Here is a 487,587-nt window from a genome sequence, read left to right as displayed (position 1 = left end):
TGGCATGGAGGGGACGTGTGGAGACGATGGTATCACTGAACGCAAATGCTTTTTAGCAATCTGGTTTGTGCGATACATCTTCACTCTCTCATCTACTCAATGGTAAATATACCTATATGTATATGGAGAGATATCTTTTGCACAATTTGAAATGTTGTAATAATGTTTCATATATTGCCAATGTCTTAATTAGAATTTTTTGATATATTTCCCTAGAATAAAAATCCCCCTGAAGACCAGGAACTAAAGGGTCGAAATGCATTATGGTATTCATGTGGATAGCAATGTTGTAAATGTAATTGGGGTGTTTTTTGCCATGAGTGATGTTTTATGTTGTTGTTTGTGTTGAAAACCAGAGCTTGAATTTTAAAATCAAATTTATTGTATATCTGTATCTGTCATTTACTTTCTGACATAATAAAAGACTTTTACACGATTAATCTTTTGCTGCCTAAAAAAACCCCTGGGGGAAATTTTTCAATTTTAATTGTATACTCTTGGGTTGTGCAGCCCCGGGGACTCTCATATACAGTATCTCACAAAAGTGAGTACACCCCTTACATTTTTGTAAATATTTTATTATATCTTTTCATGTGACTACACTGAAGAAATGACACTTTGCTACAATGTAAAGGAGTGAGTGTACAGCTTTTATAACAGTGTACATTTGTTGTCCCCTCAAAATAACTCACACACAGCCATTAATGTTTAAACTACTGGCAACAAAAGTGAGTACACCCCTAAGTAAAAATGTCCAAACTGGACCCAATTAGCCATTTTCCCTCCCCGGTGTCATGTCACTCATTAGTGTTACAAGGTCTCAGGTGTGAATAGGGAGCAGGTGTGTTAAATATGGTGGTATCGCTCTCTCATACTGGTCACTGGAAGTTCAACATGGCACCTCATGACAAAGAACTCTGAGGATCTGAAAAAAAGAATTGTTGCTCTACATAAAGATGGCCTAGGCTATAAGAAGATTGCCAAGACCCTGAAACTGAGCTGCAGCATGGCGGCCAAGACCATACAGTGGTTTAACAGGACACTCAGAACACACCTCGCCATGGTCGACCAAAGAAGTTGAGTGCACGTGCTCAGCGCCATATCTAGAGGTTGTCTATGGGAAAGAGACGTATGAGTGCTGCCAGCATTGCTGCAGAGGTTGAAGGAGTGGAGGATCAACCTGTCAGTGCTCAGACCATACGCCGCACACTGCATCAAATTGGTCTCCATAGCTGTCATCTTATAAGCAAGCCTCTTCTAAAGATGATGCACAAGAAAGCCTGCAAACAGTTTGCTGAAGACAAGCAGACTAAGGACACGGATCACTGGAACCATGTCCTGTGGTCTGATGAGACCAAGATAAACTTATTTGGTTCAGATGGTGTCAAGCGTGTGTGGCGGCAACCAGGTGAAGAGTACATACATAAGCGTGTCTTGCCTACAGTCAAGCATGGTGGTGGGAGTGTCATGGTCTGGGGCTGCATGAGTGCTGTCGGCACAGGGGAGCTACAGTTCATTGAGGGAACCATGAATGCCAACATGTACTGTGACATACTGAAGCAGAGCATGATCCCCTCCCTTCAGAGACTGGGCCGCGGGGCAGTATTCCAACATGATAATGACCCCAAACATAGGCAGGATGACCACTGCCTCGCTAAAGAAGCTGAGGGTAAAGGTGATGGACTGGCAAAGTAGGTCTCCAGACCTATACCCTATTGAGCATTTGTGGGGCATCCTCAACTGGAAGGTGGAGGAGCGCAAGGTCTCTAACATCCACCAGCACCGTAATGTCGTCTTGGAGGAGTGGAAGAGGACTCCAGTGGCAACCTGTAAAGCTCTGGTGAATTCCATGCCCAAGAGGGTTAAGGTAGTGCTGGAAAATAATGGTGGCCACAAAAAATATTGACACTTTGGGCCCAATTTGGACATTTTCACTTAGGGGTGTACTCACTTTTGTTGCCCACGGTTTAGACATTAATGGCTGTGTGTTGCGTTATTTTGAGGGGACAACAAATTTACACTGTTATACAAGCTGTACACTCACTACTTTACATTGTAACAAAGTGTAATTTCTTCAGTGTTGTCACATGAAAAGATATAATAAAAAATTTTAAAAAATGTGAGGGGTATACTCACTTTTGTGAGATACTGTATGTGTTTTTTACTTTTCCGGAAGCTGATTGGTTTCAATGCAGAGCGGCATCATATTTTGCATTCTCTAGTTTTAGTAAACCTCACCTTGTGTTTCACAGTGGTCACATGATGGCAAGCCAGTCCTGATGATTACTAGAGGCTGGGAACGGTTACTGTGATGGGAGCAAGCTCTCAGCACAGAAACCTCAGCTGCCCTTAGATGCTTATGTGTCACTTATGGACATTAAAGTCCACCCGCTTTGCCACAGCACATATGCGTTACACGAGTGGTCAGTGGTTAAGTAAGTATCTGTTGTCCACCCATGACTGCTTTTGAATGTCCCAGGTGTCTGAAAAATATTATTGTCCTCTGTCCCTCAATGGTTGAGAAAACACTTTTTTTTTTCTTTTTCTACTCACTATAAAATCTTCAAAGCCACTGAGGCCCCTGAAGACCAGGAACTAAAGGGTCGAAATGCATTATGGTATTCATGTGGATAGTAATGTTGTAAATGTAATTGGGGTGTTTTTTTGCCATGAGTGATGTTGTCGTTTGTGTTGAAAACCAGAGCTTGAATTTTAAAATCAAATTTATTGTATATCTGTATCTGTCATTTACTTTCTGACATAATAAAAGACTTTGACACGATTAATCTTTTGCTGCCTAAAAAAACCCCTGGGGGGAATTTTTCAATTTTAATTGTATACTCTTGGGTTGTGCAGCCCCGGGGACTCTCATATACAGTATCTCACAAAAGTGAGTACACCCCTTACATTTTTGTAAATATTTTATTATATCTTTTCATGTGACTACACTGAAGAAATGACACTTTGCTACAATGTAAAGGAGTGAGTGTATAGCTTGTATAACAGTGTACGTTTGTTGTCCCCTCAAAATAACTCACACACAGCCATTAATGTTTAAACATGGTCCCACTCCTCTGTGTTATAGCCTTATGTACAGTACTAATTGCACACAGGGTTATACGGGAACAGGATTACCTTTTTTGGTTTGGCAGTGGCCAAAACCCCTGTAGGCAGTCCAATCCCATTCACCTCAATTTCTATGTCCCTCAATGGACTGCAAGAACAAGATTATCTCATCTTTAATAGCAAAGCCTTGACAATAAACCACTTGAGTCAATATTTAAGTTCTTGTAATTTGCAAATCTTATATGTCCCTGTCTAAATTTACAAAAGATGTGTCACCCTAGAACTGACATTTCAGGCTTCAATAAATGTTGAGTTGGTAATAGCAGCTTCTTACGTCAATCAAGGACTATGGTTCAAACTCTGCTCTTGAGATTATAGGTAGCAAATATGAGTGCATGTAATTAAAAAGATGGTGGGTTCCTGCTTTTACCATTTTTATCTATAGCATAGAGAATGCAGCTAGAGAACTGAAAACGCCTAGATACACTCACGTCATAGGAGAAATAATGCAACTTAAGGGTGAAGGAGGAACAGAGATTTTACATTCTGTCACTGAAGTTCTCAGAAGATGCAAAAAGCCAGATGGTGATTCAGCTTTCCACCTTTACCAATACCCAACACATACTTTTGGGTAGACTGTAAGATCTAAAATTACCAAATTTGCAGTGTGTGTTTACACACACACAAACACACACACACACACTTTTAGCCCAGAATTTGTTTTAGTCCTTCCAGTGCCATGACAGGGAGGATAGGTATTTAACAGTAAAAGGGATACAGCACTATAAACGATTTTTTGAGAATTTGTGCACAGCTCATATATCACATCATACATTGCAGTGAATCGCCTTTAAAATAATTGTTTTTATTATTGGCGTTTAATGGCACTTTAACCAATCATTGATACTTCCACATTCAAGCAAATTAATACATCTTTTTTATTTGCTATGGGATATATGGTTAACATGCATTAAACACTATAGGGGGAAATCAATAAAAGATGCGGGGCCTCTATTCTGGCATTAATCCCTCGTCAATCTATTGTGCCAAATTCATGAAGCATTTGTGACACTTTGGTTTTGATAGCGACTCGTGCACAAAATTCAGGTAGCTCTAAAACACTTTTACATTGGTGGGAGACTTGGAAAACTGTAGAACACAGAATCTGGTGAAGCTGAATATAGTAAGAAATCAGCTTTGAACGTCTGCATGTTCAATTAAGTTCACATCGGGCCGTTTTGACATGCAATTTGACACATCAAATCGCCACTTGTGGCACTGTCGGAATCTGTGCGACGCTGACTTTTGCGGCACTGCACCGATTCCCAAAAGTAGTTCCTGCACTACTTTTGGCGACCTCAATAGACATATGTGAAAATCACTCCCAAAGTTCGACTGACATGCGGGTTTGAAATCGCGCAAGTTCAGCTGGACTGGCACGATTTCAAACCTGCATCAGTGTGAACCGTGGCTAAAACCTAGAAGCTGAATAGTTGCTATGCACAGTTGCATCAGATTCTGTGTGCACCAGTTTTAGTAAATTTCCCCCATTGTGTTTCATTGAATGCACCAAATGCAAAAGTAGAGCTAAATAAGACCAACTCTCTTTTGGCATACAGAGATAAAAACTGGCTAAGGCCCCTTTCTTTTTCATACATCATGGGATACAGAGTCAGGCTAATATTCATTATCTGCTGGGTTATAGTTCATCTCCAGGTGAATGGACACTGGTAGACCAAAGGTCTTTAGACAGGAAGTGATCCCCTATATAACCCCTCCCCATACAGGAAGCACCTCAGTTTTTTACCAGTGTCTGAAAGGTGGATGGCATGGTTTGTTTGAGCTCTCTGAGCTCCAAGTCTCTAGTCCCACAAACGGTTCTTAAATGAATCAAGGTATTGATTGATTGGATCCATTTGACACAGGCTTTATATGCTTAGATAAAGGATACCCGAGCCTCGCAAAGAAGATTGAAGATCCTGCGAGGTTTAGCCTGTAATGCGGCCCCCTGGAAGCAGGACCCTGCAAAGTGGAATCCTGGACACTACAGCGCTAAGGCATTCCTGCAGGGTGCTGTACAGGTCCAAGGGAGTGGTCCCTAAACATGAAAAGGGTACCCAGTCCTTGAAGGTCCTCGAGTGACAGGAACCCGTCATGAAGGGTGAAGATTGGGCTCTTAGTTTCTAAGCTGCCCTGCTCCTAGACGGGTAAGTGAAACCCCTTTTATTTTAATATTGTGGGGTGTCCCAGTGATTGTAACAATCAGTCAAGCTAGCTAGAGGCTGGACACCTGTGTGCGGTGACCATACGGAGGAGTTTTGGGCTAGCTGTGAGTGTTTGCAAAGTGTACCTCTTTTGCTTGTGTCTAGCTGTTTATCTGTATGATGGTGCATGACTGTGTGCCATTTCGCCTTGGTTTACCATGGCGCACGTACATTCGCAAGAGTGCTGCTGTACTCAGCAGTTGCTGTTTGACGGCCATGGGGCACATGCATTCGCAAAAAAGCCGCTGGACTTAGCAGTTTGTTTGGCGGCCATGGCGCACACGGCTTCGCCACACATGCGCAGTAGCCTTTATCTGGGCGCACGAAGATTTGCATCACACGTGAATATAGCCACGCCCGTTTGCCAGGACCACTCACGGACATGTGCATGCCATGCACAGAACGTTCCGGTACACAGTCAGCTGATTTAAGCTGTACATGCCAAGCATGCGGTGCTTCCAGGAGGCAGCTGTGGGACACAGAACAGACTGTGGCACTTGCAGTAGTTAATTTCTCCTTACATGGGTCACGTGAGTCACCAAGTGTCGCTTAGCGGGCTAAGGTAGTTAGCAGGAGGCTTGGTGAGTCATATTAAAGGGTTTCCCTTCTGAGGTGTTTTAAGACTACACCCAGGTGCTCTCTTTTTGTAGCTAGTAAATGTCTTAAAAAAAGAGGAGCGGGACCAACACTACAGGGAAGGGCACACCTATGTCATCAGTAGCTCCTGATGAACCTAGTCATATCCCTAGTGTTATATCCCCTGAAGGACCAGAGGCTTCCGGGCAATCTGAGCAACTGCGCCTAACTGGGATTGTGCCTACAGTCAACGCTGCTGCTTCACCCTTTATCACTAAGGATGAACTGTCCTCAGCTCTTGCCGTGTTAGAGCACAGAATTGCTGGCATGATTGCCTCCATCCCGCAGGGTTCCCAGGATGCCACTGAGCATGTGCGGTAACGAGCGGTGAATGCTGGGAGCACAGCATTCACCACATTCAGGAAATGAATGCTTGTGGGCTTCAAATGCCCACAATGAAGATGGAAACCGCCTGCAGTGAATAATATAAGTTATTCTTTCCGACTAAATCTGACACAGGCGGACATATTACACACAATATGTGAGTATGTAATGCTGAGAAGAAAAGTTTGTGAATGAACTCAAAAAAAAAAAAAAACGATAGATAGGTGGACCCCCGCTTTAAGAGATTTTCCCTTTTTATATCCCATGGATGAAAAGTTTGTTAAAAAAGGGAGCATGCCAGCCATAAATGCAGCAGTCTCTTCCTTAAACAAGAACTTAACTTGTTCAGGTAGATAACGCACAGGGCTTGAAAGACCCTGTTGACACGAAATTGGAGTCATTATTAAAAGACTTCCTTTTCTTTGGCCAGTTCAACTATTCAGCCAGCTGTTGCAGCAATTGGTATCTGCCAGTCTGTAAAGGATCAAGTCAAACGGCCTGATAGGCCTAACGAGGAGGATGATCTGCCTGAAAATAAGACAGAAATTTCTCAAGCGCTGTGTTTTTCTGTTGATGCCTCAAAAGGATTCAATACAGCACGTTTCTCGTTTGGCTCTCTTTGTCTGTACATATGTACAGTCTTTTGTGGCTCAAGAACTGGTCAGCCGAGCTTCCTTGTGAAAAGTTATTGTCAGGTTTCCCTTTTTCATGTATCCAAAAGATTTCTGGAGAGAAGAGTTCTCTACTTCCTGTGAAGGAAAGCACCAGGCGTCCCTCATTTAAAACTTCAGGGACTGCTTCCTCAAATGTCTCAGCTGCCACCAACAGGGCGCTAGGGCCAGGGGCAAGTCGCAAGGCCAGGGCCAAGGCCAGAAAAAGCCCTGGGTCCAAAATTCTTTTAATCCCAGCACCAAGCCCTCCTATTGAGGAGACGCCCCCACTCTATCGGGTGGATTGGAAGACTGCTGCACTTTGCGGACATTTGGAGAACAATAATTCAGGACGAGTGGGTCACCTCAATTATATCCCGCGGTTACAAGCTGGAGTTGCAAGGGTTCCCTTTCAGAGGTTTTAAAGATTCAACATGCCCTAAGATCCTCCAAAAAAGAGACTCATTGCTTCAGGCACTACATCATTTAGTGCATCAAGTGATTGTACAGGTTCCTGTATCCGAATAAGCGAACATGTTTTACGGTTTAAAAACCAAACAGGGTCACAGGACCCAGTTTTGGACCTAAGATCCCTGAAGCAGTATCTACAAATCCAGTCCTTTCGGATGGAGTCTGTCCGCTCAGTTGTAGCCTTGCTCTAGATGGAAGACTTTTTAGCCTCCATCGATATAAAGGACGCGTATTTACACGTACCTATCTTTCAGGCTTATCAGAGGTTCCTGCGATTTGCAGTAGAACAATGTCATTTCTGTTTGTGGCTCTACCCTTCGGGCTTGCTACAGCTCCCCGGGTGTTCAGAAAGGTCCTAGCACCAGTACTGGGTCTTTTAAGGGCCCAAGGGATCCTGGTGCTTGGGTATCTGTATGACCTGCTCAGAGATTACTCATTACAGGCTCTAGAACAGAGCATAACAAGCACAGTGCGGTATTTGAAAAGCTTAGGCTGGATCAGAAGTAACGAAAAGTCAGCCTTGAAACCAGCTCAAGGTCTAAAATATTTAGGTCTGATCCTAGATACTGTCCAAGCAAGAGTATTCTTGCCACCCGCAAGGATCTGTGCCCTGAAGAATCAGGTGCGTCAGATAAGGGGCTCCAGACAACCCTCCATTCGGCTCTGTATGAGTCTCCTTCGAGGCGGTGCCCTATGCCCAGTTCCATTCCAGGCCTCTACAACAAGACATCTTGTTGGCTTGGAAAAGGAGAGGACAAGCCCTGGATTATCCAATGTTCTTATCTCCTCGGGCACGCTTAAGCCTAAACTCGTGGTTCCAGAACCTGCGAAAGGGAAGATCCTTCCTTCCGGTAACTTGGAGAGTACTGACTACAGATGCCAGTCTCTCAGGCTGGGGAACGACCCTAGAGGGGCTCACAGCTCAAGGAAATGGTCAAGGACAGAACAGATCCTGCCCATCAAGTCCTGGAATTACAGGCAGTACGACTGGCCTTACAGTTCTGGACAGGGAAGTTTCAGGACTGCCCTATCAGGGTTCAGTCCGACAATGTCACTGCAGTGGCCTATATATAGGCCACTAAGGCGGTACCAGGAGTCTTTAAACTCTGAAGGAGACTAACCACATACTAGCCTGGGCAGAGGGACATGTGCCGATTCTATCGGCAGTGCATATCCCGGGAGTAGAGAACTGGAAGGCAGATTATCTCAGCCGCCAGCAGATCTGCCTGGGGGAATGGTCCGTACACCCAGGGGTGGTCCAGGAAATTTGCCAACGTTGGGGATGAGGTCGACCCTACTGGCATCCAGGTTCAACAACAAGCTACAGCAGTTCGTGTCCTGAACAAGAGATCCTCTGGCAATCGGAGCAGATGCTCTGGTAGTTCGATGGAGCCAGTACTCCCTGGTTTATGCTTTCCCTCCGATCCCTCTCCTTCCACATTTGTTGCACAGGATTCGGAGAGAGGGAGTTCCAGTTTTTCTGGTGTAATGTAGATACTTGCCAGCACACCAAGGATCAGCACACGGTGGTGTCCAAACGGTTTAGTTTTTGCATGATCACAACACAAAAAGGTGCACCTTTTTGTGTTGTGATCATGCAATAAACTAAACAGTTTGGACGCCACCGTGTGCTGATCCTTGGTGTGCTGGCAAGTATCTACATTGTGACTTGAACCAGTATCCAGCTGGTTGTTGCTGCAGCACCCGACCTTTAGAGCTTATACCAGGAACGTGTGCGATGGGAATATGAAACATTGCCAGTTATTCTGGTGCCACCAGCTTGGCCCAGAAGGCCCTGGTTCCCGGAGATTGTGAGACTGACAATCGACGGGCCATGGATGCTTCCACCCCAATTTACAGTTTCTAAATTTGACAGCATGGCTATTGAAGCCAGGGTGTTAAAGGACCGTGGCATCTCGGGACCAGTGGGGTCTACCCTAATGGATGCTAGAAAAGCTGTCACTAGGAAGATCTATCATAAGGTCTGGAAGACTTATATTGCTTGGTGCAAAGACAAAAAATGGCATCCTTGGAAATACGTGATTGGGAGAATTCTCTCTTTTCTACAGTCAGCTGTGAAAATCAAATTGGATTGAGTACAGAGGTCAAGTTTTGGCCCTATCAGTATTCTTCCAAAGGCCTTTAGCCTTTAGATCCGAACCTTTATGCAGGGGGCAACTCGCTTGCTTTATCCCATTAGGTCACCTATGTGTCCTTGGGACTTGAACTTGGTGCTGTGTTACAGAAACAACCATTTGAACCTATCAAGGAAATTCCATTAGACTTGCTGTCACACAAGCTAGCCCTTTCTGATGGCTATCACGTCGGCTAGAAGAGTGTCGGAGTGGGCGGCCCTTTCATGCAGGGAACCATACTTGATCCTTCACCACGACAGGGTCGTGTTACCACCTGTTCCATCCTTTTTTGACAAAAGTGGTGTCGGCTTTTCATTTAAATCAGGACATTATTTTGCCTTCTTTTTTTTCTCAGCCTCATTCGGCGGAAGCGAGACGGCTGCACTCCTTGGACGTTGTCCGGGCAGTCAAGGTTTATTTGTCTAGATTTGCGGAGATCCGAGGCTCAGACTCATTGTTTGTTTTACCAAAAGGACCCAAGAAAGGGCAGGCAGCATCCAAGCTTCCATTGCCAATTGGCTCCGTCAATTGGTCATTCAGGCCTACGATCTGAAACGTAAAGCTCCTCACCTTAGGGTGAGAGCTCAGTCTACCAGGGGTGTAGTAACCTCCTGGGCTTTTTTGCCATCAGGTATCTGTGGCTCAGATTTGTAAGGCTGCTACCTGGTCTTCAGTGTATATGTTCACATAATTTTATCAAGTGGATATTCGAGCAGCCGAGGGTTCGACTTTCGGCTGCAGTGTACTGCGAGCTGCCGTATAAGGTCTGATGGCTATTGTCTGGCAGGGTGTCTCCCTCCCCTTAAGACTATTGCTTTGGGACGTCCCAGTAGGTAATGAATATTAGCCTAACTCTGTGGCCCATGATGTATGAAAAAGAAAATAGGATTTTTTTTATGTCATACTTACCTGTAAAATCCTTTTGAGTACATCATGGGACACAGCGATCCCTCCCCTTTTTTTTGGAGATTCAGTGCTTGCTACACAACCTGAAGTGCTTCCTGTATGGGAGGGGTTATATAAGGGATTACTTCCTGTCTAAAGACCTTTGGTCTACCAGTGTCCATTCACCTGGAGATGAAGTATAACCCAGCAGGTAATACATTTTAGCCTGACTGTGGCCCACGATGTACTCAAAGAAAAGGATTTTACAAGTAAAACGAAAAAATCCTAATTTCACACTGGTACGACGCGATAGTCGTAGGACTGTGGATTCGACTTTGCCCTGCTACTTGAAGTCCAAAATGCGTCAGACTTCAAGTAGCAGGGATCAGACTTTGATTCCCGACAATACCAGGCACTGTCTGGTATGAAGCTGTAGGGCGAACTCCACGTACAATGTAAAAAAAAACCAAACAACCTGGCATGGGTTCCCCCTCCATGAGCATATCACACCCTTCGGTCTAGTTTTGATTTTAAGGGGGAACCCACATGCCGGAAAAAGGGTGTGGGGGTCCTCCCCAAAAATCCATACCAGACCCTTATCCGAGCAGTAAGCCTGGCAGGTCAGGAAAGGGGATGGGGACGAGCGAGCACCCCCCCCAACCGTACCAGACCGCATGCCCTCATCCTGGGGGGGGGGGTGCTCTGGGGCAGGGGGGCCCTGCGCCCCCCCACCACAAAGCACGTTGCCCCCACGTTGATGAGGACAAGGGCCACTAACCGACAACCCTGGCCGTTGGTTGTTGGGGTCTGCGGCAAGGAGCTTATCGGAATCTGGAAGCCCCCTTAAAACACTACTTATATTGGCATGGTGCAGGGTCACCGCCCATCATGCCCCGGGTGGTGACTTGATAAGGAGCGGGCCTCCGGATGACGTCACCCGGTGACCCCGCCCCATGCCAATATAAGTAGTGGCACGCCACGCACCCAGGATTAGAACGGGAGAGAGCATCGTGTCAACATCGGAAAAACAGCAGAGGGAAAAGACCCGGCAAAAGAGCGAGAAGACAGCAGACAGAGGGAGAAGAACTGGCGAGGGTTAGAAGACATCTGTGGAGAAGACCCAGAGAGGGGAGAGGAAATCAGAAGTCACGCTGGAGCTGACTTAATAAATAACTTTAAAAACCTGTGTACTGTGTTTTATTTTTGACTTTTTTTTTTTTTTTTAGGTGAATGAGTAGGGGTACAATGTACCCGATGTTGATTCACATAGGGTGGGGGGGCCTGGATCTGGGGGCCCCCTTTTTAAAGGGGGCTTGCAAATTCGGATAAGCTCCCCCCCGCAGGCCCGGACAACCAAACAGCCAGGGTTGTCGGGGAGAGGCCCTTGTCCTCATCAACATGGGGACAAGGTGCTTTGGGGAGGGGAGCGCAGGGCTCACCCTACCCCAAAGCACCCACCCCCCGCATGTTGAGGGCATGCTGCCTGGTACGGTTCAGGAGGGGGGCGCTCGCTCGTCCCCACCTTCTTTCCTGACCTGCTGGGGCTGTGTGCTCGGATAAGGGTCTGGTATGGATTTTGGGGGGGCCCCCCCACACAGTTTTTTCAGCATGGGGATTCCAGACTGAAGGGCCTGGTGAAAGTGTATCAAGTTCAAGTAAAAGTTCTAGACAGGTATATGAATTTGGTGAATTCACAACTTTTAGAAATGCATGAGACACTTTTGAAAAATCTGCCTATGCCAGTCTTTGTGAATTCCAGGGTATATATTCTGAGCTTAAGCTGGCCATTAACTACGCTATTTTCTTATTCAATTTCCATTAGATCTACCTTCAACTATGTAGTGCAAGGGGCTGCCTGATTGCATAAAAATTGTGTTTTTTTTTCTTTTCTAATTATACTTCCCTCAGTGGATGGAGCATCAGACCGATGCTGCAGCTGACCCCAGCGTCTCTGCACTGAGAACCGAGCCACCGAACACCGCCGATGGCACGTTTTTCACTCCTCCCCGAGCAGAGCGATGCTGACTATCAGTCAGCATCGCTCCTGGTCTGCTTCTCCACAGGGTATGTTTCCATCTTTTTAATACAAAAGTATTAAAAGACATTACAACATTTCTGGCGCAATATATGACTAAAATATTCAATGTTCAGTCTGCTTGTTGGAAGAGGAATTAAAAGTAACACTTTGCTGTGGACAATAATCAGCACTGGTTCATGTATGTGGTCACTATATTACTATTAAAAATGGGGTTGGAAAAAAAAAAAAAAAAAAAAGACATTTATGCTCACCTAGGTGGATGTTGCATCTAGCCCCAGCCGGCTCTGCACTGAGAGATCATAAACCGCTGTCAGTCACTGTCTATGTATCCAGCGCTCACTAAAGCGCTAGGCTGTGGAGTGGGCGGAGTTTGCATACTGACGTCATACTGTGGCCATTTCGAGATGTGGATGTTTCAATGCCTTGCAGTTTGTACAAGCGGATTGTGCCTTATTTGTGAGTGTATCTACTACTTTTTATATTATTTGAAATAGAGAGCACTAAATGTTGCTTTTTGATCTTGCATATAAAATCTAACGGGCAAGATGAACGGGGTTCTTGGAACCCAATTAACCGATTGAGCCCCGGAAGATTTTACTGCCTTCTTGATCAGAGCACTTTTTGCGTTTCGGTACTGTGTCGTTTTAACTCACAATTGTGTGGTCGTGCGATGTTGCACCCAAACAAAATTGACGTCCTTTTTTTCCCACAAATAGAGCTTTCTTTTGGTGGTATTTGATCACCTCTGCGGTTTTTATTTTCTGGGGTATAAACAAAAAAGAGTGACAGTTTTGAAAAAAACCTCTATTTTTAAATTTTTGCTATAAATAAATATCCCCAAAAATATAAATTTATAAAAAATGTTTTCCTCGGTTTATGCCGATATGTATTCTTCTACATATTTTTTGAAAAAAAAATAAAAAATAATCGCAATAAGCGTATATTGATTGGTTTGCGCTTAAGTTATAGCATCTACAAAATAGGGGATAGTTTTATGGCATTTTTATTATTATATTTGTAATGGCGGCTAGTAATGGCGGCGATCTGCGATTTTTTTATCGTGACATTGCGACATTATATCGCACACTATTTTGGGACCAGTCATTTATACAGCGATCAGTGCTATAAAAATGCACCGATTACTGTGTAAATGACACTGGTAGGGAAGGGGTTAACCACTAGGGGGCAATGAAGGGGTTAAGTGTGTCCTAGGGTGTGATTTTAACTGTGGGAGGGGATGGGCTTCAACTCACATGACAGCGATCACTGCTCCCGATGACAGGGAATAGTGATCTCTGTCATGTCACAAGGCAGAACGGGGAAATGCCTTGTTTACATAGCCACTTCACCATTCTGCGGCTCCCTGATACGATCACCGCGGGACCGGCGAACTCGCAGCGGGCACGTTTACACTGTACGCGGCGGCGCGCGTGCACCCGCTAGCCCCGGCAATTAAACGGAACGTACAGGTATGCCCATCGCTGCCATTGTGCCAACGTATATTGGCATGCAGCGGTCGGCAAGTGGTTAAGGAGCTTTTCACTAAAGGAGGTCTTTTGCATCCAGAGTATGGCAGGTGTCTTCATTATCCCCAAAGGGGACAGCTGCTGATTTTACTTTTTTATGAGGTGAGCAGCTTGTGAAACCATTGGTGGAGAGCACTTATAATTGTCTGCACTCGGGGTGAATTGATTTACCGCTGGAGTCCCTTCAATCAGTCACCATTTGCACGAACTTTTAAGACAAAAAATGTATTTTTCTTCACAGTCATTATAATAATATTATTGTATTCATATTATATATGTTTTGAGTCACTTAGTAGCACAGCACTGTTTTTTTTGGTATACATATTTTTGCAGGTGGAGTGAAATCACTTTAAGTGACAGCAGCTATTTTATTAATTATTCACATTGGGCCGATTGTCTTTTGCTTATTTTACTCAGACTAAGGTGTCTAGTCAAAATTGTTTTAAACTCTAAATTTACAAAGGGTCATACATTCTAATTAAATTAAATTTTAACCACTTCAATACAGGGCACTTAGACACCTTCCTGCCCAGACCAATTTTCAGCTTTCAGTGCTGTCGCAGTTTGAATGACAATTGCGTGGTCATCCAACACTGTACCCAAACTAAATTTGTATCCTTCTGTTCCCACAAATAGAGCTTTCTTTTGGTGGTATTTGATCACCTCTGCGGTTTTTATTTTTTGCGACACAGATAAAAAAAGACCGAAAATTCTGAAAAAAATAAAAGTTTTGCTTTTGTTTAAAAATTTTGTAAATAAGTAAGTTTTCTCCTTCACTGATGGGCACTGATAAGGCGGCACTGACGGGCACTGATAAGGCAGCAGCGATGAGGTGGCACCAATGAGCGGGCACCGACGATGGGCACTGGTAGGCGGCACTGATATGGAGCACTGATGGGCATTGACAGGCGGCACTTATGGGTGGCACTGGTGGGCACTGAAAGGCTGCACAGATGGGTTCTTATGGGTGGCACTGATGGGCACCGATACGCGGCACTGATGGGCATCCCTGGTGGCACTGGCAGTGGTAGGCATGGGAGTGGGCACTGATTGGCAGCTGCCTTTGCACAGATCAGTATTTCCCTGGGGGTCTAGGGGGCATACCTGGTGGTCCAGTGTGGCTGGTTTCCCTGGTGGTCCTGGGCGGCTTCCCTGGTGGTCCTGGGTAGGATCCGAGGGGGGGCTGTGCTGATAAACAATCAGCACAGACCCCCCCCTGTCAGGAGAGCAGCCGATCGGCTCTCCTCTACTCGCGTCTGTCAGATGCGAGTGAGGAAAAGCCGATCACCGGCTCTTCCTATTTACATCGTGATCAGCCGTGATTGGACACGGCTGATCACGTGGTAAAGAGTCTCCGTCAGAGACTCTTTACCTAGATCGGTGTTACGGGGTGTCAGATTGACACCCCGCAACAACGATCCCCAGGGACGCGCAGCGGCTCAATATCCTGAGGACGTCATATGACGTCCAGTCAGGATATTGAAACCACTTTGCCGACGTCATTCTGCTATATGGCGGGCGGCAAGTGGTTAAAAATATGTAAATCGTGTATGACAACATTTATAATTATACTCCTAATTTGAATTAGTGTTTGTTTTCAACCGAGTAGGGAAGGATTAGAAGATCTGTCAGATTTTTATAGCAGTTTATCTTTATTGGAGGATTCCCCTCACTTCCTATTGTCAATGAGACAGGAAAAAAGACTTAGACTTATCGGTGACGATATTTCTAAAAGTCTTTCAGAACAACCTTGAAGAGCGCAGCTCCACCCATTTTTCAGGAAACACATGCAGCCTTTAAATCCCTCCTCTTCCACCATGGCTTCAGTTATTGTGTGGTCTCCGACATACTAGTAAACAAAGCACAGAAAACCACCAAACAACCGTGATAGACACTTAAAGCCACTTCTAAGATAAACAAGGTAGGGAAGTAGCGGTTGTCCTAAAAGGCTCTTAGTTAGACTTAGAAATACCATCACCGTTAAGTCTAAGTCTTTCTCAAATCGCCTTTCAGGACAACCTTGGAGAGGATAACCGAGAAACTTACCCTAGGGTGGCACTAGTGCCTGCAGTACCTTCCTGCCGAAGGCTTGATCTGCGGCAGACAGCAAGTCCAACCTATAATATCGGATAAATGTCGAGTAGTTGGACCAAGTGGCAGCCTTGCAAATTTGTTCAGGTGTAGCACTGGCCCAGGAAACTGCCGTTTATCTCATAGAATGAGCAGCAATACCTGAGGGGGGTATTTCTCCCTTGGCCTTGTAGGCCTCCGTGATTGCCAATCTAAGTCATCTGCCCAAACGTGCTTTTGGAAGCTGTCTCCCCTTTATGTGAGCCTGAGAATATCACAAAGAGAGTTTTACCTTCTGAATTCTTTAGTGACTGTTAGAAAGTGTAACAAACATCTCACGTCCAGTGTATGAAAAGCTTCTCCTGGATTGGCAGTAGCTGAAGAGAAAGTGGGCAGGACTATATCCTGTGAGCTGTGAAAGGTCGAAGAAACCTTGGGTAGGAACGCTGGGTCTATTTGAAGGATCACTCTCTCTGACTGCCAGGGTCTGAAGCTCACTGACTCTTCTTGCCGACATGATGGCTACCAGAAAAATTGCTTCAAGAACCAAAGTTCTGTAAGTATGCTTCCTATAAGGGCTCAAACGGAACTCCCATGAGACCCTGTAAAACGACAGACAAATCCCAACTGGAAAAAACTTTCAGGGCTACTGGCCCATTTCCTGCAAGTGCCCTAAAAAAAAAAAAAAAAAAAAAAAAAAAAAAAATATAATCTTGAAATTAAGTCTTCTCCTCTATGAAAAAAAAAAAAAAAAAAAAATCGATAGAGCCACCACCTGGGTTTTCAGGGTGCTGGCTGCCAGTCCCTTCTCCATTCCATCATGGAGAAATTCTAAGACTGACACTAAACTTTTGACCTGGAGGCCCTTAGAAGTGCACCAGGAATTTAATTTTTTACAAACTTTCAGGTATATGGCCCGAGTTACCTCTTTTCTACTGGAAAGTAGGGTCTTTTAATCGGACAGTCTCTTGGCTTTCAGGGGGTCTTCCTCAGAAACCAAGTGGTTAGATGTAGTCGGTCTGCTTCCGGATGGTTCATCAACCCCTGCGTTAGCAGGTCTTTTCTGGGCATCAGCTTCTATGGAGGTTCTGTGGCTAGGTTTAGTAGTGTCGCGAACCAGGGCCTTTTTGGCCAGAAGGGAGTGAACAGGATGGGATTGGTATTTTCCTCCCTGAATTTCCTTAGAACCAGTGATATCAGGGAAAAGGCGTAGCACAGCTGGTAATGTCACGGATAGGCGAGAGCATCTATGCCTACTGCCTGGTCTTCTCGGTGGAGAGAGAAGAACTTCTGTACTTTAGAGTTCTGTTGGCTGGCGAACAGATCTATTTGAGGTTGCCCCCAAGCTTCGAAGATCATCAAGAAAACTTCTTGGTTCAGACTCCACTCTGCTTCCGCCAGCCTCCTTCTGCTGAGTAGGTTTGCTAGCAGATTCTGGGATCCCTTCAGATGGACTGCTGACAATGAGGCCACAGTCTGTTCTGCCCAGGTAAGTAGCTGACTGACCAGCTGTAGGAGCCCTCTGCTTCTGGTTCTTCCTCGTCTCAGCCACTGCAGTTGTATTGTCTGAGATAACCCGAACATGTTGTCCCCTTACCAATTGTTGAAAAGCTAGGAGACCGAGAAAAATTGCCTTCAGTTCCCACAAATTTGAGGACTTTTGGGCTTCCGCTTTGGACCAGGCCCCCTGAGAGGTTTGACCGTCCAGGTGGGCTCTCCAGCCCCAAGAACTCGCATCTGTTGTTAGACGTTTGTCTAGGGGAAAGATCTTTTGCCAAGTTAGTTGAATTCCTCCACAACCAGAGCGCCCGCTTTACATTTGAGGCAAGTTAGATCTGTTTTTCTAGCGGCTCCTGGTGTGAACATCTTTGTAAGATATTCATCTGGAGGGGTCTGAAATGTAATCTGGCCCACTGAATAACTGGAATTGATGCCGTGAGAAGGCCTAAGACTGCCATGGCTTATCTGACTGACACAGAGATTAGTTTGAACCTGTCTCACCACAGACTGGATCTTCTCCCTCTTCTCCTGTGGCAGAAAAACTTTGAATCACCGAGTTTATGGTATAGCCCAAGACCTTCATCTCCTGCGTGGGCTCTAGATTTGATTTCTCTCGTTTCAAGAGCCACCCTAAGTCCTTGAGCTGAGCCTAAGACACCTGGAGATTTGTCAAGACTTGTTCTTTGGAGTCTGCGAAAAACAGGTCATCCAGATATGGGATGACTAAAATCCCTCTCCGCTTCAGAGGTTCCAGAGCTTCCACCATTATCTTTGTAAAGATTCTGGGGAGGACGAAAGTCAAAACGGCAGAGCTCTGAATTGGAGATGCCAGACTGAGGTCCCCAAGTTGAGGGCCAGATGTAGAAAGCATTGGGAAGCCTGAGTTTTCGGAACATGTAAATAGGCGTCCCTTAGATCTAGGGATGCCATGAAACAGTCTGGAGTCAGTAATTTCGTGATTGAATAGATCGTGTCCATCCTTAAAATGTTTGTAGCGGATCGATCTGTTCAGAATCTTTAAAAGTTCAGAATCAACAGATACTTAACCGAGTTATCTATGACGGTCCTAATATCACTCGGTCCTTACAAGATCCTATACCCCGTGCTGTATTGTTATTCAGTACTAAAAGTGCCTCCCTAGCTCTACTCCCTTTGGAGCTACCCAACTAACTACTTTGTTCCACTGACATAAAATATGGCAAACCATCATACAGGTAAACTACCCCTATAATGACAACTCCGGCAAAGGCTCACAGCTCCCCCATCCAAGCACAGTTAGAGCCCGATAGGGGTGTTTGGATATCAGGGGAGCATGCACAAGTTAACCTGGCTTTAACCCTTACTAGATACACATACTGGACCTCATTCCTTACCCCAATAGCCAACAGTGGAGAAATCTTCTTACCACACGTGACGACTTCTTTCTACGTTGCTTTATTTGGTTTGGTTCTTTATAGTATATGTGTAGTCTATCGATTACTGTACTTCTTATATTGTACTGAAATAGTTCTGTCAACATTCAAACCGTGCTGTCCATATAACATCTCAATGCTGTATTGTATTTTCCTTGTTATATTGAAATCTTCAATAAAAAGCAAATGTAAAAAACAAAAAAAAAAAAAAAAACAACACAGATACTTCCCCGAAAGCTTCTTCACCAGGAAGATATGGGAATAGAAGCCTCGGCCTTCCTGACTTTTTGGGCAATGGATAATCACTTCTTGTTGAATCAGATCCTGCAGCAGGCTCATCATTGCAGAAGATTTTTCCTGATCCATTGGCAGGGCTGTAACATAGACTCTGCTCTGAGGTGGCTCTGAAAACTCCAGACTATATCCCCAGGAGATGACGTTTTTCACAAACAGGCTTGTAGTTTTGTTGCACTGTAGGTGAAAGGCAGACAATCTTCCCCAAACTGGGGTAAGACTGTCATTTGTTTTTAGGGGGCTGGTCTGGGGGAGATCTGAAGAGAACTCCTCCTCTTACCTTAGCCCTTTGGGAGACACAGCGGCTCTTGTGGTCTTTATTTTTGTGGGATCGTTGAACAGCACAAAAATTCTTTTTGATGGGTTCTTTCTTCTTGGAAGGGAAAGCCTTTTTTCTTGTCGGGTGTCCTGTCCAAGACTGCTTCAAGGTCTGGACCAAAAAGATCACCAGAAAAAGGTAAGCCGCACAGCTCAATCTTGGAAGCTGTGTCACCAGACATGTCTGGCTGAATTCACCAGTGTTGACGACATCCTAATTCAGCAAATGCATCAGCCATGTACTTTATGCCTTCAGTATCATTGGAAAGGACTCCAAAAGATCTTTCCGTGATGTGCCTGCCTCTACGTGGCTTTTGAGCTTCTCTACCCAGCATTCAAGGTTCCTTGCAACAACTGTGGAAGCCATAGCGGGTTTGAAGCTGGCTGATGTGGAATCCCACGCTTTTTTCAGGAGGGAGTCTGCTCTTTTATCCATCGCATCCTTCAGCACCCCCACGTCCTCGAATGCTAGATCTGTGCGTCGGGAAACCTGCGAGAATGCAGCATCTACCCGTGGTTTCTTATTCCATACCTCTGACTCCTTATCTTCGAAGGGAAACCTTCTCCTAAGGGTCTTGGAAAAGAAAAAGGCCTCTCTCAGAGTCCTTCCATTCCTTCTTTACCTTCTCCCAGAGGATTCTATGGACTGGGAATACTCTGTTTAGTGTCATCCAGTCCTTGGTACATTTTGTCATGAACCGACAGTTGCATCGTCTCCTCCTGGATTTTGAGGGTAGTGTAGATCGCTCTCAGAAGGTCGTCCACTTTCTCCAAAGATAGCTTGTACCTAGAGGCTCGGCTATCGTCTTCCTCCTCATCTGAATCCCTGAGGGAGGGAAGAGTACTTGCCCCCTCATCACCTGAGTCCACAACCTCCAGTGCTCTGGAGGAGGATGCCCTCGGGCTGGATGGTGGATGCTGGGGCTCAACCTGGACTGTTGGGCTCTGTAACAAACAAATGGCCCCTGCCCCCACCTATAACTGGCCTTCACAGCAAGGAGCACATGGAAGGGCAATCACATGAAAGACAAAAACAGAACATTCCATAGCTCAACTCACCAGTCTGCCAACTGACCAAATAAACCTGTCCAACAGTCTGCGTTAAAAACAGGGGTTTAGTTAGCATGCATTTGCAAACGCATGCATAAGCTGCAAGGCCTCTTCACGGCACCCTATGTGTGCTTGCAGTCCTAACGCTACTGAATTTATAAGCGTCTCCACAATGGAAGCACAGGTATTAAATGGATAATGAGGGGCAGGTGGGCCTGGAGGCAGCCCACCTGCCCCAACCTTTTGTTTCCACTTGACCCTCCCTTCTAGATCGTAAGCTCTAACGAGCAAGGCCCTCTGATCCCTCCTTATTGATTTGTATTGTAAGTGTACGGCCTGCCCTCATGTTGTAAAGCTCTGTGCAAACTGTTGGCGCTATATAAATCCTGAATAATAATAATAATAATAATAATAATTTGCCAATGCCTAGTGCACAGCTAGACCACCACCAGACAGAAAGGAAACAGTGCCCTGAGCAGTGCAATCAACAGCAACTATCCAGTCCACACTGCAGGGTGCGAATGAAGTAACCTCTGACCATGCAGCACAGGCTCCCTGCAGGGAGGATCCAACAAAACAGCAAAACATAAACCCATATGGATCAGAATAAAGGCACCACTGTACCCCTCTTACCTGGGCCTGACCGGTGCTTGGGGCACCTGCTTCCGCCGTGGCTGTCAGTCTCTCCTCCATCATTGGCAGAGAACACAGCGGGGTACTGAGAAACCATCTGGTTTTTTAATTCTCCTGGTCCCGGTGTCATCAACGAGGGCCAGAAGTGCCTGTCGGACCCGCCCCCCTGGTCTCTGCGTTCCAGGTGATTGGAACCACTAGCGCCACGCCCCCACAGGAAGCCATGTCAGCAGACATGACGTCACCCACCGGCTGGGACCCGGAACCGACATGCGGGACATGCCGCTGACCAGCAGTGGCACCCGCCCAGCCACCAGAACCATGCCAGCGGACCCCGGGCACACTGAAGCTGTGCCTCCTGCGGGCACTTGCATCCCCTTTGTTGGGGGGGGGGGGGATTTGCTGGCATGGTCACTGCAAGAAGACACAGCGGTAAGCCTACACCCTCCACCTTGGAGAGAGCGCAGCTCCCTGGTTCCAGCATGCGCTTCCACCATGGCGGAGAAGACACAATAACTGAAGCCATGGTGGAAGAGGAGGGATTTAAAGGCTGCATGCATTTCCTGAAAAATGGGCGGAGCTGCGCCCTCTCCAAGGTTGTCCTGGAAGGCGATTTGAGAAAAATCCCGTGGGGAAAAATGTTGCACTAAAAACACCTTCTTTTAGTAAGGAACGTTAGAACCTTTGTCTGTTCTTTATTGCTCTTAACATTTCTGTTCCAGTGACAATGGCTTGAGGTGAGCAGAAATGTTCATAACACAATAAGCAAAATACATCTGGAGTTACATTTTAAGAAAGCAGGAGACTGATGTCTCAGATTTGTAGAAATATCTGTAGTCCTAGAGTAGCTGGATGATAACCACTGGCTATTGTCCAAATTTCAGTACGGTCAAGGAGACAGGAAAAATCTCCAATGAGGACAAGGGTAGAAATAAAAAAAATAAATACATTCTTTTAGTAAGGAAGGGTAGAACTTTGCTGGGTCTTTATTACTCTCACCACTTTGATTCCAGTGACACTGGCTGGAGGAAAGCAGAAATTTTCATACTAGGGAACCAGACAGCAAAATACACCTGGAGATACACTTAAAATAAGCAGACCTATTTGCAGTGATTGTTGCAGTCCTACGGTAGCTAGATAACCACTGGCTGCTGCGGTCTAAATGAAAGGGTGATTTCTATTCTGCTTCCAGCTTTGTTTCCAATAACTGATCAGACTTCCCCAATTGTTCTTGATTATAGATTATTGCAGGAGCTGGTATGTAGGATTTTAAATTGGTTTACATTTGTTGCAAAGGTCAACATGTCACATATGACCTATTGCAAATTTACAGATTGCCAGTGCATAAGAGTTACCAGCCTTACTGATAAAGTAACTTAATAGGTAGAACAGCTTATTACAATACACAGTAAATATCTGTTTTAACAATATCTGAATTCATGGATATCACGTGTTCCACAAAAGGTTCACTGTGCAGGTATGGAAGAACATCAAAGAGGCTCCTGTATTTGCTCCACTAACAAGAAAATGTTGTTCTATAAAATTTAAAGTACATTGCGTGTACACACAGAAAACTTTTATGCATTCCAAATCCTTAAAGCTGGATTAACACCACTTTCGTTTGTTTCAGCGCCTGTTGCGTGGACATGCTGTGATGATGGTCAACTGAGGCTATTGGAAACCATGAATTTTAGTTTTTCATTGCTTTAGGGTGTTGATCAATGCAGCCCAAGGCATGTGGTGCGATTGGGCCCTCAAATAAATAAATCCTATACATGGAAAAGCCTCTCATGGATACTACATCATAAGTATTTATAGTATATCGCATGCAGTCTCATTGGGGATACAGCTAGGTGTTCTGTCCCCAGCTGAAAGCTATAAAAACCAAGAGACATGAAAATCTGCTGTATAAAAACCTGCAAAGAGCTACATTTTAAATGATTTGGAGTGCATATGTTAAGATACTCTCAAAGTTCATCCCGAATCCGTTTATCTGTAGTCTTGATGTTCAAGTCCAGTTTATCAATTTTGCCTCCCAAACGACCAATTGTATCATCTTGTTCATCAATCTCAGACTGTAACCCCATGGCAAGGTTTTTCAACCGACCTAAGCCAAGAGACAGGTCATCTGGAATAGAGATGCGATTAGGTTACATAATATGTGGGTGTTTAAACAACTTTCTTTACTTAGGCAAGTCTTACTTAGGTCATTACTTGGGTAAGTGAAAAGACTGAACTGACACACATTTTCTCAAACATTTTGTTATAGTGTTTGGCTCAGTCACAAATATTCCAAAAAGGTAAACGTTTTTTATATTACTAATTTATTCTTGAATTGCTAATAAACTGTAAGGACAATACAGAATCATATTAGTGCAAAAGAAACAACTTACCTAAATTATCATCAACTTTCTTATGGTAGTCTTGAAGAAACTGGTTTTTGTGTGTATATCCAGAACTTGCTGCACCCACATTACTGCTAGAATCTACAAGAAAAGGAAAATGTACTTTTATTATAAAAAAAAAAAAAAAAAAAAAAAAATTTTCTTTGAAAAATAAGTTTAGTTAATCAAATCTAGGAAAGAAAGTTTTAAACTATCTTGTTTTCTGTGTAGATGTGCTGTACTAGGTCAGCAATGTGGTTGCTGTAAACACAAAGCACTCTGACAGCGGTGATGGGACTAAAAACCGGCACATCCCTTAGTAAAAGCACCACACAGTAAACACTTTACACAGCCACACATTTAACCCTTTGATTGCACCAGATGTTAACCCCTTCCCAGCCATTAGTACAGTGTCAGTGTATATTATTTGCACTGATCACTGTATTGTCACTGCTGAGGTCAGTTGCAGTTAGCCAGTTCCCATAAAAGTGTCAGTTAGTGTCAGACTGTCCGTTGCAGTCCCGCTATAAGTCACTGATCACCGCCATTACTAGTAAAAAATAAAATAATCATTAGATAGATAGCTATAGTATCTCACAAAAGTAAGTACACCTCTCACATTTTTGTAAATTGTTTTAGTATATCTTTTCATGTGACAACACTGACGAAATTACACTTTGCTACAATGTAAGGTAGCGAATATCGATATCTATCTATCTATCTATCTATCCACACACACACACACATATCTATATACATATACACATACATCTGTAGTGACTACTGTTCAGTGATGGGGAGTAGTGGAGGGGGACTGGAGCCATTAGAGCAGGGAGGCCCTCGTTGACTGGCCCAGATGAATCTGGGTGTCCAGGAAAGCAGGAGACTTGTCTGAAAAACTCTCATACAGAACTACAGATATGGGACCGCCTTGAAGGCAGACACCATAAGACCCAGAGCCTGGATTTGAGGCTAACCCGAAGAGGAGCGGCACAAAATGATAATTTGTGTACCCCACCAAAAAGCAAAGTAACCGCTGATGTCCCTCGTAGATAGGAATGTGCAGGTATGAGGTATGCATCCTTGGATGTTTACGGAAATCAAAAGAACACACTACTGAACGCATGGATTCCATGTTTTACTTCTGCACCTGCACAAAGCAATTCAAAGCCAAGTCCAAAATCGGGTGAACCCCATCCTTTTTTGGAACCGTGAACACGCTGGTGCAAAAACCTCCGGAACCATTTAAGCTTGGGCACAGGACCCATTGCTCCTTGGCACAGCAGATCCTGCACTGCTCTGCACAGGGCCTAAAAGGCATGATGGCAGAAGGCAAAAGATTGGGAGGGAAAAAGTTTCCCTGTCAGATAAGAAAGAAATTCTATCCTGTTACAACCAGACCCACTTGCCTGTAAAAGGGTGGGGACAAAACTTCATACAAAAGAGGACTTGCCCTTGCTTGGTAGACTTGTGCATCCAGGAGCGCTTGGCGCCATTTGCTGGGTCCTTGAAGGCCATTGAAACCTCGTCCGAGGAGCCAGGGGAACGAAAAAGTTCAATAGCCTTCTTGGTCTGTGGGAGGAAGGTACTGTTGCCTCCAGTGAGGCTCTTGATACTGTCATGCAAAGGTAGAAATGAAGAGACGGTCTCCCTGGAATGGCAGATCTGCCAAGGCCTTTTTAGAAGTGTGACCAGCAGACCAACATTTGATCCAAAGCACCCACCGAAGCACCACCCCAGAGAAGTAAAGCTTGGAAAGGAGCGGAGCAGCATTCAAGGAGGCATCACATTAGTATTTCAGGCACTAGACCAATTGGCTTACCAGATCCACGTACACCAAACTTTGCTGCACAACCTTGTTCTATTAAAGTCTAAACCTTTTTCTGACACTTGTTTCTTACAAACTTAAAATCAGTACTTTTTGCTAGAAAATTACTTGGAAACCCCAAACACTAATTCACTAATATATATATATATATATATATATATATATATATATATATATATATATATATATATATATATATATATATATATATATACACACTGTATATCAGAGACCCTAGGGAATAAAATGGCAATTTTTGCAATATTTTATGTCACACTGTATTTGCACAGTGGTCTTTCAAACGCAATTTTTCAGGAAAAAATACACTTCAATGAATTAAAAACAAAAACAAAACAGTAAAGTTAGCCCAATTTTTTTGTTTAATGCGAAAGATGATGTTGACGCAGCGAGAATTGTGTTCTATCTCCTAAGCAAAAAACAAAACAAAACAAAAAAAAAAAAAACACTTAGTTACTTTTGAATGTGCATATATTTGTTTAAAACTGTTTTTTTTTTGGTTTACATTTCTTCAGTTGGCTTCCTGGTTTCTGGCCTAGGCTAAAATAATGTCATACATCCCTGGAGTCCTCATGGGCATTTTTTAAAATTTTTTATTTCATTTGGAGGATGGTTTTCTCAGCTAACCACACCCTCCTGCTTGCATGCCTGACCTAAGGGCACATAGATTCCTGAAAGTGAATACTACATAAAACATCTGCCCTTGCTTACTAAAGCATGGAGACAGATGATTGGGTGAGTTGCATTTTTAATTTTCAAAAGTTATTTATTTAAGGTACTTCTATAGCGCAGTCAATTTACGCAGCGATTCACATATATATATTGCTTATTCACATCAGTCCCTGCCCTCAAGGAACTTACAATCTAAGGTCGCCAACTCATTAACCACTTGCCGACCGCCGCATGTACATATACGTCAACACAATGGCACGGACAGGCAAATGGGCGTACAGGTACGTCGGATGAAATTTGCCGGCAGCGCGCGACCCTGCCGCAAGCTCCATGAGCGTGATCGCGGGTATACCCGCGATTGTCTCACGGAGAGGAAGAACGGGGAAATGCTGATATAAACAAGCATTTCACCGTTCTGCCTAGTGACACTGACAATGATCACTGTAATTGGGAGCGGTGATCAGTGTTGTGTCACAAATAGCCCATCCCCCCCACAGTTAGAACACATCCCTAGGACACACTTAACCCCTGCAGCGCCCCCTCCTGGTTAACCCCTTCACTGCCAGTCACATTTACCCAGTAATCAATGCATTTTTAATCACACTGATCGCTGTATAAATGTGAATGGTCACAAAAAAGCACCAAAAGTGTCCGATCTGTCTGCCATTGTTGCAGTCTCGATAAAAAAAAAAAAAAAAAAAAAAAAAAAAAAAAAAATTATTAATAAAAATGCCATAAAACTATCCCCTATTTTGTAGACGCTATAACTTTTGCGCAAACCAAATGCTTATTGCGTTTTTTTTACCAAAAATATGTAGAAGAATACGTATCGGCCTAAACTGAGGGAAAAAAAAAAAAATGTTTTTTTATATATTTTTTGGGGATATTTATTATAGCAAAAAGTAAAAAATATTGCTTTTTTTTTCAAAATTGTCGCTCTTTTTGTGTTTGTAGTGCAAAAAATAAAAAACAGCAGAGGTAAAAAAATACCACCAAAAGAAAGCTCTATTTGTGGGGAAAAAAAAAAAAGAAGACATCAATTTTGTTTGGGAGCCACCTCACACGACCACGCAATTGTCAGTTAAAGCGAAGTAGTGCAGAATCGCAAAAAGTGCTCTGGTCTTTGGCCAGCCAAATGGTCCGGGGCTTAAGTGGTTAAATAGTGTTTTTAGTTTGTGGTGTTCAGATACATGTCACAATCTAGCCTGCAGATTTCTGTTTGTGAAATTCATACATCCTTACTGCAGTGTTATTCTAGATCTGTGACTCAATTTCACATGTGTTGCTTGGCTTCTCTGTTCACCTATTGGCGTCACCTGCTCCACTGTGGATTTATATCCTTTTCCCTTCTATTTCTTCCTGAGTCACCTCCTTTTTTTTTCCCCTATATACTGTATACATGTGCTCAGTGTTGTGCTCCTTGCCCGAGCAAGTTCACAGTTCTCGGAGCTCCTGTTTGCCTTATTACTTGTCTATCCTGTGCCTGACTACCCGTGTACCGACCCGGCTTTATTTAACCCACTACTTGTTTGCTGCCTGTCCTGACCTCAGACTCCAGTATTTCACGTTTCTCCTTCTGTTTTCAATTCTGCACGCGCAAGTGTTCTCCGCATCCTCAGCTGGGCTTACCTGGGGGCCATGATCTGGTTTCAGCTTACTGCAAGCTCATCCCCACCATCAGAGGCTCTGCTGAGGAATCAGGCTGGGGCTTAGACTTTGCGCTCTGGGGAACTATGAGTTGGCGATCCACAAGGGCTCGCTACCTCAGACGCTTGACAATACAGTTAAGTTCTGCTTTAAGACACATCCAACACAAAGCAGGACATTGTAAACCTAATAAAAACAGTTCAAGCTATAGCAGGGGATCAGTAACAAACCGTGAGATTAGGCTGAAAGGAACGATCAGGTGAACGTTGCGAGTACTTTTCACTTTTTAATCTTATATATTTTAGTAATGCTATTGTGTTTTATAATTTTTCTGTAAAGACCTGCAGATTTCTTTTCAATTAAAGGAAATTTTAAAATTGTTAAAAGTACAGCGAAAGCTTGTTTGGCTGTACTTCTCCTATGGATTACAGGAGTGCAGTTCGTTTTGCACTCCTGTTACCCATTTTCAGCAGAGAGCGGGCTGAAGTCCGCCCTCTGCTGACGTCAAAGAAGTCGGTCCAGGCTCCGCATCATTACGACCACGGAGTCGGGATCTTCTAGATCCCTGGACCGACACCCAGCTCAGGCTCTCAGCGAGCTGCTGAGAGCCTGAGCCGGATGTCCCCGTCCCCTCCACAGCCCAGCGCTCCAGTGAGCGAGGAGGAGGCAGAGCATTGAGCTGTGACTGACAGTCAGCAGCTCTCTGCTCACAGAGCTGTGAGAACCGAGTGATCGGCAGTGTTCGATCGCTCAGTTCTCAGTATAGAGGCGCCGGGGGACTGATGCTGCATCCACCTAGGTAAGCAAGTATGATTCTTAAAAAAAAAAAAAAAATAAAAAAAACCCATACTTCTCTTTTAAGTTGAATCTCAAAAAAAAAAAAAAAAAAAAAAAAAAATAATATAAATATATATATATATATATATATATATATATATATATATATATATATATATATATATATATATATATATATATATATATATATATATATATATATATATATATATATATATATATCCTCTTCTGAAGAAAGCTACAATAATTTAAACTATGTTTCATTCCTGTGTGCCATGGCAGCAAGGGTCAGACATTTCTTAAAGTTTAGAATTGCTACAAGAGTCTGTAAAGGGTGTGCATTTCCTTTTAAACAAGTGGTGGTGGCTACAGTTTGGTGTGTAAAGGGATAACTGCGGAGTTAACTGATCCCAGTGATGATCACTTATAGTCGTCTGCTGGTGATAAAATTGTTGTCCAGGGAGTTGGAAAATCTCTGCGCAGACTGAAGCTGGGAGCGCAATTATCACATTATGACAGCAACAGTGGATTTTGAGACTGCCCCATCACATTCTAAGGTTTCTTACTGGACCAACAAATCACATCAGTCTTGTTGTTTTGTAACATACCCAATGTGTCACGTTTCAGGAGGTTTGGATGAGTAGCTTGATATCTGTCCTCTTGCTCTTTGCTGCTTGCAATTGCTTCTTGTAATCTAGAAAAAAAAAAAAAAAAAAGTCAGCTTTAAATACTGAAATGTTCAGTATTCATTATCTAGACCTGATCTGGAAAGGGGGGGGGGTTGATACACACTGTAGATATCACCCTGCCAAGGAATAGAGTAGGTGGTCATACCATATTGTCTTTGAATAAAACAAATCACAGAGCGTCCTTTTTACAATCACTACTGTATGATGGCTGACAGTATCGGGTTGACTTACTAAAACTGGAGAGTGCAAAATCTGGTGCAGCTCTGCATAGAAACCAATCAGCTTCCAGGTTTTTTTTTTTTTTAAAACTTAACTAACCAAGCCGAATTCAGAAGTCGATTGGCTTCCATGCACAGCTGCACCAAATTTTTTGCACTCTCCGGTTTTAGTAAATCAGCACCAATCTGTCACTCCTCGTGATACAATGTATAAAAACCACCTAGCCGGTTTTGCATATTGGTTTGGTAGCTGAATGGAGTGCAGCACATCTAGCAATACTCATGAAAGTTGGGGGACTGCTTTGCTTTGTCCCTCATTAACCACCTTTTCATTCTCTGCATTGTCTATGACCTTGGTGCCCAACAAGCTGACTGCATGCGGCCTGCTATCACTTAGATTGTGGTCCATTGTGCTCCAGGTATCTTCTGGGCCTCTGCTCCCGCTTTAAAGTGCAAGCTGAATGCTCATTTCAAAGTATTTAAACATGCTTGCAATAATCCATAAGCGAGCAACTAGACCCAACAAGTAGCCCACCAACACTTATTGTGCAGCCCACTGTGCTACAGACTCTTAAAAGGTTTGGAGCACAGTGGGCTGCATGCCCACTGACAGGGGCTTTGCCAAGATCCTACTATTGACTTTGACACAGGAGAATTGTGCGAGTACGTTGGCTGCTTCTCTAATGCCGCAAACATGCGGTCGGATTTTCCGACGGGAAATGTTCAATGGGAGCTTGTTGTCGGAAATTCCGACCGTGTGTAGGCTCCAGCAGACATTTTTCGTCTGAATTTCCGACAAACAAAATTTGACATCTGGATCTCAAATTTTCCAACAACAAAATCCGTTGTCGGAAATTCCTTTCATATCCGACGCATAAAATTCTATGCATGCTCGGAATCAAGCAGAAGAGCCGCACTGGCTATTGAACTTCATTTTTCTCAGCTCGTCGTACCTGTTGTACGCCACCGCGTTCATGATGATCGGAATTTCCGACAAGATTTGTGTGACCGTGTGTATGCAGGACAAGTTTGAACCAACATCCGAAGGAAAAAAAAAACATGGATTTTGTTGTCGAAATGTGCGATCGTGTGTACGCGGCATTACAGTGAGCTGGGGTGTAAATCAAAATAAAAAAGCACCGCAAGACACACACTGCACAAGTAATCATGCAATGTAGTGCATGGTTAAGATAACAAAAACAGTAGCACAACCCCATAGTGTAGCATTAAAACAAAATATATGACCCTGGGTTGATTACAGATTGCAGTTCCAGTGATTGGAAAGCGAGCGCCCTTCTCTGGTCTACTAGCTGCAGCTTCTAGATTTAGCTATGTTTAGCACTGTGGGCTATCCTATGCAAACTTTTTTAACAGCGTTGGTACACATCATCAGTATAGTCATTTACCAATCTTTTTCCACAATTTTTCATTTGGTACTTTTTACCCATTTTGAGCCTGACCAGTTCTGAGCACTGTAGTTTCTCTGGGCTTGCAAGCTCATTCACGCACAGTACGAAGTTTTACCATGCATTGATACAACGCATATTTATGAAAACTAAACTATTGTACACCCCTCTTAACATGTCCGGAGGTGCAGTTGAAGCCCCCTATATTCAACAAAGTTAAAAAAACGCTAATCTTAGAAATAAGAAAAAAGGCAGTAAACACCTGATCATGCCAGTCCCTTTTATGGAAGAATGTTTTCCTGTTTCTAACGACCATGCTAGATACAGAAGCAAATCCATCCTTCAGCATGGTCAGTTTGCATCTTTTCTTCCTCCTTTTGAGCTAAAGCATGTCAGGCTAACTGAAGACACATTACTGCAGCCACTGACACTGGCTAGAATCACAGCCCAAGGATGCCCAAAAGGTCTCCAACGGAGTGAAAAAATTCCTGGGGAGCTAAGATGTCAACAGAACCAAAATTACCTAGGCCCGGTTCACATCTATGGTTTCCGGTGGCTGCATTTGCTCGGGAACAGCAGCTCGTTCATTTGAATGGGCTGCTATATCTCCCAAAAAAACAGGTAAAGAGTCTGTGCACTTTTCCCAAAAGTGCGGCTGCAGGGAAACCGCATAGTGCGTGGGGCTGCCAGTAGGATTAATAATACCCCCACTCATCTTCTAAGCAACAGCACATTTTTCTCTGCCGGTGTGGGAAGGCGTGTGATTACAAGCCCTCCCACACCCGCTCAGATGTGAAGCTAGCCTTATTAAGTTTTTGTCCCGGTTCCTGGAGCTTAAAGAAAAAAAAGGAACCAATCCTTAATAAAAGTGAGAAAATAAAAAAGGTATTTACAGTTTTAAACTTTTTGCCTACTATGCATAAATTAAAAACAGTGTAAGGTCTGATATGATGATTTGGAAATATGACTTTACAAAATACTTTATTCAAGTGTGAATTCCTAAATGCATAGCCAATTGAAATTTACTTTGCTAAAGCTAGACCAATACCAGATTAACTTTGGTTGGCAGCTATAGGTAACTGCACTTAGAATATTGGTATTTACAGTGTAAAGACACTTTCAGTTATGGCAGGATCATATTTTAAAAAGATTTGATTATTAGATAAGGAGTTCATTAAACTACAGGCAAACAGAAGAAAGAGTGATTTACTTGTTGCTAGCCTTGTAATCATATGCTCCATTTTGTGGGTGTGTCTCAGCAGGTTTGGCTCTGAAATAGTTGGTGAAACCACTGAAAATGCTTTTTATGCTACTAATATGCCTCTGACTGATCTTCATATCTTGTTCCATTTTATCCACCATTTTTTCTGTGCGTTTTAAGGCCTCTCCCTGACGCATTAGTTCCTGAACATAGAAATAAAAAAAATAAAGAATATGTAAACCAAATCACCAAGATTTCATATATCCTTTAACATGGTAACGTCAAAAGTCAAGTTTAAATATTTGTAAATCTGTAGCTTTCAACCTGCCACAAAGGATGCAACACTCAGACCCTGTCTTCCAACTGCGCTCCTACTTTGCCCATCGTAAAACCAAGACTACTGATAGATACTACAAGTGGCCATTTCAACATACATTAGAAAGGCACAGTGCACTGTTGTCACCGTTCAGAAACTTGCCCAAAATTAAATGGCAGAAAAAACCCCCCAATAAAGATGCAAACCAATGGCAGGCTGACAGATGCTGTGGCTGTACGCATTTAAGTGCACATCCTGGATGCAAACTGGGCCACTCATACATTTCTATATGCATATTATCGCTCAGATCCGCTGTTACATGTGTACAATTATGGTGTCGGTCATTGATTTGTAAAGGCTATTGGCCGTGGCTGTAAGCAAAGATCTGTGGCTCCAGGCTTCTGGGCACAGAAATGTGCTACTTCTTGATGTCGCATGGCGCTTTGCAGCCATGTAAATAAGGCTTAAACACACACCCATCCCCCCCCCCACCCCCACACACACACAAACTGCAGTGCACCAACACACTAAGGGCTCGTTCACATGAGTGGGCACATGTTGTGGTGCACATAACCCGTGTGTGCTGTTCACAAGCACTGCAGAGTTTTGTTAGAATGCCCAGCAGTGCTTGATTTTTTTTATTACATCTATTCAACTATATTTAAGGCAGCGCATTGCAGCAAACTGCCTTTGCATTGTAATGTGCTGCATTGCAATACAATGTATACCTGAATTATTTTACCACAATGCACACCAATGCAGCGCATACACGTGACATTGTGGATTGGGCTTTACCAGAACAGATGGGTAGGAAGCCCGCCTCCAGATTTTTATCATATGTTCCTGATTTACAGTTTTGCATACCTGTGATTTTCACTGGTTTTGCAAAAAGAAATAATTAAAAATTTACAAATATTTATTAACTCAATACAGTTTTAGCTTTTAGATTTATGAGGAATTTTGTAAGTTGTGTTTGTGAATGGAAATAATGTTTTATTTAGTGTATTTTTAATCGCAAATATAATTGCTTTTGATAAACATTTTCACAACTATTCAGGGATCTACATAACCAGTAACACCATCTGTTAAAGTGGATCTTTAAGCTCCAAAATGTAAATGTGTGGACAGGCAGGATTTTTAATGCAGAACAGACATGCTTTGTCTTTTCTGCAATAAAGCTAATTACCTACCTGTCAGCCCCTGTACAGCAAGATGCACACTGCTGAAGCTGACGGAACTTCCGTGCCTGTGCGGGAGTGACGTCATCTCAGCCTGGCCAAGGACAGCAGCTGCCAATCAAGACCCGGAAGCCAGCTGCCCCGAAGATGTTAGAGGCCGGCAATTAATTCTGGGGGCGGTGCATCGCTGGATTCCAGGCGAGTGTACAGTTATGTTTTAATTCTACCATTCCTTTGCTTTCAGGAAATGTATGATTTGCAGGGTATTTTACAAAGTCTGAAAGCTGTAAAGTAAAAACTGGGGGGTGGGGTGGGAGGAGAGTGAAAAATGGGATAACTGGTCTGGCCACCTGTGGATAAAAATGGACCGCAGAACTTGGCAATGAACGGGTTAATGGCTGGCTGCTCCACTTTGAAAAGTTTTTCCTCTGCCCTATAGGATAACACATAGTAATTATGTAGATTTTCCCTCGCTTCCTGTTCTGCCTGATGACACCAATATTTTTAGATATATGATGCAAGTCACGACATGTAAATATTTCTGTACTTAAGAGTACTTTAGCAATCTGATTTTCTTTCTTAATTTGGTCCCCCACACAATATCTAGTGTAAAAATCAAAACATAATATAACTAAATAAATAGGAGTTCTCACAACTAGAGGATTTTGAACTGTAATTCCCTTTAAACTACTCCCCCCCCCCCCCCCCATATTTTATTAGAAAACAACAATATTGTGTCGGCGAACCCCACTGATCTCACCTCAGCAGTTTCCGTCCCAACCTTCTCTGATTCATACATGAGGGATAGTGACCTATTACTACTGTCCACTGTGTTCTGTGCTCTATACATCACTTCTTGCTGCAGAGATCTCGGTCTGTCCGATTCTTCCCTTCTCTGCTCTGCGGGGTCTTCATTCCAGCTTACAGGCTTTAAGTCTTCGTCTTCATCAAATGGGTTATAGCTCTTAGACATGATGGTGAATCTGAGTTATCGGTCTTTTAAGCTGCAGGATGACATAAGAGGTTATTGTTTTTTTTACTGCAACTCTCAAAGGGCACCCAAACAACCATACAAAAAGACAATGACGATTGTCTTTAATAACTGCTCTCCCATCCACTTGTTTGTAAAGGTGAAATCAGAATAAAATAATTGGATAAACAATTGCCATGAGAAATTATCTTTATTATTATAGTAGTATGCCATAGATGGGCAGATCTCTTATTGATGCGGATAAGCAGTGCGATACGTAGTAGCAAGAGACCCTGGCCAGAATGTTTTCCTGTGTGGTGCTGGGAAGAACTGTGCAGTTAAAGGATAAGTTCACCTTTGGGAACATGTTACATGTTCCACCCGATATTAGGTTCTAACATGTTCCCAGTGCTGCAGCTGCCACCCCTCCCTGTGGCAGCAGTACGGGGAGAAGTTTACCGTACTATCTGCCACTGTTTGAAAAACAGCACGACCGTACGGTGCTCCACCCACACGGCCACGTCATTCAGACACACAACTGCATGTATCTAAATAAACTACAAGGCCCGACATACTTAGCGGCTGTCAGCTTGTAGTTCTCAGTGAACTATTACGTGCTATGGAGCACCGTGGTAGTTGATCAAGTGCTCTTGTCAGGGAGTATTGGCTAACCCGTACGCTATGTACAGGTAAGCCGATGCATGCAGGTCTCCTGCACACTGTCAGTGTATCAGCGAACTGCTGATCACTGGTGCAATGCTTTCCAGGCTCCTGCAACAAAAAATAATAAATGCACATTGTTTTACCTGCAAAAAAAAAAAAGGCATTTATTATTTGTTTTAAAGTGAACTTATCCTTTAAGGCTGGGTTCACATTGGTCCGACAAACGCTCCGACATTGGGAGCTCATGTCGCATGACGTGTGAAATTTAATGTTTCCCTATGGGAGCCGTCCTAACTGGTCCGACACAAGTCGTTCCGACTTTAGAAATGCTCCCTGTACTACTTTGGTCCGACTTTGATCCTACTTCAGCCTATTGACTATCATTGAAGTCGGATCAAAGTCGGATTGCCGTCTCGCATGATCCGACTTCGGCACGCGACTTGTGCTCAGATCATCTTGAGGGGGAACTCCGCGCCAAATTTTAGATAAAAATCCGGCATGGGTTCCCCCTCCAAGAGCATACCAGGCCCTTGGGTCTGGTATGGAACTTGAGGGGAACCCCCTACGCCGAAAAAGCGGCGTGGGGGTCCCCCCAATCCATACCAGACCCTTATCCGAGCACGCAGCCCGGCCGGACAGGAATGGGGGTGGGGACGAGCGAGCGCCCCCCCCCCTCCTGAACCGTACCAGGCCGCATGCCCTCAACATGGGGGGTTGTTGCCTTGGGGGAGGGGGGCGCGCTGCGGCCCCCCCACCCCAAAGCACCTTGTCCCCATGTCGATGAGGACAAGGGCCTCTTCCCGACAACCCTGGCCGTTGGTTGTCGGGGTCTGCGGGCGGGGGGCTTATCGGAATCCGGGAGCCCCCTTTAATAAGGGAGCCCCCAGATCCCGGCCCCCCACCCTATGTGAATGAGTATGGGGTACAGCGTACCCCTACCCATTCACCTAGGAAAAAAGTGTCAATTTAAAAAAAAACACTACACAGATTTTTAAAGCATTTTATTAGACAGCTCCGGGGGTCTTCTTCCGACTTCGGGGGTCTCTCCGGTTCTTCTCCACGCTCTCCGGATCTTCTGCCGGGCTCCTCCGCTCTCTTCTGCTCTTTTGCCGCTCTTTTGCTAAAGCGGAGGAGCCCGGTCTTCAATCTTCTGCCTTCTGCCCTCTTCTCCTGATGTTGACACGACGCTCTCTGGGGCTAGAATGCTCTCTGTGCGCTCTGCTCTGACTTATATAGGCGGTGACCCCGCCCCCTTATGCCGTCACAGTCCCTGGGCATGCTGGGACTGTGACGTTTTAGGGGGCGTGGTCATCGGGTGATGACCACGCCCCCTAAAACGTCACAGTCCCAGCATGCCCAGGGACTGTGACGGCATAAGGGGGCGGGGTCACCGCCTATATAAGTCAGAGCAGAGCGCACAGAGAGCATTCTAGCCCCAGAGAGCGTCGTGTCAACATCAGGAGAAGAGGGCAGAAGGCAGAAGGCAGAAGGCAGAAGATTGAAGACCGGGCTCCTCCGCTTTAGCAAAAGAGCGGCAAAAGAGCAGAAGAGAGCGGAGGAGCCCGGCAGAAGATCCGGAGAGCGTGGAGAAGAACCGGAGAGACCCCCGAAGTCGGAAGAAGACCCCCGGAGCTGTCTAATAAAATGCTTTAAAAATCTGTGTAGTGTTTTTTTTAAATTGACACTTTTTTCCTAGGTGAATGGGTAGGGGTACGCTGTACCCCATACTCATTCACATAGGGTGGGGGGCCGGGATCTGGGGGCTCCCTTATTAAAGGGGGCTCCCGGATTCCGATAAGCCCCCCGCCCGCAGACCCCGACAACCAACGGCCAGGGTTGTCGGGAAGAGGCCCTTGTCCTCATCGACATGGGGACAAGGTGCTTTGGGGTGGGGGGGCCGCAGCGCGCCCCCCTCCCCCAAGGCACCACCCCCCATGTTGAGGGCATGCGGCCTGGTACGGTTCAGGAGGGGGGGGGGCGCTCGCTTGTCCCCACCCCCATTCCTGTCCGGCCGGGCTGCGTGCTCGGATAAGGGTCTGGTATGGATTGGGGGCGACCCCCCACGCCGTTTTTTCGGCGTAGGGGGTTCCCCTCAAGGTCCATACCAGACCCAAGGGCCTGGTATGCCTCTGGAGGGGGAACCCATGCCGGTTTTTTATTTAAAATTTGGCGCGGAGTTCCCCCCTAAAGATTCATACCAAACACAGTGCCGGCATTGGCGGGGATCCAAGTCGGATCCCCGTTCATTGAAAGTCGGACACATGCCGGCTTCATGTCGCAGGGCAAAGTCGGATCCAAAGTAGGACGGCTGTCGTGTCGCACCAGTGTGAACCCAGCCTAAGGCAGTGGTTCTCAACTCCTGTCCTCAGGACCCACTAACAGGCCAGGTTTTATGTATTACCTTGGGGAGATGCAGACTAGAATACTGCAATCACTGAGCAGCAAATGATATCACCTGTGATGTATTTCAGTTATCTTGCAAACCTGGCCTGTTAGTGGGTCCTGAGGACAGGAGTTGAGAACCACTGATTTAAGGTTTCTAAATGAGGAGGAATGAGAGTATTTTAACATGCAGGCTACACTCAAGGTGGTTTAACCTCTTCATTACCAGACCATTTTCAGTTTTTAGTGCTGTGATAGTTTGACAATTATTCCATCATGCAACACTGTACCAAAATAAAATCCTATATCTTTTTTTTCTGAGACAGATAGAGCTTTCCTTTGGCATTATTTAATTATCATTAAGTTTTTTTTCCATTTTAACTATAAAAAGGGGGGGGGGGGTAGACACCCCAGGTGATTTTATTTTTTGCCACCATTTTTGGAAATGAACATACTGGTATTGAGGGGGTTAACATAGCTTGGTATTGGTGCACTAGATATATTAATTAATGTACAGGTCATACACAGAGGAAAGGGGAGGTTAAAGTGGTAATAAACCCAAAACCAAAAAAAGTAATAGAATGTAGCTTACCATTAGCTTTTTTAAATACATTTTTTAGGTATTTTCCCTTTCTGGTGTTCTAGCCAGTAACACAACTTCTGTATTAAAGTGTCCCACTATGGATGAAGGAGCACAGAGACACCTTTGGAGAGCAGCATTGTCAACTGTTTTTTTTAAGTTTGGGATAAAGGTTTTACATGAATAAAAGCGGATAATTAATAGCACCCCTGTCAGTATTAAAAGTTTTGTCTAAAACCTCTAACTGCTACATCTGGAGGACAGCTTGCCCTATTAAAAAAAGCAACAGATTACTGGGTGAAAGGTGAAAATGAATGCAGCCACCACCTGTGAGAATTGGTAAACTGCAATATAATCTGTGTTTGGGCTTAATACGACTTCAAGGGCTCTTTCACACTGAGGAGTCGGCGGTAAAGCACTGCTATTTTTAGCGGTGCTTTTAGGAACTGAAATTGAAATCAATGGGCACTAATTGCTTACAAATCAATGGGCAACGCCACTACAGTGGCGCTTTGTGGGCGCTTTTAACCCTTTTTCGGCTGCTAGCGGGGGTTTAAAAGTGCCTGCAAAACGCCGCTGTAGTGGCGCTGCCCATTGATTTCAATTTGTTTTTCAGATTGTTCTGAAACAACACACACTGCAGAGCTAGAGCACAGAGCTCTGGGAAATCTGATAGCCAACTGAAGGGAAGGGACATGCCCCCTTGAACAGGATCACAGAGAAAAATCACTCTATGTATGCTGGATGGGGGTGGCCTGTCTCCTGAGAGGCTAAGGTTTCAGCTTAGAGGTCTCTCAGTGATTCATGCAAACAGCAGAGGGATCAGAAAGGAACCACTAGGCTGGCACACACTATAGTGGGATGTGTTTGTTCACTTTTCATGTCTAAGGTTTACAATCACTTTAAAAGCGGAGTTCCACCCAAAAGTGGAACTTCCACTCATTTGTCTCCTCCCCCCTCCGGTGCCACATTTCGTTAGGGAGGGGATACCCGTCTTTGACAGGTACCCTGTCCACACTTCCGGGAGACCCGGCCAAGGCAAATTATGTTAGCAGCTCGGCTCCCTCCTCCTTCCCCCGCCGCCGGGCCAGTAGGAGAGCGCAGCAGTGCCTCACTCGTGTGCAGTAGGGACCCGGCGTGAAGCCGTAATGCTTCACTCCTGGGTTCCCTTACCGGCAAGGGCGGCAGCAGCACCCAACAGCTGATGGAAATATCATCTGCGGTGCCGACATCGCTGGACCCCTGGACAGGTAAGTGTACTATTGTTAAAAGTCAGCAGCTGCAGTATGTGTAGCTGCTGGCTTATAATTTTTGCAGTGGTGGGCGGACCTCCGCTTTAAATAGGTGTTAAATGTTAAACTTGTCACTCTGTAAAGCACAGGGAGCTCAGCAAACACCTATTCACCGATCCTCCCTCCAGTGAATAAATCTGGAATCAATACGTATTTGGCAACTTCTGTATTTAGCGCCATCATTTCCTGGCTGCTGTGGTCAGGGATGATCAAGCACGATTTGTGCTTAATCAGCTTTATCAGGGTCAATATCTGATATTAGTGGATTAATGTCTTTGAAAGATACCCTGTCCCCACTTCCAGGAGACCATGCCGTGGTGAATTACGTCAGCAGCTCGGCTCCCTCCTCCTTCCCCCGCAGCCGAGCCAGTAGGAGAACTTTATCAGGGTCAATGTGTGACATTAATGGATTAATAGACCCTTGATGTCTCCTTTAAGAGTACCTGCCACCAGCAATAGGAGGCTATTGGTCCCCTGTGAGATCGCAATAAAGAGAGAAAAAAAAATTAAATAGCAAATAAAAACAAAAAAACTTTAAATCCAAACTAAAGACATGCATACATACTCTAGTCCTAATGGTCTGGCGCAATTGAGGTCTCCTCGGCTTCTTGCTTGACACACACATTAAATGTTAATAGCATCCCACACGCATCTAGGAAACGTGCACACGTTGCAGCAACCAACATGGTGCCATGTACAGTTGTGTGAAAAAGTATTTGCCCCTTTCTGATTTTTTTTGCATATTTGTCACACTTAAATGACTCAAACAAATTTTATTAGTACACAAAGATAACCCGAGTAAATACAAAATGCAGTTTTTAAAATGATGGTTCATTTATTAAGGCTGTCCAAACCTACCTGGCTTTATACGAAAAAGTAATTGCCCCCTAAACCTAACAACTGGTTGTGCCACCCTTGGTGGCAACAACTGCAATCAAGCATTTGCGATAACTGACAATGAGTCTTTCACATTGCTGTGGAGCAATTTTGGCCCATTCTTCTTCCCATGTTTTAGTTCAGCCACATTGGGGGGTTTTCCAGCATGAACAGCCTGTGTAAGGTCATGATACAGCATCTTAATTGGATTTAAGCCCGGGCTTTGACTAGGCCCCTCCAAAACCTACATTTTGCTTTGTTTGAACCATTTGGCGGTGGACTTGCTGTTTCGGATCATTGCCCTGCTGCATAACCTAAGTGCACTTGAGCTTGAGGTCACAAACTGATGGCCGGACATTCTCCTTTAGGATTTTCTGGTAGAGCTCAGAATTCATGGTTCCATCAATTATGGTAAGTCGCCCAGGTCCTGAAGCTCCAAAGCAGCCCCAGACCATCACGCTACCACCATGTCTGACTGTTGGTGTGATGTTCTTGTTATGAAATACTGTATTAGTTTTATACCAGATGTAACAGGATGCACACCTTCCAAAAAGTTAAATTTTGTCTCATCAGTCCACAGAGTATTTGCCTAAAAGTCTTGGGGACAATCAAGATGTTTTTTGGTAAATGTGAGATGAGCCTTTGCGCTCTTTTTAGTCAGCAGTGGCTTTGGCCTTGGTACTCTTCCATGGATGTCATTTTTGCCCAGTAAGGAAGAGTCCTTATTGTTGAATCATGAACACTGATCTTGCCTGAGGCCTGCAGTTCTTTAGATGTTGGTCTGGGTTCTTTTATGACCTCCTGAATGAGTCGCCGCTGTGCTCTTGGAGTCATTTTGGTTGGCCGGCCACTCCTGGGAAGGTTCACCACCATTCCAAGTTTTCTCCATTTGTGGATAATTGCTCTCACCGTGGTTCTCTGGCGTCCCAAAGCCTTAGAAATGTCTTTGTAATCCTTTCCAGACTGATACATGTCAATGACTTTGTTTCTCATCTTTTCTTGAATTTCTTTAGATCACGGCACGATGTGTTGCTTTTTGTGATCTGTTAGCGTGCTTCACTTTGTCAGACAGCTTCTATTTAAGTGATTTTTTGATTCAACAGGTCTGGCAGTAATCCGGCCTGGGTGTGGCAAGTGAAATTTAACTCCGCTTTCCAAAAAATTGTGGTTAATCACAGTTCATTTATGATTCAGCATGGGAGAGGGCAATTACTTTTTCACATATGGCCATGCAGGTTTGAACAGCTTTTTTCCCCTTAATAAATGAAATAATAATTAAAAAAAACTGCATCTTGGATTTACTCGGTTATCTTTGTGTACTATTAAAATTTGTTTGATGATCTGAATCATTTAAGTGTAAGAAATAGGCAAAAAAAAAAAATCAGGAAGGGGGCAAATACTTTTTCACAGCACTGTAGTTTGTTGCGGCGCAATTTGAAGATTCACACCTGCCTTCATTTTTGCACATTCCTGTGTGTTTGGAAGACTATTAAAATAAATTGGGTGGCAGGAACACGCAAAAATGCATGCGTGTTGTGAACTGGCCCTTAAAGTGGAATTAAACCCATTGATTTACCTATTTTCCAAAACTAGGCATGCTGTGAATAATAGCTGTCACAGTTGCTAATGCTTTCAACTAAATGGGTTGAGAGCATTAGGGCAACTGCAGATTATACAGAGGCCAAGATGACAGCTTCCTTGGCTGTAAGGGAGAGGAAGGTTTAGTTCTGTTTTAAAGCTTTCTGACCAAAGCTTTTTCAGTCTTTTTTCCATTTGTATAGCGCAATATATATATATATATATATATATATATATATATATATATATATATATATATATATAAAAAACAGTGGTGATTAAATACCACTAGAAGAAAGCACTATCTGTCTCAAGAAAAAGATAGAAATGTCATTTGGGTACAGCACTGCATGAGCACGCAATTGTCAAAGTGCGATAGCGCTAAAATTGGCCTGGGCAGGAAGGGGGGGGGGGTGAATGTGCCTGGTAGACATGTGGTTAAAAACAAGCTGGGCAAAATACTGTGCTGTATTCACTAAAACTAACTTTCAGGAATGTTTACTGAAAATATGGGTTTGATAAACGTGAGCAAAATTATTGCATGGAATCAAAAACAACTGCCGACATTCTATTCTCCAGGGTCTCTACTTTCAAAAATAATATAGTGTGTGTGTGTGTGGTCACTATACTTCAGGCCTAAAATGTGTATTTTAATGAGTGCACAAAACAATAGAGAAAATGAAAGCATTCCAGAGACCCAGTCAGGATTGGATTCATGGATATAATAAAAGTAGAATGTCATGTGATCAGCCTTTAGGGTGAGTCAGGGGTATTGCTGTGTGAAGTGCCTCTCATACATGATGGGACAGCGTTCCATAGCAGAGTCCAGTAATTTCTTCCCTCCTATTAGTTATGGGCTCTGTAATGGAAGCCAGTAACAGGCAGCCCTCTGCCATATTGTCATCGTATATCTATGAGCACAAATGAATAAGAGCTAACCCCTTACTTACACCAAATTCTTACCGGTAAATTTCGCCGGATAACGCTACCGTTCCTTCCCTTCCAGTCACACGGCTTCTGGAAAGCCTCTCCCTCCGCTCAGCTGACCGGAGTATCCAGATATCACCACTTCCGCCCAAACGCTGACGTTTGCTTCTTTCTATACACACTTCCGCCCTCCCTCTAGCCTAAACCATTCAATACCAACAAGGGTATTGCTAAGAAACAGTATTCCCCCCCCCCGTCCACTAATCCCGTGCACTGTACCCGCATACTATACTGTGCTTGTTACTACGCGACGCTAGTTTACTGGCGGCCATTCCACAGTCTGGCTGTTCATTGTCCCCATAGTAACACGGCAATTTCGTCAGGTTATGCTGCCGTCACTTCTGTAAGGGTCACGTGATGAAGTGGAATGGGGACGTCACCTGACGGCTCCGGGAGGAAGATGGCGGCCAAGGGGGGCGGCGGAGGCTCCCGGGGGTTTTATTTTAACACCGTACTGTCCCTGGCCCGCTCCCTGGCCGTGCAGAGGCCGGCGGCCCTGGAAAAGGTGAGCCCGTACCCGGGGGGGACACTGGCTGAGCTGTGGGTTCAGAGCCCTGCTGGGGGCGCATTACCTGTCAGAGGAAGTGGGGGGCTGGGACAGGGAATGACACTTGTGAGCGGGGTCTGCTATACACAGCACTGTGCAGTCACTCCATCATAGAGAGAAGTGATCAGCCCACACATTTCTATTGGACACACAGGGCTACATACCGGGCACTTTCATCCCCTTCCTGACCAGGCCAATTTTCAGCTTTCAGTGTTGTCACACTTTGAATGAAAAATGTGCAGTCATACAACACTCTACCCACATTACTTTGTTTTTATCATGTTTTTTTTTTTTTTTTTTTAGACAGAGCTTTCTTTTGGTGGTATTTAATCGCCGTTGGATTTCGTTTTTTTTTTTGCTAAATAAAAGAAACAAGACTGAAAATTTAGATTTTTTTTTTTGTTAGTTTCTGTTATACAATTTTGTAAATAAGTAATTTTTCTCCTTCACTGATGAGGCACCACTGATGGTTACTGATAGGCTGCACTGATGAAGAGGCACTAATATGCAGCACTGACAGGCATCACTGATGGGCAGTGATTTGTAGCACTGACAGGCATCACTGACGGGCACCGACAGGCATCTCTGATGTGCAGTGATTTGTAGCACTGACAGGCATCACTGATGGGCAGTGATTTGTAGCATTGACAGGCATCACTGATGGGCACTGACAGACATTACTGATGTGCAGTGATTTGTAGCATTGACAGGCATCACTGATGGGCACTGACCGGCATCTCAGATGTGCAGTGATTTGTAGCACTGACAGGCATCACTGATGTGCAGTGATTTGTAGCATTGACAGGCATCACTGATGGGCACTGACAGGCATCTCTGATGTGCATTGATTTGTAGCACTGACGGGCATCTCTGATGTGCAGTGATTTGTTGCACTGACGGGCACTAATAAGCTGCATTGATGGGCACTGATGAGGAGGCAGTAATATGCAGCACTGATAGGTGGCATTGATGAGGAGGCACTGAGAGGCGTTACTGATTGGCAGCACTGGTGGGCATCACTGATGGGGCTGCACTGATTTTCAGGGCACTGATTATCAGTGCAGATGTCCCCACTGAGGAATGCCACTTATATGCCCTCCTTTCCTCATGCACTTTCAATGTAACAAGAGGAATGCTGATAACTGGCTTTTCCTATTTACACTGTGATCAGCTGTGATTGGACACAGCTGATCACATGGTAAAGAGCCCAAGTCATAGGCTCTTTTCCGTGATCGGTGGTGCGCCGTGTCCACCGCACCACCGGCGGACACTTCGCACCACCAATTGCCACACTGCGCCGCCTAAGGGGAGCACACAAGCAGCTCATTCTGAAGGATGTCAAATGACATCCAGTCAGAATGGGAAATCCACTGCCCGACCTTCATTCTGCTATAGGCTGGGCGGGAAGGTGTTAGAAAAGGAGTAGGAGCAAAGTTTGTTTTGGCCATGCTTCTCTTCTGATTCACAGGACTGCACTTACTTTTGCTTATCTGTGACCAAGGACCAACTGATCAACTAAAGTCATATGATGTCACAGAGCTGCTCCAGGCTTTGGAAGGGTCCTGACCATATTGTTCCCTGATTGACAGCTGGCTCAGCCTCTCAGCACATGCCTGTGAGCCAAAGCCATCTGCTCCTTCCCCCTCTTAAGCCTGGTGCTAAAGGAGCAGAGAGTGGTGACTGACAGTCCCCGCTCTTCACTCTGAGAAGGCCAAGAGTGATCAGCCTTTATGTGATCGCTCAGTTCCTGGGCTTAGAGCCAGCGAGGGACAGTTGCAGCATCAGACCAATGCTGCAGCATAGGGGTGAGTATGTATGTTTGTTGTTTTAAAGAAGAAGTTTGGGATGTATATACATTGAGCAAAATTATAAATGCAACAGTTTTGTGTTTGCCCCTATTTATCATGAGCTGAATTTAAAGATCTACGACTTTTTCTATGTACACAAAAGGCCTATTTCTCTCAAATATTGTTCAGAAATCTGTCTAAATTTGTGTTAGTGAGTAATTCTCCTTTGCCGAGATAATCCATCCACCTCACAGGTGTGGCATATCAAGATGCTGATTAGCCAGTATGATTATTGCATAGGTGTGCCTTAGGCTGGCCGCAATAAAAAGCCACCCTTAAACGTGCAGCTTTACTGTATTGGGGGGTCCAAAAACCAGACAGTATCTGGTGTGACCACCATTTGCCTCACACAGTGCAGCACATCTCCTTCACATAGAGTTGATCAGGTTGTTAATTGTGGCCTGTGGAATGTTGGTCGATTTCTCTTCAATGGCTGTGTGAAGTTGCTGGATATTAGCAGGAACTGGAAAACTCTGTCCTATACGCCGATCCAGAGCATTCCCAACATGTCAATGGGTGACATGTCTGGTGAGTATGCTGGCCATGCACGAACTGGGATGTTTTCAGCTTCCAGGAATTGTGTACAGATAATTGCAACATGGGGCCTGTGTATTATCATGCTGCAATATCAGGTGATGGTTGTGGATGAATGGCACAACAATGGGCCTCAGGATCTCGTCACAGTATCTCTGTGTATTCAACATGCCATCAATAAAATGCACCTGTGTTCGTTGTCCATAGCATACGCCATCCCATACCATAACCCCACCGCCACTATGGACCACTCAGTCCACAACGTTGACAGATTTAGAGATTTGTGAACAATATTTGAGAGAGATAGGCTTTTTGTTTACATAGAAAAAGTCATAGATCTTTAACCACTTCCCTACCGGGCCAATTCTGACATTTCTCTCCTACATGTAAAAATCATAATTTTTTTGCTAGAAAATTACATAGAACCCCAAACATTATATATGTTTTTTTAGCAAAGACCCTAGAGAATACAATGGCGGTTGTTGCAACTTTTTATCTCACACAGTATTTGCGCAGGAATTTTTCGAACGTGTTTTTTTGGGCAAAAAAACAGTTTTGTGTTTAAAAAAACAAAAACAAAACAGTAAAGTTAGCCCAATGTTTTTGCATTTTGTGAAAGATGAAGTTACGCCGAGTAAATAGATACCTAACATGTCACGCTTCAAAATTGCACACGCTCGTGGAATGGCGCCAATGTTAGGTACTTTAAATCCCCATAGGTGACGCTTGAAATTTTTTTACTGGTTACATGTTTTGAGTTACAGAGGAGGTCTAGGGACAAAATGATTGCTCTTGCTCCAACGTTCGCGGTGATACCTCACAAGTATGGTTTGAACACCGTTTTAATATGTGGGCAGGACTTACATATGCGTTCGCTTCTGCGTGTGAGCACACGGAAACAGGGGCGCTTTAAAAAATTTTTTCTTTTATTGTTAATTATATTTTTTTTTTTTTATTTTGACACTTTTTTGAAAAAAAAAAAAAATTTGATCACTTTTATTCCTATTACAAGGAATGTAAACATCCCTTGTAATAGCAATATGACATGTCAGGTGCTCTTAACAGTGAGATATGGGGTCAATAAGACCCCATATCTCACCACTAGGCTGGGAAGCCTGAAATAAAAAAAAAAAATAAAACGATCACCGCTTCCCAGCTGAAGCGGCGCCTTTTTTTTGAATGGAGAGGCCGGGTGTGACGTCATAACATCGCGCCTGGCCTCCGATGATCATAGAGACTCCGGCGACCATCTAGTCCGCCGGAAATCTCTATGATCTACATCTGGCGCCGGCGGATCCGCTCTCCGCCTCACAGATCGTAACGGTGAGTCGGAACAAGCTCTGGAGGGCGGCGGGGGGGGGGGGGGGGGAGTCCCCTCTCGCCTCCCATAGGAACGATCAAGCGGCAGAACGGCCACTATGATCATTCCTATGGTGTAGAGTTTCGCCGGCTGAAACTGGCAATATCTGAATGATGTCTGTAACTACAGATATACCCGCCCAAAGCCCAGGACGTCATATGACGTGTGCGGGCGGGAAGTGGTTAAGTTCAGCTCATGATAAATAGGGGCAAACACAAAAGTGTTGCATTTATAATTTTGCTCAGTGTATATACATCCCAAACTTCTTCTTTAAAGAGGGAGTCCACCTAAAAAAAAATGATTAAAAGCCAGCAGCTACAAATACTGCAGCTGCTGACTTTTAAAATAAATGCACACTTACCTGTCCTGGAGTCCAGCGATGTCGGCAGCTGAAGCCGATCAATCTCTCGGCTGCTGCCGCCGCCATTCTCTGTGAGGGAATCAGGAAGTGAAGCTTTGCGGCTTCACTTCCCGGTTCCCTACTGTGCATGCGCGAGTCCTAAGTGGTCCCTGCTATCTCATGGGACCTGTGTGTTTCCCAGGAGACAGCGGGGGGGTGCGGGAAGGGGCGTGACTCCCGCGAGAGTCTATTCCAGGAAGTGGGTGCAAATACCTGTAGTAGACAGGTATCTGAACCCCCCCTCCCCCCTGAAAGGTGCCAATTGTGGCACCGGAGGGGGGGAGGAATCAGATGAGCGGAAGTTCCACTTTTGGGTGGAACTCCGCTTTAAAGTCCTTAACCCATGTCACCCACAGCAATAGAAATTGACCATTTCAATGAAGATTGTACCTGTGGGTTCTGAATACCCATACCCATAGAGGTCTCATCCCACCAAAAGCTTCCAAAACACAATACAGTCACAGCATGCCACAAACTATATCTGTTTCATGGAACTTATTAATTCTCCCTTTCACAAAGCATGTGATGGATGCAAGCTTATCACAAGTTTGTAACCATTCCAGTATAAGTTTATTATTCTAGGTAAAAGATTAGGAGGTAAAACCAACACGTTTCTAGAGCCCACAACTCTCCCCTTGATCAGGGCTTAAATACTGGCGGTGATAGGAGAAAATACTGGGCAAGGATTAGAATAGTGACAGCCCCTATGAAGGGGGAGTTGTGGGACCCTGAAACGCATTGGATATACCGTCTGATCTTTCCCCAAGATTTATACATTTATACAGAACTGGTTTCAAGGCTGTGGGGCTCTCATCCTTTGTACAATGTTTGGCACCTCTGGGGACCCATAGGGACACCTCCTACCCCCCCACAAACACTGCAAGAGTTAAATGCTCATCTTTGCCTAGTGGTAGCAGAATAAAATGGAATACTGCATTCATCGCTCCAGCTGTCCCCTCCAAGTTGTAGGACCAGTCCCATCAAGCCTCCTCTCCAACATGATTATGACCATGGTCACACTTCTGCTTCCTCCACATATAGTGCAGGGTTAATAGCCCAGCATTGAATGTGGTGACTTTGAAGGACCTCCTACAGCAGGGATATGCAACAGCTCCAGCTGTTGAAAATACAAGTTTCAAGAACTACAAGTCCCATGAGGCATAGCAAGACTCTGACAGCCGCAAGCATGACACCTAGAAGCAGAGCCATGATGGGACTTGTAGTTTTGCAACAGCTGGAGGTCCGCTAATTGCATATCCCTGTCCTACAGCCTGCCCTGAGTGCTGCAAGGGGAAAAGGATAGTAGTGAAGTAGGGGTAATGTAAATAATATAGCCTTTTCATCTTCCTTTAGATGTAACAAGCATTTACCCTAGAAATGCTAAGTGAGGGGTTGTTTTTTTTACTGTGTCCACACACTGATACAGTAATAATTGACAAAGGGTACTGTTGTATGTACAGAGTTTGACACATACAGTAAGGATCTGCCTCCATTAAAAGCCTTAGAGAACATTGTATAGAACTGGTCAATTACAAGACATTAGGGAGAATAACAAAGAGTGGCACAGACTTTATGCAACTCCTATTCCTAACTAACAAGAGGGTGCCAGCCAATGCAATAGATACGACATGGAGTGCAGTTCATTCAGAGTTACATACTTTGGAGTCCTCTGCCTGTCCTCACTGAAAGATGGTCTTCTGCTTTGTTAATGTGGTTGTTAATGTAAACTCTCTATAACTTTTACATTGTTTCCACTGTGACCACACAGTGATGTGAATACAGACTCGTCGGGATAGCAATATGAAAACTGCCATTGCTTGTGACAGAGGTCACCAGAAGACTGATGTCCTCTGACCTCAGATATGAGTGTTCAGGAAGGGAGGCCAGCCATATAGCATATATTGAGAAGCTCTAAAACAAGAGTGTCCAGGAAGGGAGGCATATAGCATACATGGGGAGAAGCCGTGTGTCTCAGCAAGTCTGTTAGATTACAAAGGGCACTGGTCAAACTCTGGTGCCTGTTAAACGGCCCAGTCATATTTAGATGCAGGAAAGTGGGGAAAAAAATGTTAAAAAAACGGAGGTGGCATGTAAATAGGAAAAACGATTTTTTATAGCTACCTTTTTATTAACATTTGCTTATTTATTTTGAAAGTTTGCCTTATTTTGGTTCCACCTCAGGCAGACATGGAAAGGTGGGAACCACTGAACTCTGTAAAGTTTCTGTGTCTGAAGACTTCTCTCACGTGTGTAATTCCCCGTACACGATAGGATTTTCCGATGGAAAATGTTTTATAGGAGCTTGTTGTCGGAAATTCCAACCATGTGTAGGCTCCTTCGGACATTTTCCATCGGAATTTCTGTCACACAAAATTTGAGAGCTGGTTCTCAAATTTTCCGACAACAAAATCCGTTGTCAGAAATTCCGATCGAGTGTACACAATTCCAACGCACAAAGTTCCACACATGCTCGGAATCAAGCAGAAGAGCAGCACTGGCTATTGAACTTCATTTTTCTCAGCTCGTCGTACGTGTTGTACGTCACTGAGTTCTTGACGTTTGGAATTTCCGACCAACTTTGTGTGACCGTGTGTATGCAAGACAAGTTTGAGCCAACATCCGTCGGGGAAAAAAAAAAAACATGTATTTTGTTGTCAGAAAATCCTATTGTGTGTACAGTTATGCCGCGTACGCACGAGCCCACTTTCCGGCAGAAAAGGTCCGACGGAACGAATCCGTCGGACATTCTGATCGTGCGTGGGCTTCATCGGATCTTTTCTGTCGAAAAATCTGACTGACCATAGAAAGAATATGTTTCAAATCTTTCCGACGGACTCGATTCCTATAGAAAAAAACGTTCATCTGTATGCTAGTCCGACGGACCAAAAACGATGCAAGGGCAGCTACTGAACTTCCTTTTCTAGTCCGGTCGTACGTCATCACGTTCGAAACTATCAGACTTTGGTGGGATTGTGTGTAGGCAAGTCAGTTTTGTCGGAACTCCGTTGAAAAGTCCTTCGGCGTTCAGTCCGACGAGAAGTCCGCTCATGTGTACGCGGCATTAGAGTGCATTTACACCATAGTGAGAATATGCTCAAAATAATGTGCTGTGTTTATGCACTTTTTCACACTACACACATTAAGCAACCTATGCATTTCAGTGAACTGCCCTATGTGCGACAAACATGTCAAAGTACCTCACTCAGCTTTCTGTGTTGAGCTTTGTGCGTTTTTTTTAACCGGACCTTTTTGACGCGCTTATTGCTTGTAGAAAAAGTCTGCATGCAGCATTTGAGCTTCAATTAACAATTAATGCACCACAACCGTGACACACTTTTGCAAACATTTATGAAATACTCAGGTGTGTATGAGGCCTGCTATTTGAGCTTATTTTTTGGGAGTAACCAAACTTTACTAAAGATGAGAGCAATCTTTAAAAAGTATAAGGCCTTGTTCATACCATATGTGCTTAAAAACTAATGGGAAAAAGTTAAGCTTTTATTTGCACAGAATATTTTGGGCTTGTTCAACACCTTGTGCAGAGATGTGAGTGAGTTTTTCCAGCGTATGTTTCTGCAAGGACGCAAAGAAAACCACTGTTTTCTATGTGCCCTCTTCACACCACAGTGTTGGTGTCATGTGAGTCTTTTCGTAACTCGGAATTTGAAATTCAAAACTTCAAATTCCGAAACTTGGAATCTAGAGCTCAGGATTTGGAATTTGGAACTGGGAATTTAGAACTCGGAACACGCAATCTGGAAGTTGGAACTTGGAAGTTGGAACTCGGTACATGGACTTAGGAATTTGGATCCTGGAACATGGAACTCTGATTTTGGAATTTGGAACTTGGAAATTGAAGATATCAAATGGCATAAAATCCTAGGAACAAAGAAAATGGAGGAAAAATGGGTATGCTTTAAGAGCATATTAAATAAGGGTATTAGCCAGTGCATCCCAATGGGTAATACATTTTTTTTTTTTTTTATAACTTTATTTAGGGAGTGCAGATTATACATAGAATTCAACAATAGAGTATGACAGTTATCTGTTTCTGTTAGTATTTATCACGCACAAAAAATAAAAGAAATTCAAGTATATATTGGTTTAACAGCAGGCATGGTTCCTTTGAAATGTGCTATTGAGGCAGGGAGTCGTGGGTTAACGGTTCCAGCTTGATTTATCCATCGGTGCTGGGGAGAGTGCCCTCTATCCGAAATTAAGTAATAAGCTTAAACTAAGCATAATTCAAACGAGGGTGCTCCAACAATGCCTTGTAACTAACTATGTGACTTCCCAAGGGGTCGCACCAGTCTATCCCTGTTGTCTGAGTAGCGCTCTGCCATCTTTTGGTGAATTAAGTCTATGTATTGCATTATATAAAAATTATGGTGTTCATTCCTACGAACATAGGAGTGGCACCAAAATGGTGATACATTTAAAAGAGCTAATAGAAAGCCCTGGGTGGCTTAACTCCAATGTACAAATGCATATAAAAAGCAAAGGAGAAGACCTTCAAAAAATACAAGGCTGAGGGTTCATCATCAGCATTCCAACTGTACAAAGAATGCAATAAGAAATGTAAGGATGCAATCAGGGCAGCTAAGATAGAACACAAAAGCCACATAGCGGAGGAGAGTAAAAAAAAATCCCAAGAAATTCTTTAAGTACATTAATAGTAAAAGAGGGAGGGTCATATGGGCCCCATAAAGAATGATGAAGGGAATCTGTTCACAAAGGATGGAGATATGGCGAAGGTTTTGAATGTATTCTTCTCCTCAGTCTTCACGAGGGAAAGGGGGGCTTCAGTAACCAAAACTGCAAGGTTTATCCTCTTGACATGTCACAGGAATCACCCTCATAACAGAGGATAGAAATAGGAATACACTTGAAAAACATAACATAAATAAGTTACCGGGACCAGATGGCTTGCACCCGAGGGTCCTTAAGGAACTCAGTCAAGTAATTGCCAGACCATTGTTCCTAATTTTTATGAACAATCTACTGACTGGAATGGTACCAGCTGATTGAAGAAAAGCCAATGTAGCACCAATATTTAAAAAAAGGACCAAGATATATCCCTGGGAACAACAGACCAGTTAGCCTAACGTCAATAGTTTACAAGCTCTTGAAGGGGATTATAAGGGACTATATACAAGATTTTAGTAATGAAAACAGTATCAGCAAAAATCAGCATGGATTTATGAAAACTTGTTCTTGCCAAACCAATCTATTAACCTTCTATGAAGACATGAGCTGCCATCTAGATAAAGGAACGCCCTGTCAAAAACCATGAACCCAGACCGAGACAGTAAAGTACAGTAAAATCACACTTGTTTATTAATAAAAATAAAAAAGTAAATAGAGTGAGCGTAGTCAAAGCATAGCCAGAGTCCAGTAACCGGATCGGGTAATCAGCCAAGCCAGAAGTCAGGGATCCAAGTAGAGGAAGAGCAAGCAGGATAAGGAGCCAGAAGGGATGTCAGCAAAGCCAGTCTTTAAACAAGAACGCAGGAGATGGTTTCTTGTGATGTGACCAAGGCGAAGACAGGAATGACGTGAGCTTGAGATCTTTAAGTAGGCGGGATTGACGAGCAGATCCACAACAGCTGGTTAACTGTGGAGAGAGATGAGAGCTGGCAATTAGCCGACAGCTGAGCGGCCAGCTCAGAGAAGGAAGGGCTGAGCCAGCCCTAACAGGTCCGTACACATGGTGTATCTGGATTTTGCAAAGGCATTTGATACAGTTCCCCATAAACGTTTACTATACAAACGAAGGTCTGGTCTGTCGGCATAGACCAAAGGTTGAGTACATGGATTGAAAACTGGCTACAAGGGGCGAGTTCAGCGGGTAGTGATAAATGGTGAGTACTCAGAATGGTCTGTTGTGGAGAGTGGGGTTGTAATGGATCCCAGTCGCACTGTTCTTGAGTGCTTCCGTCAGTACACTGCTTCCTCCAATCTGGGTCCTCAGATATCGAATATTACAGCCATATTTTGTAACCAAGAACCAGACAAGACTAGCTTAGTTACAAACTGAACATGGAACAGTTTATTTGAACAAGAATACAGTCTTATATGCAGTTCATGTGTACAAAGTGGAAAAATGCTGCGCTTAACCCAAAACAAAAAAATAAAAACAAAAGCAGATGACACACAAACAAACCAAGTCAACTAAAAATTTAAAACACATAAAGTGCAGCTCTAGGAATGTCTAACATATGCTAGATAAAGGAATGTGAGTAAACATCACCGTGTCTAACATGTACTCAATAAACATGTGAAACAATTGAAAAATAAATACATCGGCATTGAAATGTGAAAAGACAACAATATGTGATCAAAGTGTCTATAGTGAAATATGGAACAGCAAATAATGAGAGTCCATAAGATAAATAGTGAAGGGGTATCTTCTCCAATGGGAGGATAGCAATAGACACCAAACGGCGTGCTCTGATACTGGCCCCCTGTGCTGTATCTGCATCTCTCGCAACCTCCTTCCAAATTCCTCTTCCGTGGTGGCTGGTATCTGTACCTCTCCACTCCTGCCATCCAGACCTTGTATCTAGGTGTAGGTTCGGATGTCCCAGACTGCAGGAAGCATCCCACTGCTTGCCACCAATTTAACAGATCCCTGTTGCACTCCACTTGAGTGCTTTCATCAGTACACTGCTTCCTCCAATCTGGATCCTCAGATATCAAATATTACAGCCATATATTGTAACCAAGAGCCAGATGAGACTAGCTTGGTTACAAACTGAACATGGAACTGTTTACTAGAGCAAGAATACAGTCTTGTATACAATTCAGAAGGAGGTTCATCCCTCCTGATCATATTATCCTAACAATACAACTGTAACCAGAAGCATAAATTAACATGAGCTAATTTTTTTTTTTCAAATATAAACTTTATTCAACTCTAAACAGGGGTGAGGGCCCCGCAATACAAATATATATGAGTACTGGTATTTTGTTACACTTGCTATACAGAGGTCACATAAACTCAATATAATATACAATGTACATGTGAGCATGAACCTTTGAAGCATGTGAATATCTTTGATGTGACACATTATTAATGCAAAATATCTTGTGTTAAGTTCTACAGCATCAGGGTGTCCCCCACCTACTTTTTCAACTTTTCTTTAGAAAATGGGAATTAAATTCCCTGGACAAGTAGAGGGGTAAGGATAGAGAGAAGGGACATAAAAAAAAAAAAAAAGGGGGGGGGGGGGGGAGAAGAGGGAATTGAGAGAGGAGTGAAAGAGAAAAATAAAAGACAAAGATAGAGACATGGCGGCATCTAGATCCATATTCCTCTTATACAGTGTGATCCTTATAATTGTGAAGATGTAATCATGACCCAAGTAAGCGCTGGCCTTCTTCGGAGCAGATAAAGGCGTTCCAGATGTCCCAGGTCTTTTTATGTATTTCTTGTTTATGTTGTGCTGTGAGAATTAGGTCTTCCATTTTCTTTATTTCCTCTACCCTCCGTAGCCATAACGAAATGGCAGGGGGGAGAGGTTGTTTCCAGCAGAGTGGGATACACGCCTTTGCTGTGTTGAGCAAATGACGTGTGAAGGACTTCTTATATCTTTTGATGGGAATGGAGGAAAGATGTAGGAGGAAGAACGCGGCCTCATCAGGGATATTATATTCTGTGCACTTTTGCGTTATGCGCCTGACCTCTCCCCAAAAGTCCCGCAACTTAGAGCAGGCCCAGAAAATATGAATCAGGGTTCCCTCCTCCTCGTCACAGCGCCAGCACCGATTCGAGGAAGATGGAAAGCATCTTCACAACCTGGAAGGGGTCAGGTACCAACTGCTAAATAGCTTGAAGTTAGTTTCCTGTATCCTAGTGCAAGACGAAGATTTGAGAGCTAGTGTGATTATGCGTTGCCGTTGTGCAGCAGAAAACGTACAGTTTAGGTCCCTCTCCCATCTGGTCAAACTGAGTAGAGGTGTTTGTTCTTTTGGCGAGTTTACTAGTGAATATGTTTGGGACAGAATGTGGGCTAATGGGCCCTCTCCTGTACAGAGATCCTCAAACGGCGTTTGCTGTTGGGAAAATGCTTGTGGTCTTGGAAGGGAGTGAAGGAAGTGATGCAACTGAGCTGCCGTCCAAAAGGTAAGTTGGTAGTCTCCCGTTGGATTAGTTGGTTCAGATATGGATGGCCAGGTTTCTCCAGTGGAGAATTTGGCTACATGGTCTCTGCCCGTGTCTCTTAGGGTGGAGTAGTCCGTTGTCTGTAAACCAGGGGTAAAGTTTGGGCGGCCCAGAATAGGGAACAAAGAGGAGTTTTTAGATGTAAGGGAAGCCTGTATGGCGATTTGGTGGCTATGTCTCAAGGTGGTGCCAATTAAGGGGTGCAACCTCATTCTAGGGGGAAGGTCATCATAGCACCACAATGCACTTTTCAGAGGTATGAGGGTTTGGGATTGTTCAAGTTGAACCCAGAGTTTGGACTCGCCATTCCTCCGCCAGTCGAGAATACGCCCCAGATGTGAGGCCAGGTAGTACTGTCGAATGTCAGGTAAAGCTAGTCCCCCCTCACTTTTGGGAAGCATCAATTGTGAACGTCGTAGTCAGGGTTTTTTGTGTGCCCACACAAATCTTGTGAAAAGGGATTGGGCCTGTTTGAAAAAAGAAGGTGGTATATGAACAGGTAGTGCCTGAATGAGGTAGATAAATTTAGGGAGTATACACATTTTCAGGATATTACATCTCCCGAACCAGGAGTGAAAACCTGTGTTCCATTTTTCTAATAGGATCCGGGTGTTTGTCAGCAGGGGCGGAAAATTTAGATCAAATGTGTGTGTTAAGTCAGAGGGGATTTTCGTACCTAGGTATGTTAGGGCTGTGTTAGTCCACTTGAAGTTAAAATTAGATTGCAGTTCTAGTAATGCTCTAGGTGGTACAGCGATGCCCATCGCTTCCGATTTGGAGAAGTTAATTTTTACATGAGAGATGGCTCCATATATTTTAAATTCTCGCATAAGATTTGGTAGAGATATTCTGGGATTAGTGAGGGAGAATAGAAGGTCATCGGCATACGCCGAAATTTTACATTGGGAATCTCCTATCTGAAGCCCAGATATGTCTGGGTTGTTTCTGCAAAGGAACGGTTCTAGGGAGAGGGCAAAAAGTAGAGGGGATAGGGGGCAACCTTGCCCAGTACCATTAGTAGTGGCGAAGGGATTTGATAGTACACCGTTTACTTTTACTTGGGCTGAAGGATTGGAATAGATGCTGTATATCCATTTCAGCATCTTATCCCCTAGGCCAATATGACGGAGAACTGAGAACATATAGTTCCAATTAACCCTGTCAAAGGCCTTTTCGGCGTCGGTATTCACGAATACGCAGGGGGTCTTATTGGCGTTTGCTACATGTAGAAGGTTGAGGGTCTTAATGGTGTTGTCCCTCGCCTCTCTGGTGGGGATAAAACCGACCTGGTCAAGGTGGATAAGGTGTTGGAGATGTTGTGCTAATCTAGTGGCAATAATCTTCGAGAATAACTTTAGATCCAAGTTTAAAAGAGAAATAGGTCTGTAGCTACCACAAACCCCTGGGTCTTTCCCCTCTTTGTAGATCAAGGATATATGGGCTTTTAAGCTCTCTCGGGAAGCTAGCTTCTGCCCCCAATGCATTGAAAAAAGCAACCAACCGTGGGTCTAAAATGGGAAGAAAGGCTTTGTAATATTGGACCGTGTAACCATCTGGTCCTGGGGCTTTGCCTATTTTCATGGAGCTTACTGCTACCTGTAACTCTTCCAAAGTTATTGGTTCATCTAAAATTGCCTTGGTTTCAGCTGGTAGGGATGGGAGTTTCGAATCTGAAACATATTTAGTTATATCTGTCTGGGCAGGAGATGAGTCAGGAAGATTATATAAGTCAGAGAAGAAGTCCCCAAAACCCTTAGAGATTTGTGTCGGGGTGGTGGCTCTTTGGCCGTTAGGGCAAATGATCTGTGGGATATAAGCAGCTGATCTGACTTCTTTTACGGATCTGGCTAATAGTTTTCCGCACTTATTTCCTGACTCATATGACATTTTACGGCAATACTGTAAGGCTGCCTTTGCCTTGTACTGTAATAAGTCCGTGATTTGTGTGCGCAGTGTCATCAGCTGTGTCTCAAGGTCTTGAGTGGGTGTCTGCTTATGTTGTATTTCTACTGAGGCTAATGTGGAGAGTAGTTTAGTGAGTTGTTCGTTTCTTTTTCTTTTTATAGTCGCCCCATGTTTGATGAGGACCCCCCGAAGGACACACTTGTGAGCCTCCCATAGAATTCCAGGGTCGCATCCCTGTATGTCGTTTTCTCTGAAATAGAGATCTAGTTCTTTAGTTACGTCCTCCAGCACCTCAGGGATTTGCAGAAGACTCTCGTTCAGACGCCAGAATAGGGATCTGGGCGAGGGTTTCTCCGTGAGTTTGTATGTGATAGAGACAGGAGCATGGTCTGACCATGTAATCAGACCTATTGATGAGGAGCTCACAAGGTGCAATTGGTCATGGGGTACCAAAAACATGTCGATCCTAGAGTAGACCTTGTGCGGGGGAGAGAAGAACGAATAATCCCTTTCCCCTGAGTGCTGGAGACGCCATACGACTGTCAACTGCGCACCGTGGAGAGCCTGCGTTATACGTTTTCTGGAAGATGGGGATGAGGAGGAGTTACCTGAAGACGTGTCCACTGAGGGAATCAGAGGGACATTAAGATCACCCCCTAGAATCAGTTGACCCTGCTTATATGTCATGAGCTTGTCTATTAAGTGTCTCAGAAATTTATCCTGGTGTTCGTTAGGAGCATAAAGTGTGGCCAACGTGAATTGTATCCCCCCTATTAGGCCCTTAAGGAATACGTATCGCCCCTCAGGGTCTACCAACATCTCCTGAAATTGCCACGGCAGTCTGCTGGAGATCAAAATAGAGGCCCCTTGGACTTGGAGTGGAAGTTAGTTGAATGATAGGCTCAGGAAAAAGCTCTATTCTGCAATATCGGTGATTTATCCGTTTTAAAGTGTGTCTCCTGAATGAAGGCAACATCAGTATGTGATTTTTTGAGGTCATGAAGTAACATACGTCTCTTCTCAGGCGTGTTTAGGCCTCTAGCATTAAGAGATGTTACTTTAAGAGAATCTACCGCCATGTCTCAGGAATAAGAAAAGAGTACAGTCAAAGATGAGAAAAAAGGGGGGGGGTTGTGGGTCACAAAAAGTGGGAGTAAGGGAACGGAAAAATCAGGAAGAGGAGAGAGATGGGGGGGAGGGGGGAGAAGTAAAGTGAGGACTTCAAGTCGGAGAAGTTCGACCTGGTATCAACTAAATGGGTAAGTTTTATCAACTTATTATGTATACAAAACCGGAGCCCTGGATGTATACAATGGCCTATGTGGGGTGTGGGTGGTCAGTAACCTGTAACCTGTAAGTGAGAATCCAGGTCTCCCACCCATCCCGGCAACACACCAACAGTAAAAGAAAGAAAATTAACAATAAAACACAGAATGCAAAGTGATAACTAAAATGGTAACAGAGGTCAGCAACGAATACATTTTGCAAAACGATCTCCGCTGGTTACTCATCTCTGCGCTTCGCGCTCACCAGTAGTCATCCGGAGATATGTAGCCAAATGATGAATCCATACACTTCAGATAACATATCATTAACTCAAACTCCACTCCCAACATAGGCTAATAGCAATACCTACTTCCCAGAGCGTATCAGCTCATGCTACCGAAGCTTGTCATAAAAGATTGGCTTGTCATCTAGAGGTCTCTAATCAAGCATGCCATGACAGGGAGTAAATTTAAATAACAGGAAAAACCTAGTCCCTTGCACATAGCACAATACCAGCCGGTCTTCTCATCCTGTTCCTCCGCAGCAATCCTGAGGGTCTGTCACAACAGGAGCCCCGGGATAACCACTGTTACTCTGAGGGGTAATATTAATGATGATCCCCAGCATGAATCGTTCCCTGCGGTGGCTCCCATACGGTTTCTGTTCCTGAGGGGAGGGGGAATATCCTCCAAGAATAAGAAGTAAACACTGTTCCATGTCTTATCCCAAAGCCCCTGGTGGTTATTCAGCTGTAGCATAAGGAGGTTGTCTGCCAATAAGATGGAGGTATTTTTGTCGGATCCAGATAAGTCACTGTAACGTATAATTCCTGCTCATAATAAGCCCCAGAGTAATGTGATCGGAAGAATGGGGTGGGATAATTGTATGTGGGCAGCAAAACTGGGACATGTAGTAGCTGTGGTGGAGAACTCCGATGGTAGCCTGTGAAACGTGAATGGGTGTCAAAGTCTAATGTAGCCGTCTGGGTTTCATTAAAGTGGGAGCTGGTAGGGGTGAGTTTTGGTCAAAACAGGTATGGAAGTCTCATCAGAAATGTAAGGGACAGTGGCACTATTACTCACGATTCCCGATGTTCATCTTGGGATAGAGAGCGGGAGCGTCGTCCATTTCTCTGCGGCCTCTGTGGTTGTGGAGCCTGTCCCCTCAATGCGCTTAGACGTCCCGGAGCACAGGGAAGATAATGTAGCCAATTGGGGATGGTGGTCAGGTCCGATCCAAGGAAATCGAAGAGAGCTGGTAGGGAATCCGGGGACCGTAGGAGGAAGGATTTCTGGTCCTTGAGGAAGGTGACCGACAGAGGGAAGCCCCATCGGTAAGTGGCGTTGCAGCGTCTGGCTAGGTCCAACAGGGGTTTCAAAAGAGAACGACGGTGAAGTGTCAGCCTGGAGATATCGGGCAGGATCTTAACAGTTGCCCCATCGAATTCCACATCTCCTGACTCCCAGGCCCCGCGGGCTATGGCTTCCTTGTGGATATAATGATGTAGCCGACAAATTACATCTCGCGGTCTGGTAGGGTCAGATGGACGGGGGCCCAAAGCTCTGTGGACCCGATCAACCTCCACACGCTCAGGGAGATGATCGCCCGCCACCCGTTTGAAAATGTCCGTGTCCGTGGCTAGTAGATCCAATGGGCCTGTTGCTTTTGGGAGGCCCCGGAGCCGCAGGTTGTTCCTACGGCTCCGGTCCTCCATTTCCTCCAGGCGTAGTTGAATATCCACAGCTGCACTGGATTGGTCTCGTTGTCGGGATTCTATCGATGTAACTCTCTGTTCAAGGGACGCCAAGGAAGATTCACCCATTGTGAGGCATGAAGATAAAGCTTGAACATCCTGCTTGACCGCCCGGATCTCTCTTCTGTGTGCGGCCTCCACTCTCCCTACTAAAGCCTCTATATCCGCCCGCGTCGATAGGGCCTGTAAGATGGCTCTTAGCTCCGCATCTCCCCTGTAAGTAACCGGCAGGGGTGCAGTGTTTCCTGGGGTCCCGGCGAGAATTCATGGGGAGCTAGAGTAAATTATTAGGCTTCTGGAGCCCTCCGACGATTCCGGATCCACCATGAGGTCTGGGGTCTGTGACAGAGAGTCACGAGGGCCTGCCATCTTGAGATCCGGGGAGCCAGACCGCGATCTCCCAAATAGTCTCTGAAAAACACCGGCAACAGGGGTATTGGTGACCGGGCTGGCTTTCTTCTTGTTCCTCTTGTTAGCCCGCTTCTTAGCAGATAGCATTCTGTGTTTAGGTGATCAAAAGATGCCAGGAAGGGCGAGAGACGGCCGGGAGCTCAGCGATAGCACGTCTCTACACGGCCATGTCCATGACCACGCCACCCAACATGAGCTAATTAACTAGTCATTTACCCAGTCTAGGTGACTCAGAGGTATGACCTTCCAGGTCAGCCTTGCTGTCTTTTAGCTCAGAAGACACAACACACATTATCATAAATATAAACACAGGACACCTTCTCACAATAGCAGAAGGTCCCAGAATTAGCATACGGTCTGTCTCCTACATTGTAGACCATGGAATCCCCATCCAAGTTATGCTTTGATTAATCAGGGATTGCAGACTGCATGGCAACAGTCTACAAAACTCTTACAATGTTCCATCATTCTGATACAGTAGAATTATTGTATCGTCGATTTCTTGAGGGATGTTTTTGATAAATATTACAGTTCCATTTTAAGTAATCCAAACCACATTCTCGGTGTCCATTAAATAGCTGTCCATTTTCTCAGTCACCCTGTGCCCCTAATACACAGGTTGACTTAGACATAGGAGGTGCATGGGGAGCTGAAACATGGGTTTCCCACCCTCTCCAAGGGATTCTGGGTTCCATGCCCCCCCCCCCCCCCCCCCAAAGTGAATCCCGTCACAGGGGTCCCCCAGGGTTCTGTCCTGGGACCAATCCTATTTACCTTATTCATAAATGATCTGGAGGATGGGATAAAATGCTCAATCTCCGTATTTGCGGATGATACTGCGTTAAGCAGGGCAATAGCTTTGGATACTTATGTGGAAACCTTGCAAGAAGATCTGAACAAATGAATGGGGTGAGCAACTACATAGCAAATGAGGTTTAATATAGAAAAATGTAAAATAATGCATTTGGGTGGCAAAAACGCAAATGCAATCTACTCACTAGGGGGAGAACCTCCTGGGGGAATCTAGGATGGAAAATGACCTGGGGGTCCTAGTAGATGATAGGCTCAGCAATGGCATGCAATGCCAAGCTGTTGCAAGCAAAGGCGATAGAATATTGGCATGCAAAAGGGAATTAACTCCAGAGATAAAACAATAATTCTCCCACTCTACAAGACTCTGGAGTATGCCGTCCAATTCTGGGCTCCAGTCCTCGGGAAGGATGTGCTAGAACTGGAGAGAGTCCAGAGAAGGGCAACAAAGCTAATAAAGGGACTGAAGGATCTTGGTTATGAGGAAAGATTACTAGCACTGAACTTATTCTCTCTAGAGAAGAGACGCTTGAGAGGGGATATGTTTTCAATGTACACATACTGTACTGGTGACCCCACAATAGGGATAAAACTTTTCCGTGATAGGGCATTTAAAAAGACTTGCAGCCATTCACTAAAATTAGAAGAAAAGCGGTTTAACCTTAAACTGCGTAGAGGGTTCTTCACTGTAAGCCGTAAGGATGTGGGATTCTCTTCCACAAGCAGCGGTTTCGGCAGGGAGCATCGATAATTTCAAAAAATGATTCGATACTCACCTAAACGTCCACAACATACAGGAATATACAATGTAATACTGACATAAAAGCGCACACACACAGGTTGGACTTGATAGACTTTTTTCAACCTTACCAACTATGGAATTTGGAACTCGGAATTTTAGAACTTGCAATTCAGAACTCGGATCTTGAAATTTGGAATTTATAACTTGGAATTCCAAACTCTGAATTTGGAACTCGGAACTCATAATTTAAGGTGTGTCTGAACTGAAGCTCAGTGTTAGGTCTTTGGGCAGGCAGATGTTAACAGACGTGTGTGTTTACCTCCAAGTCCATCTAGTCCATCCATTGTTGGACCCAAATGTAACAGACCAGAGCCTATAACATAAGTCTGTTATAGCAGAATTCCTCTTGTTCTTTACAGCCAAGGAAGCTGCCATCATAGCATTGTTTAATCTGCAGTTGCCATGGTGCACACATGTGATCAGTTACTATACCAGCCATTTGATGGCTTAACAGTTGGGTTGAGAGTTGTTATTCATGGCATGCCTTGAATATAACTTTTGGGAAACCATTAAATCAATGGGTTTAATTTGGAACTCAGAATTTGGAACTCGGAAAACGGAATTTGGGAGTTTGGAACTCTGAATTTCTGAATTTGGAATTTGGGAACTCAGAATTTGGGAGCTCGGAACTTGGGAATTTGAGACTTCTAAATTTGGAACGTGGAATTCCGAACACGGAATTTGGAATTTATAACTTGGAATTCCAAACTCAGAATTTGGAACTCGGAACAATTTTCAAAAATGTTCTGCCTAATTTTAAGGTGTGTCTGAACCGAAGCTCAGTGTTAGGTCTTTGGGCAGGCAGATGTTAATGGACAGGTGTGTGTTTACCTCCAAGTTCATCTAGTCCATCCATTTTTGGACCCAAATGTGACAGACCAGATCCCAATACAAAAGTCTGTTAAAGCAGAATTAATCCATCCTGTTCTTTACAGCCAAGGAAGCTGCCATAGTTTAATCTGCAGTTACCATGGTGCAGCACATGTGATCAGTTACTATACCAGCCATTTGATGGCTTGACAGTTGGGTTGAGAGTTATTATTCATAGCATGCCTCGAATATAACTTTTGGGAAACCATTAAATCAATGGGTTTAATTCGTCCAAGATGGAGAACAAAATGGACAAGTATGACTCAAAAATTACATCCATTTTGTTCTGCTCTGATTCAGCAGGGAACCTGTTCATGGATTCCCTACTTATTTGAATGGCCGGTATGAAATAATAAACATGGTATATTTATCTGCTCTGTGCAGTGGTATTGCAGATAGTGGCCCCAAACCTCCTCTTCTGGGGTCCTCTTTGCTCCTCCTTCTCCGCTCTTTGGCACAGGATGTCGGTTCTTATGGGGGTGCAAGTGCAGGCTTGCTCCTGAGCCTGGCTATGTTCATTGACACACTCAATGTGGTGGCCCCCACCTCCTCACAAGATTTTAATGGCTCCTGCTGCTCTCTCTGAGCCTGTGGGTAAGACAACTAGAAGGACATTTTTTACCCTAATGTAGGGCCTTCCAGAGCTTGTAAAAGTAATTGAGTGCCTTTTTATAGGATCACTTATACAAAAAAGTCCATCGCTGGAGTAAAAGAATAGTATCTGGATGATCAGCTGCAGCCATCGTTCAAATATCAGCACCAGTTTCTGAGGATACATGCAGTGAGGGAAAAAAGTATTTGACCCCCTGCTGATTTTGTACATTTGCCCACTGACATAGAAATGATAATATAATTTTAATTGATAGGTTTGTTTTAACAGTGAAAGATAGAATGACAACAAAAATATCCAGAAAAACCCATTTCAAAAATTGATTTGACAATTAAAATTTATTTAATTGACAGTTATAAATTGATTTTCACTTTAATGAGTGAAATACCGTATTTTATCGGCATATAACATGCACTTTTTCCTCCTGAAAATAGGGGAATAATCACGGGTGCGTGTTATATGCCGATAGTGTACCTCTTAGGGGAAGGAAGGGGACGAGTGCCATCGGAATTCACCGAGCTGTAATCTCCTGTTACTCAGCTCTCACTCAGCTCTCATGTCAGACACCCAGTCCCGCCTCCGCCACCGGCATTGGACCAGTGTTCTGTCTATCACAGGAGCTGGTCCAGTGCCGATGGCAGAGAAGAGACTGTGTGTGTGACCACCGACTGTGAACCAAGTGATAGACGAATAAACAGTTGACAGCTCTGTGAATTCCGGCGGTGCTCGTCCCCCTCCTTCCTCTCCTCTGATTTCCTGTAATGTTCAGGCTGCATTGATGAGAGATGGTGAGGCTGAAGATTAGCAGTGAGGCTAAAAATGGCAATTAATCGGGCTGGATTGATGGGCATTGATCAGGCTGCATTGAAGCTGCAGATGGGCATTGATCAGGCTGCATTGATGGGAGATGAGGAGGCTGCAGATGGGCACTGACCCTTATTTTAATTCAAAGTTGTTTATTTGAAAAAAATTTTTTTCTGAAACGTACCTCTTAAAATGAAGGTGCGTGCTATACGCCTGTGCGTGTTATACGCCAATAAATACAGTAAGTATTTGATCCCCTATCAGTCAGCAAGATTTCTGGCTTCCAGGTGCCTTCTATACAGGCAACAAGCTGAGATTAGGAGCACTCTCTTAAAGGGAGTGCTTCTAATCTCAGCTTGTTACCTGTATAAAAGACGTGTCCACAGAAGCGATCAATCAATCCGATTCCAATCACTTCACCATAACCAAGACCAAATAGCTGTCCAAGGATGTCAAGGACAAGATTGTAGACCTACACGAATCTGGTATGGGCTACAAGACCACCGTCAAGCAGCTTCGTGAGAGGGTGACAACAGTTGGTGTGATTATTCGCAAATGGAAGAAACACAAAATAACTGTCAATCTCTCTCTGTCTGGGGCAATGCAGGATCTCTAGGCGTAGAGTTTCATTGATCATGAGAACGGTGAGGAATCGGCCCAGAACTACACAGGAGAATCTGGTAAATGATCTCAAGGCAGCTGGGACCATAGTAAACAAGAAAACAATTGGTGACACACTACCCTTTGAAGGGCTGAAATCCTGCAGTGCTCACAAGGTCCCCCTGTTCAAGAAAGCACATGTACAGGCCTGTCTGGAGTTTGCTAATGAACATCTGAATGATTCAGAGGAGAACTGGGTGAAAGTGTTGTGGTCAGATGAGACCAAAATCAAGCTCAGCTCAACTCGATGTGTTTGGAGGAGGAGGAATGCTGTCTATGACCCCAAGAACACCATCCCCACTGTCAAACATGGAGGTGGAAACCTTATGCTTTTGGGGGTGTTTTTCTGCTTCGAGAACATGGACAACTTCACCACATTAAAGGGACGATGGACAGGGCCATGTACCGTCAAATCGTGGGCGAGAATCTCTTTCCCTCAGCCAGGGTTCTTAAAATAAGTTGTGGACGTGTATTCCAGCATGACAATGACCCAAACACATGGCCAAGGCAACAAGGGAGTGGCTCAATAAGAAGCACATTAGGATCCTGGAGTCGCCTAGCCAGTCTCTAGACTTTAATCCCATAGAAAATATGTGGAGGGAGCTGAAGGGATTCGAGTTACCAAATGTCAGCCTCGAAACATTAATGACTTGGAGAGGATCTGCAATGAGGAGTGGGACAAAATCCCTCCTGAGATGTGTGCAAACCTGGTGGCCAACTGCAAGAAATGTCTAACCTCTGTGATTGCCAGCAAGGGTTTTGCCACCAAGTTCTAAGTCATGTTTTGTAAAGAGGTCAAATACTTATTTCACTCATTAAAATGCAAATCAATTTATAACTTTTTTTAAATGCATTTTTTTGGATTTTTTTTTGCTGTTATTCTGTCTCTCGCTGTTAAAAAATACCTGCTATTAAAATTATAGACTAATCATTTCTTTGTCAGTGGGCAAACATACAAAATCAGCAGGGGATTAAATACTTTTTTCTCTCACTTTATATGCTTACGTCAGTTGGGAAGTGATTAATGTAGAAGAGTATGTGTCTCTTCTGCATCAAAGATCCTGCCTGTTATCATTTTTTATTTTTAGGTAAAGTTCCACTTTAATTCACAAAGCTTTACCCAAATGTCATCTACAGATGTCTTTCAAGCTGGGGCGAAGTTGGACTGAAATGCGACTTGAGTTGAGATGAAGTCGCACGATTTCAAAGCTGTATTTGTAACTGTCATTTTCAAATCTAATAGGAATTACTTAACTGTCACTTTTTTTTTAAAACAAGAATTCTTATTTTGTGTTAAAATTTTGATCTGTGCCTACTGTTTATGTAATGGATTAATGTGTATAGCCTGAAGTCTTGGAATTCTCTTTTGATATTTGTAGCTGTGGATTATGTTTTCTGAAACATGTTGTGTGTTTTTTTTTTTTTTTTTTTTTAAACCATCACTACTGAAATCCTTGGTTTTCAAGGAATGTAGGCATTCCAAAGGAGATCAGAATTTAATGTCAAAGGTCAGTGTGTACAGCTTGTAAAATGCTGAGCTTGTTCTTGGGCAGGCAGTGGCATTTGGTGAATTAAAGTGGATGTAAACCCAATGTCATCCTTTCTAAACTACTGCTATAGGGGTTATCTATAAGGATATACATGCCTCCTGCATGTATCTTTACCTGTCAAATGTCTCCCCTCTGTCTGTTATGAAAGCCGAAAAACTGCAGATTCTGTGGGTGGGTCTGTTGTCTGGAGCTCGGTGGGTGGAGTTGTGATGTCAGTAGACTCCCCGCCCACCTCTACACTCCCCTTGTCAATATGCATTTTCTCCTGTGTATTTCTAACACTGAACTTCTGCTATGATCTCTAACATCCAGTGAAAAGACAGGAAAGTAACCACATGACTTCAGCATGCCAAATCATGCTGAGGTGTGGAACAGCCAATCCTCGCAGAGCTGCTGAAGAAAGGAGTGGGGGTGGGAATTAAAAAACAATGCATGTCTTAGGCTAGTGCACGATATGTAAATCACCTGTCACTCACAGCAAGGGGGAGGATTTGACAAAGTTTTTCTCTGTTTGTCAAGATTTATCTCACTGAACAATAAGAGGATTGCTCAGAGCTGGATTAACTCTGTGTGGCAAGACTGGGCTCAAATGATAGGAAATCTTATACTCTACATTATGACATCAAATTTTTTTTTTTTTATCGGGTTTACATCCACTTTAAGGTACATATATGGTCGATTTCACAAAGAAGGATATTCTCTATTCATGCGCTTTTTTTTGTTATAGCTTAATCACTTGTTCACCAAGATACATTTATAAACTACATGTTGACAAGTGGTTAAAGATCACTTTTGTAGGGCTTACAAAGTGTGCCCTTCCTCCTGCTGGTGACACCCACTGTAGTTCCCGAGCTCTCCCTTTCTTCTGAGGAGCCAAAGACTGTGGGAAACAGCATCCCTAGTGAGAGCAAGAGGACCATGGGGAACATCTGTTCCCTGATCCCTCCTGTGACTAATGATGCAACGTGTATTATCTGTGCTGGAATAGCTGCATTGGTGGGCAGGGGAGACATTGAAGGTCTAAAAAAGCCCCTCCATAAAGAGTACCTGTCTCCTGCCCATGCTGTCACATGGGGGCTTGCGATAGCAAAGTAAGAAAAAAAAATAAATGTGTAAAAAAAAAAAAAAAAAAAAAAAAATCAGTATAAGTAATTTTTAAACAGCTAGAACACCCCTTTCACTACCACACACCCCAGATAAAAAGTGCAAGACAGAGCGAGCACATGTACAGTATGTAACATCAATTGTGTCACATATGTGAGGTATCATTTTTAATGGAATGAAAGCAATAATTCACTCATCATTTATAATCAACTGTAAACTGAAAAGGCTTTGAAAGTGTTGCTAAGGAGAATTTTGGGTACCATATTTTTTTGCGATTTCACGGACATACACAATTTTATGGCTTGACATGCTTGCTATTTTTTTTTTTCACTTTCAAGGTTTTATTGAAGGTTTGCAAATCTTTACGTACAAGTGTATCGTAAGGCAGTGGTGACCTAATACAAAGAGGATAAGCAAAGAAACAGTAAATATAAACGCATCAAAACAAGATCATGAAACTATACATTGTAGTCCAGGATTCTGTTCCAGGTGGGGGGGGGGGGGTTCAACAAGGTATTGGGTAATTTTGAAAGTAAGTCAAGGAGGCAAAGAGAGGGATATCTTTTCAACGAGGCAAGTATGGTTGGGTTTAGTAATCTAGTAGCATAGCTAATGGTGTAAGGAGGTAGAGTCCAGGTTGGACTAGGTGAACCAGGGGGTCCAGTCTTTCTGGAATTTAGGGTCAAGTATGCTTTGGCGAGCATACGTTCCATCTGGAGATGTTGGTTGAGGATTTGATGGACTAGTTGTTAAGGGGGGGGGAGATATTGTTCCAGTTCCTTGTTATTGAGAGTCTGGCCGTAATTAAAATGTGGGTGACGATGATGTGATATGGGGTCTCCCACGTTTCTATCCCCAGACGTGCAAATTTTGGGGGGGGGGGGGGTTTGCAGGATTGCCTGTGAGGCTAATGATGAGGGCTTGAACAGACTGCCAAAAGGCAAGGAGCCAGGGGCAGGACCACCAGATGTGTATTATAAATCCTGCTTCTCCGCAGTTCCACTTAGCGGATGCGTGGGAGGACAAGAACAGGATAGTTTTGTTGGTGTATAATATCATTGATGAAGATGTTTCTGTGCCATTTCCCAATGTGAAATGCATCTGGAGGCTTTTAGGGTGAGGCGTGTTGCTAGGTGCCAAGATGTTAGGTCTGTCACGAAGCTTAGAGTTTTTCTACAATTTTTCCATTGATGACAGTTTTTTTGGGGTGCTGTGTGGAGTCAAGCTTTTTGTAAAAGATTGAGGATCCCTTTAGAGAGATCGTAGGGAGTTCATAGATTGGTATGATGTCGGAAGTAATGGTCTGATATGACCATGTAATAGCGGACAGGGCATGCCGCATTCCTAGATATTTGAAGAAGTCTTTGTTGGGGATATTGTATTTTTCGTGTAGTTCTTGGAAGGTGCATATGTTTCCTTCATGGAGAATGCTCCCAATTGTGGTAGCACCAGCTGATATCAAAGAGGATAATGACATATCAGAGCATAATAATTCTAGCGCTGACAAAGGAAAAGATTCCATAACTTTTTTTGAGAGCCCAGCAGATGGATTGAGCTCCGGACTTTGATAGCTATATTAATTGGGAAAAGGATAATGCTGGCCAGTGTTGCATCCATATAGCAACTAGGAAGGCTTTGGTGGAATGGCTGAGAGCGTTTTTTTTCGATCTGCGCCCATAGAGTGCGGGAGGTGGGTGACCACCTATGTTGAGTTTGGTTTAGGATGGCTTTGTAATAGTTCTTGAGGTTGGGAGCGCCCATTCCTGCTTTGGACGTCGTAGTATACGTGACAGAGTGCTTGATTCTAGGATGCTTACCTTCCCATAGGAATTTGTTAAGGATACGTTGGAGCCTGTTCAGTTGAGAGGCTAATAATGTGACTGGAGAGTGCAGAACAAGTATAACAGGTGTGTTTGAGGAGAAACCGTTTAAATAGTGCTATTCTACCATACCAGGAGGCCCTGGTGGACCTGAGAGAGGAGCAAATATCTAGCAGTTTCTTGTGAGGTGCTTCATAGTTAGTATGAAGGATGTTGCTTGAGGGGACCGTTGACTGTATCCCTAGGTAAGTAAACATTGAGGATGGGGCTCACGAGAATGGGGATATGCGATTTGAGAGTTAATTTTGTACTTTGATCTAGGCCATGGGTCTTCAAACTATGGCCCTCCAGCTGTTCAGGAACTACAATTCCCATCATACCTAATCATGTCTGTGAATGTCAGAGTTTTACAATGCATCATGGAATATGTAGTTCCGCAACAGCTGGAGGGCCGTAGTTTGAGGATCCCTGATCTAGGCAAATATCTATCAAGTTGGCTTTAGAGCAGTTAACTTTGTATAAAGATAATTGACCAAACTGGATCAGGAGATCTTGGAGTGCTGGAAGAGATTAGTCATAAATACAATGACATCATTGGCATATAGCCCTAATTTGTGGGTAATATTTCTGATTTGTAATCCCAAGACGGTGAGATCTTATGGCCGCCGCAAGGGGTTTCATCACTAGGGCGAATATTAATGGGGAAAGGGGGCAGCCCTGTCTTGTGCCATTTGAGATCACGAAAAGGATCAGAAGTCATACCATACGTCCATACTTTCGCTAAAGGAATGTGAATACAGAGCTAGTACTGCTGTGTTGATGTTGCCTGCAAATCCAAATTTTTCAAGGACTGATTTCAGGTAGGAACAGTGGATTCTGTCATACGCCTTCTCTGTGTCCAGACAGAAGAGCAAAGAATGCATTTTGTGGTTTTCAGCCTTCGTATACGAGGTCTATGATTCTCCTAGTGCTGTCAGATGTTTGCCATTGTGGGATAAAGTAGCCTTGGTCAGCGTGCATTAGGGTGGGAATGTGCAATGAGATTTGGGAGGTGAGTATTTTAGCATATATTTTAAGATCAAAATTTAGAAGTGAAATAGGTCAATAATTGGAATAGTGATAATGAGGGCTTCTTAGGATTTCTTTGGAATGGCTCCTGTCTAAATAATATGGTTAAATGATTTGCATAGGTGTGGCGTTAGGGAGTCTGCGAGTGTTCTAAAGTACTCATTACAGTAGCCATCGGACCCCAAGGCTTTGTGTAAGGGTAGTGAGCAGATTGAATTGAAAATTTCCCACTCAGAGAAGGGGGCATTGAGGTCTGCTAGTTCAGCCATATGGGTGGGGAGTTGTAGCAGGTCGAGGAAGTGGGAGATGCGAGAGGGCTCTGGGTTAGGAGTGGCTGCAGTGGTATTCAAATTGTATAGTGATGCATAGAAGTCCCGAAAGCAATTGGCGATATCTGTGGGATTGCTGATGCTGAGCACGTGAGCTGTGTGCATGTATGGGAATTTGGAAGCGGAAACTCTGTTTTATTTGCCTAGCTAGGGGAGCACCTGGTCTGTTACCAGAGGCATACCAGTTAACCTTTAAACGTTTAATGTGGTGCTTCAAAGGAAGCATGCAATAACGTGCAAATTTCTTCTCTATGTGTGCGTAAGAGCGTAGTGTCTGCATTGTTGGGGAAGTATTTGTTTGTTTTTTTCAAGTTTAGGTATCTGGTCAAGAAAGTGGTTATATTTCTCAGTTTACGTTCATTTCTTGTGGGCCCCAAGTTTATTGAACACACCTCTCATAAAAGCTTTATGAGAGTTCCATAGTAACACGTTATTCGATACACAGTTCGCATTAAGATCAAAGTAAGTCTTCATCTGATGCCACTAGAGAAGCCTGGATAGCTGCACAAGCGGCAGAAAAGAAGCGCTTCTTCAGTAGGCTGTTTTTTTATGAGGAGAGGGAGAAGACGGGTAGGCTGTTAGCCAAAATTGTGCAATCAAATCGGACCTCCCCAGCTATGGGGGTTTTACGTAACTATCAGGGAAGGTTGGTGAATGATCCGACTATCATTATGCAGGACCTGGTGGAGTTTTACTCAGATTTGTACTTCTCTAGGCAGGATTACACCCCAGAGGAGCTGCAAGATCACCTACACGGGATCAAGCTACCCTGTCTGTCAGTCTCCCAGAGGCAGCTATTGGATTCCTCCATAACTGAAGAAGAGTTGCAATGTGTGGTCAACTCCTTTCCTAACTCCAAGGCTCCCGGGGACGATGGGCTCCCAGTAGAGGAATTTAAGCAGTACGGGGACGTAATGCTACCCCACCTTCTCAAGGTATTTAATGCAGCCAGGGAGAGTCAGACTCTCCCTACCTTCAAACCCGGAAAGGATCCGTTAGACCTGAGCTCCTACAGGCCCATATCCCTTTTACAGGTGGATATTAGGATTCTGGCCAAAGTTTTGGCCACGAGACTTAATAAAGCCATATCTTCAATTATCCATCCAAATCAATCGTGATCTATCCCTGAGAGGTCTACCGCAATCAATCTGCGTAGGCTTTTCCTCAACATGCAGACACAGGCAGATAATATGAGAGACAGCGCCCTCCTGTCATTGGTCACCCACAAGGCCTTCAATTGCATAGAATGGCAATACTTGTGGACCACCATGCACAGATTTGAGGTTGGTCCCACCTTCCTATGCTGGGTAAAATTATTATACAGCTCCCCACAGGCAGCCATTAGAGAGGCAGGACGTGCATCCATGCCTTTTCCTTTACACAGAGGCACGCAACAGGGCTGCCCTTTATCCCCTCTCTTGTTTGCCATCACCATTGAGCCACTGGCTGCCTTGATCTGTTCCAACCCCTTAATTTGTGGCTTCAAATATGGCAAGATACATGATAAACTCATGCTTTATGCTGATGACACCATGCTACTTTTGGGGGACACGTCTGGATCCCTGTGGGAAGCTATGGCGGAGTATTTTCATGCTTGGTAATCAACTGGACCAAATCCTCAATCTTATTGCTAGACTTTTCGACTGGCGGACAGGGTGGCACACTCCAAAACATTCCCGTGACCTCACAACCCCGAGATTACGTCACCCTCAACTTATCACCCCTATTGGGTCGTATAAGAGAAAAAAACAAAATCTGGTCTAAGCTTAAAATGTCACTGGTGGGAAGAGTGAACCTCATAAAAATGTTTTTTTATGCCACAGCTCCTCTACATCCTGCATAATACCCCCATGGTTGTCCCTCTTTAAACTTTTTGCATCAAACTCGCTGTTCCGCTCCTTTATTTGGCTCAATACACCTCCGAGCGTCAGGCTCGAGCAACTGCACGGGGTTGGAGGCACTGGCCTACGCTAGGTCCAACAAGCTTTTTTCCCACCTATGTGTTGGTGCAGAAAGTGTGGAACAAAGCCAGACCGCTGCAAAATGTCAAGGGTTTCACAGGACATAGTCCTATTTGGGACAGCGGACATTACAAGGAACTGCAATCTTTGCAGCGCGGTGCAAGATGGAAGCGGTATGGGGTTACACACCTGGTACATATCTTCTCCAGCGGCAAAACTGTACTCCTTTCCATCTTTGCAGACTAAATTCAACTTCCCCCAATCAATGTATTTCCCATACCTACAATTACATCATGCTGTATGGGCACAATCGGAAGGGTCCCAGTGGATCCTGTCCCCGGCCCACATATTTCATTATATGACAGAGGTTTCTCACTTTAAAGGGATTTATCTCCCGGTGTTACACCATACTTATGTCCACACACTTAAAGGGCTTTCCGACCAACGTCGCACCCCTATGGGAGCGTGAAGTGGGTACGTTTGAGGGAGATCAGTGGGAGGAGGCCCTACAGGCGGTTCAGCTGTGTTCTCTCAATGTGGCACAGCGTCTGTCCCAGCTGTACATTGTTTTGCGGGTCCATTTTACCTCCGCAAGGCTGAGTAGGATGGGTCTGAGTGTACTAGGTGTTCCAGAGACCATGGGGACCTTATACATCTATTATGGCGCTGCCCCATGCTCCATCTATATTGGTCGGGAGTTATAGCTACCATTAACAAGGTGTTTCAGGTCCGCATCCTGATGGATCCTAAGCCCTGTATATTGGGTTTTCTAGATAACCTCTCCAGTGAGGAAATCCCTAAACAAGCCAGAGCACTCTTTCAGGCACGCAAGCTTATCCTTAGACATTGCAAGGGAACGGAGCCTCCCACTCTGGGAGAGTGGACAACACAAATGGGGGACACCCTGCGCCTGGAGAAGTACATCTTCCAGCACAGGGGTTGCCCAGAAAAGTTCAACACTTTATGGTCTTCATGGTTAGATACTCCTGGTCTTAGCCTGGTGGATTTAGTCTTGGACAGACTGTTTCTCTAGCATGGAGGTTAGCTCGGATACAATGTTAGAAGGACAGCCTTTTGAGCTAGCACACTACAGGTAACTAAGTTGGAGGATGGTTAAAGGGGGAGGAGATAGCAGCAGCAAAAATGCTGTACTGTATACGCATTTTCATTCATGCCCATGGAATGTGATAACATGTCGGTTTCTGCTTGTCAATACTTTTTATGGAACCTGTAATGTTGGATTGTATATTATTGTTTACTTCAATAGAACTTTTGAGACAAAAAAAAAAGTTTCTAAAATGAAATGGCTTTCTCAGAAAACATGTCAGCCTATTATTTTGTGATATAAGGCCCCTTTCACACGAGGCGGACTCCGTTTCTTTGGAGCCCGCCTTGGTCCGCCGGCTCAGCGGGAGATCTGTCCGTTGATCTCCGCTGAGCCGGCGGATGACAGGTCCTTCTCTGCTCACTGAGCGAGGAGGGGCTTGTCAGGCGCCGCTGCTGCCTATGGAGGGATCGGATGAAAACGAACAGCATGTCTGTTTTCATCAGATCTCACCCGATCCGATCCGCCAGCGACGGACCTGGACGTAGGGCCATCCGTCTGCTTTTAGCGGATCGGACGGAGTCGGATGTCAGCAGACATGCTGCCGATGACATCCGACGCTCCATAGACTAACATGGAGTGCCCGTTCAGGTCCGCCGTCAAAACTGACAGGCGGACCTGAACTGTCAGATTGTGTGAAAGGGGCCTAAAGGTTATTCGTTGTATCAGATGTGCTCAGAAAGACCTGGAATGATGTCGTTACTGTATACTCCTCCTGAAGTTTCTGGTAGCCTGGCTGTCATTTTGATTCAATGTCTTCAGTTCTTTCTGAGTCACTGACCTGGAACAAGCATGCAGATCAGGAGTTTGGACTTCATTTGCTACATACTTGATCCAGATCAGTGGCTCAAAATGTGTTTAAGTCAGAGATTTTGCATTCCAGACAGGCAACTAGCATTTTATAAGGCAGTCAGAAGTGGCAGCTTTTAGATTTGTTTTATCAAATGTTTGCTTTAAATAGCACACTCCAAATACAAGCATCATGTGCAGCATTAAACATACAACTCTGGAATGTTGCCCTTGGCGGCAAGGTTTTTAAAGAAAAAAGCAAAAACTATTTTATCGTGCAGCAGGACAACAATCCAAAGTATACTTCTTGGCTATAAAACACCTGTTAGGTAAAGAAACAAGAATCCTGAGTTCTGTTTTTGATGGGTTGGCTTGCCTAGTCACCAGATGGGAAGAACCCTACAGGCCAGCTCCACCTTTGGGAAGAGCCACAGGATGCTTTGGGTAAAATGAATCTTAATAGCTAGAAGGCCAAAGATCTAAAACTGTAATTGCTGAAAATAGCGAAACGTTTGGTGAATAGAAGAGAATGTTATGACCACATTTCTGATCAATATATTGCTGTCTTGGTGACTAGCAGTAGTTGGTCACATTCAACTGGATTAGATATATGAGACCAATTTCTATATTTAAAGTGGAGCTCCAACCTTACCTTCAGTCTTGCACAGTTGTACAGATTCCTTTCTTGTGTAGTGAAATTGCTCACTCTGTATTTCACTTTAGAAGATGCAGCAAGTCAGAGCCTGACTGACATGGACTTTCACAGTATTGTTCATTTAAGCACAAGAGGCTCCATCCTGCTTGCAATGTTGCAATGTTTCCTTGTCCTTCAAAAACCGCAGACTACTAAGCTTTCCTAGAAGTTCTCTCTGTTCCTTCTTGCCCTTCCTTCTCAAGGTTTTTGTTTTGCAACTGTTACTTTTAGCTGACAACATATGAAATGCAACATTATCCTATTTGCTAGTTTTTAATAACATCTCACACCTTTCTTATCTTCTGCATAAAACAGAATGTAATAATAAATGTTGGTGCAATTGATATTTAAACAGTGACAGCGTCCTGTGAATCTGTTCTTGCATATACAGAGTTTAAAAGGATTGTAAAATAACAAACATGTCTATACTTACCTACTCTGTGCAATGGAATCGCACAGAGCGACCAGGAACCTCCTCTTTTCGGGTCCCCCACCCGCGCTCCTGCCCCCTCCTCTCTGGCCAGTACCCCCATGGGAACCGGCTTCCCATGGGGGCACTCGTGCATGCTCGTACTCGAGTCCCTCTGCTGCGTCTATTGACACAGACAGCGGGACTCGGCCCCGCCCCCTCGTCACTGGATTTGATTGACGGCACTAAGAGCCAATGGCTCCCAGTGCCCCAGCAAAGCCAGTGAGATCCAGAAGTGAGGGGGAAAAAGATCTGCAGACATGCACTGTGCTGGATCGAATGAGGGCTCAGGTAACGAAAAGGGGGGTGAGGGGGGGATGCTGACGCCTAAACATTTTTTACCTTAATGCAAGGAATGCATTAAGGTGTAAAATGTCTAGGCTTTACAACTACTTTAATGTTAAATTCACCTTTTGCAATATGTTACATATTACACCCATATTCAGGGTGTAACATGTAACTGTAGCATCGGCCCCCTCACCTCCCGATCTCCCGTTGTGACAGCGAGTGGGGGATCTTCCCCTGGCTGCATCATTCATTCACAGAGTTCTGTGAATGTAAAAAAATACATGTACATGTACCTGAACTACCAGGGCAGTTAGGCACTCTAGGTAGTTTATTGAGTCTTCCTGGCAGTGTGTAACTGCCTGCTCGTACGAGCAGATAACTTACACAGGAATGTCTGCAAGAGCTCTGCATTGCACCCATAATCTGCTGATCGTGGGTGCTATGCTCTGCAGGCTCCTAGTAAAAAAAAATACTCAATGCACATTTTTTACCTGCAAAAAGATGTACATTTATTTTTTTACAAAGGTGAACTTATGCTTTTTTTATTTTTATTTTCAGTGTTTCAACCAGAAATATCTATAACACTACATTTCCTGGCTAAAGGAGGCTCAGCTTCATCTAGCTGTTTGCTCTCCAGCCTGACTGTCCCTGTCTCGTTCCTTGCATTCATTGAATTTCAGTTCTTTTAATCATGGAGGCTCAGCATCTCAGGTGGGTGTTACCTATGGCAATATACATTTAAATGTAGCCTGCCTAAGAATACCCACTCCACAGACTGACATCTACCTATCAAGGCATTTTGATGAATGTGTAACCCCTCCTTAGAACTGCATTACTGCTTGTTTTAGGACTGAGGGCTCTTGAGAGGCATACTGAGGCAGGGTACTGTGCCTAGGTGAATGCAGCATCAGTCCTCTGCCGCCACTATACCGAGAACTGAGTGATTAAAGACCACCCGGTCTTCAGTAAGCAGAGAGCAGTGACTGTCAGTCACCTGCTCTCTGCTCTGCCTCTTCAGCACTCACTGGAGCCCTGGGCTGTGGAGGGGATGGAGCAGCTGGCTTAGGCTCTCAGTGGTGCACCGAGAAACTGAGCCAGCTGCCGGTCAGGCATCTAGGTGTATTATGACATTATAGTCGAGATCCTTCCAGAGCCTAGACCGGCTGTGTGACGTTCGCCAACAGCGGACTTTAGTCCACTATCGGCAGAAGACGAGTCACAGAACGAATTGCATCCCTGTGACCCACAGGAGAAGTATGGTCAAAAAGACTTTGGCCCTACTTCTCCTTTAAACTTCATTGAAAAAATTAGATATGCACATCTTCACTTTGTTACTTTGTTTTATTTAAGTTGTTTTGTTATGTGCTATGGGCTTCCATATTTGTGGTATTTAGTAGTAAAACTTTTCTGGACCTTCTTTCTTGCTCTATTGCAGGTACAGAAGCTGCTGTGTATGTGCCCTGTTGACTTCCATGGGGTGTTTCAACTGGATGAGAGAAGAAGACATGCCCTTATTGCTTTGGGCATTTTCTTAGTTGAATCTGAACTTCAGGTATGTGTTATACTATTCATTTAATTTATGACCTTTAATTTATGATAAACATTTTCTTTTCAGGTTATTTGTTGTTCTTTATGTACTGTTAGGGAGATTTCCCTTCATATCCTGTCCCAGAGACACAAAGAGAAAATCTTCTAAAGTGAAGTGAATGCCCCTCTTAAAGAGTTCTCCCTTGAACAAGCTCTCATAGTGAAGCATTGAATCCGACCCTCATCATCCTGTGGGATCTCACAAGTTGGATCCTATGTCGCATCAGTATGAACCGAGCCTTAATCTCTCCTACAGAGGCAAAATGCAATAAAAACTTGCCTCCAGTCTAGTCAAAGCTAAAACAAAAACAAAAAAACAAAAACAAAAAGGCTTGTCTTTGCATATACGTTAACATACACAAAGGATGGGTTGGTTGTCTTGTACTGTAAAGTCTGTAGTCATATTAATGTTTTTTTTTAGCTCTCCCACTGTGTTCTCTCCTCTCCTTTCATGTTATTTTTATGCCATTACAGGATGAGCAGTTTCTAAACGGTAGTAACTGCTGCTTGCAGTCATTTAGACAAGTGTTCTATTTGACAATAAAGATAAATACTGCATAAATTATTATATTTATCTGTTTTTTTTTTTTTTTTGTTTTTTTTTTTTAGCACAAAGACCACGTGGTTCCCTATCTTCTGAGGCTTTTGAAAGGTCTTCCAAAGGTTCTGTGGATAGAGGAGAGCACCTTTCGGAAAGCTAAAGGTGAGGATATACTACACCGGTACATTTAGCACTTTACTGAAATAAAACACACCACCGTTTTCTTTAACCACTTGCTTACTGGGCACCTAAACCCCCCTCCTGCCCAGACCGATTTTCAGCTTTTAGCGCTGTCACTCTTTGAATGACAATTGCGCGGTCATACAACACTGTACCCAAATGAAATTTTTATCATTTTTTTTCCCACAAATAGAGCTTTCTTTTGGTGGTATTTGATCACCTCTGGGTTTTTCATTTTCTGTTAAACAAATCAAAAAAGACCACATTTTTTTTCTTAAAATACAAAACCGTTTTATATTTTGTTAATACATTTTGCAAACAGATAATTTTTCTCCTTCATTGATGTACGCTGATGAGGCTACACTGATGGGCACCAATAGGCTGCATTGATGGGCACCAATAGGCTGCTTTGATGGGCACTGATAAGGCGACACTGGTGGGCACTGATAAGGCGACACTGGTGGGCACTGATAAGGCGACACTGGTGGGCACTGAGAGGTGGCATTGGTGGGCACTGATAGCTGGCACTGGTGGGTGGCCGTGATGGGCACTAATCGGCACTGGTAGGTGACCCTGATTGGCACCACTGGTGGGCGTTGATAGGTGGCACTCATGGGCATTGATAGGTGACACTGATTGCTTTCACTTATGTACTGGCGGGCACTGATTGGTGGGCACTGTGAGCACTGATTGGTGGGCACTATAGGCACTGATTGGTGGCACTGGCAGGCGGTACTGGTGGGCACATATGAGGTGGCTTTGCCTCTTCCTCTTCGGGACCGATGTCCCTTCAACAGAAGCCGGTGATCAGCTTTTTTTTTTTTCCTTCTCGCGCTGTCAGCGTGAGAAGGAAAAAAAAACGATTACCGATCTTCTGTTTACATCATGCGGTCAGCTGTCATTGGCTGACAGCTGATCACGTGGTAGGGGTCGGGATCGTCCCCTTACTCCAATCTGTGATTACTCGAGTCTCATTGACTCGGGTGATCACAGTGCGCGCTGCGCGCGCCCTTCAGGGGGCGTGGCCAGCGTGCAAAAGGGAGGCCGTCTATTGACGGCCTCCTGGCAAAGCAGATCCGCGCTGTAGCCGCCATTCGGCTATAGCGCGCATATGAAGGGGTTAAATGACTCAAAGGGGTTTATTTATAAATGTATTCATCCAACATTCATACGGTTTTCAACTTTGATTCAATTGGAAAAAGATGTGAAACCTGTATGGAAGCTGGGGGGGAAAATGTAGAAACACATCTCACAGGGTTTAAGTACATTAAAGTGATATTAAAGGCAATTTTGTTATTTTAAATAACAAACATGTCATACTTACCTGCTCTATGCAGTGGTTTTGCACAGAACATCCCCAATCCTCCTCTTCTTGGGTCCCTCACCGGAGCTCCTGGCCCCTCCCCATTTCCATGTGCCCCCAGAGCAAGCAGCTTGCTATGAGGGCACCCAAGTATGCTCCGTACCGAGCCGCTGCTCTGCGTGTCCTTTCACACACAGAGCTGTGAATCGGCCCACCTCCTCTCTCTCCTCATTGGGTCACTGACCTTGATTGAAAGCAGCGGGAGAAAATGGCACCCACTCCTGTCTCAGCCAATTGAGTAGGAAGAATCCCCGAAGAGTCGAGGCCTTTGTGCCCATCGTTGGATCGTGATGGGGCTCAGGTAAGTATTGGGGCCCGGCTGGGAGAGGCTGCTGCACACAGAAGTTTTTTTTTACCTTCATGCATTCTAAACAACCTTGAGCCTATACAACCACAGTGTATCTTCTGTTGTATATTCTATAGTTTTTTTCTAAATTAAAATGTTATTATACTCTCATCAATTAGCTGTCATTAGGCATTGTGAATTTTCATATATATACTGGTTATGTGTCTTATTTTTAAAAATAAATCTTATAATTACCTTTTTAGATTATTTGTGCAGCAGTCATGTTTCCTTTCCCTGCTTGTTTCCTGCAGCAGGGAAAGATCAGGTGTAGTAGCATGGAGCAAGCTGATGATGGATGAAATCATAGGAGGAAGTTTGTACGAGCTTCTTATACCAGAACAGTGCTGATTGGCACTGTAGCAGTCACGTGACAAGTTCAAAAAAAAAGTTCTTAATGGCAAACAGAAATGCATAATACAGCTCAATAAAGGATTTGAAACAATATTAAAATGTGTTCTGATAATGACATCACCATAGAGCAGAAGAGAGGGAGGGGCTTACCATTTATCAATGTCTTTACACCCAAAAAGATTACTCATAGGGGTTCATTTACTAAAGATAAAAAGACTGTGCACTTTACTATGTGCAGTTGCTCCAGAGCTTAGTAAATGAGGTAACGCTTCACTTTTCAAAGAGTACCCAATCACGTGCAAGGAAAGTAAAAAAGAAACTGCATTTTTGCTTGCACCTGATTTGGATGATGGAAGTCAGCAGAGCTTCTGACCATTTACTAAGCTCTGGAGCAACTGCTCTTGCAATGTGCACAGTTTATTTGCCATCAGTAAATCAACCCCATAGTCCTAGGACTAGACTCAGACAAGGGAGAAAGTGAAACAGCCTGGCTGTTTACCTTAAAAAGGAACATGCACAGAACTGGTGGCAACGGTGATTGAATTGGCTCCAATGCTACAGTGGGGGCACAGACAACAATTAAGTGCAAGTGAGTGGCAGGATCAGCCAGGTTTTTGTTACTCTGTATGAAACTAATGTGATAATGATTAAAGTATAACTGAAGACAAAACTTTTTTTTTTTCGTTTTGAACAGAGCCGAGAGGGATTAGAACACTTGTCAGTTTTTATTGCTGTCATTAGGAAAATTCACTCTCTCTATTTGTCCTGTTTACCATTATCAGTGAAAGTAAAAGCAAATCCCAAATTTTGGGTTGTGCCCAGAAAAGTAATAGAGAGCAAATCTTCTAATGAGGAGACTAATTCTGGTGACCTGGGGGTCCCCAAGGAATTCCCTTAATTTGCCGGGTTTCCTCTCACTTGGTTTGGCTATGGGACAGGAAGTTACACACACAGTTACATAGTTAATAAGGTTGAATAAAGACAAGTGAAGGGAAATCTTTGCAATGGGATGCAGATGGCAAAAAAAAAAAAATGTGCCAGGGATTATTACTATGCCTTACTCTATCCAAAATGAAAAAAAAAGTTTTGCCTATAGTTCTATTTTAAGCCAATGTGTATATGCAATATTACAAGCAAACACATTTAAATATCTTTTGGGTTTAATGACACTTTAAATTGACTGTATATAGGAGAATCTGATATGAAATTCTGCAGAACTGTGTCTATCAAAAGTAGAACACTAATCTAGAGCAGGATCAGATCTACTTTTGTGCTGTGGTTTAGTGTGTCTGCACGTGCTTTAGGGGAAAATGGAACAACTCTTTGAAATTTTTAAACACATTCCATGATTTACCTCATCTCATCATAGGCATCAAAGCATGAATATGAATAACTTCTGGTTAATAATCTTGGCACGGCTAGTGCAATATGTTTTTTCACAGTAGGCTTCAATGCATATTATGAGTGTCTGTTCCAGTATTGGTAAGAACCAGGCTCAGATTTATGCTCTCGGTCTTGAAAGCAAAGACTGACTATATAGACAAATATTATATGCAATATGCAATTCACAAAACAATGTAACAAGATCATAGATTAAGGCTTCTTTCACATGGAGTGGACTCCAACTGTTTGTTTACACCCGACGACCTTTTGATCCGCTAGGTGGATGAGGAACAGATCTCTATCTGTCTGTTTTTATCAGATCAGATGTCGGCGGGTGCCAATGCTTCTCCATAGAGGGCAATAGATGGTTTGATCGGGTCCGCTTAAACAACTTACAGGTGGACCTGATTGGTCTGCCCTTATGAAAGGGGCCTAAGTAATGCTTGCCATGGAGAACAGGTACATTATATTGTCAAAAGTATTGGGATGCCTGCCATTACATGAACTTTAACCACTTAAGGACCGCCCCACGTGCATTTGCTGTGGCAGGGCGGCCCTTAAGCGCAAAATGGATCGGCTCTCGGGCACACACACTGCCAGGGCCACACTTTCGCTGTGATTGGACACAGCGGGAGCCAATCAGCGAGTCTGATGGCCGACAGCCACCTGCGATCATTGACAGGAGAGGTAGAACGGCGGACTACCCTATGTAAACAAGGCAGGCTGTCGACCTGAAGCGAGAGATCTTGTGTTCATGCTAATCAGGAATACAGATCTCTCTTCCTCCAGTCAGTCCATCCCCCACACAGTTAGATATCACTCCCTAGGAGCACACTTAACCCTTGGATTGCCCCTGATGTTAACCCCTTTCCTGCAGTCCCGATAAAAATCACTGCTATTACTAGTAAAAACAAATTAAAAAGTCCATAAACCTATCCCATATTTTGTAAATGCTATAAGGTTTCTTTTTTACCAAAAATATGTAGCAGAATAAAAATGAGCTTAAATTGATGAAGAAATTAGATTTTTAAAAAAAATTTTTTTTATTGGATATAGCAGAAAGTAAAAAATATTGTTTTTTTTTTTCAAAATTGTCAGTTTTTTTTTTTTTTTTTTTTGTGTGTATAGCGCAAAAAATACAAACTGCAGAGGTGATCAAATACCACCAAAAGAAAGCTTTATTTGTGGGGAAAAAAAGGACTTCAATATTATTTGGGCACAGCGTTGCATGTCCGCGCAATTGTCAGTTTAATCGACGCCGTGCCGTATCTAAAAAAAATGGCCTGGTCAGGAAGGGGGTAAAACCTTTCAGAGCTGATGTGGTTAATGGCATCCCAGTCTTAGTCCGTGGGGTTAAATATTGAGTTTGCCCACCCTTTGCAGCTATAAGAGCTGCAACTCTTCTGGGAAGCCTGTCCACAAGGTTTAGGAGTGTGTCTATGGGAATGTTTGACCATTCTTCCAGAAGAGCATTTGTGAGGTCAGGCACTGATGTGAACAAGAAGACCTGGCTCGCAGTCTCCGCTCCAATTCATCCTAAAGGTGTTCTGTTGAGGTCAGGACTCTGCAGGCCAGACAATTTCCTCCACCCCAAACTCACACATCCACACAATATTGCCAAAAGTATTGGGCCACCCCTTCAAATCATTTGGTGGAGGGGGGATTATGGTGTGGGGTTGTTTTTCAGGGGTTGGACTTGGCCCCTTAGTTTTAGTGAAGGGAACTCTTAAGGCGTCAGCATACCAAGACATTTTGGACAATTTCATGCTCCCAACTTTGTGGGAACAGTTTGGGGATGGCACCTTTCTGCTCCAACATGACTGCGCACCAATGCACAAAGCAAGGTCCATAAAGACATGGATGAGCAAGTGTATATATAGCAATAAAGTGTATATATAAAGTGGATGTAGCCCATTTCATTGAGATTTTTGTTTTGCTTGCTGGATTTGGTTTTAAAACACACTGTGGATCTTCAACTGTCATGCTTGCTGGTCTTCTGGTGTTTCTCTGCATGTTTAAGGAGTAATGGTCTACCTCCAGGCAAACTTGTCATCAATTTTTTTTTATTGCTATATATTTTCCAAGATGGAAGCTTTTCTAGATTAAAGTGGTTGTAAAGTCAGAAGGTTTTTTATCTTAATGCATTCTATGCATCAAGATAAAAAAAAACACGTCTGTGTGCAGCAGCCCCCCTAATACTTACCTGAGCCCCATCTCAATCCAGCGATTTTACAGGAGAGTCTTGGCTGCCCAGGACTCTTCCTCCTGATTGGCTAAGACACCAGCGTGGCGCCATTGGCTCCCTCTCCTGTCAGTCAAAGTCTGTGAGCCAATGAGGGGGGACGGGGCCGGACCGTGGCTCTGTGTCTGAATGGACACACAGAGCGGGGGCTCGGGTCAGGTGCCCCCATAGCAAGCTGCTTGGCAGGAGGGAGGGGCAGGGAGAGCCGGCAGGGGACCCGAGAAGAGGAGGATCTTGGCTGCTCTGTGCAAAACGTGTATAAGGTGTTTGTTATTTTTAAATAAAAAAAACTAAGGGTTTAGTATCACTTTAAGCTTAGGCTAGATTCACACTTGTGTGAGTGGTTGCGGGTGCAGGACAGTATGTGAATTGCACCTGTTCCTGCAACCAACCATAGCCAAAACACACTGCTCCATTGCAGACGTACAGGACTGCCATTCATTCTTAATAGGGCCCCCCCCAAGCATCTAAAAACGCAGTGCGTTTTCAGTTGGGGGAAATAGCATGGTGCAAAAGCACCATGCATTTTCCCTCTGGCTGTGTTTTTAAAACGGGTGTAAAAACCTTTTTCCTGTATGAAATATGGGCACAGCAGCCCATTCAAATGAATGTATTATATATTTGTGACAGTCGTTAATAGTCACAGGCTGATATTGTTATTCGGTGAAGATGACCTCTATTATTGAGGTCTGCTTGAAGGGATAAACTACATAAGGGCAGTGTTATGTGAGAAACTGAATCCATGGCAAAATTACTTGCTAAATAATTGATTATAAAACAAGGAAGGGTTACTCAGTAGTATGACAAATATTATTACACAGCCCTGCAGCTTGGTATGAAAGCTTTGGAGACTGGTGTTTTTTACATTTTGCTGTTAGTACATTGATGGAGATTTGCAAGAAGAATGAAAGTTTCTTTTTACATTGGAGTCCCTGCCATGCAGTAGTGTGTATTGGCTTCAACTGAACTTGTAAACAGTGCTTTCCTTTGTTGCTTTGTCACTCAAGAATCCAGCTAGCAAAATCAGTGTTTCACATCTATAACCTGATACTTTTATGGTCCTGCATTAACATCATATTCTACTAGAAGGTCGCTCTGCACATAAATCCTGTAATTGGCGCTCCCTGTATTAGGAGAACAGGGCTGTGTGAGGAGATTTCTACTCTGTGTAAAGAAATGTCCACAATTTTCCTATTTGAATTTTGAATAATAACAGCTTTTCTATGCGAGTCCTCTCTTGATTTAGGTTAGTTTAATGGTCCTTTATCACATATTAAGTCAGTTTTACTTTTTTATCACAGGTACACTTCCAGTTGCAGAGACCTTCAGCTTCTGTCTGGTTACATTACTTTCAGATGTAGCTCATAGAGATGTGTCATTCAGAGGACAGGTAAGATGTGCTCATAGATATGCAGGTGGCATGTTGCCTAGATTTAGTTTTCTGACAGATCTTCTTTGTAATTCTATTGCACTGGTAAGGCAAAACAACAAGCCCACATTCAACTTTGTAGCTGGTTTAAGGGGCCGTTCACACCATAGAAATGCAGTCCGGATGTGTTCCAGATGCTTTTCTGCATGCGTGTTTTTGATTTTTGGTGCAGTCCAGTGCATTTCCCCCCCACCCTCTTTTTTTTCTAAACCTTAAATAAGGACATGTATGTTCCAATGCATTTTTGGTGCTTTTACAGCGTTCCAGTACAGTCCAGTGCAGGAAAAAGGCAGCATGTTCTGCTTTCTTTTCTGGAACTGGAACGCACTGGAACTGCAAGCACTGGTGTGAACTATGCCATTGAAAACCATATAACCTACTTTCAATGCGTTTTTGATGCAGAAGAAAAACGTACTGGACTGCCTGTGGTGTGAACTGGCCCTTAATGTGAAGTAAATCATTCCAAAAAATTCTTAAAGGGTTTGTTAAGCCAATAGGTTAAAATTACATAATCCTCTCTATGTATTATTATAATGTGCTCTGTGTCTATGTCTTAGTATAATAATGCTGCGATATACCTGTTTCAGAGCTCTGATCGGCTCTGATCGGCAGTCACGTGATCCGCCGTCTAGCTCCTCTCTCGGTCTGACCCCTGCAGTTGGGGCCAAGGATCCCCCGCTGACGTCAGCCAGGAGGGGAGAAGGAGAGAGGCAGCCCCGCCCGCTGCAGCTGTCGTGCGAGAGAGGAAAGAGACGGCGGATCATGTGATTGCCGATCAGCGCTCTGAAACAGGTATATTGCAGCATTATTTTTATAAGGCATAGACACAGGGCACATTACATTAATGCATAGAGAGGATTATGTAATTTTAACCATAATTTGAGCAGCGGGAGGGGGGTGGGGAGCAGAGTGGCATGGACAAGGAGCTGACGGAGGCAGGGGGAGGAGACAGAGCAGAACTGCGGATGACAGAGGCACGTAAACTGACCACGGTGACAGGGCTCAATAGCCATTATACACAGTGTTCAGTTTAGAGGGGGGAGGGTATAGCCAGGCAGGATCAGCCAGGTATTGCAGGTGATAGAGGGGTCCAAATGACACAGCACAAACACTGTGCTGTATAACATGCTTTAAGGGAACAGGATTTATTTTTTATTTTTTTGGGTTAACAAACACTTTAACTATCACAACAAAGACTGTCCTCGGTTTCCAACTCTAGCTTAAAAGCGCCTGTTTCCCCCACCGTCTTTCAGGACAGCCACTGTGAGGGAGCTTGGCTCCTCCCCTCCTTGGGAAACACTGCACCAGCCCATAAATTTCAGCTTCCCCCTGCCAGACCTCAGTAATTTGTGTTTCCTCCGGCGGGGAGACACTGCTAGGAACCTAGTCTGACAGTCAGGGAGGCTGTGGCTATTGAGTCTTTTACGGGAGGCCGGGGCACTCCCAATGACGGCGGTAGATACATACCTGACCGCAAAAGCACACAACCCCATCTTCTCCGAGTGTGGGCGGAAGATCCAGGGGCCTGTTATCACGTTCACAGGGATGTAGCAGGGAGGCAGATCCGCTCTCCCTGTACATGAATGCGGCCACAGTGGAACTCGGGCTGGTCGAGTGGCGGGTGACTTTACTTCTGGTTGGGGACAGACACTTTCCCTTTGACCTACGACGTCCGGTTCTGGGTTGCGGTGCTGATAATGGGCAGGGTGCAGGCTTGAGAGGAGTCAGAACAGTGCACAGGCAACGTAAGACTCCACAGGCAACCACCAGCGCGGCCATGTTGGAAGTGGACGCCCAGACAGCGCACAGTGATGCTAGCTCCAGTCATCCTAAGGTAAGGGTACCCTGGGGAGGGGTCCTCCTTACCTGGGATTATCCCCCCTCCACTGATGGTTCCTGGAAGTAGGAGGAGGGGCCCTCTGGGTGGTCAAAGTTGAGGGTCCTTATCTCTTAACAGGCCTGTAGCATTTCCCAGGGTTGTTACCCATGTGCTTAAGGGAGGCGGGCCTAGCGGCTTCAGTGAGGGAGCTTTCCTCCATTTTTCAGTCATTTAAATCCCTGTTTGAAGGCTTCCAAATTCCCACCGCAAGCCCTTCACCTGCACCCAAATCACAACCCCTCCACAAGCACAGCCGGCCATCCCTACCGCAGCGGAGGGAACTCCTGGGATCTCCAGGAAGGAGACTAGGGAGTAACCGGACAGTGCCACCTCAGGTTCCCAAGAGGAATTGGAGGGGGAAGACCAGGACGGGGAGGCCACGGTACAAACTCTCCCTGGCAAAGGTAGAGGACCTCTTGGGGGCTATTTATACCACGCTTGGAAATCAGAGGGACAAAAAACCCCTGACACTCCACGACCAGATGAACAGAAAAATAAGGTTTTCCCAGTCCAAGATGTCCTGGTTGAAACAATCATAAAAGAGTGACAGGATCCTGAGCGGAAACCTTTTTTCTCTAGAGCTTTGAAAAGAAGGTTCCCGTTTCCAGAAGATCCCTCGTCCCTGTGGAATTAAACCCCCAAACTGGACGCTGCCTTCTCCCAGGTCTCCAGGCACACTGATCTGGCCTTTGAAGATATGGGAGTTTTGGCAGATACTATGGACAAAAGAATGGACTCCCTCTTAAACAAAACTTGGGAATCAACCATAGGAAATTTGAAACCAGAAATGGCCGTCACGGTAGTGGAACTACCTGGAACATTGGCTTTCCCAAATTCAGGCTCATATTGAATCGGGAATCGCCAAGGAGACTAAATTTATCATCTTTTCCTACTATTCTGCGAGGTGTGGCGTATATAGTGGATGCGCCGGCAGAGTCCGTTCACATGTCCGCCAGGTCCGCAGCCCTAGCCAACTCGTACAGAAGAGCCTTGTGGCTCAAAAATTGGCAGGGCGATAGTGCCTCTAAGGTCAAGTTGTGCGGTATCCCTTTAACAGAAAATTTGCTTTTTGGACCTGGGCTGGAAATGGTGTTAGACCGCACAGCCGACAAAAACGAAATCCTTCCCTGTCAAAAGCAAACCCCCTATCCAAGCAAGGAAAGGGTTTTATCCAAGCAAGGAAAGGGTTTCTTGCACAGAAGCGCAAAGGGGCCCCTAAACCAGAGGGGGAAAAGAAAGCCTGGGGCCAAAGGGGCAAGGGCAGAGGGGGCACAATTTTTGGCCCCCCTGAACAGCCCCGAAAAAGCCAATGACACTCCAACCACGGTGGGAGGAAGACTGGGGGCCTTCCTCCCACAATGGGAGGCCATCTCCTCCAGTCAATTTATCCTGGGGATTGTAAGGAGGGGGTACCGCCTGGAATTTACAAAACCACCCCCATGAAGGTCCTGGTCACACAACTTCCCAGATGTGTGGAGAAGGCTGAGGCCCTATTGGGGGCATTAAAAGAATTGGAGGAGCAAAACGTAGTGCACAGGGTTCCAGAGGGGGAGAAAGGTGGGGGTTTCTACTCTCACGTGTTTGTAGTACAGAAACCGTCAGGGTACAAACTGGTCCTGAAACCCCTGAACCAATCTGTATCCTACAAGATGTTTCGTATGGAATCAATTTTCTTTCTCGAACATCACGGGACACAGAGCCACAGTAATTACTGATGGGTTATATAGGTATCACTGGTGATTGGACACTGGCACACCCTATCAGGAAGTTCAACCCCCTATATAATCCCTCCCCCTTGCAGGGATACCTCAGTTTTTACGCCAGTGTCTTAGGTGATGGACGTGTAAAGATGTCCTGTGCTGAGCTCCAAAGGGAATATCCTAAGATCCTATACTGGGGCAAGCCAGGCGAACCGGATCCATTCAAAGTGTCTTTTCATGGCCGAATTGAATGGTACCCGGGCCTCGTGTCCGAAGAAACTAGGTTTTACCCGTAATGCTTCTCTTTTTAGAGAGCTGGACCCCGCAGATCAGAAAATGGCTTTAAACTTCCTAATTTCTGGCGAGGTGCTTTATGGTCCCAGAACTGTTGGATCCCCCTACTGATGGGGGCCCCAGTCTCTGACCGTTTTTTCAAACGGAGCCCACCGTGAGAGGTGAAGATTGGGTCTGTGTAAACAGCACCCTGCGGCTGGATAAGGTAAGAGGAGATTCCACAGAATTTTTGAGTTCTAGTGGCTTTTCTCCTTTAAGGTAAATGCATGCTATGCCTATTGTGACCACCGGGGGCTGCCAAGAGCACAAACCTACACATGCTGACTCTGTCTCAGGTGTTGTAATCGCTGTTTATGTCCCAGCGTCTCAAGCAGGCTGCAAACAGGTAAGGTGGAAAGGGGGATTTCTCATGTTTGAATGTTCCCCCCCAGGCTAGAGAGGGGCCACAGGGGTCTAGAAAGTGGTTATACCACCCGGGCTCTGCGGCCTAATGGCCACCATCTCTCAAGATAGCCGTTCAGGCAGATCTTGTTACCAGCTTCCCTCCCCCCCCCCCCCCATCCCCAGCCTTTCTCCGGAAGCATGACAGGAGAGTCGGCAGCGCGGGAAGCGCTTGTTTTTTTCAAAACTCGAGGGGGGGGGGGCGGTAGAGGAGGGGGCGGGACGTCAGCACAGAGTGCTTAGACTCCCACTCAGGCCAGCTGCAGGCTATTAAAGGCACTCTGTACAGGTGCACTCAGCCTTCTGAGAGACACAGAGCTGACGGTCGCATGTAAGGTGGGACACAGGCATTCTCCTAGGCAGCATTTACTGAAGTAACACCAGACTGAGCATTGGATAGCAAGGCTTTTAGCCAGACTACATCGCTCAGCGGGCAGTGTTCATTTGTATACCTCACACCTTGTTGCTTTGCACTATGGGTAGAAGAGGTTCAAGCACCCCAGGAACCAGAGACACTAGGGGATCTCGTTCAGGTTCTGAGGGCCCCCTGTCGGCAGCATCCTCCCCCCCTAAAGATGGGCCAGGGACGGCTAGCCAGGGAGAGCCATCGGGGTCAGGGGCTACACCTGCTTCTGGCACTTCAGCCCCTGTATATATTACACAAGAGGTTTTTTCCTCAACCATTAATGGTCTAGAGGAAAGATTAATGGCCGTAATTACGTCTTCACTCAGTGGAAGAAAACGCACTAGGCTTTCCTCTGTTCCCCAAGACCCTCAGACAGAGGAGCTCTGGGATAAAGGAGATGAATCCCTTTCAGAGGATCGGGATGGGATGGATGATTCCTCTTCGGAGGATTCAGGTGGAGAGGGACCCTCTGCGACTTCCCAAGAGGAGAAAGTCTTAGTGCAGACCCTCACTGGATTGGTCCGCTCCACATTTAAGTTGCCCATACCTGAAACTGCTAAAGAATCCTCTTCTGCTTTGGGGTCACTGAAACCTTTCCAAGCAGCACATGCTTTTCCTGTTCATACTTTACTTGAAAAGCTTATTTATTCTGAGTGGGATCACCCAGACAAACGTTTTTTTCCGCCGAGAAAGTTTTCAACACTTTATCCGATGGAAGAAAAGTTTATTAAAATGTGGGGAATACCGGCTATTGATGCCGCCATTTCCTCCGTAAATAATAGCCTGACTTGTCCTGTAGACAATGCTCAGATGCTCAGGGATCCTGTAGATAAAAGGATGGAATCCCTATTGAAGGATGTTTTCTCCTTAGCAGGATCAGTGGCCCAACCTGCAGTAGCAGCGATTGGAGTCTGTCAATACTTAAGAGACCATGTTAAGCAGGTCATCAAAGTATTACCTGAACAGCAGGCCCAGGGGTTTGCTAACCTTCCAGCGGCCTTATGCTTTGTGGTTGACGCCATTAGAGATTCTATTGTGCAAACCTCCCGTCTTTCACTGGGGTTGGTGCATATACGTAGAATCCTATGGTTGAAAAATTGGTCAGCCGAAGCACCATGTAAGAAGCTACTGGCTGGGTTTCCATTTCGTGGTGCAAGGTTGTTTGGAGAGGACTTGGATAACTATATCAAGAGAATCTCTTGTGGGAAAAGCACTCTCTTACCTGTCAAGAAGAAGAGTAAGCGTCCCTCTTTCAAACGGACTCTTTCCCCAGCGCCGGGGGCTTCAGCCTCTAGGCAGTCTCGACGGCCGCCTCCATCGGGGTCCAGAGACAAGAGTCAACCCCAGGAACAAAAGAAGTCCTGGGGAAAGAAGCCTACTAGGCAAAACACTAAGACCTCTGCATGAGGGGGCGCCCCCGCTCACTCGAGTGGGGGGAAGACTGCGACAGTTCTCAGAGCTCTGGCAGGAGGACTTCCAGGACAGATGAGTAATCTCCACGGTAACCTTAGGGTACAAGCTGGAGTTTCAGGAATTCCCCTCTCCTCGGTTCCTCAGATCAAATGTTCCCAGAGACCCAGAGAAGAAGCAGTCGCTCCTTCTAGCGTTAGAGCGACTTTTGTCGCAGGAGGTCATTATGATAGTTCCCGCAAAGGACCAGGGATTGGGCTTCTATTCCAACCTTTTTACGGTCCAAAAGCCAAATGGGGATGTCAGGCCCATTCTGGACTTAAGGGATCTGAACCGATTCCTAAGGATTCAATCCTTCCGCATGGAATCAATTCGAACAGTAGTTCCCTCCCTGCAGGGAGGAGAATTTCTGGCATCAATAGACATCAGAGATGCATATCTGCATGTGCCCATTTTTCCTGCTCATCAGAGGTTTCTGCGCTTCGAGGTAGGAGGGCGCCATTTCCAGTTTGTGGCTCTGCCTTTCGGGATAGCCACTGCACCTCGAGTGTTCACAAAGATCTTGGCTCCTCCTCTGGCCAGATTAAGGGCTCAGGGTATAGCTGTCATAGCATACCTAGAGGACCTGCTCTTGATAGACCGGTCGGTAGCCTCTTTGAAGGGAAACTTGAGGACCTCGGTCAGGTATCTAGAACACCTGGGTTGGATCCTCAACTTAGAAAAGTCTTTCCTAAAACCAGTAAGAAGACTGGAGTATTTAGGTCTGATTATAGATACAAGCCAGGAGAAGATATTTCTACCCCAGGCAAAGATCACTGCTTTGAGAGAGCTGATTCTGACAGTAAGGACCAAGAAGGGTCCCTCAGTCCGCCTTTGTATGAGGCTACTAGGGAAGATGGTGTCTTCATTCGAAGCAGTTCCCTATGCTCAGTTTCACTCAAGAATGCTGCAACACAGTATTCTGTCGACCTGGAACAAGAAGGTTCAGGCATTAGACTTTCCGATGCACCTGTCGCATGCGGTGCGTCAGAGCCTCAATTGGTGGCTCATACCCGAAAACCTGCAGAAGGGGAAATCCTTTCTACCGGTTACCTGGACGGTGGTAACAACAGATGCCAGTCTGTCAGGTTGGGGAGCAGTTCTGGAACAGGCTGCGGTCCAAGGGGTATGGTCCAAGACAGAGAGGACCTTACCCATCAACATTCTGGAGATCCGGGCGATACATCTAGCTCTAAAAGCCTGGACTATCAGGCTACAGGGTTGTCCGGTCAGGATCCAGTCCGACAATGCCACAGCAGTGGCTTATGTCAATCATCAGGGAGGCACCCAGAGCCGAGCTGCTCAAAAAGAGGTGAACCAGATCTTAGTCTGGGCAGAGATGCATGTGCCATGCATATCGGCAGTTTTCATCCTGGGAATAGAAAATTGGCAGGCGGACTATCTAAGTCGCCAGCAGTTACTTCCAGGGGAATGGTCTCTGCATCCCGACGTCTTTTGGGCCATATGCCAAAGATGGGGGGTTCCAGATGTAGATCTCTTTGCATCCCGATTCAACAAAAAGATAGACAGATTTGTGGCAAGGACAAAAGATCCTCTTGCATGCGGGACGGATGCGTTGGTGATTCCGTGGCATCGGTTCTCATTGATTTACGCATTCCCGCCTATTCTGCTACTACCACGACTCCTTCGCAGGATCAGGCAGGAAAGGAAGTCGGTACTTCTGGTGGCCCCCGCTTGGCCCAGAAGGACTTGGTATGCAGAAATAGTAAGGATGACGGTGGGTTCCCCGTGGACCCTACCGGTACGCCCAGACCTGTTATCTCAAGGTCCAGTGTTCCATCCTGCCTTACAAACGCTAAATTTGACTGTTTGGCTATTGAGACCCACGTTCTGAAGAGTCGTGGGCTCTCAGGTCCTGTCATATCTACCTTGATTAATGCAAGGAAGCCAGCTTCCAGGATGATTTATCATAGAGTCTGGAAGGCTTATATAACCTGGTGTGAATCCAGAGGTTGGCATCCCAGGAAATATGTCATAGGTAGAATCCTTGATTTTCTACAGATGGGATTAGAGATGAAGCTGGCCTTGAGTACCATCAAGGGCCAGGTTTCTGCTTTATCAGTATTATTTCAGCGGCCACTTGCTTCGCATTCTTTGGTCCGAAACTTTATGCAGGGGGTGATGCGTCTTAATCCTCCGGTTAAAGCGCCCCTAAACCCCTGGGACTTGAATTTGGTCCTGGCTGTGTTACAGAAACAGCCTTTTGAACCAATAAGTCAGATTCCTTTGGTCTTGTTGACAAGGAAATTAATTTTTCTGGTGGCCATCTCTTCTGCTAGAAGAGTATCAGAATTAGCAGCTCTTTCCTGTAAGGAGCCTTATTTGATTATACACAAGGATAGAGTGGTACTACGCCCTCATCCTAGTTTTTTACCGAAGGTGGTTTCTGATTTTCATTTAAACCAAGACATTGTTCTACCTTCCTTTTTTCCAGATCCCTGTTCTCCGGAAGAGAGATCTCTACATTTGTTGGATGTAGTAAGAGCAGTTAAGGCCTATCTAGGGGCAACTACTCAGATCCGCAAGACGGATGTTTTGTTTGTGCTGCCAGAGGGTCCCAATAGAGGACAGGCAGCGTCAAAAGCTACCATTTCTAAATGGATTCGACAGTTGATCATTCAAGCTTACGGTTTGAAACAGAAGATTCCTCCGTTTCAGATCAGGGCACATTCCACAAGGGCTATTGGTGCTTCTTGGGCAGTGCATCACCGGGCCTCTATGGCTCAAATCTGCAAGGCCGCAACCTGGTCTTCAGTTCATACATTCACCAGATTCTATCAGGTGGATGTGAGAAGGCATGAGGATATCGCCTTTGGGCGTAGTGTGCTGCAGGCAACGGTACAGGGTCCTCAGGTCTGATTGCACCCTACTTGGTCGTGGTTCCCCCCCCCTCAGGTAGCATTGCTCTGGGACATCCCATCAGTAATTATTGTGGCTCTGTGTCCCGTGATGTTCGAGAAAGAAAATAGGATTTTTTAAAACAGCTTACCTGTAAAATCCTTTTTCTTTCGAAGGACATCACGGGACACAGAGGTCCCGCCCCTCTTCTAATACACTATATTGCTTGGCTACAAAACTGAGGTATCCCTGCAAGGGGGAGGGATTATATAGGGGGTTGAACTTCCTGATAGGGTGTGCCAGTGTCCAATCACCAGTGATACCTATATAACCCATCAGTAATTACTGTGGCTCTGTGTCCCGTGATGTCCTTCGAAAGAAAAGGATTTTACAGGTAAGCTGTTTTAAAAAATCCTATTTTTACGGTCAGAGTGTTGCTACCCCAAAATTGCTACATGGCATTAATAGATCTCAAGGATGCCTACCTCAATATCCCTATCGCAGAGGTTTTCCAGAAATCTCTCCATCTAGTGGTAAAGTAGAAGGAGAGACAATTCATCTACAGTTTCAGGCGCTTCCATTTGCCCTATTTTCATCACCCTGGCTTTTCCCAAAGTTCATGGCAGAGGCCATGGCTTTTCTGCGGCTCAAAGGGGTCGCAATAATTGCCTATGTGGACGACCTGCTTCTTTTTACAGCGTCCCCGGAACAGTTAACCAAAAACCTAGAACTGACAAAGGGGGTCTTGAGAGGTCTGGGGTGGTTGTTAAACCTCAAAGTCCAGTTTGATACCATCTCAGCAGATTACCTACCTGAGGTATCTGTTGGATTCCACTCAGCTGAGAGTTTTTTTGCCGGGAGAAAAACTAAGGAAACTAAGACAAGGCAGTAGCTTCTCTTCAGGACAACCAGCAGGTCTCTATAAAGTCGGCAATGTCGACATTGGGTCTGCTAACCTCAACCATTCCAGCGGTTCAGTGGGCAGGGCTACGTTTTCGTCCCCTTCAAACCTTTATCCTAAAAATATGGGACCACAGTAAGTAGTTGTTAGACACCCTAGTAAGTATTCCACCTCAAGTAAAAAGGTCCCTCTGGTGGTGGAGGAAAGTGGTGAACATGTCGCAAGGGCGTCTGTGGGTCATCCCGGTCTCCAGGGTGGTGACCACGGACGCAAAGGCTGGGGCATGCATCTAGGATCCCTACTGGCACAGGGCACTTGGAGAGGTGAGGAGCTCAAGAGATCGTCCAATTGGAAGGAACTGAAAGCCATCGGGTTGGCACTCAGTAACTTCAGGAAGGAACTACAAGGCCACCACATTTAAGTACGCTCAGACAACTCCTCTGTGGTCGCTTATATAAGCAAGAAAGGCGGCACAAGGAGCAGAATTCTGTTAGCCCTAGCAACAGAGGTTCTGAGCTGGGCCGAAACCAGTGCTTTGTCCCTATCGGTGGTTTATCTAAAAGGGGAAAAGAATGTAGTGGTGGACTTTCTCAGCAGAAAGCGGCTGAGAGAGGGCAATTGGGTCCTCAACCAGGAGGTCTTCAATCTCATATCCAGAAGATGGGGACTCCCGGAGGTGGATTTTTTTGCGACAAAGGACAACACAAAAAAAACCCATTTCTTCTCCTTGAACAAGTGGGAAGATGTACTCGGGGTGGATGCTTTAACTCAGAACTGGAATTTCACAAAATGCTATGCCTTCCCTCCACCGGTCTTGCTGCCGGCAGTGCTAAGAAAATTTCAAACAGAGAAAACCTCTCTAATCCTGGTGGCACCACACTGGCCCAAAAGGTCCTGGTTCTCGGTCCTAAAACAATTAACAGAAGAGCCCCCATGGTTCCTGCCAGTCCAGGAGGACTTTTTTTCCCAGGGTCCGGTCCTTTGTCCCCAGGTGCATCGATGGAACCTCGCTGCCTGGCTACTGAGGAGGGGTTGCTAAAATCCAAGGAGTTTTCAGAGAGGCTAGTGTCCACTCTGCTCAATAGAAGAAAGAAAGAGACACGCTTAATATACAGAAGGTCTGGAAACGCTTTAATGACTAGTGTACAGTGCTCAGAGGTACAAAGCCCCATAGCAGTCTTGGAATTTTTACAGTGCAGGGCGGACAAGGGGTTAGCCATGAGCACCTTAAAAAGGCAGGTATCGGCACTTTTTGGAGGAACCTCTGGCCTCCAATCCTTGGGTGGTCAGATTTTTCATAGCACTAGGGAGACAGAGACCGGTTCAGGGCCCACCCTTCCCCAAGTGCGACCTATCCTTGGTCTTACAGGCCCTAACGGAGCCTCCCTTTGAACCTTTTGAGGAATGTTCACTAAAAAGTCTTACCTTTTTAAGACAATATTTTTGGTTGCAGTGACAACTGCCAGGAGGGTCAGTGAAATTGAAGCTTTATCAGTCAGACCCCCGTTTTGTGTTGTTTTCCCGGACCGAGTTGTTTTCAAAACTGATTTGGCTTTCTTACCTAAAGTGGCTTCAAAGTTGTATAGAAGTCTGGCGATAATTTTGCCCACTTTCTGCCCTAATCCCTCAGGGGAAAGGGAATTTAAATTTCATACATTAGATGTAAAGAGGGATATCCTGCAGTATTTGGAGCTGATTGTTTTGTTTTCGGCTGCAAGAAAGTGGTACAAAGCCTCCAAATGCACTATTGCTAGGTGGCTTAAGTTAACCATTGGACAGGCCTATACATTAGCACACTCTACTAGAGCTATGACAACGTCTCAAGCATAAAGGGCTGGAGCGACGCCGGAGCAAATTTGCAAAGCAGCAATATGGTCCAGTTTTGCCACCTTTTGTAAAGCATTACAGGGTGGATCTGGTGTTGGCAAATGAGCAAGCCTTTGGGCGAAAGGTCTTGCAAGTCTTAGTCCCACCCTAAGTGGTAAGTGCTCGTCTATCCTCTCATAGTGGCTGTCCTGAAAGACGGTGGGGGAAAATTTAAAGTTGCCTTTACCGATAATGTCTTTTCCAGTAGTCTTTCAGGACAGCACGAGTTACCCACCCGAATTTATGGGGGGTCTTGAGGAAGACCTCAACACAGGCACAATAGTAATATATGGGCTGGTATGTTATAAATGTGTTTTTGTGTCTCCCCTGCTGACCGGCGATGCTCTTAGAAAAAAACTGAGGTCTGGCAGGGGGAAGCTGAAATTTATGGGCTGGCGCTGGCAGTGGGGACACTAGTTCTGGTGACCTTGGGGTCCCCAATAAATTCCCTTAATTTGCAGTGATTTCCTCTCACTTCCTCTTTGGCTTTGGGACAGGAAGTGAAGGGAAACCTCAGCAATGGGACACAGATGGTGAAATAAAATCTGACAGGGGTTATAACCCTCCCTTACCCTATCCAAAATGAAGAAAAAAAATGTTGTCTATAGTTCTACTTTAAGGCAAAAGGCAGCAGGTGCAAGTCAATGGGGTGAATGAAAGGGCAAATCTGGCCAGCGAATGTGTTTTATGCCTACTGTGAGACATCATTTGATGATGATTGGCAAGAAAATAATTTACTGACTAATGTCCCAATGCATTATTAAAGGTGTTGAAGTCCCTATGTATGAGTGTCTTGTTTTAGGAATCCTACTAGCAGCAGGAATGTAATAAGCTTATGGTACTTCTTTTGTACACAGGAAGGCTTTGATAAAATGTGTCACATTTGGCATCTGTTTGTCTACCATGTGTACAGGGGTCACGTGTCATATACTGTTTAAAAGTACACTGTTCCTTTATACAGAAAATGTCAATGCGCCGTTGACTGTAAAGGGCTCTGTGAATGCAAGCTCTAAGGAAACCTATGGCTTCATTCCTGGCATCCACATCTCTCTGGCAATAGATAACATGTTTGTATGTCATGTGTCCACAGATATTGGAGACAATCTTGGATGTGATGCAATGTCTTCTTGGAATGTGCCAGTCTGTACAGATTCAGGACAAAGGTGAACTGATTATATAAGACTTCAGATTTTGCATGTGATTCATTTTGACCCCTTTTCGGTCTGTATGTGTTTGGAATGATATGTTAGGTTTATGTTTAATGGGGCATGTCAGAGGTATTATTTTCTAGTTAAAAAAGAATTAGATCCTCTGTTGATTTATTTATTTGTATTTGATCTATATGCACACAGTTTTCCAACCTTCCCTTTTGCGTCATCATGCAGTTACATTGGACTAGTGTGCATGCTGCTCTGTTTTATTCCCGTTTTTCACTGCAGCTTTTATAATAACATCAGTTTATTATGTACTTTGTACTTGTTTTTAAGGAAATGTAATACACCCTTGCATTCTGATGATGTCATAATGGATTTTCTAAGGCCTCTATCAGACGGGGTGGAATTCATCGAAGTGGACCCGCCTGTTCAGCAGGGGATCTCTCCGCTGATCCCCGCTGAGCAGGTGGATAACAGGTCCAGACACAGCCTGCTGTTCTCTATGAGGTGGTCGGATGGAAACTGACTGCATTTCCGTCTCTATCCGATTGTCATCTGATTCGATTCGCTAGATGGATGGCAAACGTATCCCCATCCATCTGTTTTTCGCGGATCTGATGCCGGCGGGAGACAGCGGACACATGCTGACATCCACCGCTCCATAGAGAACAATGGGTGGTCCGATCGGGTCTGCCTGAAAAACGAACAGGTAGACCCGATCGATCCACTGCTGTGAAAGTGGTCTAGGTCAAAAAACTTGAGCATGTGGCATTTAATTTTCTGTAGTTTGTGCACATCCGTCCTTGTGCTTACATTCATCAGTCTATCTATTGATTGCATTTACATTGCATACAATTTACAAGCATATTAGAAAACCTAGCTGATATGTTCAGATATAAATGCTATAGAAATGTTATGTTTGTATTCTTGCCTTTATGGTGTCTGCATTTGCTGCACAATATAATAAACCTCAGTCATCATTTTCTGCAGAGTACCTGTGTAAATATGCAGTGCCCTGTTTGATTGGCATCTCTCGGGCATTTGGACGATACAGCAACTCTGAAGAATCTCTTCTGTCCAAGCTGTTTCCCAAGATCTCTCCCGAATCATTAAAGGCTCCAGAGGAGCTGGAAGGGATCCGCAGACGCTCTTTCAATGATTTCCGATCTATTCTACCAAACTCACTGTTAACAGTATGTCAGGGGGACTCGCTGAAGAGGAAGACCAGCAGCGTATCTAGTGGGTCACAGGTATAAAATTGTAATATTCACTTTCTGCTATGTTTAGAAACTTTAGATGTGTGCGAGTGCTAATATCCTTTTTATTGCATACCAGAGTGACAGACTTAATGTATTACAGTTGCCCAAGCATCATAGTCTTTTACGGTTTTACATTTATCCCTAATAATGTAAAGTACAGTTTAAAATTGTCATGCAGATGTGGTAACATAACCAATATTACTTTTTTAAAAATTTTTTTAAATAATACATTTTATTTATAGGCACCTTCCAAAACACCCAAGATCACCTTACAGGATAGAAACAAAGCAACAAAAAATAAATAAAATAAATTTACATTGCATAAACATAACAAAAACAAATCAATGAAGTCAGACAGAATATGCTAGTTTAAAGCGATTAATTTTAGGATGTTATTTGAAGATGGGTAGGAAGTAAATGTTATAGATATCAGGAGGCAGGGCGTTCCAAAGTCGAGGGTCAGAGCGGTTAAAGGCTCTCAGTCTCATAGTGGTCAGGTGGGCGGATGGAACATTGAGATGGATGGAAGAAGAAAAACCTGAGAGTGCCGGAGGGTCTATTGATATGCAGGATTTCAGATAGGTACGGAGGAGCAATGTTGTGAATGACCTTAAAGATAAGTAACCGAATCTTGACATTAATAAGATATTTGACCGGAAGCCAGTGGAGGTGCTGAAGGACAGGAGTAATGTGATTAAAGGAGGGGGTTCTGGTGATAATGCGGGCAGAAGAGTTCTGAACAAATTGTAGTTTATGGAGGGACTTGAGAGGGAGACCAAAAAGAAGGGAGCTGCAATAATGTATGCGGGAAGTGACCAGATTTTTGAACAAGAACGGCAGTGCTGTTGGGTGTGAGGAATGGACGGAGGCGATTAATCCTGAGTAGATGAAAATATGCTGACCGAGTAACATTACTGATGTGGGCTAGGAAAAATTGTATATTATCAAGGATGATACCCAGACTCTGTACCTGAGGGGAGAGAAAGGCTATGGAGTTATCAATATTAACTGAAAAACTGTTAAGCTTTGTTAGGGTGGATTGCGTACCAAGGAGGAGAACCTCGGTTTTATCACGGTTGAATTTGAGAAAGTTGTAACATACTTGATTTGATTGTAGCCGTATTAGTGCAATTGTGGCAGAGAAAATTGAGTACTGTCCGTGATACTTTTTTTATTTGCACTAACATACAATTTTTCAGGACAAGCTTTCGGGGTATGTCCCCTTCTTCAAGGTCCAAGCAGTACTGATTCACAAATTTTTAAGCAGAATGTTAAAGAAGAAAAAAAAAAAAAGAGAAAACCAAACACATACAAATCAATGGTAATAAAGATAGCAGCAGAGTTAGTGAGATAAGACAGAGGGAGAGCTAGGGGGGAATGCAGGGGGGGATGCTAGTCACAGAGCGGTCGTAAATCTTTAGCATAATGTGTAAGGAAACCAATATCTAAATTCAGGCCATTATTATTATCATTCTTAGTTCAAACGTTTTCCTTTCCTGGATAGTTCTGAAATTCCCTTTTAAGAACTAAGACATTAGTTCTATACACTATAGAAGACCTCAATGTCTTAGTTCTTAAAGGGAATTTCAGAACTATCCAGAACTATCCAGGAAAGGAAAACGTTTGAACTAAGAATGATAATTCTTTTTGACACAAAGAATAATGGCCTGAATTTAGATATTGGTTTCCTTACACATTATGCTAAAGTTTTACGACCGCTCTGGGACTAGCATCCCCCCCTGCATTCCACCCTAGCTCTCCCTCTGTCTTATCTCACTAACTCTGCTGCTATCTTTATTACCATTGATTTGTATGTGTTTGGTTTTCTCTTTTTTTTTTTTTTTCTTCTTCTTTAACATTCTGCTTAAAAATTTGTGAATCAGTACTGCTTGGACCTTGAAGAAGGGGACATACCCCGAAAGCTTGTCCTGAAAAATTGTATGTTAGTGCAAATAAAAAAAGTATCACGGACAGTACAGAAAGTTGTAAGAAAGCCAGGATTTAATTTCCGGTAAATAGTATGTAAGGGATTTGGAAGGGAGGAATGGTGGTAGTAGGTTTAGTGGAGGGGTAGAGCTGGGTGTCATCCGCATAGCAACGGTAGTGGATGTTAAATTTATGAAATATGAGACAAAGAGGAAGAAGATAGGTTATGAACAGAAGGGTCCCCAGGACAGAACTTTGTGGCACACCAGTAGAGAGTGGAGATTTGAAAGATTTGAGTTTGATGAATTGAGTACGGCCAGAAAGATAAGATTTAAACCAGTTCAGGGGTGTGTTGGTGAATCCAATGGGGGCTAATCTGTCAAGAAGGATGTTATGAGAAATGGTATCAAAGGCTGCACTCAGATCGAGGAGGATGAGATTAGTTTTGAGTCAGCTGCCATGAAGAGATCACTTGTGATTCTTACCAAGGCAGTTTCGGTGGTATGTAGAGGACGGAAACCAGACTGAAATTGATCGAATAAGTCAGAGTCCGAGAGGTAAGTATAGACCTGAGAAGCAACTGTTTTTTTCAAGGATTTTGGATAGAAAAGGAAGGTTGGAGATGGGCCTAAGCTTACTGAAGTCAATGGGGTGTGCACCAGATTTCTTAAGTATGGGAGTTATTACAGCTGTTTTAAAAGTTCTGTTTTAGTTCTTGATAATATTGTTAAAGCTCATCTCCACAGAATTATTTTCTCTTAAGCTCTCTGTGGAGAAGTTTTTGACTTTTTTTTTCTCTGTGCTACCACTGGGGAGATTTTCTTTCATGATCTTTCTCTGTGACACCCATTCAAGAAATGGGAAAAGCAGGAAGGCACAGACCGCAATAAAAAATATTGGGGTTGATTTGCTCTTGAACTATAGACAGTTCATTTTACAAAATGAATGATAGAAAATAAGGTAAACCAGTGTTTATTTGAAAATCCAATCCTGTGCTTGGGGGAAAAAAAACAAAAGTGCATAATTTGTCTGAGGTGAACACAGCTTCATTTTATTTATGATGTTTAGTGAACATTCACTTTGAACAGTCACTATCTCAGTAAATCCGCATTCACATGCAACAGTCTCTATCTCTATCCCTTTAGTAGATCCACAAAAAGGAAAACCTTTTTTTCACTCTGCTAAAACTACAGTATATTTTTGATTCTGTAACCCCATTGGAAACAGAACAGGAAGTGATGACATATGACAGAGGCTTTAACCCTGTCCAAAACAAAATAAAACATTTTGATCAGTGTTCACTTTTAATGTGTTTTGTAACTTAAGTCTCATTTTTGGTGTTTAGGTTAGCCCTGATCGCGTTGTCCCCCCTCCTGGATCTCCAGCAGGATCTTCCATCCCGTACTTTGAAGGTAACATGGCATGACTTGTGGAAAGAGGCTGGTTCCCACCCAGCAGCAGAGTGACGTTACTGTATCCGGATAAAATACATTTCTTTACAACTTTTCCGATCTGTGCATGTTTGCAGTGTTTTTTAGTAGATGCTAAAACTGCACGCAGTTCATTACTACTTGTGCATTTAGATGTGTTGACATGCATTTTGAATTGAGCTGCGCTTTTCTGCAATGTTGCACCACATTTTTAACATGGATTGTGAGCATGCCTAAAAACTTTCCTGTGGCACACATCAAATAATGCACCACTGTTCCATTAGGACACATTGAAATGCATTGTAGTGTTTTGTTTCCATGACGCTTCCATTGACTTGAATGAGAATACAGAAAAATGCAAACTGTGGATTTTTTTATGCAGTGCTGTCATTGCAATGGGCACTTACATTTACATTTGCTTTTTTTTTTTGAAATTTTGGAAAACTGAACTTATTAACACTGTTGTATTCTGTTGGAGAATTGTCTATTCCCATTAATTTTTGATTACTTGGTCCCAATATACTGCAGCCTACAGGAAAAATGGACTCTAGGCACATAAAAACTGAAGCCCCCTATCCCAACCCCCTAGAGGCTATAAACCCTCCCTCCTCACACCTTGCTACTTAGTGCTCTCACGAAAACGGATGTCTCCTTCCTCTCTCACTTGCGATTTTTCGCTTGAATTGGAAGACCCTCTATACTGTCAACAGCTACTGGTAGAGTTCTCTACTGACAATCCTGGAAGTCTCCCCAGTTAGTAAAGTTCGAAATTTTCATATGGGGTTCTCTTTGCGTTTTTTCTGCACATCACTGCACATGTATGTGTGAACAAGAAACAGAGAAAGCAATTGTTCACCTGTCTCTGAAGACTCCCTGTTGTGAGAACTGGCAGACTAATGGCTCTGCAGTGGCTGAGACTGTATATGTGATATTTTTACAGAGACAACTGTATTTAGCGGTGTCACAGGAACTTTCCTGTGTTTTTGCATAGACTTCTATACTAGTATTATACTTTACTTCACTATTTTGCATTAACATTGTACATTGCATCCCTTCTTTTATTAAGACTTGGGTGCAATTCACTACACTTAATTATAGTCTGCAAACCCGTCACTAGTAGTAATGTTCTTTGCATTATCTGGCCAATAGAGGTTGCATTGTACAGCAGTGGGTCTGTTTGTTCTCTCTGATTTTTTTCAGAGACTCTCCAGGGGATTCATGGTCAGACATGGAGTCCCTCCATTCTTTAGAAGAAGGCATTCCACTAGCTATTTTTTAGAAGGAACTTGTATCCTTTCTAATCAAGAATGCACGTTTTTCAGTTTTTCTTTTTAGTACTGGTCTGGGCTTGGTTCTCGTAGACATAACGGCTTCTCATTGAACTTTTTGAGGAGTTTTTCTTGTTGGGAAATTGTCTATACCTTCTCTAGCTTTACCACCTATGTCCCATCTTAGAGATTTTTTGACTGTCCCTACATATTACCCATATTACCAAACTGAAATTGCTGAATGTTAATACTCACAAGAATAAGTGATTAACTTGCAAAATTTGGCAAGATACAAAGTGCACAATCAATTATTCATATAGAGAGGATCCTCCCCCCAACAGTGTTCCCTAGCTTGGTATATTATACAATAAAAAAACATTCAAATAATAACACAAATAAAGTGACAAAAAGATCAATGTGAAAAAAGGTCTACAACAGTCAAATCTTCCAAATGAAAATACAGCAAAAAGTGCAAATGATTCTAAAGTTTGTGCAGCCAAACACATTGATCTTTTTGTCACTTTATTTGTATTATTATTTGAATGTTTTTTATTGTATAATATCCAAATCCAGGGAACGCGGATGGAATAGGAGTTTCATGCCTGGCTGACCCCCTGTTTTTTTTTTTTTTTTCAAATATAGGTTTTATTAAGCACCAACGAAGGGAGAGATCCCAACATAACAGACAATCTGAAAATGCAGTATATGTTACAGACACTTTGTTCAGTGTGTCAGAGTAAAGTAAACATTATACATCTGAACATTGCAATACAGAGGTGTAGTTAGTTTTTCACTTTTTCCTCAAAATGCACAGTTAATGGAAGGCAGGGAGGAAAAGAATAGTGATAGAAAGAGGTAGAAGTGGAAAAGGGAGGGGGGGGGGAGGAGAAACGGGGGGGGGGGAGGAGAAACGGGGGGGGGGGGGGGGGAGCAGCCAGAGCGAGGGTTGGCGTAGGGGAACTATCTGTGTTCATGAGTTATGTAGATGTCTGTTGGCAAGCTATGACCCCAGGAGATATGTTCCTTCTTCTGAGTAAATAAAAATGTTCCAGATAGTCCAGGTTTCTGAGTGTTTCTCACGGTTGTGCTGCACGGTGAGAACCAAGTCCTCCATCTTATTTGACCCCCTTTTTTCCCTGAGAGGGAATCTGCTATTTCTGACCTACTGGTAAAACAGGGTTCAGAATTTGAGGTGAGCGGCTAGGACACTAAGGTGGAGGAGAGCACCAGCACTTTAGAATCATTTGCACTTTTTGGTGTATTTTCGTTTGGAAGATTTTTGAGGATTGTTATGGACCTTTTTTCACATTGATCTTTTTTTCACTTTATTTGTGTTATTATTTGAATGTTTTTTATTGTATAATATCCCAATCCAGGGAACACTGTTGGGAGGAGGATCCTTTCTATATGAATAATTGATTGTGCACTATGTATCTTGCTAAATTTTGCAAGTGAATCACTTATTCTTGTGAGTATTAACATTCAGCAATTTCAGTTTGGTATTTAGGCAGCGCAGCACTGTTTTGTTATTTTCATCATTTATGTAAAGTGAACACGGTATCTGTGCCGGCAGCAGCCAGGTGGGGGGACATCTTTGTGATATCACTCACCGTTATTTATATTTTTATATCTTTGTATATTTTTCACCGTATATATTATTTGCGCTGATAGAATTTTGTTGTTTTATATTGTCACTACATATTCTCCTTTTTTTTTTTTTTTTTTTTTTTTTTTTTTAAGGCTGCTAGCATTAACACTCGGGCTGCTTTCACACTGAAGGAGTTTTTCAGGCGTTTTAGCTCTAAAAATAGTACCTGTAAAGCGCCTAAAAACCGCCTTCCATGCCACCCCACTATGAAAGCCCGAGTGCTTTCACATTGGGCGGTGCGCTTGCGGGACGTTACAAAATGTCCTGTAAGCAGCATCTTTAGGGTGGTTTGGGAGCACTGTATACAGCGCTCATAAACCGCCCCTACCCATTTGAATGCATGGGCAGCTCTTCGGAAGCACTGCAACATGGGCGGTTTTAACCCTTTCTTCTGCCTCTAGTTAGGGTTAAAAGCGCACGGCTAGCAGCCCGAAGAGCGCCGCTAAAACCACGGTAAAGCGCCACTATAACGAGTGGCGTGGCCCCAATGTGAAAGAAGCCTTATTGTGTTGTCCAGATATTTGTTGTGTAAACTTTGTGTGACACTTCGCTTGATTAATTTCTCTAGTAATTTGTACTTTTGTCCAGATCTGCAAGGCTGGTTTGCGGAGCAAACAACAAGGCATTGTTGGACTTATCCTTTCTGGAGGACTTTTTTTTGGCACTTTCCTGGGTGGCATAATTTTAATTGTGATGGGGTAAAATGATCATTTTCATTCCTTCAGCTGACAGATGTCAAGGTTTTTCTTCAGACTTTTGTCACCTTCCAGTGTCTGGTTGTAGTGTGGTGCCATTAGAATGATTTCTTAGGCCACTTGTTTTACTTCCGAAGGTCGTAAAGTTTCTCTGGTTTACAGTTCCACTGTTTCTAGATGGATGCAACAGGTTGTTGTGTAGGCCTATAAGTTGTGGGATTGATGTCTCCTTTTCCCAATTAAAAGCCCACTTCTCCAGAGCAGTGAGTTCTTTATGGGGTTTTGTTATCAGGCTTCTTCATCTTAGATTTGCATGGTTACAACTTGGTCTTCTGTTCACACATTCTCTGTGTTCCACAATGTTGCATCTCCCTTTGTGGATCCTAGATTCAGTTAAAAAGTTTTGCAAGTGGCCGTCTAATGGCCATTTTTTCCCTTGTTATGGGCTTTTTCTTGTTGAGCCGGTTTACCTTAGTTTGATATGCCTGCCCAAGTTTGTTTGGACTGCTTACTTCAACTGGCAGGGTGGGAGAGGTTATAGCCTGTAGGAAGCTACCCTTCAATTTCTGTGTGTTTAGTTTCCATTTGCTGTAGGTGGCAGTATAACCCTTGGTAGCTTATTACAATAAAGCTGTGTCCATGGGCACAGGACAGTATATGTGAGAACTCATGGAAACGCATGCTACTGTGTTTGTTATAGTTTGAATAAGCAGTGCTTTGTTTTCAGATCTCTTAGACATCCTGCCCCCATGATTCTTTTATAATTCTGGTTCAAAAACCTCTGTACTATAGCTATTCGAAAGTGCTTGCAACTTAAATGCTCTAATGGAAAAGATTTCTATTTTCACACCTAGCAATTTTACTGTTTCAATCCCCTCAGGTTCCTATCTGCCAGATGGCAGTGCAGTAGACCCAGATTATTACCTCACCACCATCAGCTCCAGTTTCTCTGTGTCCCCTCTTTTCACTGGTGTAAACCACAAGGATTTTGACATTCCACAAGAAACCCTACGTCAACTACAGAGCATGGTATGGTCACACAATCTTTCGTTCAGACAAACCATTTCAAAGAAGATAGATTTAGCTTGGCTGTAGTTACACAATATATTACTTTCTCAACTGGTTAGAGTGGAGTAGAAGTCCTACTACTTTAATGCCATTTAATGGAGCTTGTGTTGCAAAGTAACAGGTTCACTTTAATACACAGCCTTCCTTTGCACATACTCATTCTCCCTGCCATTGTGGGAGCAATGAGATACACATGGTACTTTAAGGTATTGTAATTGTGGGGTAGATTTACTAAAGACGAGTAGACAGTGCACATTGCGAGTGCAGTTGCTCCAGAGATTAGTAAATGAGGTAAAGTTTCACTTTACAAAGAATACCCAATCACATGCAAGGAAAATAAAGAAACTGCATTTTTACTTGCACATGATTGGATGATAGAAGTCAGCAGAGCTCCCCCTCATTTAATAAGTTTTAGAGCAACTGCACTTCCAAAGTGCACTGTCTGTAAATTGCCGTTAGTAAATCGACCTCAATGTGACTCACATTCTTCCTTCCATTTAGGAGCATTGCTTGACAGGTGGCCAAGCTCTTTCACACGTGGTTTGGAACAGAGTTGTACGCTCTGACTGAAATATAACCTGAGCTTATGTCTGATACATGCGCTGGGTTAAATGAAAAGAAAACTGGCAGGTCGCTGTACTATCACAAGCAATCTTAGTACATCAATCTCGTGTTCTGACGGTGGGGGGGGGGGGGCTACTCCCCCCACGAGAACACAGTGATCAGCGCTTGCAGCCATTGACTGCAGGCGCTGATTGGATGCTGGTTTTCCAGCATGCCTGTTCAATAAAAGCCAGTTGGTAGACCAAATAGGAGAGCGTATGTGTGGAAAGGAATTTTGTATCAACCTATTCATAGTGGCAAAGAAGTGCCACTATGGTTAGGCCGATTTAACCAGTCGGTTTAACCAGCCGGGTGTCAGCCGGTTTCTGTTGAATCAGCCGATATTGTGTGTAACAGCCTTTACTCAAGATTTCCTCCTTTTACTCCCACTGTCAATTGAAGTGGATGGGAGAAAAGAAAAGGTAAAGCTGGCCATAGAATGTTGTTTTTTGTTTTTTTCGTTTACCAGCAGACTGAACGAACAAATACTAACAGATTCCTTCATCCACCTAATTGAGGTGGATGGAGGAATCCTCCATGACAGTAAATTGTAATCTGACAGTGGGACCTGCCCTTTACAGAATACACTGAACAGCCTATTTGCTGCAGGCACCGACTGAAAAAAGGTTTCCAGCAAGTCCCTAAAACGGCCGACTTTTGTTAAGCAGGAACAACCCACACAGATCACATTTTGGCTGGTTCAGCAGGGACCGACCAAATTTCGATCAGCATATGGCCAGCCTAAGAATTGGATGCTATGGGGGCCAGGTTTTACGTTGGCCTGTTGCTTCGCCCTGCAAGTTGCTATCTGTGGGAAGGTTTTCTTAAAAATCAACTTCTACTATAATTATTTTACAGCAGAACTAATTTACCATAGATATGTGTTTATCTTCCAAACTAACTGATGTATTTTTCCATGACATTTCAAACATATTTTTTAAAGGCTTGCTATTAAATGCAAGTATGAGACTGTAACATTATTGTATTTCTTTGATGTGTTTTATATACCCTGTTTCCCCTAAAAATAAGACCTAGCGTGATTGTCGGTGATGGCTGCAATATAAGCCCTACCCCCCAAATAAGCCCTACCCTGTTTCCCCGAAAATAAGCCCTACCCTGAAAATAAGACCTTCAAGGACTTTAACTAGGGCTTATTTGGGGGGTAGGGCTTATATTGCAGCCATCACCAACAATCACGCTAGGTCTTCTTTTCAGGGAAACAGGGTATCAAGAGAGGTGATGGTAATGCAAACTTTTTGATTTTTTTTTCCGGAATACTACAGTTTGTTTTTTCTTGCAGGTGAAGCAGATTGTGGCAGATCCAATGCTGAGCTCATTAGATTCCCTGATAAATGAAGTTACAGAGGTACTCTTTACACTTATTTATTCATTTTTCCCCAAATTATGCAGGAATAATCCTAGCGGATTACTACACACAGGAAATAGATGTAGTCTGTCCTACTCAATCATCATCTGTAATGATTATTTCTTGCTAGCTCTGTGAGGCTTGTGATTTCGAGTTCCCTACACATAGTAGGTGAGGTTGAAAAAAGACACAAGTCCATCAAGTCCAACCTATGTGTGTGATTATGTGTCAGTATTACATTACATATCCCTGTATATTGCGGTCATTCAGGTGATTATCTAATAGTTTCTTGAAGCTATCAATGCTCCCCGCTGAGACCACCGCCTGTGGAAGGGAATTCCACATCCTTGCCGCTCTTACAGTAAAGAACCCTCTACGTAGTTTAAGGTTAAACCTCTTTTCCTCTAATTGCAATGAGTGGCCACGAGTCTTATTAAACTCTCTTCTGCGAAAAAGTTTTATCCCTATTGTGGGGTCAGCAGTACAGTATTTGTAAATTGAAATCATATCCCCTCTCAAGCGTCTCTTCTCCAGAGAGAATAAGTTCAGTGCTCGCAACCTTTCCTCATAACTAAGATCCTCCAGACCCTTTATTAGCTTTGTTGCCCTTCTTTGTACTCGCTGACTTTATTATTAAAATGAGATGTATTTTAGTTGCGCTTTATATGGCAACTCTCGATCACATGTTATCGCTGGTTATACAATGCAGTTAACACTGAACCTGTCAATTTTGCCAGAGGCTGTAATAATTGAAAGGTTACAAACACAATTTATAACCATCAAAGTAATTAACTCAATTTACTTTTTCGAGAACCCTATATGCATACTTGTCTTCCTATTACTGGTACTGGATTATTGCACATATTACACCCTCAAGGCACACATGCTACCAGTGGCAGAATTACCGGGGTCGCAACAGTCGCAGTTGTGACGGGGCCCGGCATTCCGCCACTGTGGGGGGGCCCAGCGGGGTTGCTCTTCATAGCGCTCTAAGGCTGAGCGTGTCTCTCATCTAACAGCAGAGAGACACTGGCATTGTTTGTTTTATTTCCCTCTCCGTGTGTCCTCTCTCTTGCATGGCATGACAGGACACACAGCTGATCTCCCCCCTCCCTTCTCTGTGTGCTCCGCGGGCAGTCAAGTGTGAAGCTAAGGAGCTCACATTTCCCGCGGAGCACAGAGAGGGGAGGGGGGAGATCAGCTGTGTGTCCTGTCATGCCGTGCGAGAGAGGACACACGGAGAGGGAAATAAAACAAACAATGCCGGTGTCTCTCTGCTGTTAGATGAGAGACACACAGGCGTACAGCGGACCGGACCGAAGCCGCCTCCCCCTCCTCTCTGGTTACGGAGGGGGAGGAGTCCGAGGGAGAACGCTGTTCTGAGGTCTGTAAAGTTTGTATTCAAGTAGACATGTGCTGGGGGGAACACTATGGGGTGGGGGTCTGCACTGAGGAGGGGTCTGCATTACTGAGGGGGGGTCTGCATTGATGAGGTGGGGGTATGCACTGAGGAGGGGTCTGCATTGATGAGGTGGGGGTCTGCACTGAGGGGGGGTCTGCATTGATGAGGTGGGGGTCTGCGCTGAGGGGGGGGTCTGCATTGATGGAGAGAGGGGGGTCTGCACTGAAGGGGGGGTGTGCTGATGGAGTGGGGTGGTCTGCATTGTGGGGGGCCTGCACTGATGGAGGGTGGGTCTGTAATGAGGGGGGTTGTGTGCTGATGGAGGGGGGTGGTCTGCATTGTGGGGGGCCTGCACTGATGGAGGGGGGGGCTGTACTGAGGGGTGGTGTGAACTGATGGAGGGGGGGTCTGCAATGATGGAGGGGAGGTCTGTACTGAGGGGGGGATGTGAACTGATGGAGGGGGGTCTGCACTGATGGAGGGGGGTCTGCACTGATGGAGGGGGGTCTGCACTGATGGAGGGGAGGTCTGCACTGATGGAGGGGGGTCTACACTAGGGTCTATGGTGATAGAGGGGGGTCTATACTGATAGATGGGGGTCTGCACTAAGGGGGTCTACACTGATAGATGGGAGTCTATGCTGATAGAGGGGGGCTATACTGATAGATGGGAGGTTTGCAATGAGGGGGGCTATACTGTTGGATGGGGTCTGTACTTAGTGAGGAGGATCTATACTGCGAGACGGTGGTCTGTACTTAGTGGGGGGTCTATACTGAGAGGGGGGGGTCTGCAGTTAGTGGAGGGGGGTCTGTACTGAGGGGGGGCTATAGTTGGTGGAGGGGGGTGACACCAATTTTTTTCCTCACCAGGTGACACCAACCCTAGTGATGCCACTGGAGAGACACGCTCTCCGCTCAGAGCCGTGCTGTCCTGAGAAGACAGAGGACTCTGATGGGCACTGATAGGGGGCACTGATAAGATTTACTGATGAGCACTGAAGGGGAGGCACTGATAGGGGACACCGATGGGAGTCACTGATAGGGGACACCGATGGGAGTCACTGATAGGGGACACCGATGGGAGGCACTGATAGGGGACACCGATGGGAGGCACTGATAGGGGACACTGATGGGCACTGGTGGGCAATGATGGGGGGCACTGAGAAGGCACTAGGGGGCACTGATAGGGGGCACCGATGGGAGGCACTGATAGGATTTACTGATGAGCATTGATAGGGGGCACCGATGGGAGGCACCAATGGGATTTACTGATGAGCACTAAAGGGAGGCACTGTTGGGGGCACTGATAGGGGCACTGATAGGGGCACTAATAGGGGGCACTGATAGGCTGCACTGATGGGAGGCATTGATGGGCATTGATGAGCACTGATAGGCAGAACTCATAGGCTGCACGGATGGGCACTGAGGAACACTGATAGGCAGAACTAAGGCAGTATTGATGGGCACTGATGGGCAGTATTGAAGAGTACCGATAGGTGGCATGGATGGACGCTGCAATAATGAGCACTGATAGGTGGTGCTGATTTGATGGGCACTAATAGGCAGCATTAGTGAGCACTGATGGGTAACACTTGTAGGCGGCATTGATGGGCACTGATAGGTGGCATTGATGGGCACTGATTATCAGTGTAAACAATTTACTGACATTCTTGACAGTTAATGGCAGTCCTTTCCTCACACAGACATAGCACGGGAGGAAAGGGCTGCGGATAACCGGCAAGTCTGTTTACATGTGATCAGCTGACATCACATGGTAAAGGGCCACTGTGATTGCGCTGGATGCACGTCCCAGGGGGCATGTGGGAAGCAGGGTTTTGGGAGGATGTCCATGGATGCCCTCCCAAAATTGGAAACCTGGAGCTCGGATGGAAGGGGTGGGGGGGCATCATTGTTTCTTGCACCAGGGCCCTGAAGGTTCTAGTTACGCCTCTTCATGCTACCTCCTTCTCTCCTTTTCCCTTTAGTGTTTCACTCAGTTCTGCTCTGCTTTCCTTTCAGTGTTACACTGCACTCCTGAGTGTCTCTGCTTTGTTTTATCTACACTCCACCGCTATTCTTCCCATTATTTCCTAGTGCACTATGGGATTGATTTAGTAAAACTGGGGAGTGCAAAATCTGGTGCAGCTGTGCATGGTAGCCAATCCGCTTTTAACTTCATCTTGTTCAATTAAGGATTGAATCTCCAGTTTTTGTAAATCAACCCTTATGTGTACTGTCCCCTCTCTCTTTCATGATGATCAAAGGGGCATTGATAGATTTATGAAAGACCCATAGTACCTATGGACATAAAGTGTAGTTCCACTTTTGCAGTCAAATTTGAAAAAACCCACTATATATTTGTTATATATTCCTATTCACACAGCACGCATAACTTTTTTCTTTTTTTTATATATTTTTGACCTTTTTGGTTGTTTTTTTTGTAGTAGGATTTTGGGCAGACTGCAAACTACGTTGAATGTACTGAAAGTGGAGGACAAATTGGGGGCTGAGTTTCTCATTAACCACTTGCCGCCCGCCATATAGCAAAATGACGGCGGAAAAGTGGTTTCAATATCCTGACCGGACATCATATGACGTCCAGCAGGATAACAGCTGCCACGCGCCGCGCACCGCGCACACCGATCTCGGTAAAGAGTCTCTGACGGAGACACTTTACCACGTGATCAACCATGTCCAATCACGGCTGATCACAGTGTAAACAGGAAGAGCCGTTGATTGGCTTTTCCTTACTCGCATCTGTCAGACACGAGTAGAGGAGAGCCGATTGGCTGCTCCTCTCGCAGGCGGGTCTGTGCTGATTGATTATCAGGGCTTCTCCTCCCGAGGATGCCCACACTGGCCAACCAGGGACGCCACTAGGACCACCAGGGATGTCACCACCAGGTATGCCACTCGACCCCCAGGGATGCCAATCAGTGCCCACAATGGGCATCACTGATTGGCAGGCATTATTGTTTGGCACTGATTGGCATTCATCCGTACCATCAATTACTGTACATCAGTGCCCATCCCTGCCGCCTATCAGTGCCACCTATGTGTACCCATCAGTGCTGCATATCAGTGCCGCATATTAGTGCCCATCATCAGTGCCACCGATGCAGTGAAGGAGAAAACTTACTTATTTACAAAATTTTGTAACAGAAACAAAAAAAACATTTTTTTTTTCAAAATTTTCGGTCTTTTTTTTAATTTGTTTAGCAGAAAATAAAAATCCCAGAGGTGATCAAATACCACCAAAAGAAAGCTCTATTTGTGGGAACAAAATGATAAAAGTGTAGTTTGGGTACAGTGTAGCATGACCGCACAATTGTCATTCAAAGTGCGACAGCGCTGAAAGCTGAAAATCTGGGCAGGAAGGTGTATAAGTGCCATGTATTGAAGTGGTTAACATACATTTCAGAATTCAAGCCCTGAGATCTTTTAACTTTTCTTAGGACAGACGGTGTTTAAAACTAATTTGAAACTTATAATGAGTTCTGCCATCACAGTACAGATAGGGTTAATTGTAGTAAACATTACCTTTCCACCCCCTTTTTTAGCATAATTAAACTTTTTTTATATGATGCTATGTGAATGGGAATTTGTAACAAATATAATATAAGTGTTATCTCAATTTGGCTGCAAAAGTGGAAATACTCTTTAAAAGGGGTGGTTAAATATAAACTGAGCCTATTTGCTTTATATACTGCACAAGTATACCATGTACACCGTACACCACATCGCTCTATAAAATATATACAGTAACCGTATAAACTGTTCCACAAAACTGTCGGAATGTGATATTATTTTAGTGTTTTATTATACTGTACATTGTGAAATACATATTCAATTTTTTTTCCCTTTAGGGAAATCCAACTGCAGACCTGTATTATAAAACATTCAGTGATCCACTGTATGTAGCAATGTTTAAGATGCTCAGAGATACACTGTATAACATGAAAGGTAAGTATTTATGCCCGATGCATTTATTGTTTGATTTTTTTTTTTTTTTTTTTTTTTTTTTTTTTTGCAGAAAGGAATATATTTGGTGTTTCTTTAGACTGTTAAGGGGTTATGACGAAGAAGCAAACTACATTTGGATGATTTACCTACAGCAATAAATTAAAGCTCCAAGAACATAAAGAACAAAACTTCATAACAGTTCATAAGTGGACTATATACCACTAAAATATTGCTATTACTTTTCGCATAGTTTACATTCATTGCATTGTTTACCGCCACGTTTTGTACATGTTTGTGCTATGGGTTCAGCACTCTTTCACAGGCTGTCCACATTTCTCTTTCACAGGCTGTCCACATTTCACTTCCAACTCTCCTTGGCTCTGACCTCTGTATCACTCTCAGGACTGAAAAAAAGTCCTGGGTGCGAGGGCCACATGAAATGGCCTGGCAGAATGTGTTCGACCCAAGGGCCTTGTGTTTGACACATGTGCTGTATTGGCTGATCACATAGATGAATGAACTATGTTTGCCTCACTGTATTGAAACACTTGAAAAAACGTTTTAATAAAAATATATTCAAGCGTGAAAAATTAAAGGATCATGGTACATGGCCAGCTAGAGATGGTATTGAATTCTTCTCGGTTGGCTTCACTGATACCTTGGCTGAAGCGTACAACATGTCCTTAAAGTGGTTGTAAACCTCTGAAATGAAAAATAAACAAAGCATATCTTTCTATAGTGTGTACTTGCCCTGAACTATTACACCTAGTATGTTTTCTGTCCGCTTTCCTCTGCTATCTGCATGATTCACTTCTGACAGACACCAGACAATCCTGCTTGATGTCATGCCCCCCCCTTTACCGCTCAGCACACAGCAAGTGATTGACAGCCTCAGCTGTGTATGTTCCCCTGTGAAACCTTGGGGGAGTGTGAATTCCCTCCACTCAGGTCTGAGATTACTCTCTGCTCCCTGCTGTATGCTGTGCCGTGTGTGACATCAGATCCCTGTTTCATGAAGCTGAGAAATGCTGTGTAAAATGTGTGCTTTAGGAGGCTGTAGAGAAAAGAGGTCTGCTGATAAATGGGTACAATGTTAGTAGGATGATTGTTTAAATCTGTGTGTGATGTGAGGCTATTCACCACCTAACAGTGGTTAGGGGGTAAGGATTTACAACCACTTTGATATTGTTAAATATGTGTGTTTAAATTCTTCTTTGATTTATAGAATCTGTGTTTATCAAGATAATATTACTAATAAACCTCTTCAACTTTACCTCTTTAGACCTCCCAACCTCATTTGTGAAAGAGATCCATGACTTTGTGCTTGAACAGTTCAACAGTAGCCAGTCAGAGCTGCAGAAGATACTTCATGATGTAGAAAAGTTACACAATGAACTTAGCCCTTTGAAGCTCAGGTGTCAAGCAAATGCTGCCTGTGTGGACCTCATGGTGTGGGCAGTAAAGGATGAGCAAGGTAAAGCTGTGATGAACAGTGGAGGAAAATCTGCTCTTCAGTGGTTTGATTCTAATATACATTTTGTTTTTTGCCTTTCACACTAAAGGTGCAGAAAACCTGTGCATCAAACTTTCTGAGAAACTGCAGTCCAAGACATCCAGCAAAGTTATCATAGCTCACATGCCTCTCCTGATCTGCTGCTTACAGGTTGGTTGTTGACCGTTGAGTTTGCAGAGAGAGCACCTTAATTGATATGGTAACCATGAAAAAAAATACATATATTACAAATTGCTTTCTTTTACTCAGGGTATGGGGCGCCTTTGTGAGCGTTTCCCTGTAGTTGTTCATTCTGTGACTCCATCTCTTCGTGATTTTTTGGTGATACCATCTCCAGTGCTTGTGAAGCTGTACAAATATCACAGCCAACATCAGACAGGTACTCTTTTAAACTAGTTTTTACTAAAAGGGATCCTGCATGAGAGGATTTACCCCCCTTCTATACATACTAGTTGTCATGTGGATCATCTGGATTTTATTACTTTTATGCAGGAAAAACAATATGCATGTATTACTTTTTTCCACAGGAGCCTACAAAGTCTTGCCCCCATGATCAGTGGATTGCAAGTACAATTCCAGGCTCCTTGCAGACACTTTTTCAGCTCTCTGCCTGCACCTCTTTAGGGGCTTTCAGTTGGAGAGCTGGAGAAAGTTTCAGTACGAGTGCACTGATTGCTGCACTCATGGGTGGCAGACGGGACTTGTAGTTTATTTATTCACAGATCTTTTGCTGAGATTTAAATGCGTCTGTGGAGAACTTTAATGGTAACTTTTAATAGTAGCTTCATTGTTTATATATATATATATATATATATATATATATATATATATAAAGAGCGAATAATTGGTCATGGAGGACACAGCCAAATAGTAGCACCAATCCCCAAATAGGCATATAAATCAGAGGAAGGATGGGTGGGGATTTTAGAGGTGCAAAATATCATCAAATGTATTCACTAAAAAATATTTTATTTCTTGTCTTGAAAATCAAAACAGAAAGTATGCATAAAACCAAAGGACACAGGCATCTACAGTACTATTGTCGAGATATTAAACGAGACAGCATAAAAAAACAGACATGTTTCGCCCATAAATCGGGCTTCTTCAGGGGAGCTGTCTTTGCGTAGGTACAGGCCTTCTGCAATGGACAACACACAAACAACATATACAAAAAATATAATGATTGTCAAACTACCAATGAAGGGATAATGTGTACATGTTAAGAACTTTGATAAATAAACACACAGCAACCATCTTCCAAAAAACATGAAATATATAGTTTAGAGATATGCACCTGTATCTCCACTCCCAGGGCAGTGCTTTTGTTCCAATTCAACCAAAACAACGGGGGCAGCAGTCCTGTCGCAGTCCCACCCACAGCCGACTGTAAAAGTCAAGGCCACAGGCGGCTGGGGTTCACAGAGGGGACAAAAAGGCCAGCTAAAAACAATATACAGGGAATAAGATGTACAAAAATCAAGAGTATGTATATATGTATGTATATATGTATATGTATGTGTGTGTGTATGTATATATATATATATATATATATATATATAAATATATATATATATATATATAAATATGATAATAATAAGTGGGAAATTTGCAGGACAATCTAATATCCAATTAAATTAATAAAGAATGAACTTACAATGTAGACCCTGGAAAAGCTTGAAACCGAGGGACTTAGTAGGGCCACCTCACAACATTGAAGGTATTCAGTAGACTGATACTGAAAAAAGAAATTAGCAGTAAAAGTGATGATCCAAAAGGGGGGAAGACCAGTAGTCCAAACAATAATGTTGTATTAAAAAAAATAAAAAGGGAAGGTCAGAGGGAGCCTGGACAGTCACAAATAAGACAGCCCGGCAGCAGGTCATGAATATGTGTACACATAATACAACTAAAGATCCTCAATAAGGCTGAGAGTATTACCTTTAGGCGAGCAGTGGCACTTCATGTCCCAGGAGGCTCCAGCAGCACGTAGACGCCGGAGCAGCGGCGTTTTATCCCCCCCATCCGGTCCTGAAGGGCTGGAAGTGGACATGAGGCTGTGATGCGCCTGCGCAGTGCACCACCGCACAGCTCCGCCCGTCGTCACTGGGTCCTAAGGCTCGGATGTTGGACAGAGCGGAGCAGCTCCCTCCTGTGGTGATCAAAGGAGGAGAGAGAAATCATCCCTGTGGGGACAGGAAGAAGTGGTGCAAAGCACGCAGGGCGGCACAGAAAGGCGGTGTCCTGCCAATAGGCAAGAGCGCCCCCGGGCATCCATGTTCTTAACATGTACACATTATCCCTTCATTGGTAGTTTGACACTCATTATATTTTTTGTATATGTTGTTTGTGTGTTGTCCATTTCAGAAGGCCTGTACCTCCGCAAAGACAGCTCCCCTGAAGAAGCCCGATCTATGGGCGAAACATGTCGGGATTTTTATGCTGTCTTGTTTAATATCTCAACAATAGTACTGTACATGCCTGTGTCCTTTGGTTTTATGCATACTTCCTGTTTTGCTTTTCAAGACAAGAAATAAAATATTTTTTATTGAATACATTTGATGATATTTTGCACCTCTAAAATCCCCACCTATCCTTCCTCTGATTTATTTATTTATATATATATTTTATTTTATATTTTAAAGTATATTTTCATACTTTATAATAAAATAGTATTTGAATATGACTGTACACACATAGATGTTTTTTTGGCTGTTTTATTTTTATTAATTTATTTTTATTAATGTTCTCCTTTCCTATATTCTTAGGAGGCAATGATATCAAGATTAGCATCACCAATGAGCACTCCGAATCCACAATGAACGTTATTCATGGCAAGAAGAGCCAACCATCTATGTATGAACAGCTGCGGGACATTGCTATTGAGAACATATGCAGGTACTAGAGTTTGTGGCCGTGTTACTAAAACAACAGGTTAGGTTAATGAGTGTATTGTTTGACATTAGATGAAGAAAGGTGGAGGTGATGCCCAACGTAACTGACTTTCCAACCTGAACTAGAAAAATGATTAATAGATTTGGCAGCTAATGTTTCCTTGAGGGTGACTTCCAAATATGATATATATATTTTTTTTATTCAGGTATTTTTTATTAAAAAATTTCAAGTTTGAAACTATGACATTTACCAAGACATATATTACTTCGGATTAGTACCAGTTATATGGCTAGAATGCTTCTCTCTCTGGTTTCTTAACAGTAATACTTGTGCTGACAAGAAACATCGATCTGCATGCTCTCTGCATCGTCATCAGAATGTGAACTACTATAGCGATGACCTTACTAAACCAACAAAAAGAGACTGGAAAATGTCCAAGATACACTCTGTACGGCAGTATGCAAATCCAAAGCTGCCTTGGCTTAATGCAATAGGGCAGTGAACACAATGTGATATTAAAATGAAAACTAGCCATGGGAAACCTAAATTAAAAATACAGCTTATAATCTAAATATTTTTGTAGGCTAATATCTGTCATATTAATTTTCTCCATCTTTGATTTCAGGTGTCTAAAGGCAGGATTAACCATTGACCCGGTTATTGTGGAAGCTTTCCTGGCTAGTTTATCCAATCGCCTTTATATATCCCAGGAGAATGACAAGTATGTTACACTGCTGACGTATAATTTCCAATGTGTAGAGCCACAAATCCTTTGTATGTGTCATAGTAGTGTGTACTAAATAGAAATATTGGGTCTTCAAAATGCTTATAATAATTATTATCTATGTAGATTTAACAACTAGTTTGATTTAAACCAATACTAGAAAGTTAAACAGTTACCACATAAAGGTAGTTGAGGGCTATGAAGAGGAATACATTTAAATCTGAACTCAAAGCACTAAATATATTCAGTAGATACAAAGGATATAAATCTATTTTGTGTGCACCAAATGCATTTACAAACACAGATATTACGTAGTGGTAACATCATCACTGTGATGCATATAGCCTATGTAAAGACTAGTTTGTGGGCGGGACTCAGTAGGTCCACCCAATACAGGCTGCTAGTAGAAAACTACAGGGGGCAGCGGATACAAACAGAGGTAGTAAACAGCGCCATTTTTTTTTAACTTTTTAAACACTGCATGTGAAAGGCATAATGTGCTAGTATGCATCGCATACTTCTGGGCTCGCATCCTCCAACCGTCTGAATGGCTGCCCCGCAATGACGTCACTCATGCACAGCTGCCAACTGCTGCACGAAACTCTCAAGGGACGGCACTGGTATACCGTCCCTTCAGAGCACATGCGTGTGAATATCTTCTAAACCATGCAGGTTTAGGATATACTGTATTTATCGGCGTATAACACGCACCCTGATTTTAAGAGGGAAGTTTCAGCAAAAAAACTTTCCACAGCCCCCTGCTCAGCACACGGACTCCCTGCTCAGCACACGGACTCCCTGCTCAGCACACGGACTCCCTGCTCAGCACACGGACTCCCTGCTCAGCACACGGACTCACTGCACAGCACACGGACTCCCTGCACAGCACACGGACTCCCTGCACAGCACACGGACTCCCTGCAAAGCACACGGACTCCCTGCACAGCACACGGACTCCCTGCACAGTACACGGACTCCCTGCTCGGCACACGGACTCCTCCTTTCCCTGCTCAGCACACGGACTCCTCCTTTCCCTGCTCAGCACACGGACTCCTCCTTTCCCTGCTCAGCACACGGACTCCTCCTTTCCCTGCTCAGCACACGGACTCCTCCTTTCCCTGCTCAGCACACGGACTCCTCCTTTCCCTGCTCAGCACACGGACTCCTCCTTTCCCTGCTCAGCACACGGACTCCTCCTTTCCCTGCTCAGCACACGGACTCCTCCTTTCCCTGCTCAGCACACGGACTCCTCCTTTCCCTGCTCAGCACACGGACTCCTCCTTTCCCTGCTCAGCACACGGACTCCTCCTTTCCCTGCTCAGCACACGGACTCCTCCTTTCCCTGCTCAGCACACGGACTCCTCCTTTCCCTGCTCAGCACACGGACTCCTTTCATTATAAAGCCTCGTGGGACCACGCTGCCAGCATACCTTTAGTGGTTGAGAAGGTGTTTCTGACAGCCCTTTCTCGTGCGTCACTCCTCCTGTGCCACGCTCATTGTGGATGGGGGCTTCTGTGTGCCTCGATTAATGCCGCTCTCTAGTGGACACGGTCATGTGACTCTCCTCTGCTGTTTCGTTGATGGTCACATGACCGCTCTCCTCCAATCAAAAGCTTCAGTTGAGGAAGAGGCGGAGTGGGAGGAGAGCGGTTATGTGATCACCAATGAAACAACAGAGGAGAGTCAAATGACCGGGTCCACGAGAGCAGCATCAATTGAGCCACACAGAAGCCTCCTCCTCCTCCAATCAAAAGCTACAATTGAGGAGGAGGTGAAGCAGGAGGAGGAGAGCGGCATTGCTTGAGGTATAGGCTTAGCATTTGGGGTGACGAGGGGAGGGGGGGGAGTGGGGGAATGGAGTGCGGGAGGGGACTGGCAGTGTTATTTTCTTAACTTCTTGAAGTATGGCAGCGCTGTCCCAGGGCCAGGAAGGGTGGGGCGGGCGGCCCAACACCCTCCCAATGAGGCGAACCGCCCGATTCCCCCCCCCCCCCCCCCCTATATTGGTAAAAAAAAGTATTGCCGTATAACACGCAGGCACGGTTTACCCTCTGTTTTCAGGGGAAAAAAGTGTGTGTTGATCCCCAAGGCTGAGGGATCATCATCAGCATTCAAACTTTTTAAAGAATGCAAAAAGGAATGTAAGGGTGCAATCAGGGTGGCTAAGATAGAACACGAAAGGCACATAGCGGAGGAAAGTATAAAAACATCCCAAGAAATTCTTTAAGTACATAAATAGTAAGCAAGAGAGGTCAGATCACATTGGTCCCTTAAAGAATGAATCTGGTTATTAAGGATGGAGATATGGTGACGGTATTGAATTTATTCTTCTCAGTCTTCACGAGGGAATCGGGGGGGGGGGGGGGGACTTCAGTAACCAAAACTGCAATGTTTATCCTCATGACATGTCACAGGGAGCACCCTCATGGCTAACAGAAGACAGAATTAGAATTAGACTTGAAAAACTTAACATTAATAAGTCACTGGGACCAGATAGCTTGTCAAGTAATTGCCAGACCATTGTTCCTAATTTTTATGAACAGTCTACTGACTGGAATGGTACCAGCTGATTGGAGAAAAGCCAATGTAGCACCAATATTTAAAAAAGGGCCAGGTAACATCCGTGGGAATTACAGACCAGTTAGCCTAACATCAATTGTTTGCAAGCTCTTGGAGGTGATGATAAGGGACTATATACAAGATTTTAGTAATGAGAACGGTATCATTAGCAGTAATCAGATTGGTTTGGCAAGAACGATTCTTCATGAATCCATGCTATTAACCTTCTATGAGGAGGTGAGCTGCCATCTAGACAAAGGAAGGCCCGTAGATGTGGTGTATCTGGATTTTGCAAAAGCATTTGATACAGTTCCCCATAAACATTTACTGTACAAAGTAAGGTCCGTTGTCATGGACCATAGGATGAGTACATGGATTGAAAACTGGCTAGAGGGGCGAGTTCAGAGGGTAATGATAAATGGGGAGTACTCAGCATGGTCCGGGGAGGAAAGTGGAGTCCCCCAGTGTTCTGTCCTGGGACCAATCCTATTTAATTTATTCATAATGACCTGGAGAATGGGATAAACAGCTCAATCTCTGTATTTGCGGACGATACTAAGCTAAGCAGGGCAATAACTTCTCCACAGGATGTGTAAACCTTGCAAGAAGATCTGAACAAATTAATGGGGTGGGCAACTACATAGCAAATGACGTGTAATGTAGAAAAATGTAAAATAATGTATTTGGGTGGCAAAAATATGAATGCAATCTACTCACTAGGGGAGAACCTCTGAGGAAATCTACGATGGAAAAGGACCTGGGGGTCCTAGCAGATGCCAAGCTGCTGCAAGCAAAGCAAACAGAATATTGGCATGTATTAAAAAGGGATTAACTCCAGAGATAAAACAATAATTCTCCCACTCAACAAGACTCTGGTTTGGCCGCACCTAAAGTATGCTGTCCAGTTATGGGCACCAGTCCTCACGAAGGATGTGCTGGAACTGGAGAGAGTCCAGAGAAGGGCAACAAAACTAATAAAGGGACTGGAGGACCTTAGTTATGAGGATGGGTTAGGAGCACTGAACTTGTTCTCTCTGGAGAGGAGACGCTTGAGAGGGGATATGATTTCAATGTACAAATATCGTACTGGTGACCCCAGAATAGGGATAAAACTTTTTTGCGAAAGGGAATTTAATAAGACACGCGGCCATTCACTAAAACTAGAAGAAAAGCGGTTTAAACTTAAACTGGGTAGAGGGTTCTTTACTGAGGGAGCAGTTAGGATATGTAATTTTCTTCCATGGGCAGTGGTTTCAGTGGGGAGCATTGATAATTTCAAAAAACAATTAGATATGCACCTGAATGACCACAACATGCAGGGATATATAGTGTAATACTGACATAAAATTACACACATAGGTTGGGCTTGATGGACTTTTTTAACCTCGTCTACTATGTAACTATATGCAACTATGATCCACCCTCTAACAACCAAAGTCAGGGCCTTGGAGCCAAGGACTAAGGAAAATAGAAAACATTGAAACAAGATGCATTTTCTTGAACTTGCAGACGGCAAAAAATCCAACCACATTTATGGTGGAATTGCTCCATTCTATCCTACCAAGCGGCCAGTTCTCCTCTTTCTTGTGGAGAGAGCTCACCACATGCCTCCCAGATTGGGATCTCCTGGTTCCCTTCCATAGAGCTTGATCCTGTGCCTATTAAACTTTCACAACTGCAAAGAGGATCAGCGGGCAAACTGCTCTACAAGAATGTGAAATGTATTTTCTTATCATACATCACGGGACACAGAGCCATAGTAGTTACTATGTGGGTTATAGGCCACCTTCAGGTGATGGACACTGGCACACCCTAAGACAGGAAGTCCACTCCCTATATAACCCCTCCCTCTACTGGGAGTACCTCAGTTTTTTCTCTAGTGTCTTTGGTGTTGGTCACGATGTAAAGATGTGCTGTGCTGATCTCCACTGGAAGTATCCTTTGCTGGGGCAAGCTATGCAACCGGATCTATTCAAAGTGTCTTTTCTAGGCCTAGTTGAATGGTACCCGGGCCTCGTGTCCGAAGAAACAAGGTTTTGCCTGTAACGCTTATCTTTTTTAGAGAGCTAGGCCCCGGGATCCAGAGCTTTGGTTTTTTTCAGCCATAAAGTTTTAATGGTGGGGTGCTTTATAGGTCCAGGAGTGTGGGTTCCCCGAGGGGCCCCGGCTCCTGAAGGTTTGGTAATGGAGCCCACCGTGAGGGGTGAAGATTGGGTCTGTCGGTTTTACCACAGAGAACCCTGCGGCGGGAAAGGTAAGTGAAGACTTCTAAGAAATTAAAAAAAAAAGAGAAAAAATGTTTCCTTTTTAAAAGTAAATGTTGTCATGCCTAAGAGTCACCACTGGGGGCTGTATAGAGCAATAGAGCACGTACCTTGCCATGCTTTCCTCAGAGATCAAGCTGTGCAGCAGAAATAGCAGGCCTCACTCTGGCAAGCAGCTCAGACCTCCGGTAAGATTGGGGGGGGTTTCCTTCACTGAATCACCCCCCACCTGGTCCAAGCTTCCCCTCTTCTTAGAAAGGGGAAGCCAAGAAACGATCGGCAATGCCGCTCCATTTGTTTCACCGCCCCTGCAAGGCGGCCGGTCCCGGGTCTCCTCCTCGCCATTTCCCTCCCCACACAACAGCCGATCCTGTCGGACCGGAGGCCCGCGTTCGCGCGGGAAAACCCTCTTTCAAAAAAAGAGGGGGCGTGAAGTGACGGCAGGGGGCGGGGCCTAGCGCTGCATTGGAGTCCTGCAACATCCAGCGCAGGAGTTTGTTTAAAAGCTCCATTTTTGCTGGCTGCAGATGTCGGAGGGACAAAGAGCAAAAAGGGGCATGTAAGAGGGTGGTGACACAGGCATTTCCTTGGCATGTTTACTAAAAGCATCAAGCTGAGCTTTAATAGCAGTGACTGGACTATTGCTCAAGCAGTGGATGCGATTTCTTCTGGTAGTACCTCTGCATTTGTGCATTGGGCTATAGTCAGAAGAGGACATTGAAACACCCCCAAAAAGGGGCTAAAAGGGTCTCCCTCAAGCTCTGGAAAGCCTACTCATCTTTACAATGGCATCCTCCTCTGAGAGGGGGTGGCTTGTCAGAGTGAGCATCGGGGCCATGAAATGTTTGCAATTGTTTTCAACACTGCAGCCCCTGTCTATTTTACTAAAGAGGTTATTTTCCCCAGCCATGAAATGTGTGGAAAAAAAAAAGTTAGCGGCTTTATTCGCATCCCAGTGTGGGACAAAATGCGACAGGTTCCCTTCCATTACCCAGGTCCCTCAAACTGTGGAACTGGGGGCAGGAGAAGAAGTTTTTCACGTTATCCTGTGGAGGAAAAAATTCAGGTGGGGATACCAGCAATTGATGCTGCTATATCCTCTGTGAATAAAAGTTTGACTTGTCCGGCAGATAATGCTCAAATGCTTAGGGATCCAACAAATAAAAAGTTGGAATTCCTATTAAAAAACACTTTTTTCTCTGGTAGGTTGAGTGTTTCAGCTTGCGCTGACAGTAATTGGTCAATCCTTGAGAGACCAGTTTAAACAGATGCTCACGGTTATCCTGTGCAGCAGGCCCAGGATCTGGCAAGCTACTAGCAGCTTTATGCTTGCAATAGTCGCTATGAGAGATTCTATCCTTCAGGCCTCACGCCTTTCGCTAAGCGCCATGCAAGAAGCTTCTGGCTAGTCTTCCTTTTTTTGGTGAAACTGCTGTTTGGGGATGATTTGGGTAATACATCCAAAGAATTTCTAGTGGAAAAAGTACCCCTTTGCCATTTAAGAAAAGGAGTAAACGTATTTCATTTTAACAAGCTCCTTCTCCAGTGCCAGGGGCATCAGCCTCCAGGCAGTCACGACGGCCTCCGCCATCATGTTCAATAGGTGATCCTCAGGGTCAACCCCAGGGATAAAACAAGTCTTGGGGGAGGAAACCTACAAAATACTAGGAGAACTTCTGGCGTCAATCAACATCAAGGATGCATACCTCCATGTGCCTATTTCCCCACTCACCAGTAATATCTACTTTCAAGGTAGAAAATCATTATTTTCAGTTTGTAGCGCTGCTTTTCGGTCTAGCTCCTGCACCTTGAGTGTTTACAAAGGTTCTGGTCCCTCCTCTAGCCAGATTAAGGGCCCAAAGTATAACTATTAAAGTTTACCTAGATGATCTGCTCTTGATAGACCAATCGTTAGCCCGCTTAAACCAAAGTATGGTCACCACATTCAACTACCTGGAATACCTAGGTTGGATTTTCAGCCTAGAGAAATCTTCCTTAAAACCATGAAGGGGGCTAGAATACTTGGGTCTGATCATAGATACACCCAGAAAGGGGTATTCTTGCCCTAGGCAAAGATCAGCGCCATAAAGGAACTGATTCAGGTGGTCGAAGCAAGATGAATCTTTTTTTTTTTTTTTCTTGTTCATACATCACGGGACACAGAAGCTTGGTAATTACTTCGTGGGTTAGATAGTACCTTCAGGTGATTGGACACTGGTAACCCTAATTACAAGGTGAGTTCCTCCCCTATATAACCCCTCCCATATTGAGAGTTCCCTAGGTTTTTTCGCCAGTGTCTAAGGTGGTTGGTCACATTTGAAGATGTGCTAAGAAGAAAGCTCTGTTTGATGATACAACCGGATCCATACCTTGGTGAATTACTAAAACGTCTAAGATGGATGCTACCCGGGCCTCATGATAAGAAGAAACAAGGTTTTGGCTGTAATGTCTCTCCTTGGAGGTCTGGGCTCTGGGATTCAGGCTTTGGTGTACTAATATAACAATGGCAGGAAAAGTTTCTGGCAGAGTCTTCTACAGGTCCAGGGAAGAGGATCCTGTGAGTAGGAACCCAGAACCCTGAAGGTTGGCACAACGCTACCCGCCGTGATGGGTGAAGGCTGGAATCTGTCTGTTCTCAGCAGTTCCTGCGGCGGGGATAAGGTATGTGAAGACAATCCTAAAGTTTACACATTATGGATTATCTTCTGTGAGTAGTTGTATGTCTTACCTGGTTTCTGCCACTAGAGGGAGTAAGAGATATACCTGGTGTATACTTACATGCCTTCCAGGTTACACGCTCAGTGAAGCTGTTCTGTGAAGCCGCTCACCTCCTCCACTGCAGGCTCTGCCACATAAACTAAAAGGGGGGGATCCCATGCAGTCCGGGGGTCCCACGCAGTCCTCAAGGGGTCTCCTTTCTCCCCCCTCGCCTCAGCCACCATCATAATGGTCCTACGTGCACGTGCAGGGGGCACGCTTTTACGGCAGGGAAGGGGGGGCGTGGTTGTGGCGCCGTGCACGGTGCTCCAGTGTGCAGGCGCAAAGCAGCTGTTTTTTAAAGCCCAAGGCACCAGAGTTTCTGTAAGAGGTGGGAAACAGAGCTGTGGGCAGTAAGCATCTCAGTGTATCGGATCCTGGCAAACTTAAGACACCTACTCGGCATTAGGTTGTGCGGTTTGTAGCTAATGTTTATATTGTAAGACTATAGCACAACAGTGATTGCACTTTACACTAGTACCTCTGCTTTGCAGCTTAGGACTATGTCTCCTCGTAAGAGGGCTTCAGGGGGAGGTAAAAGAGGCACCAGAAAATCACCGCCTACATCTAGGGGTTCTGGACATGCCTGCAGGATACCATGCCGCCCGCAAGACTGGAGGCAGCCTCACAGGATGAGTCTGTACCCCTGTCAGGATTTGCAGCCTCTCCCAATGTTTCAGTCCCTGTTTATGTCACAGAAGTCACTTTGAAGGCTGCATTGGATGGTTTAGAAGGAAGGATTAGTACCTTTGTCACAGCTTCCTTAAAAAATAGCAGAAAAAGGGGTAGAACCCCTCCCTCTGCTTTGGGTTCCCTATCGGATGAGCATTCTGATAGCATTCTGATAATGAGGAAATATCCCTATCTGAGTATTAAAAAGTGTATACTGCGCTGTGATTCCGCAAGCAGCAGCCAGTGCGGCTGTAGACTAAAAAGCTAAGTATGTAAAATATAATAAGTGCAGCGCTAAGGTTGCAAAAAAAAAAAAAAAAAGGAAGGTGATAAAGTTATATGTAATATAAGCATATAAGTGACATAATAGCATAGAATTATATGTGATACAAACATGTAAGTGACATAATAGCACAAACTCCAATCATAATAAATGTGAATAAATTATATAGTGTGCTAATGTAGTGACTGCACTACACCCAAAAGCAGAATGATGAAATACAGTCTAATTAGGTTTGTGATCCAATGCACATGGGAAGAATTCCTGACATTACTGGGAACCTTGAAGTGAGGAAATAGAAGATGACGACTCTGCAGTAGAAACGCGTCGGGTAGACCTTCCGTCAACATCACCTTCATGCTTTTACATGCTTTATACATTTCTACCAAATGTGAGTGTTGAATTCGTATTTTTAATAAAATCACCACTTTTTTAACCGGTATCACGCTATGTCAGCTCCTTTTCTCTATTACATGATACCCTTCCTGTGACAATAAGTTTCCACGTTTCTTGAAACTCCTGAAGCCTTCAGTTAACATCCAACAACCGTTTAAGGTTGACCGACTGACCGAGTTCCAGGACCTGCTGTCTCCCATTGGGTGGTTTGAACCCAACAAGCCTTGTTGACTAGGGTGGTATACGCCCCGCCAAGTCAATACCATCCGGTAAGCCTCCTCCCTCTTTCACGGTGGTGGTGTTTGCTTCTATTTCCTCACTTCAAGGTTTCCAGTAATGTCAGGAATTCTTCCCATGGGCATTGGATCACAAACCTAATTGGACTGTATTTCATCATTCTGCTCAATGTGGACTTTTGGGTGTAGTGCAGTCACTAAATTAGCACACCATATAATTTATTCACATTTATTATGATTGGATTTTGTGCTATTATGTCACTTACATGTTTGTATCACATATAGTTCTATGTTGTTATGTCACTTACCGTATATACTCGAGTATAAGTCGAGGCCCCTAATTTACCACAAAAAACTGGGAAAAATTTCTTGACCCGAGTATAAGACGAGGGTGAGAAATGCAGAGGGTCAACAATGCCCATCTGCAGCTGCCTGCCTCCCTGTGTCCTGTGCAGCCTACCTGTACCCTGTGCATGTGTCCTGTGTCCTGTACATGTGTGTCCTGTACATGTGTGTCCTGTGTGCATGTGTCCTGTACATGTCCTGTGTGAATGTGCAGCCTCCCTGTGGCGATCTCCATCCTCAAACGGCAGCCGGCGTGTGATGATAGTGTTCGGCGGCCATTCCACATTTCAAAAGCCGCGCCGCTTCCTCGTCTGTGATAGGCTGACCGCTGACTGCCTATCACGGACATTCTCTCATTCTCATACCACGGACGAGGATGAGAGAATGTCCGTGATAGGCTGTACACTGACAGCTGTTCAGCCTATCACAGACGAGCAGGAGGCGCGGCTTTTTGAATGCTGGAATAGCTGCCGAACACTATCCTCACACGCCGGCCTCCCCAATCAAATACTAGGGGAAAGGTCCAAAGTCAAGCCCAAGGGCAAAAGAAACCTTGGGGTCTAAGATCTGGTAAACAGAACCCTAAAGCCTCCCTATGAAGGGATGCCCCCGCTTGGCCGAGTGGGGGGAAGGCTGCTGCAGTTTGCAGGCGCCTGGCGGGAAGAGATTCAGGACAGATGGGTAGCCTCCACGGTGTCTCTGGACTAAAGTTCCGGGAGCTTCCGCCATCTCGTTTTCTAAGGTCAAGAGTCTCCAGGGATCCAGAGAAAAGAAGGCCCTTACTTCTGGCCTTAGAACTTCTGTTATCCCAAGGGGTAATTATAGAGGTGGCCCCGGAAGAGCAAGGCTCAGAGTTCTACTCAAACCTCTTTACGGTTCCACAACCAAACGGAGATGTCAGACCTATTCTGGATCTAAAAGACCTGAATCAATTTCTAGACATTCGTCCTTTCTGCATGGAGTCTATCCGCTCAGTAGTCTCCACCCTTCAAGGGGGAGAATTCCTGGCATCCGTAGACATCAAAGATGCATATTTGCATGTGCCAATATTTCCCGCTCACCAAAGATTTCTAAGGTTTGCGGTGGATTGGGCCACTTTCAATTTGTGGCCCTTCCTTTTGGTCTTGCTACCGCTCCTCCAGTGTTCACAAAAGTTCTAGCCCTGCCCCTGGCAAATCTAAGGGCTCAGGGCATAACTATGACAGCCTATCTGGACGATTTGCTACTCACAGAACAGTCCGTAACACGCCTAAGCCACAATGTGCTCTGCACATTAAAGTACTTAGAGTACCTAAGCTGGGTCCTCAATCTAGAGAAATTCTCCTTGCAGCCCCTAAAAAGGCTTGAGTATTTGGACATGGTCATAGACACAGTCCAAAGCAGAGTGTTCTTACCCAGATCAAAAGCCAGGGCTATAAAAGATTTGGTTTGGGTAGTCTCGGCAAGGAGAAATCCCTCCATCCGATAATTTAACCTTCCAGTTTCACTTGAGGCCTTTACAAAGCAGTGTCCTCTCTGCCTGGAACAAGAGGGTTCAAGCCTTGGATCTTCTAATGTGCCTATCCACAGGGGTGCGCCAGAGCCTCAATTGGTGGTTACTGACCAAGAATCTTCTTAAAGGAAAGTCCTTTGTCCCAGTTACTAACCACAGATGCCAGCCTAATAGGCTGGGGAGCAGTTTTGGAAGAAGCCTGAAGCCTCCACCCAGGGAAGATGGTCCAGAGCCGAAAGGCTCTTGCTCATCAACATTCTGGAAATTCGGGCAATTCATCTAGCCCTCAAGGTCTGGACTTTCAGACTACAGGGTCATCCTGTCCAGGTACAGTCCGACAATGCCACGGCTGCGGCTTATATCAATCACCAAGGAGGCACCAGGAGCCTGGATGCCCAAAAGAAGGTGAATCGCATTTTTTTTCTGGGCAGAAAGGCATATTCCTTGCCTGTCTGCGGTCTTTATTCCAGGGGTAGAAAATTGGCAGGCAGATTTTCTAAGCCGCCAGCAGTTGTGTCCAGGAGAATGGTCTCTACACCCTGACATATTTCAGACCATATGTAAAAATTGGGGTACCCCAGATGTAGACCTGTTTGCGTCCAGGTTCAACAAAAAACTAAACAGCTTTGTGTCAAGAACAAAGGATCTGCTAGCACAAGGGTCAGATGCCTTAACGATTCCATGGGATCGGTACTCTCTGATCTATGCCTTTCCTCCAATTCCGCTTCTTCCGCGGTTCCTTCGGAGGGTCAAAAGGGAAGCAAAGTCAGTCATTCTGGTGGCCCCGACTTGGCCCAGACGACCTTGGTATGCAGAGATTGTAAAGATGGGAGTGGGAAGACCTTGGGTTCTTCCGCTGCGTCCAGATCTACTCTCACAAGGTCCAATATTCCATCCTGCCTTACGAAGTCTGAATTTTGACGGTTTGGCTGCTGAGACCCACATTCTGAAAAGCCGTGGGCTCTCAGAATCAGTCCTTTTCACTCCAGGCTCATCTACAGAATCTGGAAGGCATATGTTTCCTGGTGTGAACCCAGGGGGTGGCATCCTAGAAAGTATACCATTAGCAGGATTCTTGCTTTTCTTCAATTGGGCATTGAAATGAGGCTGGCTTTGAGCACTATCAACCCTTTGAACCAGTGCACCATGCTTTAGTTCTTCTGACAAACTGTTCTTTTTGGTAGCCATTTCCTCGGCTAGAAGGGTATCAGAATTAGCAGCTCTTTCTTGTAAAGAGCCATATTTGATTATTCACAAAGACAGGGTGGTGTTGCGTCCTCACCCGACTTTTTTACCGAAGGTGGTCTCAGGGTTCCATCTGTATCAAGATGTGGTCCTACCGTCCTCTTTTCCAGATCCGCGGAAGAGGAGTTGTTACACTCTCTAGATGTTGTAAGAGCAGTCAGTATTTATCTGCAGGCAACCGCTCAGATACGAAAGACTGATTGTCTGTTTATTCTGCCAGAAGGCCCCAGAAAGGGCCAGGCAGCGTCGAAATCCACTATTTCTAGATGGATTCGGCAAATTATTATTCAAGCCTATGGTATAAAGAAGAAGATTCCTCCTTTTCAGGTTAAGGCACACGCAACCAGAGCGGTTAGTGCTTCATGGGCAGTGCATCACCAGGCCTCCATGGCTCAGATCTGCAAGGCTGCAACTTGGTCTTCAGTCCATACATTCACTAGATTCTATCAGGTGGATCTAAGAAGGCATGAGGATGCCGCCTTCGGGCGCAGTGTGCTGCAGGCAGCAGTATAGATCCTCTTGTCTGTTGGTGGTCTATGTATTTTCTGATCTGTGTCTCTCTCCCCTCAATTTGGGCATTGCTTTAGGACATCCCACTAATTACCAAGCCTCTGTGTCCCATGATGTATGAACAAGAAAATAGTATTTTTAAATACAGCCTTCCTGTAAAATCCTTTTCTTGGGAATACATCACGGAACACAGAGCTCCTGCCCATCTTTAGGATTATACGTTTGGGTACTTATTGCTTTGCTACAAAACTGAGGTACTCTCCATATGGGAGGGGTTATATAGGGGAGGAACGCACCTTGTAATTAGGGTTACCAGTGTGTGTCCAATCACCTGAAGGTACTATCCCACCCACTAAGTAATTACCAAGCCTCTTTGTCTCGTGATGTATTCCCAAGAAAAGGATTTTACAGGTAAGCTGTATTTAGAAATCCTATTATTCAGCTTTGCATGAGGTTGTTGGGAAAGATGGTGGCTAAGGTGCAGTGGACGGCTGTCTCCCAGGGGCACGCTCTCTATGTAAACCCCAGTTTATCAGCTATATGCTGCCGGGCTCTATATGGTCATCTGTATCGTTCAAGCCTCTTAGTGAGCTGTATACAGCGGACGCCCTCCGGCGTCCTCGACATCCCTTATACTAGGACTACTAAATGTCCATGTGCCCCTGCCTCTAGTTCCAGTTATCGTGGATTGATCTTCTAATCTTCAGATATATTGTTTATCCTACCATGGATATTATCTATTCCAAACTAAGATAGAGAAGCATTTTTCTCTTATCTGTTGCATCTTTGAACCTTGATCGTGTCCTGAAGAAGCCTTACGGCAAAACGCATAGACGCACAAGGTCTCACTGCACATTAATATACAGATGCACAGTATATGATGTTTTTACTCTGTTGTGATTATCCTATGTAAAATTTAATAAAATAAATTGTTTTCTTTAGATTTTCTCTGTATTCTCTTGAGTAGGGATGGGCCGAACACCGCCCCGTTCAGTTTGCAACAGAACACGCGAACAGGCAAAAAATTTGTTCGAACACCATTAAAGTCTATGGGACACGAACATGAAAAATCAAAAGTACTAATTTTAAAGGCTTCTATGCATGGTATTGTCTTAAAAAGTATTTGGGGACCTGGGTCCTGCCCCAGGGGACGTATCAATGCAAAAAAAAGTTTTAAAAACGGACGTTTTTTCGGGAGCGGTGATTTTAATAATGCCTAAAGTGAAACAATAAAAGTGTAATATTCCTCTAAATTTAGTACCTGGGGGGTGTCTATAGTATGCCTGTAAAGTGGCGCATGTTTCCCGTGTTTAGAACAGTCTGACATTTCTAAAGGAAAAAAGTCATTTAAAACTACTCGCGGCTATAATGAATTGTCGGTCCGGCAATACACATAACAGTTCATTGATAAAAACGGCATGGGATTCCCCCACAGGGGAACCCTGAACCAAAATTAAAAAAAAAAAAAATGCGTGAGGGGTCCCCCCAAATTCCATACCAGATGTATGTATATTAAGGGGAACCCCACGCCAAAATTTTTAAAAAATGGCGTGGGGGTCCCCCTCAAAATCCATACCAGACCTGGAGATTTTAAGGGGAACCCCGCGCCAAATTTTTAAAAAAAATGGTGTGGGGTCCCCCCAAAAATCCATACCAGACCCTTATCCGAGCACGCGACAAGAGAGCATCCCCCCTCCTGAACTGTACCAGGCCACATGCCCTCAACATTGGGAGGGTGCTTTGGGGTAGCCCCCCAAAGCACCTTGTCCCCATCTTGATGGGGAGAAGGGCCTCATCCCCACAACCCTTGCCCGTTGGTTGTGGGGGACTGCGGGTGGGGGCTTATCGGAATCTGGAAGCCCCCTTTAACAAGGGGATCCCCAGATCCTGGCCCCCCCCCCGTTTGAAATAGTAACGGGTACATTGTACCCGTACCATTTCACAAAAAAGGTGTGAAAATGGTAAAAAAAAACACACACACAGTGAGAGAAGTCCTTTATTTAAAAATTAAAACTGTCCCACCTAGTCCATTCACCTCCGATGAACCAAAAAAATAATAAAGAAGATCTGCCTCCATGGGAGGCACACGCCATATGATGCGTCCTCGCAGGTGACAGCTCTTTTAAAACTGTGGGCGGGGCCACACTGTGTCATCGCCGGGTGACCCCGCCCCCCTCTGACGCACGGGGACATCCCTATGGCTTCCCCCGTAGCGTCAGAGGGGGGCGGGCCCGGACGGGCCCACCCGCTCTCTCGTCCCCCCCCCTCTTTTCCTGCGGCCTGCCAGGTTGCGTGCTCGGATAAGGGTCTGGTATGGATTTTTGGGGTGACCCCACGCCATTTTTTTAAAAAATTTTGGCGCCGGGTTCCCCTTAAAAATTCTGGTCTGGTATGGATTTTGAGGGGGACCCCCACGCCATTTTTACTTTTAAATTTTGGCGCGGGGTTCCCCTTAATATCCATACCAGACCTGAAGGGCCTGGTATGGAATTTGGGGGTACCCCCTGCATTTTTTTTTTTTTTTTTTTTTTTTTTTTTTTACTTTGGTTCGGGGTTCCCCTGTGGGGGAATCCCATGCTGTTTTTATCAATTAATTTTTATGTGCATTGCCGGACCGACAATTCATTGTAGCCGCGAGTAGTTTTAAATGACTTTTTTTCCTTTAGAAATGTCATTTTGCTGTCAGACTGTTCTGAACACGGGAAACATGCACCACTTTACAGGCATACTATAGACACCCCCCAGGTACGAAATTTAAAGGAAGATTGCACTTTTATTGTTTCACTTTAAGCATTATTAAAATCATTGCTCCCGAAAAACGACCATTTTTAAAACTTTTTTTTGCATTGATACATGTTCCCTGGGGCAGGACCTAGGTCCCCAACACTTTTTATGACAATAACTTGCATATTAACCTTTAAAATTAGCGCTTTTGATTTCTCCCTTTTAAAGGGTGTTCCGCGGCTTTCGAATTTGCCACAAACACCCCAAATTGTTCGCTATTCGGCGATCGGGCAAACAGCCAATGTTCGGGTCGAACTCATGTTCGACCCGAACATAAAGCCCGTCCCTACTCTTGAGACACAAAATTGCAATAAATCACTCAATGCCATTAAAGGTTCCCTCCCAAGCGTGTCAAGTATAATATGGTTTTCTCTGCCAAACTTATGTGTGCAAGATTGTAAAAATCTACCAAATTTTTCAATTTATGTAAAGATGTTTTTATTTGACTTAAAGTGGTTGTTAAGCCACTCTAACCTGTATGCACCATCAGCACTGCCTCCTATTGCAGTGTTTCCCTCTTCCCCGTGTATGATTTATAAAAATAAATGCTACAAATACCTCATTTCACAGCCAAAGTTACGAATGCATGATCGGCAGGCTTTCTCCTTTCCTCCTCTGACAGATGCAGCGGGAGGGGCCAAGTTTCCCCCCGCTGACATCAGTCTGGAGGGGAGGAGGAGAAGATAGCCGGTCGGTCATGTGATTGTGATCTCGGCACTGAAATGAGTTATTTGCAGCATTTATATTTAAAAAAAAATCATACACAGAGGGGGACACTACTATAGGAGGCAGTGCTGATGGTGTATACAGGTTAGTGTTATGCAAACAGCAGGAGGAGGGGAGGGTGGCACTGTCACGAGCTGACAGGCAGTGAGGGGAGGGGGGAGGAGGACACAGGAGCACAGAGGAGATAGCAGGCTGCGGATGACAGAGGCGCGTAAACTGACCACGGTGTCAGGGCTCAGCAGGCATGATACACCGTGGTCAGTTTATATAGGGAAGGGTAGAAACTGGCAGGATCAGCCAGGTTTTTTAGGTGTTACAGGGGGGCAAATGACACAGCAAAAGCACTGTGTCGTATAACATGCTTTAAAGGAGCAGAATCCTTTTTTTTTTTTTTTTTTTTTTTTTTTTTTAGGGTTAACAAACGCTTTAAGTCAATCCTAGGTTTATAGGTAAATCCTTTTTTCTGTGATGCTAGTCCTTATAGATACTCCTAGTGCCCACTTATGTGTTTAGCCTTGTCTTTTTCCCCCTAAACTGCTGCTGAACGACACACTCACCTACTTGCCTGTACTCCTGAGGATTGTACACCCCTGGTTCCTGTTTTCCCAGCTTCACATGCTTTTTTGTAGGGCTGTTTTATCCCCCTTTATTTAAAAGAATGTTCACAGAAACACAAAAGCACATACATGGGTTGTTCAGGATCTCTCTGCCATAAGCAAATACTGCTTTTTCGGCTTTCACTTTGCAGCAGCTCTGCTCTGGTCCTCAGGTTTGGCCCTTGTCACTATTCTCCAACCAGAATTCAAACTCCTGTGCACCCATGCACCATCTTTAAATGCTCCCTTGCAGCTACATGGGCTCCTGGGTAGGGTGGAATCTGAACTGTTGCATACACCTATACCAAAAGGGCTCTGCACAAACATTGTGCTGTGGACCTAGGACTTGAGACGTCATCCTTCCCAATTCTCTTCAAAGCCTCTGGGCTCCAGGATCCATACCAAGACTTATTTTAGAGGACCAGACTTGAATTCCAGAGGACATGGAAGAACCAGTTTCCTGTGTACCAAACACACTTCCTGGAAAACACGAAAACAAGGGCACACACTGGTGACGTCACATCATATTCTTCAATCAGTCAAGCTGACTTTCTGAACAGTTCACGCCTGATGCTCTTCTCTTGGTAAAACTTAATTGTAGACCTCTACATCATCTGCCCACCTCTCCACCAATTATAATTTATTCATAAAAATACAACTCTTCCCCTGAATGTGATTGCTGTGTTAAGACCAAATGAAAGTGGTTGTGAGGTTGGGATTTTTAAAAAATAAAAATAACAAACATATCTATACTTGCCTGCTCTGTGCAAAGGTTTTGCACACAGCAGCCCAGATCCTCCTCTTCTGGGGTACCCCGTTGGCGATCCTGGCTCCTCCCCTTCATCAGGTTCCCCCACGAAAAGCCGCCTTCCAATGGGGCACCCATGCCTGCGCGTTTCCGAGTCCTGCTGCTGCGTCCATTGACACAGCCAGCAGGACTCGGCTCCGCCCCCCGGCTCCCGTGTCACTGGATTTGATTGACAGCAGCGGAAGGCAATGGCTCCTGCTGCTATCAATCTGTCAAATGAGGTAAGTGCCACCGGCTGGAGCCACTAGGCTCATGCATGGTGCTGGAACGAATGCAGTCTATTACAGTAGCCCTAACAGCCAGCCCATGCTGGCATAAAAATAATTAGTTTGGGCCAGTTTTGCCCAGGCAAACTATTTAAAGTGATTGTTTGGAAACCTGGAATTCTACTTTAATAGCAGTTGTTCAACCAGTGCTGACAAACTAATTTCAAGGAGTTTGGATTAAAGCGGAGCTCCAGCCCCTTCCTCCCCCTTTCCTTCCAAAAATTAAAAGTCAGCAGCTGCAAATACTCTCTCGGCGGCTGCCGCTGCCATTCCTTGCAAGGGAAATCGGCAGTGAAGCCTTTGCGACTTGTCAGACGGTTCCCTACTGCACATGCGCCAAGCGAGCTGCACTTTTTTTTTTATGTCCTGACGACGGGGGGGAAGGAGGAGGAGGGTCGAGCTTCCTGTGGTGAGTTCTCCCGGAAGTTGGGACAAGTACCTGTTGACAACAGGTACCTGCTCCCCCCTCTCCCCAAAAGGTGCCAAATGTGGCACTGAAGGGGGGGGGGGGGGGTAAACTAGCGGAGCTTCCCCTTTTTGGGGGGTGCTCTGCTTTAAGCTGGATGCAACGTCTGAAGGTTCCTGAATAACATCTCTTTGGAAAGTCGCTATTAGTTCTTTAGGTCTTGTGAAGAGACTGGGTAGCAGAGACAAAGTGTCTCATACTGCTGCCCTAACACAACGCCGATTACTGTAGCTATTGCTACTACAGTCTATTACAGCAGCCCCAGCAGTCAGAACTTTCTCTTGCATGTAAACAAAAAAAAAAAAAATTGGTTTGGGCTAGCTTGGCCCAAACTATTTAAAGTACTTATGATAAACCTCTAATTCTACTTTAAGCAAGGATCTGAGAGAGTCATTTTGCTCTTATACATTTGGCTATTTTGTACTGATTTGCTCAAACTTTCACATCTTTCCCCCTCCATTAACCAGGGGGGACTGAGAAGAGAGCCTTAAAAAGTGCACCATGCTTATGATCTACTAAAGAAATGAAGTGAAGCAGATTGCATACTGTAACCTCCGCTCTATCTGCCCCAAGAACAGTGTAGATACTGGTACATCCTGCATATGTTTTGGTCTTGGTTAAAGATCCAAGAATACTGGTCACAAATTAAACTGTTGTTAATTGTATATTGCATACAATCATGTAGCCAAGCCCCACCCTGGTACTTTTCGGCATAAATTGTAATGTACATTTGTATCATCCTCTTAAACCTATAGAAGTCCCTGGCGCAACTCCAGCCTTCGATATTGGAATCAACGATAATGTGGTTATTGCCTTTGTATGAGCTAAATTTCATGAGCAAACATTGTCCACAAAAATTTAATAGAGTTCAGGTGCAATGGTTTGCATAGGGAGGCCACCCTCCACACACTAATGCGCCTTCCCACATCCCTTTGCCCATTTAAAATCGGTATCCATTCCTTATGTACCTCTTCCTATTTTAGTGAAAACTGTAAAAGTATGAGCTTTGTTATGTGTTACTTTCACGCTACCACTCTGTGCGAGGGGTAAAAAATGTATAGCAAGCCTGCCGACTTCATTTAATTATCTTATCCTTGACTATTCATAAATAAATTGTTAGAGAGTAGTGAGGCTCTGACCGTTAACTCAGTCTAACCAATATGTGACATGAACTCTTGTGGTAGGTAAACCTAGTTAATCACTCCTAATAGATAACCATCAAAATAAATATAAATATAAAGTGACTTCAGTGCATAAACCAATTCAACATTACTGGGTGTAACCTCAAGGCTAAAAGCAATCACTCTGTGATGCCCCTAGTCATCCAGCGATCGCCACACTCTTCACACTGTGGTAAATCAGCAGCAATAGAAAATAGGTGTATAAACATGCAATATAAATAATGATCCAAAACATGTAATAAAAGTGATCCTAGTGCATAAATAATAACATGTGTCTCAAGGCTGGACACCTAACACACAAATCTAAACAATGATATAATGGTGCATTGTTCATCGATACAAGTCCTTATATAAAAAGTCCTTTTTGTGAGGTAGTGCGCAATATCACCCGCAGTGGTGAGTATTCATAATATAGGTGACAATCTTGCTCCCACATCACCTTGGTGCTCTCTAGCCTCAGGTAAGTATTAAAGCGGAGGTCCACCCTAAAAATAATTTTCACATTAGTAGGTTCCTTTTTAATGTAAAATAAATCATTTTGTTTAAAAAAAAAAAAAATGTATTTGCCTGAAAGTGCCTGTTACTAGGCAGACTTACTAATCTGCCTACTTCCTATTCCGCGGTGGACCTACTTTTCTTCCTGACTCGCCGGGCCTCCTGGGAAATGAATGTCATCATTTCCCAGGAGTCTGTGGGAATTACTGTGTATCAGCGCTACGAGCGCCGTTTAACAGCGCATGCGCGAGATCGAGAGGTTACCCAGCATGCACCTCTCTCAGGAAAACAAGGAAGAGAAATCAACTGGGCTTCACATGCCCATAACTAAAATGGAAACGGCCACAAGATCAGTGACAACATATACTGTAAGTTTTTTAATTGATAACTAAAGTGTTCGGGAACAATTGATATCTGTTACTGCTTATATGTTCTAATAATGTTGAGATTGTAAAAAAAAAATTATGGCCGGAACACTGCTTTAAATTAGCATAGCCTATGGTTCCTTTGACGGTGTACTGGTGTGTAGTCACCTCTTGGGGTCCTGTATAGTTGTTTCCGACGATCTGCTCTCACATATGTTGTGTCTCTGTTTTCTCCCAGGGGGTTCCCTCTAATGTCCTCTCAAAGGGGTATATATAAAGGAAGAAGAGAGCTCTCGTAGTGTAGTAACTTAGAATGAATTTATTAAAATCATAACATCATACAGTGCACTCACATTAAAAAGCAGAGTAACGGCGTATATCCACGAGCTCCGAGCTCGTTCCACAATTGCGTCACTTGTGAGTGGAAGACAGAGAAGTTGAAGCTCCCCTGTGCAGACACAGACAGCAAAAAAAGAAACTGACAGTGGTTCTTACCCTTCCCATCTCTACAACTAGACATTGTTTACTGGAGTTCATAACAAATTGTTTCAGTTTGTTGATAAAAATGCTGATGTTGATAGAAATGCATACAGTATTTGTGTGACAAACTACCAGTTTGAAGATGAAGTACAAAATGCTTAGAAAATTGATTTTAAACATCATGTAACAAGATATTAAAGATGTGATTTCAAAGTCATTAGTCTATAGTCTTAAAGTTTAAACTTGATAAATTAGATGTATGAATACAATAATCCTATTGTGTGTTTACTTGTCCTAGTTAATTCCAGAGAACCATGTAATCTGTATTTTTTGTTTACGTTTATTAGGATCTAAAATCAGCTTCTGCACTAACAAATGAATCTTTTATTACATTTGTTGCACAATAAAGAGATGTTTGTACTGTGTTTTAGGGAGGCTCATCTGATTCCAGATCACACAATTCGTGCATTGGGGCATATTGCAGTGGCCCTCAGGGATACCCCAAAGGTGATGGAGCCGATCCTTCAGATATTGCAGCAGAAGTTCTGCCAGCCGCCATCACCACTTGATGTGCTCATCATAGACCAACTGGGGTGTATGGTGATAACTGGCAATGTAAGTAGACAGATTTGCAAAAGAAACAATTAGCTTTTAGACATTCGGACCAACCAACAGTCTGCTCGCTATAGTAGTAAAGCTAAAATATGCTTGTTTGTTTCCTTATTTTACACCAATCCTACCTGTAATAACCTACACCGTTTTCAAGCACAGAAGCAGGTCAGTTTTGACTGCCCTAAGGCTTCATGTATACTGCAGCTGCTAAACTCACGTTTAGGAGCAGTTGAGTGTTTTTTTCAGCAGCCCCTGAACTTTCCTCAATGTTATCTTATGTGTACATGTAGACTCAGTCATTTATAGTAGGTTAGAGGCAGTTGAGGTTACATGTGTTTTTTGAAAGCAGATAAATCGCGTTCAGGACTGTAGTTTACCGGCATTTCAAACTCCAAATGCTTGTAAACGTGTTTAAACGTTAAGATACAGTGTTAAGCTGGGCTTTCAGCCCATTGATTTGAATGGAAGTCGCATCCAAGTTGGATTATCATGATCCGACTTGTGGTGCAACTTGTGCTCTGAAGATCTTGAAAGGGAGTCCCATGCTAAAATAAAAAATAAAAAAACGGCTTAGGGTCTCCCTCAAGATGCATACCAGGCCCTTTGAGTCTGGTATGGATCTTGAAAGGGTACCCCATGCCAAAAAAAAAAAATGGCATGGAGTCCCCCCCAAATTCCATACCAGACCCTCATCCGAGCATGCAACCCAGCAGGTCAGGAAATGGGATGGGGGGGCGCGGACAAGCGAGCGCCCCCCCCCCCCCCCCCCGAACATACCAGCCCGCACCCCCTTAACATGGGGTGTGGGTGCTTTGGGACCCCAAAGCACCTTATCCCCATGTTGACCCTAGCCAGTGGTTGTGGGAGTCTGTGGGCAGGGGCTTATCGGAATCTTGAGGCCCCCTTTAAAAAAGGGGTCCCCTCGATCCCGGCCCCCCTATGTTAATGAGTATGGGGTACATTGTACCCCTAACCATTCACCCCAAAAAGTGTAGTGTAAAAAAAAACAAGAGACAGTTTTGACAAGTCCTTTATCTTCCTCTAGTCTTCTTCCTTCAGTCTTCTCCGCTGCCAAACCGGTCCTCCTCTGACACTGTTAAGCAGCGGAGAAGACCGGAGGAAGATTTTTAATAAAGGACTTGTCAAAACCGTCTCTTGTTTTTATTTACACTACACTGCCTTTTTTTGGAGTGAATGGGTAGGGGTAAAATGTACTCTATACTCATTCACATGGGGGATGGGATCTGGGGGCCCCCTTTCTTAAAGGGGGCTTCCAGATTCTGATAAGCCACCTGCCTGCAGACCCCCAACAACCACCGGCCAGGGTTGCGGGGAGGAGGCCCCGCATGTTGAGGACATGTGGCCTGGTATGGTCCAGGAGGGGGGGGGCATTCGCTCGTCCCGTCCCCTTTCCTGTACTGCTGGGCTGCATGCTCGGATAAGGGTCTGGTATGGATTTTGAGGGGACCCTGCAACGTTTTTTTTTTTTTTTTTTTTTTTGGCTGGGGTTTTCCTCAAAATCCTTACCCTTTGGTCTGGTATGGTCTTAAGGGGGGTGCCAACCCATGCACGCCGTTTTTTTTTTTTTTTTTCTGCGTTTGGCTTCTCTTTCAAGACCCATACTGGACTCAAAGGGCATGGTATGGATCTTTGGGGGGGGGGGGACCCAATGCCGTTTTTTTTTTTTTTTTTTGTACACTTTGGCATGGGGTTCTTCTTCAAGATCCTCAGAGCACAAATTGCACCACAGGTCGGATCATGATCCGACTTTGGATGTGACTTCTATTCAAATCAATTGGCTGAAAGTCAGATCAGTAGACTTTCATAGGGAACTATTGATTTTGAATAGAGAAAGAGTCCATTGACACATGCGTCCATTGACACAGACAGCAGGACTCGACACCCCCCCCCCCCCGCTCTCGTATCACTGGATGTGATAGACAGCAATGAATGTCTCCTGCTGCCATCAATCTATTCACTGAAAAAGGAGACAGCGGCTAGAGCCGCAGGGCTCGCGCTCGTCGCTGGAACGGACGGGTTCTGGTAAGAAAAAGGGGGGCTCTGGTGGGCAGCTGCAGCAAAGATTGCACCTTATTGCATTAAGGTGAAAAACCATGAGACTTTACAACCCCTTTAAGTTAGGCATATGCTAATTTATTTTCAAACAAATGTTTGTATGATAATTTGTACATAAATTCTCAATACATTTAATGGTTTGATGAATGTAATTCAAAAGCACTTCAAATGTTTATTTGCTTGCAAATTTGACTTTGAAATGGATAAACTTTCCCATATCTACTCAGTAGCCACTATAGAGCCGTGGAGTGTGATTCCAGAGTGTTTGTCACATGTACAGTTGAATTAGAATTTGATGATCTACTTAAAGTCAAACATGGGAATTCTTCAAGCTTGTTAGACACAGCTTACCTGCTGAGCAGCTGTGCTTTTAATTCCAACATCAACATCTGTCTTCTGCTGCCAAAAACCCTTATATATAGGTCCATGTAGTTTCTGGTATATACTGTACCTTTCCTAATAGACTTGGAAAATTGAGTACTGTCCGTGATACTGCCCCCCTTTTTCTTACCAGAATCCGTCCGTATACGAATAGACTTGAGCAGACAACTTTTTTCACTGGTTCCAGTGATGCTTTCCCTGAGCCATTTGCAGCGTTGTCTCCATACTGTGGTGCCTGTGACAAAGCTAATCATGGAATTATTTAATGGGTTCCAGTCCAAATAAAAACTTTTTTTTAAATTCAATAAAAATTAAGATGACATTTTATTAGTAGTTTGCTTATCAAACCTGAGATTGCAATCACCCAAATTGGGTTTTTTGACCAGATCAGGCAACAGTCCCTTATGGCTGGAAGAGCTCTAACTGCCATTGTTGAGGGGAATAACTGTACGAACAACTACCCTCTCAAGGCTATGGGTAGCTTCATTTGGTTCTTGGAGTTGCATTGTGAAGTGTGTCTATCAGCCATTTTGCATTTTAAAATGGAATGTTCCTAACCTGACTTTTGTCTGTGTGGTTTAGTTGCACTTTGATATCTGGACCAGGGTTGCCAACTGTCAGTAAATTCACAGGCAGTTTATAAAATCAGTGATTTTTACATTTGTCTGTGAACGTCCATTATGGACATGCAAATTGTACAATTTTATAAATTATCTCTGAATTTACTGACGATTGGCAACCCTGATGTGGACCTCACTTTTACAAGTCCTGCCTGGCTGCATTTCATTTGTCCAGTGAAAGCAAAAGGGGTACAGGTAGCTAGGTAAGGCTTATCTGTGAAAATGAGTTCTTCTTGTATACTAAATTGGATAGCAACTTTATAAAGTAAGACACTTTTTTAGAAAAAAGTTAAACTGGCTGACAGGTACACTTTAAGGTTGGAACAGCCACACACAGGAGGATCTTCATTTAATGAAGGCAAAAGGTCTGGTATCTAATTTTTCTCACAGTAATGTCTGGGGGATCCAAGTTAAAATACTGACACATTTAAATTCTTTCTTTCTGAACAGATTTTACATTGATTTCAGAATGTGTGTTTACACTGTAATGAATGATTCCCAGTTAAGAATGAAGAGAACGCACCCAATTAAAGCCTTAGAAAAAAGCATTTTGGCTAATAACCTGACCTCTATTTATCTGTAAAATCTCTTCATTGTAATTTCACCCTTGAATAAAGAGTTATTAATATTGGCATGAAATGACCTGTTTGTAACCATCAAGTCTGTAATATTTGTATTTCCAATGTTCTCTGCAGCAATACATTTACCAGGAAGTGTGGAATCTCTTCCAGCAGATTAGTGTAAAAGCCAGCTCAGTAGTCTATTCTGCCACCAAGGATTACAAAGATCATGGCTATAGGTATGTTTACAAAAATTACTTAAATTGCCAAACTGATCCTCATTTGGCATGCATTGTGTCTTCTGTATACCTGACGTAAAAAAGAAAATGTATTTCTTTGTCAATCATTGAGGGACACACGTTGGTAATAAGCAGGCGAGGGGTATACTGCCTTCTGCAGGACAAATAGACTGTACATAGGGAACTGAAAGCCAACCTCCTTGATGCTACGACCCCTCCTGCTTAACAGCTGCTCAGTTTCTCTTTAACTCACCATACACGTTAAATTTTGGTTATACAAATCTACCTCCAACTATGTATTGCAGGGACATGCCTAATTGGATATAGATTGCCTAATTGGATATTGATTGGATAGGTTTGTTACATCCTCATACATTAATCTAAAGTTGATTGTATGGCCAGAATGTAATATGTATGGTAACCCTAAGTCAGTGATGGCGAACCTTGGCACCCCAGGTGTTTTGGAACTACATTTCCCATGGTGCTCAACTACACTGCAGAGTGCATGAGCATCATGGGAAATGTAGTTCCAAATAATCTTGGGTGCCAAGGTTCGCCATCACTGCCCTAAGTGTACCCAGGAGGAATGCATATTTCTTTCCCTTTTGCTAATTGTTTTTCTTGAATTGGAAGTTTTTTTTTTTTGTTTTTTTTTTACAATCAACAGCTGTTGGTAGAGTAATGCCAGATATTGGAAATCCTGAAAGTCTCTTCAGATAGGCAACAAGTTCAGGTTGGCTTAGACAACCCATCAAACCCATCTATATTCTAGTTAGTAAGGACACGCTATTCAGGTTAGGCTGGCTTACCTGGGGATTCTGAATTTTCAGGGCCGGTGTTGCAACAGTTCTTCCGTCCCTGTCTCCAAAGACTCACTGTTTTGAGTGGATAGAAGGCTTTGCAGGTTGAGGATTTCTATTTTTTTTTTTTTTGGCCTCTTGTACCAGAGGTGAATATGTGCTATTTGCCACAAATGTAACTGTCACTAGATGTGCACTGTATGTGGTGAACTTTAATGCAAGTTTGGAAATGCCTTGGCAGCTGGGTACTGTTTATTCCACAACTACCATTTGAATCTCCCACTGCTTTTCTCCTTCAGTTGTAACTATGCCAACATTGTGCAGTAAATCCTCTGGTGTTTGAGCAGTGTTTAGTACCTAACCACCTTTTTGAATTCCCCACCATTTTTCCTCTTAGGATGTTGCAGCACTGATTGAACTAGCGCCCATGTGCCTCAAGCTCTCTCCTTTTCACTCCAGGGGATTGCAGCAAAAGCATTGTGAAGCAGTTCTTCATTCACAATGTTCAGCCTCTCCTCCCCTGCAGCCTGCAACCAGAGATACAGCGGATGTCAGGCTAGTGGTTTATACTCTGTCACTACAGTGACAGAGGTTGCACACATGAATTCACTGCAGTTCAGCTGGTTTCCAACTATACCTGGAGAAGTGGGTAACTTAAAGTGGAACTTTAGTCAGAAAATTTAGTCCTGCTAGATCACTTCAGGCTGACCCCTTTTGCAGGTATAGCTAAAACATTACAAATAAGTGCCTATACTGTTTAAAATCCAGTAATACACGCTCCCCATGTTCTGCACATACTCAGTTGCTCTACATTTTTTGGCATTTTTATGCACTGCTGAATCTGTAATGGCCAATCTGACCGACTTAAAGCAGAATTAAATCCTGCTATTTTTTACAGCCAAGGAAGCTGCTTCTGTTTGATCTGCAACCGCCATGGTGCTGAACATGTGATCAGTTATGACACCAGCCATTTGATGGTTTGACAGTTTGGTTGAGGACACAAGCAAATGTGACAGTTAGCAATCCAGGCATTTTTTAAAACTGTTTTTTTAAACTGTTAAATTGATGGGTTTCTGTTCAGGGGCTTGGGCTTCACCAAAATGGCAGCCTCCAGCAAGAAGAAACAGGAGCAATGCTGGAGGAAATTTACAGCACACACTAGTTTTGGTAGCATAATTATTAATGTGGAATGTATGTTCCTTCCTGAAAAAACATTATTTCTTTATCGTACATCACGGGACACAGAGCAGCATAATAATGACTAATTGGGTTATATGCTACCTTTAGGTGATTGGACACTGGCAACCAATAGTAAGACGGTTCCTCCCATAAAACCCCTCCTATACAGGAAGTACCTCAGTTTTTTCGCCAGTGTCTTGAAGGTGATGGTCATGGCTGTTGAAGCTCTTCAAACTCTTCAAATAATGTCCCAGTGAGGATGTTATAATCGGATCCATTCGGATGGCATAAGAAAACTAAAGTGGATGGTACCCGAGCCTAGGTTTCAAGAGTGAGGTTTTGCTTGTAATGTGTCCTATATGGCACTGGACCCTTGTTAAATTGGTATTCCTGGTCATAACTTGCCCAAGGTAAACCAGAAGGGTGCTTTACAGGTCCAAGGGTGAGGCCCCAAAAAAATGGGGGACCCGGTCCTTGAAGGTCCTCAGAGGCGCTACCCGCCGTAATGGGGGAAGATTGGGCCTGGTAAAACAGGCCCTGCTGCTTGGGATGGTAAGTACTCCCTTTGGGAATTTCTATATATTACTATTGGTTATATATTCCCTCTGTTTCTGGTGTGACCTTTGCCTGTGTCTGGGATTACAGAGCGCCAAATATGGCGTGCTTTTATGGTGCGTGCGCGGGTATGCGCATGCGCCGCATGCACGGGTGTGCCCGTGCGTGCCGTCGTTGTGCGCGTGCGGCATTGCGGTGCACATTGCGGATGCGCCACGTGCGCGTCGTGCATCTGGGCACGGCAGATGCGCCGTGCATACCGCTAGTCGCCCTGGCATGCGCTCAGTCCAATGCAGGCTTTATAAGGAGCAGGTGCTCCTGGCATGTGCTGGGACAACGCAGAGCGATACTTGGGCACTTGAGTCTGGAGGTTTTTGGACACAGTTGCAATAGGTTTTACACTGGTCTCAGCTTGAGGGGAGTACTTTTTTCATCGTGTAAGCAATGTCTTCCAGAAAACGAGGTACAGGGAGCAGGGCAAGCACAGGGGTAAGAGGACCTTCCTTAAAAACAGGAAACCAGCCCCATGCTGATGCAGCCTCAGTCTCCCCTGAAAGACCTGCGGCATCTGGCCTGGCAGAGCCATTGCATTTGTCAGGCATAGTGGCCACCACCTATATTCCTGCCTCGGCTTATGTTACTAAGGATGATTTGGCATCGGCATTAGCAGGCCTTGAAGGCAAGATAGCTGGCATGATTGCTTCTGTAACACAGGGAGCTAAAAAGCATAATAGAGCTCCCTCCCCTGAGCCTGGGCCAAGTGGAGAATCACTAGAGCACCAGGACTCTTATAGCCAAATGGGTCCAGGTGATCTGGAACCAGAGTGGGCAGAGGATTTGGAGGAGGTGGCCATGAAAGACTGGGAAGAAGGAGAGGCTGAAGAATCCTCAGCTGAGGACTCAGGTTCGGAAAAACCAATTTCAGCCTCCCATTCCCAGAAATTGTTTATCCAATCTCTGACTGAAATGGTACGAGTTGGGTTTAAGTTACCTCCGGTTCAGGAGTCTGGACTCTCCTGCTCTACTTTGGGATCCTTGCGACCTCAGCAAGGTTCCCAGGCGTTTCCCTTGCATCCATTATTGGAGTAGGTGATCTACGCAGACTGGGATCATCCTGACAGGATATTCTTGCCTCCAAAAAGGTTTTCTATCTTATATCCTATGGAGGAAAAGCTCAGGAAGAGATGGGGTACACCTTTGGTGGACGCCGCCATTTCTTCAGTGAATAAGAATTTAACCTGTCCAGTGGATAATGCCCAGGTATTTAAGGATCCGGCCGATAAAAAGCTAGAGTCCTTATTTAAAGCCTCCTTTGCGGTGGCTGGTGCAGCAGTTTAACCAGCAGTTGCAGCCATTGGGATTTGTCAATCCCTAAAGGACCGTGTTAAAGGGTAAATAAAAAACCTGCCTTGTCAGGAGGAACCTTTCGAGGAATTGTCGGAGCTTCCTCATGCCTTATGTTTTGCAGTGGACGCATTGAAAGACTCAATTCAGCAGATGTCTCGTTTTGCGTTACTGTCCGTACATATGCGCAGGGTTCTGTGGCTAAAGAACTGGTCTGCTGAGACGCCATGCAAGAGCCTTTCCATTCCATGGAGAACGCTTGTTTGGCGAAGATCTGGATAAATATATCCAAAAGATCTCTGGAGGAAAAAGTGCTCTCCTTCCTACTAATAGGAGAGGTAAGCAACCTTCTTATAAAATTCCCAATGCTCCAGGACCTAGTGCCTCTTCCCCCAAGCGGTATCGACGGCCTCAGCCATCAAGGTTTAAAAAACCTCAGGGTCAGAGGAAGCCCTGGAACCAAAAGCCAGCCAAGTCCAACTCCAAGTCAACCTTATGAAGGGACGCCCCCGCTCTCATGGGTGGGGGGCAGGCTTCGGCTGTTTTTGGATGCATGGGAAGATCTGGTCCAAGACAGATGGGTTATTTCCACTATAACACAGGGTTACAGAATAGAGTTCTGGGAGATCCCTCCAAACCGTTTTCTGTACTCAAGGGTCCCGTCAGAGTCATCCGGAGAGAAAGAAATGCCTATTCATAGCCTTGCAGCATCTGCTGAAGCAGGGGGTAATTGTCAAGGTTCCGCACGAAGAAAGATTCAGGGGGTTTTACTCAAAACTTTTTACTGTGCCGAAACCAAATGGGGAACTAAGGCCCATTTTGGATCTCAAGGCTCTCAACCTTTTTGTAAACGTCCGATCCTTCCGTATGGAGTCGGTTTGTTCAGTAATAAAATCTCTGAGAAAGGAAGATTATATAGCATCCATAGATATCAAGGATGCATACCTTCATGTACCGATATTCGGTCCACATCGAAGGTTTCTGCGCTTCGCAGTAGAGGGCCGTCATTTTCAATTTGTGGCACTGCCATTCGGTCTAGCCACGGCCCCCAGGGTTTTCACTAAGATTCTGGCCCCGGTATTGGCGTTCCTAAGGTCCCAGAAGATCTCCGTGGTAGGTTATCTGGACAATCTTCTCTTGAGGGATTGCTCTTGCACCATCCTGATCCAAAACGTGTCAAAAACAGTGCGGATTTTGCAACGCCTGGGTTGGATTCTAAATGTGGACAAGTCAACCCTTTGCCCAACCCAGACCTTGGTGTATCTGGGTCTGGTCTTGGACACCGCCCAAGAAAGGGTGTTTTTACCCCCCTTAAAGGTCGTTTCCATAGTGGAACTCATCCAGAAGGTGAAAAAAGAACCAAGGCCTTCTATTCGGCTGTGCATGAGGTTGCTGGGCAAAATGGTGTCATCCTTCAACGCAATTCCATATGCACAGTTCTACTCCAGGGTGTTCCAGAACAGCATTCTGGGAGCCTGGGACCGGTCTGCTCGAACCTTAGATCATCCTATGGTTCTATCCCCACAGGTACAATGGAGTCTCTCTTGGTGGTTAAAAACCAGCAATTTGAGAAAAGTGAAATCTTTTCCACCGGCAGTCTGGAGGGTAGTAACTACAGACGCCAGTCGCCTAGGTTGGGGAGCAGTCCTGGCGGAGGCGTCTGTCCAGGGAATATGGTCCCAGGCAGAAAGGACTTTGCCCATCAATCTATTGGAGATTCGGGCAGCTCGTCTGGCTCTGCGTTTCTGGACGTCCAGGTTACGGGGTCTCCCTGTCCGAGTCCAGTCCGACAACTCCACGGTAGTGGCATATATCAACCACGAGGGAGGTACCAGGAGTCAGGCAGCCCAAAGAGAGGTAAATTACATATTGACCTGGGCAGAAAAGCATGTGCCATTTCTTTCGGCAGTGTTTATACTGGGGGTGGACAATTGGCAGGCAGACTCCTTAAGTCGCCAGAAATTGTTGCCAGGGGAATGGTCCCTGCATCCCAAAGTTTTTCTACAGATCTGTCAACACTGGGGGACCCCAGATGTGGATCTGCTGGCATCCAGATTCAATGCCAAACTGGACAGTTTTGTATCCAGGACCAAGGATCCGCTTGCTGTCAGGATAGACGCGTTAGTAGTTCCTTGGGATCAGTATTCTCTGATATATGCTTTCCCTCCGATCAAAATTCTGCCGCACTTACTACACAGAATACAGGAGGAACGAAAGTCAGTGATCCTAGTGGCCTCGGAGATCCTGGTACTCGGAGATTGTGAAATTGGCAGTGGGGACCCATTGGTCCTTCCGTGCCGTCCAGACCTGTTGTCTCAAGGACCCATATTCCATCCTTCTTTACGGTTGCTAAATTTGATGGCATGGCTATTGAGACCAGAATATTGAAGGACCGTGGTATCATGGATTCAGTCTTGTCTACTCTGATAAATGCTAGAAAGTCAGTTTCTAGAGCTATCTATTATAGAGTCTGAAAGTCATGCATTTCTTGGTGTGAGGAAAGGAAATGGAACCCTCGTAGGTATACGATTGGAAGAGTTCTGGCCTTTCTTCAAGCAGGAGTAGACTTGAAGCTGGCTTTAGGGACAATTAAAGGACAGATTTCGACCTTATCGTTTTTTTTCCAAAGACCAATTGCATCCCATTCTTTGGTACGTACTTTTGTTAAGGGAGTAACGCACCTAAGGCCGCCGGTTAAGCCGCCTATATGTCCCTGGGACCTAAATTTGGTCCTGTCAGCTTTACAGTGTCAACCGTTTGAACCTATTGGGCATATCCTGTTTATCCTATTAACCAGGAAATTGGTCTTTTTGGTGGCTATAACTTCGGCTAGGAGGGTGTCAGAATTAGCCGCCCTCTTGCAAAGAACCTTTTTTGATTCTTCATCAGGACAGAGTGGTCATGCGCCCTCATCCGGATTTTTTACCTAAGGTAGTTTCCAAATTTCATTTGAATCAGGACATCATTCTACCTTCCTTTTTTCCAAACCCTAAAACTAGGGAGGAAAAGTCACTTCACTCGCTTGATGTGGTGAGGGCGATCAAAGTTTATTTAAAGATGTCAGCTTCTTTTCGGAAAACTGACTGCCTTTTTGTCCTGCCGGAAGGTCCTAAAGAAGGACAGCCGGCAAGTTCAACTATATCCGGGTGGATTTGCCAGACTATTATCCAGGCATATGGATTAAGGCGCAAGGTTCCACCTTGGGATTTAAAAGCAAACTCCACTAGAGGGGTTAGTGCATCATGGGCAGTACGCCAACAGGTGTCTATGGCTCAGGTTTGCAAGGCAGCCGCTTGGTCTTCAGTTCACACGTTCACCAGGTTTTACCAGGTGGATGTTAGATCTCAGAAGGAGTCGGTTTGTTCAGTAATAAAATCTCTGAGAAAGGAAGATTATTCAGCGTCCATAGATATCAAGGACGCGTACCTTCATGTACCGATATTCGGTCCACATCGAAGGTTTCTGCGTTTCGCAGTAGAGGGCCGTCATTTTAAATTTGTGGCACTGCCATTCGGTCTAGCCACGGCCCCCAGGGTTTTCACAAAGATTCTGGCCCCGGTATTGGCGTTCCTAAGGTCCCAGAAGATCTCCGTGGTAGGTTATCTGGACGATCTTCTCTTGAGGGATTGCTCTTGCACCATCCTGATCCAAAACGTGTCAAAAACAGTGCGGATTTTGCAACGCCTGTGTTGGATTCTAAATGTGGACAAGTCAACCCTTTGCCCAACCCAGACCTTGGTGTATCTGGGTCTGGTCTTGGTCACCGCCCAAGAAAGGGTGTTTTTACCCCCCTTAAAGGTCGTTTCCATAGTGGAACTCGTCCAGAAGGTGAAAAAAGAACCAAGGCCTTCTATTCAGCTATGCATGAGGTTGCTGGGCAAAATGGTGTCATCCTTCAACGCAATTCCATATGCACAGTTCCACTCCAGGGTGTTCCAGAACAGCATTCTGGGAGCCTGGGACCGGTCTGCTCGAACCTTAGATCATCCTATGGTTCTATCCCCACAGGTACAATGGAGTCTCCCTTGGTGGTTACAAACCAGCAATTTGAGAAAAGGGAAATCTTTTCCACCGGCAGTCTGGAGGGTAGTAACTACAGAAGGTCCTAAAAAAGGACAGCCGGCAAGTTCAACTATACCCGGGTGGATTTGCCAGACTATTATCCAGGCATATGGATTAAGGCGCAAGGTTCCACCTTGGGATTTGAAAGCAAACTCCACTAGAGGGGTTAGTGCATCATGGGCAGTACGCCAACAGGTGTCTATGGCTCAGGTTTGCAAAGCAGCAGCTTGGTCTTCAGTTCATACGTTCACCAGGTTTTACCAGGTGGATGTTAGATCTCAGAAGGAGACTGTTTTGGCCACAGCGTGTTGCAGACAGCTTTATAAGTCTCTGGCCCGTTGGGCTTAGGGATATGGTGTCCGTCCCCCCCCCCAGGTGTATTGCTTTAGGACATCCCAATTAGTCATTATTATGCTGCTCTGTGTCCCGTGATGTACGATAAAGAAAAATGGATTTTTAATACAGCTTACCTGTAAAATCCTTTAGTTGAAGTACATCACGGGACACAGAGGTCCCTCCCCTCTTTGCTGGTTGTTATTGGTAAAGTTCCACTTGCAATTTTCCTTAAATGCATTGATTTCTGAGGCTAATGAAAGGGCAGTCTCCCTATGACTGCGATTGACTAACCAAGATCTTATTAGCACTGTGTGCAAGTTCAAGCATAGCACAGGAAAAGATTGTGCTTTTTGCACTTATTATTGTCCTAGGAAACACCTGTGTTGTTGGTGCAATGCATTTCTCCCTCTGATTGCAGAAGTTTAAAATGTCAGTTTTCACATTCTCCAGCAGAATCTGATGCAGAGATGCCTAATCTTTTTGATTCTATTGGGGATCTTCTACGGGATTTGTTGTCAGGCGCTCACTTGCTTAAAGGACAAGACCCCACCATCCAAATTTCAGTTAGCAGTTTTTTCTAAAGTGTTTTTTCATTATTCCCTTTTCGATGATTTGTTGTACAAAGATTGGAAACACCCTGACAAACAAGTTTTGACCTGAAGTGGTCTCTGCTTTTCACTGTAATGAGGATATTGTATTACCTTCTGTTTGTCCAGTTTACACCATGGAGATTGCCTGGATATGGTGAGGGCCAGTAAGGGTATGTCTGTCGGCCATTGCTTCCTTTCGGTAGACGAGTTCCCGTTTGTTTTTCCGAAATCTCTTAAAAGCTGTTCTCCAGCTCCAGATCCACTGTATTTAGGTAGCATTGGCAACTTAATTTGCCAACCTATGAGTTCCAAAATAAAGTGCCTCCTGTAGGACAGTGAGTGTTTCTTTGGCTTTTTGTCTTCAGGCCTCTTTGTCTCAGGTTTGTAAAGCTGCAACCCGGTCTTCTGTACATACTTTCTCCAAGTTCTACAAAGTGAATATGTCTGCTTCTGCATATGCTAGTTTCGGTCAAAAGGTTCTGCAAACCAGCTTTTGCTTTGTGTTTTTCTTGTTGGGCTGGTTCACCTGTGTTGTTTAACTATCCTGGCCCCTCAGTTTGGACTGATTCTGGATGTCCCTAGGTTGCTTATAACTAATCTCTGTCCCTCAGTGGGCAAAAGACAAAATTTGATTTTTGTACTTGCCGTAAAAATATTTTCCCTGAGTCCATTGAGCGACACAGCTCCTTTCCCTTCTATGGTGTCATTCGCTCCTTGGTCTGTTTGGTACAACTGAGCGGGTATGAGGGTTTATAGTCTCAAGGCAGGTGGCCTTCAGTTTTCTTGTACAAAGGTTTTTATTGAACAAAAGAATCAACAAAAAAAATACAAAAACAGTGGTGGACACAGCATGTAAAGACATCTACTTATAACTGCAGATATACAGAGAATATGATAGTACTAGACATAACAGACCACATACTTTCCTGATATTCAGGAGAGGTTACACATGATCCACGGGATTTGTTGATATGCTGATATACTAGACTGCATTTACGTGTGTTTAAGCTTATAGAGCCTGTTACAGCTTAATGGGCTAGCTTTGAATATATAACAGAACAATACAAAAAGAGACCATATAGAGCTGGGTAATATATTCTCATATATCATAAAGGTGTTCGCTCAACATGTGCCCAGCCCAATGGGGGTTGGACTGTTGATCAAGAATCAAAGAGAAGAAAATAAAAGGAAGATGTAAGAGAGAAGAAGAGGGAATGGTGGAGAAGAGGAGGAAAAAAAGGGTAGGGGGAAGGGGTCCCCGGGGTGGGGGGAGCGGAGGCATCTCACAGTAAAAGTAGCGCTGGATCGAATCGGGAAGGGTGGACATGTGATACCCAGGGTTGCCATGTCCGGAGGAATTTATCATGTGTATCTGATAGCACAGCTGTCAGCTTTTCATTAATCATAATATCATTTACACGGTTTTTGACTGCTTCGAAGCTGAGAGCCGGAGTTTTCCAGGCTTTTGCTATGGTCAATTTAGTTGCAGTAAAAATATGTGACGCCAGCTGGCGTTCCGGTCTTAGTAATTCCATGATTGGTTTCCATAGGAGGGCCTCGTATGGATCCCTCCTTATATTAGTATTGAAAAGGTTACGAAGAAGTGCATAGATTCTGATCCACAATCTGCATACCCTGGGACATTTCCACCAAATATGTGCCATTGTGCCTTCCTGGGCATACCCACGGAAGCATAAGGGGGAGTAAGATGGCATAAAGCTCGCCAATCTAGCCGGAGTGTAGTACCACCTATATAGTATTTTGTAAGCATTTTCTAGGAAAAGCACATTTCTGGAGCATTTGGGCAGTGTAACAGTCATGACCTGCCAGTCCTCTGGGTCTAGTCGCTTCCCCAACTCTGCCTCCCACTGGAGATGATACGGTCTCAGGGGTGGTTTTTTGGAGCCTATTATTGCTGTGTATATTAAAGAGATTAAACCCGAGGACTGAGGTCGTGTTCTGCATAGACTCTCAAAGGGGGTTAATGTATAGGGGGTTGGTTGAGATTTAATGAGTTGCTGGAAGTGTCAGATCTGCATATAGCTATAGTGTACCCTAAGGGGGATGTCATGGGAGGATCGTAAGGCTGCGAATGAGATAATAAGTAGGAGTAAACATGTAATGGATATCTACAAATCCGTTCTGGGTCCACCACGCAAATTGTATTCGGTTGTCTCGACCTGGTGGAAATAGCGGACAATGAAGAAGGTGGAGTAAAGGGAGGTGCGGGGAGATCAGGCTTGCGGAATATTTAATCTAGTCCCACAATCGGAGTGAGTGGGCCGAGCATGGGGCTATGTTTTCTTGATAGAGGCCTGAGTATCTCGTGGTGAGCTTACTCCCCAGATAGGGTAATGAAGTCAACCATTGAAAGTAAAATGCAGATTTTAAGTGTTCTAACTCGGAGGATGCGAGGTTGATCAACATAGCTTTAGGCTTAGAAGGATTGACAGCTAGATCTGAAAATGAGGCTTAAGAGGGACAGTAGGGTGAGTCTAGGTTTAGTAACTGTGAGCAGAATGTCATCCGCAAACAGGGACAGTTTGTGAGAGGTGCCCGCAATTTCTACCCCGCTATATCCGGATGAACAAAAGCAGGGAGAGTGGGCAACCTTGCCGGTTTCCTCTTTTAATAGGGAGGTAGGTGATTCAAATCCATAATATTTCACCTTAGCTTGGGGGGGCATCATAAATAGCTGCAACCCAGCTCATAAAGGATGCACCAAACCCAAAGTGATTTAATACCTGTATAAGATAGGGCCAGGACAGGGTATCAAAGGCCTTAGTAATGTCTAGAGACAAGAACATTGTCTCCAGAGACCTATTATGGGCGATGTGTTTGTTATTTGTAGGAGACGTTGGATAGCGTCACTGGCCTGTCTCCTTGGGACATAGCCCACCTGGTCTTTTTTTATTAGTCGTGGGAGATAGGAGTTGAGGTGGTTGGCCAAGATTTTTGTCAAAATTTTCATGTCCATATTGATTAGGGAGATCGGTCTGAAGTTAGCCCAGGAGGAATGGTCCTTGTCGGGTTTGGGAATCATTACTACATTGGCAGTTAGTAGATTTGATGAGAAGGAACGACCTTCTTTAAACGGAGTTCTACATAGTCGTGAGGTGGGGGGCTATAACATCTGCTAGTTTCCGATAATAAAGGGCTGAAAATCCATCAAGGCCCGGCCATTTACCTACTTTTAATTCTTTAATACAATGCAGGACTTCTGAAACTTGAATGTCTCGGTCCATGAGTGACTTGTGAGCCTCAGACAGGGAAGGTAAAGAGAGATTTGACAGAAAGTCTTTGAGGGCTTGGGAGGGGAAGTGGTCAGGGGCTGAATAAAGTTTAGTGAGGCGGTATCCGAATTCATCCAGAACTCGTTGTGGGTTGCTCGTGAGGATATTGTGGCGGGTACGCAAAGTAATAGGAGCAAATTTCGGGGTAAAGGTACGTAGTCTATTGGACAACATTGTATTAGGTTTATTGGCCTTGGCATACCACTTTTGCCGGGCCCAACGCAGGGTGCGCTCTGCTTCCTCTGACAAGCACTGATCAAGGTCCGTACGGACCTTGTCTAGAAGCTAACGGTTGTCCGGGGTAGGGGATTGTTTGAAGGTCTCTGATAGGGTTTCCAATTGATGTTCTAAAGCTCGGCGGATTTGTGCCCGTTGCCTTTTACGTTTGGATGCGATCCGAATAACGTGGCCCTGGAGGACCGCTTTGTAAGCTTCCCAAAGTGTGACCGGGGATGGAACTGAGCCTACATTAAGTTTAAAATATTCCACAGAAGTCTAATGGATATCTTTAAGGATCTCTTTGAAAGAGAGGAGGGAATCATTCATGATCCAAGGGGAGTGTTGGGGTTTACTAAGAATAGAGTGGAGTACTGTCACAATGGGGTCATGGTCTGTCCATTGGACGGCGAGGATCGAGGTTGAGTCTATTAGAGAGAGGTGTTTCCTTAATACAAACATGTGATCTATTCTAGAGTGGGAATGATGAGGATGTGAATAGTGAGTATAATCCCTATCCAGAGGGTGTAATTCCCTCCACACATCCACCAAGTCATGAGATTGTAGTGAGTGTTTAAATATTTTGGCGGCGGGGGAGGGGAGCTTATGATCCGATGGGTAGTTGTCAAGAGAAGGATTCAATGAAACATTAGAGTCTCCTGCTAGAAGGAGGGTGCCTTTCTGGTGTGAGTTCAACAGGGAGCAGATGTGGGTCAGGAATGGTCCTGGATTTTTATTCTGGGCGTAATAAGACATAATGGTTACGTCATTGTCTTGAATAGTGCCCCGCAAAATTAAATATCTACCGTTTGGGTCAGCAATTTGTTTACTGCAAGTAAATGGAACAGATTTGCGTATGGCGATCAGGACTCCCCTTTGCTTGGTGGGACTATTGGCCAGATAAACTTGGGGATAATCTGTCGCAAAAAATTTAGGGCAGGACGAGGAGGAGAAATGCGTTTCCTGTAGACACGCAATGTCTGTTTTTTGTTGTTTGAGATATTTAATTACTTTGACCCATTTTTGAGGGGAATTCATGCCCTGAACATTCAGGGACAACCAGTGGAGGGTTATGGGATCAAAGGTGTGCTACTGTGAAATGTTCCAGTCACGCACCCCGGGGACCTAGAGGGAAGTGAGGGAAAGCGGAGAAGAAAGAAGATAGGGAAAGAAAAGAGAAAGGAGAGCGGAGCATATGGTTTAAATTTATCGAAGTGAATTTGGTGAAAAATATGCAATGAAAACCTAATTACATCTTTGTGTGGACTCTGGGGTCCACAAAGGTGTGGGTCGTTGGCCAAGACAGCCATCTTAGCCAAGTACTCACTCATGAGGGGAGCAGTGGTCCGCCGGAACCACCGACCGATTAATATAAAAGAAAATTCAATTAAACAGATTATTAGCACAGAAACTGGGAAACTTGTAATAAAACATTCTTCAAGAACCAATTCAAGCTATGCTGCTTACAGTGTTTAAGAAAACAGAAATCAAACGACACAACACAAGGCTCAATCGCCTGGGACCCCCAGCCCCCCGAAGACAATGGTCGAAGACACACCGCCACCGGGTGGCCGAGCATACCAGCCCGGCCGTATCCCACCCCCAGGCCCACCAAGCCACCAGGCACGGGTGGGGAACCCCCAGGGAGGAACACAGGCCACAACCGCCTCTCCCAGCCCGTAAAGGATATAAATTTCAAGGAGTACTTGACCCCCTGTTGGCATAATAGTCTCGGAGACACTAGTAAAAAGTATGACTGTTATCCTGAAAATAGCTGTGTGAAAAGGGAAGGCCTTCCAAAAACTGTGCCTCAGATCATAACCTAGATGAGGAAGTCAACATCCCTGACCGCCATCTCTTAGTTGGGGCAGTCAATAACAGGATGAACATCTTAGACCTTAGGGCCAGGCACAGCTCTGGGTACAGAGATAACAGGGGGTATGTTGCAGGATATTACATTGCTCCGGGAACAAATAGTTGCGTGCAGACCAGGTTCGTTGGTCGTGGCAAGGGTCCAGGACGCAAAGGGATAGATTGGAGGCCACAAGGAGATGTTGTAGAAGTGGCTTCAGCCATTGTTGGACTTATGGAACCGTTGGGCCTGGAAGTCCCGCAGCACCTGCGATCCAGGCAGGGATCCCTGGGAAGCCTGTGAGGGCTGGCGAGAGGGCCTGGTAATTCCAGATTTAGAGGAGGACGACGGTGCCTCTGTAGAGAGTGGGGGTAAGTCCAGTTGTAGATCCTGGAAGTGGCGCCTCAGGTCTGACGGGGAGGTGGCATGGAACTGGCGGCCCAGGTGAGAGAACGATAGCCTGAATGGAAACCCCCATCTGTACCTGATCCCCTGGGTTTGCAGGATTGGAAGGTAAGGTTTAAGGCCCCGTCGTCAGGCAATTGTGACGGGCGAGAGATCAGCGAACATTTGCAGGGGGCTTCCCTGAAAGGAGATATCTTGTTGTTCCCTGGCAGCCTGCGGGAGTTTCTCTTTTGTACGGTAGTAGTGGAATTTAATGATGACGTCCCTCGGGGGGGCCAGAGAGCGATGGATGCGATCAAACTCCAAACTTTCAACCGGGATCCTGGGGGCCAGTTCTTGGAAAAAGGCAGTTGCTGTGCCCTGTAAGTCAGTGATATTCTCTGGAATGCCGCGAATACGGAGGTTATCCCTGCGGGCCCTATTTTCTGCCTCCTCCAGCTTATCCTTTAGGGTATCAATCTCAGCAGACAGTTTGTCTACCCCCCTCCTCATGTCCCCCTAGTACTGTGGTAGCCAGGTCCATGCGTTGCTCCAATTGATTGGTGCGGTGGCCTATCTCTTTAAGGCCTTGCACCATGTCTGAAGAGAGCTTGCGAGAGGCTGCAGTGATCTCATCTCTAGCTATGCTGCGGAAATTAGCCAGCATGTTGTCAGTGTCTAGAGGGAGAGGACTCACCAGGTCCGTGGGGAACTGCTGCAGGCTATCAGCAGGCGGTGCTGGATCCTCTGCAGTGTGTTGTGTGGCATCATCTGGCTCCGGAGGGTTAGGCGCCATCTTGATTCTCCCCCTTCCCAAGGCCGGAGAGGATCTGTGTGCTTGCCGGTTCTTTGGCTTGCCTTTAGCCACTTTATACATCACCAGGGGCGCCCCGAGACGATCCGGAACACGCCGAGGTGTATGTGTGGCGCCTCGGTACGCGCTGTGCTTTATCCGGACGGTTTATTAGTTCCGGCGGCACGGAGCAGAGGTCTCAGGCGGCCATCTCCTTCGCTCGCGCGCATGCGCCCGGCCTTCAGTTTTCTATATGACTAGTGTCTATTTCTCCTGTAGACAGCAGCAAAATCCCAAGTTGCTTATTACCAAGCTGTGTCCCTCAATAGACTTCAAGAAAATACATTTACATTGAGTAAAAACATTACATCTTTTTAATCTGATATTGTTAAAGTGGTTGTAAAGCCTGAAGGTTTTTTACCTTCATACATTCTATACATGAAGGTAAAATACCTTCAGTATGTAACTCCCTCCCCCTCCCCCCCGCAGTTACCCCTAATACATACCTGACCCCAATCCAGCGATGTACATGAGAGTGGCTTGCTCTCCCGGGTCTCTGCTTCTTCATTGGCTGAGAGACAGCAGGGGGATCCATTGGCTCCTGATTCTGTCAATCACAGTCAGTGAGGAGGGAGCAGAGGTGGGCCTGAGCCCTGTTCTGTGTATTTTATGGACGCACAGAACGGAACTCGGGAACCAACATGCATGAGTGCCCCCATAGGCAAATGGCTTGCTATGGGGGTACTCTGCAAGGGGGCGAAGCCCAGAGCGCTGGCGGGGGACCCAAGAAGAGGATCAGGGCTGCTCTGTGCAAAACCCTTGCACAGAGCAGGTAAGTATAACATGTTTGTTATTTTTTCGAAGAAAAAAAAACTGCCTTTAACATTGCTTCAATAATCACAAAGCATATCTTTTGTTAACCTTGATTTGCCTGTTTTTCCCAAAGCCCTAACCTTGCCTGATTTTAACAAAGGTCATAAACTTCCTGTATTATTTGTATTATCTTAGAACCATGAATTTACATGTTATGGATAAAATTAACACAGTGTTGCTGCACTTCTTGGGTGTCCATAATTTGTAACTTTGTTTTTTTTTTTACCTGTTTCTATTTTCATTCATTCTATTTATTCAAAGCTTTTTATAACGTAAACTGGGTTTAAAGTGAGTTTGCCACTGACATCACATACCTACAAAAGCTTTTATTGCCCCCTCTTTTATCAAATACCTCCTTCCTCCCTGAATCATTCCCATTGTTCCATCACTATGACAGGCTAGAAATGTGTAGGACATGAGGGAGGCTAGCTAGCTCTACAAAGACCAGCAAGTGTTGGAGCATGCCTGTCAAAAAAGCCTGGTGTTTAGGTATAGAATGGGCAATGAAAACTGCTTTGATTATGTGCAGGCACTTTACACCTACTAGCAGCTAAGTTTGACACTTCTTCATCCATTCTCTTTACAGACACTGTTCCTTGGCTGTCATAAACGCACTGGCAAACATTGCGGCTAACATCCAGGGAGAACAGCTGGTGGATGAGCTTTTGATGAACCTATTGGAGCTGTTTGTGCAGTTGGGGCTAGAGGGAAAACGGGCCAGTGAAAGAGCCAGTGAAAAAGGCCCAGCACTAAAGGTGAGTTTGAGGATTTGATGAGAGCAGTAATGGTATCCATTATGGCACTATTATTAGTACTTTTTATTCTTATTAAGTAATGTACATAAAGAACTTGTTTATAAAGTGTAGTAATTTAGGTGGCAGCTTATACTGTCTGCTAAAAGTCTGAGTACAATTTCAGCAATTCTGTATGTTTAGTTTTCAGTTAATACAAAAATTGGTGTAGATCTGTGCTAAGGCAAACATTTTTGCAGCTGCTGTGCACTGTTTTCTGATACAAAACACTTGAAATATGGTAAAGCAGTAGTGCTCAAATAACACATGCAATTGAACTTTAGTAATCCATAAAGTAAAAAAAGTGAAATATGAAAAGTCCAGAAAAAATAGAAAACATCAATTTCAGTGATCCCATATCTGTGATGGAAACGGGAGACTCCCAAGAAGGCCAGTTGACACCCTTCACTCCCATGCTCTACTTATCAGACGGAGTGTGACCCCCTAATAAGGGTTGTCAGCATGCGCTCTTATTGCAAAGCCAATCCAGCATCCCCGGCGGGCAGGGAGGTCCCTCTCAGAATGGGCCAAAACAGCTTCAGCAACCAGGCAGCGGCAATGCATTTTTACACAGCCGTTCCTGTGTCCTCTTTGACCAACATTAACTGAAATGAAATGTTTCTGGTAACTGTTGATTAATCCTGCTTGGAGGCATTCCAGGGAAAAGTAGCTCTGCAAAGTATTGGTATTGACTCAAAACATCTTTGTGAGATTTTCATGGATGGCCTGAAGCTCCGAGGGGGCTGCCTGCAATCCAAGGTTGCTGTTACCATTGGTAACTGGGAATCCTCTTTAGTTGTCATAAAAAAAAAAATGGAGCTGCCTGGAATTTTTAAAGGAATGATTAAATAAAGACATCAATTGATTTAGCCTAATGTAATGATCTTCCGGTTACAATATCCCACTTTAGAAATGCCATCTATTTAAAAACCACAAACCTGGGAAATTAACTATGAGCATTTCTGGTAAAAAATGTGCAAACAATAATTACCTTCTAAGAAAACTGTATGCAAAAATTTACAGTAGATCCAGGAATATAGGAGACTATTTTTTTTTACTCAACAAGCTGTATGCACAGGTACTAGTAGACAACATAGCCACAAGGATGATATGGTTCAACTGACTCAGGAGACACAGCCTACAACATGGGTGTTCAACCTGTGGCCCTCCAGCTGTTGCAGAACTACAAGCATTTTTGGTCAGTTAAAAATAAACACCAAAACCGCACCTCCACATTGCAATACATTGAAAATGCAGCAAAAACTACTTCAAAACCTGCATCAAAAACAAACCTGCGTTGCATTTTTGATACGTTTTTTGAGTCGCTTGTCCTGTAAAAAAAAGGCACCGCAAACACGGTAAAATCACTGCAATAACGCATATGCTTTTTTACCACGTTTTTGCTACTGATCAGTGTGAAAGTAGCTTTAGGCAGCCTGGTAAATATTGTTGCATTGAATATAAGGAAACTTATTAAAAGCGTATTTTTTTATATTTAATAAATAGGTACCTGAATGTGTCCTGAGAGTCAGCACTGTGAACCGATGAGGAATCTGTTTCTTTGCACATTGCTGTTAGTATCCTGAACATGCCTACACTAGACATGTGCAGCGATAACCTCATTATTATACTGCTGATCTTTCCTTGTCTAGTATCAGGCTGGGACAGGCCATTGACTTAGTATGCAAAGAGATACAGGACCTGGATGAACTTCAAGGCTGACTAAACCATTTATGTTGGCAGGTAAGATAGTTGATATACAGGGGTCGGACAAAAATATGGAAACACCAGGTAAAATTACAAAATTGTTGTCTAATATGGTGTTAGACCACCTTTGGCATCCAAGACGGCCTGAATTCTCCTGGGAATTGACAAATATAAGTCTTGGATGGTGGATAATGATATCTGATACCACTCTTCTTACAAAAATCGTTGCAGACGTGCCGGAGGTGGAATACGAGCCTGAACCTTGTTCTTCAAAATTGACCATAGTGGCTCTATGATATTGGGGTCCAGCAATTACGGCGCCCAGGGAAGGTGGGAGACTTTGTCTGCATGTTCGTCAAACCACAATTTGACAACCCCAGCTGTGTGAATCTGAGTATTTTCACCTTGGTAAAAGGTGCTGTCTTCGGAAAACAAAGTCTGCACCATGGGGTGCTTGTGGTTGGCCAAAATTTCTACATAGTCACTAGCAGTGACTCTACCTTTCAAGGTAATGATGGGGTCTGCTGAATACCAAGATATGAGAGAAAACAAAAAATGGAAAAGACAAAACACATCCAAACAGAGGTACCTCCAGAAAATGTATTATGCCTTTAGCAGGACAACGGCACATGACAACATCAAGAAACCTAACAAAACCCCCACCTCCTGACCCTGCAGAAAAACCACCCAACCTATACAAAGCCTCCCCTATACAAAACCTTCCCAAACCCGCCCTCAATAAATCCTTCACCTGAATCAGGAAAAAGGATGTGGATGAAGTCCCACAGAGGGAGCTGGGTTTTACCTCCCCAACAGCCCCCCAGAAAAAGGCCCTAATGACCACCCACCCGGGACCCTATGACGTCACCACAGCCCTACTCTTGGCAATGCCACACCTTAAAGCCACAATGGGTGAATGAGGCACTGCACCAAAGTACTGTGGAGGTAGGTATGCCTGAATGGTATGCCAGCTCGTCTCAGCCTGCCTATCCCAGTTACCTGGGTATATAAGCTACAAGTATGGTCAGTAATACAGTCATGGTCAGGGCTATATCAAAAGCAGTATCAAAAGTAAGATTTGACCAAAGCCACTAAGATAGAAATGTAACAATGCAGTATAAGCAATATCAGCTAATCCGTGCCGAGATTGAAAGATAAACATAAACCATGTAGTTTAAAGGCAGTCTCAATCTAAACACGTTTGATATTGGGCAGTCAATCCATAGTGAAACTATGCCAGTAACATATGGAAAATAAACAATATGATGCTTGAATGCCTAACTCCTAGTATGGCTGGGGTGATTTATGATAAAGGCTCTCACATAGATATGTAAGGACACTGATATCACAGGGAAAGTCCTATACTGATTAGGTAACTTTCCACCTGTAAATCGTACAGCCGATATCAGTTGTGATGGTATCGTATGTACTCACAGCCCTCCATCCATGTTAGTATATGATGGTTACGTTGTAATCTCCACGCCATAAAAGAGAGCTTGTCTGGGTAACGGTGGCTCCAGCCGCATCACTTCCGGATAGGCAAAGCCAGTCCAGTATAATTCCTATTGGTCCTCATGACGCATTGGGTGGCTGGACAGTAGGAGGGCACGTCCCTGCGTCTACATGTTTTGTCCCGCCCACCAAGATATGGATGCCCAAACAATGATTGCGCCACCATCATGCTTTACCATTGGCACAAAACAGTCCTGGTCATAAGCTCGGGACAGTGTTTTCCACACTTAAATACATCCGGGGATTGGGAACAGTGTGAAGCTCGATTCATTGAATTATATTAGTCTTCTCTTGATTGGTAGTCCATGATTTATGGGTGTTGCACCACTCTCTCCTCTTCTGAGTGTTAATATTGGTCACTAGTGGTTTGGCAATGGCAGCTCATTCATGAATGTTTTGCTTATGGAGTTTCCTGTGCACAGTTTTTGTGGACACGGGCATTAGAAGACTGAGATTGAGCTCTGCAGTCTCTTTTGCAGCAGTTCTTTATTCTGGATCACAATCCTGCGCAATGTCCTTTTGTCTCTTTTGGTTAGTTGACCATGTCGACCGCGCTTATGCTTATCAGATGTTTTCCCGGAAACTGTATATGCCATCATAACCTTTGATACTGTACCTTGCAACACCGCAAATAAAATGGCAGCTTCAGTCACAGAGGCACCAGCTAAGCAGGCACAAACAATTTACCCTCTTTGAAACACAGTAAGCTTTGACATGACTCTGTAATACTAGCAGCACAGCAAAGTGAGGAATCCCACCTGGTTAGCTAGGTGTCCCATCACACAGTGGAAGCAAAAGAATATTACATCACTTACGCTTTCAACGCAAAACATGTCGTCACTTCCACACCTGGAAATCATGTAGCGTGTCCATATTTTTATCCAACCCCTGTATATGTTTTGTCTATGCATTCAGCTATATGCATTGGGTTAAACTTTAAGGTAAATGTGTAGGTTTACTGACTTGAGTACACGTTCTATGTTTGGTGGATGGCATTAGCAGTTCTGATTGACTTATGGAAACTTTGGAAAGTTTTATTTGGGGCATAATCAATTTAGAACGTTTTTGGCTAGGACTAGTACTTTGTATGTTGAGATTTTACTGCCCACTATGTTTTAGCATCTTTAGAATTTACTTTTTGATTGTATGTGTATGCCAGTTTTAAGTTCAAGGCAAATACAACTGTGTAAGCTTTACTCATGTGGAAGGCAATGAGTGACTGATAGGTTTGTGACATTCCTTGGCAAGCTGTGTCAAGGTTCCCACCCACAGTATACAGGCAAAGTCCTGCAGTAACAGATAGGGAAACTCTAAAATGAATCACAATGTACATAGATCAATGTCCTGTTTAATCCTGACCTGCAGCTAAGAATGATCACCCAACTGCAACCTTTTTTTATACACAAGATCTATTTACCTTTTTTCCATAGGTACTTCATCCCCGTGATTATTAGCTTGTTACATATCTTTTTTGGGGTGTGAGAACATGTAGAAGGATGTTCCTAAACACTGACAGCTCACACATGGTGGCACTGAGGGGGAATATATGGGAGCTTGAGCTTGACATGCGATGCAATTATCACACACTATAACTGTTTTCTATTTTATTTTCCAATGATAATACAGTGGTACCTTGGATTACGAGTATAATTAGTTCCAGAAGAATGCTTGTAATCCAAAGCACTCTTATATCAAAGCAAGTTTCCCCATAGGAGTCAATAGAAACTCAGATAATTTGTTCCACAGTATGCAGTACCGCATGTGGCCAGAGTTGGGGGAGCGCCAGAGACTGCTCGGAGTAGCTCGGATGCACCCGGAGAGGCTCGGAGACACCCAGGAACAGAGTGTTTCCGAGTGCCACCGGTGCCCCCGCATCTCTGGCCAAATGTGGTACTGCACACTCCAGAGGCTTGAATCCTGCTCGTCTTGCCAGACAACGCTGGCAAACGGAGCCAGGATTTAAAAAAAAAACCCTGATGGGTTTTACTTGCTCTAGGTTTCCCTGCAAAGGTAAAGCATAATGGGCTCCTATGCATCGCATAGGAGCCCATTATGTGCCACTTACCTGAAACTGAACTCCATCTTCCTTCCGGATATCGCTGCTCCGGCATGTGATTGGCCAGAGCTACGATGAAGTCACTCCTGCGCGTGGGAGCCGCCAGTCACGGCACAATCTCCTTTAGAAACGGCACGCTCGCCATTTCTAAAGGAGTCTAAAGTGCGCCTGCGCCATAGATATCGGCGGTCGCCTTTTTTGTAAATATCTCCTGGACCGTGGAGGTTTGGGAGATATTTAGAGCACCTACAGGTAAGCCTTAAGTTTTGCACAGTGTGGCCCCGATCATTGTCTTCTGGTGTCCCCTGGCGGCTCTCGCAGCTCCTCCTCGCATCGGTAAACTCCCTGGGAGGAGAAGTCCTTTGCAGGGGGTTACCTTGCGGATGCGCTCCAGAGTCCGGCTATAGACGCAGAAGGCTGGACTCAGTCCCGCCCCCACCCCCCGGCGCCCACGTCATTGGATTTGATTGACAGCATAGGATGCATTAAGGTAAAAAAACACGAGGGTGTACAACCCCTTTAAGAAACGATGAAGAAAAAGCAAGCTTTCAATGCTCAGTCTTCTTTCTTTAAACAATAGGTCTTGCCTAGAAACAGCATTTGCAAAACATTTTAGGATAACTTGGAGGATAGCGGTGTGCAAGTGCTCTTAACTAAATTTAGTATAACTGTCTCTTCAAACCATGAAAGCCATGCAAACAGTAATTAAAAATTGCATGTACTCAGATACAGAACTACAGTTTATGGTATCTGTTATATAACTTGTCTTGATGCAACCTTCATCCTTTTTAAACAAGAAAATCATATTTTCTCAAACTATTTTTCCTTTGTTTTGCAACAGGCATCTAGTAGTGCGGGAAACCTTGGAGTCCTAATTCCTGTCATTGCTGTGGTGAGTATTGCTGAGCCCAGTACTTATAAGAAACATTTTGTGGTGTTTAGTTTAAAGGTAAAAGATTTACATGTCTGTGACTTATATGTGACAGTGGGTTTCTGTTTTTAATTAGGTTACTCTTTTATTGCAGCAATTCTTTATCAATAAGTGTTGTTTTTACCTCTAGTGAAGTTGCCCTTTAATAAATTCCCCTAACCTCTTGAATGCAGCCCATCTGAGATAATTTGCACCTTTCTGCCTGATCAGTTTCCGCTCTCTCAAATTCCTGGCCAGCCCCTCTTTATATTATGCATGCATTTTGTGGCCCTATTCATTCCTATGGGTAGCTGTACTCGTAGAGAGATTCCCCTTCACTTTTGTCTAGTAGACACTATAAAAAATCCACTTTTTAACAGCTGTTACTGCAACAGATGTCCCCATTGGAAGGCTTATCTTCTATTTCTGTTCTGATGATGTATCAAAATTCTCCCTCACTTTCTGTTCTGGATACAATGGCTACTAGGAAGAAGAGAGATGATGGTTCTCCTCAGTGGGGATACAGAAATAAAAACTTAAAGAGTAACCCTTACATTTGCTATCCAAAATTAACATAAACTTCAACTCCATTGCTCCCTAGAAACCATTTTTATCAACTCCATTTTTATCATATTGCTTCCTGCATGTCCTTATTAAATGCTGCTTCTGTGATTTGAAACTGTCCCTGCAGATGCATTTAAAATTATTATCAATATCCTTTAATTTATTTTACATTTCATTTCATTTCTTGTAAAATTTAGATCTGTATACTTGAATTTATTTGTGTGATGTGAATCATAAGGTACCTATTTTGCAATTTATTAGTTGGGCATACAAATTCATTCCACTACATATTTATTTTCAAGGCCAAGCTGCCAAACATGGTTAAAAAAAAAATGCCAAAAATGTATCAAACCCTTACATGTTTGTTCGCCATTTTGAAGCCCAAGTGCAAAATTATTTGCAGCAACTGCAGACAACATGAACGCACGTCAATGTACCAAAGTTCACAGATATACCAGTTGTACTACTAAAACTGCTTGGAAGCCAGTATATGCTAACATTAATCTCATATAAATTAATGCATAAATAACAACACTTCTGATAGTGTCAAGAGTTGGCCTACCTCCTCCCCAACATTCCTATTGGCCCTTCATTGTGATGCTGGCCAAAGGAAGGTAATGAAACTGGGAAAATGCAAGCTAGGTGTCAACATTGTGAAAAATGTAGTGTATCTCACGCCAAATTTTAAGTGAAATTAATACAAAAAAAAATACTAAAATATATATGTAAATAAGCTGCTATCCCCAAATTAATTGATATATATCATTAGTGCAAGTGGAACAAAATTGGTAGTGGGCGCTTAATGTGAAACTCTCTATAAATGGGAGTTAAGAAAGGGAAATTAAAAAATATAGAAATTATTATTAATATAGTATACAAGTGAAAAAACACCAGCCTGCCTACTTAAACAGTGACAAATTCGTCTCACTGACTCAATTAGTCCGCATTACAAACAAAATGAATCTGCTTGAAACAAAAACAGCAATCCTGTGCACATAAACACACACATCAAACAGTCCTCAGGAATGTGATTGTGATAAATTGCCTTATATGTGAACGCAATCGTCCTGAGAATAACCAAAGGAAAAAATACGTAGTGTCACATATACATAAAAAGTCCAAATTAAGATGAATCTTCTATAAATCTTCCAATCCTGGAAATAAATGGAAACCCTTCATCGACTATACCATCACCCAAATGTGCTCAATATAAGGGTGCCAGCTTACCAGATGATGTTGACCTAATTACTGAAAAAAAGGTCAAATGGGCATTAGCAAGATTTCTTTTCATACATCAGGGGACACAGAGCCATAGTAGTTACTATGTGGGTTATAGGCCACCTTCAGGTGATGGACACTGGCACGCCCTAAGACAAAAAGTGCACTCCCTATATAACCCCTCCCACTACTGGGAGTACCTCAGTTTTTTTGCCAGTGTCTAGGTGTTGTTCACGGAGTAAAGATGTGCTAAGCTGAGCTCCTCTGGAGCAATCCTTGCTGGGGCTAGCTATGCAGACGGACCCATTCAAGGTGTCTTTTTGGCCGAATTGAATGGTACCCACGCCTCGTGTCCGAGGAAACAAGGTTTTTGTCTGTGAATGCTTCTCTTTTGAGAGCTGGACCCCGGAATCCAGTACTTTTTGGTATTAAGGCCATAAAGTTTACTGCCGGTGGTGCTGTTGCAGGTCCAGGATTGTGGGTTTCCTCGAGGATCCCCAGCTCCTGAAGGTTTAACGGAACCCACCGTGAAGGGTGAAGAGTGGGTCTGTTGGTTTACCACAGAAAACCCTGCGGCGGGAAAGGTAAGTGGAGTTTTTCTAAGTAATTTTTTAATTTTTCTTATGAATTGTCTCCTTCAAAGTAAATGTTGTTATGCCTAAGTGTCACCACTGGGGGCTGTATGGAGCATGTACCTTCTCATGCTTTGCTCAGAGATCATGCTGTGTCACAGAAGCAGCAGACTCTTCTTCTCCAGCCAGTAGGCAGACCTCTGGTTAGTTTGGGGGGTTTTTGCTTCCTCCACACACTCCTACCTGGTCTGAACTCTTCCCCTCTTCATGAGGCTGAGTATAAGGGAGAACTGAACACTATCGGCAATGCAGTTTTCTTTCACCGCCCCTACATGGGGCGGCTTCCAGGTCTCCTCCACGCCATCCTTCCCTCACACACAAGCCTATCCCTTCAGATTGGAGGCCCGTGCTTGCGCGGGAAAACTCTTTTTGAAAGAGAAAGGAGGGGGGCGCGATGCGAGGTGGGGCGAGGCTTAGCGCGGCGTTGGCAACCTACAACGTGGGAGTGTTTTTTAAAAAAACTAACAAAAAACTCCATTTGTGCTGGCTACAAAATTGTCGCAGAGACATGAGAGCAAAGGGAGCTTGAAAGAGGTTTTGGTGACACAGGCATTTCCTGCTTAACACATTTACTATTTGCATGAGGCTGAGCATTAATAGCAGTGGCTATTGCTCAAGCAGTGGATGCGATTTCTTCTGATAGTACCTCTGCTTTGTGCATCGGGCTAAGGTCAGAAGGGAGCTTAAAACACCCCCAAAATAGAGCTAAAAGGGTCCCCCTCAAAGATTTGGAAAGCTTACTCATCTCTAGAAATGGCATCCTCCCCTGAGAGGGAGTGGCTGGTTAGAATGAGCATCGGGGCCATGAAATGTTTACAACTGTTTTCAACACTGCAGCCCCTGTGTATTTTGCCAAAAGATCTTTTTTTCCCTCAGCTATGATGGGTTTTTAAAAAACAAAAGTTTAGTGACTTTAATCACACAGGTTCTCTTCCATTGCCCAGGAGTCTAAAACTGAGGAACTAGGGGCGGGAGAAGACGAATCCCCCTCAGGGGACTGTGGTGAGGCTCATGACTCCTCTTCTGAGGTGTCAAATGTGGGAGAATCAGCTGGTTTCAATCTTAAGTTTGATGGTGCAATTTCATGCTGTATGGTCCGCTCCACATTTATGCTCCCTTAACTGAGTGTTTGGGTTCGCTAAAGCCTCCTCAAACTGCACATGCCTTTCCCTGTCCATTATTGTTGGAAAAGCTTTTTTGTATCTGAGAGGATCTCCCAGATAAACATTATTTTTCCTCCTGAAAAAGTTTTTTACACTTTATCCTATGATGAAGGAAATTTACTAAGTATAGTATACCAGCAATTAACGCTGCTATATCTGTGAATATGAGCTTTTGTTCGGCAGACAATGCTCAAATGCTTAGGCGTCCAACGGATAAAATATTGGAATTCCTGTTAAAAAATACACTTCTTTCTCTGACAGATTGAGCAGCCTGCGCTGACAGTAATTGCTTAATCGTGAGGCCAGTTTAACAGGTGTTCAGGTATCCTGCTCAACAGGCCCAGGATCTGGCAGCTTTATGTTTGCAATAATTGCTTTGTGAGTTTATATTGTAGAACCTCCACAAGGTCCTCATGCAGGCGCTTGCTTATAAACTAGCCAAACGCACAACTGCTGAGATGCCTATGGCCATATTACCCTGAAAGTGTCTGATCTCAGAGGCTAAGCAGGGTCAGGCCTGGTTAGTACCTGTATGGGAGACCGCCTGGGAATACCAGGTGCTATACATGGTTCTGTGCTCATTGTTGCTAACACAAACCGCTAAACGCATGAGTGCGGGAACGCATGTCAGCGGAGGATAAACTTCCTTTCACCATGCAGAAGCTCCTGACTAGTCTTCCTTTTGCAGTGAAACAACTATTTGAGAATGTTTGGATAATTCATCCAAAGAAATTCTAGTGGGAAAAGTACCCCCTTTTGCCATTTAAGTAAAGGAGTAAATATATTTTCATTTTTAAAGCTCCTTCTTTTGTGCCAGGGGCATCAGCCTCCAGGCAGTCACGATGGCTTCCACTGTCATTTTCAAAAGGTAATCCTCAGAATTAACCCCAGGGACAAAAGAGGTCTTGGGGGAGGAAACCTACAAGGTACTGAAGCCTACTTATGAGGAGGCGCCCCGCTCGCTCAGTAGGGGGAATTCTTCTGCAGTTCTCAAGGATCTGACAGGAAGACGAATAGGAGACTTCCTCAATAGATACAAGCTGGAGTTCCAATAGGTTCCCGTCTCCTCGTTCTTTCTCAGATCAAAACGTTCCTAAGGATCCAGAGAAAAAGAAGTCTTTATCTCAAGCGTTGGACAATTTTTTTGGGCAAAAGTGGTCATGGTGGTCCCCATGTAAGAGCAGAGGTTGGGGTTTGGTTAAATCCAAATGGACATTCTGGATCTCAAAGATCTAAACTCTTCCCCACTCAAAAGAAATTTCTATGCTTCGAGGTAGAAAATCTTCATTTCCCGTTTGTAGCTCTACCTTTTCGGGCTAGCTACTGCACCTCGAGTGTTTATAAAGATCCTGGCTCCTCCTTTAGCCAGGTTAAGGGCTCAAAGTATAATGATACTAGCCTACTTAGACGATCTACTCTTGCTGGATCAATCGGTAGCCCATTTAAACCAAAGTCTGGTCACCGCAGTCAGCTAGCTGGAATACTTTAGGTTGGATCCTCAACCTAGAAAAATCCTCCTTAAAGCCATCAAGGAGATTGCAGTACTTAGGGATGATGATGGATACAGTCCAGAAAAGGGTATTTTTGCCCCAGGAAAGAATCAGTTCCTTAAAGGTACTGATTAGGACACTCAGACTACGGAATTATCCTGTCAGGATCCAATCTGACAATGCCACAGCTGTGGCTTATATCAATCACCAAGGGGGCACGAGAAGTCGTGCGGCCCATAGAGAGGTGAATCATATTCTGTCTTGGGCAGAAAACAACATCCCTTGCCTATCAGCAGTTTTCATTCCAGGAATGGGGAATTGGCAGGCAGACTTCTTGAGTCGCCAACAATTGTTCCCGGGAGACTGGTTCCTTCACTCCGACATCTTTATGTCAATATGCCAAAAATGGGGAGTTCCGGACGTGGATCTGTTTGCGTCCAGGTCCAACAACAAGATCGACAACTTTGTGTCAAGGACAAGGGATCCGATGGCATACGGAACAGATGCCTTGGTCTTTTCATGGGATCAGTTTTCACTGATCTATGCATTCCCTCCTGTTCTGCTGCTTCCGCGTTTCCTACGCAGGATCAAGCAAGAGGGAAAGGAGGTGATTCTGGTCGCCCCAGCGTGGCACAGGAGATCTTGGTTTGCTGAGATCATAAGGATGGCGGTAGGGGACCCTTGGACCCTGCCCCTGTGGCCAGACCTTCTCTCGCAAGGTCCAGTGTTCCATCCTACCTTACAAACACTAAATTTAACGGTTTGGCTATTGAGACCCACATTCTAAAGGTCCGTGGGCTATCAGCTTCAGTAGTTTCTACTTTGGTTAATGCTAGGAAGCCAGCCTACAGAATCCTATATTATAGAGTCTGGAAGGCAAACGTCTCCTGGTGTGAATCCATGGGTTGGCACCCCAGGAAATATATTATAGGTAGGATCCTTGAGTTCCTACAGATGGGATCAGTAATGAAGCTGGCCTTGAGCACTATCAAGGGCCAGGTGTCGGCCTTATCGGTGTTTTTTCCATGACCGCTTGCTTCATACTTTTTGGTTTGTTACCTTATTCAGGGGGTAACTCAGATTAATCCCCCAGTTAAGTCACCCCTGAACCCTTGGGACTTAAATTTAGTCCTGTCTGCTTTACAAAAACAGCCTTTTAAACCAATTCAAGATATTCCCTTGATCCTCTTGACGAGGGAAATAGTTTCCTTGGTTGCCATATCTTCTGCAAGGAGAGTATCAGAGTTGGCTGCTCTTTCCTGTAAAGAGCCATATTTGATTATTCATAAGGATAAGGTTGTATTGCGGCCTCATCCTAATTTTCACATCCTAAGGTAGTGTCAGGTTTTCATTTAAACCAGGATATTGTTCTGCCTTCTTTTTTTCCAGAACCCAGTTCTATGGAAGAAATGTCACTACATTCTCTTGATGTGGTGGGAGCGGTCAAGGTCTATTTAAAAGCGACTGCTCAGATTCGTAAAACAGATGTTTTGTTTGCGTTGCCAGATAGTCCTAAAAGGGGACAGGCGGCGTCGAAATCTACCATTTCTACAGGGATTCGTCAAGTGATTGTTCAAGCCTATGGTTTAAAGAGGAAAATTCCTCCTTTTCATATTAAAGCGCACTCTACCAGGGCTGTTAGTATTTCCTGGGCAGTGCATCACCAAGCCTCCATGGCTCAGATCTGCAAGGCCGCAACTTGGTCTTCAATCCATACATTTACCAGATTCTATCAAGTAGATGTAAAAGGTCATGAGGATATCGCCTTTGGGCGCAGTGTACTGCAGGCTGCAGTATAAGTCCTCTTGTCTCTTGGTGCCCTACTTTTGTTGTGTCTCCCTCCCTTCAGTTGGCATTGCTATGGGACATCCCACATAGTAACTACTATGGCTCTGTGTTCCCTGATCTATGAAAAGAAAATAGTATTTTTAAAACAGCTTACCTGTAAAATCCTTTTCTTTGAAGTACATCAGGGGACACAGAGGTCCCTCCCTTCTTGGTATACACGTGTATTGCTTTGCTACAAAACTGAGGTACTCTCAGTAGTGGGATGGGTTATATAGGGAGTGCACTTTTTGTCTTAGGGCGTGCCAGTGTCCATCACCTGAAGGTGGCCTATAACCCACATAGTAACTACTATGGCTCTGTGTCCCCTGATGTACTTCAAAGAAAAGGATTTTACAGGTAAGCTGTTTTAAAAATCCTATTTTTGCTTGCTACAAGTATGGAGACTGTAGACTGGATAATCCCCTCACTCCATCGGGGATCACGGACGGGATATGGAAAAGAGCGAGAAAAACCAAATGGTGTAATCCCATTTATTAAAATAGATAAAATACAAACAGAAAGCCAAATGGCTGATTTCATTGTTGGTGCCATCGCCTAGCACTGAGGCTGAAAACGCAGCCAAAGATGAATGAATGTCCCGCAATGAGAGCTGGCGTGCGTTCCACCTAGGACGGAGGACAACCAGAGGGACCGGATTTGATGGAGGCGGTACTTCTGGAGGCGGTACTTGGTCACATTACAACATCACATCCGGTCCCTCTGGTTGTCCTCCGTCGTAGGTGGAACGCACGCCAGCTCTCATTGCGGGACATTCATTTATCTTTGGTTACGCTTTCAGCGTCAGTGCTGGGCGATGGCACCAACACTGTAAGCAGCCATTTGGCTTTCTGTTTGTATTTTATCTTTTTTAATAAATGGGATTACACTATTTGGTTTTCCTCGCTCTTTTCCATATCCCATCCGTGATCCCTGATGGAGTGAGGGGATTATCCAGTCTACAGTCTACATACTTGTAGCAAGCAAAATCTTGCTAATGCTCATTTGTCCTTTTTTTCAGTAATTAGGTCAACATCATCTGGTAAGCTGCCACCCTTATATTGAGCACATTTGGGTGATGGTATAGTCGATGAAGGGTTTCCATTTATTTCCAGGATTGGAAGATTTATAGAAGATTCATCATGATTTGGACTTTTTATGTATTTTTTCCACTGGTTATTCTCAGGACGATTGCGTTCACATATAAGGCAATTTATCACGATCACATTCCTGAGGACTGTTTGATGTGTGCATTTATGTGCACAGGATTGCTGTTTTTGTTTCAAGCAGATTCAATTTGTTTGCAATGCAGACTAATTGAGTCAGTGAGACAAATTTGTCACTGTTTAAGTAGGCAGGCTGGTGTTTTTTCACTTGTATACTATATTAATAATAATTTCTATATTTTTTAATTTCACTTTCTTAACTCCCATTTATAGAGAGTTTCACATTAAGCGCCCCCTACCAATTTTGTTCTAGGTGTCAACATTGCCTAAAAGTGTCAAAGTTTCAATATTTGAGCATCCCCTGGGATTTGGGGCTGCTTGGTTCCACTTTTCAAATGACTCAGTCATTTGAAAGTTTTGATTACTGACCACTATTTTAAACTGAGAATAAAAATGAGAGAAACTGGGAATGTTAGGAGCTTTAGGCCCCTTTCACACGGGACGGATCCGTGTTGATCCGCCCCGTGAACATCCGCTGCTCAGCGGGGATCGCTCCGCTTTCCCCAGCTGAGCCGGCGGATGACAGGGCGGGACCCGCACACTGTGCAGGGACCGCCCTGTCAGATCTCCGCTCTGCCCTATAGGGGATCGGAGGAACACGGACCGTCTCGCAGAATCGGACGAGAGTGGACCCGGAGGACATCGGGTGTTTGCGGATGTACATCCGCTGACACCCGCTATCCCATAGGGATGCATGTATGTCCGTATTTCATCCGAAAACGGATGGATGAAATACGGACATACGGTCCGCATGTGTGAAAGGGGCCTTATTCTCCTGAAAGATACTCACAGATGTTTCTTTTCTTAGGAACTGCAAATTTAAATTTGTGGAATAATTATTGTTTCTGGTAAATAGATGTCAAACTAACAGTGGTCCATAAGTATTTTCCCCCTTTTTCCTTCACCTTTTACCATCTTGTTTCAATATACTTGTTTTGTCTTATAAACCCCTTTTGAAATTATGTTGGTTTCTTTGGGGTAACAGTCCAATGTTTAGAAAAAAAAGAGGAATTACAAGGGACAGATTCTTATAATAAAAGGTAATTGAGTTTATACATTTTAACACTGTATACTCAACTATTTTGCAACTATTCAGTTTAAGAGCTCAGAGGACACTTGACGTGGGGTCAATGGTTACACTGGTAGAAGCAGAGCAAATATTTATCAAGCTTGCATAAACCCAGCAGTTCAAAAATATCCCAGCCCAAACCGTTAGCTATTCAGAAACAGTCTTTCTATGTTGATTTTAGACAATTCCCCTTCTAACTTGCTGTTAAAAGACTTATTCCACATTAAGTTGACAAACGCCTAGATTGAAGACATTTATTTTTCATTAGTAGAGTTTTGAAAAATGTTTTGAACACTTCACATGGTATAGTTCACAAAAATATAATAAACAGCTTGGCTTTCTTGCAAACAAGTGTCTCTTATAAACAGGTCTGTATTGCAAAGTGACAAATCTGTTTTTACATATGGCACTTGAGCAAATACAATAGAATTCTACATTTTTAAGGTCATTATACATTTTGGTGAAGGTTTTAGCAGCTGAATCTGTAATTCTGTATGTGCTGTTCCTCATAAAGACTATTTTACACTTATGTCTAATGAGCATGCTGAGTAGGCATTTCGTATGTAGTTGCCCTTCTCAGTTACATAAATAGTAAAATTATAAAGCCCAGTGCTTAGTTGTGAAACCAGTTCAGGACTTGGTGGGGTTGGACACTCTTCCACAGAAAATAAGGCAATTGGTGCGATGTTCATAGATGAAAAAAAGGAAGGGACGGTCCACAATGAAGCGTGTCTGTATGGAAAGTGGCGTGAAGCCCACGGTAGTAAGACTGGCAGCTTGTGTTCCCTCTTCGTTCACGGTGATGCTCCCTTGTTGTTGAAACTGCAAAGTAGTTTGTCAGAGAGAACAGTTAAAAAAGCACTCTGGACAAAGTTACAAAATGACATTAATTATATTAGGGATTCTGACCTGCGTTATGTTCTGATGTAAACAAAAGCCAATTAACGCAAGCCTATAGCATGCTCCAGCATGCTGCCATGCTGTAATCAAATTGTGTAGATTACTATATAGTAAAAGTTATTGCTAGCTAGTTTATGTGGCCTGTTCTAGCTTTTAATCATATGCTGTTTAGGACAAACATTTTTACCTTACCTTTTTATTCTCTGATTGTAGCTATTACTATATGCTTTTCTTCTCGATTTTCTTTAGAAGATTTGCAATCTTCTAAACAAAAAACGAAATAGGAACTGCCATGTAAATTGCAGCTTTGGCTAGAAATTACACCACGGTGTTGCTGACACCAACTATGTAGTAAAGTGGTTATTATACAAGCATTAATCGACATGTTTGAGACAAAATATCAAATTAGAGACTTTTAATCTCTATAAATCTATGGGGTTTATTTACTAAGCTGGAGAGTGCAAAATCAAGCTCACTTCTGCATAGAAACCAACCCGCTTCCAGTTTATTGCCCAAGCTTAATTGAACAAGCTGAGGTTAGAAGCTGATTGGCTACCATGCACAGCTGCACCAGATTCTGAATGCACCAGCTTTAGTAAATCTACCCCTGTGTTCTTGCCCTCTAGTAAAGGGGTGTTTTTTTTTTCTTTTTGTTTTTTTTTTTGACACTTTAATTAAACTGCAGATGGCAGCAACCACAGCAAAAAATGAGATGATGGCACATAGCAAAAAATTGGACTGAGTTTGACCAGTAATAGTAAATGCTAACTGTTGTGATGGGCAATGCAAACAGTTCTTCTTTAATGCATATGATATATATATATGTTTTTTAAATAATCTGCATTGTAAAAGTCATATGTATGAGAAGCTGAAGATACTAACCAGGCCAATGTTGATATCTTCATTAGTAATGCCTGAGAAGTCTGCCTTGGCAGTGAACACATCCTTCACTCCCATGTTGCTGAGAACATCCTTTAAGTTATAGTTCTTTTCCAGCTTGAAGCGAGGAAGATAAATATCCCTTGTCCTAGGAACAAATGTAAAATTAATACAATAGCTTAATTTTGTAATGTAACCTAAAATATATATAAATAATGTTCTTGTAAACTGTTCTTGTAAATAGGCAAATATTAAAGGATAACTGTACTTTAGGAACCCCAAGTATTAAACATACCTATCCACTAACCTGAGCGATCTTCACTCTGTGGCTGCTGGGTCCTGCACAGCCTCTCCACAGAGAGTCTCTCAGCTAGGCTCTGTTTCTTTATTCTTCATTCATCACAATGGAAAGGCCACTAACCATTAAGGCCACAAGTCGATGACTTTTCCATAAGTATAAATAGAGCTCTTGGTAAACTTGAGGCGTACAGAAGCAGATTTGTTTTATCGGGATGCCGTAAAGCAGTAGTAAAACCAAAACTAATAATGTAATATATTACAGCTTACCAATCATTAGCAGGTGTAGCTGCATTCATTTTCCAATTTTAGGCTTTTTCCCCTTGTGATCCAGCCAGTAACACAACTCCTATATTAGTGTTTCTACACTCTGGATGACGGAGCAACAGAGACACCTTTGGATGACTGCATTGTCAGTCTGGTGGAAGGTAGATTTGGATGTATTAGCAGATTTAGATACACTAAGCAAAATGAAGCTAAGCTCCCGCTAACACTTTCTGAGCAAGTTACAGCAGCCATTTTGTTCCTTGGGATAAAGGTTTTACATAGATGAAAGATGATCATTGTAAGCACCCCTGTCAGTGGTAAATGGTTTGCATCAACCCCCTAGCTGCTACATCTGCAGGACAGACTTACTGGCTGGATCACCAGTTAAAAATAAAGGAACGAAAGCCTAAAAAAGAGAACTAATGTGGCCTCCACATGCAGTTGGTAAGCAGTTAAATATTTGCTTATGGGCTTAATACCACTTTAAACTGGCCATACAGTTATCATATTTGCTTCATGAGTGACCTTGTCGGCACTGTCACACCTGACCTCTTTCGATTGAAAAGTCGGGGGAACCTGTGTGTAAAATTGTTGACTGATGAGCTGCAGCTGCTGTTCAAGTATTCTGAGGGCTGCATGTGTTGGCTGTTGAAATACAATAGCCTGGCATGGGGATTCGTCCATCTGTGTTGTATAGCATAGATGAAGGAATCTCTTAGATTTTTTTCATTCAGCCTACAGCTTGAACAAAAAATTCTATCAGTGCATGGCCATCTTTAGATGTCAGGATAGTGTCCTGCAGCAAAATAATAAACAGCTCTGCTGATGCATAATTTTAATAACTTTTTGCAGGCTTACCTGTTTGTCATAATTTTCTGCCATTTTTCTACCACATGTGAATTGAGCTGCTTCTCAAGGAGTTTCATGCCAGACAGTTTATGTGGCATAGCTATTAGCATGCTGATGTTGCCAACATATGGCAGCTGCAGAACATCACAGTCCAGCTCAGAATCCACAGCTACTAAGAAGTTTCCCTTGGTCTTCATCATGGGCACTTTCACAATTTCTTTGTCACTCACACGAAAATTTGCATTATGGGTATACTCTGCTGGAAACTTATTTTCCCAAGTTCCTATTAAAAAATAAAAGAAAGAGTTTGTTCATCTGTATGCCATTCATATATATGCAAGATTTACATTTGATATATACTATAATTGTGAAAATGACAGCTGCATTGCATTACCATGGACTATGTTCACGGACTTGTGTAACCTTTTAAGAACACATATAAACTGTATTGTTGACCTTTCTAAAATTTGCTATTTGCCTGATATCCATGCTGATTCTGTATATTTTTTTTCATCCTTGACCTAGAATAAGTATGCAGATGAGGAAGTATGGTTTTGCTCTGATTCCTTTACCTGTGTGCTTGGGCTGGCCATCATCCCCCATCCACACATTCAAAGTGGATGGAGAAATCCTCTCCACTGTGCTATTGTATTCTGACAGCTGGGACTCCTCTGCTGTCAGAATACACTGATCAGTGCTGCAGCGGATTGGCTGCATGTGCTTGCAGAATTAAAGTTTTTCAACTGCCCCGTTCGAGAGAAGCTAATCATTAGATCAGCTTCTCAAGCAGGAATGGCCATAGATGGATCGAATTTTGATCCAGCCTTATTCTGGGTAAATGACTTCAAGTTTTTAAGCCACAAACAGCCAGTTAACTATGATTTTCAAAAGGAGATCTGCATTGGCAGTTTGCATATTGCTCTCATTACAGGGGTATTTTAACCTAGTACCTTTTTCACCCTTTCCTGAAATTCTAAAGTATATTAGGTAGCATCATGGTTTTGATGTTGACTCTTATATAATTTACTGTGTTTATACCTAATATAGCCAGCTGGCTATATCTCCCACACTAAAATGTGCTAATATAATGCATAAACTTAATTAGCCAGCTACTAAAAATTCTTACCTTTGAAGTAGATGCAGTTTACAAGTAACAACAGAAGATCTGGGCTTAGGTTTGAGAGTGCTTCTTTAATCAGGCCTTTGGTGAGCTTGTGAATGCGTTGGTTGATCTTACTGAGGAATGCTTTATCTTCAAAGTCGCCAATCTGAGCCTCTGCAAAGTAGTAGTTTTTCAAGTTATTCTGAAAGTCCTCCCTAATGGCAAAGTCTTTTTCTATGTAGAGGTCACTAACTGCTCTTAAGGTATAGCCAAAGTTTCTGCGGAAGAGTCTGTGAGTTAACTTACGAAAGACTTCATGAACTGTTAAGATTTCATATTTTGAACTAGCATTAATGAAATCCTTGAACCCTAAAGTAGATAGAATTTGGCTCTGAGACTGCCCTTTTGTACCCAGTGATACTGTAGCCAGTGCTGTAGATACACCAACTGGTGCTAATAGGATGTTTTCTGTTGCATTTGTGGTTTCTTTTATGGATCGATAAAGATCAAAGCCAAAATTGGCATTGATTATGTTCAGCCTTTGAATCCTTGTTTTTCCTGGGAAAAGTTCATATATATTCCCTGGTATTTTTTCAGTACTCTTGATCTCTGGAAGAACATCAATGATGTCTGTATAATCTTCTTCATCTTCACCAAGTATTTTGTCAAAATCCAGATAGTCCTCTTCATCATCTCCTTCAGGAATAAGGTCGTTGGTCACAGTGTCATCCTGTAGGCTTTCTGCATTTTGGGGTGAAGCACTTCGTGCTCCCACAGCTCCATTTCTGCTCTCATAATGATCCCTTAGGTCTTTAACACCACATAATGCTGTAGAAATTAGTAGCAAACTTGTGGTAAAGTAGAGGAGATTCATTTTGGAAACCACTGAGTTTAGGATTTTTTAAAGGAACACCAGAGTCAGCTGTGTAAGAGAAACATAAAAGTTAGAGAAGTGGACTGAGCTGCATTTTGCTGTTTGCAGATGAAAAATGGTAATGAATGATAGCATAGCAACAGTATAGTAAACATTGAATTATGCATCTTATTCACTTATATCAAACATGATTTCTGAAAAGTGCCCTTACCTGACAGCCCTGGTGACTATTCCTAGTCCTAGAATATTTTAAATGCACTAAAAAGAGCTAAAACATAACCTTTGTCGCCCACAGAGTAAACAGCATACTTCAAACAGACAGAGAAATGCTTGGTCAGCCAAAGTCCTTTCCTTCTGCTGGGCCCCCTAGTTCCCTCCCTGCTACCCACCCCTTCTTTATTTCCTGTATTCAGCAGACCACTACACAATAACAAACAGCTTGGCATTAGCGTTCTGTCTGTGCAGGAAATATGTTACTGAATTAAATATACATTTTTTATTTCATGTTAAATCTTATATATGCTATCCTAATTTGCAACTATTTCTATATACTTGTTTAATAACCCCTACAACAAAAACTTGATAAGTTAACTATCAAATGGCCAATAAGTGTGCATTAGGTTAACATAAAGTTTATTTATTTTGAATAACACCAAAACATAACAGAACTCAGAACAAAAGAACTAGAACTCAGGGAGCAGAGATTAGTGACACTGTCACTAGGCAGAACGGGGAGATGCTTGTTTACATTAGCATCTCCCCGTTCTTCCTCTCCGTGAGACGATTGCTGGTATCCCCACAGTGATCGAGTCAGCGGGACCCGCGACCCGACTCACGGAGATTGCCGTGCCCGCAAGGCCGCCTCTTAAAGGGCAATGTACAGGAATGTGATTCTGCCTGTACGAGCCCTTCTGCCGCAGTATATCTGCGTAAGGCAGTTGGCAAGCGGTTAAACACGACATGCTTTTATTTTTTGCTGAAAATATCTAATGTAAGTAACCATATTGCTTCATTATTTTTACCCAATGATAAATGGTGACTAAACCTCAAGGAGGTAGTGAGGAGATGGAGATGGTAGTGTGTGTATATGTATATTTGTTAAAATATTTTGTAAACTTCTGGTTTCTAATGATGTCACAACACGCCCCAATATATTTTTTTTTGTCTAATGAACTGGCCCAGTATAGATCTATGAAGTAAACAAAGGATTAAAATTAATTCTGTAGCTGTCCTCTCCTCCCCTATGTTTTTTTCGGTCCCTTTGTTGCTCTATTCAGCATCATCTCCCATGTCCTCCTTCTGTATGCAAAACTGGAAGTCTTAAGCCGACCATAGATGGGTTGCAGGAAAGAAAATCGCTCGATCCCCCCATCAACACAAACTGTGTTGATGGGGGAATCTCTCCCGTGGAGCCGTTGTGTTCTCCCTGTGAGAACACAGTGAGTATTGGTAACGGCTATAAGACTATCTATATAGGACTTGATCTATCGATCAACTTGGGTACATTTAGCCAGCCCATACATGATTCGAACTGACTATGGCCGGCTTTAGCGTGTCTTTGACAAAGTTTTTATGGCTTTAATTTCCACAGTGGAATTTAATAATGTAATATATTATGCACTCTACCAAAGCACCTATGAAATCGTTCAGCTTTGCTTTCTATTGAGACTTCCAATTTATCATATTGCAAGAAGAGCCATGTTTCAACATGTCCTGGAAAGATGGTCTAGATATACCATACACCAGGGGTGCCCAACCCCTCTGTTGTGGCCCCTGACCTCCTGCTCTGGGATAGTGGGTCGGCAAGCCCAGATCACGGGTTCCCGACCCACCATCCCAGAGAATCAGTGTTCTGAATGGAACCGGCGGAGGAGGGAGCAGAACTGCATTAGTTGATGCTTCCTGTATATGGCCGGCTTGTGTCACAGGTAGAGTGATACCAACTGGATTCCGACTGGGACAGCAAGTGCCGGAAATATCTGTAGCAAGGAAGACTCCTAAATAGAAGATTATTATTAAAGGACAATTTATATTCTAAAATCACAGTGTATATATGGACACATCTCTTCTGCAGTGGTTACTGGGCTGCTTTCAAACTGCTCCGCAGGTGCACCTGTGGGTTACCTGCACTGAGCCATAGACTTCTGTTATTACCTGTGGGTTTGGTGCGCTTTCTGAAAGCCCACTAAAACTCCTGAAAGCAGGAGTTTTGGTGGGCTTTCATGAAGTGCATCACACCTGCAGGATATACTAGAAGTCTATGGCAAAGTGCAGCTAACCCACAGGAAAGCCACAGTTGCACTGCAGCGCATCGGAGTGAAATCAGCGTTGGGCCCCTTTCACATGATTAGTCTGATCCGGTCCGCCTGTCCATTTTTCAGGTGGTCCCAATCGAACCCTCCATTCGCCTCCATGGAGCTGCAGATGTAAACAAATTTGTGTCTGTTTACACCTGCCTACCTCCAATCCGATCCTCTAAAAAAAAAAAAAAAAAAAAATAGAAGGGGATCTATCCCTTTCCGTCTGGGCGGATCAGAGCGGGCTGTGTCCCTGTCTGCTCTGCATATGCAGAGTGGACACGGACCAGTCGTCCCCCCGCTCCGCTCATTGTGGCCCGTGACTGGTTACCAAGTCGCTTAAGTGGCCCTCACTCTAAAAGGTTGGGCACCCCTGCCCTATACTGATGTTGGGGTGTAATTTAGTAATATGTGTAAAGAACTATGATTGCATTTTGTGTATGTTCTGTAACTAGTATTTGATTTACCATTATGTAATGATATACATTTATTTTTCCTGCACTTGATTTTCAGCTAACTCGAAGACTACAACCCATTAAAGAGGCCAAGCCACGACTACAAAAGCTGTTCAGAGACTTCTGGTTATATTCTGTTCTTATGGGCTTTGCAGTGGAGGGATCAGGTAAATTATAGCTACCATACAGGTTCTCACTGTATTTTGGTAATATTAGTGTTGAATAAATGCCAAAAACATTTTCTTCATTCTTCCTTTTGCTTTTCACCTTCTAAGATAGTCCATCTACACCTGGTCTCTCTAACAGCATTTCTCTAGGCTTATTTACAGGCTAGGTTTTGTTGTATGCATGATTGTTTTTCCTAGTCAACTAAACCCACTCTTATTTCATATTGTCTCTAAATTAAAGAAATGCTATATCTGTTGGATGATATGTGCCTTTGTGGCCCATGCCTGAAATTATTTAGAGACTCCAAACATTAAGCCCGGGTTCACACCATAATACGCTGCGCACCGCACAGGAGCGCTGTGCGTCCCTGTTCACCGTTTCAGGGACGAATCAGGGCCGATTCTATGCCTGAATTCGGCCCTGAAACGCAGCCAAAGACGCACAGCGTTTTTGTGCAGTGCGCACCGCAGCCGCCCCGGAGATATGTGAACCGGCTCCATAGGGAGCCAGTCACATTCTCCTGCTATGCGAATTAGAGGTGCGGAAACGCACCTCTAATTCGCATAGGTGTGAACCCGGGCTTAAAAATAAATAGATATCTTTTTTTTCAGGAAAATACAGTTTAATGCATTTAAATGCACACAAATACAACATAAAACGCATTTGGTAAAATATGAAATATTATGTTGTGCTGAGTAAATAGATACCAAACTTGTCAATATTTTACATTTTTTACTCCTGTGAAATGGTGTAAAACTATGGTACCTAAAAATCTCCAAAGGCGATGCTTTTAAAGCCTTCACAGGTTACCAGTTTAGAGTAAAAAGTGAGCTCTGGTGCTAGAATTATTGCTCTCACTTTAACGTTCGTGGTGATACCTCCATTGTGTGGTGCAATCACTGTTTACCTATGCGTGCCGGAGCTACATGCGTAATTGCATGTGAGCACAGGGAGGTGGGGGAACATTACTTTTTTTTTTATGCTATTATTTTATTATTTACTTCACTGTATTTGATTTACACTTTTTCTTTCTTTATTTTTTTATTTAACTTTATTGCTGTTACAAGAAATGAACAAAATCCCTTGTGATAGTTTGGGCAGTGAACCATTAACAGCAAGTAAACAAAGAACCAAAACGGGAAGTGATGTAATACATGTCATTTCCGGCTTTATTTGTCATAGGTGAGATAGGGCTGTTCCTCTTTCTCCTCTGTTCTCAGCCAACCTGACCGCTTTCATTGGTCGCGGGCTCCACAATGGGACTAGAGAGTCTGGGAACAGTAGGGTGATGGCCTTTTCAAGCTCTGTTAAAGTGATTGGGTGGCTGTAGAGCCGCTCAGATCACTTTTACATGAGAGCTGGTCGCTGACTGAAAATTTTGATACCAGGATCATGGATGCAGCTGGTAAAACAGCTTCCTCCCAAGACAATGTGTGTGTGTGTGTGTGTGTGTGTGTGTGTGTGTATATATATATATATATATATATATATATATATATATATATATATTTATATTTATTTATCTATATATATATAGCCTATGGGCTACATACGGTATTTATCCAGTGTCCAAAATAAGGGATGCTGAAAAAGCCCTTGAGTTGTGACAGCTGTTTTGCACGTCACGGCTTTAGCTTCAGTGGCATGGCCCTGTAATAACACACCCAATTTCTGTGACTTTGTTTTTATTCTATTTTAGTGGCTTACTCTTTTTCTTGTTGCAAAAACTTTTGTTCTTGTCTTCGTGGATCTGATCTTGATACCGAATTGTACCACAAAATACTGCACAGTCCATTTTTTTGTATGATGTTTTAAATTTTCAAATTACACAAAGTACAACCCCTGGCAAAAATTATGGAATCACCAGTCCCTGAGGATGTTCCTTCAGTTATTTATTGTTGTAGAAAAAAGCAGATCTCAGACATGGCCAAAAACTAAAGGCATTTCAAATGGCAACTTTCTGGCTTTAAGAAACACTAAAAGAAATCAAGAAAAATAATTGTGGTGGCCAGTAACAGTTAGATTTATAGAACAAGCACAGGAAATAAATTATGGAATCACTCAATTCTGAGGAAAAAATTATGGAATCACCCTGTAAATTTTCATTACAAACACTAACACCTGCATCAGATTAAATCTGCTTGTTAGTATGTAGATAAAAAGGAGTGATCACACCTTGGAGAGCTGTTGCAACAAGTGGACTGACATGAAGCATGGCTCCAACACCAGAGATGTCAATTGAAAAAAAGGAGAGGATTATCAAACTCCTTAAAGAGGGTAAATCATCACGCAGTGTTTCACAAGATGTTGGTTGTTCACAGTCGGCTGTGTCTAAAACATGGACCAAATACAAACAACATGGAAAGGTGGTTAAAGGCAAGCATACTGGTAGACCAAGGAAGACATCAAAGCGTCAAGACAGAAATCCAATCATCCACAGTCCACGATTGCCTTTCCTTAGCCCATTGTAACCTTGTTTTTTTTGTGTTTAGGTGTTAGAGATGGCTTTCTTTTAGCTTTTCTGTATGTAAATCCAATTTCCTTTAGGCTGTTTCTTACAGTTCGGTCACAGATGTTGACTCCAGTTTCCTCCCATTTGTTCCTCATTTGTTTTGTTGTACATTTTCTGTTTTCAAGGCATATTGCTTTAAGTTTTCTGTCTTGACGCTTTGATGTCTTCCTTGGTCTACCAGTATGCTTGCCTTTAACCACCTTCCCATGTTGTTTGTATTTGGTCCATGTTTTAGACACAGCCGACTGTGAACAACCAACATCTTGTGCAACACTACGTGATGATTTACCCTCTTTAAGGAGTTTGATAATCCTTTCCTTTTTTTCAATTGACATCTCTGGTGTTGGAGCCATGCTTCATGTCAGTCCACTTGTTGCAACAGCTCTCCAAGGTGTGATCACTCCTTTTTATCTGCATACTAACAAGCAGATTTCATCTGATGCAGGTGTTAGTGTTTGTAATGAAAATTTACAGGGTGATTCCATAATTTTTTCCTCAGAATTGAGTGATTCCATAATTTATTCCCTGTGCTTGTTCTATAAATCTAACTGTTACTGGCCACCACAATTATTTTTCTTGATTTCTTTTAGTGTTTCTTAAAGCCAGAAAGTTGCCATTTGAAATGCCTTTAGTTTTTGGCCATGCCTGTGATCTGCTTTTTTTCTACAACAATAAACAACTGAAGGAACATCCTCAGGGACTGGTGATTCCATAATTTTTGCCACGGGTTGCATTCACAACATATTAGAATATTAAGAACTGAAGGGTCAACACTTATCTATTCAACAGTCCCTTGCCAGTGTCGGCATTGTCTGAGAGCCAGTCTTCAGGCCTCTTCATTTGTCGGTGCAGAATGAGGTCACTCCTGCACATGCACAGGAGGCAGTAATCTCGACACTCAAAGACTGGCACTGTAAGCTGATCTGCACATGCAAGCCTTCTGCAATCAAAGCCTGCCTGCTCGCTTTTTCTTACAGCGGAGCTTTAGTTCATCCAAAATGTTTGTGAGTTTTGGATTGCGTAAGGAAAGTTTAGAACCTCTCATGGTTTTTTTTTGAGGATTCCCATGAACAGGAACTGAGGGGGGAGTCTGTAACAGGGACACCGCAATTTTAAGCATTTTTACTAACAGAGTATGAACAAATGTCCCAGTGCGATTCCCTCAAAACTTTTGTGTTGTTGGGGCAGCAATGGAGGTACATCTCCCCAAGGGAATGGGAATGATTCTGACCACCAAGTAACAGGAAAATAATAGACATGATTATTCAGAGGCACAAATAAATATAGGCTGTGCAGAGCATGGTGTCCAACAGTTATATGTGGACTAGATAACTTAAGATTTAGTTAGAGTTATTATTAAATAATTATTATTGAGCCCCCATTCACACCGGTGCAACTTGTCATGTGATTTGACAGCTCCAAATCACATGACAAGTCACACCCTATTGTCGGCAATCGAAGCATTCAAATCGGTGCAACTCTGACTTTGCGGTGCTGCACCGTTTTGAAAAAAAAAAAGTTCCTGCACTATTTTTGCCATTTCAGGTGCGATTTGCATAGACCTCTGCGCATGAAGTGGCACAGATGTCAGCCAAGTAGCACCTGAAATCGCGCTGACCTGCTACTTTGAAATCGTGCTGAAGTACTACTACTTCAGCACGATTTCAATGTAGCATCAATGTGAACCAGGGCTAAATAAAGAAAAACTAAGGATCAGATAGGTAAAGGTAGGAAAGAGAAGAGGACAGGGCAGAAAAACACATTTAAAAAATGCCTGTTTACTAGTATGCACTTACTCTGCTCTGCCAAAAAATTGCAAAGAATATATGCCGCAAAAGATGGCACACCATTTTAGACATAACATCATTGTAGTGCTGTATAACTGGCTTGCTATATCTCTTGGAACTGCATTTAACTGTTGTCTTGTTGAGTTTGTCTCTGTTTTGTGTACAGTTCTAAATCTCATCAGCCAAGTTATTTTATACTGCAGGTCTGTGGCCTGAAGAGTGGTATGAGGGAGTCTGTGAAATAGCAACTAAATCTCCTTTGCTGACTTTTCCCAGTAAGGAACCCTTGCGGTCTGTCCTGCAGTACAACTCCGCAATGAAGAATGACACCGTAACACCTGTGAGCAATTTTTTCCAATTTTTAATATTAAGGCTTCATTCACACTAGATGCTCAAAAACCACCAAAACCATGCTGGGTAAAAAATTCTAATGTTTAGCATTTTTTGCCAGCGTTTTTAAAAGTGTTTAGGAGTGTTAGCATTTTTGTTAAGGAGCAGGTGACCGACTGCGTCCTCAACAACCAGTGAATAGCGGGTTGTTAAGGAGCAGGCCTGGCAAGCCAGCCGCCACGTCCTTCCCAACGGATGACTCATCTGTTGTCAGCGGGCAAATAATATTGCTGGCAATAACATTTGAGAAAAAAAACAGCGTAGGGATCTACACCCCCCCCCCCCAATCCATACCAGCCCTCCTGCTCCAAAGAACCCCCCCTCCTTTCCTGCATGCTCGGATAATGGTATGGTATGGATTTTGAGGGGGGCCATGCTGTATTTTTTGTTTTTTGGCGTGGGGTTCCCCTTAAAATCCATACCAGACTGAAAAGACCTGTATGGATTGGGGGCTCCCCAAACTGTTTTTTTTCCCCAAAATTTTTATTGCCGGCAATTGTTTTGTTTACATACAGCGGGGAGCCCCGCTGACAGCTGATGAGTCATCCGTTGTTAAGGATGCGGCAGCCGGCTTGCCGGCCCGCCCCTTAAAGAGGAGTCTCCACTAAAAAAAAAAAAATTAAAAGTCAGCAGCTACAAATATTGCAGCTGCTGACTTTTAATAATCGGGCACTTACCTGTCTCAGGGTCCAGCGATGTGGGGGATCGGAAGCCCCGCTCGTCTCCCCCTCTGTTCGGCAGCGCAGGCATTGCAACTGTGGGCGCTCGGCTGTGGCTTCACAGCCGGGCACCCACTGCGCATGTGCAAGCGGCGCAGTGCAATCATATGGGACCTGTCACGTGTCCCATATGATTAACAAGAGGGAGGGGGCAGAGCTGAGCCCTTCCTGTGCCGAGGGAAAGTGATGTCCCCAGCCCAGGCACTGAAGAAGGCAGATTACGAGGGATCCCCTAGCAACAGGCATTTAGAGGTGAGTAAAAAAAAATTTTTTCCAAATTTTTTTTTTGGCACATTTATGCATTTTTTTTTTGGGTGGAACACCACTTTAACAACCTACTATTCACTGGTTGTTAAGGGCGCAGGTGGGCCAATGGCTAAGAAAACAAAACTGGAAACCGGAGCTTAGCAGCGGTTAACAGCGTATTGGAGCATCTAGGAGCTGTCATCTTTTTCTCTGTTGGCAAATTGCTCCCAGAAACGCAAAAAAAAAAAAAAAAAAATAGGTATTTTTTTCTGCTCCCAGAGGCTGAAGCTTGAAAAACACTTCTAACCTACAATAGTATGCATTGACATACAGGATAACACTATTTGGTTCTAGAGGCAGAAAAAAAACGCTCAAAGTAGCTGCTAGGAGCTTAAAAATAAGCTAGTGTGCATGGAGCCTTACTGTGTTGTGTACAAAACAATTGTATGGATTTTGATATTTTACATGCAGGCAGAGCTAAATGAGCTAAGGAGCACTATTATTAATCTGCTGGATCCAGCCCCAGAAGTATGCCAAAATATCAACAAACTAGACTTTGCCATGTCCACTTACCTGCTCTCTGTGTATCGGCTGGAGCATATGAGGTGAGCACACCAACATACATCCACTGAAGTTTTGCTTTTGCTCACATGCTAAACCTATTCTATTTCTATTATTTCTATTTAATCTGAAATCATTTCCTGCCTGGTAGGGTCTTGCACTCCACAGATAAGGACCGTTTCCAGGTTATGTTCTTTTACTTTGAGGATAAAGCAATTCAGAAAGACAAATCAGGTGAGAGTTGATTTTATTTGCTATAAATTAATCTTTTCTTTGCATAACTCAAATTTACTATATTGTAGCTATGACATTCATTTGTGTTGCATTGAAATTGGTACACTTTAATTATATGCAACCTTTTCCTAACTTGTCACAGAGAAGGGAAGGGATAAAACCTTTGTTTGGTTTTATTTGCTGTCTGTGTCTCAAATGAAGAGGTTTTATTTTACTTCCTGTGACAGCGACTATGGTACCTGAAACCTTAAGTGAGGGGAAATCTCTCCAATGAGGATGCAGCAATAAAAATATTTTTGGTAGAGTAGAGAAGGTTAAAAACTTTGTTATTTTTTTATTTTTATTTTTTTAATGCTGTTTTGGTCCCTCTTGGCAACATTCCTGTACCAAAGACAGAAGTTAGGGCTCCTTCACACGGACGTGTCCGTGTACGGAGCCCGCTCTGCTCAGCGGGGGATCGCTCTGTCGATCCCCGCTGAGCAGGCAGATGACAGGTCCTGTGCAGCGACGGACCTGTCAGAACGCCACTCTCCCCTATGGGGGATCGAATGACAATGGACCGTAGAGTCCGTCGTCACCCGATCCGCAGACAGATGGAATAGTAGGTTTTTCCTCCGTCACACTTTTCGGATCAGAGCGGGTCAGATGTCAGCGGACATGTCACCGCTGACATCCGACGCTCCATAGAGGTCGATGGAGCGTCCGTTCAGGTCTGCCTAAAAAAATGACATTTAAACACACTTGTTCTTGTAGTAAATATTTGGCATCCCTACTTATTACATTCACAGTTTATTGAGACTAGTTTAACCACTTGAGTACCAGCCTGTAATACCCCCTCATTGCCAGGACATTTTTCAATTTGAAACAATTTGAAACGTTGACTGACAGGCCCCTTTCACGCAGATAATAAAGTTAAATAAATAAGTGCAGCGCTAAGGTTGCAAAAAAGCAAATTTGCATAAATTATATAACTGTGACTTAAACATAAATATATCAAATAAACAGAGATTCATACATGGTGAAATGTGAATCAACCAAAGAAAAAGTGAAATTTCTGAAAAAATACAGGTATTGTGAAAAAATGTGCTAGTATGGTGACTTTAACATAAATCAGGTGAGAGCTAGAAATTAGGATGTCAATATTAAACAGAAACACATCAAATAAACAAGGATTAACACATAATGAATGTGAGTCCAAACTCAGAAAAAATTAGAATAATTTCTGAAAAATGTGCTAGTATAATAATGTGCTAGTATAACAACTGCACAATAAACAAAGTCCAAAAAACGAAAATGGTGATTTATAAAGTCCAAAAAAATCCAATTAGATGTGCAGTCCCGTTAAAAAAGAAACATAAGAAAAAAATGCTGGTATAATGAAAATGTGCTAGTATGGTGACTATACCATAAATAAGGTGAAAAATAGAAAGTGGGGTGTTAATATTGAACAGAAACACATCAAATAAATAAGGATTAACACATAATGAATGTGAGTTCAAACTCAGAAAAAATGAGAATAATTTCTGAAAAATGTGCTAGTATAATAATGTGCTAGTATAACTGCACAATAAACAAAGTTCAAAAAACAGAAATGGTGAATTGTAAAGTCCAAAGAAATCCAATTAGATGTTCAGTCCCGTTAGACATATGGGGGATTCCAATCACCGGTATGAACTGTGAAGGAAAAAACAGAAGTACCACCAAAATAAACAGGGGGAGGCTTGCCAGATCTTATTGACTTGGCGGGGCTTACACCACCCAAGTCTGCAGAGCTTATTAGGTTGAACACATCTGTTGGAAACAACTGATCCTAGATCTGTATCAATCAATCGACCTTGGACTGTCACTGAATAGTGACTTGACGGCTCCAATCTTCGTGAGGAGGGTGGAAGGTAAATGCCAGGAGGGATATATCATGCAATGAAAAGATGGGCTAACATAGCGTGATACCGTATAAAAAAGGCAATTTATTAAAAATAGAATAAAACACTCACATTTGGAAGAGTAGAAAAAAGCGTGTATATAACAAAGAGCGATGCAAACAGGAGGTCCACCCGACGCATTTCGACTCCACGGTCATCATCTGGGGTCAGCAGCAAAGCGGACACAGACCCGTCATCCAAAGATCAGTGAAGAGATCCCCTGCTGAGCAGGTGGATACACTGCTGGTGTCTGCACAGTGTGAAAGGAGCCTTACTCCTTCATGCGGCATTGTACACAAATTAATTTTATATCATTTTTTGAGACAGATTGAGCTTTCTTTTGGTGGTATTTAATAACTGTTGAGTTTTTTATTCATTTTTATTACGATAAAAAGGAAAAAATACCAAAAAAAAAGTTTTCCTTACTTTCTTTTGAAATAATCTCAGGAATGTGCGAAAATGGCACAAATGATCCCTTTTTGGAAAGTAGATAACCCAAGCTGATCTCATTTTTTGCTACAGTATTTTGAAAATAACATAAACATTGAGGGGGGTTTAATCATGCAGCTTGGTAATGGTGCCCAAGATACACTATTGTACGGGTCATACACAGAGAGAGGAAGAGGTGAGGTCAGATTACCATTATGGCAATTAAAATAACATATTTATCATTTCCGATTGATTGGACCTTTCACAAAAATGTGCATCAGTCTTATCAGTAAAATATTAAGAAAGTTATTTTTTTCAATTTTTATTATTCTGTACACCTAAAATGTGATCACCTTTTCTATGTTTTTGCAGGAATGATGCAGTGCATTATTGCTGTGGCTGATAAAGTATTTGATGCCTTTCTAGCAGTGATGGCTGATAAGGTAAAAGTTGAACAATAGCCTTGTATGTCACTTAGTTTTATGCAGTATGTCATACACCAAGGTTCCTCCTCTATACCTTTGTATTAATGGTGGCTTAATTTTGATATGGCAGCTCCTTGACAAAATATTATCATGCCATTGGCAGTTTTGAGGCTTTAGAGTGGTTGTAAACCCACGGAAAAAAAAAACCTGCAAGACAAAGGCATAATGAGCTAGTATGCATTGCATACTAGCTCATTATCAAATACTTACCTAAAATCGAAGCCCCCGCAGCGGTCCCGGCACACAGCTGTGGCCGTCGACATGTCTCCCGGAGTTACTTCCGGGTATCGCGGGCTCCAACGCTATGATTGGCTGGAGCCACGATGACGTCGCAGCAGCAGAAGAAACGGCACGAGCAAGCCGTTTCTTCAGTGCGCATGTGTTGATGTTGGCACGTGCTGATACAGTGAATGTCTCCTAAACGGTGCAAGTTTAGGAGATATTCACGGTACCTACAGGTAACTACTGTGGTTTGCAGCATGAGGTTTTATGGCTCATTTCCCACCCAGGATACAGTCTGCATGTATTTTTTTTCTTTAAAACAGCTTCACAGTGCATAGCTTCATTAAAAATGTACAGTATATGCACAGGTTATTCCAGTGCTTCTGGAGTTTGTTATTCCAATAATACATTGAAAATAATGTAATACAATTCATCCAATAGTTCCAAAAGGACTAAGGAGATATTTTTTTAGTTTTTATTTTTTTATTTTGACATATAGAATACAACGAAGTCAACTGTACCTCATTAAAGAGGGTTTGTAAGGTAGCAGATTTAGCCGCAGAGATAAATGCATCAACACGTCTGAGTATAGAAACAGGGGAGACCTGGGGAAATGGGAAGGGGGTTAGGGAAGGGGGTGAGAACATACAAGGATACAGTTCAAAGGGGGGTTCCCTCCTTTTGACCTGAGTGGGAGCATAGCCCATGCTATAGGTCTACGCCCTATACGCCAGGGCGTCTCTCTTTGCCCAGTGGCCACCGAGGACCCAACCAGCTCCACCCCCCAGAGGAGGGGGGCTTCAAGGCCCTTGTCGTACCTCCACCTAGGGGTAAAGCCACCCAGGCCCCCACTGCAGCCCTCCCAGGGGAGGGCCCCACCAAAGGCACTAGGGTTATCAGTCAAGTTTTCGCCTAGTGCAACCATCTACGTATTGTAGGAACATTACCTAAGGAAAAGCATAAAAAGAAATTGCATAGAATATGGCAAACATGAGGTTTGTTCTGATTTGCTGCATAAACCGGAGAAAGGAAAAGACAAAAATAAGAATCTCAATATCGGGAAGGATCAAAAACTGCACTCATGTGACCCACAATAGAAGTATGCCCAAAAATCTTTGGCCATACTTCTTTTTTTAATGTTTCTCTCCAGATGTCAAGAAAACACTCTTCATTGTTAGTGGTAAAGAGAAAAATGTCTGCTGACAAAAGCTTTGTTTGCCAATTGTTCTGGGATACTCTTGCAAACCCTTTAGACAGTTAAATGATTATTGTGTCTATTATTTTGTATAAATAATACCAGTGATAATGGGCTTTGCTGGACAAAACCATTTTGTTTTTTACATCCATTTTAGACACTTCAGAGATCATTCAGAATGACTTGCAAGTGCAGTCGATTGTTTTTAACTTGTTTAAGCTGCTTTTACATTTTTATTAAAGTGATACTAAAACCTAAAGTCATTCCTGTTCTATATGCAAATGATACCCATGGCCCTACCTAAGAGCTTCTTTGCTCAATTATCTACCCTGATATCCACTTTTGTTTGGAATAACAAGAAACCGAGAATTGCGCTTCGGTTGCTGAGTCGTCACAGAGATAGAGGGGGGCTGAGCTTCCCAGATGCTCAGAGATACTATAGGGCTATAGTCCTACAAAGAATACTGAACTGGCGCTTTCATACTCAATCCAAGGTGTGGGTTTCTCTTGAAAAATGCATGGCAGGAAGAAACCTAGCATATGCTCCGTGGCTTGCCCGGGAGCACAGGGGACTGTCGGCCTTTACTTCACCGCTAACGACCCAACTTCTAAAATCTTGGGATCGACTCAATGATAACTTATCGCTGTCACCCCCTGTGTCCCCGTTGGCTCCGTTGGGGGGCTACTTGTGGTTCCCCCCTGGGGAGAAGGTGGCCTTTTTTGGTCACTGGGTAGATGAGAATAGTGCCAGCTGCGGAAAACTAATGCGAGACGGTAAATTAATTCCCCTAGATACTCTGAGACAGCGGTCAGGGAGTTTCCCTCTGGACTTCTGGCTTTACAGACAACTTCATCATTTTTTCAAAACACAGGGAGATTCAATAAGAGACATCTCTTCCCTTACACCTTTTGAGCAACTTTTTATTATAGAAGAACCACTTACACACATGATTTCCGAACTGTACCAATTGCTTAGCTCGGCTTCTCCTGTGGTGAAGCCCCCATATGTTAGGGCCTGGGAACGAGACCTTAATACTGTTTTTACTCCTGCTCAACTTTCTTCCCTATACCAACTTACTAGAACTAGCTCAATAGATTCTAAGACACAGGAAACAAATTATAAAGTTTTGATGCGTTGGTATCGGGTACCAGCAGACCTGGCTAAAATATATCCAACCGTATCAGACTTATGTTGGAGAGGGTGCGGTCAAAAAGGCACCCTTTTACATATTTGGTGGGAATGCCCCATAGTCAAACCGTACTGGGAAGACATTAAAAGCCAAATTAAGGAAATTATGGGCATTGACATACCTCTCTCTCCGATTCACTTCCTGCTACACATTCCTCCCATGCCAACAGGTCACTACAAAAAAAGTGTCCTGCCTCATTTGCTCAATGCAGCAAAGCGGCTGCTTCCCATATTCTGGAGGCGCCCGCAAGTTCCTTCCAGGGAGGAGTGGAAGAGCAGAGTGAGTGACATCCGGGAGGCAGAGGAGTGGATTGCTACCTGTAGAGAAGTCCGAGAATGATTTACAGCAACTTGGCAACCATGGATAACATATACCTCAGACCCTGGCCATGTACCCTCTAGCTTAGATGTAGCCCTACTTGAGTTAGCTGATCCGACCTTGAAGGGACGCCTTAAAGATAACTAAATGGGAACTCTGTTTCATGAGCTAAAATACCAGTCTATTATTTATACAAAAGGGAGGATGGGAAAGAGCCACGTTTTTTCTTCCTTAGCCTGTGGTGCTGTTGGGGGTGATCGGAGGGGAGGCGGAGTCGGACGCAAATTCCCAGGTATATCTCATTTTACTTTTCCTACATCTTACTACTTTTTCTATACCCTTTTTTTTTTTCATCTATTGAAAGTTACGATTTAACTGGTTATAGTTGCACATCTAAAAGTAGATACTGTGTCTGAAGTTGTAGAGTCAGGCAGAAATGGACAGACAAGCTGACAATGTGGGCTTTGAAGATCCGATGCTATGAGATACCCTGACCTGTTAGGGGTATTGGCACCTTTGTGCCGACGTGGTATGGATCTCTGGTAGATGGGGAGTCTGGGGGAGGTGGGGCCGTGGGGGTTGGTCAGATGGAGGCATTAATTGCCCTCGTGAGTCCCCGCCTTCCTCACCCCGTCACTCTCCTTGATAAATAAAGGTGGGAAAGAAGTGATGTAAGATGTTTGTCCTTTCTAGACAGCTCGGCCACTGAGCCACACAGATTCCATTATATTACCACTTGACCAAAATGTTTTGGACACAGGCTAAAATACCAGCTACAGTTACAGCAGTTGCACATTCTTTATCTCGAAGTTGAAGTGTTATTATTTATTTACTTTTACTCTTATGTTTATTACTATTTTTCTCCTATATACATTAACAAAAAGAAAAAAGTAAGAACGATTAGTGTATTACCTGGAGTTATCACTTTTTGAAGATATAACTGTACCTTACAGTTTGTTATTGTGCAATGTAATATTCTGTCTTTCATAAATAAAGATTTTATAAAAAAAAAAAAAAAAAAACCTAAAGTCATTCAGACAGGGGGTACGGCCTGGTCCCACCCCCTTTCTCTCCTCATTGGCCAATGAGAAGGGGAGTCCCGGATAGCCAAGTCTCTCGTGCAACATCGCTGGATCTAGATGGGGCTCAGGTAAGTATTAGGGGGCTGAGGAGGGCTGCTGCACACAGAAGGTTTTTTTTATCTTAATGCATAGAATGCATTAAGATAAAAAAAACCTTCTGCCTTTACAACCACTTTAACTTGTATGGGGAGAGAAGCAGTTCTGAAGCAAACAAAAGCCTATCGACACTGGCCCATAAAGTTTTTCCCTTCACCTAGATCATCTGGTTCACTAGGTCCCAAATTCTTCTGGTTGCAATCACATACTGTATATCCTATAAATGTGTATTTCTTCCATAGTAAGAAGTATTGTGAATTTGCACATGGATTCTGTTTTGTGGTCTCTGTAGATCCAAATATTGTTTAGTGGAGTATTTCTTTAAATAATGGCAGATATTTAAGAAAAAATGTACCTTTATTATCTCACTGTTAAACCATGCCTTACATTAGCTAAAGTTTATATTTCAACATTTTATTTTGCAGCCCAAAACAAAAGAGAATGAGGAAGAATTGGAAAGGCATGCTCAATTCCTGTTAGTGAATTTCAATCACATTCATAAGCGCATCAGACGGGTAGCAGACAAATATTTATCTGGACTAGTAGACAAGTAAGTCTTGTGTAGTATTTATTTTTGGTTATGTACAAGTGAAACTGCCAACATTAATATTCCACCTCTAATATCTAGGTTCTGTTGTTCTCTACGCTAATGATGTGTGTGATGTCATCATGCTAAAAAAAAGCTCTTAGTCCTCCACAAAGTTGTTTGTGGATGCCAAAGGGTTTAAAACGAACACTAAACCAATCATTCTACTGTAGAGCCAGCGATCTTCAAGTGCATAGATTTCAAAGTTCTGCAAATGTGTGCAGGACTGGCCTTATCAGCAAATTAAGCCCAACAGCTGACTGATGCAGTCTCTGAGAACCTCTAAAGTTCATTGTGGGATCTGCAGTCAACTCTTGCAATCTAAATGAGGTTACACCTTGAAGCCTGCAACCATCAAGTCAACTAAAATATCTGATGAGATTTGAGGCCAAATGTCCAAAAGTTGAAGTTCAACTGGAAATGAGCCTTTCTAAAACACACTACCAAATCAACTAAGCAATGGCTCAAAATTAAATGGAGAGCGATGGACTAGCCTAGTCAAAACCCTGGTTTGAATCACATTGAAATGCTGGTGGAATTTGAAACTGAGTTCAGTCAAGAAAACAAATATCTTGCAACTAAAGGAATTTTGCATTGTAGAGGTCACAGATGTCACCAACTCAATGTTTAAGAATAGTGGACAGTTATCTTAAAGAGGAGTTCCACCCGAGGTCCAGTAAACAAAAACAAAAAAAATTAAAAGTCAGCAGCTACAAATACTGCAGCTGCTGACTTTTAATTGGACACTTACCTGTCCCAGGGTCCAGCGAAGCCCCGCTCGTCTCCCCCTCCGTTCAGCGGTGCCGGGCTGTGGCTTCACCCACTGCGCATGCGCGAGCGGCGCCGCACGCCGTGATTGGCCACTCAGTCACCTGGGACCTGTAATGGGTCCCAGATGATTGACAAAAGGAAGGGAGCAGAGCTGAGCCCTTCCTGTGCCGAGGGGGAAGTGATGTCACCAGCCCAGGCACTGGAAGAGGCAGACTACGAGGGACCACCTAGCAACAGGCATTTAGAGGTAAGTAAAAAAAAAAAAATATCCAAATTTTTTTGTATTTTTTTTAAGGATTTTTCATGTAGCTTTTTTTTTTGGGTGGAACCCCACTTTAAAATAATTACAAGAGGTAATCTCTGCTGAAGGGCGAAATACCAGCTTCTGTGGCCAAGGGTCGACTTATTTCTTCACAATAGTTTTTTTTCAAATATATCTCATCTGATGCAAGTGTCTACTTAAGTTTGAACTCTCCTGTGTGGTCTGGGCATATACCATGTATTTTGTTTGACAATTTTTTTTTTTTTTTTTTACCCATTCCTTTGCAGATTTCCTCACTTGCTGTGGAGTGGGAAAGTGCTGAAAACCATGCTGGATATATTGCAGACCTTGTCTCTCTCACTCAGTGCAGTATGTATCTTTCTTTGTTGTTAGACAATGCAGAAGTCACATAACATATAGCTAGGGCTGTTATCCTCTAATAGTTATGAGACAGAAACCTGTACATTCAGCGGTATTTGTTATTAAGAGATGATGAGGTCAACCAAAAGAAGGGACACAGCTGTACGAATAATTAAAGTGGTATTAAAGCTTTGTCTTGTTTTCTTTTTTAAATAACAACAATGTTATGCTTACCTGCTCTGTGCAGTGGTTTTGCTTCTTTCTTCTCCCCCTCGAGCAGTGCCCCCAGAAAAAGTCGCTTGCCCTGGGGGCATTGCTGCATGCTTGCTCCTGAGCCACTGCTTTATGCGTCCATAAGATACATAGAGCCGTGGCTCGGCCCTGCCCCCTGCTATTCCCTCATTGGCTCACTGGCTGTGATTGGCAGCCAAAAGGGGAGGGAGAGTCCCGGGTGGCCGAGGTTACCGTGAACATCGCTGGATTGGGGGTGGGGGGGTGGGGCTGCACACAGAATATTTTTTACAATTTTTTATAGAATGCATGAAGGTAAAAAAACCTTCAGACTTTAGAGCCACTTTTTTTTTGTTAAATATTCATGTTATTTACGAATGTTGTTTAAACTCCTGGAATTTTGAAAACATAGGTCTTATTTGGGCATTTTGTGACTTTACTGTTATTGAGGAACTGGAATTCCTATTATGCCTTGCTAGACAAATTTTGTTACCTGCTTGTGGAAACATGTCAAATGCAATTGCTGATTTCCTTTTGGAAATATAGTACTTACCTGAAGAAGATTTGCTCCAAGTTCGGTTGTAGTAAATTTAGAAGGTAAATTTGGAAATTGCAGCCTAGTTGCTCCCAGTGCAGGTTGTTATGCTAAGATGGGAATAAGGCACTGTTAGGTGGTCAGGCTGCACTAATACTAGTAATACAGTGTGTATTATTTACTATTATCAGTGGCAACACAATACAGTACAGGTATCCATTCCAGATTCTTCACCCCTGATTATGGCAGCTGGATCTTTAACAGATTTAGCCTTATTCAGTTAAACACCTGCATCATACAGGGGACTAATGTAACTATACATATACCATATATCTTTGGAATCCATCTAGAAGCTGGTGTCTGGAAACAGACACCACTACTTCAGTGATCTCCGTTAGCTTAGGGGAACTGTAATGAGCGGCTGCCCTGCTTCATTCTGAACACAGTAGATCAGCTGCTTTGCACAGGTGCCATTCAGAGATCGCTTTTCTTACTAAATGCAGAGCGTTCTTTGATTGGACAAGGTGAAGGGCCAGGCCAGTGAGATGCATTAACTGGCAAGCCCCCCGATAAAAAAGACGATGACATAAAGAAAATGTAGAAAAATCTAATAAAACAAATGGCACTGTAGAAATGTAAACACTTGGCCTAGCTTTAAAAGTTTACTTCAGTGAGAAAATCTGCATTCACTTCACAATTTTTTCATGTTTGAAGTTTAATTGGTCACCCCCACAAATCTGATACAGGAGCTCATCATGAAGGCAGAACAAGTGGTACTGTAGGCTGACTTGCTCGACTAGTTCCTGGCCTGGCTGACCTCAATGCTAGCCTGGCTGTAGTATGTAGGGCAGAGTACAGATGTCAGTAGTATGTAGGGCAGAGTACATAGGTCAGCAGTATGTAGGGCAGAGTACAGAGGTCAGTAGTATGTAGGGCAGAGTACAGAGGTCAGCAGGATGTAGGGCAGAGTACAGAGGTCAGCAGGATGTAGGGCAGAGTACAGAGGTCAGCAGGATGTAGGGCAGAGTACAGAGGTCAGCAGGATGTAGGGCAGAGTACAGAGGTTAGTGGTATGTAGGGCAGTGATATGCTTGTACAGGGGGGGTCACAGCAGGGCAGAAACTTCCTTCACATAGTGTGCTGATCCATGTTGACCCTCCTTTTTTGTCCATCTCATGTGATGTCACATAAAAGCACCTGGGATAGACGTCAGAGGAGGGCTGGCGGGGATTAGCACAACAGAGTTGATGTGTTTCTTCCCTGCTCCACTCTCTATATTTGGGGGAAGCAGTTGAGACCGGTGTTGGCAAGGCAGGAACACATTATACCTGTCACCTGGCCATGATCAACGGGTAGATATTGATCGACAAGTAGCCGACCCCGGCTGTAAACCAACTGTTGGTATGAGTCCTGGTTATCTTTGCTGTAATTTTAAAAATTTTTACTTTTTTCAGGACATTCACAAGGACCAACCATATTATGACATTCCAGATGCCCCATACAGGATAACAGTTCCTGATACATATGAAGCTAGAGAGGTAAGAACAGAGCTCCAATAATTTCTGAGTTTTGTGCTTGTCACTTTTTTGACACATTTGGTAAGGCACATTCTATCTATAAAGTATAAATGTACCTAATGTAGTGTCATTTGTAGAATATACATTATTCATTTGTGATTTTTTTTTTCATAGAGCATTGTAAAGGACTTTGCTGCTCGGTGTGGAATGATCCTTCAAGAAGCAATGAAGTGGGCACCATCCGTGACCAAATCCCATCTGCAGGTATTATGCAGACATTGTGTAGTGTTTCAGTGGTCAACCTCTCCAACCACCATGTGTAGTGTTCCAGTGGTAAACATTATGCAGGGATCATAGCCCTGCATTGGATGTGAGGATCCCAAGGGGTATGCCACTGCCAGAATGTAGGGGAGAACCCACTATCTGCAGGAGAGCAAATGATCAGTTGAAGGATAAGTTCACCCTTCATAACATGTTACACCCATATTCAGGGTGTAACATGTAACATGTTATGAATGCACCGATCAACGCTGTGAAAGCAGACCGGGGATCTTCTCCCAGCCACATCACTCATTCACAGTCCTCCGTGAATGGAAAACTACAAGGTACGGCAGCCTTTGCGGCTGTTGACGAATAGTTTTCAATCAATTACCCAGGCACTTTGAGCCCATTGTAGTTCATTGAGTCTTACTGTCAGAATGTATTGGCTTCCTCATATGATGTGCGAACAAGCCGATACACTGACAGATCTGCAGGAGACCTGCATGGCACCAGCGATCTGCTGATTGCTGGTGTGATGCTTTACAGGCTCTTGCAACAAAAAATAAGTGCACATTATTTACCTGCAAAAAAAGTGCATTTATTTAGTTTTTTAAAAGTGATTTTATTCTTTTAGTAAAACTGCTTTTACCATCCCCTCCAGTGCAAAGGAAGCTCCACTGCAAGGGAGAGTTTTACTATTCCTAGAGTTAGACTTTAAAAAATGTTTGTGAAAATAATAAAAAAAAGAATATAAATAATATAAATACATTTAAGGGAACATTTTAGCAAAGCTGGTGGCAGCTGTATGCATATGTTATGTCACCTCTTTAGGTACCTTTCCTTTACCAGACCGCTACGTTGATTTTATCTGTATGATTAGGCATCAAAAGCTTCATGTAGATTGCCAGAAGTAATTACGTGTAGTTTAGTTTACCTTAGTGTTTAATCTTTATTAAGTGAAATAAAAGCTTATGTTATGGGATCATACCGGAATATGTGTTCAGAACACTAGAATGTGGGCATATACAGTATACTGTTTGAAGAATACAAAACATAAATCGTCAAGCTGCTTCTTATATTCATGCTGTATTTGCTTTTAAGTTTGATGTATACTAACTATAAATGCAGCTATGATGAATGGCCGATTGTTGTAATAACAAACTTCATTTTAATTTGACTTTCAGGAATACTTGAACAAGCACCAGAACTGGATGTCTGGCCTGTCTCAGCACACAGGCCTTGCTATGGCTACTGAGAGCATACTGCACTTTGCTGGCTACAACAAGCAGAATACGACTTTAGGGGTAAGATGCATGCTGTTTTTTTTTTTGTTTGTTTGTTTTTTTTATTAATTATTAATAATGTCCTGTGTTTAATAAGTGCAACTAAAGTGAGTTTGTGCATATGAACTGATGTAACTGCAATATTATGTGCTTGCTAGAACATAAATGCCACCAACTATGTTGCATGTGTACTGTGGGTATTTTTTGCATGCTGTAAGTTTACGTGGGACTATAAATCTTTCCAAGATGAAAAAAATAAAAAGCTGATATGCAAATTTTCTGCATAGTACCTTTATATTCATTCATCATATTTACAACTGTTACTAATTTTAAAATGTACTGTATGTCAGTTACTCATTGGGATATTTGCTAGTTCATGTAGACTCTGTCACCTTATAAAATCTTTTAAGCAAAGCACATAGCTGTAAAGAGAAGTGTACTTCTTTACCTTTTTTGTTGCCCACGTTACTTACCACTGCTATGTTGCGGAGAACTGATCCCCCTGAAGTCCACTGGAAAAACATTTCCAGGAGTGTCAATCAATGTAGTCCATCACAGCTCTCACTAGTTCCTCCAGGTGACCTCCGGGGCATTACAGGAGAAATTAATGATGTCAAGGTCAGCAGGAGGAACCAGTGAGAGCTATGGGGGATTATGGAGATTGACGCTACTGGAACTGTCTTTTCCAGCTGAATACAGGGAACCAATCCTCTCAAATGGAGCAGTGTTGAGTGGTGTGGACAGCAGGAAAAGTAAATATGTGTACTGTTCTTTCCAGGTATGTGATTTGAATAAACGTTTTAACAGTGTAACATGGTCTCTTCAATAAGTACTGCAGTTTAAACACCCAATATTTTACATTATCATTCTTTAAAAAAAAAAAAAAGTTGCATTTTAGGATTCATAATTGATGGATCATGACAGCATAATCCCCCAGTTTGTGCACAATTTATCCCATACCATTGTGCTTTATTTTTACTATTTTTTGATATGATTCTTTTGAATTATTTAGAGTGTCAGGGGTTCACTCCAAGTGTAGCGCTTTAAGGAACCACTACTCGCCTTTATCCGTTTCAGGGCTGGTGTTGCCCACTTTTATTTAAAAGAAAGTTCAAAACAAACACAGAAGATTCCCTCGTAGGGGTATTCAGTATTTCAGTCCTCCTACCAAAGTAAACAATTTTCAGCCCTCCTGGCTTGTAAACGCAGCTCTCCAGCTCAGGCCTTACACTTTAGGGCCTTGTTCTGTCTCCCACAGACTGGACGCTCAGCATTTCCATGTGTACTGCAAGTAGTCTCCTGCTACACTGGCTCCCACCTCTCTCCCCTAGGTGAAGCCCTACTGACTCCTATGGCCAGACCTCCTGTCTGCAGGGTGGAGTCATCTCCAACTGGGATCCTAGAGCCTTGGTCTGGTGATTACTTAAAGCCCAGCACACAGCTGACTCATTACTGAACTAGCTGTTTATTAGACCTGGATGCTGGCAAGGTACTGCCCTGCTACAAGAAGTATTTTCTTTTTAAGATTGTTTGGCTGTGCATTGACAAATAGCATAAAAATAAGAGGTCATTTATCCCCCAACAGTTTTTGTAAGCACTAGTGCAATTTGGTTGCATATAGACTATTAAGGGAAATGATAGATACATGTTAGTTTGCTGTAAATACACTGCAGATATTATGTGTTTGTAACCAGTACTACTAAAACTTCAACTGCAATCAGCTTGTGGGCAGCAAAGAGGGTCTCATTGAGAAATCCATCAGTAAATTTATTGATTTTCAGTGCTACTGAAGAGGTACATTGTTTGTGGTTTAGGGATAGTGGAGAACCCATTTTATCATGTAAAAACTTTCTAAGACTATCTGTTCCCAGTAACGCTAAATTGTGGGACATGCCCATAAAAGGTAATAAAGTATGCCTGAAGCTGTTGAGCAATTTAGGGCATAATGAGCTATTGTTAGGCCAAAATTTAGAGTTTGATCAGTGTAAGTCTTTCAGCTTGTTTGGGGTAAACTAACAAGCATCCAATACCTCGCTTCACCCTCCTCATCCAGACTCCCCACGTCTGCCTTCCAGTGCATTCTAGGCTGATAAGCCAAAGTAGTAGCTGATGTAGTAATGAGCATTGAATAAAATATGGAGATCAGTTTTGTAGCGGTATTGCTGTAAACTATGTCTAGTCAGGGAACAGGTCCAGGTACAACAATACAGGCAGTCCCCGAGTTACGAACACGCGAGTTACGAACGACTCCTACTTACGAACGGCCTCAAATGCCGGCCACTTGTGCTCCACGCTGGTCCTGGATACCTCCGGACACATCCCAAAATTTTAAAAATTAAAGTCTGGCAGTGTAGTACCTCCTAAGATAGATGGATTTTTTTTTTACATTTTCCATTTTAATTTCTGCCTAATATTGCTCCAAACAAATGATTTGAAAAGAGAGTCCATCATTTTGAAGTGTGGGAGTGTGTGTAAAGGGGAGGGCCATAACATGTATAAGATCTTTGGTGGTTGGATCATCATAATTAAACTTACTCTTCCCAACCCGCTCAATGGAAGCTTGGATCATATTTACATATTAGATTTAATGAGACCAAACAGGGGTTCAATATTTAGGGTGGTTTAATTGAAGGGAATCTAGTGATGTGACGGTATAGGTTAACAGAGCTACTGTAGTTCTGATAATTAGTAGGGATGCGTGTTCAGCAGTAAGTGGGAAACTGTCTATGGGGAGGATTTGCGATTGATCTTCAAGCCGAGTGCCTGACAAATTATTTAATGGTTTGTAAACAGCCATCTAACACCATAAAAAAATGAACACTGATAAAAATGATTACCTTTTAGTTTTTTTGTGTTTTTTTTTATTGTTTGCATTAAAAAAAAAATTATTTACAAGACAATATCATCAAGTTAAAGCATTGTTTGTCCTATATACGAGGTGTGTCTAAAAAGTTTGCTGAATGGTATCAGAAAGCAAACAAAACAGAAGATACAAACAAATTGCCTTTATTGGCCTTTAAAATTATTGCCATCCTTGACAACACACTTTTGGCAGCATTCATAAAGCTTCCGGAAACTGTCAGCAAAGGCCTCTTTAGGAATCGATTGGAAGATTGGACTTCTGAGCTGGAGCTCCGCTGTTGATTTGGGCAAATCTCCTGCAATCCGGCCTGTACACCAGCCATCCGACGACCGCTGACACGCTCATGCACCGCAGGTCCTCTGGGGCATCTAAAGGAAGGGGTAAGAAGATCTATTTTCCCCCTATACCGGAGGAGACTGTCCTGGCCTCTGCTGACCGCGTGGGTACACGTGCACGCTCCTCTGCCAATATGGCGTCCCAGAGTGAGCAGACCTCCTCTACCCAGCCGGGTCTAGCTGAGGTCCTGGCTGCTATTGCCAACTGCCAGGCCTCTATAACCACGCTGACAACCAAAGTAGATGCTATACAGCTGGATGTGGGACTGTTCAGGCAGAACATGGACAAAGTGAGGTCTCGGCTGTCCTCTGCAGAGCAGCGCCTGGGCCATCCTGAGGACATAGTGGCTGAGCACACCACTAGTCTCCAGTCCCTCAAACTAAAATACGTGCCCTGGAATACAAGGCTGAGGACACTGAGAATTGCAATAGGAGAAATAATCTCCGCATAGTGCGCCTTGCAGAGGGGTGGAGGGTCCCCATCCGACAGAATTTGTGGAGCAGCTGCTGCACAGACTTTTACCTGAAGCTCAGTTTTCGCCCTTCTATGCGGTGGAAAGGGCTCACCGCATCCCACCCAAGCCTGGACCCCTAGGGACACCACCTCGCACTTTTATCCTCAAATTCCTTAACTTCAGGAACAGAGATGAGGTGCTTCGTGCTGCACGGCTGCAGAAAAACCTTGCTTATCAAAACACCAAACTCCTCATATTTCCCGACTACTCGGTGGAGACACAAAAGCTGAGACGATCGTTCGATCAGGTCAAGGTGGCTATACGCACCCGTGGTATTCGTTATAGTGTCCTTTTCCCAGCCTGGCTGAGGGTCCAGGTTGCAAAACTACCAGATTTTTCACCTCACCCAGAGATGCATCTTCCTGGCTGGATTCACTACCTCCACACTGCTGAAAGACTGGATCTATGATTTGCTTGTCTATGATCTATGCTTTTTGTCCAAGGGTTGTCCAAGGGTCTCCCCTGGTCTGTTTGCCTGGTGAAGTGAAGCTGCTTTTCAACTGGAACTACTGCCTCTGAGTTTCAGCAAGTTTGTCGGTATGCACCTGTTTTTCTTACCCTGTTTTTCCTATACAACACACTGAAGATATGTGCCCCTGGCTAGTCCAGGTTTTTTCTACTGTTTTTTCACTTTTTCTGCCTTATCAAGTCTCATATTAAGTGCCTCAGTGCATTGCCTGTTGCTGTTGTTCACATTCCCATGTGGGGAGTATTGCAGGAATCTGATTCCTGGGGGGGGGTTAAAATCTGTGACTGCAGTTTGACATTCCCTGTCTTACCTATATTGCGGCTACTGGCGGACTCTAGTTGCTCTGCTGGTAACTGCACAACATTCTGTTACCACTGTTCAGGGTCGTGTTTTTTTTCTCTCCAGTCAAGGTTGTACTGGGATTTCTGTTGTGGTTGCACACCCGTGTTTCCTGTCTCAAGGGGAACTGTACCCTCATCCGGAACAGTGCTATCTAACCAACTATGTTCTTGTTCAGAAAATTGCCTCTTCTTTTTCTTTCACACAGGAGAAGCCTGTTTCTCATTTATTGTTATTTGTTCCTAATTCAGTGGAGACTCCGTTCTTCTTTTTCCAGCTGACAGACTAAATCCACTACGAACTACACCCATTGGTCCAGGCCTCCTACCATTGGGTGTTACATGGTTATGGGTATAAGCATTCCTTGGTTGGGGTGGGGGATGCAGCGTGGGGGGGTTGGAGGGGATGTTGTTTAGGGTCCTGTTTGGGTTTTTGTATGTTGGTTCTAAAGGTGCTTTGTTTTGTCTGTATAGTTCTCCTCATGACATTAGATACTTTAAAAATTAACTGCTATGCAATATGGCTCTAGATCAAGGCTCTAGAGTTATTGCTTCCTTAGATGCCGAAAAGGCTTTCGATAGAATGGTCGTATCCCTGGGAGGTCCTTTAGGTTTGGCCCCACATTCATGCATGGGATTCAATTACTATATAGTGCGCCCCTAGAGCAAGGGTCTGTACAAATAACTGTCTTTCTGCCCCTTTTAGTCTGTTCCGCGGTAAACGGCAGGGTTGTCTGCTTTCCCCCAGTCCTGGCGCTGGAGCCCCTGGCCATTTTGATCAGGTCTGTTCCAGATGTCATGGGCCTTTGGCTGGGAAAGTTGGAAGAGCGTCTGTACTTGTATGCGGATGACAGATTGCTGTATCTCAATGATGCTGGCCCCTAATTTTTTGCCGCCCCCCATATTTTTGATAACTTTGGTACTTTCTCAGGGATTAAAATAAACTGGTCTAAGTTGGGTTGTATTCCCTATAGATGCAGATGCTGCTAAGACGGCTGCCTCCTCCCCTCTACGATGGGTGGATGAATTCCACTATTTGGGAGTTATAGTGACTAAAAATCCTGCTAACTATTTGGAGAGGAATCTTCTCCCTCTGATGACGACCTTGAAAGCCAAATGCGCCACCTGGGATAACCTCCCCCTTAATCTATTGGGACGGATTAACCTCCTTAAAATGGTGTTGTTACCTAAATTTAACTACTTCTTCCGAAACTGTCCAATATGGATCCCGGTCTCACTGTTTAAAGAAATCGAACAATGTGTGGGGTCCTTTCTCTGGCATGGCCGGGTCCCTTGACTGGCACGATTTACCCTGTGGCTTCCAGCTCACCTGGGAAGATTGGCTCTGCCCAACTTCAGGGTCTACTACTGGGCTGCAATGCTGGTGACAGTCCAGTGGTGGTTTATGGGCTCTAAGTCAAATGCGGCCACCTGTTTGGAGGCAGTTAGCTTACGCTTCTTGGCTAATCTACAGAATTTTGTATATAGGGACCCGAGGGCGTACACGGGGGTCCCTGGCCCAACGCGCGCTACTTGGAGGGTGTGGGTGGCTGCTAGACGGAGGTTCGTGCGTCCTAACCAGTGGTCTCCGGCCTGGCTGCTAGACGGAGGTTCGTGCGTCTCAACCAGTGGTCTCTGGCCCACCCACTCTGGGGTAATCCCAGTTTGCTACAGTTTCGCACCCTGCTGGATCCTCAGGTCTAGACCAAACGTGGTGTCGTCACCCTGGGGGATGTTATGTCTCAGGGTGTCTTACTTCTGATTAATGACCTATTTCACAAATTTCAGTTACCCCCAATGGATGCGGTTTTGGTACCTACAGCTTCGACATGCCGCTAAAGCACAGTTTCCCATGCCACCACTCCTCCAGGCTGATCCTATTGAGGAACTTGTGTCCCCCTGGGATTTATACAAGCCTTTATCAACCTTCTATGCTGCACTTCTGATGCGCTGACTCATCTAAGATGGACGGGCTGTGGGAGGTGTGGCATAGAGACATACCATCACTGGACAGAGAGGACTGGGATGACTGTTTAGAGCATGGTCCTAAGTTAGTCATCTCCTCTAGGGATAAGCTTATTCAGGTAAAATTCCTGCATAGACTTTACTACACTCCCCAGAAACTGTATAGTTTTTTCCCAGATCGGGATCCCTTATGCCCTAAGTGTAGGACACAGGTGGGGACATACTTCCATATGTTCTGGGAACAGCAAAATAAATCTTAGGCTGCAGTTGTCCCTCCCAGTTACACCTAAATTGGCACTATTGGGGGTTCATGATGATGCGCAGCGCTCCCATCATTTAAAAGTGTTGGTATCCTATCTCCTGTTTTATGCTAAAAAGGAGATTCTTCTGAAATGGATCTCACTCCCCCCCCCCCCCCCCCCTTCTCTTTCCTCCTGGAAAGCTTTGATAGACACTGCCCTGCCCATTTATAGAATAACTTATATGAACAGGGGTTGTCAGCGGAAATATGACAGTGTGGGCCCCTTGGACCACTACCTAAAAGTTTTTTTGGAGTGAGGGGGTATTGGTTACTATCTATGAGTCTTTTTTTTTTACCCTTTTAAACCTGCTGCTATTTGCGATTACTGTCTAGTATGTCATTAACTGTACTGACAGACAATGTTTTTTGTGTATAATCCAAGCGTTTTGTATTGTTTTGTTCTACGTCAATCTGTATGCTCTGTCTTACCCGTTTTGACAACAATAAAGCACCTTTGATTGTTGAGAAAAAAAAAAAAAGAGATATTGGACCATTCACCGAACCTTTTAGACACATATGTCCTAATACCTGTCATGCAGCATTATCCTCAATTCACATAGCTGTGCAGCAGTTTGAGTGTTGTCCTGCTACATCCCTCAGCTCAGGTATAACAGCCTGTGTGGGTCTTGCTATGCCATCTTGGCTGCTCTTTAGAATGTGGCCTTTGAAAACGTATATATTGGTGTCAGCATATCTTCTGCTTAGGCTAAAAGATTTAACACTACCTGATGATTTTTTTTTTTTTTAATCCGGAAAAGTTTTCTAGATTTGAAATGGGCATATTGTAACAACGTCAATGTACAAAGACCTGCACTTATATTAACAAGTTCTCTGCAATAAATCATACACAGAAGAAATGTATTACATAGACAATTGGCAGTTTATGAGATTACTGAAGGCAAATAAAGAGAGACCTAATCACAAACTGTTCAGAGAAATAAGTGCAAAATAATATATCAAAACCCGTATAATCAGTTGGCAAACTGTGTAAACCTAAACCAAAAGTGTGCTGTCCTAAATAAAGGGATTATTTTTAACCTTGCAGTACCCTTAGACATAACAGATCACAAATGAGCACATGGCACTGCAACCTGAGTACATTGGACCTAAGTCTAGGTTCACATCTATGCGGCTGCGCTTGATGCATTTTTCAGGCACATTTTGCAGTGCGTTTTGCATTTTAAACCCTCGTTTTTGTGCGTTTTTGCATGCAGTTTTCATGCATTTTGTGTTTTTTTTTTTGTCTGTACACTGTAAACACACTGTATATAGCTGGTTGCTAAAGAGGGAGCCCGGGAAGCCAGCCACCACGTCCTTAACCGATTAGTCATCAGCTGTCAGCGAGCTTTCCCACTGACAGCTGAATGTAAAAAGAAATATTGCAAGCAAAACTAAATTGCGGAAAAAACGGCGTGCCCCCCCCCCCAGGTCCATACCAGACTCTTAGGGCCTAGTATAGATTTGGAGAAGACCCCCCCCCCCCACACACACACACCAAAAAAATTGTGTGGGGTCACCCCCGAAATCCATACCAGACCCTTATCCGAGCATGCAGCCCGGCAGGTCAGGAAAGGGAGGCGACGAACGAGCGCTGCTCTACCCAATCCCGCCCCCCCAAATATTGATGGGTATAAGCGCCTCTTCAGGACAACCCTGGCTGGTAGTTGTCCGGGTCTGCGGGCGGGGGGCTTATCCAAATCTAGAAGCCCCCGAAGGGTCTGTATGGACCTGGGAGACCCCGCGCCGTTTTTTCTGCCAATTTTTCTTTTTTTTACATTCGGCTGTCAGGGGGAACCCCCCTGAGAGCTGATGACTCATCGGTTGTTAAGGATGCGGCGGCCGGCTTCCTGGCCCCCTCCTTAGCAACCAGCTATATACAGGGGTTTTTTTTTGTTTTTTTTTATAATTCATTATTTATTAAACATTTTTTTCTTATTACAATAAACGTTTACATGGCTTATCTATGCAAGACAAAAAACAATATTCCATATCCTGGCTTATATGTACACGCCAACAACAAGAATGGCTCCCTCAACACCCCCTCTCCCCCTCCCCATACCAATAAAAAAAAAAAAAAAAAATTTTCTTTTTTTTTTTTTTTTTTTCCCCTTACCTTCCTTTTTCCCCTTTCCTTCCCTTTTTTAAAATCTTCAAGTGCTTGTGCTCTTAATATACTCTTAATATTCTCTTATATACAGGATTTTAAACATAAAAATAAAAAATCGCATCACAAACACAACACTTGCATTTCTGGTGCAATGCCATTAAAGTCTATTACACGCAAAATGCTTAAAAAAGTCCCCGCCCTTTCCAAAACGCACAGGCCGCAAAATGCATAGATGTGAACACATACCATAGGAAACCATGTTTCATGGACTGTAGTGCGTGTCTGCAAACTGCACTAAAAAATAGCATAGGTGTGAACCTAGGGTAAAGGCATGAGAGCCATTGTTCAGAATCAAGTAAGAGCTATGTCTCATGGACAGCAAGTAGAAGATTCTGCCCAACACATACCCCAAATTTCTCAGGCAATCTCTCTATGGTTGTAGACCTGATTTTATTTTTCCTTTTATTCTAAGTTGCGATAATTTGTAAAAAGGCCTGCTAGCTAAAATAAAAGTTCTGCTATTTCTGCTGTTTGTCCATACATTATACATGTACAGTATATGTTTAATATTGTCCATATTTACAGTATTTCTCTTTTAATGGACACACTGTTAAATTGCAGTTGATGATGGGAAAAGCATACTGTGCGTTAAATTGTTTCCCAAAGATTCCTGTTTGCTGAAGCATTCCGTTAAGTGCTTTGTTATGTGCTGGCATGCTTACTTATTATTCATGTGTGTGTTTTTAATTTATTCACCAATGTGTCACATCACCATTGTTAACACCGTTGCCTTCTTTTCCATTGTGTGCACCAATGATGCGGTCTCATAACCTGTGTTCCTGTTGTCCCTGCCATGCATTGTCTGTTGTTGCCCTTCCCTCCAGTCTCCAGCTTCCCCTTTCCAGGTTTGTTCTAACACTCACCATTTGCCACACTATCTTCCTTCCTGTTTCCTGAGCCAGCCTTTTTTTCCCCCTCCTTCACATTTTTTTTTCCAGTCTTGCTGCTGAAGTCTTAACACACTGTCTTGGAATGGTGGACAGCATTCTGCTTTACTGCAGTCTGACAGGTGCATGGTCACACTTTTTGGGGGCTTTGATGGGTGTGTCCTATTAACATTTCTGTCTTCTTGCAGGCCCAGCCAGAGAGCAGATCGTTGGGGGCTGTAAATTGTGAATGATGCACACTACGTGCATGTTTTGAGACAAACTAGGGGAATATTAAATATTACAAAAACCAAAAACGTTAACCTTAGTCATAAATTGATCTTATAATGACATCTGTCATCTGCCATTATGGTAGACCCTGCAGGAATTATTATTTGCTGAACAACGAAGTTACGTTGCTACCAGCTTTGCATTTATGGAAACACAATACTCTAACCCATTTCTTCTTTGAGCGTGTGTCCTAGCCTCCATACTTGAAGATAAAGAACATATGAATGCTTACCAGGCAGTCCAAAATGTATATAAAAATGAAAAAAAGAGAGACAAGCCATAGTTTTTTATTTAACCATATTTAAAAACTCTAAACTAGAAAAATGAAGCACTCATTTTGTACAGCATCATCGTTTCAGGATGAACTTATTCATTCTGTTGCATTTTCTTAATTTTTTTTTTATGTCACTCTTTGCAATAGGCAGATTGTGTTTAATTGATTCATAATTATTGTTCTGAACTTGAGGTAGTGCGATCTCTATACTTGTGACACTGGCAAATATTTGGTTGGAAGATGTAATCGATAAGCCCCCTCCGACACTTCTCTCTGCTCACAGCCACTTCTACTTTCCGAAGCTCCGTTTTTTATACTCTCTGCTGGAATACACAGCTGGCATATGATTAATTTCATTTGATGTTATTTGTCATACCTTACAGCCAACTCAGCTAACAGAGCGCCCAGCCTGTGTGAAGAAGGATTACTCCAATTTTATGGCATCTCTTAACCTGCGCAACCGTTACGCTGGAGAGGTAAGCACCTTTTGGTTCTTTTACTTTACAGTATATGAATTTGTACCATATGAAGTTCCTGGATTTTTCATATACTGACTTTTCTTTATTATTCCATAATTCATTCCCCGTGTGAATGAGTATGGGGTACTTATTCACCAAAAAAAGTGTCAAAAATAAATAAAAACTGAGACAGTTTTTGACAATTCCTTTATTAAAAAAAACAATGCCCCCTGAAATCAATCCAGCGTCAATCACAATGAACGCCGACACCCCCCCCCCCCCAAAAAAAGAGATCTGTACCCGACGCTGGCTCCCGCCGTCTGACAGTTTCTAAGTAACTAATGGGCAGGGCACCCGGCCACATCACCGGATGACCCCTCCCCCTCGCAGCATCATTTACCTAGCATGCCCTGGTCAACGATGTCACAAAGGGTGGGGCCACCCGGTGACGTCAACGGGTGCTCCCGCCCCTTAGTTATTTAAGAGCGGTCAGAAAGCGGGAGTCAGCGTTGGTTACAATGCTCTTTGAAAAATTCGCAGTGACAATGGACCTGAGATTCTCACCGCAAATGTGTGAACCTGACCTAAGGAGATCTCTCCACTACAGCGACTGAGATCTTGATTAATAGCACCCATGGACAAATGTGTGTGGCTCTTAATCTCAGCTGTGACAGTCTGATACAAGCTTTCTGGTTTTCCTCTCGCATGGATCTCATTTCTGTACACATGTGGTTAATGTGCTAGGCTGCAGAATTCTTGTATTAGCTTCATTTCTTCCACATGGTCAGTCATTTTATTCTCAGGCCTCCTTCTGCAAAGGTCCACCCCCCGACTTTCCAGGGTGGGGAGACGTTAGTGAACCTTTTATAGTTACACATTTTGCATCTCTGATGTTTGGGTTCAGGACATGCTTTCTGAGGGTTAAAAACTGGAGTTTCGCTCCCTACCTGCACTTCCACTTCATCCTTTGTGTGTCAGCCCACATTTTAGCAGATCTCATTCAAGCCTTTGTCAGCCTTGTGTACCTAAGTGTCATTGCCCCAGTTTTTGTGGCAGCACGGTTCATAGCAGTTTTTTCACCATACCCAAATGGAAAGTTGCCCCATCTTGGATCTCAAAACTTTGTTTTTATTCTAATTTTTCAGCATGTCGGCATTTTCTTCGCTTTATTGTGGGGCCCCTACACTACTGGTTTGTGGCCCTATGTTTCAGCCTCTTCTCTGCACTTTGGGGGTTCACCAAGGTGCTGGCCCTGGTTTTAATCCTTTTGCAATTTTGTGGGATACTTGGACATCTTCAATGCAACTATTTGTTTTGTGGAACAAGTCAGTCAAATCCCTCGACAGACCAATTTATTTGGCACTGAGGACTGCGTTCTCTATGGCCTCATGAATTTAGTTCTGGAATTGAGGTCATCCCTCTCATGTTTTTGAGAATATCCTCCCAATGGATGACAGTCTCTCCTGCTGTGGGGGAGTCCCTGGGCACCCTTCTGATATAGGTGACTTGGTCATCAAAGATATCCTGTCTCCCATTCAACATCCTGGAACATCAGAGCGGAGGCAGAAGTGCCCCTGTGGCTAGACTGGTAGTTTAAATCCCGTCCTGGGCAGAACTTCATGTTCCTTTCTTTTGTGCCAGCTACATCTAGGTGTAGACATGTGGCTGGTGATCTTCCTCAGCCAAAAGCAACTGGATTTTGGGGGGAGTGGTCACCACTCCTGGAGGTGTTGAGGGACCCATTAATAGTTATAAGACTATGGCTGGGTAAATGCACACTATGGGGTTGATTTACTAAAACAGGAGAGTGCAACATCTGGTGCAGCCCTCCATAGAAACCAATTAGTTTCCAGTTTTTATGTTAAAACCTAATTGAACAAGCTGAAGTTATAAGCCGATTGTCTACCATGCACAGCTGTGCCAGATTTTGCACTCTCCAGTTTTAGTAAATTAACCTCTATGTATCATTTTTTATTTAAAGAACAAAAAAACGCGCTATAAAATGATATAAACAATAAAAAAATGTGAAAAAAAATTGTGAAGTCCTTTGTACAATCTGTGTAGTCCCATATGAATGTCCACAACAGATGAAGAAGGTAAACCTATCATAGGTGAATGACGTGAAATTCATCCAAAGTGAATAAGTGATGAAAAAAACATGAAGCTGGAACACACCAAGATATTGCGCTTACCAGAAGTAAGCCAAATAGGGGCAAGTGGCTTAAACCCAGCCTGGGCCTTTGGATGGACGATCAAGGTGAAGCAGGATAAACGCACTCGTCCCGTGTATCCAGTCCACAGAGGTTTTATCCGAAAATATATGACAAAAATATAGCGTAATACTGATAATGTAAAGCAATCCAAATACAAATAATAAGTGCAACACTCAACATAAATCTAAATCATATGTGATCATATATCATCCAATGTCAGTGCAACAATTAAGGATGGTAGATGAGTGTCATGCAATCATGCAAAGATGTATCTTAAAGTGAATAAGTAGAGAAACATGATCGGCACCCAGAATCTGCTTGCCAGATTAGATAAAGGCGAGTATGCACCAAATCACCCAGATATAGATATAGAAAAAGATCCCTCTAGGTGCAGCAAATCACATACACAAACTGCTTACCAGATGACAAACCTTTGTGAGCAAAATTCCACACAGCCAAATATTGATAACCATATGTAAAACACAGCGGACCTTGGGGAAATCCTGCTTACCAGACATCCAGATAAGGTGGGCAGATGTAATAGGGCACAAACGGACTCCTAACAGGAACGGCGTGGACACGTCCTGGCCAATCAGACCCGAGCTCAGCAGTGCATATATGGTAAAAACAGCCAATAGTGTGATACTGTACTTTAATTTTTGTATGTTAGCATGTAAAGCAAATCCAAATGTGTTTTTTTGTGGCAGGTTGCTGGCATGATTGAGTTTTCTAATGCTACTGGTCGCACGTCTGACCTGAATAAACTAATGATGAAACACCTGAATGTTGCTCTGGACTCGGAAAAACCAGAGTTATATACGCAGGTCATGTTCAAGCTGACAGCCTTGCTCATAAGCAGCAAAGGTAGGATATATATGTGTAGCTTAAACTGTATTTAAAACAAAACCGCATGTATAAATGTTATGAATGTTTTTCCCAACAGAATGTGATGCTCAGCTTTTACACCATCTCTGTTGGGCTCCACTTCGCATGTTTACTGACCATGGAATGGATACAGCCATTGCCTGCTGGGAATGGCTTTTGGCAGCTAAGAATGGGATTGAAGTGCCGGTAAGATGTCAAGTACTATCATGTTTACATTGTTGGTTGCTGTCACCCTGGAAATTAAAAAAAAAAAGAAGCTGTTTGCAATAGGTATAACAAAAATGTACAATAATACAAATTCACCTAGTCCACCTTCGCAGGGGCTATGACTGGCAACATAGATAACATAAATGTACATACACAGCATAAGCCTCCTTCTCAAACAGGCATATCCAACTTAAACAAAACCTATATGTATTTTGGGGGAAAACCCCCTTAATTGCCAAGGCGGTTAGGAACTTTATGTCAACACCTTCTTTGTGGGCAGTCCTGACACCCATAGAGGGCTGAAAAACCCACCAAAAGAAGAAAACCAGAGCAGAGAGCAAGACAGGGGAGAGAGGAAAAAGTAAAGTAGAAAAGAGAGAAGAGGGGTAGGGACCCGGGGTCACCAAAGACATCATTTAAAGTCGACCCAGACTTGGGGGGGGGGGGGGTTGATGGGGGAGAATCAGGGAAGGCATACGCCAACTATGGTTCCCAGACCTTCAGAAACTTGGCATGCATGTCGTGGGGAATACTAGACATTTGTTAATTTAGCATCATGACCAAAAGACAGTCCCTCACTCCCTGAAAGGAGACTGTAGTTTTTTTCCAGGCCTGGAGAATCGTCCTTTTGGCTGCTATGAACAAATAAGATGCCAATTTTCGCTGACGGGCAAATAGGCCCAGAATGGGGCAATGCAACAAAGCAAATTTAGCCTCCTTCCAAGAATTTAAATGGAACAAGGAATGCAGAAGACCAAACACTCGGGACCAGAAGCCCACCAGATAAGGGCAGGTCCACCAGATATATGCAGAGCATCCCCACGATGGCCACACCCCTGAAAGCAGCGATCACTATAAGTCGGATTAGCACGGGCAATACGGGACAGATGCCAATACCACCGCAACAACACTTTATATGCTGTTTCTAAAGTGGCAGTATTAAACGAACATTTAGCAATCAAAGACCGGGTCTTGCTCCAATCCGCCGGGTCGATCTTAGTACCCAGATCTCGCTCCCACTGAGCCACATAGGAAAATCAAGTTAAAGATGATTGACCATTCAAAGATGCATAAAGAGTAGAGATAAGACTCGAAGAACCTAGGGAATGCTGGCAGATATGCTGAAAAGTGTTTTTCTGAAATGGATAAGAGGAAGTACGTCGGAGAGAAGCTATCCAATGTTGTAGATGAAGAAAACAAAAAAACTGACTAGGGAGCATGGTAGGATTCATGAAAAGCGCTCCAGGTCGGTGGGGACCGGGTAGTCAAAAAATGGCGTATATGGGTAAAACCATGGGAGGTCCACCAAACGAACGCCTGGGGCTAGTCCAGACGGGGAGGAAATAAGGGGTTGTTGGTAATGGGTAACAAGGTCAGAAAGTGGGACATGAGGGAGCTCGAGTACCTCACAGAGTCCCATAGCTTTAAACTTTGCTGCATTAATGGGTTTAAGGCCCCATGACGTAGTTTCTGCGGAAGCCATAAAAGTGCCTGTCTAGAAAAAGGGGCACAATTAGGAATCTCTAAGAACACCCATAAAGGAACATCGGAAGAGGCGTGGAGCAGTCAGTTGAGAAATTTGGGCGGCCGGATAATATTTGGACATATGGGGAACCTCCAGGCCCCCTGTAACCTATGTATGAAGAGAGTGGCCCTAGAGATTCTAAGGTGTTTATTAGCCCAGATAAAGCGTAAGATCCTACTCTGGAGCAGGCGGAGGAAGTGTGGAGGGACTTGCACAGGTAAGGTACAGAAATAGTATAGGATCTTAGGTAAGATCGTAATTTTAACAAATTGATACGGCCTATTCAAGACAGGTGTGGAAACTGCCAAGACTGCATGAGTGTGGTCAGTGACCGAAGTAAGGAATAATAATTGGCAGCGAACAGAGAGGAATAAGTAGGGGTCAATCGGACTCCAAGGTAGTCAATGGACAAGGACACCCAGCGAAAAGGAAAGTAGGGTTGCAAGCACGTGACCAGGTAAGGATCCCTAGAGACGTTTAAAGTTATGGATTTATTCCAGATTGATACAAAGGCCCGATATAGCTGAGAAGCATGCCAGAAGGCGTAGCAGATTGGGAAGAGTCGTTAAGGAATTGGTCAAGGTCAGGAGGGCATCATCTGCGAAGTGGCTCAGTTTGAAGTTATGGTCTGCATAGGGTACTCCATTTACATTTGGGTCTGCCCAAAGTGTGAGCACCAGGGGTTCTAGTGCCAAGAAAAATAAGGCTGGGGATAGAGGACTTTTCTCGTACCCCTGTAGACAGAGAAAGGCACAGAAAAGTACCCGGCATATTTGACTGAAGCTGTAGCAGTAGAAATTAAGGCTTTGATCCAGGTCAGCACGGCTTCACCAAAGCCCCAACGGGAGAGTAGAAATTGTAGATATCCTCAGGACAAGGTGTCAAAAGCCTTGTAGATGTCCAAAGAAATAAGGAAGCCAGGGATTTTCTGATGATGTAGAAGATGAATGAGATGGACAACTTTAGGGATATTGTCACTGGCCTGCCTTCTTGGGACAAAACCCACCTGATCCCTGTGTATCAGTTGTAGGGCTGGGGAAAAAATCGATTTGAATCGTGAATTGAGTTGAGAGGTCAAATCAGTTCAAATTTTCATCAAACCGATTTTTTTAGATTTTTTTTTTCGCCGGTCCTGAGGAGCTGCGGACAGGAGTTTTTAGGCGAGGTCGCGGCTTTGGCCTAGTTCGCGAGGTTGGACGCCGTGGACTAGGCCAAAGCCGTGGCCAAAGCCTAAAAACTTCTGCCTGCAGCTGCCCAGGACCGGCGCTGATACTGTGCCGGTCCTGAGGAGCTGCGGGCAGGAGTCTTTAAGTGAGGCCGCGGCTTCGGCCTAGTCCGCAGCATCCGGCCTCGCAGACTAGGCCGAAGCCGCGGCCTTGCCTAAAAACTCCTGCCCGCAGCTCCTCAGGACCAGCACGGTGTCCATCAAAAAAAAAAATAAAAAAATTGAATCGTGAATCAAGTTTTTTTTTTTTTTTAAAAGTCGCAGATTTTTTTTTTTTGGAGAAAATCGCCCAGCTCTAATCAGTTGGCACATGTATTTATTGATGCGTAGGCTCAAATTCTTCCCTAAGTTCTTCAGATCCTCGTTCAGAAGGGAGATGGGCCGGAAGGTCTGAGGTTTACTTGTGTCCTCCGACGTCTTGGGGATCATCGATATATGGGCCCTAGGGGCATCAGGTGAGGGCATCGATCCGTGTTTTTAGAGAGTTAAAATAGTCGCCTAGGTGGGGAGCCAACAGGGTAGAGAACATCTTGTAATATAGGCCTGAAAACACATCAGGGCCTGGAGCTTTAGAGGACTTTAGATATTTAATTGCCCGTAGAACTTCAGCCTCTGAGATGTTGGCACTAAGGGCATCGTGAGCCCCTTCTGGAAGCTTGGGAAGGTTCAGATCACAAAAGACCTGTTCGGCTTGATGTAGGGGAAATGGGCCTGGCCTAATATAGAGTGGGGAAAGAAACTCAGAGAAGCCAGACAAGATCTGTAGAGGATTGGAGTTAAGACCCCCTGTCCGCGTCTGAAGCCGAACTGGTCTATACGGTTTTCCCAGAGTTTCGTTTCTTGGCTAATATGGGCCCTGGTTTATCAGCGCATGTATAATACTTGTGTTTGGTCCACCGCAAAGCCTTTTCGTTTTGAGAGGCACAAAGGAGATCCCATTACGTCACCAGGGTGTCACAAGCCCTCCTACGCGCTGCGGTGGGGCATGCCCTCCAAAGTGCATCCGCTGCCACTAAGAGAGAATGAAGTTCAGTGAAGCAACATTCCCTGTCCCACTTACGTGAGGAAACGAGTTGGATAATGTGGCCATGAACCGTAGCCTTATGGGCCTCCCACAGGGACACAGCTGAAGTAAACGAGCCCACGTTGTCAGCAAAGTATGTTTGTATGGAAGACTGGATATGCTGACAGGTGGCTTGAGCAGTCAAAAGCGATTCATTAATTCGCCAATGGAAGGGGTATTTGGTGAGGCCCGAAAAGAAAACCAGAAAGACCAAGGGGTCATGGTCAGACATATGATCATTCATACCAAAGCTATCACGTGGGTTGGAATAGTATGTAAAGTCACAGTCATTAGGATGGAGCTCCCTCCAGATGTCTATCAAACTGAAGATTTGGAGAACTGTGCATGCTTGCGCCGGGTCATGACAGGGAGGAGCACTTTGCGCTTATCATTTGTCTAGGGCTGAATTGAGGGCACTGTTATAATCACCCATGAGAAGGAGTAAGCCCTTCTGGTGTTGGGAGACCACTCTACAGAGGTGTGAGAAAAACCTGTGTTGGAATCTGTTAGGTGCGTAGTAGGACAAAATGGTAACATCTTGGTCCCAAAAAGTGCCCTGTAGAAGTAAGTACTGACCAGTAGGATCTGCACTCTCCAGGGTGCAAGTGTCATACTTACCTGCTCTGTTTCAGTGGATTTGCACAGAGCAGCCTGGATCCTCCTCTTCTCAGGTCCCTCTTCTGTGATCCTGGCCCCTCCCTCCTGTCGAGTGCACCCACAGCAAGCAGCTTGCTATGGGGGCACCCAAGCTGAGTTGCAGCTCCCTGTGTCCCTTCAGACACGGAGCCGCAACCTGGCCCCGCTCCCTCTTTCTCCTGATTGGCTAGCTGACTTTTATTGACAGCATCTGGAGCCAATGGCGCCACAGCTGTGTCTCAGCCAATCAGGAAGGAGAATCTCAGACGACTGAGACACTCGTGGACAGAGAGGGACCTCAGGTAAGTATTAGGGGGGCTGTTGCACACAGGCTTTTTTACTTAATGCATAGAATACATTAAGATAAAAAAACCTTCTGCCTTTACACCTCTTTTAAAGGGCGAATTGAAGCCATGGATGTTTTGTGAATTTTTAGAAGGGGAGTAGCCATGGTGGGAAAAAGTGGAAACGCTCATTTAGCAAAAAAAGCACAACAGAAGCCCCCCGTCAATAAGTGGCTGATGTTCAGGCAAGGCCCAAGACCCTGGGAGAAGAGAAGCAAGGAAGAGGGGAAAGAAAGGAGAAAGAGAGAGAGAAAGGAAAGAAAGTAAGAGGCAAATGGTAGCTGTAGTCAAAAACCACCAAATGGGTGGAATACATCCTAACAATAGAGGATGTCCAGGGGGTGGTGGCTCCACCTCCGGACACATGGCTGCAAATGTTAGCGCAATAGTAGCACCCATGGAGATAAAAATAAGGCATAAGGAAATTGCAGGCAACAAATATCGGAGCCCAGCATGCATGGGAGGGGTAGGGATAAAGTTCCATGGCCCGCAATAGACCTTAGGGCTAACCAATGTTAATCAAAAAGGCAGCGCTTAAGCTTAATGATGGGGGGGAACCCCAGGTCAAAGAATAAAGATCAACAGGTGTCGGTGTAACCCCATGGGGGGGGGGGGGGTGTCAATACTTATGAAATGCAGGGTGAGGCCACAGGTGTAAGTGAAAGTGAAAAATGAAAATGTTCAATGAGCGGCAGTTTTATTGAGGAAACTGTCTTGCTGATGTCAGAGGAGAATGGGCAGACTGGTTTTGAGATGATAGAAAGGCAACAGTAACTCAAATAACCATTCAGCAGATGGGCTACAGCAGCAGAAGACCACACCGGGTGCCACTCCTGTCAGCGAAGAACAGGGAACTGAGGCTACAATTCACACAGGCTCACCAAAATTGGACAATAGAAGTGTAGGGTCAGAATTGGCATAAACAACATGAAAGCATGGATCTATCCTGCCTTGTATTCCCGGTTCAGGCTGGTGGTGGTGTAATGGTGTGGGGGATATTTTCTTGGCACACTTTGGACCCATTAGTACCAATTGAGCATTGTTTAAACACCACGGCCTACCTGAGTATTGTTGCTGACCATGTCCATTCCTTTATGACTACAGTCTTCTGATGGCTTCTTTCAGCAGGATAATGCACCATGTCACAAAGCTCCGATCATCTCAAATTGGTTTCTTGAATATGACATATGAGATCACTGTACTGCAATGGCCTACACAGTCACCAGATCTCAATCCAATAGAGCACCTTTGGAATGAGGTGGAGCGGGAGATTCACATCATGGATGTGCAGCCATCAAATCAACAGCAACTGCGTGATGCTATCATGTCAATATGGGCCAAAATCTTTGAGGAATGTTTCCAACACCTTGTTGAATCTATGCCATGAAAAATGAAGGCCGTTCTGAGGGCAAAAGGGGGTCCAACCTGGTACTAGCAAGGTGTACCTAATAAAGTGGCCAGTGAGTGTATAGATATAATGGCATTTTGTATATATAGTATATTAGTCTGTTGCTACTGCCAAGTCAAGTCATAGGTTTGGGCAGGGAGGTGACCTAATTGTGTTGCTTAACTGCAGCATAGAAAAGTCAGGTCACTGGGCTGGTTGTGCTGCCTGGGAGGACTGTAAATCTCAAGACTAGGTAGACAGAAATACAAATCCTTTGACGGGTAAGACAGTTCCTATATATATATATATATATATATATATATATATATATATATATATATATATATTATATAGAATATGTGTATGTATTTTAACTGTGTATTAGGAATTTACCTAAAGTGCTACTTTAAGCTTTTTCTCTCTTTGAACATGCATGCAACATGCACTTGTCTGCCTATTCTGCTGTTTTTGTGAGTCATGGGCAGCACTTTTATGTCCTTCAGTGGCTGGAAATGGAGCACCATTCTTAAGCTAGGGCAATATCAATATTATTGTGTAAAAAATCTGTCTTTGTGCCCCTCCCTTGGATGAAGCAGAGGGAGATAAAATTACTGTATTATGTGTGAACACATTGCAACATGTTTTAAAAAAATACTAAACCTCTTGTATGATACCTCTGCTAACACATATTGGATTATGACAGTTCATGCGGGAGATGTCTGGAGCTTGGCAAATGACAGTAGAGCAGAAGATTGGAGTGTTCTCCCCTGAGCAAAAGGAAGCTGATCCTCTGGCTGCCTCGGAGCAAAGCCAACCTCACCCATGTCCACCGGAAGTGAATCCACATTATATATGGATTGATGTAAGCAACACAATTGAAACTGTTTTATAATTCAGTTACCTTCACTGTTTTTACTGTTTTAAACTAACAAAAAGGAAATCTGGATACTAAAAATTACTGTGCACAGTTTATCTATGCACTTCCCACTTCAGTAAGACTAAAACTCACAATGCAGTTTTAAACTGACCGTGCAATCTCTGTACAGTCTCCTTTGTACATGGTACTGATGTTTAAACATCAGTATTCCTGGCCACAGTTTTAGGCATTTATTTTGCGCTTACACATGTAAAATAAATTCGAACTTCTTCAAATTAACATTTTATGCCCATGCACGCATATTATGACCAACAACTCAGATTAAACTCATCTATTGGCAGCATGTTTACTCACTTGTATGTACAGGCACCTTGAAAACAATGAGCTGTACGTGATTCTGCACACAGGAGCCGCCGCCCCACAGTAACTGTAAGGGGGTGGGTGAAGTGGCTGTCGCCCGCTCAAAAGTAAGTGAATCTAGGGGTTTATGTGCTACATGTCAGTTTTTACATGATCCAGACTGCATAGTGGTTCAAGAGTAGCCCTGTCATAATAATGTAGTCAGGAGAATTTTTTATCTCATTTGTGGTGATTTCGCCCGATTTAACTATTTCCGTCTCAGTATACTGCCGCTGCTTACTAAATTCCAGGACAAAGTTAAACTTTGGAAAAAACTGTCTCTCTATGGTAGCAAAGGCTGGTGAAGATGATTTTAATGCCTCAACTGTTATACTTTTTCCACAATGCTCCCATAGTACTGCCTCTCAAGCTTTTTCGGACTATTAATTCAATTTTTAGAGAACAACTTTGGCGGCAAGGTTCACCTAGGATCCGCCTAGAACAATTACAAAAGATCAAAGGAAACAGGGGGCATAGCATTACCAAACCCATGGGTGTACTATTTAGCTGCTCAACTTGGGGTTGGCTGTTGAAACCTGGAATTCCTCCCTGTCCATTATGCTTCACCACGCTAGATCATCTTCACTCCCGGAAGGTTTAGAATCTCAATAATTTGCTAAATCCAACCGTCTCTTCCCCGCACATAGGTTAATGCACAAAATATGGGGTAAGGTCAAACAGCTGCAAGGGGTAACTGGGTTTAGCCTTATTTAGAATAATACCACATACCTGGAACTGGCAAAACTTACCTATTCTCCTAAGTTGTGGGCTTATGGTATTACACAAATGAAGCATGTCTTTAGAACTGGTAAAATTGCTATCCTTTCCTTCGTTGCAGACTTTGTAGGGTTGACCACAATCCATGTATTTTTACTATTTGCAGCTGTCCCACGCAGTACAGGCCAAAAATCTGCCCTCTGACTTTTTACCCAGCACCTATTTTTAGGCTGTTGCGGCACAGTGAAATACAGAAGGGCCTTATTTCTAATTATTATGCATCCCTACTGAAGATCTATTTGGAGGCCTACCCCTGTTAGGACATGGGTCTGTGGGAGACCTGATTATAGATAGGATATTGGGGTAGAATGCTGTTGGTTACTCAATGCTGGTTATTACTATCTGACTTTGGAGTGTACAATATTAATGCTCTATTGCAGAGATATGCAATTAGCGGACCTCCAGCTGTTGCAGAACTACAAGTCCCATGAGGCATAGCAAGACTCTGACAGGCACAAGCATAACACCCAGAGGCAGAGACATGATGGGACTTGTAGTTTTGCAACAGCTGGAGGTCCGCTAATTGCATATCCACGCTCTATTGGCACTGTCATTTCTGTTTTCAGCCACTAGGTGGGGCTGTATGTTCTCTCTAGCAAGCTCTATGGCCTATTTGTTTCCTACTGTTTTGCACATTACAACTTTGCATTCCTTTGTGTGTGTTTATGGAACATGTATGCTTGAATGTGTTCAAATAAAACTTCCTTCTGATGTAAAAAAAAAAAAAAAAAGATTCAGCGAATGCCTGAAAATCTTTTTTGTGTTAATCTTCTTTTAGTTCCTGATGCAGAGGTTTGAAATCGCCAAGTACTGCAGCTCAGACCAGATTGAGATATTCTCTAGCCTTCTACAGCGCTCCCTCTCTCTGAATATTGGAGGATCAAAAGGCAGCATTAACCGACATGTGGCAGCCATTGGTCCTAGGTTCAAGTAAGTCCTCTTAGTCTTAGTTATATTAAGAGACTGCAAATGTTTTTTTTTTTTTAATTATGGAATTTAACACATATATTTTTTGACCTTGCAATTTTCCTAAAGCAATATCTCTCCATTTCAGGCTATTGACTCTTGGGTTATCATTACTGCATGCAGATGTGGTCCCAAATTCTACCATTCGTAATGTTCTTAGAGAGAAAATATATTCCACATCGTTTGATTACTTCAGGTATATATACATGTTTTTTCTTTTTTTTCATGACCATGCTTGTGAAGACAGCTCGACCCATGTTGTTTTGCCAATCGTATTTAAAATAGTATTGTATGCTCTATCCTGGGATAGTTCTGCGCCTAAATGCCCAACACAAACAGATAAGCAGCTGAGAGAAGATATTAGCATCTTGATAAAGTTTTGGACGGCCATGTTTTCCGATAAGAAGTATCTTACTGCAAACCAGCTGGTTCCTCCAGGTAAAAATAAAATACTTTGCTTCATAAAAACCTTGTGTAGGAGCTCCTTTCTGTTTAACATGCATTTTACACTTGATCCAGATGTAGTAGATAAGCCATGCATTTTCCTCAACTAGTTATTGCAAAAATGGCACTGGTGGGCAATCAGAGCACCATATCCCGAATAACAAGTTGTAGAACCAAATAAAAAATTGGACTTTTACAGTGCTCAACACTTCAGGAATAGACACAGACAGCATGTTTTTCTTTAAAGTTCACATTTATTTTATACAAAAGATAAAAGATGTAGTTCAAGCTGCAATAGTCCTTTATAATTAAATATAGCAGACACACATCAGACGCCTTCAGCCCAATCTTAATAATAACAGCAATAGTATAATGCTCAAAGATGAGAGCTGAATAGCTATATACTCTCTGTGCATTTCACTTAGTGAGCTCCATCAGAGATAACTTGTTGTGAATATGTATGTAGAGAAGAATTGGCCTGCGGTCAGCAGAATGGAGGGAAGACAGGGCCAGGCAAATCCAGCTTATTTACTTAAAGTGGTTGTTAAGCCACTTGTATAAAAAGCTCCCATCCCTCTGTATTAGAACAATAAGTTCCCCTGTGTCTGTGTTATATCATAAATATGCTTATCTATACTGATAACACACAGTCTTTCTGCGATCAGTTGCCTCCTCTCTTTTCTCCTCTGCCTGGCTGACAGTTCCAGCGGGTGGGGCCTAGCACTGCTGTTGACATTAGCTGGGGAGGAGAGGAGAGACAGAGCCAAGGAGTCACTTGATCGCAGGAAGACTTTGTGTTATCAGTACAAATAAGCAAATTTATGATATAACACAGACTCAGGGGAACATATTGTTCTAACACAGAGGGATTGGAGCTTTTAATGTTAAGTATGAGAGCAGCGGCGGGGGCTGCGCTGCCACGAGCAGACATCGAGGGGAGGTGGGAGAGGATGGAGAAGAGGACACAGAAGAAAGAGAGCAGGGCTGCGTATGACAGAGGCATGTACGCAGACAAAGGTATATCGTGGTCAGTGTACCAGGGGAAGGGCATAGCCAGGCAGGATCAGACAGGTATTGCAGGTGTTACAGGTTTTTGGGTTAAACGCTTTCAAAATAAAAGCTAGGAGCTAATTGGTTGCCATGCATAGCTGCTCCAGATCCTGGCTTCTCCAGTAAATTTCCCTCAGTGTAGAAGTTTGTGGTATATGGTATTTCATTGGCTGTGGTCAGTGGAGAAGTGCCTGGTTACATTGGCAGCTGTGTGCCAATATATTTGTGGCAGTCAGTTGAGAAGTATGTGATCCAGTGGTGGCAGGCAGAGGGAAAGTGAAAAGAGAAAACAGAAAAGAGAAGGCGCAACAGCCTTGTGCATTATCCTTTGATACATTTATTTAGAAGAAACATTATTAAAAACTACTCACAAAGGTAGAAAGAAAATCACACTGTAACAATCTTTGGCTTGTGGCAGTTCGTCTACTGATAGCAGTCAGAGGCTCTGAGGAAGAAGGTAATCCTTTGAAACGCATCAGCCAGCAGCGGTTCACACGTCCTCTCTTCAGGACCTGGAGACTGCTATCAGTAGACAAACTGCCACGAGCCAAAGATTGTTACAGTGTGATTTTCTTTCTACCTTTGTAAGTAGTTTATAATAATGTTTCTTCTAAATAAATGTGTCAAAGGATAATGCACAAGGCTGGTGTGCCCTCTCTTTTCTGTTTTTTCGTTTGACTGTTAGGATATCCCTATGCTGGAGAGCAGCAAGACCGAAAGTTATTGTCCACTCTAAACTTTGGACTGCCTGCTTAACACATTCGTGCGCAACAGTATTTGTTTTGCAGAGGGAAAGTGATTAACAAAGAACACCAGTGCAGTAAAGGTCAGTATAAAAAGGTGCACTGTTGCAGTGGAGGTCTGTAAAGAAATGTGTTGATGTGGTGGCAGTTTGTGGAGAAGTACACTGGTAAGCTGGGAAACCATACCCTTGTCAGTGATGACTGGCCTGTTGCAAAACCTACTGGATAGCTTTGTCTCTAGAAAATATTGTATTTCCTTAACTTCAAGTGGTTAATGCATGTCATTTCTTTTCTTCTACAGATAATCAAGATCCTTCAGTACATAGCTTGTCTGTGATTGTGGATGTCACTCGCAGCAATTTAGATGTGACAGTGGGTTCTCGACAGCAGACCACACAAGGCTGGATCAACACATACCCATTATCCAGCGGCATGTCTACCATCTCTAAAAAGTCAGGTTTGTGAACCGTACCCATCGCAACCATTTCTGTTGGTCAGTACGTTTATACTCCAGATTGTAAGGCGAGACTCTACTCTTCACAGGGCTGACAAAGAAAACAAACAGAGGGACACAACTTCACAAATATTACATGAAAAGGAGGACTCTTCTCTTATCTCTGCTGGTATGTGGCTTGTTTCTTACTTTTTGTGTGTTTTAACCATATAAAATCTATATGTGTGTGTATGTGTTTGTGAGTTTCTGGTGAATGTTTGTGCATCTCATTATCTAATTAGTATCTCAGCAAGGGTCCACCACATGCCTTCCTTTAGGCCTCTACTATATTAGAGATTTTGATTGGAATTAATGCTATTGCCTTGCGACTAATTGTTGAATTTGTAACAATGCAAATATTACATGTTACAAGGGTCACAGGGATCTACACTAATCCCAAACCCTTGAAGCATTGAGCAATCTGCAATTATCTCTTGTTTTTTCCAAACTAAATCTCTTATGTGGCCTAACATCAACTGAAAATGTTGTAATAGCTGTTCTAAACTGTTACTTGTTTGTTCTTTTCTAGGCTACAGAGATTGACCGTCTAACCACCTGGTACAATCCTCTCTCTTCTCCTGAGTTAGAGCTTGATCAGACAGGAGAAAACAGTGTGGCAAACTGGAGATCAAAGTACATCAGCCTGAGTGAGAAGCAATGGAAAGACAATGTAAACTTAGCCTGGAGCATTTCCCCTCACCTGGCAGTCCAGTTACCAGCAAGGTGAATGAAATTTATTGACTATATAAGTGTAGATGTACCTAGTGTAAGGGGGGACAAGCTCAGATGGTAATAGCAGTGGTAAACCATGCACTAGACAGTGACACCCAGGATTATTCAAAGTAGAGCAGGGGTGGTAACCGGTCATTGGCCACAATGACCGGAGCAGATGGATGACAGGTCCATGTCCGCTCAGCATATGCAGAGCGGAACAGACACAGCCCACCCTACTTTTATGGGCCCCTTCTGTTTTTTTTTTTTTTTGTTTTTTTTTTTTTTTTTTTTTAGAGGATTGGATTGGAGGAAGGCGGGTGTAAACGGAGACCAGTGGTGGCTGGTGCTCCATAATTCAGGGGAGACAAATCAACGCCACCCCCACCCCCCCCCCCCTTCTCGTAGGTGACTGAGGTATCACTAAATGGCAGACCGAGTCCCTGTCCCACCCAGACTGCCATGTACCCATCATCTTGCCACTTTTTCCCCCCAGCCTCCGCCACTGTCCTTCTCACAGCAGAGCAGGAGGCAGGTCAGAGGGAGGGTGTGGAAACTGTGAAAGGGGGCAGAGGACACCGCTGTGGGGGGTGATGTGAAAGGAGACATAGGATACCGCGGGGGGGGAGTGATGTGAAGGAGGGCAGAGGACACTGCTGTTGGATGATGTGAAGGTCAGGGGAATTTGTGACATGAAATGGGGAGATTAACTGAGACTGGAAGTGATGGAAAATCCAATTTGTCTAGTTGTCACAGGACCAGGAGTAGAATATCCAATTGAGCCATTTGTTCTGGTCGAAACTGTTTCTTTCCCTCACTTTGAAATGATATCCTCTCACTGTCTATTGAGTCTACAGCACAGGTCATTTCAGTGAAATATCCCCAATAAGGATCAGATGACAACAAAAAGCTGACAATGGCCTTACTTATTCTGTAGTCTGTCAAATAAAATATGTTTGCCTTTAGATATACTAGCTATAGACCTAGGTTTGCTGCCTAGGTTGCCCATATAATGATCTTCTGTTAGAATAAATGACCAAAATTTTGTAGAAATGCAATGGTTTATAACCTACTAGTAACATTTTTTTTTTTTTAAGATATTACTTGCTAGTGACTTTTACCATTCCAAATACTCATTTGCAGATTTAAAAACACAGAAGCCATTGGAGGAGAAGTGACTCGCCTAGTGAGACTGGATCCAGGTGCTGTCAATGACATCCCTGAGGCTATAAAAGTAAGTGTTTTGGTGTTCTATTATGAGTTCAAGTTTAATAATGAATTTAATTTATTGATTTTAGAGCAAATTAACATTCTTTTTCACTTGCAGTATTTGGTAACATGGCATACGATCGATGCCGATGCCCCTGAACTCAGCCACATTCTTTGCTGGGCACCAACTGATCCACCCACCGGGCTTTCTTACTTCTCCAGCCTGTATCCTCCACATCCACTAACTGCACAGTATGGAGTTAAAGTTCTACGATCATTCCCTCCGGTATTGTATTAGTAGACTTTTTCTCTTGATTGTATGTTCTACGGCTCAGTACGTTTACTTTTCTAGTTACCTTGACTAATGTTTTTTAATTCACTATTTTAAAGTGCACTTATTTCCTTAACCACTTGCTGAGCGCCAATAGCAATTTTACTGCTACCAGGGCAGAAGCTGTGCACTGGATCACATATATATGATGCTGCACTTTCGCCTACATGGGGCATGCTCACATGCTGCTTCTGCCGTGATTATTTACAGCAGAAGCCGATCTGCGGTTGCTGGGCACTCAGTGTCCGCCAGGACCCACCAAGCATCGGGCAGGGACTCAGAACGAACAACAAAAATATATATTGCAGTTTACTAGTCCTTAGATGTAATTGCTGAGTTCATTTTCATTTTTCAGGCTTAAATATTTGTCGATCTTTCCAGAATTTTAGTGTCCTTGTCGTTTCCTGCAAGCTGAATTTAAAGCTTAAGCATTGTTTTTTATTTTTTCGTAAACTGCTTTCCCCCCACCCCATTGTGATTGAGATGAAAAGCGGTAACATGTTTGATGTCCACATATAACGAAAAAAAAATAGTGTTGTGCTGTAAGAGTGCTTAGAATAAAAACCCAATGCTATCATAACATCAGTACTCAATAGCATGCATATAAGTGCTCAAAATCAAAATATAAAATTCCATTAAAAATATTTATACAATCATAAATGATATATATATATAAAACAAAATCAGAGGATTGGTGCTGTCATGCAAACACTCGATGAAAGTGCCAAGTCCAAGGTATTGCACAAAAATGATCCCAAATGCAATAAAAATAATAAAAATTGGCCTCTTACCAGACATGAGGATCTTATTACAGGGTCTGACCATGCATCAATGAGAATCCCCTCAGTATGGGCATGGAAAATGACTCCCATCAGAGGACCCACATGGCAATTTGACCTTCAATAAGGAACTCCGGGTCTCGCAACAAATCAGATGTCATACACCAAGCAAGTGTGATAAAACAGCAAGCATTCAATGTGTATATCATCCTGCGCTCCCATGGGGGGATGTACAATACAGTGAGTGCAGCTGTTAATTATGTTTTTATTTTTTTTTAACAACAAGGTTGGTCTTTATTGTAGAAGTCATTATATAACAAAGATTATACAGGAATCAAGCTCTTGCCTACATTCATGGAATTATCAGCTTGAGGTACAACAAATATATTAAACACACTTTATAGCCATCTATTGCTTAAAAGTAGGATACATGAAACAGCATTTTAAACAGCACGGAAACCATAGTTATGCTCACAGGCAGCACCATCGCATTTCCAACGTGGTCTTATTCTGTATCTGGGGGGGGGGGCCCACATTTCCCTCCCCCCTGAGGGTGGTACCCAATCAGTCCCATGGCATTGATATTAGAATTGCTCAGTCCATGGCAGCCATATCCGATCAAACTTCTTTGGGCATCCCCTGCTAGTGTATGTCATCTTATAAAGGGGTAGTATAGCGTTGACAGCGGAGTCCCACTCCTCTACCTTAGGAGGAGACGGTGACGCCCATTTCTTAAGGACCTCTTTCTTGGCATAGAACAACAGCAATGAAATAAGTGTTTTCGTATATTTCGGCCTCTGGTCATCCTCATGAATACCCAAAAGAGCCAACTCAGGTAACATTGGTAGCGTTAGTTGTAAGCGGATATTAATGCTTTCAAAAATTGTTTCCCAAAATTGTACAATACGGGGACAAGTCCAGAACATATGCATATATGTACTATCAGGGGTCTGACACCTGGGACAGTTCGGCGACCTATTAGGGTAGATCTGGCACAGCCTCCGAGGCGTGTAGTAGACCCGGTGCAGAAACTTAGTTTGCAGCAATTTATCCCTGGAGGAAATTACTAGCCTAGACCCATCCTCAAAGCACTCCTCCCAAGTCTCCCTATCCATATCCAGGATATCAGCCTGCCACTTGCCCCACAGGGCATTCATCTTGGGGGAATCACTTTCCAATAAGGCGAGATATAAGGTGGAGAGGGTCTTCACAAGAGTCTCCTGTGCCAAAATTCCCTCAATGGGATCCGTTTGTAAGCTTACAGGGAAAGTGAATTGTGCCCTGGCTGCATGTCTTAACTGATAGTATCTAAATAACATTCCCTCGTGAAGTCCGTTTTTCTTTGCTAGCTCCTGAAAGGATAACAGTTTCCCTGATTGGATAATATCTTGAAGGACCTTAATCCCAAAACGGGCCCATACTTGTGGGTCTGGTATTGTCCTAAAATGAGGAAGTGAAGGATTTCCCCATAATGGAGAGAAGGGGGAGTACCGTTGAGGGCACATAAATCTCTTCCTGGCTACTGTCCATACTTTAAGGGTCACTTTGGTGGGGGCTGGGAGTGAAGGGTATGCTGAGGGGCCCCTATATACTACATTCCCTAGCTCCTTGAGGGATCCTAAAATAGCAGCTTCCAGACACGTGGCAGCGTTCGATCTAGATTGTTCAAACCACCATCTCACAGTAACTAGTACCACAGCCCAATAGTAGATCTGTAGATTAGGCAGTGCAAGACCCCCGCAGTGAACCGGAAGCTGTAGAGTCGATCTAGCTAATCTGGGGGAGGATCCTTTCCACAAAAATGATCCAATGCATACATCTATGTCTTTAAAGAGTGACCCAGGGAGCCACATCGGGCAGTTACGAAATACATAATTGAACCTAGGTAGATATAGCATTTTTAATATGTTAATGCGCCCTAACAGATTAAGAGGTAGGTCCTTCCATTTAGAGCAATGCTCTTTTAGTCTTGTTATTATGGGTTGTATATTGAGGCGACGAAATGCCTGGAGATCCTTAGTTGCCACAATTCCCAAATATTTGAACTCCTCCACCCATACTAACGGAGTTGACGGCACCCCTGCCCTAGCTTGAGGGTCTAATGGGAAAAGAACCGATTTAGACCAATTGATTTTAATCCCGGAAAACCTCCCAAACTCGTCAAAGATCCCTAATGCAGCTTGCAAAGAGGTCTCGGCGTCCTGTAAGTACAGTAATGCGTCATCTGCATATAAAGAAATTTTCTCCTCCAGAGGGCCAACCCTGAGTCCCTTAACATCTTGCGAGTTCCGTATTAAAATAGCTAGTGGCTCTAGAGCCAGTGCGAATAGACTGGGGGACAGGGGGCAACCCTGCCTAGTACCCCTCTGGAGAAGAAAATAGTCCGATAAGTCATCATTGACACGGATCCTCGCCCTAGGGGATTTATATAGTAAGCCTATCCAGTGGAGAAACTTGGGGCCAAAACCAAATCGCTGCATTATCTCCTCTAGGTACCCCCATTCCACGGAGTCGAAGGCCTTCTCCGCGTCCAGAGAAGCTATGACTCTAGTGCCTGCATTGTCATGATCCGTGTCAAGATTTAGAAAAAGCCTACGTATATTGATATCAGTGCCCTTCCCCGGCATGAACACCGTCTGGTCTAGATGGATTAAGCTTTCAATCACCGTTGCCAGCCTAAGAGCCAAAAGTTTGGCCAATATCTTGGCATCCGCATTGATCAGAGAGATGGGCCTATATGAGGCGCACTCCTCAGGGTCCTTACCGGGTTTGGGCACCAACACCACTACCGCTTCGTACATGGAACCAGGTAGGGAACCTATAGTATGGTATTGTGAGAGGAGAGAGACTAGTCTGGGAGCCAACAGTTCCTGATTCTGTGAGTAGAACTCTATAGGCAGGCCATCTGGGCCTGGAGCCTTCCCCGCCTGCATACAACCCATGGCCGTCTGGATCTCTTCCAAAGTTATATCTGCCTCTAGAGCTTCGCGTTGGTCTGTGTCGAGTTCAGGTAGAGGGATGTTATCCAAGTAGTCAGAGAGGTCAGGGGCTGCATAGTTCACTCTAGTGGAATATAGTTCTTGATAGAATTGAAAGAATCTATTACTAATTGTCGCTGGAGTAGTCAGTATGGTGCCGTCTATATCTTTTATCCTACCTACATGAGTCGGTGCATATTGTCCTTTTGCCAACCAGGCCAGTAGCCTGCCGTTTTTGTCCCCATACTCAAATACCCTCTGGGCGCATGCCATCATAGACTTCTTCGTGAGGTCAACTCTCAACAGCGCCAATTCTCTAAGGGTGTATTGCCATGATATATAGTTATCTGAGGTTGGGGCATCAACGTATAGTTGCTCCCGTTCCCGAGCCTGTTCCTCCAGTTGCCTCAGAGACTGCGCCGACACCCTTTTCCTATGTGCAATTTTCCTAATATACTCCCCTCTCACCCATGCCTTAAAGGCGTCCCAAGTTATAAGTGGGCCAGTGGAATCCTTATTAAATAACCAGAAATTACATAATGCCTCCGGCATTTCCTCCTGGATCTCCGTGTCCATAATCCAGTATTTGGACAGTCTCCACAACCTCGGACCCCCAGGTGGCGCTGCCCGGACCGCCACCAGCAGCGGGGCGTGATCCGAAATGCCGCGGGAGAGGATCTCCGTGGACACCGTCTCCCGCAGCATGTCAGACGAGGCAAAAGCCACGTCAATCCGGGACAGCGTCCTGAAAGTAGTGGATAAACAGGTGAACTGAGCGTCCGAGGGGTGGAAGTGACGCCAGAGATCCGTCAGTTGAAATGAGGATGCCCACTGCGACAAGCCTGAGCTAGCGGAGGAGGAGGGCCGAAGCCTATCTCTATCATTGGACATGACTAAATTGAAATCCCCTACAATGAGCACCTTACTGACATCATATTGTATTATTGTATGCATCAAAGTATGAAGTAGGGTTATATCTGAGTGAGGGGGCAAGTATATACCTACAATTATATATGGGGAATCCGCAATCAACGCATACATTAAGACATATCTACCCCCAGGGTCAGTCTTGACCTCCATTAGCTGAAAGGGAAGGGATCTATGTATTAGAATACTCACACCCCTGGCGTAGTTTGAGTATGAGGCATGATAGTGTGCAGAAATGTGGGCTCTTTTCAAGCCCATTATCTTGGTACCTATTAAGTGGGTCTCTTGCAAAATGCAAATGTGGGGATTATGCTGTCGTATATATTTATGTACTAGTGACCTCTTTATTGCTGAGTTGAGACCCCTGACATTCCATGACATCACTGTAAAATTAGCCATATTTTTTACACATCCATAACATGAGGATATCTCTGCACCTAGGCATGTTGGTCCCCTTCAGGGGTGCGCAACCTCCAGCCGCAATTTGCTCCTCAGCGTCCACCAACTTGTGAAGGCATGGCTGCCGCGCACCCCCAGACGACCCCCCACCAAGCAGAACAGCAGCAACATAGAGACCAACCATGTTCAACTGTAACCTTAACTTTAACATATAACCCATTTGTGGGATAGCAACTGCCATCCAATTTCCCTTCCCCCCTCCCCGTGCTCCCTCAAACAGTAAGAGGCACATGAGCCCAAACCAATATCAAACAGTTCCAAGCAGTTAGCTTTGGTATCGGGGTCGTGATCCCGATATGAACGCTGCAGAGCTAACACTTGCTCAGCAGACAAGGGGAGTGTTTGGTCCCTGTGTCCTTCTTAATAGTGAGTTGCTGGAATTAAGGAGTGATGCTGGGTTTAACAAACCAATCCGACAGTTAAGATATTCGCGACTGAATCTCCATAGGGCGTAGGTCCCCAACATTGAGGCTTCATTGCCCGGCACAGTGTAAGAGTGGGCACCGGTCAGGATAAGCTCAGGAGAGGCAGTTCATCTGGGGCAGCCTGGGCTTAAAATTTAACGTGTAGTTCAGACCAGGCCTCGGGTCTGACCCATCCGGTGCCAATTGCATATTTACGCTCCCATCCATACAAATCAGGTAAAAATAAAACTTATGAAAATTAAAACTGGATTACTGACCAAGGCTAAAGGGTGTTTCAGGGCAGAAGACAAGCATCTAGGGAGGTAGTATCTCGATCCATGCTCCAGCTTCCTTAGGATTAGTGAAGATCCTTACCGTCTCTCCATCTACTACACGCAGTTTAGCTGGAAACAAGATGCTGTATCGGATCCCCTTGACACGCAGAGCCGCTTTCGCAGCATCGAAGGACCGACGCTGCCTCTGTGTCTCCATCGTGTAGTCGGGGAACAGCATTAGCTTCACGTTGCGGTAGGGAATATCACCTGCTGCTCGGGCCGCTCTCAGGAGTTCATCCCTGTCTCTGAAGTTTAGCAGCCTCAGGATGAATGTACGGGGGGGGGCTCCTTCCGGCCCCGGCCTCGGCGGTACACGGTGAGCCCTTTCCACCGTAAAGTGGGATGATAGGTGTGCCGCAGGGAGGATCGATCTCAGGAGGTCTTCTGTAAATACAGTGGGGTTGCGCCCCTCAACTCCCTCAGGGAGCCCCACGATGCGGAGGTTGTTCCTCCTGCTCCGATTCTCGGCGTCCTCCGCCCGATATTCCAAGGCCTTCACCTGCATCTGTAGTGCTCTAATGGAAGCCTCGTGTCCAGCCACAGTGTCCTCCGTATCACCCACCCGCTGCTCCACCACCGTTATTCTGGAACGGATTTTATCCAGATCTTGCCGCACTAGTCCTACATCCATCTGCACCGCCTCTATCTTAGATGTAAGTGCAGTTTGGCACATGGTGATCGCAGCCATAACCTCTGGTATTCCTGGGGCCGCTGCCTCCTCATGGTCAGTCTGCGACGCCATATTGGCAAGGTGCGCAGTTGCAGGCCGCTGCTCCGGAGACGGAGTCGCTACAGTCTCATTGTTAGGGGGAAACCGAAGCCTCTTGCCCCGTTTCGGACCTCCAGCAGTTCTGGAAGGCATACAGGTTCTGTCAGAGCGGTTCAGGTATAATTTAACCCCAATAAGGATAATATATCGGATTCGTCTCCAGCAGAGCTCTGAAGGCACGTCTGCTCAGTCCACCATCCCGGCCACGCCCCCCGAGGAGCATGTTAATTATGATTTTTAGGCAGTTACACATAGCGCAGATTATCTTCATTAAATATGTTTAATGTCCAGCCTGGTTGACCACCAAGGCTTCCTCCATAGATACAGTGGAGTGGTTAGGCATAACCACCCTAAGATAGGAAGTGTGTTGTTTTCAGGATCACCAGGTAAAAATAAAGAAACAAAAGCCTGAAATAAAGAGAATTCTTTCAGGCTGGGTTCACTCTAGTGGGAGGACAGACATCGCATGTGATTCCCACCACATTGCAGTGCAGATCACATGCAATGTCTGTCCAATGCAAATTCAGCCATACAAAATGTATGGCTGAAATCGCATCGCATTTGCACCAAAATGGTGCAGGACCCCTTCTTTGGTCCGCACTGGAATTGGATCGCATGGGTGTGAACACCCATGCGATCCGATTCCTGCACCCTTTGACAGTTCGCACTGCGATATGCGAACCGATCTAGAAGTGTCATTAACTTTATATTGACACCCGCAGCTGTTCACATAGAGCAGTGGAAAAAGCCGACGGGTGACATGCAGTGCGGGAACTCGCACGCACTGGAATCGCGTGGGTTCTCGCATCGCATATATGTGAACCGGGACTCAATGTTGTGCTTCTTATCCACTTAACATATTTGACAGTTTTTTGTGTCAGAGGAGTTTGTGCATATCATGGTCTCCTCCTGAACGTCCAATTCAGCCCTCTGGTATGAATGACGGCCAGCATTCCAACCTACAGACTGTAGCAGTAATCGTGATGTTGCTCATGTCATTTGTGAGCGTTGCTGGCAGGAGTCTGCAAGCTAATGAAGATGGTCCAGCAAAGCCCATGGTCCTGTCTGACAAAATCATATGCTTGCTATATAAAGATTTTTATACTTTCTCTGCTCAAATTATAATATTTTGCAAAAGCAACTTGTGCTTTGAAAGTCGTTACACCTTACTAGCTGTTTATGTTGTATTACAGTCCTAACTGTCACAAGAGAGACCTGATGTGCTGAAAGCCTCAGTAATAATCCTATATCAGCACTGCTGCTCCATAGTTTCATCAGACTGTCGTTAAGAAAGCCCACGAAATTGCATTGCACCTGGAGTCTATGAGGGATAATGGCACATGTGAAATGTTGTTTACAAAGGGGCACAACCTATTAACACATCTTTGTGGGGTACTTTAAACACTGGCACCCCAACTTGCATAGCTTGAAGAGAAATTAATTTTGCTATTTTCACAATTGCTACATAATCATTTATTTTGTTTTTTGTGGCTTTAATATTTGTATATATCATATCTGCCTATATCTCTGGATCCACTGATAATTCTGACAAGCAGACTTTTGCTTATGCTTTTTTTTCTTTATAATACATCACAGGACACAGAGCCGGTTATTATATTAATAACTACTTGGGTTATACACCACCTATAGGTGAATGGACACTGGTAGATCAATCAAACAGGAAGTCCTCCCCTATATAACCCCTCCTACACAGGAAGCACATCATTTTTTTTGCCAGTGTCTGTAAGGTGGTGGTCACTGATGTAATACATGTGCTCTTGGACATACTTGAATATACTCTGTACGGTTTTATTAAGAATCATGGACTTCAATCTGATCCATTCGAAAAAGCTATCATTCAAAATGGATGGTACCCGAGCCTCATTGGATGGAGAGAAGATTCCTCGAGGTTTGCCTGAATGCAGCCTTATGACACTGGACCCTGCGTAATGGAGACCTGTGCAGTGTTAGTTCTGACCAAGGTGCTTTCCTGCAGGGTGCTATACAGGTCCAGGAGAGTGGACCCCACATTAAGGGGGGCCCAGTCTCTGAAGGTCTTTTATGACAAAGCTCGCCGTGATGAGTGAAGATTGGACTCCTGTTATGTTCAGAGTCCTGCAGCAGGAATAGTAAGTCTGCATTTGTTTTCAGTTTCTCTTTAAAAAAAAAAAAAAAAAAAAAGAGAGAGATCTGTCTGTTCTTCCGGTGGCCACTGGGGGCAGTGTGCTGTTTAATCATGCTGTGTACTTCTAAGTCGTGTGGGCTGCGGTTTCTACTGCAGCCACAAGAGGGCGCAGGCTCGCTCAGTGTTGCCTATTTTTATATAGGCAGGAAGTGGAAGCGCGGCCATGTTGCCGTGTGGTCAACAGGTTCAGCAGGTCCCCTGGAGACATAACAGCAGCCCATGGATACTAATAAAGTGTGAGTACTTACTATAGGATAACTGTGTGGACAAGTCATGATTATAGGCTGCATATTTACTGCTTAAAGTGGAGTTCCACCCACTTTTACAACTCTTCAGCATCCCTCACTAAACTGTGCACTGTAAACAAATTGGATTTTTTTTTTTTTTTTCTCAGCACCTACTGTATATCTGCTGTATTCATTTTTCACTTCCTCCTCCCTGGCCGCGGCCCATCGCATCATTTCCTGTTTGCAATGCCTTCTGGGAAGGGGTGGCAACTTCCTCTGAAACTGCCGTTGCTATGGAAACCTGACCTGAAACCTATTACACTGCTTGTGCTGCACTGAGCATGTGCGAGATCTGCAAGGATGAGATCCAGGAAGAAATACAGTCTGGCTTCAGATGCCCACACTTAAGATGGCCACGGCCTGCTGTAAGTTTATAAAATAACAAACTACTGCTATAAACTAACAAAACAGACCTTAGTTTACAGACTAACTTTACTAGAATACATTAAGCTTGTGTATTATAGGGGTATTTTTATTTAAAAAGTATAATTTCGGCCGGAACACCACTTTAATTCGAGGGGACTGTTCAACTGTAAGTCGATACACCCCTGGACAGATAACAGTTCACTTTAAAGTTTTTTTTACTGCTCGGAAGGCAGGTGCAGTGTAGTATACATGCTTGCAAACTTGTTGCTTAAAGGCATGTTTAAATATACATATGCATAGAAAAGAGTGCAGTGCTAAATAAACAACAAATGAAATAATCTTTACAATAAAACAAGTGAAAAGATATATGAAAGAGAAAACTAAGGCAAAGTCCCAATAAGAAAAAATAATTCCAGATGTATGGTGTTCCACAAAATACAAATGACGTGAATAATAGAGCAGGGAGAAGGGGATTATAGCGGTGCCAAAAACAATTTAGAACACAATCAATATTATAAAAGTATCAAATCTTTAATAGTATACAGTTCTAAAAAACATGGTTCATACACATATATATTTTATGTAGATAAAATACACAAGGAGCACTTTACAGTTTTTGTATTGACCGACACCAAAGATGTTGAGAGGTAGTCGCAGGTCAATTCATCCCTACTAGTTTCGCCAAAACATTGGCTTCATCGGGGGAATAAAAAAGTAGTAGAAAAGAGTAAAGACACTGGAAAGAAAGAAAAAAAGTCAGTCACATAGCAAAATTATCGTAACACAGATCAATGAGCGATTGAAAAACAGGGAGATCACAATATTAGATAAAAAGAAAGAAAAAAAGAGCGCAATAGCCTAGTGCATTATCCTTAACAGATTTATTGATTAAAAACAAGATAAAATCTACTGACAAAGGTAGAAGAAAAAATCGCATTTGTATATGGCACAGCGGCGATTAGTCCAATGGTAGCAGTTTTCCAGGTCCCAGGAAGGAGGCGTACGGACTACTGCTGCTAACGCGTTTCGAAGGTTGCCCTTCTTCATCAGAGCCTTAGTAGTGTTAGTCTCCTGCTGGTTTTTATACATGTGTCCATCCAAACAAGACTGGTCAGGTTGGTTCAAAAGGCTCCTCCCTTACTTGGTGGGCGGTTCTCTGAGAGGGGTGGGCCTAGGCTATGTTGTTGTTATTATTAAAAGGCTATAGTGAAAAAACTTTTTACGTTTAGTGTGATTTTAGTCTGATTTAATCTTAATTGTAGTAGTTACTAGTTCTAGTTCTGGTATTTTAATTTTAAATTTTGATTTATAATTAATGTTTAGATCAGCGGCCATGCATATATTTGGGAGTGCAAACATCTACCAACAAATAAATTAAAATAGTCTAAAATAGTCCTGCCAATACTGTTACGTACGTGAGCCAAAGCATAACAAATGCTCCTTGTAGCTCCTCTCCCCTCTTACCTATAGATTATACACATCAAGGGACACTGACCAGAGGTTAAAAATCAAAAATCAGAGATGGAGTAGCATACCTTATGGTGTGCATGTCTGATGACAGCTCTTTTACTCGGACAGAATATCTCTGTAGGGACCGTAGCTGTACCGGCTTCCATTGCTGGCCGGTGACACGTTCCTGTGTACAGTAGAGCCTGGTGGAACGCACGCCGCTCCTCCGCTTCCGGGTTGCGGTCCACAGGGCGGAAGTGCGGTCGTGACGTCATATCCCGTGCACCCTTCGGTGCACGAGATTGACTTGCTATAGTAAACAATAGTCTCCATTTTGTCGTAGGCAAGGATAGAGGCAAAAGTGAGACAGAACCGTCTAGGCTATGGATTAGAGGGGGATAATAAATTGAGGTGGAGTTCCTGAAATATATATATATATATATATATATATATATATATATATATATATATATATATATATATATATATATATATATATATATATATGATACACTAAATCGGATGATGCCACTAGAAGGGAGAGGGAGGGGAAAAAAGGGGGAAAAAACCAGGGGAGGAGATAAGCCCAATTATCAGATACTGGATACAATAGTTAGCTAAATGTAAACTAGATGGAGACAGGGGCTATTAGAGAGATGATTCTAGAGCTGTAACCAAAGGTGACAGTATCCTGAACACATGTATTTAGAAAACCAGCAAGAGATACACTGAAAAAAAGTAGTTATATAAAATATAATGTATAAAAATATATATATATATATATATATATATATATATATAAACAAATACACATACATCAACATAGGCATATATGTGCATAGAAATCAGATTAAAAGACAATATTAAAAATAATAGATCCGTATAGAAGTACACAGATATATGTGTACTTAGCCAATGTAATATAAAAAGGGTTCGTTATAACCACATATAAATAATACATATAGTGGTTTTTACATTATTCCTGGTATATCTAGGGGTTATTAAATAGACACCAGTGAAAGGAATAACAGAAACATTATATCAAATTGATTTGTAAAATGATGGTGATAATGATGATGATGATAGTAGCAATCGTTTAGGTTATAATCAGACCACCAATTCTATTATATTTTTTTTAAAAATATAAATGGTAATAACAAAAAATTATTATATATATGGTAATAAAAAATTATAAATATAAATATAAAAAAGGGGGGGTTTATAAAGAGTGTTAGGATGTATTGAATATGATAATTGATGACAATAAAGATAGATTACATTACCTTAGATTGAATGAGATTATAAAAAATTGGTTAATTAAAATAAATATGGGTATAATAAATTATTTATAGAATGTTAAATAGAACCACTGCCCACAGATAAATGCACATATATACATATATATACATACATACACATATGGTTACTCGTGAATACGCATATACACTACCGTTCAAAAGTTTGGGGTCACCCAAACAATTTTGTGTTTTCCATGAAAAGTCACACTTATTCACCACCATACGTTGTGAAATGAATAGAAAATAGAGTCAAGACATTGACAAGGTTAGAAATAATGATTTGTATTTGAAATAACATTGTTTTTACATCAAATTTTGCTTTCATCAAAGAATCCTCCTTTTGCAGCAATTACAGCATTGCACACCTTTGGCATCCGTCCACAACACTTTTTTCCAGTCTTCCTCTGTCCAATGTCTGTGTTCTTTTGCCCATCTTAATCTTTTTCTTTTATTGGCCAGTCTCAGATATGGCTTTTTCTTTGCCACTCTGCCCTGAAGCCCAAAATCCCGCAGCCGCCTCTTCACTGTAGATGTTGACACTGGTGTTTTGCGGGTACTATTTAATGAAGATGCCAGTTGGGGACCTGTGAGGCGTCTGTTTCTCAAACTAGAGACTCTAATGTGCTTATCTTCTTGCTTAGTTGTGCAACGCGGCCTCCCACTTCTTTTTCTACTCTGGTTAGAGCCTGTTTGTGCTGTCCTCTGAAGGGAGTAGTACACACCGTTGTAGGAAATCTTCAATTTCTTTGCAATTTCTCGCATGGAATAGCCTTCATTTCTAAGAACAAGAATAGACTGTCGAGTTTCAGATGAAAGTTCTCTTTTTCTGGCCATTTTGAGCGTTTAATTGACCCCACAAATGTGATGCTCCAGAAACTCAATCTGCTCACAGGAAGGTCAGTTTTGTAGCTTCTGGAAGGAGCTAGACTGTTTTTAGATGTGTGAACATGATTGCACAAGGGTTTGCTAATCATCAATTAGCCTTCTGAGCCAATGAGCAAACACATTGTACCATTAGAACACTGGAGTGATAGTTGCTGGAAATGGGCCTCTATACACCTATGTAGATATTTCACCAAAAACTAGACATTTGCAGTTAGAATAGTCATTTACCACATTAGCAATGTATAGAGTATATTTGTTTAAAGTTAGGACTAGTTTAAAGTTAGCTTCATTTAAAAGTACAGTGCTTTTCCTTCAAAAATAAGGACATTTCAATGTGACCCCAAACTTTTGAACGGTAGTGTATATAAGCACATATATATATATACACAACCACGTAAAAGACCCATATATGCTATGGTCTAGTCTTATGGTACATGCATATTGGACACCACCTGTGAGAGGGGTGTTACATTAATGTAATCTATAAACTAAAATACAATTGGTCCAAGATCTAATAGGATATAACTTAATAAAATGGTTGATGGCTCTTAGGCCAAATGTATGATTTATTGATGTATATAATGAGGCTACATCTAGGGAGAGCCACCTATAGCCGGGTATCCATTTATAATTTGACAGAATCTCCAGTACATGACCAGAATCTTTGACAAAGGATGGCAGTCCTGCAGAAAGTGGTCAATATAGCATCCTAAGTTGCTAGAGAGGCTGTCAATCCCAGCTATTATGGTTCTACCTGGAGGATTTGAAAGGCTTTTATGTACCTTCGGTATATGATAAAAATGTGGAGTGACGGCATGCTTATTAAATAGAAAAAGATATTCATTTTTAGTAAGGACTTCTTTAGATACAGCATCGTCTAGAAGTATTTTGAGCTCCTTTGTGTACTCGAAAGTAGGATCCCTTTTTAATTTGGCATAGGTTTGGGTATCACCTAGAAGTCTTCTTGCCTCGGATATATACTCGTCTCTATTTTAGATGACTAAGCTTCCACCTTTGTCTGCCCTTCGGATGATCACATCCTTGTTTTGTTTGAGGGCATCTATGGGTATAACACTTTGATCTATATTCATATTGGTACTCATAGATTTGTCAAACTTTGTTTTAAAAGTATTAAAAACCGTATCGTAAAAGGTGGAAATGAATCTTCCTTTGGCCCAATGGGGAAAAAAGGAGGATTTGGGTCTGAAAGAGGTATGAACAATAGCACTTTCACATGGGGGAGCAAATTTAGGTTCAGAAATTGTTTGTCCCTCAAAATGTGCTTCTTGATAAAGCTCTTCTAGTATGTTAAGTATGGAGTCTTCTTCTATGCTAGTGTCAGATGGTAGTGACTCTTCCGACTCCACTTTTGTATTTTTAGTGCTGATCTCATTCTTAGCTACTTTAAGCATGTAATATCTTTGTATAGTAAGCTTACGTATGTATTTGTTAAGATCTATAAATAATTCGAACAGGTTTGGTACGCTAGGTGGGGCGACGTTAAGGCCCGAGATCTTAGGAGCCTGATAGCCCCAAGTAGGGTAAAAACATCTACCAACAAACCAACTAATAGTTGGACAACAATATTTGACCAAAAAGGATGCTACAGGTGCGGTATTAAGAACTGTGGCACATGTATGTACATGTGGCACAGGAAAAAAACTGGGAGAGATGGGCGAGTTCATCAAATTAAACAATTCATAAACTGTGGAACAGAGTATGTGGTCTACGGTATCGTTTGTCCATGTGGGCGTCTATACGTTGGCCGTACACAACGTCCAATGCGAGTTAGAATTGGTGAACATAAATGTGGCATCATAAACCTAAGAGACAAATATCCAGTCCCTCGACATTTTGTAGAGGCCCACCAAGGAGACCCCGCAGGCATGAAAGTATTCGGGATTGAGTCTATTGGAGGTGAGCTAGATACAGGAAGAAGACACCAGAGGCTATGCAAGAGAGAAGCCTTCTGGATCTTCACCCTTGGCAGTCTCGCCCCGGGAGGCCTAAATGAAGACCCAGAAATACATAAAATAGTATAACGCTAGCACTAAACCACTGTGGAGGGCTAATTCTATGTTTATTCAACTTTATATTATTCATTTATTTTATCTATTACTGCTGGGACATTCATCTATCACTAGGCCCTACATATCGCTCTATACATAGAGTTTTTAGATACTATCATTTCATTTCCATTTTATTAAGTTATATCCTATTAGATCTTGGACCAATTGTATTTTAGTTTATAGATTACATTAATGTAACACCCCTCTCACAGGTGGTGTCCAATATGCATGTACCATAAGACTAGACCATAGCATATATGGGTCTTTTACGTGATTGTGTATATATATGTGCTTATATATATGCGTATTCACGAGTAACCATATGTGTATGTATGTATATATGTATATATGTGCATTTATCTGTGGGCAGTGGTTCTATTTAACATTCTATAAATAATTTATTATACCCATATTTATTTTAATTAACCAATTTTTTATAATCTCATTCAATCTAAGGTAATGTAATCTAATCTTTATTGTCATCAATTATCATATTCAATACATCCTAACACTCTTTATAAACCCCCCCTTTTTTATATTTATATTTATAATTTTTTATTACCATATATATAATAATTTTTTGTTATTACCATTTGTATTTTTTTTTTAAATATAATAGAATTGGTGGTCTGATTATAACCTAAACGATTGCTACTATCATCATCATCATTATCACCATCATTTTACAAATCAATTTGATATAATGTTTCTGTTATTCCTTTCACTGGTGTCTATTTAATAACCCCTAGATATACCAGGAATAATGTAAAAACCACTATATGTATTATTTATATGTGGTTATAACGAACCCTTTTTATATTACATTGGCTAAGTACACATATATCTGTGTACTTCTATACGGATCTATTATTTTTAATATTGTCTTTTAATCTGATTTCTATGCACATATATGCCTATGTTGATGTATGTGTATTTGTTTATATATATATATATATATATTTTTTTATACATTATATTTTATATAACTACTTTTTTCAGTGTATCTCTCGCTGGTTTTCTAAATACATGTGTTCAGGATACTGTCACCTTTGGTTACAGCTCTAGAATCATCTCTCTAATAGCCCCTGTCTCCATCTAGTTTACATTTAGCTAACTATTGTATCCAGTATCTGATAATTGGGCTTATCTCCTCCCCTGGTTTTTTCCCCCTTTTTTCCCCTCCCTCTCCCTTCTAGTGGCATCATCCGATTTAGTGTATCATATATATATATATATATTTCTTTCAGGAACTCCACCTCAATTTATTATCCCCCTCTAATCCATAGCCTAGACGGTTCTGTCTCACTTTTGCCTCTATCCTTGCCTACGACAAAATGGAGACTATTGTTTACTATAGCAAGTCAATCTCGTGCACCGAAGGGTGCACGGGATATGACGTCACGACCGCACTTCCGCCCTGTGGACCGCAACCCGGAAGCGGAGGAGCGGCGTGCGTTCCACCAGGCTCTACTGTACACAGGAACGTGTCACCGGCCAGCAATGGAAGCCGGTACAGCTACGGTCCCTACAGAGATATTCTGTCCGAGTAAAAGAGCTGTCATCAGACATGCACACCATAAGGTATGCTACTCCATCTCTGATTTTTGATTTTTAACCTCTGGTCAGTGTCCCTTGATGTGTATAATCTATAGGTAAGAGGGGAGAGGAGCTACAAGGAGCATTTGTTATGCTTTGGCTCACGTACGTAACAGTATTGGCAGGACTATTTTAGACTATTTTAATTTATTTGTTGGTAGATGTTTGCACTCCCAAATATATGCATGGCCGCTGATCTAAACATTAATTATAAATCAAAATTTAAAATTAAAATTAAAATACCAGAACTAGAACTAGTAACTACTACAATTAAGATTAAATCAGACTAAAATCACACTAAACGTAAAAAGTTTTTTCACTATAGTCTTTTAATAATAACAACATAGCCTAGGCCCACCCCTCTCAGAGAACCGCCCACCAAGTAAGGGAGGAGCCTTTTGAACCAACCTGACCAGTCTTGTTTGGATGGACACATGTATAAAAACCAGCAGGAGACTAACACTACTAAGGCTCTGATGAAGAAGGGCAACCTTCGAAACGCGTTAGCCAGCAGTAGTCCGTACGCCTCCTTCCTGGGACCTGGAAAACTGCTACCATTGGACTAATCGCCGCTGTGCCATATACAAATGCGATTTTTTCTTCTACCTTTGTGAGTAGATTTTATCTTGTTTTTAATCAATAAATCTGTTAAGGATAATGCACCAGGCTGGTGCGCTCTTTTTTTCTTTCTTTTTATCTAATATTAGGACATCCCATCCTTAAAGAGCAGCAAGGCCGAAATCCACAGTCCTCCCTGAACCCTTGGGATCTTTTAGCTAATACACCTGTGCGCAAGAGTATTTTTTGCTTTTTTGTAGATCACAATATTGTCTGACCAAGACCTCACGCTTCCCAAGCAACCACATCACAAACAAGCTCCCAGGACACAGAATGGACACCGTCAGGCAACTGGGGACGATAGTCGAACTCAGCCCTGTAATTGGCTACAGGGGGCCCAAAAGGGTGCCTGTAAAAACTGAAAATTGACAAATTGATGAAAGCTTAATTGAAAATGAATAATTCCTTTCATTGTTATTCACATAGGCTAAAAAGCCTCAAATACATACCAAAGGTAGAAACGTGAGAAAAGTGAATTAATGCACTGGGTGAATCAATGCATGGTACTTGAGTACATTGGAAACAAAAATGTATATTGAAACCAAGGAAACTGAAACAACAATATGGTGCATAATGATAGCATTAATATGGATGTTAGTGGTGCTTTAAAAAAGAAGAGCCCTATATATAGCAAACAAGAAACTTAGGAGTATAAAAATATATAAGCGCTTACCCTGAAATAGCAAATGCCAGTGAGGGCAGTAGGATGCACAGTAGACATAGAAACCCCAATAGGCTTCCAAAAAAGTCCAAAGGACTCGGTTATCTAGATGTGAATTCAATAAATGCATACAGTCAGCATATAAACTGCCAATCAGTATATAAATGAATGAAGAAAGAGAGGAGATAAGCGCTCCTTCCAAACGTGGAATGTATGAAAAAATTTGTTTTACCTTGTTCAAGAACAGCCAAACCACAGCGCATAGCAGTCAACAATTGAATGAAAAAAGTTTGGCAGCTTTATAAGCCCCCACCCGATCAGCATGACTAATTAGCCAATCGGGAGCGGACAAAAGGCGGCCCGGGCGCATGCGCACTGTCCGAAATCGGATTCCTACAACACCCAGAATGCCGTGCGCAGCCCGTGCCACATGGTAAAAAAACCGTGACAATGATCGTATAGGGCGCGGTCACGGCATTGGGCCTAACAGTGAATGAGGGGAGGAACCAAAGCACTCCACCCATCCAAGGAGGGAGGAAAAAGAGCCCGATGTACTATCGAACAGATGAGCTGCTGAGGCACGGGCCGAAGGGGCGGGTTAACTAAATGTTAATCAGCCCTTGGGTGTCCATGCAGCCAAAGGCTGTAGAGGGACAAGGTCCCAAGATAGCATGGAAGCGCAACCCTGCAAGAGCCATGGCCGACAGGGCAATCCGAAAGCGGGAGCAGGAAAGGTGAAACAGCGGGAGGAATTGGAAAGACAAGCAATCAGGTGGTTAGATGTTACTACACACACCCGATAGTGACTCCCTGGATACAGCGTTCACAGATGAAAAACAGAAAATAAGGATGTAAGAAAATGAAAATATTACAATACATTACTGATGCTTTGAGTCAAAATGAATCTAAATATACAAATAAAAAACATTTCAATGATGTATATTCCATTTTACAATGAAATATGTAAATTGCATGTAACAGGGTGAAATTAAATCAGTCCATAATGTGGCTCAGACTGAAATAGTCCCTAGAAATATAAAGGGACAAAGAAGCAGTAGGCAATTAGAAGAGGCGGAAAGTGGGGAGGAGATGGAGACAAGGAAATGAGAACCTAGTGGCAATGGATGGTCAGATAATGTAGAGGCCCAAGATAGATGCACAGATAGGATGGAAAAATTACCAAATGCAATTCTATATCTAAGTCAGAGAAAGGATTTCAAGCTAATATATTCATTTAACCCAGGAAATTTTATAGCGTCCAACATGTGTATCCATCTAGTCTCCAATTGGAGCAAAGTAATGTCGATATTGCCACCTCGAGCATGTAAAGGTACATGCTCAAGTGTAGCAAAGCGAACAACACCGGGGTCGTAATTGTGTTATCTAGCGATGTGTCTATTTAAAGTGGTGTTCCTGCCGAAATGATACTTTTTAAATAAAAATACCCCTATAATATACAAGCATAATGTATTCTAGTAAAGTTAGTCTGTAAATTAAGGTCTGTTTTGTTAGTTTATAGCAGTAGTTTGTTATTTTATAAACTTATAGCAGGCCGTGGCCATCTTAAGTGTGGGCATCTGAAGCCAGACTGTATTTCTTCCTGGATCTCATCCTTGCAGATCTCGCACATGCTCAGTGCAGCACAAGCAGTGTAATAGGTTTCAGGTCAGGGTTCCATAGCAACGGCAGTTTCAGAGGAAGTTGCCGCCCTACATGCTCAGTGCAGTACAAGCAGTGTAATAGGTTTCAGGTCAGGTTTCCATAGCAATGGCAGTTTCAGAGGAAGTTGCCGCCCCTTCCCAGAAGGCATTGCAAACAGGAAATGATGCGATGGGCCGCGGCCAGGGAGGAGGAAGTGAAAAATGAACACAGCAGATATACAGTAGGTGCTGAGAAAAAAAAAAAAAAAATATCCAATTTGTTTACAGTGCACAGTTTAGTGAGGGATGCTGAAGAGTTGTAAAAGTGGGTGGAACTCCACTTTAAGGCAGTTGTGGTTAAATGTTTGTATAACGGTGTGATGTGGTCTTTGATACATTTAAGGAACGGACGCTTCGTCTTCCCAACGTAAAAATAACCACATAGACACAGGGCCAAATATACCACTCCAACTGTTTTGCATGTAACTCTGTGTTTAATATGGTGAATCTGGCCAAATGACGAATTTGTCAATATAATAAGTGTTCAGTGCAGAAATAATTTTTCAAGTTTGCACTAGAAAAATAAAAAATATAAACAAAATGTTGAAAAAAAAAATATATATGAGTTAATGAAAAATTGTTTATGACAAAGTCCAAGTGCAAAATCAATCCATAAGAACAAAAATCTCCATCCATGTGTGATAATGGTGACAAATAATGAGAAATCGTGCAGGATCTTCAAATGAAATGTGCATCCAACCCCACACCCAAGTGAAAAAAATGGCCTGCTTACCGGCTATCCATGACTGCTAAAAAACTCTCACCTAGCACAGGGAAATCGGTCTCCCCAAGACCCTTAAAGTTGTATGGGATTGCTGCTGGAACGATGTCACTCAGAAAACAAAAGAAAGTGCTTCCATAGTGCAATATGTATAAAAATAGCAGCTTAATGAAACATAAGTGGGTTACACTCACAGGATCTATAAAATTTAAAATCCATATAAGCCGAATATCTCATCAATGAGGTCCGTGGCGTCTCCTAAGGCTTCCCTTCACTTCCTTTTCCTATTGCCCATCAAATCCTGTGAAAAAGCATAATGACGTCACCGTCGTAGGCTTCCGGAGGGTTCACAAAGCGTCTAGCCCCAGTGCTGGACTTGCTAAAGACACCTCAATACTCATTACCTCAATAATCTTTCCTCAGGAAGCAGTCGATTCTAGGGGTTCCTTTGATATATTTCCACATGAGGAAGTTGTGTTTAGGTCAAAGCATGTTCCCTTTACAGTCCTACTCCAGGTGGTGGTAGAGGATCATTCTCTTTGTCTGGAACTTGAAGATCCAGGCATTGGATTGCCGGAAGGCTCTGTTTCTGGGGTGTTGCAGAGCAGAAAATGGTGGTTGATATTCTTCCTTTTCAGGAATTTGGAGAATAATAACCACTGATGCCAGTCTCTACAAGTGGATTTGAGGCTGGCTACGGTTCAGGGGGCTTTGTCTCCACATGAGAGAATACTGTCCATCAATATCTTGAAATTTTTGGCCATCACGTCTTGCTCTGGATTATTGGACAAACCAATTGTAAGTTCAATCCGGAAATGCCTCTGCAGGCATATATATCAACCACCGGGGTGACACCAGAGGTTATGGGACTCAGTGAGGTGAACTAACATTCTGTCTGGGACAGTACAAGTGCCAATACATATTCCAGGGATAGAATAGTGGCAGGGGGATCTCTGCAGGGGAATCTACTAGATCCCAAGTTCTAAAACAGGTTGGGACAAGTGTGTCTGGGACGAGAGTCCCATTGTCAATAGGTAAATGTACTGGTAACAACTTAAGGATCGGTTTTCCCTTATTTGACGTTTTTTCCCGTTTCGGCTTCTGACACATCTTTTGCAAAGAATCTGTGAGGTGGTAACACTGATATTAGTGTTGGCTGAATTAACCCAGGAGGGCTTGGTACACTTACATAGTGAGTCTTGCGGGGGTTGCTCCTTGGACAATCCCAGTCCAGTGGGACCTTATGGTCTTGAGTCCTGTATCAGCACTGTTGAGCCCCTGGAAGCCAGCTTCGGGGAACTTCAATCACAGTATTTGAAAAAAAATTTTTGCTGGGGTAAAGCCAGGAAGTGGCACCCGCAGAAATATGTGAGTTGGAGATTTTCATTTTCTTTCTCCAATCGGTAGGGGAAAGGAGGCCTTTAAGGGTCAGACTTCGTCCCTATCCATTCTTTTCCAGAGGCCGTTGTTTCTCACTCCTTGTACATACCTCATACAGCATGTAACTTGGACAGTCCCACCTGTCAGGCCATTTTTGTCTCCTTGGGACTTGAATTTGATCTTGATTGTCCTTGCAGAGGCCACTTTTTGAACCAATCGGGGATTCTGTTGGTCTTTTTCTCTCGGAAGGTTGTTGGTTGTTGTTTGGTTGCTATAACTTCACTGAGTGGAGTGTCAGAGTTGGAGGCTCTTTCATGCAAGGAACCGTTCTTAGTCTTGCATCATAAGGTGATGTTGCGTCCCCATCCACTTTTCCTGCCTAAAGTGGTATCTAGTTTTCACTTGAATCGGTACAGTGTCTTGCCTTTTATTTTTTTCCTAATCCACAGGCGGCAGGAGATAGATCACTTCATACTCTTGAGGTTGTTCAGGCGCTCAGGATCTACTTGAGTTGTCGGCACAGGTCAGGAATCCTGGTTTGTGCTGCCAGAAGGCCCAGGAAGGGCAGGCGGCATCCAGGTCGAATATTTAGCAGTGGATCTGCCAGTTTATCAATGATGCCTATGGTTTAAATGGCAAAAACCTATTTTTTTCTGGGGAGAGATTCGCTACCAGGTGTGGGGGAGTATCTTGGGCCATCCGTCATAGGGTGTCAGTGTCCCAGGTGTGCAAGACCACAATTGGGTCTTTGGTTTATACATCTACAGGATTTTTACCAGGTGGATGTCAGTAACGTAGAAGATACTGCCTTTGGCCACAGCGTATTACAAATAGCAGAGTAGGTCCTTCTCTGGTGGTAGTTTCTATGATGGTGTCTCCCTCCCCTCAAGGATATTACTTTGAGATGTCCCAAGTAGTTATTAACATAATAACTGGCTCTGTGTCCTGTGATGTATAATAAAGAAAATAGGATTTTTTCTACAGCTTACCTGTAAAATCCATTTCTTGGAGTATATCACAGGACACAGAGGTCCCTCTCCTCTTTTGGGAATTTATTGCTTGCTACTAAACTGATGTGCTTCCTGTGTAGGAGGGGTTATATAGGGGAAGACTTCCTGTTTGATTGATCTACCAGTGTCCATTCACCTATAGGTGGCGTATAACCCTAGTAGTTATTATTATAATAACCGGCTTTGTGATGTACTCCAAGAAAAGGATTTTATAGGTAAAAGCTGTAGAAGAAATCCTATTTTTTTTGTTATCTGTTCTATTTCAATTGTTCACATTTTGATAGGTTTACCTTTCTTCCCTCTTTATTTCCCTTTCTTTATAATATGGTAACATTTACTGTGCCGGCCTTCAATTTTTTTTTCCATTGTCTTACAGGATGCCATCCTATTTTACATTCCACAAATTGTTCAGGCTCTGCGGTATGACAAGGTGAGTGCTCTTTCCTGCAACAAAAATTTTCCAACTTGTATGTTTGATAGAAGCCGATGAAACCGCTTTTGTTGAATGATGGCCACACACTGATCAAAATTTGGCTGGTCCCTGCTGAACTGACCAAATCAATCAATGGTCAGCTTTATTATAATATGTGCTGCTTTGGTTTTTGGATTGTAATGACACAAAGTTTGGTGTACACTCAGATGGGTTATGTCCGGGAATACATACTGTGGGCAGCTGCAAAATCCCAGCTTCTTGCTCATCAGTTTATATGGAACATGAAGACCAACATTTATTTAGATGAAGAGGCACATCAGAAGGATCGTGAGTAAATGATTACTTTTGTTTTCTTTGTACGAAATTGTCTCAAGAGAATCTATCCCCTGCATTAGAGAGCATAATATGTGCTGTGTTGTGCATTATACATCATGTATCTTAACCACCTATAATTTTTGTTTACCCTGTTTATTTCGGTAGCAGCATACAAAAGGTAAAATGGAGACATATATACAATAGTCCATATCAAAGAATTGGCATCAAGGACGTATTCTATACAGACATAGAAAAACTGCACATCATATAAATAGATAATACAGTCAGCCAGAGCATTTGTATAAGTCTCGCTCTCTCTCCTTTCTCACTGGGCAGATTGGTAGCAGCAGGAGCCATTGGCTGTCAATCAAATTCTGAAATTCTGTATTGGGGGCAAGGCCAAGCTGCCCTGACTGGGTCTATAGACGCAGACAGGGCAGCTCGGGATTGGGTCCGCATGAGTGCCCCCATAGGAAGCTTCCTATGGGGGCACTCACTGAAGAGGAGAAGCCAAGAGTGCTGGGGGGGGGGGGGGCAGAAGAAGAGGATCCGGCCACTGCTTTGTGCAAAACCATTGCAGATAAGCATGACATGTTTATTATTTTAATAAAACAATCTTGGAAGCTTTAGAGCCGGTTCACACGGGGGCGACTTGTCAGGCGACCTAGCCACCTGACAAGTCGCCTCCCGTTCTGTACAATGGAACCGTTCTAATCGGAGTGACGCAAGTCGCTCCGACTTAGAAGAAAGGTTCCTGTACTACTTTGGGGGCGACTTGCATAGACTTCTATACAGAAGTCGTCTTGCAAGTCGCGGCGGCAGTCGTGTGCAGGTCGCCTCGGGGAGGCGACCTGCAAGTCGTGCCGCTTCTAATGTGAACCGGCGCTTACAATCACTTTAATCCCCTATAATTTTTGGATGGCCAAAGACCAGAACGTTTCCACAGTGAGAAATGTCAGTGCTCCATAGCATTATACCGTCAACTTTTCACATTTATGTCTTTACAAATTACAATGAAATTATCATGGCTGCTCCAATCAATATACAGCACATTTTTACCAGGGACATTCTATACACTTAGGTTGCTAAGCTTCAGCATATCTGGTAAGCTAGAGATCATTCCGTCAGCCATTTGACTGCAATTTTGTGTTCTACCTTTAGAAAATAATGGTGGTTATGGCACATAATGATCTTTATAGCTTAGTGAATTAAATTGTTGCTAAACCCACAACTGTAAAATCAGTCTGTTTATGCAGTAAAGCATGCTTGTTATACTCACTATGGAATCTAAGGGGTTAATCCTGTGCATTGTGTAAAAAGGCTGTTTGATCCTGTCTTCTCTCATCCTCCCCTTCTTTTACTGTCCCCAATCCAACTGCTGATAGTATAGAGCCTTGGGGGCACTCTACATATGCTCAGTTTTGTGTATATTGCTAGAGAGTTTATTTTTTATTTTTTTGGGAGGGTGCATGTGATCAGCACAGGGGCCTATCAGCTAAAATGATTGCATTTCCATGTTCTATGTAATGTGGGAGACCAGATATACTGAATGCAGGGTCACTTTAAGCCTTAAGGGCAGGATATACACAGGATGTCACAGCATAGTCCCAGGTTGTGAACACTGCCCAGAAATGGTTACCCCATACCAGTGATATCACCATACATCTGCATCCAAAGTCTGTGTGAATATCTAAAGAAAAAAACTTTTTAGTTTTGGATAGAGTGGAGAATGGTTAACTTTTTATTTATCGTACATCATGGGACACAGAGCCTTAAGTAATTACTTAATGGGCTATAGGCCACCTTCAGGTGATGGATACTGGTTATACCCAATCCAGGAAGTTCACTCCCTATATAACCCCTCCTCCTTCCAGGAGCACATCATTTTTTTCTCCAGTTTCTAAGGTGTTGGTCACGAGTGAAGATGTGCTCTTAGAAGTTCCAGGAGGGATCCATGCTGGATTTAAATAGCCTCCATAAAGACCAGATCCATCCAAAGTGCCACTAAGGCCTAAAAGGATGCTACCTGGGGCCTCGTATCTGAAGCACGAGGTTTTGCCTGTAACGCCTCTCTTTTTGGGGCTGGACCCCAGGAACCCAGGGCTTTGGTCTTGCTACATTACCTAGCTTTCCTTGTGGGGTGCTTTACAGGTCCAAGGGAGTTGGAACCCCAAAATTTAGGGACCCGGTCCTTGAAGGTTTGCTAAATGCAGCCTGCCGTGATGGGTGAAGGTTGGATTGTTTGTTAATTCAGCAAATCCTGCGGCTGTGATAAGGTAAGGGAAGAAGCTTGGGTATTAAAAACACCTATGTATTCTTCCATTAGGGAAAAAGTGTTGTCATGCCTTAATTCTCCACTAGAGGGAGTCTATGCATATACCTTACTCTGTTGTCTTCACTGTAAAGTCTGTGTGTGGTCGCAGCAGCGTGTGCAGGGAGATTTTTTATCAAGGTAAAAGAAATCTGCAAATGTTTTCTTTCTCCCCCCTGAAGGGACCAGAGGGTAAGGGGGAAGGGCTGTACCCCACTTGGTCCCGCTGGTACTGCTAATTTTATTATTGTTGGCTGATTTTATTGTTGTTGGTGCCTGCTGCTGGATGGGTCTCTGACTACCCTCCCCCCCCCCCCCCCCCCCCTCGTGTTGGGTCTGTGGACCCGAAAACGCTGCACACGAGCGCAGGAACATCTTTAAATGTAAAAAGGGACGGAATTTTTCTCGGAGGGGGCGGGGCCTAAGCGCAATGCCGTGCATGTCCACAAGGACGCACAGCAAGCTAAAACAAATAAAACTACAGCTGTAACAGTCTCTCCTCGGCTGACGAGGAGGAAACAAGCAGCCTGCAACACAGGGACACAGGAGCTGTGGGACACGTGAGGGTTGCAAACTGGCATTCCTGATAGAGGAAGGATACCTTTTTCCCAGCACTAGGCTGAACTTTATAGTGGCTTTAAACGTCATGACTATATTCAGCGATTAAGTGCAATTTGTATAGTGCCTCTGTTTTTGTACTTAGGACTATGCCTACCAAAAAAGACACCAAAAAAAACAAAAAAGTAAAGGTTTCACCCCTAGGCGTTAGGATCTCATGTCGCATTTCCATGCTGTCATCCTCTCCTGAATTACCAGTTATGGCAAGCCAGGGTGAGCCATTGGAACAAAATGATGGTGCAGCTGCTTCTCACATGTTAGCCCTTGTATACGTGACTAAAGATGTCCTTTCCTCCTCCCTGCAGGGTCTGGAAGGAAGATTAGCGGCTTTAATCACATCCTCCATTCAAATGGATAGGAAGCATGCTAGATCCCCCTCCCCCACTTCAGAACCTTTGCAAGGGTAACAGTGGGCTCAGGATGAGGTGTTACCCTCAGTCGTTCAGGAGGAAAAACAAACCGCTGATTCCTCTGTGGAGGAAACAACAGTAGATGAACCTTTTTCAGCCTCACAATCTGAGAAATTGCTGTTCCAACTCTTACAGAGATGGTTTGTTCCACTTTCATGCTGCCCTTAACGCAATCTCCTGAAAGCTTGGTTTCTTCCTTGGGTTCCTTAAAACCTTCTCAGCCTTTGCATGTGTTTCCGGCACATGCATTACTAGAACAGCTTATTTTTGCTGAATGGGTTTACCCGGATAAGCATTTTCTCCCTCCTAAGAGATTTTCAATTCTCTATCTCCTGGAGGAGAAATTCTCCAAAAAATGGAAAGTACCAGCAGTTGACGCTGCGATTTCCAGTGTGAATAAAGGCCTAACTTGTCCTGTAGACAATGCACAAATGCTTAAGGATTCAACTGATAAAAAGGTGGAATCCCTGTTAAAATCTACTTTTTCCTTGGCAGGTGCCGTTACTCAGTCTGCAGTCGCTGCAATAGGCACTATTAGTCCTTTAGTCGATCACTAAAGGACCAATTTAAACAGGCCCTTCGAGAGATTCCTCCACAACAAGCTCGGGAATTGGCTGAACTACCAAAAGCATTATGCTTTGCTATAGATGCCATTAAAGATTCTATTCACCAGGCATCCCGCCTTTCGCTTATGCTTGTGCATATGCGTAGAATCCTGTGGTTAAAAAATTGGTCAGCTGAAGCACCATGTAAAAACCTCTTAACTGGGTTCTCTTTTCATGGGAAGCGACTATTTGGAGAAGACTTGGACAAATATATCCAAACAATTTCTATTGGGAAAAGTACTCTTTTGCCAGTCAAAAGAAAGTATAAACTGCCTTCATTTAAACGGCTCTTTCCCCTGTGTCAGGGGCTTCCGCCTCTAGGCAGTGACGACGGCCTCCGCCATCAGACTCTAGAGGAAAACCTCAGGGTCAGACCCAGGCTCAAAAGAAGTCCTGGGGTCGGAAACCTGCAAAGCAGAATCCTAAAGCCTCATCATGAAGAGGCAACCCCCCTCACCAAGGTGGGAGGAAGACTTCTGCAGTTTTCAGAAGTCTGGAAAGAGGAAATTCAGGACAGATGGGTCACGCTGGGTTACAAGCTGGAATTTCGGGACTTTCCACCGTCTCACTTCCTGAGGTCAAGCATTCCCAAAGATCCAGAGAAAAGACAATCTCTGTTTCAGGCACTAGACCAATTAATATCTCAAGGGGTGATCATACAGATCCCCACAAAAGAGCAAGGTCTGGGGTTTTATTCAAACCTTTTTATGGTACCAAAATTAAATGGGGATGTCAGACCCATTCTAGATCTAAAAAATCTAAATCAGTTCCTGAAGATCTGCTCCTTTCGCATGGAGGCGATCAGGTCAGTTGTTTCTATCCTAGGAGGAGAACTTCTGGCATCAATCGACATCAGGGATGCATATCTGCATGTCCCTATATTTCCTGCTAACCAAAAGATTCTGCGGTTCGAGTTAGAACAGTAGCATTTTCAGTTTGTAGCCCTGCCCTTCGGGCTAGCCACAGCACCCCGGGTGTTCACAAAAATGCTGGCCCCACCTCTAGCCAGGTTAAGGGAACAGGGCATAACAGTTGTAGCGTACCTAGACAATCTATTACTAATAGATCAGTCGATGGCTCGTTTAGAGCAAAGCGTACGCACTATAACCAATTATCTGGAAAGTTTGGGTTGGATTCTTAACCTAGAGAAATCTTCCTTAATACCACTAAAAAGACTGGAGTACCTGGGTCTGATCATAGACACAGCCCAGGAAAAGGTGTTCTTGCCTCAGGCAAAAATCAACTCCATAAGAGAGTTGGTGCGGATGGTCAGGTCAAAAGGCGATCCCTCCATTCGCCTTTGCGTGAGGTTGCTAGGAACCATGGTGGCTTCATTCGAAGCAGTTCCCTATGCCCGGTTTCATTAAAGACTGTTGCAAAACAGTATCCTGTCTGCTTGGAACAAAACAATTCAAGCTTTAGACTTGCCAATGCGGCTGTCCCCAAGAGTGTCCCAAAGCCTCACTTGATATTTACTAACCCAGAATCTGTCAGACCAGTCATCTGGAAAGTGGTAACGACGGATGCCAGACATTCAGGCTGGGGAGCAGTACTAGAAAAGACAACTGTCTAGGGACAGTGGTCAAGAACCGAAAGAACCTTGCCCATCAATATCCTAGAGATTCAGGCAGTGCATCTGGCTCTAAAGGCCTGGACTTTCAGGTTACGGGATTGTCTTGTCAGGATTCAATCCGACAATGCCACAGCTGTGGCCTATATGAATCACCAAGGGGGCACCAAAAGTCTCTCAGCGCAGAGAGAGGTGAACCATATTCTAACTTGGGCAGAAAGGAATGTTCCGTGCCTATCACAGTCTTCATTCGGGGAGTAGAGAATTGGCAGACGGACTAATTGAGTTGCCAGCAGTTATTCCCAGGGGAATGGTCTCTTCACCCCGACATATTTCGGGCTGTTTGCCAAAGATGGGGGACTCCGGATGTATATCTTCTAGCATCCAGGTTCAACATGAAGTTAGTCAACTTTGTGGCCAGAACAAGGGATCCACTCGCATGCGAAACTGATGCGTTGGTGACCTAATGGGATCAGTTCTCACTGATCTGTGCATCCCCCCCTATTCAGTTGCTGCCTCGACTTCTTTGCAAGATCAAGCTGGAAAGAAAGCTGGTAATTCAGGTGGCACCAGCATGGCCCAGAAGGTCATGGTATGCACAAATCGTAAAGATGGCAGTGGGAGGGCCCATGGTCTCTCCCTCTACGGGCAGATCTGCTCTCACAAGGACCGATATTCCATCCTTCCTTACGGTCTCTAAATTTAACGGCTTGGCTATTGAAACCCACATTCTAAAGAAACGTGGGCTTTCCGGGTCAGTTATCTCTATCCTGATTAATGCAAGGAAGCCAGCTTCCAGAACTATATATTATAGAGCCTGGAGAGCTTATGTTTCCTGGTGTGAATCCAAGGGTTGGCACCCTCGGAGATACAGTGGGGACGGAAAGTATTCAGACCCCCTTAAATTTTTCACTCTTTGTTATATTGCAGCCATTTGCTAAAATCATTTGAGCTCATTTTTTTCCTCATTAATGTACACACAGCACCCTATATTGACAGAAAAACACAGAATTGTTGACATTTTTGCAGATTTATTAAAAAAGAAAAACTGAAATATCACATGGTCCTAAGTATTCAGACCCGTTGCTCAGTATTAAGTAGAAGCACCCTTTTGATCTAATACAGCCATGAGTCTTTTTGGGAAAGATGCAACAAGTTTTTTACACCTGGATTTGGGGATCCTCTGCCATTCCTCCTTGCAGATCCTCTCCAGTTCTGTCAGGTTGGATGGTAAACGTTGGTGGACAGCCATTTTTAGGTCTCTCCAGAGATGCTCAATTGGGTTTAAGTCAGGGCTCTGGCTGGGCCATTCAAGAACAGTCACGGAGTTGTTGTGAAGCCACTCCTTCGTTATTTTAGCTGTGTGCTTAGGGAAATTGTCTTGTTGGAACGTAAACCTTCGGCCCATTCTAAGGTCCTGAGCACTCTGGAGAAGGTTTTCGTCCAGGATATCCCTGTACTTGGCTGCATTCATCTTTCCCTCTATTGCAACCAGTCGTCCTGTCCCTGCAGCTGAAAAACACCCCCACAGCATGACGCTGCCACCACCATGCTTCACTGTTGGGACTGTATTGAACAGGTGATAAGTGGCTGGTTTTCTCCACACATACCGTTTAGAATTAGGGTCAAAAAGTTCTATCTTGGTCTCATCAGACCAGAGAATCTTGTTTCTCACCATCTTGGAGTCCTTCAGGTGTTTTTTAGCAAACTCCATGCGGGCTTTCATGTGTTTTGCACTGAGGAGAGGCTTCCGTCAGGCCATTCTGCCATAAAGCCCCGACTGGTGGAATGCTGCAGTGATGGTTGACTTTCTACAACTTCCTCCCATCTCCCGACTGCATCTCTGGAGCTCAGCCACAGTGATCTTTGGGTTCTTCTTTACCTCTCTCACCAAGGCTCTTCTCCCCTGATAGCTCAGTTTGGCCGGACGGCCAGCTCTAGGAAGGGTTCTGGTCGTCCCAAACGTCTTCCATTTAAGGATTATGGAGACCACTGTGCTCTTAGGAACCTTAAGTGCAGCAGAAATATTTTTGTAACCTTGGCCAGATCTGTGCCTTGCCACAATTCTGTCTCTGAGCTCTTCAGGTAGTTCCTTTTGACCTCATGATTCTCATTTGCTCTGACATGCACTGTGAGCTGTAAGGCCTTATATAGATAGGTGTGTGGCTTTCCTAATCAAGTCCAATCAGTATAATCAAACACAGCTGGACTCAAATGACGGTGTAGAACCATCTCAAGGATGATCAGAAGAAATGGACAGCACCTGAGTTAAATATGAGTGTCACAGCAAAGGATCTGAATACTTAGGACCATGTGATATTTCAGCTTTTCTTTTTTAATAAATCTGCAAAAATGTCAACAATTCTGTGTTTTGCTGTCAATATGGGTGCTCTGTGTACATTAATGAGGAAAAACAATGAACTTAAATGATTTTAGCATTGATTGGCTGCAATATAACAAAGAGTGAAAAATGTAAGGGGGTCTGAATTCTTTCTATCCCCACTGTATATCATAGGCAGAATTCTTGCCTTTCTACAATTAGGGGTAGAAATGAAATTGGCCTTGAACACTATTAAACGCCAAGTTTCGGCTTTATCAGTCTTATTTCAAAGACCACTTGCTACACATTCTTTAGTCCAGGGTTTTATACAAGGGGTAACGTGGCTTAATCCGCCCGTCAAACCTCCCTTGAACCCTTGGGATTTGAACTTAGTTTTGTCTGTGTTGCAAAAACAGCCATTTGAACCGATACAACATATTCCCTTAGTCCTTTTGACAAGGAAGTTGGTATTTTTGGTTGCTATATCCTCAGCAAGGAGGGTTTCGGAATTGGCTGCTCTTTCTTGTAAAGAGCCGTATTTGATTTTTGCCAAAAGTAGTTTCAGGTTTTCACCTGAACCAAGATATTGTCCTGCCATAGTTTTTTTCAAAACCATGTTCCAGGGAAGAAAAATAACTACATTGTCTTGATGTGGTGAGAGCAGTGAAAATCTATTTAAAGGCAACTGCTCAGATTCGTAAGACTAATGTCTTATTTATTCTCCAGAGGGTCCTAAGAAAGGACAGGCAGCGTTGAAATCCACTGTCGCTAAGTGAATTTGGCAAGTGATAATTCAAACTTATGATTTAAGGGGTAAGATTCCACTTTTTCAAGTTAAGGCGCACTCTACCTGGGCGGTTAGTGCTTCTTGGGCAGTGCGTCATGAGGCCTCCATGGCTCAGCTCTGTAAGGCCGCAACTTGGTCTTCAGTGCATGCATTCACAAAATTTTATCAGCTGGATGTAAGGAGGTATGAGGATATCGTCTTTGGGCGCAGTGTGCTGCAGGCAGCATTATAGGTCCTCAAGTCTGGGGGTACCCTCTGGGTTGTGTCTCTCTCCCCTCAAGTAGCATTGCTATGGGACGCCCCATTAAGTAATTACTTAAGGCTCTGTGTCCCATAATGTACGATAAAGCAAATAGGATTTTTATAACAGCTTACCTGTAAAATCCTTTTCTTGGAGTACATCATGGGACACACAGGTCCCTCCCCTCTTTTTTGGGATTTAAGTAGATTTGCTACAAAAACTGATGTGCTTCTGGAAGGAGGAGGGGTATATAGGGAGTGAACTTCCTGGATTGGGTATAACCAGTGTCCATCACCTGAAGGTGGCCTATAACCCATTAAGTAATTACTTAAGGCTCTGTGTACATGATGTACTCCAAGAAAAGGATTTTACAGGTAAGCTGTTATAAAAATCTTTTTTTTTTTTTTTTTTATGCTTCTCTTGTATCACATACGAAGAGAAGAATTACATATGCTTGTCCCAAAGACACAATATGAAATAATAGAAAATCTCTCCAAAATAAAGAAAAAAACCCTCTTTGACAGTTTTCACTGGAATAAGTGTCCCCAATAAAAGATTAACTATTGCTGTTCTAGTGACAACTGAAAATACATGGGTAAATCTCTCCAAAGAGAACACATCAGTAAAAACCTGACAGAGTTTCTAACCCCATCACCACTCAAACACTATATACTTTACATTTTGATGAAAGTTGTTGGGCTAAAGAGTTCATTTTGAAATTCATCTGTCTAGTAAGGGCTTTGCTTTTTGTTTAAGTACTTTCTGATGGGTAATGAAAGCTTTAAAATGTTATAGGAAAGAGCTGTTTAGTTTTTTAGTTCTCTATATTTGGTGGCCTGCTTCCTAATTGTGGCGCTTAAAGCCATTTTGTCAAAATGTATCCTTGCAAAACTTTAAATATAGTTACAAAAATGGTGATGTTCTAAAAACCTAACCATACAAATATTATAGTTGCAGCCCTTTAGCTCTCTTTGCATTTTAATCCTGTTCATGTACTTCATGTCTTGTCTGCAGCTGACATTGGAGATCTGCTGGAACAGCTGGTTGAGGAAATTACTGGATCCTTGTCCGGGCCTGCCAAAGATTTCTACCAACGAGAGTTTGATTTTTTTAATGAAATAACTAATGTCTCAGCAATCATTAAGTAAGTAAGCCTTTTATACATTTTGTCTAAGGACCTATAATTATGGTTAATGGCAGACTTGGGCTCATTCACACTTCAGTGAAGTGAACTACTATGCATGCGTTGCAGTGCGTTAAACAGGTTATTTAGAATAAATGGGCTAAATTGGACTGTTACATCACAACCACAGGAGTGGTGTGTATGTGTGTTTTGGAGGTGCTTTAGGTGCCATTGACTAAGAATGACACCACCCAAGCTTGTAACATACTGTATGTTGCCACACGTGGCGGCAATGCTTGTGTTACCACAGTGCAATGGTGTGAATGGACCCCTTTGTAGAATATGTGACTTGGTTCTCAATTCCTAAGTTGATGTATATGCAAGCAAATTGGTTTGTACATGTCTGGGAAAAGAGTGTAATCCAATTACAAGGTTCCCTAGTTCTTAATGCTACATAATTAACACTGGATTCACTATTGTGTATTGCAATAATGCACAAAACTGGCTGCCATCATCCCCAATAAACCTTACCAGCACACCACAATGCATGCCTGTTTCAACAAACTGTGTGCCGTGGTGCACTGCTTAAAAAAGTGCAGGTGTGCTAAAAATGTTCTGCTGTGTTGAAGGGGCTGCCTTGCTGCAACACATGTTAAGATTCAACATAAGGCACCACTGTGAATTCAGATTAATGAATCTGGTCAGTTGTTTTCTTGAATGCAGTAAACAGCAATCATTACAAAAAAAAAATAACACCTTTGATTTTGAATGCCAGATCAGCACATATATACTATATGTATATATATATATATATATATATATATATATATATATATATGTGTGTGTGTGTGTGTGTGTGTATATATATATATATATATATATATATATATATATATATATACACAGTATCTCACAAAAGTGAGTACACCCCTCACATCTTTTTGTGAGACAACACTGAAGAAATTACACTTTGCTACAATGTAAAGTAGTGAGTGTACAGATTGTATAACAGTGTAAATTTGCTGTCCCCTCAAAATAACTCAACACACAGCCATTAATGTCTAAACCGCTGGCAACAAAAGTGAGTACACCCCTAAGTGAAACTGTCCAAATTGGGCCCAATTAGCCATTTCCCCTCCCCGATGTCATGTGACTCGTTGGTGTTACAAGATCTCAGGTGTCAATGGGGAGCAGTTGTATTAAATTTGGTGTTATCTCACGCTCTCATACTGGTTCCTGGAAGTTCAACATGGCACCTCATGGCAAAGAACTCTGAGGATCTGAAAAAAAGAATCGTTGCTCTACATAAAGATGGCCTAGGCTATAAGAAGATTGCCAAGACCCTGAAACTGTAGCTGTACACTCACTACTTTACATTGTAGCAAAGTGTCATTTCTTCAGTGTTGCCACATGAAAAGATATAATAAAATATTTACAAAAATGTGAGGGGTGTACTCACTTTTGTGAGATACTGTGTGTGTGTGTGTATGTATGTATGTATATATATATATATATATATATATATATATACACAGTGGGGATCGAAAGTTTGGACACCCCAGGTAAAAATGTGTATTAATGTGCATAACGAAGCCAAGGAAAGATGGAAAAATCTCCAAATGGCATCAAATTACAGATTAGACATTCTTATAATATGTCAAAAAAAGTTAGATTTTATTTCCATCATTTACACTTTCAAAATTACAGAAAACAACAAAAATGGCGTCTGCAAAAGTTTGGGCACTCTGCAGAGTTAATATCTTGTACTGCCCCCTTTGGCAAGTATCATAGCTTGTAAACGCTTTTTGTAGCCAGCCAAGAGTCTTTCAATTCTTGTTTGAGGTATCTTTGCCCATTCTTCCTTACAAAAGTCTTCCAGTTCTTTGAGATTTCTGGGCTGTCTGTCACGCACTGCTCTTTTAAGGTCTATCCATAGATTTTTAATAATGTTGAGGTCAGGAGATTGTGAAGGCCATGGCAAAACCTTCAGTTTACGCCTCTTGATGTAATCCCCCGTGGATTTTGAGGTGTGTTTAGGATCATTATCCATTTGTAGAAGCCATCCTCTTTAACTTCAGCTTTTTCACAGATGGCATCAAGTTACCATCCAAAATTTGCTGAAATTTTATTGAATCCATTTTTCCTTCTACTCGTGAAATGTTCCCTGTGCCACTGGCTGCAATACAACCCCAAAGCATGATTGATCCACCCCCATTCTTAACAGTTGGACAGAGGTTCTTTTCATTAAATTCTGTGCCCTTTCTTCTCCAAACATACATTTGCTCATTCCGGACAAAAAGTTATATTTTAACCTCATCGGTCCACTTGTTTCCAAAATGCCTCAGGCTTGTCTATGTGTTCATTTGCAAAGGTCAAATGCTGATTTTTGTGGTGAGGACGTAGAAGAGGTTTTCTTCTGATGACTCTTCCATGAAGACCATATTTGTACAAGTATCTCTTTATAGTGGAATAGTGTACCACAACTCCAGTGTCTGCCAGATCTTTCTGGAGGGATCGTGCAGTCAAACGTGGGTTTTGAATTGGTTTTCTCACAAACCTGCGAGCTGTTCTGTCTGATATTTTTCTTGGTCTTATAGATCTTGCTTTAACTTCCACTGTTCCTGATGACTGCCATTTCTTAATTACATTCCGAACAGAGGATATTGACATCTGAAAACGCTTTGCTATCTTCTTATAGCCTTCTCCAGCTTTGTGAGCGTCAACTATTTTCAGTTTCAGTTTTCTAGACAACTGCTTAGAAGAACCCATGGTGCTGATTGTTGGGGCAAGGTCAGATGAGTCTGGCCATTTAAAACCTTTGAGATTGACATCACCTGGTCTTCCCAGACGATGATTGAGAACAATCCATGACACTGGCAGGTCTCAGCTTTGCAAAGGGGGCAGTGCATGCTATAAATTCTGCAGGGTGCCCAAACTTTTGCAGACACCATTTTTTTGTTTTCTGTAATTTTGAAAGTGTAAATGATAAAAATAAAATCTATTTTTTTTTTACATATTATAAGAATGTCTAATCTGTAATTTGATGCCATTTGGAGATTTTTCCATCTTTCCTTGGCTTCGTTATGCACATTAATGCACATTTTTACCTGGGGTGCCCAAACTTTCGATCCCCACTGTATATATGGACACAGGCACAATTTTAGTTTTTTCCAGGTATTTGCCAAAATATATTCAAGCTATAAGTTCTATAATGGATGTGGGCTGAAAGTGCACATTCTCAGGTTTAATTTGGTATGTACATCCAAATTGGAGGAAGAGTTTAGGAATTACAGCTCTTTAGAATAGCCATCACCCTTTTTTTAAGGGACCAAAAGTAATTGGACAATTGAATCAAAAGCTTTTTCATGGCCAGGTGTGGGCTACTCCATCGTTATTCCTTCATCAATTAAGCAGGTAAAAGGTCTGGAGTTGATTCTAAGTGCGGTATTTGCATATGGAATCTATTGCCGTGAACCTACATCATGCGTTCAAAGGAGCTGTCCGTGCAAGTGAAACAGGCCATTGTAAGGCTTCAAAAACGAAACAAATCCATCAGAGAGATAGCAGCAACATTAGGAGTGGCCAAATCAACAGTTTGGTAAATTCTGAGCTAAGAAGAACGCACTGGTGAGCTCAGCAACATAAAAAGGCCTGGACATCCACGGAAGACAACAGTGGTGGGTGATCACAGGATCCTCTCTATGGTAAAGAAAAACCCATTCACAACATCCAGACAAGTAAAGGGCACTCTCCAGGAGGTGGGCGTATCATTGTCAATGTCTACAATCAGGAGAAGACTTTACAAGAGCAAATACAGAGGGTTCAAACCATTCATAAGCCTGACTTAAGCCAAAAAACATGTACAAAAAAGCCAGACCAGTTATGGAAAAGCATTCTTTGGACTAATGAAACTAAGAATAATCTGTACCAGAATGGCGGGGAAAAAACGTGTGGAGAAGGCTTGGAACGGCTCATGATCCAAACCACACAACTCATCTGTAAAACATAGTGGAGGCAGTGTGATGGCATGAGCATGCATGGCTTCCAGTGCCACTGGGCCGGGTCATTGGTGTTTAATGATGATGTGACAGAAGCAGCCGGCTGAATTCTGCAGTGTTTAGATATATACTGTCAGTCCAGATTCATCCATAATGCAGAAAAGTTGATTGGGACGGTGCTTCACAGTACAGATGGACAATGATCCAATACACACTGCAAAAGCAACCCAGGAGCATTTGAAGGAAAAGAAGTGGAATATTCTGCAATGGCCAAGTCAATCATCTGATCTCAACCCAAATGAGCATGCGTTTCACTTTCTGAAGGCAAAACTAAAGGCAGAAAAACCCACAAATAAAGAAGAACTGAAGACTGATGCAGTTAAAGCCTGGCAAAGCATCAGGAGGAAACCCAGTCCTTGGTAATGTCCAGAGGTTCCAGACTTCAGGCAGTCATTGCCAGTAAAGGATTCTCAACAAAATACAAAAAATGAACATTTTATTTATGATTATATTCATTTGTCCAATTACATTTGAGCCCCTGAAAATAGGGGGACTGTGTGTAAAAATGGTTGCAGTTCCTAAAATTTGTACTTATTATTCATGTTCAACCCCTTGAATTAAAGCTGAAAGTCTGCACTTCCAATTAATTTTGGATTGTTTTGTTTGAATTTTATTCTGGTGGTATACAGGGCCAAAAGTATGAAAATTGTGCCTGTGTCCAAATATATATGGACCTAACTGTGTATATACACACACACACACACACACACACACACACCGATCAGCCATAACATTTACCTCTGACAGGTAAAGTGGATAACAGTGGATGACAGTGGCATCTAAATGTGGGTGGGCTATATTAGGCAGCAAGCAAACATGTTGTCCCTGAAGTTGATGTGTTGAAAGCAGAAAAATGGGCAAGCGTGGATTTGAGTGACTTTGACAAGGTCCAATGTAATGGCTAGATGACCAGATCAGAGCAACTCCAAAACTGCAGCTCTTGTGTGATGTTCCCGGTCTGCAGTGGTCAACATGCACCAAAAGTGGTCCAAGAAAGGAAAACCAGCTGGTCATGGGCGGGCAAGACTAATTGATACACGTGGGTAGTGAAAGCTGGTCTGTGTAGTCCAATCAAATAGATGAGCTAATGTAGCTCAGATTGCTGAAAAAAGTAAATGCTGGTTTCAAAAGAAAGGTGCCAGATCACGCAGTGCATCACAGTTTGTTGTATATGGAGCTGCGTACCTGCAGAACAATCGTGATGCCTATGTTGACCCGTGTCCACAGTCAAAAGTGCCTACAATGGGCCTGTGAGCATCAGAACTGGACCACAAAAACAATGGAAGAAGTTGACTTGCTCTGATGAATCACATTTTTTCTTTTACATCATATGGATGGCTGGGTGCGAGTTTGTTGCTTACCTGAGGTAGAGATGGCACCAGGATGCACTATGGGAAGAAGGCAAGCCAACAGAGATGTGATGCTTTTGTCTAGTCTGTAGTTCATGCCTCGATGGGTCAGGGCCATTTTGGTGGCAAAAAGGGGACATGTTTAATATTTGGTTGTCATAATGTTATGACTTATCGGTGTGTGTGTGTAATTTTTTTTATATATATAATTATAATTATATATAATATATATATCTATAGATATATATCTATATCTATAGATATATATCTATATCTATAGCTATATATCTATATATATAGATATATAGATATATCTATATATCTATATATATCCACACTTTGCCTGCATTTACAATTTTTTTTAATGAATGCTGAGTCTGCAGTGGAGCCTGTGGTGCCCTTCAGATTGTTCTCGGTATAATGGTTCAGGTAACACTTCAGGATTGAAGAGGCTTATCATATGACCTTTTTCCTCCATTAATTCCAAATAACAGAGATTTACGTCCGGGCCCAAAAGCAATAGAGCAAACAGAACAGTGTTGTCAGTCTGGGGAGAGGTTAGTGTTAGATGCACTAGCAAATGTTGATGGGCTTGACTAATTAAAGTAGCAATCCTGCTAACACGTAAAGCGGAGTTCTACCCAAAAGTGGAACTTCCGCTTTAAGTACTTCGTACCCCCTGACATGCAACATTTGGCATGTCATTTTTTTTGGGGGGGTACCTAGTTTTGAAAGGTACCCAGCTCCCACTTCCGCTCAGGCCTCCTAGGCGACTCCTCCTCTCCCCCTAGACGGCCCCTACCTCCCTGCAATCTTCTGGGACAGGTCACAGATTCCAGAAGATTGCACAGCCATTCAGGAAGCGCAGTGCGCACCCGGCTGTGAAGCCGCAAGCTGTCACAGCCGGCTGCCTGCAGTAGTAATGCCGGCATCGCGGACAGGCGAGGAAGAGAAGCGAGGCTTTGGGCGCCTGCATCACTGGACCGTGGGACAGGCGAGTGTGTGTTTATTAAAAGTCAGCAGCTACACTTTTTATAGCTGCTGACTTTTGATAAACACAGAACCAGGTGGAACTCTGCTTTAAGCAGTTATAGCAACAGTTATTTTCCTTTTGAAATAAAGATTTCATTTATTCCATAAATACATAAATTATTAAACGCAGGCAATGGTAAGCATGCCCGCCAGTGTTAAATTGTTTATCTCAACCCTCTGACACTTTTGCTGGACAACTTGATCTGTTAAAAGAAGTTGAAAAATAACAGACTTACCTCCTGCATCACCAGGTAAAAATAAAGGAAACAAATCATTTTAAAAATGCAGCCTCTGCGTTTAAGGATTGGTAGGCTGCAATATATTACATTTTTGCTTTTGGGTTTAGATGAACTTTAATCTTTTTTTCTGATTTTATTACAAATTTAATTGCCTATTGTAAGAAACTTGGCACCAGTTAAACTAAGTTAAATATGTTAAGTGGCACAATGTGTTTAAAGTCTTACTGATAATAGTTGGAACACACAGTGGGAGCTGACATGTTTATGCCTAAGAAATCCCACCACACATTCCCACCTATGTCTTTTAAACCTGACATTAAAGTTTAATTACTGTCATCAGAGGCGGCTCTAAGCTTTGTGAGGCTTTAGGCATAACCTAGACATGAGGCCCCATTAAGGTCTATAATGGGAAAAAAATAATAATTCAAGCAATAAAAATTAATTGCATATATTAAGAGTACTGGTGTCAGTACTCTCTGTCTCAGCGCTGGTGTCAGTGTGCTCCATCACACCAGTACTGAGAGCACACTGACACCAGCGCTGAGAGCACACTGACACCAGCACTCTTAATATATGCAATTCATTTTAATTAATACTTATATACTGTGCACTGCTGTCAGTGCTCTCAACTCCCCAGTCACATGCACACCCCCCAGTCACCTGCACACCCCCCCAGTCACCTGCACACCCCCCAGTCACATGTACCCCCCAGTCACATGTACCCCCCCAGTCACATGTACCCCCCCAGTCCCCTGCACACACCCCCAGTCACATGTACCCTCCCCCAGTCACATGTACCCTCCCCCAGTCACATGTACCCCCCCCAGTCACATGTACCCTCCCCCAGTCACATGTACCCTCCCCCAGTCACATGTACCCTCCCCCAGTCACATGTACCCTCCCCCAGTCACATGTACCCCCCCAGTCACCTGCACCCCCCCAGTCACTTGTACCTCCCCCAGTCACATGTAATCCCCCCCAGTCACATGTACCACCCCCAAGCCCATGTACCTCACACATAGCAAGGCTCTGTCCCCTCACAGCTCAGTCAGTCGTCTGCACACAGACAGGCTACAGTGTACTGGAATTGGCTCCGCCTCCACCACGAAAGGCCCGCCCTGGAAGGAGGGTGGACTCCGCAATCCTGTGCTGAGGTGCTAGCTGTGCTCTTGCACAAGATATCGGCTGAAAGGACGGACAGGATTTGCTGGCGGACGGGGTGGGGCAGGGCAGTTGACGGTCGGTGTGTGTGTGTGTCTGCTGGTGTTCTGACGAGAAGGACACCTGCTGTTCCAGTGGAGTTTTCTTAAATGGCGTGGAGACTGGGCAGTGCCCTGGTGGAACGGGGTGTTACAGAGCAGAGAAGAGGCGGACTGACTGTACTCTGAACGAGGCGGCACAAAGCTCCGCTGACTGTACCTGGGATTAATGTAGTATGAGGATAGCCAGAGGCGGTTCTTTAGGCAAAGTAGGCGGCGGCGAGGCCCCTGGGAGGGCGAGGCCTTAGGCAAATGCCTACTTTGCCTAATTAGAGAGCCGCCTCTGACTGTCATTACTCCATCAGAAGTGTGCAGGAAAACCTGGCCCAATGGGGGAAGCAGATTACCCTTTCCCTCCAGACTCATTAGCTAAATGAAGTGCATCCAGGTACAAAACTGTTTAATATGGAAAAAATTGACTCTAACTACTTGTACAATATTGAACCTTAGGGAAATCTTTAAGTTTAGTCCCCATCTACCTATAACCTGGAAGGAGTTGGCCTGTAATTCTCCAGCTGATTGGAGCTAAAGACCCCTGTATAACCTGGCAGATGGAGACTCATGGGGCAAGCTAGGACCTGCAGCAGCTATGGTGATACAAGTTGTCATCATTTCATTTATATTTGGATATCTACAGTATTGCAGTGTAAAGATCATTCCTTTAAATGTCACTATTTTACTTCCCAGGCCATATCCTAAAGGAGATGAACGGAAGAAGGCTTGCCTGAGTGCTCTGTCTGAAGTAAAAGTCCAGCCAGGTAAGGCTCATATGCATTGTGTTGATCATGTCTATTTACAGTCAGATCCATAAATATTGGGACATCGACACAATTCTAATCTTTTTGGCTCTATACACCACCACAATGGATTTGAACTGAAAGAAACACGATGTGCTTTAACTGCAGACTTTCAGCTTTAATTTGAGGGTATTTACATCCAAATCAGGTGAACGGTATAGGAATTACAACGGTTTGTATATGTGCCTTCCAATTTTTAAGGGACCAAAAGGAATTGGACAATTGGCTGCTCAGCTGTTCCATGGCCAGGTGTGTGTTATTCCCTCATTATTCCATTTACAAGGAGCAGATAAAAGGTCCAGAGTTCATTTCAAGTGTGCTATTTGCATTTGGAATCTGTTGCTGTCAACTCTCAATATGAGATCCAAAGAGCTGTCACTATCAGTGAAGCAAGCCATCATTAGGCTGAAAAAACAAAACAAACCCATCAGAGAGATAGCAAAAACATTAGGTGTGGCCAAATCAACTGTTTGGAACATCCTTAAAAAGAAAGAATGCACCGGTGAGCTCAGCAACACCAAAAGACCCGGAAGACCATTGAAAACAACTGCTGTGGATGACCGAAGAATTCTTTCCCTGGTGAAGAAAACACCCTTCACAACAGTTTGCCAGATCAAGAACACTCTCCAGGAGGTAGGTGTATGTGTGTCAAAGTCAACAATCAACAGAAGACTTCACCAGAGTGAATACAGAGGGTTCCCCACAAGATGTAAAGTTTTGGTGAGCCTCAAAAACAGGAAGGTCAGATTAGAGTTTGCCAAACAACATCTAAAAAGCCTTCACAGTTCTGGAACAACATCCTATGGACATATGAGACCAAGATCAACTTGTACCAGAGTGATGGGAAGAGAAGAGTATGGAGAAGGAAAGGAACTGCTCATGATCCAAAGCATACCACCTCATCAGTGATGCATGGTGGTGGTAGTGTCATGGCGAGGGCATGTATGGCTGCCAATGGAACTGGTTCTCTTGTATTTATTGATGATGTGACTGTTGACAAAAGCAGCAGGATGAATTCTGAAGTGTTTCGGGCAATATTATCTGCTCATATTCAGCAAAATGCTTCAGAACTCATTGGACGGTGCTTCACAGTGCAGATGGACAATGACCCGAAGCATACTGCGAAAGCAACCAAAGAGTTTTTTAAGGGAAAGAAGTGGAATGTTATGCAATGGCCAAGTCAGTCACCTGACCTGAATCCGATTGGGCATGCATTTCACTTGCTGAAGACAAAACTGAAGGGAAAATGCCCCAAGAACAAGCAGGAACTGAACAGTGACAGTTGCAGTAGAGGCCTGGCAGAGCATCACCAGGGATGCTTTCCAGACTTCAGGCTGTAATTCACTGCAAAGAATTTGCAACCAAGTATTAAAAAGTGAAAGTTTGATGGATGATTGTTAATATGTCCCATTACTTTTGGTCCCTTAAAAAGTGGGAGGCACATATACAAACTGTTGTAATTCCTACACCGTTCACCTGATTTGGATGTAAATACCCTCAAATTAAAGCTGAATGTCTGCAGTTAAAGCACATCTTGTTTGTTTCATTTCAAATCCATTGTGGTGGTGTATAGAGCCAAAAAGATTAGAATTGTGTTGATGTCCCAATATTTAAGGACCTGACTGTACATGCCATAAGGGCATAAGGCTCTTAAATGGGGGGGGGGGGGGGGTCCTGCGGCTGGACTGGTGAGTGCCCCTGGTAGCCCTGCTGATATCCCTGGATATCTAGTTGCTACATCCCCACTTCACTCCCCCTTTTCATCCCCTTTTGGTGCAGCCAACTTGGTCTTGTGCTGGTCAATGTACTGGAACTGCAGGCGATTTGACTGGTTCTCCTGCATTGGTTGACACACTTGCAAGTCATCCCTGTAAGGGTTCAGCCAGAGAATTCCACAGCCATGGCATACATAAATCATTAAGAAGGCACCAGAAGTCGAGCAGGAGGAAGTTGATCTGGTCATGGGCGGAGCTTCATATCCCAGCTATGTCTGTGGTTCACATCCCAGGGTAAATTGGGAAAATTGGCAGGTGGACTTTCTCAGTGGTTAGTGGTTGTCTCTGGGGGAGTGGGGTCTCCACATAGAGGTGTTTGAGAAGATCAGTGTGAAACTGGATAGGTTAGTCTCCAGGACCAGGGCTGGATGCTCTGGTAAAACCGTGGGATCAGTTCTCGCTGATTTATGCCTTCCCTCCACTACAGCTTCTTCCATGTCTGCCTTCCCTCCTCTACAGCTTTTTCCATGTCTCCTTTGTAGGATTTGTATGCAAGAAAACGGGGAGATGGGGACAGTTGCTGAGGCTGTCCTGCTAGGATTTGTAGGATTTGGGTGAAGGGAATACTGGTGATTTTGATTGACTTGTCTTGACCCTGGAGAACATGGTATTCCAACATGCCGTGTCAATGGACATTCCTTGGATCGTTCCGGATCGTCCTGACCTTCTGTTCCAAGGTCCGATCTTCCATCCTTCTTTTTAGTCTTTGTTTTTTTTTTTTTAACGGCTTGGCTATTGAAGCCAGTTTTCAGAGATGGGTTTCTCTCAATTTCTACTCTTATAAAAGCTAGGAACACTGCTTCGAGGAAAATTTATCACAGGACCTTGAAATCATATATTGCTTTGGTGTGGGGCTAGGAATTTTCATCCGTGCAAGTATGTTGTGGGTTGTCTCTTGGCTTTTCTCCAAGCGGAGTTTGATATGCGACTGGCCTTGATTACATTCAAGGATCAGATTTCAGTCTTGGCAGTCTTCTTTCAGAGGCCGATTGCTGCCCATTTCTTGGTACATACCTTTGTACAGGGTGTCAGGCTTATTACTCCTCCGGACAGACCGCCTTTGACCCCATGGGATCTCAATTTGGTTTTTTCTGTTTTATAAAAAAAGCACTACCCCCCCATGTTGAGGGCATGTGGCTTGGTATGGTGCAGGAGGGGGGCGCTCTCTCCCCCCCTCTTCCTGACCTGCCGGGCTGTGTGCTTGGATAAGGGTCTGGTATGGATCTTGGGGGGACTCCCACGCCATTTTTTTTTGGTGTGGAGGTTCCCCTTAAGATCCATACCAGACAGAAGGACCTGGTATCGTCTTAGGGGGGAACCTCACGCAAATTTAAAAAAAAAATTTCGCTGGGTTCCCCCCTCGAGATTCTCAGCACACAAGTTGCACCACAAGTCTTATCCTCGTGATCCGACTTCTGGTGCGACCTCTATTCAAATCAATGGGCTCCCATAGGGAACCATTGATTTTGAATAGAGACAGAAACGCAGGACGAGGCTTAACACAGCGTTAAGCCTCGTTAAATCGTGTTTAACACCTTTTGCCGGCATGACGTTTTTACAGCTCTAGCGCTGGAGCCTCAGAACGCACTGGTCCTGGGGTTTTTTTGCAGCTTAAAAATGGCTATGCCATTTACAGCTCAAAAACGCCATTGTGGGCATGAGGCCATAGGCATGAGGCGTTTTTAAGCTGCAAAAAACGCTCAAAAAAGCGGCTGTAAAAACATCCGTGGGCATGAGGCCTTATGGTCATACAGGGAACGGGTAGAACAGTTGTCCAAGAGACTGGAAGGTACAGACAGTAATTTATCTATTGTCAGATGCTCTAACACTTCAACACTCTGCTGTCTTTAATTCCCTTCAACACTCTGCTGTCTTTAATTCCCTCTTTGAGCTTATCTGAGCTTTACTTTTTTGATCCACTTATTTAAAACATTCCTTTATGTGCTTAAAAACAATCTACTGGCAGGCCTTCATTTACCTTGGTGATGGTATCTTCACAATTTTCATTTTTTCACATATGGTGATTATGATGACCTAATTTATGTATGGACTGTAAATTATTATCACATTTGATGGACTTTAAATCAGGCACCAGATTATACAATTTTTATTGTTTTTTGTATTCATCACTCATGTTTCATTTTTTGTAGCGCTACACTTTGTTACACTTAAAAACAGTACAACTCTTTGTGGTATATGATCTTCATTTGCTTCAATTTGTAGGATGTTATCTGCCTAGTAATCCAGAGGCCATCGTCTTGGATATTGATTACAAATCTGGAACTCCCATGCAGAGGTGATATATGTAGAAAAAAAATGTTTTTCTCATTTTGACAAAAGTATTAATATGTGTACAGTATTTTAAAGCATTGACTTTAAAAAATACATTGTTATTTCCAGTTAAGAAGAATCTATAGTGTATAAAAGTACACATTTTGAGTTGTACATTGACCTAAAAATAGTTTGTGATGTCACATGGGCTTTTTTAGTAATCTGTTCCCTATTTTGGTCATTTAATTAATGTACAGACATTTAAATGCTCCCTCTAGTGGCCATCTGAATGTAAGGAAGTTAGGTTATTAGTGCTGCTATTGCTGACTTGTTTTTGAAGGTAAACATTTTGAGGCTTTCATCCTTAGAGCCGGTTCACACTGGGACGACTTGTCAGGCGACCTAGCCGCCTGACAAGTCGCGTCCCGTTCTGTACAATGGAACCGTTCTAATAGGAGCGACGCAAGTCCCTCCGACTTAGAAAAAGGTTGCTGTACTACTTTGGGGGCGACTTGCATTGACTTCTATATAGAAGTTGTTTTGCAAGTCGCTGCTGTTGTCGTGTGCAGGTCGCCTGAGGCAGTTGCGCTGCAAGTCGTGCTGCCTCAGTGTGAACCGTCTCTTAGGCTTTCCCAACTACTTGGTGAGTTACTAAGCACTTAAGGACTAGCCTCGTTTTGAGATTTTGGTGTTTACATGTTTAAAGCAGTTTTTTTTTGCTAGAAAATTACATTATATATTTTTTTCTAACACCTTAGAGCAGGGGTCTCAAACTGGCGGCCCTCCAGCTGTTGCGAAACTACAATTCCCATCATGCCTCTGCCTTTGGGAGTCATGCTTGTAACTGTCAGCCTTGCAATGCCTCATGGGACTTGTAGTTTCGCAACAGCTGGAGGGCCGCCAGTTTGAGACCCCTGCCTTAGAGAATAAAATGGTGGTCATTGCAATACTTTTTTTCGCACCGTATTTCCGCAGTGGTCTTACAAGCGCACTTTTTTTGGGAAAAAATTCACCTTTTTGAATAAAAAAATAAGACAACAGTAAAGTTAGTCCAATTTTTTTTATATATTGTGAAAGATAATGTTACACTGAGTAAATTGATACCCAACATGTCACGCTTCAAAATTGCGCCCGCTCGTGGAATGGCGTCAAACTTTTACCCTCAAAAATCTCCATAGGCGATGTTTAAAAAATTCTACAGGTTGCATGTTTTGCGTTACAGAGGAGGTCTAGGGCTAGAGTTATTTCTCTCGCTCTACTGATCACAGTGATACCTCACATGTGTGGTTTGACCACCGTTTTCATATGCGGGTGCTACTCACGTAGGCGTTCACTACTGCGCGCAAGCTCGTCGGGACAGGGCGCTTTAAAAAAAAATGTTTTTTCTTTTTCCTATGTATTTTTCTTGATTTTATTTATTTTTTCACTGTTTAAAAAAAAAAAAATTGGGACACTTTTATTCCTATTACAAGGAATGTAAACATCCCTTGTAATAGAACAAAAGCATGACAGGTCCTCTTAAATATGAGATCTGGGGTCAAAAAGTCCTCAGATCTCATATATGGACTAAAATGCAAAAAAAAAATTGTCATTTGAAAAAATGGCAACAGAAAAATGTGTCTTTAAGATGTATGGGCGGAGCTGACGTTATAACGTCGCTTCTGCCCTCCTATGGAATGGAGACGGGTGGGGGCCATCTTAGCTTCACTCATCTCCATACCACAGACGTGAAAGGACCCAATCGCCTCCGCCGCTACTGACGGCTCCGGTAAGCGGCGGAGGGTGCGGAAGCGCGGCGGGAGGGGGGGTGGCACCACTCCTGCCACCAATAATGGTGATCTCACTGTGAATCCGCCGCAGAGACCACCGTTATCGTAAACAGAACCGCCGCCTCTAAAGATTGATACCTCGGTTGTGGCAGTAGCTGCTGCTGTTACCAAGATATCCATCGTCAAACTGCTGACGTATATGTACACGAGGCGGTTGGTAAGTGGTTAATCTAGAATAAATATTATACTATTGCATGCTTGTTCCAGACTAGTCACTTGTTGCTTAGCGAAGCAATGATAAAAGTGACAATCCCTGAGCATGTTTCTATCCTAAAAGGTAACCTTTAGGGCCCTTTCACACTGGGGCGGTTTGCAGTCGCTATTGCGCTAATAATAGCGCCTGCAAACCAACCCGAAAGTGCCGCTGCTGTCTCTCCAGTGTGAAAGCCCTGGAGCGGTGCGCTAGCAGGACGGGAAAAAAAGTCCTGCTAGCAGCATCTTCGGAGCAGTGAAGGAGCGGAGTGTATACCGCTCCTTCACCGCTCCTGCCCATTGAAATCAATGGGACAGCGCGGCTATACCGCCGGCAAAGCGCCTCTACAGAGGCGCTTTGCGGTGGTTTTGAACCCTTTCTCGGCCACTAGCAGGGGGTAAAACCGCCCCGCTAGCGGCCGAATACCGACGGTAAAGCGCCGCTTACAATAGCGGCGCTTTACCGCCGCCCCCGCCCCAGTGTGAAAGGGCCCTTAGTGGGGATAAACAAACTTTGTTTCTGTCAGTAAACTTGCTTTGAAAGAGTGGAACATCAAGATGCAACACTACTAATCAGGCCCTGCTTATGCTGCATAACAAACAAATATGGCTATGTTTATGTGTGTGCATGTGTGTATGTTTATGTATGTATATGTGTGTGTATATGTATGTATGTGTGTGTGTATATATATTTGTTACACGTAATATATAAAAATCACCACAACGTTTGAATTATTTTAATTTACTGATTTTGTTCTTCTTGACTTATTGGAACTTTCAAAGACATTTGAGCATGGTAAGAGAGAGGCAAGGCTCTTTGTTTGCTAACCTAAAAGGTTGATGTGAGTGCCAAAGTCAGATCATCCACAAGGTAACCTAGGCATGGGCCTAGGGCCCTGGTGCCCAACCTGTGGCCTGAGAGCCACATGCAATTTTTTGGTATATGATGTGCGGCCCTCGTACCTCAGTAGTCTGTATTGGGAACATTGATTAGGGTAATAGCATTGATCTCTACTAGTCTCATGTAACATGTTCCCAGTTTTGTATTGTCTTCTGCAGCATATCCCCAGCCAAAAATGTAGCATGTCCACACTCTCTAACCCACATTTTTGCTATTAGGTCAGCAGTTTCTGACAGTCCTTTCAAGAATTACATACAGTGGCTTGCGAAAGTATTCGTCCCCCTTGAACTTTTCAACCTTTTGCCACATTTCAGGCTTCAAACATAAAGATATAAAATTTTTATTTTTTGTGAAGAATCACCAACAAGTGGGGCACAATTGTGAAGTGGAACGAAATCTTTTGGATTTTTGAAACTTTTTTTAACTAATAAAAAAATGAAAAGTGGGGCGTGCAAAATTATTCGGCCCCCTTGCGTTAATACTTTGTAGAGCCACCTTTTGCTGCGATTACAGCTGCAAGTCGCTTGGGGTATGTCTCTATCAGTTTTGCACATCGAGAGACTGAAATTCTTGCCCATAGTTCCTTGCAAAACAGCTCGAGCTCAGTGAGGTTGGATGGAGAGCGTTTGTGAACAGCAGTTTTCAGCTCTTTCCACAGATTCTCGATTAGATTCAGGTCTGGACTTTGACTTGGCCATTCTGGATACGTTTATTTGTGAACCATTCCTTTGTAGATTTTGCTGTATGTTTGGGATCATTGTCTTGTTGGAAGATAAATCTCCGTCCCAGTTTCAGGTCTTTTGCAGACTCCAACAGGTTTTCATCCAGAATGGTCCTGTATTTGGCTGCATCCATCTTCCCCTCAATTTTAACCATCTTCCCTGTCCCTGCTGAAGAAAAGCAGGCCCAAACCATGATGCTGCCACCACCATGTTTGACAGTGGGGATGGTGTGTTGAGTGTGATGAGCTGTGTTGCTTTTACGCCAAACATATCGTTTTGCATTGTGGCCAAAAAGTTTGATTTTGGTTTCATCGGACCAGAGCACCTTCTTCCACATGTTTGGTGTGTCTCCCAGGTGGCTTGTGGCAAACTTTAGACGAGACTTTTTATGGATATCTTTGAGAAATGGCTTTCTTCTTGCCACTCTTCCATAAAGGCCAGATTTGTGCACTGTACGACTGATTGTTGTCCTATGGACAGACTCTCCCACCTCAGCTGTAGTTCTCTGCAGTTCATCCAGAGTGATCATGGGCCTCTTGGCTGCATCTCTGATCAGTCTTCTCCTTGTCTGAGCTGAAAGTTTAGAGGGACAGCCAGGTCTTGGTAGATTTGCAGTGGTCTGATACTCCTTCCATTTCAAAATGATCGCTTGCACAGTGCTCCTTGGGATGTTTAAAGCTTGGGAAATCTTTTTGTATCCAAATCTGACTTTAAACTTCTCCACAACAGTATTACGGACCTGCCTGGTGTGTTCCTTGGTCTTCATGATGCTCTCTGCGCTTTCAACAGAACCCTGAGACTATCACAGAGCAGGTGCATTTATACAGAGACTTGATTACACACAGGTGGATTCTATTTATCACCATCAGTCATTTAGGACAACATTGGATCATTCAGAGATCCTCGCTGAACTTCTGGAGTGAGTTTGCTGCACTGAAAGTAAAGGGGCCGAATAATTTTGCACGCACCACTTTTCAGTTTTTTAATTGCTAAAAAAGTTTAAAATATCCAATAGATTTTGTTCCACTTCACAATTGTGTCCCACTTGTTGGTGATTCTTCACAAAAAATTAAAATTTTATATCTTTATGTTTGAAGCCTGAAATGTGGCAAAAGGTTGAAAAGTTCAAGGGGGCCGAATACTTTCGCAAGCCACTGTATATTTAACATTATGTGTAGCCCTTTGGTGATGCCAGGGGCTGCATTTAAGGCCCCCTTTAGCTCATACGTTGACAACTACTGGGCTAGGGCTAACTCAAGTGTTCAAAAACTGTGCACCTGCCCTTCACTTCACAAGGGAAGATGCACTTGTGAGCAGTTGATGATAGGGCATGACAGTAAATAAAATCAATGTCAGTGGCAAGGAGGGGGGCTACTACATTACTTAAAGTGGGTTTAAAGCCTAAACATTTTTTACCTCAAAGGAGTTGTAAAAGCAGAAGGTTTTTTTATCTTAATGCATTAAGATAAAAAACCTTCTGTGTGTGTAGCAGCCCCCCCCCCCCCCCAGCACCACCTAATTACTTACCTGAGCTCCATCTCTCGCCAGCGATGTCCACGAAAGTCTTAGCCGTCCAGGACTTTCCTGATTGGCTGAGACACAGCAGTGGCACAATTGGCTGTCAATCAAAGTCAGTTAGCCAATCAGGGGAGACAGGGGGCCAGGCCAAGTCGTGTCTGAATGTACACTCAGAGCTGTGACTCGGCTCGGGTGCCCCATAGCAAGTTGCTTGCTGTGGGGGCACTCGACAGGAGGGAGGGGCCAGGAATAGCGAAGAGGGACCTGAGAAGAGAAGGATCCAGGCTGCTCTGTGCAAAACCACTGCACAGAGGAGGTAAGTATAACATGTTTTACAAAGAGACTTTACAATCACTTTAAGGCATTCCTTGCATTAAGGTAAAAATGTTTTGGTAAAAGTGTCAACCCCCTCACTTCATCCAGCTCTGTGCCCATCTGTAGCGGCTCTGCTGAGGCAGCGGGAACCATTGGCATTCACTGCTGTTAGTCAATTCCTGTGACAAGGGAGCAGGGGACGGTCCAAGCTACACTGTCTGTGTCTAGGGACGCTGCTTGAGATCTAGCCTTCAGGTGTGCCACCATAGAAAGCCGTTTCCTGTAGTGGCACACTAAGAAGAGGAGGAACCAGGAACATTGTCAGGGAACCTGAGAACAGGAGGTTCTGGGCTGCTCTGTGCCATTCCATGGAATGGGGGCTGCTGGGACATTGTATTTTGACAACAGGACGAGCTGATGTTAGACTACACTGATCAGTGGCTGCAGTTGCTGAACGAAAAAAAAAAAAACATTTCCAGTCTGTTCCTTGGACAGAAGTCAATCAAGCGTTTGACTTCCGTTGAGCAGGGACCACCACACACTGAAATTTGGTTGGTCCCTGATGAGTGGGACACATTTCCATCAGTCTACAGCCAGCTTAATAGAACCAATATGGCTGCCCCATGTTGTACATAAAGAATTACAAATTACACATAGGGACTAGGTTTTCAAAACATTAACACACACAAAACTACTCACATCACGCTAATCTGTTTTTCATGTATATGTAAAATGACGTTAAATAGGCTAGACATTTTGTCCCCTCAAAAGAAAAAAAAACAAAACTTTTTTACCTTTGCCATGTATTTGCAGTGCGGCAAAAGCGCCATATCTGGCGAAGTTCAAGGTGAAGAGATGTGGAGTGAGTGAGCTGGAGAAAGAAGGTAGGTGTCAATTACTACAGACACCTGCTTATACCGCTTACACTTCTTCTTATGTATGCTGCGCCTTCTTTCTTTCTCAGGCCTTCGCTGCCGCTCTGACTCCATAGATGAAAGTGAAGAGGAAGGTGGTGATAAAAAAGTTTGCTGGCAGGCAGCCATATTTAAAGTTGGCGATGACTGCAGACAAGTGAGTATAAAAGATTCAATAGAATAGGAGTATTGATAGTGTCTTAACAGACCCAGGGGATGGCCCAGTGGTGTACAGACTTCCCATTGGAATAATAGGGGGCAATAGGATTTGTGCAGGTGAAGAGATATTAGCAGACTGGGTGAAATCAAGTATAAGCCTTGCCAGAGCTGCTGGTTCAGGGCATTGGGGCCCACTATGGGTAAGTGCAGTTTGGGGCACTTACCCATTAAATGCCAGTCAGACTGCTTTGGTCAGTTATTGCTGCAACTGTAAATATGTAATTTGTAACTGGAAAAAACTTTTATTATTGCATCCCCCAACTGCAACTGTAGCTGTGCAACCTCTGGCGACCCTGTTCTCATAGGCTACAGCCTAAGCTATGCAGAAATTTGCTCTTGGCCACAGCAGACCAGAAACTTGATTGAGCTCAGATATCTCACTAATAGAATCTCTGAGAGGTACAAGAAACTAGTGCTTTACATTTCCAGCATCTACCAAAAACATAAGTTTTGGGTAACCTAGCTTTTTAAATAAGGTAACGCAGATGGTTCCTTCCCTGATATTAAAAAACTGTATAGCTGTACTTCACAACTGTGTGCTGTCCTCAGCTTAGGCAAACCAAAATAAATTCTGAGACAGAATTTACAGATAAAGCTACAGCAGGCATGCAGATAGATTTTTAGATTTTTGTTTTATTCTTTTGAAAGGAATTTCATGACTTGTTCCTCCTTTCATAGGACATGCTAGCTCTGCAGATCATAGATTTATTCAAGAACATCTTCGAACTTGTTGGGCTCGACCTCTTTGTCTTTCCATATAGAGTGGTGGCGACAGCTCCTGGTGTGAGTAGATGATACAGGTTGAGATCTGTTTGGTGGATTTTTTTTTCTTGCTGGTTGTTTTTAAACTATATTCTAAAATATAGCATGTTGTATGAAGGCCACAGAAAAATCTTTTCCAGTAAATATAATCATAATGCATGTTCAAAATATTCTAATGTTATAGCTTTAAGTAAAATTTAGAACTATATGGACTTCTGCATAAATGGCTCCTAAATTGTGATGTGGACTTCATCAAATTGATAATAAATAACGACTGTCTTATTTGCCAGATAAACGTTTTATATTGCCATGACTCTAGTGAAGAAAACCTTTACTGCTTTATCACACATAGTATGGTGACCTGCATTTTTCAGTAAGGGGTTGTCCTTCTAGAGCTGCCGATAGGGTAGCTTGGGTAGTGAACAGCGTCAGTGTTCGGATTACAAAGAGAAGATATCCATCGCTTACCATTGTTCAAAAAAAAATATTGCACACACATTTTTTTATACCCACCAGGCACCCAGAATGATCAGCTTTGCTATAGAAGGAAAACTCTCTTCCACCTACTTCCTCTGGGTGTGGGTGTGCGTTCTACGGAGCAGAAATTAAATATGGGCCAAAGCTCCACCCAGCGTGTTTTGCCAAGCCAGGTTTGATTTGATGAAAAGGTTTTGATAGTGGTGCACCTAAACGTTTGAGGAAATTGTTGTGTCCAAGCTCAACTCTTCACAATTACTTCAGTTTTGATCTACATGAGACAAAACAAAACTGCTTACAATTTTTTTGTGTTCCTTTATTTTTAATAACAGCAATCAAAGTATTTTAGTAGTTGTTCACATCTGCACAGTTAATTCTAGTGTAAAGATTTTTTTTTCCATCCGTATCACTGTTATGTTATATGACAAAACTTTTCAGTCTTAGATCAAAGGTTCTGACATTTTCCTTTAAAATTTCCCTATACAGTTGAAATTGTTCAGTAAAGTAATCCCGACCAATTTAACTCCCACTAAAGTTAGGATGAGATTTTGATGTCGGCGTGCAGTGTTTGTTTTCTCCAAAAAAGACAGCATGTACCAAAAAGTTTAACCTATCCATCCAAACTACAATGTTCTATTATTGTTGTGGGACATCTAGGTGGTTGGCAAACATGAATTGCAGCGGTGCAGATATATGAATCTCACACCTTTTTGTTGTATTGCAGTGCGGGGTTATTGAGTGCATTCCAGACTGCACCTCAAGGGATCAGCTGGGCCGTCAGACAGATTTTGGCATGTATGATTACTTCACTCGTCAGTATGGGGATGAGTCTACCCTAGCATTTCAGAAGGTACTGTTTCTACATCATCTTGCTATGGCAACCTGTTCAGTGGTGCATTAAAGTTTCCAATACATTAATTTTTCTATCTTCTAACTGCACAGGTTGCCATTTAAATTCTTCTGGTTTAAGTATTATACATTTCTACAGAATTGTTGAACTGTGCTTTTGACCTGTATTTGATATGTGGTTTATCATGCTCGTACTAGTTATCAGCTGACCAATGAAATACCTATTGTAAACATAGTCAAGTCAGTAGGCAGAAGCTGCAGTAAATAATTAGAAATTACAGTGACTAACTGAAATCCCTGGATTACTTTTTGTATTTATTGGGGATTATGTATATGTGAATTTGAGGCAGCAGCTAGGATAACTGGTACAACAGTAATGTCCTGGGTTAGGAATCCACTAGAAACCTACGTGTATGTGATTTCCATGTTCTTCCCAAATGTATTTGCTTTATCTGGGTCCTACACTGCAAATGTTGCTAATTTGTAACATAGATTTATTCCTTGTTCTCTTTTTATAGGCCCGGTATAATTTCATCAGGAGCATGGCAGCCTACAGCCTACTGCTCTTTCTACTGCAAATAAAAGACAGACACAATGGCAATATCATGCTGGATAAATTGGGTCACATCATCCATATTGGTAGGTTCTCCTGATTGTCTTAAAAAACAAAGTCTTGCGAGCTTCTATGTGAAAATCCAAATGATAATTAGAGATCATTAAAGGACAGCTGCTAGCATTGATCATGTCCCATATGCTCGTGCCAAATAAAAATTATACCAATATATTACTGCGCTATCCAAATAAATTCATATGGTAATGGTACTAAATCCTAATATTACTGACTACAGTTAAATAGTAGTGGTGAGATATTCCTATGTAAAAAATCTAGTGAACATAATACAATCTTATGCGATTAAAAGTTGCGATCATAAACCATTAAAAATTGTACTCCTATGCGATCCTCCCAATGACAATCTATGTAGCATACACACCTCTATATCCACATGTTGCATTCATATGCAGTATAGAACATTGTAACCCTGTGCGATAATTGCAGTGACAACCTGTAATTTACATCAATCTATATAAAAGTGCATCAATATGCAATTAAATAGTGGTGGTGAGATATTCTATTCCTATGTAAAAAAATCTAGTGAACATAATAATGCAATCTTATGCGATTAAAAGTTGCGATCATAAACCAAAATTTGAAATCCTATGTGATCCTCCCAATGACAGCCTGTGTAGCATACACACCTCTATATACACATGTTACATTCATATGCAATAGAGAAATTTACAACCCTGTGTGATAATTGCGATAAATGTGATAATTCCAGTGACAACCTGTAATTGACATCAATCTATATAAAAGTGCATCAATATACAATAATATATATAGAAATAAAGTGACCCATGTTTAAAGTGCTCTTGTGCCAAACTAATTCATGCATTAATCTGTGTCCACAGAATTGCAATATAAAGTCCATTCATAACTATACCATTCTTCTGGTTTTCATTGCAGATGATAAAACAGACGATAAAACAGTAAAGTGCTCATGTCCACTCTTGTGCTCCCCGTTTGGTGTATGCGCTCACCTTAGAGCGTGTGACCTTGCACCTAAGCTTGGTCAAAACACGCTTTTAAACCACCTCTAGGTTTATGGTCAGCATTCAGATCCCTGGATGGTTGCTTGCAACAATGTTAACATGGAAAACAGAGGAAACTGGATAGTGTATTACCATATTAAAAGTTTTATCTAAGATGACAATATTCCCTATATTAGGGTACTCACATTTAATATGTGCTATGAGCGCACCACTCTGTAACAAGCCAAACAAATATAAAGACTCTGTACTGGTGTGTCCTCTCCCGCTCTGAGAACACTCCACTGCCTCACAAACCGTCTTATCCCCTCCCCAACATGTGTCGATACCGGGAAATGGCGTATCTTCCTCAGGGGGAATTCTATTGAACGGTTGAGATGTCAATCATTTTATAGTGTCATTACGGCCAGTAATTTTAGGATTTAGTACGATTACCATATGATTTTATTTGGATATCGCAGCATTATATTGGTATAAAATCTCCTGATTTTCTTGTCAGATTTATATTTCCTTCATTCATCTGTGTGTTTTCCCCTCTTGGTCAAGCTACATTTTGTGCTTATAATTATTATCAATTATTCTGTGTGAGTAGTGGCTAAACAGATATAAAAAATAGGCATCTGTTGTGTTAAAAGAGAAGGTCAGCATTTTTTTTTCTAGAATCATACTTACCTAGGTGGATGCAGCATCGGTCCAATGCTGCATCTGTCCCCCGCCGACTGTAAGACTGAGAACCGTGCAGTCAAAAACTGCTAATTGCTTTGCTCTCAGAGCCCTATGAGCAGAAAGCTGGTGACTCTCTGCCACCCCCCCCTGCGCTTACTGGAGCACTGGGCTGTGGAAGGGGTGGGACCGGTTCTGTGATCTCAGCTGACAGCAAGCTTCAGCCCACTGTCTGCTGAATATGGGTCACAGGAGTGCAGAACGAACTACACTTCTGTGATCCACAGGAGAAATACAGCCAAACAAGCTCTAGCTGCCCTCGGCAGCCCTTATTAGTACCAGCTGCTTTGGGTTGTGAGTATGTCTTGGCTCATATTGGGCTTAATAGTTTTTTTGCTATGCAGTGTAGTATGTCTTCTCAAAGACGCACAGAGGACAGACCCATCTCACTGCAACGTGATTTCAGCCCATCTTTCACTACTGGTTTTAGGGGTGGTTTCTCAGTATCCCCAGAAGGAATTGATTCCTGTAACTCTTCCCACCCCTCTATACCCCCCCCCCCCCCCCCATTTCTCCCCACTCCTACCCCTGTTCACTAGAACTTTTGTGTCCACTTTTTGTTGATCTGTGCCCATTTGCCAGGACATTGTGCTCGTACAGTGCCATCCTCAGCAGAGTCTTGCTCCTCCATTTTAAAGTGTGTCTAAGCCCCCTATTACCATGTCTGATTCAGAGTGCTCACAGTATTCTCCTGGTGAGACCGTTTTTTAGTGAACTGCATATGACTTAGATTTGCAAAGGGTTGTTTCTAATTTTAAATTAATGGGAGTGACCCTCTGTCCTGTGTTGCCGGTAACACAGGTTTGTCAAACTGTGTCACAATGGGTTTAATCTAAGAGTGTTTTCAACACAATGCTTTAGCTGTGATGACCTCTTACCAGTGATCCACCTTAACAAACATGCAACAAAATGAGTTGATTGTGTTCTCATCTTTAAGGATTTTACATTAGATCTAATTTTGAATTAACAGTAGTGACCTTCTGTTCTGTGTTCCCGGTGACATTGATTTGTCAAACTTTGTCACAATGGTTAATCCCAAAAGAGGATTATTTCATCATAAGGGCAAGCCCTTGTGTAATGGAGTGTTTGGAGACCTGCGTTTCATCTGTGATGGCCTCTTACCAGCATTTAAACTTGTATCTCACATGGTGATGTTGTCTGTGTTCTAATTCTTTTTCAATAGAAGTCTATTCTTCGGACCTGCCCTTGACACTGTCATTCCCAATGCCACTGGCGCTCGGAGTGTGCTACTGCCTTAACACAGCAGGCATGTAGACAAGATGGAGTAACCACCCTTCTATGCTATAGCAGTAGTACCTTGAAGGCAGTCACAGCTTACCTTCTGGTCAGGCTGCAGATCCCAAAGCAAGAGGTCATTTTTTTTTTCTCTGTTCAGCCTTCAACATGAAGGTGCTTCCCCCCCTCACTTATTAATGGAGGGCTGTTTGTTCATTTTGTTGGGTCTTTTGGTAGTTTGCCTCCTTGGTATTTGGCTACTCAGATCTCGCCCTATAACCTCCATTCTAGACCCATAAGTCATGCACCTCCTTCAGCTGCACAGTGTACACTACACTGTTTACCTTTGGGATTGCTCTGATTTGTCATCACAGTGTTGATATCACATGGTACAGAGCCGCTCAGGTTGGCTTCTTTGTCGGGTAATGATCGCAGCTGTTGGCAGAGAAGGAGCAGTACACAAGCAAGCAAAAATTTCCAAGTACACTTACCAGCTAGCCTGCAAAAATAAAACAAATTGACCCTGTCTAACAATTCGTGTTAAAAAACAAGGGTTTTTGTTGCACACATTTGCAAATATATGTGAAAGCCACAGTGCCTACATCAAGGCTCCTCTGTGTACTGTGGTCCTAATGCTATATTGAAAGTCTCCAAATTGGAGCATATGTAGCAGTGAATAAATTAAGGGCAGGTTACATTGCCTGGTGCAAGGACAAGCGGAGTCCTAGGAAATATGCTGCTGTTTGTATTTTGGCCTTAAGATCTCAACCTGTACTTCAGAGACCCTCTCTTTGAGCCAATTAGAGAAATCCCCTTGGAAGACCTCCACTGTAAAGTTTCCTTCCTGGTGACTATTACATCTGTTAGGCCTGTTTCTATGCTGGTAGCTCTCTCTTGTAAAGAGCCTTTTCTTATTTTGCACAGGGACAAGGTGGTCTTTAGATCAAGACCTTCTCTCCTCAAGGTGTTTTTTCCGGTCCTCCTCAATGAGCATATCATCCATCCTTCCCTCTGTCCTGCTCCAAAACACACCAAAAACATTTCCTTACATTTCTTGAACTTTGTAAAGGTCTACCTGACAGCCACGGCTTCTGATGGCAAAACTGAATTCCTTTTAGTCTTACATGCAGGCCCTTGTAGAGGACATTCTGTCTACTGCTCCACTATTGTAGGGTGGATCAGACAAGTTACTTCCAGGGCCCACACCCTTAAAAGAGAAGTCCCCTGACGGCTGGATTTAACACTGAGAACCGAGCGATCTAACACTGCAGATTGCTCGGTTCTCACAGCTCTTCTGAGCAACTACTGTCAGTCTGTCAGTCAGCAGCTCTCTGCTCCCCCCCTCCTCCCCCTGCGCTCACTGGAGCACTGAGCTGGGAGGGGGCAGGAGCGGGGCCTCTGAGAGGCTGAGCTGGTTGCCGGTCCAGGTATGTGGGCGGATCCCGACTCCATTGTTGTGATCCTGCCTGGGCCTGGACCGGCTTTGTGACTTTTTTTTTTTTTTTGCCTATTGACCGTTCTATCTACAATGTTGTTGATCATCCCTCAATTTATTGCTTATGGACATCCCATGGTCTGTGTTCTGTTCTCTATGATTATAGTGTATTTTCACCCTCTCTGCCCCCCCCCCCCCCATTTTTTTTTAAACCCCTAGTTACCTGGTGGTGAGTTCTGCACATATCAGACACCCACCCAGTGGATCCAGCATTGTCCAGCTGAGACCCTCTTTTCATCTGGCAGCACTCGGTTCCACACCACCATGTTTTGGTGTGACATCATAGCAAGGCCGGCTCTTCCAGGTTCAGCCAGTGCACCTCTCGATGACATGCCTTTAGTCTTGCCCTCTACATCTTTACTAAATGAAAGTCTTTGCTTCCTGGGATATGTGACGTGCATATCCCTGGAGGCCCGGGGAAGACGGTGCACGTCATTCACCTAAAAGGAAACACTATTGCTTTTTATGTTGAGGAAGGGTGGAGAGGAGGGATTATTTATTTGAGGGCGAAGATCTGCTTTAGGATAATGAGAATTTAGATTTACCTGTAAATTCCTTATCTTGGAGTACAGGACACGGGCTCTTCTCCTTAAACTTCTGTGGTCACTTCTTATTGCTTGAATAAAAACTGGAGTCCCAAGGAGTTGGTGGGTTTATATGAACCTGCAATAGGGCAGCCCCCAAATATTTTTGTTGGTGTCCAGTCACCTGATGGTAAACTGCATATAACCCATTGTCTATGAATGTGAGTCCTGTGTACTATACTCCAAGCTAAGGAATTCACAGGTAAGTCAAAATTTCCCATATGCACGTAAAAATGCAGGTAAAACATAATTCAGTGCATGTGGAAAGTGCTCACAGATGCACCATAATACACTGCAGCACCTGCATCCTAGAACTGCACTGAGACTGCATGAAGTTTGGAATGTACAAGTATGAACAGGTCCTCCACATGCCACCTCCTGTTGAGCTGCTACTTCTTTCTACTTGCAGATTTTGGATTTATGTTTGAGAGCTCTCCAGGAGGCAACTTAGGATGGGAACCCGATATAAAGCTGACTGATGAGATGGTGATGATTATGGGAGGCAAAATGGAAGCGACACCTTTTAAGTGGTTCATGGAGATGTGTGTACGTGGCTACCTGGCTGTGCGGTGAGGTCTACTTTGTTTTTCTTCTTAGTCAGTACCTTTCAGTACAAATTCTATTTCTGGCTATGAAATACTAATTGCACCTGGACAGTGAACCACATTTAGAATAGAGGAAAAAAAGCAGGGAAACTTTTGTATGTCTTTGAAAAAAAAAAACTACATTACCCTGATGAGATATGTATGTCAGTCTTTTCTGTCTTATAACAAAACAAGGATATTCTGGATATTGCAAATACTCTGCTCCAGATACCTATGTCTTTTTGCCCAGACAGCTCTCCATAACATATCCCTGAATATTTTAATTGACATACTTTGCTGTTGTTACATTTTTTAGTACTTCTAAGACTTTTTGTCACCAAAAACAATATCCTTAGAGTTAGTGAGGCTGTGCGCACCTCAGTACTGTAACTTGATGTGCTGCCAGTAAGTTCCCAGTTAGCTACGTGAATTATACTTCCCAAAGGTGGCAACACAGTTATATTTATTAGTTTATCCAGTAGTACAGAAAGATGTCCTTTTTGTACTCTCCTTTTAACTAGCTATAGTTGTTTAAAATTTTGGAATTATAAAAGACGTTTTAGAATGACTAATTTATACACTTTGGCTTGCAGGCCATATATGGATGCGGTAGTATCATTGGTCACCCTCATGTTGGATACAGGACTACCATGCTTTCGTGGACAGACCATTAAGTTACTTAAGTGAGTTTCTGCATACATGCTAATTTTTAGTAAACAGATCTCTGACATTTGGTCACATCTCTCTATTTGTTTCAAATGCAGGCACAGGTTCAGTCCCAATATGACAGAGAGAGAAGCAGCCAATTTCATCCTGAAGATTATTCAGAACTGCTTCCTAAGCAACAGGTTTGAAATCTTTTTCTATCCCTGAAAAGGCTTGATTCACTAAGCTATAGATAGTGAAGGGTAAAAAAAAAGCTTGAAATAACAATAACTGTATCAAATAACGCATACATTATAGGGTGGTCATAGAAGTCTAATGATTCTTTATTTTGTAATGTTCCCACTGAAAGTAATGGTGGCTTCCTGTTAAATTTTACATATCTCAGATACGTGAAATTTAAGCAGTTTTGCTTATCTTGAAATAAAGTTCAACCCCTTTCTCACTTGTGATCTCTGTACTGATAAAGTCACTTAGCAATGATGATTTAGTGCATAGGTGGATTGCAGGGCTCTATGAACCACATTGTGAGGTGCTTGCAGTACCTGCCACTGCATTATGGTCCTTTCTGTTAGGTGGTTAGTTTACTAAGGCTGGCCTTTTTTTTCCTGCAGGAAAGAAAATCGCTTGATTCCCCTATCAACACAGACAGTGTTAACATGGGAATCCCTCCTGCATTGTGTTCTTGGGGTGGGGAAAGTCATGCCTACTGCGGGAACACAGTAATTATTGCTAGTGGCTATAGCAGCCACTAACAATAATCGCTTGTAAAATTCAACAGGCTGGTTGTACCCAAGTTGATCGATCAAATTAGGTACAATTCATCCTTTCCCATACATGGTTCGAACCGTCTAAGGCCGGCTTAAACCTGACGTGATTGTAAAGGCAGGAGGTTTTTTATCTTAATGATTTCTATGCATTAAAGTTGTAAACCCCCATAGCAAGCTGCTTGCTGTGGGGGCACTCAACAGGAGGGAGGGGCCAAGAGAGTTCGACAGGGCACCCGAGAAGAGGAGGATCAGGGCTGCTCTGTGCAAAACCACTGCACAGAGCAGGTAAGTATAACATGTTTGTTATTTTTAACAGAAAAGTTTTTATTCATCATAAAAAAATATTTAAAAAAGCTCTCAGAAAGTGCATGTTACATAGCAATGTAAGGGTCAAGTATTTGAATCCAATGAAGTGGAACCTTACAGGGTGAAAATAGAAGAGAAGAAGGATGTATCAGTGAGGTAGTACAAAAATGAACAGAGGAAGGAGAATGAGGGGGAGAAGATATTTGGAGGGGGGGGGGTACACGGGGTATGATGGGGGGGGGGGGGGGACAGAGATGTAGTACCATCACATTAGTCTGTACATTAGTCTCTCAACATACAGTATACAGCAGGTATTAGGTGGCTGTCGGCCTGGCCTTCACCCACTCTCCACCAAATCTTGTTAAACTTTTTAGGACATTTGCAGCTCACCATTGTGGTATCATGAGGGGGGGGGGGGGGGGGGGGGCAGCCTGTTTCCATTTAGTCAAAATAGTTTTCCTGGCATAAAATGCTGCATAGAAAACAGCTGTTTGTGTAGACTGGGATTAATAATGTCCTAGAAGGAATATCCTAGTGTCCAGGTCTATAGACAAATCACCCACTGCATTGATCTCATCAGCTACCCCTCTCCAAAACTCCTGGATTAGAGGGACTTTAGTATTACTTTAATCTCACTACAGGTTAGTGTTAAATCTCCACCTCTTGTATCTGAGCATGAATAAAATATGTATTTTCCTAATGTCATCTATGAGAAGAATATATAAAGTTAAAATCACTGCTTATATAATCTTGCCTATAGTCTTGTATTTTTTCATATTACAGTGTATTTGTTTTTTTTAATCTTACAGGAGCAAAACATATGATATGATCCAGTACTACCAGAATGACATCCCATACTGAGATCCTTTTGATCTAGTGCACCCTTGCCGTGTTCGTAGTGAACTGTAGTCTCCAGTGTCTCTAGTCACACCCTAAATCCAGAAAATCTTGGTATCTTTGGATAGTGTGAAGTGTAGGGACAGCCAGACTTGAGAGGTGAGAGTGGCAGAATGCTTGACTTGTGGCAACAAGTGTTCTATTTCTTGCACTGGTTCTTCATATTCCTTCCATGCAATATACAATTGACTATGAAAAAGATGAATTAGCTGTAGTTCTACATTACAGACTGAAGTGCAATATATCTTGTTGCTGGGTTCTTGTAACAGCATGTTATTTTGTAAAAGTGGCCTTGTGGAGAAACAATATTTTATCTATGCTGTAAAACACCACTATTATCATTCTTCCCAATGAAAACAAATTTGCCAGTTTAGCAGCACTTTGAATGGTCACAGGGACATTCTCACTCAGGACTTGAGCACCTACTGTGTGCTTCTGTTGGTGTAAAGTACTGGACTGTATTGCACTGCGCCTCCAAACATGAGGAACCCACTTCACACAGGATAGATGAAGAAAGTTTATTTCCTCTTGTGTGTGTAAAAACTTGCAAATGTGTATTTAATCTGTAAACTGTAATTAAACTGTTACATATTAGTGTCCTTTGTCTAAATGGGGTGGGGCTTTCTGACTTTTTAAAATGTAATTACAAAATATTTCATATGAATATTTATCTTTTTTTTTTTTTTTTTTTTTAACTTTGTTTTTTATACTCAGCTCCATATATATATTTGGACACAGGTGCAATTTTCATACTTTTGGCTCTGTATGCCACCAGAATAAAATGTAAATGAAACAATCTAAATGATTTTGAAGTGCAGACTTTCAGCTTTAATTCATGGGGTTGAACATAAATATCAAGTCCAAATTTTATGAACTGCAACCATTTTTAAACACAGTCCACCCATTTTCAGGGGCTCAAATGTAATTGGACAACTGAATATAATTATAAATAAAATGTTCATTTTTAATATTTTGTTGAGAATCCTTTACTGGCAATGACTACCTGGAAACCATGAACACTACCAAAGACTGGTTTCCTTCTTTCTGATGCTTTGCCAGGCTCTAACTGCAGCTGTCTTCAGTTGTTCTTTTTTTCTGCCTTTAGTTTTGCCTTCAGCAAGTGAAATGCATGGTCAATTGGGTTATTGGGTGATTGACTCGGCCATTGCAGAATTCTCCACTTCTTTTCCTTCAAATGCTCCTGGGTTGCTTTTGCAGTGTGTTTTGGATCATTGTCCATCTGTACTGTGAACCTTTTGTTGTGAACAAGCACGAGTTATCCGCGTGAAACCGGTCTACCAGTGTTCCTGTAACGTCCTGCCTACGTCCTTTGGCACCTTGACAATAAAGTAACTATTCTACAGAAGTTCTGCCTCCCATGGTGTGCGACCAATTTTCTTTTTCTTCAATTACTATTGACAGTGGTGAGCCGGGGCCAGCACCCACAAGGAAATCTTTATCCACAGTCAGTGTTACACTCTTTCTGGACTTTGTACTGTGAAGCGCTGAACAATCAACTTTGCTGCATTTGGCTGAATCTGGGCTGACAATATATCTCTAAACACTGCAGAATTCATTCGGCTGCATCTGTCACATCATCAATAAATACCAATGACCCAGTGCCATTGGAAGCCATGCATGCCCATGCCATCACACTGCCTCCACAATGTTTTACAGATGACGTTGTGTGCTTTGGATCATGAGCTGTTCCAAGCCTTCTCCACACTTTTTTCTTCCCATCATTCTGGTACAGATAAATCTTAGTTTCATCCGTCCAAAGAATGCTTTTCCAGAACTGGTCTGGCTTTTTTAGATTTTTTTTGGCAATGTCTAATCTGTCTTTTCTATTCTTCAGGCTTATGAATGGTTTGCACCTTGTGGTGAACCCCTCTGTATTTGCTCTTGTGAAGCCTTCTCTTGATTGTAGACTTTGACAGTGATACGCCCACCTCCTGGAGAGTGTCCTTCACTTGTCTGGATGTCGTAAATAGGTTTTTCTTTTCCATAGAGAGGATCCTGTGATCATCCATCACTTTTGTTTTCTGTGGATGTCCAGGCCTTTTTATGTTGCTGAGCTTACCAGTGCATTCTTCTTTCCTCAGAATGTACCAAACTGTTGATTTGGCCACTCCTAATGTTGCTGCTATCTCTGATGCATTTGTTTGGTTTTTGAAGCCTTACAATGGCCTGTTTAACTTGCATGGACAGCTCCTTTGAACGCATGATGTAGGTTCATAGCAATAGATTACAAATACAAATACCACACTTAGAATCAACTTCAGACCTTTTACCTGCTTAATTGATGAAGAAATAACGAAGGAGTAGCCTACACCTGACCTGGTCCTGAAACAGCAATTGTCCAATTACTTTTTGTCCCTTGAAAAAGGGGGGATGACTATTCTTAAGAGCTACCATTCCTAAACCCTTCCTACGATTTGGATGTACATACCCTCAAATTAAACCTGAGAGTGTGCATTTCAGCCCGTATCCATTATTTATATAACTATAGCTTGAATATGTTTTGGTAAATACCTGAAAAACTAAAATTGTGCCAGTGTCCAAACATATCTACGGGCCTAACAGTATATTACCAGGCAGATGAAAGGGAAGGACAATACAAGCGTATACTGTACACTATATCATGTGCATTTTAACAACAATGTCACAATGGTAAGATCCCAAATAATCATATGTTGAGAATTCTATTATAAGAAATGTGTTAAAGTAGACACCCCCCTTTTTGCTCTGCATGCAGATGTAAAGTCATCTAACACTCGTTTCTAAAAAAAAAGCCTATTGCCAGGTCACGCAGGTGCCCCCAGAGAAGGCTACATCACCAGTACCTGGTGCATGGGGGGTACTATTACACTCATCTGCGGGGAGAAAAAATACTTTCTCCTGTCTTACAAGATCTACTGTCTTAACATATGAATGTAAGACAGTAGGCTCAAGATGAGGTGTAAATGTCATTGGTGCGTGAGCAGAGAAGAAAGGAAAAAAGCTGGATGCCAATAATGTTGTTTTTTAAAAATTGCTGGCATGATACTAAAAAAACAGATCCAGAGGGATTGTGCCAATATTTGAAAAAGACTGACATTTTATATGGGTAATACTTGCTTTCTTATGTACTTTTATATTGCGATGGTGGGTTTTTAAGTGGGAGGCGTGTCCACTTTAGGAATAGTTATTCACCTCTTGGCTTGTAGAGATGGGCCTATTCGAATTTTGTGACCAGTTTCCTTTCGAGACTAAAGTCTCGTACACACGATCGGATTTTTGTCCTGGAATTGTGTGATGACAGACTGTTTGCCTAAAATCCCAGCATTAGTAGGCTCCGTCAGACAATTGTTGTCCAACTTTCTGCCAACAAATGTTGGATGGCAGGCTAGTAAATTTTAGGCGGGCAACGGTCTGTTGTCAGATTTTCGTATCGTGTGTACACAAGTCTGTCACACAAAAGTCCAAAGTACAAACACGCATGCTCGGAATCAGTGCTCACCAAACATGACATTAGCAGAAGGTGCCCAAAGGGTGGCACTCAAGAGCTGAAATTCCACGTAGTACGTCACTACATTCGTGTTTGTTGGCCGACAATTGTGTGCCGTTGGTATGCAAGACAAGTTCCTGGCACACGCCCTTCGGACAAAAGTCTGACGCTCTGTTGGCCAACAATCCGATCATGTGTGCAAGGCTTAACTCTTGCAAGCCAAGTCCCAATCACCTTTAGATTCTCTCTGTAAGCTACACTATATTGTCAAAAGTATTGTGAAGCCTGCCTTTACACGCACATGATCTTTAATGGCATTAAAGTGGTAAATATGTATGGACCTGACTGTATAGTCCTTAGAAACTGAAAGTAATCAGCAGAGGAGAAACTGCAAATCCAAGTAGTTGTGGAAAGAGATGGCCAGCAGACAGGCAACACTCACCAAGATTTTTCAAGTAAGCTTATACTGGATTGTCAAAAAAATTTAGTTTTTTTGTTCTTTTTTCAAATATTTTATTTTCCAGCAGGAAAGAAATTCCAAACACTAGGTCATTGATACAAGATTAACGGTTCACCAGTATGCATAGAAGAGCCATAACTCAGTCGATACATGAAAGCTGAATATAAACAATCAAAACAAAATTTCCAGAGTGTATATGTCCAGTATACATGGAACAAAACCTTCAATAGGCTATAGAAGAGAAACACCCTAATGATACTGGTCACCACAAGAACTTTGGTAGGGAAATAAGTAGATGGGTATGTAGAAATAGATAGAAAACAGAGAAAGGAGAGAAAGTAAGGCGTAAGGGAAACTGGGGGCTGATGTTAACCTGAAGGTGGAACTCAGGATCGACTTACAATCAGCAAATTTATGATTCAAACAGAGCTTTACCCCCCTCAGAGTAGACAAACATATTCCATAATGTCAAAGTTTTAGTGTATTTTTTGTGTTTATGCTGCGAAGTGAGGACCAAGTCTTCCATCTTGTTTATTCCCTCCACTTTATTAAGCCAAAGACCAATGGTCGGTCACTGTGAACACTTCCAATTAGAGGGAATACAGGATTTTGCAGCGTTTAAAGAGTGACGAAGAATTGAACATTTGTAAATTTTACATGGGGTGGTCAAAACGTAGCAGAAAAAAGGTCTGATCATCAGGAACCTCATAGTCCTATTTTTGAACAATCCTAACCTCCTTCCAAAAATAATCAAGTTTGGGACAGGACCAGAAGACGTGCAGCAATGTGCCTTGTCCCTCCTGGCATCTCCAACATTGGTCAGTGTTAATTGGGAAGAATTTATGTAATAGGGACAACGTATGGTACCACCACGTCATAAGTTTAAAATTAGTTTCCTTGGCCTGTGAAAAGTATCCTCTGACTGCTGTATCCCCGAACGCCCTGCTCTAGAACAGTCCCAACCTACAGCACTTTCTCGAGATTCCAGACCCTGTGTTATGGGCCAGGTACCATATTAAAGCTCTCTCAGACATCACCTCAGACCCAACGATATTCTCCTTTGATCACTTAATGTCTCATCACGACGTCCCACTCTCCCACAAATTCAAATCTCTACAGTTGTCCCATGCTTTCAGGGCTCAGTCCTCTCCAGGCGAAAGGCAGATGGTGCAGTCCGACCTGGAGCGGATTCTGCGATTTGATTGTACCGAAAAACCCACCTCCGTGCTATATGCACATCTCCTCCAGGTCTCGTCTCCTGAACTGTCCAGGCTCCATCAGCAGTGGGACCGGGATGTTCCGGAGATGGATTCCGAGGATTGAGGAAATGTGTGGGACTTCCCATTTAAAATACTGGTTTCCTTAAGAGACCGCCTCATTCAATATAAGATTGTCCATAGGGGATATCTTACTCCCGCTCAGGTGCATAGGATGAGATCTTCTCTCTCCCCGGGAATGTTGGCGTTGTGACCATGCCTCCAGGGATTTTTTTCCATATCTTTTGGTCCTGTCCAATAATTACAGGGTTCTGGTCACAAAGTCTTTCAGAGGTGAATGATTTCTATAGATCCATCCCCAAGAATATGCCTGCTGGGGCTGGTGGAGGACTTGGTGCCCAGAGCGGCTGAGAGAACCTTGTTGGGTCTCCTGCTGTTCTATGCCAGGAAATCCATTGTCCTATGCTGGGAGCGAAAGACACCTCCCTCTATAGGTTTATGGAAAACACTGGTTAACAATGTGATATCCCTTTACAGGGACACCTATATACATAGAGGCTGTCCGAAAAAACATGACAGAGTTTGGAGTAAGTGGTTAGCGGAACCCTCCACTGCTGCAATAGTTTAGGTGACCTCTCCGATATATGATGGCTCTCCTTGACATCCTAACAGACCAACCAGGGATAGCACGATACTCTAGGTGAGCTAGCTCATTGTCAGTCCACCCCCGGAGCAAGAGCCATGACAGCCTATTGATGATGTTATATTACGGTAGTCGTAGATATTCTAATGATCCTTGATATTGTAATGATACCTGGCGACCCCCTGCGTGGGTTTCTTCCCTGTTAATAGCCAGATGCGGGCTGAGCTGTTGTACGTCTTTACTGTTTTGTGTTTGTTAAGAAAATAAAAAAAGTTTTAAAAAAAAAAAAATTAGTTTCCTGAATCCTCGTACAAATTGAAGATTTAAGGGAGTGTCTGATAATGTTAGTTTGTTGGTCCAGTGTGAAAGTGCTGCCTAGATCAGATTGCCATAACTGTTAAACATGGAAGCTGGTGATCTTCCGGAGGAGTGATCAGTAGGTTGTAGGATTTAGGAAGAACATGAAGCAAGACCCCATCTTCCGAACAATATTCCTCCAAAGTAGATAACCGTCTACCATAGTTTTGTAGGGAATGTAAGAAATTATGTAACTGGAGGGCCCTCAAGAAATTTAAACAAAGTGGGCCTAAAGAGTCCATTAGGGTAGGGATAGTCAGCCAGGAGTCTGTTGACAGAAAGTGACAATCTTGATAGCGACCTGATGTGAACAAAGTTCAAAAGGTTGAATCATGCAGGGCTGGAGAGAATTGTGGATTCCCTAATATTGGGAATAGGGGAGAGGCCCGAGATGAGAGCGAGGTACGCGTAATTAAATTTTGAGCATATACGTGTTGTAGGTACTAACAAAGGATGTGACTTCACCTCGCGCCCCGTAATGCCCTGTAGCACCACGGAGTCCCCAGGAGTGGTACACTACTCTGAGCTTGTTGGGACCAAAGTTTGGTGTTTTGATGGCGGCACCAGTCAATTAGTCTACCTAAATGGGTTGCTTGGTAGTATTTATAGACATCCGATGCAGCTAGGTCTCCATATTGCTTGGGAAGCGTAAGTTGTCAATGGGGAAGTCTCGGGCGCTTGCGTGCCCAAATAAAATCTATGAAAAGAGAGTGGACCTGTTTGAAGTAACGACAAGGTATTGCTATGGGCAAGGCTTGGAAGAGGCATAGAAATTTCTGCAATAAACTCATTTTTATGAGATTACAGTGGCCAAACCACAAATGTATATCTCGATGCCAAGCCTCCAACAAGTTACGTGTTTTAGCAGAAGTGGGGAGAAATTGAGCTAAAAGGTACGAGACAACTTGGGGACAAATGTGCCCAGATATTTTAGAGCAGAGTTTGTGCACCCGAATCTGAAGCTCGATTTCAAATTCCAGAGGTTGTGTGTATACACACATGATGGGTGTGTGTGTTCCAACACCCATCACTTCCGATTTACTAAAATACATTTTTAAGTTGGACAGTGCACCATACAAATTGAACTCGTGAAGGAGGTTCGGAACGGATACCGACAGGTTGGTCAGGGAAAAAAGCGTATCGTTGGCGTATGGTGACACCTCGTGTTGAACGCCACGACAACTACGCCAGTGATGTCGGGTTTTAAGCAAATCTTACAGAGGAATGGTTCGAGGGATAGGGCGAAGAGGAGAGGGGACAGAGGGCACCCCTGTCTCGTCCCATTTGTGATGGAGAAAGGGTCGAACAAAACTCCATTGGCCTTGAATTGTGCCATCGGGGAGAAATATGTTTTGGTAATCCAATAAAACATGTCATTCCTAAGCCCAATCTGCCATAAGACCAAAAACATAAACCTCCAGTTCACCTGGTCAAACGCTTTCTCAGCGTTGGTGCCCAAGAATACACTTGGGGTATGTGTTGCATTGGCTACATGGATCAAATTGAGGACTTTGACCGTATTATCCTGGGTCAGGATAAACCCGACTTGATTTGATGAACTAACTGTGGTAAATGTTGTTCAAGTCGGGAAGCCAGGACCTTGGTAAACAGTTTACGGTCATGATGGGTATCGGCCTGTAGCTGCCGCACGCTGTTGGGTCCTTGCCATCTTTGGGGATAACCGTGATATGGGCTTTTAAAGTTTTTTGAGGGAGGGTCACTTCTGACCCCAGTGCATTGAATAGAGTAACCATGTAAGGACCAAGAGTGGGCAAGAGGAGTTTGTAGTACTCTAACGTGAAGCCGTCGGGCCCCGTGGCTTTACCCGGTTTAGTCGTACCCACCGCCCGCTGGAGTTCCTCTAAAGTTTCTAGGAGCTTCCAGTTCTTCGCGAACTTCTAGAGGATGGTTAGAGACGTTACTAGGTATTCCTCCAATTGAGTTTGGGATGGGGCGGAACCGGGAGCTTAAAGCGAGAGGAGTAAAGTCCTCTAAACTCTTGTGCAATCTGTTTGGGCAGGACCATTTTCCGACCGTTCGAAGATGAGATTTGAGGGATAGAAGTAGCCAATTTTTGTTCCCTAATGGATTTAGCTATTAGGCGGCCATATTTATCACCTATTTTCCTACAAGTTTGTAGGGCTGCTTTGGCTTTTTAACACAATAAATCTGTGAATTGCTTACGAACAGTCAAGAGTTCCCTTTCCAACGTTGGGGAAGGTGTGTGTTTGTGTCTGGAATCCAAAGTGTGGATCTCCGTCAAGAGATGTGAGTTTCTCCTCTCGTGCTCGTTTAACACACGAGCCATGCTTAATCAGTACTCCTCTAATAACCGCTTAAGCGCTTCCCAAACAATCCCAGAGTTACTCTCAGGAGTGACATTCGTTTGAAAATAGAACTCTAATTCCCTGACCACATCTGCCAATATCTCCGGGTCTTGTAATAGACTTGCATTCAAATTCCATGACCGTGTTTTGGAAAATGGCGTGTCGGAGAGTGCATAGGTCAAGACAACCGGGGCATGATGTGACCACCTAATGGTGCCTATGGAGAAGTCTAAGACAGCATGTAGTTGACAATGTGGGATCAAAAAGTACCGTAATTTATACGCATATATAATTTCTTTCCCCCGAATGGAGGAGGCACCAAACATCCACTAACTGTATTTTGTGTAGGACTTGCGTTATCTGTTTACGAGAGCCTGGTGGAACAGAGGAGGTACCCGATGAGGTATCAACAGAAAGACTCAGGGGGATGTTAAAGTCACTGTCCAAGATTATTTGGCCCTCTGCAAATTCGAGGAGTTTATCCAGGCTGCGACTGATAAAGAGGTCCTGATGATCGTTAGGTACATATAAGGTAGCTGGAGTCACTTTAACACCACCAATTGTTCCCTTGATAAACAGAAATCGTCCATCAGGATCAACAAGAGTATTCTGACTTGTCCATGGCCTCCTGCCAGAAAGTATGATGGGAACCCCTTTTGATTTGGCTGTTGTATTAGAATAAAAAGTCATTGGGTAAAATAGTTTTTTAAGCATGGGCAGTTTGTCATCTCTGAAGTGAGTTTCCTGAATAAATGCTACATCCACTTGGAAGCGTTTTACATTGCGTAGAAGCATACGACACTTCTCGGGGACGTTGAGCCCCTTTGTAGTAAATGTGTTACCTAGTGACCTTATTCCTAAAGAATTGCTTCTAAAACCTGTATGTGTCAAAAGGTTGAATAAAAACTGTGACCGGTGACGGATTTTTTCTATTAAAAGTGAAAAATGCAACATATGGTGCTCCAATTATTCAGCAAAGGTGCATTGTGCGCTTTAAATTAGGTAATAAATTAGGTAAATAGTTGTGGATATGGATACAATACCACCTAAGTGGAAATTATAAAAAAGGAAAACAGGAGTAGTATGGCGCTGCCCTTATGGAGACAAAAGGACTTTTTCTTTAAAATAAACAATAGCTCTATAATTCCTAAAGTATTGCTTCTAAGCCTGTGTGCGCCAAATAAATAAAATCTGTGACTGGTGCTAAGTACTTACTATTAAAGGTACAATTGCAACATAGGGTGCTTCAATTATTCAGCAAAAGTGCATGGTGCAACATCACTAAAGTGACCAGTGTTAAACCATAAACATTTATACAAAATTGTGCAAATTATCCATCATATATAGTGACTGATGTGCTGTGACCAGTATTAGTTGGATAGGAAAAGTTCCGTTTATGAAAAAACAAGTTCTTTTTAAAATGTTTTGAAGTGTTCAATCTCTGGATATGGCTGCTGCCTCTACACATACAATACCACCTAAGTGGAAAGTATTAGAAAATGGTAAAAAAGCAGGAGTAATATGGCGCTGCCCTTATGGAGACAAAAAGATATTTTTCTTCTTTGTAGTAAATGTGTTACCTAGTGACCTTATTCCTAAAGAATTGCTTCTAAAGCCTGTATGTGTGAAAAGCTTGAATAAAAACTGTGACTGGTGACGGATTTTTTTCTATTAAAAGTGAAAAATGCAACATATGGTGCTCCAATTATTCAGCAAAGGTGCATTGTGTGCTTTAAATTAGGTAATAAATTAGGTAGATGGATATGGATCCAATACCACCTAAGTGGAAAGTATAAAAAAAAAAAAAAAAAAAAAAGGAAAACAGGAGTAGTATGGCGCTGCCCTTATGGAGACAAAAGGACTTTTTCTTTAAAATAAACAATAGCTCTATAATTCCTAAAGTATTGCTTCTAAGCCTGTGTGCGCCAAATAATTAAATAAAATCTGTGACTGGTGCTGAGTACTTACTATTAAAGGTACAATTGCAACATAAGGTGCTTCAATTATTCAGCAAAAGTGCATGGTGCAACATCACTAAAGTGACCAGTGTTAAATCATAAACATTTATACAAAATTGTGCAAATTATCCATCATATATAGTGACTGATGTGCTGTGACCAGTAATAGTTGGATAGGAAAAGTTCCGTTTATGAAAAAACAAGTTCTTTTTAAAATTGTTTTGAAGTGTTCAATCTCTGAGGGTCAAATATCTGTAGGAAAACTTCTTGACCCCCAGTAGAAGTCTGACGGCGAAACGCGCGTAGGCCGGGCTACGGACGTCTTGCAGCACCTCTAAACAAAGGGAATTCGTTAACTTTTTCTATGCTTGATTTTTTCATTTGAAATGTGAGTACATATATTTTATTAAGTTTTAATAAAAGTTCTCCTATGGTTTTACGCGATGGGCATACCTTCTTTCCTTTACATGTAATTACTACACCACAATACGCAAGTAAAGTTTGGGGGATATCCTTGATTGCTACACAGTGGCAGACACTGTGACCATCCATACCCCTGCAGGGAAAAGAAAAATCCGGTGAGTGCAAGCATTGTCAGAGCATGCAGACAAGGCACTAATTACAGAAACCAGCACCTGGATAAGAAGTTTTCCTACAGATATTTGACCCTCAGAGATTGAACACTTCAAAACAATTTTAAAAAGAACTTGTTTTTTCATAAACTGAACTTTTCCTATCCAACTATTACTGGTCACAGCACATCAGTCACTATATATGATGGGTAATTTGCACAATTTTGTATAAATGTTTATGATTTAACACTGGTCACTTTAGTGATGTTGCACCATGCACTTTTGTTGAATAATTGAAGCACCCTATGTTGCAATTGTACCTTTAATAGTAAGTACTTAGCACCAGTCACAGATTTTATTTAATTATTTGACGCACACAGGCTTAGAAGCAATACTTTAGGAATTATAGAGCTATTGTTTATTTTAAAGAAAAAATCCTTTTGTCTCCATAAGGGCAGCGCCATACTACTCCTGTTTTCCTTTTTTATACTTTCCACTCAGGTGGTATTGTATCCATATCCACAACTATTTACCTAATTTATTACCTAATTTAAAGCACACAATGCACCTTTGCTGAATAATTGGAGCACCATATGTTGCATTTTTCACTTTTAATAGAAAAAATCCGTCACCAGTCAGTTTTTATTCAACCTTTTGACACATACAGGTTTTAGAAGCAATTCTTTAGGAATAAGGTCACTAGATAACACATTTACTACAAAGAAGAAAAATATTTTTTTGTCTCCATAAGGGCAGCGCCATACTACTCCTGCTTTTTTACCATTTTCTAATACTTTCCACTTAGGTGGTATTGTATGTGTAGAGGCAGCAGCTACTCAGCCTCTAGTGCTAAGTTAGCGTATTTCTAGGTACTCCTAAGTGGGAGAGCCGTTAGACTAAGCTCAGTAAAAGAGGAGCCCCCAACCTGCCCCACCCACCCCAGCAAAAGGTAAGTTGAGGATGGATAGAGCGGCAAATAATGCAACAAGTGCCCTATACCTCAATCCACCCCCCATTTTCCAAAAAATGGCAAATCCTTTTGAGGAAAACCACTGAAATCCACTCAACAGAAACGTAGGGGAAGGGTCCTGTGCTAAGGGCGATCTTGTATTTAGTCTAGTGTTGCAAGTTTTAGTACAGCAGTCTGGGCAAGATAGGTCCTTACACTGTTAGGCTAACCAAGGGGCATGTGTCAAGTTATGGACAGCCATCAGCTTTTTCAAGTAGGATCCATTGTTTATTCATCACTTCTGAATTACAGTCCACATTATTGCTGTGTAATACATGTGGAAGCCTGCAAACCCACTTCTGTCTTATATTATCTCAGGACAGAATAGGCAGTTTTGGGTCTCTGAGTTCTCCACACAAAGAGGAGTGTGCGGACCTTGCGGTAGAAATTACCTGGTTTCTCTATGGAAAACATGTGGAGATAAAAAGTATCTTAGGCATGACAGTCATTTTTAAAATATATACAGTATCTCACAAAAGTGAGTACACCTTTCAAATTTTTGTAAACATTTTATTATATATTTTTATGTGACAACACTGAAGAAATTACACTTTGCTACAATGTAAAGTAGTGTAATGTAGTGAGTGTACAACTTGTACAACAGTGTAAATTTGCTGTCCCCTCAAAATAACCCAACACACAGCCATTAATTCTAAACCACTGGCAACAAAAGTGAGTACACCCCTAAGTGAAAATATATGTGCAAACAAGAGGGGTGTGTGGCGCTACCTAGAAGTCTATAACAAGGAGGATTTTGAGTGGAGGTGTTGGATAGGCTAAACAATGATAGGGACTCTCCTACCTTAATGAACAAATAAAAGGAGGCGATATGAGCCTACATATCCATCCTACGGCTCTGTGTGATATTAAGTATACGGTGGGAGGGGAACTACACACATAAACCACCTGCAGCCCACATATACCAATTACACATCTACGTATGAGACAAAAAATTATATATATATATATATATATATATATATATATATATATATATATATACACACACACACACACACACAATAGAACTATATACTTAGTTGCCACATCGATGAGGATTCAGAGACCCACTGAATGTGATCCTCCAAACAATATGCAATCATTAGTACAATATTCCCACAGAGTCTCTATTGTGCAAACAAACAACTGAGGAAAGAAAAGTGAAAATATAAAAGTCCCATATGCGTAGTAGTGTCTGCAACAAATCTGGGCAACATCAAGGTGACTTGGTGCTAAAATATTATTCCAGGTGACTTCTGTGCTCCCCCTTCAGAATTCCTACTCACCGGATCCAGGTACCCCTGCAGGGGTAGTAGGCCTGTAGTGCTTTTAATGGAGGTCACTGCTCCCTAGTATCTGCAGTGAGTGTTCCGGATGTGTCCTAATTAGGTATTTGATCCTGGTATGCCCGTCATTGATATGTCAAAGGATACACAAAGAAAGAGTGGGAGAATTATCGTTTTATCTCTGGAGTTGATCCCCTTTTTAATGCATGCCAATATTCTGTTTGCTTTGTTAGCAGCAGCTTGGCATTGCATGCCATTGCTGAGCCTATCATCTACTAGGACCCCCAGGTCCTTTTCCATCCTAGATTCTCCCAGAGGTTCTCCCCCTAGTGTATAGATTGCATTCATATTTTTGCCACCCAAATGCATTATTTTACATTTTTCTACATTTGCCATGTAGTTGCCCACCCCATTAATTTGTACAGAGATTGAGCTGTTTATCCCATCCTCCAGGTCGTTTATGAACAAATTAAATAGGATTGGTCCCAGCACAGAACCCTGGGGAACCCCACTACCTACCCCTGACCATTCCGAGTACTCCCCATTTATCACCACCCTCTGAACTCGCCCTTGTAGCCAGTTTTCAATCCATGTACTCACCCTATGGTCCATGCCAATGGACCTTATTTTGTACAGTAAAAGTTTATGGGGAACTGTGTCAAATGCTTTTGCAAAATCCAGATACACTACGTCTACGGGCCTTCCTTTATCTAGATGGCAACTTACCTCCTCATATATGGTTAATAGATTGGTTTGGCAAGAACGATTCTTCATGAATCCATGCTGATTACTGCTAATGATACCGTTCTTATTACTAAAATCTTGTATATAGTCCCTTATCATCCCCTCCAAGAGTTTACATACTATTGATGTTAGGCTAACTGGTCTGTAATTCCCAGGGATGTATTTTGGGCCCTTTTTAAATATTGGTGCTACATTGGCTTTTCTCCAATCAGCTGGTACCATTCCAGTCAGTAGACTATCTGTAAAAATTAGGAACAACGGTCTGGCAATCACTTGACTGAGTTCCCTAAGTACCCTCGGATGCAAGCCATCTGGTCCCGGTGATTTATTAATGTTAAGTTTCTCAAGTCTAATTTTAATTCTGTCCTCTGTTAACCATGGAGGTGCTTCCTGTGTTGTGTCATGAGGATAAACACTGCAGTTTTGGTTACTGAAGCCCCCCGATTCACTCGTGAAGACTGAGGAGAAGAATAAATTCAGTACCTTCACCATCTCCCCATCCTTTGTAACCAGATGTCCTTCCTCATTCCTTATGGGGCCAATATGGTCTGTCCTCCCTTTTTTACTGTTTACATACTTAAAGAATTTCTTGGGATTTTTTTTGCTCTCCTCCGCTATGTGTCTTTCATGTTCGATCTTAGCCGTCCTAATTGCACCCTTACATTTCTTGTTGCATTCTTTATAAAGTCTGAATGCTGAGTATGATCCCTCAACCTTGTATTTTTTGAAGGCCTTCTCCTTTGCTTTTATATGCATTTTTACATTGGAGTTAAGCCATCCAGGACTTTTGTTCGCTCTTTTAAATTTATTACCCAATGGGATACATTGGCTATTGCCCTTATTTAATATGCTCTTAAAGCAAACCCATCTCTCCTCCGTATTCTTTGTTCCTAATATTTTATCCCAATTTATGCATTTTAGCAAGGTTTGTAGTTTAGGAAGTTGGCTCTTTTGAAATTCAGTGTCTTTGTATTCCCTTTAGGTTTCCTATTTGTGTGATTTATACTGAAACTAATTGACCTGTGATCGCTGTTACCTAAATTGCCCCGTATTTCCACATCCGTGATCAGGTCTGTATTGTTGGTAATCAGTAGATCCAGTAATGTTTTATTTCTAGTAGGTGCGTCTACCATCTGACCCATAAAATTGTCCTGCAAGACATTAAGGAACTGGCGAGCCTAAAAAGAATGCGCGGTTCCCTCCGCCCAGTCTATGTCTGGATAATTAAAATCTCCCATTATGATAACACCTCCCATCCTTGCTGCTAATCCAAATTGTGATAGGAGATCTGTCTCCACTTCCTCCCTCAGGTTAGGGGGCCTATAGCATACTCCCAGTATTATTTTCCCCTTAGCTTCATCCCTTTGGAGCTCTACCCATAAGGATTCCACCTCCTCCCTAGCTCCCTCAGCGATGTCATCTCTCACATTTACTTGTACATTATTCTTTATATATAGACATACCCCTCCCCCTTTTTTACCCTCTCTATCCTTGCGGTATAGGGTATACCCTTGAATGTTTGCCAGCCAATCATGAGAGCTGTTGAACCAGGTCTGAAATTCCCACAAAATCCAAATCCTCCTCGTACAACAGTATCTCTAGTTCACCCATCTTGTCCACCATGCTCCTGGCATTCGTGAACATGCCACGTAGTTTAGACCGGTCGCATATTGTCCTCGTATTGGGTGTTTTGAGATTGCAACTAGGACTTGCTACTATACTTACCTTGTGTTTTTGTGCTTTGGTCAACCTACCACTAATGCCCCCAATACTACCCTCAGGAATATCTTCCGCGCTGGCTATCTCTACCTCTGGACCCTCCCCCCCATTGCCTAGTTTAAAAACCCCTCTACCTTTTTGGCCATCTTCATTCCTAGCAGATCTGCACCCTCCTCATTTAGGTGCAGTCCGTCCCTTCTATAGTACCGGTTATCGACTGAGAAGTCGGCCCAGTCCTCCAGGAAACAAGGGTCAGAAAAAGATTTAGACTTTAAGTGATTAAACTTCCTGCATTTACACTTGTTAAAAACTTGGCAGACTGCCTGGATTTTTTTTTTCACACAGGAGTTTATCCATTTGATCTAAGAAGGAAGAGTTAGTTACAATGTTTCATGGTAAAAACTTGGCAGACTGCCTGGATGTTTTTCTTTTGAGAGCCGAGTGAGCAGATAAGTCTCTCCACTTATGATCTCCACTTATATGAAAGAATCGGCAAACTCTGCAATAGAGATCATCAGGGGGGTTGAATTGAGATCATGATTTTTTAACGATTAATTGTGCAGCTCTAACTGACAGCAGCACAGATGATGATGACAGCTTACCGACACGACACGTCCCCCTCCTGAGTCACAGTGACTGTCTCTCTCCAAGCCAGGTGGTACCTTTAGTCCACTCCAGTCCAAACAGCACTGACAGTCCCGGTTTGCCTTTCTCTTGTCCCACAGACCTGCACATGAGGCTCAAGCCTTGGGTCCCATGCACCATAACATCACACAACACGTTCAGGCACCGCCTCCGCCAGACCCGCCGCCCGGACACACTGTAGCCGGCACTTGGATGGTCTTGACCGGCTCCAGACTGGGATGCGCAGTTCTGAGCTGAGTTTCACAGCCATATTTTTTTCTGGCAACCCTTTCCTGTCATTGGCATTTACTGGCAGGAGAAAAGTGGCCATTTTTTACTGGCTGTCATTAAAAATACTGATGGTTGGCAGCTCACCTTCAGCAAGAAAAGCACCATATAATGCCAGAGCACCAACAATATGTCACTTGTGCTGTTACATCTGTGGTATTGCCGAGCCCATCTTCTCCTCCCAGGACACTGAGCTCATCCACGGGGGTGATACCACAGATGTAACTGCACAAGTGACATGTTTGGTGCTTTGGTGGTTCTCTTTGAGCGGAAGGTTTCCTGTGGATGGAGTGGCCTAAACATATTTGGAGTCAGAGAGTGTGTGACCTGCAAAGGAGATATCTTAAAGGCGCAGTTGACTGCTCTATAATCTGAGAGTCAACGCGATCTGGTAAGCCGATCTTTGCATTGAAGCTGGTGATGGGAACCTCCTCTAGCTCTTTGGATATATTTGTGTTTTATGGACATATATGAATTGGACATTTTTTAGCCCTGCATATTGAGATAATATGTTAATTTGTGATCAACAAATTCTGCTGGCTGCTAATTATATTATATATATTTTTTGTTTTATCCCGGCACAATTAATTTACTGTTTTACAGTCTTTTCCTTGTCCCTGTAATGGCAGCCTTATGTTTCTCCCAGGAAAGGATTCCTTTAAAACAATTGCACGACACACACATATGAGAATTTTGTAGTGAGAACAAAAAAAATTTGATATTAAAAGGAAAAAAAAAAAAGTAATTTAATCCGAAATGTTTTGAAAATGATTTTTTTTTTCATTAAAGGAGCTAAATTCCACATAATGAAAGCCGACACTAATTTGCAGTACCTAACCCTATCACTAGATGTCCACAGTAGACAAGTTTTGAGCAGTTCATTATCCTGCATATTGATGTACACCTTGATAGCGCTAATGAGCAGAAATTAATTATATAAATTGTAGAAGTATTTTAATATGTTATAGAATATAAGTTCTAATACCAGGAGTGTTGTTTGAAGAATTTAAGGGGCTCGTTTACATGGGATGTTTCCACATATTCTACATAGGGCAAATCTTTCATCTTAATCACTTTAGCCCCTGAAGGATTTACCCCCTTCCTGACCAGAGCATTTTTTGCAATTCGCCACTGCGTCGCTTTAGCTGACAATTGCGCAGTCGTGTGACTTTGTACCCAAACTAAATTTACGTTCTTTTTTTCCCACAAATAGAGCTTTCTTTTGGTTGTATTAGTTGTACCTCTGCGGTTTTTATTTTTTGCGCTATAAACAAAAAAAAGCGCCAATTTTGAAAAAAAAGCTATATTTTTAACTTTTTGCTAAAATATGTATTCCCAAAAATTTTTTACAAACAAATTTTTTCCACAGTTTAGGCCAATATGTATTCTTCTACATATTTTTGGTAAAAAAAAAAAAAAAATCGCAATCAGTGTATATTGATTGGTTTGCGCAAATGTTATAGCGTCTACAAAATAGGGGATAGATATATGGCATTTTTATTATTATGATTTTCTTTTTTACTAGTAATGGCGGCGATCTGCAATTTTTTTGTTTTTGTTTTTTTTTTTTGCGTGACTGCGACAATGCAGCGGACAGATCAGACACTTTTGACACTATTTTGGGACCGTTGACATTTATACAGCGATCAGAGCTAAAAATAGCCAATGATTACTGTATAAATGTCACTGGCAGGGAAGGGGTTAAACACTAGGGGGCGATCAAGGGGTTAAGTGTGTTCCCTTAGTGTATTCTAACTGTGGGGGGGATGGGCTCACTACAACATGACAGAGATCACTGCTCCCGATGACAGGGAGCAGTAGATCCCTGTCATGTTGCTTGGCAGAACAGAGGGATCTCCCCGTTCTGCCTTTCCTCACCGCAATCCCGAGCGCCAGCGAACATTGAGTTTGCGGGACCCGTGGGCACGCTCCCGCGGCGGGTGCAGCATGCACCAGCTAGGCGGGAATTTCAAAGGAATGTACGGGTATGCCCTTTTGCCTGCCCGTGCCATTCTGCTGACGTAAATTGGCGTGCGGCGGTCGGCATGTGGTTAATATAACAGAAATTCAAATGAGAGATTGAAAACTCAGGTGTTCAGTATACAGGCTCCAGCGTTCTAAGCGCCGTACACACGGGCCGATCTGGCGGCATTGGCCGGTTCAATAGAAACCGGCTGTCATTTGGCCCGTGTGTACGGCAGCCTGACAGAAACCGGTTTCTGTTGAAGGAGCATGACCGAAAAAGGTCCGCCGATCAGATCCCGATCAGCACTCTCAGCCGATGAGGTCAGTGGCTGAGAGAACTGATCAATGTGTTCTGCCGGGAGGGCAGCCCCCTGTTAGAACACAATAACTCAGTGGGGGAAATTGCTCTGCTAACATTGGATTGTTAGGCGGGTCGTACATGGTGCAAATTTCTTTCCTGCAACCACGAGTTGCAGGAAAGAAATTTGCATGATTCCCCCATTAACACAGTGCTGACAGGGGAATCCCTCCTGCCGCGCAATTGTCTGCTCCCAGTGGGCAGGCGGGTGGAGAAGGCTGTCCCCACCAGGAAAAGACAGTGGTTATCGCTAGCGGCTGTAGCAGCTGCTAGTGATAATCGCAAGAGAATCCGGCAGCCTTGTTGTACCCAAGCTGATCAATCAACTTGGTACATTCAGCCTGCCCATTAACGGTTCAAATCATAGCCGAATCTCTGCTGAAGCGGCAGAGATTCGAAGTGTATATGGCTGGCCTTAGTACAGCAGCTGTTCAGTTTCTTTTTTTGTTCAGCCAGCTGGGTTGAGTGAAAATAAATATTGCTAGTGTGTACTAGGCTTTAGGCCTCATTCACACAGGTGTACCTATGCATGCACACATGCGAAGGCCCATTTTTCCCACATGGGGTCACAGGGGTAACTGCAGTCCGGGCTTCTTGAGCTCAAATCGCACAGCATAGAATCACTTGATTTGAATAGGAATGCGGTGCGATTCCTGTGCGAATCACATGCAGTATCCCGCACTGCACAAGTGTGAATCCAGGCTTACATAACTTTATTATTTCTTCACGTAAAACATGAATTGCCATTCCTTTGATTGCTGTAGTATGTTTAACGACTTGCCGACCAGCTGCCGTCGTTATACGGCGGCAGGTCGGCTAGTTCCCGCGAATCACCGTAACTGTACGTTGGCTCCTTTAAGAGCCATAGCAGGTGCGCACGCGCCAGCTGCACAGCGGGGACATGAACGGGGATTTGTGTGTTTAAACACTCAAATCCCCATTCTGGCAGGAGAGGAGAGACAGATCATCTGTTCCTAGCAATTAGGAACAGCGATCTGTCTCCTACTCTAGTCAGTTCCATCCCGCCACAGTAAGAAACGCACATGAGGGAGCACATTTAACCCCTTGATCGCCCCCTAGTGTTAACCCCTTCCCTGCCAGTGACATTTACACAGTAATCAGTGCATTTTTATAGCACTGATCGCTGTAAAAATGTCAGTGGTAAAAAAAAATGTGTCAAAAGTGTCCGATCTGTCCACCGCAATGTTGCAGTCCTGCTAGAAATCGCAGATCGCCACCATTACTAGTAAAATAAAAAAATGCCATGAATTTATCCCCTATTTTGTAGATGCTATAACTTTACGCAAACAAATCAATATACACTCATTGCGATTTTTTTTTTTTTTTTTTTTTTACCAAAAATATGTAGAAGAATACATATTGGCCTAAACTGCTGAAGAAGTTAGTTTTTACTAAAATGTTTTGGGATATTATAGTAAAAAATATATTGTTTTTGGTTTTTTTTGCAAAATTGTCGCATTTTTCGTTTATAGCGCAAAAAATAAAAACAGCAGAGGTGATCAAATACCACCAAAAGAAAGATCTATTTGTGGGGGGAAAAAAGGGTGTCAATTTTGTTTGGGTACAGCGCCGCACAACTGCGCAATTGTCAGTTAAAGTGATGCAGTCCCGTATTGCAAAAAATGGCCTGGTCATTAAGGGAGTAAATCTTCCGGGGCTGAAGTGGTTAAGCTGTCCATACCATTTAAAAGCACATAGTCAAACCACACATTGATAATTGTGATTCTGTGTTCAAACTTTCTCTTTCACCTCCTTTATCCTACCTGTCCATTGCTGTCTTCTTCTTTGAAATATGTTAAAAACTACCTTGTAATTCATCCCATTTTGAAAGAATTCAGAAACATTTAATTTAGCTAAACCAATGGGTTGAGCAGTGCCGTAGATCCTTACAGAAACCAGTTCCACAGAAGATCATAAATGTCTTGCAACTCCCATTTGCTGACGCAAGTAATAAGTGACAATTATTAGTATTTTTACATTCATAAGGGCTTGTTTACACTTGTGGTGCCCTCTGAAGCGTGATCCACGGTGGATAACTTTTCAGAGGTTGTTTGACAGGCAGTGAGAAGGTGATATGTCACCACTTCGCTGCCTGTTTTAACCCCTAAAAACCTGCACCATCACACCACAGTCGTTTGCATTGCATTCCTCCAAACACGGCGAGTCCCTCTCCTCAAGAAGGCACATGTACAGTCATGCCAATGAACATTGAAATGATTCAGAGAAGGATTGTGAGAAAGTGCTGTGGTCAGATGAGACCAAAATTGAGCTCTTTGGCATTAACTCGACTTACCGTGTTTGGAGGAAGAAAAATGCTGACTATGACCCTAAGAACACCATCCAGGTGTCCAAGTGAACAAGTCAAGCACGGAAGTGGAAACCTGATGCTTTGGGGCTGTTTTTCTGCTAAAGGTACAGGCCAACTTTGCCGCATTAAGGGGCTAATGGACAGGGCCATGTATTGTAAAATCTTGGATGAGAACCTTCTTCCCTCAGCCAGAACACTGAACATGGGTTGTGGATCGGTCTTCCAGCATGACAATGACCCAAAACATACCACCAAGGCAGCAAAGGAGTGGCTCAAGAAGAAGCACATTAAGGTCATGTAGTGGCTTAGTCAGTTTTCAGACCTTAATACTATAGAAAACATATGGAGGGAGCTGAAACTTCGAGCTGCCAAGAGACGACCAAGAAACCTTAAGGATTTAGAGAAGATCTGTCAAGAAGAGTGGAATAAATTCCCTCCTTAATTGTGCAAACCTGGAACCAACTACAAGAAATGTCTTACCTCTGTTCTTGCCAACAAGGGTTTCTTCACCAAGTACTAAGTCATGTTTTGCTTGGGGATCAAATACTTATTTTACTCACTGAACTGCAACTTAATTTATAGCATTTGTTTTATGTGTTTTTTCTGGTTTCTGGATTTTTGGTTAATATTCTGTCTCTATCATTTAAAAATACACCTATGATAACAATTATAGACCCCTCATTTCTTTGTAAGTGGGCAAACTTACAAGATCTGCAGGGGCTTAAATAATTATTTTCCCCACTGTAAAATCTAGTGGAACGAATTGCCTTTCCAAAGTCACCTAATTAGTAAATAGAGTCCACCTGAGTGTAGTTTAATCTCAGTATAAATACAGCTGTTCTGTGAAGCCCTCAGAGGTTTGCTAGAGAACTTTACTGAACAAACAGCATCATGAAGACCAATGAATACACCAGGTCAGATAAAGTTGTGGAGAAGTTTAATGCAGGGTTAGGTTATAAAAAAAATATCTCAAGCTTTGAACATCTCACAGTGCACTGTTCAATCCATCATCTGAAAATGGAAAGAGTATGGCACTACTGCAAACCTACCAAGACATGGCTGTCCACCTAAATAGACAGGCCAGACAAGGAGAGCATTAATCAGAGAAGCAGGCAAGAGGCCCGTGGTAACTCTGGAGGAGCTGCATAAACAGGTGCCGATCTCCAGCTTGGTTCAATGCAGCAGAGCAGAGTTGCAGAATGAGCAATCAATGATCAATCTGCTACTCTGCTCTGCTCTGCTCTGCTGCATTGAACCAGGCTGGAGATCGGCACCTGTTTATCAGTACAGAGGCCGGGGGTGGCTTCAAAAGCGTGTTTTGACTCAGTGTAGCAGCTGGGTCACACGCTCTGAGGTGAGCGCAATAACCTGGGGGGGCCACTGAAGTGCACTGGAGCATGGTTTGCAGCACCAAGGATTTCATGAGCATGTTGGAAAACACTATTCATGGACACTGTTTTATACGTCTGTGTTTATCACTATTTGAATGACACAGGGAGGGTTAATTTGCATATATCTTATACTCAAGAGATAACATATTGTTTTATTTACTCTAGCGCAGCGTATATATTTTTCCTTTATAGTAGTTTGCACGGCTTGTGAAAAGTGATCTACGCCTGCAGCTGGGTATTGTCATTTTATTGGCATTGAATCGTTGTGGCTCGCAAGATTTTTTCCTATTTTTATTGTAAAAAAATTTATAGGGACACTTTTTAGTCGGCAGGCGGAGTCTTGTTATAATTAGGGGGCGGGGCATAAACTAAATAGTGTGCGTGGCTCAAAGGGGGTGTGGTTCGAGTCTGAGATGAACAAGGGAAGGAGGGAGAAAGAAATAGGGAGGGAAGGAGAGAGAAGGAAGGAAAGAAAGAGGGATGGAGGGACAGCAGGCCCAGATCCTACACCACAATAGAAATATGTGTATTCCAGAAAGTTTAACAATCAGCAGATAAAGATACTCCAAACACCTGGTGATAGCACTTCAATCATCCCGTCATCATGGTTGATACGGTGTCATGATCGAAGAGCATTATTTATATTAATACATTGTAATATAAAAGAAATCGTTCAACTCACCAAAATGCAGAATCAGTGGGATCCGTGAGCGTGTCACCTGCCACATCGCTTACCACCAGATGCCATCAGGTGTCCCCAGCAGAGTTCCTCCTTACACCAGGCATACCCAGCAGTCCCTCCTTACATCAGTGTCCCCAGTGGAGTCCCTCTTACATCAGGTGTCCCTCAGGCAGTAGAGTCCCTCCTTAAATCAGTGTCCCCAGTGGAGTCCCTCTTACATCCAGTGTCCCCAGGCATCAAGTCCCTCTTACATCAGGTGTCCCCAGGCAGCAGAGTCCCTCTAACATCAGGTGTCCCCAGGCAGTGGAGTCCCTCCTTACATCAGTGTCCCCAGTGGAGTCCCTCTTACATCAGTTGTCTCCAGGCAGCGGAGTTCCTCCTACATTAGGTGTCCCCAGGCAGTGGAGTCCCTCCTTACATCATTGTAACCAGTGGAGTCCCTCTTACATCAGGTGTCCCCAGGCATCGAGTCCCTCTTACATCAGGTGTCCCCAGGCAGCGGAGTCCCTCTTACATCAGGTGTCCCCAGGCAGTGGAGTCCCTCCTTACATCCTGTGTCCCCAGGCAAGCAAAGTCCCTCCTTACATCAGTGTCCCCAGTGGAGTCCCTCTTACATTAGGTGTCCCCAAGCAGTGGAGTCCCTCCTTACATCCTGTGTCCCCAGGCAAGCAAAGTCCCTCCTTACATCAGTGTCCCCAGTGGAGTCCCTCTTACATCAGGTGTCCCCAGGCAGTGGAGTCCCTCCTTACATCATGTGTCCCCAGGCAGTGGAGTCCCTACTTACATCAGGTTTTCCCAGGCAGTGGAGTCCCTCTTTACATCTGGTGTCCCCAGGCAGTGGAGTCCCTCCTTACATCAGGTGTACCCAGGCAGTGGAGTCCCTCCTTATATCCGGTGTCTCCAGTCAGCGGAGTCCCTCTTATATCAGGTGTCCCCAGGCAGTGGAGTCCCTCCTTACATCAGTGTCCATAGTGGAGTCCCTCTTACATCAGGTGTCCCCAGGCAGCGGAGTCCCTCCTTACATCAGTGTCCCCAGTGGAGTCCCTCCTTACATCAGGTGTCCCCAGGCAGTGGAGTCCCTCTTTACATCAGTGTCCCCAGTGTAGTCCCTCTTACATCAGGTGTCCCCAGGCAGCGGAGTCCCTCCTTACATCAGTATCCCCAGTGGAGTCCCTCCTTACATCAGTGCCCCCAGTGTATTCCCTCTTACATCAGGTGTCCCCAGGCAGCGGAGTCCCTCTTTACATCAGTGTCCCCAGTGGAGTCCCTCTTACATCAGGTGTCCCCAGGCAGCGAGTCCCTCTTACATCAGGTGTCCCCAAGCATTGGAGTCTCTCCTTACATCAGTGTCCCCAGTGGAGTCCCTCTTATATCAGGTGTCCCCAGGCAGCCGAGTCCCTCCTTACATCAGGTGTCCCCAGGCAGCGGAGTCCCTCCTTACATCAGGTGTCCCCAGGCAAGTGGAGTCCCTCCTTACATCAGGTGTCCCCAGTGGAGTCCCTCTTACATCAGTGTCCCCAGTGGAGTCCCTCTTACATCAGGTGTCCCTTGGCAATTGAGTCCCTCTTTACATCAGGTGTCCCCAGGCAAGCGGAGTCCCTCCTTACATCAGGTGTCCCCCAGGCAGTGGAGTTACTCCTTAAATCAGTGTCCCCAGTGGAGTTCCTCTTACATCAGGTGTCCCTAGGCATCGAGTTCCTCTTACATCAGGTGTCCCCATGCAGTGGAGTCCCTCTTACATCAGGTGTCCCCAGGCAGTGGAGTCCCTCTTAAATCAGGTGTCCCCAGCCAAGCAAAGTCCCTCCTTACATCAGTGTCCCCAGTGGAGTCCCTCTTACATCAGGTGTCCCCAGGCAGTGGAATCCCTCCTTACATCAGGTGTCCCCAGGCAAGTGGAGTCCCTCTTACATCAGGTGTCCCCAGGCAAGTGGAGTCCCTCCTTACATCAGGTGTCCCCCAGGCAGTGGAGTTCCTCCTTAAATCAGTGTCCCCAGTGGAGTTTCTCTTACATCAGGTGTCCCCAGGCATCAAGACCCTCTTACATCAGGTGTCCTGAGGCAGCGGAGTCCCTCTTTACATCGGTGTCCCCAGTGGAGTCTCTCTTACATCAGGTGTCCCCAAGCAGTGGAGTCCCTCCTTACATCCTGTGTCCCCAGGCAAGCGAAGTCCCTCCTTACATCAGTGTCCCCAGTGGAGTCCCTCTTCCATCAGGTGTCCCCAGGCAGCGAGTCCCTCTTACATCAGGTGTCTCCAGGCAGTGGAGTCCCTCTTACATCAGGTGTCCCCAGGCAGTGGAGTCCCTCCTTACATCAGTGTAATCATTGGAGTCCCTCTTACATCAGGTGTCCCCAGGCAGCAAGTCCCTCTTACATCAGGTGTCCCCAAGCAGTGGAGTCCCTCCTTACATCCTGTGTCCCCAGGCAAGCGAAGTCCCTCCTTACATCAGTGTCCCCAGTGGAGTCCCTCTTACATCAGGTGTCCCCAGGCAGCGAGTCCCTCTTACATCAGGTGTCTCCAGGCAGTGGAGTCCCTCTTACATCAGGTGTCCCCAGGCAGTGGAGTCCCTCCTTACATCAGTGTAATCATTGGAGTCCCTCTTACATCAGGTGTCCCCAGGCAGCAAGTCCCTCTTACATCAGGTGTCCCCAAGCAGTGGAGTCCCTCCTTACATCCTGTGTCCCCAGGCAAGCGAAGTCCCTCCTTACATCAGTGTCCCCAGTGGAGTCCCTCTTACATCAGGTGTCCCCAGGCAGCGGAATCCCTCTTACATCAGGTGTCTCCAGTGTATTCCCTCTTACATCAGGTGTCCCCAGGCAGCGAGTCCCTCTTACATCAGGTGTCTCCAGGCAGCAGAGTCCCTCTTACATCAGGTGTCCCCAGGCAATGGAGTCCTTCCTTACATCAGTGTAATCATTGGAGTCCCTCTTACATCAGGTGTCTCCAGGCAGCGGCGTTCCTCTTACATTAGGTGTCCCCAGGCAGTAGAGACCCTCCTTACATCATTGTAACCAGTGGAGTCCCTCTTACATCAGGTGTCCCCAGGCAAGTGGAGTCCCTCCTTACATCAGTGACCCCAGGCAGTGGAGTCCCTCCTTACATCAGGTGTCCCCAGGCAGTGGAGTCCCTCCTTACATCATTGTCCCCAGTGGAGTCCCTCTTACATCAGGTGTCCCCAGGCAGTGGAGTCCCTCCTTACATCAGTGTTCCCAGGCAGTGAAGTCCCTCCTTAAATCAGTGTCCCCAATGGAGTTCCTCTTACATCAGGTGTCCCCAGGCAGTGCAGTCCCTCTTACATCAGGTGTCCCCAGGCTTTGGAGTCCCTCTTACATCAGGTGTCCCCAGGCAATGGAGTCCCTCTTACATCAGATGTCCCCAGGCAGCGAGTCCCTCTTACATCAGGTGTCCCCAGGCAATGAAGTCCTTCCTTACATCAGTGTAATCATTGGAGTCCCTCTTACATCAGGTGTCTCCAGGCAGCGGAGTTCCTCTTACATTAGGTGTCCCCAGGCAGTAGAGTCCCTCCTTACATCATTGTAACCAGTGGAGTCCCTCTTACATCAGGTGTCCCCAGGCAAGTGGAGTCCCTCCTTACATCAGTGTCCCCAGGCAGTGGAGTCCCTCCTTACATCAGGTGTCCCCAGGTAGTGGAGTCCCTCCTTACATCAGGTGTCCCCAGGCAGTGGAGTCCCTCCTTACATCATTGTCCCCAATGGAGTCCCTCTTACATCAGGTGTCCCCAGGCAGTGGAGTCCCTCCTTACATCAGTGTTCCCAGGCAGTGAAGTCCCTCCTTACATCAGTGTCCCCAATGGAGTTCCTCTTACATCAGGTGTCCCCAGGCAGTGCAGTCCCTCTTACATCAGGTGTCCCCAGGCTTTGGAGTCCCTCTTACATCAGGTGTCCCTAGGCAATGGAGTCCCTCTTACATCAGGTGTCCCCAGGCAGTGAGTCCCTCTTACATCAGGTGTCTCCAGGCAGCGGAGTCCCTCTTACATCAGGTGTCCCCAGGCAGTGGCGTCCCTCTTACATCAGTGTAATCATTAGAGTTCCTCTTACATCAGGTGTCCCCAGGCAGCAAGTCCCTCTTACATCAGGTGTCTCCAGGCAGCAGAGTCCCTCTTACATCAGGTGTCCCCAGGCAATGGAGTCCTTCCTTACATCAGTGTAATCATTGGAGTCCCTCTTACATCAGGTGTCTCCAGGCAGCGGCGTTCCTCTTACATTAGGTGTCCCCAGGCAGTAGAGACCCTCCTTACATCATTGTAACCAGTGGAGTCCCTCTTACATCAGGTGTCCCCAGGCAAGTGGAGTCCCTCCTTACATCAGTGTCCCCAGGCAGTGGAGTCCCTCCTTACATCAGGTTTCCCCAGGCAGTGGAGTCCCTCCTTACATCATTGTCCCCAGTGGAGTCCCTCTTACATCAGGTGTCCCCAGGCAGTGGAGTCCCTCCTTACATCAGTGTTCCCAGGCAGTGAAGTCCCTCCTTACATCAGTGTCCCCAATGGAGTTCCTCTTACATCAGGTGTCCCCAGGCAGTGTAGTCCCTCTTACATCAGGTGTCCCCAGGCTTTGGAGTCCCTCTTAAATCAGGTGTCCCCAGGCAATGGAGTCCCTCTTACATCAGATGTCCCCAGGCAGCGAGTCCCTCTTACATCAGGTGTCTCCAGGCAGCAGAGTCCCTCTTACATCAGGTGTCCCCAGGCAATGGAGTCCTTCCTTACATCAGTGTAATCATTGGAGTCCCTCTTACATCAGGTGTCTCCAGGCAGCGGAGTTCCTCTTACATTAGGTGTCCCCAGGCAGTAGAGTCCCTCCTTACATCATTGTAACCAGTGGAGTCCCTCTTACATCAGGTGTCCCCAGGCAAGTGGAGTCCCTCCTTACATCAGTGTCCCCAGGCAGTGGAGTCCCTCCTTACATCAGGTGTCCCCAGGTAGTGGAGTCCCTCCTTACATCAGGTGTCCCCAGGCAGTGGAGTCCCTCCTTACATCATTGTCCCCAATGGAGTCCCTCTTACATCAGGTGTCCCCAGGCAGTGGAGTCCCTCCTTACATCAGTGTTCCCAGGCAGTGAAGTCCCTCCTTACATCAGTGTCCCCAATGGAGTTCCTCTTACATCAGGTGTCCCCAGGCAGTGCAGTCCCTCTTACATCAGGTGTCCCCAGGCTTTGGAGTCCCTCTTACATCAGGTGTCCCTAGGCAATGGAGTCCCTCTTACATCAGGTGTCCCCAGGCAGCGAGTCCCTCTTACATCAGGTGTCTCCAGGCAGAGGAGTCCCTCTTACATCAGGTGTCCCCAGGCAGTGGAGTCCCTCCTTACATCAGTGTAATCATTAGAGTTCCTCTTACATCAGGTGTCCCCAGGCAGCAAGTCCCTCTTACATCAGGTGTCCCCAGTGGAGTCCCTCTTACATCAGGTGTCCCCAGGCAGTGGAGTCCCTCCTTACATCAGGTGTCCCCAGTGGAGTCCCTCTTACATCAGGTGTCCCCAGGCAGTGGAGTCCCTCCTTACATCAGGTGTCCCCAGGCAGCGGAATCCCTCTTACATCAGGTGTCTCCAGTGTATTCCCTCTTACATCAGGTGTCCCCAGGCAGCGGAGTACCTCTTTACATTAGTGTCCCAAGTGGAGTCCCTCTTACATCAGGTGTCCCCAGGCAGCGAGTCCCTCTTACATCAGGTGTCTCCAGGCAGCAGAGTCCCTCTTACATCAGGTGTCCCCAGGCAATGGAGTCCTTCCTTACATCAGTGTAATCACTGGAGTCCCTCTTACATCAGGTGTCTCCAGGCAGCGGAGTTCCTCTTACATTAGGTGACCCCAGGCAGTAGAGTCCCTCCTTACATCACTGTAACCAGTGGAGTCCCTCTTACATCAGGTGTCCCCAGGCAAGTGGAGTCCCTCCTTACATCAGTGTCCCCAGGCAGTGGAGTCCCTCCTTACATCAGGTGTCCCCAGGCAGTGGAGTCCCTCCTTACATCATTGTCCCCAGTGGAGTCCCTCTTACATCAGGTGTCCCCAGGCAGTGGAGTCCCTCCTTACATCAGTGTTCCCAGGCAGTGAAGTCCATCCTTACATCAGTGTCCCCAATGGAATTCCTCTTACATCAGGTGTCCCCAGGCAGTGCAGTCCCTCTTACATCAGGGGTCCCCAGGCTTTGGAGTCCCTCTTACATCAGGTGTCCCCAGGCAATGGAGTCCTTCTTACATCAGGTGTCTCCAGGCAGTGGAGTCCCTCTTACATCAGTTGTCCCAAGGCAGTGGAGTCACTGCTTACATCAGTGTCCCCAGTGGAGTCCCTCTTACATCAGGTGTCCCCAGGCAGCGGAGTCCCTCCTTACATCAATGTACGCAGTGGAGTCCCTCCTTACATGACCTGAGAAACATGGAGAAGAAAAGCAGGAAAACCAAACATATATGGAAAACTATTAAACAAATAGGAAAACAGCATGAAGTAGTAATACGCCCGGGGGAGGGCTTTTATCCTGAATAAGGACTACCAAGAAGAGATGTAGAATCTATTAAACGTTGAAAATACGTATAAGAAATTAACAGGGAACACTAAGAAGAGGTATGAAAAGAAATTGAGGATGTACAGTCGTATGCAAAAGTTTAGGAACCTCTGACAATTACCATGATTGTCATTTATAAATATTTGGGTGTTTGGATCAGCAATTTCATTTTGATCTATCAAATAACTGAAGGACACAGTAATATTTCAGTAGCGAAATGAGGTTTATTGGATTAACAGAAAATGCACAATATGCATCGAAACAAAATTAGACAGGTGCATAAATTTGGGCACTCCACAGAAAAATCACATCAATATTTAGTAGAGCCTCCTTTAGCAGAAATAACAGCCTTTAGATGTTTCCTATAGCCTGTAATGAGAGTCTGGATTCTGGATGAATGTATTTTGGACCATTCCTCCTTACAAAACATTTCCAGTTCAGTTAGGTTTGATGGTTGCCGAGCATGGACAGCCTGCTTCAAATCACCCCACAGATGTTCAATGATATTCATGTCTGGGGACTGGGATGGCCATTCCAGAACATTGTACTTGTTTCTCTGCATAAATGCCGAGTAGATTTTGAGCAGTGTTTTGGGTTGTTGTCTTGTTGAAGTATCCAGCCCCGGCGTAACTTCAACTTTGTGACTGATTCCTCAACATTGTTCTCAAGAATCTGCTGATATTGAGTGAAATCCATGCGACCCTCAACTTTAACCAGATTCCCAGTATCAGCTCTGGCCACACAGCCCCACAGCATGATGGAACCTCCACCAAATTTTACTGTGGGTAGCAAGTGTTTTTCTTGGAATGCTGTGTTCTTTTGCCGCCATGCATGACGCCCCTTGTTATGACCAAATAACTCAATCTTTGTTTCATCAGTCCACAGCACCTTATTCCAAAATGAAACTGGCTTGTCCAAATGTGCGTTTGCATACCTCAAGCGACTCCGTTTGTGGCGTGTGTGCAGAAAAGGCTTCTCTCGCATCACTCTCCCATACAGCTTCTCTCTGTGCAAAGTGCGCTGAATTGTTGAAGGATGCACAGTGACACCATCTGTAGCAAGTTCATGCTGTAGGTCTTTGGAGGTGGTCCGTGGGCTGTTTTCGACCGTTCTCACCATCCTTCACCTTTGCCTCTTCAATATTTTATGTGGCCTGCCACTTCTGGCCTTAACAAGAACTATGCCTGTGGTCTTCCATATCCTCACTATGTTCTTCACGTTGGACATCGACAGCTTATATTTTATTTTTATTTATTTCAGATACTTATATAGCGCTGTCAATTTACGCAGCGCTTTACATATACATTGTACATTCACATCAGTCCCTACCCTCAAGGAGCTTACAATCTAAGGTCCCTAACTCACATTCATACATACTAGGGACAATTTAGACAGGATCCAATTAACCTACCAGCATGTCTTTGGAGTGTGGGAGGAAACCGGAGTACCCGGAGGAAACCCACGCAGGCACAGGGAGAACATGCAAACTCCAGGCAGGTAGTGTCATGGTTGGGATTCGAACCAGCAACCCTTCTTACTGCTAGGCGAAAGTGCTATCCACTACACCACTGTGCCGCATATCTCTGTGATAACTTTTTGTAGCCTTCCCCTAAACCATAATGTAGAACAATCTTTGTTTTCAGGTCATTTGAGAGTTGTTTTGAGGCCCCCATGTTGCCACTCTTCAGAGAAGAGTCAAAGAGAACAACAACTTGCAATTGGCCACCTTAAATACCTTTTCTCATGATTGGATGCACCTCTCTATGAAGTTCAAGGCTTAATGAGCTCACCAAACCAATTGTATGTCCCAATTAACCACTTAACAACCGGTCCATAGCCAAATGACGGCTGCAGGGCGGTTGCTTAACTCTGGGAGGACGTACTATGACGTCCTCCCGGAATTCGCCTCTCGCGCGCCCCCTGGGGCGCGCACCCGAGCACATCCGTGACCGCCGGGTCCTGAGGACCCGGTGCATCACGGATCCCGGTAAATGGCCACTGATCGCGGCCGTTTACCATGTGATCGCGCCGTCAAATGACGGCGCGATCACATGTAAACAGACCGGCGTCATCTGATGACGCCGGTTCCTCTCCTCCCCTCCTGTGTACCGATCGGTACACTGTGGAGGAGAGGGAGATGGATGGATGGCTGCAGCGCTGTGGGCTGGATGTGTAGTGCCCACAGCGCTGCACAGAGACATCCAGCCATCCATCCATCCATGCTCAGCCATCCCTTCTGCTGTGCAATACTCTGCAAAGCCCACATTACTCTGCAATACCCCCATAATACTCTGCAAAGCCCACATTACTCTGCAATACCCCCATAATACTCTACAATACCCCCATAATACTCTGCAAAGCCCACATTACTCTGCAATACCCCCATAATACTCTGCAAAGCCCACATTACTCTGCAATACCCCCATAATACTCTGCAAAGCCCACATTACTCTGCAATACCCCCACAATACTCTGCAATACCCCACATTACTCTGCAATACCCCTACAATACTCTGCAATACCCCCACAATACTCTGCAAAGCCCTGCCATGCCCTGCCATACCCCGCCATACTCCGCCATACTCCGCAATACCCCGCCATACTCCGCAATACTCCGCCATACTCCGCAATACCCCGCCATACTCCGCAATACCCCGCCATACTCCGCAATACCCCGCCATACCCAGCCATACCCTGCCATGCTGAGCCATGCTCGGCTGTACTCGTCCTCTGTATGTGGCCAGGCTGTGGAAGTCTCACACATGTGGTATCACCGTACTCAGGAGGAGTAGGAGAATCTATTTTGGGGTGTCATTTTTGGAATGTACATGCTATGTGTTAGAAATATTGTATAAATGGACAACTTTGTGTTAAAAAAAAAAAAATGCGTTTTAACCACTTCCCGCCCGCCGGCTGTCATACAACGTCCTTGACTTTGTGCGGGGATATCTGAATGATGCCTGCAACTACAGGCATCATTCAGATATCAGCTTTTTCAGCCGGCGATTCCCTACACCATAAGAACGATCATAGCGGCTGTTCCACTGCTTGATCGTTCTTACGGGAGGTGAGAGGGGATGTCCCCCCCTCCCACGCTTCTACCGACTCACAGCTACGATCAAAGCCAGGATCGTTTTTTTTTTTTTTTTTATTTCAGGCTTCCCAGCCTAGAGGTGAGATGTGGGGTCTTATTGACCCCATATCTCACTGTAAAGAGGACCTGTCATGCCATATTCCTATTACAAGGATGTTTACATTCCTTGTAATAGGAATAAAAGTGGTCAAAATTTTTTTTTTTTGGAAAAAAGCATCAAACTAAAATAAATAAAGTAAAATGAACAATAAAAAAAAAAATAAAAATTTTAAAGCGCCCCTATCCCTGTGTGCTCGCATGCAGAAGCGAACGCATACGTAAGTCCCGCCCACATATGAAAACGGTGTTCAAACCACACATGTGAGGTATCGCTGCGATCGGTGGAGCAAGAGCAATAATTTTGGCCCTAGACCTCCTCTGTAACTCAAAACATGTAACCAGTAAAAAATTTTAAAGCGTCGCCTTTGGGGATTTTTGAGTAGCAAAGTTTGGCGCCATTCCACAAGCGCATGCAATTTTGAAGGGTGACATGTTGGGTATCTATTTACTCGGTGTAACTTCATCTTTCACATTATGCAAAAACATTGGGCTAACTTTACTGTTTTGGTTTTTGTAAAGCACAAAACAGTTTTTTTTTCCAAAAAAAGCGCGTTAAAAAAACTGCTGCGCAAATACCATGCGAGATAAAAAGTTGCAACGACCGCCATTGTATTCTCTAGGGTCTTTGCTAAAAAAACATATATAATGTTTTGGGGTTCTATGTAATTTTCTAGCTAATTGATGATTTTTACATGTAGGAGAGAAATGTCAGAATTGGCCTGGGTGCTCCAGAACGCCTGAAGGTGCTCCCCTGCATGTTGGGCCTCTGTATGTGGCCACGCTGTGTAAAAGTCTCACACATGTGGTATCGCCGTACTCGGGAGTAATAGCAGAATGTGTTTTGGGGTGTAATTTGTGGTATGCATATGCGGTCTGTGAGAAACACCCTGCTAATATGACAATTTTGTGGAAAAAAAAAAAGTAAAAAAAAAACCTTGATTTTGCAAAGAATTGTGGGAAAAAATGACAACTTCAAAAAACTCACCATGCATCTTTCTAAATACCTTGGAATGTCTTCTTTCCAAAAAGGGGTCATTTGGGGGGTATTTGTACTTTTCTGGCATGTTAGGGTCTCAAGAAATGAGATGGGTCGTCAGTACTTCAGGTGTGATCAATTTTCAGATATTCGCACCATAGCTTTTGGACTCTATAACTTTCAAAAAGACCAAATAATATCCACCGATTTGGGTTATTTTTACCAAAGATATGTAGCGGTATAAATTTTGGCCAAAATATATGAAGAAAAATTACTAATTTGCAAAATATTATAACAGAAATGAAGAAAAATGTATTTTTTTACAGATTTTTCGGTCTTTTTTCTTTTATAGCGCAAAAAATAAAAAACCCAGCGGTGATTAAATACCACCAAAAGAAAGCTCTATTTGTGTGAAAAAAAGGACAAAAATTTAATATAGATACAGTGTTGCATGACTGAGTAATTGTCATTCAAAATGTGAGAGCACCAAAAGCTGAAAATTGGTCTGGTTAGGAAGGGGGTTTAAGTGCCCAGTTGTCAAGTGGTTAATCAGTGCTAAGTAGTTACAGGTATTCAAATCAAAAAAATGACAAGGATGCCCAAATCTATGCACCTGTCTAATTTTGTTCTGATGCATATTGCGCATTTTCTGTTAATCCAATAAACCTCATTTCACTACTGAAATATTACTGTGTCCTTCAGTTATTTGATAGATCAAAATAAAATTGCTGATCCAAACACCCAAATATTTATAAATGACAATCATGGAAATTGTCAGGGGTTCCTAAACTTTTGCATACGACTGTATGTTGACAAAGGGAAGAACATGGGTATATTGAACTCCAAAGAAGGGGAATACCTGGTCTCAAACTCTACCAAGACTCCAGTTATATATTATACACCTAAGATCCATAAAAGATTGGTAAAACCACCTGGTAGGCCTATTATCCGTGGAATTAACTCGGTTTTTTCAAGGCATGGGGAATATCTGGACAAATACCTGAAGCCACTGGTTCAACAAGGGAAATCATACCTATGTGACAGCTTACAGCTCATTCAAGAACTACAGGAGGTGAAGGGTGCAGAGAATTGGTTGCTGGCGACAATAGATGTGAGCTCATTGTACACAAGCATTGTACAAAAAGACGGTTTGCTTGGAGTAGAAAAAGCATTACATGAGAACACAGGGATAAAACAAGAACAGATTGACTATATCCTAGAAGGCTTGAAATTGGCTATGGAGTGTAACTACTTCTGGTATAACAAGGACTACTTTGTACAAACAAAAGGGGTCGCTATGGGAGCTCGCTATGCTCCTAGCGTAGCGAACCTATTCATGTGGGAGGAGGAGTATGTCTATAAAAGACACATCCCCCAAATTAAAATGTATAGAAAGTATATAGATGACCTGATTATGACCTGATTATAATGTGGGATGGAACACCTGAAAGTTTTGAAAGATTTCTTGGAGACCTAAATGCCAACAGATACGGGATCACCCTTACAGGCAAATGGAATTACCAGAAGATTGACTATCTGGATCTAGAAATTTTTAAGGTGGGGGATGTTCTTTGTACCCATACCTTTTTAAAGCAACTGATCGAAATGGGTACATCCCCACATCTAGCTGCCACCATCCCAAGTGGAAATGCAACATCCCTAAAGGTCAACTATTAAGGATACGCAGGAACTGTGATTCACTTGAAGACTTTGATGCACAGGCCGATATCCTTATACAAAGATTCCATGAAAAAGGATATGCACTTGATAACCTTGTGAAGTTAAAATTGGAAATCATGAAAATGGACAGAAACAACCTACTCCGGAAAAAAAAACAGTAATGAGAACAACCAAATGGATATATCTTTCACTGGGTTTAACAGTCAATATAAGGCCTTTGAACGCATTATGAAAAAATATTGGCCCATCCTGAAAGAGTACCGTGTCCTGTCTAACATCTTGCCTAACAAACCAAAATTTGTGTACAGAAAGGCACCCACTCTGAGGAGCCACCTAGTGCATAACGTTTTTGATCCCCCCAAACCGATAAATATCTTTCCTGATATGAAGGGCTTTTATAGATGCCAAAGATGCCTACCATGTAAAGTTAGTAAAAAACAGCCGAGGAAAAAGGAATAGTTTAAATCACTCACTGATCACAGAGAATACCAGATAAAACAACTAATCGCATGCCATAGCACCCACGTCACATACATCATTGAATGCCCATGCCACCTTCAGTATGTGGGATGAACCACTCGGCCTTTGTTTGTCCGCATACAGGAGCATATTAAAAATATAAGAAGTGGATTCTCCAAATACAACCTATCAAGACACTTTGATAAAGTACATCACAGAGACCCGAGCGGACTCATATTCTATGGTATTGATCTTGCTAAGGACCACTGGAGGGGGGGAATAAACAAACCCTAATCTCCAGAAATTAAACCAGCTGGATATACCAGTTAGGGTCACTTGCCCCCAAAGGGCTCAACTTAGATATAGATTTGAACTGCTTCATAGCCAATCCTTAACCTTGTATATATAGGTGGGGTATGCTGGGGGAGCTTTGCTTTGCGCTTAGCTGTCTCCACGTCAGATTCCCTGCATGAAGTTCGTTCATCTATTTTAACTTTGGGTGTTCTATTGTATACCACTAGTTAGCATATGAGAACATACACTATTATGCCCACAGTTTATATTACACGACTGTCTTTGTCCTGGACACTCCATTTAGGGACTTCTAGAGCCTACCACTGCACTCCTGATTGGATAGGGGGATGGTCTGTGATGCCCACACACGGGGAGTGGGAGTATTAAGTCACCTGTATCTGTCCTGTCTCATCTTGCTGAAGATGGTTCTCTTGCACCCTGTGGGTAGCTGCTATATTCCATCCACGATGGGGTGGGGCTTTGTTAGTTGAGGGCTTCACTTAGGGGCCTTAGTCCTATATGGTTTTTTACCAATCACCTGGATTTTTTATGTATTTGTTTACACCATTACCAGGTCAGGTTTGGTCTCTATACCAATTCCCTATACAAAGTTTATACAATCTTTCTTTCTTACACTTATCCCTTTGATATACCCCCATCTATCATAGTAGGCCATGTTTCTCCCTTCTGTTACATTACTGGGACGTGACCAGTGTCTCCCTCCTTTTCAATGCTTTTCCCACAAAGGTTTACTAGGTAATATCTGGGTTTGCTCAGGAGCTGGAGATTGCAGTACCTTGGGTGACCACATGGGACCCGTATATTACCTTTCTTTATTTAGCAATGTATCCAATTTAGTGTTATACTAGATATGTACCCAGTTATATGCATGACTGTCCTGTTTATCCCAATTAATGACTGTTACTGTATGCCTCCCTTGTACTTCTGTTTGTCATATGAAACTACCAGGCGAGTGTAGATGCAGAGGGGTTTTTATTTACTATTTTCTTGGCCTGAGGGATAATGCCGCTATTCTGCGCGTGCACTCTGGTTTACATTTCCCATAGAGGTTTACTTTTTACCAACGCCCCCCTTGTTCGCAACGTGAGTTGCTAGTGGTCATTCTCTGTGGGAGGGGAGGAGACCCGCATGGCCGCTCGCCTTATTAGAGGTGAGATGCAGCATGAAGGCGCCGCCTTTGAAAATGTCCAATGACGAAACGCGTAAGACGGGGCTACGCACTTACGTCATTTCCGGTACGGAAGTAGGGGGCTGGAACGCACGCTGCGAACCGGCTGTCCCTACACACTGCTTCTACTTTCCATTGTGTATACTTAGTCTACCCTTTTGATGGGAAGTTTTTGCTTTTGTTTTTAAATTCTTTTTAAATAAAATGTTCTTTTAAATACTACACAATGGGAGCCCTATCTTTTTCCATGAGGATCCATCACTGATAAGCTGACAAATCAATCAGTGGGAAAAGTGAATAGCGAGATCCCTTTGGATACCCTAACCAGGTGGAGCGAGCTGCAGAGGCCCTACAGACTACAAAAAGTCACAGACGGACCACGAGCAGAGCCAAGGGACATCATCCTACGTTATCCACACATGTCCATTACCCTTGCAGGGGTACAAGGAGCAAGTGAGTGGGGACCCATCAGGGGGAGCACACAAGTCACTTGATTTGCTGAACACAAGAGTCACCTGATTATTTTGGACACTTGATCATTTTGGAGCTTCACCATTTTTTATTTTATTTTTATTTTTTATTTCTAATTTGTATTATATTTCATTTTTTGATTATATACTGTTTTCACCAGGACTGTTGTGTGCCTATATATTTTTTTTGGACTTTGGTGCACTTGTGCTTTTTATATATATACAATTTATATATTTTCTTAGTGACATATGTTTTTTTCTGAGACAATTCATTGGCAATTTTTTGATGACCATAGGCCTTATTAATTTGATTATACCTCACTAATATATTTCATTTGACTTATATTTCACATTTATATTAATATAGGTTCATTGGGCACCTCGTATCACTTTTTGTTTTTACATCATATACACTGTTATAAATGCATGCTGTCTGCACTACTGGGGTAAGCATCTTCCCTTATAGGCAGATATATTTGTTTATATACACACTTGTTTGATTCACCCTCACTTGACAGCCAGCAAGGTAGCACCACTCACCCCAACTTGCTTGTCATTTATTTCCTCCTTACATCAGTGTCCCCAGTGTATTCCCTCTTACATCAGGTGTCCCCAGGCAGCGGAGTCCCTCTTTACATTAGTGTCCCCAGTGGAGTCCCTCTTACATCATGTGTCCCCAGGCAGAGAGTCCCTCTTTACATCAGTGTCCCCAGTGGAGTTCCTCTTACATCAGGTTTCCCCAGGCAGCGAGTCCCTCTTACATCAGTTGTCTCCAGGCAGCGGAGTCCCTCTTTACATCAGTGTCCCCAGTGGAGTCCCTCTTACATCAGGTGTCCCCAGGCAGCGGAGTCCCTCTTTATATCAGTGTCCCCAGTGTAGTCCCTCTTACATCAGGTGTCCCCAGGCAGCGAGTCCCTCTTTACATCAGTGTCCCCAGTGGAGTCCCTCTTACATCAGGTGTCCCCAGGCAGCGAGTCCCTCTTACATCAGTTGTCTCCAGGCAGCGGAGTCCCTCTTACATCAGGTGTTCCCAGGCAGTGGAGTCCCTCCTTACAACATTGTAACCAGTGGAGTCCCTCTTACATCAGGTTTCCCCAGGCAAGTGGAGTCCCTCCTTGAATCAGTGTCCCCAGGCAGTGGAGTCCCTCCTTACATCAGGTGTCCCCAGGCAGTGGAGTCCCTCCTTACATCAGGTGTCTCCAGGCAGTGGAGCCACTCCTTACATCAGCATCCCCAGTGGAGTCCCTCTTACATCAGTGTCCCCAGTGGAGTCCCTCTTACATCAGGTGTCCTCAGGCAGTGGAGTCCCTCCTTACATCAGGTGTCCCCAGGCAAGTGGAGTCCCTCCTTACATCTGTGTCCCCAGTGGAGTCCCTTTTACATCAGGTGTCCCCAGGCATTGGAGTCCCTCCTTACATCAGGTGTCCCCCAGGCAATGGAGTCCCCCTTACATCAGGTGTCTCCAGGCAGTGGAGTCCCTCTTACATCAGGTGTCCCCGGGCATCAGAGTCCCTCTTACATCAGGTGTCCCCAGGCAGTGGAGTCACTCCTTAAATCAGTGGCCCCAATGGAGTCCCTCTTACATCAGTGTCCCCAGTGGAGTCCCTCTTACATCAGGTGTCCTCAGGCAGTGGAGTCCCTTCTTACATCAGGTGTCCCCAGTGCAGTCCCTCTTACATCAGTTGTCCCTAGTGGAGTCATTCTTACATCAGGTGTCCCCAGTGGAGTCCCTCTTGCGTCAGTGTCCCCAGGCAGTGGAGTCCCTCTTATGTCTGTGTCCCCAGGCAGCAGAGTCCCTCTTACATCAGGTGTCCCCAGTGGAGTCCCTCTTACGTCAGTATCCCCAGGCGGTGGAGTCCCTCTTACATCAGGTGTCCCCAGTGGAGTCCCTCTTACATCATGTGTCCCTAGTGGAGTCATTCTTGCATCAGGTGTCCCGAGTGGAGTCCCTCTTACGTCAGTGTCCCCAGGCAGCGGAGTCCCTCCTTACATCAGTGTAACCATTGGAGTCCCTCTTACATCAGATGTCCCCAGGCAGTGGAGTCCCTCCTTACATCAGTGTAACCATTGGAGTCCCTCTTACATCAGATGTGCCCAGTGGAGTCCTTCTTACGTCAGTATCCCCAGGCAGTGGAGTCCCTCTTACATCAGGTGTCCCCAGGCAATGGAGTCCTTCTTACATCAGGTGTCCCCAGGCAGTGGAGTCCCTCCTTACATCAGTGTAACCATTGGAGTCCCTCTTACATCAGATGTCCCCAGTGGAGTCCCTCTTACGTCAGTATCCCCAGGCAGTGGAGTCCCTCTTACATCAGGTGTCCCCAGGCAGTGGAGTCCTTACATCAGGTGTCCCCAGGCAGTGGAGTCCTTCTTACATCATTGTCCCAGTGGAGTCCCTCCTTACATCAATGTCACCAGAAGACCAGTTCGTGGAGGCGGCAGGGAAGAACCAAGAGGCGGAGCCTGTGTTCCGCCTTTTGTTTCTTCCCCACAATAGCTGGTCTTCTGTAAAATGTCGGCCGGTGTAGACAATTCAGTGCTGGTCGCGGACCTCCAGTGGCCAAAAAAAAATTGTGAAAACTGGAATTTCCCGGGAAACAGTAAGACCGGGACAAAGGTCTAAATCCTGGAAATATTCTGGGAAATTCCGGACAGTTGGCGACTATGCTGTCTGTATGGACCTTGCAATGTGCACTAGTCTAAATCATTTGGTGGAGGGGGGATTATGGTGTGAGGTTGTTTTTCAGGGGTTGGGCTTGACTGGCCTGCACAAAGTACTGACCTCAACCCGATAGAACACCTTTGGCATGAATTAGAGCGGAGACTGTGAGCCAGGCCTTATCGTCCACATCAGTGCCTGACTCCACAAATGCATTTCTGGAAGAATGGTCAAACATTCCCATGGACACACTCAACCTTGTGGACAGCCTTCCCAGAAGAGTTGAAGCTGTTGCAGCTACAAAGAGTGAACCAACTCAATATTGTACCCTACGGACTAAGACTGGGATGCCATTAAAGTTCATGTGCATGTAAAAACAGGCAGCTCAATACTTTTGGTAATATAGTAGTTATTTCTGTATGAACATGATGTGTTACAAGTCCTGGGAAGAGTCTATCTTCTGTTTCACTACTTCTATCAGTAACATCGAAAAAACAGCCTTTGCCTATATGAGGCATCAGCAACACTTTTCTCTACTTTTGGTGCTATACCACCATCACACAAATGTTTTTTTTTCTTCTCCCACATGCAAATCTACTTGAAATCTTAGAACATTTCCTTAAATAACTTATCTACACGATCACTTGTCAGAAAGGAAATGTTCTCAACTAAGAAGGCAGTCAACAACAGTGCAGCTTGCTCATCTATTGATGTTGTCTCTGATGTACTGGCAAAAGTAGTTTTTCTTTCCATTAGCCTTTAAACACGTTTCCTAATCTGTATCTCATTTCATTTACTCCACTTTTGCAATGGTAATATATTTGCTATAAAATGTAAAAAAAACATATTCCATGCCTGGAAAGTGGGTTTGATAATAAAGTTGGCAGTACATCCACCCAGGACAGGGCCTCTGTGAGGAGAGGGGATTCCCATCCTGGGAAATTAACCAGTAATCTAATCAAAGTAATTGGAAGCAGAGGATCTACTGCAACCAGCATATTAGATGCACACCAGTCTGGGAAATTTACAAGTTATATATAAGAAAAGATTATTAATAGTGCATATATCCAATGTAAAAACAGGTTATATGAAAAGCCCGATAGGAATCCTGGTGTAATTGTGCACATATACCAGGGTATATATAGGTATTAATAAAGATACCTCCAGATAAATTTCGCAGCAAAGTCCAGTTGCAGGGGCCCCTGAGGATGGTCCCCTTGTCTTGGTGTTGAAGGCCTGAAGACAAAATCAGTAATGATGGAAAGATCCTCCAACCGTTGTCTAACCAGCCTAGAATGTAGCTTACACCAGCAAAAACCATGCTGTGACACTGGAACTCAGGGTCAGCCTCCCTATTCTGATTCTTAGTCCCAATAGCTTCATAGCTATAGGCCACTGGATGCCTAACCTGGCTTTAGCATATGCTGGTTACTGAGCTCTGAGCAAACACTAGCTATTGAATTCCAGACCAGACGGGACAGGGTTAATAAAATAACAGGAGCTGCTAGGCAAGGCTGCCCATTGTCTCCGAGATTGTTTGCCCTGGCAATCGAGCCCCTGGCCATTCTCATTAGGTCATCTACAGCCACAAAGGGGATAGAGGTGGGCCCACTGAGGGAACAGATCTCCCTTTACGCAGATGACGCCCTCCTCTATCTCCCTGATGCTTTGGATTCCCTGGAGGAGGCCCTGCGGGTTATTGACCGGTTCGGATCCTTCTCCGGGATACGTATTAATTGGACTAAATCCATACTTTTCCCACTGACCTCGCCACCCCTTCTCCCCCTTCCCATATACATTTACAACCAGTCACTAAATTCAGATATTTGGGTATTGAAATACAGAAGGAACCTTCCTGCTACCTAACGGATAATGTTTAACCTATTGTACAAGAACTTCTTCCTTTGACTCCGGTAGGGAGGATTAACCTTCTCAAAATGACGTTCCTCCCCAAATTTCTATATGTCTTCAGGAACACCCCAGTCCCCATCCCCAACTCCTTTTTCCAAAAACTAGACCAGGTGATCAACTCCTTCATTTGGGCCGGACTGACCCCTAGTGGGGGTGGCTAAAACTGCTTTACAGCTTCCCCTCTCTGCAGGTGGATTGGCACTGCCGTGCTTTAAGCAATATTACTGGGCAGCGGTGCTGGTAACAGTGCACTGGTGGTTCACCCAATCACCAAACAACACATCAGTTAACCTAGAGGCAGCCATCCTGGGGTCATATTCGGCACTGAGTAACCTGGTGTTCAGGGGCCAGAGGGCACAGGCTGGGATGACTGTCCCTATGCGCACCACGACTAAGGTTTGGGAACAGCTGACAGCTAAACTTAATCCACCTAATACCATCTCCCCCTATACACCACTGTGGGGCAACCCTAAGCTACTACATCTCTTATCTATCCCTGTTTTTTCGCTATCTACAATTGCGACATGCCATACAAGCCCAATTTCCCACTGATGTTCGCTTGGAGTCACACATGGTGGAACGCTTTCTTATCTCAGCCAGCGCGGACCGTATCCTCTCCTCCCTATACCTCCGGATGTCTTGTGGGACTGACGGTTAGGGAACTAAGCTTTTTAATAAAGGGAAGGTGGATGTGCCCTCCTTGACAGATGATGATTGGGAAGAAGGAATTCAACAATATATACCTTTAATGATATCCGCCAGGGATAGGTACATTCAGCTGAAATTCCTCCACAGGGCCTACTATACCCCCCCAGAGACTTGCCAGAATATATCCCACTCATACTGACAAATGCCCAAAATGCAATAATGCAGTAGGAACGTTCTTTCATGTAGTGTGGTCTTGTCCCCTTATTCAACAATTTTGGAGGTAGGTGGTGCAGTATATCAACTGGATTGGGAATCTAACCATAGGACTTGATCCTCGTGTCCTCTTACTGGGCGTCTGTGACACTATTACCACAAATACTCACAAAAGGTTGCTAATTTTCTATATCTCATTCTATAAAAAATAAATAAAGTGCGCTAATTATATGAAAATACACACATAGATGTGAATACATGTGGGTAGTAGTAAAAACCACAATCTACTGAGAGCAAGTAAATGACTCCATGAGTGGTAAAAATATATAAGTGCAAAACATAAAAACTCAAATAAAAAGAAGAAACAAAAAATGTGTACATGTGAAATACAATGATATTAATAGCGTGAAAATCTGAAAATCAAACAAACTCAGTCCATGGGTTCAAATATAAAAAGTTCATCAGTGAAAAAAAGCTTCCACTATACAGCTCAGCAGCAACTAATCCCCCTATGAGTGGATTGACAAAGGAGAGAGATGTGCAGGATGGTGCAAATCCACTGGCGGTGACTCCAATAAGTGAGAAAGTGATAAAGGTGGACTCTTACCCTCCGTGTTGGACCCCCTCCTTGGCAGGGTCTATCAGGCATGCAGATTTTTGCCCTCTGCAGGGACCATGTAATGAGAAGATCTCCCCAGCAGCTGTTAGGAATGTTGTCTCCGATCCGGGCTGGTCCAAGTGAAACGCCTGGAGAGGGGGGGAAGGAAAGCTCTCTTGCTCCCAGTGTGGCAAAGGAAAAAACAAAAGAGCGGAGCTCCAATAGTGTAAAAAGTTTCGGAATTTATTAAATAAAAGTACAGACCGCAACGGAGAGTGCACGCTCCGTGAGGTGAAAATACAATTAAAAACAAGCCGGCATATAAAAATCGTAATAACCCGTGCATAACATGGGGCAATCGTGACGGCTTACAACGTAGCCACGCCCTACATGTTTCGTCATTAATAGACGTCTTCAAAGGGGCACGGGCTACGTGTTAAGCCATCCCCTATATAGTATAACTGTGCACACCAAGCCTCGTTTTCACCTCCACTCTCAGGGGAGGGAAAACCCAAGCCTCTACCTGGTGCTCCTCAGTGAATGGATGTTGCCAAGGTGACACATAGGACTGAAACTAAACAAAACTTCAGCCCCTCCCAGCAGAGCCAATCTCTCGCGCCATCTGGAGGAAGAAGCCCAGTATTACTAGACAATTAATATGTCTTACAGATGCTAATTTGGAACGTAAAACTGACAGAGCAGAAAGGAGAAAATCACTGAATCTCACCAAGAGGCAAGATGTGATGGAAAAAATTGTAAGTATATATGGAAATGTACGGAAAAGAAACAACGTTCATCTCTGTAAATAAAACCACATTCAAAAAACACATGTATGAAAAAAATATATATATGTATTAAAGTCACACCGTAATAAATGGAGGCCCATCCATGAACGTGAAGAGCACTCGGTATCACAATGATGCGACTAAATCATTATAATGTATAATATCTAAACATATCACTATGCTCCCAAAAAAAAAAAAAAAATTGTGAATGGATGAAGAGATAAAAAAAGTGAATGGATGAAAAAAAAAAAAAAAAGTTGTGAATGGATGAAGAGATAAAAAAAAAAAAAAAGTGAATGGATGAGAAAAAAAAAAAAAAAAAAAGAAAAAAAGTTGTGAATGGATGAAGAGAAAAAAAAAAATTGTGAATGGATGAAGAGATAAAAAAGTGAATGGATGAAGAAAAAAAAAAAAGTTGTGAATGGATGAAGAGAAAAAAAAAATTGTGAATGGATGAAGAGATAAAAAAGTGAATGGATGAGAAAAAAAAATTGTGAATGGATGAAGAAATAAAAAAAGTGAATTGTGAATGGATAAAGAGATAAAAAAAGTGAATGGATGAAGAAAAAAAAAAAAAAAAAGTTGTGAATGGATGAAGAGATAAAAAAAGTGAATGGATGAGAAAAAAAAAATTGTGAATGGATGAAGAGATAAAAAAAGTGAATGGATGAGAAAAAAAAATTGTGAATGGATGAAGAAATAAAAAAAGTGAGTGGATGAGAAAAAAAAAATTGTGAATGGATAAAGAGATAAAAAAAGTGAATAGATGAAAAAAAAAAAAAAAATTAAAAATGACAAAAATGAAAAACATGTATACAAAAGAAGGGAAGAAAGGAAAGGAAGCACAGGGCCCAAAGCATCACCTATGAGTTGTCAATGAACGCATTCAACTCAATATCAACATTTAGGCCTAAAGGTCTGAGGGAACGGATCTTATAAATCCACTCCATCTCGAGTTTAGAGATGGCCCGTCTTTTAGATCCCCCTCTCCATGGGAGTTTGAGTTTATCAATGCCCATGAACAAAGTACCGCTAGGGTCTTTTTTGTGTTTGTCTAAATAATGTTTGGAGACTGGGTGGCCCAAAAAACCCCTTCTAATATTTCCAATATGTTCCCCCAGTCTAACTTTTAATGATCGGACCGTGCGGCCCACATAGTGGAGCCCACAAGGGCAAGTGAGTAGGTAAACCACATGGGTGGTGGAACATGTGATAAAAGATTTAATATGGAAATTAAGCGGGGAATTATTGGTAATGAATTGACACACCTTTCTCTCCGTTAAAGCATTAATAGCACAAACCTCGCAATTTTTACATTTGAAATAGCCTGTCATATGTTGAAAGAACATAGGTTTATGAACCGGAGGGTCACATGCAGCAGATACCACCCGTGAACTGATTGAGGGGGCACCCCTAAAGACCAGCTGGGGTCTGTCAGGAAGGGATGGTCCAAGCACGGGATCACTCTTAATAATGTGCCAGTGTTTGTTCAACATCCTCCTGACAGAAAAGTGCTGGCAGGAGTATCTTGTGATCAAGGGACAGACCAGCTGAAAGTCCCTTTGTGCCCTGGTTTTATCAGCCAGAAGAGCGTCCCTGTCCAGTGATACAACCTGATTGAGTTTTTCAGTCAGAAACTGCGCTTCATACCCCTTCTCTATAAATCTGTCCGTCAAAACCTTAGACTGAGCAAGAAAGTCAGTATTGGTAGAACAATTCCTTTTCAGTCGGATGTACTGACTTTTAGGGACAGAGTCAAGCCAAGCTTTATGATGGCAGCTGTCCCTCGGGATAAACGAATTGCGGTCAGTGACCTTGAAATAGGTAGAGGTAAGTAGAGAGTTATTTTCACCTCGTATCTCCAGATCCAGAAAGTGTATTTTTTCCTGGCTGGCCTCATATTTAAAGGATATACCCCTCTCGTTGGAATTGAGTCCATCCATAAAGGAACAGAGAGAGTCATAGGAGCCATCCCATAGGAGGAGGACGTCATCTATGTACCTGGCCCACAGGACCAATTCCGGTCTCCGGTGGGCATAGATGACGTCCTCCTCCCATTTCCCCATAAAAAGGTTCGCCAAGCTGGGGGCAAATTTAGCCCCCATGGCTACCCCCTTAGTCTGGAGATAAAACTGTTTATTATGCCAAAAGAAATTATGTGTAGTGGCATATTCTAAAAGCTCCATAATAAAACGTTTTTGCTTCTTGGGTAGGGAGGCATCCTTATCAAGGAAAAATTTCACCGATTTAATACCCCAGTAATGGGGGATGCTAGTGTATAGAGAAGTGACATCGGCAGTCACAAGCCAATGCCCTTCTCTATAATTACTAGTCTTGAGTAGATTGATGGTCTCATTCTATGCCAGAAAGGCCATCCTAATTAAATGGAAGCAACCGGAGCCCCCGACGGTTGGACAGTGGAGAAAACTTATTGATACTACCCATCCACTCTATAAACTTACATATATGAGTCGTAAATGCCCCCAAAAAATTGAAAAGATCTGGGGTGCTTGGGCTGACAGTTAAAGCCCTATTAAGGATGTGAGAGATCCCCCCCCTTCAGTGTCTTTCTCCACTCCTCTCACCCCCCCCCCCCCCCAGGGAACCCACCTTAGAAATACCATGATTGTTACTATGGTTGATAAAGGATAGGAGTGTCTGTACCTATGATATTCTATCCTTCGGGGAAAACAGACAAAACAGATGGCTATGACACCTCTTGTACTAACGGATTCTATGCATTAAGAAGTATGTGTAAATAACGTGGTGGTTAATATGTCTTACACAATACTGTAATATCTGTTGATATGTCATCTGTTCGATTTTATTATTTTTATGGTTACTAATTGTATAATGCAAATCATCTCTACTAGAGATCAATAAAAACTTTTCTGTTAAAAAAAAATAACAGGAGCTGCATATAAACTTTTTTTTTTTTAATAAACAGGTTCACCTACTAACATACAGCAAGATGACCACTACGCACACACACTGTATCACATGAAAAACAGAAATGGAAGGCGCGCACACCCAGTGCATTACCAGAGATAACTTAATAATAAGAAATTTTTGTATAAAAGTGGGTACTCACAAAATGCAACTGACAAAAGGTCATAAACACAGAGCATGGACATGCACAGAACACAGGGTACAGCTAACGCGTTTCGGGGGCGCACCCCCTTCCTCAAAGCTAGGCTACCTGAGGAGGGCAGCATCCACCTAGTTTTGGGGTACCATATATACCTTTCACACCACCATTTTATGTGACATCTGTTACTCCACACCTTGGAAGACCTATTAGCGCTGGAAGTGATTGTGTTTTTTGTATATCTACACTGTATCACATACCTATCTGGTATAGTGCCCATGAGATATCAACAAGGGAACAGATGTACTTCTGTCACCAGTCTTTACATGTCTTCAGTATATATAATGTCTCAAAACAAAATACCAACCAAATTGTTCTCTTCGTTGCTTCCAAGACCTCCTGCTCTCTAGCTCTCATGCTCGCCTCCAGGACTTTTCCAGAGCCTCTCCCATCCTATGGAACTACTTACCCCAATCTGTCCGATTATCTCCTACTCTGCTTTTAGACGATCCCAGAAAACCCTCCTCTTCAGAGAAGCCTATCTTGCCTCCACCTAACAACTGTATTTTTATTTTCTCCATCAACTCATCCCCCACAGTTGTTACCTTTTGTATCACTTGACCCTCCCTCCTAGATTGTAAGCTCTAATAAGCAGGGCCCTCTCATTCCTCCTGTATTGAATTTTATTGTAACTGTACTGTCTACCCTCATGCTGTAAAGCTGTGTGCAAACGGTTGGTGCTATGACTGGATTCTTTTAAATAAGGAGCCTTAGCAGGAATTGGTCAAGGTGCGAGTACTCTATGAACAGCCAGTTGGGCTCTTATGGATGCAATTTTCTGAACATTGTTCTAACTGCATCCTTTCCCATGACCCACTCGCTGTGGCTTACCTGTACCTGACCTTTTCCGAGGAGAAATATTAAAGGAATTCCTGTGAGCATATTTCCACATCGGGGTCCCCGGTGCTGTGGGCTGCCTGTCTGATGAAGTGAGAGAGGGCTCGGAGGGTCCATCATCCTTGGATATTTTCACAACTAAGCCTGTTTTGACCCACCTGAGTAAGGGCGGTCGCAGGCTTTTCGGTAAGCCTTCAATTTTACCATTTGGTGGTGGGCCGCACGAGAGGTGGATCAAGTATTCCCGAACCCTGCAATACATCTTTTTCTGGAATTAACACTTTGTTATTTGGGACACTTTTTTGAACTTTTTATTTCACTATTCGTGTTTATTTATTATTTTTTTCACATATATTATTTTGGGCATGGACCCACATTTATAAGGAATATCACTTATGAGAATTTCACTATGTATCATATTTAGATATAAGCCTTAGATGAATAGTCTATGTGTATTTATATTGTTTATCTTGGCATTATATCTTGGTAACATTAGAGATTGTGCACTAATTTTTAGTCACTAGTCACATTTTTTATGTCCAGCGCTACACTGATTGTTATATACTATACGGCCTGCCCTATATACTCTGCAGAAAATTGGGCCTTAGGTGTTGGTGGTACCAGAACACTGTAAGCCTTCACAGCTACTCTTGGTGGGTGCAGGAACGGGCCCTGCTGTGAAATACTATATCAAAAATTGTAATTGCATGCCCCTGTTAAACATGGGCAGAAAAATTGGGCCTTTGGTGGTGGTGGTACCATAACACTGTAAGCCCTCACAGTTACTCTTGGTGGGCGCAGGAACAAGCCCTGCTGTGAAATATTATATCAAGAATTGTAATTACATGCCCCTGTTAGACAGGGGCAGAAAAATTGGGCCTTTGGTGGTGGTGCCACAACACAGTAACCCCTCACAGATACTCTTGTTGGGTGCAGGAACAGGCCGTGCTGTGAAATATTTGATCAAAAATTGTAATTACATTCCCCTGTTAAACAGGGCAGAAAAATTGGGCCTTGGGTGGTGGTGGTGGTGCCCTAAACCAAAAATATTGTTGGAAGCTAGCATCATCAAGATTGAGGAGGAATAGGATAGTCGGCATAGGCAGTCTTCAAGGGATTCCACATCCATAGCAAATTCAAACAGTTACATCAGCATCAGGTGCTTGATAGCTGCTGATCCAAGACTGTTTCATTTTTATGAATGTGAGCCTATCAATGGAGTCTGTGGACAGGCGCTCTCTTTGATCAATTGCAAACCCTCCAGCAGCACTGAATGTGTGTTCAGAAAGCACACTGGATGCAGGACAGGCCAGTAGCTCAATTGCATATTGAGCTAGTTCTGGCCAGTGGTCCATCCTCAAGACCCAGTAACCCAGTGGATGCTCTGTTGGAAAGGTCTCCAAGTCTGCTCTTGCCCCTAAATACTGTATTGGCAGGCCCGCAGGAATGCTATCTGGATAAAGGGGGCCTTGAGAAGTAAGGAACTCCTCCTCTTCCTCCCGCTGTTCTGCCTCAAATGCCCTTTCCATGATTCCACGAAGTGTGTGCTCCAACAGGAAGACTAGAGGGACAGTATCACTGATACATACATTGTTGCTGCTTACCATCCTTGCGGCCTCATCAGATGGTGACAGGACAGTGCATGCATCCTTGATCAGTAGCCACTGGCGTGGCGAAAAGAAGCCAAGCTCCCCTGACCCTGTCCTGGTGCCATACTCGCACAGGTACTCATTGATGGCCCCCTGCTGTGTGTGCAGCCGCTGCAGCATTGCCAACGTTGAGTTCCACCTAGTGGGCATGTCACAAAGGAGGCGGTTGGTGGGCAGGTTGCATTCTCTTTTAATGTCAGCCAGCCGAGTACTGGCATTGTATGACCGGTGGCAATGACCACAGACTTTTCTGGCCTGCCTCAGGAGATCCTGTAAGCCTGGGTACCTGCTCAAGAACCGCTGCACCATCAAATTCACAATGTGTGCCAAACATGAAACATGAGTCAAGTGTCCCTGTTGGAGGGTGGAGAGAAGGTTGGTGCAACTGTCGCATACAACCATTCCTGGCTAAACCTGGCGTGGCGTCAACCACCTCTGAGCCTGCCCCTGCAGAGCTGACAGAAAATCTGCCCCAGTGTGGCTCCTGTTCCCTAGGCAGACCAACTCAAGCACTGCATGGCATCTTTTAGCCTGACTGCTTGGCTCGCCCCTTGAACGCTTACGGAGCACCTCTGGTTCAGAGGACAAATCTGCAGAAGAGGCCATAGAGGAAGAAGAGGGGGTGGAGGAGAGAGCTGTGGCAGAATCACCACTAGCATTTTGGAGGCGTGGTGGCGGAACAAGCTCCAACAACACTGAACCCTGTCCTGCATCCTTCCCAGCTGCCAGCAGAGTTACCCAGTGCACCGTGAAGGAAAGGTAACGCCCCTGCCCATGCCTGCTGGACCATGAGTCAGCGGTAATATGCACCTTACTGCTGACAGCCCTGTCCAACGAGGCCACAACATTGCCTTCCACGTGACTGTAGAGAGCCGGAATGGCCTTCCGTGAAAAGAAATGGCGTTTTGGAACCTGCTACTGAGGTACAGCACACTCCACAAATTCATGAATGGGAGCATAGTCTACCAGCTGAAAAGGCAGCAGTTGCAGTGCTAGCAATTTGGCCAAGCTAGCATTTAGACGCTGAGTATGTGGTTGGCTGGGACCGAATTTCTTTTTAAGGTTCAGCAACTGGGGTAGGGAAGTTTGCCTGCTAAAATCAGATGGTGGTGTACTGCTAGCAGATTGGCTGCAAGTACTTGGGACACCTATTGCTATACCTTCATACCTCTCAGTGCAGGTTTTTGAGAGGACTGGAGGTATAGTAGGGTTGGAGATCCCCGATGAGGAGCAAGGAGAAGTCCAGCTTTTTCTTTGATGTGGGTCTTTCAAGTGCTGTTGCCAATGGACTGCATGGCAGGTCGTCATATGTCTGGTCAAGCATGTGGTGCCCAAGCGACTGCTGTTCTGGCAATGCTTGATCCGCTTCAGACATAGGTTGCAAACAGCAACGGTGCGATCTGCTGCACACGTGTCGAAATAGGCCCACACCAAGGAACTTTTAAAAGTCAGCGGGTAGTCAGCAGCGCCCTGCACCTGTGGAGCTCTGCAGTGTGATGCAATAGGGTGGTTGCCCTTAAGCTGCCCCCTAGAGGACATTCTGCCTTGTTGGAGTTGTGCCTCCTCCTCCGCTGCACTGTATTGTGTACTGTGTGCACCACCAGAAGTGTAGCAGAAACTGTACACACTGTATTAGATACTGTGTACACAGCCTGCACTGTATTAGAAACTGTACAACCGCTGCACTGTATTTTATACTGTGTACACCACCAGAAGTGTAGTAGACACTGTACACACTGTATTAGATACTGTGTACACCACCAGAAGTGTAGCAGAAACTGTACACACTGTATTAGACACTGTGTGCACCGCGTGCACTGTATTAGAAACTGTACAATGGCTGCACTGTATTTTATACTGTGTACAACACCAGAAGTGTAGTTAACACTATACACACTGTATTAGATACTGTGTACACCGCCTGCACTGTATTGTGTACTGTGTACACCACCAGAAGTGAAGTAGAAACTGTACACACTGTATTAGATACTGTGTACACTGCCTGCACTGTATTAGCAACTGTAATACGGCTGCACTGTATTGTGTACTGTGTACACCACCAGAAGTGTAGTAGAAACTGTTCACACTGTATTAGATACTGTGTACACCGCCTGAAGTGTATTAGAAATATAGAAGTATATATTAATACACTGCCTGCACTGAGTGAATATAGAGTAAACACTGAATATATAGTCTATGCTAAATATATATATAGATATATACTAGACTGACTGTATATATATATATATATATATATATATATATATATATAATCAAATACACTGTCAATAACTGAATAACCTGCCTACTTAATCGAAATCAAGCTATCTCTCTGTCCACACCAACACTACACACGGCCGCTGTGTAAGCAGCCTTATATAGTGTGGGGAGTGGACTTAGTCCCCCTGAGCCATGATTGGCCAAAGGCACCCTGCCTCTGGCCAATTATGGCTCTCTTAGCAGAGGGCGCTGTGATTGGTCAAAACATGCAGGTCAGGTGCATGCTTTGGCCAATCATCATACAGCAATGCACTGTGATCTCGCAGTGCATTATGGGGCGTTCCGCGGCGCTCGAATTTGCCGCGAACACCCCATAATGTTGGCTCTTCGGCGAACGGGCGAACACCCGATGTTCGAGTCGAACTTATGTTCGACCCGAACATCAAGCTCAACCCTAATCAGCAACAGCTCCTCCATAGCAGGACATGAGTTCCCAGACCCTCTCTCCCTACTTTCTTCCTCTGGGGTTTCCAACGCAGCAAAAGGAAATACTAAACATAATTAACTCTATGATATTAAGAAGCAGGTTATTTATAAATACATACAGTAGATGGCAGCAGTTCCCTGCACTTGAAATACCCAGATTTGTGACAGGTTTACTTGACAGGTCATATACAGAAGTCGTTTTGCAAAGAATTCCAGTCACTGCGCTTCATTTAGGGTTCATTGAACCAAAAATAATATATAGCAGGGCAGTGCATTAGGGGTTTCAGGGGCATTAATGATTGTTTAATCACTATAAGCACAGTAGATCAAATTACTATCAATTACTGTATATAACATGTCTATAGGCCATATCTCTCCCTTTTACATTTACGATTACTGTATATACCAAGTTTATATATATTGCAGTTCCAGAGACTGTACACTAGATGTCACTATATAGTTAAGGAGACACTGCAATTGACTTGGAACAGGTCACAGGTATTTGCCTTGCTGCAGTTCAATATAGTATTGAAGTAAATGATAATCTAATTGTTTCCGTGTACTTTGGCTTGCAGTAATATCAGTGCTTATATTAAACTACTAGACAACCGCTTAATTTGCTTTTGTATAATCCAGCTATGGAGTCTACATCTCTAAACAACCATGTAGATGCTTACTGCCAACTTCCTCATAGCTATCAAAACATATTTGCACCTGTTCACTACAAACTGTGACGATCATGTTAGGAGACAAGAGTCATGACACAGGCCACAGACACTATTTTAACTTTTGTAATTTAACAGCACCTACTGTGCAACTCAGACATTAAAGAAGCAGTAAATATTGTCAATTAAGTGGATTTAGATGTTTATGCATGCTACGTAATGTGTAAAACTCTGTACACATGGGCCGAATGTCAGCCAACATCGGCTGGTTCAATCAAAACTAGCCGACATTTGGCCCATGTGTATGCCAGCAGGTCTGACAGAAGCCAGCCATTTTGCCGGCTTCTGTCGGACGAGCATGCTGTAAAACCAGAAGCCGATTGGCTGAGAGCGCTGATCGGAGTGTTCTGGTGGTGGTGGTGGTGGGGGGGTGGCGTCCCACTGTCAGAACAACAACTCAGCGGGGGGGGGGGGGGAGAGATCACTGTACTAACGGAACAGAAAAAAACGAATAGTGTGTACCAGGCTTTAGTGTAACACTTCCAGGTATTTATTACATTTATCAAAGATCACCATATTTGGTCAGGGATTACACAATTGTATAAATCAACTACTAATATTGCAGTCTGATCACTGGGGAGATAAGACTGAGGAAATGTTTACTTCTGCCTGCAGCTGACTGATATTATTTCGTCTTAGGTAAGGAAGGGCATGTGACTGGGGTGTAAGCACGGATTTTTAAAAAGACTCTGCAATTGAGTAAAAAATGCCAATATAAAAGTTAACTGAAAAGAAGAAAGTAAGTAGCACACCTTCTGCTTGTGCTGCCGAATGCTACTCTGATGAGAAATCATCCCCTGACGTCTTTGCAGAAACTGACACTTTCTGGAGTGTTGATCTCCTGTGTCCCCTGCTGTGCTCAGTGGTTTCTCCCAACAGCTTCTATATCACTACTGTTTCCTGTAATGATGTAGGGCTCAGAAAGAGGAACTACTGGTGCAGCAGGAGACACGGATTATTGGTAAATTTCTGCTTGTAAATGTAGGCATATCTAAACAGAAATTCCAGCCAAAACCTTTTTATTTTTCAGCTTTGGGAAAAAGAATGAGGTAGATTATTTGGATTCTCTATGGGCGGAGTGAAACGAATTGGGTGTGTGGCCTGGTTTGAGCCCAGGCTGAGGCTGTCATACACCTTCTTATGGGGTTTTTGTTTTGCATCCTGTCCTGATGACATCTGTCCTTGTGACATGGAGGGAGGGGAAACCTTTCCTTATTATACTGAAAAAAGTGATTTTTTTTTTTTACTGTCGTTGTAATAAAGGCTTTGAAAAAAATATTAATACATTTGTATAAATTACTTCAGCACGGTACAATAAAGGATTTCTTCCCAAACTGTCCAGAATAATTTTTTTAAATCATTAAAGCCACAGGTTATAGCTTCTTCTGTGCTACTTCCCTGAACTACTTCCTGGAAGGGCACTCTAATAACTTCAAATAACTTGATCCCCTTCCAAGACTATATATCCCAAAATTCATAAGTACCCCATGTCAACCACTATTAATCACTTGGAGTGCATGTCAATACTGGCAACATCCTAACAAGTCTGTAGTCCATCCTGGGAGTGTGCAAGAGTGGGTGACTCCATAGGATCCTGCAAGGGAATTGAGCCACCTGAAAACCAGGGAGAGCAATTGTGGTATCGGCCGCAGCTGAAAGAAAGGCAAGCTTGAAAAGAAGAAACCGCTTAAAAGGTAAGTGTTGGACTCAGCAGCTAAAATTGAGTTAGGCTTTGATATCAATTTAAGGTGTTACTAAACCCAGGACCCTGCATTCACTATATCTGGTCTCCCACAGTATACAGAGCATGGAAATGCAATTATTTTAGTAAATATAATCTGCTAAATACCTTTTCTCATCAGCAGTATATAGCAGTTTTGTGACTTCTATCAGTGTCTGGCTGAGCACTGGTTAAAGCTTTTACGAGGAGTTTTCATACTTCTCTGACTGACCTATGAGGCTGCATGACACCTGACCCTCTGTCTGGAGAGTGCTGATTGACCCTGTGCTGATCACATGCACCCTCCCAAAAAAATAAATAAATAAACACTCTCATCAATACACACCAAACTGAACATGTGTAGAGTGCTTCCAAGGCTCTGTACTATCAGGAGATGGATTGGGGACAGTGGTAGAAGGGGAGGATCAGAGAAGATCAAATAGCCTTTTTACACAATGTGCATAATTAACCCCTTAGTTCCACAGCGAGTATAACAAGCATGCTCTACTACATGTACAGACTGATTATAGTGTTGTGGATTTAGTAACACTTTAAGTTCTAGCACTGGTGACCTGCCATTGTCTAACTTTATGGAGTTACTGCCTCATGCAGTCAGCTGCACATTGGCAACGCTCTGTTTTTGTGTATAGTTATCCCCACTGATGTGTGTGGGAACCTGAGTTCACCAGAAAGGTGGACACAGGTCCACTGACAGATGTTTGCAGATGTTAAACTCCTTTAGCTGAATGCCACTGCTAATGACCTTTTGTGCTGGCTGTACATGAGCAATTTCAATCAGCTTTTAGTTGCACGACCGAAGGAACCTACCATCTTATACCTCCACTTCCATATAAATATAAACTGTTGTTGGTAGGTTGCCTTCATTTTTAGAACATTGCTGTCTTTAGGGCAGATTCAATTTGGGTACACATTGAGAAAATTGGAAGAAAAATTCCATACGAGGAGCGATCTTTCGATTTCATATAGTGTGTACACAACTTTGACATCCGATTCAGACTTTCCAAATGAAAATCTCCGAATGGGACAAACTCAGAAATATCATTTGTCAGGGCATTCAGTAGTATCATTGTGGACTTGACAAATTTCATATGGAAAAACCCTAAAAATGTTCTTTTGATTGCCATGCCAATGTTTTAAATGTAATTTAATTTCGGGGTGCAGATGTGCATTACAAAAAGTTATTTTTTTCCCAAATGAAAACCACATTTACAGTTAGGGGTTCTGGAGAAGAAAAAATGTCTTCTTTCCAATTGCTTTTATTGAATGTCAAGAAAAAAAAAAAATCAGCCTCCCTTTCTTTTGAGTTTCCCCGTCACTGCATTACAAAAACAATTGACTCCCTGGTTATCTCTCACCTCGACTACTGCAGCTTTCATTGGTTTACATTTACATTGGCTTACATTTACATAGCCTATCCCCTCTTCAGTCCATCATGAATGCTGCTGCCAGACTCATCCACCTTACCAACCGTTCAGTGTCTGCTACTCCTTTCTGCCAATCCCTCCATTGGCTGCCACTCACCCAACAAATTAAATTCAAAATAATAACAATAACTTACAAAGCTATCCACAACCCGGCTCACAGCTACCTCACTAACCTATTCTCAAAATACCAACCAAATCATTCTCTTCATTCTTCCCAAGACCTCCTGCTCTCTAGTTCCAATTTGACCGACTATCTTCACTCTGTCCACTTTTAGGTGATCCCTGAAAACTCTTCTCTTCAGAGAGGCCTACCCTGTCCCCAGCTCATCCCCCACAGCTACAGTATTACCTTTTGTACCACTTAAGCCTACCTTTTAGATTGTAAGCTCTGATTCCTCCCCGTACTGTCTGCCCTCATGTTGTAAAGCACTGTGCAAACTGTTGGCACTAAAGAAATCCTGTATAAAAATAATAATTGTTTATTTGATCCCATTAATGGTTATGAAATTCAAGGAAAGTTCCAAAAATTAATATTATCAAATAAAACTCTACTATGGACATCAAAAGCTGATCATAGAGGATTTGCTTTTTTTTCCGTTCAGCCAAAAAAAAAGAATGAACATATTCCTCCATCCACATAAGTGAGGTGGATGAAGGAATCCCCCTTGCTGAGAAATTGGATCCTGACAGCTGGACTTTCAGATTTTGATTCATCTATGGCCATTTTTTGAGTGATTTTCTCTTGCTTCCTGTTAGGTCTCAGGGACAGGAAGTAAAGGTAAATCTCCCATATGGGACACAGGTTGAAAAACTACTTTTAAGGGTTTTAATAATTTCCTACTTTAGCCAGATTTTTAAAAAAATTAATTACATGCTTTACGTGCATGAAAACTTATGGGAACTAATGGGAAAACCAACATCAGTTTCCATCAGTTTTCATGCGCAGTTATGTGCCCTATTCACACCAATGTTGATGTCATAAAATTTTTTTCCCCGTGCAGAAAAAATCCACACGTAATACCAGTGTTGTGGTGTGAATAGGGCACATAGAGAACAATTGTTTTTTTTTTTTGTGCCCTTGCAGAACGCGTGCAGAAAAATTGACGTCTCTGCACCATGGCGTGAACAAGGCATTAGGGCTAGTTTACACTTGCTTCTAAACATGTCTTCGGACACGCTTTGTTAAAGCTCTCTGAACGCCAGTCAAAGCCCCTGTCACTAAATAAAATGATTCGCTTACAGTCCTGTTTACACCTTGCTTTTGCTTGGTGCTTTGATGAGGTTGTGGTGGGGCTTCGATGAGGCTTCCGTGGGGCTTCAAGCGAGCTTTGCCATAGACTTCTATGGAGTCTTTGAAGGTGCTTTGAAGCACCACTAAAGCTACATTGGGTATCATTTTTGAAGCAAAGCCAAAGCAAAGCAAAAGCAAGTGTAAACAGGACTGTAAGCTAACCATTTTATTTAGTGACAGGAACTTTGACTGACGTTCAGAGAGCTCTAACAAAGCCTGTCCAAAGCCATGTTTTCAAGCAAGTGTAAACTAGCCGTTAATGTGTGTTGAAGCCGAAGCAAGTATAACTGAGCCCTTAATCTTTCAGTTTTAACAGTTCTTGGTGTTTTATTTATACGGTGGGTATCTTCCTGAAGCATAGCCATGCCACATACTGTAAAAATGAATTTAACACAGCAATATTTCAGCACTAGGGACTTTTTGTGCATTGGCACAGTAGGTGGGATGTTCATGTGGTAACAAATCTCTCCTTCATAATGTTTACATAAGCTCAGTTTTCCTTTAGAGTTTCTCGATCCATATTTAGCTTTTATCAAAATGTAATAGACAAAAAAAAAAAGGGCTGACTTGTATTATTTCTTTTCAGCAGGTCAGGTAAGCACACAAAGACTGAGAGGGGGTTACTAGATCATTGAGGGAGAAGACAAGTCTTGGCCTGCAGGGAGAAGAGAAGGAAAAGCTCCCCCCAACCCACCCATCCATGTCCTGAAAGAATCATATATAGAACACGATATAATACATTAAAAGGGACAGTGGCTCTGCTAATGGCAGGCAACAGGCTAATTAACCCAATCACCCCCCCTTCCCCTGGCAACTGTTACAATGTCACCAAGCTGGATGGCATCCCTTAGGCTGAGCAGGGAGTGTCTGTAGAAATACCAGCTTTCTAAATGGCTATTCCCCGAGGTACAAAATGCCTGATTAAGCAATGTGTGGCAAAGCAAGTTAACTTTAACAGCCCAAAATAGGATCTTTGAAGCAAAAAGAAATCATAAAATAATGCTTGAGTCATTTCTTAGTCATCCGAAATGGAGTTATGCATGTGAATGGCAAAGTAAAAAATCAGCTCGCCGCTTGAGCCGGAGCGCTGCAGAAATGTGATAGTGGGACAATGTCAGGAGGGGAGAACTCTTTCTGTGTCCTTTATATGTTGCCACCCATCACTGACCTTCTTTCACAGAACATACATTTTCTGGGGTGTCAGCCTACAGAGGGATTTGGCAACAGCGTATTAACATCTGCTGATCAGAGATACACAGCAAGCGCCACGCGCAGCCTGACACCTCTCTCCCCCTGCTCATGTCGGTGCAGAACCAGGCTCCCTGCCAGGGAAAGCTTTATCCAGGGCCTCCCTGGCTGGCAGGGTGCCCATGCTCTTACACACATACGTATGATCGTAAACTCTGGGGCAGACAAGTGGCAGCTGCAGCACTGCAGGGAAGTGTGCCACCTTCTCTGCTAACGCTGGCACAGCACGCCAATCTCTTGAACATTCTATATCTCCCACCCAGTGGAAAAGCCCCCACCCTTTTTTCTCTACTACAGTCGTTAAAATGATGCAATACACATCCCTTTTGCTTTTGCAGTTATTTGTGTAATGAGTTTGCATGAGCAAATATTACAGCACAATAGCCCAAAACCAGTGTGTAAATAGGCAGCTCCTTTTACCCATGTACGAGAATCATGCATCGAACAAAGGCTTTGTATTTTTCTGCACTAAATTAAATTAAGGGCACGCGGTGGGGGTGTGGGGGGATATGGTAAGTTTAACCCGTTCTTGGCAAAATGTTTTTCAAAGCTGTAAAGTAGCCCTGCGTGTAAGGCGTCTAGAGAAAACAAAATATAGAACTCGTTGAAAATGGGTAAGGTGTCTAAAAATTATGAGCGGGGAATTGTTGCAGGTTATTTTAACATTGTAAGTCTTCTTTTTTTAACACAGAAGATTATATAAAATAGGGTAAGGCCCTGTTCACATTTGGCGATTTGTAATCGGCATCAGAATTTCTGGGATTCTGCCCGCGATTCCAACTTGCTATAAAACGCATGAGGTGCGTTTGGATGCCATTCATTCTTAATGGCACCCCATACATGGTGCCATTTTGCCTCGATTGTCGCACAGCAAAATGCAGGTTAAAAAAATGCGCCTGGCACAGTGACAAAATTTGGTAAGTAAACTTTATTGGCAGGTTTTGTGGGCAGAGGGAAGCCCATTCAAAATGAATGGTGCATCACCAACAGTGGTTCTCAACTCCTGTCCTCAGGACCCATCAACAGGCCAGGTTTGCAAGATAACTGAAATACATCACAGGCGATATCAGTGATTCAGTATTCTAGTCTGCATCTCCCAAAGGTAATACTTAAAATCTGGCCTGTCAGTGGGTCCTGAGGCATACCTCCCAAAATTTTGAGATAGGAATGAGGGACACCTACTAGCAAATGAATGTAGGCATAGGACACACCCCCTGCCACACCCCTTAACCACTTAAGGACCAGCCTTGTTTTGGATTTTAGGTGTTTACATGTTTAAAACAGGTTTTTTTTTGCTAGAAAATTACTTAGAACCCCCAAACATTATATATGGTTTTTCTTCTAACACCCTAGAGAATAAAATGGCGGTTGTTGCAATACTTTTTTTTGCACCGTATTTGCGCAGCGGTCTTAAAAGCGCACTTTTTTTGGAAAAAATTCACTTTTTTGAATAAAAAAATAAGACAACAGTAAAGTTAACCCATTTTTTTTTTTATATTGTGAAATATAATGTTACGCCAAGTAAATTGATACCCAACATGTCACACTTGAAAATTGCACCCGCTCGTGGAATGGCGTCAAACTTTTACCCTCAAAAATCTCCATAGTCGACGTTTAAAAAATTCTACAGGTTGCATATTTTGCGGTACAGAGGAAGTCTAGGGCTAGAATTATTGCTCTCGCTCTACCGGTCGCGGCGATACCTCACATGTGTGGTTTGACCACCGTTTTCATATGCGGGCGCTACTCGCGTATGCGTTCGCTTCTGCGCGCGAGCTCGTCGGGACGGGGGGATTTTTAAAAATGTTTTATTATTATTTATTTTACATTATTTTATTTATTTTTACACTGTTTTTTTTTTTAAAAAATTGTGTCACTTTTATTCCTATTACAAGGAATGTAAACATCCCTTGTAATAGAAAAAAGCATGGCAGGACCTCTTAAATATGAGATCTGGGGTCAAAAAGACCTCAGATCTCATATTTACACTAAAATGCAATAAAAAAAAAAAAAAAAAGTCATTTAAAAAAATGACATTTGAAAAAATGTGCCTTTAAGAGGCGTCGACGGAAGTGACGTTTTGACGTCGCTTCCGCCCAGCAGTGACATGGAGATGAGTGGGCGCCATCTTAGCCTCACTCGTCTCCAGACACAGGACGGAGACAGATGCGATCGCCTCCGCCGCTACCGACGGCTCCGGTAGGCGGCGGAGGGCACCGGATCACGGCGAGAGGGGGGGCCCCTCTTCCGCCACTGATAAAAGTGATCTTGCGGCGAATCCGCCGCAGAGACCACTTTTATCTGAAAGCCGACCGCCGCGCGAAAACGGGGATACCGGGGTTATGGCAGCTAGCTGCTGCCATAACAACGATATCCGCCGCCAAAGTTTGGATGTACATCATCGTGCGGCGGTTGGTAAGTGGTTAAAGGAGAATTAAGCAAAAAAAAGGTTAATTAAATTCACAAGGGACTTTTTTTTACCACTGTTATTCCTTTATTGCCTTTTAAAATTTACAAATGCAGCAATTTATAATTTGGATGAAAGTTTTAGCACTGGGAAACACTTTTTGAAAGATAAAAAGTGCATTTTATATACAACTATATAGATCAGACCAAAATGAGGGACACATGAGGGGGAAAGAGGGACATTGTTCCAAATCAGGGACAGTCCCTTGAAATCAGGAACAGTTGGGAGCTATGCCTGAGGACAGGAGTTGAGAACCACTGATCTACAATAACGCGTGAAAAACACGATGCGGCAGCATCACTCAGGTGTGAACGGGGCCTTACGGACACTGGCAGGTGCCATTTTACAAATCATTGATCGGACCTATACTGCATCCACTTGGATGGAGGAAAAGCCCCCAAACCCATACTTTTCTTTTTTTTTATTGGAAAAAAAAAAACTTTATTGAGATGCAAACATGTTAAACATAGGTACAATCAACATATTTTACTAAATAATATAAGGCTTGCAATAGATAAAACGATTTTACAATATCTGTATTCTTAAATTTCTCTCACACATAAGTGCGGGTCCATTAGGTACATGTTTCGATGTCCTCCAGCCATCTATCCCATACTCTGGAATATTTTTGTGTACATCCTCTGTGAGTATATATCATCTTCCTATATGGAAGGGTATCATTTATTTCTTTCTTCCATCTTTGGACTGTAGGGGGTAATGCCTGCATCCATACCTTGGCAACAACTTTTTGTGCTATAAATAAGGTCTCATATATGAATATAGCTTGGTATTTGTCTACTTCCATGTCAGGCAGTAGGCCCAGTAGGCATAGCTTTGGGTCAAGTACCACAGGGGAGCCCATATTGTCATGGAGAAAATGGACCACCTGCATCCAACAGGTCTGTATGTTCGGGCAACTCCACATCAAATGGTAAAATGAACCGGGGGCCATTGTGCACAGGGGACACAGTGGACTTCTCGTGGGTTGGAATTTGGCTAACCTCAGTGGTGTTAGATATGCGCGATGAATAATGTACAGTTGTGTCAATCTGTCTGAGATTTCAGGGGACGCTGGCTTGACTCCTCTTATTTCCTCCCAGTCTGAGTCACCTATGGGTCCCACATCTTGTTCCCAAGCAATCTTAGCTGTTTGGATAACTGCGTTTGTCCTTTGTGGTCTGAGTAAATAATATAGATTGGATATGAACTTAGTCGGATCTGACCCAAAGATGATATTAAGGACCGGGGGGGGGTATCAATTGTGATGACAACACTAAGAAACTGCGTTCTGATTGCTTGTCTGAGTTGCAGGTATCTGAACAGTAAGTGATTCGGAAGTGAGAATTCCTCTTTAATAGGGATGAGCCGAACACCCCCCGGTTCGGTTCGCACCAGAACCTGCGAACGGACCGAAAGTTCGCACGAACGTTAGAACCCCATTGACGTCTATGGGACTCGAACGTTCGAAATCAAAAGTGCTCATTTTAAAGGCTAATTTGCATGGTATTGTCCTAAAAAGGCTTTGGGGACCCGGGTCCTACCCCAGGGGACATGTATCAATGCAAAAAAAACTTTTAAAAACGGCCGTTTTTTCGGGAGCAGTGATTTTAATGATGCTTAAAGTAAAAAAAAAAAAAAGTGAAATATTCCTTTAAATATCGTACCTGAGGGTTGTCTATAGTATGCCTGTAAAGTGACACGTGTTTCCCGTGTTTAGAACAGTCCCTGCACCAAATGTCATTTTTAAAGGAAAAAATCTCATTTAAAACTGCTTGCGGGTTTAATGTAATGTCGGGTCCTGGCAATATGGATGAAAATCAGTGAGACAAACGGCATGGGTACCCCCCAGTCCATTACCAGGCCCTTTGGGTCTTGTATGGATATTAAGGGGAACCCCGCACCCAAATTAAAATAAGGAAAGGTGTGGGGCCACCAGGCCCTATATACTCTGAACAGCAGTATACAGGCGGTGCAAACAAGACAGGGACTGTAGGTTTGTTGTTAAGTAGAATCTCTTAGTAATTTTGAACGGGTACATTTTTAACGTGTTTAGCTCCAGCCAAAAAATCTTTTTTAAGCTTTTTGGAAAACATAGGGAAGGGTTATCACCCCTGTGAAATTTGTTTTGCTGTCTTTCCTCCTCTTCAGAAGATTTCACCTCACTTTTTGTCCCAATGAAAAATGTTTTTTGAAAATTTGGGTTTTTTTGTGGAACAAGGATTGGAAAGCATCAGTGGAAAGGAGAAATGTTTTTCCCATATTAACTCTTACAGGAGAGAATTTCCCTTCCTAGGGGTAGATTTAATCTCACTTCCTGTTGTCTCCTTCCGTTTGCAAGTAGGAGTCGTTTGTAAGTTAGTTGTTTGAAAGTAGGGTCCTGCCCTATATACTCAGCAGAAATTTGGGCCTTAGGTGTTGCTGTGGCCACAACACTGTAAGCCCTCACAGGGCCCTGCTGTGAAATATTAGATCAAGAATTGTAATTACATGCCCCTGATGAACAGGAGCTGAAAAATTAGGCCTTAGGCACTGGTGCTGGTGCCACAACACTGCAACCCCTCACAGACACTCTAGTTGGAACGCAGGAACGAGCCCTGCTGCAAAGTATTGCATCAAAAATTGTAATTACACGCCCCTGTTAAACAAGGGCTGAAAAATTGGGCCTTAGGCACTGGTGCTGGTGCCACAACACTGCAACCCCTCACAGACACTCTAGTTGGAATGCAGGAACGAGCCCTGCTGCAAAGTATTACATCAAAAATTGTAATTACACGCCCCTGTTAAACAGGGGCAGAAAAAATGGGCCTTAGGCACTGGTGCTGGTGCCACAACACTGCAACCCCTCCCAGACACTCTAGTTGGAACGCAGGAACGAGCCCTGCTGCAAAGTATTGCATCAAAAATTGTAATTACACGCCCCTGTTAAACAGGGGCAGAAAAAATGGGCCTTAGGCACTGGTGCTGGTGCCACAACACTGCAACCCCTCACAGACACTCTAGTTGGAATGCAGGAACGAGCCCTGCTGCAAAGTATTACATCATAAATTGTAATTACACGCCCCTGTTAAACAGGGGCTGAAAATTTGTGCCTTAGGCACTGGTGGTGGCGCCCAGAACCAAAAATGTTCTTACAAGCTATCAGCGTGATGATTGAGGAGGAAGAGGATAATTACTCAGGGATAGTCACTCAGCATCAGCATAGGCAGTCTTTGAAGGGATCTGAGATTTCAAAAAAAATTATTCGGTTACATCAGCATCAGGTGCTTGGTAGCTGGTGGTGATCCAAGACGGATTCATTTTTATGAAGGTCAGTCGATCGACCGAGTCAGTGGACAGACGCACCCTGTGATCGGTTACCACGCCTCCAGCAGCACTGAATGTGCGTTCCGAAAGAACGCTGGATGCAGGACAGGCCAGTAGCTCAATTGCATACTGTGCAAGCTCTGGCCAGTGATCCATCCTCAAGACCCAGTAGCCCAGAGGATTTTCGGTGGGAAAGGTGTCCAAGTCTGATCTTGCCCCTAGGTATTCCTGCACCATGTAAAACAGACGCTGGCGATGGTTGCTGGAACCGATCATACCTTGGGGCTGCGGACCAAAAAATTGTCTGAACGCATCGGTCAGACGGCCACCTTCTCCACCGCTCCTTCTTTGACTGACCAAAGCCTCAGCAACACGTTGTCCAGAAACAGGAGTTTGTAACCTCCCAGTCTCTGGGAACGCGTTGCACAGACCTTTCTGCAAGGCCTCCCGAAGATGTTTCATCCTCTGCTCCCTCTGCGATGGCAACATAAGGTCCGCAACCTTACCCTTGTAACATGGATAAAGGAGGGTTGCCAGCCAGTATTGGTCCTTCTCCTTGATACCACGAATACGAGGATCCTTACGCAGGCTTTGCAGGATCAGAGAGGCCATGCAGCGTAGGTTTTCTTGAGGCATTCGGTCCGGAGTCCTCTGGGTCACTAAGGACGACGTGGTCCGCAGCCACCTCCTCCCAGCCACGTACAAGTCCATGTGTTTCTTGGGACTGATCCCTTAAAGACTGCTGCTGATGCTGAGTGCCAGGCTCCACCTCCATACTGACACAATCTTCCTCCTCCTCCTCCTCCTCCTCCTCCTCCTCTTCCTGTGTGATCAGCGGGCACGCAGGAACACTGTCTGGATAAAGGGGGCCTTGAGAGCTAAGGAAGTCCTCCTCTTCCTGCCTCTGTTCTGCCTCAAGTGCCCTGTCCATTATTCCACGCAGCGTGTGCTCCAACAGGTGGACAAGGGGGACAGTGTCACTGATGCATGCACTGTCACTGCTCACCATCCTTGTGGCCTCCTCAAATGGTGACAGGACAGTGCATGCATCCCTGATCATGGCCCACTGGCGTGGGGAAAAAAAACCAAGCTCCCCTGACCCTGTCCTGGTGCCATAGTCGCACAGGTACTCATTGATAGCCCTCTGCTGTGTGTGCAGCCGCTGCAGCATGGCCAACGTTGAGTTCCACCTGGTGGGCATGTCACAGATTAGGCGGTTCTTGGGCAGGTTAAACTCCTTTTGGAGGTCCGTCAGCCGAGCACTGGCATTATATGACCGGCGGAAATGCACACAGACTTTCCTGGCCTGCCTCAGGACATCCTGTAAGCCCGGGTACCTGCCCAAGAACCGCTGCACCACCAAGTTAAGGATGTGAGCCAAACAGGGCACATGGGTCATTTGTCCCTGTCGGAGGGCAGAGAGGAGGTTGGTGCCATTGTCGCAAACCACCATTCCTGTCTTAAGTTGGCGTGGCGTCAACCACCTCTGAACCTGCCCCTGCAGAGCTGACAGAACCTCTGCCCCAGTGTGGCTCCTGTCCCCCAAGCACACCAGCTCAAGCACCGCATGGCATCTTTTGGCCTGCGTACTTGCGTAGCCCCTTGAACGACTACGGAGCACCGCTGGTTCCGAGGAAGAGGCCATGGAGGAAGAAGAAGAGGAGGGGGTGGAGGAGAGAGGTGTGTCACAATCATTAGCATTTTGGAGGCATGGTGGCGGAACAACCTCCAACACTACTGCACCTTGTCCTGCATCCTTCCCAGCTGCCAGCAGAGTGCGCCGTGAAACTTAGGTAACGTCCCTGTCCATGCCTGCTGGACCATGAGTCAGCGGTAATATGCACCTTACCGCTGACCGCCCTGTCCAGCGAGGCATGGACATTGCCTTCCACATGCTGGTAGAGAGCCGGAATCGCCTTCCGTGAGAAAAAGTGGTGTTTGGGTACCTGCCACTGAGGAACCGCACATTCCACAAACTCACAGAAGGGGGCAGAGTCTACCAACTGAAAAGGCAGCAGTTGAAGTGCTAGCAATTTTGCAAAGCTAGCATTCAACCGCTGGGCATGTGGATGGCTGGGAGCAAACTTCTTTCGGCGGTGCAGCAGCTGGGGCAGGGAAATTTGCCTGGTACAATCTGACGTTGGTGTACCAAAAGCAGATTGCCCACAAGTACTTGGCTGTGACACACCTAATTCTACACCTTCATTCCTCTCAGTGCAGGTCTCAGAGAGGACTGAAGGTCTAGTGGGGTTGGAAATCTCAGCTGATGAGGAGCAATGAGAGGTCCTCTTTGTTCTTTGGTGTGGGTCTTTTAGATACGCTTGCCAACAAACTGCATGGCAGGTCAACATATGTCTGGTCAAGCATGTGGTACCCAAGCGGGAGATGTTTTGGCCACGTGAGATACGCTTGAGACATATGTTGCAAATAGCAGCGGTGCGATCTGATGCACTTGTCTCAAAAAAGGCCCACACCAAAGAACTTTTTGAATAACGCGCAGAGACTGCAGCGCCCTGCACATGTGGAGCTTTGGGGTGTGATGCAGTCAAAGTGCTGCCCTTAGGCTGGCCCCTGGAAGGCATCCTGCCTCGTTGGTGATGTGCCGCCTCCTCCTCCTCCTCCTCCTCTCTCCTATCAGGCACCCACGTTGAGTCAGTGACCTCATCATCCCCTCCCTCCTCATCACTGGAGCAAACCTGGCTGTATGCTGCAGCAGGGGGAGCATGACTGCCAGATTGCTGTCCTTCTTGGGCACCCCCTCTGTCTGTGCTCATGTTACTGCCTTCATCGAGCTCAGTATCATCATCAGAGCCTTCCAAACGCTGGGCATCCTCCTGGAGCATGTACCCAACACTGTGGTCAAACAGTTCGAGGGACTCCTCAGGAGGACATAGTGGGGCTAAGGAAGGAGTCACTGATGACATTGAGCCGAGGGAAGAGGCCGCTGCTTTGCCAGACAAAGTACCCTGGGCATGGGTGAGAGAGGATGAGGAGGATGAGGACGGCTTGGTCATCCACTCGACCAAGTCTTCCGCATGTTGCGGCTCAACATGGCCAGCTGCCGAAAAAAAGGCCAAGCATGTCCCATGGCCACGTGCTGATGAGGAAGCACCGTCTCCACGACCAGCACTAGACACAGAGCCTGCTTGCCCTCTCTTATTGGCTTGTGACTGTCTGCCTTTCCTTCTTGGCCTTCCAGACATACTAATGGCCTGTAGCTGCACTAAGCTGGGATATATATATATATATATATATATATATATATATATATATATGTACTGATACTGCAGCTAGCAAAATCAACTGCCTGCCTGTAGTATGAGAACACCACCAACCTTCTACAGGTAGCTTTAGCTGAACACTGTGAGGTGGACGCACCCCACTAACTTGTAGGTTTAGCTGAACACTGTGAGCAGGACGCACTGCACTAACTGTAAATAGTCTAGCTGCCTGACTGTGGTACTAATAGGATCAAAAGAACACCAGCAATTTTCTTCAGGTAGCTGTATTTACTGTAACAAGACAAGCCTGCCTGTCAGTAAGAAGATAACAGAAACGGATCTAGCTGAACACTGTGAGCAGGACGCACCCCACTAGCTTGTAGGTTTAGCTGAACACTGTGAGGTGGACGCACCCCACTAACTTGTAGGTTTAGCTGAACACTGTGAGCAGGATGCACCCCACTAACTTGTAGGTTTAGCAGAACACTGTGAGCAGGACGCACTGCACTAAATGTAAATAGTCTAGCTGCCTGACTGTGGTACTAATAGGATCAAAAGAACACCAGTAATTTTCTTCAGGTAGCTTTATATACTGTAACAAGACAAGCCTGCCTGTCAGTAGGAAGATAACAGGAACGGATCTAGCTGAACACTGTGAGCAGGACGCACTGCACTAAATGTAAATAGTCTAGCTGCCTGACTGTGGTACTAATAGGATCAAAAGAACACCAGTAATTTTCTTCAAAATACTGTAACAAGACAAGCCTGCCTGTCAGTAAGAAGATAACAGGAACGGATCTAGCTGAACACTGTGAGCAGGACGCACTGCACTAAATGTAAATAGTCTAGAAGATAACAGGAACGGATCTAGCTAAACTGAATACAGTGTATATATATATATATATATATATATATATATATATATATATATATGCAACACCTGGGATGCATATATATACACAATACACTTTAAGTGCAGCTAACTGACTGACTGTCCTGCCTAATCTAGCTAACTCAAATGAAATGACACTGTCTCTCTCTCTCTCTATTTCTCAGCACACCGGAACACACTGCACAGGGCCGCCGTGCAGGCGGCCTTATATTGTGTGGGGCGTGTACTAAATCCCCTGAGCCATAATTGGCCAAAGCCTCCTTGGCTTTGGCCAATTACGGCTCTCTGTTAAGGCGGCGCTGTGATTGGCCAAGCATGTGGGTCATAGTGCATGTTTGGCCAATCATCAGCAAGCAATGCACTGCGATGCCGCAGTGAATTATGGGCCGTGACGCGCCACACGAATTTGGCGCGAACGGCCCATATCGTTCGCAATTCGGCGAACGACCGAACAGCCGATGTTCGAGTCGAACATGGGTTCGACTCGAACACGAAGCTCATCCCTACTCTTTAAGTGTTTGGCAATTTTTTGGCCCAGCCTCTGTCAGGACTTGAGATAAGTATAGTATACCATACGATGCCCATATCATCGGATCTGGTACAGTACTCAACTCAGGTAAGTGGTTGTTAAACCATAGTGGGGCGTGGGAGTGGATCTGTGACTGATTTTGCTTTTTTAGTGCAATTTCCCATACCCTCTGGTGATGTGAGAGCATCCCTGTATTATAGCTGGGAGATTTGTTACTGTATTGCCCCTTTCGGAGAATGGTTTGGATAGGGGTGTACAGTGGGTTTTCTGGTTTATCGCATACTAAAGTTCTATAGCGCTGAGCCTCTGTGGTATTATAGTATTACAGGTATGAAAGTTGTGACACTAGATAGTAATCTTGGATATCTGAAAGGGAGCACCCTCCTCCCATCATGGGGTTTTTAAGAATATGCCACGCTAACTTGTGTCTACCCTGCCCCCACACAAATTAGTTTAGGATAGCTTCCATCTGTTTAAAGATTTTAAGAGGGATATATAGGGGGGCGTGCCAAACCATGTATAGGATTTTAGGTAGTATAATCATTTTGATTATATTAATTCTTCCCATCACTCCTAGGGGTAGCCTTGACCAGGTCTGAGTTTTGGATTTGAGAACTGCAAATAAGGGCTCTATATTAAGTGAAATATAGTCTCTAAGGTTTCTGGTGACCATCACTCCCGTGTATTTAATCACTGCCACTCTAGTTAAGGGTAGTTCGGGGACTACTAGGGGTGGGGGAAAGTGATCCAATGGAAGAATTTGAAATGTATCCCAGTTGATTAATAGTCCTGAGTATCCACCCATCTTCTCTATTATATTTAATGCTGCTTGTAGTGAAGGTCCCTGGTCTGCTAGATAGAGTATGGTATCATCTGCATATAGGCCTATTTTTTCCCAGGAGTCACCTTGTCTTAGGCCTGTTATGTTCGGGCTTGATCTAATGGCTATAGCCAAGGGTTCTGCTGCAAGGGCATAAAGTAGCGGTGATAGGGGGCACCTTGTCTAGTGCCCCTCGCCAGAGAAATTTGGTCTGATAGCCACTCATTAACGAACACTCGCGCTTTAGGCTTTTGGTATAGGAGCTGTACCCATTTAATAAAGTTTGGTCCAAACCCATAACAGCGTAGGCATTCCCACAGATACAGCCATTCGACAGAGTTGAATGCTTTGGCCGTGTCTAGGGCCACCACTACCCTGGTTCCTGCATTGTCATGTTGGGCCTGGATGTTCATATATAATCTCCTAATGTTCATTGCTGTGTTTTTCCCCGGCATAAACCCGGTCTGGTCCGGGTGTATCAGGGAAAGTATTACTGTGTTTAAACGAGGGGCTAAAATTTTAGCTAGTATTTTAATATCCACTGGTAGCAGGGATATAGGACGATATGATTCTGGGTAGTGGGGGTCCTTGCCAGGTTTGGGGAGAACTATGATTTAAGCTCCCTGCATAGAAGTGGTAAGTATTCCTAATTCAAATATAGAGTGGTATAAGGTCTTAAGTTTAGAGGTGAGTGTTTCTGAGTATGTGGTATAAAATTCCAAAGGCAGGCCATCTAGTCCCGGTGCCTTAGATTTGGCTAGTTGGGAAAGTGATGTTGAGATATCCTGAGTGGTTATAGGGGTGTCTAGCATTTTAACTTGTTCAGGGTTCAGATGTGGAAATTGTATAGTGTGAGGTATGTTTGAATTTCTTGTGGAGTATGATTGCTTTGTGACCTATATAGATCCCATAGAAGTTTAAAAACTTTTCTGCTACTGGGGGGGGGGGTTCCGTCTGGTGTAGCAAGTGAGACTACTACTGGTGGTTTATCGTCAAGGTGGGCAAGATATGCTAGCAGCTTCCCTGCTTTCTCCCCATGTTCACAAATTCATGCTTTACAAAAAAAATAGGCGTTGTCTGGCTTTTTATATATATAACTGAGAGACCGTGTGTAATTATGTAATTAAACATATGTAATTAAAAGTGCATCCCAAAACCATAACTTGCATTCAATATAACAGTACGAGCCATAACTTTGGCCCCTTAGATGGGCAACATCCCTCCCTCCCATCTCTACACCTCCCCAACTTGGTGAGAGCATAGCGTACTCAAAAACAAACATAACAGTCGTCCAGCAGATTATTCAGCAGATAGTGAGCTCCATTTCTATTCCAAAATATAAGGCACAGTATGACAAGCCTGTCAGTAGGTTTAAATCCAGATCTGTGTGCGCAAGGTGCATGAAACCATATAGGAAAACACATAAAGTTGCTCTGCCAGTCCAAGATTGAAAATAAACATAGTTTATTTGAGCAACCCGGGCTACATGTTATAGAACACAGTATATGTGTGCCCCTACGTGCACTCCCCCCAACCCAAGCTAGGTCTGCTGCCGCATTGCATCCCTGACTCCATGGCCAAACAGGGAAAGATACGGCACCGTGTGTCAGGGAGAGGGTAGGGGGGGGTGACCCCAGGGGGTATGAGCTTGCAGGGGGATGCATCAAATGTACTTACTGAGGCGATCGTTCTGTTTGTTAATTAGGCCGGTCGTTCCCGTCGGTCTATCCAGGCCGCAGCCACGGCTGGGTCCTCAAAGAATTGTACCCGGGCCATTTTCCTCCACTCTGAGTCTGGCTGGAAATAGCATGGCCTCCTTGAGGTGCAATACCAGGAGGCAATGTTTAGCATCCTGGAACTGAGATCTTTTGCTTTGCGCTTCATTTGAAAAGTCAGGAAATACAGCCACATGGCTGGTGCCCACTTGCATATTTCCTTTTTCTCTGGTGAGTCTTATAATTTTGTCCCGGTCTCTGAAGTTCAAGAATTTAGCAATAAAAGTTCAGGGGGGTGCTCCTGCTGGTCGGGGTTTCGCTGGTATACATAACCGAGAATGCCATAAGTTGTTATGAGGAGGTTCTCTAGGCACTCGGCCGGGTCTTTACCTTCCGTACTTTCTGGTAATCCTATAAATCAGAGATTGCATCGGCGTATTCTATTCTCCATGTCATCCTGGTGTGAGTGGAGCTGTTGAATCTGTCTTTGCATGTCTTCAGAGTTATGCTGCAAGGGGTGTAATATATCCTCTGTTGTGCTAATACGGGTTTCCGTCTCAGTAACCCTGTCCTTTAGTTTGGGAAGATCCTGTCACAGGAGTGAGATATCTATCTTCACTTTATCAATTTTGTCCGTAAGTGTGCCTTGAAGCGTGGCTATGGCGTCCAGCACTTTAGCTGTGTTTGCTGCATGCCGGTCCTCGTCTGGACGCGCTTCAGCGCCATCTTTGGCCTGCATGTCTTTTTCTTGGCGGCGATATTTTGCTAACTTGTCCGCCATTTCTGTCACCTTTTTTGGTGGTGACATAGTGTCCCTTGCTCCCGGTATCTGTAGGCAGCTTTGTGGGTGAATATGTACCCGGAATGGCAAGAGGAGCTCCCGCTCACCACGTCCTACTCCATCGCTCTCAGGCCATGCCCCCCTTACGTCTCTTTCAAATTATTTTTCAAATCAACTAATTTGATTTTGAGAAATCTGTCTTTACATTGAACAGCATACATCAGCTGAAAAGGCTTGCAGTGGTTGTGCTGGTTTGGTACATTGATGGGTGTATTTAGAGTACAAGCAAATGTGTGTCCAGTGGGGTGATGTCCACTAGTAGTCTACATGTAGACAGGTGGCCTACTGCATACAGTATTTAGTTTTTGGCTGCCCAGGTCAGGGAGAAGGAGTTAATGTTTTGCATCTTTCCTGTAGGTGTTTGTGGGCTTTTTCTGGGGTCCAGCCTAAAAGGGAAGAGGTCCAGATCCTAGGGGGCACGGGACTCAAGAGAAGAAGGGACATGTGTGAGGGCTTGCTGGGACTTGTGATCCACTATAGAACGCTGATTCATCGGGACACCCCACGGACATGGACTTCTCCATTCAAGTCTTCCCAAGTATGGACTACTCCCAAAACTACTTTACCTGTTTAGGTAACCTGGGGCAGCCACAACTAAGTGTAGTTAGAATGAAGAAGCTATTGCATGTTATACATGTTCTAGTGAGCTTTCAGTAAAAAGTTGTTTCAACTGCTTTGAGCCTGGTCTGAAGTTATTCAAAGTGGTGCATGTTGGGTCTTGGTGTATTCCTATAAACCTGGATCTGTTAAAGCAATATGGGGTAGGTGTAACACCACTACACAAGATTAACCTACAAGGCTGTGAAGAGGAGGTGGTTGCCATGGGTAACCGAAAGGAAGAACAGCTACAGCAACCATTAGTTTGGTGTGGTACCTGGTTAGGTGACAGGTTCCCCAGTAATGAGGGGGTTGGTACTCTGACTCCCTCCCTAGCCAGTCATCAGGAGCAGACTAGCATTACAGAGAACTAAGGCCTGATCACTAGGTACAAGAAGGAGAGGTTTAATCAGCACACATGGGGCCTGCTACTGTATGTGCTCAATGGGACTCCATTTACTGGACTGGTGGAGTGGGCTATGGCTCTGCATGCCCCTTCGAATGCAACACACATCAGTACAAGTGTGTAGTTACATGGGACAAAACACCTTACGGAGGAACTCCACATATTTACTGCACATAGGTGGCTCATCTCTGAGTTGGAGGACTGCCTTAATGTGTGATTCTTCACATGACTGCAGCCTCTGCCTGGTCCCAGGCATTGGTGAGCATGTCTTAAAGTGAGGTGTTACCCCACATGCATGGGCGCAGACAGATCCCATCCACACACAGAGGAGGCAGGGCTGTGCCACAGTATGCAGAACTACTGACTCTGCAAAACATTTTAATCTCCTTGCAATGCAGCCATAGAGCGCAGAAAATATGTGTATTACGTTACAAATCTTTTGGCAGGCACAATATTTCTGACACATTTGTGCTTCTAAAAAATCCTCTTTTTTTAAAGTCGCTTGTGTACTGTTACAATTGTACTTTTCTAGACCTAAAATAAAATGTATTATATAGAAATAGTCACTTAGGCCTCATTCATAGAGGCATACTGATTTGTACACCTGTGCGAAGAGCCGTCTTCAGACCCGTGGGATGCACAGGTGTTCCATGCAGGCAGCCTGTCCAAATCTTTTATAGCCCAGCCGGTTGCGTGCACCTGCATTGCGTGCACCATACATTGGTATGGGTCTGATGCATGGATCAGAACGCAGTCTGTCATGACTAGCATGGCTGTACACTCCATGATGTGCTTGATGATCCGTGCAGTGGCTGCCTGCATGGGGCTGCACCTATGCATCGCACACGAGTGTATGGATCAGTACACCTGTGTGAACGAGGCCTAAAACTTGTATTCTTTTTCTGTATAGGTTTATGATAAAAAAGCAAAAACTTTATTTATACATTATCGGATGCTATAACATACATGGGCTTTAGGTTGTAGGCGGGTGCCTACTGTGTAAGTGTGCTGTTAGTAAGAAAGATTTAGCTTCCCAGGCTAGGGAAGGGTTAAACTTTGGGTCTGTTGGCTTCCCGGGCTTTTTCGATTCTGCCCCCCACCCTGGTCTTCATATAAATAGGTGGAAGGCCAGGCTAGGGGAGCGGGACCGTGTGGGAAGCAAGAAGGTCTGGATCATAAGGGAAAATGTAGCGCCAAGCAATGTCCGTATTCCACCCTAAAAGGATTCTCCATTAATGGTCTCTTCCAGTCTTGGACTTACAACTGTAGCATAGTTAGTGAGGAGAACTGAGTATGCATTGTGGCCTGTAAAAGTTGCATGGCCTCCACACGGGTGTATGCTGTAATACGTGTGAACGAGACCTAGGAAACAGTGCATTATGCCAGATGTGAATGGGCCCTAAGTGATTTGACAGTTTCTATTATTGTTCAATAGCATGTGCCAATCCACCCATGTGCCAATGTTCTGTAGCGCAACCCCTGGAGGAGCCGCCTAAGTTTGTTTGTTGCATACTCTGCCTCTCAAACCAATAACAGTCTCAGCCCCCTCTGGTACACCTGGCAATAGTGTAAATAAAAGGACCAATGAGAAACACACGTTATGATAAAACAGAAATTGTCTTTCCTGCAATATTTCTGTGGAAAAGAGTAACAGACAGTAACAATAAATTATATATTCGAGGACAGTTAAACCTTGGATTGCGAGCAAAATTTGTTCCAGAATACTGCTTGTAATCCAAAGCACTTGTATATCAAAGCGAGTTTCCCCATAAGAAATAATGAAAACTCAAATGATTCTTTCCATAACCATTTATTTATAAATCCTTAAGTTTATAGTCCCTATAAAAAGATTATAGCAATGTGATAGATGGTGTAACCATAAAATGTCCATCCACAAATGGAAGCCTCCACAAGGGGATTAGAAGCAAAATCCAGCAGGAACTACAGAGTATAAAAGAGAAGAGAGGTGCCTCTAAATTTAGCAATATGTTGCTAAATGTTGTACCTTTATCAAATGTAACCATATTGCTACACTTCTCTTTTATACTCAGTTGTGACATGACGCTACTTGTATATCAAGAGATCGCTTGTATATCAAGTCAAAATTTATTAAAAAAATGTTGTAAAACGCTTTCAAACCAAGTTACTCTCAAACCAAGGTTTTACTGTAATGGAATTGGAGAGCAAAAACTGAGATTAAGAGCAATATAGCTCAATACTATATTCAGGCTGCTTTCAGGGGATGCAACACCTGAGAATAACCCCAAGAGCAGAGGCAAACACTTCAATAACAATAAATCACAATATGGCAATCTGTTTCAGATTGATTACCTCTACTCAGATTGGCTCTATGAGTCCAGGCAGGAGGAGGGTAGAGGCATGACTCTCTCTTATGTCAGACATCTCTCTTCTTTCCCCTGACATCACAGGCCCAACTACAAACACTATACTCAAATCAACACTTAAGGAGAAAGCTTCCAAGGCAAAATATCCTGCACGCTCACTTCATATACAGAGCCCTGGACATGTGTGTGCATGGCCATAGGGCACTAGTAAATTCAGTCCCTTGGAAGAAGAATGAGGCCTTCGATCTTCAGCTAGCCACTTTTGTTGGTGCACTTAAACTCCTGAATGGCAGAGCAAAGCAATACAACTGGCCCGGATTATCAAGCAAAGAATGCAGGATTTTCCTCAGCAAGGTGAATAAGGACAATGGTGTCTGTATACAGTGTCTCTGTATCTGGACGGCCTGGTGTCCTGTGGCACTACAGGTGTCAGCAAGGTAACTAAGAGCAACGATGCCTGTATACAGTGTTCATAAAGCCGGATGGGCAAAGTGAAGCAACTCTGTGTGCAGTGTCCTTGTTTCCTGCAAATGGGCAACTGCCCTTTCACCAAATCCTGCGGGCATGGCCCAAACCAACGTCCTGGAACAGGCTGAGACTTCTAGTGACCCGACTAGTCACCTTGCACTGGAACGCTTCACACCGATGGTGCAGGTATGCTTGGATGTGCACCTGGAATCCCACTCTCTCAGGCTGGATTTCCCGACTGGCTGTAGACACCTGGCACATGGCGGCGGACTGACCTGGGAGACAGCACCTCTCCTCTGGGTCCAGTCCCTTCTCCTGCCTCATGGTGACTGAATTCCCTCAGGAAATCAAGATGGAGTCCTTTCCTTTCTTTAATCCTGAGGGCAGCTGGTCTGTGCAGTTCTGTGTCCATAGACAGCTATGGGGCCATTTTAGATGGGGACTACATGTCCCAGAATCCTTTGCAGCTGCTGCTGCTGTTATTCCTTCTCATTGGTTGGTTCCCTCTCCTCTCACCAATAGGAACGCAGGGGAGGATGCAGAATGAGCAACTCTGTGTGTCTGTGTGAGTCAGTGAGAAGAAAAAGAAGGGGGGAAATCCCCCACAAACACCGACAGTCCTCTCCCTCAGGAGACTATGCACTCGTGGCAGCCAGCTTCACAAGGCTGCAGGAAAAACGGGGCACTCATTACAGTTCTAAGTTAAAACTTGTTATAGAACGTACACCATTACAACTGTGGTGTAAATACTGTAGTGAGTAGGGGCGGACAGAAAAGAGCAGCACTTCAGAAGGGAGAGGAGAGGTGGTTGTGTATGGACATACAGTGATGAGCGGCACTGCTGGAGAGAGAGGAGAGGTGAATGTGTATTGATGGACGGCAATGAGCGGCACTGCATGAGGGAGAAGAGAGGTGGATATACACGGATGAACGGTGACGAGCGGCACTATATGAGGGTGAGGAAAGATGGATGTGTATAGACAGACGGCGATAAGCGGCGCTGCAGGAGGGGTGGATGTGTATGGGCAAATGGCAATGAGCGACACTGCAGGAGGGAGAGAAGTGGATGTATATGGACAGACAGCGATGAGCGGTGCTGCAGGAGGGAGAGCAGAGGTGGATGTGTATGGCGGACAGCAATGAGCAGCACTGCAGGAGGGAGAGGAGAGGTGTATGTGTATGGATGGATGGTGATGAACAGTGGTGCAGGAGGGAGAGGAGGGGTAAATGTGTACGGACGGATGGTGACGAGTGACGCTGCAGGAGGGAGAGGAGAGGTTGATGTATATGGACAGACAGTGATGAGTGGTGCTGCAGGAGGTAGAGGAGAGGTGGATGTGTATGGATAGACGGCGACAAGCGGTACTGCTGGAGGGAGAAGAGAGGTGGATGTGTGTGGATGGACGGCGATAAGCAGCACTGCAGGAGGGAGAAGAGAGGTGGATGTGTGTGGATGGATGGCGATAAGCGACACTGCAGGAGGGAGAGGAGAGGTGGATGTGTATGGATGGATGGCGATAAGCGGCACTGCAGGAGGGAGAGGAGAGTCGGATGTGCTTAGATAGATGGCGACGAGCGACACTGCAGGAGGGAGAGGAGAGGTGGATGTGTATGGACAGACGGCGACGAGCGGCGCTGCAGGAGGGAGAGGAGAGATGGATGTATATGGATAGACAGCGACAAGCGGCACTGCAGTAGTGTCACAGACCAGCTGCGGAGCTGATCTGCGTCTCACCTTTACTGCTGTAGGCCAACTGGCACCTGTTGTTCCACTAGCTTGTGTTCAGCTCTGCTGCACTCTGCAGCTTTACCTGTTGCTTAATAAATGATTCCTTCCTGCTACTTCCTGTCCAGCCCCTCATGTGCTTCTCTATTTAAATCCCTCTCAGACCAGTTCTGGTTGCTTGAGCAACATTTGTTTCTGAGCTCCCTTCGTGTAACCGGCTTTAACCAGACCTCTGGTGAACTGATCTCTTGTGTACTGACTCCTACTGAAGAGGCATCAACCTCCAAAGAAAAGGGTTTTGTAATGTCCAGACGTAGGAGAATTGAGGCGGAGAGGAAGGCTGCCTTGAGTTTGAGGAAAGCATCAATGGCTTCAGGGGACCAGAGCCGAGCATTGACACCCTTGCGGGTGAGAGATGTAATAGGGGCCAGCAAGGTGGAGTAGTTACGAATGAATTGGCGATAGTAATTGGTGAAGCCCAAAAAGTGTTGGGTGACTTTAAGACCAGAGGGCTGGGGCCACTCAGAGATGGCCCGAAGTTTGGCTGGGTCCATGAGGAGGCCCTGTGACAAGATTATGTAGCCCAGAAATGGAACTTGTGTTGTGTAGACTCGGCCTCGGGGAAGAGAGGTCCCAGGTAACAGATCAATGGAGCAGTCCTTCTCTGCGAGGAGGAAGGCGATCAGCGAACTTTTTGCAGAAAACATCTCGGAAAGACTGATATTGGGAAGGCAACATGGGAGTTGTGGAGGTCTCAGCCAGAGGAATGGAAGGAAGAGGAAGCACCTTGGAAATACATTGTTACTGACACAGAGGTCCCCAAGCCAATACTTGTCCAGAATTCCAGTCAAGATGCGGTGGAGTGTTTCTGCAACCATGGAAGGCCCAGGATGATGGGACTGGAGGATTTAGGCAGAATTAGGAAAGAGATCTCCTCAGCATGCAAAACCCCTATGCGTAAGACAATAGGAGGGGTTTTAAACCGGATGGAGCTCATAGGCAAGAAGGAGCCATCTACTGCAGTCACGGAAAGGGTATGGCCAAGGCAACAAAGGCAATACCCAACTCGAAAGCTAAAGATTGTTCAATGAAATTCCCGGCAGCACCAGAGTCTACGTATGCAGAGAGTTGATAGGCATTTTGAGCCCAGTGGATAGCCACAGGAAGGGTGAAACGAGGGAAGCGGACAAAATTCGAGGATCGGTCTAGATCACCTCCCTCTGAGTGACCTAGACCCTGGAGTTTTCCGGACGGACTGGACAGGAGTTCAAAAGATGTCTTTTATCGCCAAAATAAAGGCACAAGCCCAGTCCCATGTGTCGGGCACGTTCCTTGGGAGTGAGGCGAGTTCGCCCAAGCTGCATAGGTTCTTCCAACGTGTGAGAGGTTGAAGACGGAGAGGGTTCCATAGGTCTTTGGACTACCTGCGCTGGACGGCCAGCAGGGGGATGACTGGATCTGGATTTCTCCTGGAAGCGAATGTCTATTGGAATGCTCAATGCGAGTAAATCATCCAATGTAGTAGGAATGGTGCATCCTGCGAGTCCATCCTTGGTACGCTCAGATAGGCCTTGCCAGAAGGTAGCAGTAAGGGCCTCATTATTCCATTTGAGTTCAGCGGAATTGAACTGAGTATTGGCCGACTGTCATTCCTTGCTGATGAAGATGAAGGAGGGCCCCAGCAGCCGAAGACACTCTGTCGGACTTATCAAAAGTTTTCCGGAATGCATCCAAAAAGAGCTGGAGGTCGGAGGTGATAGAATCATGTGATTCCCAGAGTGGGGAGGTCCAAGCTAGAGCATCACCAGAGAGGAGAGAGGTGATATATGCGACTTTGGTGTGATCAGTTGGAAAATGGTGGCTGGAAAGTTCAAAGTGGATGGAACACTGATTAATGAAGCCCCGACAAGCCTTATGCCACGTACACATGACCGGACTTTTCGGCATCAAAAGTCCAACGGAACAAATCCGTTGGACAATTCGATCATGCGTGGGCTTCATCAGACCTTTTCTGTCTAAAAATCTGATGGACCTTAGAAATAGAACAAGTTTCAAATCTTTCCGACTGACTCGATTCCTATAGAAAAATCCATTAGTCTGTATGCTAGTCCGACGGACCAAAAACGAGGCAAGGGCAGCTATTGGCTACTGGCAATGAACTTCCTTATTCTAGTCCGGTCATATGTCATCATGTTCGAAACGATCGGACTTTGGTGGGATCGTGTGTAGGCAAGTCCGTTTCGTTGGAACTCTGTCGGATCTCCGTCGAAAAAGTCCTTCGGGGTTCAGTCCGACGAGAAGTCCACTCGTGTGTACACGGCATTAGGGTTGCCAGAAAAACGAGGTGGCAGATGCAGGCAGGGATTGCCAGGTGTAGCAGGCAACACGGGAGCAGCTGAAGCAGAAGTAAGAACGGGAGGAGCTGAAGTTGCAATGAGTTGCAGACGATGCAAATGGGAGGTAAGATCCTGAAGAACCAGCATTATTTGCTCTTGATTTGCTTGCTGGGAGTTAAGTCTCTGAACTAGATGTTGCATTTGATCCTGGTCAGTGGCAGATTCTCAGAGGCGCTCATGGCTTGAGAAAACTGTCCCGGTACTACTTACAGTGAGCCCACAGGCAAGCAGGTGACATGGGATCCCCCAGGGCGTGGAGTCTAAGGGCCAGCCGGTATTCTGCCAGGGACCCCCTCACAAGGGTTTGGGCTTAACTGTGTGCTGACCCCAGGTCACGACCCCCGGGTTCACCCTGCTCGCTAGGGAAGTACCAGAAGACACTGTCAGACAAGGATGGATGGATGAAGCAAAGGAGAGCCGAATAGCGAGCCAAGGTCAGGGCAGGCTGCAGACAACGTAATCAGAACAAGCCGGGGCGGTACACAAGAGATCAGTTCACGAGAGGTTTGGTCAAAGCAGGTTACACGAAGGGAGCTCAGAAACAAATGTTGCTCAAGCAACCAGAACTTGTCTGAGAGGGATTTAAATAGAGAAGCACATGAGGGGCTAAACAGGAAGTAGCAGGAAGGAATCATATATTAAGCAACAGGTGAAGCCGGCGACACCCATAGCTGCAGAGTGCAGCAGAGCTAAACACAAGCTAGTGGAACAACAGGTGCCAGCCGGCCTACAGCACTAAAGGTGAGACACAGATCAGCTCCGCAGCTGATCTGTGACAAGGAGGGAGAAGAGAGGTTGATGTGTGTGGATGGATGACAATAAGCTGCACTGCAGGAGGGAGAAGAGAGGTGGATGTGTGTGGATGGATGGCGATAAGCGGCACTGCAGGAGGGAGAGGAGAGGTGAATGTGTATGGATAGATGGCCACGAGCGGCACTGCAGGAGGGAGAAGATAGGTGGATGTGTATGGATAGACGGCAACAAGGGGCACTGCAGGAGGGAAAAGAGAGGTGGATGCGTATGGACGGATGGGAACGAGCGGCGCTGCAGGAGGGAGAGGAGAGGTGGATGTGTATGGACAGACAGTGGCAAGCAGAGCTACAGGAGGGAGAGGAGAGGTGGATGTGTATGTAAGGATGGCGACGTGCGGTGCTGCAGGAAGTAGAGGAGAGGTGGATGTGTATGGAAGGAGGGCGACAAGCGGCGCTGCAGGAGGGAGAGGAGATGTGGATGTGTATGGATAGACGGCGACAATCGGCACTGCAGGAGGGAGAGGTACATGTGTATGGATGGATGGCAACAAGCGGTGCTGCAGGAGGGAGAAGAGAGTTGGATGTGTATGGAAGAAGGGCGGAGCTGCAGGGGGTAGAGGAGAGGTGGATGTGTATGGAAAGACAGCGACAAGCAGCGCTGCAGGAGGGAGAGGAGAGGTGGATGTGTGTGGATGGACGGCAATAAGCGGCACTGCAGGAGGGAGAGGAGAGGTGGATACGTATGGATAGATGGCGACGAGCGGCACTGCAGGAGGGAGAAGAGAGGTGGATGTGTGTGGATGGACGGCGATAAGCGGCACTGCAGGAGGGAGAAGAGAGGTGGATGGACAGCGATAAGCGGCACTGCAGGAGGGAGAAGAGAGGTGGATGTGTGTGGATAGACGGCGACAAGGGGCACTGCAGGAGGGAAAAGGGAGGTGGATACGTATGGACGGATGGGAACGAGCAGTGCTGCAGGAGGGAGAGGAGAGGTGGGTGTGTATGGAAGAATAGCAACAAGCGGCGCTGCAGGAGGGAGAGGAGAGGTGGATGTGTATGTAAGGACGGCAACGTGCGGTGCTGCAGGAAGTAAAGGATAGGTGCATGTGTATGGATGGACGGCGACGAGCAGCGAGGGAGAAGAGAGTTGGATGTGTATGGAAGAAGGGTGGAGCTGCAGGAGGGAGAGGAGAGGTGGATGTGTATGGAATGACAGCAACAAGCGGCGCTGCAGGAGGGAGAGGAGAGGTGGATGTGTGTGGATGGACGGTGATAAGCGGCACTGCAGGAGGGAGAGGAGAGGTGGATAAGTATGGATAGATGGAGACGAGCTGCACTGCAGGAGGGAGACGAGAGGTGGATGTGTGTGGATGGACGGCGATAAGTGGCACTGCAGGAGGGAGAAGAGAGGTGGATGTGTGTGGATGGACGGCGATAAGCGGCACTGCAGGAGGGAAAAAAGAGGTGGATGTGTGTGGATGGACGGCGATAAGCGGCACTGCAGGAGGGAGAAGAGAGGTGGATGTGTATGGATAGACGGCGATAAGGGGCACTGCAGGAGGGAAAAGAGAGGTGGATGCGTATGGAAGGACGGCGACGAGCGGCGCTGCAGGAGGGAGAGGAGAGGTGGATATGTATGGACGGATGGGAACGAGCGGTGCTGCAGGAGGGAGAGGAGAGGTGGATGTGTGTGGACGGACGGTGACAAGCGGAGCTGCAGGAGGGAGAGGAGAGGTGGATGTGTATGGAAGAACAGCGACAAGCGGTGCTGCAGGAGGGAGAGGAGAGGTGGATGTGTATGGACGAATGGGAACGAGCAGTGCTGCAGGAGGGAGAGGAGAGGTGGATGTGTATGGAAGAACAGTGACAAGCGGCGCTGCAGGAGGGAGAGGAGAGGTGGATGTGTATGGATAGACGGCAACTATCAGCACTGCAGGAGGGAGAAGAGAGGTGGATGTGTGTGGATGGACGGCCATAAGCGGCACTGCAGGAGGGAGAGGAGAGGTGGATGTGTACAGAAGGATGGTGACGAGCGGCGCTGCAGGAGGGAGAGGAGAGGTGGATGTGTATGGATGGACGGCGACGAGCAGCGCTGCAGGAGGGAGAGGAGAGGTGGATGTGTATGGAAGGACGGCGACGAGCAGCGCTGCAGGAGGGAGAGGAGAGGTGGATGTGTATGGATGGATGGCGATAAGTGGCGCTGCAGGAAGGAGAGGAAAGGTGGATGTGGAGGTGGATGTGTATGGACAGAGGGTGACGAGCCGAGCTGCAGGAGGGAGAGGAGAGGTGGATGTGTATGGAAGGACGGCGACAAGCGCCGCTGCAGGAGGGAGAGGAGAAAACAGAGAGGTGATAAGGGCGCTCTGGTGGAGGTGGGTAGCTGGTCAGAGGGATAATAGTGATGAGATGGCACTTCTGGCAGCACTTTGGTTAGAGGAGAAGCAACTCTGAAGATATAAAAAAGGAAAAGAAAGGCGCCTCTAAGTGCAGTATGTCAAATTTAATAGAGTGCACAAAGGGTTAAAAGCACTTGCAAGATTGTTGAGTGTTAAAAGACATGATAAAATCAGGAGTCCTCATCTGTGGCATGTGTCCATCCTCAGCATGGTGGTAGAGAGCAGTGTAGAGCCGTCCAGCAGCTGTAAAGCGTTCTCATGCGTGTTCGAAAGAGGAGGCAGCAGGGAAGCCTGTATTCACTGCGGGACACACAAGGCGGATGGTGTCAGTGTAGAGAGGAGAGGTGGATGTATATGGAAGGACGGCGATGAGCAGTGCTGCAGGAAGGAGAGCATACTTCCCAACTGTCCCGAATTTCCCAGGACATTCCCGGGATTTGGACCTCTTTGCTGATTTTAGCGTTTCCCGGGAAATGCCCCGGGAAATTCTTTTTTTCCCGATTTTTCGCGACTCCCCGCCGCCTCCGCTAGAGGTCCACAGCCGGCAGAGACAATGTCTCCACCGGACGCCATTTTACCGAAGACCAAGAACAAGAGGCGGAACCGGCCGGGTGGCTGACAATAGAAATTGAGCTGCGGCACCGCCCACCCGCCGGTCTGTTTGTGACCTGTTTAGGAAAGGGGCGGGGGTGGGCGGTGCCACATCTCAATTTCTATTGAAGCCACTCGGCCGACTCCGCCTCTATCTTGATCACCTCAACCTGTTACTAATAATGTATGGTAAAGGCAACAGAAACTCCGCTGCAGGCACACCCGGATGTAAGGAGGGACTCCGCTGGGGACACCATATGTAAGGAGGGGCTCCGCTGGGGACACCATATGTAAGGAGGGACTCCGCTGGAGACACCAGATGTAAAGAAGGGCTCCGCTGGGGACACCTGATGTAAGGAGGGGCTCCACTGGGGACAGCTAATGTAAGGAGGGGCTCCGCTGGGGACACCTGATGTAAAGAGGGGCTCCACTGGGGACACCTGATGTATGGAGGGGCTCCGCTGGGGACACATGATGTATGAAGGAGCACTGCTGGGGACACCAGATGTAAGTAGGGGCTCCGCTGGGGACACCTGATGTAAGGAGGGGCTCCGCTGGGGACACCAGATGTATAGAGGGGCTCCGCTGGGGACACCAGATGTAAGGAGGGGCTCCGCTGGGGACACCTGATGTAAGGAGGGGCTCCGTTGGAAACACCTGATGTATGGAGGGGCTCCGCTGGGGACACCTGATGTATGGAGGGGCTCCGCTGGGGACACAGATGTAAGGAGGAACTCCGCTGGGGACACCAGATGTAAGGAGGGGCTCCGTTGGGGACACCTGATGTATGGAGGGGCTCCCCTGCGGACACCAGATGTAAGGAGGGGCCCCGCTGGGGACCCCAGATGTAAGAAGGGGCTCTGCTGGGGACACAGATGTAAGGAGGAACTCCGCTGGGGACACCAGATGTAAGGAGGGGCTCCGTTGGGGACACCTCATGTATGGAGGGGCTCCCCTGCGCACACAGATGTAAGGAGGAACTCCGCTGAGGACACTAGATGTAAGGAGGGGCTCCGTTGGGGACACCTGATGTATGGAGGGGCTCCCCTGCGGACACCAGATGTAAGGAGGGGCTCCGCTGGGGACCCCAGATGTAAGAAGGGGCTCTGCTGGGGACATCTGATGTAAGGAGGGGCTCTGCTGGGTACACCTGATGTAAGGAGGGGCTCTGCTGGGGACACATGATGTATGGAGGAGCTCTGCTGGGGACACCAGATGTAAGGAGGGGCTTCACTGGGGACACCAGATGTAAGGAGGGGCTCCGCTGGGGACACCAGATGTAAGGAGGGGCTCCATGGGGATACCAGATGTAAGGAGGGGCTCCGCTGGGGACACCAGATGTAAGTAGGACCTCCGCTGGGGACACCAGATGTAAGGAGGGGCTCCGCTGGGGACACCTGATGTATGGAGGGGCTCCGCTGGGGACACCAGATGTATGGAGGGGCTCCGCTGGGGACACCTGATGTAAGGAGGGGCTCCGCTGGGGACACCTGATGTAAGGAGGGGCTCCGCTGGGGACACCTGATGTAAGGAGGGGCTCCGCTGGGGACACCTGATGTAAGGAGGGGCTCCACTGGGGACACCTGATGTATGGAGGGCCTCCGCTGGGGACACATGATGTATGGAGGAGCTCTGCTGGGGACACCAGATGTAAGTAGGGGCTCCGCTGGGGACACCAGATGTATGGAGGGGCCATGCTGGGGACACCTGATGTAAGGAGGGGCTCCACTGGGGACACATGATGCATGGAGGGGCTCCGCTGGGGACACCAGATGTAAGGAGGGGCTCCGCTGGGGACACCTGATGTAAGGAGAGGCTCCGCTGGGGACACCAGTTGTAAGGAGGGGCACCGCTGCCAGGGACACAGATCTGTAAGGAGGGTCTCTGCTTCTAGGGGCATCTGATGTAAGGACGGACTCTGTTGGGGGCTCCTGATGTAAGGACGGACTCTGCTGGGGGCACCTGATGTAAGGACAGATTATGCTGGGGGCACCTGATGTAAGGACAGACTCTGCCGGGGGCACCTGATGCAAGGATGTACTCTGCTGGGGGCACCTGATGGCATCTGGTCACGGTGGCAGGCGAGGTGGGAGGTGACACGCTCAGGGGTCCCACTGATTCTGCATTATGGTGAGTTGAATGATTTAATTCTATATTACAATGTAATAAAAGCAATAATGCACTTCAATGATACTGACACCACAACAACCATGGTGCCGGGATGACTGAAGCGCTAACACCAGGTGTTTGGAGTATCTTTATCTGCTGATTTATTAACTCTGGAATACACATTTCTATTGTGGTGTAGGATCTGGGCCTGCTGTCCTTCCATCCCTCTTTCCTTCCTTCTCCCTCCTTCTTCTTTCTCTCTCCCTCCCTCCCTCTTTTCCCCTTTCTTTCTCCATCTCTCATTCATCTCAGACTCTAACCACACCCCCATTTGAACCATGCCCATATAAGCCATGCCCACTATTTCACGTAAACCACGCCCATTTTTTGGCTGAGCACGCCACAGTTTTCTTTTTTTGATATGTCACGCCTACAAACTTATGCCCCGCCCCCTAATTATAAGACTCCGCCTACAGCCAAAAAAGTGTCCCTATAAATTGTTTCATAATGTTGGCAACTATGGGAGAGGTGGATGTGTATGGAAGGACGGCGACGAGCGGGGCTGCAGGAGGGAGAGGAGAGGTGGATGTGTATGGAAGGACAATGATGAGCGGGGCTGCAGGAGGGAGAGGAGAGGTGGATGTGTATTGACGGATGGCGACGAGCGGGGCTGCAGGAGGGAGAGGAGAGGTGGATGTGTATGGACGGATGGCGACGAGCGGGGCTGCAGGAGGGAGAGAAGAGGTGGATGTGTATGGAAGGATGGCGACGAGCGGGGCCGCAGAAGGGAGAGGAGAGGTGGATGTGTATGGACGGACGGCGACGAGCGGGGCTGCAGGAGTGAGGGGAGAGGTGGATGTGTATAGACAGATGGCGATGAGTGGCGCTACAGGAGGGAGAGGAGAGGTGGATGTGTATGGACGGATGGCGACGAGCGGGGCTGCAGGAGGGAGAGAAGAGGTGGATGTGTATAGACGGATGGCGACGAGCGGGGCTGCAGGAGGGAGAGGAGAGGTGGATGTGTATGGAAGGACAGTGATGAGCGGGGCTGCAGGAGGGAGAGGAGAGGTGGATGTGTATTGACGGATGGCGACGAGCGAGGCTGCAGGAGGGAGAGGAGAGGTGGATGTGTATGGACGGATGGCGATGAGCGGGGCTGCAGGAGGGAGAGAAGAGGTGGATGTGTATGGACGGATGGCGACGAGCGGGGCTGCAGGAGGGAGAGGAGAGGTGGATGTGTATGGAAGGACGGCGACGAGCGGGGCTGCAGGAGGGAGAGGAGAGGTGGATGTATATGGACGGATGGCAACGAGTGGCACTGCAGGAGGGAGAGGAGAGGTGGATGTGTATAGACGAATGGCGATGAGTGGCGCTGCAGGAGGGAGAGGAGAGGTGGATGTGTATGGAAGGACGGCGACGAGCGGGGCTGCAGGAGGGAGAGGAGAGGTGGATGTATATGGACGGATGGCAACGAGTGGCGCTGCAGGAGGGAGAGGAGAGGTGGATGTGTATGGAAGGACGGCGACGAGCAGCACTGAAGGAGGGAGAAGAGAGGTGGATGGGGGGACAGCGTGCAACACTTTTATTTGGCTCATAAATAGCAGCACATATAAAAACTGGTGCTTTTTTTTCTCCATGTGCCAGTCTTTGATAATCCCCAGTAAATTGGCGCGTGGTGTGCCCGCTGTTTCCTCATGACACTAGACTCCTCGGGGGCCTGTCTCTTCTGGGAGGCCATTTATTGAAAAGCATGAACATTATTTTATTATAATTACAATATCATGGCATATATTAACAGGACTTCATTATCAGCACACACTGACAGGAAACAAAGCCTGCAGGCCGACCCCTGTGCCAGAGAGCAACAGCAGCACTAGGGCACAGGAATGGCGCCATTTTGTCCAGCTTGTGGAGCAGCACCTGGACACGTCTGCAGCGGTCATATGATGGTGGGAGTAGTAGATAATGAGATGTCACAAGAAGAACGGCATCCTCCCCCCTCCCCCGTTTCCTCTTCCAGTGGTTCTCTCTTTCCAGATGCCAGTGCTGGGTGGATGGAGGAGGCGGGCTAGCACACTATATGTTATTCATGCCTCTGTCTCTCTCATCTTGCATTCTGCACCCGCCTGAACACGAAGCTGCGTAACCACAGCAACCAGGCAGCTGGGACCGGGGGATGGGGGGTGGGTGAGAGAGATGGCATTCACCCCTTCACTGCCAGCCATGTTTCAGGTGGGGGGTTGTATGTTACAAGACTCTGCCAGTCAGGCCGGGAAGTGGTTTGAACAATGAGACGTCAGGGAGGGTGTCAGAGACAACATGAGGGAATCCTCGCAGCAGTACTCCTCTCTTCTACTAAGGTGTGTTACCTCAGATCATACTGCCCCTCACCTTACTAAAACACTTTTATTCCAGAAGTCTCTAGGCCATTTTATTTTTATTGCTTACAGCTAAACTCCAGGAAAACGAATTGTCCTGAATCCCAGGCATGGTTTTCACGTGGGTGAGTTGTCCCAATGTAAGTACGCTTGTTCCATACCTGCCCCATCCTTATGGAAGCAGAGAATCTCTGTAGTAGCCGCCAGTAATCCAGTCATCCTCGCTGTTTTCTGGCTGCTGTGCCAGGTGGCTGCTCTGCTGCATATTGAACACAGAGGGTCAATCGCTGGGCATGGGCACCATTCAGGAATCACCTTGCATTATTCTCAATGAATGCAAACTGTTCAGCGATTAAACGAGGTGGAGCCGTGATATCACAATCTCCAATGAAAAATGCAAGACGTTCTCTGAATGGCGCCCATGCTGAGCGGGTGACCCGCTATGGTTACTATGTAGCGGGGCAGCTGCTTGGCCCAGGGCCCACAAGACACGCTCTCCACCTCCACAGGGTTCCCACAGGTATGGAAGATGCATACTGTAAGCCTCCACCCCCTCCCCCTTCTTTTCTCCAACTGACTTTTTTTTTTTGGGGGGGGGGGGGGGGGGTGGTACCTGGTTTTGACAGGTGCCAGCTCCCACTTCTGCTCAGATCCCCTTGTTTGGCAATCCGAGCGGAATTTCTTCTCTCCCCCTCCCTACCTGCAGTCATCTGGGACACATCACAGGTCCCAGAAGAAAGCAGGACCATTCATAATATGCAGTATGGCTCACACATGCACAGTGGGCCTCCAGCTATGAGTGCTTGCTGTGACATCTTGTGCCCACAGTTGAGATGTCGGGGAGAGAAGACCAAGGGAAGGGATGGTTTGGGTGACCACATCGATAGATCCTGGCACAGGTGCGTGAGTGTTTATTAAACCTCAGCAGCTATAGTCTTTGTAGCTGCTGACTTTTAATACACACAAAAAATGACTGGAGCTCCTCTTTAAAGTGATTGTAAAGGCTCGTTTTTTTTTTTTTTTTAAATAACATGTTATTCTTACCTCCTCTGTGCAATTGGTTTTGCACAGATCAGCCTGGATCCTCCTTTTCTCAGGTCTCTCTTCGCTGCTCTTAGCCCCTCCCTCCTTTGAGTGCCCCTCAGCCAGCAGCTTGCTACAGGGGCCACCCAAGCCGAGTCAGAGCTCTGTGTATCCATTCAGACACAGAGCCCTGACCTGGCCCCGCCCCCTCTCTCCCCTGATTCTCTGACTGACTTTGATTGACAGCTGCATTATTAGCCAATGGCACCACTGCTCTGTCTCAGCCAATCAGGAGGAGTGTCCTGGATGGCTGAGGGGGTCGTGGACATCGCTGGAGAGAGAAGGGGCTCAGGTAGGTAATTAGGGGGCTGCTACACATAGAAGGTATTTCATCTTAATGCATAGAATGCATTAAAGCGGAGTTCCACCCAAAAATGGAACTTCCGCTTTAAGTGCTGGTGACCCCCTGACGTACCACGTTTGGCATGTCATTTTTTTGGGGGGGGGAGCAGGTACCCAGTTTTTACAGGCACCCAGCTCCCACTTCCTCCCCTGGCACCTCTCCCCCCTCCCTCCGTGCAATCTTCTGGGACACGTCACAGGTCCCAGAAGATTGCCTGGCCATTCACAGCGTGGCTTGCGCATGCGCAGTTACATTGCTGGCACCGTGGAGAGGAGGGGGAGAGGAGCGAGGCTTCGTGCACCCGCATCACTGGACCGTGGGACAGGCGAGTGTCTGTTTATTAACCGCTTGCCGACCAGTGCATGATGATATACGTCGTCACAATGGCACGGCTGCGCAAATGGGCGTACAGGTACGTCCCCTTTAAGACGCGGCATTGTGGGCATGCGCGCCCGCCGCATACTCCATGACCATGCCCGCGGGTCCCGCAGACTCGATGTCCGCCGGTGTCCCGTGATCGTGTCATGGAGCAGCAGAACGGGGAGATGCCTATGTAAATTTAGAATCCCCCCCACAGTTAGAATCACTCCCTAGGACACACTTAACCCCTTGATCGCACCCTAGTATTTAACCCCTTCGCTGCCAGTGTCATTTATACAGTAATCAGTGCATTTTTATAGCACTACTCACTATATAAATGACAATAGTCTCAAAATGGTGTCAAATGTGTCGGACGTAATGTCGCAGTCATGATAAAAATTGCAGATCGCTGCCATTACTAATAAAAAAAATAAAAATGCCATAAATCTATCCCCTATTTTGTAGATGCTAAAACTTTTGCGCAAACCAATCAATATACGCTTATTGCGATTTTTTTTTATAACCAAAAATATGTAGAAGAATACATAAACTGAGAAATTTTTTTTTTTATATATATTTTTTGGGGATATTTATTATAGCAAAAAGTAAAAAATACTGCTTTTTTTTCAAAATTGTTGCTCTTTTTTTTGTTTATAGGGCAAAAAATAAAAACCGCAGAGGTGATCAAATACCACCAAAAGAAAGCTCTATTTGTGGGGAAAAAAGGACGTCAATTTTGTTCGGGTGCAACGTCGCACGACCACGCAATTGTCAGTTAAAGCGACGCAGTGCCGAATCGCAAAAAGTGCTCTGGTCAGGAAGGGGGTAAATTCATCCGGGGCTGAAGTGGTTAAAAGTCAGCAGCTACACTTTTTGTAGCTGCTGACTTTTAAATGGGTGGAACTCTGCTTTAACCACTTCCGGACTGCTGCACGCCGAAATGTCCTCAATTTGAGGTCGGATATCATTGTTATGGCAGCAGCTAGCTGCCATAACCTTGGTATCACCGTGTTCGGCCGGCGGTCCGGTACAAGATAAAAGTGGTCTCTGTGGCGGATTCGATCTGGTGCCCTCTGCCGCTTACTGGAGCCATCGGCAGCGGCGGAGGCAATCGGATCCTTCCCGTGGCTGTGCATGGAGACGAGTAAGGGGAAGATGGCCCCCACCCATCTCCATGACACTGCAGGGTGGAAGCAACGTCAAAACATCACTTCCGCCCACAGCTCTTAAAGGGCCATTTTTTAAATTTTTTTTTTTAAATGACAATTTTTTTTTTTACTGCATTTTAGTGTAAATATGAGATCTGAGGTCTTTTTGACCCCAGATCTCATATTTAAGAGGTTCTGTCATGCTTTTTTTCTATTACAAGGGATGTTTACATTCCTTGTATTAGGAAAAAAAGTGACACATTTTTTTTAAACAGTGTAAAAATAAAAAAATAAAAGGTAAAATAAATTAAAAATTTTTTTTTTAAACGCGCCCCTTTCCGCCAAGCCCGCGTGCAGAAGCAAACTCATACATGAGTATCGCCCGCATATGAAAACAGTGTTCAAACCACAAATGTGAGGTATCGCCGCGATAATTCTAGCCCTAGACCTCCTCTGTAACGCAAAACATGCAACCTGTAGAATTTTTTGAATGTCGCCTATGGAGATTTTTAAGGGTAAAAGTTTGTCGCCATTCCATGAGCGGGCGCAATTTTGAAGCGTGACATGTTGGGTATCAATTTACTCAACGTAACATTATCTTACACAATATAAAAAAAAATTGGGCTAACTTTACTGTTGTCTTATTTTTTAATTCAAAAAAGTGTATCTTTTTAAAAAAAAAGTGCGCTTGTAAGACCGCTGCGCAAATATAGTGTGACAGAAAGTATTGCAACGACCGCCATTTTATTCTCTAGGAATAAAAAAAAAAAAATTTTAAATGTATAATGTTTGGGGGTTCTAAGTAATTTTCTAAGCAAAAAAAAAATGTTTTTAACTTTCAACAAATCTCAAAAAGAGCAACCGTGTATGTTTTTGGCCCTTCATTGAGAAACCGTGGTGTGACGCTGCTTACCATTGATTGTCAGGCTACTTGCAAGCTATCCAAAGCTTGCTATCTGGTAAGCGTTTAGCGCATACGGTGGTGGATCTTCTCACAAGTTGCTATTGGTGTGACCGATTAAACTCACTTTTGTTTGTTTGGATGAGTTTATCCACGGAGTTTTCATTTGTTTCCACATCTTCACTGTTGGGACTAATTTTTACTACCCTTTTATGTTGTTGCCACCCTTTTTATGTCATTTTTTTTGGCACTTATATTGTTTATTTTTGGTCCATCATGGACTCTTGATCCTTATTTATCTGTACAAATTTTCATACATTGTATTCACTTTCTGTAGCACTGCTCACGTTTTTATAGTTACTGTTTGATTTGTGTATATCTCACATTTTTGAGCTGCAGCTGTTTTTTTTATTATTTCTTCTTTATCAGGTAGCGCAATATACACATTTTTTCAAATCTAAAAAAGAGGCCTGCCTTTACAACTCCTTTAAGCTGGCCATAGATGGATCAAAATTCAGCTAGGAACCCGACAAATTTCAATCCATGTATGGCCACCCCAATTTAACAGAAGTCGATCATTAGATTGACTTCTGTCAAACAGGAATGTTGGAGAACATTTTTGTCAATCAGCAGCTGCAGTTGCTGATCAGTGTATTTTGACTGCGGAAATAATACAATGTTCCATTGGAGAGGATTCCTCTATCCACCTCACTTATGTGGATGGGGGAATTGATTTTTTTTTTGATCTGCCTGCTAGCTGATGGGAAAAAAATGGCCATCGTTACATTGGTCCCAGCTGGACCAATGTACTGCAGGGATGTGCAGTTAGGGGAGGCAGGTGAGGCAGGGCCTCACCTACCGTGAACATTAAAAAAAATAACAAAAAAAAAAAATTGAGCTTCGAGGGTCATAGCTTGGCGACCTGGGGTCACAGAGACTCCAAATTTGGGGGGTATGTAGGTCAAGTCCTACTCCACCACTGGTATTTGGGGCTTCTACAACCTATGGTTCCAGAAATACGGGGCTCCTTGAGCAGCCTGTCAGAAGCTAAATACAGAGCGGCCACTTTAATTACAAGCTGACACACTCTGCAGCAGACTGAGAGGTTGAGCTCACAGTGCCTCTCTCTTCTTGTCGTAAGCACTGAGCTCAATGAACAGCTTGGAGTCTTGGACCAATTTTAAAGTACCATTGGTCCCAGCTGTCCAATAAAAGTGCTGCAGTGGAGGCACGCCTCTCACTGCAGTGTCATAGAAGAGCAGGTGTCTAAAAGACAAATGCTCCCTTCCAGCCCAGCCCTCCTAACTACAAGGAAAAAACGTGTTTATAGGTATAAGGTTTACCCACAATCCCATGTTTTTCTCATACAGTTAAAAGGGAGAAACTGATTCTGTTCAAAAGGCACTGTTATATTCAAGCTAAATCATATATTATTTATATGCTAAATGTTATAACATAATCATTTATTATTTATTTATTTACTATGAAATTACTGATTGGAAGTAATAACTTCAGACTTCAATAATTTGTCCGTTAAGCCACCTACTTAAGTACAGATTTTGAAAATATATTAAATTACCTTAAAAACAATATATAATAATTATTTGTATATTACTTATGGTAATTAACCTTGCCACCCAGGCTAATTCTGACACTTCTCTCCTACATGTAAAAATCATCATTTTTTTGCTAGAAAATTACTCAGAATCCCCAAACATTATATATATTGTTTTAGCAGACACCCTAGGGAATAAAATGGTCATTGCAACTTTTTTAAACGCGTTTTTTTTTGGAAAAAAACTTTCATGAATGAAAAAAAAAAAAAAATACTAACGTTAGCCCGATTTTTTTGTGTAATATGAAAAATTATGTTACGCCAAGTAAATAGGTAACTAACATGTCACCCTGTAAAATTGCGCACACTTGTGGAATGGCACTAAACTTCAGTACTTATAAATCTTCATAGGTGACGCTTTAAATTTTTTTACAGGTTACATGTTTAGAGTTATAGAGGAGGTCTAGTGTTAGAATTATTCCTTTTGCTCTAACGATCGCAGCGTATGTAACCTGTGTGTATCTGGCTCTGATACTAGCCAGTGCCTCACCAGCCACTGACCTCACCGCATGTCCCTGATGTACTGTAACTATGCATAAAAAAACACCTATCTGGAAATCAACTTTAACTACTCATTTAGTTCTTTTTACTTACCCTCAGTGCTGCTAGCCTGGTCCCGCAGTTCTTCGCTGAACTCTGGTGATCTATAGTTCTCTGACATCATATAGACCGATGCAGGAACTTTAGTCCTGCATTGGATGTGAGTATACTAATTTACAGTCCACCACTGGAGCATGGGGGAAAGCTGTCTACTAGGAGGAGAGGAGGCTCAGATAAGTAAAATGCTTTTACTGTCCCCTAGAACTAAATTAGCTGTTAACCCTTGCATTGTGGACTCCCCACTGCAAGAGATGAGAGGTTTTAGTTTTACTGGTGTTTAAGTGGTAGTAAACTCTATTACATCACTTGTACTTACAGGCAAGCCTATAATAAGGCTTACCTGTTGATACTGTGAATATCTCCTAAACTTGACATCACAGGTGCATGTGCTCTGAAGGTCTGGCTTACAGTGCCGGACCTTCAGAGCCCATGCCATAACTGGCGGAGTGACGTCATCGCGCCCCCGGCCACTCGTTGAAGACCAGGGGAAGATGTCATCCCTCTCAGCGGTGACATTGCAGCGCTGGAGGGTTTCACTCTAAGGTAAGCCTCTCATAATGTGCTAGTATGCGATGTCACATTATGACAATTCCTTGCAGTGAATTTTTTATTTTACTTTTTAACCTACTGCGGTTTACTACCACTTTAAGCTTTAAAATTAGCAAACTAGTATAGCTTTATGCCCTTTTCCTGTAGAAGTGCAAGGCAAAGCAAAAAAAAAAAAAATATATATATATATATATATATATATATATATATTTATATATATATATATATATTTTATTTTATTTTTTGTAGTCAGAGTTTGGATACTGGAGGAGACGTAATACCCTAACCAAGACGACCTGAGGTGTGCCATGGTCGCATTTGAGAGTATGCTTAAAAGAGGGCAAAAAGAGACACGAACTAGGTACAGTACAGAGTATGCCTAAAAGAGTATGAAATATGGAAAAATGGGGAATGGGTGGGAGGGAACCCAGAAACGCTAGCCGACAAGTGTGTCGAGAAGGAGGGGGGATTATAAGCCCCAGACTCCTTCTATAAAAACAGGCCAGCCTTCTAACTTGTAGGCGGAGTCCAGATACTGGAGGAGACGTTATACCCTAACTATGACGACCTGAGGTGTGCCATGGTCGCATTTGAGAGTATGCTTAAAAGAGGCCAAAAAGAGACACAAACTAGGTACAGTAATGTGAAGTTTAATGGAAAACATAACAAACAAGGAATCCAGCAAAGTAGCAAAAGCTTGTTTAACTTCCACATGGGGATCAGGAATGTAACGACTGTAACATGTATTTGATGACATGGAATGGGACCCCCTGCCTGGATGCTGCGGAATGACCTGAAAACTGTTTAGGGTTTAACCCCAAGTTAGCAACCAGAATTCTGACATGTGAGATGAACTGTCTGGAAGCAAGAGGCTGCATGGGGAAGGGAAGTAATGGACTATCGAGAGGGGCCGCTGCAAATATGGAGGAGAGCTGATCCAAGACCTCAACTGGACACCAGAAAGTGTTGGTTTCGTAATAATTGATCACAAAACCCTGCCCTGTCTGCCGGGTTTTTGTTATTGGGGAGTTGAAGTGAAAAATGATCTGGTAACCTGAAGAGACTACCTTTGAGGAGTACAGATGCGTTATGGCCATCTTGGGACACCTCCCCGGGTTTGAGAAAACCGAAGTAAATAAGGAAAATAGCCATCTTGAGGACCAAGCTGGGACCTAACCCAAAGGGTGAAAGGGACAACAAATCTGCTAGCCCATGGAAAATCTGTCTGGAGATCGTCATGGGTGTCAACCGTGGCTTTCCCTGACTTTTTCTGGATACCTTTAAGCATGGTTTTGATGGGATGAGTTGCAAAAATGGACAGTCTGTCAGGACTGTGAAGCGAGAAGAAGCGCTGAATACCTGAAAGGTATAACTTGATGGTGTTGAATGAAAGCAGTGGCAGGACTATAGGGGTCACTGCAGTCGCACTTTCGTTCTACCGCTGTGGGGGGGCCCCAAGACCCGGCATCTCACCCTGCACCCCTGGCTGTCCGTTTAACATGCAGGGGGGGGGTGGGAGGCAGCGATCGTCAGCTCTATGGTGCCCGCGAGCCGCGGGATCTCCCTGGGGCTTGTAGTTCTCTTTGGGGGTACAGAGATGTGTGTATATATATATATATATATATATATATATATATATACACACACACACACGTATTATATACATGTGTATGCCCGCCCAAGCGTATGACTTTCTTAAATTCACTGCTATGGGCTCTAGCCCAAGATCTTTTGTAGACCAAGCAACGCCCCTGGTGGGGGCCCTTCATGGTTTCTTGCACCGGGGCCCTGAAGATTCTAGTTACACCTCTGAATGAAAGTGATAACTTGCCATGACAATAGGCCACGAAAGCCATCATGTACTTGACATCGCCAACCCAGTTGCAGGAATAGAGGGACGTGAAGCTACAGAAACACCTCCACGCTATCTTGTACACCCTGAGAGTGTTCCTTAACAGTGACACATTCACCAGGTGAGTGCGTCTAATCCAACCTCAGCAGGGAGAAAGGAGGAAGCGGCTTGCCCACTGAATCTGCTTCTGGATGCTGTAGGAAGAAACGCTGGAAATCAAAACGAGATAAGGCATCAGAAGCCACATTATTGACACCACTTATGAACTCACCCGGAAAAAGAAATTTGTACCTGAGGCCCAACCATGTCAACCTGCGCATGAAGGACATTATCAGGAGAAACCCAGATCTACCTTTATTGATAATCTCAGTTCTGGCCGAGTTATCGGTAAAGAAAACAACTGTGTGCCCAGACCAAGAGGGTTCCCAAGTGACAGCAGCAGCCACTATTGGATAAATTTCAAATAATGTGGAAGTCTAACCAAACCTGAAAACGTTGGAAAGCTCAGGGGGCTATGGGCCGGCCAACCACTGACACCTAAAAATAGCTGAAAAACCCACTGAGACAGCGGCATCCGAAAAAATTCTGGGGGACATGGTTAAAGGCAGGTGGATAAACATGGAGATCCCATTCCAACTGCACAAGAACTGATCTCACATGAGCAGATCCACACGAGCATCGGCCTGTAATTTCACATCCAAATCTGTGTCCTGGTACAGAGGGAAGAAGAGCCAATAACCTGGAAACAAATGATCTGCCCTGAGGAATTGATGAGAAGAATACGTATCAACACATAATGGTACTGTGAATACTAAGAGGATATTAAGTGCCACATCCTAGAATTGGAAGCGAAAAATATATTGGAGGGCTTGGACTTTATAGGCACGACTACACAAGGTGTGTATTAAAAAGTTATAAATTTATTACATATAGAAAATACATAAAAAGAATTATCTCATCAAACAAATAAGTCAATAAAATAGGCTCAAATAGTTTATCCTGTACATAGCCTAGGAAGTAACATAGATGGTTTGGAGAAGGAATACCATTCATTCCATGGTAAGTTTGTTTGACTCCAGATAGCGGCTATGTATATAATCAAGGTATTTGTAGTGTCTTGGGCTCTACAAGTTGCGCGCATTAGCGTTTCTTTAGGAGAATCAGAAAGACTTAATGCATTGATGATATGAAGAGAAGAAACACAGTTATGTAAAAAAATATATATAATAGTAGAGAGCCAGACCGCAAGAATGATATTCAATAGTAACTACCTAACCTTGATGGCAATAGTTATGTCATAGTACGGAGAACAAAAGGAAAGAGGTGATCACACACCTCTACAGAAGGGGGTATTTGGTTTGGTGCAGGTATACGCCTAATAATAGAAGGCTGAAACAGCACTGGGGAAGTGCCTGAGTAAAGGACACTGGGATCTAAAAATCCTCAAAACGGGAAAAAAAAACCTTACTATATCGAAAATAAAATAAGAAATATGTTTTTGCCTTAATATCTACCTTAAATCAATTGCTAATTGCATATTGTACTTGTTTGTAGCATAAATACTGAAATTAGCACTTAAAACTGTCATTTAGTAACTTTTGCATATGCCAGTAAAAACGTGATTTTGCCAGTAAATTGTGGGTGTTGTGTCAGTAAATTTCAATGTGGTAGGTTGACAACACTGACTGCGCCCAAGTAGCAGCGACCTTAGCCGAAAACGACCGGTGATAATCGTAAAACATGGAACCACCATATTTGTGGGCTAGATCCAACTCCTCTCTCCTGCCGGGACTAACCGCACAAATAACATCCCTATAAATACCAAAGGAGAGGAAAAATTTGGCAATGCTCAGTTTGCAATTAAGCCTCGGATCCCTGGTTTTGAGGACAACCGAGACTTCCCCGCAAGCATAAACCTTGTTCTCGACAATGTCCTGCGACGCTATGAGCAGGGATGCCAGGTTGATGTCCTTCCCTTTCAAAATATCTCTTAAGTGGTGAAGGAACAGCAAGGGGTAACGGCACACTGGTATTACCTACAGAGGATAAACAGAAAAGTCAGTGCTACTACCCATACACCACATAGATAGCAGAGCTCCCAGGTGCTCGATCCACAGTCACTGGCTGAGTAGAGTAATGTAGAAAAAATGATCCGCACTCCGGTTGTTGCTCCTAAAATTTCTTCATTTTATTTAATAGCCACAGTGAACAAACGCAGATTAAGTCAGTTGACACGTTTCAGCCTATAAGGCCTTAGTCATAACCTACAGAGGTTCCAGGTGGCACAGGGCCTATGGAAGCCACTGAAATTTGCACTCTGGCTGGACGGACCTCCATCTCATCCATCCTATCCTGTAACTGTTAAACTGAAGTGGAGAGCGTATTTAAAACAGTGTGGATCTGAGTCAGAGATGTGAGTAAAGACACATGCTCTGCACTGGTGGATGGTTGTGGCTGGGACAGGATTGGAAAAAGAAGTCTAAACAACTCCGCTTTTCTGGCCGTGGCCGAGAATGGAATGCCCCTGCGTTGGAGCTCAGCTATAAGTTTTGGAATAGTCCAGTTTCTCAGGGATGGAGTGCTTCCATGCTCCGAACCCCTAACTGGAGTAGGATGGATGAAGGCAAATTCCTCACTCTCCGATACGTGTGACATGTTCAAGTCTGTGGAAAAACCAACTAAAGATAGTTATGGCGTTTACACAGGGGCAGACTTTTGAGCATTAAGCGTCCGACGGTCTTTCCGATGGACTTTCGAAGGAGTTACGACGAAATTGCGAAAGACCGTTTGAACGTGATGACGTACGACCGGTCTAGAATAAGGAAGTTCATAGCCAGTAGCCAATAGCTGCTCTTGTGTCCTTTTTAGTCCGTCGGACTAGCATACAGACGAACGGATTTTTCGATCGGACTCGAGTCCGTCGGAAAGATTTGAAACATGTTCTAAATCTAAAGTCCGTCTGATTTTCGACAGAAAAAGTCTGCTGAAGGTCCGATAAAGCCCACACACGATTGGATTGTCCAACGGATTCGTTACCTCGGACCAGTCCGGTCGGAAAGTCCGCCCGTGTGTACACGGCATTAGACTAACCACCAACAACACCCTAACATGCTAACTCTGCAAACCAGTGTGTGGTGATGAAAGAAACCTGAAACAGCACATGTGGAAACCTAGTGGCCATGACCCCCTGTGTGTACATGGTTAGCGAGCCCAAGTAGCCTGCAGCGCCAAGAGGCAATTAAAATTGAACACTCAGGGCTTGGTACCTACAGACCGTGGTAGGCAGTAAATAGGAATAGGAATGACATACAACGTATGACCTATGATGTACAGGCGAGAATATTTGTAAATAATACAATCCTTATAAACGAAACCTCAGCCTGTACAGATCTTAAAACGTGACAGATCCTGCTATGCAATGCACCTAGCTAAAAGACCCCGACTGAAAGATACACTGAACGCACTTTGCTGCTCCAGCACGAAAAGTTGAAACAAAACCATGAAGTATGCACTGAAATGATGGTGAAGCATGAGCCAGAAATTACACTGATGAGGAAGCGATCACCTGAAGCTTGTGCAAACGTGCTGACCTGGTGAAACCAGGCTACTCCCGCCTGACAGGAAACAAATGCTGGTGGCGTGGTTGTGGCTGCCCAGTGAGGGGCTAGAGTGTGGCCACCAAGAAGTGAAAAAACAAGACACGGCTGTGTGCCTTGGAATGCCAGGAAATTCCTATGACAATGACCCCAGATACTGGAGTGGCTGCCCGCTACCAGGACTGCCACCAAGGACTGTTACGGTACACCATGTGCGTGGGTGTTAGTGACTAGGCAACTCCCCAAATCCATGATGAAGCAGACCCTAACAGCCACCAGGAAAGTACAGCTGCCATGCCTGATATGGTACCCTACAAGGTCGGCACCAGCAGCCTCCCTCCCCTACCACCTAGCCCCGTACCTACCTGACCAGAATGCTGTACCTGGAACAAACCGTGGAAGGACCTGTGCTTAAACGCAACCGGCACTGGAGATAGAGGATAGTACACACGGTAACAATGTGACTCTGAAAATCCCCCTGAATCTGCCCGATGGAAAGGCATGGTGGAAAAATTAAATGCACCAAGGAAGTGGAAGGAAGGCCATTGATAACCGAGCAAGACCAGCATGATCCCGGAAAAGTTCCAGTGCACCGTGACAGGCGCCAGTTGCTAGTTCAATCAATTCTCCCCTCTGCTGTTAGTGAGTATGCTTTGGTAATGCAACTGCCACATGGTGTCATAATGACTGCTTTGTCATGAATAACCATCAGGAGCTGTATGTGCGGACATGGATGTGTGGTAAATAACGGGTTGGTAGGTACACATGAAAACAAGTGAAGAAGTGACAAGCTGCAAGATTCAATTTCACCCCCCTAACCTGTGAACACCAGGATTCAGCAGGTTGAACCTGAGTGATATCAGTGGGACTGCCAGTGCTGTGACCCTCGGGAACAGTGAATGGCTGACTGCTACCCTGGGACTAAAATAGTGCCCTGCACGTGGGTGACAAACCTGTGATGACCCCAATGCAGCTGACACCGATTGTGCAGACAGCCGATCCCTGCAGTATGGGGGCAAGATCCCACCAAACATGAGATCTGTGTACATGCCCTGTGATGGATGCAGCAGCCTGTCCACACGTCTCCCCCTGCCCCCCACCTCGGGCTTCTGGTCCTGCATCTACCTCCTGCCTGAACGAAGCGTGCTAAATCCTGTGATACCCTCGCTAGGTACCCACACCACTGGCCGAGACTGATGCTGCTACGACAATGAAGAAGAGCCAGAGGGTCTGGAGCATCCACACTGCAATGGATGAAACCAGAAGTGACGTCGTCGACCGTGTCACAGAAAGGAAACCCGTAAACGCTAGCCGACAAGTGTGTAGGGAAGGAGGGGGGATTATAAGCCCCAGACTCCTCCTACAAAAACAGGCTAGCCAATGGCCAGCCTTCTAACATATATCCAGTGAAGAGCTGTGCAGGGGGGCTTGCCAGCACTAAGATGGCTATTGGAGGACAAGCAGGCTGTGCAATCATGCCTAGCATGGTCAGTTTGAAATAGAAAAGTAGTGGGATGGGCAGGATCACCAAGTATTTCATACAAAGGAAGAAATACAAAGAGAACAGGATACATTTTAAACACAAGTACAAGGTACAACATACATACAGTATCTCACAAAAGTGACTACACCCCTCATATTGTATTCTATCTTTTCATGTGACAACACTGAAGAAATGTCACTTTGCTACAATGTAAAGTAGTGAGTGTACAGCTTGTATAACAGTGTAAATTTGCTGTCCCCTCTAAATAACTCAACACACAGCCATTATTGTCTAAACCACTGGCAACAAAAGTGAGTACACCCCTAAGTGAAAATGTCCAAATTGGGTCTAATTAGCCATTTTCCCTCCCCGGTGTCATGTGACTCGTTAGTGTTACAAGGTCTCAGGTGTGAATGGGGAGCAAGTGTGTTAAATTTGGTGTTATCGCTCTCACTCTCTCATACTGGTCACTGGAGGTTCAACATGGCACCTCATGACAAAGAACTCTCTGAGGATCTGAAAAAAAGAATTGTTCCACATAAAGATGACCTAGGCTATAAGAAGATTGCCAAGACCCTGAAACTGAGCTGCAGCATGGTGGCCAAGACCATACAGCAGTTTAACAGGACAGGTTCCACTCAGAACAGGCCTCGCCATGATCAGCCAAAGGAGTTGAGTGCACATGCTCACCGTCATATCCAGAGGTTGTCTTTGAGAAATAGAGTGCTGCCAGCATTGCTGCAAGGGGTGGGGGGTCAGCCTGTCAGTGCTCAGACCATACGCCGCACACTGCATCAAATTGGTCTGCATGGCTGTCGTCCTAGAAGGAAGCCTCTTCTAAAGATGATGCACAAGAAAGCCCGCAAACAGTTTGCTGAAGACAAGCAGACTAAGGACATGGATTATTGGAATCATGTCCTGTGGTCTGATGAGACCAAGATAAACTTATTTCGTTCAGATGGTGTCAAGCGTGTGTGGCGGCAACCATTTGAGGAGTACAAAGACACATGTGTCTTGCCTACAGTCAAGCATGGTGGTGGGAGTGTCATGGTCAGGGGCTGCATGAGTGCTGCCGACATTGGGGAGCTACAGTTCATTGAGGGAACCATGAATGCCAACATGTACTGTGACATACTGAAGCAGAGCATGATCCCCTTCCTTCGGAGACTGGGCCACAGGGCAGTATTCCAACATGATAACTACCCTAAACACACCTCCAAGATGACCTCTGCCTTGCTAAAGAAGCTCAGGGTAAAGATGATGGACTGGCCAACATGTCTCCAGACCTAAAAACTATTGACCATCTGTGAGGCATCCTGAAAGGGAAGGTGGAGGAGCGCAAAGTCTCTAACATCCACCAGCTCCGTGATGTCGTGGAAGTGGCAACCTGTGAAGCTCTGGTAAATTCCATGTCCAAAAGGGTTAAGGCAGTGCTGGAAAATAATGGTGGCCACACAAAATATTGATACTTTGGGCCCAATTTGGATATTTTCACTAAGGGCTAGTTTACACTTGCTTCAAAAAACGGCTTCAGACACGCTTTGTTAAAGCTCTCTGAATGCCAGTCAAAGCTCCTGTCAGTAAATTAAAATGGTTAGCTTACTGTCCTGTTTACACCTGCTTTTGCTTGGTGCTTCGATGAGGCTTTGGTGGGGTTTTGATGAGGCTTTGGTGGGGCTTCAAGCGAGCTTTGCCATAGACTTTTATGGAGGCTTTGAAGACGCTTTGAAGCACCACTAAAGCTACAATTTTGAAGCGAAGCCAAAGCAAAGCAAAAACAAGGTGTAAACAGGACTGTAAGCTAACCATTTTATTTAGTGACGAGCTTTGACTAGCGTTCAGAGAGCTTTAACAAAGCCTGTTCGAAGCCATGTTTTGAATCAAGTGTAAATTAGTTGTTAATGTGTGTTGAAGCCAAAGCAAGTGTAAATGAGACCACATGGGTGTACTCACTTTTGTTGCCAGCAGTTTAGACATTAATGACTGTATGTTAAGTTATTTTGAAGGGACAACAAATTTACACTGTTATACAAGTTGTACACTCTCTACTTTACATTGTAGCAAAGTATATTTCTTCAGTGTTGTCACATGAAAAGATATAATAAAATATTTACAAAAATGTGAGGGGTGTACTCACTTTTGTGAGATAATGTATATCAGGAATATGAAATGTTGGGGTAACACATGCTTTAACGCAGACCTTCACCCATCAAATGAACTTCCTCCCCTCTCCTTGGCCATAGGCATTTCCATAAATGATCAGTTTGTTTTCCAACTGATGTCTCCAGATAGATCTATAGTCAACAACCCAATCGATACGACACATGGGGAAGTTGGAAGATGCGATTGTAAGTTGTTGATTGCATCTCTGTTTCAACCATGCAATCTCATAATCTAATCAACTGAAATACAAGTAGACTCATTACCAAAGCATCTCAGCGCTGCCACCCAAAATGATAAATAGTAATTTTTCTACCCTGGCCGATGTAAATCAAACAGGAAGGAAGTCATGGTAATTAGTTTGCCAATTCGATCATTGCGATCAAATTGCTCATGGGTCAGATAATAAAGAAGAAGTGTGTATGGCTGCCATTACACAATTGCAGATTTTTTAATAGTCACATGTTGTGGTGAGTGTGATGTGGGGTCAGCCATCTTCTACCTCCTCCTAGGTTTTCCTGAGCTGGAGTTCCAAAATTTCGACACTAAGCAGCGCATGTAGAACTTCAGCTGCAAGGAAAGACTGGACTCCATGGACTAGTATGTTTTTTAGTTCTTTTACCATACAGGGACAATTATTAGATAGTTGAACTAAGCTGGCAATTTATTTTTATTATTTCAGGTACTTACAGTTGTGCTCGTAAGTTTACATAATCTGGCAGAATTTATGATTTCTTGGCCATTTTTCAGAGAATATGAATGATAACACAAAAACTTTTCTTTCACTCATTGTTAGTCTTTGGCTGAAGCCATTTATTATCAATCAACTGTGTTTACTCATTTTAAATCATAATCACAACAGAAACTACCCAAATGACTCTGGTAAAAAGTTTACATACCCCAGTTCTTAATACCGTGTATTGCCCCTTTAACATCAAAGACAGCTTGAAGGTGTGGTATTGAGGCTCTTTATCTTCTCAGATGGTGAAGCTGCCCATTCCTCTTGGCAAAAAGCCTCCAGTTCCTGTAAATTCTTGGGCTGTTTTGCATGAACTGCACATTTAAGATCTCCCCAGAGAGGGTCAATGATATTGAGTTCACGAGACTGAGATGGCCACTCCAGAACCTTCACTTTATTCTGCTGTAGCCAATGACAGGTTGACTTGGCCTTGTGTTTTGGATCATTGTCATGTTTTAATGTCCAAGTACGTCCCATGCACAGCTTCCTGGCTGATGAATGCAAATGTTCCTTCAGTATTTTTTTTATAACATACTGCATTCATCTAGCCATCAATTTTGACCAAATTCCCTGTGCCTTTCTTTGTAGCTCACACATCCCCAAAACATCAACGATCCACCTCTGTGTTTCACCGTAGGAATTGTGTACCTTTCATCATAGGCCTTGTTGACTCCTCTCCAAGCGTAGTGTTTATGGTTGTGGCCAAGCTCAGTTTTGGTCTCATTACTCCAAATTACTTTGTGCCAGAAGGTTTGAGGCTTGTCTCTGTGCTGTTTGGCATATTGTAAGCGGAATACTTTGTGGCATTTGCATAGTAATGGCTTTCTTCTGGCGACTCGACCATGCAGCCCATCTTTCTTCAAGTGCCTCCTTACTGTGCATCTTGAAAAAGCCACACCACATGTTTTCAGAGAGTCCTGTATTTCACCTGAAGTTATTTGTGGGGTTTTCTTTCCATCCCAAACAATTTTCCTGGCAGTTGTGGCTGAAAATCTTAGTTGGTCTATCTGACCGTGGTTTTATTTCAACAGAACCCATCTTTTTCCACTTCTTGATTAGAGTTTGAACACTGCTGATTGTCATTCTCAATTCCTTGGATATCTTTTTATATCCCTTTCCTGTTTTATACAGTTCAACTACCCTTTCCAGCAGATCCTTTAACAATTCTTTTGCTTTCCCCATGACTCAGAATCCAGAAAAGTCAGTGCAGCACTGGATGAAAGATGCAAGGGTCTGTCAGGAGTCCAGAAACTCGACCTTTTATACACACTAATTTTAGGCAAACACATCACAGGTGAGGATGGTTACCTTTAATAACCATTCAAACCCCTTTGTGTGCATGTTATCAGGCCAAAATCACCAGGGTATGTAAACTTTTGATCAGGGTCATTTGGGTAGTTTTTGTTGTGATTATGATTTAAAAAGAGTAAACACAGTTGATTGATAATAAATGGCTTCAGCCAGACACTAACCACGAGTGAAAGAAATGTTTTTGTGTTATCATTCATATTCTCTGAAAAACGGCCAAGAAATCATAAATTCTGCCAGGGTGTGTAAACTTATGAGCACAATACTGTATATTGCACTGTCATATATTTACACAGCTTTTACATATACATTGTACATTCACATAAGTCCCTACCCTCAAAGAGCTTACAATCTAACCACTTCAGCCCTGGAAGAATTTACCCCCTTCCTGACCAGAGCACTTTTTGCGATTCGGCACTGCTTAACTGACAATTGCGCGGTCGTGCGATGTGGCTCCCAAACAAAATTGACGTCCTTTTTTTCCCACAAATAGAGCTTTCTTTTGGTGGTATTTGATCACCCCTGCAGTTTTTATTTTTTGCGCTATAAACAAAAATAGAGCGACAATTTTGAAAAAAAACGCATTATTTTTTACTTTTTGCTTTAATAAATATCCCCCCAAAATATATAAAAAAAACAATTTTTTTCCTCATTTTAGGCTGATACGTATTCTTCTACTTATTTTTGGTTAAAAAAATCGCAAAAAGCGATTATTGATCGGTTTGTGCAAAAGTTATAGCGTTTACAAAATAGGGGATAGTTTTATGGCATTTTTATTAATTTAAGGTCCCTAACACACATTTATACATACACATAATAGGGTCAATTTAGACAGGATCCAATTAACCTACCAGTATGTCTTTGGAGTGTGGGAGGAAACCAGAGTACCCAGAGGAAATCCACGCAGACACAGGAAAAACATGCAAACTCCAGGCAGGTAGTGTCGTGGTTGGGATTCGAACCAACAAGTCTTTTTTGCTGCTAGGCGAAAGTGCTGTCCATGTTAAGATTTCTCTGAATTCCCTCTTCCATAAACAGAAAACTTGACTTTTATTGAGCTGACAGAATGAATGTCAGCCAATTCAGCAGAAATCGGTCAACATTTGATCTGTGTGCTGCCAGCTTTAGTTTTATCTAGGTATGGTGGGATTCCTCTTTAAACTGGCCATACACTTTGCAAACTGATTGTACGGTCACCTTTAGATCAGCCAAAACTATGCAGTAGAAGTTGTCCAAACAGCTTGCAAGCTCTATGGCCAGCTATAAGACCCTGTAGTTTAGGTGTGTGTATAAGGATGAAGCTCCTCCATCCCTGAATATTAGATTCTGCTCTTGCTTATTCTGTGTGCTTTTACTGTGACATTCACTGAAGGCAGTGGCATACGTACAGGGGTCGCAATAATGACCCGGGCCCAAGTTCCAGGGGGCCCTGTGCAGCTCACTGGACACCTGGATGTGAGGGGTGGCATATAGAGGAACCAATCCCCTCTATTTTCCTCCTTTCAGCGGCTGCAGAAGAAAAATGAAGGGATTTTGTTCCTCTACATGCCGCCCCTCCTATCCACCTCTTGCTGCCCTGGGCTCCTGTGCTCTCTTCTGGCCTCCCCCGCCTCCCTCACCTCCCCCCTCTTCCACCAGCTGCTGCAGGGGATGTGTCAAGATGAAGAGCAGGGACCATGAATGTGTCAGTAATCCGTACCGATCCATGACTTTGGTCATTCATAACTGAGGCATAGAAAATGGTGTTTACTATGCTTCAGCTTATGAATGAATGGAAAGCTCTATACAGAGCTATTCCAGTCCATTCATTCTGTGCAGTGAAGGCTGCAGAGACGGAGATTGAGGGCTGTGTTCTCTATAGCTTTTCTCTGTCTCAAAGGTAACATTTCAGAGGTTTGTTTAAACCCCTGATATTTCACCAAAGCTCCCCAACGGGGTTTCTAAAAAAAACAGTAAAAAAAAATAAAAATAATAATAATAATTCATATTAGTTAAATAATTATAATATAAAATGGTAAAAAAATAAAATAACAATAAAAAAATACTAACACCAGTGGCAGAACTACCAGGGGCAAAGGTTGAACTTGCAACCAGGCCCCGGCGTTTCTCCACCTTGGTGGGGGCCCCAGCTGGGGGTCAGGGGGGCCCTTTATGGCTTCTTGCACTGAAGCCCTGAAGGTTCTAGTTACGCCTCTGACTGAAGGTTAGTGTTTCCAGTGCAAAAATTGATGTAATAATGCCAGAGATAGGACATATGAAAGAAGACCTTCACTCTTCTTTTCTATTTTAACTAGTATTGCTCCTTTTTTTAACATATCCACATAAAAGATATAGCACCAGCTGATCGCAGCCTGCATGGATACCCGTGTCATGCATCCCAGGAAGCTTCATAACAGTCTTCATCAGATGTGCATGAGCAATGTTATCAGAGGGCTGGCTGCATGAACCCTGTTGAGACAGCCACCTCCTGATGACGCAAAGAGGAAGATGGCGGTGCAGGATGAAAACTGTGGGATAAGATGTCTTTAAAGGCTTCCAAAGTTGATCAATAACAATATGATTGTGACTGGCTCAGAAAGAGAGCCTGGATATTACTTTAAAATATTGTCAACCCTGGAAAATAGGTTCAATAATAAACATTATAACAAGTTAAGCAAGCTGTTTTTTCTCATTTAGGCCTGGTTCACAGTGGTACGCTCTGACTTTGGGAGCACATGTCGCATGACGTGTATAAATCAATGGTTCCCTATTAGAGCTGTCTTAACTGGTCTGGAAACAAGTCGGTCCGACTTTGAAAAAGGTTCCTGCACTGCTTTGGTCCTACTTCAGCCCATTAAATATCATTGAAGTCGGATCAAAGTCGGATCATCATCTTAACTGATCCGACTTTGGCATGCGACTTGTGCTCTGAGGATCTTAAAGGGGAACCCCACGGCAAAATAAAAGGCGTAGGGTTCCCCCCAAATTCTATACCAGGACCCTTGGATCTTGAGGGGAAACCCCATGCCAAAATAAAAACAAAAAAGCTGTGTAGGGACCCCACCCCCCCAAAAGGACCATACCAGACCCTTCGGTCTGGTATGGATTTTAAAGGGAGCCCCCATGCCAAAAAAAAAATGTCCCCCTCAAAATCCATAACAGATCCTTATTCAAGCACACAGCCCGGCAGGTCAGGAAAGGGGGGGCGAGCTACAGCCCCCCCTCCTGGACCATACCAGGCCACATGCCCTCAACATGGGGGGTTGGTGCTTTGGGGCAGGGGGCTCCCCAAAGCACCTTGTCCCCATGTTGATGGGGACAAGGGCCTCTTCCCGACAACCCTGGGCTGTTGTTGTCAGGATTTGCGGGCAGGGGGCTTATCGAAATCGGGAAACCCCCTTTAACAAGGATCCCAGCCCCCCCACCCTATGTGAATAAGTATGGGATACATTGTACTACTACCCATTCATACAAAAAAAGTGTCAAAAAGAAATAAAACAAGCACACAGGTTTTTGGCAAAGTCCTTTATTAAAGCAGCTCCAGCGTCTCTTCTCCCTCCAGTGATGTTCTTCTCACTGCGCTGATGTCTTCGTCCTCTGCTGATTCCTCCCCTGGTTCTTCTTCTCTCCGCTGACTTCTTCTGCCGCTTCTTTTCCCAAACGGAGACCCCGCCCCTTGTGATGCCACCACCCGGGACATGATGGGGCAATGACTTCACAAGGCGGGGTCTCTGGATGGCCATGCCCCATGGCTATATAAGTAATGGCACACGCCGGCGCTAACATTTACAGCGGGAGCTAGCATCGGGAGAAGAACCGGAGGAAGAACCGGCAGAGGAAGAAGACAGTGGAGAGAAGAACTGGAGAAAAAACCAACAGAGGAAGAAGACATCAGCGCAGCAAGAAGAACCGGAGGAAGAACCAGAGAAAGAAGACATCAGCACAGCGAGAAGAACCGGAGGATGAAGACATCACCGGAGGGAGAGAAAATCAGAGAGAGAAGAGACGCTGGAGCTGCTTTAATAAAGGACTTTGTCAAAAACCTGTGTTCAGGTTTTATATCTTTTTGACACTTTTTTTTGGATGAATGGGTAGGGGTACCCCCTACTCATTCACATGAGCATTGGGCCTGGTATGGTCCAGGAGGTGGGGGGGGTGCTCGCTGCCCCCCCCCTTACCTGATCTGCCGGGCTGCATGCTCAGATAAGGGTCTGGTATGGATTTTGAGGGGGACCCCCACACCGTTTTTTTTTATGTGGGGGTTCCCCTTAAAATCCATACCAGAGCAAAGGGCCTGGTATTGTCTTAGAGGGGGTACCCCACACAGTTTTCTTTTTTTCATTTTGGCATGGGGTTTCCCCTCAAGATCCATACCAGACTCAAAGGGCCTGGTATAGTCCGATCCCGTTCATTGAAGTTGGATGGAGATCGGACATTAGGTCACAGGGCAAAGTCGGATCCACAGTCATACGACTATTGTGTCGTACCAGTGTGAACCTGGCCTAAGGCTCGATCCACATATGTCCAGTGGTGGCTTAATTGCAACTTTTAAAAGGATTCCAGTGCAGTTTCGTTCACTGGTTCAGGTGTGAATTTTTAATTGAAATCGCACTTGGACCAGACTGAAAAACGTACAGGACTGCGGCTTGCCCAGATATACGCGAATCGGCTCTATAGAAAGCCGGTTCGGCTTGCATGTCATGTGAATTGGACGCGGTTCAAATTGCAACCAATTCACATGTATGTGAACCGAGCTATACAGGGTGTAATGGACATACATTTGCTTCATGTAAAGCTGTCCATACATGGATTGAAATTCATCCGGGTCAAGGAAGGCTTTGGCATGCTACAATGCAGGTGCATTACACTGAAATGCAATTCACAATGAACTCCACGCTCTGTCAGATTTTAGTGCCCTCCTATTCTCCCTGACACTGTAGGTAAGCCTTCACCATCTTCGTGTATAATGCGTGGCTATTGGACCTGCATTGTACTTTGTGATTTTAGAGTGCAACTGTCAGCCAGAGCATCTGTAAATCTATACCTGTACATACAGGCGTCACACCATTCACCAAATCTCTCACACAAAGCACTAAATATATTGCAGTAATGGTAACTTTATACTAGATAACTTTATCTAATTGATCACTATTTTTTTCTTTCTAATGCATTCATACAGTGGTTGGAGCCTGCTGGGTCCCTCCTGCAGCCCTGCTCTCTGCACAGGCTATGTACAGTACAGTGATGATGTCACCACTCCTTTTACAGGGTAATATCTGGGTTTGCAAAGGTTTTTAGTGCACACAAAGTGGATTTATTGTATATCCTTTGTGCCTATTGAGGAATATAGTTAAATTAAAGTTATTGTGCTTGGAGTTCTTAGAAATGCTACTACCATTGATGGGTATTGAATGTTATGAATAAAAAAAATAAAAATCATAATTTCAGGTTCTAGGATCCTCCTAGTCTTGGGGAGTCTGTAGTGTGCAGCCTTCTGGATCTGCAATGAAAACCACATCCATCACTCCCCACAGTGCAATGCAGACTGCCTCTATATAGGCTGTGAAGGTCACATGTTGAATTGTATGATAGGTTGGGAGGATTATTAATTTGGTGTTTCAAAAGTCAGAATCTACATTTTTTACAATGCCCAGGTTATTTTCAAGCAAGGCATACCATTTGGCACCAGGGGGGTGTGTAGTATACATTTCTGAATTTACATGCTGTAATACTAAATGGTTAAAGGTACAGTGAGTGTAACAAGAAATCTGCATAGCCACGCTATTAACTAATTGGCAATTAAGGTATAGGAGCAAATGTGAAAGATCGAGCCACCCTGTGCCTGAGACAAACTGATGGATTGTGTGGTGAACAAAAGAAGCTGTCATTGGCAGATGTTAGCGTCCTGCAACTACATCCACCATCTGGGCTCTTAAGCATGCAGTTGTTGCCAATCAAATATTGATGTGCAGCAGTTATTGTTACCTAAAACATCTACTGTCGGTATATTAAAAGGAGCCAACCAGTACAAAACTATGGGTCTGCCATTGCTGAACTGTTTTTCAAGATGTAGGCAGCGAGGCTGCCTTACACATCCTTGTATTATTACTTAGTGAGTCAGATATATGATGTGCATAAGCTTGGCTTGGTCCAGGCCAGTCAACGATCACTTACTGAAAGGAGAATAGGGATGTCAGCATCAGAGCATGGCTTAAAAAACTGGCAGCTCTTGAATTTCTTTCATGCCAGCTTAAGTCTTAAAACAACCTATTTTTATTGCAATAGCCAGTTTTTCTTTGGGTGTAATATAGCCAACCATATAGGAGTGGTAGCATACAAACTGACCCTTGGAGGAGCCTGCCTGAAATGTACATGCATTATTTAGCGCATATGGTATATTCTCTCAATTTCTGAGGCAGTATTTGGGAGCGCTGGGTTATCTTTGCTTCTTCAAACCACTTTTTTTTTCTTGTTAGTTAACTGTTTTCACCTTGGCACATCTAAAGTGTGCAAACATAAGAGGGCAATGAACCATTCAGGCATGATTCAGCTATCCTTCACCACCCCTAAAAGCAAATCACTACATAAAGGAAACTATTGGATTTGAAATAAGATATCACATATTTATTATCAGATAGGATATACAGTATAGTAAACAGAGGCCTGGTGTAGGAACTGAATTTTTGTCAAAGGCCTATATCTAAATGGAAATATTAATATATATTACATGTTTATATATACAGGGCCGACACTACCACTAGGCGAACTAGGCAGCTGCCTAGGGTGCACGGCCGTCCAGGGCGCATCCACGGCATGTCCTAACAAGACAGCGGCATGTACAAAAAACGATCCCCTGCAGCTGCTGGAATATAAGTAGTACTCCTGCACTGTCAACTAATGAGAAAACTGAGGGTTCACTGCTGCAGACACCTAATTGGCTGATCCTTGGCAGATGGGTAAAGTTGTGATGCTGCACTGTGAACTCTCTGACAAATGTTGTGAACCACTATACTAAAGTGCTAGTGCAAAAGTGATTCAGTAACAAACAAAGATAAAAAACAGGTTATGCTGTAGTGAGTGAAAATAAATCATAAACTATGACACATATAACAATTAATAATGCTAAGGTGCAAAGTGAAACAATTGCTCAGTGCAGCATGTGCAGTAATCTTGATAATCAGGACATGGTGATAGTAATAACCACTACAAATTAATACATAAACACGCAAATGGTAGGTGTATGGAGGTGCGAGTATTGCTAAATGCAATCTTGGAACAAAGAAATATTATAACACATAGTGATAATAACAAACAAATAAAACATCCAATAAGCCACTCTGGGCTCTGATATCAAAATATATAACAGTCCCAATAGAGTTGGGACAATCAAAGATTGTTAGATAGGTGATGTTCCCTTCACCGTGAATCGTGAAAATATCGGCTGATGCCAGGCCAGTCCACTGCGGTGACACCTTTATGTGCACAAGTCCCTCGCCTTACTGCTGTAAGGTTACAGCATAAATGAATCAGATGCTTTGGACAGGGGTCTTCAAAGGGTCCCTCCTTGGTGGATGCAGCAATGGATCACATAGGTATGGGTACAGCCTTTGCCTCCAGTTTGTTCAGTTAAAGTAATGAAAATGGAAGAAAGATCCCAATAGCATAATACCGCTTAAAATTAAAATTTATAAAAGTGATGATCCATTGCTGCATCCACCAAGGAGGAACCCTTTGAAGGCCCCTGTCCAAAGCATCTGATTCATGCAGTAAGGTTGGCTTGTGCACATTAAGGTGTTATTTTTACATTTCACGGTGAAGGGAATATCTAACCATCTTTGATTGTCACAACTCTATTGGGACTGTTATATATCTTTATATCAGAGCCCTGGGTGTCTTATGGGACGTTTTATTTGTTTGTTATTATCACTATGTGTTATAATATTTCTTTGTTCAAAGATCGCTTTTAGCAATACTCGCACCTCCATACACCTACTATTTGCGTGTTTATGTATTAATTTGTAGTGGTTATTACTATCACCATGTGTTGATTATCAAGATTACTGCACATGCTTCACTGAGTAATTGTTTCACTTTGCACCTTATAATTATTAATTGTGATATGTGTCATAGTTTATGATTTATTTTCACTCACTACAGCATAACCTGTTTTTTTATCTTTGTTTGTTACCGAATCACTTTTGCAATAGCACTTTAGTATAGTGGTTCACAACATTTGTCAGAGAGTTCACAGCGCAGCATCACAACTTTATCCTGCAGCTGCTGAATTCCGGCTTTCCCTCCTCTTTGTCCCACAGGCATTCAGCAGGTCAGGTCCTGCTGTCCCGCTTTGATCTCTTCTGGCCCCACTGTCTCCTCTCTCCAGGCCCTGCTGTCCCCCTCGTCCCCCCCCCCCCCCCCCCCCCACAGCTCTGCTGACTTCCCGCCTCTCCTCTCCCACCGGCTGCTGTGGAGGATGTGTCAGGATGGAGAGCGGGGAAGGGGCCGGTAAATGTGTCATCTACCGGCCCCTTCCTTGTCTGAAGAGTCAGTTATTCCATACCAATCTGACTCTGTTTACTATGCCTCAGTTTGTGAATGAACGGAAAGATCTGTACAGAGCTATTCCTGTGAATTCATTCTGTGCAGCTGAGACTCCAGAGATGGAGATTCAGTCCCTTTCTCTGTCTCAAAGGTGAAACATCAGAGGTCTATTTAGACTCCTGATATTTCACCAAAGCCCCCCAACAGGAGTCCTAAATAAATAATAAAAAATAAAATGTAATATATATATATATATATATATATATATATAAAAATAAAATGTTAAATAATAAAAAAATTAAACAAAAATAAACAACTACCAATGGAGTGAAGCTAAATATAACTAAAAGACATTGAGAAATCGGCAGTTGTCATTATTTGTAATTAGTTTTTTTTTTTAAAAAAGGCCCAGGCATTTTAAGACTGAGCAGCCCATTTTTATGTCCCAGTTCAGGCCTGCTTCCCACTGCTACCGACGTTCCTCACACACTGTGCCGACGTTCCTCACACACTGTGCCAACGTTCTGCATACCGCTGTGTGCTGCAGGATTGGATGATGTTAGCTGGAGAAATTTAGCGGTTCCATGTTTTGATGTTATAATATTTCCTACTGTTTTAAAAAATGTTGACGTTTCTTTTTTTCGGGGGGGGGGGGGGGGGGTGCAAATAGCTGGTCTTGCCTAGGGCGCAAAATAGTCTAGCACGGGCCCTCTATATACAGGCCACACTGAGCAGTATATGGATGACCTGGGGCTGCTCGCTTCAGAGCCCTCCTGGAACTCAACGTATGGAATTTGTATGTTTGCATTTCCTTTGGGTGTTTTACTTTCCACCCAAAACCATTCCAAGTAGGCTACTGACTACCAATAACAATAAAGTGGCAATGGAAACAATCAGTGACAATGACGTACACATATTGATGTCATCCTTGAACAACCCTATCTTCTATTCCAGCTGTCAGCTGTTCAGATATTGTTTTTTATGAAAGTCAGTAACAGTTCATACACAGGCTGATAATCAGCAGAAAACTTTCAACCTGTCTCTGTAGATAATCTGCACATACATGAGCATATCTGCTGTAATTATTCATGATTAATCATGGCTCTATGTTACTGTCTAGTAAAGCTATTTGCTTAAAGGGATTTCCTCTCACTTCCTACTGTGGCTATAAGTATAGGACAGGGGTGTCCAACCTTTTGTTCTTCCTGGACCACATTGGAAGAAGACAAACTGTCTTGGGCCACACTTAACACTAACAATAAGGATAGCTGATGAGCAGAAAAATGTAGGCAGATATCAAGTTAACGATCACCGATAGTGAAAAGAGGGCAACATAAAGCGATATTTGACACAGTTTTTGATAAACTAGTGCATCAATATCTGGTTCGATGGATGTAGTAGCAATTCCCAATGATTCTCAAGGTGCTCATCAGATATTTTGGTTCGAATTTTGCCCATCATGTGCTTCATCCTTGAAAATATTTGCTCACAAATATAGGTGCTGCTGAAAACAGTTTGCATGAATAAGACGTGATTGTGAAGAGTTTGATATTTTTCTTTGGGAAGATAAAACTTATAAAAGTCCAGTAAAGAGACACTGTCATATTTTTCTTTGGCTGCATGTGGTTTGCTAAGTTTTTACAAAACATTTACGGTATTGTTTAGTTTACGGTATTGACACCCCTGGTATAGGAAGTGAAAGGAAATGGGACACAGATGCCAAAAAAACTGACAGGGGTTAAAACCCTCCCTTATTTTATCTAAAATGAAAAACAGTTTTGCCGTTAATTTTGCTTTAAGATGCACATGTGGTTGAAACATGAAATCTTATACAAGCCAAAATCTCTGACATTTTTGTCCTCTCCATTCTGAGAACAAACATATTTTTTGTGATCCTATTCTTCACAGAGAGTAAGACTGTTGTACGTAGATTAAATTATTTATCCATTAGTGTTGGACCCATTTATTCAGGGCCGATCCTACAAGGCAAGGCCCATTCTGGGCAGCCACTGATGCAGTGTTTCCATACCTTTGGCCCTCTAAGTTTACAATGAGTTGGATACAGAGGTGAGACTGGATCACTCTTCTTGATTAAGGAGAAGCATCAGGCTTGTGTTGCATATGCCTGTTTGAATGGGCAAACAAACTGTCCATATATGGTCAGATTGCCCACTCGACTGAACCTCCAACTGATGTAGCCAGAAGTCTGTCATTTGTGCCTCACTCACCTGGGTGCACTGACCTGTTCACTGAGCTGAGGGCCATATTTACCCACCCGAGAAGCACAGGTGGTTCGTTCATCCACAGGCAGCCAGCCTGTTCATATCAATGATAGATGGATCCCTGAGTGTACATTCATGGGGGATAGATTTTCAGTCAAACTATGCATCCTTAGCCTGCAGAAGTCTGTATTACAGTAAACTTAGGCTCACGTTAATTCTTCAGCATTTTTAATTTTGGGCAATGTCAAGCAATATCTTCTGTGACATCATAGGCATTGTCTTCCTGCTTTCTCTGTCTGTTTTTTTGCCAGTATAGTTATGAAGAGGGTAAAACATCCCAATCATCAAACATTTCATGGGCAATTTTCTCTCATGCCATACAATGCTTGATGTGATCTTTGTATTGGTGGTGGGAGGGATTATACAGTAATGGGCTACTCTGAAAGGGCGGACGAAGGCTTAGACATCCAGAATTCTGCGGCCTGCTCTCTCCATCTCCTTTGCAGAGTAGAAGTTGGTAGGGGAGGATCCCCTATGTTGTTATGCCAAAAAAAATTGTCAAAATGCATCTAAAACGCATGTACCTGTATAAGCTTTTTTTATGCCATTTCATTCCAGATTTTAGAGCCAAAATCGCACCCAAAAAAAGGACTTTTTCAAAATCAGTCTAAAGGAAATTGCATAGATGTGAACGGGCAGCACAGGAAAAGTTGGGATATCTCCTCTTAGATGATGTCACCTCACACTAAAAATGGCACACATTTGAATAAAGATTGCACTTCTGTGTCCAGATTTGTGGTCAAGGCAGTCATCTTTGACCACATGGATCCCGTCACCCAGGCTCAGGTCTTTAGGGGCAGACTACAAACCCAGGATCAATTGAAGAGTTCAGACAGCTGTCACAAAAATACCTATAAAATATATTTGTAGTCAGAGTCTTCACTTACCCTAACAACCAAGGCCTGAGGTGTTCCTTGGCCTAGCTGGTCAGTATGCCTGAAAGGGAGCATACCCTGAATGTATGAATATGAAAATTGAACGATCTGTATAAGTATATATGAAGGTTTGGGGGAAACGGGTGGGTGGGAACCTTGGATGCAAGGCCAACGCCGGATCTGACAGAAGAGGAGGGGTATATACCCCTCAGACTCCTCCTACAAATACAGGCTAGCCTCCGGCCAGCCTTCTTACTTGTAGTCAGAGTCTTCACTTGGAAATGCGATACTCTAGCAACCAAGGCCTGAGGTGTGCCTTGGCCTAGCTGGTCAGTATGCCTGAAAGAGAGCAAAAAGACACAAAAGTAGGTGTGATAAGAAAGCTTGATGAAGCGTGCGTATATGGCTTCAGTATATGGATCCGGTATGTATCCGCTATAGCTGGAGGAAAACTGACGTCCCATGAATTGACGGTAAGAAGGGACCCCCTATTGAAACCTGCGAAACTGCCCAAAACCCAAATAAATGTGCCGTAAATGATTTGGATTAAGCCTGATTTATGAGAAAACCCAGACATGAAAACAAACTGCTTGTAGTGAGAGGATATGTAGGGGAAAGGGAGCAAGGGCTGACCTGAGGAGCCCCTGCAAAATAATGTCTGAGAAGATCAAACACTTCAAAAAACGGACACCAGTTAAGTAGTTCTGTGAAATTCCCACAAACCCCTGGCCTGTCTATACTTGGTATGGGGAAGTTTGAGGGAGTGAGTCGCAAAAATGGATGAACTGGCAGGAGTTTGCAGGGGTCTGAAGTGCTGGATACCTTATGGATATGTTTGATAGCGTTGGCAGATAAGGCCAAAACGCTATAGCAATATGTATCATTAAAACATGGAGAAACCATACCAGACACACAGAAAACTGTTCCCACATGATTCGATCGGGTCGTGCTTCTGCTTGTAACCTGACAACTGAGTCAGAGTCCTAAGCAGAGGAAGAAGGGCCAGACTCCATCCTGGGGATTAGGTCTCACGGCATGATTCAGCATACCCAAAGTGAATAACAAAGTGGAAATAAAGTTGCGCTACTTATATCTAGAAAAGCTACTAGCATCAACAATAAGACTAATTGTATAAAAAGTAAAAATAGAAAAAATGCAGCACTACAAAGTGCATAGGAACCCTGAATAGGTATCCAGAAGTGAGTGCTCAATATAAAATATTAATTGGTGAAATAAATGAATGAACATTTTATACCAATGTGCACACTGAAAATGCTACGTGCATAAGTATATATATATATATATATATATATATATATATATATATATATATATATATATAATCCTGCAAAGAAACACAAAATCATACAATATTATGGACGCACATGAAAAGTCCAAACATAAAAGGTATATGGAATGGTTTGCACATCCAACCTACTGTGGAGCAAGATAACCAAAGTAACCATTCATGAGTCCCTGAAATAGTTCAGTGTAATATGTTCAATCCCATAGATGTAATCACAGGGCGTTGGAAATCCTAAAATGCGATATTGGAGCTGGAATGTGCAGGGAATTATTTATACACAGCACCCGGGGATGTGCATCCAACACCAGGGAAGGGGGGGTGAATACTCTTACCCCAAATCGTGGACGCAAACGCCAGCGACGGTGGGTCAAACAGGCAGAAACGATCCTCACACTCCAGCTGGAACTCCTGTAGAAGGATTGGTGTACGTCTACACTTGCATCCAAAGGGCCAGCGATGACACAGAGATTTGATGATGAGGTTCCTGGTAAGGTGAATGTATTTAAATAAAAAAGGTATAACATCGCACAAACATTGCATCATTGCTGCATATGATGGGCACAGAGCCTGCATATGATGGGCACAGGCTGCATATGATGGGCACAGAGGCTGCATATGATGGACAGAAGCTGCATATGACGGACACAGGCTGCATATCACGGGCAAAGACTGCATAAAATGGGCATAGAAGCTACATATGATGGGCACAGGCTGCATATGATGAGCACAGAGGCTGTATGATGGGCATAGGCTGCATATGATGGGCACAGTGAGGCTGCAATGGATGTTTTTTTTTTCAGAAATTTTCAGTTTGCTTGCGCCCCCCAAAAATTTTGAGCCTCACCTGCCACTGGACAGAACCATTATGACAGCGCCGCTCTGACTGAACATGCTATGGCAGAACCGCTCTGACTGGACACGCTGTGACTGAACACGCTGTGAGTGAACACGCTGTGAGTGAACACGCTGTGACTGAACCCGCTATGACAGCACCCTCTATGACAGCACTCGCTATGACTGAACCCGCTATGACAGACCTTGCTATGAGAGCACCCACTATGACAGCAGCCACTGTGACAGCACACGCTATGACAGAACCAGTATGATGGACCTGCTATGACAGAACCGCTGAGACGGAACCGCTAAAACAGAACTGCTGTGACTGATCCACTATGACAGAACTGCTGTGACAGCAACCCGCTATGACAGAACCATTATGACAGCACCATTCTGACTGAACACGCTATGGCAGAACTGCTGTGACTGAACATGCTATGAGAACACCCACTATGACCTCTATGACAGCACCCGCCATAACAGAACTTGCTGTGAAAGCACCCATTATGACAGCACCCACTATGACAGAACTTGCTATGAGAGCACTTGCTATGACAGAACTTGCTATGAGAGCACCTGCAATGACATCAGCCGTTGTGACAGCACACGCTATGACAGAACCACAATGATGGACCTGCTGTGACAGAACCGCTATGACAGGAACACGCTCCGACTGAACATGCCCTGACTGAACACGCCCTGCCTGAACATGCTAAGACAGCACACGCTATGAGTGAACCACACAGTACCTGGAACACCCTGTGACTGGAACACGCTATGACTAGAACACTATGACTGGGAGAGGAACCGCCACGAGACTGCTGCAGCCGACGGCCGCTCTGTCAAGAAACCAGAAATGATGTGCATCAGCTGTGACCCTGCACCCTAATTGCGAGGCCGACGCCGGATCTGACAGAGGAGGAGGGATATCTACCCCTCAGACTCCTCCTACAAATACAGGCTAGCCTCCGGTCAGCCTTCTTACATATTTTCTAGGCTCTGTTATGTGCACATGATATGAAGTTGTCCTATTTGCCTCTATGGTAAACCTTGTCCTGATGAGGGGGAAGAAATGAATTAGGACTCCCGTGTGTTTGTATACCTGCCGTCTCAAATCATCTTTATGAAGTGTGGTGGGAGTACTCATCTGTATATAGACATATGGCTGAATTAAATTTCCCCACACTAGGTACCAGATTTACTTGTTGTACAGTAAGAATACATGCCAAGAGCTTTCTTTTGGCACATGGAATGGCTGAATATGGCCATTGGGGAATCAAATCCCATAGCTCCCAACTGTCCCTGATTTGGAGGGACTGTCCCTGATTTGGAGCAATGTCCCTCTGTCCCTCTTTCCTCCTCATTTGTCCCTCATTTTGGTCTGATCTATATAGTTGCATATAAAATGCACTTTTTATCTTTCAAAAAGTGTTTCCCAGTGCTAAACCTTTCATCCGATTTCTAAATTGCTGCATTTGTACATTTTAAAAGCCAATATAAGGAATAGTAGTGGTAAAAAAAAGTCCTTGTGGATTTAATTAACCTTTTTTTTGTTAATTCTCCTTTAAGGGGGTGTGGCAGGGGGCGTGTCCTATGCCTACATACGTTTGTTAGTAGGTGTCCCTCATTCCCATCTCAAAATGTTGGGAGGTATGCAATCCCGTAGTTCAAAAGGGACGATTAAATGCAACATTATACAAAATGGTCAAATTAGTAAAAGCATAATGAATGTAGACACTGGTATACAATCCAAGATGTTCAGGCTTTTCCTACACATTGAAGTCTGGGATGTTGTAGTTCCCCATAAATTATTAGTCATGCCAGCTCTAGTGAAGGACAGCTGTCTCAATGTTCTCCGCCTCCCTTCACTCCGGCTTCCCCCTCCACTCTGCAGGCTGCTTTGGTGACTCAGACTCTGCAAATTGCTGACATCATCTTACAGGAGGTCAAGAGTTCAACAAAGACACTGGCAGGGGTGGAGGAGACTGCAAAAGAGCAGTATGGGCGTGTTCTTAAATGATCTATTCATTGTTTCATTTCTGTTCTACCCTTAAGAAAATAATGTTTGCTTCCATAAGTAATACCTCGAAATAACATTGTTGACCAATCAATAAATGAATGTGGTTCATCTCCTTACTACATATTTTCAGTAATACTGTACTTCGGTAAGTGTTGGCTGGGTTCACAAAACTCAGAGCCCTTTAGAACATTATTAGTGTCCTTTCTTTAGGGCGTGAATATCACTGGCTCATAACTGGTCATGCTTAGGGATTTTTTACATGGATCTTAGAAAACCAGATGAACAAGTCCAGCAGCATGATGCAGGTGGGTGGAAGAGGATCATTGCTAAGACTTTGAAAGCAACTGTCTATTGTGACTCTTCACAAAAAGCATCACCCCTAAATCTGTAATTGGGATTTGGGAACACCCTACAAAATGTGCCTGTAGACCTAATGTGATTGATGTGTGATTTGAACCAAATCAGGTGATGGTGATGTCCACAGGTACTGGCAGGCATAGCTGACAGTTTTTTGGTTAATTGCCAGGATTTGATTTTTCATTCAATCTTGATACTGATTTGTTTGTTTATACACTGGCCTCCTGAAGAAAAAAAATGCCTGTATGTCCAACTCATGTTTATAGTTAATCTAAAGTGGTTCTAAAGCCTTTAAAAAAATATAAATACCTTTTTTCTCTTTTTTTTTTTATATGTGATCACATCACCTCTGTTCTCAGCTTTATAAGAGCTGGGGGAGGAGAACCAGCAGCACACTGAGCTTTCTAGTGAATGGCTGTGCAGAGGGTGTGTGTCAAGACAAGTCTGATCATTGGAGGAGAGCACACTGAGTTCCCAGCATAGCTAGAGAACTGACCACAGTGTGCTCTCCTGCTGAAGTGTTGGGGTAACAAACACTTTAATGCATTCTATGCATTAAGGTAAAAAAACATTCTGTGCTGCAGGATCCACCCCTCCCTTTATACTTACCTGAGAACAGAGGCTCCTGCCAAAGTCTCCCTCCAATCACCTTGGGTAGATTGATAGCAGAGGAAGCCATTGAGAGGGAGCCATGTGACAAGAAAGCAGGGGTGGGGCCGTGCCGCCCAGTCTGTGCCAATAGACGCAGACAAGGCGGTTCAGGAGTGAGCCCGCATGAGTACCCTCACAGGAATAGGGGCACTTGCCAATGAAGAGGAGCCTGGAGCACCGACGGAGGACCCCTGAAAAGGAGGACCGTGGCTGCTCTATGCAAAACCATTGCACAGAGCATGTAAGTATAACATGTTTATTATTTTAATTAAAAAACCCTGAAGCTGTAAAGTTACTTTAAAGCTGAACTTTGGCCTTACTTTCCATCTTGCATAGTTGTACAGGCTCCTCCTTCAGTACAGGAGTACTGACATTGCTTATACTGATTTCACTGCAGACTGTGAACGTCTCATTTCTATAGCTGGAGGATGACCAGCATAATCTCAACCTCTCTTTTCCAGCCTGAATGTCCCTGGCCCACCCCATTCTTTCATTCATTGGATTTCAGTTCTTTTAGTCATATGGAGACTCACATTACCTGCCCATCAAGGCAAGTGAAAATCTCTCTGCATAAGTAAGCAGCAATGTAAGCAACATTCTATCTAAGGATACAGGATAATGATTGCATTAGAGTGTGCACCCCAAAGCTCAAACACACATGCCGTTCTCTGCAGCCCCAGTTGCACGGGGCAGTGAATGAATGGGAAGTGCTCTGTGCTGAGCGGCTTCCTGCTCATTTACAAACTAAAGCATAGTAAACTCAATTTACTATGCTTCAGTTATGAATCAACACAGTGAGCAAGTGTGTTCATATACAAAAGGAAGGGGCTGGCAAATGACATATTTAATAGCCCTTCCCCCACTCTCCATCTTGAAACACCCCCCACAGCAGGGGAGGAGGAGGAGAGAGGAGGGAAGCTAGCAGCATTGTGGGGCAGGGGGCCAACACGGGCAGTAGGAGGAATCGCTACCGCATGTAGTGATTAGGGTGTGCCCAGGCACACCTGGCACACCCCCTGCGCACGCCTATGCTATCTATAATAGAAACTTGGAAAGTAATATTTAAAATATTGAGAGAGGTGCAACGTGCTGTACTCCTAACAAATCAATAAAAAAATCAACAAAGTGCTTTAAATGGAGTCTTCACCCATTGTGTCACAGTGAATATGCTGTGAACATTCAAATAATCTGTGCCAATTTCTGGTGACTCTTAATTCACACTCAATTTTGCCTCAAAAAAAATCCAGTGACCGTGATTGCCAGTCCACACACCCATTGTGAAGGACTCATTCATTCAAATTCTTGTGACCCCTTATAATATAGGAAGGTCTCAAAGTGCTTTTTTCTATACAGTATATATTGCAGCTCCTCTGGGTTTCTTTTCCCTTCTCTCTACCAGTTTCATCAATTAAAGCCAGCCTTCAGTACTCCCCATGCCACCACAAAGTAAATATGGGGAAATCCAAACAACAACAATCTTGATTGCACATTTACATTTAGTTGCAACAGAGTAAAATCCTTGTATACGCAATAAACATCTCTAGCCCCATCCAAGATGGTCATGCGTGCCACACACCAGAAGTGACACCATGAACGTAGCCCCGCCCATAGCGTTTCACCTATTGGACGTCTTCAGGGATTGTTGACATCCTCCTTTACTCTGCTGTATTTATGTGTATTCCTTTTTTTTTTTTTTTTTTTACAAACAAGGGTGGTCTTTATTTAGAACACATGGCATTGCACATTACACTGCAAAATCATCAATACATATTCACACATCAAGGGCAAAGAATATAGAGCATACACATATTACAGGTGCATATTTATGTGGTCGAAAACTATGACTTATAGTGAAAGGTGTCTACTTTTCTCCAGGCATAGGCAAGGGGGGAAGGGTACTTCCATCATACCATACCATACTAAACCGGGAGAGAGAAAGAATAACTACAACCCATTATAAGAATCAAGTTTGTTCAGTCCATGGTTGCCAGATTCGGTCGTATTTCTGAGGACACCCTCTATTAGTGTGTTAGCTTATACATAGGTAAGACAGCATTTATGGATGATTCCCAGGACTCTATCGTGGGGGGAGAGGAAGAGGCCCATTTTACCAATATTTCTTTTTTAGCATAGAACAACAGGAAAGAGACCAATAACTTGGTGTACCGAGGTCTCTGATCATCATCCTGAATGCCTAATAAGGCCAGTTCAGCCAACATCGGAATTGACTATTGAACTGTAAGCGGATATTAATACACTCCACAATTGCAGTCCAGTAATGCACTAATTGGGGGCAAATCCAGAACATGTGAATATATGTGCTATTAGGGGATTGACACTGTGGACAATTCTGTGAACGCTGAGGGTATATCCTATGCAGTCTTTGAGGCGTGTAAAAAATTCTGTGCAGGAACTTTTTTTGCAGCAACTTGTCCCTGAAGGAAATTACCAACTTGGAACTATTCTCAAAGCACTCCTCCCAGGTCTCCCTGTCCAAACTGGGGATATCAGTCCTCCACTTTTCCCACAGTGCATCCATTTTGGGTGAGTCTACCCTAAGAAGAGCTAGTTATAACGCAGAAAGGGGTTTATCTAAAGATTCCTGTGCTAGCAATGCCTCGACAGCATCAGCTTTAAGACTAGGGGCAGAGGGAAACTGTGCTTTAGCTGCATGCCACAGCTGGTAGTATCGGAAGACCATCCATCCCGGGAGTCTATATTTAGCCGCAAGGTCTCGAAAGGAGAGTAATTCATAGTTACATAGTTACATAGTAGGTGAGGTTGCAAAAAGACACAAGTCCATCAAGTTCAACCTAAGTGTGTGATTATATGTCAGTATTACATTGTATATCCCTGTATGTTGTGGTCATTCAGGTGCTTATCTAATAGTTCCTTGAAACTATCGATGCCCCCCCACCGCTGAGACCACAGCCTGTGGAAGGGAATTCCACATCCTTGCCGGTCTTACAGTAAAGAACCCTCTACGTAGTTTAAGGTTAAACCTCTTTTCTTCTAATTTTAATGAGTGGCCACGAGTCTTGTTAAACTTTCTTCTGCGAAAAAGTTTTATTCCTATTATGGAGTCACCAGTACGGTATTTGTATATTGAAATCATATCCCCTCTCAAGCGTCTCTTCTCCAGAGAGAATAAGTTCAGTGCTCGCAACCTTTCCTCATAGCTAATAACCTCCTTTATTAGCTTTGTTGCCCTTCTTTGTACTCGCTCCATTTCCAGTACATCCTTCCTGAGGACTGGTGCTCAGAACTGGACAGCATACTCTAGGTGCGGCCAGACCAGAGCCTTGTAGAGCGGGAGAATTATCATTTTATCTCTGGAGTTGATCCCCTTTTTAATGCATGCCAATATTCTGTTTGCTTTGTTAGCAGCAGCTTGGCATTGCATGCCATTGCTGAGCCTATCATCTACTAGGACCCCCAGGTCCTTTTCCATCCTAGATTCCCCCAGAGGTTCTCCCCCCAGTGTATATCATATTTTGCCACCCAAATGCATTATTTTACATTTTTCTACATTGAACCTCATTTGCCATGTAGTTGCCCACCCCATTAATTTGTTCAGATCTTTTTGCAAGGTTTCCACATCCTGTGGAGAAGTTATTGCCCTGCTTAGCTTAGTATCGTCTGCAAATACAGAGATTGAACTGTTTGCCCCATCCTCCAGGTTGTTTATGAACAAATTAAATAGGATTGGTCCCAGCACAGAACCCTGGGGGACCCCACTACCCACCCCTGACCATTCCGAGTACTCCCCATTTATCACCACTCTCTGAACTTGCCCTTGTAGCCAGTTTTCAATCCATGTACTCACCCTATGGTCCATGCCAATGGACCTTATTTTGTACAGTAAACATTTATGGGGAACTGTGTCAAATGCTTTTGCAAAATCCAGATACACCACATCTACGGGCCTTCCTTTATCTATCTGGCAACTCACCTCCTCATAGAAGGTTAGTTTGGCAAGAACGATTCTTCATGAATCCATGCTGATTACTGCTAATGATACCGGTCCCTGGTTCTCGGCATCTTCCGCTCTATATTCCAGGGCCCTTACCTTTGTTTGCAAGGCCCGGATGGAGGCAGCGTGGTCAGTCACTGAGTCTTCCACATCCCCAACACGTTGCTCAGCCGCCGTGAGCCTGGTTGCAGATCTTATCCAGGTCTTGCCGCATTAGTCTAACATCCATTTGAACTGCCTCTATCTTGGAGGTTAACACAGTCTGACAGGAGGTGATAGCTGCCATCACCTCCGGAATGCCAGCTGGAGCAGAACCAGCTTCTACCTCGTGGTCTGTTTGCGACGCCATATTGCTGAGGCTCGCTGATGATCTCGGCACGCTGGACACTGGGCTGGCTTCAGCCGACTCACAAGGGGAAATCTCAGTTTCTTTCCCCGCTTTTGATGTTCCAGAAGACATCCAGAGACCGCAGGCACCTCAAAAGCTTAATGTCACCCAGGTGCGGATGATATTTCGGATCACACTCCAGTAGAGCTCAGAAAGCACTTCTGCTCAGTCCGCCATCTTGGTCACGACCCCATCCCTTTTTAACTCTTGTTCACTTACTACTGTCCCCTGAGTCACTTCTGAGCTCTGCGTCACTTACTACAGAGTGCAGTAGTAAGTGACCCTCTCTCTCTCACCTCTACACTGCTTACCTGTGTTCTCCTTTTCCCTGGACTTTTCACATTACTCAGGATGTTGCAACTCCAGTTCTCCCCCCTTCTCCTATTTACTGGTCCTGTAGGCAGAGATAAATTACAGCTACTCATAGCCCTGCCTACTGGACCTGGGTATAGGAAAATGGGGGGGGAGCTGAAGTTGCAATATCCTGAGTATTGTGTAAATCCAGGGAGAACAACAGAAATCATTCTTTGTCTCCCCTACAGCTGCGCTTGTCACAGGCAGCTATGGGGGAAACGCTGTCTGTTTATGTCCGTGAGGGGCGGGTACTAAAGAACAGCACGGAGTAGGGGGTGGTGCTATTATTGACTGTGGTTGCCTTATAGACCCACCTCCACTGCCTCGCCCACTTTAGCACCCACCCCCTCCCGAGTATGAAGCCAAACACAATCAATCATAGCCCCTGTGCCCCCCTCCCCTTAGCACCCGCCCCTTTCCTGACATAAGCAAACAATGTTTCCTCTGTCCTTGAGAAGCACATCTGCAGGGGAGACACAAAACGGTGTTCCCTGGAGCCGAGTGCCAGAACATGTCCTGCCACTGGGACCTGTTAGTTGGGAGGCGTGCGCATGGGTTCATTGACTTTATCCACTTATTGAGTGTTTAAAATTTCAAACTTGACAGTAACATATTGTGGCAGGGTGAGGTTTTCTTGAAAGCAGGCACACTAATGTGACAGAGTTAGAGGTCAGGCACACTTAGAGACAGGGTTAGAGGTCAGTGCCCCACCTTCTCGAGAGGTTTAGTGTGTGAAGGAAGCAGTGAGTGGTGCACATCTGCACCATACTGTCCAGGTCAGAACAGACAGAGGCCTGAACCCGTGAAGGATGTAGCAACTGGGAGCTGAAGGACAAGAAGTCAAGCTGACAAAGAGACACTGTTTTGTGCAGGAACACTGGGACTGTGTGTTAGATGGTCTGGATGACCTAGGCGTGAGGCATGAGCAATAGAGCTGCAAAGAGAGCCATGAGGCTGAATATTGGTTGTTTGTTGTATTGATGGTGAGAACCCCTGGGTAAGTAGATATTCATTTGCAAACTTTTCTTTTGTTTAAATAAAAGTGGGCAGAAAAAGCCCTGAAAAGATATTTTTGGCATGGAGTAAACACACTGTTTTGCACTACCAACGAGCTACAAAACCCCCAATTTATCACAATATCCACTGTTCAGTGCTTAGTCTCAGGTGGATGACTAAGTGTTACATCACACCACATGTTGCACTATTACCACAAACTTCTGTCCAGAGTGTAATAAGGTACTCAGGCACTTCCTCCTGCCCTTTTGCCAGGACTTCACTACGGGATAGTTGACACCTGGGTTGCTGTGTGTCCTTCTCCAGCCATGCTTGTCCCATTTTTGCACCCTACTGGGGGAGTACCAGTAGATATTCCTCCTGCCCTTTTGCCAGGACTTCGCTACGGGATAGTTGACACCTGGGTTGCTGTGTGTCCTTCTCCAGCCATGCTTGTCCCATTTTTGCACCCTACTGGGGGAGTACCAGTAGATATTCAAGATGTCTTCCTCCTCCATATTACCATACACCCATCTCATCAGCACTTTCAGTGATTCACAGTAAAGGGCATTCACTTGACTCAAATTTGTCAAACTACTGTTTGGCCTATCCTTTGCACCCAGAATAATCACAAAGGTGCTTGCACCTTTCTCACCCTCTTAAGAACTTCAGGTTATTCGGTACCTTGACGACCTTATTCTGAAGGATTTATCTCCTTCAACAGGCTGCAAATGTCGAAAGGTCTATCCAAATTCCTCAGGCTTCCCTAATGCCTTCCAGATGCCCTCTAGGATGTGTCTGAAATATCTAGGGGTGGCCAGGGCAAAGGTTTACCTTCATGCAAACAAGTTTCCCTCTCTAAGCTTGGCCCTTAGGATTAAAAATTCATCCATTGGTGACATTTTCTATGAGAGTCCTAAGCCTCATGGTTGCCTCATTTGAAGTTGTTCCTTTTGCTCAGTTCCACTCAAGGCCCTCTCAAGAAAACATTGGCCTGGAACAAACACTTAATTTCTTGGCTTCCTGGCTTCTCTCTAGCCAAGCAAGGAACTCCATAGCTTTACCAATCTAGCAATGGAAATGGGAAAGTGCTTTCTCCCACCTTCATGGAAGGTGATAACAGCACATGCCAGCCTCATAGGCTGGGGAGGAGTGCCTCAATCTCTCACAGTTCAGGGAACCTGGTCGCCAAGAGAAACACAGCATTCCATCAACATCCTGGAGCTCAGCTCAATAAAATTGGCTCTCCATCACTGCATCCCCCTTTCCCAGGAACACCCAATCAGAGTGCAATCAGACAATGTCGTCTTCATCATCATAAGAGAACCAGGAGTCAGACAGCCTTGAAGGAAGTAAGCCTGATCATCTGGATGGAAAAGCACAGCCCTGTATTTTCTGCTGTTTAAATACCGGGAGGTGGATTTCCTTAGTCAACATCACATGAACCAGGAGGATTGGTTTCTCCATCCCAACATTTTCAATCCCCTGTGTCAGAAATTGGGGACATCCTATCTTCCAGGTTTAACAAGTTACCCGTTTGTGGCCAGGATCAAGGATCTTCTAGCACAGATTTCCAATGCGCTACTCCTATGGACTGTGATGCAGATTCTTCCTCATATTGCACCAAACTGGACTAGAAGAAACTGGAACACCTGAAACAGGCCAGACTTGCTGTGTTATTATTATTATATTATTATACAGGATTTATATAGGGCCAACAGTTTTTCGCAGCGCTTAACAAAATGAAGGCAGACATTACAGTTACATTACAATTTGGTACAAGAAGACTCAGAGGGCCCTGCTCGTTAGAGCTTACAATCTAAGAGGGAGGGTCAATTGATACAAAAGGAAATAGCTGTGGGGGATGACCTGATGGAGAAAGTAAAACAGTGTATTAGTTAGAAGCAGGATAGGCTTCTTTAAAGTGAAGGGTTTTCAGGGATCATCTAAACAGTTGGACAGATTGGGGTAGGGAGTTCCAAAGGATGGTGGAAGCTCTGGAGAAATCCTGGAGGCGAGCATGGGAGGAAGTGACAAGGGAGCAAGAGAGCAGGAGATCTTGGGAGGACCGAAGAGAGTGGTTTGGTTGGTATTTTGAGACTAGGTTAGTGATGTAGCTGGGGGCAGAGTTGCGGATGACTTTGTACATTATTGTTTGAATTAGTTATTTGAATTTTATTTGTTGGGTGAGTGGAAGCCAGTGGAGGGATTGGCAGAGAGGGGTGAAGGACACTGAACGGTTGGTAAGGTGGATGAGTCTTGCAGCAGCATTTATTATGGACTGAAGGGGGGATAGTGTATATAAAGGTAATCCAATGAGGAGGGAGTTGCAGTAGTCGAGGCGAGAGATAAAAAAGTGGAAAAAAGAAGAAGGGTTAAGATGGCGAAGGTTTCTACGGGTAATTGTTTGGTAGTTGGAAGGCAAGGAGGAGGAGACAAGGAGAGAGTGAAACCAATAAAGTGGTGATCAGAGAGAGGAAAAGGAATGTTGGAGAGGTTGCGCAGCATGCATAGGTAGAAGAATATGAGGTCAAGGCAGTTGCCATCAGCGTGAGTAGAAGTGTCCATTGTTTTAGGTCAAAAGAGGAGGTTAGGCTCAGAAATGTAAAAGTAGCGGGAGTGTTAAGATTAACAGGGATGTTGAAGTCACCAAGAATGAGTTCTGGAATTTCAGAAGAGAGGGTAGGCAGGCAGAGAAAGCTTGATACTGGTCCAGGAGGCCGGTAGATCACAGCAATTCTCAACGAAACTGGAGAAAATACACAAATACAAATGGGGAGAGGGACAGAGAGGGGGGTAAATGAAGAACCTGAAAAGTGCTTTGAGGGGATAGGAGGATTCCAACACCACCTCCTTTTCGTCCACTAGGCCTGGGAGAGTGAGTCCACAGGAGACCACCATGGGAGAGGGCAGCAAGAGAGGGAAAGTCAGATTCTTGAAGCCAGGTCTCCGTAATTGCAAGTAAGTTGAAGGAGTTTGTGATAAATAGGTTATGGACGGTGTTAAGTTTGTTACAAATAGAGTGGGCATTCCAAAGGGCACAGGAGAATTGGAGGCTGGTTCTAGGCAGAAGAGGAATAGAAATTAGATTATGTGGATTGGGGCTGCTGTCAGAGGATATGGGGTGTCGGGTATGTTGCCAAAGGTAAATGATTGTGATCCAGGATTTGGGGAAATATCTCCAGAAGTAGAAGCAGAAGGGTGAGAGAGGTGATATGGGGGTGTGACTACCATCCTTCTTCTCAGTTACTGGCTTTAATGGTATGACTGTTGAAGCCCGGGTCTTGAAGGACAGGGGTATATCTGACTCTGTCATTCCCATAATACTCAAGGCCAGAAAAGCCTCTTGAAAAAATCTACTGTTATACCTGAAGATCCTTTTAAGCCTGGTGTGAACACAAGCATTTCAACCCCAGAGACTATTTAGTACCTCATATTCTGGCTTTTCTGGAATTTACTGGCAAGTCAAAATTCCTTTTTTTTCACACTTGCAGAATGTCTTCTTCCAGCTCATCTTGCTCTGTACACGTTACATTGCAACAGTGATGCAGAGACCAATAAATCAACATGACAGCCAAATACACTACTGTATTGTTTATACAATTTATAGGAAATACATTGATTTAGTTTTAGTATAAAATGAAAGCTAGACTAACTGCTTCCCGCCCTGGCCATTGTAAAATGACGCCCGAGCGGGAGCCCTATTGTTCTAGGTGGACCTCATGATGTCCTTCCTGGAATGGGCCACGCTCCGGCGCGATCTTTCACCCACTGTGTCCACCGGACACAGCGGATGACTGATCAGTATACCAGCCCCCTGCCCGTACAGTGAATTTCACTGCTATAAACATTTTTACTGAATTAAATGGATTCATTCAGTGTGTATTCACATGGTACAGATGGGCTGTGATTGGTCCTGTCTGTACCATGTAATTGCTGTAACCAATCACAGCAGATCACATGACAATTGTAAACAATGTATGGCTTTGATTCATGCCATTCATGGTGTACAATTGTGTTGCTAGCTGTGATTGGTCACAGTGATCACATGGTACAGACAGGGCAAATCACAGCCCATCAGTACCATGTGAATACACACTGAATGAATCCATTTAATTCAGTAAAAATGTTTGCTTATAGGAGTGAAATTCACTGAACCGGCAGGGGGCAGGTACACTGATTAGTCATCCGCTGTGTCAATTGGACACAGTGGGTGACAGATCGCACCGAAGCGCAGCCCGTTTCCACGGCCTCATTCCCACTACCGTGACCATGGTTGTGGGGTTCTGTGGGCACGGGGCTAAACAGAATCTGGAAGCATCCGAATCCCGCCCCCCCCTCCCCCATGTGAAGGCGTATCGGGTACATTATACCCCTACCCATTCACCAAAAAAATGTCACAAGGTAATAAAAACACATTCACACACAGTTTTTGACATTCTTTTATTAAAAAATCAAAAAATAGTGTCCCCCAATGTAAGTCCTCCTTCAATCACCCACTGGAAAAAGAAAACAAATTAAAAAAAAGTTCCTGCCGTCAGTGAAGGTTGGCTGCCTACTGCAGGCTCCACCGTCTCACATACCTTATATAGGTAAGGGGTAGCACCGCCCCATTGTGACGTCACCAACCCAGCATGCATCGGTTCATGACGTCACAAGCTAAACGTTAGTGAATTGACCCCATGGTGTGTAGAAAAATATAATAATCCTGATCACCCCCAAAGTAGTACAGTGTTACAATGGTGACACTGTATTGCTCTGGTCACATTAAAAATAATATGTAAAAAATATAGGAAAAAAATGTAGGAAAATATTTTTTAAAAATGTAAAAAATTATATATATATTTTTTTACATACTGTCACTAGTCAGTGTCCTTGCTCACCACCACACCAGGTGTATGGTGATGCCGTGCTACACTGGTGATAGTATGTAAAAAAATATATAAATAAATAAATATGTGATAAAAAAACTTTAAATTAAATTTTTCAAACAATTGTAACATGAAATTACAACTTAAAAAAAGGTGCTATGCCTCTTACTAAATACCTTGGACTATCTACTTTTCAAAAATGGGTAATGTGGGGTATGTTTGTACCGTCATGGCATTTTCAGGTCTCCAGAAATTAGATCAATTTTCACATATATATATACAGTATCTTACAAAAGTGAGTACACCCCTCACATTTTTGTAAATATTTTATTATATCTTTTCATGTGATAACACTGAAGAAATGACACTTTGCTACAATGTAAAGTAGTGAGTGTACAGCTTGTATAACAGTGTAAATTTGCTGTACCCTCAAAATAACTCAACACACAGCCATTGCCTCAACTCAGCCACAGCCACGGGCAACAAAAGTGAGTACACCTCTAAGTGAAAATGTCCAAATTGGGCCCAAAGTGTCAATATTTTGTGTGGCCACCATTATACTCCAGCACTGCCTTGACCGTCTTGGGCATGGAGTTCACCAGAGCTTCACAGGTTGCCACTGGAGTCCTCTTCCACTCCTCCATGACGACATCGCAGAGCTGGTGGATGTTAGAGACCTTGCGCTCCTCCACCTTTCCGTTTGAGGATGCCCCACAGATGCTCAATAGAGTTTAGGTCTGGAAACATGCTTGGCCTGTCCATCAGCTTCTTTAGCAAGGCAGTGATCATCTTGGAGGTGTGTTTTGGGTCGTTATGTTGGAATACTGCCCTGCGGCCCAGTCTCAGAAGGGAAGGCATCATGCTCTGCTTCAGTATATGTTGGCATTAATGGTTCCCTCAATGAACTGTAGCTCCCCAGTGCCAGCAGAACTCATGCAGCCCCAGACCATGACACTCCCACCACCATGCTTGACTGTAGGCAAGACACACTTCTCAATGTACATCCTACCTGGTTGCCGCCACACACACTTGATACCATCTGAAGCAAATAAGTTTTATCTTGGTATCATCAGACTGCAGGACCTGGTTCCAGTAATCCATGTCCTTAGTCTGTTTGTCTTCAGCAAACTGTTTGTGGGCTTTCTTGTGCATCATCTTTAGAAGAGGCTTCCTTTTGGGACGACAGCCATGCAGACCAATTTGATGCAGTTTCGGCGTATGGCCTGAGCACTGACAGGCTGACTCCCCACCCCTTCAACTTGTGCAGCAATGCTGGCAGCGCTCATATGTCTATTTCCCAAAGACAACCTCTGGAATTGACGCTGAGCATGTGCACTGAACTTCTTTGGTCGACCACGGCAAGGCCTGTTCTGAGTGGAACCTGTCCTGTAAAACCGCTGTATGGTCTTGGCCACCCTGCTGCAGGTCAGTTTCAGGGTCTTGGCCTAGGCCATCTTTATTTAGAGCAATAATTCATTTTTTTAGATCCTTAGAGAGTTCTTTGCGATGAGGTACCATGTTGAACTTCCAGTGACCAGTATGAGAGAGTGAGAGCGATAACACAAAATTTAACACACCTGCTCCCCATTCCCACCCGAGACCTTGTAACACTAACAAGTCACATGACGCCGGGGAGGGAAAATGGCTAATTGGGCCTAACTTGGACATTTTCACTAAGGGGTGTACCCACTTTTGTTGCCAACAGTTTAGACATTAAAGGCTGTGTTGAGTTATTTTGAGGGGACAAGTAATTTACACTGTTATACAAGCTGTACACTCACTACTTTACATTGGAGCAAAATGTCATTTCTTCAGTGTTGTCTCACTTTTGTGAGATACTGTACCACAGTTTGTGGACTCTATAACTTTCCTACAGACTAAATAATATACACTGATTTGGCCCTCTCTCTCCGGCACTTTTTGCCATTGCCATGGAACCAGTGGCGGAGGCACTACGTGTCTCACCACACATTAAAGGATTACGGCTGGGCTGGCTGGAGGAGAGGGTGGCCTTGTATGCAGATGACCTCCTTCTCTTCCTGAATGACGCTGGCCCCTCCCTGCAGGGGGCACTATCAGTCCTTAAAGACTTCTCTGTAATAACAGGACTTAAGGTTAATTGGGGTAAGTCGCAGCTCCTGGCTATTGATGCTGAGGCTAAAAAAGGTGCTTCGACTTCTCTTCAGCTGCAGTGGGTGGACAAGTTTACCTACTTGGGGGTGTGTATCTCAAGGAACATGAATGATTTCATTCCAATGAATTTGTTTCCAGTAATCAAGTCAGTCAAAGCTAAGCTGAAAGCATGGGAGAACCTCCCCCTATCCTTACTGGGCCGTGTTAATCTCCTCAAGATGAAAATCCTTCCCAAGTTCACATATTTGTTTCGCAACTCCCCTCAATGGATCCCCAAATCATTTTTTTCCCAACTTAACAAAATCTTCTCCTCCTTTCTCTTTGGGGTCCACATCCCCCCCGCTTTAAGCTATCCACCCTAATGCGCCCTTGTTCGCAGGGGGATTTAGCATTCCTGGATTGTCACAAATACTTTATAGTGGCTCAATTGGTCACTGCATTTTGGTGGCTTGTTCCAGACAGATCCAACTCGGCTTGGGCCACTGAGGCTGCGGTACTGGGATCATCAGAGGCATTGTCAAATATCCTTTTATGGGGGCCCAAAGCTCCATACGACCTAACCCCCTCCATGCGTACTACCCTTAGGGCATGGAGGGAAGGTCTGATCTGTGAAAAATATCCTCTGACTGCTGTATCACCGAATGCGCCGCTCTGGAACAATCCCAACCTGCAGCATTTTCTTGAGCTCCCTGACCCTGTGATATGGACCAGGTATCACATCAAGGTTCTCTCAGACATCACATCAGACCTAACATTATTCTCCTTTGATTACTTAATGTCTCATCACAACGCCCCACTCTCGCACAAATTCAGATACCTAAAGTCGTCCCATGCTTTCAGGGCTCAGTTCCTGCCAGGTGAAAGGCAGATGGTGAAATCCGACCTGGAGCGGATTCTGCGATTTGATTGTACCAAAAAACCCACCTCAGTGCTATATGCGCACCTCCTTCGGGTCTCTTCTTCTGAGCTGTCCAGACTCCGTCAGCAATGGGGAAAATGGATGTTCCGGAGTTGGACTCTGAGGACTGGGAGGATGTGTGGGACTTCCCATTTAAAACACTGGTTTCCTTGAGAGATCGCCTCATTCAATACAAGATTGTCCATAGGGCATATCTTACTACCGCTTGGGTGCACAAGATGAGGTCTTCTCTCTCTCCGGAGTGTTGGTGGTGTGATCATGCCCCCGCGGACTATATCCACATTTTCTGGTCCTGACCCGGTAATTACAGGTTTCTGGTCACAAATTCTTTCAGAGGTGAACGAGCTGCTAAGTATTGCTATTGATCCTTCTCCAAAAATATGTCTGCTGGGGCTGGTGGAGTACTTGGTGCCAAGAGTGGTAGAGAGAACCCTGTTGGGTGTCCTGCTGTTCTATGCCAGGAAGTCCATTGTCCTAGGCTGGAAGCGAAAGACTCCTCCCTCTATAGGTTCATGGAAATCACTTGTTAACACGGTGATACCCCTTTACAGGGACACTTACACTTACAGAGGGTGTCCGAAAAAGCATGACAGAGTCTGGAGTAAGTGGTTAGCGGAGCCCTCCACTGCTGTAACAAACTAAGGGGCCTCTCTGTTATATAACAGCCTTTCATAATGTCCTAATAGAATTACCAGAGTTGTGAGAGCTATTCTGGGTGTGCCAGCCATGTGTTAGCCCTCCCTTGGAGCAGGAGCCATGACAACTTGTTGCTACTGGTATGTCTATGATAGTAGTAGATAACTTGATGTTCCTGGATATTGTATACAACATTTTATGACCCCTGCGTGGGTCCATTCCATTCTGAAGGCCTGGTGTGGGCCGAGCTGCTGTACGTATGTATTGTTTTGTGTTTGACATAAAAATAAAAAAGTTTTTCAAAAAAAATAAAATAATATACACTGATTTGGGTTATTTTAACCAAAGAAATGTAGCAGAATACATTTTAGCCTAAATTTATGAAGAAAGATTATTTATTTGCAAAATTTTATAACAGAAACAAAGAAAAACACGTCTTTTTTTCCCCAAAATTTTTGGCCTTTTTTTGTTTATTTAGCAAAAAATGAAAACCCAGTGGTGATTAAATACCATCTAAAGAAAGCTCTATTTGTGTGAGAAAATTTAAAAAATGTTATATGGGTACACTATTGCATGATCATGCAATTGTCATTCAACGTGCGGCAGCGTTGAAAGCTGAAAATTGGCTTGGGCAGGAAGAGGGTAAAAGTGCCTGGTATTGAGATGGTTAAATGTAATAACACAAAGTTTTATAACCAGGGGGCAAGATGAATTAGGATGAGCTTGAGGAGTGAGAATGAAGAAATGAATGAGGGTGGTGCTGCCTTCAAGAATAGATAGCCTAGGCAGGGATGTGGAACATGCACAGGATGCATATGATTTTGAAAATTATGTTTTTTTTTATGGGAAGCGGGTGGGAGATAGCCTTGTACAGCTGCATATATATTCCAGCTGGGATAAACATTTGAATAATTATAAAATAAATATTCATATTTTGAATATTGACACATCATCATGCCTTCTGCAACTTTGGGTACCTGCACATCAATGTTTCTTCCCTGTAGAGTACCTTGGTAACCCCCCCTAAAGTCCAGAAGCCCTTCCTTGAATAACATGCCTTGGTGTAACACATGTTTACGCGAGGCATAACACATGTGCGTAAAATGCATTGCAGGCACTGTATTGGTATTCTGACAGTTGGTGACCTTGTCTGTCAGAGTACAATAACCTACAGCAGGGGATTTGTTCATTTGCACAGTTTAGAGTGGATGGAGTGATCCTTTAGATTCCTTTAGTTTATCTTGCAGGCTGAATGAAAGAAATCCATAAACGTAGGGCCAGTTTTACCCACTGTTCTTTAGTGATTCAGGCCTCCTGTGCAGTTTTTGGAAACAGTGATTAAGGCTGGATTTACATTTTTGCATTAACATAGTACTGTGTGTTTATATCTGCAAACCATATTTATTCTGAGAAGCACCCCAATGCAGTAAAAAAACAAACTTGCCTCTTCTGTTGTGCACCACAATGCACAGATGTGAATACTGTACGTGCTGGCTGTGCACTGTTATCAAAATCCTGGCTGAGTGGGAAAGATGTCCTTGGAGATATTAATAAAATTCTTTGAACTGCATCTGGTGGGATTGGAATGTGACTATTAAGCAATTCTATGCAAAAATCCTTGCAATCTACAACACAGGGCTAGGCCAAAATGTTTATAAAGCACCCCAAAAAAGGGCATCCACACCACTGGATTCTGGAGATGTTCACATCCGAAGAGTTGATGGCCTCTGAAACTAACCTTCAAGAATTCACTGAAACATGAGCAACTTGGATGTGTGTCAAAATCTACCTTGCTCTTAAAACCATATTTATTATTAAATTGATGTTGTACCCAAACAAAATTTATATCATTTTTTCACACAAATAGAGCTTTCTTTTGGTGGTATATAAACTGTTTTTTTTTAATTTTTTTACGATATAAACGAAAAAAGACTTAACATTTTGAAAAAAAACTATTTTTTTTGCTTTAAAACATATTTAAAAAAAAAAAAAAAAAAAAATCGAAATTTCTTCACACATTTAAGCCAAAATATACAGTGCCTTGCAAAAGTATTACCCCCCTGGCATTTTTTGTGTTTTGCTGCCTCACAACCTGGAATTAACCTGGATTGTTTGAGGATTTGCATCATTTAATTTACAGAACATGCCCGCAACCTTGAAGATTTTTTTTTTTATTGTGAAGCAAACAACAAGTAGGACAAAATAACAGAAAAATACAAAACGTGCAAAACTATTCACCCCCCTAAAGTCAATACTTTGTAGGGCCACCTTTTGCAGCTATCACAGCTCCAAGTCACTTTGGATAAGTCTCTATGTGCTTGCCACATCTTACCACTGGAATTCATCTTGCACACACTGCTCCAGCTCCCTTAAGTTGGATGGTTTGCACTTGTGAACAGCAATCTTTAAGTCTGACCACAGATTTTCTATTGGATTGAGGTCTGGGCTTTGACTAGGCCATTCCAACACATTTACATGTTTCCCCTTAAACCAGTGGTCATCAACCCTGTCCTAAGGGCCCACTAACAGGCCAGGTTTGCAAGATAACTGAAATACATCACAGGTGATATCATTTGCTGTTCAGTGATTGCAGTATTCTAGTCTGCATCTCCCCAAGGTAATACATAAAACATGGCCTGTTAGTGAGCCCTGAGGGCAGGGTTGATGACCACTGCCTTAAACCACTCAAGTGTTGCTTTAGCAGTGTGTTTGGGATCATTGTCCTGCTGGAAGGTGAACCTCCGCCCTAGCCTCAAATCACACACAGAGTTGTACAGGCTTTGCTCAAGATAATCCTTGTATTTAGCACCATCCATCTTTCCCTCAACTCTGACCAGTTTCCCAGTCCCGACTGCTAAAAAACATCCCCACAACATGATGCTGCCACCACCATGTTTCACTGTGAGGACGGTGTTCTTTGGGTAATGTGATGTGTTGGGTTTGCTCCAGAACATAGTGTTTTCTTTGATGGCCAAAAAGTTCGATTTTAGTCTCATCAGATCAGAGCACCTTCCTCCATACATTTTGGGAGTCTCCCACATGCCTTTTCGCAAACTCAAAACCTGCCATTTTGTTTTTTTGCTGAAAGTAGTGGCTTTTTTCTGGCCACTCTGTCATAAAGCCCAACTCTATGGAGTGTACGGCTTTTTGTCGTCCTATGTACAGATACTCCAGTCTCTGCTGTGGAACTTTGCAGCTCTTCGAGGGTTACCGTAGGTCTCTGTGCTGCCTCTCTGATTAATGCCCTCCTTGCCGGTCCGTGAGTTTTGGTGTGCGGCCATCTCTTGGCAGGTTTGCTGTTGTGCCGTGTTCTTTCCATTTGGTTATGATTGATGATCCCTAGGAGCACCATCAAATAAAGGATTTGAATATTTTTTTTCATAACCTAACCCTGACTTGTACTTCTCAACAACATTGTCCCTTACTTGTTTGGAGAGTTCCTTGGTCTTCATGGCAGTGTTTGGTTAGTGGTGCCTCTTGCTTAGGTGTTGCAGCCTCTGGGGCCTTTCAAAAAGGTGTGTATATGTAACGACAGATCATGTGACACTTAGCTTGCACACAGGTGGACATCATTTCACTAATTATGTGACTTCTGAATGTAATTTGTTGCACCAGAGCTTTTTATGGCCTTCATAACAAAGGGGTGAATACATACACACATGCCAATTATCAGTTTTTTATTTCTGAAAAATAGTTTTATGTATATATTTTTCTAATTTTACTTCACCAACTTAGACTATTGTGTTCTGATCCATCACATATAATTCAGATTAAAAAAACATTGAACTAAAGGCTGTAATGTAACAAAATAAGTAAAAAGCCAAGAATACAGTGCCTTTTGCAAGGCACTGTATTCTGCTACATGTCTTTGGTAAAAAAATAAAAAATAAAAATCACAATAAGTGTATCTTGATTGGTTTGCATGAAAGTTATAGTGTCTACAAAACTATGGTATATACAGCAGGGACGTGCAGTCAGGGGTGGCAGGGCCATGAGCAATTAAAAAAAAATAAATAAATTTGAGTTTCGAGGTTTAATAGCTCGGCGACCTGGGGTCAAAGAGACCCTAACTTTGGGAGGTATATAGCCTACCCCACCACTGGTAAAAATTTGAGGCTCCTACGACCTATGGTTCCAGAAGCGCCCACTTTTAATACAAGCTGACACACTCTGTTTGCAGCAGAGGAGAGGATGAGCTCACAGTGCCTCTCCTTACTTCTTGTCAGAGGCACTGAGCCCAATAAACAGCTTGGAGTCTTGGACTAATGGTAAAGTACCATTGGTCCTAGCTGTCCAATAAAAATACTGCAGTGGAGGCATGCCTCTCACTGAAGTGTAATGCCCCGTACACACGGTCGGACATTGATCGGACATTCCGACAACAAAATCCTAGCATTTTTTCCGATGGATGTTGGCTCAAACTTGTCTTGCATACACGTGGTCACACAAAGTTGTCAGAAAATCCGATCGTTCTGAACGCGGTGACGTAAAACACGTACGTCGGGACATTATAAATGGGGCAGTAGCCAATAGTTTTCATCTCTTTAATTATTCTGAGCATGCGTGGCACTTTGTGCGTCGGATTTGTGTACACATGATCGGAAATTCCGACAACGGATTTTGTTGTCGGAAAATTTTATAGCCTGCTCTCAAACTTTGTGTGTCGGAAAATCCGATGGAAAATATCTGATGGAGCCTACACATTTCCGACAACAAGGTCCTATCACACATTTTCCGTCGTAAAATCCGACCGTGTGCACAGGCATAATAGAGGGGGCATGTGTCTAAAAGACACATGCTCCCTTCCAGCCCAGCCCTCTTAACTACAAGGAAATACATGTGTTTATGGGTATAAGATTTACCCACAATCCTATGTTTTTCTCACACAGTTAAGAGGGAGAATCTTCTGCTGCTGAAAAGGTAATGGTATTTTCAAGCTAAATCATACATGTATATGTTATAAGATAATAATGTATTATTTATCTATTTACTGTGAAATTACTGGTTGGAAGTTATAACTTCAAACTTCAGTAATTTGTCCTACATGTAAAAATCGTCATTCTTTTGCTAGAAAATTACTCAGAACCCCCAAACATTATATATGTTGTTTTAGCAGACAGACTAGGGAATAAAATGGTGCTTGTTGCAACTTTTTATGTCACATGGTATTTGCGCAGCAATTTTTTTTTTTTTTTATATAATCTTTATTTATGAAAGACAGAGTATTACATTGCACAATAGCAAACTGTAAGATACAGTTAAATCTTCCAAAAGTGATAATTCCAGGTAATACACTAATCCTTCTTTCTTTTTTCTTTTTGTTAATGTATACAGGAGAAAAATAGTAATAAACATAAGAGTAAAAGTAAATAAATAATAACAATTCAACTGCAAAATTAAGAATGTGCAACTGCTATAACTGTAGCTGGTATTTTAGTCTGTGTCTATAACAGTTTGGTCTAGTGGCAATATAATGGAGTTTGTGTGACTCAATGGCCAAGCTTTCTAGAATGAACAAACATCTTGTATCACTTCTTTCCAACCTTTCTTTATCTAGGAGAGTGACGGGATAAGGGAGGCGGGGACTCACGAGGGCAGGGGGGCAACTAATGCCTCCATCTGACCAACCCCCATGGCCCCACCTCCCTCAGACCCCCTCCCCACCAGAGACCCATACCACATCGGCACAAAGGTGCCAATACCCCTAACAGGTCAGGGTATCACATGGCATCGGATCTTCAAACACCACATTACCAGCCTGTCTGTCCATTTCTGCCTGTCTCTACGACTTCAGACACAGTATCTACTTTTAGATGTGCAACTATAACCAGTTAAATCGTAACTTTCAATAAGTGAGAAAAAAAGGGGGTATAGAAAAAGCAGTAAGATATAGGAAAAGTAAAATGAGATATACCTAGGAATTTGCGTCCGACTCCGCGCCTCTCCGATCACCCCCAACAGCACCACAGGCTAAGGAAGAAAAAATGTGGCTCTTTCCCATTCTCCCTTTTGTATAAATAATAGACTGGTATTTTAGGACATAAAGCAGGGTTCCCATTTAGTTATCTTTAAGGTCCCTTCAAGGTCGGATCAGCTAACTCAAGTAGGGCCACATCTAAGCTGGAGGGTATATGGCCAGGGTCTGAGGTATATGTTATCCATGGTTGCCAAGTTGCTGTAAATCGTTCTCGGACTTCTCTACGGGTAGCAATCCACTCCTCTGCCTCCCGGATGTCACTCACTCTGCTCTTCCACTCCTCCCTGGAAGGAACTTGCGGGCGCTTCCAGAATATGGGAAGCAGCCGCTTTGCTGCATTGAGCAAATGAGGCAGGACACTTTTTTTGTAGTGACCTGTTGGCATGGGAGGAATGTGTAGCAGGAAGTGAATCGGAGAGAGAGGTATGTCAATGCCCATAATTTCTTTAATTTGGCTTTTAATGTCTTCCCAATACGGTTTGACTATGGGGCAGTCCCACCAAATATGTAAAAGGGTGCCTTTTTGACCGCACCCTCTCCAACATAAGTCTGATACGGTTGGATATATTTTAGCCAGGTCTGCTGGTACCCGATACCAACGCATCAAAACTTTATAGTTTGTTTCCTGTGTCTTAGAGTCAATTGAGCTAGTTCTAGTAAGTTGGTATAGGGAAGAAAGTTGAGCCGGAGTAAAAACAGTATCAAGGTCTCGTTCCCAGGCTCTAACGTATGGGGGGCTTCACCACAGGAGAAGCCGAGCTAAGCAATTGGTACAGTTCGGAAATCATATGTGTAAGTGGTTTTTCTGTAATAAAAAGTTGCTCAAAAGGTGTAAGGGAAGAGATGTCTCTTATTGAGTCTCCCTGTGTTTTGAAAAAATGATGAAGTTGTCTGTACCGCCAGAGGTCTAGGGGGAAGCTCCCTGACCGCTGTCCCAGAGTCTCTAGGGGAATTAATTTACCGTCTCGCATTAGTTTGCCGCAACTGGCACTATTCTCATCTACCCAGGGACCAAAAAAGGCCACCTGCTCCCCAGGGGGGAACCACAAGTAGCCCCCCAGCGGAGCCAGCGGGGACACAGGGGGCGACAGCGATAAGTTATCATTGAGTCGATCCCAAGATTTTAGAAGTTGGGTCGTAAGCGGTGAAGTAAAGGCCGACAGTCCCCTGTGCTCCCGGGCAAGCCACGGAGCATATGCTAGGTTTCTTCCTGCCATGCATTTTTCAAGAGAAACCCACACCTTGGATTGAGTGTGAAAGCGCCAGTTCAGTATTCTTTGTAGGACTATAGCCCTATAGTATCTCTGAGCATCTGGGAAGCTCAGCCCCCCTCTATCTCTATGACGACTCAGCAACCTAAGCGCTATTCTCGGTTTCTTGTTATTCCAAACAAAAGTGGATATCAGGGTAGATAGTTGAGCAAAGAAGCTCTTAGGTAGGGCCACGGGTATCATTTGCATATAGAACAGCACCTTTGGGAGAACATTCATTTTGATAATATTGAGTCTTCCTATCCATGTGAAGGCTGTCTTAGTCCATTGGGTCAAGTCTTTTTTAATAGTGTTTATTAGGGAGGGAAAGTTAGTGGTAAATAAGGTTTCAAATCTATCAGTCAATTTTATTCCTAAGTATTTCAGGGATGATTTAGTCCATGTAAATGGGAAGGCAGCTTGCAGTCGGTCAGTCAGGGACAGTGTCAGTTGAATAGGTAATATCTCTGATTTCGTGTAGTTAATTTTAAAATTTGAAAGCGTCCCAAAGTACTGGAGTTCTCGCATCAAATTAGGCAAAGAAGTTAGGGGGTCTGTGAGGTGAAATAGCACATCATCGGCATAAGCCGATAGCTTATGCTCCGTGTGTCCCACCTTGAGCCCTTTAATGTCCACGTTTGCCCGAACAGTTCGTAAAAACGGTTCTAGCACTAGGGTAAACAACAGCGGGGACAAGGGGCACCCCTGCCTCGTGCCATTTCTGATCGTGAATCTCGGGGAGAGACAGCCATTTACCTTTACTTGGGCATTGGGGGTCTGAGTACAAGGCCATAATCCATGCGAGCATATGGGTACGTAGACCCAAAGCCTCCAGCACAGCCCGCAGGTAGGTCCAGTCCACCCGATCGAAGGCTTTCTCCGCATCGGTAGAGAGGACCAAATAGGGGGGAGTGTCAGGAGAAGTTTGTGCCCAGTGGATAAGGTGAATTGCTCTGATTGAATTGTCTCTAGCTTCCCTGCCTGTTATAAACCCCGTTTGATCTCGGTGGACTATTAATGGGATGAGATGTTTCAATCTAGTCGCGAGGATCTTAGCTAGAATTTTTATATCCACATTAAGAAGGGATATGGGTCTGTAGCTTTGGGGTAAAGCAGGGTCTTTCCCCTCTTTGGGTATTACGGAAATGTGTGCCAATAGGGCCTCACTAGGGCTAACAGTACCATTTGCTATCGAGTTGAAGTAGCTGCACCGAGTCAGACAGTAGGGGTAGGAACATCTTGTAATATGCTTTAGTAAGTCCATCCGGGCCTGGGCTTTTTCCATTAGGTAAGGAGGTCACCGTGGTCTCTATTTCGGTGGCAGTAATGGGGGTTTCTAGCAAAGAACATTGTTCGTCTGTCAGTTTGGGAAGGCCGGATTCAGTTAAGTATGTTTGAATATCCTTCTTTCTAGCAGTTTGGGCTTCTGGGGTCTGGGATGAATTTAAATTATACAAAGTAGTGTAATAGTCTCGAAATCCAGCAGCTATTTGGGAAGGTCTGGCTGTATGTTCCCCCGAGGGAAGCCGTAGCTGGTGCACATACATGTGAGCACGTTTTTTCCTAAGAGCTCTAGCCAGCATACGACCACATTTGTTGCCGTGTTCATAGTATTTATGCGACAAGTGTCGCAGTTGTCTACGTGCTTGTCGGTCTAGCAGTCGTGAGAACAGTCCCCTCAATTCTATCAGTGTTTTCAAGGCCTCCGGGTCACTATTTTGTTTATGCTTAAGTTCCGCTTGCTGCAGCGCTTGAAGTACCCTGTCAAAATCTACCTGTCTGGCTTTCTTAAGACTGGATCCCTGAGAGATCAGTTCTCCTCTTACCACTGCTTTATGGCCTTCCCATATAATTCCTTTACTCATCCCTTCTGTGTTATTTTCTTTAAAATAATGTGACAAGACTTTTGTGACTCCTGATACCACAGCCGCATCATCCAACAGGGATTCATTTAAGCGCCACGACCAAGCCCTGCGAGTGCCATGTGGCATGACCAGGGATGCCGTCACTGGAGCATGGTCGGAGAGCGTAATGGTCCCTATGGACGAGGTCTGCAGCCACTCCAGGGCCACATGGTCTACATAAATCATATCTATGCGGGTGTAGGTGTCGTGCACTTTTGAGTAGTAGCTATAGTCCCTATCTACTGGATGGAGGGTTCGCCAACTGTCGAGTAAACGGTGAGTTTGCAAGGATTTGCGGAAGTGTTTAAGAAAGGCGTTTGAGTGGGAAGAGCGCTTATGTGAAGTGTCTATCTGAGGGTCAGGGCTAATATTAAAGTCACCTCCCGGGATCAAAGGGCTCTCCCTAAATTCCGCCAAACTGTCAAGAGTATTGTCCAGGAAGGTGAGTTGGTTTGAGTTCGGGGCATATATCGTGGCAATCGTAAGCTTCTGCCCAGCTATGGTCCCTTTTAAAAAGACATACCTCCATCTTACTGTCCAGAATCTGGATAGGGCAAGATTTGTGTATTGCAATTGCCGTACCTCTGGATTTTGCAATCGGCGAGTTACTTAGGAACCACTGATTATAAATGTGGTTGGGCAATATAGGCATGGAGAGGGGGTTAAAATGCGTTTCTTGTAGCAGGATCACCTGTGCCCCTGAACGTTTTAGTTCCCACCATAATTTACTGCGTTTACATGGGGAACAGAGACCACATACATTATATGAAATCACCTAAAGTGATGTCATCGGGGAGTCTCAGAGTGGTAAAATCTTGCTGTGTCCTTGAGGGCGCAGAGTGGGAGGCGGAGCCGGAGGCAGTCCCAGTAGAGAAATATACAACAGAAAAGAGTAGACAAAAAGAAAGGGAAAAGAAAAAAGAAAAGAAAAAAACAAGGTTAAAGATGATAAGGCACATATAAAACTCAAAATGCATTATTGTGAACATAGTTTTAACCTGAGATGTCAAGGGGTCAGGTATCAGGTTCCTCCCCACAAGGGAGAAGAACCCGAGACCCGTCTCTATTTCCAAAAAAAGGAAAAAAATACCTAAGAAGGTATGGCCTACGGGGGGAACGTGTGCCATCATGAAGGGGGGGAAGACGAGGGTCAGCCCTCGTCCATCGCCGCCTTCTGAGCAAAATGTAACACAAAGGGTATATTGAATAGGTGGGAGAACCATCCCATAAGCTAAATAAATAAAAAAAAATTTTTTTTTTTTTTTTTTTTTTTAAAACTGGGCTAAGAAAAAGAAAAAAAAAGAAGCTAAGGGGTACAGTTGTAACCTGAGTGTGAGGAAAAAAATTCTCTAAAAGATAAAGAAAAGATTATATGCAGGGCTTCCAAAAACCATGGCCTGTCTGGGTAGTACCAGGACTATAATCTCCATAATCCCCCTCAGGGCAGCGGTTATGCGGTCAAAGTCTAGCTCAGGGATGGGGGTGGTAGTCTTAATAGAGAAGAGGTCCAGGAACACATCTTTTGCTTATGGCCATGTCGCAGCTTCCAGCATCGGTCTTATTCGTCCGGATGGACATGGATTCCTGCGTGGGATAAGATGGAGCCCTGTAACTGAGGTAAAAATATTCCTCACAAGAGTGCAGAAATCTATTCAGCAGTAAGGCGTTTTCAGCTAATGCCGAGGTGAAACCGGATCCATGGGGGAGGAAGACGTGGGGCGTCTGCGTTCCCGTCTGCGACTCCTGCGATTAACTGGGAGCCAAGGTTGAGGAAGTTGCAGATGTGGATGGTCTTGTGGGCCTCTCCAGTCTGGAAAATCCACCGGTTCAAGTCCCAAAGTCTCCAGGAAGAAAGGAAGGTCATCTTTAGTATGCAGCGTGACGCTTTTCCCAGCTTTAGATGCTTGTAGGTAGAAAGGGAATCCCCTTAAGGCAGGCCTGCTTTCTGAAGAGCTTCCAGTAAGGGCCTTAAAGCGCTGCGTTGCATTAGTGTGCGTCTTGAAATGTCCTGGTAAAAATACAGGTGTGCACCGTCAAAATCAAAGTATTGCTTCCCACGCATCTTCTGCATAATCCTATCTTTCAAGGTGTATTTATGTAGCTTGCAGATGATATCTCTCGGATTGTCTGCGTCCTGAGAGGGTGGTCTAAGGGCCCTGTGAGCTCGGTCAATTTCAATCGGAGCCGTGGCAGGTAGACCTAGTATTTCTCTGAATACATCTTCCAGTGTGGGCATAATGTCCTTAGGAGCTGTAGCTTCTGGCAGTCCGCGTATGCGAATGTTTGCTCTCCTGCTGCGGTTTTCAAAATCATCTAATTGGCACAATAGTGCTTCAATTTTCTGGTCTTGGAGGCTGCATCTGTCTTGTAACGCTGTGATAGCAGGCAGCACTTCATCCATCCTCTGCTCTACAGTTTCCATCCTAGACCCCAGGTGGTTAGTGTCAGCCTTAAGCTGGGCTATATCCTCCCTGAAAGCTTTCTCCACTCTGGCAGTGAATCTCTCTAGGTCTTCTCTGGTGGGGAGGGACCAAATATGGCGCTTTATATCTCCTTCCCCTAAGAAATCAGTCATGTCAGGGTCCTGGTCATGGGAGGCAGATGATCTCGGGGAGAGTGGAGGGGCTGTGTCACTCACCAGCTTCGAAAAGGGGATCTGGGAGTCTCGCTGCTGCTGTTGCTGCTGCTGGACTTGTGCCTTCTGTGCGGCTTTTGCGGCCTTAGTAGCTTTGGGCGTCGGGGCCGGCGCCATCTTGGAGGCCTCGTGTCCCGGCCCGCAATTCAGGCCGAAGTATGTCTCCAGGTGTCCCTGCCGGGTCCCCTCGGCTCTCGATTGCTGGGACAGCGCTCTCCGTCCCTGAGACATAATCTCCGGGGTTCCGGAGCCAAATTATCCCCTTTGTGCGGTGCGGAATGGTGCGACGGACGAGGAGCTGAGGTGAGACACGTCCTCACTCCTCCATAGCCAGGCCACGCCCCCCCGCAGCAATTTTTTTAACCACTTCAGCCCCGGAAGGATTTACCCCCTTCCTGACCAGAGCACTTTTTACAATTTGGCACTGCGTCGCTTTAACTGCTAATTGCGCGGTCATGCAATGCTGTAACCAAACGAAATTTGCGTCCTTTTCTTCCCACAAATAGAGCTTTCTTTTGATGGTATTTGATCACCTCTGCCGTTTTTATTTTTTGCGCTATACACGGAAAAAGACAGAAAATTTTGAAAAAAAATTATATTTTCTACTTTTTGTTCTAAAAAAAATCCAATAAACTCAATTTTAGTCATACATTTAGGCCAAAATGTATTTGGCCACATGTCTTTGGTAAAAAAAATGTCAATAAGTGTATATTTATTGGTTTGCGCAAAAGTTATAGCGCCTACAATCTAGGGTACATTTTCTGGAATTTACACAGCCTTTAATTTATGACTGCCTATGTCGTTTCTTGAGGTGCTAAAATGGCAGGGCAGTACAAAACCCCCACAAATGACCCCATTTTGGAAAGTAGACACCCCAAGGAAATTGCTGAGAGGCATGTTGAGCCCATTGAATATTCATTTTTTTTGTCCCAAGTGATTGAATAATGACAAAAAAAAAAAAAAAATTACAAAAAGTTGTCACTAAATGATATATTGCTCACACAGGCCATGGGCATATGTGGAATTGCACCCCAAAATACATTTAGCTGCTTCTCCTGAGTATGGGGATACCACATGTGTGGGACTTTTTGGGAGCCTAGCCGCATACGGGGCCCCGAAAACCAATCACTGCCTTCAGGATTTCTAAGGGCGTACATTTTTGATTTTACTCCTCACTACCTATCACAGTTTTGAAGGCCATAAAATGCCCAGATGGCACAAACCCCCCCCCAAATGACCCCATTTTGGAAAGTAGACACCCCAAGCTATTTGCTGAGAGGCATGTTGAGTCCATGGAATATTTTATATTTTGACACAAGTTGCGGGAAAGTGACAATTTATTATTTTTTTTTTTTTTTTGCACAAAGTTGTCACTAAATGATATATTGCTCACGCAGGTCATGGGCATATGTGGAATTGCACCCCAAAATACATTCTGCTGCTTCTCTTGAGTACGGGGATACCACATGTGTGGGACTTTTTAGGAGCCTAGCCGCGTACGGGACCCCGAGAACCAATCACCGCCTTCAGGATTTCTAAGGGTGTACATTTTTGATTTCACTCTTCACTGCCTATCACAGTTTCGGAGGTCATGGAATGCCCAGGTGGCACAAACCCCCCCAAATGACCCCATTTTGGAAAGTAGACACCCCAAGCTATTTGCTGAGAGGCATGGTGAGTATTTTGCAGCTCTCATTTGTTTTTGAAAATGAAGAAAGACAAAAAAAAAAATTTTTTTTTTCTTTTTTTAATTTTCAAAACTTTGTGACAAAAAGTGAGGTCTGCAAAATACTCACTATACCGCTCAGCAAATAGCTTGGGGTGTCTACTTTCCAAAATGGGGTCATTTGGGGGGGGTTTGAACTGTCCTGGCATTTTATGCACAACATTTAGAAGCTTATGTCACACATCACCCACTCTTCTAACCACTTGAAGACAAAGCCCTTTCTGACACTTTTTGATTACATGAAAAAATTATTTTTTTTTGCAAGAAAATTACTTTGAACCCCCACACATTATATATTTTTTTAAAGCAAATGCCCTACAGATTAAAATGGTGGGTGTTTAATTTTTTTTTTTCACACAGTATTTGCGCAGCGATTTTTCAAACGCATTTTTTGGGGAAAAAACACACTTTTTTACATTTTAATGCACTAAAACACACTATATTGCCCAAATGTTTGATGAGATAAAAAAGATGATCTTAGGCCGAGTACATGGATACCAAACATGACATGCTTTACAATTGCGCACAAACGTGCAGTGGCAACAAAATAAATACATTTTTAAAAGCCTTTAAAAGCCTTTACAGGTTACCACTTTAGATTTACAGAGGAGGTCTACTGCTAAAATTACTGCCCTCGATCTGACCGTCGCGGTGATACCTCACATGCATGGTGCAATTGCTGTTTACATTTGACGCCAGACCGACGCTTGCGTTCGCCTTAGCGCGAGAGCAGGGGGGACAGGGGTGCTTTTTTTTTTTTTTTTTTTTTTTTTTTCTTTATTATTTTTTTGCTTTTTTATCTTATTTTAAAACTGTTCCTTTCATTTTTTTTTTTTTTTAATCATTTTTACTGTTATCTCAGGGAATGTAAATATCCCCTATGATAGCAATAGGTAGTGACAGGTACTCTTTTTTGAAAAAATTGGGGTCTATTAGACCCTAGATTTCTCCTCTGCCCTCAAAGCATCTGACCACACCAAGATCGGTGTGATAAAATGCTTCCCCAATTTCCCAATGGCGCTATTTACATCCGGCGAAATCTAAGTCATAAAATGCTCGTAGCTTCCGGTTTCTTAGGCCATAGAGATGTTTGGAGCCACTCTGGTCTCTGATCAGCTCTATGGTCAGCTGGCTGAATCACCGGCTGCATTCTCAGGTTCCCTGTTGAGACAGGAGAGCCAGAGAAAAACACGGAAGACGATGGGGGGGGGGGCATTCTCTCCCACTGCTTGTAAAAGCAGTCTAGAGGCTAATTAGCCGCTAGGATTGCTTTTACATGAAAGCCGACCGCTGGCTGAAAAGAATGATACCAAGATGATACCTAAACCTGCAAGCATCATTCTGGTATAACCACTCAAAGTCGTGAATGCTGTACCTGAAGACAAAAAAATGGTTAACAATAAAGCACAGTAAACGGTAAAGTATAAAAAATTGCATACCTGAAAAGCAAACTTGATAAAACATAATAACAATAAAACATTGCAGAATAGAATACAGTAAAAAAGAGCAGAACAATAGAGAGAATAGAGAGAGAGAGAATAGAGAGAGAACAATAAAACGACAACTATTATTTTTTATTTTATATTTTTGTTTGTGTTTTTTTTTTTTTTTTTTACACTTTTTTTGTAACTGTAACTTTTATAACTGTAACCGGTTCCAGGTTCGGGTCTCTCAAAATACGATGGCATCTTGGGAGACCCTGTGAAAGTGTGTCCTAGTCTGTGCAATGCTGTACCCTACGCTAATACTCAGCTAGTGAATGGTAGCGTTCAAAACATTCACCAATGCAAAGACCAGGATTGTCAGGACAGGAGGGACAATAATAGTGGGTGTCACGCCTATATCCGCGCTTGCTGCAGACACAACATCTTTTTTGGGGGGGTTCGTTGGGTAGGGGTACTCGGGAGGACATAAAGAAAATGCCTCTCATGCAGCCAACTGCATTTGGTTGGGGATGTGAATGGGGGAAGTACGGGCGCTGCAGAAGTGGTGGGTTCCCAATTAGGATTGGCGAATGCAGCAGGAAGGGCATTATGGGCACGACGGGCCTGTGTTTGTCTTCTTGGTGGCAGCGGGACACTACTTGTGCTTGCCACCTCACCAGCTTGAACTGCACTTATGGGACTCGCCACGTCACCAAGTGTTACTGCAGTGCTGGTTTGACTACGACCGGGGTGTACTAGGCCGCTGGCGCTTGCCAGTTCACCAAAACGCTACCAAAAAAACTGTTAACGATCGCAGGGATCAGGCCTGACTCTGCGAACGCTGCAGTTATGCGTTTAGTGTTTTGTAAGTGACAGTGATCGATCGATACTGCACTTGGGTGGGCTGGGCTGGGCCGGGCGGAGGGGCAAAACGCAGGTGCTAGCAGGTATCTGGGCTGATCCCACTAACACTGCGTTTTTGGGAACCCTAAACTGCTGGGGATGCCAGTATAGATCTGATCGGATCAGATCAGATATTGATCAGTTCAGATACTATACCACTAAGGGAGGTGTACGGTGCGTGCGTTGGTGTTAGCGCTACTGGCATTAACCTGACGCTGCCTGGGGCTGGTGCTTGCCAGTTCACCAAAACGCTACCAAAAAAACTGTTAGCGATCGCAGGGATCAGGCCTGACTCTGCGAACGCTGCAGTTATGCGTTTAGTGTTTTGTAAGTGACCGTGATCGATCGATACTGCACTTGGGTGGGCTGGGCTGGGCTGGGCGGAGGGGCAAAACGCAGGTGCTAGCAGGTATCTGGGCTGATCCCGCTAACACTGTGTTTTTGGGAACCCTAAACTGCTGGGGACACTAGTATAGATCTGATCGGATCAGATATTGATCCGTACAGATACTATACCACTAAGGGAGGCGTATGCTGCGTGCGTGGGTGTTAGCAGTACTGGCGCTAATCTGACGTTGCCTGGGGCGACGCATATCACCGCCGGGCGATCAGGGGGCTAAATCTTTATTCGGTAATAAACGGCGGGTGCCCTGACACTATAAAAAATAAACAAACTAACCAGCGTCACCCGTAACGGTTATACAGTGATCAGTGGTGAAAGGGTTAACTAGGGGGCAATCAAGGGGTTAAAACATTTATTAGTTAGTATATGGGGGTCCCTGTCGCTATAAAACGCTGACGGCGAACCTAAATATTTACCTCACTAACTAGCGTCACCAGCGACACTAATACAGCGATCAGAAAAATGATCGCTTAGCGACACTGGTGACGGGGGGTGATCAAGGGGTTAAAACTTTATTAGGGGGGGTTAGGGGGGTATCCTAGACCTAAAGGGGGCCTAACACTCACTGCCCTAACACTGTAACTGTCACAAACTGACACCAATACAGTAATCAGAAAAAAAAAAAAAAAACCTGCTTGGTGTCAGTTTGTGACAGGGGGGGGGTGATTGGGGGGGGATCGGGGGCGATCGGGGGGGGGGGGTCGGGGTGTTTTGTGTGCCTGGCATGTTCTACTGTGTGTGTGTGTGTGTTGTGCACTCACATTGCAGTCTTCTCTCCTCGGCCCGGAACGGAAAATACAGAGCCGAGGAGAGATGACATCATTTCCTCTGCCTCTGTGTACAATACAGAGGCAGGGAAATGATCCCATTGGCTGGGAGCGATCGCGAGGGGGGGGGCCACGAATGGATGGCCTCCCCCTCACCACCGATCGCCGGGGGAGATTTGCCGACCGCCGCAGGCACCGGGGGGGGGTCCGATCGGACCCCCCACCCGCGGGCAGGCAAGGACGTACCTGTAAGTCCTTTTGCCTGCCCGTGCCGCTCTGTCGACGTATATAGTCGTGCGGCGGTCGGCAAGTGGTTAAATGCGTTTTTTTTTTTTTTTGGGAATAAAAAAAAAACCACTAATGTTAGCCCGATTTTTTTGTATAATGTGAAAGATGATGTTAGGCCAAGTAAATAGATACCTAACACGTCACACTTTAAAACTGCGCACACTTGTGCAATGGTGTCAAACTTCAGTCCTTATAAATCTCCATAGGTGAAGCTTTAAAATGTTTTACAGGTTACATGTTTAGAGTTTTAGACTTACAGAGGAGGTCTAGTGCTAGAATTATTGCTCTTGCTCTAACAATCGCAGTGTATGTAACCTGTGTGTATCCGGCTCTGATACTAGCCAGTGCCCCACCAGCCACTTGCCTTACCGCACGTCCCTGATATACAGTATATTGGAATTTTCTTTTTATAATATTATTATAATACTATTAATGGCAGTGATCAGCAACTTCTAATAGGACTGCAATAGCGTGGCAGGCACTATACATACAAAAAACACTATACAGAGTCCTCCAAGGTTCAGAGAACAATCCCTATAGTAAAGTGGGGGAGCCACGCCACTAAAGCCAAGAAAAAACACCACTCACAATAATGTGGATCAATCTTGAGCTACATTATTGTGAGTGATGCAATCTGACACTAGCTGATGCTGAGTTGGAACTGACTGACATTGATATCACCAGTGACACGAATACAGTGATCAGTGCTAATAATATGCATTGTCACTGTACTAATGACACTGGCTGGGAAGTGGTTGACATCTAGGGCGATTAAAGGGTTAAATGTGTGCCTAACAATGTTTAGTGTGTGTACTGTGTGTTTTTTCTGTACCGGTATTAAAAAAAAAACTGCACATCGCTGCTGTCTGTAGTTGTTATTCTTAACCAATTCAGGGCTCTCTTCTGTCATTTACTCAGCCGATCCCAACCCGTAAATCATTGGCCGGGACCCGCTGATCGGCTTGTGCTGCAGCAAATGACAGAACGGTCCGCGCACGCGGAAGAAAGCTGCAATGTACGGGTACGTGATTGTGCCTGCAAGAGCCAACCTGGTGCAGTAAATGTACTGCAGCGGGTTGGCAAGTGCTTAATTTATTGAAATAAAAGAACACTGAAGCACTAAAGGCTCCACTCCTGAATGCACAAGTGATGGGGGTTTTGCCTCTAAATTTCACTGCCTGCCTATGTGTGCATGGACACATAGGTTAATATGGAGGGGAGTTTAGAGGCATAAACAAAAAATAATAAATGCACATTTTGTTCTGCAAATGTGGGTGCATTTTTTTTTAAAGTTGATTTTAAGCAAACTAATTTTTTGTAGTTAAGATTTAGCTCTATTATTGCAATGCACCTTGACACACAAAATTGTGTGTTAACACACATGACTGTGCGACTGGATGCTTATAGTTTTACTAAATATTCATTTACACAGTTTTACAGAGGGCACACGCATACCTTGATATTTATGACATACAACAGAACAATACTACTCAAAATGAAACCAGAATTATTTCAACTTCTTTATTTGATGGTCATGAACTTCTTGCAAAACCACATAACCTAAAAAAAGTCAGTTGGGTCAGATGAAATTCAGCAGTATCTACTGTTTTTCAGAAAAAAACATTTGATGAAATATCTGCACATGCTTAATTGGAAAAGGATACTAGTACACTGACACTGGAGAAAAAACTACATGAAGACTGACAGGCCAAGTGCTTAAAGAGGAACTGCAGTCTGCTCACATAATAAAAACATCTTTGCCATTCTGAAGCTTCCCTACAACCACTTTGCATATTATTTTATATATACTGTGATTCTGTACTTGCCAAATATGCTGCAGAAATCTCCCTCTGCTATGTCTGGCTGCATCCATTTTAACTGTGGCTGAAGCTGCTGCCTGCTCACTTCCTGGATTTACACAGACACACACTTCCAGCTCTGCAGCTCTCATTCGCCCTCTTATGACTCATCCCCCCCCTCCCTTCCTGACAAACTCACAAGAGTGAGAGAAAGAGCTGTGCATGATGTCATAAGCCTAGGCTTTTTACCAGACAAGAAACAGGAAGTGAGCTGTATAAGGTATTTACTGGCAGAAAAAAAATGCTTTACTATCCAAAGTTAAAACAACAAAGGGCAGAAGATTTAATAGATGGAAAGATGAAAAAAAATGACTGAAGGTCCGCTTTAACCACTTACAGATCGGAAGATTTCCCCCCTTAATGACCAGGCCATTTTTTGCGATATGGCACTGCATCACTTCTACATACTTTTGGTAAAAAAAAATTAAAAATCGCAATAAGCATCTACAAAATAGGGGATAGATTTAGGGCATTTTTATAATTTTTTTTTTTACTAGTAATGGCGGCGATCTGTGATTTTTAGCGGGACTGCGACATTGCAGCCAAAAAGGGGTGATCAAGGGGTTAAATGTGTTTCCTGGGAGGCGTTTCTAACTGTGGGGGATGGGACTGACTGGAGGGGAGGGAGAGGGAGAGGGGGAGGGAGAGCGAGGGAAAGGGGGAGGGAGTGCGAAGGGAGAGCGAGAGAGAGAGGGTGGGGGGAGAGAGAGCGAGAGAGGGGGGAGAGAGAGAGGGAGGGAGAGCAGAGGGAAAGGGGGAGAGAGAGAGAGAGAGAGAGAGGGGGGAGAGAGAGAGAGGAAGGGAGAGAGAGAGAGAGGGAGAGGGTGGGGAGGCGAGAGAGAGAGATTCCTAATCACTCTCTCCTCCTGTCAGAACAGAGATCTGTCTGTTTTGTTTTTTTTAACAGTAAATAGATTTTTTATATAAAAGTATTAAAGTTGACAATGACACAGCATATGGACATTACATTGTAGATAAGGTCATAATAGGTCAAGTAGTTGGTCAGTTACATCTGATAATTAGTTTCCTGAGTGATGAACAGTTTCTATCAGTATTAAACAGTAAAGCAGTCCGATTCATAGCATCAATACTGGATTTGAAAAAGAAAGGAGAATAGGGAGAAAGGGAGAAAGAGGGGGGGGGGGGGGGAAGAGAGGGGGGGAGAAAGAGGGGAGGGGGGGGCAACAGACACTTATTAAGACAGCATTTCCAGATATAATCGAGAGGCACCACAGGAGCCAGTAGTATTACTCAGTGTAACCATGGGCCCTAGGGGGCCTGAGCATGTGCATCTATCCATTGAGACCAGACCTTATCAAATTTTTTGGGGCAGTTTCTACTCTCATACGTTAACTTATAGAATGGCAGGACAGAATTGATAGTGGCAATCCACATATGATGTGTGGGAGGAGAATCTCTCGTCTGGCGTAGTATAGAGCATAAACCAAGAACAAATTTTCATCTCGTGAGGCCTCAACATTTTCCATACTACCAAGCAATACCAGGGCCGGGTCTAGTCTAAGAGACCAGTCCCCAAAGGATCCCAGGGTCTCCAGTACTCCCTCTCAATAGAGGCGCAGTTTCGGACAGGACCATACCATGTGAAGAAATGATCCAGGGGATGAGCCACACCTGGAACATAGGGTACTCGTTACCGGGTATATATTGGCTAGTCTAATACGGGTGTAATATGCTCTGTGCAAAAATTTAAGTTGAATGAAGCGATCTCTTGCTGAGATCATCTTGGTAGTATAATCAGATACCACATCCTCCCAGCTCTCGTCCATCAGCTCTGGAATGTCAGTCTTCCACTTATTATATACTTTAGTCAGGGATATCATATGCGCAACTGACAGATAAAAGTAAAGGGAAGACAGGGGTTTGTCCAAGAATTTAGCAATGAGCAGTCGTTCCACACTGTCGGTCTGTAAAGTCAGGGGATCGGGAAATTGGACCTGAGTTGCATGTCTGAGCTGGTAGTATCTAAACGTCATGGAGGTTGGAACGGCATATTTGACTTTTAGCGTCTCAAAGGAGGAGAAGGACCCATCAGTGTAGATGTGTTTGATTGTGATTATCCCTTTAGCCGCCCATAACTGGGGGTCTGGAAGCTTGTAGAGGTGAGGTAGCATGGGGTTGCCCCCTAAGGGTGTATGGGGTGAGATGAGAGAGTCTGTTTTGTAAATAGCCCTAGCCCTTTGCCATACCTGTATGATTGTACGCATTAGAGTCGTTATTTGGGGATGGGCTCTGGACCACCTATAGGGTAGATTACTCAGCGCTGCATAGGATCCCAGGATGGCCGCCTCGAAGGTCACTGCCGGGTTTTGTCTGGACTGGGCAAACCACCACCGGACCGTCACCAAGACTGCTGCCCAGTAGTAGTAGTGGAAGTGAGGCATTGCCAAGCCACCCTGGGATAGGGGGAGTTGGAGCGTCCGCTTCGCCAGTCTCGGGATCTTCCCAGCCCAGACAAAGGTAGAAATAATGGAGTCCAATTTTTGAAAGAAGGATTTAGGAATAGGGTACGGGGTATTCCTGAAGAAGTATACAAAATTGGGGAGATATACCATTTTTAGCAGGTTTACCCTCCCCACCGGGGACAGGGGAAGTGTTTTCCAGAGATGACATTTCTTGCTAAACTGGGTCAGTAGGGGAGAGATATTATCATCCATATATGCCTGAAGGGATCCTCTGACAATCACTCCGAGATACTTAAATGCGTCCACCCATTGGAGTGGGGTGTCAGTAACCGCCCTATGACCCGACTGATGGAGGGAGAATAGAACTGATTTGTCCCAATTAACGCGAACTCCAGAGTATTTCCCAAATTGGTCTACTATCTCAAGGGCAGAGCTTAGGGAGGCACCCACGTCAGCCAGATACAACAAGGTATCGTCAGCATAAAGCGAAATTTTTTCTTGGATTATTCCAACCTGAAGGCCTCGCACTCTCTGGTCCTGATGTATCAGGATCGCCAAGGGCTCGATCGCCAGGGCAAAAAGCCCCGGAGCCAGAGGGCACCCCTGTCTGGTACCTCTATGTAATTTGAATGGGGCTGACAACAGGCCATTTACTCTAACGCGGGCAGTCGGGTCTCTGTAAAGAAGCTGGATCCAGGAGATGAACCTAGGTCCAAATCCAAAGCATTCCAGCACTTCCCAGAGGAAAAGCCAATTGACTAAGTCGAATGCCTTTTCGGCATCAAGCACAGTCACTATTCCTGTGTTGCCCTCTCCAGCCAGATCAACCGGGTCGCCAAGATTTTGGCCAGCAATTTGGCGTCCACGTTGATCAGGGAGATCGGGCAATAGGATTTGCAGAGTTCAGGGTCCTTACCCGGCTTGGGAATAACCACTATCACTGCCTTAGACATGGAAGACGGCAAGGCCCCCTCTCTCAGTGAGGACAGGAGCATAGATTGAAATTTGGGTGCTAGTTCCTTGGCATACTTTCTGTAAAACTCAGCCGGGAACCCATCCGGGCCCGGCGTCTTCCCTGCTTGGAGCGAGGAGATGGCCTGTTGGACCTCCTCAAGGGTGATAGGGGAGTCAAGTTGGTCTCTGTAGGTATCAGTCAGGACAGGGAAGTCAACATCCGAAAGGTAAATGTGGAGGTCCTCCATGGAATAGTCCACCCGAGTGGAGTATAGGTCTGAGTAATAGGACGTGAACCCCTCACTAATTGCTCTAGAGGAAACCTGTCTGACCCCGCCTTTGTCAATGAGTGAAGGGACACTCATGGAGGCCGACTGTTCTCGGACCCACCATGCCAGCAGTTTGCCCCCGCGTTCACCCTCGTCAAAGATTCTCTGGGATTGCTGTAGTAGTTTTTTTTTTTTGGTCAGTGAGGTGCGGAGCAGCATTACCTCTCTAGTGCACTCCTGAAGTTTAATATAAAGCTCCGGATCTCGAGTTTGGGTGTATTGGTGCTCCAGGGAGGTAGCCCTATCTTCAGCCTTATATAAATCTGCTCTATGCGGTCTGCGGACTCCGCCAATCAGCGTCTGATATTGACCCCTGGAGGAAGCCTTGAAGGCATCCCACACCACCGCCGCCAGGGCCAACCCAGGGTTCAGTGCCCAATAGGTATTCATTTGTTGACAGAACCCAGCATCCACCCCAGGGTCAGAGATCCAGAATCTCGACAGTCTCCACAATTTATCTGCGGGGGAGCCTTCCAGAGACAACTGGAGAAGAAGCAGTGCAAGATCTGTCTGTTTACACAGACAGCCGACCGCCGGCCACGCGTATTGGGTCCCGCGCCGTGCCTGCTATGGCTCTTAACCATTTCAGCCCCAGAAGGATTTGCCCCCTTAATGACCAGGCCATTTTTTGCAATACGGCACTGCATCGCTTTAACTGACAATTGCGCGGTCATGTGATGTTGTACCCAAACAAAATTGATGTCCTTTTTTTCCCCACAAATAGAGCTTTCTTTAGGTGGCATTTGATCACCTCTCCCTTTTTTTATTTTTTGCGCTATAAACAGACAATTTTGAAAAAAATTTTATATATATATAAAATATAAAAAACAAAATGTATTCATCAGTTTAGGCCGATATATATTCTTCTACATATTTTTGGTAAAAAAAAGAATCGCAGTAGGCGTACATTGATTGGCTTGCGCAAAAGTTATAGCGTCTACAAAATAGGGAATAGATTTATGGCATTTTTATTATTATTCTTTTTTTTTACTAGTAACAGTGGCAATCTGCGATTTTTAGCGGGACTGCGACATTGCGGCGGACAGATTGGACACTTTTTTTGGCACCATTGACATTTATACAGCGTTCAGCGCTATAAATAGCCACTGATTACTGTGTAAATTTTACTGGCATGGAAGGGGTTAACACTAGGGGGCGATCAAGGGGTTAAATGTGTTCCCTAGGCGTGTTATAACTGTAGGGGGGATGGGCTGCCAGGGACATGACAGATCACTGTTCCCGATCCATGGGAACAGTAGATCCCTGTCATGTCACAGGTCAGAACCTCCTTGTTTACAAAGACATTTCACCGTTCTGCCTCTAAATGGCGATCGCGGGTCGCCGGTGGACATTGAGTCCGCTTGACCCGCATGCACAGCGATTTGCAGGAGGTAGGGGTTAACAATTAAGAAAATTAAAAATAAAAAAAAGCTCCCGCAATTATGCTTGCAGAGTGGGGCAGTATTCAAGCAGAATTAAGTACCTTTTCCAAGTTTTAATTATATATCACTTTTATGCCCCGTACACACGGTCGAAATTTGTTCGTACATTCCGACAACAAAATCCTAGGATTTTTTCCGACGGATGTTGGCTCAAACTTGTTTTGTCTACACACGGTCGCACAAAGTTGTCGGAATTTCCGATCGCCAACCACGCGGTCACGTACACCACGTATGACGAGACTAGAAAAGGCCGGTTCAGAACCAAGCTCGGCACCCTTTGGGCTCCTTTTGCTAATCTTGTGTTAGTAAAAGTTTGGTGAGAGACGATTCGCGCTTTTTCAGACTCGTGGCTTTCAGATCATTTTCTGCCGTTCAGTTTGTGCTTGCGGGTTTGTATCTGCCCTTCAGTGCGTGCAAGCAAGTTCTGTGTGACTTTAATTAGTCACTGTATTCTTGTTCGTTACTGTTTTTCAGGTCGCTCTTCACAGGCCTTGCTGTTCTTCAGTGCGTTCTGGTACTTCGTACATCTATCCATTGAGACCAGACCTTATCAAATTTTTTGGGGCAGTTTCTACTCTCATACGTTAGCTTATAGAATGGCAGGACAGAATTGATAGTGGCAATCCACATATGATGTGTGGGAGGGGTGGGTAGCTTCCACTTGAGGAGAATCTCTCGTCTGGCATAGTATAGAGCATAAACCAAGAACAATTTTTCATCTCGTGAGGCCTCAACATTTTCCATACTACCGAGCAATACCAGGGCCGGGTCTAGTCTAAGAGACCAGTCCCCAAAGGATCCCAGAGTCTCCAGTACTCCCTCTCAATAGAGGCGCAGTTTCGGACAGGACCATACCATGTGAAGAAATGATCCAGGGGATGAGCCACACCTGGAACATAGGGTACTCGTTACCGGGTATATATTGGCTAGTCTAATACGGGTGTAATATGCTCTGTGCAAAAATTTAAGTTGAATGAAGCGATCTCTTGCTGAGATCATCTTGGTAGTATAATCAGATACCACATCCTCCCAGCTCTCGTCCATCAGCTCTGGAATGTCAGTCTTCCACTTATTATATACTTTAGTCAGGGATATCATATGCGCAACTGACAGATAAAAGTAAAGGGAAGACAGGGGTTTGTCCAAGAATTTAGCAATGAGCAGTCGTTCCACACTGTCGGTCTGTAAAGTCAGGGGATCGGGAAATTGGACCTGAGTTGCATGTCTGAGCTGGTAGTATCTAAACGTCATGGAGGTTGGAACGGCATATTTGACTTTTAGCGTCTCAAAGGAGGAGAAGGACCCATCAGTGTAGATGTGTTTGATTGTGATTATCCCTTTAGCCGCCCATAACTGGGGGTCTGGAAGCTTGTAGAGGTGAGGTAGCATGGGGTTGCCCCATAAGGGTGTATGGGGTGAGATGAGAGAGTCTGTTTTGTAAATAGCCCTAGCCCTTTGCCATACCTGTATGATTGTACGCATTAGAGTCGTTATTTGGGGATGGGCTCTGGACCATCTATAGGGTAGATTACTCAGCGCTGCATAGGATCCCAGGATGGCCGCCTCGAAGGTCACCGCCGGGTTTTGTCTGGACTGGGCAAACCACCACCGGACCGTCACCAAGACTGCTGCCCAGTAGTAGAGCTGGAAGTGAGGCATTGCCAAGCCACCCTAGGATAGGGGGAATTGGAGCGTCCGCTTCGCCAGTCTCGGGATCTTCCCAGCCCAGACAAAGGTAGAAATAATGGAGTCCAATTTTTGAAAGAAGGATTTAGGAATAGGGTACGGGGTATTCCTGAAGAAGTATACAAAATTGGGGAGATATACCATTTTTAGCAGGTTTACCCTCCCCACCGGGGACAGGGGAAGTGTTTTCCAGAGATGACATTTCTTGCTAAACTGGGTCAGTAGGGGAGAGATATTATCATCCATATATGCCTGAAGGGATCCTCTGACAATCACTCCGAGATACTTAAATGCGTCCACCCATTGGAGTGGGGTGTCAGTAACCGCCCTATGACCCGACTGATGGAGGGAGAATAGAACTGATTTGTCCCAATTAACGCGAACTCCAGAGTATTTCCCAAATTGGTCTACTATCTCAAGGGCAGAGCTTAGGGAGGCACCCACGTCAGCCAGATACAACAAGGTATCGTCAGCATAAAGCGAAATTTTTTCTTGGATTATTCCAACCTGAAGGCCTCGCACTCTCTGGTCCTGATGTATCAGGATCGCCTAGGGCTCGATCGCCAGGGCAAAAAGCCCCGGAGCCAGAGGGCACCCCTGTCTGGTACCTCTATGTAATTTGAATGGGGCTGACAACAGGCCATTTACTCTAACGCGGGCAGTCGGGTCTCTGTAAAGAGGCTGGATCCAGGAGATGAACCTAGGTCCAAATCCAAAGCATTCCAGCACTTCCCAGAGGAAAAGCCACTTGACTAAGTCGAATGCCTTTTCAGCATCAAGCGCAGCCACTATCCCTGTGTTGCCCTCTCCAGCCAGATCAACCGGGTCGCCAAGATTTTGGCCAGCAATTTGGCGTCCACGTCGATCAGGGAGATCGGGCAATAGGATTTGCAGAGTTCAGGGTCCTTACCCGGCTTGGGAATAACCACTATCACTGCCTCAGACATGGAAGACGGCAAGGCCCCCTCTCTCAGTGAGGACAGGAGCATAGATTGAAATTTGGGTGCTAGTTCCTTGGCATACTTTCTGTAAAACTCAGCCGGGAACCCATCCGGCCCGGCGTCTTCCCTGCTTGGAGCGAGGAGATGGCCTGTTGGACCTCCTCAAGGGTGATAGGGGAGTCAAGTTGGTCTCTGTAGGTATCAGTCAGGACAGGGAAGTCAACATCCGAAAGGTAAATGTGGAGGTCCTCCATGGAATAGTCCACCCGAGTGGAGTATAGGTCTGAGTAATAGGACGTGAACTCCTCACTAATTGCTCTAGAGGAAACCTGTCTGACCCCGCCTTTGTCAATGAGTGAAGGGACACTCATGGAGGCCGACTGTTCTCGGACCAACCATGCCAGCAGTTTGCCCCCGCGTTCACCCTCGTCAAAGATTCTCTGGGATTGCTGTAGTAGTTTTTTTTTTTTGGTCAGTGAGGTGCGGAGCAGCATTACCTCTCTAGTGCACTCCTGAAGTTTAATATAAAGCTCCGGATCTCGAGTTTGGGTGTATTGGTGCTCCAGGGAGGTAGCCCTATCTTCAGCCTTATATAAATCTGCTCTATGCGGTCTGCGGACTCCGCCAATCATATTGACCCCTGGAGGAAGCCTTGAAGGGCCAACCCAGGGTTCAGTGCCCAATAGGTATTCATTTGTTGACAGAACCCAGCATCCACCCCAGGGTCAGAGATCCAGAATCTCGACAGTCTCCACAATTTATCTGCGGGGGAGCCTTCCAGAGACAACTGGAGAAGAAGCAGTGCGAGATCTGTCTGTTTACACAGACAGCCGACCGCCGGCCACGCGTATTGGGTCCCACGCCGTGCCTGCTATGGCTCTTAACCATTTCAGCCCCAGAAGGATTTGCCCCCTTAATGACCAGGCCATTTTTTGCAATACGGCACTGCATCGCTTTAACTGACAATTGCGCGTGTGATGTTGTACCCAAACAAAATTGATGTCCTTTTTTTCCCCACAAATAGAGCTTTCTTTAGGTGGCATTTGATCACCTCTCCCTTTTTTTATTTTTTGCGCTATAAACAGACAATTTTGAAAAAAATTTTTTATATATATAAAATATAAAAAACAAAATGTATTCATCAGTTTAGGCCGATATATATTCTTCTACATATTTTTGGTAAAAAAAAGAATCGCAGTAGGCGTACATTGATTGGCTTGCGCAAAAGTTATAGCGTCTACAAAATAGGGAATAGATTTATGGCATTTTTATTATTATTCTTTTTTTTTTACTAGTAACAGTGGCAATCTGCGATTTTTAGCGGGACTGCGACATTGCGGCGGACAGATTGGACACTTTTTTGGCACCATTGACATTTATACAGCGATCAGCGCTATAAATAGCCACTGATTACTGTGTAAATTTTACTGGCATGGAAGGGGTTAACACTAGGGGGCGATCAAGGGGTTAAATGTGTTCCCTAGGCGTGTTATAACTGTAGGGGGGATGGGCTGCCAGGGACATGACAGATCACTGTTCCCGATCAATGGGAACAGTAGATCCCTGTCATGTCACAGGTCAGAACCTCCTTGTTTACAAAGACATTTCACCGTTCTGCCTCTAAATGGCGATCGCGGGTCGCCGGTGGACATTGAGTCCGCTTGACCCGCATGCACAGCGATTTGCAGGAGGTAGGGGTTAACAATTAAGAAAATTAAAAATAAAAAAAAGCTCCCGCAATTATGCTTGCAGAGTGGGGCAGTATTCAAGCAGAATTAAGTACCTTTTACACACGGTCGGACTTTGTTCGGACATTCCGACAACAAAATCCTAGGATTTTTTCCGACGGATGTTGGCTCAAACTTGTTTTGTCTACACACGGTCGCACAAAGTTGTCGGAATTTCCGATCGCCAACCACGCGGTCACGTACACCACGTATGACGAGACTAGAAAAGGCCGGTTCAGAACCAAGCGCGGCACCCTTTGGGCTCCTTTTGCTAATCTCGTGTTAGTAAAAGTTTGGTGAGAGACGATTCGCGCTTTTTCAGACTCGTGGCTTTCAGATCGTTTTCTGCCGTTCAGTTTGTGCTTGCGGGTTTGTATCTGCTCTTCAGTGCGTGCAAGCAAGTTCCGCGTGACTTTAATTAGTCATTGTATTCTTGTTCGTTCGTTACTGTTTTTCAGGTCGCTCTTCACAGGCCTTGCTGTTCTTCAGTGCGTTCTGTTACTTCGTTCTGAGCAGCCGACCGTTTTCTAGCCATGTTGCGTATGCGTACTCCTCGTAGAGTTCGTGCTGTGCGGGGGCTTGGTGTTGGGATCCTGACCTTGACACAAGTCCAGTCCATGAACAGGGTGGGGAGGAGTTCATGGACCAAGAATTGGTTGCTTCAGCGTGACCAGTTCTCTCATATGCCTTTGCTCCGTGAGATCCGTGAGAATAATCCTGATGATTTCAGGAACTTTCTCAGGATGACGGACCCCCCGTCTGTTGGCTTCGCTGACCCCTTATATTAGCAGGCAGGATACCTGCATGAGGCAAGCCATCACTCCGGAGCAGAGGTTGGTCGCTACCCTGCGGTATTTGGCGACAGGGAGAAGTCTGCAGGACTTAAAGTTCTCGACAGGCATCTCCCCCAGGCTCTGGGGATCATTATCCCAGAGACCTGTTCTGCCATCATCCAGGTCCTGCAGAAGGAGTATATGAAGGTAAGATTTTTATCCTTTAATATCACATTTTATTGTATTGAATATTTGCTAATATATTGTATTTCTTTCCTCATTCCCTAATTACCATGATTGGAATATGCTGTGAATGTTCCCTTTGTTCTCATGCATGCTGGATTTTTATGTAATTATTATTTTAGGTCCTTCATACATATTTGCCCTTCAATAACCTCCCCAGCATGGTGTCTCCTGGCCTATATTCACCTCATGTAGTCACTTAACAATGTATTTTTTCTGCTCCATAGTAGTGCTTTACCCCAAACACCCCCTAAAATGTTTAGAAATGTTATTTTTGCTTTAACTTCAAGCAGAGTGGCAGAGGCTTTTTTTTGGTGGTGTCCCCAAATAATTTTTAGTAACTCTCCCTCCCCCAACTGCTAAGTCAGCTGATCCCAATTCTCTATCCTCAATCATCTATTTGCTGACTTTGCCAAACCCATACACACTATACCCATCTCTTTTGTGGTCATATTTATGGATGAATTCCCCAAAGCATGTAGTGCAAGGGCCTGCCTGTATACTTTCAAATGGTACTGTTTAAAGTTTTTGGATCCTATTATTATCTTGATAGGTAATAGCAGAATGTCCAAATGTCCTCAAATGTGTACAGTGTGTATTTATATCTTTGTATTATGACACTTCTTACCTGTCCAGTGGGCTGCCAATAGTGTAACTAAGGAGGGGCTGTTCCAAGTAATACCCATTATTTAGGCATTCATCTCTCAATGAAGTGAAGAGGGTTACCTGTCCAAGATTTCCACACACCCCCTATAATGTTAGAAATGGCCCATGAGAGGGGGGGAGGGGGAATATGATAGGTGTACCTTATACTTTGGCGTTGTTAAATTCCCCTTAATAAATGCTATCTGGAGGTTGACCCAGAATGTTTGTGTCTAATCTGCTTGCCATGTTTCTGATCAAAAATAGTAATGTTTATTGTTTTTTCCTCAACAGTTTCCTTCCATGCCACAGGAATGGCAGACTGTGGCCTCCCACTTTGCCGAGCGGTGGGACTTTCCTAACTGCGGAGGGGCAATTGATGGGAAACACGTCCACATCGTCCCACCACCCAACTCGGGGTCATACTATTTCAACTATAAGGGGTTCAATAGTATAGTTATGTTGGCGGTGGTGTCGGCTACTTACGACTTCCTGTATGTGGACGTGGGGAAGAATGGCCGGATGTCCGATGGTGGAGTCATCGCCCAGACGGAGTTTTACAGGCGTCTCCAGAATGGCAGCTTGGACTTGCCAGCTCCAGAGGACAATGTGGAAGGACTCCCATTCGTGTTCGTTGCTGATGAAGCGTTTGCGCTGGGGGACCACCTGATGCGGCCATTCCCAATGAGGACCCTCACCCCGGAACAGAGGGTTTTTAATTACCGGCTGGCCAGAGTCCGAAGAGTGGTGGAGAACACATTTTGAATCCTGGCCAGCCGGTTCCGCCTATTTCTGACACCCATCCATATGGTGGAGTATAAACTGAACCATATTATACTTGCGTGCTGTGTTCTCCATAACTTTTTAAGGAAACATTCGGCCAACTATGCTGGCTCAGTTGGGCCTGAGGCCGGAATGATACATCAAACCACACTGACGGCGCTTGAAAGCGGCCGTCCTGGCTTGCCCTCCCTGAGTGCCCATGATGTCGGGTTACGCTACCTGGAGTTCTTTGCGGGTAGGGGGGCCATCAATATGCCAGCAAATATGTGAAGCCTTTTTATAATAAAAAAAAAAATAAATAAATTCTTTGTGGACATTTACTGCTTGTGTTTGTTTTAGCTGACCCTGACAGAAATGTTTTGAGTGCAGAAAATGGCGTGATTGTGTAACCTTATACAAAGCACTGTTGGCTGTTATTTACTAAATGCATAAAAACATTTCACTACAAGTGCACTTGCAACTGCACTGAACCTGCACTTGTAGTGCAAAGTGGTTTTGCCCTTAGGAAATAACCCCCATTTTCGCTGAAAACAGCAATTACATCACCCCAAAAGTGTTGTAGTGTTGAGACAATAATCCACACATTCTTGATTAACCAACTTTTTTATACCTGCACAATCACATGTGCATTTACCAAAGGTTTTTAAAACAAACCAACATGTTTGTTGTATAACAATTTTTGGGGTGGCATTATCAAAAATAGAAATGTTCATTTACGATAAAACAGGCCTGTGTAAAACCAACAAGAAAGACAAAAAACTTGAACTTACAAAGTTCACATTAGGTAAAACCTGAAGGCAATATCAGACATCAGTATTTAGGAACTGTGTTTGATATTGCGTTCAGATGGGGGGAAATCACCCCTGGAAAAGCCAAATTTGGAAGATGCACACCAATTTACGAATGTCAACATGTGCTAGCTGCCATCATGGGGGATCAAGGGACGTGTTTTGGGGGAGCAAGCCCTTCCTCACCGCTACTTTATAATTGAGGAAGGGGTTGCACCCCCAAAACGCGTCCATTGATCTCCCGTGATGGCAGATAGCACATGTTGGCACACTGTGTGCATCCTCCAAATGTGGCTTTTCAAAACATTGCAAAAAGATTTAAAACATTGGACCACAATAAAACAAGTGATTTTGTGGGGTTTTAAATTCGCCCCAAAACATCAATGATGTTATTATTTTTTTGAATCACATTATTTTTTTTTTTCTGGATGATTTGCAATTCGACATTACACCCCATGATCTCCCCGATCAGGATCTGGGCACTTTCAGATGTGAAAGGATCTCGATCCCTCATATCACGATCACCTAAAAAGAGAGAAACCAAACAAAAACAGGTATCAAAAATCTGCCACCATCCATCTCTTTTACCTGAGCCTGTGGTCGCAGACACTCACCTGTTGTGGTGCCAATTTCCACCACATCTTCTTCTTCCTCCTGCTCTTCTTGGGTTGGGGGTAGTTCACCTTCTTCCATAGGTGGGGGGTCTGTGGTCTCCTCGGATGAGGGGTATCCTCCGAGTCTTTTCTCCCCTATGTAAAACAAAAATGGTATAATTAGCACACAGATATTTGATGGCAGAACTAGAAATAGGAAACATTGCTTGGAAGTGGGGTACAATTGTCTATTTTAGCCGAGTTCAAAGATGTATTTTTTTTATTGGCCTTTGTCAAGCTGCAATACTTTACCTGTTTAGTACAAGCTTCACAGATGGAGACCCCCCTATAGTATACACTGGAGCACCTGTGTGGCCCCCTAATAAAAATTGTGTTCTTGTGTCCCACACTAGTGCTCCAGTGTCCAGATGTGAAAACAGCTGCTCAGTGTCCTCTCCTTACACAGAATCTAAATTGCATTTCATTCTAGTAACAAACCCATCTAGACAAACAAATATTTGGCATCCAAGTAGGCCCTAAAAAACGTGGGAAAATGCATATGGCCTAAACAATGGTGTTTTAGAGGCCGAAAGAAAAATGTTTGATACGAACGAATAATGGGCCCATGGACATTAAACTTGCCCTTTTAAACTGTACAATTAAGAAAAGCATATGGAGCAGCACGAACGGAATAAAGACAGAAAGAATAGGAACACAGCACAACTACTTACTTTTTTGCAGCACTCTCCGGATCTTTCGGTACTGCTCTGGCTCTCTTAATTTCAGGTCCGACCAGCGCTTCCTGAGCTGATCTTTCGATCGTCATACCCCGAAATTCATGTGCAGACTTTTGACCACTTTCGCCATGAACTTGGCCTTTCTAATATTGTCGTTGGGGTAAGGCCCATACTTTCCGTCATAGTTGGCCTTCTTCATGATGTCGACCATCTCCAACATCTCCCCAAAGGACATATTTGTGGCCTTAAAACGTCTCCTTCTGGATCAGGAGGTGTCCGGATCCAGGCTTTCCTCCTCCTCCTCCTCGTTCCTGTAATTATCACGCACCTGCTGTGACTCCGCCATGTGCTCTTCCCCCACTGCGCCGAACGAAAAGGGGCGGGGAATAGACTAGAAAGAACGTCAGGGGCGGGCGGAGTTACACTCATGCGCAGTGTATATAAAGCGTAACACACGTGCGTATTACGTACGATCTGTGAGCGGAGGAAGGAGCATTGGACGCGCCGATCGTAAGAACGAAGGTAAGAGACAAACTTGTGCCTATACTGCTTCTACATTGAGGCCTATATTGTAACAAGATTAGGAGAGTTTTATCTGACATTAGGCTTTGTCTTGTGTTGTGTCTTGCAGTGAACATGGATATGCTACTGAAAGACAATGACTTCATATCAGTATTCCTAGATATGTTAAGGGAGCTGCCATGTCTGTGGGAGGTTAACCACCCACATTACAAGAACCAAGCAAAGAGGAAGGCAGCACTGGAGCAATTGTGTAAAATTGTGAAGTAGGTGATCCCCACGGCAGACATCACCTATTTAAAGATCTTAATTGGTGGCCTGAGGAGTACATATCTAAGGGAGCGCAAGAAAGTCCAGGATTCGCAGAGATCCGGAGCAGCAGATGACATCTATGTCCCCAGGATGTTGTACTACGACAGGCTGCATTTTCTGGCAGGCCAGACTGAACCCAGGTCATCACTCTCCAGTCTTCCTTCCCCCCGGCTGAGGCTTCTGACGCCCAACCTGGGCCTTCCAGGCCGCAACATGTGGAGGAGCCCAGATTGAGCCAGGTATAGCATTCCTCTAAATATTTCTGCTTGTCCAATCAATGATGTTACCTAGATGTTAGTTGGGAGTACTAATTTAGGATTGTGATTGAGGAAGCAAAAACTAAAACCATGTCCCTTTTTCATACACAGGGAAGTCTCAGCCAGGAGGTGGCCAGGCCGAGCCGGCTGGCTGATCTGCAGGTCCCTCCACCCCCCCTGGAAAGAAAAAGTGGCAGGAGGAGGAGTGCCCTAGAGGAGGCTGCCAGAGGACTCTTTTGGAGGGCTACAGAGGTCCTGGGAGCACCACACACCATGGAGGAGGACATTGCTGCCACCATTGCCTATAAAATGCAGAGGATGGAGGAGGGACAACAACTCATGTGTGAGTTGCTCATATTGGAGGCTCTTAACAAATGTATGAGGGGCCAAATTACAGCTCAGACACACCTTTGCGATGTTCCTCCTCCTGCAGGTCCTCCTCCTCCTCCTTCTCCTCCAGGTCCTCCCAGTCCTCTTCCTCCTCCAGGTCCTACTCCTCCTCCTGCCACATCTCCAACAGCACAGCCCAGAAGGAAGCGTGGAAGGAAGACCAGAAAGTGAGGACCCTGGATCCAGTCTGGTCGGCCAAAAAATACAGCCTCTTGTGGTACCACAGCCTGGGGTCACACATGTCATCTGCTGCTATCTGAATCTCTGCGAATTCTGGACCAGACTGCCCTCCCTTACATATGGACTCCTCAGGCCACCAATTTTGATGTTCAAGAATTGATGTCTGCCGTGGCTGTCCCAGGCTTCGCTAATTTCTCCTGTTGATCCAGTGTTGCCTTCCTCTTTGTTTGGTTCTGATCCCTTAATAAAGGATTTTTGTTTTGAATTATACTCTCCTATGTGTTTTACTTCAAAAAGGACAGTTTGTTTGTGAGGATTCAGGTACATTTCAAATATACAATGTGAAATGAACAAGGGACACCAACAACAAACAATCTCCTTGAGATTAAATAATACAAGATATCAATGGTGTTGGGGTAACTTGACACACAAAACGCACACAAAAATATTCTGGAGTAAAAATAAAAATAACATTGAACAAAGATCAGCCTTGGAAAAAATACAAACATTAAATCTAAAAAAAAAAAAAGGCTTAAAATCCCCCCCAAAAAAAAAAAAAAAAAAAAACCCATTATGTCAGATGTGACAACTAATAACAATATATTCAGGGAATCCCAATAAAAAAACAAAAATAAAACTTTGTGAGAAGTGTGTGTGAATATGAGCAGCAAAACTACTTAATTCTTCTCACATTATAAAGAAGAGAGTGCGCTGTATTAAACCATTTTTGACATTGCAGCGTGACGAAAGTGCTGTATCCATTGCGAACGCTAAGTTTACCAGAACGAGCTGTTCCGTGCCGGAATTTCTTCTGAGCATGCGTGGCACTTTGTGCGTCGGAACAGGCCACACACGGTCGGAATTGACGCGATCGGATTTTGTTGTCAGAAAATTTTATCTCCTGCTCTCCAACTTTGTGTGTCGGAAAATCCGATGGAAAATGTCCGATGGAGCCCACACACGGTCGGAATTTCCAACAACACGCTCCGATCGGACATTTTCCATCGGAAAATCCGACCGTGTGTACGGGGCATTAGAATCATTGGATAGCATCAAGGCTTGTGCAGTCATCCAGGGTGCATCTAATGAATCATTACTTACATAATCTACAACCTCACTTAAACTGGAACTTTAGGCCAAAGTTAAAAATGGGCAGACAGGTAGGGATTTTAAGGCAGAAGAAACATGCTTTTGTCTCTTCTGCAATAAGGTTACTTATCTGCCTGCTCGCCGATGTACAAATTTGGCAATCTGACTGAAATTTGAATCGGACATCATCCCCACCTGGCCAATAAAAACTCCTGATTGGCTGAGAAACGGCAACGGCGCCATTGGCTCCCATGGCTGTCAATCAAAGTCAGTTAGCTAGCCAATCAAGGGAGAGAGGGGGTGGGCCAGGGGGGTGTATCTGAATGGACACAGAGCTGTGACTCGGCTCCAGTGCCCCCATTAGGAAGCTTCTGACTGTGGGGGCACTCAATAGGAGGGAGGGGACAGGAGCAGCAAATACGGCCCGGAGAAGAGGAGGATCCAGGCTGCTCTATGCAAAACCAACTGCACAGAGGAGGTAAGTAGAATATGTATTTTTTTTTTTTTGAAGGAGCCTTTACAATCACTTTAGGATTAATACTTACAATTTTCCAGCAGGATGGTAAAACTTTGTTCACTTGAACAGCTCTGGGAACCGCGCTATCCCATACTTTGACTACATTAGATGCCTGGCCCCCACTACACACTGTGGTTCCTCCCACTGACCCACAGACACTGTGTCCTGTAGTGACATAGGGGCTGCTGAAACTACAGCACTACTGTAAGTATTCAATAGCAGTGGCACTAGGAGCTATTCAAGAGAGAAGATTTAACACACCAACTGCTGGAAAGGCAAGTATTCAGCTTCACTAAACTGTGCACTGTAAACGAATTGGATATTTTTAAAAAAATTTTCTCAGCACCTACTGTATATCTGCTGTATTCATTTTTTCACTTCCTCCTCCCTGGCCGTGGCACATCGCATCATTTCCTGTTTGCAATGCCTTCTGGGAAGGGGCGGGAACTTCCTCTGACACTGCTGTTGCTATGGAAACCTGACCTGAAACCTATTACACTGCTTGTGCTGCACTGAGCATGTGCGAGATCTGCAAGGATGAGATCCAGGAAGAAATACAGTCTGGCTTCAGATGCCCACGGCCTGCTGTAGTTTATAGAATAACAAACTACTGCTATAAACCAACAAAACAGACCTTAGTTTACAGACTAACTTTACTAGAATACATTAAGCTTGTGTATTATAGGGGTATTTTTATTTTAAAAGTATAATTTTGGCCGGAACACCACTTACATTAGCAGATTTTCATACACTCATTTCATACATACAGTACCTTGAAAAAATATTCACACCCCTTGAAAATTTTCCACATTTTGTCATGTTACAACCAAAAACGTAAATGTATTTTATTGGGATTCCAAGCATATATAAAAAAGAACACAGCGATCTAATACTCTTTGTTTAACATTTATTGATATAAAAAGGTAAGAATGTGCACTTACATAGAGCCATACTCATATCCGAGTGCTGGCATAAAAGCATGTAATAACCATGATCGAGATGGCCGCGGATGATGTCATGCGCGACACCTAACCCCCGTACGCGTTACGTCTGTAGGCTTACCTTTTATATTAATAAATGTTAAACAGAGAGCATTAGATCGCTGTTTTTTTTATATATGCGTGATCACCTCACTGACTGTGGATCTGAGGACGAGTACCGGAGCTTTTATCTGGAGATTGTGGGCCCTGTGTTATGTATACTGCCTTGTGACCTGTTTCAGGTCGAGTTTTTGAGGTGAGAGGTCATCTATACATGTGGTGGAGGGATCACAGACACCGGATCGGATTTGTCATCTTTTTCTTTGTGTGTGTCACCGCACCCTATAGTGATTTAAGCTGTCTCTACATACACAAGTTGGGACTTTTTTGATACTTTCATTGAAACCTGTATTATTTCTGGACATTTACGAATTGTGCAATACCTCAGACAGATGTCTGTCTGAGGTATTGTTTGAATTAGCCTTGAGTGTTAGCTAGCAGTTCATCTTTATTTGTGTCCTCGTATGTCAGCTCTGAATATCTTTCTTGTATTGTTATTTTATGTGATAGACCAGCACAAAGTGGCCCATAATTGTGAAGGGGAAGGAAAATGATAAATGGTTTTCAAATTTTTTTACTGAAAAGTGTGGCATGCATTTGAATTGAGCCCTCTATACTCTGATACCCCCAACTAAAATCGACAGAAACCAATTGCCTTCAGAAGTCACCTAATTAGTAAATAGGAGTCCACCTGTGTGTAATTTAATCTCAGTATAAATACAGCTGTTCTGTGAAACCCTCAGAGGTTTTTTAGAGAACCTTACTGAACAAACAGCATCACAAAGGCCAAGGAACACACCAGACAGGTCAGGGATAAAATGGGGGAGAAGTTTAAAGCAGGGTTAGGTTATAAAAAAAATATCCCAAGCTTTGAACATCTCATAGAGCACTGTTCAATCCATCATCTGAAAATGGAAAGAGTATGGCACAACTGCAAACCTACCAAGACATAGCCGCCCACCTAAACTGACAGGCCGGGCAGGGAGAGCATTAATCAGAGAAGCAGCCAAGAGGCCATAGTAACTCTGGAGGAGTTGCAGAGAGCCACAGCTCAGGTGGGAGAATCTGTCCACAGGACAACTATTAGTCGTGCACTCCACAAATCTGGCCTTTATGGAAGAGTGGTAAGAAGAAAGCCATTGTTGCAAGAAAGCCATAAGACATCCCGTTTGCAGTTTGCGAGAAGCCATGTGGGGGACACAGCAAACGTGTATGAAGGTGCTCTGGTCAGATGAGATCAAAATTGAACTTTTTTGGCCTAAAAGCAAAATGCTATGTGTGGCGGAAAACTAATGCCCTGTACACACGATAGGACCTCGCTGTCGGAAATTCCGACCGCGTGTAGGCTCCATCACACATTTTCCATAGGAATTTCCGACACACAAAGTTTGAGAGCTTGCTACAAAATTTTCTGACAACAAAATCCGTTGTCAGAAATTCTGATCGTGTGTACACAAATCCGACGCACAAAGTGCCACACATGCTCAGAATAAATTAAGAAACGAAAGCTATTGGCTACTGCCCCGTTTATAGTCCCGATGTACATGTTTTACGTCACCGCGTTCATAACGATCGGATTTTACAACAACTTTGTGTGACCGTGTGTATGCAAGACAAGTTTGAGCCAACATCCGTCTGAAAAATCCATGGAATTTGTTGTCGGAATGTCTGACCATGTGTACAGGGCATAACACTGCACATCACCCTGAACACACCATCCCCACCGTGAAACATGGCGGTGACATCATCATGTTGTGGGGATGCTTTTCTTCAGCAGGGACAGAGAAGCTGGTCAGAGTTGATGGGAAGATGGTTGGAGCCAAATACAGGGCAATCTTATGCCGCGTACACACGGTCGGACTTTTCGTCTACAAAAGTCCGACGGACTAAAGCTGGCTGACAATCCGATCGTGTGTGGGCTTCCCCAGACTTTCAGCGGACTTTTCCAGCCGCAAATCTGACGGACTTTAGATTTGAAACATGCTTCAAATCTTTACGTCGTAACTACGCCGGACCCAGAAATCCGCTCGTCTGTGTGCTAGTCCGACGGACAAAAACCCACCTATTGGCTACTGGCTATCAACTTCCTTATTTTAGTCCGGCGTACGTCATCACGTACGAATCCGTCGGACTTTTGTGTGATCGTATGTAGGCAAGTCCGTTCGTTAGAAAGTCTGCCGCAAGTCCGCCAAAAGTCTGTCGGACAGGCTGTCGGACTTTTGTAGCCGAAAAGTCCGACCGTGTGTACGTGGCATTAGAAGAAAACCTGTTGGAGTCTGCGAAAGACTGAGACTGAGGTTCACCTTCCAGCAGGATAACGACCCTAAACATACAGCCAGAGCTACAATGGAATGGTTTAGATCAAAGCATATTCATGTGTTAGAATGGCCCAGTCAAAGTCCAGACCTAAATCCAATTGAGAATCTGTGGCAAGACTTGAAAATTGCTGTTCACAGACGCTCTCCATCCAATATGACAGAGCTTGAGCTATTTTTGCAAAGAAGAATGAGCAAAATTTTCACTCTCTAGATTTGCAAAGCTGGTAGAGACATCCCCAGTAATTGCAGCAAAAGGTGGTTCTACAAAGTATTGACTGAATACAAATGCACGCCACACTTTTCACATATTTATTTGTAAAAAATTTTGAAAACCATTTATCATTTTCCTTCTACTTCACAATTATGTGCCACTTTGTATTGGTCTATCACATAAAATCCCAATAAGATACAATTAAATTTTTGGTTGTAACATGACAAAATATGGACTATTTCAAGAGGTATGAATCCTTTTGCAAGGCACTTACATTTTTAGTACATGACCGGACGACGGTTGTTTGAAAGTGCATCACAATTTCATTTGCTGATGTTTTGTATCTCCTTTTTATTGTAAAACCAATAAAAAGGATTGAATAAAAAATAATTTGCTTTTAACATTCTATTTTGAAGTTAACGGACTTTCCCAAGTGAAAAATTTTCTTTCCTGCTCCTGCGAATTTTAATATCACGGTTGTCAAAAACGATCATCAATTTGAACCCACTAACGATTAGGAATGCAAAAAAACATTTTCCTAAAACAAACATTTCTCAATAAAACTCTGCTAGTTTATGGACAGCAAAAATCTTTTACAGAATGTCTTTGTTCTTTTACAGATGCAACAGGGTTGCTTTACAGTGGTATTAAAACCAAAATGTATTAATGTGCAGCTCACCAATTATTAGATGTGGTGGCTGCTTTAGTTTTAAGTTTTAGGCTTTTTTATTTTGTAACTGGTGTTGCAGCCAGCAAGTTGTTTATTTTCAACTTACTTTAACAGACCAAAGCTAGCCATAGATTACTCTACCTTGTTGTGACATTGTATTCTGACAGCAGGTTGATCAAGAACAAATTTCCAACAAGCCCATTAAACAAGAGTTAATCTAATGATCGACTTCTGTCAAACAGGAATGGACTCACGTGGGCTTATAGTTATACTAAAGTCTCCTTTTTTATTCCTATAAAAATAACAAACATTTTAAACTACCTCCTCTGTTGCAGTGGTTTTGCACAGAACAGCCCAGATTCTCCGCTTCTCGAGTGCCTCTTCGGTGCTCCTGGCCCCTCCCTCCCCACAGCAAGCAGCTTGCTATGGGGGTACCCGCGCAGAGCTTTGTGTATTAATTTAGACACAGAGCCGCGGTTTGGCCCTGCCTCTCTCCTCATTTGCTGACTGACTGACAGCAGCGGGAGCCAAAGGCATCGCTGCTGTGTCTCAGCCAATCAGAATGGAGAGTTCCGAGGCACTCATGGACATCGCAGGATCGAGATGGGTTTAGGAAAGTGTTAGGGGGGGCTGCTGTTGCACACAGAAGGATTTTTAACTTAATGCATAGAATGCATTAAGATACAAAAACCTTCTGCCTTTACAACCACTTTAAGATGTCGAGAGACAAAGCAGCATTTAAGAAGGTTGAGACAAACTATATAGCACTAACAGGAGTGCTTACAATGGTCAACTTGTATTCATTTATGTGAAACCTTTATACCAAAAGAAAACAAAAACTGTTTATAAAGTGTTAGCTGGAGTTCAGCAACATTTTTTTAGTCTTATTATCAAAATCTACTGGTCTAACAGTACCCTCTCCCCAGACCGAAGATGCTGCTGTCCAAAGTGATCTACTGCTTTATCCAGAATGCAAATGTCCTAAGACAGGAAGTGTGTTACTGGCTGGATCACCAGCTGAAATAAAGGGGGAAAAAAACTAAAGATAGAGAACTAACATTAGCCACTACTACAAAGAATTGGTAAGCTGCAATATAAAGTGCTTCACTTTTTCCACATTGTTATGTTATAGCCTTATTCCAAAATGGATTAAGCTCATTATTTTCCTAAAAATTCTACAAACAATACCCCATAATGACAACGTGAAAGAGGTTTGTTTGAAATCTTTGCAAATTTATTAAAAATAAAAAAAAACTAAAAAAAAATCACAAGTACATAAGTATGCACAGCCTTTACTCAACAGTTTGTTGAAGCACCTTTGGCACCAATTACAGCCTCAAGTCTTTCCGAGTGTGTTGCTACAAGTTTAGCACACCTATTTTTGGGCAGTTTCTCCCATCCTTCTTTGCAGGACCACTCAAGCTCCATCAGGTTGAATGGGGAGCGTTGGTGCACAGCCATTTTCAGATCTCTCCAAAGATGTTCAATCAAGCGCAGGTCTGGGCTCTGGCTGGGCCACGCAAGGACATTCACAGAGTTGTCCCTTAGCCACTCCTTTGTTATCTTGACTGTGTGCTTAGGGTCGTTGTTCTGCTGGAAGGTGAACCTTCACCCCAGTCTGAGGTCCAGAGCGCTCTGGAGCAGGTTTTCATCAAAGATGTCTGTACATTGCTGCATTCATCTTTCCCTTGATCCTGACTAGTCTCCCAGTTCCTGCCGCTGAAAAACATCCCCACAGCATGATGCTGCCACCACCATGCTTCACTGTAGGGATGGTATTGGCCAGGTGATGAGTGGTGCCTGGTTTCCTCCAGACATGACGCTTGCCATTCAGGCCAAAGAGTTAAATATTTATTTCATCAGACCAGGGAATTTTGTTTCTTATGGTCCGAGTACTTCAGGTGCTTTTTGGCAAACTCCAGATGGGCTGTTATACATTTTACTGAGGAGTGGCTTCCATCTGGCCACTGTACCATACAGGCCTGATTGGTGGAATTCTGCAGAGATGGTTGTTCTTCTGGAAGGTTCTCTCTCCACAGAAAAATGCTGGAGCTCTGTCAGTGACCATCGGGTTCTTGGTCACTTCCCTGATGAAGGCTCTTCTCCCCTGATCACTCAGTTTGGCCAGGCTGGCCTGCTCTAGGAAGAGTCCTGGTGGTTCCAAGCTTCTTCCATTAATGGGTGATGGAGGCCGCTGTGCTCACTGGGACCTTCAATGCTGCAGAATTATTTCTGCACCCTTCCCCATATCTGTGCCTCAATACAATCCTGTCTCGGAGGTCTACAGACAATTCCTTGGACTTCATGGCTTGGTGTGTGCTCTGACATGCACTGTAAACTGTGGGACCTTCTATAGACAGGTGTGCCTTTCCAAATCATGTCAAATCAATTGAATTTACCACAGGTGGACTCCAATCAAGTTGTAGCAAAAGGAGTTTCGAGGATGATCAGTGGAAACAGGATGCACCGGGGCTCAATTTTGAGTGTCATGGCAAAGGCTGTGAATACATATGTACATGTAATTTTTTAATTTGTTAAAAATTTGCAAAAATTTCAAACAAATTTCTTTCAGGATGTCATTATGGGGTATGGTTTGTAGAATTTTGAGGAAAATAATGAATTTAATCCATTTTGAAATAGGGCTGTAACATAACAAAAATGTGAAAAAAGTGACGCACCGAATACTTTCCGGATGCACCGTATTACATTTTTGTTTTGGGTTTTTGAAACCCCTTCAAGTCTTTTTGTCTTATTTGGAAGCTGATTCTAGAGTTGATTCATTTGCAAATAACATAAAGGCTACCTTTGCTCACATCATATTCTGTAAATGCTAGCTACCTGGTTGTCAAGCTGATAGCTTCTTGCGATTTGGTCTGTTCTGCATTCTTATCAGCAACATCCAACCCAGCTATCTCTGAGAACTAACTTCATGGCCTTGAAGTACATGCAAGCACAGTAATCTATGGTGACAAAACTGCTTCTCCACAAATACAATACAGTGAGAGTTTTCTTCAAACAGTAAATATGTTACTGGAAGGCTCACTATATGAAAAAAAATATATATATATTAGTATTATATAATAAAAAAGGGGGGATGCCAATGCTTAAACATTTTTTACCTTAATGCAAGGAATGCATTAAGGTAAAAAATGTTTAGGCCTTACAACCACTTCAACTTACATAGGTCATTCATATTTCACATGCTGGTAGACTAACTCTTCCTCTATAGTCATTTTTTTAATTGCAGTAAATAATGAATTCCAAGCAGACACAAATTGCAATGAAAAACAAGAAGAGTTTCTGTAAAGGAAGCGTTTCTCTACCAACATGTAAAATTTGAATGACCTTTGTGAGTTTTTTTTTTTTTACTATGCCTACTTTGCATTACTTTCAGTACAGGCCTCGTAGCACCTCCCATAATTTGGTCTACTTTCCTTTAGTCTGCCTTTCTATGACTTATTCTGGGATACTACACACCACTAATCTACAGTGCCTTAAAAAAAGTATTCATACCCCTTATTATTTTCCACGTTTTGTCATGTTACAACCAAAAACGTAAATGTATTTTATTGGGATTTTATGTGATAGACCAACACAAAATTGAGAATTGGAGGGGAAATGAAATGGATTCCAAAATTTTTACAAATATATGAAAAGTGTGGTGTGCATTTGTATTCAGCCCCATTTACTCTGATACCCCTAACTAAAATCTAGTGGAACCAATTGCCTTCAGCAGTCAATTAATTAGTAAATAGAGTCCACCTGTGTTTAATTTAAGCTCAGTATAAAATACAGCTGTTCCGTGAAGCCCTCAGAGATTTGTTAGAGAACCTTAATGAACAAACAGCATCATGAAGGGCAAGGAACACACCAGACTGGTCAGGGATAAAGTTGTGGAGGTTTAAAGCAGCGTTAGGTTATAAAAAAAACATCCCACGCTTTGAACATCTTACAGAGCACTGTTCAATCCATCATCCGAAAATGGATAGAGTATGGCACAAGTGCAAACCTACCAAGACATGCCAGCTAAACTGACAGGCTGGCCAAAGAGAGCATTAATAAGAGAAGCAGAGAAACATGGTGGTGGCAACATCATGTTGCGGAGATGCTTTTCTTCAGCAGGGACGGGGAAGATGGATGGAGTCAAAATACAGGGCAATCTCAGAAGAAAACCTGTTCAGAGTCTGCAAAAGACTTGAGACTGGGATGAAAGTTCACCTTCCAGCAGGACAAGGCTCCTCTGTCCTCCACTCATTACCTGTATTAATGGCACCTGTTTGAACTTGTTATCAGTATAAAAGACACCTGTCCACAACCTCAAACAGTCACACTCCAAACTCTACTATGGTGAAGACCAAAGAGCTGTCGAAGGACACCAGAAACAAAATTGTAGACCTACACCACGCTGGGAAGACTGAATTTGCAATAGGCAAGCAGCTTGGTGTGAAGAAATCAACTGTGGGAGCAATAATTAGAAAATGGAAGACATACAAGACCACTGATAATCTCCCTCAATCTGGGGCTCCACGCAAGATCTCACCCCGTGGGGTCAAAATAATCACAAGAATGGTGAGCTAAAATCCCAGAACCACACGGGGAGACCTAGTGAATGACCTGCAGAGAGCTGGGACCAGCATAACAAAGGTTACCATCAGTAACACTCTACGCCGCCAGGGACTCAGATCCTGCAGTGCCAGACGTGTCCCCCTGCTTAAGCCATTACATGTCCGGGCCCGTCTGAGGTTTGTTAGAGAGCATTTGGATGATCCAGAAGAGGATTGGGAGAATGTCATATGGTCAGATGAAACCAAAGTAGAACTGTTTGGTAGAAACACAATGCGTCGTGTTTGGAGGAGAGAGAATGCGGAGTTGCAACCAAAGAACACCATACCTACTGTGAAGCATGGGGGTGGCAACATCATGCTTTGGGGCTGTTTCTCTGCAAAGGGAACAGGATGACTGATCCGTGTACATGAAAGAATGAATGGGGCCATGTATTGTGAGATTTTGAGTGCACACCTCCTCCCATCAGCAAGGGCATTGAAGATGAAACATGGCTGGGTCTTTCAGCATGACAATGATCCCAAACACACTGCCCGGGCAGCGAAGGAGTGGCTTCGTAAGAAGCATTTCAAGGTCCTGGAGTGGCCTAGCCAGTCTCCAGATCTCAACCCCATAGAAAACCTTTGGAGGGAGTTGAAAGTCTATGTTGCCCAGCAACAGCCCCAAAATATCACTGCTCTAGAGGAGATCTGCATGGAGGAATGGGATAACATACCAGCAACAGTGTGTGACAACCTTGTGAAGACTTACAGAAAACGTTTGACCTCTGTCATTGCCAACAAAGGATATATAACAAAGTATTGAGATGAACTTTTGATATTGACCAAATACTTATTTTCCACCATAATTTGCAAATAAATTCTTTCAAAAATCAGACAATGTGATTGTCTGGATTTGTTTCCACATTTTGTCTCTCATAGTTGAGGTATACCTATGATGACAATTACAGGCCTCTCTCATCTTTTTAAGTGGGAGAACTTGCACAATTGGCTGACTAAATACTTTTTTTCCCCACTGTATATCAAAGCACATTCATGTGTTAGAATGGCCCAAAGTCTAGACCTAAATCCAATTGAGACACTGTGGCAAGACTTGAAAATTGCTGTTCGCACACGCTCGCAAGGCAATCTGACAGAGCTTAAGCTATTTTGCAAAGAAGAATGGGTAAAAATGTCACTCTAGATGTGCAAAGCTGGTAGAGACCTACCCAAAGAGACTTGCAGCTATAATTGCAACAAAAAGTGGTTCTACAAAATACTGACTCAGGGGGGCTGAATACAAATGCACGCCACACTTTTCACATATTTATTTGTAAAAAATTATAAAGGTTTTAAAATTTTCCTTCCACTTCACAATTATGTGCTACTTTGTGTTGGTCTATCACATAAAATCCATTTACATTTTTGGTTGTAACATGACAAAATGTGGAAAAGTTCAAGGGGTATGAATACTTTTTCAAGGCACTGTAGCTACTAAGATACACAATTGTTGGAACCAATCTCTTATGCCTAATACACACGATAAGAATATTGGACAAATGATCTTCCCTTTGTTTTTTGCAGAAAACCAATAGGTTACTAAAGTTACGAAAATTCTCATTCGACAGGACACAACTTTGTATGTGATGTAATGTATTCTTTATTTTCCAAGCATGCGTGGTCTTGGTCACACGATTTTTTTCGTAAAAATACTATACCAAATACCACGAAAATTGTTCCTTTTCTTATCGTATGAGAAAAGTTTTGTGTTTGTCCCTTCGAATAATTTTGCATAAACGAACGTGATCGGCTCTCAAAAGCGGTCTATGTACGATCAGATTATCGTACAAAAGCAGTATTTTTTGTCCAATTTTCTCAATGTGTGCACTAGGCTTTAGGCTAGGTTCACACTGCTGCAATCCAATTTTCAGTGCAACTTGGATGTTTGCATATTCTATGGGGCCAAGATCTTACTGGAATCACACCAAAAGTAGAACAGGAATCTTTTCCAAAATCACGTCCTGTCGAGTTGTATTGATGTGAATAATGGAAACGGAAACAATGCGATTTTCACGGTCATGTGATTCTGTGCGACTCAAGTCGCATCTGAAATCGCACAAATGTAAACGGAGCCTTAATCTGACTTACATATCCACTATTCAGTGCACAACAAATCATAGTTACTGACAATCAGGCAGCACCTGTGTGGTATTGCTTACTCTTCTCAGTGCCATCAGCAGAGATAAATGTACTACAAGGCAATTTTTATACAGTGGATCCTTTGTGAAGCAGACACAAGTTTCTCAGTACAATGAACAAACCAAACAGGGAGAATGTTGTGCATTTGCTCATATTATGGAATATCTTCCTGTGCATGACTAGGCTACCTGTTTGTTATTTTATTAGATAAGAGTTTTTAAGTAATGCAAAGTGCAAGTGAATCTACTCCAAAGAAGAGGCAAGACAGCAGCACACTGTGAATGGTCTCTGGGTAGGAATGAAGGCCAGGGTCCTTGCTGGGAAAAAAAAGCCTTCAATGTTACATACATAATCGGTGTGTGGCTGTCTCATCTTTTCTTTGGAGTGGGTTTGTAGTACAGACAGTTCCCTTTTAGCCAGCACCCGAGTCCAGGAAGACAGCAGTGTGGTGTCTAGTGAGCGGAGGAATTCTGCCAGTCAAATCCTACAGGCATGACTACACAAGCTGGCCATACACTTTTTTTTTTCATTCATTTCATTTCACTGTGGCTATTGTACTGACAGCCAGTCCTGCTGGCTGTGGCTGTCAAATTACCTGAACAGCAGCTACATCTGATTGGATATAGCTGCTGTTCAGGCAAAAATTTTCCAGCAAGCTGCTTTGACAAAAGAAGATTAAACAATCAACCTTTAGGAGCTGAATGAATGGAGTGGCGCTGGCAGGGGCATCCACTGAATTCAGTCCCTAAAATGTGCACCTACTGTATAGCCAGCTTTCGTGGTATTGCTGATGAGTGCAATTATTTTTCTGCTACAATGCACTTGGAGGAAAAAAAAAATGGATCCAAGTGTTCAAAATACAATGTAGAAAATGTAATAATAAGATTCAAGTACAACAGTTTTCAATCAAGCTTTTAATGAAAAGATCATAAAATAACAGTTCTTTTTCATCACTGTACATTAAGACTGAAAGTTTTTCGAATGTTCAGATCACCAGAATCTTCTGTATCCACTTTTTTTTTTATCTATATGACACTAGAGTATGAGCTCCTCCATAGAGTGCTCTGACCTGAATAGAAAATCCATGAGGAGAACATTGCAGCCCCAGGAAGCAAAGAGGTAGGACTGAGAGCAGAGAAAGTCACTATATCTCCTTTTCCAGTTCTTGTGTACTACAGATGGACAGGACCAGAAATAAGCAAGCAATTTCACTGACATTGTGTGTGTAGATAACTAGCCACAAATTTCTCAGCATAAGTAGCCAGAACACCAATAGAAAAGTCTGCCTAATTTAAGAGGTTAAAAAAAAAAAAAAAAAGCAACATATGCCCAGCCCTGAGACAAGTCTGTGATCTGGGTGTTATTTAGGAGCAATTAGAGGTCTTTAATTGCCCTTACTAAATTACCTTGTTTTTTTTTTTAATCTGAAGCTAGTGATTCACGATCTATAAACAAGGTAAGCTGTTACACAATAAAAAGGGTGCCTCCCTGGCAAGATTCCTAGAAGTCAGACAGGTGGAACCTCTCTCTCCAGTAATCACGTATACATGACACACTAAACTAATGCCCAGACAGTGTCAAATGCCTGTCACGCTGCATACAACCTGTTCAGGGTTGTGGTTTTATGACTGCAGCACAAAAAGTGGGCAAAGTGGTCCTTTATTATTATTATTTTTTTTTTTTTTAACTATTTACATATTTTTAAGGTTAATCTAGTTTCTGATTTAGCATAAGAGATATACTTGTTACATATTAATAATAATACATGGTTGCTCACAAATCAGAATCTTCTTGGATTGTTTTGGAGTTAGAAGAGGTTGGGCTTTGGCATACTTGGTAAAAGGTAAAGGCAGAGCCATTTTCTTGTGAAATATCATGCTATAGCAGGTAAAGGCAGAGCCATTTTCTTGTGAAATATCATGCTATAGCAGACATACAGCTGAATCTTGTGTTCAGATTACAAAGTGTAGCATGACTGGGAACAAATAACTGAAATTAAACAGAATACGTACAGATTCGTACCATCAAAGCAAAAACTTTGTTGACGTGACCTGGACAAGGTTCCAGTTTTTCTTTATTATAATCTTCAGGAAAATAAGGCTTCAGTCTACTAACCAATATATTAAAGTTTATAAGAACGATAACATTTTTGCTTACATTTCCAATAGGAACAATATACCATTTAGCGTATTTGTACATTTGGCATGAAAAAAAAAAAAAATACATTCCTTTATTTTGTTTTTTAAACAGCCACAAGCAACACACAAACCATATCTCATCACTGCACAGCTCCCTGCTGTGGCAGGATAGACAAAATATGTCACTGAAAAAATTTGCTGCATTTCTAGTCCCATCCAGTAGATGATCACATCTGCAGTGGGGCAATGTTTAATGTGGTCTTCATACTCCCGTTAAACTTTAAAGGGCCAGGTCACATGTTGTCATGATAAAATGCACGCTACCGCAGCGATAACTGGTGCAATGTTGTGGCATTTATTTGAAGATCACCCCAAAGCACCCTGCCGCCCACAGATGCGTTGCAGAGCAAAACACGGCAACACACTAATGTGCATTGCAGTGTGCTGCCAAGAATGGTACACGCACCATCTTTTGGCAGTGCAGCACACCACAGTGCATGTCAGTGTGTTTTTGCACGACCTTCAGCAGGTGCGTCTTGGGATGCCAAAGAGAATGACTGCTACCACATTGCACCAATGCATTGCTGCACATGTTGCTGCAACAACATGGTTTAAATGGGCCCCTTAATAACAGGACACAAGGGATAAGGACACATCCCTTCTTAGTCTCATCTCACCTCCTGTACCTGAAAGACTGAAGGAATTACCAAACATTCCATCAAAACAGGAAAAAAAAAAAAAAAAAAAACAAAAGAAAAAAAACAAACACAAAAATAGAAGGAAAGCATTTTGCAGAAAAAAAATATACATTTATATTTATACCAAATGAAGCCGGTGACATTGTAACAATAAAAAACAAAAAAATAGACGTATCCAGTATGAAAACAGAAGAACTACAGAAAGTCCCGCTTGGTGATTTATGGCTATTTGTTGAGTCTCTGAGGATATTTAGGTTTGTTTGCTTTTTCTGAAATCCTTTAGTCTTCAAAGCATTAGCCTGCCACAGGCACCTTGCAGTGTTTGAGGGC

The 487,587-nt window shown here is 43.9% G+C and overlaps 4 protein-coding genes and 1 long non-coding RNA gene across 8 annotated transcripts in view; 1 reads left to right on the top strand and 4 right to left on the bottom strand.

Moving 5' to 3' along the window:
- Window positions 1-21,951: 21,951 nt before the first annotated feature.
- SNAP29 (synaptosome associated protein 29) lies at window positions 21,952-76,188 on the bottom strand. 3 transcript variants are annotated; one of them, XM_073629112.1, is made up of 6 exons: window positions 76,077-76,188; window positions 34,388-34,631; window positions 32,143-32,336; window positions 29,228-29,313; window positions 23,666-23,758; window positions 21,952-23,400 (listed from the first exon to the last, which is right to left on the bottom strand). In XM_073629112.1, the coding sequence occupies exons 2-6, from the start codon at window positions 34,598-34,600 to the stop codon at window positions 23,240-23,242; spliced, it is 747 nt and encodes a 248-aa protein (XP_073485213.1). In that variant the 5' UTR covers window positions 34,601-34,631; window positions 76,077-76,188; the 3' UTR covers window positions 21,952-23,239. The 3 variants fall into 3 exon arrangements, with proteins under 3 accessions (XP_073485213.1, XP_073485210.1, XP_073485204.1); XM_073629109.1 differs by lacking the exon at window positions 76,077-76,188 and adding an exon at window positions 42,919-43,249; XM_073629103.1 differs by lacking the exon at window positions 76,077-76,188 and adding an exon at window positions 42,932-43,239.
- PI4KA (phosphatidylinositol 4-kinase alpha) lies at window positions 43,279-299,009 on the top strand. Of its 2 annotated transcripts, XM_073629090.1 has the most exons (56): window positions 43,279-43,460; window positions 78,311-78,427; window positions 79,072-79,165; window positions 86,170-86,258; window positions 99,183-99,255; window positions 100,237-100,496; window positions 103,777-103,843; window positions 108,353-108,501; window positions 110,444-110,509; window positions 115,777-115,873; window positions 117,156-117,347; window positions 117,436-117,536; window positions 117,636-117,765; window positions 120,152-120,281; window positions 120,904-120,999; window positions 142,358-142,541; window positions 146,311-146,414; window positions 163,278-163,446; window positions 169,599-169,649; window positions 186,832-186,940; window positions 191,444-191,580; window positions 193,067-193,200; window positions 193,308-193,390; window positions 196,114-196,184; window positions 200,755-200,879; window positions 202,236-202,317; window positions 204,529-204,612; window positions 204,766-204,855; window positions 206,037-206,156; window positions 215,913-215,933; window positions 216,903-216,995; window positions 219,898-220,054; window positions 220,134-220,261; window positions 227,166-227,324; window positions 229,294-229,445; window positions 229,570-229,677; window positions 229,792-229,919; window positions 232,020-232,175; window positions 232,262-232,341; window positions 232,741-232,934; window positions 234,066-234,156; window positions 234,250-234,417; window positions 257,715-257,768; window positions 257,978-258,098; window positions 267,963-268,092; window positions 276,696-276,766; window positions 280,804-280,876; window positions 287,142-287,212; window positions 287,293-287,399; window positions 288,140-288,244; window positions 289,425-289,550; window positions 290,068-290,188; window positions 295,605-295,764; window positions 296,373-296,462; window positions 296,544-296,627; window positions 298,328-299,009. In XM_073629090.1, exons 1-56 carry the CDS (start codon window positions 43,323-43,325, stop codon window positions 298,377-298,379), a joined length of 6,342 nt encoding a protein of 2,113 aa, XP_073485191.1. In that variant the 5' UTR covers window positions 43,279-43,322; the 3' UTR covers window positions 298,380-299,009. The 2 variants fall into 2 exon arrangements, with proteins under 2 accessions (XP_073485191.1, XP_073485196.1); XM_073629095.1 differs by lacking the exon at window positions 215,913-215,933 and having other exon boundaries at window positions 43,280-43,460.
- Window positions 118,686-119,579, bottom strand: LOC141141501 (uncharacterized). Its single transcript, XR_012244107.1, has 3 exons — window positions 119,325-119,579; window positions 119,041-119,121; window positions 118,686-118,826 (listed from the first exon to the last, which is right to left on the bottom strand). It is a non-coding gene; the product is annotated as an uncharacterized lncRNA (long non-coding RNA).
- SERPIND1 (serpin family D member 1) lies at window positions 179,094-184,391 on the bottom strand. Its single transcript, XM_073629083.1, has 5 exons — window positions 184,233-184,391; window positions 183,172-184,069; window positions 182,055-182,328; window positions 180,636-180,780; window positions 179,094-179,675 (listed from the first exon to the last, which is right to left on the bottom strand). The coding sequence occupies exons 2-5, from the start codon at window positions 184,019-184,021 to the stop codon at window positions 179,484-179,486; spliced, it is 1,461 nt and encodes a 486-aa protein (XP_073485184.1). The 5' UTR covers window positions 184,022-184,069; window positions 184,233-184,391; the 3' UTR covers window positions 179,094-179,483.
- Window positions 299,010-485,320: 186,311 nt separating the features above from the next.
- Window positions 485,321-487,587, bottom strand: part of HIC2 (HIC ZBTB transcriptional repressor 2) — a 64,537-nt gene continuing 62,270 nt past the window's right edge. Inside the window, exon 2 of the mRNA XM_073629077.1 lies at window positions 485,321-487,587. This exon is cut by the window's right edge and continues 8,819 nt beyond it. The gene's annotated coding sequence lies outside the window, so the exon portion shown is untranslated.

The sequence above is a fragment of the Aquarana catesbeiana genome, linkage group LG01 (assembly GCF_042186555.1).
Source record: "Aquarana catesbeiana isolate 2022-GZ linkage group LG01, ASM4218655v1, whole genome shotgun sequence".
Classification (NCBI taxonomy): Eukaryota; Metazoa; Chordata; class Amphibia; order Anura; family Ranidae; genus Aquarana; species Aquarana catesbeiana.
Note: the sequence above shows the minus strand (reverse complement) of the source record. Positions and strands in the feature narration are given on the sequence as shown.

What these genes read in the sequence shown, in the direction of transcription:
- SNAP29 (XM_073629112.1), bottom strand. Translation starts at nt 34,600, where the DNA reads ATGTCTAAGAGCTATAACCCATTTGATGAAGACGAAGACTTAAAGCCT. An exon ending in TTGGGACGGAAACTGCTGAG is followed by an intron (nt 32,337 to 34,387) that starts GTGAGATCAGTG and finishes TTCTATGTTCAG; the next exon opens with GAACTAATGCGTCAGGGAGA. An exon ending in GATTACAAGGCTAGCAACAA is followed by an intron (nt 29,314 to 32,142) that starts GTAAATCACTCT and finishes TTTTTTTTCTAG; the next exon opens with ATTACAAGAAGCAATTGCAA.
- PI4KA (XM_073629090.1), top strand. Translation starts at nt 43,323, where the DNA reads ATGGGGACGTCACCTGACGGCTCCGGGAGGAAGATGGCGGCCAAGGGG. An exon ending in ATGTGTCATTCAGAGGACAG is followed by an intron (nt 86,259 to 99,182) that starts GTAAGATGTGCT and finishes ATGTGTCCACAG; the next exon opens with ATATTGGAGACAATCTTGGA. An exon ending in CGTGGCTACCTGGCTGTGCG is followed by an intron (nt 295,765 to 296,372) that starts GTGAGGTCTACT and finishes TTTGGCTTGCAG; the next exon opens with GCCATATATGGATGCGGTAG.
- SERPIND1 (XM_073629083.1), bottom strand. Translation starts at nt 184,021, where the DNA reads ATGAATCTCCTCTACTTTACCACAAGTTTGCTACTAATTTCTACAGCA. An exon ending in CAGAAAATTATGACAAACAG is followed by an intron (nt 180,781 to 182,054) that starts GTAAGCCTGCAA and finishes ATTTGTTCCTAG; the next exon opens with GACAAGGGATATTTATCTTC. An exon ending in AAGATATCAACATTGGCCTG is followed by an intron (nt 179,676 to 180,635) that starts GTTAGTATCTTC and finishes ACTACTTTGCAG; the next exon opens with TTTCAACAACAAGGGAGCAT.